Source organism: Peromyscus leucopus, chromosome 13, assembly GCF_004664715.2.
Source record: "Peromyscus leucopus breed LL Stock chromosome 13, UCI_PerLeu_2.1, whole genome shotgun sequence".
NCBI lineage: Eukaryota > Metazoa > Chordata > Mammalia > Rodentia > Cricetidae > Peromyscus > Peromyscus leucopus.
In genome coordinates, this window is record NC_051074.1 from 30,272,049 (window position 1) to 30,848,764 (window position 576,716).

At 42.3% G+C, this 576,716-nt stretch overlaps 6 protein-coding genes and 1 non-coding gene across 27 annotated transcripts; 3 read left to right on the forward strand and 4 right to left on the reverse strand.

Moving 5' to 3' along the window:
- Positions 1–6,669: 6,669 nt before the first annotated feature.
- Positions 6,670–19,126, forward strand: Tm4sf20 (transmembrane 4 L six family member 20). The gene is made up of 4 exons (XM_028874120.2): positions 6,670–6,877; positions 12,441–12,506; positions 15,302–15,453; positions 18,812–19,126. The coding sequence occupies exons 1-4, from the start codon at positions 6,695–6,697 to the stop codon at positions 19,089–19,091; spliced, it is 681 nt and encodes a 226-aa protein (XP_028729953.1). The 5' UTR covers positions 6,670–6,694; the 3' UTR covers positions 19,092–19,126.
- Positions 19,127–23,443: 4,317 nt separating this feature from the next.
- Positions 23,444–52,721, reverse strand: Mff (mitochondrial fission factor). 19 transcript variants are annotated; one of them, XM_028874128.2, is made up of 13 exons: positions 52,534–52,711; positions 49,138–49,246; positions 48,347–48,520; positions 48,171–48,243; positions 47,141–47,361; positions 45,411–45,580; positions 41,507–41,595; positions 39,703–39,777; positions 34,635–34,793; positions 31,117–31,149; positions 29,487–29,546; positions 25,207–25,291; positions 23,444–24,243 (listed from the first exon to the last, which is right to left on the reverse strand). In XM_028874128.2, exons 5-13 carry the CDS (start codon positions 47,319–47,321, stop codon positions 24,112–24,114), a joined length of 984 nt encoding a protein of 327 aa, XP_028729961.1. In that variant the 5' UTR covers positions 47,322–47,361; positions 48,171–48,243; positions 48,347–48,520; positions 49,138–49,246; positions 52,534–52,711; the 3' UTR covers positions 23,444–24,111. The 19 variants fall into 19 exon arrangements, with proteins under 19 accessions (XP_028729961.1, XP_028729956.1, XP_037066104.1 ...); XM_028874123.2 differs by lacking the exon at positions 48,171–48,243 and having other exon boundaries at positions 52,534–52,712; XM_037210209.1 differs by lacking the exon at positions 48,347–48,520.
- A 3,377-nt stretch (positions 52,722–56,098) lies between these two features.
- Positions 56,099–188,137, reverse strand: Col4a3 (collagen type IV alpha 3 chain). The gene is made up of 52 exons (XM_028874137.2): positions 187,662–188,137; positions 134,247–134,303; positions 132,464–132,553; positions 128,894–128,938; positions 127,414–127,458; positions 126,202–126,264; positions 125,517–125,570; positions 124,636–124,662; positions 123,639–123,716; positions 122,140–122,202; positions 121,982–122,017; positions 118,618–118,659; positions 118,322–118,402; positions 113,512–113,574; positions 112,611–112,670; positions 111,338–111,382; positions 110,609–110,662; positions 108,482–108,523; positions 106,532–106,616; positions 106,193–106,228; positions 104,468–104,632; positions 103,748–103,840; positions 103,220–103,315; positions 101,918–101,988; positions 100,493–100,675; positions 99,198–99,366; positions 97,329–97,421; positions 96,597–96,698; positions 94,418–94,515; positions 93,270–93,420; positions 92,678–92,791; positions 91,459–91,626; positions 89,326–89,415; positions 88,846–88,980; positions 83,337–83,435; positions 82,412–82,501; positions 81,941–82,080; positions 79,769–79,895; positions 77,930–78,010; positions 77,487–77,585; positions 77,047–77,094; positions 74,024–74,209; positions 73,410–73,540; positions 69,213–69,285; positions 67,318–67,389; positions 67,104–67,229; positions 66,192–66,290; positions 62,688–62,900; positions 61,908–62,085; positions 61,686–61,800; positions 60,018–60,190; positions 56,099–59,011 (listed from the first exon to the last, which is right to left on the reverse strand). The coding sequence occupies exons 1-52, from the start codon at positions 187,746–187,748 to the stop codon at positions 58,927–58,929; spliced, it is 5,016 nt and encodes a 1,671-aa protein (XP_028729970.1). The 5' UTR covers positions 187,749–188,137; the 3' UTR covers positions 56,099–58,926.
- Positions 188,138–188,231: 94 nt separating this feature from the next.
- Col4a4 (collagen type IV alpha 4 chain) lies at positions 188,232–308,806 on the forward strand. The gene is made up of 49 exons (XM_028874138.2): positions 188,232–188,473; positions 200,613–200,680; positions 202,792–202,959; positions 204,902–204,944; positions 210,781–210,858; positions 227,654–227,788; positions 229,136–229,180; positions 229,995–230,111; positions 233,000–233,068; positions 234,702–234,737; positions 236,424–236,486; positions 238,022–238,057; positions 238,262–238,303; positions 240,123–240,203; positions 240,922–240,975; positions 241,237–241,296; positions 242,080–242,124; positions 243,282–243,335; positions 244,153–244,222; positions 245,125–245,229; positions 249,042–249,206; positions 252,689–252,778; positions 254,854–255,017; positions 257,473–257,545; positions 258,474–258,580; positions 259,115–259,298; positions 260,638–260,706; positions 262,788–262,895; positions 264,805–265,023; positions 265,776–265,937; positions 267,376–267,546; positions 268,156–268,299; positions 270,151–270,258; positions 271,101–271,282; positions 272,127–272,190; positions 273,308–273,382; positions 277,153–277,260; positions 277,854–277,961; positions 284,871–284,942; positions 286,254–286,382; positions 286,475–286,588; positions 287,929–288,084; positions 290,286–290,393; positions 291,423–291,431; positions 294,726–294,851; positions 300,784–300,900; positions 301,302–301,490; positions 302,847–303,133; positions 303,519–308,806. The coding sequence occupies exons 3-49, from the start codon at positions 202,913–202,915 to the stop codon at positions 303,780–303,782; spliced, it is 5,052 nt and encodes a 1,683-aa protein (XP_028729971.1). The 5' UTR covers positions 188,232–188,473; positions 200,613–200,680; positions 202,792–202,912; the 3' UTR covers positions 303,783–308,806.
- Positions 308,807–312,758: 3,952 nt separating this feature from the next.
- Positions 312,759–439,692, reverse strand: Rhbdd1 (rhomboid domain containing 1). 3 transcript variants are annotated; one of them, XM_037210221.1, is made up of 8 exons: positions 439,054–439,130; positions 429,453–429,648; positions 417,564–418,073; positions 416,189–416,321; positions 380,528–380,616; positions 378,721–378,777; positions 367,730–367,873; positions 312,759–314,116 (listed from the first exon to the last, which is right to left on the reverse strand). In XM_037210221.1, the coding sequence occupies exons 3-8, from the start codon at positions 417,994–417,996 to the stop codon at positions 314,022–314,024; spliced, it is 951 nt and encodes a 316-aa protein (XP_037066116.1). In that variant the 5' UTR covers positions 417,997–418,073; positions 429,453–429,648; positions 439,054–439,130; the 3' UTR covers positions 312,759–314,021. The 3 variants fall into 3 exon arrangements, with proteins under 3 accessions (XP_037066116.1, XP_037066117.1, XP_028729973.1); XM_037210222.1 differs by lacking the exons at positions 429,453–429,648; positions 439,054–439,130 and adding an exon at positions 439,344–439,692; XM_028874140.2 differs by lacking the exon at positions 429,453–429,648 and having other exon boundaries at positions 439,054–439,133.
- A 29,718-nt stretch (positions 439,693–469,410) lies between these two features.
- Irs1 (insulin receptor substrate 1) lies at positions 469,411–527,089 on the forward strand. Its single transcript, XM_028874142.2, has 2 exons — positions 469,411–473,641; positions 525,786–527,089. The coding sequence occupies exon 1, from the start codon at positions 469,907–469,909 to the stop codon at positions 473,618–473,620; it is 3,714 nt and encodes a 1,237-aa protein (XP_028729975.1). The 5' UTR covers positions 469,411–469,906; the 3' UTR covers positions 473,621–473,641; positions 525,786–527,089.
- LOC114696440 lies at positions 481,147–481,253 on the reverse strand. The gene has a single exon (XR_003735022.1). It is a non-coding gene; the product is annotated as a U6 spliceosomal RNA (small nuclear RNA).
- Positions 527,090–576,716: the final 49,627 nt, after the last annotated feature.

Genomic DNA, 576,716 nt, shown 5'->3' on the forward strand with positions numbered 1-576,716 from the left:
CCTCAACTGTGTTAGCAAAGTACAGCCAAAGTACAAGCTGAGCCTTGATCCTTAGAGGCAGAGAGGCCTTTGTGTTCTTAGTGTGTGTGTGTGTGTGTGTGTGTGTGTGTGTGTGTGTGTGTGTGTGTGTTTGTGTGTGTGTGTGTGTGTGTGAATGTGTGTGTGTGTGTCTTTGAGTGTGTATGTGTGGTATTTGTACATATACATGAGGAAGTTTATGTACCTGTCAGGATACAGAGGCCAGAGGAGGACATCGAGTGTACTACTACTGTTCCATCATTGTCCACTTTATTTCTCTGAGGCAGGGTCTCTCAACGGAACCTGGAGCTTGAGGTGGCAGCTAGTAAGACTCAGTTAGCCTCTTGTCTCTGGCCCCCACATATGCACACTCTCAGCCATACCTGGCTTTGTGTGTGTGTGTGTGTGTGTGTGTGTGTGTGTGTGTGTATGTGTGTGTGAGTGTTGGGATCCAGACTCAGGTTCTTCTGTTTGTACAGCAAGTGTTCTCGTTCACTGAACATCTCTCCATCCTTGCCTTCACAGCTTCGTTTTGTTTTTATTAGGTCTACTGTTTGCTGGACTGTGATATGTGAGATTCTGAAGTGGCCAGGGCACCTCTTATCTAGATTTGAGGGTGGTCCTGGATGCATGAAGAATCTTTTCACTTACTGAAGAGCCATAGCATGCGGATGCCTCTGCCATTGCCCCTGGGACAAATGTCTCTAGGATAGGGCTTAGCACTGGGCATTGACATCACTGTTTCCACAGATGCTGTGACTTCAGTGCAGGTTCCTGCAGGGGTGCATTTCAAATGTCCTAAAATACTGTTTTGTTTTCTTACTATCCCCACTGTTCCATTTATGGTTCCATAGAAAGGCATTATACCACAGGGGAAAACTGTGGGTCATTCAGACAGGAGACACAGGACCAAGGACTAGTTATGTGTCTCATTTGTGCAGGTAGATGTCACGTGGCTGATAGTACAACAGCAGCTCCAGGTGTCATGGTGAAATTCTGGAAGAGTCCCCTTTGCGCTAACTTTTGAGGTGACTTTCATTATCTCTCTCTCTCTTTTTTGTTGATTTTTTTGTTTTGTTTTGTTTTTTGAGACAGGGTTTCTCTGTGTAGCTTTGTGTCTTTCCTGGAACTCACTCTGTAGCCCAGGCTGGCCTCGAACTCACAGTTATCCACCTGCCTCTGCCTCCCGAGTGTTGGGGTTAAAGGCATGTGCCACCACTGCAAAAAACAAACAAACAAACAAAAAACCCAACAAACAAACAAATACCTTTGCCCATTTATTCTTTGAGGTGCTGAAATCAAACCCAACTACTGAACATGTAAACCAAGGGCATGCAGATTCCGGAAATGCTTTGAAACCTCTGGTCGGCTGGTCCTCTCGAAGTACTTATTTGTGTCATCTCTGCAGAGGTCAGTGATGAGAAGTAAGAACATGGGGAAGGGTTGGTCTCCCGATTATAGTCACATTAGGTTCAAATAAAACATCAGAGCGAGACTCTCATTGGTTGCACAGACAATAGTATGTAAGCAAACTATTCTAGAGCCCAACCGTAAATATGTTTTCAAAACAAATACAATCATAGCTAAAAATAAACTGTTTGTTTGTGAGGTTAAAAGTCCCTAAGAAGGAAGTAAACCTTTGGTGCTGAAGAATTCTCTCCAGGAAGCTGAGATAAACAATAGAAATCATGTGCTTGGGTGATGCTTGCCCAGAGATGGTATATAAGCCCTGCTCCCAGCAGAAGAAGACATCAGACCATCCTCTCTTCTCCCAAGTCACTTTTCTGCTCATTTGACCTGAGTCTTCTCTTCTGAAACCATGGGTTGCGGTGGCTGTGGTGGCTGTGGAGGCTGTGGCAGCTGTGGAGGCTGTGGTAGCTGTGGCTGTGGCGGTTGTGGCGGCTGTGGTGGCTGCAACAGCTGCACCACCTGCAGGTGCTACCGGGTTGGTTGCTGTGGTGGCTGCTGTGGTGGCTGCTGTGGCTGTGGTCGCTGCTGTGGTTGCTGTGGCTGCTGCACCCCTGTGGTCTGCTGCTGCCGCCGCACCTGCTGCCGCTCCTGTGGCTGTGGCTCCTGTGGCTGTGGCTGTGGCTGTGGGAAGGGCTGTTGTTGCCAGCAGAAGGGCTGCTGCCAGCAGAAGTGTGGCTGCAAGAAGCAGTGCTGCTGCTAAGATGACTGCTGGCCCCCGGGGCAGGTGCTGGTAGGATCCAGGCTGGTATACTTATATATTACATAGATACATACATTCATACATACATACACTAGGCAGTACTTACTGTAATCCCTCCCACTTCACCTACATATCAAGCTGTGGGGTTTCATAGAAAGAGACCTGATTAGAAAGAAGACTAAAATAAGTCTGTGCTCTGCTGGAGACACCTAACCATAGATAAAGAAGTCAGCCTCTCTGAATTGTGTTCATTTATCTGTGAAATAATTAGTTGAACTCAGAATCTCTAAAGACCTTTTCAACTTTAATAGCAGATACATCTATTGAGCTCTTAAAACTGAACTCATGGTCCTTCTACCTTTACACTTTGAAGATTTATTTTGTCTTTAGCTGATACTCACATCACATATATAACTTGAATACTGGGAGCATTATAATGTGTTCCTATTTTAAAAACCCACCACCAACTATAATCTGCATTGTAATGAAAACAGGACAAAGTTCATGAAGGTCCAGAAAATTCACATTAATGATCTCAGCTGAATGAAAGGATGTATTCTAAGCTGGTCATGGTGGAACATGCCTTTAATCCCAGCACTCAGGAGGCAGAGGCAGGTGGATTTCTATGTTTGAGGCCAGCTTGGTCTACAAAGCAAGTTCCAGGACAGCCAGAACTGTTGCACTAAGAAACCCTTTCTCAAGAATCCAAAATAATAATAATAACAATGATAATAGGAAAAAAGAAAGAACATATTCTATTATTTTGAAATGTTTACCTTTGATGGAACATCTGTATTTGTTCATCTGCTTACATTGGTTGTATACTGTATGTGTCTTGACTTTAAAGTGTTTCCATCTTTCCCCAATAAAATTTATCCATAAAACAATAGAAAAATATTGTGTTTCACTGTCTTTGATTTGATTTTCTTGGTGACTATGTTGGCAACACAGATTTTGAACTCCAGGAAGGTTATAAGATAAACAAAGTTTAGCCAGGTGGTGGTGATGCACACCTTTAATCCCAGGAATTTGGGAGTCAGAGGCAGGCAGATCTCTGTGAGTTCAAGGTCAGCCTACTATAAAGAACAAAATCCAGGACAGCCACGGCTACACACAGAGAAACCTTGTCTCAAAAATAACAACAACAAAAGATAGACAAGTTTTGACACTGAATATAATAGGGAAATGCAAGCTACTGAAACAAATAGACACAAAAACATACAGTGAGTCAATAGAATAGAAGTCTTTCTGGTTGATGTCCATGATTCTGGTTAGCTTTAAGTGGGCAGAAAGGAATATGGGCCAAGGGACCTGCTCTCCACTTAGTTATTCAAGATTTAGGTTTGAAGAAGGTGCTGATCTGGTCAATGTATGACCTCTGAGATAGCTTAATTGTTCCCAGTCTATGGTGGAGAGCAAGGTAGGTAAAGCCTAGTGCTTGCAAAACAATTTGGCTTGAAAGTGACATGGCTTTCTTTCCTTCTCTTCCTATTGGTTTGAAGTAGCCACATGGTCTTGCTTAGCTGTAAGTGGGCAGAGCTGGGAAACACATAGTGTGGAGCTGTATAATAATATGAGAGGACAATTCATATATATATTCATAAAATTCATAAAAATCAATGGCTATTTATGTGTGTCATATGTAGTTCAAACTCTATCAAGACTATTTCAGGAGACATGCTAAGGCAACTTTGGTGAATGTTTACTACTTTTTCCTATCCTTTGAATTCTTGTTGGTTCAACAGGTCAGGAAGCAGACTGCACATTTAAGACCTGGCTTGACATCATGCAAACCCTTACATGGGGATGGAACTCCCCAGAGATAGGCTAAAAAAGATAGTAGGAGCTAGAGAGTCCTGACTTGTTTTAAAAATATTAAGCGTGGTTCAGATTGTTTTCAAGGGATCTGATGTTATAACCTAGATGAGATCGCTATGGTGATTGTGGTGAACAGTCTTGTTTCTTATCCTTTTCAGTGTCTTCCTAGTTGTCTTTCCTGTACCACAAAGGCGACACTTGCCCCAGGGTTTTCTGCATCTGGAATCTAGATACGCAATGACTAGAAGGACCTCTGAGAGATACAGAAAGCAATACAAGCTCAACTTGCTACTTTCTCTTGCTGTGGAAAAGGACCATGGCAGACACTGAGTCTTCTGTGTTTTGTGGATCCAATGACAGTTTCACAGACCTCAAGATGCAGTTGAAGTGACAATCGCTAGGTCAGTGTTCCAGGGTTCAGTCACCAGCCTGGAGAGTGTGGTAGGGTGCTGATGAAAGCAGTGGTCTCCTAACCCGCATCTAAATCGGAGTGTTTGAACTTGACTGTTCCAGGAGCAGTGGCTTGATTCCTCTGCCTTTCTGCAGGCAGCAGAGGCAGCAGCTCCCTTCCAATAGTCCAGTTGTTATAGCCTGGGAAGGCTTCCTGCAGATGAGCAAAGCCCCCAGAACTTTTCCTCTGGCCTTTTAGCAATTTTGCAGACAGAATTTCTCAATGGCATCTCTTCTCCCTTGAGACAGCCAGAATTTTGATTTTTTTTTTTTGGGGGGGGGTGGCTGACATGGTTACAAGAATGCTTTTCTCACCACTCTCCAGTCAAATTTTAGCTCCTTTTACAGCTCATTTGAATAAACTTCTTTCTTCTGAACATCTGGACTCCTGCTGATTTTGTCGTGCCATGTGCTTTTCAATAATTGGCTTTAGTAGCTTTTGGTTTTAGCTCTCTTGGTTGCAGAAAAATAGAAACTAACTAAAAAGAGGAGGAAAGGGTAATTTATTTATGGGACTGTAGGACAGGTCTGTAGTCATTCTTTGTAAATGATAAGTTTTAGGCCTCCTGAAGGCCTCTCTGTCGACGCAGCAAACGGAATCAGACAGAATTGGAAAGCCCAGATTTAATGAGTAAAGTGCTCCCAGGCGATTCCCGGCCTGCAGAGAGGAGACAGGGATGTGAGACCGGAAGAACCACGTGTCTGATTTCGGGGATGCGGCTTATATACTCTGTGGGAGTGGTCTTGAGCATCTTTGGTGGGCTTTGAAGGGGCGGGTTTAGGGAAAGAGAGGGGAGGGGATTTGGGGTGGATCTTCCACCAGACTCCTTCCAAACATTCCAGACTCTTTGGGTAAAGGGATGCCAGGGTGCCAGGTGTTGAGGTGGAGCTCCCACCCAAACAGTAAGTAGAAAACAAGACGCAGAAAGCCACTGAAAGGTCACTTAAACCACCTCCTCTCTGAGCACACAATACGTGCCCCCTCCCCCAAATCGAGTGGACTCCACCACTATAGTCCATCATCATCTCCAATAGTAGCTGTGAAATCTGGGACGAGAAGGAGGAAGGTATTACAGATAAAGCGGGCTGACGTTTCTCCTGGATGTACTCATTAGAATTTTACTGCCCACTCACACTCGGGTGTTGCCTAAATGACTCACCTTCCAGCCAGGGAACAGAAATGGAGCAGGCCAGCTTAGGCAACCATGAGAGCAGAAGCCATTGCTGCATTTTAAAACGTGGCCTCAGGACATGTGGGAGCCTGGATCCAGATGTTGCTGCTGCTCCGGTGGGCCCCTTGTGGACCCGCCATCGTCAGCGCAGCCTCCTGTGGGCTATGGTGGCCACTCCAAAAGCATCTGAAGCTTCTCCCAATTGACTGAGTCTTTCCATGAGGGACTCAGAAGCGAGTAGGAGAGAGCATGGAGGCACAGTCTAGAAAGAGGAACCGCGGTATGTGGTTCAAGATTTGAATAAAGCCAGACACTATCATCGCGGCTCCATTCCCTCGCCCACTGCTTCTGCCATGGTTTCCATATTTGATCACTTTCCTTCTAATGACATTAGCCAAACTTTCCTGAGGTCATAGGTGGGCTGTGTACCTACTATCTACTTTATAAGACTGGAATAATTCAGCATCCAAGATGCTGTATGTGGGCAAACAGCCTGGAATGGAGTGCTAATGATTAGAATAATCAGAGATATTTGTAGAGGAGAAATATTTTCCTAATCTTATACATGTTCATATTCTTACTGAATAACTCCAAAAATAAGAATACTTCACATATAACAATAATATTGAGTTATGAAAAGTAGTTTATTCTAATTGAATATACTTGTAGTTTATCTAAAGTAGTTTATTATAATTGGATATACTTGGATATACTACATCTTATAAGGCTACATCTTATAAGGCATTTCAGTAAAGACATATTTTAGAGGAGTTATGCCACACAAGTCCATTTTTGTCAGTTTTACTCACCTATATTCATGTGTAAATTCACCACACAGCAACCATGGATTTTTTTCTGTGTGTTTTCCTTCATCCTATCATAATATAAAATGATTATTGGTTCCCGTCATAATCCTCATAACGTCCTAGCCTACTGGACTCTGAACTGCTTTCCGAAACTAATTTTTCATAAGTGCTAAACTTTAACCAGAACACTGGGATAAAAGGCCAGCCAGCTCCACAAGCCCAAACACTTGGAGGACGTTTCTAACTGAACCAGGACAACCATGACGTGCTGTGAGGGGTGGACGTCCTGCAATGGCTTCAGCCTGCTGATTCTGATTATTCTGGGAGTAGTTATCAATTGTATACCTCTGGGTATCAGCCTAGTGGAGGGAGATTCAGCTTCTCAAAACCCCATCTCTTGCTATGAGTGGTGGTTACCAGGAATTATAGGAGCCGGTGCGCTGGTGAGTAATACCTATTTGGCTTGGCTTGACTTGGAGACGGGTGTACTGGTTTTTACCCGTGTCTTTAAGTGTGACTTTCAACCTTGCAGCTAACTATGTCTTCATAGGATATGGGTAGGAATGTAGGGTTACCGTTGATTTATGCTGTTATATTGTGAAGAATGATAATTTACATAAAGAAAACTGTGGTCCATCCTAGAGACCTTAAGGCAAAATCAAAAAGAAGTTGATGGGAGGTGGTTAGGTCATTACCTACCACATTTCTTCACAGGTAGGATGACATTTATGAATTTTCTTTCATATTAAGGATTTCTTTTCTTTTCTTTTCTTTTTTTATGTGGTACTAGGGATGGAACTCAGGGCCCTACACATTCTAAGCCACTAAGCTACACCCCCAGCTCTGGGGGGCAGTTTAAAATCCATGGCCTCATCTTTTCCTTTGTACCATTCTGATTTCTAGGCGTTTCTAGGGAATGCCACAGTAGTGGGAAGTTGCTCAATGGGAATGAGAAACGCTTCTGCACGTGGGAAATCTTGAGACGGCACAGTGAGGCTTAGCCTGCTTCTCAGGGGAGCTGGCCTAAGGCATACACATCCAAATCCTGGGCCTCTTTTATAAGCTGCTTGGCCACAGTCATGGTGTTTTATCACAGCAATAGAAAGGCAACTGAGACACTCTCTGATCTCACAGACTTTTTGCTTTGGCTATTACACAGATCCCAGAGTGCCTTAGGGTTTTATAGTTTGATGATGGTGAATGGACCTTCTCTGTTGGGATCTGATGCAGAGTGGTACAACACCGAATCCGTGAGTGTTCTTCACAATGAGCCAGCAGAGCAGTGAGGAGTCAGGTTTCCATTTTCCCCTCAGAATTCTGATGCAGCCATTCTGGGTAGAACCCACTGGTAGAGTCCAATTTTCAGATCTGGAAGGATATGAGAGGCGACGGGCCTGTCTCTGGTATATTACCACAACCAAGTCACTTGTCCCAGGACTCTGTTTTGGTGTCTGTATAATGGGATTAGGGATGCTGAAACTGACAGTTCAGCACCTAGGAGCTTGTTCGTTTGTCCTGTCACTTGTACAGGTGCATCAGTGATCTAGTTAGTGCCAGAGAAATGAGCAAGAGCGAGAGAGAGGGGGAGAGAGAGAGAGAGAGAGAGAGAGAGAGAGAGAGAGAGAGAGAGAGAGCGCAAGAGAGAGGGGGAGGGAGAGGGAGAGAGAGAGAGTGAGAGAGCAAGAGAGAGAGAGAGAGAGAGAGCACTGTAAATGTTGACATTACTAGGATTTTGCAGATAATGAAACATAAAAGTAACTTTTAAAGAAACTCAGAACGTAAAAGAGGAGTTCTCCATTTGGATCACTAGTTATTGGAGGAAGTCTTACCCCTTCCTCATTTCACTCTTTTTCTCTCTCCTTCTCTACCCACTCCCAGGATCTTGTTGTGCTTACAGGAGTGCACAGACATGCCCAGCTTTGAATCAATATATTTATATATGTGTTTTGCAGGCAGTTGTGAGCCTCCTGATGTGGGTGCTGGGAACCAAGCTTGGGCCCTTGGTAAGAGCAGCAAGTGCTCTTAATCCCTGAGCCGTCTCTCCCACCTATGGGTCACTAATTCCTAGTGAGGATCAGTTTACTGCCACTAGGTTTCTCCTTAAGCTTACATAAAAACATTCTTTTTTAAAAAAGATTATTTATTTATTCATTTATTATGCATACAGTGCTCTGCCTCTATGTATGCCTACATGCCAGAAGAGGGCACCATATCTCATTTCAGATGGTTGTCAACTACCATGTGGTTGGTGGGAATTGAACTCGGGACCTCTGGAAGAGCAGTCAGTGCTCTTAACCTATGAGGCATCTCTCCAGCCCCACCTAAAAACATTCTTAGAGCTGGGACTGAGGTCAGAGGATTGCAAGTTTCAAGTCACCTGGTCTATATGACACTGGGTCTCAAAAAACCCAACCAACCAATCCACCAAACAAACAAACTCCCAAGCAGCCAACCAACCAAAACAAAACAAAATCCCTAAGCAACAAAACCTCTTAGGCCACAGTATATTAAACTTTACATATAAAACTGTGCCCTTTGAACCTATCTGGCATGGCAAAGCCATTCAAAAAGCCTTCTCCACAGGCTGATGACTTTTTTTCCTTTGCCAACAGGAGTAATCCAGCCATCTGTTTCAGGTAGACACAGCCACAGGAAAAGCTTTTTGTAAAATCTGGGCTTCCTCTTCAAACTGCCGTGCCAGCTTCCAGGCTGAGCAGTGTGAAGCAACAGCCAAGCATCAGGCCCTCATCCAGTCTTCTAGAAGGTTCCCTCAGCAGGGCCGGCCTTCTCTGTACCTGGTGTAAGCAGAGTCAGAAGCTGGCCAAGAGCATCTGAGCCCTGGCTGCAAAGCTCCCAGAGTGTCCCAGATGGCGTTTAGAGAAACTTAGCTATCTCTAGATATGAATTGGCATTGCTCAAAACACAGGAGAGAATATTTTAAAGATGTGCTACAAGTATTAAAGAGCCCTGGTATCTTTAATATGCTCTCATTTTAGAGAAAGCAAGAAGCCAGGGGGGAAACTAGACAGACCAAGAAGGACAGGGAGACAGAAAGCTTTCATTTGTTGACATCCTGCTGGGTGTCAACTCTTGGGCCCAATACCATGCTGTCTAGTTTCAGCTCAACAATCATCTGGGCTGCAATTGCCACTTGTACTTTACAGGCCAGAAAACAGAAGGCTGAGAATGTTAGCAAGGTCACACAATGGGTGTGAAGCCCAATTCTAGATTTATCTAACACCAACGCTAATCGAATACCAGAGTCCTTAACCCCTGTCTCCAGCCCACAGAGGTCAAAGATAAAGAACCATAAAGTAAAAAGAGCAGGAAGCTGAATCATAGAAAGGTCTACACACTTGTGAAACACTTCAGTGAATCTGGACTCCTTGTCCAGACCACAGCTAAGTCTACCTTGCTTCCCCCAATAAATATTAACCAGAGATCACTAAAGCATCAAACGCATGGAAAAGTCTGACGCTCTTCATAGGGAGACCCTCAGACTGGAGGTTAGCCCACAAGCAAACAGGTAGATGATGGCAGTGCTCTGAAGGCAAGCATATTTTCATGATCCTTGGCTGTGCAAAAAAAGGACGAAGCATCTCTTTTTTAGGGGGAATTAGTCCTTCATGACATCGGTGAAAATTCTAACTTCTGCAGGACAGTTTGTAAAGAAGGAGTCATTAAGGGTGCTGAGCATATGGTCAGAGTCCTTAACTCCTTTGGATGTTGCTACATTTCAAATTGAGATCACTTCAGAAATGGGGGGTTTTACAGGAAACTGCATATAATATAAACCCTTGGGCTCATTACTGATTACTTTATGAGATCATTTATGGTTTTAGGACCAACCCAAATCAGAGGTGAACCTTTTTATCTTTTGAAACTGTAGCCAAGTAAAACATCACGTAATTATCTTGAACATTATCTACTAAGGGAGGGGACGTCAATATAAATGTTACTTGGTCAAGCATCAAAAAACATTTTTAAATGTTCCTTGAAAAACATGAACAGAAAAGCTCTTTTACTTTATATAAAGTTAACTATAAGCCGAGTCTCAATCATTCTTCTTATTGATTTTACTCATTACATAGGGGTAATCTGTCAAAGGGAATTATTCAGAATCTTAGTGGGAAGCAAATGGCGGCAAATCAAACAGATTAGATTGCACGCAAAAGCTTTACAAAACAGGGCTTCTGGGTTCACGCTGAGCTATGGCTTTGCATGTTGCTCTCATGTTCAGGGGTCTAGAGGGTCCCCAAAACTTGACTTCTATCACAACTTTTATGATAGTTACTTTTATGATAGTACTTCCTTTATGAAACTGTACACTTTCTAAAACTGATGGAAAGCATGGGTTCCTGCCAAGAAAATGAATATTAATTATTTATAAAAACAAGAAGAAGCAAGACTGAATTTCATAAAACCTCATGCATTCAAATATGCTTAGGAATTACCAACTTTGCAACCCTACCATTTTTTTTTTTACGAAACTCCATAGATAATATGCAAATAAGTAGGGTTCCAATAAAACTTTATTTATAAAATGAAGTGACAGGGGCAAGAAGTGCAAATTCACCAGTTCCTGTTCTACGTGATGTGTTATGCAAGATCAGAAGCAGTGTCTTCTGAAACAACTGAGAAAAGCTTAGTGTATAAATGCTGACCAAGATTTCTTTTCCCTTTTCCTCTGGGCTTTCAGCGATGTACAGGGCGGCTGGGCAGCCACACGTATGTGCGGCTTCTGAATTGGGAAGGCATCCGTATTCAACGGATAAGCAAAGCTTGGCAGCAACACACAGTGACATGGAGTCGGCATGTGATAGGATGGGGTGACACGGATTGGGAAAGCTGCCTTGTGAGAGGCATAAATCTGTTCTAGAAAACACAAAGGTAGATGTGGCTTTGGAAAAAAAAAACAGGGGAAGGAACCATTAGAGGGAGCATGCCGTGAGCAAGGGTGCAGAGTTCAGGGCGGGGGAGGGGGATGGAGGGGGGAAGCATGTGTGGTTAAAACCCATCACAGCTAAAAATTCACAAGGGAAAGGAAGCAACTGACATCTGCCCTCTGGCGGTACAAAACTCCTAGTTAAGAGTTTCTAGTCATAGCTGACATCTAATTCTTTTTAAAAATAGAAAAGCAACTCTTAAGAATATAATACCATTTATAGCTCTCCTCAGCAATACAGAATGCAATATATACCAGGCTTCTGCCTGTCTTTATTCCTAGCACTTGGGAGGGAGTTTGAAGACAGCCTGGTCTACACAGCAAGTTCCAGGCCAGCCAAGGCTACACAGCAAGCTTTTGTCTCAAACAAAGAAAAAACCCAAAGACTTCTAAATACCAGTGTAAAGTAAAATCAATACATATTAGGGATACAGGAGCAGGGGGGAGCATGTGGGACCAACAGTCATTCTTACATATAGGCTGGGGGAGACTGGCAAGATGCTGGTGGCCAGGGGTGTAGAAGGCAAGGCACGTGGGAGTGATGGTGAATTAGCCCCTGCCAAATGCCAGGCAAACAAAGATGTCAATTTTCTTCTTCCCAGATTGACTTGCTTAACTTACGGGAAATTCGATGTGGCTGCAGGTTATAGTAATTTGAGAAGGAAGAGGGAGGGGAGAAAAAAGAGGGGAGAGGAAGAAAGGTGGAATGGGAAAGAGAGGATACAAAGTTAAATTTTGGGTGATAGACCCAATTCTTTAAGATTCCTTCTGAAACTCATGCCTTCATAAGCTATCCTCTTCTGCTTAAAATCCAGGCGGCTGACTATAGCTGACTCCGAGAAAACAGGCGACAGGAAGCTTCCTAACTGCTATCTCAATTCTCACCCTTTCAATCCTTACGGTTGAAACTGATGCTAAGGTTCACAACACATGGACACTGCCCGATTCCCTCTCCTGAACCCCGAGTTTCCCCAAGGGGTAGTAAATGGAAGGTGGTGATGACTGGGTTTGCATCTGGTGAAAAGAAAGAGTACTCATCATTCCTGTGACGTTCTTTCCAGGCCATCCCAGCAACAACGATGTCCTTGGCATCACGAAAAAGAGCGTGCTGCAATAACAGGACAGGGGTGAGTAAGGAGCAGGGGGCTTGGGAGCAGAAGCACATGAACAGCCAAGGGCATCTGGGCCATCAGCACCTGCTGGGCCTCAGGCTTGGACAAATGCTGTCGGGGTTTGTTAAACAGTCAGGTAAAGAGTGAGAAGACAGTTTTTCTTTTCTCCTAGAAATTTAGCTCTGAGCCAGGCAGTGGTGGCGCATGCTTTTAATCCCAGCACTCAGGAGGCAGAGGCAGGCAGATCTCTGTGAGTTCAAGGCCAGCTGGGTCTACAGAGCTAGTTCCAGGACAGCCAGAGCTGTTACATGGAGAACCCCCCAAAAACAAACAAACAAACAAACAAACAAACAACAAACATCTAGCTTTGGAACCAGCCTCTGGCCCTTTCCTCAAACTTCAGTTCACCTAAAGAATCAGAAGCTTTTCAAATGAGGACTTATGTCACACCCAGAACTGTAATCAGCTTCATAATACTAAAATACGTGTTTTGAGTAGTATATAAAATGCTTAGAGCAAATGTGCCCTCAGTTTTTTAGTACCTATGGAAAGATTAGTTTGCTAGGTTAATTGCACTTAGTTCCAACTTTAATTCTTAAAGTTCTTAAAGGAGACATCAATTATTTTTCAAACATTTAATACCTACCATACTTAATTCCTCAAAACTCTAATGTGGGCAACGGTCACATCATAGTTTATTTTAATTAATAATTAATTAATTTGATGGGGAGTTGTTTGTTTTGTTAAGACGGGCTCTCTCTCTATAGCCCTGGCTGTCCTGGAACTCACTATGTAGACTGGGCTGGCTTTGAACTTGCAGAAATCCACCTGCCTGTCTCCTGAGTGATGGAATTAAAGACCATGATGTCTGGTAGATCTTGTTGTTGATCAAAACACTAGTAGTCAGAAACAAAACAAAACAAAACAAAACAAAAGAAACGGAAATAATTCACCAGGGTAGCACAATAAGTATTTTCTAATCAAGCCCACTGGGCTCCCAATTTCAGTTCTTACACTATTTACACCATGAATGCAGGCAGGGGGAGGGGGAATATGGGGGGGGTGAGGTCTAATTCTCTAAGGCAGGGGTAGACCAATGAGAAGCACCACAATCAATACATGGGGCTGAGCTCAGCATAAAGGTTTTAAATCAATGGTTCCCATTCAGATGAGAACACACATAGATCTAGGGAGGTTTCAACATACCTGCCTATTCATCAAGGGTCTGAAGGACACAATACACAATGTTCAGGAGCTCATAGTTTTCCATAAGGGAAGGAAAGTGTTCTCTTGCTTCACTTTTGACTTTGAAATAATCATAATCACTAACAACTTTGTGAAACACAAAAATTAATTTTTGGAAAGAAACACATTCAACATTGACTTTCTTCTTTTTTTTTTTTTTTTAAATGCCAAATTCCACATTTTATCTGTTTGTGTGACTCAGATTCATGAAAGGCACAAACTTTCCCTCCATGGTATTTTCGACTGTGGGTAGATTTAGACCCTCCACCCCTACCCCGAAGGGGCATGTGGCATTGTTGAGATGGCTTTTAGTTGTCATACTGGTGGGAGAATGGAGTGATACTAGCAGATGATGGCTGGTGACCAGCGATGCTGACTCATCTCATCCTGCTTTGGAAGGGCCCCAATAGCAAAATGCCCACTTCAGTGCGCAGAGCTGAGCAGTCGTGCTCCCCACCCTGCTGACTGATTACTTCAGGATGCTGGCCACTGGCCACTTAGACCATCGGCCAAATATGGATGGAAGAACTGGGAGCCAAGAGCCCAGACACCAAGCTTTAGGTGGTTAAGGTCTAGTGGAGGTTCAATGTAGTTAGAAGAATTATATACAACAGGAAGAAAGAACCAGGTTTCAGTGGCCAGAAGAAAAACAAAAGCCCAGGAATATGAAAGTTGAGATTATTTTGGAGACATTGACAAGTGTGATAGTCTTTTGGCAACTGTAATTCAACAGCAGACTTTGGTCTCTGCACCTTTCATAAACCCACATATAATCAAACTGCAGCCTGGAGACTCAGGACCATATGGGGCTAGGGAGATGGCTAAGTCAGTAAAATGTCTTACATATAAGCATGAGGGTTGGAGTTTGGATCCCTAGGATTCCCATAAAGGTTAGGTACAGTGCAATCTGCCTATAACCCCAGTGTTAGAGGGGCAGAAAGTAGGTACAGTGCAATCTGCCTCTAACCCCAGTGTTAGAGGGGCAGAAAGGCAGGTGCCAGAACTCACTGGCTGGCCCACCTAGCCAAATGGTTGAGCTCCAGGTTCAGTGAGAGATGCTGTGTCAAAAATAAGGTGGGGAATGAACTGGTGAGGGAAGGCACCCGACATCAACCTCTGGTTTACTGCCCCCTCCCGCCCCTACGCACACGTGTGAACACACACGCATGGCAGAACAAGCACACACAAACATGTACAAATACCATACACTTATATATATCTACAAATAAGGGGGGTGGAAATCTAGGAGCACAGACTGAGTGGAGAACAGTAATCAGGAACTAAGTAATAAGACTGGCCGGGCGGTGGTGGCGCACGCCTTTAATCCCAGCACTCGGGAGGCAGAGCCAGGTGGATCTCTGTGAGTTCGAGGCCAGCCTGGGCTACCAAGTGAGCTCCAGGAAAGGCGCAAAGCTACACAGAGAAACCCTGTCTCGAAAAACCAAAAAAAAAAAAAAAAAAAAAAAAAAAAAAGACTGTAAGTGCTACACGATACTGCTGTATAACTTGAAACAGATGCAAGACATACAAATGACCTGTGCACATGTCCCTGCTTTGTTTTCCAGATGTTTCTTTCATCGCTCTTAAGTGTAATCACAATCATTGGTGCGGTGTATTGCATGCTGGTATCACTCCAGGCTCTCTCACAAGGCCCTCTCATTTGTAGCTCTCAAGCCAACAGCACCGTCTCTTGTGAATTTTCATTAAAAAACTTGAGGTGAGTAGCATTTTGTCCCGTGGTCTCACATAGCTGCAGCTTGTTATGATGCACAGCGCTGGGCTTTTCTCTGTTCTGACTTCTGGGACAAACATTCTTAGGGACTTGGTAAATGAATACAAATAGGTAACGTCTCACAAAGAAGCGGAGGGGCTACCACAACCCAAATGCACTAGGTATGGTCCAGTTGATCTCAGGCGGCTTATACTGTCTTGTAAAAATTCATGGTTACATGTGGATGTCTCTTAAAAGTTCTGGGAATATATACTTAATTTAAATCCTTGGGAATAGTAATGGGTGAGTGAGGGGAACATTTACTTTCTACATGTCTGCACTAATTTTTTTTAAAGTTAAATTTTATGCGTAGGAGTGTTTTGTCTACATTCAAATGTCTCACATTTGTACAGTACCCACAGAGGCCAAAAGAGGACACTGTACCTAGAAGTGGAGTTACGAATTGTTTCTTTTTTTTTTTGAGCCACTATGTGGATGCTGAGATCTAAACCCAGGTCCACTGCAAGAGCAACAAGAGCTCTTAATTGTTGAACCATCTCTCCAGGCCCTATTATTATTATTATTATTATTATTATTATTATTATTATTATTATGTTTTGTACTGTGGATATAGTATCTACAGCAGCCACAGGTGATAGATTCCTGTAGAATCAGAGTCATGGGCAGTTGGCAATTGCAAGCTGCCCCTAGTGGGTGTTGATAACTAAACTTGGATCCTCTGGAAGGACAGTATGTGCTCTAAACAGCTGAGCCATCCCACCAGTCACTAATTAACCACTAAATTTGTAAATCACGGATGGTTTCATTTTGTGTATGGTGTTCATGCATTTGCAATGTTTGTTGGTATGTGTGTGGACAGATGTGCCAGTGCATAAGGAGGCCAGAGCTTGATGATAGGTGTCCTTAATTTTCCTCCACTTTATTTACCAAGGCAAGGGCTCTCACTCAACCTGGAGCCTGATGACTCAGACAGCCAGCTTGCTTCAGGGACTCCCTTGTTAGCCCTCCCTAGTGCTGGGATTACAGGTGGCCACCCTATCTTCTTGTTTCTTATACGGGTGCTGGAAATTCAAACTGTGGCCCTCAGGCTTTCCCAGCGAGTGCTTTTTTATTCATGGAGGCACCACCCTAGCCCCTTACTTTTGAAACTTAAAAAAAAATAAAACACAAGAAACAGCAGCTAGGAGGTACTTGTGCTCATGCTATGTACTTATAGACAGAAATAAAAATATTTAAGTCAGGTAGCAATATATTACATTGGAAGTTATGTATACATGTGTAGCTAGAGTTTTCCTGCCTTGCCCACAGTCAGGACAAATCTTTGTTACCCGCCAGTCCCACAGCCACTCAGACTCAACCAAGTAAACACAGAGACTTATACTGCTTACAAACTGTATGGCCATGGCAGGCTTCTTGCTAACTGTTCTTATAGCTTAAATTAATCCATTTCCATAAATCTATACCTTGCCATGTGGCTCGTGGCTTACCGGCATCTTCACATGCTGCTTGTCATGGCGGCAGCTGGCAGTGTCTCCTTCTGCCTTCCTGTTCTTTTTTTTCTCCTCTCTGTTAGTCCCGCCTATACTTCCTGCCTAGCCACTGGCCAGTCAGTGTTTTATTTATTGACCAATCAGAGCAATTTGACATACAGACCATCCCACAGCACAGCCAAGTGCAGACCATCTCAGACACCTGCACTCAGGCCTGTGGTCCTAATCATCCTCTATGTGGACCTGCTGGGTAAAGCCACGAGGAACCCGAGAACGGGCTCCCACAGGACATACAGAACATCCCACAGCATACATGGTCCATTGAGACAATTCTATGGCTGAATTTAGGCATAATTTGCAGAAATAGAAGACCAATCTAATTCATTAGCTACCTTTAATTAGCCATTTAGTTTGGGAAATCCACCAGATGTAACTTTTATACTTTTATCAAACAACTGTTTTTACCCATTACCTACTTTTTAAAAAGTCAAAATTTTTATAGAAGTTATTGTGAATTCCCAAAGGAATTTCTTTACTAGTAGGGACAATTTGAACTCCCAACCACAGCTACTGTACACATTTAACCCTCAAGGGATGACAACAGTCTACCAATATAGGGGGTCGAAGTCCAAGCTTTGAGGACAGCAGCACTCAGATAGCCCCTCTCAGTCTAGCTGAGGAGGCCAATACAATAGGGGAATCCTGCAGTCTCAGGCAAATCCGTAGTCTCACAGGCTATGTGTTGAAATACTGTTATTTTCTCAGGTCCAAAGTCGGTTGTTGGGAATCTAGAAATGTGCACCCCCTAAGAGTACTCCATTTTATTCTGATAAACAAAAAAAATAAAAGAAAGCCAACAAACAAAAATCATCTTAAGACAGATGTGTTAGGACTAAAAGCTGCTTGCTTTATGTTAGAAGAGGCATATATCATTTTAATCAGAAGTATTTGAAATGCTGTGACTAAAAACCATTCACCGGGCTGGAGAGATGGCTCAGCGGTTAAGAGCACTCACTGGCTGTTCTTCCAGAGGTCCTGAGTTCAATTCCCAGCAACCATATGGTGGCTCACAACCATCGGTAATGAGAGCCGGTGCCCTCTTCTGGCCTGCAGGGATACATGCAGACAGAACACTGTATACATAATAAATAAGTATTTTTTTTTTTTTTTTTGGTTTTTCGAGACAGGGTTTCTCTGCGTAGCTTTGCGCCTTTCCTGGAGCTCACTTGGTAGCCCAGGCTGGCCTCAAACTCACAGAGATCTGCTCTTAAAAAAAAAAAAAAGCCGGGCGGTGGTGGCGCACGCCTTTAATCCCAGCACTTGGGAGGCAGAGCCAGGCGGATCTCTGTGAGTTCGAGGCCAGCCTGGGCTACCAAGTGAGTCCCAGGAAAGGCGCAAAGCTACACAGAGAAACCCTGTCTCGAAAAATCAAAAAAAAAAAAAAAAAAAAAAAAAAAAAAAAAAAAAAAAAAAAAAAAAAAAAAATCACCTGGCCTCAGAACAGATCTAGGTGAAACTCAGTTGTGCACATATGTTTGTTTGCTTTCCACCTTTGGAAAGTAGAACGGCTGCACGGGACAGGTTCAAACACCCATAGTTGATATTTATCTTCATCCCGACACAGGAGAGCATGCATCTTATGTCGTTCACCTTAAGATCAGGTTTTCTATGGAGAATGATACAATGTGTGATGAGTAAGGGTTTTAAGATTAGGGCTATGCTTATGTGCTCAGAAAACCAGATCTTAGCTCTGGTTTTTGTATACAATCTTTAAAACTGTACACTGGGTCTTACTATACTGGGGCTTTTATTTTGTTAACAGGCACATTTAGCCCTTCTCTTTTTCCCCCTAGTGACTTCCATCCTGAATCCTTCAGTCTCCAGTGGTTCTTCCAAGACTCTTGTGTTTCTCCTACTGATTTAAAGAACTCCAGCATCAGTGACATCATCAATAACTGGAGCGTACCCAACTCTAACTCTGAAGAAGACAGACACAGGATTTTCCACTTCTCAGTATTTCTCAGTCTCCTGCTTGTTGGAATCCTTGAGCTCCTGTTTGGGCTCAGTCAGATACTCATTGGTTTCCTTGGCTGTCTGTGTGGTGTCTCTAGAAGAAGGAGTCAAATTGTATAGCTTAAAGGGTAATAAACTAGAATATCAGTACTTCGCATAATTTGAATTTAAAAAATATATGCTTTTATAAGTTCAATGATGAAGCATCATCTGGAACACTGTGTCATTTTAGTGCAAAAGTTGTTTTTGAAATCGTCTCTGAAGTAACTTTACAAAACAACCAACCTATCAAGCTGGACCAGTGTGGCACACGCCTTTAATCACAGCACTCAGAGGCAGAGGCAGGCAAATCTCTGAGTTCGAGGTCAGCCTGGTCTATAGAGCAAGTTCCAGGACAGTTAGAACTACATAGAGAAACTCTGTGTCAAAAAACAAAATCAAAATCGTTTAAAAAACAAATCAACCTTTCATATATAAAGCATATTGTACATACATGCTTTATGGAAAAAAGTCATCAGTGGTTGGTACTGGGGAGAAGTCAGCCAAGCTTTTTTGCTTTTTCCCTGTGTGTTGAAAAAACTTCTTAGACCTGCTAATACTTTGATGGTAATAGAAGTAGGTATCTTAGTCTTAAGAAATACATATTTATATGTTTAGGGAGGAAGATCGTGTTTTTAAAATACTTTACCCCCAAACCTGAAGTTGACAGAAAAAATGCTATATTTAGCTGAGAGGTACATGGCAGTTCATTCTACTCTGCTTTCTTATGTTTGTATCTTTTCATGATTTATAATACCTTGAAAAAAAAAATCAGTCTTTTAAAAGCTGGTTTCTATTTATGCTGATCTTTAAAAGGTAACAAAATATATTTATTGTATCAATATGTTATGGAACAGAGAAAACTAAAAACCTACAATTTTCTGAATGTTATCACTCCTGCAATTGATTTCCATTTTTATCTCAATCTTACTGGGCTTCTGATTTTGAAAGTGGGCTGGGGAGACGGCTCCTTGGGCAAGCACTTGCTCCTCGTGCAGAGAACTGAAGTCTGCTTCCCAGCAGCCACACTGGCATCTCACAACAGCCTGAAACGCCAGCTCCAGGGATCCAGGACCCCCTTCTAGACTCCAGGGCAACTGTGCACACACACACACAAATAAATAACTCAATCTTAGAAAGTGATTTTTGAAGAGAAGTGAACAGATGGTTCAGCATTTAAGAATACTTGCTACTCTTGGGGAGGACTTGGGTTCAAGTCCCAGTATGTACATGGTGGCTTACAACTGTCTCTAATCCAAATTCCAGGGGATCCAGTGCCCTATTCTGGCCTCTGTGGACACTAGGCTCACATGCATTTATTTAAATAGCAGGCAAAATACTCATAAAGTAAAAAATAAATAAATCTTAAAGAAAACAAAACCAAAAAGACCTTGACGGTAACTGAAATACCAATTATAACAGTCCAAATAAATGAGTACATCCAGAACTTGGAAGGCTTTTGATAGCGCAAACTGCATGAAGAAGACCTTTTCCCTAAACCACCCCTCCCCCACATACCTAGTAATACTTAAGGCTTAGCTTCAGGATATTCTTTAGTCTCCTGTGTACATGATCACAACTCACCAAGTCAACACTCACCCGAGCCAGGAAGTTCTCCTGAAACACGAAGGTCTTTCTGTCTACCACAGAATTAAAAAGATCAGGAAGCACTCCTTCCCATCCATTCATTCATCAGCCTTTGTCCACTTTTGCTCTTCAGTAAGACCTCTCCTCCTGATGCTTCTCTCTACACCCCCCCCCCGCCTGCCCCCCCCCCAAGTGTCTTATCTTTGGCTGAGTCCTCTTCATCCTCCGGCACATCATGGCTATTAAGAGTTTGACATTTACTTTGTCAAACCATCTAATGACACCTGGGTTCTTTTTGCCTTCTTATCTTGGTTTCTTTTCCCGTCGCTGTGATGAAAATATCCCGACAAAAGCAACACCAGGAGAAAGGGTTTATTTGGCACAAAGTTCAAGGTCATCCACTATGGGAGAGGTCAAGGCAGCAGGAGCTTGGGAGGCGGCTGGTCACATTGCATCCACAGTCAAGGAGCAGGCAGATGAACGCCAGCTGGTGCTCAGCTCTTTCTCCCACTTTATATAACCCAGGAGACCATGTTGGGGAGGGGGGGAAGAGGTCCCAGCCAACAATTAACAAAACAAAAGCCTTCCCGCATTAACACAATTAAGATAATCCCCCACAAGCATGCCTACAGGCCCATCTCCCAAGTGGTTCTAGCTTCATCAAACTGAGGCCACTAACTATGACAACTCCTCTATGGCGTCAGTATTTTCTTCTTTTTGAGTATGGGTATTTGCCCGGGTGTATGTCTGTTGTGCATTATGTGTGCGCACATGACTGAGGCAGTCAGGTCCTCAGACTGGGATTACTGATGGTTGTGAGCTGGGAATTAAACCTGGGTCCTCAGGCAGAGCAGCCAGTGCTCTTAATCACCGAGCCATCTCTTCAGCCCTGCTGTGATTCTGACACTGCTACACTGCACTGTCCCACACCGGATCATAAGCTCCATGGGTTCCAGACCATGTATTTTACTTACTTCCGGTGTAACCAGTGCATAGCACAGAGTACCTGCTACAAGGTAGTACACCAAGTTTTCTGCTGAATGAATGCTAGCTAGCTTCAGCACACAGACATCAGTGAAGACAATGCTTACTAATTAATACCAAACTGCTAATAGACATGAAATAAAAAAGAGAAAATGAATGCCAGCTCACTGTACTTGGGTAAACAAATTAGGATCTGAGATGGGTCTTGGACTTTTCTCATCACCTTGGAAAGGAGTGATAAGAGTCCCTGCTCAGTCAGAAAAAGAGACTTAAGACTCAAAAAACAAAACAAACAAACAAACCCCCCAAAAGACCTCTGGTGGTCACGTCATCAGTGTGGAAACAGCTAACAGGTTATTTCTTTGCTCTTTAGTCTTATGTAACTGATGTTACAAATTGAATACCTAACGCCCACAGACCACCTGAAGTTAGCATCTTTTGAGGGCATTTGATCTTTGATCTGGTACCAAAATAGCAAATGCTTGTCTGTATACATATGAACAGGCACCCTTTCCCACCCAACACTAAAAACAATCATTTGCAAAATCCAATGTTTCTTATCTCCAAGTTCAACCTCATTTTGGAACATATTTGTACAGTTTCTGAATCTAAAACTCATTTTTTAGCACATATCTCAAGTTCCTCTTCCTCAGTATAACTTTTTATAATACTCATTCTTTAAACATCTTTTCTACATTTACACACTTATTTGTGTGCTTATGATGTGTGTGGATGTGCATGTACCAGCACAGTGCTTGTGGAAGTCAGAAGACAACTTCCAGGGTCAGTTCTCCACTTTATACTCAAGGTCCAGGGTCTGACAACAGTACCTTTACCCAGAGTTCTCATTATTTACTATACTTTCTTCTCTTCCGTACCACTGACCCCAATCTGTCAATTCCTCAAGAACAGAAAATGCTTCTGCAGTATTTCCAAAGGCAGAAAGACAAGTGTTGGAATTCTGAAGGTGGTGTGATCATTTCTGCTCCTTGTAGTTCTTCAATGCTCATTAGCCCCAACTGTATCCTTCTGTCCCTCCAATCCCTGGAATCTCTGTTCTCTGCTTATGGAAATGTCCATCTGTCTCTGCTCCAGTATCTGCAAATATTTCCTGACTATCCTGACTAGGATTCAATTTGTTCCTCTTAATACCCCTTCCCATGCCCCTTATCCCCAGGGAATAAAAAACCTTTTCCTAACCACTGTAGAACATTCTATCTAAGAATGTTCCAGGTCTTTGTTAACAGTCATCAGGGAAAACAGCTTTTGTACTAATCTCCCAAGAGTTCCTTTTGTTTCTAGCCTTATTGTGAAATCTTTTTCATGACTGTTCAGCAAAAGAAGTTATACAATTAACTTACCAAAGTCACACGAATCTAAGCACAGGAAGGAACTCTCTTCCTGGACTAATGGAGAAGCAAGAACATAAATGTGAAACCTACCTATCTTAGGACTTCCCTTCAACCTCTTTGTGCAAAGATAATTGATGATGTGTAAAGAATATTGCACCTAGCTGAATTCTACCTGCTCTTGAAATGTGCTTTTGAATATAAAAGGCTCCTAAACCTTGGCTTTACTCATGTTTAATTTTTATGAGATTAGTGTATTAGCAAGTAAATATTACAATGAGAAAAATGATAGTTTTATAAAGGTTTTTGGTTTTGTTATGAATCACTTTGATAGATTCAATAAATTAGCAAACCATTTACAGTGCCTACAAGCCCAGCTCCAGGGTGGAGATCTGAGAAATCCAGGAGGCTCTTATGACCTGCAGGTCACTAATGCACTGGGACAGGAAGACTCGGATAAGATATTTAGCCCATAGCACCATTTGATGAAATAAATCTTTCCATAGACATTGCTTTGGTTGACAGTTTATTAAGTACACTACATTTATACCTCATTTTTAGTTTTTTAAATCATTCACACATGGACTTGGTAAAAACATATTTTATAGAAAACTAAGATGAAAATCAGAATAACATATTGCACACAGATAAACTGCTGAATCGTTAGGAGTTTTTTACACTCCCGCTGTACAGGTGATCAAGAAGAGTTAGGTGGTTTGACTTTTCTTAAGTGCTGCACCAGACTATGACTTCAAAAGCATTTATGTTGTGATGCAGATACAAAAAGCATCTATCAAAGAAATTGGTTAATCATCTGAGAAACACTGTTTTCTTTTACAGATAGTTTTCTAAACTCACTCTTTATGACTGTCATTTCTTTTTAGAGAATTAGCTGCACAGACTGATGAGGCCCCCCCAAAAAAGTGATTTTCTTTAAGAACAAACAAACAAACCTAAGCCTATTTACAAAACATGCAAAAACAGAGTGTGTAGGAGCCACTTCGGAACTGGCTGAATGCAGATCAGTAACAGAACAGTCCCCTGCTTTCTGGAAGAAATACATTTCCAGGGCTGGGATTATAAAACGGCATACAATGCAAAGACAGAAACAACGAAGTTTGCAAATCCTTTATATTTCCAGATGTTGAGACAATCAATATATGTGAATGCTGAGGTTACCTCTAGCGTCGAAACCAGAGCCAGCTATTAAGCAGCCAGAATGCTACAGTAATTGAATACATGACCATTTCTCTTTTAGCACGTTCTTTATTCTCCTCTTCTAGAAGTTGCAGACGTCTATTTAATTTGATTATCTAAGTGAAAGACAAATACAAAACAGTACTAATGCATACAGCAATCAGATTTTTAAAAAATAGTACATTAACCTGTCAAAGAAATTATTACACAGAAAATTCCATTTGGATCAAAATAAATATAATTGTAAATAGAAAAGAAAATACTGCCCACAATAGTTTAAATTTCCATTCTGTGAATCTGAGTTAGGGAAAGAAAGTGTGTAAGGACACTGTTGCACTATGTTCTTCTGGTGGGAAACATGAAGTGTGTCAGGAGGGTCTATCATAGAAGGAGCAGAGAATGTCTGCTCTTCTCCGTGCCTCCCCCATGAGCTCAGTTGTGTCGTCTGGGACTTGGAGAACTGTGTTCTCAGTCCACTCCATACCCAGACAGCCCCAAATCACCTATGATAGTGGACCGTCTGATATGCCACTCAGAGCTTCATTATATATTTGGCATACATAATGAGAACACCAAATATACCTTCTCTGCTTGGGACTGCCTCTGTGTAGAGGCAGCAGGAATGCACATCAAAAATAAGCACATGAGAACCAGTTATAAGACAGGGATTATGGGTAGGCTCGTGAAATATGTATGTAGAGGCAATGGGAAAACTCAAAGCAGTGGTTTCTAAAGTGAAGAAATTATACATACTAACAAAGATCCCCAAAGTGACTGTCCACATATCAAAAGCAAAACACATAACTGAGGACTAGATTGGTTTATTAGTATATCAAGATTCTTTGATACTGGCCAGATTATATCAATCATTTTGGTATCAATGTTTTATGTTGGTCAAAAACATTTGAATGATGGTTTAACAAATCTGTAATAAATCTGAGAAAATCAATTATGGCTTACTAGATAACCTGAACTCATGGGATCCATAGGAGAGAAAATAATAAAATTATGCAAACTATTACTCTGAAATATTTCACAGAGATAGCTTTAGGTTTTATTTTATTTGGGGCAGTAATTACCTGACGTCTTAATGAAGCTGCATCTACCACAGTCATGTCATCTGATGCTCCTTCAATGGCTGCATCTATGTTTGAAATGCCATACCTAGCAGATAAGATATGGAAAGACAAGTTAAAAACTAAGAGTAATTGTCAAGTCATGTGTCATGTCATACACTACTGAAGGAAGTATTCAAAAGACTCATGCTTAACAATATAAATAAGCATTTCCCATTTTTTTTCTTTTTTGGTTTTTTGATACAGGGTTTCTCTGTGTAGCTTTGCACCTTTCCCGGATCTCGCTCTGTAGGCCAGGCTGGCCTCGAACTCACAGAGATCCTCCTGCCTCTGCCTCCCAAGTGCTGGGATTAAAGGCGTGCGCCACCACCACCCAGCTGCATTTCCCATTTGAATTGACACAAATAAGGAAAAGTAGCTTAAGTCAACTACCTATGATGCTGCGAAAGATGAGGAAAAAAAATCTTATTAGATACTTTTTTCAAGGCAGAAAATGCAGCAACGTTAAAGGAAAGGTCTCTGTCTAAAAGGGCCTGAGATCTGCCACTGTAGGATACACTGACACCCAAGAGTTATACATGAGCCATGTCCACATGTCATTCTGTAGACAGAGACTCAATGGCAGGGAATGCAAAGTTAACTATGGACAGGAGACCGACCATTTATTACTCTTCCACTTCTGCCTGCCTTTCTTTAGCTTTTTTTTTTTAACTTTACTTCTGATTTCCAGTTACTCTTTATTGTATTCTCCTACAAAAATGAGTATACAATCTTCTAAATCTCTTGTAACTATACTTCACTTAGCTACAAAACGGGCTCAGTAATAAGCCAACAAGAGGCTGCATATAAAATAATAATGCTGGAAAACCACCAAGACAATGCAAAGAAAGAACCTTAAATAGTACTTTTTGTTAAAATGCATTCACTTCTAAAAGGGCACTAACGTGGGGATACAGTGGCATTTTAGAAATGGAGTCTCACATGACTAATCTCAAACTTGCTATGTGGCAGTGGATGGCCATCTACTCCTGATCCTCCTGCCTCATCCTCCCAAGTGTTGGGGTTACAATCATGGACTACCATGCCTGGCTACAGGTATAAAACTTCAAAATAAAAATTTAAAACATAAATATGCAGAAATACTATTTCTTCCATTTGTCTAGGTTTCTATATTTTAAAGAAAAGAATGTGAAGTGTGTGTGTGTGTCTGTGTGTGTGTGTGTGTGTGTGTCTGTGTGTCTGAGTGTATTCCACATGGGTATATGAGGAGACCTGGATCCCCTGGAGCTGGAGTTAGTGATGGTGGTTATGAGCTGCCCACGAGTACTGGGAACTGAACTCGAGAACTCTAGAAGAACAGCAAGCACTCTTAACTTGCCAAGCTATCACTCTACCACCAGGTTTCCACATTTTAAAATTCATTTTAACAAACACTTTTACTGAGATATATTTTATACAAATACAATTTATTTACATGTGTATCTAATTTATATTCTATATGGTTATTTTAGTGAAGTGATATGGAACAGAATATAAGTAAAATTAAAAGTTACTCTTACACAAGCTACACAGAATTGGCACATGGATCATATACTCTAATCTTCCCAGAAATTCCCCATTACAAAAACTATATAACCTTACATAAAGGGATATAAAGCAGATTATATATTTCATACAGGCATGCTAATATGTCTATGCACAAAGTTCTACTGTTTCAAATGTTAAAACCACCCCAAAAATACCTTAATAAAGCATGCAAAGTAGATTTAAATAATCGATGGCATGTACCCATTTCAGATAATCTACAACTATCTCTGACTTGCATTTTCTCTTATGGCTAGGTCAGATGATTTGCATTAGCCATGCCTTCCCTCTTAGAAACAATGTGTCTTGAAATACTCAAACTAAGCAGAAATGGAACTGTGAGTTTAATAAACTGAGCATAATACTCATAAATACTAAAATGGAACTAGAGGATTAGGGGGTGTAGCTCAGTGGCAGAACACTTGCTTACCTGTGCAAGTCTCTGAGTTTGTCCTCAGAACCACAATAATACAACCTGCCCCCATAAATTATTAAATCATTAGTGGGGAAAAATATGGGTCAAAGATTTTTTATTTCTATATTTTATGCTCAAAATAATAAAACTTTTCTATTTCCCCAAGGTCACACATGAGATGAATAACTGGATGATGAATAATAATCAAAGAACAGCAGCACCCATATCAAAGGTGAATGCAAGGCTGGGTGACACTCAGCCAGTAATGCTTACTGTCCAAAGGTGAGAACCTAAGTTTGATCCCCAGAACCCATGTTAAAAATAAGAAAGCTGGGCATAGGGAAACATCCCTGTAATCCAGGAGGCAGAGACAGGAGGATTCCTGTGGCTTGGTGGCCAGCCAACTTGGCCCAATTAGCAAGTTCCAAGCAAAGTGGGAGACCCTGTCTCAAAAACCAAGGTGGACAACACCTGAGGAATGACACAGACACCCAAGGGTGACCTTTTGCTCCACATGCTTATGCACTGCACCCATACAGGCCCTCCCACCCCGTCACCCACACAGGCCAAGAAACAGACATGCTCACCCACATCAACGCACGCTCACAGAGAGAACTACTTTATTTAACAAAGAAATAAAGTAAAATAAAATACATGAAAAAATTACCAACATTTTAGAAATCTAAAGACAATTTTCATTTGTAAAAAAAGTTAAGTATGGGGCTGGAGAGATGATTCAGGAGTTAAGAGCACTGGTTGCTCTTCCAGAGGTCCTCAGTTCAATTCCCAGCACCCACATGGCAGCCGGTGCCCTCTTCTAGTGTACAGGCATACATGGAAAAATAGCACTACTATACATTAAATACATAAATGAAATTTTAAAAAAGTTAAGTATATAACCAGATTGCACCTTCAATTTAAAACAAAAAAGTATGAATTTATTTTAAACTAAAACTGTATTTTCAGAACTGAAAACTCTAACAAATGCTGTCATACCTACCACTCATTGAAAACACCTTCTCAGAAAGTTAAAGGACTAAAAACTAACAAGAACTATCAGGAGAGACCACTGTGGCCTAAATTATGATGCAGAAGAAATGAGGAAGCACAGCGGTCAGGGACCACCAAGGCAACATGGATGAGATTAACAAGAAATGGATGGTTCTCTTTTCTCCTGCTTAGGAACACGCCAGCCTCTTCGGAGAAGATAAACAATGCTGCCAGATTTAAACCCACTGCTACAGCACAGCTCTACTTAAACTGGCTTGGAAATTGATGAGTGACAGCATTTTCTGTGTCCTTGCAGAAGATGGGAAATACTTGAAGGTTTTGCCCCGAGAGCACACTTGTACTGTCAAGCACATCTGATAGTATGAAAAGGGTAAATACTATAGACAAAGGCTCAAATCAACAGGTGATAAAAGGTTATGTACAAAAAACAAGATTTAAGATTATATCTTTTATCACTTATAAAGCTACTAAAATACTGCTATAAATGTAATCAGATATTCCTTTTTTTTTTTTTTTTTTGTTTTTTCAAGACGGGGTTTCTCTGTGTAGCTTTGCGCCTTTCCTGGAACTCACTTGGTAGTCCAGGCTGGCCTCGAACTCACAGAGATCCACCTGGCTCTGCCTCCCGAGTGCTGGGATTAAAGGTGTGTGCCACCACCGCCCGGCATAATCAGATATTCTAATCACACAATGCCATAATTTTTTGGGCAGGGAATGTTGAGACAGGGTCTCACTATATAGCTCTGGCTCATCTGGAACTCACTATATAGATCAGGATGGCCTCAAAATCATAAGAGATCTGCCTGCTTCTGCCTCTTGCGTGCTGGATTAAAGGCATGTGCCACCATACCCAACCATAATCTTTTTTTTTTTTTTTTTTTTTTAATGTGTACAATGTTCTGCCTGCATGTATGCCTGCAGGCCAGAAGAGGGCACTAGATCTCATTACAGGTGGTTGTGAGCCACCATGTGGTTGCTGGGAATTGAACTTAGGACCTTTGGAAGAGCAGACAGTGCTCTTAACCTCTGAGCCATCTCTCCAGCCCCATAATCTTTATTATTATACAATGTTCTCATATTCTGGTGGACAAATGTCAGGACTAATTATCATCTCTGTTCTTAGCAAAACACAGTATTTCTCTTGAGAGAAATCTGCAGAGGCCTAAGCTGTACATGTATACAATCATAGCTATGGCATGCATTCTGATGTCCTGCACAATACAAGCTCCATCACATCCGTGTGTCCTTTGGTAATCACAAAGTCTCAAGTTACCTGACGTTGTCATGATGAGGATTAGAAGTGGCGGCAGCTGACCCACCACGCAACACAGGTCTAGGGCAGGGTTTGCAGAAGACACAAGACAGTCAGGAAACAGAGAAGTACAAAAATAAAGCAAAAACAAGACAAAGAAATGTCAGATAGGATTATATTGTATGCTTCAGCACAATATAATAGCCCTCAAATGCTTTGAAAATCCTTGTTTCATGTGTCCTCCCCATTTTAATGATTTTCATAATTTAACACTTCATAATAAAAAAAAGAAATATGACAAAATAGCACCAACATATAATTCTCTACGGTGCTGTTTAAAAAGTGTAATTCCTCTTTTTCAATTGGAAAAAGAAAGCCACTAGCCACTTTAAAAGCATGTCAAGAATTTCTGTTAGTAGCACCTGCATGACCATGGTTGCTCAAATATAAACTAGAAATTTAAACAAATATCCACTGCCCACAAGTCCTTCCCTCTTGCTTCATTCTGATTAGTCAAATAAGCCTTATGTCTTAATGCAGCTGTGTCCCATTCAAACACAGGTAAGCAGGGTAAAGACAGGGCCGACAAAGGCTAGGGAGACTACCGGAAGTACAATCAGTATGTGAGTGCAACTGAACTTGAGACAACCATGAATGACATACAGGGCTGCTGCATGAGGACCAAGGTGCACTGGAAAACTTTGTGGGGCTTTTCCTTTAGTCTTAGTACATGCTTTAGTGTGACAGGACAATTAGTCTTCTACCTGCTTAAGTTGGAACCTTTTCAATTAAATTTGCTAAAATCAAGAAACATACTCTAAGCCCCTACCAGTGAACTGTCTAAAATAATAATCAAGAGATGAGAAGAGGGTCCATGTAGGGACATTTTTCGAAGTAACTAATCAGGTTTGCTTCACTGTACGTATAATGGCAATCACCATAGAGTTTAGAAACGCTTGTTCTATCCTTTTCTGACACTAACAGTTGTGAAATATAAACCACTATTTTCTTTTCTGCTTTTAATTTTTTCTTTCTTTTTGACACAAGGTCTCATACAGCACAGTTTGGCCCCAAGTTATGTGTAGCTGAGGATGACCTTTATCTTCTGATCCTTCTGCCTCCACACCCTACTTCATGTGGAGCTGGGGATCAAAGCTGGGGCCTTTTCAATGCTAATTGAGCACTTCAACGGATCTACAATCCTAGCCCCATAAGTGACTATTTTTTTTTTTTAAAACAACTTAGTATATAAATGAAAAATTTAACGTTGACTTTCTGTGTGCCCTAAAGTGATTACTAGGGCCTAAAATATCCTTATTTTTGGAGCCCAGAATAAAAGGGATTAAGAGACCTGAGGGAGAGACAGGTTTGGCTCATTCTGTTTGCTATAGAGGTCTGCTGAATCACACATTCTTCAGATAGGTTTTTAAGTCTTACTAACTTCTAGTTCATGAACTAAGGAAAAGTATGTACTGTAGTCACTTAAATTATAAAATAGGAGAATGGGTAACAAAATGAAGGCACTCTTGTGTGCTTCCTAAAGGTTTTTTAAAGAGTGTGTTAATATGGCCAAAATAATCTGCCATATTCAACATTTTCCACCACAGAGATTTCCCTTTTACAAATGCAGAGCGAGAAACAATACAGTTACCTTTCACAACGTATCTCATTTTGTCTTCTCACACTGGCAATTGATACATATAATATAAAAGTAAATTAGACAGGTATTTGGCAAAATTAGAAACTTCATTCAAGCACCAGTTTCTACCATAAGAATGCTCTAATGTCAAAAGAAACAGTTCAATAGTGTATTTTGTAATTAGAGTGGCAAAGGGAAGGAAACCTAAGGCTATCAAATTTGAGTATTAGTTTGTATACTGACATTTTTGAGTTAAAAACAGTCTTAATTAAGAGAATACATTTCTTCTCTATAAAAATTTCAACTATTATAGTAATTAAACAAGTTGAGTGGAGAACCAAGAATTAAACATTTTTAAAAACAAAAGTTGTAACAGATATTCTATGAGCTGTAGTCTTGTATGTTACATATTTTATGGATACTTGCCAAAAATAGAAACCATTCATACATGGGTTTCTTATGCCAGTCATTCAAAAAAAAAAGTATAACCTGCTAAAGGAAAACTAAAAATAATCAAGCCACTCCAACAAAAGCTTATGCACAACTCATATATCAATGATTAACTAATGTTTTACACATAACAGACTGTTTTCTCTAGAAGATGGTAGTATTTTACACTGAGAATTAGATGTGCAGCTCTAGCAAATACAGGAGAGCCCTGCAAAAGACAAATCTTAACAGTGCTTTCCTGCTGCCAACTGGGCAGAGAACACCTGGTGACTTCTCCTGAGGTTTTGGTCAGTTTTCCCAATGTACAGAGCTAACTTGTGTGTATGAATTTTTGTAATAGCACCTAGGTATTCATTTGGTTTTTGTGCTTAACTGTTTAGATAACCTAAACCAAGTTCACCAGAGAAAGAAAACTCAGTATAGTTATAATGCCACTTAATGTCCAAACTAAAAATAGCTGAGAAACTAGGAATCTGCATCATTTTACAATAAAAAACAAACAGGAAGCTCTTGCTTTTTCTGACAAATAGTTCTACTTCACATTCACTGTATTTAATGTGCACTCCCAGGTACAAAGATACTGCATTAACACGATAGCCAAGAGCAATAACACAGAAAAGAAAAAATGATGAACAGCAAGGAACATAAAAGCGCTGAAAACTGTATAAGCAGTATTATTTTATATTCATGCAAGTAGAACATTATCCAAATTTCACATTCCCATTTCTTTGAAAAATCTGGCCAACCTCTTCCACAGCAGAAGCAAAAACTGATTTGGCATTTAAAATTCTGATTGAACTTTGTATAATTAAAATAAAACCAAAAAACCGAACCTTTCAGTAATGAAAGCACTGGTGAGGCTGAAGAGAACCCACTCTGGGATTGAAGGTACCAAGTGATGAGTATATCTAGAAACTATGTAGCCCTGGCTAGCCTGGAACTCACAGACATCTGTCTTCTGAGTGCTGCTGGGATTAAAGGCATATGCCATCATGCCCAGCTCTTTTTTGATTTTTGATTCAAAATTCTACTCTATACCCTAGGTTGGCCTTGAGCTCAAGGCAATCCTCCTGCCTCAGATTCCCAAGTGTCAGGATTAAGCTGTGAGCTACCACATCCAGCTCTTTCTTTTAGAAAGTTTAATTGGGTTAATAAGATTATTTAAGTCACTAAGTTATATTCTAAATAGTTTTTCATACTTTACTTTTAAGCATACAAACTTTACACTGGTAAGATTTCAGATTTTGTATGCTTGAATTTTAGGCAATATTTTTTCTCACCATAGAGGGAAAAAAATCCACACTTCTCCAAGTGCCACATCACTGCATCTGAGCTATGGATATGCTGGCAGGAGGTGGGACAGTAACAATGGACTGTAACTCTGTCATCTAGTGATGAATTCACCTACCTATGATCTAGATACCGCTTTTTCATCTGGATGTCTTCACTACAATAGCATCAAACATGATAAATTCTAACCCATGAATGCCATTTCTCCTAAGGGGCTACTATAACAAGAAAGTTAAAGAAGACATCTGGTGGAGTGAAAGAAGAAGGTAGAAACAGCTTTTACCGATTTGAGCTTCTAATGTCAGTGCTTTCTGGTCATGACCTCCAAGAATCTCCTACTATACCAAGAAAGCAATTTGAAGCCATCAGCCCCACATTTTAAATAATGGTGAAGGGCAGAAGACTTGTCTCAAGAATCTAGTCGGCCAAGTATAATCCCTCTTCACCTACTCAACAGATGAGGAAAAGGAGGCCCAGAGAAGAGACACAAGTTATATGCTTAAGGCCAGCATGCAGCTAGCTGTTGAGTGGAGGAATCCAGAATGAATCTGAGAGATTTCCACTATCTGAACCCTGTTCCTTCTGAACCCTGCTGCTGACTATCACTTCCAAATAGAGTTCATGAAGCTTCAGAGAGCTGAAAGGGACTCTAAACCCTTGGAGGAAAAGAAACAACCCAATAACTAAAAAGTCTATCTCTATATACATACATACATATACATATACGATATTGATAATTTGTCTTTGATGCTGTAGGCCTCAAAGCTTTCTTCACTACAGTGTGTGAAGTCCTATGGCCCAAACATGTCCCATTACATTAACCTGGGGAGACAGAGAAGGCCCTGGATCAACAGCATGAACAGTCCAGACACTCCTGGCGCAGGTGAAGAGCTGGTTCTGCGAGGACTAAAGGCGCAGCAAGAACAAGCTTGTTCTGAGCAAGCCAGAGACACACCAGGTTAAGAAATTAAGGCTACATTTATTGGGATTCATTCAAAAGTACAAACACTAATCATCTAATAAAATGAAAACAAAAATGCAAACAGTGACTTTCAAAGCCATGAGACCAATGTTCAGAGCTGGAGTGAAGCTCATCTGACTTTCCCAGATGACGTCAACAAAGCTCTGGGACTCCATCTTTTTAAAATACTGTAAGTTAATGAAGAAAAGAACAAAGGTAAAAAAAAAAAATTACTTGTTTAAACAAGCTGAAGTAGGATTCTAATGATACTACTTGGAGATATTCAAAATGAGGTATTAGACTATGAATATATTGAAAAATACCAGCATTATCCAAAAATGGCAATAGCACATAGAATTTCTAGTCTGGGCCTAGAATCCATAGCTAATAGGAAGAAAGTGTGTTGGGAGCTACAGCAACATCTCCTACCTTCTTTATTACTTCACTAGTACAGGTAATTAAATCAAAAAACTGAAGACAAGTAGTATGCTCAAGTCCCAGATGTCACACTCAGTCCAACAGTCCCTCTGCCATATTTCCAAGTGGAATCAAGCACTTAGAATAGGCCAGCAAAGCCACTGAAAAAAGTTGTTACACTTCCTATGTGCAGAACTAAATGCCTTCCATAACTCAGGCAAAGCTAATGTAATCTTGTGAAATGTGAATTTTGGACAATAATTTCAAATGAAAAGAAAGCAAGCAAGCCATTTCAAACCATAGCATCTTAGAAAAAGACCGAAAGGAGCAAACAAAAAGACAACACCACAGTCCACTAAATAAGGAGCCAAAACATATGCAACAAAGCGGCAAAGCCGCTGCGACCAATCACCTGCGATTTTCATCCAGCACATCCAAGATCTGCTGGTAAGCCCTACGAGTAGAAGACTGGATAAGCGACAAAATGCCACGGGCAGAGGAAAGATTAGCTCCATCTTCAGGTAGCATATGGGGAGGACAGACCCGAGCCTGTGGTGGCGATGGTGTCACACTGTTCACATAAGCACAGCAAATGAAGAGAAAAACACTCAAGTCAGATTTTCAAAAACTTCAGCAGAGCAGTTTTTAATCTGTTTTCTTGACCACACTTCCCACCCTCAATATACCCCAAGAGAACAAATAGAAGAAGTTAAAAAACATTGAATTGTTCTTAAAAAACAGCCATGATGTAACACCAGTCGGTCTGTAATTCTAAGTATCAAACTGAGCAGAAGAAACAACTGGAGGGAAAGAATCCAGCAGTGAGTGTGCTCAAGGCTTGGTAGAGAGAAAGGAGGCATTGTTTAGTCAGTGTCATTCACATACAGCCATCCAGTAAAGCCAACACCTACAAATCAACACAGCACATGGCTTATGAATGATAAAGAGTAGGACACAGCATCCTGGTATGTAAATATCAACATTTAAACACATGGATCCAGCACGAGTCCATAGACATCATTTCAAATACTTCACAATGACAATGAAGCAAACTGAGTTTACAAGGAAATGAATGAAATGATGAGCTAAAACCTCAGAAAACTGTAGTTGCATTTTGACTGTTTAATTTAATTAGCTAGATGACTAAAATATGACACGTCCCAGGTCTGGGAATACAATGAAAGAAGACAAGGGCATTTAAGTTACCATGATGGCAGATGAATGATATTTCTTGGCTTCTCAGTGACAATAATCTGATTACTCCTTCATTAAGAACTGAGAGTCACAATTTCTTTTGGTGCACTGACCACATTTAAACAAAACTGTTTGCATAGTTCAGGCCTACATTCTTAATAGTTGTGTTGGTATCTTCAGAGAACTATTTAGTATTGGAGCATGATATATTTAACTGATGCATGGACTTGAGACTTTTCTTTTTACAAAAAGAGGGCCAAGACTCTAAGCTGAGGGTTCAATAGTTTCAAAGAGCAAAGCACATTAGGGTAATCTTGTTTTTAATTTTTTTTTTTTTTTTTTTTTTTGAGACAGGGTCTCATTATGTAGCCCTGGCTGGCCTGAAACTATGTAGTCCCGGCTGGCCTCAAACTCAAAGATCTGCCTGCTTCTGTCTCAATAGGAATTAAAGGCACGAACCACCAAAACTAGGCTAATTTTGATTTTTGTAAATGACATTCAAAAGGAAAAAGCAGAACCATGATGAAGAAAAATCTGTGTAATCTTTTCCCCTTAATATATACTAGACTGGAAACTAAAATTTAAAAAAAGTTAGGACAATTTGGAAAGGATAGTTACTGTTACCTAATATCTTCAGTTTCAAAATTTAAACATAATCTCTCTGTTTATGAATAACTTTCAATATCTTCATGATCTAAAAGAGAATGGTGCAATAAATATAAAAACTGCACTTTCCAAAGACTATTTAGAAGAGAAAAATCTAAGCCAAATCTTGGCATATATAGAAATTCTAGAATTTGGCCTAATGATGCCAAGACAAACTGAAGCTTTTAGATGTCAGAGACTGGCAATCCTCTGGGGGGTGGGGGGGAGAGTCAATGTAATCTTATATATACCTGTATATATACATACATATATACAAATATCAATGTATAATCTTATATACCTATATAAATATATATACAAATATCAATGTAGAATCTTATATATACCTATACACATACATACATATATAAAAATGTCAATGTAAAATCTGATCCACAGGACTTGGCAAATTCTGTAATAAACACCCTAGAATAGCTGGGGGAAAATCAACAACAACAACAACAGGAAGGAAGGAAGGAAGGAAGGAAGGAAGGAAGGAAGGAAGGAAGGAAGGAAGGAAGGAAGAAAGAGTGAGAAGCAAACAAACAAAACTCCTAGAGTGGCTGGAGTGCAGCCTATGTGTGGCTTGCAAATAAGCATCCTTTAGACAGAGCAAGGAAGACCTGAAGAGCCTGTGTGCTGAGCTCAAGTTTACAGTTGTCACCAGGGACGGAACTGGAAACTTAAATTCTGTATCACTATTCACTGCATCATGGAGATATTCGAGAGTGGGGTGAGGGCATGGGGTTGATGCTCACAGAGGTGAAACTCCTACCCGAGTCACCCTTCCCCCTGGAGGCTGAAACACACTGACAGGTAAGCTACCGAGATGGAAAGACAGACAGATATTACAATAGAGGAAGAAGGAAATCCCAATGTGCACCACCTCCACTGAGTTACAGGTTTGCAAAAAGTACACTGTTTGATAAAGCCGGCAGCAAAACTGGCTAAATGTCATCAGGCAAGTTTTAAATTAGCAGTTTCTTTGATTTTAGGGTTCACAATGAGTTTTTCTGTATACTCTATTAACAAGTAACTCGCTGTAGAATGAGCGTCATTTTTAGTATTTTGAATTATAATCTTAAAGCAAATATGTCAATGGAGGGTTTCCAAATTCATAATAAATATTAATGGATTTTCTCCATTAAAATGTAAAAAAATAAAGTTATTTACTACTTAAATTCGAAAAGCAGGCTGAGAACATAATTCACCGATGGAGTACTTACTTAGCATGCCTGAGGTGAGCAGGTGGGAAGAAGGGAAGGAGGGAAATGAAAGAAGGAGAAAAAGAAATCTCAAAGTACATACACAGAAAATGAGGTGGTCATCTTATAAAGCAGTCAAGCATAAACTAACTTCAGATTAGTGGCAAAAAATTCTCAAGATAGAATGAATAGAAGGTTAGAGTCTAAATAATCTACAGGTCCTCACTTTATTCCTAATGATTAATTATAATGCATATCAGAAAATCAATAAATAAAAATAAATTTAAAATAAAAAAATCTACATATCTCTTCTAATTCTAAGATTCTAAGATCATATGAAATGTGATATGGTCATAAACAAGAGAAAACTTTTCTGATATTTAACTAATTTAATAGAAATACTTATGTAGAACAATAAAGAATGAAATTACGTCCTGCAAAACAAAACAGGATTTAAAAAAGAAATATTTCCCCCAGTGCCTGGAATAAAACCCAGGGACCTACACATGCCAAGCAAGTCCGTCCTCTACTGAGCTACATTCCCCAGGTCACAACATGAAGATGATACAAAACCATTAAAGATATTTGACTAACAACAACAAAAAAGCATTTTTTCCCCTGGCTGTTCCTCAAAGAAGAATTAAAGTTTACAAAATTGGTAAGAAATATAACTTTTCATTCATTTACAAAGCGGTCCACTAGACACAGCAAAAACAGAACAGGAAGGGTTACTTTTAAACTGATTATTTATATTGTAAGGTGAGAAAATTATCTTAACTAGGAACAAGAATTTAGCAATTTTATTAGGAATTAGGAAAATAATTTAGTGGCTTTAGGTACTCTTGTATGCATTCTAACCAATAAATTTCACTGAAAACAACAATAACAACAACAAAGAAAAATAATTTTACCACTCTAACACAAGTTATAACATCCTCTAGTGGAATCAACTGTGGAGGGATAGAGTGATTTTTGGAGTTCGGTTTTCACCTCTGTCCACTCACTACTTAACCAAGGTTTAGTTACTTTTTTGTTTTTTATTGTTTAATTTTGACGAGTAAGCTATTATTAAAAAATCCAAACATAATGCAAGGCACTGAGATCAGGTATTTAAACAAATACTGCCTTATACATAATTTTAAAAAATGCACTTTGATAATAAACTGCTACTACATTATAAAACAGCAAAATCTCAGGTTTAGTATTTTAAATAAGTTTTAAACTTCTGAAGAAGTACTCATGCTTACCCTGTTATTTCATTAGTAACAACTCTACCTCATGCTCACAGACTCTTACACATAAGGGTTAAGTAAACAATGGCTAGTCAATATCAGAACTAAATGAAAATCAGTGACTTGGCACAACTCATTAAGAGGAAAGTTCAAAGTAGAAGAGCTCTCTCCACAGGTTTTCATAAGAATGTTTCTCAAACTGTGAGGTTAATGTTGAAGAATTAGCCTCTTTGAAAAAGTAGAAAGAAAAATGTCTTCATTGAAACACAAACTCTGTTAATTTCTCTGGGACATTTATTTTTATTTTTTATTTTTCTGAGACAATGTCTCAGCATACATACTAGCTTATGTTTATCAGGCTGGCCTTGAATTCAGAGCTCCACCTTTCTCTGCTGGGATTAAATGTGTGTGGCACTATACCTGGCTTCTCTGGGACCCTCAATAGAACTGTAATTTGCTGCTACTATGACTAAGGCAATTTAGTAACTTTCAGAAGCACAGCAAGGAACCATAGTCGTTGGCTATCAGTGTGGTTTCCTCTGCTATTTGGGAGCACCACTGACTATTTATTTGCACATGCAGGTGTATGTGCAGGCCTTGCACATGCTGCTTGAATTTTTACATTTCATATCAAAATGTCCCACCGTCAGGAGCAGGCAGTCATTCTTATACACTGTCATAGTTAGAGAAAACAAGGACTTAGATCTCAAAAGATTGCTCCAAACATAATTTTCTATAGGGAAACGAAATAAAAATAAAACAAACAAACAAACAAAAACAATTTTTTTTGACAAACCACATGTAAGACTTCATTTTCCTCTGGACTAAAATAAAGCAAGGAAAGATGCTGAAGTGTAAAAACATGACTGGGATTGCTGAACCTTGCTAAGTGTAATCTGCAGAGAACTCACAGGCCAACCAAAGCAAAATCCAGAAAACAAAAAAGGATTTTCTCTTTATGTACAGAAATTATTTCATTTTCCTTTCATCTATATACCAAACCATATAAAACTTCCTTAGATTTGCCCCTCAGCCCCACTTAATAAAATATATAGTGACAGTTTGAGAAATCCTGAAGGAGAAGGACTAGAACAGAGTTAGGGTATTATATGTCAGTTACATGGTAAAACAGATTAGTAATAACATAAGCCTGTAAAATTAAAGCAACCCCTACTTGGGAAAAATAGAGCAGATAAAATCTTACGTGTACTCCGGTGCAGAAATCGATGCCTGGAACCTTGAAATTTTATTTCTTGGGGCAGAATCTGATCTGTGCCACCTTAAATAATAATTATGCTTCTTTTACATATTCAGTTTTTATAACAAAGAAAATGATTCTACTACGATTCTATTGTCACAATTCATTTTTGTGACAACAATCAACGTCACTGCATCTTAAAAGGTATTGAGGAAACAAAGTCCCTGCTCATCTGCACTTCTCTTCATGAGCTACAGAATAAACGAGAGCGGAGGCAGACAAACATTCATGAATAATGGTTCATAATTAATGTAAAAAAAACAGTCTAAAGGAGGGGGAGTTCAACAATTACTGGAGCGGATGTAAACTATGAATGGATAGATAGTTTCTTGTTTACCAAATGAACAATGCCCATTTTATGCACATTTTACAAATCCCTAAGTTTAACCAGACATAGGAGAGCTTTAAATAGGAATTCAGCTGTAAATTGTAAAATTAACAATGGACAAACTTTTATTAATATCAAGATCTTTGTTTTTACTAGATATATAGGAAATGCCATGAAGGCAATTTAAAGAAAATCAAGAATCTGTTAGCTCTTAACCTTTGTGCTACAAGGAACTTACAGGGAGAGCTTTTTCCTTTATCTTCATCTAAACTTAGCCATCAATACTATACTTTGTGAAATGGTGATACAATACTGAAGTAATCATGTTTTAATTTTAAGATTAAAAAAAGTCAATTAAGGGCTTAAACAGCAAGTCACAACTTAAATAGTGGGAAAGCCTATTAGAAAATTCTACTGCCTTTCAAACTACACATTACAAGTAGGAAATAATTAGTGCTTTTTTTTTTTTTTTTTTACCCACATTAGCCATAAGAATACATGTGGAGTCTTTTTATTATGTGTATATTTGGAAACAATTTTAGAAAAATGGGTTTCATGGGTATGTTGACATCTGCCAACCAGACACCTCAGGAAAACAGTCACTGACTCATTTTTTAAAATCTTGTTAATAATGTGGAGTCTTTCAGACAGTCTTTCATAAAGGAGACATATATTCATTTGAACCCAACTTCTTCCTATGTGATCCTTCAGGATAGCTGCAACTGCTGTGAGAGACTCTCCAGCAATTGAAGAACTCAGTTTTCCCTTGCACCCAACATAGAGAACAGAATTTCAACAAAGCAAATAAAAACTTACATTTGAGATACAACTTCACTGACTGGTTAGAGATGCCAGTGAATTTGTTCAAAAGACTTCTTTCAAAGCAAAGACAAAAATAGTCTTCTTTCAACTCTGAATACTAAGCCCCTGCCCTGCAAAGAGCCCATTCTGCACCACTGTACTCTGCAGCCAGGTCTAAACTACAACTCAGTACGGTGCACTGTAAGAGCGGTAATGGGACTGTGCTCTGGCTCGTTTGTAAGCTCTTAAAGGACATGTGTCATCGCCTGATGCTGGCTAAGTTTCCAGAGAAGCTAACATGATGCTTGACATCACAAAGGGTTCCTGATGAGTTCATGAAAACTGACCAAAAGGTGAAGGAGAAAGAATATTCACTTTCCATAAAAGTGACAGACACACAGAAGAGAAAACCAGGGCTGAAAATTTGTCACAACAGACAAAATTGTCAGATTGTCAGACTACAAAAAGTACAAGTACAAAGTGATAACCATTGATGTAAAACAGATTTTAAAAACTATGAGAATTATTTAGAAAAAGGTATGCACACACAAAATACAGAAGAAAATCTACAATGATTTTTTTCCTACCAAAAAAAAGATACAATGCTGTGATTCTACTCACATGGAATCGTTTCTGACCAACTGTCCATTCTGGCGAACTGCATTTTCACTCATAGAACGCTCTCTTTTTAGCCTGCCAACTGCTCGGATCTGTTAAGGCACACAAAAAGGGAAGGAACAGAATATTCTTGGTAGCTTAGAAGCTATTTAGCATTAAAAAACATAGAAAACTTTGTCCAAGGGTACTCACAAAACTACAAGGAGCTGAGAAAAGCAAACCAAGAAGCAAAACCTGTGCATTACAGACAGGTAAGACTTGGTCTTAAATCTTCTTTTTTCCCCCTCTCCCTCTGTTGTGTGTGCGCATGTGTGCATGTGTGCACATGTGTATGGAGGCCAGAGGTTGATGTCAGGTATCTTCCTCAACCACTTTCCACCTTATTTTTTCAGACAGGGTCTCTCAATGAACCTAGCACTTAGTGATTCAGCCAGTCTAGCCAGCTAGCAAGCCTCCAGGATCCTTCTGTCTTCAGCTTCTCAGGACCAGGACTACTCAGATACGTACTAGTGTACCCAGCTTTCCATGTGGCTCCTTTTGGCTCCAGCCCAGCTTCTCACGCATACACAGCAAGCACTTCTCTGAGAAGGACATGCTGCCTGGTTTGATGCCAACCTGACACATGTTAGAGCTATTTTGGAAGAGGGAACCTTAACTGACAAAACCCCCTGCCACTGGCCTGGGGGCAAGCTGTTGTTTCATTTTCTTGACCGATGGTCACTGTGGGTGGTACCAACCCTGGGCTGATGGTCCTGGGTGTTACAAGAAAATAGTCCAAATGAACTTTGGAGAGCAAGCCTGTAATCAGCACTCCTCCATGTCCTTTATATTAGTTCCTATCAAGTCCTGACTTGATTTCTTCATCAGTGGACTATTACATGAAATTGTGAATGAAACAAACCCTTTACTCCCCAAGTTGTTTTTTTTTTTTTTTTTTAAGATTTATTTTTTTATTATGTATACTGTGTTCTATCTGCATGTATGCCTGCAGGCCAGAAGAGAGCAACAGAACTCATTATGGATGGTTGTAAGCCACCATGTGGTTGCCGGGAATTGAACTCAGGACCTCTGGAAGAGCAAGCAGTGCTCTTAACCACTGAGCTATCTCTCCAGTGCCAAGTTATTTTTGGTCATGGCGGTTTATCACAGCAAGAGAAACTCTAAGACAAGGGTGCAATATGGTAACTAACTAAACAAAGAAAATGAACACACATTAATGAATCATGCATGGGTGTATGTGCACAATATAAAACCACAAAACTGTTCTCATTTTAAAATGTTGCTTTTTCTGCTCCTATACTCTCAGCTTCTCTTTCCATGGATAAGGGGGAAGAAAAGAGAGTAAACAAATTGCCACTGGATTGTGATGAGACTCATATGCATGAGTTTTCTGATTTTTTTTTTTTTTATTTTTATTTTTTAGCTATTGTAGGACATACTGGAGTATTCACTGAGTACCTGGGAGTCTTCATCATCAATGAGTTCAGGGCATACTAGAGTGGCTTGTTATACTTTAGGTCGCCTATGGTCTTCTGCTTTTCATTCTCACAGTGGTTTTATCAATTACATTGGGTCACCAACACACTGCACCTAGGGTACTGATAACCACCTGTTGCCTTGAATGACTGCTTGCTAGGTTAACTTTCTGACAGATATCCATGGCTTTCTGTGTAATCTTCAGCCTCCAGGACCACTAATGTGACCTATGATAAGGCTGGTTTAGCTGGACATACTTTCTTTTAGTCCCTGAGCTCTGGCTGTACATCTGTACAAGACTGATGTAGGATTTGGCACCTGTAGATGCCACCTGACAGCTTCGGCTTAAGCCTGTTGGTTTGAACAAAAGTTCCCTTTCTGAAAACATTTTTTTCTTGTCTTCCAAAACTGAGTCCTAGTTTACACAGGCCTACTGACTTTTCTTCTTCCAAATCACCTGACACTTCGTACTGGAGTGAACTTTTCAAAGAGCCTTTGGAAGTTATTGCTAACCTTTCCATACTACTGCTTCACAGACAGGACATGATGGTGGGTTCCAATCTCTAGCTTAAACACACTCTTTGAGGTACAAATTGCACAGGCATAATTTCTAACTCTTCTTCACAGACCTCTTTCCATGTTCTCTGAAAGATCTTACACCAGCCCTAGCTGCCTAGGGAAGTTCCTTTTTGAGAGGTAGTGTTGTTGTGAAAGCCTCTGCCTCCCTCATCACACAGCCAGATCGACTCTAAGAACATTGAGAATGGCCATGATTTAAGCACTCAAGTTTCAGGCCCTGTTCACATGGCTTATTGCATAGCTCTTTACTAATTCCAGCTGGCAGGATTACCAAGAAATATTTTGTCTAGAGGAGCCTCCCAAACATGGGCAAATATTAGACAGACATATTGTCTGAGGGTTACTATTGCTATGATGAAATACTATGACCAAAAGCAAGTTGGGGAGGAAAGGGATTATTCAGCTTATGCTTCCACATCACAGTTTATCATTAAAGGAAGTCAGGACAGGAACTCAAGCAGGGCAGGAACCTGGAGGCGGGAGCTGATGCAGAGGTCATGAAGGGGTGCTGTTTACTAGCTTGCTCCTCATGGCTTGCTCAGCCTAGTTTCTTATTGAACTCAGGACCACCAGCCCACAGTGGTACCACCCACAATGGGCTGCCCCTCCCCCCCATCAATAACTAATTAAGAAAATGTCCTATGGATTTGCCTACAGCCCAATCTTATACAGGTTAAGAAGGCGTTTTTTTCTCAGTTGGGGTTCCCTGCTATCAGATGAGTCTAGCCTGTGTCCAGTTGATATAAAATTAGCCAGCACGCATATCAAGAGTCCATTGATTTCCTCCTGATATTGAAGAGCTTTACAAGCTCTGTGTATACTCATGTCATCTCCTTACCTCATCCTACTGTCCTGCTGAGAGTATGCAGATGGAAAACTTACAGAGGGCAGTGTTTCATACATAAAATCTCAAAAAATGGTTGCCGAAATAAATAAAATTTAAAAGTAACTTGACAATTTTTGGCCATAATTAACAAATTGTAGTGCTTTTCACTAAGTAAACATGCAAGATGTTCATACTGGCGCCTATGAACATATGACCTAAATTACCTAAGTAGAAACTAAACCTAAAGAAACAGCAAGACTAGTACTAGGAATTACACCAATCTGGTTTACATGAATACATAACCCTCTTTGGGAAGGACTACATGGAAAAATCAAAGTTGACAGAGGAGTACCAGTTTTAATAAAAATGTATGTCTGTATATTGTCTTTAAGAACAAAACCTTCAATATTGGTCTTAAGTCAATAGCCCTGGCAAGACTTTAATTCTACTGTTAACACCTTTAAGTCTATTTTTCCACCAACTTTATGTCAATAGGGATATCAATGCCACTAACTCGGTGGGAACCTCTCATCAAGCTGCAGGAATGAGTAGTGTCAGGAGAAAGGCTTTCTTAGTTTGTTTGCCAGATGATTCTATAACAAAACGGCACAGTCATTATTTCCTAGTGCAAAGCTTCCTTTCCTAGGAACAGAGTGATGAAGCATTTGCCTAGCACTTCCAAATGCTGGTTCAATCTCTAGCACTGCGTAGAACAAAAACAAACTTGGAAACTGTCTGCATCATTGTAGGTATTAACAGTTACAGCTATTCTTCTTTTAAGTCTACATAAATGGTAGCCATACTTGCTCTCTAAGATTTTTACTTCCCTACCACATAACTGTTAAGTTAGAAAACAAAAACAAACTTGTAATACCTTACTTAGAGAATTGTAAAATCAACTGATCCCAATATTGCCATATGAAAGAAAGCTTCCATCATATAAGGCTAACACATGCTTCATGGCTTAACTCTTCTTTAACTTTATCCTATATTCTTTCAAATATAAAGGGTGGTAACTCTACTTACTTCTTCATTTTGAGGAGTTGGAGGTGGTCTTTCTAAATCCAGAAAATCTAGTGGTCTCTCACTTAGTGTGAGCACACGTGGTGGTGTTTTCAGTGCCAGAGGTTTAAAGGGAGTGGACTGGATAAGGTCAAGATCTGCTGGTCTTGAAAAGGAAATGTCTTCATTATTTCCTAGGGGAAGAAAAAGGGGGTGAGGAAATTTCACAGTGGTGTTTGTTAAATGTTTTTACCCTCTGTCAGATTTGTATTACAAAACATTTGAATACATGCTTCAAAATGTTGGTCTGAATGACAAATGTCCCTATAATCTTGGTCATATCTGAGTGCTTGTTCACCAGTTGATGGCACTATTTGGGGAGGTTTAGGAGGCAGGGCCTTGGTGATGGAAGTATGGCATGGGAGCTCTGAGATAAAAAGCCTTACTCCATTCCCATTTCTCTCTCTGCTTTGGGCTCGCAGTTCAAGATGTAAGCACTCAGCCTGCTGTTCCAGCCACCACACCTGTCCACTACCATGCCTCCCCCAATGACAGTGATGGACTTTTATCCCTCTGGAACCATAAACTTAAATAAACCCTTCCTTCTATAAATTGCCTTGGTCATGGTGTTTATCACAGCAATAGAAAAGTAACTAATATAAGAAGTAAATAAGTCAAAAACACACGCATACACGTCCAAATTATCAATCACTAGGGAAATGGATATAAAGCAACTAAAATTCACTAACATCATTGATTGAAAAGAAACACGGTATACCATTTGGAAAATAATTTGTCAACATTTGAAAAAGTTAAATATAACTTATAGTCATTTCACTTCTAGAGATATGAAAGTACTTGTACTCCTAAAAGTTTGTACATGAATATTCTTATGTATTTCATCCTATAAATCTCAAAAAGAAAACAACAGAAATGTCCATTTAATGTCAATGGATAAACCAATGATAATGTACCCACACAGGATATTACTTATCAATTAAGTGGAATAAACACATAATACTTGAAACAATATGGAAGAATCTCAAAAAAGCATTACACTAGCCATGTACGCAAGCACAAGTCTGCAATTCCAGCACGCAGGAGTTAAAGCAGGAAGATCCTGAGTGTCTCAGGGGTGCACTCATCTCTGTCCCCAAATAAAAACAGAGTAAAAAGTAAGCTGGGTTACAGGCAGGCCTGTAACCTGAGCAGTTCAGAAGGCTGAAGCAGAAGGATGACAGGTATAAGGACTGTGGGCTCTGCAGGGCAAATTCTTGGGCAGCGTGGAACACTTAAACCCTGCCTCATGGATGAGAAACAGTAAGAGGGCAGCACACAGAGCTCAGAGGGACAGCACTGGCCCAGAGTGCATCAGGTCCTAGCTTCAAAGCCCTGAGGTGAAGGAAAAAAGGAGGGAAAATTACTCTTAGTAAAAGGAGCCAGGCAAAGCAGACTATTTGTAGAGCTCTATTTACAGGAGATTCTAAGAAAGACAACTCCACTGACCAGGGACAGAAAGGAGATCACAGCTGCTGAGAGCTGAAGGGTTGGGAATGATGGAGAATGGGAACAGGAAGCCTCTTGAGGTGACAAAAATGTTCTGTATCAGGACTGTGGTGTGTGTGTGTGGAGGGGGTTACATACATTTGTAAAATGTGTGAAAATATTTTTTCTCAATAATATTTTGAAAAAACTAAAATGTTCATAAAAATAAAGAACAAATACTGGGACACTTTCAATCAAGTATGAGATACCTGTAACAACGATCCTCTCTGGGACTTGCATTATCACACTGGCATTTGGAATTCCTTCTTGGAACCCTTGTTCCAGGTCAGCATTTGGAGGCGCTACTTTTAATTTTTCCGGGACCCTCATTCGCTGACTAATACCTTCGGTGTATTCCATTTCATACTGAATTCGACTAATTTCTGCCATCTCAGCAGCAGTGGGAGAAGGAAATGCTGCCCCACTCACCCTACAGAGAGAAAAGGTTAAGATCGGGATGACTGAGATAGTCAATCTCCTCTACGCAGCGATGTCAGAAGACAATACTGTATAGTAGAAAGGGCAAAGGAAACAACTTCCCACTCGTGAGCAGGAAAATAATCAAAGAGAACATTCTTCAACATAAAGCTCTGACTTAGCATCTGACAATGAACTGGAGAGGGCACTGATTAGGTGCAAGTTTCTAAAGTATTATATAACCACAATACAAATGCACAGACATAAGCATTCTGTGTGTAAGCAAATATACATGTAAGCAAATATGCAACTCAAAAATGCCTGAAATAAAAATCCCCAACCAGAAGGCCTTTAAGAACATAGCTCAGAGGTAGAGTGCTTGTCTAGCATGCATGAAGCCCTGGTTCAATCTTTAAAACTGCAAAGAAAAAAAAAATAATCCTAATTATGTGGAATAATGTTGCCTGGACTTTATAGCAATGAAATCAGAAACTGGCATCGTGCATGAAATAAATCCCTTCAACAATGAAAATCAGAATCCAAAGGCAAATAAGGGTAATGCTCAATTTACCAAGAAGAGTATAGCTCCCTCAAAAATCACTCAGTGCAAATAAAAACTTCTTATTGCAAACTAATCTGATGACTGAAATGCAATGACTGCCAAATACATGATTCATATCAATACGCCCTTAATGTATGCATTCATTTTAAGGGCTTAAATGTTCACATTATTAACCTATATTTAATATCATATTTATACATGTAGTTTTGGGAAGCATCAAATATCTTTGAGGGGAAAATAGTACAAATGCATTGAGTAACCTTCTAAATTGGAGAGGGATCCATGATTCCAGGGAGATGTAGTCGAAAGAATGTTGCCCCCAAATAAAAAATGCTAAGAAAAGCATAAAAGAGCATGGTTAGCTTATGGCAAGCAGCTTTTAAGCTACTGTCTGTCAACCTATAATACCAGCTCAACTGAAAAAAATTTCACTGACCTTCCTAGTGATGTGTCACTGCCCGATTTCTTACTCATTTTAATAGAGCAAACACACGTCTACAATAGCTATTAATACTGCTACCCTGTAGTTGTTTACTTTACACAACAACTCCCCTACAGATCTGAACTGTTTTTGGAGGTGTACATAACAACACGGACACTGCTTTTCCAGCTGTAAAAAAGAAAGAATAAAAATCAGTATTTCAACAATTCATTTTATAAGAACTATGAATAAAAGTAGTTATTTTCTTAAAATGACTTGATTTGAGAAAGCAAATTTCATGATTTTGCAACTAGGGTAATTGAAAGTTCTATCATGACATAAAGAAATGTGAAGTCAGATTGGGGGAAGCATGGCTACCAGAAAACTCCCCTAATCACATTCCAATAGGATATAAAAAGATCATGAAGAAAACACACGGGTAAAAGTAAATGTATTTGAGGTTGCCTAAAACTTTGTTGCATAAGTAGTTTCCTGAAAAGGAGGCCAAATTACACTAAGTTCCCAGCAGAGTATATTATAAGTCAAGAGCAATAAAACATTAAAGACAATATACGTGTCTTAATTACAGGGGTTATTCTGTAAACTAGGTTAAGACTTTAAACCAGAAACGTACTCCAGGCCTTAAAGCATACTCCTTGAAGGTTGCTTAGTGTGGTAAACCTAGTTGCATTATAATTGCCAACTAGCTTCTTTTTTTTCCCCCCTAAATGTCTGCTTTTTAAGGAACTGACATGCAGAGGCCTTAAAGACTGAGAAAACGGAGCCCAAGAAAAAAGTTTACTCACAAATGTCAAACAACGGGCTTGCTATGTGGCACTATCAGCTTCTGTGCTTCATATTAAATCCTTAAATTGCTCCAATGCGCAAGTGCTAGAGTGAGAGCCACTTTTGTGCCTGAGGGAGAAAAACAGTGACTGAGAAGCTAGATGATGCCATTATTAGAGACTCACCTGCAAATTCTTCAAATAAAAGCCACAAAGATTTACAACTTTACACTAAGAAGCAAAAGAAAAAACAGAGAAAGAACTTCAAGCTTCCCACAAATTTTAGTGTTGCAGACAGAACCCTGTGACTAGTCACCATGTAAGGCAGTGGTTCTCAACCTGTGGGTTGTAACCCCTTGGCGGGCGGGGGTGGGGGGGTTGCATCTCAGATATCAGGTATTTACATTATGATTCACAGCAGTAGCAAAATTACAGTTATGAAGTAGTAACAAAATAATTTTCTTTTCTTTTGGTTTTTCGAGACAGGGTTTCTCTGTGTAGCTTTGTGCCTTTCCTGGATCTTGCTCTGTAGTCCAGGCTAGTCTCGAACTCACAGAGATCTGCCTGCCTCCTGAGTGCTGAGATTATGGTTGGGGGTCACAACATGAGAAACTACATTAAAGGGTCACAGCATTAGGAAGGTTGCGAACCACTGTAAAGTAAGACTTTTATCTAGAAAGCTGGAAGGTCAAAGATATGTTTAAGTTAAACTAATGTGTAGATACATATCTTTTATATAGTAAGGAAATTCAGTTAAATTTTCATTTTAAAACACAGAACCGGGCTGGAGAGATGGCTCAGAGGTTAAGAACACTGGCTGCTCTTCCAGAGTTCCTGAGTTCAATTCCTAGTACCCACATGGTGGCTAACAACCATCTTTAATGAGATCTGGCACCCTCCTCTGTGTACATAATAAATAAATAAAATATTTAAAAAAAACCCACAGAACCAAAAATAAACACTGTATAAAATATATAAGAACATATAGAGGGGGCTGAGCTCTCTCTCTCTTCTATGTATATGCCTGGTGAATACCTATAATCCCAACACTCAGGAGGCTGAAGCAGAAAGACAGAGGTCAAGGCCAGTTTGTGCCACATAGTGAGACTTATCTAAGAAAGCACAACAAAAAGGCAAAGCATATAAAGAAAATGAAATGTCCCACCTAATCTTATCTTCCACCATCTAGGTTCCCTTAGGCAACTTCTATTAATATCTGTGCATCGTTATAAATGAAGAGCTTTTCAAGCATTTATAGATCTAAAGCATAGGAAAAGCTTAGAAAGACGTGTTAAGATGCTAAACCACATTATCTCACAAAATGTACCAACATCCACCTAACCTTTGCTGGATTCCAATTCATTATTTATTTATTTTCAGACTGGGTCTTACTATGGAGCCCAGACTGGCCTTGGATCCCTGACTCTCCTGCCTCAGACTCCAGTGTTCTCCTAGCTCATTTCACTCTTGTTTCCAGTAGCATATGTCAAAGTTCCCAACATTTCATCCTATGACAGTAACTTAGGAATCTTTGAAAAGACTCATGGACCAAGGACATAAAGGTGGTCACCAAAAGGAGAACGTCTCCTGTAGTTAAACTACTTAAATTTCAAAAGTAAATAAAACTTCTCTGTAACGACTTAATACTACTGCCTCAGTGTTTAGTTTTTATGTTTCAATAGAGCAGACTACTGCCTCAGTGTTTAGTTTTTATGTTTCAATAGAGCAGAGGAGGACCTAATTATTTTTCTTCCTCATGAAACTTGGTACTTTGGGTAATATCCTTTGGTAACAAACACACTTCATTTGGGGCTAAGGCTTTAATTCCACAGCCTTTGTCATTTAGAATCTGCTTGGTAATCACTACATGCTTGATGTATAATTTGATTAAAAAAATCTCCCTTAGACTTCTAATTGATGCCACAGATCCATTTTCTAGGCAATATCCAAACATCAGCAATATTTTCCAAATTCACTGGGGTCCCACACATTACTCTTAATTTCTTCTTTAACTTAAACACAAATCTATTTTTAAAGGAAATATTTAATCAATAGCTTAGAACCATAAACTTGCTGTATGCATATAAGTACAAAACAATTAAAAAATTAAGTCAAAGTGGATCACAGGCATTAATGTAAGAAGTAATGAAACTCCGAATCCTTCTAGAGAAAAACAGGCAAAACCTTGAAGCTACATTGGCATAGCGAAGGACTTCAAGGAGCCCAGGGCATAATAGCAAGAACTGGCAATTGGCATTGCAGAAAATACAAGTTTCTGAACAAATTAGAGTGGAGATTCTACAGAATCTTTGTTGGCTGTATAGCTGATAGGGGAATCAGATCTAGAATTTATAAAGAACTCAAAAAAGTAATAAAAAAAGAACCCCAATCCTGTATCTATTAACAACAAAAAATTCACAAGAGTAAAGAGAGAGTGACAGAAAAATCTTGTGAACCTAAAATGAGGTAGCCCTATCGGACAGGAAGGGAGACAACACACAGTTCCTTCCAGAACGGCACTTCAGTTAAAAAGTATCCTCGGGAACACCACAGACAACCCCACTGAAAAGCTATCTCAAGTCACAAGTCCTTGAAACTAAAGAGAGAGAGACAGAGAGACAGACAGACACACAGACCCCTTCCCCCACCCCCCTCAAACAATCTAACTGCGAGCTCAGAATACTAACTAGGACTAAATCGTCCTACTTTCCCTGAAGGTTTTTCTTTGGGGAATCTCATTAGTAGCCCATGGGACTGAGGGAGAGAGTGTTTCTCTCCGGGGCGGAGGGGGTGCTCATTCACTGTCTCCCGGAGGAGGCCTGCATAGCACCACAGGGCTCAAGCTTTACTCCTCTGCTATTAGAAGGTGCCACCAATTCAGGGAGCGCGCTGCTCTTCCCAGAGAACGCGCCCTGCTCCCAAGCCAAGCCTCTGGTCCATGGTTGTGTTTTGCATTTATAACAAGGGCTTGTTTTTGCAAACGGAGGTCGGGAGCTGTAAGGGCCCTGGAGCCCAGCTCTGGGAGGGCACCCCAAAGAGCGAGCCGGCAGAGCCACCAGCGAGTAAGGATGTTTTGGTCAGCTCCGGGCCTCCCACAAACACGACAGGCTCAAGGTCATACTGTGAGGTAGATGGGTCCGAGGAAGAGATGCCCGAAAAAAGCCCAGGTCCAAGCTTACAGGCTTCCTCCCGCTACCTAACCTCTAACTAACAGCCCCCCCCCCCAGTAAAATCCGACTTTTGTTCTACAGAACAAGATGCTGAAGTAGAGAGGGTGAAGAAGCTGGACCCTGATCATCGCAGGGAAGGACCCTGACCACAGACCAAGGCCGGGGCCGCTCCGCTCGGCCCGGGAGGCGGGTGTCACGGCCGCCGCGCTAGGCCCGGAGCCCCGCTTGGGGACACTACAACACTCACCCTGGGCCCGCTGGAGGGTCCCTGGCGAGGGCCGCCGCCCGCCGGCTCCGGGGCGCTCGGGCGAGCGCTCGCAGAGGCCGTTGGCCGAGCGCACCGAGGCGCCCGGGCAAAGCAGCGGCGGAGCGGCCGCGGCGGGCCGGGACAGACGCGAGAACGGCCAGGACTGGCCCCTTCCTGGATCCGTAGCGGAAGTAGGTTCCGGGTCATGTGACAAGGGAAGGGCGGATGTTACGCCCAGGCTCGTGAGGCGTCGATAAGGAACCATTTTTGTTATGGGCACAGCGCTCCCTCCACCTCCCACCCGCCCCCACCCCCCACCCCAGGTTAAACATTTTAAGTTCTTAGATTGGATTCCTGTTAGGGGATTTGTAGACATCGCGATCTTTAAGAACCTCGCGTTTGCAAGGTAAACTAGTAGCCTGTTTTAAAGAGCCGTCTGAATAAAAATTCATATGGTGCGAGGCCCGAGAGTATGCATATATATCTAATATTGGGAGTAATTCTTCAGCACTCTAAGTTTGATTTTTCCTAAAACCTACAAATTTAAGAATCCGAGAAAAAGGGGAAGAAATTGGGTTTGAAGATAACAGCTGTCAGAAATCTGTTTCAAGTCTAATCGCCCAATTTCTGGCTCCCGACTCTGGAAGAACAAGGCTGGAAAGTAAGAACCGGGCTCGCTCACAGACGAATAAACTGGAAGCCAGATCAGGAAATACGACGTGTGCCTCGATTTTCATAAACAACCTAGCTACCTTATCCATTGTTTCTCATCCTTGGAGTCAACCAACCAAGGTTGAAAATTTTTTTCTCTTTCAATCCGTTCATAACATAGTTGAGCCGGGTGAAGCAGTCTAGAAATCCCTGTACTGGGGACTTGGGAGGCAGAAGATCAGGAGTTCGGGGCCAGCCTCGGCTATGTAGTGGGTAGGAGACCTGTGACATCATCTATTTCAAACACCTATGACATCATCTTTATCAAACATACACACTTTTTTCCTTGTGGTTATTCCCTACTAATAGAGTATAACATATTCATATTGTTTTAAATATATGTAATCTAGAGACAATTTCAAGTCTTTGTGGGGGTGTGTGTAAGTTACCTGCAAGCACTAAGCCATTTCTGTATAACATAGATTTGGATATGAGCTATGGTTCTGGAATAAATCTCTCAATCGCTTGTGCAAGGGAAGAGTATTTGCTCAAGTGATGTAGTCTTGAATCTAAAGATATTCCAAAGCCAATCTTTGGCTAATTTCTATAAGCACAACACTTAGGAACCAGAGTTAAGAGGATGGGGGAAAGTTTTAGGTTTGCCAGTGCTACAAAATGTACCCTGTTCTCAAAATAACAATAACAACAAAAAAAAAAAAAAAAAAAAAAAAAAAAAAAAAAAAAAACACCAAACAAGCAAAACCTCAGATGATACCCCAGAAATGCTATCATCCTTCAAAATAGTTTGGCAAGCTTTCTGAATTGCATTCTTGCATCCTTCCTAATATTGGTGCAGGAGAAGTAAAATTTCCCTTTACTCTCTTAAAGTCTCAGTGGGGCACCAGTTAAGTGATGTAAAACAGTAGGTGAATAGGAGAGAAGCATACAACTTTTATTTAGTAATTTTTGCTTGTATGTTGGAGGATAGAAAAATGAAGACCCAAAGAAACACTTGGGATCCAAAATTTATTTATTTATTATTTATTTATGTTATTGCTATTATTATTATTTGTTTGTTTGTTTTTGGAGACAGGGTTTCTCTGTGTAGCTTTGTGCCTGTCTTGGAATTCACTCTGTAGCCCAGGCTGGCCTCAAACTCACAGAGATCTGCCTGCCTCTGCCTCTCCAGTGCTGGGATTAAAGGTGTGCGCCACTACCGCCCAGCTGGGATCAAAATTTATATCAGAAGCTGGCCGTTGTAGCAATTTGTAAAAATGTGAGATGACAGAGGGATTTGGGCCAGGGATTTGGATAAGGGATTAGGAAGATGAGAGTTGGTCTAACTAGGATGTTTTTGGTTTGTGTGTTTTCCTCGCCCTGTCTTCATGACTGTGGCTAAAAGAACAACATCCTCCTGGTACAAGTAAGTTACCTTTTATATGCAAGTTTTATTTTACAATTTTTAAGTGCCTTTCTCTCAAAATAATCTTTATTCCAAAGTGGCCTATTGTGGGTTCTGTGTCCTACTTTACAGTGACAAATCACTCTTTTTTGTGTATAGATTAAGTATTATTCTGTCATTCCAAGGCAGTGCCTTTAGGGAAAGTAGGGATTAAGCTGGGTAGATCATATGCAATTAAGACCTTTTAAAGTGAGGGCCCTGGGCCGGGCGGTGGTGGCGCACGCCTTTAATCCCAGCACTCGGGAGGCAGAGCCAGGCGGATCTCTGTGAGTTCGAGGCTAGCCTGGGCTACCAAGTGAGCTCCAGGAAAGGCGCAAAGCTACGCAGAGAAACCCTGTCTCGAAAAACCAAAAAAAAAAAAAAAAAGTGAGGGCCCTACTGTTTCCATTAGGCCTTACGCTTCTCAAATGTTGCCGATTGATTTTTTTTTTTTTGTCCCTAGATCTTTCTTTTCAAAGAAAAAAAAGTCTTTTGAAATAACTTTATTTAAAAATAAATAAATAAAGATCCACTGGGCAGCAGTGGCATATGCCTTTAATCCCAGCACTCGGGAGGCACAGCCAGGCAGATTTCTGTGAGTTCAAGGCCAGCCTGTTTTACAGAGTGAGATCCAGGACAGGCACCAAAACTGCACAGAGAAACCCTGTCTCGAGAAACATAAATAAATAAATAAATAAATAAATAAATAAATAAATAAATAAATATCCACAATCTACTTATCAAACCCAAGTCTTCTCCTGTAACCTTGATTTATCACTTACCTTCTAGCATCATCTGAGTCAATTAAAACAAGACAGTGTTTCACAGACTGTCAGAGTACCTAACAGTGTAGTACAGTCTTCAAAAAACTGTAGGGTTGGGTGTGGGGTGGGGGGCATGGAAGGCATTTTCTCCTATTCCCGTGGAAAGATTCTTTACTGTTATAGATTCTTGCTGGGTCTTCCTTGTCTTCTCTCATTGTTGTGGGCCTTTCTGTTTATGACTTAATCTGCCATTGGCTTTATCTAGAGCCTCATAGTATAGACGTCCAAATAATCTCATCCATTTAGTTTCATCCTGATGGATAACTTCTAGCCATGAAAGTAGTCATAAGTAGATGTTTCCGGTTAGTACTCAAATCTTAATAGGGTTTCATATCCACAAATATTTCCTTTTGTCAATTCAGACAGACTTTCTTCAGTTACTGTTTTTCAGTTATGGCAAGATTATTTTTTTAGGCATCGAGATTCAAAATACCATGGTTATCATTTACTGTCTTAATTTGATGGTTATTTTGAGTGAGAATGAATATTAAACAGTAGAAGCTTTGATATTCTTCTTAACTTCAAAGTTGCCTATTGTTTTTTACAGTGACTATTATTTTTATAAACCCAAATAAACTTATTTCCATAAAAAACCCAAAGATCTGATACAGTTGTTCTTTCAATTTTATTTTGACAAAACAATAGAACTTTAGTTATAGCCACAGAAATATTAGTACATTGTAATATATCATAATTTTGTCAAGATATAACAACATAAAATATTCAGTATATTTTAAATAAATTTAACTTGGTTATAGAGAAAATATTAAATTAAGTGTAGTGGTAGTAAGTTACATTTGAAATATAGAAAACTTTGTAAAATTAGCAATAAAACTCAAATTTAAACATTTTTAATACTTTTATAAATAAATTAATAATGTTTAGCTTGCAAAAACAAGCAGTTGACAAGTTGGTTGTTGTTTTAGCACACTGAAATTCTGAAGTTGAAGCACCAATTTTAAAACAAACGTTTTGTGAATCAAGTTAAAAAATGCTTATTTATTTTTGTTTATGTGGCTGTGGCTGTTCGAGTGAATGCCACCTATGTGTGGGTGTCCCTGTAGGCCAGCTGGATCTCTGAGCTGGAGTTACAGTTACAACGTAAGCTACCTGACCTGGGTGTTGGGAAGTGTACTCTGGTCCTCAGCAGAGCAGCCAGCATCCTTAATCATGGAGCCATTTCTCCAGCCACATATGAAGTTCATTATAACTTTATAATGTACTTATAAACATCTGGGAAGTAATATGCATGGGCTGTATTTTAATGCTCACCCTTGGAAGTGTGACTGAGTAACTGTTGATAATGGATTCATTGGGATTTAAGCATTCAGTATCACCTGTCTTTCCCCAGAAGTTAAATACTGGTAAGAGTACAAGAGGGAAAAAAAGAGGCCTAGGGGGCAAATGAAGGGCAGCCGTTGGCCATCAGCACCAGTCTGGTGGTAAAATAGATTACCCTGAAAGTCACCTGTGGATTTTTAAAAGAGGCAAGGGTGAAAGGACTGTGGCCAGTTTCTTGGGTGTTTGCCTGGAGAGTAGCGTGCACCAGAGTCAGGGGGAAAACTTCTATAACAAAATGCAGACAGAAAAATTGTGATGATTTGGGGGGGCCAGCTTGGGCTCTCATCAAAACGAAACACAGATTTCTGGTTTCCGACTACAGTTTCTAATTTTGCAGGTTTAGAATATTATGGAATTGGCATATTATGGCATTTATAACAAGCACCTGGCTGCTGCTGCTGCTGCTACTACTCAGAGACCCCACTGGTCAAGATTAGTTCCTTCTTTTTACTTCAAGAATGTAGCTAGGGCAGCAGGATGGTTTTTGAGTAGGAAAACTAGGTGAAATACATAATGGAAATGAGATGTTGCACGTCTTGGTTCAGGTATAAAAATGTCTTGGCAGCAGTCACGGGAGTGGGGAAGGATGTCAACCCTTGTCTGTGTTCTTGGGTCACATTTTCCAATACAAAGTAGTTGAGATACAGCACCAGCCTGAACGGAAATATCAGCACCATCAATTCCACCTCAGTGGATCAAGAAATGTAAGCGTTGCCTCATAATGCCTGGCCTCTAAGAGTCATCAAGTAGTGTCACAACTATTGGATTTGTAAAAACGTTGCTGTTTTCTTAATATTTTTCAAATATTGTGTGTGTGTGTGTGTGTGTAGGGGAGGTCTTGCATGTATGAGAGTCTTTACACAAGGAATATGTTGCCTTCTCTGAGATTAGATCAGAAGCAAGGCTCTCTCACTACCTCCCACCCTCGCCCCCAGCACAGTATATGGGACATAGCTTGGTACTGAAGAAAATACTTGTTAGCCTGAATTAGGTAAACTTGGGAATGTATCAATATACTTAAAAACAAGTTTTAAGACATATAGCAGCTGTGTACAGTAAGGTTTTCACCCAGTGGTCTCTCTCCACATGGTTGGTGAGAATATATAACATAAAAACATGTGTGTGTGTGTGTGTGTGTGTGTGTGTGATGTTTTCCAAAGGAAAAGTTTGAAAAGTAACAAAGGTAAAAAATCTGTAAAACCATGTTATAAACTATTTAGATCAAAGAAAAATGTTTGGAGTCTGATAAACCAGCGAGTGCCTCTCATTCTTTCCTGGGTTATTGAACTACTGGTGAAATTCTTTAAGGTTGGTATTTGTAGGAATGGGGATAAAGTGCACACCTAGTAAGTAGTGTCCTTGTTACTTGTGAGTACATTGAAAACAGTGAAGAGAAATGTTTCCATGTATGTGTATAACATCCTAGTAAAAATTAATCCCCTAAGAGTAAACATTTTACCCCCTTTCAATCTATTGACATAGTAAAATCAGCTCAGTGAACAAGCACATAGACATCATCAACAAAACAGAAAATAAAACAATACTTTATATCCAAGCCTGTTAGGATTCCCTTGAGGAGGTTTCCTTTGGTCCTAGGTTTGGGCATATTTAAATGAGTCCTGGATCATCTTGAGCCTCATTCATCCTGTGTTCTTGGGCCCTGTACCACTCAACAGGCCTGACTATCCAGGTCTTGTCATGGTGTGCCCCCATCTCCTTCTCTAGCTCTAGGGCTCAGGAAGGAGGTGGAAAGAAACCAAACACCTTAGATCAAGAGTGGGAGACAAGGAACACATTGTACATCACTGGACCAAATCTCTCTTAGCTTGTAGTTCAAGTTCCACACAGGCATCATTTAGTCAGCGCTTTGGGTACAAGTGGAATGTGATTTCAGTGATGTTTTGTGGAAAGCTGTTGCCTTCCCACAGGGAACTTTGAAACCACACATATTTAGAGACCCACAGCACAGATTAACTTGAGTGAAATGCTTTCTGCTGTGGTGAAACTTGGCACTACCAAATCTTCATCGAACAACACTGTAAGGTTAGAGAAAAAAGACCTAAAGAAATGCTTGTACTGAGTCAAGACTTGGTTATTTAAGAGGGAAACAAAGTGGTTCTATTTTCTTTGATTTCTTCAGTGTCTTTTCTTCATGCACACCTGACAGCGGCTTATGATTTTTTCTAAATCTCCAGCTTTCACAGTAGATGGAATAGGTTTTCTGAAATAAACACAAATGAAAGAACTCACTGATTTGTGGATAAAAGGAAATGCCTAATTTGCTTTGAATTTTGTTATTTATTTTATTTTATTATTTGTTTTTTTTTTTTTTTTTTTTTTTTTTTTTTTTTTTTTTTTTTGGTTTTTCGAGACAGGGTTTCTCTGTGTAGCTTTGTGCCTTTCCTGGAGCTCACTTGGTAGCCCAGGCTGGCCTCGAACTCACAGAGATCCGCCTGGCTCTGCCTCCCGAGTGCTGGGATTAAAGGCGTGCGCCACCACCGCCCGGCTTATTTTATTATTTGTTATTATGTTATTTTTTCTTAGTTTTTTTATTCCTTCCCTTTTAAATACTCATGAGCTGTTTAATACATTACTTTAAGATCAGCTAGTGTTTTTGCTGTGAAATAATCCTTTCCTACATTATGAATATGTATTGCAGGAAGTTAGGCAGGAAAGCCAAACTGAGAATGATGGGAAGGAGGGCAGAGTCACGACAGCCACCAGCCAGCCAGCCACCTAACAAGCTGTATGTGTAAAAAGTGAGGTAACAAGCCATGAGCCATGTGGCAAAGCATAAATAGAAATATGGGTTAATTTAAGTGTAAGAGCTAGCTAGTAACAAGCCTGAGCTACCAGATAAACATTTATAAGTAATATTAAGCCTCTGAGTGATTATTTGGGACTAGGTGGTAGAGACAGAAAATGTCTGTTTATAGTTTTTATTAAGTAATTTACTATAAATTCATATATGTGTTGAATATATTTAGTGATGACAAAATCATGTATATATTTGTTCTTTACTGACACAGTGAGAAATAGAGCCCATTTGTTGAGTTCAAAATACCTCTAACTTGCAAGTATTAAGATAGACAGAATTTTATTAGCTGGGATGAGAGAGTTAATGCAAGTACATCCATATGCAGGTAAAAATAAAAAAGCAGATATAGGCAGCCTTTGAACAGTTCTACAGTCGAGTCATCAGATTAAGGCTGGCATTGCATAGTTACCTGAACATTCTTTCTGGGTTTAATGAAGCCAGCCAGAAACTATAGGAGTTTGAGTAGTAGTTACAGGTTCCCCGTCCATGGCATTCTATAAACGGACTGGCTCGGAATTCCTCCAGGCAGGAGCCAGGTGATGCCAGTGCTTGCCCAGCACCCTCAGAGCCTGCACTTGTGAACTATCACAACACAAAGATCTCAATGTAAAACATTATCCACTGGAGTTCAAATGCAAGTTTTCCACATTTTTCAGGTGGGTAGGGAGCAGTAATATAAAACATCAGGAATAGAAAACCAAACCAAACCAAACTACTAAAAAGAAATTTCTTCTGTTTTGTCCAGATTTGCTAACACTCTGGGCATCTTAGGAAGAGATACAATCATCCAAAGACAAGTGAGAGCTGTGAGCTCTCTTACCTTATCTCTCAATACATGTGTCAGCACTTAGGTCCATGGCTACTATTGTTTTCTTATTTTACCTATTGTCCATCTTTACCACTGGGATAGACGCTCCATGAGAAGAGCATGATCCCTGCTATCCTTACTGCCCAGACCAGTTGGGGCTCATTATGGGCGTTCAATATAGTTTTTTAATTAATGACTGATTGAGTGGACAGCTGTGAGTGAAGAAGGGGGAATGATATGTAATAACAAGGCTATGCAGAATGTGAATAGTGACAATACACAGCCCTGTACTAGCACTGTTGGTAGTCGATCCATATCCTGAGTTTAGCACTAATGTCAGGGCTTTTCTTAAGAGGCTCCTCCCCATTCTCAGCTTCTTAGGAGCATCAGAGGGGCATGGTACAAGGCAGATTTTGTCACCTCATAATCATGATACCTTAAGAAAATAGCTCCATTTTTATTTATGAATCCACAAATGCTAAAAAAGTATTCCTCTGGTTATTATAAGCATTACAGACAATGTAGGTAAGGAAACCATCACAAAAAAAAAAAAAAAAAGAAAAAATAGGCATTCCACTTCCATTAAAGAGTAGCTACTTCTCATTTGAATGCTACAGTTAGGGGTTTGTGGAAAATCTCCTGAGATGTCTATTTAAGAATTGTAAATTACATTTGTTTATTTTGGTGTGTGTGTGTGTGTGTGTGTGTGTGTGTGTGTGTGTGTGTGTATACACATGCCACTGCAAATGTATAGAGGTCAGAGGACAGCTTGGCGAAGCTGATTCTCTTTCCACCTTAGGGATTGAACTCAGGTCACCAGCCTTGGTGGCAGTGCCTTTACCCCCGAGGCATCTTGCTGTCCCTTATTTTTCAGTGTTCCACTACTTATCAACAGTACCAAAGTTGTCACTCTTCTGTTGTTAATGTTTTTATTTATTGAGACTGGGTTTTTTTTATTTGGTAACCCAAGCTGGCCTCAAACTTGATGTGTAGCCAAGGATGACCTTGAACTTTCAATCCCCCTGCCCCTACCTCAGTTCTATGTACTGCTGAGGAATGGAACCTAGGACTTTGTGCATGCAAGGTAAACACGAGCATCTGAGTTGGTCCCCAGGCCCAAAGTTGCTCTCTAAAAGTATTTTCAGATTGTCAAGCATCAATGACGTATTACACACATTAGCAGATAGGAGCCCACATTTTCTCAGCACAGTACAAGATTCTATAGGGAATAATTATTACTTCAAATGTGATATGTCTTTTTTCCCTTACCATAACGAAGGAAAAACCTTTCCAGAGAGAAACCCAGCCATGGGGACATGGAGGGATAGCAGTGGTTTGGCTGTGAAGAGCTATGGCCATCGCAGGACCTTCACAGACGGTACATCTGTAGAATGAAACCGATAGTATGACAGCCACTTTCTACCCTTACATGCTTAACAAGTGAAGTGATCCACTTGGTCCTTTTACAAAATGAAGGGATTGAGTTTTTACCTGCTAATATAAGGTTCGAGAGCTCTGCCAGTAATTGGAGCCATGTTCATTGGCATCAGAGCTGGTGTTGACAGCCAGTATGAATAATCATTCCGTGATGCAAAATTACATACATTATTGATGTTACAGAATAAGAATGGCATTGTGGTGAATCGCTGCAGGCAGCTGCCCAGAGTGCCTAATAAAACATGAAGCTGAGTGTCACTTCCAGTAAATTAAAGTTATTTTGAGTATCATTATTTAGACACAGGTTAATTATCACATAGCCAGTGACAGAACTGGACAAAAAAAAAAAAGACAAAGAAAAACAATAGAAAAGAATTATTTGCAAAATGTGGTATTGTAAAGCTTTAGGAATGATGAAAGTCAGAGCCCCACATGGGTAAACAGATTCCCCCCTATCAAGAATGTTTCCTGTAGCTTTTTCTAACCGGCTTGGATAGAACTTAGGGCCTGATGTTCAGTTGGGACAATGTCTCTGCATCAAGTATTTCCAGGTATTCACGATAGCTAACACCCAGAGGAAGTTTTCGAAAAGATTAATTTGAGGATTAACAAAAGACAGATGGTTGAGGCGAAAAGTGTTGGCATTGGCCAACCTAGCTGGGCTCTTTCTAGCAGTTTATACATCAGGATGAAAATTAAACCATGGGCCACAATTGTTTTCTCTCAAACGCACCAGAAGAAGCTTACATTGTTTACAGTGACCTTCAGAGGAAGCTCCTGTCCATAAATATTTTACAATCTGCATCATAAAGTGACTGGGAACTAGAACCTTACCAAGGTCTTGTCCATGCGCACGTTCGTTGCCTTGTACAAAAAGAAGAGAAAACCCGCTATAGAGTGCCTGTGTTCCTTCGGGACAGGAAGGAGCAGCTGTGGTTTGACTGTGTCGGGTGAAGACAAACCCTTGCATTCTTGTCCCAGAGGCAGCTGTTCCCCTGTCTCCAGGTTTTCCCTTTAAGCCTGGTAATCCGTTCAGTCCAGGTGGTCCTTTGAAAAACAAATTATACATGTCACATCATGACCAGACTCTCAAACTTGTTTCCCAAAGTACTACTTTACATGAGTCTATGTGGCTGGTAAGCCTCAAATATGAAAAGGAATCTTAGGGAAGGATGGGCTATAACATGGCTAGGGTGGTTTAATTATCAAGAGAGGGTAAGAACCACTGAGGAGATTAGTAAGACATACCTGGGTGTGTCTGTGGAGGAGTTTTTAGAGATGATTTATATCATGAGGGTTCTGGCCTAATGAATGGATTGATTCCTTGATGGGTTCACAGATGATGGCTTTATTGGGAGTTGGGGAGAGGTAGGAAGTAGGGGTTTGTTCTTGGATACTGTATCTTGCCCTGGCCCCTTCCATCCAGCTTTCCCTGCTCTCTGTCTTCCATGCAATGCACAACGCTCTTCCACCACACGGCATCCAAGCATAGAGCCAAACAACCATGGACTGACCCCTCTGAATCCAAGTGCCAAAATAAATCTTTCCTCCTCTACATTCCTTATATCCTTATAACTGATACAATGGAAAAATAATATTAAATATTAGCCAGTCTATCACAGGATGCATCTTTTCACAGATACTTGCAGGCATCTTGAGGTTTTTGAGATCAGGTCTTTTTTGATCTTTGAATTCCCTTGGGATGTCTGGCATAGTGTCCTGCATTTGGTTTGGTAATCCTCACCGACATTTTGTACAAATGAGTGAATGGCTTGGCTTACAATGTGTGTGAATGGGGAGCATAGAATCAAATAAAATACCCACAACTTGTAAAGCTATTCAAGTAGATAATAAACATTAAGCTTTTGGCAAATCCAGAAAACAATTATGTAAAACTTTGATTCGCCTCTGTCACTCTCTATATGAGACCGGGTGAGTATTCCATTCTCCCCCTTCTTCCTGTCCCTCCCTCCCTTCCTTGGAGTCTTCACAAGTCCACCATGACCTTGGCTTTACTGCACAGGAAGCAGACTCATTCTTTATGTTCCCCGTCCTCTGCTCTTATTCACAGGGGGCTATAATTGGCCCTGTTAGGGTTTGAATCTGAAGTGATGCTGAGAGGCTTCTGGTTTGAACGCCCAGCCCTTCCTTGGCTTGCCGCACTGTTTTAAAGGCTGTGGATCCTTAGGAGGCGGGGTCTGACTGGTAGAAGTAGTCACTCGTGGTTGGTCTCTCCAGATTTTACCTGCTAGTAATTCCTGTTTTCTCTGCTTGCTGACCCAGCCAGAGGTGAGAACTGCTTCTGTTGTCACAGGGTGTTCTCACCCCTGTGCCTGTCCTACTGGTGACAAGTCTTTCCTCCCTTAAGTTGCCTCTTTTGAGGATGTTTATCACAGCGATACAAAAGTAACTAATATGGACCTTAAGCAGAAGATACATTCTAGTGTCTCCATGGTAACTGTAAAATGATTAGCTGAGCAGGACAGAAACTGGAGGTAAGATTTCATGCTCATGCCATCTTTAATCCCAGCACTCACGAGGCGCATCTCTTCAAGTTTGAGGCCAGCCTGGTTTACAAAGTGAGTTCCAGGACAGCCAGAACTACACACAGAGAAACTCTGTCTCATCCCCAACAAAAGATTCATGCTCATGTGCACTATACAAGACTATTCTGCATCTCTACAGATCTAAACTTGAATCTTTGTATCATTCCAATGAGGCCTCTATAGCATTTAACTACTCGTTAATCAATTCCCAGCACATTTTGATTTGTAGTATCCTATGTGTCTATTGCATTTAACTACTCACTAATCAGTTTCTAACAAATTTGATTTGTAGTATTCAATGCTTGCTCTCACCTCATTATAAAATCCAGCTTTGGTAATTAAGGTGTATAAATTAATAGAACCATTTACAAAAACACAGTATGAATGGAATCAAATGAGTGGATGTCCTCTAATGTAGATTCCCAGCAACACTAGATCAAATAACCCTGTTCTGCCATCTGATTTGTTCTCTCTGTTCAGCTACATCACTTCCTCTTCCTACATAGCTCCATCACTTACTATCTGTCTATACAGACCTACAGACCTCCATGGTTAACTAGTTTTGGCTCTGTTTCCAGTGTGGTCTTGAACACACAGAGATCCTGCCTGCTAAGTGATAGGATTAAAGGCATGTGGTAACATTGCATGACTTCTTTGTTTACTTATAATGCCTGGTCCCATTCCTCTGATCTCCAGGCAAGCTTTATTTATTAAATCACAAATAGAATATCACCACATTTCTTCCTTTTTTGGTCTGATAAAAAATAAAAAAGTTATAACTAATATAAGAAAAACTGTGTACAATAAGTACAATAACTATATACAATATATGCAACAATACATCAACAATGTCTAGTCCATTTGCATTGATGGGTGATGTCATTTTGTATGCATGAATATGTGTTGCTCTGACTGATAAATAAAGCTGTTTGGACAATGGTGAGGCAGAATGAAGCTAGGTGGGACATTCTAACTAGAGAGAGAAGAAGGAGAAAGACAGAGAACAGAGGAGACACTATTAGCTGCTGCCAGGAGAAGCAAGATGTAAAGATACCAGTAAGCCATGAGCTACATGGCAAAGTATAGATTTATAGAAATGGGTTAATTTAAGATATAAGAGCTAGCTAGAAAGAAGCTTGAGTCATAGGCCATTCAGTTCATAATTGATGTAAGCCTCTGTGTATTTATTGGGGTCTGAGCAGCTGCAGACGTGGCGGGACACAGGAAAACTTCTGGCTACAGTTCCCTTTCTTCCCTGCAAATAGCACATCAAATGGTGTACTTCTTAACCAGCTTGCCTGGCATAAGACGTAGCTTGTGCAAGACTTCCCAATCCCAAACTTTCCTATCTTCTTATCTTCTGATCTCCTGGCCCTCCCACTTAGGACCCTGTCACTGAAGAGCCACCATGCTGATCCAGGTTGTAATACTCCTATAAGAAATTATTAGTCAATATAACACCTGTAGGTAATTAAAGAACAATTCGCCTTTCTGAGAATAGGATACTAACTAGTGCCTCACCAGCTCTATTTGTCCTTAGCCAAAGATTTACAGCTTGGCTAAAAATGAAAAGAACATCTGCCCAGGGCAAAATGGACAGTGTATTTCAGTCATTAATGACTCTTTCTTCTTCCAAATGAACAGATGGCATCCTGCCTTTTTTCTGATCTGAACAATAGTACTAATCGAAAGACCCAGAATAATCACTTTCTTGCACTCACACGTATAAATGAGTCTTCTCTAAACAGTGAGACAATACTGCTTTAGCAAGGTAGGCAAGCTGGGCTTTTACCTTGTTGGCCTTTAGAGCCTTGGTTGCCCTTTTCACCAGCTGGCCCTGGAGATCCTGGTTTTCCATCCTTGCCTGGTTTACCTTTTGGTCCACAGGGCCCTAGGCAAAAAGAGAGTTGTATTACATGTCATCATATTAGAATAAAAGGTCAGGCTGTCACCCACCCGAGGACTTGTGCAGTATTGCCAGCCAAGTTTGACATCCCAGGAAGGCCTTTAGTCCTGAGCAAATGGGCATGTTTGTTCACTAACGTCCCCAGAAGGCCTTAAGAAACCATGAATATATGAAAGTGTATGCTGTTTTGTTTTATTTTATTCCAGAATTCACAATGCCCATGAAGTGATCAAACCATTAAGTAATACCTTTCTTATCTCTCATGTGATTCAGACAAACTTAAGAGAACAAGAGCCCTATTTAGAACTATTCCAATATGCTAAGACGATGTGAGAGGTTAGGTTCAATTTCCAAACATCAGTATTCTGGAAAGACTTGGAAGTCATTTTTTCTTTAACACTTGGCTGTACAAATTGTTAGACGAGTCCACATGTGCAGAACTTGGGTGTAGTTAGGCATTCATTTAAGAATTAAACCCAGAAGCTGGTATTTGCCAGAGGAGCTAGGTATAATACCTTTCTCCTAATAAAAACAAAACACAGCATTTTAAGGTCTATTTTCTTTCCTACTTGGTACTATGTCCAGATGTTACAAGAGTCTTACAGGGTTTACAAGGGTCTAAACTCTTTTTTTTCCTGTTGGTCAAGGGTAAATGAGCCCAGTCCTAAACTGACTGTACAAAATGTTGCAGCGTTTAGTGTTTTCTGTGGAGTTCTCTCATCTGCTTCCAAAATGCTTTCCAGATTTTCTTTGTTCAGCCTTTGCTAAGGATCCAGGTCAATGGTGCTAGTCTCACACCTGGGTTTCCAGGTGGTCCCAGTGGCCCAGGATCTCCTTTCATTCCTGGCTGTCCAGGTGGACCAGGCGGCCCTGGGCTTCCTGGAAGGGAGATGATCTTAAGTGTGCCAGGTTTTCCACGTCCACCTATGGACATAAACACAATGAGAAGATGATTTCATGAAACAACCCTTTCTTTATAGAGAAGAATAATAGAGAAATAGATTATATTTACCAGGCGGTCCTTTTGGCCCAACTGGTCCTGGATGTCCAATTGATCCAGGAAATCCTTGATTACCTTTTTCTCCTAAGGAAGAGGAAGAGGAAGAAAGAAACAGAGAGAAAAAAAAAAACCTTACATTTTAATATTCACAGGGAAGTGTTCCTGAGTTCACTTTTTGAGTTTGGGAACCAATGAACTATTTGGGGTAAGTTACAAGGTTCTGTTGAACCCCTACTAATACCTCTTGATGAGCTCTTACATTTAGTTTTCTTCCCTAGCTGTATAGATAAGAGTTCATTATGTCAGGAATTCTCCTATAAATTTATTTATGTAGCAAAGTGGTTAACATTTCACTTCTATTCATAATCTTTGGTACAGATGATAAAAGGTTACCAAGAAACAGCCATTGACTTGGAGAAATACTCCTTCAAAGAGTATTAAAAGTGCACAGACATGACTGGGCACATTGCCTTTAATCCCAGCACTCAGAAGGCTGGGGCAGGTGGATCTCTGAGTTTGAGGCTAGCCTGGTCAACATAGCAAGTTCCAGGACAGCCAGTACTACACAGAGAGATGCTGTCTCAAAACAACAACAACAAATTACATAGACATTACATCTAATTACTTAAGATACTTTAATGTTAAATACGATATCAGTAGGTGAAATATAGTAAGGTTGGGTTTAGTGGTGCCGGTCTTTAATCCCAGCACTTGGGAGACAGAAGCAGGAGGATTGCAAGTTCAAGGCTGTCTCAAAAAAAAAAAAAAAAAAAGCAAAACAGAGAAAAAAAATAGAACAAAATAATTACTGCTCCAAAAGTTAACTGATGACTCCTTTAGAAATTACCCACCTTTCTGTGCTTTTCCACACTGCCACTGTTTTGTTCTGAGACTTGGGAAGAAGGTGCCATTAACTTTGCCCAGGAAGGCCTGCCTGCATTCACCCAACCCACATCCAGAGAGAGGCCTCACAATCACTCATAAAGATTGATCCTCAGCTAACTGCTCCCTAAAAGTCTGGAGTCTGAAGAAACTGTAAGAAGATTTTTTTTTAAAGTCCACTGGGTCCTCCTTTAAACCGAGAAACAGCTTTCCTTCATGGAAACTTGGCCTTGTTCATGTTGGACACAATTGTTATTTAGTATCTCTTCAGACTGTGATAAGAGATCCCTGCTCTTATGAAACTCATACCAGGGAACTGAACAGTTATACAATGAAGCTAATAAAAAAAACACAACAACATTGCTGCCACCCCCATCTCCAGACAGAATCTCACTGCATAGCTCTGGAAGGCCTGGAATTCACAAAGCAGAGCAGGCTAGCCTTGAACTTCTAGGGATCCTGTTGCCACTGCCTTCCCAGTGCTAAAATTACAAGCATGCTCTAATACACCTGGCACATCACAGTACATTTAATATTAAGTCTCTATAACTGCACATAAATAAATCCCATAAAACACAAATGCATAAATCTGAGCATAAAAATCCACTTTGCCCACACGAACGGTCTGGTGGCTGTTGTTTTAGATGTTTTCAGCTTTCCAAATTATGAAATTAAATGCAGATAGCCAAAACTTAAAAATAATACTGTGAGTATTGATGTAGTATGCCAGTCCTCATCCCATACATTTTAAAACTCCCAAAGGTAGCATTTCAATTGTCTCTAGTTTTCCTATAGTTTGCATTGTTATGTCGTAGCTTTTATCTCAATCCCCTGGGTTCAGATGCTAGTGGAGGGCTCACATTGAAATCCTGTTTGTAGGTCCTCACCCGAGGTCCCGTTTATACTGCTCCTCACTGTCTCTGGTGGCCACAGGAATTCATCAAACATGATGTGCAGTTTTACAAATGTGATCTGACCAGCAGTTACTGTATTTGTACGGAAGAGCAATGGTGTCAAAATAGTACCTTTTATGCCCGGAAATCCAGGGAATCCCGGATCACCTCTGAGACCTGGAAGACCTGGGGTACCTGGTGGTCCCTGTATTTTGAGTATAGGGGAAGAGCAGAACCACAAAGTTTTAAAAACACAGTACTCATGACAGATTATTTTTTTAAGCAAAAGATAGAACTTCATATTGCATAAGAATAACGTGAAATTACCTGTCAGTTTAGTATTCTGCCTACCCATAGCTCTTATACTTGCTAGAGTTCTTTAAAACAACAACAACAACAACAACAACAACAACACACACACACACACATACATGCACACACACACACACACACACACACACGCACACATGCACGCACTCACGTACACACACATGCACATAGAGCAAACCTGCCATCTAATATTAGTGCATACTGTTATAGCTTTGAAGGCATTGAAATGGGGCAGTCCTGTGTTTCAGGAAGAATGAACCTGTAATTTTATCAAAGACCAGTAGAGCCATTGTGGTACCCAAGCGTCATTCTGCTAAGCTGGCAGAGTTCTAAACGACTCCTAATGAGGGTGATGAGAGGACTACACTGTCCAGAGATGGGACTGGAAGGGGGATGCTATTGAAAACAATGAACCAAAAATCATGAAAAAGGTGCTGAGAATAACAAAGGTTTTCTTAGCGTGAGCTGCCTCCAGAGGAAAAAGGCAGTCGTCCAATTGCTGGCACAGGGTGGTATGAGGTTAAAAGAAGAGAGAGAGGAAAGGGAGCCATCTGATCAGGGACTTTGGCTTCTGGCAACCCCCTGTTCTCTTTAGTGAAAGGCAGCTAAGGGGAGTCAGATACCAGGTTCAGCCCTCAGGTGGAAAGGGAGATATTTTGTGGAGAGAGTTGTTAAGAGGGCCAGTCAGGACATCCCTCAAACAGAATCATCTTTCCACTGGAAATGACCATAAGAGCATGGAAAGAATTGAGACAAGTCCTGTCCACAGACTGCATTTTCTGTCTGTCAGTGTCCCTGGAAGAACTTTAGATGTGATCATCAGCTTAATAATGAGAACTTTCAAAGCATCAGAGAGTACATGAGTAACATCTAGAGATTGGATGGAGGAGGACAATACCTCAAAAGGTAGATTCTAGAAACCAAATAGCAAAAGAGGTTAAAAGAGTTTAACATGACTCCTAATAATAGTTCACGCCACTGAACCCACACAGTCACCCCTAATGAGGGTATTAGAGGTGGGATGGTGGGTTGGGTCATAGAGATTCTGTATTTTCATGTGTTCTCTCCACCATGTCTTTGATCACAGTGGTTGGGTGATCAAGATAGGTTTTAAGCTTAGTGAATGACCAAAACAATAGGCAAGTTATTTAAAGGATTAATTCCAACTAGTACAGGCACTTGACATACACTCTTGAATGAAGAAGTGATGTACTGATTCTTTAATTTTAAAGTGTGTGTGTGTGTGTGTGTGTGTGTGAGAGAGAGAGAGAGAGGGGGGGGGGCAGGTGTTGTCAGAAACCAGAAGTTTTGGATAACTTGCAGCTGGAGTTATAGGTGTGTAGTGGTTTGAATAGGAATGGCCAGCATAAGACTCATGTGTTTGAATGCTTGGCCCATAGGGAGTGGCACTATCAGGAGGTGTGGCCTTTTTGGAGTATGTGTGGCCTTGGTGGAGGAAGTGTGGAGGTGGGCTTTGAGGTCTCATATGTGCTCAAGCTAGGCTTAGTGGGGCAGTCTCCTACTGCCTTTGGGTCAAGATGTAGACCTCTCAGCTCCTTCTCCAGCACCCTGTCTACCCACATGCCACCATGCTTCTAACCATGATGATAATGATCTAAACCTCTGAAACTGTAAGCCAGCCCCAATTATATATTTTCCTTTATAAGAGTTGCCATGGTCATGATCTCTCTTCACAGCAACAAAACACTAAGACAAAGTGGTTATGAGCTGTCTGATGTGGGTACTGGGAACTGAACCCAGGTCCCCTGGAAGAACAGCAGGTGCTCTTAACCACTGAGCCATCTCTCCAGCTGTAATGTATTGCTTCTTAGTCTAGTAAATGAGAGCTTCATGACCTGACCTCTTTCAAATCCTCTGGTCTCATCTGGATGGGTTCTCATTCAACCTCAGCCTCAAGTTGGACCCCTCACACACACAGTGTCTTTAGGCATTTCGGCCTTCATCCTTGCTTTTCTTGTTCTCCTGGATAAATGGTCTGTATCTTTTCAGACCCAGGCCCTGAGTACATTCCACAGAAGAAATTAGGTGTTCGTCCTCTATTTCTTCAGCCCTCCACCTGTCCTCATAGCACATAGTGTGAAAACGCCACGTCTCAGTACCTTAGACCACAGTGACTGGTTACACTCCATAATGAGTATTGAATCACACTCATCTATTCAATGCCTCTTTCCAAGAGACCGAGGGAAACAGAGGTGGGTGTACTGAATGAGCCACTAAGAGAATTCAGGAGAGGTGGTAGAGGTTGAGGGAGAGACTCAGAAACAGGAGATCTTGGGCTGGGAGCCCGGGAGTCTGCCTACAAGAACAGGATGGCATCCTTTGAGGTAAATGTCAAAGTTCTGCACTTACATCTCAAACACCAACAAGCACAAAGCTAGACAGGGAAAATATGGAAGAAACACTAAGATAGGAGAAACTCGAAGTAATAGAATCAGTGTTATAAAGGATTTACTAATAAATTTGCGTAGGAGACATTAATCACATAAAGTAGAATCTAGCTGAGGGAGTGCTACCTCCAAACTACCCCAAAGATAAGTAGCTAATGAGGTCTGCTAGAGATAAGCAAGATGTATGGTGCTTAGGATGTAAATGTTCACCAGGACTGAGCAGCCTTTAGGCTTATCACCAAAGAACATGCCTCCAACAGGATGCTCAAGGAGGTAGCATGGGGTGGCAAGCAGTGTTAAGTCCTGGCCTGTCATAAAGTCCCTGGTTCTCTTCTTGAGAAAAGCATAATTCTGCCAGTTGGCCAAGATGAACCTGGGTTGGAAACTGTTTGGAAGAAAGTACAACACTGGTGTGTTTAAAATAATTCTAGCAATAGCTTTGTTGTGGACATCTCCCATTTGCCTAAATGTCCAGATTTATAGTCTCTGGTCTCTGTTTAAATTGTTCAAAGTGTAACCTGGAGCCGTGACCTAAGAGTTGGGTTTTTTTTTTTTCAGGGGTGGGGGTGGGGAGCTAGATGATAACTTATGTGAAATTTATAAGCCTAAGGTGTATGTAAATTAATAAAACTTTCTATTGGAGGCAAACTTCTCATGGGCATTAGCGAGAGCTAAACATGTGCTAAGAAAAAGCCTTTCCTTTATTAATTTCTAAGTGTGTGGAGTGATTTCTCACTGGGAAGGCAGATTATTTCTATAACAACATTGTAGAATTTTATGAAGAAAAGTCTTGTGAGGCCAGCTGATTCTAAGCTCAGTGTGTCATTATCAATGTGGCCATGAGTCAGCTGAGTGGCCCACAGGGATCTTAGGTTGAAGTCCTAAAATGGTAATGTTCAGGCCAGTGAGATACTTTCCCCTTCCTAAGCCACTCACTGGGGGACTTAGCTCTTATTTCTGCAAATTTTTCTACTTCTGGCTTCATTTTAAAGAAACATACTGTCGAATTGGGGTATATTCAGGGGAGAGGTAAGGCCGATGAACAATGAAACTGAATCTTCTAGAACCAGGTAGAAAATAATAGGAAGAAATCGAAATTACATTCAAACATTGGTGATATGTGATGGGGAGAAAATGGACATATTTACAGGATAGCAAAGGTCATTTAGAAAGCATATTAATAGAGGACAAGAATGACTATCATTTGGGGACAATTGTCAACTACTGGGTGTTTAGTTTTTTTTCCCCACTGGAATAGCTCGGAGTTTCCATAAGCAAGTGTCAGAGGTTTATGCCTTATAGATACATTGGTTAAAGCCTTGTAGAGATGAAACCTTTGCAGCCCTTAAGATTCTTTGATTTCCTGGGCTCTGTGGGACCTTGGATGCATCACATCATTGCACAGATGTGTCATCAATAGTTACTACATGCTGCATTCAGGTGCGGCCAATCATGCACACCAGTTGGTTCACCAGAGTTCATTGGACAGTTCATGAATAGTGAGCAGCTGTGACCAGTATTTGATATATACACTATGACTGCAGTATAGCAACAGTAAGTCAGAAGTGTATTAATAACATTACACACTCACCGGGTGACCTGGTGGGCCCATGTCGCCTACAGTTCCAGGTAGACCTTTGGGGCCAGGTAGGCCCATAAATCCTTTGTCACCTTTTATGCCTTTTACGATAAGTCCTGGAGGTCCAGGGGGCCCTGGCTTCCCTAGATTCACAAAGAGTACATCAGAGTTGCCAGTAAGAGGTCCTGGAGAGCTCTGTCATGGATTCTTTCAAACGAGATACAAGCCCCACACCTTGTTATTGCCTCAAACACCCTTCCCTTCGCTGCTGTGAGGTGGGACTGTGGTGGAGATGGAGTAAGAGCATGCTAGGGAAGCATGGGGGGAAGCAGGAAGGAACCACATCTCCCCAAGGACAGTCTGTGGGGAAGCATCCAGCCTGATGCATACATAGTACATGCTCAACAACAGAGGAGACTTTAGGAGACTTAACTAAATCTACTAATCTTTTGCCCAGGCCTCTGTCCCTCAACACCACCACCAACTCACTGCACATGAGAGTCAGGGATATGCAAAGGATGAAGAAAACAGAGAGCAAAAAGAGAACCTATGAGGTTAATGTGAGGACGAACACCTCTGTGGTCAAATGTGACTTTCATTCCAATGTGTGACAGGAAACTCTCTACCTGGACTTCCTCTTGGGCCAGGAAGACCTCTGTTTCCTTTTGGGCCAGGGACAATTGCCCCAGGTAGACCTGGTGGTCCTGGGAGCCCACTGATGCCGGGGGGTCCTCGAGGTCCAGCATCTCCCATGGACCCCTTCCTGCCAGGGAGGCCAGGCAAGCCGGAAGCTCCTTTGTCTCCTTTGATACCTGCAAAGAAGAAAGCTCGTTTGGGGTACAGTTTGTGGTTAGCTTCAGTAACGTAGGCACTTCCTTTAAAGATGGTAAAATTCATAATTTATTTTCTTTTTTTAAAAAAGAGGTAGAAAGGCCGGGCGGTCATGGCGCATGCCTTTAATCCCAGCACTGGGGAGGCAGAGGCAGGTGGATCTCTGTGAGTTCGAGGCCAGCCTGGGCTACCAAGTGAGTCCCAGGAAAGGCGCAAAGCTACACAGAGAAACCCTGTCTCGAAAAACCAAAAAAAAAAAAAAAAAAAAAAAAAAAAAAAAAAAAAAAGAGGAAGAACAAAAACAGATCTTCCTCAGACTAGGTCTGGATCTAGGCAAAAATCACTACACTATTACAAAACTCTGTTGTAGTGTATGTGTGTGTGTGTGTGTGTGTGTGTGTGTGTGTGTGTGTGTGTGTGCGCGTGCGTGTGTGCTCTCTCAGTGAACTTAGAGATCATTGATTTGGCTGGAGTAGCTGACTGTCAAATTCCAGGGATCTGCATGTCTCATCCTTCCTAAGTGCTGATATTACAGATACTGCATACTTCATACTGACTGAGCTATCTCCCAGTTCTTTCTTTGTTTTATTTTAAAAGTAAAAATATATCTTCCATAGCTCAGTTCTTAAAAAAAACCCTAAAAAACAAAAAAACATGTAACATATAGACAAAAGGCATGATATAAGATCTAAAGTATCAGGCAGATGTGAGCCACAGGTATTATTTGGCGACCTTTATAGTGACATTATTTATTTACAGATAATCAAATAGAGCAGAGGAAAGCTAAACTTCAGGATAGTGATGTGTGCTTTGAATTGTTGCCCTTGTAGACACAGAGGAAGGTACAATCCTGCTCAGTCTCCTGGCTAAATCTTCCCCATGGCTGTGACACTGTCTAGGAGGGATAAACATGACAAGAGGTATGAAAGAAGACCCCAGAAAGGTCACAGCTTTAGTACCATGTATTATTTGTTATCTCAGAAAACCTTCAAGAAATTGTGCTTTGACATTCCTGGATAAAAGATGTAGTATGATTAAAAACAATCTTCCTCCTCCTTCCTATCTGTTTTTTTAATTAAAAATGGCTTATGTATTTTATATCTTAAGTGTATGAGTGCTTTGTCTATATGTATGTATGTGCTCCCTGTATGCACCTGGTGCCCAGAGGGGCCAGAAGAGGGCATCCGATCTCCTGGGACAGGAGTTACATGTGGTTGTGAGCAGTTATGTGCATGCTGGGAACTGAACCCACGTCCTCTGCAAGAGCAGCAAGTGCTTTTTAACCTCTGAGCCATCTCTCCAGCCCACCTCGGGGCTATTCCTGAGAGTAAATGGCATGAATGTAGAAGTGAGAGTGAGGCTGGAGACTGGAGAAAAGTTGTGGGTGGGACACTGTTGGATAGGAAAGACCTGGGGTGATAAAGAGAATCAAACTGATGAAGGTGTGGTCCTTTCTGTATTCACGTCCTTTAATCTGTAGTGCCTGTAATCTGTGCTGTTAAAGACAGGGATGAGAAGGCATGTTTCTGGCTCGGTAGCATTGTCTCTGTTCAGCAATGACCTCACATACTTACGTTGTGGGTTTTACATTACAGTTTTGTTAAAATTATTCCTCGTGGCCTAATATGAGTTCTCTTAAGGATGTGAGAGAATAAACTAATTGAACCAATCCACATATTCCAAGTTTCAAAGGACTCTTCATGTTTTGTTATCCCAGAAGTGTTGAGGTGAGCGATCACTTACATGACGGTACTGTTGGTTATTTTTAAAGCTTTTGTTAGTTTGTCTAAGGTGTGATTTTTTTTTTTGAAATTTTATTTGCAGTCGAATGCAAAGCAATGCAAACACAGCCTTTCCTTCCAGTAAGTTTTGAGCTGAGCCTGACAATATGAACAGGAACTTTTCTTTTGCCTACATTTCTACTGCCAGACATTGAGAGGAGGGAAAGGCTCCCTGTTCATCAGGGTTGGAAGGCTCTGCTGGGAGGTGTGAGCTCTGAGATTGACCAAAAGGACAATCAAGTCACTGAGAAACAAGGCGGAGACAGCAACTCCTGTCTGCCTTACACTCCAACTCCAGGCCATCAACCTATCTTCTGCAGGTTCTCATAGCAACAACTGTTATGAATAAAGTGGGATTGCCACCTTGAAATACTCCTATACATAGGACACGAGGCTAAGAAAGAACATTAAAAAGCACAAACACCCAGCTGTCTGTCTTGGCTTCTTTCTCTACAAAATGGGAAAGAGTTCAAAGAGTCTGTTTATCCTACGACACTAGCTTGAGAGAGGCACGCCTGTGGTCTGTCAAAAAAAAAAAAAATGCCTAGACCTTGAGAAGTCGTTAAACATGTCATGTCTCAGATGTTGAGGGAGGTACAGGGTAGCCCTTGACAAACAATAACATGAATCCCAAGCTCAGTGCAGGGGCGGGGAGTCCAAGTGAGAAAGGGCAGCATCACCACTGTATCTCAACAGGGAAGGATGCTCACAGGCAAGTCAACCCCACCTGCATGCTTTTAGGAGTCGAGTCATCAAAATAACCAACTAACAACAGCAGCAAAACAAAGACATGCAGATTCTTTTTACTCTTTAAAAACTTTCACAGAAGGAAATCCCCAAAGCCAGGTCACAGATTTGGATTCATTCCTTTGTTGTGATGAAAAATAGTATGACTATTAAGATCATTAATATTTAGTACCCCCAGTGGGTGATCGTCTTTCACTTGCCAAGTTACATTGTTTGATAAGTCAAAACTAGAGAACTAGATTCTCATCTAGGAAATGCAGATTTTTTAAGGTCAGGGAAGAACTGCCTACCTGGAACACCAGGGCTTCCTTTTGGGCCTGGATGGGCCCCCAGTAAGCCTGTAAGAGGTAATTTTGATATATTAATGTTCAATTAATCTCAGTACATCTTATATATGAAGGAAGTACAATTGGTACATGCTGAGACTGTTAGAGACCATCGGTTCTATCAGTGAAGAATTATTAGAGCCACATGGAATTAAAATGCTATTAATAAACCAGTGGATCAAATATTAGAAGCAAGCAACAGTGAGGTAGTTCTCTGGGTAAGGGCTCATGCCTCTCAGACTAATGACCTGAACTCAATCTCCCAGGACCCATGTAGGGTAAGGGGAGAATGAACTCCTTCGGTTCATCTTCTTGACTTCCACACAACAGTCATGGTATGAATGAACCCATACACATACAAATAAGCACATAAAATATATTTTTTTAAAAAGAGGAAGCAGTACCTGTTTCTCCCTTTTCTCCAGGAGGACCAGGAATTCCGTCATGTCCTTGGTTACCTCTCATACCCATTGATCCAGGAAGTCCTGGAAGTCCTGGAGGGCCTGAAACAAACAGAAACCCAAACCACACCATTCAAAGACAGGGTCTCTTTTTTTCTATGGCCCACTGTGAATACTGGGGAGATACATTGAAAGTGCTGAAAGGTACTGCATTTTCAGGACTGTGGTTATGCAGAACTACATAAAGTTTTTAAAAAATGCCTGGATTAATACTTTCCTGAGATGACAACATGGTATTTTATACTGGTAGATACTTCAGTTAGATAGGTAGTATCATCAAGCCCACTATTCTACATCCTATGGGAAGAGTGAGCATAGAGAGTCTAAGCTCGAGAAGGAAGTATGTTTTCTTCAGGGCAAGGGCAGAATAAGTGTTAAAATGAAACCTGGAGGGCCAGTGCTTCCTGGAGGGCCTGGGAAGCCTTTCATTCCTTTAAGACCCAAATCACCATCAGGACCCGGCTTCCCTAAAGATCCAGAGAGAAGGGAGAGAAAAGGAACACCAAGACATAAGTGGCGGTTACATTAGCGACTGAAACATCCAGCTCCTCCCATCAGCCATGCTCGGCTGCCCTTGAAATTCCTGACAGGCCACCTCAGAGGTTGGTCTCAAAAGACTTTTCTCCCAGAAATCACACAGGTGTGACTCCCTTCATACGTTGGGGTCCCAGCGCCCAGCACCTCAGAATGCCACTGCACTTAGCAACGTGGCTGTTAAAATGGGACTGGCCAGGTGGCTCAGTGGGTAAAGGTGCTTGTAGCCAAGCCAGACAACCTGATTGGATCCTGACCCTGAGTGCCCAATATCCGACTTACTGCTAAGAGCAGGAGCTAACTGCAAATTTGTTGGACCCCCCCCCCCCTCAGAGTTTGAAAACTTCGGTTAAATGCTATCTGTAGGTAGGTAGGTCTTCAGCTGTACCCAAATAGTTCAGCAAGTTTTTTTGTTTTTCAGATTAATTAAATAAATTTTTTCTTCCCACCTTTCCCTTCTCCTCCCAGGGCTGGGAATTGAACCTAAAACCTTACATACATGAGGAAAACACTGCACTATTGAGCTTCCTCTGCAGCTGAGCAATTGTTTTTAATAAAACAAAACAAAAACTTGTTATACGATAACCTGGATGTCAATGTCTAGACCAGAAATATGCCAGGGAAAAAAAAAAGATTTAAAATGGAACTACAGGTGAAATTATGTTTCTCCCAAATTTATACATTGAGGTCCCCAGTGCCTCAGAATGCCATTGTGTTTGGCAAAGTGGTGGCGCACACCTTTAATCCCAGCACTCGGGAGGCAGAGCCAGGCGGATCTCTGTGAGTTCAAGGCCAGCCTGAGCTACCAAGTGAGTTCCAGGAAAGGCGCAAAGCTACACAGAGAAACCCTGTCTCGAAAAACCAAAAAAAAAAAAAAAAAAATTGGGGCTGACAAGATAACTAAATGGGTAGTGATGCTTGCTGCCAAGTCTGACAGCCTGAGTTCGATCCCCAGGACCCACACAATGGAAGGAGTGAGTGTACTGATTCCCATAAGTTCTTCTTGCCAGTTGTCCTCAGACCACCACATGCATCCTACAGCATACAAATACCACACTCACTCAGAATGAATAAATAAATAAATAAATACATAAATAAATAAATAAAGTGATTTCTAAAAAGTTAATCAAAACTGAGGATTCTTGTCCAACACTAGGGGCATCTTTGTAAGAGATGAGGATGAAAACTCAAGGGGAGGCAGGAAGAGACGGCTCTAGCCAAGCCCCGAGGCCTCTTGAGAATCAGCCTTAGCAGCACTTTGGTCTCGGAGTCCTGGCTTTCAGACCATGAGAAAACAGGCTTCTGCGAAGTCACCCAGCCTATGCATGCATCACAAGCCCGGCTAGCTATCTCATTCTAACCTAAGACTGTGCAGGGACAATGCCATTGCATGCTCATTGGCTGAATTGGTTGAGGCAGAACTTCAGAGGTGTTGATGACAAGGGCAGGTGTTGAGATACTGGTCTCGTAAACAGTAAAATGAGGCCGCTTCTGATTAATTCGCTTTTTTTTTTTTTTTTTTTTTTTTTTTTTTTTAGTGCCGTAGAGTTAGACGTTCAAAGTCGAATCAAAACAGTTGTGGCATGTACACCCAAAATTGTAGCTTTCCGTTTACAAAGATGGTTCTAAAAGGTAAAGGCCATCCCACACCCACTGCTTACACCTTTCCGAACTGTAAAGCCGGTGCTCACCTGGGTGGCCAGGACTCCCAGGACTCCCAGGGGCTCCGTCAGGTCCGGCAGGCCCCGGTTGTCCAGGTGGCCCAGGCGGGCCTCTTTCTCCTTTCGTTCCTTTGACGCCCGGCGGTCCTGGTTCGCCCTTAAATTCAGTCAAACACCTTTAAAGTTCTCATATAAGCAGGGGATGTGGTTAGGTGGGGGTAAAAACCTGTTATTCATTTACCAGTCCCTGCTGAGTATCTGCCACAGGCCCGTGCCCTGAAATGTATGGGGGATAGGTTAGCTGCAGCTTTTGTGAGGGCCCAACGCAAAATGGAAATGTAGCTCTCTCTTTTTAAAGACAACTGGAAAGGTTTCAGGAGAACGGTGGTAGAACCTTTAACCAAGATGGGGACTTGGACCGCACTGGGTCTATGTGATGACAGACTGCATACCCATATATGATGCCCACAACTCCCTGCCTTCGTGGACTTCAGAGACCAGCTGGGAGACAGATATTAAAAAAGTCACACAACTAGAAATGGACAAAAATCATGGTGATTGACAGGGAGCAAGAAGTAGGCTACACAGAGAGGTGTCCTGCAGATACAATGTTTAAAGATATTTGTATGCCAATCACATGTTTAAAAACATCCTTTCACTGACTTAACATTCATCATCACACCTGTATCTCAGACCAATGACCATTCAAAATTTCCCTCACGGCTGATTGGAATGTATTATCTTCTTACCATGACTCCCTAACCTGATAAAATCCAGTCGGTGGCCAAACTGAGAGCTCTGAGATTCTGTGTGGTTATTACCTCCAAAAACCCGAATCTAGACAGAGCTGATAGTGAGCTGAGCAAGAATCCAATCAAATAGGATTGCTCTTTGAGGAAATACCCCGGTGGAAGGCGTCTCCTTGGTTTTTTGAAAACCAGTCAAAATGAGGGGGAAATTGTGCTTCAGATACTGAAAGCATGTTTTCTTAAGTCTTGGCAGGTTCTAAATATTTTCCTTCTCGTTTTGACAATGGCTACTGCAGATGATAGATGATGGAAATGATACTAGCGGTGGTTCCTTGTAGCCGTCTCGAGACAGGTTCTCATGTAACTGAGACCGGCCTCCAACTTGTGTAGTCAGTGGTGACTTCACTACTGCTCATCCTGTCTCCATCTCCCAGGTGCGGGGATCATGGGTATGAGAGAAAGTGCTAGACTGCTAGCTCAAAAGACACGACTTCTGAGGCACCACCTTTATGCTCTGGATCCTTAAACCCTTGAGCAGCGGATGAAAAACATCTGCTCCCTTTACAAGAACATGCACCTGAGGATTTTACATCCAATGTAGCAGATTAGTGGGTCCCTTGGGATGCGGCAGATTTCTCCAGGGAAGGCCACGGAATCCCCTATTTTAAAGTCCTGCCTCCTGGAATGTCTGTTAACAACTCTGTACAGTGCAGCTCTGACGCTTAGTGTTAAGTGAAGAAAGAAAGGTTGGATGGAAATAAACCGGAAAGAGCAACCAAGCCACCCTCAAACATCTGGTTGCTGCCACACATGTAGTGACTTAATAGCCAACCTCAGTCTGGTGGAACACAAGCTCTGAGAAAGACCACCAAAGCAAGGCAAAAGCATTGTGTGTAGCGAAGTGAAAACATTTAAAAAATCTTCTAACACAAAAAATACACATGGGCATCATAGCATCTTCTTTTCTTCTTGAAGCTGTAAAGTTATTTTATCCTATACCTTTTATTATATCTTAAGAAGACAAAGAATTTTGCACATAGAATGCAAAAGTTCTGCATGAAAAACAGCAAGAACAAAAATTTTATATGAGATAAAAACCACGGTTTGGGTCCGTAGGAAAGAAAGAAACCCTGCCCTGTCAGTGTGTGTGTGTGTGTGTGTGTGTGTGTGTGTGTGTGTGTGTGTGTGTGTGTGTGTGCGCGCGCGCGCGCACGCATCACCACTACCCCCTGCTGGGAGCACACTTAAACTGCAGGGGCAGAGAATTTTTCCAAGTTGACAGCATGAGGCGGCCTCAGTTGCAAAATAGGCACATGTTAAAAAAAAAAATCACAGCTGTTCAAATGTATAGGAATCTCTTATTTTTCTGGCTACATTGAATCTGGTCTTTGTTGATACTTTAAAGTCACATTTTGATATCGACAAAATGTAACTATTTCAGTGGTTTGTGTACCTTTGGTCCTGGTGGTCCTGGCCTTGCACCTTCTGAATGACCTTGCTCCCCTTTATCTCCTTGGGGACCATGAATCCCCGGAAGGCCTGGTCTTCCAGGTAGACCCGGAAGTCCCAAAGTTCCTTTTTTCCCTTTAGGGCCTGAAATGAGAACAGATATCGGGTAAGACGAGTGAAGGAAGGATCTCGAAGTATTGCTTGTATCCTTAGCATCTTGAAGGGTGCTCACATGAATCAATTCTCCAAGAAGATGGCTGCTCACAATATTGAACTATATAATGTATGATTGTTATACAACATATGTAGCTTGATACCACTCATATTCTAGTGCAAACAGAACCTTTGTCTAAAAGCAACGCTTAGAGACATAACATTTCTATTCAACAAACAAAACAATCCCGAAACACAGAAAATCTACAGTTCTGACTTGCCGTGAGCTCAATGGCTTATAATAGCAGGATCATAGCATTACCTGGCACACCCATGTTCCCCATGCTTCCTGGCATGCCGACTGGTCCTGGTCCTCCAGGATTCCCACTGCTTCCCATATCTCCTCTAGGGCCTTGGGAATAAATAAAGTCATATGACCCAGTTCCTGGGGCATATATGCTCAACACATATCTTCTGCTTGCATGAGTAGGTAAGTACAGAACTTTCTATTAAACGAAAAACCCAAACAATCCAAGACACAGAGAATTCTACAGTTCTGACTTCCGAGCTGGAGGGTTTGTTGTAACAGGATGATAGCATTAGCTGGCACAACCACGTTTCCATGAGTAAGTAAGTACAGAACTCCCAGGCCAGCTGGCTAAGGGTTAACTCTCCTTTCGCCTTCAGCTAGGGCTCACCCTAGGCCTGGGGACTTAGAATGTGGAAATCTGGGTAAAGTGAGAGTCCTACTATTAGGCCTGCTCAAAGTCATCTTAGGACCAATGTCACAGAAAATGGTGGCTCCCCTGACCAACTGCACAGCAGACCATCTCTGATAGCATACTGAAGGTTAATTGCTATCTAAGTCATTTTGCTGTTAGGGTTGCTGGGGATAGGAGACTACTTTTTAATAGCTTAAAATTACTTTGCAAACTCCATAACTTGTTTATAAAAGGAAGACAAAAGCAAAAACAACTGGAGCATTAATTTTTATATCTGATACATTAAAGATAAAGTATAAATGAGTATAAAAGAGTATAAAATGGAACCAAGTGTAGGGTATATTTTAGTCGATAGATGCCAGCTACTGAACATCTTCACTTTGGTTTAATTTAGAATAACTTTCTCCTGAAACACTTTCAGGGCAGAGTTTTATGTTTAACTTAGTAAGTCTAGAAATACATTGCATTATATTTAGGACTAGGAAAGCTTAGAGCATGATGTTTCTATTGAAGAGTCAGCCATACCTGGAGTGCCTGGTAGCCCAGGCAGTCCTGCGAGGCCTTTCTGACCTGGTAACCCTGGAATGCCTCTGTTTCCTTTTTCACCAGGATTTCCTACAAATCCTAAAGTGAAAGACCAGATTTTTAAAGACATGCATCAGTTGTAAAGTGTATGTCTAAAATTCATGAGGCCCTGGGTTCCACCCGGCACCGAAACAAGTTGGAATCTCATTGTACTCATTCACATCCTGGTCTAAGTTGATAGGCTATTGCCAAAATACAACATCACACATTTATCAAGAGCCTGTGGAGATGTGGGCTTCTATCTTTTTTTTCTTTATTATTTAGAGGAATTAAATAAACTAAGATGTAGAAAGCATTGGTGTAGTGTCTGGCTTGAATCAGTTCTCAACCAATAACGGCAACTGTCACCATGAGATGCATTCAAGTGACATTTAAAAGGTTGGAGTGTATAGTTCAGTGGTAGGTCCCTTCCTTAGCATGTTTGAGGTACTGGTTCAATCCCCAATACTACAAACAACCATAAGAATTTTAAGATTTAGTAACTTAGAACTTCTGCATTTTTTTATAGCGAAGCAGTACACTACACAATTCTTATATAAGCAATGCTACGCTCAACCCATTTGCTAAGATTTATTAGGCATTGGGTGGGTCAAAGACCCTGTTTTGACTCATACTGTCATTCAGCAGTAACACTGGGACTTGAACGTAGTTTTTCATGGCTAGGAAGATCACTAACATTCCAGGACACCCCTCCATTCCTAAAACTTGACTTTGATCAATTTATTCTCCTGCTTATTTATATTCACTGATACTCTCTTATTAGCAGTCAATTACAAACTTCCTTAACTGCGGTGGAACATTCTATAGTCTATCCTTGGCTCGGCTCTGGGCCTTTTCCTGTTTATACACTTATGTTTATATACGAATTAAGTAAGTGTCTAGTTAACTGACAGGTCTGGTGCTGTTTTCTGGGAATAAAAATAAGTCATGTTCTTCTTCCCAAGTTTTCAGCGCTTAATTGAGGAGACAGACAAGCAACAAATAAGCGCCACCCAGCCAGAGAAGTTCTGTGACACAGCTGAGCACAAGAAGCGACACAAGTGAGAATTTCTGGAAGAGAGACTATTTTGTAGCTCAGCCTTGAAGACATGCAGCATATTGGATGAAGAAAGCGTGGAATGAGACAGGATTTCCAGGCTAGACAATAGCCTAGGCAAAAAAAAAAAAAAAAAAAAAAGATGATAAAAGCATGTCTGCACTTTTTCATTTATCACCCTCTAAAAATGTATATTGTTCAATGTATGCATTTGCTCTAGCCTACAGGCCATGTATAGCTTGATTGTATTCATTCATCCATCTATGTACTTGTTTTCAATTTTATTCATTATCATTGTGTGTCTCTGTGTGTGTGCACGGGTGTTTATGATGGATCTCTGTGGGTGTGATTGTGTTATTGCCTGTGTCGGGAGGTCAGAGGAATTTTTTTTTCTGGAGTTGGGCCTTTGTGTGAGTTCTGGAGATTGAACTGAGGTCTTCAGGTTTACATGGCAAGTTCTTTTACCCATATGTCACCTCGCAGGCCCTGGCTTGATTTTATATGGCTGGAGAACAAAGGACGGTTTGTATAACTGTAACAGTGTAACAATGTAAATTGTTAAAGGGTTATAAAAACAAACCAAGCCAAAGAAAAGTATACAATAGAGACCTCATATGGCCCACAAAACCTAACATGTACTACTTGGATGGAAACATTGTTTAGGTTTCATTAATGTTTCCTCCCCCTGCCAAACTGTTAGTTTCATTGTGACAGGGAAGCTATACCTATGTATTCAGAACATAATAAAATGCCTAACACAGAGACATTAAAAAGGAACACATACATGGTATGTGACTGGAGACAAGACTTTGTATACAGTATAAGGAGACTGACTTGTTTCTAACACTCATTTCATAATTTCACATATGAATACGATGTATTTAGATATTTTCCATCCTTTCTCCCTCACTTCAACTCCTCCTGGATACACCGCTCCCTCCATATCCCTCTCTCAACTTGCTCTTCTTTTTCCTCCCCCCTCTTCTTCCTCCTTTTAAAATAATCCCTTGGGTCCAATTAGTGCTGCCCATATGTGTATGGGTATGTGGTTCCATTCCCTGGACCATGGGCAAGCTATCATGGGCCACACCATTGAAAAAAACAAAACAAAACAAACCCAACTGGCTCTCTGTCTTGGTATTGTCAATTTGATACAACCTAGAGTCACCTGGGAAGGGGGAACCTCAACTGAAGAATTGCCTTGATCAGGTTGGTCTGTGGCCACGTCTGTCAGAGACTGTGGTTGAGGTGGGAAGGCCCAGACTAAGAGGGCAACATCATCCTTGGACATGCCGGCCTGGGTTATATAGGGAAAATAACTGAGCAAGCCAGAGAGGCGCCAGTAACCATCATTCCTCCATGGTCTCTGCTTCAGTTTCTTCTTGAGTTCCTGCCCTGACTTCCCTTAGTGTTGGATTATGACCTGTAAGCAAAACAAGCCCTTTCCTCCCCAAGTTGCCTTTGGTCAGAGCAAACTAGAACACTCTTCCTCCTCCAGTGACCATCAACTGCCAGGAGGTCTTCTGCTGGGAGCGGGAGCCTCAGAAAGCCTTGGAGCCAATGGTGACTTGCTCGTCTGAGTCCCACTTACAAAGCCTTATTCATGGAGGCTCCTCTGACTATTGCGTTTGCTGAGTTTTCTGCTTTTCTTATCTCTCCAGTATTTGAGGTCCAGAGAGCCGAGAGCACATCACAAAAAGGACAGCTGTGACCATTGGAACCAGTTGCTTCTTCTCACAGTGACACTGGGTAAGCACACTGGGTAAGGGATTGGACTTCTCAAGTCCTATGTGTGAAATGAGATTAGCAATGACCACCTGATTTCTCAATGACATGAGATCTTTCTCCACCAGACCCACCTCCTTGACTTATCATGAGACTGAGTAGATATTTGTCAATTATATAGTAGTACCTACACATGATGATACATAAGCCTTAGTTAAATGTATAATATTTCTCCTTTATGCTTTACATTGTTCATATTCTTTTTGTATATGTATCTATTTAGACTCAAAGTAATGGCAGCCACTACTGATTTGTACCCTCCATGTTACTTCCACATTTGGAGTGAATGTCTCTGTGTTTGAAATCCACATTTTAAAAAAAGAGGTGTGTCCTGGCACCCCAGCACTCAAGAGATTTAAGTCAGGAGAATCTTGAGACCAACCTGGCAACGTAATAAATTCAAGGCCACTATGGACTATATAATGAGGTCCTGTCTCAAAAACATACTTTAAAAAAATGGATCATGCCAATATTAGAGAGGCTTAGATAATATGTTCCCGTTTGCAGTTCTTGAATCTGTGATCCTCAGCTATGTGCCGAAAATGCTGTGACAACATACACCTTCACCACGTTGCTTACGCAAATGATAACTGCCACCTCCTAGCTTTCTTTTATCAAAAATAAGTGCATCTTATAAATTAATCTTTCCCAAAGATCACTCATTTTCTCTGTTGGCCAGTTGCTTGGATTTGGTCTTTTTTCAGAGTTTGTCATATGTTAATTCCACAAAGCTCTTTGGCATGCCTGAAGAGATCAGTCTTTCTAGCCTGGGCTATGCAGAATTTGTGTTTTGAGACAGGGTCTCACCTAAGCAGCCTTGGCTGACCTGGAACTTGATGTGTAGACCAGGTTGACCTTGAACTCCCAGGTGGAGCAGGCTATATCTCTTGAGTATTTGGATTAAAGGCATGCACTACCACAAAAATTCTGGCTCCATGCAGAATTTTCAAAGCAGATATTCTTTCAGCTTATAAATATTTATGTGCCAAGCATACCGATATTATTGGTGACCATCCGATTTTTCAAAGCACATCAAACTTTTCTCCACTATAATGTGGTTCTACAAGCCATGGCACATTTTTTTTTTTAAAAATGTTTTCTCTTCTGTGAGAATTTAGCTGCAAAGGAAATGTTTTACCCAGAAATTCTGTTTGTCTACAGTTGCTTGAGATGCAATCTGATCAAGAAGACTATATCTGAGCCTGCTTATGATTTGGCTTGATACTGGTTATATAATTGTATGACAAAAACTAGCTGCAAAGCCAGATAACTTGAAATAATTTGAATGGATTTGGATTTGACTTTTAGCCCAACAGCCACACCTAAAAAGTAACCATATGCTAAAAGACTAAAGTTCAAGATAACATATTTTTTTCTTACTGTTATTTTCTGAGGATTTTTGAAGATGAGAAGATGTTTTTCGATGCATTCAGAAAAATCTATCCTGATAGTTAACAAAATAAAGTAGAGTTTGGAGCAGAGGTTTCCATTTCCACCAGAAACACTGTTCTGTTGCTGTTTTTTAAATTTTTTGTTTTCGTTTATTTTTTGAGAGAAGATCTGACTCTGTAGCCCAGGTTACCTTCAACCTCACAATCCTCCTGCCTCAGCCTCCTGAGTGAGTGCTGGGATTACAAATTTATGCCACTAAATCTGGCCATGTGGCTGGCTCAGAGAATTTTTTGAAAGAAAATAATATTAATTATTTATGTTATTATAGTGCTTTACATAAGGCCATTTTCATGCAGGAATATAAGTTACTTTGAGCAGATTCCCCTGCAGGCCCCGCCACACCCTCCTTTTTTAACCCTCTCCTCTCATTAATCTTCTTTGTTTCCTTGGACAGTTTGCATATACGTTCCCTTTCATATGCACTATGTGAAAATGTTTATAAGTTTAAAGTCTAGGATCCACGCATGAGAGAATACATATGGTATTTGTCTGAGACTGAATTAACTAACTTAATGTAGTTATCATGGGTCACATCCGTTTTCCTGTGAATGTCCTAACCTTGTTCTTCCTCTTTCTTCTGAAAATAATTGCACTGTGTGCACACATCACTGCGTCCATCCCTCTGTTGATGGACCCCTAGGTTGGCTCTATAACTTTGGTATCATGAATAGTGATGCACTGAACATTGCTGGGTAGATGTCAGAGAGACAGATGCCATATTTTCTTTTCTTTTCTTTCTTTCTTTCTTTTTTTTTTTTTTTTTGGTTTTTCGAGACAGGGTTTCTCTGTGTAGCTTTGCGCCTTTCCTGGAACTCGCTTTGGAGACCAGGCTGGCCTCGAACTCACAGAGATCCGCCTGCCTCTGCCTCTCGAGTGCTGGGATTAAAGGCGTGCGCCACCACCGCCCGGTCTTCCATATTTTCATATACATCTCAAAAAACTGGGCTTTGTGGCTTATGATTAAAGAAATCAGCTAGTGTCTATTTAAATACAGCAGGCTGTATAGTAATAAAAATGAATGCGTCCAGTGAGTAACATAGTATTGTTCATGCTTGGCTTCCAAATGGCTGTGTGACTGGACAGGTGAATCAGCACAGTCCTCATTTGTCAACTAAGGTTGACAGATAGTTTCTTAGTCCAAGAATCAGCCAACTCCAAACTCAAACATTTCTTTACCTTTGAGCCCAGCTTCTCCTTTGTCCCCTTTTAAGTATGGAAGTTGGGAAGGCCCAGGAATCCCCTTCTCTCCTCGTTCACCTTTGGCTCCTGGGCGTCCTCTTTCGCCTTTTATTCCTGGGATTCCAAGGCTACCTGACAGACAGGAGTAACGACATCAGGTCTTCAACTCATGACTAGCTCATCAGAAACCACAGTTTAGCAGAGTGCATAATAAAACAGAACAAAAGTGTGAACAATGCTGAGAGCTTGATAGTGTTTCCGAACACACAGCCACTCAGCAGTGATGGTGTAAGCTTGAAGGGTGAAAATGAGACCCATTCAAATGGGAGGAGGGAATACAAAACACAGGAAAAAAAAATCAAATATGCTCTTCACTCACAGCTAGTTTTTCTTAAATAACAAATGTCATTTATTTTGTGACTAAGTAAGTGAACACTATCCATACCTCATGCCACTGAGAAAGACACCATCACTCACCTCTCTGCCCCTGTGAACCTGGTTTCCCAGGAGGCCCTGGAGGGCCAGTGGTTCCAGGATAGCCCATCATCCCAAGCTCTCCTTTCTCGCCTGTGGGGACAGATGAACACAAAGCACTCCATGATGTATAGAATATGAAAAGCAAAATATTCTAGAAAATAAAATAATGTATACAGAGAAATTGGGAGTGAATGGTGTTTGTGAGTTGGAAAATAACAAACTTGGTGTAAGAGATGGGTCAATGTCTTTTAAAATTCCACTGGCCTGTGTTTCATTGCAGCCAATCACACCACGGTTGACAACAGATGCCCTGAACTTCTGGTGCATTGGCCATCTTACCTCCTTCCCAGTACAATTTTCATTTGACTCTTTCACAGTACGTAATCAACTTAGGGTTTTCTTCATTTTTTTTTTTTTAAAAAGGAGTATTCTAAGCGATAAGGTTTTATTCTGACATTTTCATTTATGTATGTCATACTTTGTTCTTATTCCTCCCAAAGTTGGTTTTTAAGTGTGGTTTTTAAGGCTCGCTCCTATTATGGGAGATGTGAATCTAGTACCAAGAACAGAGCTGGCTCCTAAAAGCCAGCTCATGCACCAGGGTTGGATCCTGATCTTACTGCCAGGGGGCCCCTTAAGCAGATCAAGCTACACAACTGTCTGTCTCCCTTATGCAGAGGGCCAAGTCCCGTCCCATGGAGGCTCCACAGCTGTTGGTCTAAATTTCATGAGTTCCTGTTGGTCTAAATTTCATGAGTTCCCACTAGTTTGGTTTGGTTGTCTCTGTAGGTTTCCCCATCACAATCTTGATGCCCTTGCTCATAGACTCCCTCTTCTCTCTCTTCCACTAGACTGCTGGAGCTCGGTCTGGCCTTACCTTCTTGTAGGAGGGGATGGGGGGTGGATTGGGAGGGGGAGGCTGGAGGGGCAGGAGCAGGGAAGAGGAAGATCTTTGATTGGTATGTAAAATGAATAAAAAATGTCTTAATAAAAAAGATTAAAATATATTTTTTTTAAAAAAGAATAGAGCTGGCACATACGAGAAGCCCAGTATTAGGAACCAAAGTATAATGTGTCTGTTAAGCCATTATCCTGGTCTCCTCCCTGGAAGGGAGACCAGTGGAGTCCTTATGTCCTGAGAAAACAATGTTCTTTACAAATGAAGGAATGATAAAACAACCACAAATCACAAAGAATTAGGAGATATAATATTATGGACAATTCTGTGACCATACTGTAGATGACTTAGATACAATGGGCAAATTTCTAGAGCAACATAGAACCAAAGTGGACTCACAAATTAATAGAAAATCAACTAGAACTGTTTCTTTTCTTTCTTTTCTTTTTTTTTTTTTTGAGACAGGGTTTCTCTGTGTAGCTTTGCACCTTTCCTGGGACTCACTTGGTAGCCCAGGCTGGCCTCCAACTCACAGAGATCCGCCTGGCTCTGCCTCCCGAGTGCTGGGATTAAAGGTGTGTGCCACCACCGCCCGGCCAACTAGAACTGTTTCTAACCATTATAAATTTACATCGAACTGATAATTATGTGTATGGGTGTCTGAAGAGGCTAGAAGAGGATGCAGATTCCCTGGAGCTGGAGTCACAGGTGGTCATGAGCCACCTGTTGTGGATCACTTGGGCAAATATCAAGTGGTCTTAACTGCTGAGCCATCTCTCCAGACCCCGAACTGATAATATAAAGACTTTCCCCAAAAAAGAGTCCAGACCCAGATGACTTCACCAATAAACTCTATCAAGTGGTCAAGGAGTAGTAATTCTTTATAATTCCTTCAAGGAAATACTACAGGAAAACTCATTTCCAGCCTGTTCTCTACAGGGCCAGTATTGACTGAAACAGGATTGAGCCATCACAAGAAAATTGGCCAGTGTTTCTTGTAAATATAAATGCAAAAACCTCAACAAAATACTAGCTGGTATCTTACAATATGCAAAATTACTCCAAAATAGACATATCCTGGGTAATTATAAAATATAATGGTTTTATTCTCCTGCTCTCCTGCCCCTTCATCCTTCCCTCTTAAAATAATTAAGGAGAAAAAGCATACAGTATGCAGAGTGACCTGAGGGGGAAAACATGGAAGAAGACTTAGAAGACAATGGCACAAAGGATACCTGGCTGCCCTGGGAATCCTGGAGTTCCTGGATATCCTTTTTGGCCCGGTGGTCCCATCTCACCTGGATGACCTGGCATTCCTGGTGGCCCAGGTTCTCCAGGGACTCCTGATCTGTCCAAGCCTGGGATGCCAGGGTCTCCCTTTGGCCCTGCATCACCTCTTCTACCTACAGATGAATAGATGAAAAGATGGATGAGTTACCTCCAGATGAATAGATAGATGAACGAGTGACTTAACAAATGCCTACCCTACCACCTCCAAAAGTGTTTTGGTGTTGATTGTTTAGCTACGTGAGGTTGGGTAAACAGCACACTTATCTGTGTGTTTGTTTATTGTCTCCCCCTAAAATTTCCCAGCTCCCCATTGCTCTAGCAGTATCCATTTCAGGGCTCACTCAGTGATGAAGGGAGAGCACTTATGTCGATTTCTGAATGCTGCAGGTGCATTCTGGGACTGTGCTTCATGCCGTTTCCCAGTCTTTCACCTTAGACCTACATAGCAGCTCCCAAGAAGAGAACTCCCATATGCTTCTGCAAACAGTACTGTCGCTGTAATGATTAAGGTGTTGGCCAAGAATTTATCTGTGACAGATAAGCAGAATGCTAGTCTACAGACATTAATGGAGTTCTAGGGAACTTTCCCTAGGAGCCATCACCAGATCTGGTTGAAAGGGTCCAAGTAGGTAGAGTGTATTTCACAACACCTACATTGGTCATGCAATCTTACTCACTTGGATTTATTTTCATAAATCTTGGTTTCATGTTGCTTATGAAATAATCAACTACATGATTTAGTTTACAACTAAGCAGGCAGCTTTGTGTACATTTGCTTTATTTTAATCATTGTAAAGTTACTATTTCCTTATAGAAGTTTTAAAAGTAAAATATTGATTGAAAGTTTATGTATATGAATATTTAGTGATGACTCATCTATTTGCCAATCTATCTTTATCATCTAATCTGTTGATAGAGTTCATATTTCCTTACATAAGAGGGACAAATCAACTCACTATTAAGTTTGAGTCTCTTAGTATAACCAGTACACACTGCTATTTGGAATATCCATAAAAGCCAGGCTTATAGTTCCAAAAGAACATGTTTTGTTGAACAGCAGTCAAGACTTGTTGCTGGACAGTTTCCACATTAAGCAGCAAATGACAGAGCCAGAGGCCACATCATCTGTCTACCTAGTTCCTGAATGGGAGGCCTTCCTCTTACCTGGTTGCCCTTTCAATCCATTTAAGCCCGGAAGTCCTTGGGCACCCCTGGGTCCCTGGGTACACCTCCCTGGGAGCCCTTTTGCTCCAGGTGGTCCAGGCTGCCCTGGGTCTCCTGCAATAGAGAGTCCAAGAGTTTGTTCAGGTGCTGAAGCCCAAGGTTCCAGTGTTGCTGTCCCCACATCATTCTGTAATGTCACCCTTCTCAAACCAGACCTATATTTAATACTGTCAACATGCTTGTATAGAGGACATTCACGAAAAAAGGAAGAGGTAAGGAGGGGAGGAACAAAGAACAGTCACATTGAATGGAAAAAGAACTAGGCCTTCGGTTTTTCGAGATAGGGTTTCTCTGTGTAGCTTTGCACCTTTCCTGGGACTCACTTGGTAGTCCAGGCTGGCCTCGAACTCACAGAGATCCGCCTGGCTCTGCCTCCCGAGTGCTGGGATTAAAGGCGTGTGCCACCACTACCCGGCTGAACTAGGCCTTTTTTAAAACTGATTTATTCCCTGAGATGGAAATGCTTGGAGCCCCTTGGAACACCTGCAGTGGAGGTCACTGAGGAGAAAGGAAGTCACACTTGGCATTGTACCTGGAGGCCCATCAAGACCATCTTTTCCTGGAGTTCCAGGGAGGCCTGGAAATCCGGGGAGTCCAATTTCTCCATTTTCCCCGGGATCGCCTCTTTCTCCTGGAAAGCCAGGTTTTCCTGGTTCTCCGGGTGTGCCTACTCCTGGTTCTCCCTGTAGCAGAGACATTAGGTTAGTGCCCCCAATGGAGGGCTTCTCAGTTCTACTTGCTAGGGATGCTCCGAACTAGTTTGCATAGACACTACAGTGCTGTGGATATCGCTCTGTATAAATAAACACTGATTGGCCAGTAGCCAGACAGCAAGTGTAGGTGGGACTAACAGAGAGGAGAATTGAGGGAACAGGAAGGCAGAGGGGGAGACTGCTGGAGCTGCCACCAGGACAAGGAAGATGTAAGGCACCAATAAGCCACGAGCCATGTGGCAAAGTGTAGATTAATAGAAATGGGCTAAATATAAGAGTAAGAGCTAGACAATGATAGGCCTGAGCTAATGGCCAAGCAGTTTAAATAATGTGAGCATCTGTGTGTTTATTTATTTTTTATTTTTTTATTTTTGAGACAGGGTTTCTCTGTGTAGCTTTGCGCCTTTCCTGGAACTCGCTTTGTAGACCAGGCTGGCCTCCAACTCACAGAGATCCGCCTGGCTCTGCCTCCCGAGTGCTGGGATTAAAGGCGTGCACCACCACCACCACCACCACCACCACCACCACCACCACCACCACCACCACCGCCCGGCCCCTCTGTGTGTTTATTTTGTAAGTGGGCTCTGGGACTGGCGGGACTTGTCGGGAGCTGATGAGAAATTCTCCACCTACACTACAGTTCAACAAATATTTCCCTTTCAACTTTAGACAATGACCTTCCACAAAAATCCTGCTTCAGAATATGCAGGACACATTTCATTGAAGAGAGTGTAAGTGTCCCTATGTACTCTGAATGTTTATGAAGTCATTAATAAAGGAATAGAAATGCAAGTTTCCACTGGAACTTAAACATTAATATCTACAATTATTCTGAAAAATCCGTATCGTTATCTATAAATATACTGACAATTCCTAAGTCCCAAGTGTCTTGTCTGATAAGGGCACAGCAACTGCTGATTGTAATTGCCCCTCCCTGAACTCAGTATGTGTTTTAGTCATAGCAGACCTTGGCTCCTGGTTGTCCTGGCTCTCCAGGATGGCCTGGCTTTCCCCTTTCCCCAGGACGACCAGGTGATCCTTTTGTTCCTGGGAAACCTTGATCTCCTATAGAAAACACAAAACAAAAGCAATAATCATTAGAGACTAGTCTCATAGAAAGTTTATGAGCAATATTTCCTTCATCAAATACATTTATGAGGCATCCAGGTAGAGAGATGTTTGTATGAAAGCTTGGATGATAATAAAACAACTGATAAATTAGCAATTCAGAAGCAAAAACAAACAAAAGACTGAGTTCCAAGTCAAATTGCATTGGCTCTGAAAATTGTTGCAATAAAAAAAAAAAGACTTAAACCTCAACTTATCAAAATGCAGAGTAATGAGGCCTAGGCCCAATGGATCCATCTACAATACAACTGCCTGTCCTCCGGCTCTTAGGCTAGTTCTGCTTCCCGTAACTTGCTGTGTTTGTCCAGAGAGTGAATCCAGAGTTGCTAAATTAGCATGAAAGTTATTAATACAGAGTCCAGGAAGGACTAGGCAAAATGTGGGCCAGACTCCATTACTTTATGAAGGAAAAAATCCATGAAATTAGAGTCAAACCTGCTTTTGGGATTGTAATTTCATTTACTAAATATTCCCTTACTTGGGTAGAACTGGTGTACAGTAATCAACAATGTTCTCTGTGTAACAGTTCTGGCTGTCCTGGAACTCACTTTGTAGACCAGGATGACCTCAAACTCACTGAGATCCGCCTGCCTCTGCCTCCCAAGTGCTGGGATTAAAGGCGTGCGCCACCAAAACGATTGTATTTTAACAAACAATTTAGGCAATTGTGAAACCAACATGACAGTATTGCAAAGACTACAGTTCTAAGTAATAGTCCAGAGCCTGAGTTTGTTTTATACAGATCCTGGCCAGGATTTTGTTTGATGTGCTTATCTGAGAAGCCACTCAAGTTATTATTCATTAATATCTGGAGTTTTCAGAGTGTTTCTGTTTTGATGAAAACAGCATCTTTCTTTTTTCTCGTTAAAAAGATTTATCATCTTAAGAGTATGTATATGTATGTGGGCATGTGAATGTGAGAGCCAATGCACACAGAGACCGGAGGCACCAGGTTCCCCCTGGAGCTAGAGTTAAAAGCAGGTGTGAGATGCCTGACACAGGTTCTGGGTATCAAACCCCAGTCCTCTGTAAGAGCAATATATGTTCTTACCTGCTCAGCCATCTTTCCAGCCCCCAGCATATTTTCCTAAAGCAAAATAACTACTCTAATTATTTTCATACCCACAGGGAAACCTAGAGGTTTTTGTTTTGTTTGATGCTATGGAACGAATCTAGAGCCTCATCCATGCTAAACACAGACTTTACTGCTGTACTATAGCCCCAGCCCAATTTGTGATTTAATAGTTAATTTCTTACTTTTTTTTTTTTGTTTTTTGTTTTTTTTTTTTTTTTTGTTTTTCGAGACTGGGTTTCTCTGTGTAGCTTTGAGCCTTTCCCAGAACTCACTTTGTAGCCCAGGCTGGCCTCAAACTCACAGAGATCAGCCTGCCTCTGCCTCCTGAGTGCTGGGATTAAAGGTGTGTGCCATCATCTTCATCATCACCACCACCACCACCACCACAACCACCACCTGGCTAATTTCTTACTTAAAAATGTGTGAAGTCAAGAAATATATAAATCTAAGAAGTGTGGAACTAAATAAAAAATTCTTATGGCCAGAAACAATTGCTATTACCATTTTAGTGAGTTACCTTCCAAGGTTTTTTGTTTGTGTGCTTTTTTTAAAAGTATGATTGGTGGGCCTGTGCGATGGCTCAGCATATAAAGTTTCCTGCTGCCGATCCTGACGACCTTAGTTCGATCCCCCGGACCCGCATGGTAGAAAGAGAGAATGGAGTCTGGGAATTGTCCCCTAACTTCCACATGTACTCCCTATCCCTATGGCGTATAAAATAAATAAGTCAAAATGTAAAAAGAAAAAGTATGATTGAGATGGTATTGTATGAATCAATGTGAATTCTGCCTTTTCACCCAATATTGTCCTAAGACTTCTGAAGAGTCTTGGAAAGCATTATTTTTGGCAGCACATCATAGGTATTTCCTATTTTATTCACTACCCATGGCTATAGCTTCAAAATATCCACATTGAACCTTCTATTTTACAGTTTTTAATTTACCCTTAGGTCCTGGAGGCCCAGGAAATCCAATTCCTGGGATTCCTGGTTCACCATCAGGTCCGGGAAGACCAGGATCACATTTTCCCACAGGTCCAGGCAAACCTTAAAAAAACACGTACATGCACAATCAGTGACTTTTCTCCATTTGTTTTCCAAAAGAAATATCTGTTCTTTGCGTCCTCCCAGCACTTCCTGGAAATTGTGAAATCATTTTTAACATAACCTCAGCCTTTCTCCCTAGTCTTATCCAGTGGGCTATAGGTCAGGAGCTGCTAGAATTTTAAAAATACAACTTCATTCTTTAAGAAGTTCCTAAATATCTTGAACTGTACGTTTTCCTCTGAAGAACAAAATTGAATTTCAAATCACGTTAGTAGAGAAAAACAAGTTTCAAATGAAGGTGCTTTGGGAAACACCTTGATCCATAGGGGAGAAGTTGCTTGCTCTCCCACCAGAAGCCATGGGGACCATTCTGCTCTATAACCCCTGGAAGCCACTGTATCAGTTCCCTTTTGGAACTGTGACGCCAGGAGAACCAGGGGAGCAAGTGGGTAACCTCAAAGGACAGGCGAAAGCCCCCTGCCAGCTTGCTTTTCAGAATGGTTCCCGCTGGTACTCTCTTTCAGACCCGATGAATTAATTTTTTCCCCTTACAATGGGAGTAGTATTTTCTCAGGAAAATGAGAGTACCATCTGAAGTCGTGGACTATATTTGGCAGGAGGAGCACTCACCAGGCAGACCTCGGCGGCCAGCCTGACCAGGAGGCCCTGGAGGTCCTGGGGGACCTGGAACTGGTGTTGACATACCAGGTTCTCCTTTAGGACCTTTGGGGGAAAAAACACAATTATAATATTGGGTTGTGTGTTAAAGTATGTTTTTACAACAGTGGGAAATATGAGGAGGGGATTATAAACACCTCCCAAGGAAAAAAATCAAACCAATCCCTGTTTTTATGGGTTTCAAAAGTAGCTTAGTGGTAACCAGTCTGTAGAAACATTACTAATTGATCTGTAAATATTTATAGACATCGGTCTAACACTTGCTTTAATTGACAACCCCACAGGCTTGTTCCAGAAGTAAATACTGTGAATGAGATTGGAGAACAGTGATGGGGTACCAGCTTATTGGACAGTTGGTATTCATGGGAAGCTAGTGTGGTATATTGACCAAAACAGCAAATGTGAATGGGCATGCTCGGCTCGGGTTTGAAGCTTGGCACTGCTGTTTGCGAGCTCCGTGAGCTTGGACACATTTCTTAACCTCTTTGAGAAGTTCCTTATTTGTCACTGTGGAAATAATGATGACCTGGCAGATAAAGGTTCAAGGCAGTGTTCTGAGCATAGTGGCCAGTGTTAAACCATGTTGGTGATTAGTCTTCTCACAGCCGTATATTAATAAAAAAATATAATTCCAGTACACAACGGGAAATTTTGACAATGTACTTTATGATAATGAGTCCCTTCATTTAGATTCATATTTAGAAAGAAGAGAAGAGGGTTGGATGAAGGATTAAACAGGAGTCAATAAACTACATAAAGGTCCAGACAGTAAATAATTTGTGTTTTGTAGTTCTGATTTGTTACAACCACATTAATTCTGTCCTTGTGCAGCAGCCATAGAGAACACAGAAGTGTGGTTAAATTCCAATAACCTCATGTATGGACACTGTGATTTGGAATTTATAAATTTTTATGTGTAACAGAATGTTGTTAGAATTTTCTTCAGTTGTTAAAAAAAATGTAGGAATCATTCTTAACTTTTGGACCACATAAAATCCACCGATGGGCTAGGTTTGGACTTCCATACAGTGTGCTAAGTCCCTGGATTAGAACAGCAGCCTCCAAAGTAAAATAAATACATAAATAAATAAATATAATAAAGTAAGCTTTATGTACATGTGGATGAAAGTATGTATTCATTTGATGACATAAACGAACACTCTGGAGTGGTACCCAAATCTTGCTATAGAGAATATGCTATGATGATCTGGACAGCATGGGTTTCCTAACAATCTCTGTTTAAAGTGACAGTAAATGACGCTAAATGACCACACAGGCATTACTTGTTGAGAGCACTCCACTATAAGAACCTGTTTGTCCTGGACAGAGAATTACTTTCAGTACCTGTAGGTCCCCCAAATCATATGGGCTTTAAAATTATTATCAATGATTTTTCATGTATCTTAGCTATTTTGAAGTTTTGTTTGTAACTTGGAGTCACAGGTCCAAGACTTCTTCAGATCAATTAATTCATTTTATTTTAATTTAATTTAGTTGGTTTTTTTTTTGTTTGATTTTTGCTTTTTTGCCTCTCCTGAGTATCTTGTAATGAGTTCTACTTAACCCTTGGAATGCATTCATTCTGTGTATTGATATCAGTCATAGATACTGATGATTACAGAAGTTTCAGTTGAGCTGCCTGTGACAGGGAAATTGGATTTTCTCTGTCATGTCTTTACTTGTCCTTTCCCAGTCACTGAAGAGACATATTTGGCAGGAACAAATTTACATGTATATTCATTAGTTCTGAAGGAGCTTTGTGGACTGTGGGAACCATCCCCCACTTCACAGAAAAGCAAGACTGGAAAAAAACTAACCAACCGGCTTCTCCAGGTGGTCCCGGGGCTCCAGGAGCTCCTTGCGTTCCCTTTGGACCTGTTTCTCCTTGAGGTCCATAGCCCGGTGGTCCAGCTGGTCCTGCAGGTCCTGGGGGCCCCGGGGGTCCAGGAGCCCCTGGAGGTCCCTGGTCTCCTTTCCTTCCACTCAGGGCCTGTGACAACAGGAATGTGTTTGGTGGTGACTCAGTTCAGTATCTCCTTACCGCAGATCAGTATTAGCCCAAATAGGGGGACAAGCAAGACTGTCCTGGAATCCCTGGTCCTGTAGATGCGCCACAAAAAACTGCCTACCATATACATTTGAGGCAGTCAGATTCACCTTGCTAAGTAATCTGTAAATGAGTGATGTGTGTGTGTGTGTGTGTGTGTGTGTGTGTGTGTGTGTGTGTAGTAAATCTTTAAACTTGCTTACCAAGTTTCGTCAAACTGTCCCACATGAGATCATTTTTATTAGATAAATCTGATTAACCCTTTGGAAAAGTGGAAAAGCTGGCATTTTGTAGATTAATTTGGGCAAACTTCTCACAGGTACATCGAGGGACTCTATGACATTTTCAGTTGAATGTGTGAGAAATTCTATCCAATGAAGAGAATAACATTTGCATGAACTGAAGTGTTTTAAACATTTTAGCTCTTCTTTTGACGAACAGATCTTTAAATATTTTATCTTTTATGCATTTAGAATAAGAATAACCCCAGAAATGCGCACTAAAAATTTCCCTTGCTAGTAATTTTCTCTTTTTTCCTTTTTCCCTTTCTCCTTTTCATCCCTGCCCTTCTTATTTTTCTGAGACTGGATCTCACATAGCTCATGTTGCCCTAGAACTTCCTATGTAGCTAAGAATGACCTTGAACTTCTGCTATGATTTCCTCCCTGCTTGGATTACAGCCATGTGCAATCATGCCCCATTTATTCCCTGTTGAAGATCAAATCCAGAGCTTCCTCTATGCTAGGAAGGGCTCTGCCAACTGAGCCATATCTTATTCCCATTTTTGGTGCTTTTCTACAGGTGAATTTGATCCACATAATGAGATATAGGGTGTGAACCAGAGTCATTACAGGTGTAAAGTTTCAATTGGGCTAAGCCTTTGAAAGGAGCTTATTTATTTGGTCAAAATGCCATATATTTGCTTGGGTTACTACTGCTATCTTGAAGATGCCTTGTTCTGTGGCTAGAGTGAAGAACTCAGTATTTTTGGTGACCACGTTATCTCCTAATTTCTGAGCATTTTACTACAGAGTGGGAAAAGTATTAAAAAAAATTCCCAGATACGAACCGGTTCCCCCCTAGGTCCTGGAGATCCTTTTGCTCCTGGACTTCCGGGAGTTCCATCGAAGCCCTTTCTCCCTGGCTGACCTCTGCGCCCAGGATCGCCTGGGTCACCCACTTGCCCCCAGGGTAGAGGTGTTTCCCCTTTGCTTCCTTTCAGTCCTGGATGCCCTTGGTCACCTGGGAATCCCTATGGCGACACAAAAGTGAGTCAACTTTCTGTTTTGGTAACACTGTCCTTGGTCAGTCTTAAACACATTATCAATAAGAACTTTTTAATTTTCATAAACATGGATTTCCTCCTAAAATACACTTAATATTTGTATGTTGACAGACAAAAGTAGTTGTATGTTTATATAAAACACCTCATATGCACACACTACTAAATACATATCTCATTGATTAGTTATTGCAACACAAAGACCCATGACACCACTCTCTGAAGAGTAGACAGCCCAGTGCCCCTATCACAGAATGCCCATGTGCCCTCCCTAGTCTCTGAGTCTGTCTTGGGCTCTAGTGGTAAATACTAGAACATGGATATCTTTTAGCATACATTACTTTTGGGGGGGGGTGTGGGGGGGGAGGCTGCTTTTCAAGACAGTCTCAAACTGTGGACCAGGCTGACATTGAAGTTACAGTAATCCTGTCTCAGTATCCAGTGTTAGGATTACAGGTATAAGCCACCAAGCTTAACTGTTAACATGATTTTTTTTTGGTCTCACAAATACAATGTCAAACATTTTATTTATTTTGTTTTGCTTTTGAACTTCCCAAACTGAAAAAGAAGTCACCTAGACAGTAGAAGTCAATGTGATACAAACAATAATTACTTCATTGATGTAGCTGTAGAAATTCTACATGCCATATCCTCATCATCATCATAATTCAGACTATGTTTGAATGCTGATACAGTCTGACATGCATCGCTTAGTTGTCAAATATAGCTTTCTGATTCATTATAATAATGAATAGGATTAGTAACAGGATTATATATAACATAGTATAATGACAGATGATCAGTTTTAACAACTATATTGAGGTATAAACTACATACCATAAAATTGATCATATATGTATAAATATATAATTATGTACCAGTAAAATTCAATGATATTAACCATAATAAGCATTAAAACATCTTCATTGCTCCCCTAGTTACCCTCAACCCATTTAGTGTCAAAATCTGTTTCTGCACTCAGCCCCAGGCAATGATCTCCCTTCTATCTCTGCTGCCACTAAAAATGACATATGGATAAATAAATGTACTAAATTGCTTATTTTCTCAACAAGTACCTGCGAAGCACCTTTGGTTTTCTGAGTTAAAGACCTAACACTGCCCTGGACTGCTGACCCATGTGCGATGCAGCCATACTTCCAGAGGGCTCAGCTTTCCAAGCTGACGCTCAAGTTTATAACCATGAAATCTTACTGGAAATCCTGGGAGACCTGTGCTTCCAGGGGACCCCGGGTTTCCTTTCATACCAGGTGCACCTCGTTCTCCTGCAAAGCAATTTATTACGATCTGTTGAACAGAGCAGTGCAGTGTATGGAGAAAACACATTTCCTTGTGAGGACAGAAAGAGAATTTCCATCCTACAATATCCAGGCAGTCACAAGTTGTCAACCGGGAGACACTTAGATCCCAGCTTCCTAGCCCTCTCAACCTTGCAACTTTATTTTTCTTATAATAAAAATAATATATGTGCTCATTGAAAGAAAACTATATAGGAGAAAATGAGAACTGTAAATCTACCATCAGAAAGTCAATGTTGGCTCAATTTTAGTACATATTATAAAATTTTACATTCATAAATTCATTAGACTCATGTATATACCACTTTAGAATCATACAACATACATATCAATACATGTAGATGTATAGATTCACCTGAAAACTATTTTGACTATTATCTGACCAGGCTATCAATTTTTTTTTTAATTTTTTTTTTTAGTTAACTGCTGCTTTTAGTTATAGAAGTTACATTTTCGACTTTTAGCTACTGTCATCGATGATAAAGGAGTATCCTCAGATATTCAGCTCTCCAAACGTGTGATTCTTTTGTCTGTCCAGAGACAGAAAGCTAACATAGCTGATGATGTTTTTCCCCTTCACAAACTGATTTAGCAATTTTTTGAATTAGCAATGGACCTAATATAAAATAAAACAACTTGAGATTTTAAATAAACATCTTTCTTATGAAAAAGAACTTAAAATGCTGGAGTGTGATAGAGGGAAGCCAGATGACTGATAGACTTCTAAAATGTACCCTTCAGGCTTCCTTTAAATCTTTCTTACCGCTGTGGCCCCCAGAGCTGTGAGCCCGGCTGCTAGTTTTTTGTTTTTTTTGTTTTTGTTTTTTTTATTGCACTCACATCCTTACAAGAAAAATAAATACTGCATATGTCCTCAACTCTCTCAAAACTGGGACTGAAAAGGGCTGTGTGTTTGGCAAAGTAGTTCCCTTGCTTTATCTGTGGGTTCCCTGCAGGACTCTTTTTTACAGTTCCCAGGTGAGGGGAGTCTTCACTAGAATTCAGCTACCCAAATGGAACTGGGAAAAAAATAATACCAGGCTTATGACATTTTGGCTGCCTTCATGGTAACATAGTGTCTTCAGAACTCTCTAAATTCATTAGGACATCCAGGCAACCCAATACCCTTCCTAATGCCCCAGCCTGTTTACTTTTCTGTCTTTACAAAGCTACACATTTTCATGCAAATTGTCCATACCTGGGATTCCTTTGACACCATCTAATCCTGGCAATCCAGGGGGACCAGGGGGCCCTGGGATGCAAGGGCACTGCGTGCACGGGAGGCCTGGTTCTCCTGCGAGGGGACAGTGGACAGCTGTCACTGTCACACAGAGCGCTCAGAAAGGACAGGTAGTCCCCACCCACCAGCATTTATTTGAACATTTTTTTCTAATGTTGTGAAACTAACCACTGTATTCATTTACATTTACACGCACACTCTCTTGTGAGCTATGACTTTTTGAGAGAGGAGAGTCAAGAATCTACACACAGCCTCTACTGTTTCAGTTTCTCCCTGTGCACGTAGGATAGACTCTCACTTTAGGCTCAGCATGCTAAATGAATTACCGACTTACAGATAAGTGAATACTTCTAGGTAATTTGTTTGGAAAAGAAGTCATTCTCTGACTATTTGAAATCACTGCCGCTTAGAGAGGGAAAAAAGAAAACCAGGGAAGCGGAGGTGGAGGGGACTTTTTATATAGAATAACGCTGGGTTCGAACAAACCTTTGGGCCCATCAATTCCTGGGTCTCCTGGAGGTCCTATATTGCCTGGCACTCCGTGGTCACCAGGTGGACCTGGGTGAAAAACAACGTCACCTAGGAAAAGACACCATCAGAGATCAGTTTTTTTTTCCCCCGGTGTGTGTGTGTGTGTGTGTGTGTGTGTGTGTGTCTGAGTATATCAGTGATTAGAATGCAATCTAACAGGCAAGAGATGCATGAGGCCCTGGGTTCAACTATCAACATTGACACAACACAAAAGAACAACAACAACACTACCATCAAACACATACACACACACACACATATCTTTTTGTGTTTTCAAATTTTCATATTTTACACAAAAATTATGTTAGTGGTATGCCTTAAAAGTTGAGTGGCTACTACAGTGATGTCATCATAGAAGATTTAAATAATGGACAGGAAGCACCCAAAACTTTTCCCGAAAAGCAAAACTTAAATACACATATAATTTTACATGCATTTCCTTCATCCTTCTGGTGGAAGCCGAATCTTTAGAAGTTTATCTACAGCTGAGAAGAGGCATGCTGACCAGCCCTTATAAAGATGCATTGTTTGATTTATACTTTCTAGGACCATACACTGGCACATGTGACTGTGTCTGAGTTTAGATGGGTTTGATGTGGTGGTTCTTAGGAAGTTCTGTGGCACCTATCTGCCATAGGGTAATGAACTCCTAAATATTCCATTTTACATCTTTACCTGGACGTCCGGGAGGTCCTGGTGGGCCTGGTGGACCTGGGAAACCAGGGCAGCCCAGGGGTCCAGGAGGGCCCATAGTGTCTTTTCCAGGGGGTCCTCTTTCCCCTTTCCTTCCTTTCTGGCCTGGCCATCCAGGGGGTCCTCTGAGGCCAGGCCTTGACATTCCTTGGAAGAAAGAGCCATTTGTAATGTTTTATTTTTCTTCTGACTACTATGATTATTTTTCAGTTGAAAACAGAAAAATACAGTCTTATTTACAAGCATTGTACAGTTGACAAAGCATGCAAAATAAAAAGTGAATATCCTTCCTTCCTTGGTGGCCTTGTTAGATGATGTCATATTAAGACAATGTGCAAAACAGCCCATTCCCACAAGAAGACTCATCTGATTTATTACAAGTAGCCGAAACAGAGTCTGGAATGTGCTGTAGACATGTATGAGGACTTGTGAGGAATTCTTGCATATGTGTTATTTTATAGATTTTTTTTTTTAAATTAGAGACTAGAGGATGCTTAATTTTGGCACTCCCAAGTGAGAACGAACAAGTTGTAATTAAAATGTATTTCCACCATAAAAAGGTGGGGAAGGCAGGTATGTCTATGTAGAGGATGCTAGGCTAGATGGTATAGACCCAACTCTAGTCTATGTTGTGAAGAGGGGCCATCTTGAACTTCTTGCCTCATAAACAATTGAACTATTTAGAGGAGTGATACCACCACCAACAAGCTAAGAAACCAGCTGGGGTTTTAATTGAGCCTAAAACAAAAATCCTTCTGATTGTTATCTGCTTCAGAATCTTGTAATTTTCTGTTCACTGTCTTCTTAAAGGAGACAGTGCTTTCCTTAGGGTCTTGGGGTGGAGAAGGAAGTCTTCTTAAATCCTTATTTAGGTGCTGCTCATTCTAGCTTCAGGAGATACCCACTGCTAACATGTATACATAAGTGTATATACATGTGTGTATGAAGCAGGTTTATACAGGCACACACCTTATTGGTCAATTTCTGTATCTGTTAAATTTGCCTCTTTTAAAAAAAACATGGTACAGTCACCACTGATAGGATCCTGTGAACCCATCTCTAATGCTATTCTTTATCTCCTGGAGGGTAAACATTCAAATGACTCAGAGATGAAAATGTAAAGCTTTACAGAAAAAGTGCCAGACATGGTGGCGCATACTTTAATCCCAGCACTCAAGGAGGCAGAGGCAGGTGGATCTCTGAGTTCCAGGCCAATCTGGTCTACAGAGAGAGTTCCAGGACAGTCAGGGCTATACAGGGAAACTGTCTTGAAAACAAAAACAAAAACAAACAAACAAACAACAACAACAAAACAAAACAAAACAACTTTACAGAAAAAGTTTAATTATAATGTAGGCATCCCTGTAGGCCTTGTATTATTGAACAAAAATGATTATTTTCAACAAACCCACTTGCTGTGACATCGGTGTTTTCTGTCTTTGTGCTACCACTGAGGATCAGGGTTCCTGCTCATACCCCAAAGTTATATGCTTATACTTAAAATTGAGAATGACTTCATCAGTTTGTTTCAACGCCTGAAACATTTCCAACATTGCCCACAAAGATAACTGTTAAGGAGCTAGAAACACATTTAAATCAATACATGGAAATTTGTCTTTTATTAATAATATGAACTTACAAAAACAGTGGCTTTTTTTCCCTTTTTAATACCTTTTTTTATGTGTACTCAAAGAAACACAAACATACCAGGACTTCCAGGAACTCCAGGGGGACCACTAGGACCTGGGAATACATACATCAATTAAAATTGTTTGTCAAGTTTTGGGTGCTTCCTGTCCATTCTTTAAATCTTCTATGATGACATCGCTGTAGTAGCCATTCAACTTTTAAGGCATACCACTAACATAATTTCCGTGTAAAATATGAAAATTTGAAAACACAAAAAGACATATCCACTGATGTCAAGTAGGAATTCCCCTTCCCCCCTCACCTGGAAACTATCATAGTTCTATAAATAAATACAGCTCATCACTTTGAAAGGAAGACACAATGATGGTAAAGGCTTGGGAAGAAGTACATCCTCACCCTGTGGACCACGAGCACCTTTGGGCCCAGGTGGGCCTGGCATTCCTCTGTCTCCCTTTTCCAGGTATGCATCATAATATTCTGTCTTAAAGGGGAAGGCAAAGAATAAATAAGTAAGAAATAGTTACTGGAGGATTGCTCACCAACCCCATTACTTCAGTCTCTTCATTCTGGCCTAAAAAAAAATGATTTCCTTGTTTTCCTGAGTTCAGAGGATTTTATATTAGCAAAAATATAGTGGCCATGCCCATACAGTGTATGAATGTAAAGACAAAAATAACCTTTCTGTTATCATCAGTTATATCCTAGGCTTTCAACTAGAACTACATTTAATTTAATTACATTTTTTAAGTTATTTTTTTTTTTCTGTGATGGTAATCAAACTCAGGGTCTTGTGCATGTAAGCACTGGGCCTTAGCCCTAGAAATACATTTTATGACGCGATTCAACTAAGAAATTGATTTATTTGTTGACTTAAAAAATAAAGTAACAAGAACGTTTATTTGAGCTTCATATATTAAATCACAAAAGTTACCAGTAACAATGACATAATAGAGATCATCATAGGTTCCACAGTTATGTGTATTTGTCTGCTGGGTATTGGACTCTGCTACAGTTTATAATTTCACAGAGTAAAGTAGCCCATCACATTTTCCTGCAATTCCATAAAAGCTTTTTTTTTTGGCGGGGGTGGGGGGTGGGTGGGGGTGGGGGTGGGGGTGACTTGTATCTGAAAGATACAGATTTTGGGGACCTGCCTTCATTCAGTGAGTTAAGTTATGTAGCTTGGGGGTCTGAGAACTGCATTTTAAAAAAATGACTTTTTTTTTTTATTTACATGAGGGTTTGCCTGCATGTATATATGTATACCACTCATGTGTTCAGCACTCAGAGACCAGAAGAGGGCATTGGATCCCCTGGAACTGGAGTGATAGATGGTTATGAACCATCATGTTTGTGCTGGGAGCCAAGCCTAGGTCCTTTGCAAAGACAAGTTAACTGATTTTTTTAAACTGCCAACACATCTCTTCAGCATCTCACTTATTACTTGTGTGTGTGTGTGTGTGTGTGTGTGTGTGTGTGTGTGTGTGTGTGTAGGGGGGGTTGGGGATTGTGCATGTAGGTGCAGATTCCCAAAGTGGCTAGAGGCTCAGATCCCCTGAAGTTGGGATCACAGGTAATTATGTGCTGCCCAGTGTGGGTGTTAGGAACCAAACTCAGGTCCCCTGAAAGAGCAATAGGTACTTTTAATCTCTCTCCAGCCTGAGAATTATAGTTTTAACCAAGATGCATCTCATGACCCTTTGCCATCCTGGATCATTTTTACAACCTGTAAAGTCAGACACAGAAACCCCGCTCAGCACATTGGCCAGGAGACTGACTGCTTTGGAAGAACGCGTAGACGTGAAAGCCAGTGGTTCCCTCTCATTCTCCTCATGAGCCCCGCCGTGTCATCAAACTCATGTCTGTGCTAGGCAGAGTGATGCTCCCAGGGCAGTGGAGCTTCAGTTGTAGGGACTGGTTCTTGCTGACCTGCCTTAAACCCGTGGCTGAGCCTTAGCTGCCTGCTGTTGAAAGTGGGCCATGCAAAAAGAAGGACCGGGCTCTCTTGTCCCCAGGTCCCCTAGCTGTCTTCAGTAGCAGCCTTCTTCATACACTTTGAGAATGCAGGATCACCTTGAACAAATTGTGATGAGGCCAAGTTGGGTTTTTTTTTTTTTTCCTGTTCAGAGTCCAAGATGGACTTCATTAGTACATTCTAGGGACCAAACATAACCAAATCTATATATTTACCCATTGGCAAATGGGTAAATAATGACAACACCTGGTTTTTGCCTGGGCTTGATAAAAATGTCAATGCTCTCATACTCATCATAACAGTTAATGAAAAATGCTGGTTCAAAAGTTGCTTAGTGCTTGAAAGACATTGTTATCTCTAGTTACACTTACTGGACCAGGAAATCCTGGAGGGCCAAAGTCTCCTTTCCATCCCTGCATAGAAAGACAGTTACAGGTGAATGAATATGCAAGCACAAAGTAGCCTAGTTTAAAAAAAACCCGCAAGGTTCGACAACAAGTTAATAGTATGGTCGTGTCGTTGAGGTCTAATGTACAAGCCAGATTACAGGGGCATTGCCTTTAAGTCATCTTCCTGGCCAGCCCTTGTCTAGGTGGAGTTTGTCTCCAAGGCTGGGAAGATGGGAATGTAAGCCTGTCTGTCCTCCGCCTTCCCTCTACGCCCCCTTTACCATGGGGTCATAAGCCTTGCATGTCCATATTCTCACACAGACTGTAGTTGTAGGACAGTCAGGCCAGGGTTGCAGTTAATGCCCAAAGTACCCAACCTTCTTTGTTTGAAGAGGGGCAATCCAAAATTCTGCCAGGACTGATTATTAAAAGGCACATTTGAATCTGGACGTATATCTTTGCATATGTGAATTATCTGTGAGCATCGGCAGCGTATCAGAGGCAGGTGGTGTGGAATACATTACACAGTTAGCTGATTGTGACCTTTCAGGGACACATGACCCAGGCTGAGGTTCCAGGGTCCAGACTAGACGACCTCAATGACCAGATGGATTCCTGCTATTGTGGGCCTTTTCTGATCTCCTCCTCCTAAGGAGCTGATACTTCACTAGAGAGTACTGAGCCAGCTAGCCTCAACATCAACCACACAGAACAGTGTTTTAGTTCTTCCTTGAGGACCTTCTCGAAATGTTCATCTGTCCTTTCATCTTAGCAAATATGCTTAACAGCTAAGATTTTTTTCTGGCTCCTATTATTATTTTACTCTCCAGCATTCAAAGAAATGTGATAAAAAAAAAAGACTACAAATGTCTTTCATTTCTTTTCAAACCACTATCAATTATCAACAGAATAAGTTTGTGTTGTTCCACAGGGGAAATCCCCTGTTGGACACAAGAGTGAACCATCTTGCTTTACGAAAGCACAGACATCACTATGGTAACCAGCACTGTAGAGAGAGATGCAGAGGGAATGGCCCAAGAGGAGGAGTCTTTTTCCATAGGTCTGACAGACTGTCTGGTCAGCATCCATAGCCCTTACTTCACATGCTTATCAATTCATCATTGAAGACTGAGAACATGCCACTTGATGATCCTCTTAGATTCCTGACCAAAGGTCAGGTCACAGCTTTTGATCACAATACTTTGTTAACAGAAACATAATTGAAAAAAGAAGAAGAAAAAGCAATATGGGCTGGCAAGATGGCTCAGTGGGTAAAGGTGCCTGCCACCAAGCCTGACGATCCAAGTTTGATTCCCCAAACCCACACAGTAGAAGAGAGAAGCAACTCCCAACAAGTTGTCCTCTGACCTCCACAAGTGGGCTCTGATTCGTGTGTCCTCTCCCAATAAATAAATAAATTGAAATGAAAAGGAGTAGAACAACATCAACAAAACCTAACGGAAATTGAAATTTAGAAAGACAGACTGGAAGGGATCTGTGAACCACAACGTGTGAGATCTTGGATTACATTCAAGGGAAAAGTAAGCATTGTCGAAAGGTGGTGGGGAAGGGGAGAGGGCCCGCAAAAGTCTGCTATGAGAGAGGTGTTCCACAAAAGACAACCTTCTCATCTGTGAAATGGGACTCACACCCATTTCCCAGGAATGACTTTGGGATCAAGTAGGAATATCTCAGGAGCATTTGACCGGGCACATGAAATGGTCAGTGATACTGACAGCTTTTTTTTTTTTTTTTTTTAAATATGTGGAGCCCTTGAAAGACAGACTCAAAAAGTTCTCTTCAATTCAACATCGGCTAACTTTTTTTTTTTTTTTTTTTCGAGACAGGGTTTCTCTGTGTAGCTTTGCGTCTTTCCTGGGACTCACTTGGTAGTCCAGGCTGGCCTCGAACTCACAGAGATCCGCCTGGCTCTGCCTCCCCAGTGCTGGGATTAAAGGCGTGCGCCACCACCGCCCGGCTTTTTTTTTTTTTTTTTTTTTTTTTTTTTGAAGCTAACGTATTTTTATAAAGCATGTGATTGCAATTCCTTGTTCCTGGGGAGGTAGGCAATGCCCAACCAGTTGGAAAAGGCTGAAGAGGGGCTGTTACCTTAATGCCAGCTTCACCCATTAGCCCAGGAAGGCCCCTGTTGCCCTTGGCTCCCTGTAGAAAAGATCAAAGGGCAGGAGATCAGAAGACATGAGGCAATTGCATCTGTATGAAGCTTGTGCAGTCTGAACTTATTCAATTTTTAAATATTCCAAATTTATTTTCAAAATCAATATGTAAGAGTTGTAGAAACATTTGGTTTACAATGTGATATTTCAAGATCACATTGGTTGTGGTCTATATAGGCACGTTGTGTCTACTAGATTGTGTACTTTGTGTGTTCATCAGGTCAGGGAACTAGCATATCTACTCTCTCATTTGTCTATCATTTTATTGGTGTTAAAAAATCCTCTAAACTGTTTTCAAGTAGACAACACATCATTGTTGATTATGGTTATCTTACTGTGGACTGTGCCTGAGAATAAATGTAACTCCTGTACCCACTGACTAACCACTTCCTCTCCCTCCGACTCACCACCTTCCCAGCCTCCAATAACTACTCGGCTACTCTGAGAGATCAGCTGCTGTGGACACCATGTCTGAGAAGGTCACACAGTACTGGTCTTGCTGTGTCTGGCATAGCGTTAAGTGTGTTTAGTTGACCTTTCCACAGTGGGTCTATAGGACCACGCATAGTCTGCAAAAGCTGAAATTACCTGATGACTCTCAAATTAATGTTCATCTATGGCTATCACTGCTACTTCCATGAGATCAACAGGCAAGTTTTACCTGAGTGCCAGGAAAGCCAGGAGCACCATCTTTTCCAGGTTTTCCCTAAAAAACAAACAAACAAACAAACAAAAAACAAAACCCACTTAAGTCTTAGTAAAGTTAAACTGGTTGACTTTAGTAAACAGAAAACATCCATGGTACAATCTCCTTTAGACAGCAGGTAAGAAAGCCCCAGGGAGGTTCCTCACTGATTTTATAAGGTAAGACTCCTAATCTTACAAGTAATGGGCATCTCTTACCAGGGCAGGTGGAAAGGAAGCCAGGTAGGATCAGTGATTTTAGAGTCAAAAGGAGGGAGAGAAGGAGATAGCTAAGTTTTGAGTGGAGTTCTTTTCTCATCCTGATATTAGAAGGAGATTCAGGGAAGCACCAGAGAGGTGCATGAGGAATTTAGAAAGAAGGCTGTGTTTACTTATTGATTTGAGATGCAAATTCTTAAATTCTAGATAAATATTTAAATAGTGTGGTGTCTGAGCAGATATGGCTTTAAGATGAAATGTTATGGTATGGATCCTTTCTGATAGTATTAAAAATCAGGCAAGCTGGAATCATTTTTCCTTGAACATCCCCACTCTACTTTCTTCTCAACCCATGCTTTTTAGGGGTTTTATATGCTGCATCTATCTGTTTAAATCTTCCAAAATGGAGCTGAGTGGGGAAGTGGGCCTCAACTGCTTCAGTATTCCCAGCGTCCCACTTCCAGACACACTATACCCTACTTTTCTTTGGAAGCTGTCTGTCTCTACTCTGGCTGGTTCGGATGTGTTCTCATCCACAGGAGCCCACTGACTAGCCAATCAGACACCTTTCCCTGTGGCTGCAGCCATTGTTGCAGTGTGAGACACATGAGCAAGCTAGGCCAATCCAATTCAATCTCTGGAGTTTTCTATAGAGGTGTGTGTGTGTGTGTGTGTGTGTGTGTGTGTGTGTGTGTGTGTGTTTAAGTATTTGTAGTTTCTTCTCAGATATCATTAGCCTGAAGTTATCTGGGGCTGTACCTTCTTCCTTTCCCCTTTCACAGAAGATCTTTTTTTTTTTTGGACAGAATAGGCCTGGTACCCAGAGAAGAGCCCCAGCTTTCAGGTTCAGTGTCCAGGGCTTGTTTTAGTCTTGAACTTTTCAGATATTTGGAAAAAAATCCCATCTACCAAAACTTAAAAACATTAAACAAACAAACACTATTGCTAACTGGAGCATCTCATTCTGTAACCCAAAGAGTCCCACGTCCTGCCTTCCCTGGGCTGTACATGGCGCTGAATTGCCTCCTTACCCTTGGACCAGGCTCTCCAGGCACACCCTTTTCTGATCCGTAGGAGTCTCCAGGTGGCCCCTGTGTGATTAGAGTTATGAAATGCTTTAGAAATGGACTTTCTAATTTTGTACTTTCATTGATTAAAAAAATAATCTGTTCCTTCTATTGGCCATATTTAAAATGAAATAATCTAAAAGAGAAATCTTATTACAAGAAGTAGTTTTATCTTAAAAATTGTGGTAGGAATGCTGAAGTGTAGCTGTTCACAGTGCATGGCTTCTGGCAGGGGTGGGGTGGGGAAGGACTCAGTTTCCTTTAAGGGGCTGGCCACTGGGACTTTGACCACGCTCCAGTGAGTCTATGGGTAACACAAATTGGACTTGGTATTTTTTATTCTTCTTCTTTTGTTTTTTGGGGAGGTCATAAGGGTCAGGGGTGGACCTGGGAGGACAGGGAAGTGAACGTGATTGGGGTGCATTATGTGAAATTTCCAAATAATCAATAAAAATGTAATGTTGAAAAAGAATTAGTTTTAAATAGATACTCAAAAGCAGGTGCCATAGGCAAGTTCGACATAAAATAGTGCAGAGATTTCACCTAGAAAAGGAAGGCCTCAAGACAATTCTAGAATATTCCTGGGCCCTGTGTTTTAGTTAGTATCAATATTTAAAGGTTGAACATTCATCAAAAAAAGGATAACGATTGCATTCAGTGGGTTACTGATAAATAATAAGCCACGAAGATGGTAGGGTGTATGTTCAAAGGAGTAGCAGGAGCTGGAGAGGGGGGTCGTAAGTGGATATAATCAAGAGACATTGTATACCTGTATAAAATTGTCGAAGAATAAAAATAATCTCAACAATACGTACTAAGGTTCTGTTTTATGTGTCATAGGAAGAAAATGACTTAAATGACCTACCGGAGGTCCAGGACGTCCAGGTTCACCCATCTCTCCCTTGTCTCCTTTCTCCCCCTCGAAATCCTGTCGTAAGTACAGTTCAAGGTCATTATCCCAAACCAACCAAATGAGATTCGACGAGCTGAATTTGGAAACTCCCTCTGTCCAGTGAAACTAGGTGTGAAAACCAAGACTGGGCCGCATGCATGACAGCAGCACACTGGCTCTTCCTGTGTCTCATCTTTCACATTGTACACAGGAGCTTACATTAACACTATTGCAACCTTTAAGAGGAAAAGTATCCTTTGTGCATCCCCCAGGAGAAATATTCTTTGTCAGCTACTATTACATCTGCCAGCCAAGAAAGGTGTAAGATCCGAGTTCTTCTAAAACTCGGTTTCGAATCATCCACTAAGGTAAATGAAAATATAAAACACAGGAAAACCAAACATCACATGGTATTTGGTAGAGCTCAGACTTCTAGATTCCTTTAAGGTCAGAATATAGTTATGACTATTGATGGTTTTCAAAACATTCTGTCACCTTTGGAGTAGATCTACTATGTCCTTAATTACAATGTGCTTTTGTGCTTGGTAGTTAGATGAGGAGAGCTCTTGGCCTTGGAGCTAATCCCTGGTACCAGCATCCCAAGGATCAGGTAAGTATTATCTCAGCATGTTGGTAACCCTTAAACAACAGTACTGGTCTGGCCATGAACCTTAAATCCACCTGTCTATATAATGAAGAAGATCAAGAATAGCAAAATAATCTCCTTGAGAGTCTGTTTCCTGCCCTTCAAGCACAGGTGTTGCTGATTCCATGGTGCCATTGGTGTAGGAGATAATGTTAAGAGAACTTTATTGAGGGTTCGAAGCACCCCAAGAGGCAGCTTCTCAACCTAGCTATGTATCTTTGGGAAGGTTGAAGAAATTTGATCCTTTGGAGAAGAAACTGTTGTGAGAGTTGGAAACTCTGCATCTGTGTATATTTTTTAGCAATAAAATATGGGCTGAAAATGTAAAAAAAAAAAAAAAAAAAGTAGCCTTTAGATCAAATTACATTATATTATTTAACTACCAAACCAGCTTTCTTTCTTTCTTTCTTTTTTTTTTTTTTTTTTTTTTTTTTTTTTTTTTTTTTTTTGGTTTTTCGAGACAGGGTTTCTCTGTGTAGCTTTGCACCTTTCCTGGAACTCACTTGGTAGCCCAGGCTGACCTCGAACTCACAGAGATCCGCCTGCCTCTGCTTCCCAAGTGCTGGGATTACAGGCGTGCGCCACCACTGCCCGGCCCAAACCAGCTTTCAATAAGTACATTCATTCCTAAAAAATTACTCTTATTGGAACAATATTTTTCTCCCCCGCAACATATTTTTAATAATTATTTTGGAATTTCGTACAATGCACTCCACCACACTCCCTTCCCATTCCTCCTGGGTCGGCCTTCCCACCCTTACACCCTACCTCCACCATTCTCCCTCCAAAATCACCAAGTCCAAATTGCATTGCTCATATACTCATAGGAACATGGTCAAATTCCTGGTGGCCAGCCCCTTGAAGAAAACTGAGTCCTTCCCCACCCCACTGCCAGAAGCCATCACTCATGAAGAGCCACACTTCAGCATTTTTATCACAGTTTTGAAGGACTCTCTTCAATAGTTTCCTGTCTGGACTGTTTCTTTTTTTGGGTGGGGGTGGAGGTTGTTACGGGGGGACCTTCAATGTCTCTCATTCTCAGTTATGAGTCTGCAGTCATCGATACCACTGCAAAAGAAGCTTCCTTGAACACAGCAGCAGCCTGTGACAGCATGGATCATGGACTTCCACATGGTTTCCGGTGGCAGCTCAGGTCATAGACACCCACCTTGGTCCCTGGTGTCAGCACATATCACAGATATCATCATGGCCTCTGGCAGCACAGCATGGATCATGGACAGCAGCACTGCCTCTGGCTCCAGCTTTGATCACAGATATTGAAGGCAGCATGGACCATGGAGACTTAATCCAGAAAATGAACCATTCTTGAACTCAGATATCTTGCTGTTCAGAGTCACTGCAGTTGGGCAGTGTGTGTGTGTGTGTGTGTGTGTGTGTGTGTGTGTGTGTGTGTGTGTGTGTGTGTTGGTCAGGTCAGCCACCACAGTCCGTGTTGGCGGCTAAGGGCCATGCAGATCCGAGTGGCTTGCACTGTTACCTGGTGCCATGTTGACATGCAGGTCAGAGCTGCAGTGGAGGACCATGCCTGGGTTCATGAATCTAGGATCAGTGTTGATGTCTGAGGTTCCTGTTACCATTGAAGGCCACATGGATGCCTGAGATCTGTGGCCAAATTAGTGTCCCAGGTCCATGCTATGGCTGGGGCCGTGCCGATCTGAGTGGCCTGCAGTGCCACCTGGGGCCATGGACATCCAAACCCCATTGCTGCCGAGGACAATGTCTGGGTCTGTGTTGCCACCAAAGGTTACATGGAAGCCATGTGGCCTTGTTGGTATCCGGGAGGTGTGCTGCCACCAGAGCCATCCTTATCTGAGTGGCTTGTGCTTCTACCTGGAACCAGGACGTCTTCCGGGTACAAGCTGCTGATGAGGGCCATGTCTGGGTCTGTGGTTCTGATGCAGCTGGGGTCTGTGTTGATGTCCGTGGCTCGTGTTGCCTCATAGGGCCATGGGAACCATGTGTGATGGAATCAGAGGTACATACTGAGCTGCCTCTGCCCTTTGCTGGCCCTGCCCATTGCGGGATGCTGGACGCTGCAGCAAGTGAGTTGCTTTCCCTTCTCCCCAGAGATGGGCCCACCCTCACCACAGGTTCTGGAGAGCTGACCCTGATGGCATGGGCATAGGGGAGCTGGCTCTGCCCATTGTCTGAGCAGGGTGGCCCCTGAAGCCTGGACTGACCAGCTCAACCAACACCCAGGGCCACAGCCAGGCCTTGGTTGGCCTGCTCTAACATCTACCTGATCTAGGACCTGCTAGAGCTTGTGAAGGACCCTGTAGAACCATAACCACAGGATCATCCCGAGAGGAATGATGGATAGATCCAAGGCAGCAGACGACAGCCTACCATCCCAGGATGCCTGTCTACCTCAGGAGCCCCCTTCCGTACACCCCCAAGAGTCAACTGACACCCACCAAGTCAGCTAGAAACAGTTTTTCTGGGAGAAACGGTGCCCCTATTCCTGCTCACCTGCTTTTTTATAATAAGCAAAAAATCTGGAATGTTAGGATTCTGCCACTCTTCCAGCTGCATGGCCGCACATGCACAGTACAGTAGCTAAGCAAGGGGTCTTACTTCTTATGTCATCCATGTGCACAGTGTGGTCATGCAATCTGCACATGCATGGTGTACCTCTGTCAGCCCACATGCACATGTACAGGGAAATCCTTAAAAGCTGGACACAGACTCCTCCCTCTTCCTCTGCTCTTTCTTCCCTCCCACTCTTTCTCTCCTGCACGAGTCTCTGCCCCGGGCCTGGCCACGCTCTCTTCTGTCCATCCCACTTCCTCCTAACAAAGCTCTGATACTGGGTTTTGTCATGCTTCTGACCTTTCTTCCCACGCATTTAAAACCAACACTCAGAGTGGCCTTGGGATATCCCAGAGGAGTTCCAGTGAGGATCCAGTGATGATGGTGGACCAGGAACCAGAGGCCTTGAGCCAGACCAGTGACTCATTGCAATGAACATTTTCAAGTAAAGCCGATTGGACAAAAGGGTTGCGACACACCACAGTTCCCAATGCCACCAGGATGAATGAAGAAGTGCTGGAGAGGTGTGAAAGATGGAGGAGCAAAGAGAGTTGGGTTTTTTTTTTTTGTTGTTGTTGTTTTGTATTGTTTTTTCCCTTTGTGTTTGTTTGTTTGCTTTTTTTTTTTTAATTTTTGTTTTCTGGGCCACTCTAAGGAGGAGGACAGGATATGGAAGGACTGAGAGGTTAGAGGAATTGGGGTGCATGATGTGAAATTCTCAAAGATTCAATAAATAAATTATTTTAAAAAAACTGAAAAAAAAGGTTGGCAGTGATTATGGTTGCCCAACTCAGTGAGCATTGAAGCCACTGAGTTGAATATAAATGAGTGAATATTATGGCCTGTATGTTACACTACAAAAATTATTAGGGATTTGTTATAATTAAAACCCATGATTTTTACTTTTAGAAAGCCTATTTTATATTTAAATCATGTGTCAACTAAACTATTATTGGAAGCAATTAAATGTAATTTTCCACGAGCTTAGTTTCTTGGTTAATCTAATATCATCTGAGTTCTTTATTTACCCTCCCAGTCTTTCCAAGGCCAGGCTAGTGGCTGGATCGGCACATGGTATTGTGGATACATTTCCTAAGCATTTAGTTCAGCTGCGAATCCCGGTCCTCTTAGTCATCCCACTAGAAGAACATCAAACCATCAGCGTCGAAATGGCGTGGAGCAGTAGTGTTCTTGGAGAAGACTGAGTGTGTCCTTGGGGTTACAATGGCCATGCAAAGGGTCCCGTTAGATTGTAGTATGCCTCTACCCTGTCCATAGGTCATTGCCATCCTGTTGTATCAAAGCCACACATACTGTGTTAGGCACAGTGAGAGGGAACAGGGAAGAAGGGTGAACAGAATCAGGCTGTTGGCTTGGAGTCACATGTCTCTATTTCCCCATTTAATATTTTTTATCCTTCACCATGAAAGATATAGGGAGAAATTAAGCCTAGATGTCCAGGCTGGCCAGGAGTGGGAAACTGGGATGAGCAAGGCTCATGGTGGAGCTTCTAAAAGAGATGAGGGATCATCAAGATGTCTTTGCAGAAACAGAGGCACAGCCATAGTCACAAAGCTGCAGCCTTACCGATTTGTTGTACGGGGGTCGGATGAGTGTAACAATCACTGTTCCTTGCAGCCCAGGAGGTCCTGTTAATCCTTTCACACCCTAAAGACAAGTACAGCAGAGGGTGAGAACCACCCAGCATCATCAACACAACAGTTTTACTCTCTCACAGGTCTGTTTTCTATCCTGCTCCATCCACAACGAACGAGCAAATGGAAGCACTCATCTCAGCATGGCTCACAAATGAACCAGAGGCAAATGCACTGGGGAGCGTACATCTTCGGACCCAATGACACATACTGCGGCACGTCATTTACCCTTTCGCCTTTTTCTCCTATCGCGTTATCGCCCATATGACCCTGTAAGAAAGCATGAAATGCCACTGTTAGGTCTCAGGAAGTCCATCTGTCTAGAAATGAGTTTCAGGCTGGATCATAGAAGGATTTCAGGAAGTTAGATAAAAGCCAGCATTCCTCAGGAACCTGTGACATGTCCCCCAAAGGAATTCTTTCTCTTGCATCTGCAGAAAGGAACACATGGCTCCATGGACATGCACCCGTGGTTACGCATCAGAGCCCTTGCCCCAGGCTCCTCCGTCTCTACTCACAAGTACTTGCTAGACACTTCGAAGGTCCTTCTCATCTCCCCAGGCCTCCCTCCTTCCAGACACCTGTTTGTTCTCTCTATAAGGACAAAGTGTCCCCCCACCCCTCCCACACACACCCCCAGCAATCTTTTGCCATCTTACTCTCCACTATTCTCTCTCACCCTCTCCCCTTCCCTGATTCTATGGTCATGTCCAGTCTTCTGTCTTTTTTCTCTGCTCTGGACTATTTCAGGTGCCTCTGGCTATTTTGTTTCTCTCTTATTCAGAATAAAAGCCTTCACCCTAATAATGGAGCAGTCTTGTTGGCAGGTTCTTTACAGCACCCCCTCGTATACAGCCATTATGTTTAAGAAACTTGTTAAGATTTCTGTCTTTGTAAGTGAAGACTTACATATTCATCTTAGTTTTGAAATAATAAAGTGTATTACTATTTTTGTAGAAGAACAGCAATATATTTCTTTTAAAGGTGGAGGTTTGGGGGCCCAGGAAGCTGGAAACTCACTGAATATGGTACAAGTGTTAGGGGTGGGGAACGGAAGACGGCACAGTGGGAATTTTTCTGGCCAAGCCACTGTCTGGTTTTGATCCCATTGGCTGGCTACTTCCTGGTGAGCCCTTAACTTCCTGGCTACCTGACTTCCTACCCTGGCTGCTTCTCTTGCTGATGGCCTACTTTAGTCATACTAAAAATAAGAGGGATGAGTCACTGAACTTCAGGGTTCTGAAATTCAAGTCAGAGACGCCAGGAGTGGAAAGCAAGCCACGCCATGCCTTTAGTAATTTAGTGACTCGAGACCACTGGAGGTGAATAGCTTCCATTCATCAACAACGGCTGTTTCTGTTGCACTACTGACCCATCAGAGCTAGTAAGGAAATGGAAAGTATTAGGAAGTAAGGCTGGGAGGACTGTTAAAAAGGAGCTGGTTATTTCACTCATGGACTAAGGGAGGAGTGAGTTGTGTGAGCGTTGTCTCCTCGTACGGTATCTATACGTTCTCTGCACTCTGTAGGGAATCTTTTACACCGTCTATCAAAATGGCTCAGTGGACAAAGGCACCCGACAGTCTGGGTTCAGTTCCTCACACCTACATAGCGGAAGGACAGAACTGACTCCTCTAAGCTATCCTCTGTCCTTCATACATGTGCCTTGCCATGCATACTCTACAGGTGAAGAAATAAATGTAAAAGTAAAATGAAAAGGAACGGAAAATCCCTGCCACTCCTTGACATCAGACTCCTCGGCGTCTATCTCTGTAAGGAATACATTTCTACCTAGTTTGTAGAAATTCGTCAAAACAATTGAAAACAGACTATAGCAATGGCTAGCCCATCATTTGAAGCAGTATCTTTTATAAAAATCTCCCCAGGCCAGTTGATTTTTGTTTTAATGGTTTTCATAGTAAAGATTATATGGAACAATCTCATAAATGTGGTCCAATGTCTTAATCTTACCAATTAATTTTCTTAAGAAACATGGAGAAAACCTTACAAAATGTTCATAATATATATAAAAAAAAATCAGGATTTTTTTTCATGTTGCAGCTTTTTCTAAGAAAATAGCCTAAGGTTGCCATGTAGAAGTGCACATGTAGTAGCAACATACATAAAATAACAATCTTATGGGGACATTTCTTAGATTAGAACATGCCATTTCTGCTTTGAAGCATCTCCCATCAACAGTCTAGTCTGAGTAACAGTGGATCTTCTCTTAGGAGATACCTTTTTTTTTTTTTTTTTTTTTAACCATTATTTATCTGGCATTTTGTTTCTTTTTTTTTTTTTTTTTTTGGCTTTTCGAGACAGGGTTTCTCTGTGTAGCTTTGCGCCTTTCCTGGGACTCACTTGGTAGCCCAGGCTGGCCTCGAACTCACAGAGATCTGCCTGCCTCTGCCTCCCGAGTGCTGGGATTAAAGGCGTGCGCCACCACCTCCCGGCTTGGCATTTTGTTTCTATAAAAAGTTTCTGCTGAAGGGTGGCTTTTCAAGTTTAAGTTAGCATACAAAGTAACACTAGCTTGTGGCATTTGCATACATCTTTAATTTGGGTTGGCTCTGCCCCTCCACCCCACCCACGCTCCTCTTCCCGGGTGTCGCTTCGTGTTTGTGGCTGTTCGGTGTGGTGGTTAGTCTTGGTTGTCAACTCGATGGGATTTGGGATCACCATGGTGGTGACCCTTGGGCATGTCTCTGAGAGGTTTTCTGGATGAGGTTGATTGGGGTTGGAAGACCCAGCCTGAGTGTGGATGGCACCATGCTGTGCCCCAGACTGAAGAGAAAGAGGAAGGCCCGAGCAATGCTATTCATTGCCCTCTCCTTCTGACTATGGATGCCGCTTGACCAGCTCCATGCTCCTGCTGCCACGACCTCCTACTTGGTGGACTGCCCCCCCAAACTTGGAGCCCAAACAAGCCTTTCCTTCCTCAAATTGCTTTAGTCTGGTACTTGGTCACAACAATGAGCAAAACAACCCTCACATTCTTTGTCCCGTTAGTGTAAGAAGCGGCAGGGGAATCAAGAGATTTCAAGACTCAGCTGCCATTCATGGAACCTGAACCTATGAGAGACAGAGGAAGAGGGAAGAAGGGGAGCGGGGAGGAGGGACGGGGAGAGGGACAGAGAGACTGCTTGTGTGTATCTGTCAACAAAGCAATAAATGTGAGGGCACACTGGGGAGTGTCCTGTACATCAGGATTCAACATTTTTAAATTTTAATTATATAATTTTTTATTCATTCAACATTTTTATCCTTAAACTACAACTTGATTTTTTTATTAGAAACATCTAAGACCACACAAGGTCACCCCTTCATTTAGCCACATAAGGTCGAATGGATTTTGCACAGCAGCCCCACTACAAGAACTGATGAGCTAAAGCAGGGTTCCTGGCAATAGACGCCTATCCATTAGAAAGCTTTGCTTTTTCCTAGTGTTGTGTGTCAGGGATCCAGTTACTGCTGGCCCTGTCCCCTTTCCTGCTGAGACTCCTGTGATCCCTGGGAGGTACCCACAGTGGTCTTCTAGGCTTTTGGACTGGCTAGGGTGCTCTGACTGCTACAACTTAGGAACGTAGACTTACTTTTGGTCCTCTGGGTCCCACAGCGCCTGGAAAACCCTAGAAAAGTCATAAGTAAATGTTACAGCAGGAATCACATCCAGCCAGAGAATGCTGTAAAACATTTTGCCATCACCTGTGTATACACTGAGAGTGCATAGCACCAGGGACTCCATACTCACAAAAACTCCCGGAGGACCCGGTGGACCAGCAGGCCCTGGAAAACCTGGGGGGCCTGGAAAACCCTTGAAGTTAAGAGAAGAGTGAATTTAATGTACTTGTCAAATACCACCAAAGCCCATTAGTTAGACATAGTGATGGTTTAATGAAATCAGAAGAACATATTACCTCCCCTCTAAGTGACTGCAACCCACTATAGTAAGCTCCAAACTCGTTGCTGTAGGCAACAGATACCTGGGACATCCTGATGCTACTGCACACAGGAGCATGACCAGCAACACTTGTTGATTTTGGGGGCAGTTTTCAGTTTTTTCCCCTCTCTTTCTCTTCCTCTCTTTCTCCTTTCCTGTCTTTCCTGCCCTCCCTCCCTGTATTTAGACAGTGTTTCTCCTCCTCCTTTAGGGCTGACCCCACCCACAGCTCTCCTGCCTAATTTTCTTTATACCTATATGACTCACCTCTTCCTTATCTCTCGATGCAGCTGGCCTTCTCAGAAGGCTGGCCTCCCTGCTGGATTAGAACCTCGGATCCAGCCACTGGAGCTCTGGGCTCCCTCTCTGTCTGTCCAAAGCTGGAGCCCTTCTTCCCTATTGATATTTCCTCTCCCCGCTCTCAGCATTATTTTCCACATTAGCATTCATTACTGTGTAACACATGGTACAGTTACTGACTGATATTTTTTTCTGTCTACTCATTAGAATGTAGACTCCTTGAGGACAAGTGTTTTAGAACTGGTTTCTAGCTCATCTGGGCCCTAGAGCCTAGAAATAATCCTGCCATGTAACTGGTATCTAAGAACTGCACTGACAGGAGACATCCATGTTCCTGGTCTCTACTCTCCTTTCTGCGCGATTGGTTTCTATGCAAAGGATCAAGAGCCATCCTTTCCCATGCCTTTCTCGGAAGCCCATCACTGCTTCTAGACACATTCCTGTGGCTCTTCGACTCCTAGCCCAATTTCACAGCTTAGGTCTGTTGGCCTGGCTTACCATATGAGGACACTCACAGCCTCAACTTCTGAATCCCAAAGCATACACAAGCCTCAAATAGTTGTGTCTCATTGGATCTATTATGGAACACCTCCAGGCTAGCTACAGACGAACTAGTGAAACAAACTATTTAAGGTTCAAGGGGAGAGAGCCACGCTTCAATAAAACTCTTAAAGATGCTGTGTAAATACTGGAACCAGGATGTTCTTTAAGGCTCCAGTTTTAAGTGGTGGTCAATGCATGGTGTAAACCCATCCTTGATTGTAGCCAATAGAGAGAAACTTAAGAAGGGTGACAGGAACTTAAGAGGAGATTAAAAGATGCCCACATTTGCATATCAGCATGTTGCTTCTGCTAATGGGGTCCATGTTAGAACCATACGTGAGGTGGACATTATAGACAGGGAAAGACAGGAGAAAGAGAGAGCTGGGAGGAAGGAGGGAGGGAGATACAGAATATGAATATGATATGAATATGAATATGAATGAGAATTCCTTCAGGAAGTGTTGTACCTGGAAGCCTGGCGGCCCAGGTGGCCCAGGGTCACCTTTTCCATTGAATTCTCTGTCTTCTCCTTGAGCAGGCTCACCCTTGAAAACAGAGACTACCATCAACCCCTGTCAACTTTATATTTTCAAGCCCCCTCCCCTCTTAAGTGCTCACTGAAGGTCGTACCTCCTCAACGATGAGTGTGTGGGAGGATATATACACAGAGAAGTGTTTTAAAGTTTTGCAGTTATTCCATTTTGAAGGACTCAAAGAACTGCTTAATATTTTTTGTTAGCCTATATGTGTTACGATGAGTTTCATTGGGACATTTATGTACTTGTATATATAATGAATTTTGATCATATTCACCCCTCACTAATCCCATTCCTTTTACACTCCTGCTGATTATAGTCCTCCCATACTCTCATGTCCCCCCCCCAACATTTTTGTGTATGTGTGGGTGAGCCATAAGTTTAATTAAGGTTTCTTATAGGACCATGGCTGAGGGGCTATTTAAAGGCACATGGATAGCTCACCAGTGGCTACACCACAGAGGAAAATCTCTCTCTTTCCCCAGCAACCATTAGCTGCCTACAGAGTCTCAGGTGGGGGTGTGGCTTCACAAGCCCCTCCTCCTACTTTTATACTATTTTAAAAGAACTGCCAACGTACTGTGAGGAAAAAGAATAATAAATCATTTCCCAATAATACTCAAATTGGGAGTAATTCCTAACCTAGAATGTGGACTCTCAAACATGAGGTCAGTTTCCTTCCTCTAGATCCTCCTTCCTTAAAGGATGATAATAACCATTCCAAAGACCTGTCTATGGCAAGAGCCAGAGGAATTTACTAATAGGAGACAGTGCCATGTTTTAATTTCTATGGTGTCTGAATTATTAATACCAAGACCTGGTTTATGAGGTCAGTTTGTAGTAGTTTAGATTTCATTAATTAATTGAAGTCCTTTTCATACATATGGTTAGAGATCTTCAGTAAAATAGTACTTGACAGATGACTTACCTTTTGTCCTTTCAAACCAGGAGGACCCTGGGGAAGAAGCAACGCATTAACCACCAGAGGCCAAACAAGTCTGTACACTTGACCTTGTCTCCACTCCCTTGTTTTGCCTGCTGGCCCCACAATATTCTTGCTACTGGCTTTCAACATGCTCACATCTCCACATTTCAACAGCTCAACAGTTTCTTCTTCGTCTCCTGCCTCCCTCCAATCCAGACAAGTGTCTCTTCCATCTTGCCTGCAAATTTATATCCTGTTCTTTTCCCACCTACTCCCTAGTTCCATATATGCCCCCAGCTCCTTCCTGCCATGGAAACACTGCTTTCCAAGGTCAGCAGTGATTCCAAGTCATTGACTAAGACCACGACATCAGTCCTTGTATTTCTAGACTTTTTGGTGGCACCAGGCTGCCCCATCCTTCACTGAAATACATCTTCCCTGGGGCTTCCATTCTGTGCTCTTCCTGGTTTTCTCTCCACTATTGCAGCCTTTTCTTCTTTTCCTGCTCATTCCCCTTGACTTAGAAGTTACGTGCTGGAGTAAAGTCTGACCTCCATATCGCTGCTCTCTTTGCTCTCTCTGAATTGCTAGAAGCTTGACTCACATCCTCTCCTCCAGTCAGTCAGCTTATTATATATCTTTATGTAGATGCATCAAAAGTAAAACAAAGCCTTAATGTCTAAACTTGATCTCATAACCCACCCTTCCTTCTCCCTCCCTTCCTTCCTTCCTCCCTCCCTCCCTCCCTCCCCCCCCTCTCTCCAATGTCTGATAATAACTCAGCCTTCCCAATATCATGAGAGGTTTGTGTGCATGGCCCGTGGAATAGACTGCTTTCATCCAACATTTATGTCCATGATGTGGAGTTAGGGATGCAAACTTACTGGGAGCCCTGAATAGCCTGGTGTCCCCGGAATGCCTGGGAATCCTTGTTCACCCTAGAAGACATGGAAAGTTTGTCACAATTCTTAGTTGTGCTAGAACAGCCCATGAGGATAGCTATCCCCTGGTCACCCCTCCAACCCAGCCATGGCAAATCTAGGCAAACCAATTCAAATTCCTGATGGCTACAGCTCAGAAGGCTGAGGGCCAGAAACCCATTATCTTAGTTGACAATAAGATCAGGGTCTACTGCTTCTCAAATTGTTCATAAATGGCAGCCTAATTGTGCCAAGAACTTTTTAATTGCTGCTTCTTGGAACTTTAGTAATTAGTTTGCTCGTGGCCACCCTACGAGGGGAGGGGAGGACTCAGGACACAAAGGAGGCAAGTGGTCCCAGCAAAGCTCAGGCTTTCCTTTCCAGACACTTTGTACTCAAAGCTTTAGTCTCTGATTGATATCTACAACCCCTGACGTGAGTAAGTCATTGAGTGTCTGTGGGAACCCATGGGAAAACTCCCTTGAAACCATACATAAGGAAAAATGCAGCAGTTCCTACTTGAAATCATGTTGTTGGGTCTGATGAAAAGAATGCTTCCCCGAAAGTCCATTCCCATCTCACTACAGCTTCTTCTTGACTTCCTCGCTCAGCAATGCTCTCATTAATTATCTGTGCAGGCGGGACGTACCTTAGAACCATTGCATCCTGGTAAACCAGCCAGCCCATGAGGTCCAGGGTGGCCTGGGATGCCCTAGAAAGAGAGCAAGATTCACTGACAAAGACAGAGGCAGCTCCACAAGGCTCAGGACCCTGCAAAAAAGTCAGGACTCAAGGGAAATGACAGATGATTTGAAATGGCTATTAGCTAGAAATGGTTGCTTAAATGTTTATGCAGCAAACTTAAATTGTAGTTTTTTTTTAAAATTTCATTTAAATATCATGGCAAACAAAACATGCTAATTAAGATAAAGACTGTTGGATGAGCTGTGGCTATTTTAGATAAAAATCTAGAAAACAGAAGATGGGGTCACATGACATGCTGTTCTAAGTGAGAGAGAAAGGGAGGGAAGAGGCAAGGAACCAACACAGAAGAGAATGAGGTCACTGTTCTCTGCTACAAACAGGGTCGTCCTGTTTTGTTCTATGGCCTCCACTCAGTTGTGCACGTGTGTCACACAGATCCACACTCTGCCATGCTCAATCCTAGGGTGTATTTTCTTCTTGTAAAGAGTGTGTCAGACATGTTTCCTTGTGTGACTATTTTGACATTTTCATTAAGATGAGCATGTGAGCAGGAGCACACACACACACACACATATACAAATGTATTCATACATGCACACATACACACATACATATATACACATACACAGAGACACATAAAAATATACATACATACACACATTACACATACATATACAAATGTACACACATACATGTACATATATACATACACACATATGTACACATATACATACACACATATACAAATGTACACACATACATGTACATATACACACATACACACATATACAAATGTACACATACATGCACACATACATACATATATATACATACATACACAGAGACACATAAAAATATATATACATACATACACACATTACACATACATATGCAAATGTACACACATACATGTACATATATACATACACACATATGTACACATATACATACACACATATACAAATGTACACACATACATGTACATATACACACACACATATACAAATGTACACATCCATGCACACATCCATACATATATATACATACATACACAGAGATACATAAAAATATACAAACATAAATACACATATTACACACATACACATATACAAATGTACACACACACACACACACACACATGCTTGGCATTACTTACTGGAAGTCCAGGAGGACCTGAAAATCCTGGTAATCCAGTTATCCCCTAAACATAAGTAAAAGAGGAGGGGGTAGAGGGAAAAACAGTTAAAAATGTTCATCCTATAAACATAAAATTATTTGCCAATTCAATGACCATTTTTTTTTGTAGCTATGTATTGAATATATCGAAAAGTGATTAGAAAAAACAAACAAAAAGGCTTGACAGACCTTTGTCCATCTGGCCTTTACTCAGCCTTTAGATTTCTGTTTTGTTTGGTGAGGGTCAGTCAAGCTGTGTGTGTATCCTAGACTGGTCTCAAACGTACCATCTACATATCCCAGGCTGCTTTGAGTTCATGACTTTCTGCCCCTGCCTCCCACCTACAGACCTGGTGTGTGTGTGTGTGTGTGTGTGTGTGTGTGTGTGTGTGTGTGTGTGTGTCTGTCTGTCTGTCTGTCAGTGTGCCTGTGTGCCTGTGTGTAGTCCTATGACACATGTGCACAGCATACTTGTGGCGGTCAGAGGACGACTTTTCGTAAGTTTTTTTCTGTTTCTTCACCTTATTGAGGCTGGGTCTCTCGGTATTTCTGCCATGCTGCACATTCCAGGGTAGCCAGCCGACTCTCCCATAGCCGCCTTCTGTTTGGATGTGAGTGCTGGGATTGTGCACTACTGAATCTGGCTTTTTTTTTTTTTTTTTTTTTTTTTTTTTTAAATAAAGTAGGTTCCCAGTATTGAACTCAGGCTTGTGTCACAGGCACTTTCCCCTGTGGAAAGTTTTACCTTATAAAACTCTTAAGAGGGAGTTGTCATGGTTGCTTGGGCTGTGGGGGGATTCTTTTTTGTTTGTTCTTGGAGACAAGGGCTCACTCTATAGGCTAGCCTGGGAATATTACTAGGCAGTCCAACCTTGAACTTACAGCAATCCTCCTGCCTCAGCCTCCTGAGTGCTTGAGGTTGTAGATGTGAGTCACCACACCTGGCTGAAATTCATGTTTAAGGTGTATTTTATGTATAGTAAAATGTTTATGTGAAAAGCATGGGGATATATATATATATATTTATCCTCCCTCCCTCCCTCCCTCCCTCTGTCCCTCCCTTCCTCCCTGCGTCCCTCCCTTCCTCTCCTTGAGTCTTGCTATGTAGCTCACACTATCTCTAACTCCCAATCTTTGCACCCGAGTGGTGGGATGCTAGGCATGCATGGCCAGGACTGCCGTTCCCAGGGCCACTTCAGCATCACTCCTCCCTCACCCAGGAGCAACATCTCCATCTCTCTAGGAAGTTTCTCTCGGGCCCTTTCCCCATCACTGCACATCTGTCCCTAAGGTGGGGACTCTTATTTTGGTCTCAGCCAGTGGATTCGTTTTCCTGTTCTCCAACTCCATCGGTGGAGCCAAACACGATGTCCTTCCTCCTCTCTGACAGGTGACTAGCTGTTGCCGTTAGAAGAAGAGTGTTCAACCAACAATCAGAACGGATGGGCGGGACTACTAACCCTGATGCCTTTGGGGCCAGTGAGTCCCGGAAGTCCGAGAGAGCCCTAGATCCAAATGGAAAGAGGAGAAGTCAGTAGAGCAAAAAAAAAAAAAAAAAAAAAGATTTGGTGGATTGACACCTACGCATCCAAGGCCCTAGGTTTGTCTCCACAGTGAGCAGTTTTGCTCTTGTGATTATTACATTGATTATTATATCTATTAGTATATTGATCCCTTGCTGCTTCCAACCAAGCAGCAATCAGAATAGACAAACAAAACTGCATTTCAACCCTTGCTACTCAAAAGTAGGACCAGGCACCAATGCCCAGTGACTTGGCCTCACCCTGGGAGCTTGCGTAAGTACAAACAGCCCCGCCCCTTTTCCTCCTCCCAGGCATATTGATTGAGAATCCCCATTTCAACAGGGTTCCGTTGGACTTCTCCTGTACTGACTGGAAAGCGCTGTGAGCCTGCAAAAGACCTGGCAGCTGCTGAGATCTGATAAGGAAGGACACCATGGTTCCAACAGCAAAGGCGATCAGCAGCAGCCGGCAAGTCTGTGCGGGAGAAACACTTCCTAACGAAATGTGCCTGCCAGGTAGGAGTAGATAAATAACAGTGAGGACTCCCTGCACCACAGACGATGTTGCTCCCGGCGCATAATGAATCTCTGTTTGAGGCCCCCTTTCATAGTGAATAGCCTTAAATGGAGAATATTTTAACAAAGCCATTTGCTGTGAGAGCAGCATCATCAAAAAGCTGGTTCCATCATTCCGGAGCACTTCAGGTTTTTTCTCTTTTTTTGAGAAAGGGATGTTACATAGTCTTCTGAGGCTGAACCGTCAAGGCCAAAGTTAGCCGTTCCCTTCTGAGGTGGAATTCCTGAGTGCAAGGCCATGTTCAAGGCTGTATCTCCTGCCACCCCCCCCCCCCCCCGTGGGAGCTGTTTTGTGTTATGCAGAGGGCAGAAAAGAAGACAGATTTGCAGGTTTTACTTTCCTGTAGTAAATCTTCTTGTGCAGAAAATAACTCTGAGGAAGGAAGCTTTGGCAAGATTTTATTGTTCTCTGGTTGTTTGCCTTCGGTCAAGTTCTCCTTCGAGGCTGTATGGTCCTATAAGCTATGTTTGAAAATAAGATCTCATGACATGACGGGCATTTTCTGGGTTAGTTTAATGGAATATTTGCACATCGTGCAATCCACAGGAAGCACCATGGTGCTAACAACTCTAATTGCCAATGGTATTCGTAAAGGGGTGCTGAAGGCAAGTGAGCAGAGTGGGGTATAGAGAATGAACGAGGAAAGGAGTTCTTGGCTAGTCTGCCTGCAGACTTCACATATCAAAAATCCTTTTACCAGTGAAGCGAAGGGAAATGCAAGTCCAAGCCCTGAAAGGAGTTAATGTTTTAAAAGTAGGTGTGGGTGTGGGGGTGTGCGCACATACATATGTGTGTGGAAGCCAGATTTGGCATTTGGTGTCTTCCTCTGCCGTCCTCCATCTTATGCTTTCAACCAGAGTCTCTCACTGAACAGAGAGTCTGTCGGTTCAGTTAGGCTGGCCGGCCAGTGAGCTCGGTGAATGCTCTGTCTTAGTCCCTCCGCTCCCAGCCCTGGGGTTACAGATGCCCATTGCTATGTCTGGCTTTTCCGTGGATGCTGGGGATCTGGACTCAGGTCCTCATGCTTGTAAGCCAGCATGTTCTACCATCCAAGCCATTTCCCCATCCTAGCTAATTCAAGGTTAGCACCAGAAGAAGAAATGGAGAAAGAGAACATTGACCTGGACGAGATAGACAGGAATGGTAGAATTCCTGGGTCCTGGGCATCAGGCTTGGTTTTGTAAACTGTAAGTATGGCTTTGGTTGCTTAGGTGTAGTAAACAGATACTTGTCTCTGCTTTTAGTGTTTGGCCTATAACTCCCATGATCCTTCATTTTTCCTTAGAGATGGGGTGCATGGATTGTCTCTAGTTACTTAATATTTGACTCCTCATACAGAGTTCCCAAAGCCCTCAGAATTCCTGACACATCTTTTGATGAGCAGATTTTTGGGGGGCTCCTGGCTGGGGGGCTGGTCACCAGATAGGCCAAACCCTGATTAGAAGCTTGGAGAGTCTGGCTATACGGCCCCATTGTCTAGGGAGCAGGGGAGTGGTGTCTGGGTGAGGAGTGGATCCTGTTTCCTAGAGGAAGAGTCTGAAAGAATCCCCCAGCCTGAAGTAATTACAGAGCTCTGGACAGGTAGGCGACACACTTCACTTCCAGGGGATGAAAGTGCCTACTCTGGGACCTTCAGTGAACCTTGTGTTCTTACCTGTCTGTTTGTTTACATGCATCCTTTATAACAAAGTGATAAACAAAAAGGATTCCTTGAGTTCTGTGTATGCATCACAGGGTCAATGTGAGAAATAAATGAAATGCAGGAAGGAATAATCGGGCCAGTGCTTGGCATGGAGTAAATACATCATTTAAGTGTTCTAGGTATTATTATAATAAATATGTCAATACAGTATGGAATTTTGAAAGGCTCCACAAAGATCAATTACAATAATCTTTTATTGATTACTAGTTCACAGATTGCTGGAGGCCTGTAGTCAGGGGAGTTTGTATGCCTGACAGCTCCAGATAATGTCTAGATAATGTCCCCAGTAGGAAGGTATGGCCAGCAGACCTAGTGGTTCACAGTTACTTAGTAAATCCTCCTGGGTATTTATTGAAACAAGGCCCTTTGTGTCTCACAGTCTTTAGGATAAAGATGCGTGACAAGTGTGAAGGGTAGCAGGCTCTGTTACAGACCTTGGAAGCCTGATGCTCAACAGACTCCCCTCCCCAAAGGAAGAGGTGGATGGGGAGAAAGGAAGAGAATGAGGGATAGGGGACTTCCAAAACCAAAGGCAGACAGATGTCTCTAGATCCTACTCAATTTGAATCAAAGCGGAGGTTCATGTCAAGTAGAGACACAAAAACACCCTTGCAGTGGCCATTTGGAGGTTGCTGGGGAGGTTTGCAGAAATGTTTTCAGGGGAGGAAGCCGAAGACAAAGTGTCACTGGTAAGGGGAGAAGAGCAGGTGATCGACAGGTACCACATTAACTATTTCTTCAAGAACCTGACCTACAGAAAAGACAAGGAGAGGATGCCAATCCCTCGATTAGGGTACCTAAAGAATCCAGATGAAGTTATATGCCAGTATAAAAAAATATTAGCATTCTTCAGCACTAAAAGAGAAGGGCCAGCATCAAAAGCATAGTTCAAAGGTCCTTATAAAGGACATGCTCCTGGACTAAGGTCACAATGGGAATCCCAGTGGTCAGGGCACAGGTGTAGGGACAAATCTTCAGTGAAGGAGGAAAAGACTCATCCTCCCATGTAAGACAAGCTTGACCAGATTCATGGGTAGGAACCACATGGGGTTTGGATGGGTAGGAATGCAGTTCTGGAAGCTCAGCTAAGACAGGAAAGGAAGAATCGGTTTTTCACCCACCAGGTGACTAAGATGGGGAATTGTCTTCAGGGCCTCAGTGGCCTATGTGGTGGGCATGAAGATGGGTTAGGTGGGCAGAGGGTTCACCAAGCTCACGGGGTGACATACCTTAGGTCCCTGTGGTCCAGGCAAGCCTTCAGGACCTGGAAATCCTTTCTGGCCAGGAAAACCAGGGGGCCCAGGATAGCCTTTCTCCCCCTGTTAAAACCAAAATGACACAAGAAACAAGGGGCAATTAGCCAGCAAAACATTCTGCCTCACCACAACCTTCTCTTTGTGACATTCGTCCCTTGGATCAGGGAGTCAATAGTTAGCACCCAGCTCCTAGGAAAGCCACCATCTAGTAACACATGCCCACAGACTTCAGAGTGATGCTCATGTCCTTGTAGATACTAACTTTTCCCAGATAGTAAGTCTACTACTCGGGATAGAGGTTAGAGGGAAAGGGACCGAAAGACAGTACGGTTAGAAAATTAAGGTTAGTGGAGCGTGTTTATTAAGGGGTGGAGACGGTGAGGATGAGGTGGAAGGCCATGGTTTTGAGGTCTTGGTAATGATGGAATGAAGATAGAATACCATGGAGGTACCCACTTGAGAGATGGTTTTGTTGCACAGGGATGAGTACCCCAGTCAGCTGTTTCCATAGGAACTGCAGGAGAGGTGTCAAGGGCAGCAGACTGCAAAGTGTGAGCCAAATGATCTGGTAGGTGGAATTAGGTGGTGCTGTGGGTAAATACCCGGTAAAAGTGAGTAAAATAGAGTTTGGCCAACAAAAGCCTTCCCATGAGTGTGAATACTGAGGAATAGTCTTTAGCAGTCAAGGCCACTAGTTAAGTTGGCCAGTTTTGTTACAGTTGGCAAATGCGATAAATAAGTAAATAAAGCCACAGAAAAGATCAAAAGTTTGCTACTTTACGCTTATATATAGGCAAGCACACCCAATAAACCAGAGAAAGAAGTGGATTTGCTAGACCCTTCTCACAGCTCAGTTACTTTCACACGTTTTCGGACTGTATCTTGCATACAACTGCGACTCAATGGATGCCTGAATGCAAGTTCAAGAACAAAGGGAGTGCATTCCAGAGCAAATGTGAACAGGCTACATTCATAGCTTCCTGGGGAAGGGGGAGGCTAGTACAAGTGAATTATAGACATAATATCTATAAATAAAGCAATTATTATAATTAGCATATAGTTATATATAAACTGTCTTATCAAATGAACTATAATGTGCTTTCTTTGGAATGTTTTTTTAATAGTTACCCTTCGATATTGTTGAACAATTAATGAATGTCTCCGAGGAAGGATTTTGTAAACAAACAAAAGCACTTTAGCTCTGCCCCTGTCTTAATTGTCATAAATTGCGAGTTAATGGAGCGAGCTGATGAGATTTCACAGCATTCTTTTTACTTTGAATTCTGCAATGGAGCTTTGATTTTTTTTTTCCCCCTTGACTGGCGTGCTGCTGCTGGAAGTTGCCACCAGGGGGCGGTCTTGTTCCAGTGCTGCAGCACCGCATCTGTGGGTTTCAATGTTTATATTGAAGCGAGAGAATCAAGTTGCTCTAATTTCTTCTCTCATGTTTAGCAACATCATAAATATAGTGTATGCTAGGGAGGCTTCTTAAAATGTTATTTTTCTGCCAACTTGCTACTTATTCAGCCGAGAGAGTTACAGTGTAACTGCCAGTATTTACACAAGGGAGTCGGAGTAGCCCAAGCTTCCTAGAAGGCTTTCAACATTGTGTAAGGTTAATGGTTATATACAATTACTTTAAACGTGGATTTAGGGGACTCAATAACGTAGTGATGATTTCCGCTACAGAAGGGCAAAGCGTGACCGACTCAAGGCATCTGCAGTGTGAAGAGGCAGCGGGAAGTTCTGTTCTTACCTTTTCCCCTTTGGTCCCCATGCAGAAGCACTGGCCCTTGCCTTTGCAGACGCAGCCCTGGAAAGAGCAAGAGAGGACAATCTATTTTATGTTCTTTGAACCTTGGACACTTAAACTCATGATGCACGTGACACTGGCAATTCATTAATAAAAATATGAGGGAGCCCACAGAGGTTTCCTAGTGAGACCTGAGCTTGCTTTACCAGGAGGACTGCATAAGAGGATGATTGGACCATGGCTCTGGGTACCAGGTGTTTGGAAGAGTCTGCACTTGGCTGTATCTAGAAAAGGGAGGTCTTTTGCCTCGCCCTGTGGCATTGTTATAAAAAGCCCTTTCGAATAATGTTCTGGGCTGTTGAGTATTGACCCAGGTCCTGCCGAAGTTATCCTGTGTTACTGTCTTTCTTCTTCCCAACTAGGTCTCTCTTTCTACCTATAAGAATGTCGATGTCCACCGTGTGTCTTGAGAACATTCATTCACTATGTTGAGATCAGAATGCTCTTCCTTAGGTCAAGAATGGAAGATACGGCACTGAGCTAGGGAAATTCTATCCTATCTAGTCACGTTGATAAATCTACAAATTCAGCCCTTAGAAATTATGTACAAATCAACTCTAAAAAATAATACTCACCTACAGGAAAAACAAGGAGGAAAATAGTTAAAGTGGTAGATTTGGTATGTACTTTGACATAAATGATATGTTCTATGGTCATATATGAATCTTTCCCTATTTGTTTCCTTTAGTTAATACTAACCGAAAATTAGTTTGCTTCTATAGAAAAATGGTTGATAATTGATAAGACCAATTGGTAATTGATGATCTAACAAGTCTGGGAGGCTGGTAGGTAAATTGCAAAGAAAACAGGGAATTCTATTTGTGTAACTGAAAAGAAAAAGAGTCTCAAAACATAATTAACTGAATGTATTTCCTGGGGTGATGATAGGAGGCTTTTCTACCATTCACGGAGGCAAGTGGGTGATGATTTTCACTCTTCCCACCCTCACCCCATTCATAAACATTGTGATTTTTATGAATGGGAAGTAGCTGAGGCTTTGATAGTCTCCCTGAGTTTTGGTTATTTGATATTCTCAGAAGACCAGATCTTTGCTGTTTTCCTCAAAGGTGTCTTAATTATCTCAACCTTGTCTTTCTAGATTTTTAACTGTCTGCATCATGTCAGTCATGTGTTTAATGGCACTCTTTTAGCAATTAGTTCTCTGAACATCCATGTCGTCTCATCTCTGCCCCGTGACTAATTGAATCAGAAACTTTGGGGCCAGCTCCCAGGAATCTGTTTCATGAAGGCCTCTTGTTGGTAGCGATTCCTTTCTCACAGTTGAGAACCCCATTTCTGAGTGAACTTGACATAAGTATCCATGTAGTTCCCTAGCCACTGTTCTCAAGTACAGTATGCAAAGAGTTCCCTAGCCACTGTCCTTAATAGATAGCAAGAAGCTCTGCCTCTCGCAAGCCACAGACACTTAGACCCTGAGCATCTGGTCCAGGGAAGGAAGGGTATATTGAACACCTTCTAATCTACAGAATATTAAATGGGTTCACAGGGCAGGCTTAATTCAATTTTGTTCTGTTTACTTTGGTCTGTCTGTCTGTCTACCCATTTCTCTGTCTCTGTCTCTCTGTCTCTGTCTGTCTGTTTCTCTGTTTCTCTGTCTCTCTGTCTCTGTCTCTCTCTGTCTCTCTGTCTCTCTCTCTCTGTCTCTCTCTCTCTCTGTCTCTCTCTCTCTCTCTCATCATCATCTATTTTGAGTAACAGTTGTGTTCAGCCTCTACTCTCTTGCAGCTTGAGTGAGCACATCCTTGCTGATCTCCTTTAGGCTAGGCCACATCTCCTCTCCTACCCATCCCTGTGGAACTTTGTAGTTACATGTTTAATGTACATTCGCCCCGATGGCTGCATGTCCCAAAGAGAAGGAACTGCCCATGTTGTTCATGTTAATATCCTATTTGTGCTGTATCTCCTGAACAAATGCTGTGCTGATGGGATGGAAGTTTATGGTTCACCCTGAACTTGGAATTTTAAAGCACAGGCGTGTGGTTTGCCCAGTTGGGAGACCTGCTCCCACATTTTACCCCAGGTCACTCTTGAGGAGTGAAGGATAAGAGATTTAGATAGAAGGATAGAGGAGAGAGAAACAGATAGAAACACAGGACAGCCTCGGGAGGGCCTGGATCCTTATCCACCAGCCCCTTCTGTCTCTTCTTAAGGGCCTTTTCTAGGAATGCCAAGGGGTGGAGCAAAAGACCTCGCCCCAGCACAGCCAAGTGCAGACCCTTCCAATCGCCAGGTGACCATGCACATGGTCAAGCAATCCTCTAATGCAGCACTGCTGGGTAAAGCAAGCTCAGCTCTCCCTAGAAACTTCTGTGGCCTCCACCCAGGAGTCAGATGGCTATTGTGGGGGTAACTGTGATTGGGGAGACAAAAAGGTGGAGCCAGAGCCTTTGGCTATTTTAACATGTTAAAACCAACACAAACTCAATTATTTGTTCGTTTCTTGGACTGAAAACATTTTGGAAAAACATTAAGCCCTCCTGAGAATTGAAAAGCAGTACAATAAAGTTATATAATGTCTCATTTAAGCTCAGCAGCTGTTGGAATAATCCCTCACTCTATTTCCCTGTCTCTGTTCTTCTTTCCCTCTTCCTTTCTTTACTTCTATGTGCGCACACACACATATACACACACAGACACACACAAACACATGCATACACACAGGCACATGAACACACACACAGACACACATACATACACAGACACATGAGTACACACACATACACACACACACACACACACACACACACACCTAATAACTCAAAAGTAGATTGCATGCAGGCTGACATGTCACCTCCAAACGAGCATATGTTTTTATCTGATTGCAGCATTAAAATTAAGAAACCCAAATGGATGTCATTTTAGCTTTCTTGTTTATTAGAGGGTCATAGTTTTGTTTAACGTCCTTAATGATGGTAGAAAATTAAAAGCTATTTAATGTCTAGCAAATGTTTGATTTTATAGTAGAAATTTCATCACTTAAAAAGCATTTCTATGTATTTGTGTGTATGTATATGTAGGCTGCATGGGTGTGGGTATCTTCAGAGGCCAGAAAAGTACATATCGTTCCCAAAAGTTGGAGTTACAGGTGGTTCTGAGAGTTGAACTTGGGTTCCCTTGGAGAACAGCAAGTGCTCTGAACTACTGAACCATCTCTCCAGACCCAAGATTTAATCTCAATCGATGCGTTTTTCTCTAACTTTTAAAAAGCCGTTTCAGGCACATCTTTTAGAAAGCAACCTTCAACAACAAAAATTGTTATATAAATAATATTAATGATAATTATTATTGTTTTGTTTCAGTGTTATGGATGGCACTAGATTCTTGAGTATTCTAGATGATGTTCCTACCCCTGAGCCACTCACTCCTCTGGCCCTTCAATTTTATTTTTATTAAATATTTCAATCCTGTTTTCATAAAAGTACATTTGTACCCACTCCTTTAATCAAGTTTTTCCTCCACATTTAATTAACTTACTCCATTATAATCCTAAGTGGTACAGGCAGAAATTAGTGTAGAAATAACGAACTCTTGGCAATCCTAAAACCTACAGATGGGCATGCACGATGCTAGGGGGCAAGCCCGGCTGCCAGTTGACCTGCTGCCTAGAAGAAGGCACACAGAGTCTGATCTTTCTGGGTGCCAACTCAATGGACAGGCATTTCGAGGGGTCCCACTGCATGCACCCTCTCTTCACACACCTGCCCCATTCTTGTACGCTGGCGTCTGTGTAGTCGATGTGACTCCTCAGCTAGGCCCACAGGTTTCCCTTTCTGCCTGGGTTAGCAGAACTATTCCAGAACCAGTCAGACAGTCAGGGTGCGGCCTGCCGGTATGTCTGAACAGTCCTGCCTGCTGGCTGAGACTTCAGGATCCATTCCGTGACAAGTTGCCTACAAGGAGGTCCTCCACCTGACCGGATGAACTCAGCATTACTGTGGGGGTAGCTAGGTCTCTGGCAGCCGTTCAGAGGCCTGTGTGATGGTGTAGAGCCTGGCATGGGACCTCACGAAATAAGGCCCCTCCGGGATGATCTTGTATGCAAGACGTAAATTCTTTTCATTTTGGCCTTTCCCCTTAAACACAATCTAAGCTTTTGCAAATACTTTTCAATCAGTCAGTCATTAGATTACTCGACTCAATGATGCTGAGGCTGTGGTTAAACCTTTTGCATTCATTTTGATGGACCCTTTTCTGAAACATCACAACCATTTTAACGGATGCAACCCATTAATTACTATTCAGAAATCAACTCCCTTAAAAAGCGGCATGGCCAGCAGCTATCATTAAGCCAACTCCACTGATGACTATTTCTCATGCAACATTTTTATGATTGTTCCTTTTTCAGTCACAAAGTACTTCTTAGTGTCCTCATGCCGAAACTCAAGAAAGTAAAGAGCAGGAAGTTCTTAATAATACTGACTTTCCTCTCCCTTGGGGTCAGAAAGCTGCCCAAGGTTATGAGACTTCAGCACATTTGAATATTAAATAATTCGCCTAGGGGGAATCATTCTTTTAATGAGTGCATTCATTTTTTTTTTATGACCTCAGAATGCAAGATAAACATCCACTGTAGAGAATCTAAAAGATTTGGAACTTTGGTGACCACATGCCCGGTACATATGGCTTACTGTATATCCTGTGGGTCATCTGTGCAGGTTCTGACTAGAGTTTGGGGTCAATTGCTGGAGCCTTCTTGGTTGTCTCACTCATAGAGGAAGGCATTAAGATCTGTCTTGTGGCATGCAGCAGTTGATGAAAGAAGAGGCCGCAAATTAGTAAGAGAGCAAGGAAAGGCGTACGGGAGGGCTTGGAGGGAGGACAGTAAAAGGGGGGATGACACCATTATGTTATAATCGCAAAAAAGAAAAGAAAAAAGATTTGTCTTCTGGTGGTTTGCAGAGGATCAGGGATCCGTCAAAGGTGGCTTGCAGATGGCTATGCACTCGGGAAGAACTCAGGCATTGGGGACTTCCCCTCTCTGTTCAGTACAAGACTGTTTGCCAAAGGACAGCCATGTGACTGTCTGGTCTTATCTCCAGTCAGTGTAAACTAGCTATGTTCCCCCAAGACATTTCCTCCTGAGTTTATCCAGCGCCAGAGAACTGGCCTGGACTTCCAGAATAAGAATGAGACTGAAAATGCTTCGTTAATTCCACAACTGAATTACAGTGTCTGTTACCAGTATCTTTAGAGGGCACCAAGTATGTTAGTTGACTAGTTGAATGTTATTTGTACATGGGCACAGACACTATAGCACTTTACTTATTTAATAACACGCTCATTAGAAATATCAGTGGTATATTGGATGCCCATAATGATAGGTGCCAAGTTGCACAGATGCTATACAAGTGGCAATTACTTCTCAGCTGCTGCCCAGGCAGCCTGGTCAGTCTTTGTCTCAATCCCACAGCATTCAAGCATCACCTATACATCATTAAACTTAGAAAAGCATTTGATGCTGCAGAGATGATTCAGTGGTTTCTAACTGCATGCTGCTCTTCCAGAGGACTTGAATTTGGTTCCCGGCATCCATGCTGGGTGGCTCACAACCACTTGTAACTCTAGTTCCAGGAGATCCAACACCCTCTTCTGGTCTCTGCAGGCACCCATACACGTGGTATTCACCCACACAATCACACACATAAAAGAAAAAAATAGTAAATTAACAAGAGATCTAATGAGGCACGTACATTCCTACTGTTTATTGAGAGGTCCAAGAAATGTATATATACTTTCTTTTTTAAATTTTCCATTAATAGAAAATGATTTTCAGGTTCTCCTCCTCTCTGAACACAGCACATCCATTTCTGCTGGTTCATGATATGGAGGTAGACTGCTGTCCCCTCTGTCTCTCTCCATATCCAGCTACCCAGGGTCAGTGGGAAGGGAAGTTGGCATCTTCGGAGCTGGTTCACACTCTACTGCGCAGGGCTGTTGGTTTTGCATTAAAATGATTGACCCTGCCAGTCTCTGTGCCCAGCCAGTGGCCCGAGGCAATGGTTTTTGAATCTGAAAAGAAAAGCTGACCATGTTCGAGCCAAGCGGTGCCAGACAGGCCCCACCAGCTGTTCCCTGCAGAGCGGCCTCCACCCAGTGATGGAGAGCCTTGGCAGCTTGCCCTCCAGCCAAGGAGGACCTGGAGAGTGGCTGCCTGCCCCACCCACAGCCATCTCCACTGAAGCCTGCCACCCTTCGCATCTTTCAGCTCCTGCCTAGGGAGATAAAGTACTGCTAGTCTAGACAACGAACCCAGGCACCCGCTTTGGAGTTTCTGAGTGACAGCAAGCATGCAGATGAGTGACTGTGACAAAGAAGGTGGCCCTCTGAGTTCTCCAGTGTTTGGAGATAAACACCTGGGGTAACACCATGTTTCATTGTTTCATTCTTCCAGCCTTGTGTGCCGCAAGGGAGTAAGGTGTGTGTCTGTTCCTGTCAACTCCAGCTTCTCTTTCCCCCAAAACACTTCAAAAATTTTAAGTTTTGAAAATTTCTAATTAGCATACATTTGACGGTGGAGTTTTCAAACAGGAGTTGTTTTTGTTGACTCGGTGTCCCTTCTTCCTGTCATCTGTCACCTCCCTCCCCTAGTGCTCTTAGACCGACTCCCACCATCGCCTCCTTCCAGCCTTCACGTCTCGTGTCCTGTCGGTCTCTCTGTTTCATTAACCTCTCTTATTCTTTTCTCCTGAGCTCCTTTCTAGTTCTGTAGTCTATAGCTACACTCACCCCACTCAAGTGCGTACTTATGAACATTATAAGCTCGGGTCTGTGTATGAGAGAAAACATTAGATTTTTTTTTTTCTTTCTGAGCTTGTTACTTTGGTTAATGTAATGCTTTCTAGATCCATCTATTTTCCTGCAATTTTCACGATTTCAGTTTTCCTCGTGTGTGTGTGTGTGTGTGTGTGTGTGTGTGTGTGTGTGTGTAATTCCTTTGTGGATAAGCACCATGTTTTCAACATCCACCCATTTTTTCCATTTCCTTGGTATTGCAAAAAGTGCAGCGGCAGATGTGGGTCTGCAAGTACGCATGTGGTAGGACATGGGGCCTTTGGGATATACCCTGGGTCTGATGGCAGTTCTAGTTTTAATTTTGAGAAAAAAATTTTTTTTAAATTTTATTTATTTTATTTTACAATACCATTCAGTTCTACATATCAGCCACCGGTTCCCCTATTCTTCCCCCTCCCACACCCTCCCCTTATTCCCAGCCCACCCTCCATTCCCACCTCCTCCAGGACAAGTCCTCCCCCGAGGACTGCGATCAACCTGGTAGACTCAGTCCAGGCAGGTCCAGTCCCTTCCTCCCAGACTGAGCCAAGTGTCCCTGCATAAGCTCCAGGTTTCAAACAGCCAACTCATGCAATGAGCACAGGACTTGGTCCCACTGCCTAGTTGCCTCCCAAACTGATCAAGCCAATTAACTGTCACACCTATTTAGAGGGCCTGATCCAGCTGGGGGCCCCTCAGCCTTTGGTTCATAGTTCATGTGTTTCCATTCATTTGGCTATTTTTTTTCAATAATTGAGTAAAACTGAAATTTATTTTAAGCCACAGTCGTCCTAGGGAGAGAAAATTTTCTACTGATTCCCATAATGGCTGAACTAGCTTAGATTCTTCCTAGCAGTGAGTAGAGGGTCCTCTTCCCCCACATCTGCACTAGCAGTTGTCACTGGATGTCTTGATCTTAGCTATTCTTAATGGAGTGTGTAGAGTCTATATTATGAAGAGTCCATATGTTGTTCCTTCCTCGTTTTCCCGGGCTTAGAGAAAGACCCACAGACTCACACAGGTTAGGCTGGGAAGCACTCAATGGACCATAGCTGCCTCTTCTCAATTCCCTAACTCGTTTTGTGAAACATTGTTGGCTTTGTCATCTATTTTTCTAGAATTTTCTCTTAAGAGGTGAAAGCAAGCTAATTTTACAATGGACCAATGGGTCCATTAAAAAAACAAAAACAAAAACAAAAACCTGCCATGTTACTGAGAGTGTTTTTAGGAACCAATAACTCTTAACACAAAAACTTCCCCCAAATAGAAGAAAAATTAAAAAAAAAAAAATCAATAATCTTAGCAAAAAAAAAACTTCACCAAACAGTAGAAAATCCAAACTCCATGCTGGGAAGTGGGTGCCTGGGGATTCTGGTTCCTTGGGTCTTTCAGAAAACACTTCAATACTGTTTAATCTTTTTTTCCCTAAGACAAGGTTTCTCTAGATCTGGCTGTCTTGGAATCCACTCTGTAGCCCAAGATGGCCTCAAACTCACAGAGATCTGTCCATGTCTGTCTCCCAACTGCCAGGATTAAAGGTGGGCACCTCCTCCCAAAGCTATTTAATCTTTTAAAGTATGTGGGTTTGTTTGTTTGTTTGTTTTGAGACAGGGTTTCTCTGCGTAGTTTTGGTGCCTGTCCTGGATCTCGCTCTGTAGACTAGGCTGGCCTCGAACTCACAGAGATCTGCCTGGCTCTGCCTCCCGAGTGCTGGGGATTAAAGGCGTGTGTCCCGTGTCGTCCCGTGTCACCCCCCCCCCCCCCCCCCCCCCCCCCCCCCCCCCCCCCCCCCCCCCCCCCCGGCAAAGTGTGTTTCTTTGCACTGGTCAGTTGCTGGGGGAAACAGCAGCATTCTGCGTGTTGACCTGAGGATCCTGAGATGCTTTGGGTACTGTAGGTGTGTCCAGCCCACCATCTGAAAGCTGCATGTGACTCAGTACAAAATCATAAATGCACGTAATATAAGACTGTTTTTTTTGCAGCTTTGTGTGCTAACTTGGTTGTGCAATTCTCCATTGTGAATTTTATAGATAAAAACACAACATCAAAAGGTTGGTCACGACGTCAGTCAGTCTTACTCAGTGGTTGACCCTGTGTGCAGTAATGCTAACTGGCCAGGTAAGATGAGCCCACGGGGTACCACAGAAGAATGTCTGGTATGGGGGTACCCAACTGCTTTCTGGTTGGATTTTATGCCCAGTCCGGATGAAAGAATTCATGTCTGAAACTGTAAACCTAGCCCAAAGCCTGTGACTGGGGTGGTAGCAGGTCCTGGTAGGGCAACTACTACTATTGTTTTGATAAATGAATTACCTTATGAACAGCCACTTTTATGTCTATAGAATGCTTTTGCCGTCAGCTTTGGTCAGAGTGATCAGTCATGACTGCAGAGGTTTATAATTAGTCAAATACGAAGAATATGTAACTGTTCAATGTCCCACCATAAATAGGGCATCTATATCACTCCCTCCAAGGCTCAAGGAACATTATGGAGAAAGGGACAGAAGGAATGGAATAGTCACATGAAGTAGGGTGGGGAGCAGTGTGGAATGCTGACTTCTGGGCATGCCATGGCTCTTTCATTCTTGAACCCTCAGAAGCTATGATTTACCTGTACAAGACCTACAGAGGGGGCTGTCAGCAGCCTGTCAAGGACGGGAGGGAGGCTCATCGGTTCTCACCTCCTCTGAGGGTTTATACACAGGTAAGTGTTGATGGAGAGAGAGAAGGAGGGAGAGAGGGAGTGGGAACTGAGGGAGGGAGTGAGGGAGAGGGAGGAGAGAGAGAGAGAGAGAGAGAGAGAGAGAGAGAGAGAGAGAGAGAGAGAGAGAGAGAGAGAAATAGCTGCTGTGGAGTTGAGTTGAAGTTGGTTCCTCTCTGGAGAGGAATTCAGGAAGGGGCAGCCAGGAGAAGGAGCAGGCTTTTCTTCTCAGCCTTTCATGTTACGAGTATTATGTTTTTACTCTGTGCATGTTTTATTTTGCTAACAATAATGATAAAAGTAGAAAGTCCATCTAGGACAGTTGTTTTGAAAATCAAAATTAACATCCCAAAGAAAGTCCAGGACAACAAAAAGTTCATCTCGAATACAGAAAATGCCTTTTACTTTACATTCAAAGGCCTGCAATTTATTGTTTTCTCAAACTAATAAACATGCTAAGTTCATCTTAGATGGTATTTTTCTTCATTTGGAAAACTACTAACTTAGCTTTGATTTCCTTACAGGAAAAACATAGAGTCAGAGTAAACAGAGGAAAGTTTTAAACACAAAATGATTAAGGCATTTGATGAAGAAACCTTAAAGCTGGAAAATTTCCACAGGCACACCAAAGTCAAGGGGTCCCTAAGCTACTGCTGGTAGGAGCCTGTGGCTTTGATTTATAGGAAACTGAGATTGTCTCAGATTCTCCCATCTCATTTTCATTCCAGGACTGGTCCAGATGTCTTTGGGTTCTAGATCCTTTTATTTATCCTTGGCAAATGAGTACAGTTCAGTTTGGGGAGATTTTGGAGAGCCATGCTACACGTTGACTTTTCTGCCCACAGGTTGGCCTGTGTGGAGAGCCAGGGTGCATGCATCCTTTTGTGGCTGAACTGGGCTCCACCAAAGTTGCTCACTACTCTGGCAAACATCTTGTCCCCCACAGGGGATAGCTGATGCTACCTAAATAAGAAGTGGTGTGGAGCTGGGCATAAGGAATCGTTTCCTTTTCATAAAGGAAAAGAAAACCTTGAATTAGGTTTTTAAAAAATTGTATTTGTATGCATGTATGTGCAGTGTGTGTGTGTGTGTGTGTGTGTGTGTACCATTTCAATGTCCTTAAAATAAAATTTTGTGTATCCCAGGCTGGCCTCAAACTTGTCTGCCATCTGATCTACCTCCCAAGGGCTGGGGTTGCACGTGTGTACCAACCACACTCACTTTATTCGATGCTGGGGGTGGACCCCAGGACTTCACGCATGTTAGGTAAGCTAGATCCTCGTCCCCTGAACTTTGCCATTTATGGTATGTGATATAAACTTGTTGGAGATGATTTGTTCTAAGTAACATGCTGGCATGGCAGCATTGGTTCACACCAAACTGTGACTCAGAAAATTCTCTCCTTCATGGTATTTTAACCTCTGTCTCATTACACTAAAGCTATCTGGAGCCATGGTAACCTTATTCTTCCAGGAATCAATCCATGACAAGCAGGTTGAGAGTTGGAGTCCACCCTTGAATAAGTACTAAGGAGATTCATCTCCAAGGGTTCCCCAGACCGCACTTTGACAAAATCAAAATACATATCAAGTATTAAAAATGATTTCATCTTCATTTCAAAAATCATTACTGTTAACTCCCGTGGTATTGATGAAATAATAAAATCATGTATTTAGTTTGAAAAATACAGACTAGTTGGGGTTAGTGAGCAAATCCAAATGAACTCCCCAAATTAGATTATGCCACTTACTCAATGAAATATATTTGCTTATCATGAATGGCCATCAGTGCCAAGTCTACACTCATAAACTCAGGGTATTCTTTTGTGTTCTGGTGGCCACATTCCCCTCAGCTTGAGGCCCTGGTCCCCAGGAAGTGTTGTGTGCTATTCCCACCCACAAATGCTGCCTGCCCGTTCACATTCCTGTGCTTTTCCACATGGTGCTCTGGCTGCAATGACCACTTCCCACTGTCTAGTCCTTTTCTTGGCTAAGTTTGCACATTTGGGAGCTGTTCAAAGGTTACCTCTTTCTTCTCTAAGTCCTCAAAGCAGTTACCAGCCCCCTCATCTGGGTGGTGCATAACTGTTCTGAGAATGATCATCTATTCACTGTAGTTATTTGTTTGCATGACTTCAGCACCACTGGGTCCAGCTTCTCAAAGAAACTCACATCTTGTTCTTCTGTGTGTTCTGATCAGTTTCACAGCACCAGGAAAAGATGGGGCTGTTCTCTCAGGAGGAAACCATCATCCTTTTAGCTCCCACAACTTCATGATCCTGAGTAAATCCTGAAAGGAAAACCCTAGGGCATAGCATGGATGTCAGGGGTGGGTGTTACCTTTTGAACTGGTCAAGAAATGTGTACTGTGCCCTATGTACACGTGGACAGGAATTGTGGAAAATGCACGTGGTCTCAAAGAGAGAAGCTGGGCAGTAAGACTTGCAGGATGGCACATGCTCTGAACCTAAGGAACAGGTTGGCAGGGGAACCTCTCTGTGCTTGAGGGTACTTTCGGGGAGGAGGGTTACCCTGAATGAAATCATCTTCTGGGATCAATGACATGATGATCCATGTTCTCACTCTCAAAACACCCCCCCCACACACTTTTTCCTACAGCCTAACTTCACATTTATCAACAAATCAAAAAATGATGTCATCCACTCATTCATTCTAAATTTACTGAATGCCTACTATGTGGTAGGAAATATTTTAAATATGGGCACATTGCAATTTACTCTAGCAGGAAGAAGGATAGGGAAAACGATAGACAAATAAAGATGTACGGTGTTACATCCATCATAATCAATGAGAAAAAATGGAAGCAGGAAAGAAGGAATGAAATGTGAGGACACACTAGCAAAGACTCCATAAGGTGGCCAGGGACTTAAGATTCCATAAGGTGGCCAGGGACTTTTGGAGTAGAGAGCTGAAGGACTAAAGGGAGGCAGCCTCATTTGGCTGCACAGGAATTGTGGAATTTAAGCAAGTTTATTTTGCCAGAGGAGCATCGCAAGAGAACGGAGAGAGCATATTAATGAATACACTGATGCCTCTCTGAGTGTGGAATAAAATTAACAAGGGAGAAGAAGACAGGGACACCAGAAACGCAGGGACAAGGTCAAAGGGTTTACATGGAGGGATGGCAGGATTGTCCCCTCAAAGGGACAGCGATGGGAACAGGAGTGGGTGCTCAGAGAGAACTATTGGGATTGGTAATGCCAGGGTTAGAGTGGCACCATGCCAGGGAATGGGGACCGAGGTGCATAGATGGCCAGCTTAGTGGCGTTGCTGATCCCTTTGTGCTGGGGAGGGTTAATCATTCAAAAAGCACCCAATGAAGAATCCTGGAGTGACATCACCCACAACTCCTGTCTGGACACAGAGCCTGTCTCCTCCAAATACCTGGCAACTGTTCTGAGAACTTGAAATTGAGGTCATTATTTATTATGATTGACAGGACGTTAGTGCCAATGTTTTAAACTAATCTTCTTATGCATGGAAAGTGATCAAGATAATGTCACCAAGACCCCACACGGGTCACATCTGTGATATAAAACTGCCCGATTCTAGGCAGGTGAACCAAGAGATACTCTACCCCACTCTGATCCACTAATGAAAGTATAGGCATGGAAAATGAGATGTTGGCAAATTTTGATCTCCTGCAAAAGCCCTGAAAGTCCCAGGGAGAAGCTACTAACACAATACCAGCCTAGATAAATATAGAAATTATGAGGGAAACACTTGGCCTTTACCAGCAGAAACGCTACCATGAAGGCACAGCTGCAGATCGACGAAGTTCTGGAACTAGTTACTGACTATGAGAAACATAGATTGTCACAGGGGGCTAACTAACTGCGTAAGGTTAAATGCATGAGGCTGTACATTATTCAGCTACGCAAAGCATCTAACCATTATGAAAGCAGTTGAAGATGAAACTCGAAACTGAGATGACTTGGAAAATGACAGTTTGGAATAGAATAGAGAGGAGCGATTAAATGGGATGGGATCTTCGTGACAGCAGCTGCATGGGGTGCCACACAGAGCAGATGCCACTGGGAGCTACGGTTCCATAACAACAACACTTGGGTGTTTTTAGACATTTTGATGATCGACTGACTTTTTTGCTGCTCATCTGATGACTGATACGAAGTCAGTAAAACCTTGGGAGCAGCAGAAGAAGTCAAGGAAAAAGAATGAGCAGCGTCCTTAGGATTGGCAGCAGTCAAAAGAAAACCAGCAGCAGGTGCAGGGCATTATCAATAGCAAGGCATGAGAGAAAAGCCATGTCAGAGCCAGAAGGCAGTCAGTAGGGCAGGCAGATAGAAATCAAACGGTAGGTCAGAGGACACAGAATTTGGAAGATAAGACATGCTACATTATGGTGTCTCATTAGAATATGTAAGGAAAGGGAAATAAGGTGTGTGTGTGTGTGTGTGTGTGTGTGTGTGTGTGTGTGTGCATGTGTGCATGCACCAGTGTGGCTATGCATGCAAGTGTGTACATGTGTGCGTGGAAGCCAGCAGTGACATTGAATGTCTTTCTCTATTGACCACCCCTTTGGTTTTGGGGACAAAATTTCTCATGGAACCAGGAGCTCACCGACTTGGCAGGACTAGCTGGCCAGTGAGGCCCAGGGATCTTTCTGCGCCTCCCAGCGCTGGCATCACAGGAGTGTTCTGCCACGCCCAGCTTTTTACATGGACTCTGGCAACTGAACTCAGGTCCCCAGGTTCACGCAGCAATCACTTTACAGACCCAGCCTCGGGAAAGGGCATTTTTAAAAAGTCAATTTTGAGTTTTAAAATAAAACACAAAAGTAGGCAGAAACAAACAAGCAAACAAAACATATAATATAGAAGTCAAAGCAGTTGAACTGCCTGTCCCTGGACTTTTCCACACGCAGCATGGGATATCTCTGGGAGGGAGCTCTCTGGAATGACTGTCTTTTCACATTTTCCATGTATTTGCTTTGTTTTTCTTGATATTAAAAATATTTCTGTTGTTGTTGCTAAAATAGAGTTTGACTGTTCAAGCTGGCTCGGAAGGTTAGACATTGGGACAGCTTGCTTCACTGTTGGTTTTGGAAGACACACTACAGGAAGAACAACAGAGGCACATGAAATAATTTCCTTAGCGCAGAGATGCCGTTGGTGTCGTATTTGAAGAAAAAAAATGCCACTTTTTCACCTGACATCTTTCCACATGTGCAGTTGCACTTAGGAAACCTTTGGAGTGGGTTAGCTAGTGACTAGGGCCGATTCTAAACATCCTAGTTGTTCCTGGAAGCTGGTCTGTAAGATGGTCCGACTGTCCTCACTCTGGCCTTCAGCAGCCAGGGCTGCTACATGTCTCAGCACTGGGGACTGCACTGACATGCAGTCCTGGAATGTCCAAATGGTCTTGGCCCGGGAGGTGGAATGCATATTTTAACGGGTGAATGTGACTCTCACAATGGCACCGAGAGTTTCTCTGACCTCGAGCACGCACTGTTTCCTTTGCAGACGCCTCTGTATGATGGCGTAGGCAAAACCCATAATGGTAGGCTTAATTTTTAAGGCCTCTATATTTCATCTCTGAAGAAATGATCGAGTTTCATCACAGGTTAGGCACTCTCTGGGAATAGAGTTTGCTGACTTTCATAACAGACTTTAGTGTACTTTCTTGAATTGTTTTAATTGCTTTGAGGCTCAATTACTCGATTACCACTAAGTGTCTTACATTGTATGAGGAAGGACATAGCATAATGATGGAGTCATAGGAAATTGATAAGTCCGTAGACATATAAGATAAAATGCACATGTTAGGGTTAACTTCTCATTTTGCTCTCCCGTCTTCAGCCACCCAAACAAAAACCATTCAATACAAGTGTCAGACATTCAAGCATGAGCCAGGCTGAGAATGTTCTCAGGGACACTTTTCATTCTTGTGGGACTGGTAAAGACTGCCTTTGGTAGCTCTCAGGGAAATGTGTGATAAGAGGAGTGTTCTTAGGCCAGACACCCAGGCCCCAGAAGCCCAGGAGTTTTTTAAGAAGCCTCTTCAGAATATAGGACACAAAATCAATGAGAAGGAGGCTGACATATCTAGCTGACCATTTTTCAAAGGGCTGGGAAGTGAATCTCAAGTTCTAGGCTCACAAGTCTCTGAAATGCTGTTCCCTTTCCAATGCCAGTGTCTGTACATCATAACAAGCTGGTATTTGAAGAATGCAGGCCCAGCTGGAAACCCAGAGATTGCACTGGGACTGTGAAGTGGGTTTGTGGGTTGTGACTTACAGATTTTATATATATATATATGTATATATATATATGTATATATATATATATATATATGTATGTATGTATGTATGTATATATATGCCAGAGAAATGGATCAGAGGGAAAAGACATTTGCCACCAAGCCTGATGACCTGGCTTCAATTCCCACGACCCACTTGGTAGAAGGAGAAAACCTACTCCTGCTAGTTGAATTTGGACCTCCTCATGCTTGCTATGGCATGTGTGTATTCACACACACACACACAAATGTAATAATTTTTTTAAAACATGACTTTAGCCATCTTGTTAGTGATTTGTGTTTAGAACAGGAAGTAGGAAAGACAAGATGCTGAAGTCATGCAAACACAACATACTTCAAAATGTCTGAGTCAAACAACATAAACCAGAAAAGATAATGGTGACAACACCCACGTTGAAGAGAACCTCTTTCCTAGAACACTGGAATTTTAATGGGATGTCTGATACTCTTGCAGCCACACTTGACTTGGATTTTCAGAAGCGCCAAGAGCTACAGCTGAGGTTTTCAGTCTTCAAGTGCAAGAAAAGAATGGAGCATAGTCATAACCCTGTCATCCCAAGGTGCCTGTGTCAGGGGCTCCACACAGATGTGCTACTTTACTACATTATTGAGGATGTTCATTCCTAGTTTGGGATTTGGTGCCAAGGTGCCTGTGAGATGACAGCCTTCTCGTACGGAATCTGAAATTTGTCAGACTCGCTTTTCTTAAGCCATCTTGAGAGCGGAGCTGTTTACAGCAGTGATTCTCAACCTCTCTAATGCTTCGATCCTTTAATATAGTTCCTCATATTGTGGTGACCCCCCCAACCATAAAAATATTTCATTGCTACTTCATAACTGTAATTTTGCTACTGTTATGAATCGTGTTTTCTAATGGTCTTAGGCAACCCCTATGGAAGGATCATTTAACCCCCAAAGGGGTCATGACCTACATGTTGAGAACAGCTGGCCTACAGCATAGTTCATTTCTTTATAGAAACAGGTTTTTCCCCGATTGCTCCTAATTCACAATCAGAACCAGTGATTACAGTGGGACTCTCCATGTATTTTCCTCTGTCTTTTACCATCAAAATTGCAGAAACAAGAATGTACATCTCCCACACATGGGTTTGCTAGCTGCCACCTGCTGGGGACATTTGCCCTAACTGTCTGGTTTTACATGCCCCCTGAGATGACAGTGATGCACATCTTTAAATTATGATATGTCAATCAAAATTGAAAAATAAACAAAGCCTGTTGTTAACCTCCCTAGAAGTAGAGCTACAGAAAGAATTGACTCAGTGACTCAGCCTACGAGGGCCAAGATAGGCACTATTCAGTTTTCCAGACAAAGTTTCCTACCCCATGACACAGAATAGGAAAAGTCAGGACTGGGTTGAGAGCAAAGAGACCTGAGTCATTTTTCACAGTGCATGACACTAAGCTAGTTTGTGCCCGGGCCGTGACCCCTTTGCTTTGATTTGAACATGTTTTTAGCCTACATTTTATTTCAGCTCTTTAAACCTTTCAGCCCTATGAAACCTGTCACTGTACCCCAAGAACAAAGCTGTGACACTGGCTTGCAGCAGAGGAGGAGATCAGTGAGAGTCAGGATGAAGAGTAGTAATTATTAAGTAGTTCTTAAATGTCAAACCAAAAATTTTGTCCAAAATGGATCTGTCCGTGAATGGTCAAGGCCACTCTGACTGAGGCAAGAGCTGTGTCTCAGGCAACTCAAGTATGAGTATCTCTTTAAACATGTTTATCTTCTTCATTCAGACCACACGGCAGGGGGATTGCCTTAATTACTGTTCTACTATTGTGAAGAGACATCATGGTTAAGGGAACTTATGAAAGGAAGTTGGGGACTTGCTTACAGTTTCAGAGGGTTAGTCCATCGTCATTATGGTGGGAATATGGCAGCGGGCAGGCACAGTATTGGAGAAGTAGCTGAGAGCTATTTGTATACATCCTGACACACAGGCAGTAGGCAAAGAGAGACACTGGGCCTGGTGTGGGCTTTTGAAACCTCAAAGCCCACCCCCAGTGACACACCTCTTCCAATATCTAATCCTTCCTAAACAGTTCCAATAACTTCTGACCAAACATTCAAATATATGAGCCTGTCAGGGCCATTCTCATTCAAACCACCACAGTGACCTTAACTTTGAAGCGTCTCAAGTTCTTTCTTTAAATCACACCCCTAATCTAATTAAAGGAGACCAATGTGTTTAACCCAAATTCAGGAATGAAATCCACACACAACACTTTGGTGAAAATTCCAAGTGAGCTCCAGACTGGCAAATACTGAGTTTGGCAGACCAAAGGTTGAGGAACATGAGGAGAGACTGCAACTTTCCCGTGCTTCAGGTAAGACTTTAATCTATTTCCTAACAAAGATGGGTGTACAAATCCCTCTATCCTATATCAAATTCCCACATCTAGAATACTTCCTAGAGAAACTCTGGCACTTGTATGCAAGGGTGAGCATACACATGTGTTTCACAGCAGCATTGTTAATAACAGTAAAAATTGAAAAACTCTACCTTCAGTGGTATGTAGCTGGAGTTTTTTCTCTGGGTCCTGCCAAGCCCCGGCAGTCTGACAGCCCACTTATAAAATAAACACACAGATGCTTATAATATTTACAAACTGTATGGCCATGGCAGGCTTCTTGTTAACTGTTTTTATATCTTAAATTAACCCATTTTTATTAATCAATAAAGCTGCCATGTGGTTCATGGCTTACAGGTACCTTACATCTCGCTTGTCATGGCGGTGGCTGGCAGCGTTTCTCTGACTCAGCCTTCCACTTCCCAAAATTCTCTTCTCGGCTTGTCCTGCCTATACTTTTTGCCTTGCTACTGGCCAATCAGCATTTTATTTATACAAAGTGATGCACTGATTGACCAGTAGCCAGGCAGGAAGTATAGGCGGGACTAACAAAGAGGAGAAAGGAAAAGGAGAGGAAGGCAGAGAGGGGAGACACCAGCTGCCATCCAGGGAACATCATGTAGAGGCAACAGGTAAAGCCACGAAACACATGGTGACATATAGATTAACAAAAATGGGCTTAGTATAAGAGTAAGAGCTAGACAATGGTAGGCCTGAGCTAATGGTCGAGCTGTTTAAATAACATAGAAGTCGGTGTGTTTATTTTATAAGTGGGCTCCAGGACTGGCGGGGTTTGGCAGGAGCTGGAGAGAAAGTCTCCAGCTACAGTGGTGGAATAGAGAAATTGGTTTTATTGCATTCATCAGATGAATGGAATATTATACAATCATGAAGATGAGTAGATAACTGCTCTACCTGAATAATGAAAACACATGGATTGCAAAAAGTGAGTTACTGTAAATGCAAACAGTATAATTCTGTTGATGTAAAATTTGAAAACAGGCCACAGTAATATATATTAGTGCATAATGCACACATCCATATATCCATATAAATAAAAATTGAATATTTTAATATATGCTTATTTAGGAAATAAATGGACTTTAACTATAAAGAGAATAAGATATTAATTAGCATAGAGTTTCTAATTGCTTCTGGGGGTGGGGAGTCTATGGGAAGGAAAGACAATTTGATAGTGCACACTGGAGTTTTAAGTACACTAGTAGGATCTGTGCTTTGCACTCTTGTGTGTTCGGTATGTGCTACATACGCTGCATGCTCTGCTCTGGGACAGCATTGTATGCTTGTGGCAGAGGCCTACGGTAGTGATTTGGAGACACCTCATTTCTGCAACAATAGTGAGTATCAGCTTCAGTTTGGTTCAGCCATGTTCTAGGTTCATACAGTATACTTAGAATTATTACCAAGGATGTGGAGTATTAGAGTAACCCATTAGATCCTTACAATGCCTTTTCTTTTAAAGACATGGTTTAATAGAGTCCAGGCTGGCCTTGAACTCACTACTTTGCCAAGCATGATCTTGAATTTCTGATCCTCCTGTCTCCACCTCCTCAGAGCAGGGATTACAAGTATGGGCTACCATGCCTGGTTTATGCAGTGTTGAGGATTGAACCCATGGCTTTGTACATGCTAGGCGACTCTACCAACTGAGCCACATCAACAACCACTTTTTGATTAAAGAGCAGGATTATTCCAAGTTAGTAGACAAAAAAAGATGTCCCTCGTCCCCAAATTGATATTCTAGTAGCTCATCCAGCTCCTTTCTGTTAGTCACATGAGGATTTCTTGGCACATATCCAAGTAAATAGACCATGAGAAGAACCCACATAAGGCTGCATAATTTAAAGCCCCAAGTCAGAAGAACTGGAGTTACCAGATTACATTACCCTAGCTGCACAGATAAGAATGACAGCATTCAAACAGTGGTCCTGTTGGGATGCAGGAGGACAAAGGCTGGTGTTGATAGGGATGGGGCTTCATGCATCGGATCAGGTTGGCTGGAGACAGGGGTGGGGTGGGGAGAGGGAAGTAGTAGATGATGGGTTTAAAAATCAGACAAATGTTGTCTGAATCACACTGTTCCAACGTAGCTGAGCACAGCCTAGACCATGCACCACAGACTAAATCCCCCAGGGTTATCCCAGGACAACCTCCCAAAGACCCCACTGTTTATGACATTTCACGTTATGCTCCAAGCATATGATTATGGATGGCATAACTGCTCTTTCTCAGGTCATGTGTTGTGTTGAGATGACTGGCTTAGGTAATACATTAGTTCGCAAAGCTTGCTTTTAATGCTGTGCTCCCTTGGAAATTCCTCAGTGCATGTTTTCTTCTCCTTTTATTATTCTTGTTTTAGAGAAAGTTTTTTGTGTGTGTGTGTGTGTGAAATTTTTGATACATGCACAGAGATTCTTCTGCTTCCAGCTTGACCCCTGTGTCTTTCTTTGCATCAGAAATTTACATATGTGTGTGTATGATTTTTGTATGAGTTTATGGATGCCATGTGCATGCAGGATCCTGCGGGGGCTGGAGGAGCACAGCAGATCCCCTGGAGTTACAGGGAGTTGTCAGCCCCCTGATGTGGGTGCTGGAACCAAAGCCAAGTACTCTGAAGAGCAGTAAGCACTCTTCCCTGTGGAGCGACCACACCAGCCTCAGCTTTGTCTTTAACTTTGTCCCCCACTCCTCTTTCCAGAATTCCCTGTTTGTCTCATTCTCTGTACACAGTGTGGAGGGTGTTGAGTATATCAGAGCAAAGAGAGGAAATATAGAGGAGCAAGAAGTGAAGAGAGAGGAACATTTGAAGATATACTAGCTTGTACAATCCCGTGTATGTTTTTATACTTAGCCAGGCCTGGTAGAGCAGGCATGCAATTGTCATGAGTTTCAAGTGTTGTGGGAGAAATATATACTATTATCATTGATAAATTTGTCCATGCACTTGTACACGTGCATGTCAGGTCAGAGGAGGGTGTCAGACATCTATCATCCCCCACCTTAGTGGTTTGTGTCAGGTTCTCTTACTGAGCTGGATCCAGGCTGGCTGGAATCTGCCCATTTCTGTCCCCAGTGCTGGGATCACAGACACTTGTAGCTATGCTCAGCGTGCTGGGTAGTTTTCTGTCAGTTTGCCACAAGCTAAAGTCATCTGAAAGGAAGGAGCCTCAGTTGAGAAAATGCTTCCATAACATCGGGCTGCACATAAGCCTGTAGGGCATTTTCTTAATTAGTGACTGATGGGGGAGGACCCAGCCAGTTGTGGGTGGTGCCATCCCTGGGGTGGTGGTCCTGGGTTCAATAAGAAAGCAGGCTGCCCAGGCCATGATGAACAAGCCAGTAAGCAGTGCTCTTCCATGTCCTCTGCATCAGCTTGTGCCTCCAGGTCCCTGCCCTGCCTGAGTTCCTGTCCTGACTTCTTTAGTGATGAACTGTGATGTGGAAGTATAAGTCAAGTAAACCATTTTCTCCCCAAGTTGCTTTTGTCTTGGCATTTCATCCCAGCAACAGTACCTCTGTCTTAGACTCTCAGCTTTGATGAATATTGGATACAACTTATTTGCTGCTAGTTTCCTTAAAATTTTAACCAATAACACTTTTAACCTTAAAAATGTTGTCAAGAAGATTGTAGAGCTGTTTGGGGTTATTTACACCCATAGAAATAATTTCCAGTACAAGACATCAATTCTTAGCTCTGTGGGACAATTAAAAATATTGAGTGCCCCAGGGCATTGAAAGCAATTCATCTTCTATCATTCTTTATTTTGCAAACACTGGAGACACTTTTCTCATGGCCTCATGTGTGCCAGGCAAGTGTCCTACCCACAAAGTACATCAGGTCTTCCTCTTCCTCCTGCTCCTCCTCCTCCTTGCCTTTTATTTTACTGCATTTTCACATGTGTTTCTAATTACAACATTTTTACTTGAGATTTTCACACACATGTGTGGTAAAATATGATTATATCCAACCACCGTTTCTTCTCCTCAGCCACCCAACCATACTCCCCTCAACACATTTTCCTCCAATCTTCTTGTATTTTTTTAATAGGCCTCTAAATCCAATTAGTGCTTACCATATGTACAGGGGAGTAAGGTTATCCACTGGACCAAGTGAAACCTAACAATGGCCACACCCAAGAAGAAGAACGATTCTTCCTCTCCCAGTTCTCTTCTTCCTCCACTTCCTCCTCCTTCTTTTTAAAAACCGAAGTCTTTCTTATAAAGGAAAAACAGAATGTTTGGTTGGGTTTGTAGAGATTGCCAGTTTGGGATAATAGACCTTTGCTGTTGATCTTCATTGTATTATTTAGGGAAGCAGGGTCTTGCTATCTAGCCTGCTAGCACTGGCTGTGATCCCCATGGCTCAGCTTCCTGAGTGTCTGGCTTAGAGGCGTGTGTCACTGTGTCTAATTTGTTTTTTTAAATTAAGTTTTTAATTGACAAATTACGTATGTGTATTATGCACAGCATGATGTGTAGGAATACATATACATGGTGGAATGGCTTCATATGACCTCATATTTTGGTAATATTTTTCTAAAACATATAGGCAAAATTCTCAAAACTATAAATACAGACTAGGGATATAGTTCAATTGGTAAAGTATCTGCCAAGCTTGCACGAAGCCCTGGGTTTGATGCCCAGCACTATATAAGCCAGCCATGGTGGCACACAGCTGTAATCCTAACACTGGAAGGTAGAAACAAGGTTATTCTTGTTTTCACCATGAGTTTAAGGCCAGCCTGGGCTATGCTAGACCCTGTCACAAAACAAAACAAAACAAAACAAAACAAAAACAAACTGAAAGTAAGCAAGATGTCAGTCATCCGTATTTCTAGATAGCATGTGGAAGTATTACAAACCTTCCGTAAAGTAACCAGGTTTGCATTTCTACTTGAAGACATTCTGTTCCTCATCTGGAATATAACTGGATGCTTCCATTATTTTCATTTACACATCTTAAAAAATGGATCGAAGGCCGGGCAGTGGTGGCACACGCCTTTAATCCCAGCACTCGGGAGGCAGAGCCAGGCGGATCTCTGTGAATTCCAGGCCAAACTGGGCTACAGAATGAGTTCCAGGAAAGGTGCAAAGCTACACAGAGAAACCCTGTCTTAGAAAACAAACAAACAAACAAACAAAAAAAAAGTGGATCAAAAGGACAAGTGAACCCTGTGTTCTGTCACTGGTATCACACTGAGTTCCTGTCTGGGTATATTTCCTTGCACAGACTCAGCCACTGGCCGGGGAGAAATGATGAAAACCTGCCTGATGTGCACGCACGTGCGCAGGCACAGATGACCTCACAGGTTGCTGCTCTGAGGAGCCCACAACCTATTGTGGGAACAGTTAGGTCTTCTTGGTTTGATAGGAAGCTCTGCCTGAACAGCTTTAGTGAGCTGGCTGAGGCCCATCTAGAGACAGGATTTGAAAACTCCTTGGCCACTTTATCCCAAATGCAGCTGAGCAGTTGCTGGGCTTAAGGATTAAGCTAAGCAAGTGGCCTTTTCAAAGAAGATGCCAACAAAGAATTCTCTTGGCTTGTCTCTAGCCGCTTGGAGAATTTTAGCTTTTGAGCTGCCAGTTTTGTGGGTCTGCGGACACCTGACCCTCGACCACACCAGGACTATGTGACACTCGAGGGAATTCCTCCAGGGTGGGAGTAAGGAGAAAAAAGAAGAGGCAATGGTAAAGGTGTAAGATGGGAAAGAGGGAAGAGTAAAAGCATGAGAGAGCAATGGATGTAGCACCGGGTGAGAGCTGATCAACGTGCTGAGCACTGCCATGCAGGTGTTCTAGTCTCATCCCCATGGCTAATGATGAAGCACCCAACTAAGCAGCCAGGGAAGGAGAGGGTTTATTTATAAGGCCTACAGTCCCAGGTTACCACCTATCATGTCAAGAAGTCAAGGCATTTTCCTTGTGTTGCCTAGGATGGCCCCAATTTCCCAGACTCAAGTGATTGTCCTGACTCAACATCTGGTGCTTTGGGACCTATAGCCACACCTGGCCCAGGTCTATTTGGACAGAATGATGGACAATGAATATGTATGAAGTCCTGATACTGGTGCAGTTGCTAGGGACCCAGAGTGAACATTAGGTAAAGTTCCGTGCTTAGAAGTTTTGTATTGTAGAGGGATGTGCTTGACCTGTGTCTAATAATTATGGATTGTTATTACTAAAAATGAAGTAAGGGATAAAAATTGACTTTGCTCCTGCAGGAAGAAATGAAAAGGAGAGAGAGAGAGAGAGAGAGAGAGAGAGAGAGAGAGAGAGAGAGAGGGAGGGAGGGAGGGAGGGAGGGAGGGAGGGAGAGAGAGAGAGAGAGAGAGAGAGAGAGAGAGAGAGAGAGAGAGAGAGAGAGGAGGGAGAGAGACCAGAAACCACAGCATACAACAAATTTGGGTGCTGAAGACAGACAGCCATAGTTATAGAAGAAGGTGGGCTCCAGTATGCACAAAGGTGTGTCTGTGATGACATTTGATGGGAAGGACAAGGAAGCAGGAAAACTAAGGACGTGGAAACACCCACAAAGAAGTTATGGATGAGTCCTCATGACACAGTTCTCTGAACACAGGTGATGCAGACCAGCCAGATCATGTGATGCTGTGGTGTCCCCCTGCATTGTAAACAGCAAGTTCCAATGAGCTCCATTTCTTTCCCTCTATCACACCAAAGATTCAGGAAAGGAATTTTGCACCTGGAGTTTCATGCTGCTGACCAACCTTGAAAGCAGACTGCTAAGTGGGACTTTGTGCCTTGGCAAGTGTTTAAGCCCTTTACCAACATTCAGGTTAATGGTTAAGAGTTGGCATTTAGAGTCCACGATAGTTTCCATTCAGTACTTTAGTTAATAATACATCTTTTCATGGTGTCTGAAGGATATGTCAAAAAAAGTCATGGAAAACTAAGCCAATGCATTTAAGAAGTATTTTGTACAGCATGAATCCAACAGACAAGAGTCACTAGCACACACAATTGGAGCTGTCTTTGGTTGCATTCAGAAGCCTTCCTACTTTACAGTTGTGAAAGGGGCAGGTAGTTTCTGGTTGGTGTCTGTAGTAGCATCAGGTATTTCTCAGGTTTCAGAATAAACTATTTGTCTCTCCAAACACACGACCTCACACCTTGGGTTTTCACAGTCTACTGAAATCAAGGTCAGCTGGAAGAATACACACACCTTTCATTCTTTTCATACTTGCAGGCTTTAGCTACAACCTCTGACTGACAGCCAACAAATCATCGTGAGTGTGTGACCTAACAAATTTTCCTTTTCAGCCCCAAACATGTTGCCTTTTGGCTTTTGCCTTTTGATCCTACGTAACTAGGTCAAGTCCTGTTAAGCTACTGTAAAATTTTGCCAACAGAGGAATTTTTTGTTGTTGCTTCTCACTGGAAAAGTTCCATGCCCTAAAATGGTTCATGAACTTGTAAGTAAGCATTTTTTTTCCTCGTAGAAAATAGTCTTTGTTCTTTACATGGAAACTAAATAAATGTTGCTCAGCTCTAACTTTTTTGATTCCTCTGGGGGCTGATTGTTCCTAAAAAGATTTACAGAAGCAACATTGTAATCCCATTAAAACAGACGTTTGAAAAAGATCCCCAAGGTATTTCATTATTTTTACAATAAAATTAAATATGAGAAGTGTAACTTCTGTAATAAGCTTAACTAAATTTAACAATACTTTCAAATGTTTGGATATTTTCACTGTAACATTTTAGGAAAACAAAAAGCAAGACAAAAAACACAAGCTAAGAGAGGTGAGGAGATTGACATGTGTAAAAGACAATAAAGCCACGAGCTTTATTGTGAGTTAGGGGCAGACAGAGACACATTACAGGTGCCACTTGAGAGAACCCAGAGGTCCTGCTTTTGGAGTTTATTCCTAAGCTTCTAGAACTTACAGTAGAGAACTAATACTTTTCTCCCTGCTCTGCTACCAGGGAATCAACTATGAATAGCTTTGTGAATCTGAGCGGTTTTGTGAGTCTCAGTTCCAGCACATTCTAGAAGCTTCCAACAGCACTTTTCTTGTTTCCTGTAAATGGGGGTGGGGCACTATCAGATACACTCTTTAAGCACCTGCTTCGGGTCGCAGTGTGTGCACTGTGGAAAATCCCTTTGTGTGTTAATGGAGCCAATGATGTAGAAGAGAATGGGGGATGAGAACAGTCAGGGGCCGACAGTCTGCAGAATTGACATTGTTCGGGATAGTTGAGAAGGGAGAGATAGGTTCCAGGGCTGAGGGCATCCGAAAGGGATTTTGAGTACAACAGGGTTGAAGAATGTTCTAATGGAAAGTAACCGTAGATTGCAGATGAAGCCTCTGTGTGCAAGTGTGTATACAGACATACAGCTTCATTTCTCTCTTTCTCTACAGTCCACATCCAGATCCTGGGAAGTTAGCTGTGTGTAACTGTAGAGATGCTTTTTAGTTCTCGCTTCGATTTCTGTGCTCCTAGATTTTATGAAGAGGTGAAACCACACACATATGCCTAAGTACCTTCAAGGCTTCAGATAAACATAAAACATAAACCAACATATAGTATAGAAACCATGCCACTCAGTCCTTTGTTGAAACTTCCCGTCCTCTTAGTAAGCACTGAAAGCATGACATGTTCTTTGGATAATTTTCTGACATCTTCATTTACTTAGGAGTTACCTAGAGCAGGGCTGAGGATGCAGCTCAGTTGGTAGAGTGTTTGCTTAGGGTATGCAAAGCCCTGAGCTTGATCAGTGCTATCTCAACTGGAGATGGTGACATACTCCTGTTATCCCAGCATTTTTTTTTTAAGAAGGCAGAGACAGGAGGATCCAAAGTTCAAGATCAACTCTGGCTACATAGTGATTTGAGGCCACCCTGGGCCACACGAACCATCTGAACAAAACAAAACAACAAACCTCCTCAAACCTAAAAGTCAAACAAAAAGAATTACCCAGGGGGCTTGCTGAAAGCAGTGGCCATCTACACTTCCCCTCCCCACAACCTGTCCTCGTTTTGATTCAGGAAAGTTGAGCCAGAGCCAGGGATGTGAATGTTTAGTCTGAGTTCCTCTTAGGAATCTGAATATTTGAGTTCCCTCAGGTGGTTCCTGTGGGTCACAGGTGACGGTTCAAGAATACCACAGCAAGGAATTAAAGCCGGACTCAGTCCTTGTCAAGCTGAGGACTTGCAGAGACTTTCAGGGCAATTTCAAGTCAATCTCTTTGGAATGCTTCAGCTTAGAAATAAACCCTGGATCTGTGTGAGCCAGTCACAGGCCCTCAGAGCCAAAATGAACAGCAGGCCATGGATTACCTTGGTTGTATTTGAATTTCTAAAATATTTCTTTTTTTCTAGAATGACGGCTTGCCAGAGGCAAGACATACCAGGTGGTATCTATGGTAGAAACAATACAATCTCAAGTAAGTAAGTAAGTAAGTAAGTAAGTAAGTAAGTGTGTGTGTGTGTGTGTGTGTGTGTGTGTGTACATGCACATTCTTACATGTGTGTGAACTGTCAGGGAATCTGGTACAGGCTTTGTTGTAACTGCTAACACCAGTCTTCACTTGGCTGGTTGGCACATCTCTGTGCCCGACCTAAGTTGCATCATTTATTACTTACTTTTCTCTTTTAGGTCCTCTGTGGAAAGCGAAAGCAACCAGTATCCTCCACTGGACAATAACCAAACAAGTAGAGAAAAGTATTTAACACCACAATGTTACAACAACCCATCAGGTTTGTCCTGGGTGCTTCAAGCATTGCAAACGCTTTTTCCAGTCTCCTGTGTACATGCATATACTTTTAAAGGAAGGGCCTTGTTCAAGATCAGGTCCCTGCTTCAGGCTAGCCTGTAGTAATGTCAGAATGATGGGGAGAGATAGGGTATGTCTTAGGCCCCCTGCTCAGATTCCAGTAACTTGGCACAGCCATCTCCTTTTGCTTCTAGAAAATACTCTTCTCTTTCTAGCCAGGGGACCTACGTAAGATGCTGAACTGTTGACTTCCTGTTGCTATCTACGCTGGCACTCCCTTGCCTTCCAAGTGATTTTAAGTTGAAGAGAAAAGACAGAAAGGCTTTTCTCAGGAGAGGAAAATCTCACCTTCCTTATAGGCTCTTCTGTCCCAGTTTGTCAGACTTGCCTGATTGTAACAATTTACCTCTAGTTTGAAACTTTTCTATCTGCCCCTCTGATGGGGGATTTTCTGAGGTCAAGGAAGTTCTCTCTTATTCATTTTACTCTCTATCATATGGTCAAGCCTTTCTGTTAGATGTGTATATGATGAATATACAGTTTGTATTTCAAATACAGCCTGTCTATGTTTCCTAGGTCCCTCTGTCCTCAGCCCCTGAGTTCTAGGACCACAAACATGTTTCATTCATTGCTTCTAACTTCATTTATTTAAAAAAACGGAATCTGTGAAAGAGGAAGTTTTTGGACATGATTGTCTTAAAAACCAGATGTATCTCACATACTCTGTTGGAAGTGATAGCACAATACTTTTTTTTTTCAGTAATGTGTTGGCCTTTGCTTTATCAGAAGACATTCGAGGTTAAGGCCCTCATTCGAATCAGACCTGGGTGGCCATTCACAAATCTGAGTTCATTAAACCCTGATGCAGGAAATGGGTGTCTGGCTCCAGTGGTGCAAGTGTATGTAATAATGAAGATAGCTGTCCTGTGATCGCTTACAGCAGATGACCCACATAGATAGCTGAGCACTGAACACACTCTGTTCTGACCACAAGCGAAATGCAGCATCCCCAGGGCCACAAGCTCACACACAGGTCCACACCGATGCCCACGAAGAGCCACCATGGCCATTTCCAAGAGAACTGGCGTTTTAACTGTTCTTCATCCCTGCAGGAAGGTGACTCTCAACTGCCTGTAGGGAACCCAGGAAAGACTGCACGTTTCAGGGATCACCCTCAAAGTTCTAGAACCAGATTGCTAGACTAACCCCCCCCCCCCAGTTTCACACTAACCAAACCTGAGATTCACCTGTGCTTCACATCACCTTCTCTGCTGCTTATTAGTGTCATAAGCCAATCATGGTCACCTATCCAGTGAGAGTATTGAGGGCATTCTAATTAATACCCATGGAATGCTTACCACCATCCCTGGGGCTCAGTATATCTTAACCACTGCAATTATATTCTTAAGTTTCAATTTTATTTTTTCCATTTATATTTCATGTTTTTCCTGAAGCACTTGAGTGGAGAAAGGTTTGTTTGGGTTCACAGTTTGAGGGTACAGCCCACCAAGGTTGAGAAGGCATGGTGGCAGGGATGGCTAGAACCATGGCAGCGGCTAGTCACATTGCATCCGTAATCAGGAAGCAGAATGGGAGGAATACTGGAACTCAGATTGCATTCTCCATTTGCTCCTTTTAGTCACCCTGGGACCCAAGCCATGAGATGCTGCTGCTGACATTCAGGGTAGGTCTTTTCTCCTCAGGTAAGCCTTCCTGGAAGTGGGGTCATAATTATACCCGAAGGTGTGTCTACTGGGTGATCTAAATTCTGCAAGCTGACAATGAAGATTAGCCTTCACGCAGTGTGTGTGTGTGTGTGTGTGTGTGTGTGTGTGTGTGTTAAGAAACTGCTAGAAGTCTTCCTAAATGCTTTCTGGTAATGTGAAGCATAAAGTTGTATTTTTTTTCACCTTAAACATACCTATTTTTATAAATACAAGTGTTAGAACAACTTTGTGCTACTAAAATGGTACTTCTGGGTGTGGTATTTATTCTTTGAATTATTCTGAGGTTTTGATTATATTATTTCATTCTATTAATATTTAACCCAGAATTTTTCCATGCATGAAGTTGAGTTACAAGGATATTCCTGCAATATCTTCCTTGGTTTCAGAATTAGTTTTTGATGCTTTGTAAAAGCAGAAACTAAAAATTTGGATCTTTTTTTATTTCCCATATACATGAACCATTTAATACCAGAAAACTTAACTGTCTCTGAAAACGATGGGAAAAGTCCATTGTGATAACTTTGAGACAGGAGTTTCCCTGAGGAGTATTTAGTAGTGGCTTCTTTTGTTTCTTCCTGGCTTTTTCAGATTTTTTTTTCTCTAAAATTTTGCCTTCTATTTTATTCTATCTAGAAAAAAAAAACCATTGTAGTTCTTTCATGTTTTTAAACTCATTGTCATGGAGTATGTAGATGGCTTCTGTTAACACCCGTGTGTCACTGTGTCTATATTCTTTTCTAGTATATTCTCATTTAGTATATGAGTGATTTTCTTTGACTAGGAGAGCTAACGTTCTTCCATTTTCAAATATTTTCCAAGCACTGATCACCGTATCTGTGAATATACAGTTTCGCTATTTTCCTTTGCATTGAGTCTCTATGTTTTTAACCCCTCCTCTGTGTTTAATTTTTTTGATTTGAAAAGGTATTCTGAGTTGACTGTTCACAGTAGCTATCTTCTTGATTTTATTAAGAACCTTTGCCTTTGCCTCCACCTGCAAGGTCTTACTGCACATCCCAGGCTGGCCTCATATTTATGATAATCCTCCTGTCCACTGAGTGCTAGGTTTGCAGGTGTGAGTCACCACCCACAGCCTTGGCATGTATTTCTTTGTGTGTTTGTTTCTTGGGTTGGTTTTTCCAGACAGGGCTCCTCTGTGTAGCCCTGGCTATCCTGGAACTCATTCTGTAGACCAGGCTGGCCTCTGAGTGCTGGGGTTAAAGGCATGTGCCACACTGCCCGTCACGTATTTCTTAAAGGGATGCTAGCAATACATGTGCCACACTGCCCGTCACGTATTTCTTAAAGGGATGCTAGCAATACATGTGCCACACTGCCTGTCACGTATTTCTTAAAGGGATGCTAGCAATACAACACCTATGTATTTCCATAGACTACACATTGCTTGTTTGTGCTACTTCTGTGTACTGGGAATTGAACCCAGAGCCTCATGGATGATAGGCAAGTGCTCTCCCACCGTCATACATCCCCCACTCACAGAAAAGTTAAACTCAGCTTATACAGTCTTATTCCCATTTTCTCATTATCTATATTTATTTAAATATCTTGACATTTTGATTTTGAGTGTCTCCTTAGATTGAGAATTATTTAGGAGACATATTTAAATACGTCGGTAGTCCTTTTCTCGTTTCTTTCTGACGTCACTGCACTCTAAATAGGCTTCTTTCTTTATTTCTATAAATGAACTTAATTTTCGGAATCCCTTCCTCTTCTTGTGATGCTTCTGATGGGTCTTTAGAAGGGCATTAGAGAACATGTGTGTCTGTATGTGAGAGACACATACAGCCATATACAGTCAGCCATGTGAGAGGATGCTTTATTAGCAAGCTCTTGCAAGCCAGAGCAACTTTAAGCTCATGCCTCAGTTTTTCATATGTCAGTGGTGTGATAAGCACAGAAATTACCATTTCAGTGTTAGGATGTTTAGAGAGGTTTCATGGATCAATTTACATTGACTGAATCTAAAACAAAGTATCTGGATACGTATTTTATATCATTTTGTTCTGTTCTCTGCCCTAAAAATAAATTAGCAGATGTGTTCCAGAGCTTTTGTGCTTTGGAAGGACATTTTTAATATTTTATTATTGGTGTTCTGGAAATTAATCATGGCAAGGAAATTATTTTTAGCCTGTGTAATGACCCGACTAGGAAAGCCATTTCCGCTGAAAGTAACCCGAGACTGTTCCAGTAGTTGTAAGCACAGTTGACGTCCACTAGAATTGTGTTGGAATTTCTTGAAGTTGAAGACAGTAACCATAACATTCTAACTCTGTCTATCTCCAAAATGGGTCATCTGGCAGACCTTGGAATCTGATCAACCTGATTGGCTGAGTACCCCTCTGTGGCAGCCACTCAGCATGACCTCTGCACCCATGTTACATGGCTCCAAAAATGCATCTCGTGTGGAACCTTCCCACAATCTTCAATGGCTCATACAGCATGGACAGCTTTGCAAAATACTTCTTGTCCATTCTCCCCCTAATTCTTCTCCTCCTCTTTTTTGCATAAAGTCTGAATTTATAAAATGGGTCATTTGTACATAGTATGTCCCACTTTTGAGTTCTTTAACACAAAAGTGTTATTTCTGTGGTCCTGGACAGAAACGTAATATAGATGAAGCAGAGCATTGTATGTAAATGTGATCACAGAACTGTTTACAGGATGAAGAAAAGATAGAGCTGTGCTTGGTAGTTTGCTGCTGCAGTCCCAGCACCAGGAAACCGAATCAGGAAGACTGAGAGTTTAAAGACAGCCTGGTCTACAGAATGAGACCTGTGTCAAAAGAACATAAAATTAAGTGCTCTATATATCTACAAAATACCTAGTATAGAAATGGCCAAGGACCAGAGAGACAGTTCAGTGGGTAAAGGCACTTGTCACCAACCCTGAGCTTGATTCCTAAGACCCACATGGTAGAAGGAGAGAATCAGATATGTCAAATTGTCCTTTGGCTTTCACATGCATGCCATATTATGTGCCTCTCTTCCCCATAAATAAAACAAATGTAAAAAAACTTAAAAAGAAATGGTAAAGGAAGATTGAATATCTAAATATTCAAAAGCACAAACTGATAGTTTGAATATTGAAAATTGTTTATAAGATCATATGAATATTATTTTTGTTGTCTAGTTTTGTAAGAAAATAGAATTATACTTGCAATGCATTTATAACTACATTCTAAAAAGACCATTTACATAGTAAAAGTACTAGGAGAAAATCCTGGAAACATCAATGATATCTATTGCCTTTATATAGTGAAACTATAATTTCTATTTTTTAACAACCTTTGCTCATTTTCTTTAATAAGCACATACTATTTTTAATCAGATATCACCGGTATACTCTGTACTAAGTAAATATGTCAACAAGATGTTCCACTCTTAATGAATATGTAAAATCCAGCAGCTCCTTATCTGTTGTATAATTTTATCTTTTAGTCTAAAATAATATACATACTTCCAAATAACACATAAATTTAAAAAGGATACAATAGGAAAAGAAGAAGACAATTATGCCCATGCCATAAAGGGGCAAGATCCAGGAGAGAGACTTGGCATCCTTCCATATTCAGCAGGGGGATTCAGAGAGTGGCAGGGCCAGTAGTCGGAGTGGGGAGCAGAATTACGCTCTCCACAACACCTCTATCTCTTGAGGGAGATAAATGTAACTTATATCAATATATCAAGAATTTATGACAAGAAAAAGGCTCAGTATGTGCGAGTATGAGGACTGGAGTTTGGATCTCCAGTACCCGTATCAGAGCCAGGCGGGCATGACATCTCCACCACGTCCACATACCTGTAATCCCATCACTCAAAAGCTGAGACCAGAAATCCCTGGGACAAACTGGCTAGTTAGACTAGCCCCGTTGGCAAGTTCTGGCTTCAATTATAAGACCTTGCCTTAATATAAAAGGTAGAGAGCAACTGATGTGTACATCTGATGTCAGTTTCTGGCCTTCACATGTGCATACACATGCGTGTATACTTGCACACACATGCACCTACACACATGTGCACATGTGTACACACACACACACACACACACACACACACACACACACACACACACACACACACACACACACACGACTCTATCTCAGTATTTCCTGGCTGGCTGAGTATTTCGCACAGCTTATTTACCAATGGTGATTCTAGATAAGACACAAGAAGCAAAATGAGAGTTTCCTTGGCTCTTCTCCCTGGGTGAGAGTCTCTCCTCCCTTGGCTCTTCTCAAGTGTATTTTGATGAGCTCTGATCTGTCCCTTGCTCCTTCACGGGCACCCTCTACCGCCACCTTCCCACCCACTGAAACATCTATTGATTTGGCTTTAATTTTTACTCCACTGCATGTTCTGAAAGGACATGCCCTTTTCCTCACCCTCATGTCTCCAGCTGTAACCCAACATTTGGCAGACAGTACCCATTTTGTGAATATTCGCTGAATAATTTAATTAAATTCAATATACAGTACCACATATGTAGTAATAGAAAGGCATATTCAACACGTGCAAATGTGTGTCTACTTTAGAAAGTCATTTCCTGGGATGGCAGTTCACGGCAAAACAGTTTTACTTTTAAATAAGTTAAAAAATATTTCATTCAAAGTTTGGCCTCATGAATCACAGACACAGTGCCAGTTTTCTAAGCAAACTGTTTTAACTCTGCTACATGAGCTGGAGTGGGGGGAGAAACACTTTAAAAATAGCTGACCGGATATCCCTCTGGGTGGCTTGGGTTATGTAAAAGCTTTCTGCGTTAAGCTAATGCCTCACATGGATTGCTGAGCTCTGACTGGGCTACTCGAGGTCTCTTTTCAGTGTCAAATTCCATGTGTAAATGAGAACAGACTTAAAAAAAAATTCCAAGAAAATGATAAGATTTTGAAATAGACATCATTTTTGAATTCTATAGCTGAGGAGGGAGTTTTGGCAGTTTTAGGCCATCATCAGTTAAGCCTATTGCTTTGGGCATGTGAGGAGACAGCAGCACATTGTGGCATGAGCGGATGGCTGAAGAAGTTACTCATCTCATGGAAGTCAATAATCAAATGAGACGTGGGAAGCAGCTGGAGCCCCAATTGTCATCTGAATACTACATGCGCCATGGCATAAAAGTACGCGTGGGGATTTAGAGAGAATTTTTTCAAACGTGTGTCTAGTAGGTGGTGTTCCACACCCCCTCCGAGTTCTTAAATCACTCTGTTTAGCTTGTCCTGTCCTGGCTTCATGTGTATGAACTTTTAAGCATATTCGGATTATGCCGTTGTGTTTTATTAACTTGATATGTTACTATTTTACATTTTAAGTTATTTGGAGAAGTTAAATGAATACAAAATACAGTAGCTCAGAAAAAAATACTGCCTAGGTCTTTCTTCATAGGAAAAGTAAGGATCATAGCTTCTGAGGCAAGTGCTGAGACAAGCAGGCATACATGGTATCCTGGTGAGTTTTCTAGGTCAAGTGACCATTCCAAATGGCATCTCTGGCACTGTGCTGAACACTTCATCATTGCAGCAATGGGATGGGATGGTATTATCATTTACAAACACGGGAAACAAAGCTCAACAACTTGGCCAAGACCCTACAGCTAGCTCTCCGTGGAGTGGGTTGTGATGAACTTTCTAAGTATCTCATCCAAACAGGGTAAGAGGTCTGTAAAAAAAATGTTTTGCATGAGGTAAAAAGTTCACTTATTAAAAATGATAAAATAACGGATTTAGAATTCAGAGGAAAAACAGCCGAGCAAGCCTTGGAGGTGTGGTTTGCACTCCTGCTGCGGTGGACACTGTCCTGGATGGCTTACCACTGTGATAACACACTCCGATCAAAATCAAATTATAGGAGGGAAGGATTTGCTTGGATTATACTTGCAGGTCAATGTTGATCACTGAAGGAATCAGGGGGAAACCAGAACTTGAAGCAGGGATCACGGAGGGGATGCAACACTCTGGCTTACTCTCTGGATTTGCCCTTTAGCTTGCGTTCAGCTAGTTTTCTTATATAGCAAAGGATGGCATGCCTAGGTATGGCGCTGCCCACAGTGAACTGGGCCTTTCTGCATCAAATCCCCACACACATGGCTATAAGACAACCTGATCTAGGCAATTCCCCAATGGGGTCTTTCCTCTCAGATGACTCTAAACTATGTTAAGTTGACAATCAAAGCTAACTAGGACAGATGCCATCATATTCCATTTGCTCACCCACTGAAGAGCTATTTCCATTTTAGTAAGAAAGCCCACCACCCTCATATTAAATAAAGAGGAAGATTAGTGGCTGAGAAAACCTATAATGAAAACAGATCCCACTCTATGTAGACCAGCTCAGTGATTTATCCAATAGAAGGGGCATGGCAGGTTCACAGGTGAGAGCAGGTGAGAACTTGAAGCATCGCTGTGACTCTCTGAAGGTGAACGCTGTTAAACAGATTCCCAGGTAAATCATTTACAGTGTACCAGCTGGTGCATGCCAGGGCAATTGGAATTTGCCTTCTGCTTTTATATCAGAAGGTGGAAAATATATGTACATGTCAGCTTGTCTGAGTCCTTCCTTGGGTGGCATGAGTGATACCTCAAGAAGGGTCTGACTGAGACATTGTTTCAGTGGGGACAAGTTGTGATTTTCCCCATTTTCCTCTGTCATAGAGCCTTGGGTCTTCAGGTGATTTCTCTTTCTACTCTGTTGATTTTCCCCATTCTTGCTTCTGCGATTATACAGCAGCCGTTACATAACCACGTCTGAGATTAAAACGTTCTCGAACTATCAAGTCACCGCCCAGTAAAGGAGTCAGGTTTGTCTTAGCACATGCACATGACTTACACCAGAACATCAGTAAAGAAACCTAGAGTAAAATTAGCAGATTTCAGCTTCAATGTCCTGCTGGAAATCATAAAGCTAGGTAAGGGAAACACACCGTGATAAGAGGGATGCTGTAGGAAAAGAGAAAATGGCTTGTTGAAACACTGGAAATTTTCTTCTAGTAGCTGGAAGAATCTAGAACCAACACCATCATCCTGCAGTGATGGTGGGTGAAGAGTTTGAGCCTAATTCATTCCAGTTCACAGCTGCCATGAGCTGGGGAGGGGCACTTGAAGTGGTGGGCTGATAGAGGTGGCCTTTGGCTTTTCTCACTGTCCAATACTTGGCTGACTCATAATAAAGTACATAGTGAATAGATTCCATGTTTATCTGTGACCATTAGATTTGGGCTTCATCATGAGGCTATGTTCTCAGAAAATATTAGCACCATTCAAGATATTTCTTTGGCTTATTTTGGGTCAGAACTGAGATAATAAAAAAAAAGATGGACATACCATTCCAGAAGTAATACTGGACAAAATGGCTATTGGGGGGATTCTTCTACTCAACATGTCATCACTACACTTATTTGGGGGATTTTTTTTAAAGTTTCAATTGTCAGTTTCCAGCCAATCACACTTTTTATTAAATAAGAAAAGAATATTAAATATGTATATATGTAATATTAATTATTTTAGTTACAAGATATGTGTTTCAGTAATTCCATTTTATTTTTGTTTATCACTATTAAAGCTTTATTATTTTACAAATACAACTTGTGGTGCAAAAAGTTTTATGCTAGTTACACTTGATGGTTTCATTATATGAATCCATGACAAAAATCAGACACAAAGCAAGAAAAGTTATCATAGGTATCACTATTAGTATGAGAAAATCTGATTAAGTTGTGGTATATAAACATTATAGAAAGTGATGCATTTCTTTCTAAGGGATATTTAATGTTGAGAGAAATGCTCACAATACAGTGTAACATGAAAAAGTTAAGACTTGGGGCTTGATATATCTCAGTGGCACAGCACTTGCTAACATCTAGGACATCTTGATTCTTTTCCCATCACTACACAAAGGAAAAAAAATCAGGATATAAAATGCCGTATTCCATGTGATCTAATTTGTAAATGTGTGTGGGGTGTATGATGTGTGTGTGTGTGCGTGATGTGTGTGGGTATGTGGAGTGTGTGTGTGTGTGTGTGTGTGTGTGTGTGTGTGAGACAGCTGTGTGGCTGTATGATGAGTGTGTGATGTACATAGTAGCTATGTGAGTGTGTAATATATGTGACAGTGTATAATATGTGTGGGTGGGGTGTGTGCACGCCACTGTGAAGGTATAAGGCCAGAGGAAGGTGCTGGGTGTTCTGCTTTATCACTTATTCCCTTGGAACAGGATTTCTCACTGAACCCGGAGCTCACTGATTTCCAGTTAGTCTGGCTGGCCAGTATGTCCTAGCAATCTTCCATTCTCTATTGCTCGCCCCATCTCCAGCCCAAGTGCTGAGATTACAGCTATGTGTGGCCATGCTCACCTTCTGCTAGTTGTTTGTTTAATGAGTGCTACAGATTTGCATTCAGGTTCTTAAGCTTGCATAGCTAGTGCTCTTACTCACTGAACCATCTCCCAGGTCTCAAAGTTATTAGTATTAACTGTTTGTTAGTCAGGAGCAGCGCTATCATTAACAAGTATGTTGGGTGAAGTATTTGGTAAAAACCCATAAAAGCAATGACATCACTGGCGGAGTTTTAGGGACCTTGTTTGCATGGGATGGCATAAGGTCAACAAACTGCTCACTTTTAATAGGGACAGCACTCAGGGAGGGTGTTGTTTCTGCTGATGTTTTAGAATGAAGTTATTAGAAAATGCCAACAGTAAAGAATGCACTGGATAATATTTTTGAAAGTAAGAAACTCCTTAGTACATTCCAGGAAGTCCTAGTCACAAGACAACAGGGGCATTGCTGGAGCTTGAAAAGCACATCCAGACAGCTGCTCTGGTGACAGGTTGAAGCTTTCTTGTCGTGGCGATACCCGGCATCTGTGGAATGCTTGACTGGGCACAGAGTGCGCTTAACTGCAGTGTTTCTGTAGATAAGGGGGGCAAATTTTTGATCTGCCTCATTTTACGACTGAGGAAATGGAGAGCCTTGGAATTTGAAAGACTTGCCCAAAGCCATCTGAACAGTGCCCCTCTCCTGGTACTTCATGAAGGACTCTTCCTGTGTTGTATGACATGGTGCCTCAGCAAACCCTGCTTGCAGGACTGCTCCTGTAGGCCTGGGGGTGCAGCACATGCAGGTCACATGCTCTCTCTGTGTTCTGCCTCAAAAAGGCTCAAGTCGGTCACCGTGAATGGAAAATGACCTGTGAGCTCTGCCCCAGGCACATGCGGTATTCAAGAAATCCACCTGCTGGTCTCCACCAACTACTGAAGAACACCTTCCCCGGGACACATGGGCAGGCTTTCAGTGAGTGGGAACCCCCATGAGATCTTTCTTTCATGAGATTTCAGATACTACATGGTCATAGTATTAAAGAAAGTTTGGAAGGGACTGTGGAATCTGTGTTTTTTTGGGGATGGGGGAGCGATAAAGAGGATCCAGCCCACGTGTATCTAAACTACCAACTTGGGGGTGGAGGTGCAAGAACTGCTAAGAAATGCTGCTTACTGCTTTCCAAACTTATGGCTAGCCCTTACGAACTTTACTTTGAAGATAGACTATGGTTTTTAGGTCAGTGAAATCTTCCCTCTTTTGGCTCCTGCACTAAACACGCTGCTTGCTGCCCTTCTGCCCAGTTCTATGTTTACCCATCCTGATTCTTCTTTCTAATCTCCACCTGAGTTTTCCTTTTCCATATTTGCCCTCTCAAGGAATGCATCATTTGTTTTCTGGGTGCTTATCCAGGCCTGTCTCTTAGGCACATACTCCAGGAGGATGTGGGGGGAGTGTGGCATGGAACATTTAAAAAGTCTCTTTGTTCACAGCATGCGCCTACCACACAGTAAAGAGATGAGGAAGTATTTGAATTGTTGAATTAATAAATGGCTTGTTCAACATTTCGTCTGACCAACATGATTTTCTTCGAATACAAAAGGATTTGAGGAACTAGTCATTCTTTATTGATACTTTGGTTCTAGTGTTGAATTCAGCATTGGTCCAGTTCCACTGGAGTTCACTGGAGGCCAGAAATACCCACTGTGAATCTAAGAGTTGGAATCACCAAGACAGATATGATACCTGTCTTTAAGGAGTTGAATGGGACAGTGGTGAGGAAATAGGCTAAACCATTTCTACACGGCAGGGAGAAACAATATTTCAGCAGATTAATGGAATTGATTGATGATTTTCCTTAAAAGGAGGTAATGGTGTCAGGAATCATTTATTTTGATATCCAAAGCATTTTAAAATTCAACTTTATCTGAAATATCACAGTTATTTAAGCACTAAACATGGCAGTATCTGATGTTCCTTTTCAGGTATCTGGAAAGACTTCTTGGATATCTCCATTACACACTCGCTTCCTCTGTTAACTGACCATGCTCTTGGATCAGACTTGAACTATGAACCAGAAACGATACTGCTTTGCTATCTGGCTCTCAGAAATGCATGCTATGGAGTTGGACATTTGACAAGAAAGTATCTACATTATTAAAGGATCATTATCACTAAAAGATGACTTTGGTAAAAGTTTATCTTCAATTCTGTTTTAGCATTACCTGCTCCCTCCCCCTCACCCAGCTCTCTCTCTCTCTCTCTCTCTCTCTCTCTCTCTCTCTCTCTCTCTCTCTCTCTCTCTCTCTGTGTGTGTGTGTGTGTGTGTGTGTGTGTGTATGTAATGCATGTGTGTATGTATGCATGTGCATATGTGCATGCATGTGGAGGCCAGAGGTAAACTCTGTATGTGGCTCCACCAGTGTCATTTACCTTGATTTGTTCTCTAGGGTCTTTCTATTGACCTGCAGCTTGCCCATTAGGCTAGGGTAGCTGGCCCATGAGTCACAAGAGTCTGCCTGTCTCTCTCTGCTTTCCAAGCTCTAGGATTTTACATGCATGAACCCACACCTTGCTTTATTAAGTGGTTTGTAGGGCTGGAGCTTGGGTCCCTGAGCTTGCATAGTGAGTAGTTCACAGATTGAGCTATTTCTTTAGCCTTTATTTCTAAATAATTAGAAATATACAGTATGTCCAGTAGGATAGCTTCCTTCAGTAATAGATGGCATCAGCCCACAATGAAGTCTTCTGTAGAAATTTGAAAATTGTATTCATAATAATCAACAACACAAAAAACACACCAGTCTATTGTTGGATGAAGAAATTAGGCAAAGAAAAGATAAGAAGAGACCAACATATTAGCCATGTCATCTTTAGAAAATGTGATCACAGACTATTTTTGCCTTCACTTTTAAACACGTCCAGCTTATTTTGAAGTCCAGCATTCAAACTCTTCAGCTTTCTCAACATTATTCATAAACAAACAGCATAAAATTATCCCCTGGTCAAACAAAGAAAATAAACATCTTGCCTTATTACTTTGACTCCTCATGCAAACTTTGTCATTTGATCCAAAGGGAGAAGATGACAGACCTTTCAGTTTCCTAGTTAATGAACCTTTTCCCTGGGAAGTTCACATAACAACAAAAATATCATGATGGGAAAGAATTTCAGTGACCTGACTGTTTTGTCTATATTACGACAAATCTCCCGAGTGTTTCTAAACACCCTTGAGCTCATTTTTAAACAGTGGAATAGCTTGTCTGAGCGTCCAATTTGGAGAGACCTTCTCATCAAGAAATCTTAAAGATTTAATCTTAAGGATTAAAAATGGAAAGTTTTTGACTTACTTTCTGTCCTAGTTAGGGTTGCTTTTGCTATGATGAAACATCATGACCAAAGCAAATTGGAGAGGACAGGGTTTAGTTGGCCTACACTTGACCCATCATAGTCCATTACTGAAGGAAGTCAGGACAGGAACTCAATCATGGCAGGCACCTGGAGGCAGGAGATAATGCAGAGGCCATGGAGGGGCACTGCTTACTGACTGGCCCCTCATGGCTTGCTCAAACTACTTTCTTATAGAACCCAGGACCACTAACCCAGGGTGGCCACACCCACAATGAACTGGGCCCTCCCCCATCAATCATAAATTAGGAAAATGTTCTACAGACTTGTCTACAGCCAAATCATATGGAGGCATTTTCTTTTTGCACTCTCCTCTCTGGTGGCTCTAACTTGTATCAAGTTGATGAAACTAGCCAGCACACTCCCCAACCTCCTGCCAGATGATGAAGCATTTCTATGGCTACAACTGTTTCTTTGTTTGTTCTGGTGCTGGTATTATGTCAAGGACTTTAAGCATAGTAGGTAAGAGCTCTAACATTGAACTACATCCTCAGTCTTATATTTTAAACAGCTCTGAAGATTATATATTTTAAAACCACTGTCATATTGCAATGATTAAAAAACTGAAAAAATAAAATAATCTTTAACCACATATGTATGCAAATATGTATGTATACAATATACATACAATACCTATTATGGCATATGGGAATACACTTTATTTGTGTTTTATGTGTGTGTTTTGCCTATGTATATATCTGTGCACCGTATGTGTGCCTAGTGTCTGCAGAAACCAGAAGAGGGAATCAGATCCCTTAGAAATGGAGTTACAGATGGTTGTGAGCCATCATGTGGGTGCTGGAAATCAAACCCGGGTCTTCTGGTCTTCCAGAAGTGTTCTTAACTGCTGGGCCATCTCTCTGGGCCCAGTGGAAATACTCTTCTTAACTCTCCTTAGTCTGATAGTATATGTACAGAGCCGAGCCTTTGAACTTCTTTCTCTTCATGTAATGATTATCAAGTTAGCTTCAGGGGAATATAGTAGCATGGCTAGACTGAGCAATAACCATGCTGATCTAGTGGAATTCTCCATCCTTCCTGTGCTTCTAAATACCGTTTACTCCCCCTAACCTCTGTAGTGGGGTTTTATACTCTCCGACTTGGTGCCATGATCAGCAAACTCAGATCCTTCCCAATGAGGCTGAGGAGAGATAGTGAGTGATACGTGAACTGGACAAAAAAAAAAAAAAAAAAAAAAAAAAAAAAAAAGACATCTTAATCTGCCACTGTACATGTGGCTAACTCCTAAGCTACCCTGTGGGTCTCAGGTAGTGAAATAGCTGTCGTGTGAGCCGCAGAAATGCTCTGCGTTGTCTGTATTTTTGAAAAGTCAATTTGTTTAGTGTAAATACTAATGTTATCCATAATCAGCCATGCACAACCCTGTGCAAACCTGACCAAGTAAGGATTTGAATATTATTGGTCACCCAGAACTCATGGGAGAATTTAATCCCCAGTCTTACATTAATGGCAGAAACTAGATTTATCATTCTGACAACTATTTTTTAAAGAAAAGAGTCACACTGTTCTTGCCATGGGTATAACCTGTAGACTGCCCCTCCCCCTCTTCACTGGAAAACATACACAGAAGTCATTCCTCAGGACAGTGGCTACACGTAGAAATGTATCCCACTAGCTAATATGTTCTAAAAATGCAAAACCACTCCCAGTGTTTGAAGACATGGTATGCAGAATACCGTATAATATCTCATCAATCTTTTTATAGTAACTATATATTTAGATAATAGGATGGATACATTGAGGCATATGTTAAAGTAAACTTACAAGTCACCTTGGATATTTAAGTAAAACTTAGAAAATGTAACATGGTTTATGTGGCTCATAGGTAATGGCTCACATCATATTCCTATTGTATGGCAGACGCAGATGTTTATATATCTGCAGTTCTGAACCTGAGTGAAGTGGAAACTTCCTGAGCTAATGTAGCCTAGTTCAGTCTTGGCCAGAACAAACACCCGAAGCCAGAAGCCTTAATTAGCAGATGCAAAGGGGGGACTCTGGGAAAAAGGAAAGACTGACAGAGATGCTTTGAGAAGACAACAACCATTGATTACATCTCCTGGGATAAATTCAGAACTCAGAGTAAAGCCTGTCTTAACAGATCAATACGTACTTCACCACAGGAAAGTCGGGCCTCTGTCCGATGCTTTATGCTAAGGTCAATAAACTGTTTTCTGTCACACTGAGACTTTTGCAGTAAATAGTCCTAATTCCTACTGATGAGTAACACTGAGATTTTTTTTTATATATATAGAAGCTGTGTTAAATCTAAAGTTATACACTATGATTACCACAGAAGGTTCAACATCTTCAAAACTTCATTGATAGTTTTTATCTATGTCAAGTTTTTGGTCAAAGGCCAGGAACACACTCTATTCATAAGAAACCTTCAGTCAAGGTACAAGATATCATGGGCAGTCTTTTTATTCCCACTCCCAAATATGTGTGTTAGAGCCATGACCTTTAATGTGGTAGTGTTTGAAGACTAGGCATTTGAAGGAAATTAAGTTCAGATGAGGTCATGAGGGCAAAGTCCTTGTGACGGGAGTAAAACCCTGGTAGGAAGACAACAGACAGCTAGCTACCTTACTCTCTCTACACATTGGCACAGGAAGTTGGCTCTGTGAGCCAAGAGTGGAACTTTTACCATCACTCAGTCATTTGGGACTCAGTCCAGATCTGGGACTTAGGATCTCTGAGAACTATGAGAAATAAGTATCTATTTAAATCTATGGTATTTTGTCAAAGTAGCTCGTGGTGACTAAGATATACACAGACAGATGAATTCTACAAAACATGAAAACACTACACACACCACTTTTTCCTTCAGCACGCACCTTTCTCATTTAAGACCTCCCATCCTCTATAGGTTTTGGCGGATGACAGCATGGATCTAGTAGGTGAGCTCTGTGTATGCCCAGGGAGGGACCTTACACACTGAACATGGCATCGGGAGTTCACCTGCATTCATCTCAAAGTCTCCCCACAGCCTTCAGGCTGCTGAGGTTTTTAGAGATGAAGGCCCTCTAAGTGCTTAAGTAGAAGGTCAGGGTCCCTCTGATGGGGCAGTCAGGAAGATGGCTGCTCTGTTAAAGTGATATCATCCTGGTTTCCTTTTCCCCTTTTAAACTGAAAGAAGAGTTGAGGTAACTGAGCTATGGTGGAGCTATGTTATGATTAGCAGTTTAGGCGGAAGCCAGATATAAACCTTGGAGAACAAAAATACTCCACACACTGTGTTTTCACTGGGCTTTGGGAGTCTTTTACTCCATGATGGATGGCTGCTCATTGGCTGAATGCCACAGCACAAGTATGGTCAGCTCTAAAGGGATGCAGGAATGCAGGGCGTTTTCCAACTAGACAGCATTGCAGTTGGAATTGTACACTGATGAAAGCTTCTGGGTCCTTAATCAGCTGCAATATTTCACAAAACTAATCTTACAGTTAGCACCAGGAAGTTCATATTGTATACTGGTAAATACCAGTCAAAACTTCAGGGGAAGCATGAAGATAAATCTCACTCAGTTCTCTACTTTTCCTAGGATCATACTCCAAAACATCCAAGGGCTTGTCCTCAGAAAAGTCCTCAAGAAGAAAGATGCTTGGCCCTGGAGGAGAGAGTGGGTGGCTGTGCTGGGCTGATCTTGACCTCTGCCTCACCAAACAGAAACCTAATATATTTGGGAAAAGCAGCAGGAGGATTTGGAGGGAGGTGAACCTGGGAACATGAAAAGAAACTTGTTTGTTACCCTCTTAGTTTATTTGGACTGATTTAATAAGATGCCTTGGTCTGGGAAATTTGTAAACAATAGAAATTTATTATCCACAGTTTAGAGACCAAGAAGTTCAACATGAAGATGGTAATGGATTCAGGGTTCAGGGATACCTTGCTTGCTCCTTTGAAGAAGGCACCTCCATACTGTCTTTATACAGTGTAAGGCAGGCATGCCTCCTCTGGTCTCTTTTTTTAAAGGGCACTAATCATATTCATGAGATTCTTCCCTCATATGTAAATCTCCTCTCAAAAGCCCCATTTTCTAATACCATGACCCTGGCAGTAGGTTTCAGCATATGGCTTTGAGGGAGACTCAAATTTTTGACTCTGGAGAGACATTTGGGTGGGACAGGCTGAGAGATGAAAGAGGAGACTCTTCCCCTATATCTCTCCCCTTACACTGTCTCCTTATCAACAAATAGAAACTGCAGGACCATGAAATATAGAATAAGAACCAGAAGGAAGGACAGTATAGAGTAGATATCTGTGAAATGCTTAAGATACAGCAAAAGGAGCTGTGGGAAAGAAAGATAAAAAAGAATAGAAAACACAAAGAGCCTAGAGACTCAAATAGTCATTTGAAAGTAAGCTATGATGAATATCAATGATTACAATTAACATATGGGAAAATGACTCCAAACATGCCAATGAAAGTGTGAATATTAAATCATCCAGGCTTCATAGAGTCTTCAGGTTCAAACCTGCTACCTCCATTTTAAGATGAGTAGCTAAGACAAAAACTAAAGCCAGTAATTAATAGACCTGGGTTGTAATGGGTATCACATGATTTGAGTTCATGCTTATTACTGAGAAATTGCAGTTGAGGAAAATCATCTGAAAGTTACAAACAGCTGAAAAGATAATTGAAGAACTCAAGGGTCAACATGAGGAAGTTTCAGAGTTCAGTGTGGAGGGAAAAGGAGATTAAAAGAGAAGAAATGGCTTGGCCTGGGTCTCTCTAGAAGCAGCATGTGAGACGGCATATGTGGAAATGATAATGGGTCTCACTGGACTATACAGAGGGTCTGTGTGAGGCTCTGTGGGTAGCAGGGAACTTATTCTGGGACTCTCATTTCCCGCTGGAGAAAGATTTGCTCTGTAGGCATGGGTGCCATAAACTTGGAGGTGCAAGGGGGAAACACTGGGGCAAAGTCAAGGGGAGCCATCAGGACACATCTGGGGAATGCTGAAAGTGACTGGACATTGAGAAGTTCAAGACCAAGATACAGGACTCAGGGAGGCCAAGAATCAAATGGTCTGCATAGAAGTTGGGGCTCAGTGAGAAAGGCGCTTGCCACCACTGATGCCCTCATTGACGAATCAAATGCGATCTCCGGGTCCCACATGCTAAAGGGCAGAAGTGGCTCCTGCCGTTTGTCCTCTGACTTCCACAGGGATGCTGTGGCTTGTGTGCTTCCACACACACATAAAAATAAACAAATGAGTGTGATAATTTTTAAAAAAAACTAAGAGAACTAGGAGGAAACATAACAAGGACCAGCAAATGTCTAATGAGAACACTGAATTCAGAGAAAAACGAGGAGGGGATATAGGAAAGAACAGTGATCTGAGAATGGTGATGTACACTTGTGGACACTCCAGAAGCTGGGATAGCAGAGTGACAGACCAGCCTGGGCTACATAGTGAGAACCTGTTTCTATATAACAATTTAATGGCACGATCAGAAACTTGGACTCACAAAAATTTTTAAAAATAAATCTATAACTGGTACCACAGTTTACCAAAATTATAACCAGGAAAAACTTAATATATTTGAGAATTAAGACATATCATTTCAATACTCCACCCAAGAAAGCTGCCACAATAAATATTTTAAAGGCTTTGAAATTAATGATACTAAAACACTATTAATTAATTTTTGTAATGCAATAGGGCAGAAAATGTTTGCATTAATGCATTTGTACTTTTCAAATTGCTTGCTCAATATCAAAATACCAAATTCAGTTAAATTTTATTATATCTTTAATAGTCAGATTATTAAAAAGTTTAAAATATATTGTGTATAGTAGCACCAGGAACATAAAATACTTAAATATTAAAGAAACAAAAAACCTCAAAAAATACTGCAGAAACTCAAAGATGTATATGGAAACATTTCTTGTAATGGCCTCTAATTAGAAGCCCCTTACCGGTAGAGACACCATTTTTATTTGTACACCAGAACATTATGCAGTGATGAAAATGAAACTCCATCACTATCCACCAAGAGATCAGTCTCAATGAAAATTCAGAATGAAATGAGAGAAGCCCAAAGAAGTATGTATCTTGTTCTTAAGATATATACACAATCAGTAGTAACATTAATATGGATTCGTTTAACAAAGCAGAAACTGTAAGATACACGAGGGAAGGAAACTCTTTAATCTAACAGACTGTCTTAAAACTACACAGCATATATTGCATTAATGAAATGTTAGAAGAATTCCCTTTAATCCAGTAATGAGAACTAAAGTTCTAATTATAATCAGCACAGTGTTAAAAGAATAAAGAAGAGCTGAGAAGACAGTGCAGTCAGTGGAGGGCAGGAGGCTGGGAATATGATCCCCATAAAAGTCAGGCATATGCCAATGCAATCCCAACACTGAGGAAGCCAAAACAGGATCATCCCTGGGACTTGCTAGCCATCCAGTTAGGCTGGTTGGTGAATTTCAAGGTCAGTGAGAGAGGCTATCTCAAAAATAAGGTGGAGAGAGATTGGGGAAGATACCCACTGTTGACCTGTGGTCTCCATATGTATGTGCAGGAATCCCTTCTACGAGAGAGAGAGAGAGAGAGAGAGAGAGAGAGAGAGAGAGAGAGAGAGAGAGAGAGAGAGAGAGAGAGAGAGGAGGCAAAAATATATAAAGATTAGAAAGAAATAAAGTCATTTTTTACTGATAATATGTCTAGTTACACGTGAAATCTCAATGCATAAATAATTAGAAATAATAAGAAAATTCAAGTAGTTTGCTAGACCCACCACATTGAAGTTTCAAAATCGGCAGCATTTGTATGAGATAGACACATGTTTATGCAGCAGCATAACCTAGATATGATATGCGATGCATATCAGCATCCAACAGGGATTTTTGATAGAACTTTGATAAGTGGATGCCAGACCTTAGCCAGAGGGGCATAGAAGAAAGGCAGTGGCAATTTTAAAGAAAATAATAGCAGCAGGCATGACTGCTTTGTCCGCGACTCCCTCTAGAAGATGCAGTTTGAAAACAAAGAAAGTGGCCGAAATCAGTGTGTTATTGCCATAGAGAATAAAACAAAACAAAACAACACAAAGGATCAGTGGAATAGAACAGAGAGCTTGCATACTTTACATGTTTACAGATGTAACTGCAAAGCAGAGCAAGAATGCTCTGTTGAAAGAATATGGGATAATTTGTCATCTATATGGGTGAAAAGGAATCCATATACTATAAGTTGAAGACAGTTCCAGGACAAAGAATTTTAACCATAAGACTTTTTTTTTTTTTCAAAAAAAAAAAAAAATCTGGAGGAATACAGAGTGATGGCTTCATAACCCCAAGAAAGGATTTCTTTGACAAGGTGCAGAAGACAAAATGCTAAAGTAACACGGGTAAATTTGAAGTTATGTTAGATGAAGTGTTGTACATTAAGGTACCAATAACTAAATTAAAAGGTAAGCCAAAGATTAGGAGCACCTTCTTGCAACACATTTAAATAGCACAAGTTTTGTTATCCCAATCCACACATCACTTCAGTCAGCAGAAGAAAGGCAGTTTGTGATAGATGCACGAGCGAAAAGTGGTCCCCGTGATTCACAGTGAGGGAGGTATAAGGGGGTGGACAAGTATGAAAGCTTACTAGTTAAAACAAGGTCTCACTTCACACTTGTAACATCCAAGCGCATCCACTTTTGCCACTGATGAAGGGAAAAGGTAAACGTGATGCAACTTCACTGAAGATTTATGCAACAACACTGAGTTTTCTATGAGCACCCAGGAACGCTGGTTCTAGTTGTCACAATGTTGCTTATAGACAGGCATGCACTGCAACTTTGCAAAATGAAAGTGGGAAGACAGGCTTACATTTGAGGAGGGGCTGAAAAAAAAATACCCTGCTTTATATTACAGGATGCTATAAAACAGGTATTTCTACAAAAAAAAAGTCACCCATGTATGTCAATGTGGATAAAATCCAATGACATAATAGTCAATGCTTAACAAACACGTGTGTAATCTGAAACTCTTATATTTGAAAAACTGCAAACAATAATATTTATTCTTAAAGAGAACACACACACACACACACACACACACACACACACACACACACACATCATTCACTTATGTGGAGCATAAACACAAACTCCTTCATAAGAATGACATTCACAGACCTCCTGGGCTGGAAGAGAGTCAAGAATTTAAGTATAATGACATTTTGTATTTTTCCCCCAACACAGGGAATCTGAGAGACAACAAACCCAGTTTTATTTAATATTTGCTTAGTCTCAGGGAGAGATAAATTTGTGCTATTACATTACTTCTTGTTTGTTTGAAGTGCTAACTAGTCCAACTGAAGTTTTTGACTTTGAACATGAATTCAGATGAGAAAACGTCTTCATGTGCTGTGTGCATCTTGCAGTTCTCCCTGGGACTTAAGACAATGCTAATTTAGCTGATGACTTTCACCTTATCCTGGGAGCAGAGACGGGCATGCATTCCTCACCTATTGCCTGAGGTAATAGCAGAGGGCCTGCTAGTTCAAAATGGGTGAACTGGGCAGAAGACAGCTAGATGTAACCCTGAAGGTCCAGGATCGGTTAGGTGGCCCCTGGCTTCTCTGCCAAGCAGCAAAGACCTTCTCCCTGGGTGCTCGGGACAAACTGTGTGGGCAGGCAGTTTCACCTTGGCTAAGCCGGCCATGCAGGGTCAGCACTGCTGCTGGCTTCCTGTTTGGGGAAATGCTAAAGTACAACTGGAAACATTCAGCTAACATAACACAGAGATTATACACATGCCGACCCAAAGGCTGGATGTAGCTCTCATTTATATATTGTCTGACTCACTGTGATTTTGTTTGCTTGTTTTTCCTGCTTGTTATTCTGCTTTGAGTAAAACTGAACGCAGTTGCTTGCTAATATTAATATGAGACATTTATGATTAAAAATTAGATTCCTAGCTTCTCTCCTAGGAAGATGGTGTCACATTGGGCCTGAATTCTAGACTGTCAACAGCCAGATGAGCCTAAAGATTATCCCCTCCCCCACTGCCTCACTCATCATCTACTGGGCACTGGAGGGATGTTAACTCTCGCACATCACAGATGAAAAGATTGAGATTCAGAGTAGACACCTGCCCTGCTCAGGGTCACAGTTAGTTTGTGGGTTCAGCCATGTTGGCACATGTCACCCAGGTACCACCTAACTTGAGATATCAATATGAGGGCCCATTTTGTAAACTTAGGGGCACCTCTTCTGTCTCCTTCAGCAGGTGCAATGCAAACAATAACTCTGAATGCTTTTAACAAAGACTCGCTTCAAGCTTCAATAAAGACACAACAGATGGATTCACTGTGGTAGTCATTAGCTTAAATTGTAGTGTTTTGATCTCCCCAAACCCAAAACAGAAATAATTTTACTTGTAAAATAATATTATAACATAAGTGCACATGGTATATAATTGGAGAATCTGTGGTCACAGGATACCACATTTTAAAAATAAGATTTATTCATTTTATTTTACATGTATTTTCTCTGCATGTATATATGTGGCCGTGTGTGTGTGTGTGTGTGTGTGTGTGTGTGTGTGTGTGTGTGTGCTTGCTATCCATGGAGGCCAGAAGAGGGCATTGGATTCCATGGGACTTGAGTTATAGTTGGTTGTAAAACACCAAGTGGGTATGGAACCCAGGTCCTGTGCAAGAAGAACAAATGCTCTTAACCATGGAGCCATTGCTCCTGTCCCAGGGCACCACTTTTCAAGGGTGATTCTTCCAAGAGTCCCATGCCCCTTTACACTATCATTGCTTTTCTTCTGGGTCCAGAAAGATTATTATTATTACTGTTCTGGAGTGTTCCCAGGACTTTGTATAACATGTACTTCCTTTAGGCTATCTCAACTTACTGGTTTCTGCTAACGCTGTGGGATAGTCTGCACCAGTTTGCACTAGTTGCAGCCATCCTGCCCAGCAGCATTTAGCCACCTAGGTTAGGCAGTCTTAGTTTACTATTTATTAATTAATTAAGTTGTTTATTTATTATTTATTGGGTGGGAGGAGAGGACACAACTTTCAGGTGCTGGTTCTCTTATTCTATTTGGGAATTGAATTCCTGTTGTCAGTTTTTATACACTGCATCATCTCACTAACCTTGAAAAATGTGGTATTGTTAGAACCACTTTACAAAAGTTATAAAAGTTTTTTAGAACTCAAGCTGCAAATACACTAAGTCACCTACATGTGAATGAATGGTGGGTGACCAGGTCAATTAACTTTAGCACATTGTTAAAAACTATGCAACAAAAGATGAAAAGATAAAAAGATAGTGGTCTTAACCACAGGTGCAGACAGATCTATAGGCTGCAAAAGGACAGATTTAGCCTGTAAAAAAAAAAAAAAACAAAACAAAAAAAAACACCACAACTATGTATTGCTGTGGGTCTGTAGCTGTGTATATAAGCACACAAATATTGGAAAGAAACACCACAATAATGGCGAGTCTGGGTATTTGTTGGAAAACAGAAATCTAGAAGGATGAGGTCCAGAGGAGGGTTAGCTTAGCCATGATGCCTGTAATGTAATGTACTTAAAATGTAAGTGGGATGGGAACAACTGGAGTGTATGCAACCATAGACCCTTAACATGTTCTCAGGTAGCACATAAGTAGCTCTGTGACCATTATCTCCAATCATACATAGTCTCAGTCATGTAAGACTAACACCTGCTCATCATTGGAAACAAAGCTTACTGTACCCAAATTGACTTTTAAATATAAAAATGACACTAAGCATCTGAAAAATTAAATTTCCGTTTCACAAATCAAAATCAAGCCAAAACAATTCTCATAGTTTTGAGGAGATTTCATCTTTAGCAGTAAAGATCTTGTCATACAGGCCCTTCACTTGTTCAGTTAGTGCTATCCCAAGGTATTTTATGTTATTTGTGGCTATTATAAAGGGTGATGTTTCTCTGATTTCTTTCTCAGCCCTTTTATCATTTGTGTATAGGAGGGCTACTGATTGTTTTTGAGTTAATTTTGTATCCTGCCACATTACTGAAGGAATTTATTAGCTGTAGGAGTTCCCTGGTAGAGTTTTTGGGGACACTTATGTACACTATCATATTGTCTGCCAATAGTGAATGTTTGACTTCTTCCTTTCTAATTTCTATCCTTTGATCTCCTTTGGATTATGGAGTAGATATTCAAATGAGTGTGAACGAGGTCACCCAAATTCCAAATAGAAATCAAATCAATGTGGCATTGCTTAATTCTTCCTAATGTATGAATTACATTAGTTTTGATTTTTTTTCCAGTGATGCCTTTTGTGTCCAGAGAGTGTGCCAAAGGAACACAGAGCCCCAGAGAAGTCAGAGTCAAGGTGAGATCTGGTTTAGGAAGGAACAGAGAGGGCTGAGACTCCCAGGAGGTTTCTCCTCCCAGGCTTGGGAACTTCTAGCCAACCAAGACACCTGTTCCTTCACCAGTGTGACATCACACACTATCCATTATCACCTATCTGTCTATCCACCCATCATCTATTATCTAACTCTTCTGCTTGTCCACCCATCAATCATTGATTTACCTATCATCTCTGCTCTTCTATTTATCATCTTCTGCTGATCTTATCTTATATAATTTATACTTAGTATCTATCCGTTAACCTTAGATCCATCCCTATCATACATCTATCTATGACTATTTATTGGTATCCATTTACTAATCTCTGCAAGCTGTTCTCCTCCATCTGGGACTCCTGGGATCCGGGACAGCTGCCTGGCCCCTCACTTCTACCAGCATTATACATTCCACCTGTTCCCCGGGGCTGCCGCTCTTTCCGTGTGTGCTGCTGGACTCAGGAGGAACCCGCTGCTGAGCAACCCTCCAGTTAGTGACCCGACAGAGCCCTAGTGGGTGGGACTGGCTTGTCCCTCCCTGGGATAGGGACAAGCAAAAGTGGGGTCCCATAGCCCTTCAGGCACTCACCTTGCTAACCACAGGTGGTGTGGCCAGGAGCAGTAGCAGGATAGGCAGCAGGAGCGCCTGCAACCTTGGAGCAGTCTCTGCGTGCATGATGGGCGTTGGTCCTGAGTCCTAGTGTGTCCAGGGATCCACCGGACCCACGGGCTTTCAGGCCTCCGTGTCCCCTGAGGGACACAGATTGGGGAGGCCCTGCCGTGAAGCTCGCCTTGCTTGCTGGCCCACTGGGGCGAGTTTTGTAGGGCTCGACCCACCGCGGTCTGTTTGTCCTCACCCAAGCTTTTGATTGTGACTCTAAGGGAGGGAAGAAGTGGCCGAGGTCCCGCCCTCGTCCCCCCTCCCAGCTCGCCAGGCACTGTCCCTTCAACCGGGCATCGTGCCCAGGAAGTGAGAAAGGGTTGGGCGCCCACAGAGCAGGCAGGTGGGCGCCGATCCAGAGTCAGGGTGAAAGAGGTGATGTCCCTAAGATCCTGGGACTCTGGTGCCTAGCGGGTGCGGGTCAGCGTGGGGAATTTAGGGGTGTGCTGTAGGGAGGTGGCTGCACAGGGTGGAGGGAGTGGCCAGCAGCCCTGCCCAGATTAAGCTGCAGGCGCGCGGGAGTCTGTGACTCTGGAGGCCAGGTTTGCTGGCAGCTCCCGCGGCTGGGCTGCACATCTGCTGTCGGCCTGCAACTCTCAGCGAGTGCACAGACTTGACGCTGAACAGGCAGTGAAGAGGAACAACGGTCACGGGTGAATTCCCTCCAGCCACACCTGCGAGGCGCGTGTCAAGTCTCCCTGCTAGCCTGCAGTTCCTTCTCTACCGGGTTGTTCGCCCAGGTAAGCCACCCACAGGCAGGCACTGCCCCAGCACCGGGGCACCTGCCTGGGACCAGTAGCACTGTGGCATCTAAGGGGTGGTGGCTGGGGAAGTTGTGGCCTTGGGGTCAGCAGAGGAGAGCTTGCCTGGCTCCCAGGCTTCTCTGCCAGGGCTTGAACCGGGCGCTGTGTGTTTTGATTAATTTGGAGGCTCGAGTTACTGTCCTGGCAGTCCTGGCATTCCAAAATGCCAAGAGCAAGAGGCAGCTGAGGGGAAAGAGAAAGCGCATCCTATTCTGAGTTGAACTGCCTTTCAGGCTAAACCTTATCTGCGGAAACGAGGCAGAAAATGAGAGCCAGCTCTGGTCCAGGGTGTCCCCGCCTGGGAGGGCTCCGATGCAAATGCCACCTCAGGCTAGGTAGGACGGGCACCCTGTTGGAGCAGGGCTCCGATGCTTTCTCATGCCGGAGACTACACTGAATGGAGTGAATCATGTAAACTGCATGGGCTACAGTAAAATCAGACGTTTTATTTGGATACAGTCGTCACAGTGCTAAAGGAGAGTTGTACCAACAGACAGGTAGTATTCATATTGGATTAGGTATTGGTAGCTCTGTAGCACTCCCATTAAACAACCTTAACATTATCACAGTGGTAACTGAGAACAGGGTCTTGTGATAACCATCTAAATGTCGGGAGCCTATCTGTGAGTGCACACTCGGCTGCCGGCACGTCGGTGGCCTGTTCGCTGGCGCTCATCACTGAAGGAAAAGACCCAGCTTCCATGAAGGACCAGTGGCCATTTGAATGCCACCATTTTCTTACCCAAGTTCACTGGCCACCTGAATTCCATTTCCCCTCCCCCTCAAATTGTAAATTGAAAGGGGGGAATCTTCCATGATGGACAACCATGGCTGCATATTAGAATCTCCCGAGGAACACCTGAAAGTCCCAATACCTAGTGAATTCCAAATCAATTCGATCAGACTCTCTACAGGACAAACTTATTGGTGCATGGCAGAGCCTCTTGCAAACATGCTTTGTAGTCACTATTAATTAATTAATTAATTAATTAATTAATTTATTTATTCTTCTCTCTTGGACATTACATCCCGATCACAGTCATTTTGGCTAACTGTGCGGAATTAGGATCTTTTCAGTAGAATAATAAGGCATACATTAAAGTCTTTATTAAGACTTGGGGACATTGTGGAGTTTGTGCCCAGATCATAAATGTAATTGGCCTCATAGTGGCTTTAGGAAAGTTCTTGAGGGAACTTCTGCTGTCTTTGTGAGGAGGATGGCAGGGACTCTGCTGATGCAATGACAGTGCCCAGGAGTCCTGAGAGGCATATGATTATCTTTTATAAGTTGATATTGCTTCCTGAAAACAAATCAAAATCTCAGTCCTGATATCAAATGCAGGATTATTTGAAGTATTACAGGATGTTTGAATTTTAAATGGCTTTTTCTGAGACCCTGTAGTTTTTTTATCTCCTTTCTCTCTGTGTGGGATGTACTTGTGTATGCACACTCTCATGTGAGTGAGCAAGAGCCACAGAATGTGTGTGAGGACAACCTCGAGTGTGGGTTTTCACCTTCTCCCTTGCTTGGGACAGGGCCTCTAATTCTTGCGGCCTGTGTGCTTCCAGGGTTACTTCCGCTATATCTCCCGTGTCTCACTTCAGAAGTGCTAGGATTACAGATATACACACCTGACTCCTCATGCACCCTGGGGATCCAAACTCAGGCCTTTACATTTCCACAGCAGGTGCTTTACTCACTGAACCCAGATCCCTGGAGTTTTGATGGAAGAACAAACAGAGCTGTATCAGCATTGGAGGGTAAAACAGTCACCTGGATGATATTTCTGATGCAGCAGCAGAAAGGAATGGGACATGATACAGGAAGGAGGAGGCAGACGCTCATGAGCCTGGCATCTGGTCTACCCCCTGGATTCTGAGTCCTTTTGTTCTTACTAGTGTGGATTAACTTCTCCAGGGTGAACTCTTACCCTCTCTAACATTGGATTAACCATGGTGCCAGTCTCGGGGAGTTGTAGGAATCTGATAATCCATCAGAAGTCTCTTGTATAAGATATTCACGTAACCCACCATGTTACATTCTCACTGGAGTTGCATAAAGGAATGCAGATGGGCACGAGAAATGGTGGCATGATGCAGCGATGCTCTTCTGAGTTCAATACGAATGAACAAGACTCAACTGAAGCCCCGTATTGACTCCAGGTCAGTGCACTTTCAAGACACCTCGAACCCTGCCTTGGCCTTCGCAAGACTAGCAGCTTTGGCACAGCCAGGAGCTGTTAGAAACTGAAATCTCAGCAGCTACCCAGACTCAGCCAATGAGAACGTAGTTGTCCAAGATCCAAGATCTCTAGCTGATTCACTTGCAAGTGAAACAGGGAGAAGTGGCTTGTTTGAAAGCCAGGTTGAAGCACACATTCCTCACCTCTCCACTACACACTCTCTCTTCTACGTTGTTGCCTATGCTCACCTATGGTGTAATTAACCAGAACTCATCCAGAGCTCATGCATTAAAAAAAATTAAAATCAAGAGAGCTAGTGTTTCATAGTTTACTTCTTAAATGTAAAAAGCCAAAGGAAAGAAAATGGTTCTTTTTGTATACTTTTTAAAAAAATACTTGTTGCTAGGTAGAGATTTTGAATACAACTGTCAATGCCTTTGACAAGTTTTATAAAATTATTTAATCTGCCTTTATCAAGGCTTCTCTGTTTTATTTAAAAAAAATTTTTTTTGAGACAAGGTCTCTCTGTGTAGCCTTGGCTGTCCTGGAACTCACTCTGTGGACCAGGCTAGCCTTGAACTCTGCCTGCCTCTGCTTCCTGAGTGTTGGGATTATTATCTGCCTGGCTTTATTTTTAAATTTTTTTTTTAAAGATTTATCTGTTTGAGTATTTTGCCTGTGAGTGTGTGTGTGTGTGTGTGTGTGTGTGTGTGTGTGTGCCCATGCGTGCGCGCGTGCGCGCATGTCTCTGTATTCTGAGGCCAGAAGAAGATGTCAGGTGTCCTGCTTCCTCATGTTCAACCTTGCTCCCCCAAGACAGGGTCTCTCACTGAACCTGGAGCCAGGCTGGAAGCCAGCAAGGCCCAGCACTACTCATGTGCTTGGCGACTGTGGAGGCCAGAAGAGGGTGCTAGATCCCTTGCATCTGGTGTTACAGGCAGCTATAAGATGTCATGTGGGTGCTGGAAGCCAAAGCCCAGTCCTCTTACAAGAGCAGTCAGTGTTTTTAACTCCTGAGACATCTCTCCAGCCCCATTTCTCTGGTGTTCTCCCTCCCTCCTTTTCTCCCTCCCTCCCTCCTTTTCTCCCTACCTCCCTCCTGCTCTTGTCCCTCTCTTCTTTTCCTTTTTCTTCCTTCCTTCCCCCTCCCTTCTATTCTTTCTCTTTCTTGCTTTGACATTCTTGCCTGTGACTCAAGCTGGCTTTTAAACTCATTATCCTACTGCCCATGACTCCCTAGTGCTGGGCTTACAGATGCTTGTCACTTGGGGATGAGTCTGTCCCTGTCCCTGTGGTGTGTGTGTGTGTGTGTGTGTGTGTGTATGTGTGTGTGTGTGTGTATTGTATGCACACAGATATGTGCAGGTACACATGTTTGTATTCTGAGGCCAAAGGAAGATGTCAGAAGTCTTGCTCTATCATGTTCAGCCTTATTCCCTTGAGACAGGGTCTCCCACTGAACCGGGAGCTAGGTTGGAGGCCCGCAAGCCCTAGCAATTCTGTTTCTGATCTCAACAGTAATAAGGCTGCAGGTGTATACGCCCAACCTGGCTTTTACTTGGGCATTAGGGATTTGAACTCAGGTTCTCATTCTTGTGAGCAAGTTTTTTTTTTTTTAACTTATTAAACAATATCTCTTGCCCTGGTTTTAAAATACATGTGTCTGCTTCACCAGTTTTTAGTGTAAGGCCCATTAAGGAGGAGGCCTTTTGGGGGTTCTGTCCTCTCCCCTTTGTGAATAGATGATTAAATGTGAATAGCTTTTCAAGCTCACGTAACATTCACCCTCAGGTCTACTTCTTCCAAAGTCCATAAGTTTCTCTGGCCTCTGCTGCACATATAAGCACATGAGTCTGCTTTCAATGAGATACATAGAATTAGGTTGTTCCTGGCTCCTTCTTTAATTTCTCCAACACCCCTCTTGGTCATTTCTTTTTTCTGAGAACTTTCTCTTATCATCTGTTAGACCCTCGGGCGGTTTTAGAACCCCAGAGTCACAGCCAGCTTGGACCAGTTCTTGCCCCTGCCTTCTCTGCTGCTGTTTTAAGGTCACAGTTTCTGCCCTGGTACCCACTTCTATTGTCCAGAGACTAAGGCTGCCTTCCGGCTGCTTTCTTCTCTTGTAAGTTCTTTGAAATCCACCTTTGATGCTATTATCAGGGTTGCCATTTAAAACTGCACACGGGGCCAGGAGATGGCTCAGCTGCTTAAAACACTTGCCATGTAAACATGAGGATTGGGGTTAGGGTCCCTGGAACCCACACAAAAGCCAGTGAATGTAGCAGTCCACCTGTACTCCCAGCACGTGGGGAGTGGAGATACAGAATCCCTGGCTAGCCGGCTAGCTACAACTTCACGAAAATGGTGAGCTCTGGTTCAGCAAGAGATCCTGCTCCCATAAATAGGGTAGAGACCCAATATCAACCTTGGGCCTGCAAATGCTCCTCCACACACACATGCATATACATGCATACACATGCACACTGACACATGTACCCCATGCATGTAAAATGATTATAAAATAGAATAGCCACAGAATGGACAAACAGTAATGTATAGTTACTTAAGTAAATCAGTTATTTTTTTCTCCATCCTGTGTAGCATGAGTTAGTGTAAACAAGAGCCAGGTAGATACTTGAGTTAATAATCATAGATATTTATGTATCATATAAAATATATGCTGATGAGACCAGAAACAAATACTTCATCAGTGTCAACCAAACTGATAGAAAGTTACCTCATATTTTAATGATTTATTTTACTTAATAATTTTAATATAATTAAACAAATAATTTTTCATTCTTGTTATGTATATAAATTAAATTTAATATTTTGCTCTTATATTGTTTATTTTTATTGTAACTATGTACTATAGACTTCTTCCTAGCTTTATTTTCTGAGTTATTTTCTAAGTCCTTTATTTCCAAAGTTCATAATAGAAGAGCAAGCTTACTTTAATTATAATTACAGAATTCTATTCTAATGATATTTTCAGCTGCTAGTTATCTTGGATATATATATATATATATATATATATATATATATATATATATATATATGACCTTGTGCTTATATAGATCATACCCTGACTCTGCTCAGTGATGATCATTGTGTGTGGTCTATACTGAACATGTTGCTAAGATGTACAGTAAACTTTGGGAAGTCCATGACTCTGAATTCCAGGGTTTTATTTTTTATTTTTATTTGTTTACATTTATTTGTTGGGGACAGACTGTGCCAAAGTACCTGTGTGGAGGTCAGAGAACAAGTAGCCAAGGGTTCTCTTTTTCCACCATGTGGGTTCCAGAGATTAAGCTCAGGTCATCAGGCTTAGTGGCAAAGCTCATTTACCTAGTAAGATGTCGCCATCCCTGAAACCCAGGTTTGAGTTCTCCCCTTGACTCTCTTGTTATATTCCTGAGTGGCAGAGTCATTCAGTGTGGAGTGTTGTTCCAGGCCTTGTCCTTAGGGAAGAGGCATGGTATGGAGATTTCAGGCCCCTGGGATCAACTCCTACAGGAAGCCAGGATGACTTAGAGGCTGAGCAGAAGACAGGGTGTAGCCATGGGGAAAGGACATGATGGAGTTCTTAGGAAAGAAAAGACTCTTCCCCAAGAAAAAGCTTTCCTATTGTCTCACGGATGTCATTGTACCCCAGTACCCCATCTCAGCATTTCTGCCTACCCTTAGAGTGCCTTTGGACACTTTTTATTAAATCTTTCTTTTTGTTTAAACTCTTAAACATTGCCCTCCTCTCTGCCCTGTTTAAAGAGTACCCCTTTGACCTCTAAAACATTCAGATTTCTAGACTTGAATTCCAAATGCAAAGACCTCTACAGGAGAACTCTGACTTTCTGAGAACCACCGGGAACAGACTGTCTTTGTGGCACTACGCCACTCCATTTATAATTGGTTTTCTGTGTTCCAGAACTCTTTCTTTCCAGAGACCAACTTCCCGAAACTCACTCACAAATTTTTATCAAAGGTATGAAGTCTTCAAAAAGGCCATGGCCTCAAACTTACTGTATATTCAGCGTCTGTCATCCTGAGAATTACTATTTATTATACTTGGAAGGATGAGAGTCATGTGGTAGAGAAACGGAAGAGTGAAGAAGGAAAGGTGGACAGGGAAGAAGAAAGAGGAAGAGGAGGGGGAGAAAGTAACAGGAGAAGATGGGGTAGGGAGGAGAGGTCCCCTGCCTCTTACCAAGTCTTTTCTTTGTATTTTCAGGGTGAGTTTGAGTAACCTCCATAATCCTACCTAGAACTGCCGTACACTTCCTTCTTCCACACTGACTGAAGTCACCCTTCTGCATAATAGCCATTCTTGATGTTTGAAAGGATTTTTAAGCTCTACCCACAGCACAAGCCCGTAGACCTAACTCTGAAGGAGGCAGAGACAGGAGCATCACATGATCTTAGGAGTTTGAGATCAGCCCTGGGCATCATAGCAATATCTCTCATCTCAAAGCAACTAACTAACTAACTAACTAACTAACTAACTAACTAACTAACTAACAATATCTCATCCCATCTCATCTCTAACTAACTAGCTAGCTACCCTCGTCCCCACCTAAAAGCTACTGTAACCCTTCCCTTTTAAATCTAATAATCTCTTATTCTGGGCTAGCCTCACTTTCTATATCTATAACCTCCAACATGTTGTGAAGGTTTTTTTTTCCCTCATTTTTATTACTAATTAGGAAGAAAAGAAGGGAGTAAGAGAGGAAAGGAGGAAGGGAGGTGGGGGGACTGTTATTGAGCCAGGCACTGCCCAGGGCACTGATTCAGACTCATTTTGGCCTCTCAGGTATTAATTTTCTGTACTGAGAAATCTTGAGCTCAGAGGAATTATGGACTTGCATGGGACTACACTCACTGAACATATGTTTTAATTACTTAATGACTTGACTGTGTGATAATAATGAATATCTGAACCCAACCTTCCTAACTCTCATCCCCTAACTATTTGGATGCAAGGTCAACATGCAGAGAAGTAGACTCTCTGTACATAGGAACCACAGAGGCTTCCTACTTGGGAAGTCAACTTTCCACCGCTCTTGGGGATGACCTTGCCCAAGGAATCAGCTGATGTTATTGCCAGAAACTCATTCCAAAGGCAGATCTCAAAAGTCTGAAAGGTCCAGAGAGCTGAGATAAGTGTTCTTCCATGGCCAGGGAGAAAACTAATAGATGCAGGGAAAGCTGGAGTTTAGAATTTTCAGCAACACATTTGAGAGCATCATGAGCTAAGGATGACACTCTGAGGTGGAAAGTAAGGGGCCAGTCTGATTTTGAAAATTAGCTGTACATTTTTATAATATGTACCAACCATGTTGTTCCTAGATGTGGCATTATTATGGTTACTGTCACATTTTCTGTTGGTATTGGGAGGAGACCTCGAAAAAGAAGAGATAATAGAAGCCCACATTGCCAGAATAGTGGGTGAGCAGAGACAGGGTGCACTTGACTCTGGCTTAACAACCCTAATTCCCGTGTCATTTAAGGACTGCAGCATTCATACACTGCAACCACATCTACAGGGTAGGAGAGGTGGGGTGGGCTGGCTCTCGGCCAGGGGCATTCTGTTCCAGCTGGAATTTAGAGTAGTTCTCAGGAATCTACTTGAGGGGTTGTCAAGTTCTTCCCTTTCAGAGAACACGAAGCTGCAGCCACATTCCGAGGGTCTTCGGACCACACAGACTCATGACCCACATGAAAAATCTTGTGTGGAATGAGGTCAAATGTTTTTGCTAAAGAACTCAAATAAACCATGTTGTGGGTTTTTTTTTTTCCTTTTGAGGGGGCGTGTTTTGGAGTAGAATCAGCTTAAATAAATGAAATCAGTGGTACCGGATGGTGCTTGTTATGTTAAGTAAAATAAACCAGACAGGGAGACTCATGCCAAGCTCTATCTCATTCATATATGGGACCTGAAAACAGTGGGTTTCATTGGAGTTGAGGGCAGAAGGTGGGGAGCTGGGAAATTTGAGAGAGAGAGAGAATGGGAAGGGAAGAGACTGGTCAGCAGGTGGTGGGTCCTATTCGAGAGGAGTAAGAAGTTCTGGGTGACAGTCTAATAACCATACCTGTATATGTAGAGACACCCCAACAATATATTTTGTACATCTTTAACATAAAGAAATGATAAATGAGAAAACCTTTGAGGAGATAAGAGTTTTCCTTGGTTTAACATTACATGATGCACATGTGTGCTAACACATGGTTCTTCATTAACACATACTACTTCCATGTTTTCAAATGTATTAGTGGAAATAAATTCTAATTTTGAAAAAGCATTACATTACATTACATTTATTTATTTATTTATTTATTTATTTATTATGTGCTTATTTATTTATGTGCTTATTTATTTATGTGCTTATTTATTTATTTATTTATTTATTTATTTATTTATTTATTATGTGTGTATGTGTGTGTGTATGTAGGGGATCTATTTGTATGCCTGTGGAGATTAGGAGACAGTTTGGAGGAGTCAGTTCTCTGACCACATTGGTTCTCACATTAAACTCAAGCCATTAGGCTTGGCAACAGATTCTATTATCCACTGGACCATATCGCCAATCCTAAATTAAAAAAAAAAAAATGAAAGTAGGAACAAGTAATTAGCCTGTATATTGGGAAATGGTTAACTCTAGCTGTCTATCTATCTATTATCTATCTATCTATCTATCTATCTATCTATCTATCTATCTATCATTTATCTACCTACTTACCTATAATCTATTTATCTACCTACCTATGCATTATCTATTTATCTATTGTCTACTTATTATCTATCATTTATTTACCTCCTATCTATAGTCTATTTAATCTACCTATGTATGTATGTATGTATGTATGTATCTATCTATCTATCTATCTATCTACCTATTTTGATACAGGGTTTCCTGTACCACAGGCTGGCTTTGAAATCACCATGTAATCAGAATGGACCTTGCTCTTTTGGTTCTCCTGTTTCCATGTCCCATGTTCTGGGATTCTGGGAATGCACTACCACATCCTATTTATGCAGTGCTGGGGTTTGAACTCAGAGCTTCATGCATGTTGGGCAAACACTCTGCCAACTGAACTACGTTCCCAGCCCTGATCAGCTTAACACTTAACTGAGAAGGTGTAGGCCATTAAAAGAAGTTCTCCAGAGGACTGGGGTAAATAAGGCTTCCCCTACACATAACTGAAAGTGGTTTCCTAATGTCTGAAAGCCTTTCCTAAATTGTTGGGCGGTGGTGGTGGTGGTGGAGGCGGCGGCGGCGGCGGCGGCGGCGGCGGCGGCGGCGCACGCCTTTAATCCCAGCACTTGGGAGGCAGAGCCAGGTGGATCTCTGTGAGTTTGAGGCCAGCCTGGTCTACAAAGCGAGTTCCAGGACAGGTGCAAAACTATACAGAGAAACCCTGTCTCAAAAAAACCAATAAATAAATAAATAAATAAATAAATAAATAAATAAATAAATAAAATAATTTATGTGTATGAGTGTTTTGCCTGAACGTATGTCTGTTCACCACTTACATGCAGTGCCTACAGAGGCCTAAAGGGGACATCATATCTCCAGGAACTAGAGTTATAGCTGGTTGTATGTCACTGTGTGGTTCTGAGAGTCCTCTGGAAGAGCAGCCAGTGTTCTTAACCACAGAGCCACCTCTTCAGCAACGCTCCACCCCCTTCTTTTAAATAAAAGCTCAAGCGTTGAAAATTCTAGTTTGGAAAAACAAAAATACACAAAATAGTTGTTCACACAATCAGAATGGTTTAATCACCAGAAAGAACTTTCTGAATGTTGTATCTGGTGGAAAGTACATATACTCATTGAATAAGTGAGAAATTATTTCACAGAATGAACAAGGCCAGGACATGTGACTAGACTTAGAAAAGACATAAACTTCTATATTCTTTTTGTGAGTAGAAAAGTCCAAGCCTTAGCCCCTTGTTCATCTGGTTCCCAACGTTGGCTACTTGCCCACATTGATGAGAGCACAGCAGGGTATGTTCCAACCCAAGATCTTGTTGCAGAGAAAACAAATTTCCCATGGTGCAATTCGGGGAAATCTGGAAGATCTTGGATCTTGTTCCCAAGACTGGAGCATTTGGAAAACATTGAGCAGAGACTCATAAAGCATCCCAGGGGAACCGGAGACTAAGGGTTTCTGTTTAAAAACAAATGGAGTTAATAATCACAAGGAGTTAGAGGAAGATAACACGGTGGCATTGGTTGGCCACGCATGCTAGAAAGGACTTCTGTTTGTATTCTGGTGGGAAAAGCCTGGAGATCTAACAGGGGTCTGCAGTGAGCAGATGCTTGGCAAAGGACTCAAGTGCTGATATGTAGTCTCTCTCGTGGAGGGCAAACGAGCTTCCTGTGAGAGGGTAACAGCCTTAGAACCTTCAGGATGGAGACAGCCTTCCATCCACCTTGTCTGCACAGGCCCCTTCCCTTGGACACAGGAAACCTACAATAAAACTCCAGGAAGGGGTGGGGCAGCTCCTGTCCTCTCAGCAGGTCGTTGACTCTTGTTGCATTTTCCTCTCTGACAACAGCTTTTCATGACTACTTAGCATAGTTAGGTTCCTCTGAATTCAAGCTCACTCTTCACCTGGACTGTGCCCTGGGCCATCTCTTGATGCATCTTTCTCCCTCCACGTCTTTTTTTCTCAGTGTGCGTATTTCTGCTCTCCCACAGAGTCTCTCTTTCTACTAGTCCCTAGCCAAGAGTCCGAGTTCTCTGTCACAGAGGCATGTTTTGAGTTGGATTGCCTTGAGTCCTGGGTTTATTGTGATCCTTCCTGTAGGGCTGAGGAGGAGGAATCAGAAAACAGAAAACATGGCTGTGCCCTCATGTGGCTGGGCTGAAGTTGGGACTCCGATGCCACTATGGAGAACGTGCCTTTTGTCACTAACAGTCAACAGTAGCAAGGCAGTTCCATTAAAAGACACATAACTTCTGCAGAAACTCACTGTGTAGAAGATCATCTAATGTTGTTTGCATATACCCTAGTGTCATAGCATTTCAGGCTGCTTGAGTTATGGTCTTTGTAGCAGCGATAAACTCAGAAACATAGTGTCTCACTTGTTTCATATAATGTCAGCCATTAATGTAGGATGCTCAGTTAGAGAGCAGCTGTTGTGAGAGATAGGGTAATTTTTTTGGACGCTGGACCAAAGCAAACCCTTCAATGTTCTTACTACTGGCTACCGCAAAAGAGAAAGTCCTCATAGATTGCATATAACACATGTTATATGTACTATATAATATATCATTGCCACGAAGACAGAACATCTTCGTGTGGCTGGTCTGTGGGCTGCACAGGTGCACATATAAGTGTGCACCCATCCACCATCTGCTCCCGGTAGAAAGACCGTTTCTTCCCTTTGGCAGCTCACTGAGAACGGGTCTTCACACGGAAGCACACGTATCCCAGGGAAGCAAAAACTGCTTCAGACTTAATATAACCCATTTTGTAGAGACTAAAAAGAATCCATGTCCAGATTCTCAGCTGTGGTTCATGTTCTTCTATGAAGTTCTTCTGTCTTTGATCAAGATTCTCACCTCTCTTTTCACAATTTTCCTTCTTATACTTTTCAAGAGAAGAGCCTACTCTCTGGGCTAGTTAGTTTTAACCTTCTACTTGACACAACCTAAAAATCACCCAATATGAGGAAGGGATTCATTTGAGGAATGGTTTAGATCAGGTTGGCCTGTACACATGTCTGTGGGGGATTACCTTGATGGTTAATTGATGTAGGGGGACCCAGCCCACTGGAGGCTGCACCATTCCCTAGGTGGGGAATCTTTAATTGTATAAGACAGGAAGAAGCTTATTGAGAGCAGTCAGGAAGCATGAGTCCATTCATTCTCTTTGCTCTTGACTGCAGATGTGGTGTGACCGGTTGTTGTCCTGCCTCTGTGACTTCTTTGTGGTGATGAGCCATAACCTGGAATTGTAAGTGTAATAAACCCTTCTCCCTTACGGTTGTTTTGTCAAGGTATTTTATCACAACAACAGAAATGAAAGTGGGTACTCCCATCCCTCAGCCATCCCAGACGTCCCTAGGGCTCACAGGCCAGCCAATCAAATCTGCTTGGGGAACTCCAGGCTAACGCTAGACTCTTTCTCAAGGAACAAGGTCAACAGCACCTGAGGAACCACACCTGAGAGTTTGACCTATGGCTTTCACACACACACACACACACACACACACACACACACACACACATGTGCAGCTGCACACACAAACAGTAGAGTATATATGGGATGGATGCTATGTACATACAATTTCATAATAAAAACTGAGCATTATAAATTTCTATTAAAGAATATATGTGCAACATTTTTACCCATTGGTGGTGAAAATCAACTGTGGTGGTGTTATAATGTACTTACTGGATATTTTCAAAATGATGCTGGAACAGATTTATTTTGATTTCTCCAGAAATCATCCATCCAAGTGTATTGAGAAACTCCAGATGTTAGGAAAGTAGTCAAGCATCCTTCTTCTGAATTTTAATGGTGTTCCTCTGTAAAAACTTCTTTATAGCATGCCTAGCTGATTGTGGAGATTAACTGCACCAATTATTCTTTTGACTGTGTCCCTGAAAGCCAGAAGAGGGTATCAGATCCTATTACAGACAGTTGTGAGCCACCATGTGGTTGCTGGGAATTGAACTCAGAACCTCTGGAAGAGCAGTTAATGCTCTTAACCAGTGAGCCATCTCTCCAGCTCCTGTATCAATTATTATTATTATTATTATTTTTTTGATTTTTTGAGACAGGGTTTCTCTGTGTAGCTTTGCGCCTTTCCTGGAACTCGCTTTGGAGACCAGGCTGGCCTCGAACTCACAGAGATCCGCCTGCCTCTGCCTCCCGAGTGCTGGGATTAAAGGCGTGCGCCACCACTGCCCGGCAACTTTTAATTAAAATAAAAATATCCTCGACTTTCCATAGTTTTGGACAATTTTACATTTGTTTACAATACTGAATATAATTAAAGTGATTCAAAGAAATTTACATTTTCTTTCCAAAACGATTTTAACTCTTCTAAAGTGTATAACTGAGTAGTCCCAGATATGGTCATGAGGCATACCATGGCCACTCTCTAATTCCAGAACATCGTAACCCTGTACTCCCCAATTTTCCATTTGTACCTACCCCAACACTTGCTGATTTATTTTCTGTCTCTGTGGATTTGCCCACCATCTGTGCTTCTGACACTCACAATGATTTCAAGGTTTATCCATGTAGTAGCACATATCCATGTATAATTCCTTATTATGGCTAAATATTATTCCATTGCATGGTATAATATTTTATTTTTCCATTAAATCAATTAATGTATTTTTTCCAGTTTTGGTTATTACGAATATTCATGTACAAGTATACTGTGAAAATTTGCTTTTAGTTCTCACAAATCTTTTTCATTTTTCAAAAACATATTTATTACATATAGAGAATTTGAGAAAATTTCAATTGCTATTTTATTTATTTTTATCTGTTAAAGTTAGTTTACAAGGGGCTAAAGAGATCACTTGGTGGTTAAGAGCACTAGCTACTCTTTCAGAAGAACTGAGTTCAATTCCCAGAACCCACATGGTGGTGGATAACTGTTTGTAACTCCAGCTCCAGGGGTTCTGATGCCCTCTTCTGGCCTATTTGGACACTGCATGCACGTGGTGCATAGACATATGCAGACAAAACACCCATACACATAAAACAAAAAGAAAAGAAAACCCCTTTTTAAAGATAGCTTACAAAATCACAGGTTTCTTTATGGTATTTTCATGCATTCCTCATCCTCACCCCTCACCCCAACCTGTGCTTCCTTCCTATGTCACTGCTCTTCCCGACCCTACCCTCTTTCCCCTAATTTTACTTTAATTTTAATTTCTAAGAATGTTTATTCAGTATGACAAGCACTAAGAAAAGACAGTTATGTCAACAGTCATTGGGGTTGTTCAGAAAATGTTTCCATCACTGACAGAATAATGGAAGCCATTATTCTTAATTTTGTTGCATACCATTGTTATAAGAGTTATGTTTGTATGTCATACATGCAGGTTCTAACACAGGACATCGACTCCCAACTGTCTACAAGAGTCTTCTGGAAGAAAGGAGAAGACTGGAGGAGTATTTTGGGTGCAGAGGTCATCAGTGAGGATATCTGTGCTCAAGGTCTTCATGAAGTTCTCTTTCAGATGGACCAGGTCCTCAGTCACAGGCCCCTGGTGTGTGCATATCTTTATGGAATAAGTTCTGCTGTCATTTAGAATCCATCCTGACTTTTAAATACCAATGTCTTTCCCAAATTTACCCACATCATGACTGAATGCAAAGCCGTACTATACAATTAAAAGCTCTCAGTTCCTGCTATCTTATTTACTAGATTTGAATAGCAAAAGCATTAAATGTCCAGAACTTCACCATTCCTGTAACTAGTGGAGTGAGCTCAAAGCACTTTCCTGAATGCAATGTGCAGGTTAATGACCTCAAAGATGTCTACATCCTAATTTTTGTTAATATGTTATTTATACAAGAAGGGGAATTTATGGTTGCAAATGGAATTCAGGTAATCTTGAGATTGGAGAGGGGATCTTGGACTATCTGGGTAGATCCAGTGTCATCACAGGATTATTAGATGTGAGAGGAGGAGGGAGACCAGCATCAGTGAATAAGACTACAGAAGCAGAGGCCAGAAAGCTCTAATTTTGGAGATGGAAGGTGGAAGTTTCTGTCCCTCTAGCAACTCCCAAATACCCGGCAGCTACTTCCTAAATCACCACACAGAGGCTTATATTAATTATAAGTGCTCAGTCGGTAGTTCAGGCTTATTACTAAAGAGCTCTTAAACTTAAATTAACTCATAATTCTTATCTTTGTTTAGCCACACGGCTTGGTACCCTTTCTCAGTACGGCATTCTCATCTTGCTTCCTCTGTGTCTGGCTGGTGACTCTTCTGACTCTGCCCTTCTCCTTCCCATCATCCTCAGTTTGGCTTTCCTGCCTAACTTCCTGCCCCGCTACCAGCCTGACAGCTTTTTATTAACCAATGAGAGTAATACATGGTCATAGCATAGAAAAGGATTGTTCCACAGCAGACTATGAACCAAAGATCATGGACACTTCTAGAACCTGAAAAAAGGCAAGAACCAGACTCTCTGTGTTCAGGAACACAGGCCCCCAAGTACCTTGATTTCAATCACGAGACCCTCTAGCTTCTGGTCTCTTAATCAAGGTCACTCCCAGACACAATGCTTTGTCATTGTCTATAATATTTGTTACTCCAAGAGAAAAGACTAGAGTGTGGAGAAAGAAGGTTCACTTAGCACATGATTCCAAAGGGGGAAAGGCTACATAGAACCAAGTCCAAGGCATGGCTTCAGTTCCTCTACCACTGAGGGTAGAGGTGGGGATAGGGTTTTATATATATAGTATGGCTAGGAGGACCAACTCACCACAGATGCTCAAGAATCAAATGAGATAATGTGCGATGAAGGCCTTTGACAGAGAGATGGATGTCCCAGCAAATGTTTGCTTGGCTTTTCTTGATCACATCCTTCCTCTTATTAAAATTTGTTCATAGTAGCAGCAAAGCACTAGGTAGATTTTGGCTGTGGACCACCTCACTCTTCCCTAATAATTCCCTAATAATTATTCCCACTCACCCCAAGCTATTCTTCTCCTCTAGGCAGCTTTCCATCTGCCGCTCCTCCTTGCATGGGTTCCATTAAATGACAACTCAGATACACTGGTCTCAGGTGTGTTCCCAATCACAGCTGCCTCTCTCTCTCTTTCCTCTAGCTTTCATGGAGAGTCATCTCAACTCCCTTCACTCATCTGTTCATTCAGGCCTCAATCTTGCCTTGGGTGCCCCTATGGACTCCAGCATCATGGCCTTCAATACAACCATACCAAAGGCCTTCAATGTATCTTCTCTGACTGATAAAATGAAGAGAGGCAATGATGCCAGCCCGAGAGATGACAATATTGACTGTGTCAGATGGTAGCAGTTAGAAGTTAGAACCAACCTTCGGGAGAGTAATCACATTGATTATGTGGGATGGTAGCAGTTAGAAGTGAGAGCCAGCCTTCTGGAGTTGGTATTGTTACTCTGTTTAGCTTGTTTCTCATTAAAGCAAACACTTAGTCTATATTTTTCCTTTTTCATAGGTCACTAATATTTATTCTCTTTACCATACGATATGAATATGGGGTAAGTATATTAATTCATTCTGTACATGGAAAATTTACTCTGTTGAATGTGTGATTCATTGCATGCATGTATGATTTATATGTTTTTAAAACATATTTAAACTAGTTACTCTCTGGAGCCCAGCCTTCATATCTGTGAAGTGGACACTGAGATAAGACACAGCCTGGGAATACTTTGATATTTTTCCAATCAAAGCTGCTTATAGGACTGCCTGGGTGTTGGAGAGGTCTTTATCTTATAACAACCACAGCCCTTCCTTAAATTCTTTTTATTTGGAACAGAAAAGAAGTAGCTGAGCCATTTCGAGATTAAACTAAGAAATGTAAGATTCAGTCTGGATGCTTTTTAGGTGCAGGGAAAGCTCAGCCTGTAACCAGCCCTTTTTCTTCTGCTCCCTTGGGGAAGAATCTAAATTGTGAACCCAATTTCACAGGTTTCAGGGATATGCTGTTAAGGGCTGCCTGCCATTCAGGGCTGAAGACCACTGGAGTGACTGAGATCTACCTGACTCAAGTCCCTTGATTACCAGAGACTTTTGCAAAGTAACTGCAATAAAAAAAATTATCTCTACTCCTCTTTTACTATCGGGTCAAGGAACAAGAAGCCCTTGATTCTTGGTTCTCCCTAGTTACTTAGTCTTTAACCCAGCTAAGACTCAGTCCTCCTCTCGTGTTAGGCAGAGAGAGTGAGACTTGTCCAGCTTAGTTCCTGTGCATTTCAGAATGCCTCCTTGTGTTGCTCAGTTAGGAGCATTTTTTCTAGTTAATCTTACCTGATTTTCCCAAGCTTATTTTTATATTGTATGCATTTATTTTTCTATTACAAAAGTCCGCAGCATCCTAAAATTCACTCCCCTTGATCCTTATATCTATGAGAGTGAATGTGATTCCTTAACCAAATAGTTCAGTCCTGGACACTCCCATCAGGTTGTGGTGCAGAGATATTTTAGCATGTAGGGAGTAGCAATATGGTAGCTGGGATTTAAGGGGAAGGTGTGGGTTGACAAAGTACCTGTGGCAAACAGTTTGCATTATCTACCAACATTTTAAATGAACATTCCTTTGGTGCAAGAATGCATTTTTTAATTTGTCACATAGTTTTATTCTGGCACGTGGGAAGATGCATGCCCAAGAGCACTCACTGCAGGGTGGTGGTCAGCAGCTAAAGACGGGTATCACCTAAGTATTCATCAGTAGGGAGTAGATATACAAGTTCTGGTGCTATATGAGCTGAATAGCTGCCAGGGGCGTGTCAGCATGAATGTGAAAATGGTGATGATGTGAAAACGGCCAGGTACTAGTCAGCGTGTCACTTGAGTATCAATAAAACAACCCAAATTGCCAGCAGTGTGGATGCGTGTGCTTGAGTATGCTTATTAATACCTAGATACCAATGTAAAGAGATGGATCCTCAGAGGGCAGGGGACTTGAGGCCAGGACATAGACAGAAAATGTCCTCTGATAGGCTACGCTTTCATAGAGCTTGATGTTTTGGTTTTGAATCTCTATCATTTTCTTATAAAAAAAGAAAATGGGTACCAATCTGAGACAGAGTTAGGGTTTTTAGGAGGTGATGCTGTACTTCCTTTAACCTTGTATGCAATAAGCATGTGTTTTATGACATCTGAGGTAAAGAAGGGGGGCTCCTCCTGTTTGTTTCCTTGGAGAAAAATAAGGTGGCTTGAATGTAGTTGTGTTTCTAGTGAGAGTGTGAGTGTAGGTGTGTTTCCAGTGAGTGTAGGTGTGTTCCCTGTGAGTGTGTGAGTGTAGGTGTGTTCCCTGTGAGTGTGTGAGTGTAGGTGTGTTCCCAGTGAGTGTGTGAGCATTGGTGTGTTCCCAGTGAGTGTGTGAGTGTAGGTGTGTTCCCAGTGAGTGTGTGAGCATTGGTATATTCCCAGTGAGGGTGTGAGTGTAGGTGTATTTCCACTGAGGGTGTGAGTGTAGGTGTATTTCCAGTGACTGTGTGAGCATTGGTGTGTTCCCAGTGAGTGTGTGAATGTAGGTGTGTTCCCAGTGAGTGTGTGAGTATGGGTATTGTCTTAGTTAGGGTTTCTATTGCTGTGACAAAACACCATGACCAAAAAGCAAGTTGGGGAGGAAAGGGTTCATTAGGCCTACACTTCAGCATTGCTGTTCATCACTGCAGGAAGTCAGGACAGGAACTCAAATAGGGTAGGCAGGAGCTGATGCAGAGGCCATGGACATAATCTGCTTACTGACTTCCTTTCCATGAATTGCTCAACCCACCTTCTCAGAAGAACCCAAGACACCAGCCTAGGGATGGCACCACCCACCATGGGCTAGGCCCATACCCATTGATCACTAAATGAGAAAATACCTTACAGCTGGATTTCATCCAGGCATTCCATCAACTGAGATTCTTTCCTCTGATGACTCTAGCTTGTGTCAAGTTGACACACAAAACCAGCCAGTACAGGTATATTCCTAGCCATTGTGGTTCAAGCTATGAATGTTTAATTGTCTGTGGTATTGTCCTTGTCTTTTTCAAAGGCTTTGAATGACCTCTCTCTCTCTTTCTCTCTCTCTCTCTCTGTACAAGTTAGCACGCATGTGTTTGCTGAGTATGGAGGCCAGAAGACACTCAGATGCTATTCTTTAGGTATCACCTACCTCTATTTCTTTTTGTTTGTTTTGGAGACAGGGTCTCTCATTGCTCTAGAACTTGCCAAGTAGTTTAAGATGGCTGTTTAAGGAGCCCTAGGGATCTGCTAGTCTCTGCCTCATCAATGCTGGGATCACAAGCCCCCACAATCACATGTGGCTTTGTCACTTGGGGTCTGAGTGTCACACTCGGCATCTCCTCATCCACTACAACACCTTTGTAAAGTTCAGACTCTTCCTTTACAATTTCCCACCCCCATTTCACATGTCAATGGGTGTTTCTTTCTTAGAATCTGCTAATCTATTTTAAAATGACTCCTAAAATGTAACCCTACCTCACATATCTCAGTGATGCTTGGCAGAAGAAGCAAATATCAAATAAACATCCTGACTTTGTTATCAAGGCATCTAATCTACTGACTCCATTTTGCCATCATTGTTTTGGTATTTCACTGAACGCAGTAATGAATCCTGACCTTAAATGAATCCGAGGACTCAGACGAGCTACTGTGCTTGCATGCTCTCCCAGCCAAGCCTGGGTATTTCATTCCTAACCTCTTAGAATTTTGAACTCATGCATTCACAGATAACAATGCTAATTAAAACTCAAGAGTCATATACTCCTGAAATTCCAGACTCATTTCCCCTCAGCACTGGGATCACAAGCATTCACCGCTGTGCCCAACCTTGTACATGAGTGATGGAAACCTGAACCCAAGTCCTCATGCCCACATGGCAGGCACTTCACAGATTGGCTCTAACCCTTAAACTCTCAGATTCTTCAATGCATTCAATGACCCATAAGACCTTTGTTTATAAAGATGTCTTTTTTGTTTAATGCTTAAAAATATTTTCTCTTTGATTCTGTCTGGAAATGTTCCTTTCTGTCTTAGATTTAGGGTTTCTATTGCTGTGAAGAGACACCACCATGCCCACAGCAACTCTTATAGAGGAAGACATGTAACTGGAGCTGGCTTACAGGTTCAGAGATTTAGTCCATTACATAGAGGCAGACATTATGCTAGAGAGTAGCTGAGAATTCTGTATCTGGTTCAGCAGACAGTAGGAAAAGAGAGACACTGGGCCTGTCTTGAGCATTTGAAACCTCAAAGCCCATCCTCAGTGGCACACTTCCTCCAACAAGACCACATCTGCTCCAACAAGGCTGCATGTCCTAATCCTTTCAAATAATGCCACTCCCTGTGAGCCTATGGGGGCTATTTTTATTCAAACCACCACACTGCCCCTTAAAGGAAGTTTAGATTGAGTGATTAAAAAACAAAACAAAACAAACCTTCCGAGTAGACCCTTAGTCTTTTATCACCCACATGTATGGACTTATACATGTATTTGTGTAATATGTATATTGCCATGCATGTATTGTACCTATTTACTGGTCTTCCACTGGGACTGTAACTATTGGCTTAGTGGCTTTCTTCTTTCTTTCTTTCTTTCTTTCTTTCTTTCTTTCTTTCTTTCTTTCTTTCTTTCTTTCTTTCTTTCTTCCTTCCTTCCTTCCTTCCTTCCTTTTTCTTCTTTCCTTCCTTCCTTTTTTCTTCTTTCCTTCCTTCCTTTCTTTTTCTCTCTTTTTTTTGTGTATGACAGTGTGTCATGTAATCTAGGCTGGCCTGGAACTGCCCTGATCCTCTTGCCTCTACCTCCTGAACGCTGTAGTTATAGGTTCGCTGTTCCCTATTTCTTTCATTCTATATTAGTGTATGTTCATTGCCTTAAGCTTAAAAAAATCAATTATACAAAAAAGCAAGGTTGGCAAAGACAAAGCTTATCTCTGCTGCTTTCTTGATAATCCTGTTTCTGCCACTAGGAATCTAACATTTGCCACCTGAGCCACAGCTTAGGGGTGAAGCAGGTGCTTGAAGCTGGCTGTTTTGGTTTTTTTTTTTTTTTTTTTTTTTTTTTTTGGTTATTGTTGTTTGTAGAGAATGTACACATGGAAATAGTAATTCTTGGAGTACATTTAGTACTGAAGTGGCTAATGGCTCTGGGTATAGATACAGTGGATATGCAATGGATGACAAGGTACTGTGTCTCCCAAAGGGCAGGGACATTCCTGTGTGAACTTGTGTGTGTGTGTGTTTGTGTGTGTGTGTGTGTGTGTGTGTGTTGACTTTCTAGAGAGTTAAAGAAAAGTCTGCTGCTGGTGTGGTGGTGCACGCCTTTGATCCCAGCACTTGGGAGGAAGAGGCAGGTGGATCTCTGTGAGTTCAAGGCCAGCCTGATCTACAAAGGGAGTTCCAGGACAGCCAGAGATACTCAGAGAAATCCTGTCTCAAAAAAAAAACAACCAAAAAAAGAAAAAACAACCAAAAAAAAAACCCACAAGAAAAAAAGGAAAGAAAGGAAGAAAGAAAGAAAGAAAGAGAGGAGGAAGGAGGAGGAGGAGGGAGGAGGAGGGAGGGAGGGAGGAGGGAGGGAGGGAGGGAGGGAGGAGAAGGAAGGAAGGAAGGAAGGAAGGAAGGAAGGAAGGAAGGAAGGAAGGAAAGTCTGTTAAAGCAGGAAAAGGCCCAAATGACTCAGGTTCAGAAGCTTGGGATTGAGGGACACCTTAGAGGAACCACCATGGAGAACTGGGAAATTGCAGGAAGGAAAATTTAATCCAAACTGCACGAGTTATCTAGAGAATTGTCCCAGGAAGGATTTGTGTGGTGAGGATCATGTACTTGCTGATCGGGGAGACACAGGGGGCTGTGGGGAGAAAGTCGAGCTTATCATTGATACTAGACTCCTCTGTCTGTGCAGAGCTTGCCTGACTGCACATTTACACCCCTAGACTCTTCACAATTGGGCACTGAAGTCTTCAGAGGAGAGAAAGCCTCTCTATGATTCTGGCTCTGGCAGCTTCTGAATAAGGTTCCCTTTTCTCTGGTGTCTTCAGGGTTGGAGAGCCTGACCGATGTAACAGTTCCCCCCAAGTGCTCCTCCTTTTTATGTGTCAGTATGACTCACTGCAGCCAGGTGTGATGGTGCACTTGGGAAACTGAGGCAGAAGGATCAAAAGTTTGAGTGCAGCCTAGCCTGACTTACATAGCAGTAACCTGTCTCAGAATAGATACATTAATATTTGCTTTCCCTGGATCTAAAGGTAAAAAGCGTTTAGTGGGGTCTACACATGGTGTGCTGGTTCTATTGTATACTCTATGAACTAAGCCGAGCCCCGAGAACTGATATACTGAACAAGTGGCTTCACTTTCCAGAGTGGCAAGAAATACGGCGGCCCTTGTGGAGGAAGAAACTGCTCTGTCTGCCAGTGTTTTCCTGAGAAGGGATCGCGGGTGAGTGATGCAAATGTCAACATTGACAACCGTGCCTGGATTTCACATCATTCTGAGTATTTACATAGCCTCCGACCCTTAGCATGTGTTATTAGCCAGAGGTGCGTACCTTTCACAGTGAGTGTTCTTCACGTTCTTAGAAAGGGTTACAATTGATGTAGACTATGTGTGAAGCTACACAGTCTGAGCAGTGCAGCTCACCCTGTGTTTTGCACAACACTAGGGGTGTGAATCATCCTACAAAGAAAGGCCTGAAGTGTCTGTTACTCTGGGTCACCCCCTCCAAGGTTTATTGCATATCAGTGGTTTTTTTTTTTTTTTTGGTTTTTTTCGAGACAGGGTTTCTTTGTGTAGCTTTGCGCCTTTCCTGGAACTCACTTGGTAGACCAGGCTGGCCTCAAACTCACAGAGATCCGCCTGCCTCTGCCTCCCGAGTGCTGGGATTAAAGGCGTGCGCCACCACCGCCCGGCGCATATCAGTGTTTTAAAGGCTCTGAGAAATGTGTGTGGGGAAAAAAAAAACAGTTTAACTTGGTTTAAAATCATCTTTCCAGACATTTGACCACAATACACTTTCATGCATAGCACCCTATTGAAACTTGATATTCAAGCCAAGGCAATAGCTATACATTGCATGCTGCATACTTGCCAGTGACTTTTCTATGTGCTCAAAATGCCTTTCTTAGCTCACTGTCTCCTCACCTTACATGCACCAATTGTGCTGTGCAGAAAGAAGACTGAGCCACAGGCCAGTTTTGAGCTCAAAGCCACCCAGAATAGTTCTGCTGGCAACTGGACTCCTATCTATTTTGTAAAGCGTTTCAGGCCATCTTGGCTACTGCCTTTCACATCTCAGGAACCCACAAACATTTCCCTGTGCACTGACAGCTGCAGTTGGCAACTGTTAGTTCATGCCGAGGTTCAGATGAAGCAACCATTTGCTTCAAAACCCTCTCATCATTTTTTTGTAGACGGAAATACCACTCTTTACACTTGAAACACATATAGTTGTATGTCACTTAAGAATGAAAAAAATATAAAAATAACCCCCTTAAGAAGGGCTAAGGTTGACTGTCTTTCTTAAGCTCTGGATACCTTTGAGGTCAATTCAATGATTTGAATGTAGTAGTCTTCGTGTATTCAGGCTACTAAAACAAATATAGTACACCAGTATACCTTATAGTACGCCTTAATCAACTTAAATATGTTTCTCACAGTTCTGGAGGCTGAGAAGACAAGATCAAAGTGTCTACTAGTGAGAGCCATTTCTCAGCTTGAGGATGGTGTCCTTGTAGGGTGGAGAAAGAGAGAGAGGGTGGGGTAGCCCTTTAGGGTCCTCTCAGAAGGGCTTGATAGTGATGATCAAGTCACCTCTCAGACACCCATCTCCTATTCTCGATACTTTGGAGCTTGGGATTTCAACATGTGAATAGGGTGCATAAACATTCAATCCAAATGACGTATATATTGATCACACAGTGATAGACATGACACTGAGAGCATGCTTGGGGACCATTTTGTTTTATCCACCTTTCTAGGGGCACTTGGCAGTTGAGACATGTTTTAGTCATCACAGCTGGGTGGAGGGAGCTTCTGGTGTCTAAAGGCAGAGGCCAACAGTATGGCTCAGCTTCTTGTAGTGCAGGGTACATTCTACACCAGAGATTGGTCCTCAACACCAGCAGTGCACACGTAGAGAAGTCCTGCTCTCACAGCTCATTGGGAATGGGTGTGATTATTTTTGTTTCCATCTGACAGTGTAAGGAGCCCAAACCAGAGCCAGCAACCACATCCAGGTGCCTAGCCTCACCTCCAGCACTTGCTCCACAAGCATGGAAAGGTTATTACACTTAGGTTCCAACACCTGGGTCTACTGTCACGTTGTGAGCTCACAGGGTTACTTCCTGAGATCAAGCCCTTTACATCTGTTGCCTGGATTCTGTCTCCATTGCTTGAGCTTCTCCATGATCACAAGCCAATGAGTGTGTACAGAGTGTGCTTTTCAGTCCCCGTGGCTGTCTGTGGATTGCCAGGGTTCTGGGGGCTGAGCCGCTCTCTGCAATGTGTGTGTCCCTGGTAGTGGGTGGCCGAGGGGACTGTTTGTGCAGCCCCAAGAACCTCTGCCTTTCCTGATGGCTGGAATCTCCCTGTGAGGGCTGCAGGCATGGGTGGCATTTTCCAGCAGAGAATGTGGGATGAAGACTAAACTTCTGTGGGAGGGGACGGAGATGTAGGCACTCAGTTCTTAGCATCCAGCCAGGCTCTAGAGTTACAGTGGCAGCTCCAGGTGGACTGATAAATAATAATAATAAGTTGTCACCAAATTCCAGGGGCTGGAGGTGTCTTGCTGAGGCTCCACACCCCACTTAGGGAAAAGCTTGTATCATCAAGAAGGAAATTGTTCCTCTCCAGTGGGCTCATTGGGTGGCTTGTTCAAACCCCACAGCAGAACTGTTTGGTCTGAAGTAATTCTTTTTTTTTTATTGTTTTATTCTTTTATGTTTATTTCTTGATAATACATGTATGTACATGTATGTAATAAATTCTGGTCATTTTAATCATCATCCTCTGCCATCACCGCACCCACCCTCACATTCTCTCTCTCTCTCTCTCTCTCTCTCTCTCTCTCTCTCTCTCTCTCTCTCTCTGTCTCAAATGAGTGATTCATTGAATTTAACTAGGGTTGCTTGTTCAAGCATGGGTGGAAGGCTGTTTACTGGGGAATGTCACCATATCTGTGGATACAGCAGTGAAGAAAATAGCACCTCCCCAGAACCATCAATTGCCATGAGTTCCTTACAGAGGAGTATTGACATGACGAGCCCTTCCCTATCCATATTCAACAACTTTTTTTGTTTGTTTGTTTCAAGGCAGGGTTTCACTGTGTAGCCGGGCTGTTCTGAAACTCACTCTGTTGACCAGGCTGGCCTCAAACTCACAGAGATCCACCTGCCTCTGCCTCTCGAGTGGTGGGATTAAAGGTGTGTAACAACACCACCCAGCCTTGATCAACAACTTGTACCAGGCACTTCCAGTTTTCATTTCATAACTGTGACTTCTGGAGGTGCATTATCCACTCATGCAGGGTGCTGAAGCAATTCTTGACAAGCAAAGCTGGGTTCTTGATAAAAAGCGGTGGTTAACTCTTTATCTGAGTCTGGAGCTACAGTGAGCTACAGGGAGGTAAACCAGGAACAGACACATACAGTGGTCCAGAGACCATGGCCCAGCCTCCTCTCTCAATCAGTTTGAGTATGGCTGTGCCTGAACCTCCCTCGTTAGAGCCTAAGCATGTACTTGTGATGGGTCATGAAAACAGCCTCTTGACTCAGCGCACACCTTAGAGGGACAAGTTGTTGCTCTTTGGTTCCCCCTTTGGAGTAAGTGTATATTCCATTACACTGCTTTGATCATAATACAATAGCCGGCACATAGTAGGACGAATCAATCAATAGATTAAAACCCAGACTCCAACATAGAGAGAATTCAGGAGCCTGTGCTGTGGCGATGACAGCACACTGTGGGTCCATAAGGAAACCTGCTGTTATCAAGTTAATGGTGACTCTCTCCTCTGCACCTAGACTTCTTATCTCACATTGGCACTGCTTTGCAATGAGTAAATGTTCATAGTTCAAATCCCTGTGCACTTCAGGTGTGAACAGAGGTAAGTATCTTCATAGCAAGCCAACTCTGACCACTGGGGCACTAGAACTCCTCCAGGCATGTGGTGTTGGGGTGGGGGCAAGAGATGGGGGTACACCCTCCTGAGGTCTGGCTTGCAGGTTCAAGCTCAGCCTAGGAGAAAAAGGTTTGTCTAGAAGGTTAAACTCATCCCTTGGGATGGTGGTATCCCCTGGTTCTGAGATGTAAGGCATGGCTGGATAGTTTCTGAGTTGCTCCCATGCACGATCTATGATTCTTACACATTTCCTCTCTAAACTTTCTGTTAATCTCTGTAAGGAAGCAGATGAGATAGAATTGGACAGAATTTTAACCTAGTCTTTGTTGGTCTCCAGGGAAGCAGTTCATGTAGTTAGCGGTTGTCTGTTGGTAAGGACAATGAAATCATGTCCTTATGAACCAGGATGGGACCTTTTATGAGTTCTGGGTTAGTGACTGGAATGGTAATAGTAATAGTTTATCTTTTGGTAACTTATTTAAAAAAAATAGGTGAGTGTGTTTTATCATCTGAGGGAGTGACGGAACCATGAAATCAACAAAACTTTGTGATGTTGTGGTTTTCGGTACAAGGGGCAAATGGCTTTAAACTCATATTGTAGTCAAGTTTTCAGTTAGAAACCCTGGTCAAATATTAGTGAGTCCCTCTTCCCTTTGGGATTGTCAGTCACTGAATATGCTCAGTATAGCATATCCCTGCACCATCACTCACACATCCCTTATATTTTTATCAGCCTTCATCCTGTGACTAAAAAGGAGAATCTACTTGGGGGGGTTCAATTATTGTTAGTATGTTTCGTGTCCTTAAAACTTATTTGCACACGCAGTTCTAACGCTCACACTCTTTACCACTCACATGGCTGCATTCAGGACACAGCCTGACAAATGGTTCCGAGCAGTAATTTTATGTCTCCAGATTCCCAGTAGTTGATAATGTTCTGTGTTCACAGAAACACCACCCAGTGACAACTGGAGATGGCTGCAGCTAGTCTGTCACCCACTGGCATTGGTGCTGGTTCCTTGCTACACCACATCCCATTCCTCCAAGGACTCACTGTCTCACTTGGTCACCACCAGAAAAATCTTGTGATCAGTGACATACACGATGTGCATGCCTTTAGGGGACAGCAGGTAACCTGAGGTCAGAAGGCTGGGACCATTCTCACTGATAAACATGAGGTGCTGGGCCATGCCTTTGTCCTGCAAAGGCATAAAACTCCAGAATTTTTCTAAAACCTTGTGTCCGGCTATAACATGTGTTTCCCGGTGGATTCCAGCTACCAGGCTCCATGTCACAACGTTAGCTTAGCTTGCTCAAGTGTTTATGTCAGAAATGGTAGCATGCTTTTTGAACACCAGAACACTTGCAGAAGCCGAAGGGATATATTTCCAGGTTTGAATTTGCTGGGTCCAGGGGTTCAGTATTTCTGAGAAGGGCTTTGCTGGCCTACGGTTAGCAGAGGGAGCAACCTACAGTGTTGACGAAACAGTAGTTGGCGTCTATCTGAAGAATCGCTGGAGGTCACTAACATCAATTTCGATATGCTGACATCTCCTTGACAATTAGTATAAGGAAAAAGAATATTTACTCCCTTGCTATACAATGAGCCACTCATTTCCCATCATGCCAAGTGTGCATGCAGGTCTAACATCACAGGACTTCTTCCAGGACTAAGTCGTATGGTTTGATGGTGGGTTTCGGTGCATCTACTTACACCAACCATCTCTTTTAATGCAGTGATTTCGAGTGGGCTTCAGATCTCTCTATGTGGAGTTCACCTTCTTATTTGTTCACTTTGTTGTGTTGCCTTGACTGCAATCAATAGTAATACTTTCCCATTTGTTCAACAAATAACCATCAAATCCTTGCCAGGCAAAGGGCCAAGACTGAGAAGAAAGTCCCTGTGGCTGGGATGTCTCACAGCCCCTCTTCTCCTTAGATAAATGAGACTCACCTGCCAGTCACTATTTCTGATTCCCTGGTCAGTGCCAGGCACTTTCTGGGTACTTGAAGGTGCCTCATGGAAAAGAAGAGACAAGAGAGGCACTTGCTTCTCCCTAGGTGTGTAAGTTGGTTTCCCGAGCTAGCTTTGCATGGGAGCATGTGGGCATTGGGCACAGAATGCTGGATTTGCCCTTTAGACTAGATCTCCTGGAGTTGGAGGGCAGCCAGCCCCAGCGTAGAGGAAGAGTCACATTGGCACATGCTTGATGGCTTGCTGCAACAGAAGTGTATTCTTCACTTGAGACCAGATGTTCAAAAGCAAATGGTTGGTACTGCCAGGCTCCAGCTGGAGAATCTGCTCCACCCTCCATGGTTCCCATTGCCCCGGCTTCCACCTCTGCCTCCCTTTACATTGTTTTATTCTCTGTGGTCTGTGTCGAATCTCACCCACACCCTTCTTATAAGGAGACATGTGAGGGCATTTAGAGCTCCCCTTGGGCAACATACGATGACTGAACCTAGGATAAGACCCTCACCACATCACATCTCTTGTCATCTTTTAAGTGTAATGGGGATGGGGCGGTGGATACAATGGGATGGGGCGTATCTGGGGCAGATAAGGTGTTATTGGGAAAGGAGAAAAAGTCACAGGAGCGGAGTGCACAGAACCCCACCTGATGTCCCAGGTCTCCAGAGAACATAGATGATGCCAGGCTGTCCCCAACATACTAATACTACAAAACGGGAGACCCACTCACCATGGACTGGTCCAAATGCCTAAGCTTTCTCCTCTAGTTCTCTGTGGTCTTTTAACTGCACCTGTATACTGCCTTCTGAGAGCATAGCTAGAGTCCCTAGTGCGCCCCAAGGCAGACTGATCAATGTACCCCAAGTTCATTGTGAACAGGTGAGGTAACCTGAAGGTACAGGAGCATTCTCTGCTACTGCACTCCAGGCTCCTTGGATGGCTCACCACCTTTTCATTCTTCAGTTTTGAAACACTTCCTGATGTCCAGACTCCTCCCTCCCCCAATAATATGGGAGGACTCTAGAGGCACTGTGTGCCCAGAGGACTCAGGTTTCACTGGCTGGCAGTTTGAGGGTGTTTGTGATATTGTAGTGACACCTAATGGCATGCTCTCTGAATTGCACTTTTGCATTAAAAGGAAGAGAGACATTAAAGGGAATGTAAATAATAAATGATAATAATAAGTAGAGCAGCAATGGGAGAGGCATGTTAGACATAATGTTTATTTGTAAATTTTAGTTATAGAAGTATTCATTAAGCATGAGTATACATTTAAAATTTGTAATGTGTGAAGCAGTGGCCAAGATTCCCTGATGAGAACAGATCTGTGGTCCCAAATTCAATCTAAAGGACATCGTCTTAAACAAATATTAAGTAATACTCACAAAATATTAATAAATTATAGGTGGTGAGTCTGGGCATTATTTTCAGGTTTACATGATGGTTTGAGGAAAGTTAGGCTGGCGTGGTTTGGGATGGAAAGGGAGCAGATACCTTGAGATCAAAGGCCTGGGTTCAAATATCTACTTCCCCAGGTCCTGGCTGGCTGTGTGGCCTCAAGCAAATTGATTCATCTCTCAAAGCCCTCCTTGGAGAATGAGGAAGTATACAAGGACGGCTTTCTGCTTTCTGTGGCTGTAGAGAGCTCGTGAGAATAAAACAGACACCATACTGAGCTTAGTGCAGATGAAGAGCCCGGAGTATGGTAGGATGGTAACTAATGTCACTGTCATCAATGTATTTTTGTTGAGAGGAAGGCAGGGTTTGAGTGACAGAGAAGAAAGGCTCTTGTCATCTCTGGAAAACAAGTGTGAATGAAGCATGAGTACTTGGGTCACGGGGACTGGGTAGGCTTGGGTGGTGGGGGGTACATTGTGCCATTAGGGGTAAGGCAGTGGCCCAAAGAAAGGACAGACTGAAGGGAGCTAACAGCTGTGTGGGGGAGAAAACCTGGATCAAAGGAGTGAGGGAGACTGACTCTTGGATAACCTGCGCTACAGAGGATGTGACCATGACCTGGGGCTTTGCAGTGGGATGAAGATCAACCGGACATATGGCGGACACTGAGTTCAAAGGGAGACATGATAGATGTGGTCATGGGCGGGAGAGACAGTGAGTCCAAATGGACTGTGTGTGCTCTGGTCTTCCTCCTCTGTCCAGCTGAGCCAGGAGCCAGCGAGCTGATGGCCCATATGATAACCTGTGTCAGCTTGGCCCTGGAGTAGAGGGAAAGAGGTGAGCTGGTCGTTTCACAGGGTGCACCCAAGTTGCTCAGGGGTCAAACTGATTGTCACTCGATTCTGCTTCCAGTGACCTCACTGTCTCAGTAAAAGTCATAAAGCACAGAGGCAAATTCTGTACACAAAGTAGGAATCATGTAAACAGTGGTGAGAACCACTGTTCTTACATCTGAAAGCCAGTTGCTGGATTTCACGTGGAACCTGTTTTCTTAAGTCATAGATGGTGGGTGGGGGCTAGGGATTAGGATCAGGTATGATTTTTTTTAATTATAAAAAGTTCTTGTGGTGACTGATTCTCTAGATACAAAAATAACTCTCATGAACTCATTTTTCTCTATTCACTCTGTAATTAATTCTATGATAGCCTTAGAGATAAGCAAGCTTAAGTATTTACTTATAAGGAGGTTTTTTTTTTTTCTGACCCCATTTTTATATGAACTGATTCGATGAAAATAGAAATTCTTTCTGGTTTAGTGTAGATAAATTATTTATTCTAATAGAATGAACTGTCAGACCACTATTTCAAAGACTAACGTTTGGGGAATTTTTTTTGAGCAGCTTTTAGACAGATTTAGTACAGGCACCCAAAGTTTAATGTGTTTCTTTTAAAATTTTATCATATAACAAAATAACTAATAATATTAAAAAGCACTAAAATGAAGCCATAAAGTTCATAGTCTTCAAAGGGAGACATTCCAAGTTTTATGTGAGTTTTCCACTTACAAAGTTGCTGGCTAGGGAGGTTGAAATCAAGGCGTAATGACATCTGTGCCACATTTTGTTAAGACTCCAGCAGGCCTGCAAGTCGGCTCACTGCTCAGCAGATGGCATGGAGCTCTGAACAGTCCTGTGGAAGGACCTCAGCATTTTACACAGGTCCTGCAAGCCAGTGTTCCCGCGACCATGCTTTGGGGCTTGAAGGAAGCATTTGTACTGTCTCTCTTTGAGGTGGGGCAGGGCTCACCTTATTTTGTGAAAGATTAATTGTTCTCTTCCGCAGTTATAGTTTGAGTGTGTTTTGTCTCCTCCAAACAGGGGCTCAATCCCCAAAGTCACGCATTAGGGGTATTAAGTGTTATCAAGAAATGTTCGATTACCGTAATGCTTAGAGGTGAGGCCTCTGAGAAGTGAACAGATTAGAGTATTAGAGTGGAGTCCTCATGATTGAATCAGGTGACTTTATAAGGATAGGGGAGAAACCACATCCCATCCCCACACCAGTACACACACTCTTTCCCCAACACTATGTGGTATAGCTTCCTGGGCTGTGGCCAGAGCCTGTATCATGTCTTTTATACCTCACATATACTTCCAGAACAATGAGTCCAAATACATTTCTTTTCTGTCATTGATTGATTGATTGATTGATTGATTAATACTGGGGATTGGACCTAGGTCTTCATGTATGCTAGGTGTATTCTCTACCATTGAGCTATGATATCAGCCCAGCTCTTTTCTTCGTAATCAGTCAGTCTGCCTCTGGGTTCTTTCATTATAGTAATGAAGGTTGACCAATGCATCTTTCTCACCAGCATGGCCTTGGGCACACCTATGTTCTGTCTTCCAGGAGCTTATGATTCAGTAAGGGTAGGGTTAGGGGGAGGTCACAGGTAAAAAGAGGATCGTGCAAATAGGTGAGAAGTGTTCTTTTGGCCTCAAGGAGAGGGGCATCTTTTTCTCAAGGGCAAGGTTAGGAAGACAAGGTGAAGGGATCTTTCCATGGGAACTTAGACTGTCAACCCAGGGCAGGAACGGAGGGCCCTTGTGAGTCAGGAAGCATATGCAAAGCTTTGAACCACAAGAGCTTCCCAGAAATGGCCAGAAGTTGGTGTGAATGTCAAGGGCAGGAGTTGGGGAGGGGACCCTGGAGGAAGGTTTGGTTTCTTTCAGGAATACAAACAGATGTTTTCTTCTCTACTGTGTGTTTTAAAAGTATTTTTATTTTACTTTATTTAAAAGTATTTTTATTTTATCTTTTTCTAATCAGGACCCGTTTCCACAGCACACTAAATGGAATTCTATCAGTCTCAGCACTGTGTTAAATATTTCCATTCCTTTTTTCTCTGCAAAGTTCCATTAGTTTCCTGGATTCAGGATTGCATGTCTGAAATGAAATGCATTAAAGAGATTTATGGCCAGTTAATTGGCTGTCTCCTTCTTAGTTTCCCTTTTATATTTGAGAGTTCATCTGGCTGTGTCTCTAAACAACACATTCTTGTAAAGTACTGTATTCACGGAAGATCATTTGGGGAGTTGACATACAAATGACTTGCATGATGGAAAGATCATTCCAAACTTAATAAAATATGGCTTCCGTATTTAATAAACAAGGGAACTTTTAAACGTATGTTAACTAATCTCATTTAAAAGGTTAATATTAGACACAAGATTAATCAACATAGGGTAAGGAAATCATCTGGGGTCGTCATTACTCCTTTGAGGTTGTGGTCTAAAACGCACATGCTATCCATTCCAGACTGATCTACTTTGCCCATGTTGTCAAGGTCTCAGAGCTCTGCTTCATTGTTGCTTGCTACTTGGTAACAATGTATCAGAATTCTTAAAATGTCCAGTCTTTTGGAATTCTCCATGAGCCATTGTGTTGAGGCTGGGCACGCATGAAGAAAAAGGGACATACATATAAAATATAACTTTGATTTGCACAGTCTGGGTAGGTAGTAAAGGTTGGAACTGATGCCTGTGGATCGGTGACTTGATGGGACACCAAAATGGCAATTTATCTTTATTACAAGGGTCCCCAGTTGCTGACTATGAGATGCACAAGGAGGAGAACGTGAATTGTCCAGGCTTGTGTCTCCCCTCCCCCCCACCACTATTGCCCACCTTCCACTCCAGAAGCCTTCATTTGTAAAAATACAGTCAGCAAAAGGCCCTGGCCTGGTTCTTGAGGGTTGGAGCATCTGATGGACTGTGCTGTGGCTTCTCTTTGTCGTCTATACATTTGTCATAATGGGACATAATAGCAGTGGTTAACATTCATCATGACAGGTACTCTCTAAAACAACTTTATGGGTTTTATTCTTTTTTTTTTTTATGGCCCTAAGCTACTGTCAGATAAAGATGCTGAGCAGGAGAGAGATTCAAGATGTAGTCCAGAAATGCCACAATGAAGCCCATTATTATGTATAATTAATATATGCTAATGATATCTTTTTAGAAGAAAACATGTACTCAAGGACACACAGCTGAGAAGCATGGTCTTGAGCTTTGAGCACAGGGACTGAACCTTGAGCCTGGGTCCTCAATCACTGTCTTTCCTGCCCTGTGTCCTCTGCATCCAAGACACCTCTTCATGGCTCTCTCTAATGGCTGCTTGCAAATGCTGTCAATTCAGCACATTGTCACCTTCTCCTCTGACCCTTACTGCAGACTCACATTTGCTCAGGGGAGTTTAGCTGCCCACATCTGCATCTCTCTGTCAACACCCCAGCCTCAGGGAGGACTGTCCTGGCTCTCTCAGCACCAGGCAGGGTGACTGAGACCTGCCCTCCTGTCTGGGGCTCCTCTCGCTGTCACGGAGATGACTGACATTCGGTTTCCTTTCTTTTTGGGCTGCGTTCTTGCCTGTATCACTCCGCTCTTTTATCCCTGCCACCATCCCGGCCGCTTGTCTTTCATGTTCTCATGGTACTCAGTAACTCTGGTGGGTGAGACGCTGTGGGCATTTCATCGTGAGAAGTCACACAATGGGTTCACCCTGTCTCAGGCCAGTGGGTTTCCACATGACTGTTTTTCCTGCTATGGCAAATGATATTGTGGTGAATCACCTTGCATTACTGCGGATGGCTCCTTCACTAGGACCCAGTTTAAGCCTCTTCATCATCTCCTCTGCAAGGCTGGGATTGGCTGCAGCACCACCATCTAAGCAGGATCCAAGTGTGGTAATGATTGGGTCTCAGTTGTTACTTATTCCCACTGGGGTGCTCTCCCGAGTAGAAGTTGCTCATGGTAAGGTATTCTGGCATTCATGCTTATGTGCTGGTCTGTTGGGAAAGCCTGTCTATTGCCTTGGTTTTAGAGGAATATCTGGCTATCAGAACTCTTCCAATTATTGGCACACAGTACTTCCTTCATGTGTCACACAAGAGTAGGTACTCAAAAAAAAAATGGGGCTGACACTTCAATTTGAGGTATCTCCAAGTTTTATACAGATAGCACTTGGCAAGAAATATTTTTTCCAAGGACCCTGTAAATCTCAGAGACCATTTGTTCTAAATCCTGCATTTGTTCTAAAAAATCTAAGAGATCTGATCTGAGAAGGTAGCTCTTGAAATTCATCAAACATTCTGTCTAAAAAGCAAAGTGTATTCGTTCATCAAATGCAGTTGCTGGGCAGTGACAAGGCTCAGTGCTAAGTCATTTACCATCAAGCCTGACAACCTGAGTTCTATCCCAGGGACCCACATAGTAGAATGGGAGAACTGACTCCAACCTCTACACACATTCCTGTGGCATATGTGTGTGTACATGCATGCACAACACAAGCATACACACACACACACACACACACACACACACACTGCAATAAAACAATTTAAAAATGCTCATTTTTTAAAATTTATTTTATTTTATTTTACAATACCATTCAGTTCTACATATCAGCCACGGGTTCTCCTATTCTCCCCCCTCCCACCCCCTCCCCTTACCTCTAGCCCACCCCTCATTCCCACCTCCTCCAGGGCAAATCCTCCCTTGAGGACTGCGATCAACCTGGTAGACTCAGTCCAGGCAGGTCCAGTCCCTTCCTCCCAGACTGAGCCAAGTGTCCCTGCATAAGCTCCAGGTTTCAAACAGCCAACTCATGCAATGAGCACAGGACTTGGTCCCACTGCCTAGTTGCCTCCCAAACTGATCAAGCCAATCAACTGTCTCACCTATTCAGAGGGCCTGATCCAGCTGGGGGCCCCTCAGCCTTTGGTTCATAGTTCATGTGTTTCCATTCATTTGGCTATTTTTTTCAATAATTGAGTAAAACCAAAATTTATTATAAGCCACAGTCGTCCTAGGGACCTCAGTGCTATATATATAGCCTCCATGGTTCTATGGGTTGTGGTCTGATTGTTCTTTATTTTATATCTAGAATCCACCTATGAGTGAGTACATACCATGACTGTCTTTCTGGGTTTGGGTTACCTCACTCAGGATGATTTTTTCTAGTTCTAGTTCCATCCATTTGCCTGCAAATTTCATGCTTTCATTGTTTTTCTCTGCTGAGTAGTACTCCATTGTGTATATGTACCACATTTTTTTCATCCATTCTTCTGTTGATGGGCATCTAGGTTGTTTCCAGGTTCTGGCTCTTACAAATAGTGCTGCTATGAACATAGCTGAGCATGTATCTTTATGGTATGAATCAGCATTCCTTGGGTATATGCCCAAGAGTGGAATGGCTGGGTCTTGCTTGAGGTAGTTCGATTCCTAATTTTCTGAGAAACTGCCATACTGATTTCCACAGTGGTTGTACAAGTTTGCATTCCCACCAACAGTGGAGGAGTGTTCCCTTTGCTCCACATCCTCTCCAACATTGACTGTCATTGGTGTTTTTGATCTTAGCCATTCTGACAGGTGTAAGGTGGTATCTCAGAGTCGTTTTGATTTGCATTTCTCTGATGATTAAGGATGTCGAGAATTTCTTTAAATGTCTTTCAGCCATTTGTGATTCTTGTTTTGTAAATTTTCTGTTTAGCTCTTTAGCCCATTTTTTAATTGGACTGTTCAGTATTTTGATGTCTAGTTTCTTGAGTTCTTTATATACTGTGGAGATCAATCCTCTGTCAGATGTGGGGTTGGTGAAGATCTTTTCCCATTCTGTTGGCTCTCTTTTTGTCTTATTGACTGTGTCTTTTGCCCTGCAAAAGCTTCTCAATTTTGAGAGGTCCCATTTATTAATTGTTGTGCTCAGGGTCTGTGCTGTCGGTGTTTTATTTAGGAAATGGCCTCTGGTACCAATGCGTTCAAGAGTGCTTTTTACTTTCTTTTCTATTAAGTTTAGTGTAACTGGATTTATGTTCAGGTCTTTGATCCACTTGGACTTGAGTTTTGTGCATGGTGACAGATATGGATCTATTTGTAATCTTTTACATATTGACATCCAGTTATGCCAGCACCATTTGTTGAAGATACTTTCTTTTTTCCATTGTATAGTTTTGGCTCCTTTGTCAAAAACCAGGTGTTCATATGTGCATGGATTAGTGTCAGGGTCTTCAATTCAATTCCATTGGTCCGTATGTTGGGTTTTATACCAGTACCAAGCTGTTTTTATTACTATAGCTCTATAGTAGAGTTTGAGGTCAGGGATGGTGATGCCTCCAAAGGTTGCTTTATCGTATAGGATTCTTTTAGCTATCCTGGGTCTTTTGTTTTTCCATATGAAGTTGAGTATTTTTCTTTCCAAGACTGTGAAGAATTGTGTTGGGATTTTGATGGGGATTGCATTGAATCTGTAGATTGCTTATGGTAAGATTGCCATTTTTACTATGTTAATCCTACCTATCCATGAGCATGGGAGATCCTTCCATTTTCTGATATCTTCTTCAATTTCTTTCTTTAGAGATTTAAAGTTCTTATCAAAAAGGTCCTTCACTTGTTTAGTTAGTGTTATCCCAAGGTATTTTATATTATTTGTGGCTATTGTAAAGGGTGATGTTTCTCTGACTTGTTTCTCAGCCCTTTTATCATTTGAAAAATGCTCATTTTTAAAAGATATGGTTATGTGTTGTTGCGGGCAAGAGGTTATAAGCAATCTTTTTCTTAAAGGATTTTAGAAAATTTGAAGAGTCACAAAACCTCACAGCTCAACGCCGAATGAGTTTGAGGGGTGTTTTCAAACTCTGACGAGATCTAACACGTGCTAAGACATGGCGGGACATGGTGGAAAAACAAGCTGAGCACCTCTGCCACCACAGTGTGTGGCAGACACCCACGCATCGGTGACAGCCTTATTACTCAGCTCTCCGTCTGCTGTCACAATTGTAGCTCAAGACAGCAAAGCAAGTTATCAAATGTAACAACTGAGTCAAATACACTTTCTACCCACATCCAGTTCTAGACATGGACAGAATGTTGAAACTGTCATTTGGACAAGCTGATGCTGTATTTCTGAGTCCATTCAAATAGCCTCCTTGTTGTCATAGGTTAATTATTGTACAAAGAAATGAGCAAACCTGAATCTTTCTACAATCAAAATTAAGTTGTTTTTTTTTTTTTTTAATAAAAAAAAGATTTTGCTAAGCAGTGGTGGCACACGCCTTTAATCCCAGCACTCGGGAGGCAGAGCCAGGCGGATCTCTGTGAGTTCGAGGCCAGCCTGGTCTACAGAGTGAGATCCAACACAGGCACCAAAACTACACAGAGAAACCCTGTCTTGAAAAAAAAAAGATTTCATTTATTTATTATGTATATAGTGTTTTGCCTGCATGTATGTTTGCACACCAGAAGAGGACACCAGATCCCATTACAGATGGTTGTGAGCCACCATGTGGTTGCTGGGAATTGAACTCAGGACCTCTGGAAGAGCAGCCAGTACTCTTAACCACTGAGCCATCTCTCCAGCCCTCCAAAATTATATTTTGATAGATTTTTTTTTCCAAGTTCAAAATCACCAACTTTACAGGGGCATAGGTGGAAGGCAGTGGAAGTGGATGGGTGACCAGGCTGGGATGGCCAAACCTGTGGTCAGAAGGGGTGCAGAGACAGACAGAATTAACCCACAAAAACAAATAAAAATAAAATCCCTGTCCTCATAATTCCTCATGAAATATTCATTTAGATGTATTTCTTTGTGTGTCTGTATGTGTGTGCATGTGAGTGCAAATGACTGTAAAGGTCAGAGAGGGGACTGAATCCCCTGGAGCTGAAGTTACAGGCAGTTGTGAGCCACCTGACTTGCAGGGAGCTGGATTGCATGGATGTAATGCAACATAGAAAGCCTTCATCCAAACTGTGGCTGAGAAATGAGCTAAAAGCAGCTACAGGACAGAAAAATCATTATCCCTTTGATGTGTATAAATGACCAGGTGCTCTCTCCCTCACTCACTGCTGGGTTCCTCATATGATAGCAGTAAGAGTTTGGTATTTCTAGTTCTGTGATTCGAGACATCCCAAGACCTACAAATGGCAGTGGCAAAACAATAACAGAGCTTTAATCCACTTGTATCTGCAAACACACACACACACACACACACACACACACACACACACACACACACACACACCTGCACGCACTCACGCACGCACGCACGCACACGCACACACACATGTCCCCCTCTATGTATACACACACATATGCCAGCACATATGCATACACATACATTCACACAGGTATATATGCACATAATAATGCAAATTTATCACAGAGCTTAAAAATCAGCTTGAAAAGGCAATGTCATAGCTTCTACTTGTATTAGCTAGTCATTTGTGTTTCTATTAGAATTTGCTCAAATCTAGTGTTCAGATTTTCTATACTCACTGTTAGGATTCTGCCGCCACTCCAGCTGCATGATCACGCATGCGCAGTTCGGGAACTAAGCAAGGGGTCTTGCATCTTACGTTATCAGTGCTTGCGGCCTGGCCACGCAGTCTGCACATGCATGGCATAGCTCTGTAAGCCCACCTGTGCCTTAAAAAGCTGGACACAGACTCCTCCTCTTCTTCTCTCTCTGTGCATGCTTCTTCCCCAGGCCTGGTTCTTTTATTGTGTCGTGCCCCCCCCCGCCCCCCCCCCCGCGCCCCCGCTTCTTCCTAATAAAGCTCTGATATTGGGTTTTGCCATGCCTCATGACCTTTCTGCACAGTAACCAGCACCACTTATCATTTTTAACACTCACGAGGAAGTGCCTACATGAGCAAACACTATGGCTTCTTTTGCTCTCCTTTCTATTTCAGGGTCAACCAGGACCACTGGGGCCACAGGGACCAATAGGGCCCTTGGGACCCCCAGGACCCATTGGGATTCCAGGAGAGAAGGGTCTGAGAGGTGACAGTGGCCTGCCTGGAGCAGCAGGAGAGAAAGGAGACAAGGTGAGTCAGTGAACATCTCAGCAGTCTCCAGTGCTCAGGGTCTGTGTATTCATTTGTTTGTTTGTTTTTTTTTTTTTTTTTTTTTTTTTTTTTTTTGGTTTTTCGAGACAAGGTTTCTCTGTGTAGCTTTGCGCCTTTCCTGGGACTCACTTGGTAGCCCAGGCTGGCCTCGAACTCACAGAGATCCGCCTGCCTCTGCCTCCCGAGTGCTGGGATTAAAGGCGTGCGCCACCACCGCCCAGCTTTCATTTGTTTGTTTTAAAGTCTGAGGACAATCTTATTAGTATTTCAAAGAAAACTCCCCTGGATAGGCAAGCTGTAAATCTCAGCAGCTGCCTGGAGGAGGAGAGTAGAGGGAGGGAAGGGAAAAAAACCCATGGTGTCGAGGCTGGCATGGAGGTAAGACACATGACAGACGAACAGCCAAATGATAGGGAGGAGAACTTCAGAAAAAGAGTAAGGAAGCCTACAACATTGGGGAAGCCTAAAGTGTTGGGGAAGACGTGCTTAGAGAAGAGAAATCCAGAAAGCTGACTTCACACTCTTCTGAATAATTTAAGGCAGTGGGCAGCTTTGTGAAGCTTCCTGTATTAGCCCGGTAAGCCGCTGCACCGTGGGTAGGGATTCTGGGAAGCAAAAGTAGATTATCTCATTAAAGGACAAACTGGCCCACCCACCTCTCTATAATACTTAGGCTCATGAAAACTGTATAACGGCACCCGGTCAAAAACTAAGACATAGGGCTCTTTTCTCAGCCCCTCTCCCAAGGGGCAAGCCCTTCTAGAACATTTCTCCAATCTGAAAATGCACACACACCGAGGACTGACTTTGTTCCTTCACTTCCCAAACTACCCAAACCAAGTATTACGTGTACCAAGCTGAACTTTTCATTTCTCAGACAACAATATGTCTTCGAGATCATCCTGTGTTAATTTCTTAACCTACATTTATTTCTTGAAAAATACCATGGAATATGCTATCCTGTGTGTGAAACCACAGAAGAAATTCTTTTTCGGTATAGCGCCAGGGCGGGGATGTAAGCCCATCAATTGCTGTTGTTCACATTAAGAATCTGTTGTCCTGGGAAGGCTTCTGAGGGCTGGAGTTTGACAGACTGCTGAATATTTAGTTTGGGTTGGTTCTGCCGAGTCGTCTTCCCAGCAACACACGGTGTGAAATGACGCTTCTTAAATGTGGAGGTCTAGACCAATGAGTATAAAACCGAGTGACAATGACTGCTAAGGGTTTCTGATTTGGGATTACCAACTGTTCATAGTTTCCAACGAATATACTTGCCAACCTAATAATCTAGTCATTTTTATGTCTTTGTTTTATATTTTGAAATAGGGTCCAACTGGTGTCCCTGGATTTCCAGGTTTGGATGGCATACCTGTAAGTGTCCCCACATTTTTCCCCATTGTTTTACGGAAGGGGGAAATAGTCATTAGAAGCTTTAAAGTGAAGCAGAGTGTGATGGTACACATGTGCCATCTGAGTGTCTTGGGAGGCTGAGGCAGGAGGATTAAGAGTTTGAGGCCCTCCTGGTTTACATAATGAGAACCTATCTTGGAGAAAAGAAAGAAAGAGAGAGAGGGAGAGAGAGGAGAGAGAGAGAGAGAGAGAGAGAGAGAGAGAGAGAGAGAGAGAGAGAATATCCTCATAAACAAAGTCCTTGAAAAAAACATATGTTCAAAAGAGAACATTTGGTTAGTTTTTTTAAAGACTGCCTACTCTTCAATCTTGTGCAATAAATCCTCAAACTAAAACATTTTACACAAAGAACAAAGCCTTCAAAGATATTAAAGTAAAAAATCCAAAATAGATGCTAGACACCATGCCATGCTCAGTGCTCTGGACTGAAATGTGTGCCCATAACCGAAGCCTCCTTTTCTGGCGGGTCCCAGCTTTGCGAGTGGCATTGAGCATCACACAGTACAGGAGCCCAGTGGAAGAAGAAAGTGGGGCTTGGGGGACTCCACAATGCAGTGGAGTCTCCTCCAAAGCTGGAGAATAACTCAAGCTAAATTGACTTACCCTAGACATAGTACATTTTAAAACTGCAATTTTACTAGGTAGCACTTTTAGGAAGCCTCACAAAGTGAAACAAGTAAGCCGTTAAGTTCTGCAATTTGGGGTCCATGTTGCCCAGCCTTTGTGCTGGGGTTTTCTTGCAGAAAGATTTTGCTCACAGTTTTGTCCTCCACAGGGTCATCCGGGGCCTCCCGGACCCAGAGGCAAACCTGGTGTGGATGGCTTCAGCGGCTCAAGAGGTGATCCAGGGCTTCCAGGAGAACGAGGAGCTCCTGGCCCAAGAGGCCCCCCTGTAAGACACCGTCAGCACGGCCTAGAGTGATCCTAAGTGAAAAGACTATTGCGGGAATCTGTTTGGTGTACTAGGGAAGAGTCAACGTGGCTTTGCCTGTAGCATGGTGAACCAAACTGGGTGGTTGAGGAGGGGGATGGCAAGGTGGGCAGAACCAGAATATGGAGGGGCTTCATAGGCTGCAGAAGTAAACTAGATTTTCTTTCCCATGCCACGAGAAGACGTGGAGTGGCTTTAAGAAAGGTTGTGCTCTAACTGGTTTCATGAAGGTATTTCTAGCTCCTGCACAAAGGCTGGATAGTTTAAAAAGGAGTGGGAGCAGTTTACCAAAACTTGCATTCCCTCCCTTCAGGGTGAATTTGTATTTAAATATAGCTTCAGCAAGGGTCAGTCATTTATTCTCACCACCCACCGCCTCACCTCTTTCACGTAAGTGAAAATCAGACATAATCTGGCCTGGGAGAAAATGCCTTATACGAAATTCTCAAAGAACTAATAACAATTGAGAAAAAAAATTTAATAAGTAAATAAATGCTTTCCCTTAAGAAAAAGTTAACTTTTTATGTATGGCTGCCTTTCAGCCTTTTCCCTTTGCTATTTAAATAGCTCTTCTCAAATCCCCCAAAAGGTTTCTTATTGGCACTACCAGAACCGTCCATTTTGCCTTCATTCATCATCCCTGGGCTCCAGACTGAAGAAGTACTGGTCTGAGCACAGAACTCAGAAGGAAGTCTAGGCTGGCACCTTTCTTGATATCACACAAAACTCATCTTGGGTGTTAAGGTTCTCAGTAAAGCACTCTGCACTAGTCTCAGCCATTTGCTGGTCCAGTACTGTGAGATGAATGCACACGTGTGTCCCAAGCTCTTCCAGCTGGACCAGACATCATTCTACTGAGTCAGGCATTTCAGAGAGCAGGGACTCTCAGTGGCTGCTTTACTGTGGCAAGCAGTAATGACCACAGTGTTGCAATGTCACAATAGTCCCTTTGTTAAGCAGCGTTCTTCCATTCTCTCCTTTGGTTCTTCTGACCACCCTGCCTGTAAAGTGAAACTGTCCGTGAATTATAAAGCTAATCAAAGCAGCCTCAGGCACTGGTGGGAAAAGTTACTATTGTCTTGTGATCTTTTTTTTTTTTTTTTTTTTTTTTTTTTTTTGTTTTGTTTTTTTGTTTTTTTGTTTTTTTGTTTTTTCGAGACAGGGTTTCTCTGTGTAGCTTTGCGCCTTTCCTGGAACTCACTTGGTAGCCCAGGCTGGCCTCGAACTCACAAAGATCCGCCTGCCTCTGCCTCCCGAGTGCTGGGATTAAAGGCGTGCGCCACCACCGCCCAGCGTCTTGTGATCTTTTAAAGGTTTTGTTAAACCATTAAAAATTCTCTTGCCATCACTTATAAATACACGAAGAAATGAAAAAATAGTACTAATATTTATGTAGAAACAAAGCTATGCATCTCCAACCATCTTGTCTCCTAGGCCCAGTGGGGGAGTTAGTTACCTAGAAGTTCAGCAGGTCTGAGGAGCTGAACTGTTTGCCAAATGGTCTGGGAATATTTGGGCATGCAAGAATTTCATAGCAGAAGACAGCTGAAATATTAAAAGCTGGATAACACCAAATATTCATAATAAATGGCTTGCCTATTGACAGACCCTTAGCCAGTCAAAGCATAGCTTTAATACACAGCTGAATTTCTATAAGATATTCTTGTAGCCTGCAAGAACTTACCAGAAAGCCATTGGGGGTCTCCCACTGGAAACAAAGTCAGCTGCTCTTACAAGTGAGATCAACTTGGAAAGTTATACTCCTTTAGAGAGCTTGATAATATGAAGAAGGCAGAAATTCTGCATGACAATCAAATTAATGCATATAAGATATTAACTGGGATATTAAGTTGTTATATAGAAAAATTAGAGTGGAATTCATTGAGCTATTTCATTTACTATTTAAAAAATGCTCTAAACAGTTGGACATAGTGGCACAGGCCTTTAACCACAGCACTTGGGAGGTTAACGCAGTCAGATCTCTATGTTTCTGATAAGCTATAGTCACATCATGACACCTTGCCTCAAAAACCAGGCAATCAGCCAACCAACCAACCAACTAACCAACCAGCCGCCAGCCAGCCAGTCAGCCAGCCAGTCAGCCAGCCAGTCAGCCAATCAGCCAACCAGCCAACCAGCCAACCAGCCAGTCAGCCAATCAGCCAGCCAGCCAGTCAGCCTGTCAGCCAGCTAGTCAGCCAGTCAGCCAGCCAGCCAGTGAGCCAGCCAGTCAGCCAATCAGCTAATCAACCAACCAGCCAGCCAGCCAGCCAGTGAGCCAGTCAGCCAATCAGCCAGCCAATCAACCAGCCAGCCAGCCAATCAGCCAGTTAGCCAATCAACCAACCAACCAACCAGCCAACCAACCAACCAACCAACCAACCAACCAAACAAACAAACAAAACTCTCTAAATAAGCTAGCAGCTTCACAAAATGGAAGATGCTGTTAGTTTTGCAAGCCAGTCTTACAAAGACTGTTTTGAATATAAGCTCTGTTTTGAATACAAATACTAAAATGAGTCAAATAAATGTCCTTAAAAATTATTTTGGGGGTATAAATTAAATTGCAAAATTATTTATTTTTAAGACCATTTCATTGCATTATGTTATGAGAAAAATGCAGTCTTTCTGCCTCAGAATGAGTAACTAGCTATCTATTAGTGGGGTCTTTCTAACTGAGGGCCTGAGAGACTTGTATGCAAACCTTAGAACAGTAAAATCGGGGAGATGTAAATCCACCCCAGGGAGATGGCTACAGTGCTTTTTTAATTGGTGACTAGTATTTCATATAGAAAAGAAAATATTGGAATGGGAATCCACTTTTTCCTAAGTGACTCTTTGCCTTCCAGGGTCACCCTGGGGAAAATGGAGAAAAAGGAAGGTCGGTGTTCATTTCAGGGGGCATTAAAGGTATTCAGGTGAGTGTTACAGCCATCGTGGGTTTATCAAAACCATGTTCCCAATAGGAAATGCATGGACAGGGATTCATTACAAAATATTATTGAATGTACTGATGTACAGAACAAGATGGCCCAGTTCCTCTCATATGAAGGTGCTGACCTTAGTCTCCATGGCTGTAGATTTCCTGGCTGCCTACACCTTCAGAATTAGAAGGACATCTTCATTTCAGGGTTCCTTGGACTAATTACTATTGTTATTTGGGCCAGGTAGTCATTTTTTGAGGACTTACCTGAGAATCGCAGGGCACTGAGAACCTTGAGGTGGCCTTAGTTGAACAATAATGTGAAACTAACCCCACAGAAATAACTGTAGCTAAACGTGTGTAAAATCTGAAATTGTACTTTAAGTATAACTTGAGTTTAGAAAGGCCCTGGGTCCTAGGAGCATGCACGCGCACACTCTGATCATCACACAAAGCAATCAAATCTCAGCACAAAGTTCAGTGTTAGATCTGGATGCTGCAGAGTGTTAGAGACTCTCCCCTGGATCCTTTCCGGACACTCTAGAGCTGTGGTTCTCAGCCACCCTAAGGCTGTGACCCTTTAATACAGTTCCTCATGTTGTAGTGACCCCCCCAACCATAAAATTATTTTTATTGCTACTTCATAACTGCATGTTTTGCTACTGTTATGAACAGTAATGTAGATATCTGATATGTGACCCCAGAGGGGTCGTGACCCAGAGATTGAGAACTGCTGTTCTAGAGCGAGGCCTGTACAGCCACTAGACCAGAGATTGTGAGGAAACAGGACTTTTAGATCAAGACGATAGCGTGAGATGAGCAGAAGGACAACCGACATCTTCCTTCTATGTTATCTTCACCGTAAGCATTGCAGCTAAAATGGAAAGGTATCCTGGCCGTCAGGAGCCAAGGGATAGCACAAAGTTGATGTAATCGTAGCAGCTTGCAGCTCTGCTCCAGGGAAAGTTTCTTCAATGTAACAACTCTGCTCCAGCAGGGCTGCATTTCCCTATCCAGCAGGGGAGGGCTTTTTTAGGGAAAATGTTACAATTCGGCTCAGCTCTAGCTCCTGTGAAAATTGTTACAGCTGAGCTCCGCTCCCCAGAAAGGGTCACACTACACAACAAACCTCACTCAAGAGATTTATTGGGAAGGGAAAAAAATCCAGGAGGGTGGCTGCCTCTATGGTGAGAAGCAGCAGCAAACTGAACAGGGTACAGAGCTTATATGGGGTTTCTTGCCGGGTGGGGTGGGGTGGGCAGAGCTTTCCATGGTGTTTTGGGATTGGTGGGGTTTTGTAGCCTGATACAGGGGTAAGCTCAGAGATTGGTGGGATTTCACGCTCAGGGATCTCAGGACGTCAGGATCAGGGAGTTTTTCCTTGGCCCTTTTCATCCTACACTGACTCTACCAACCTTGTTTTGATCTCCAGGAGGTAGAAGGAGAAATTAATGAAGGAAATCCCCTCTATGGAGCCTTTCTGTGGTTGTTTTCTCAATACTGACAAAGTATATACGCAGCCTACCTGAGCTAGTGCAGCTCATTCTTGTTACACTTTTCTTTCTGAGTCATTTGTGTCCTAGAAAACTGTCTTCCTCTTGTAAAACAGTGTAATGATGTCATTGCAGGGAGACCGCGGGGAACCAGGACTGCCCGGCTTACCAGTAAGTCTCCCGAGAAGACCATGGGCATCTCTCTTCTCTTCAAACAGCTCTTTAGATTTTAAGTCCCACAGGACCAGCCACAAAATGTGTGGGACCCACCTAGTATAGAATAAAAATGTGATCCTTTTTCAAAATTAAGACTTTCATAGTACTGGCAGGGGGTGTTAAGTCCATGTATGATGCCCCAGTTTACCCACCAGGAAGCAGTTGCTGAACCTCAGAAAGCTGCCTCATACCCCCTACCCACATTGTCTGGTCATGATCATTTAGCACTATCAGGCATTTACTGACCTCTAGGAAATTAACTTTTAGAAACATAGATATATGTGTAGCCTCCTACATTAGTATAGCAAATGTAGCAAATGGAATTTGTTCCACTTCTGTAACGTTTTTGCCTGCTAAATTAATAACTGTTTCTTGCTATTTTGTCCCACTTTTATCTCCTTGTGGTCTGTGATTCAATGATCATATGAGCCTTTCCAGTTTATCAATGTTTACAAGATTGATACTGAAAGCAGTTTTACCTCCCAGTGATTAACCTGCAATTCTGCTTTGCGGCTTCTAGCTATCCACAGAATTGTGTTCCCAGGCCAGTTCCCTAACTGTGCAGAAGCTCGATTCCATGTAGCAAATGAGATCCTGTTGATGTCACTGTTAAGATAAATGCCGGTTCATCTTCCTAAAGAGAGCAGATCTTCACACTCATAAGTCATTTGATGTGAACTGTAGAGCAGGGGGCTGCTCTCTCTAGCCTTCTGGGCTGCTCAGCCATCCCTGCCAGCTGCCAGTGTATAAGCTTTGATGTTGGCAACCTATAGGAGACAGAAAAATTGCTTATGTCTGAACTATCTTGATCCTGAGCTGGGGACAGTGTTTCTATTCACTTTAGTCTTCTAGGCCACATTTCAAGAGTATTTTTAAAAAGTACAAATGCATCAATATTTAAATACGAGATGGGATAGATGGCTCAGTGGTTAAGAGCACTGGCTGCTCTCATAGAGGACCTGGTCTTGGTTCCCAGCACCCACATGGAGACTCACAACTGTCTGTAACTCTAGGTCTAGGGCAGTGATTCTCAACCTGTGAGTCTCAACCCCTTTGGAGGTAGCATATCAGATATCCTGATTCACCACAGTAGAAAAATTAGAGTTATGAGGTAGCAATGAAAATTATTTTATGATTGGTGGTCACTACACCATATGTAACAGTATTAGAAAGAGTTACAGCACTAGGAAGGTTGAGAGCCACTGCTCTAGGAGATTCCCTCTTCTGGCCTCTGCAGGCATGTGATACATAGGCGAATAATCATAGGCATGAGAACTAAAAGCTTTTAAATATGAATGTTACCCAAGACGAATACGAAGAGACATCTTGATGTGTATAAAGTTGTATTGAAATTAGGAAGAGCTAACAAAGTTCTTTTGTTTCTGACTTTTATCATTACAAGATTTGTTGGTTAGATGTTGGTTGTTCTCTTGACCTGAAGGGAACCCTGCTGTAGAGTGTGTTACCCTTACTGGAATGCTGTTCCCATCTCTGTTGAAGATGCTCTCACTGAGCATATGTGGTGGTGGGGGGTACTGACTGCTGTGCAGGTTTATATCTTTTGGGGCTTACATGCTATCCTTTCTGTGAGAGATAATTGTGGTTTTCACAGTAAACATGCGGATCTCTCTCTCTCTCTAGGGATCTAGGGGTGCACAAGGATCAACAGGGCCCATGGGGTATGCTGGTGCACCAGGACCAGCAGTAAGTATAGCTCTGCCGATGCTGTCCCCCTGTAGACAACAGTGCAGCAGTGAGAACAAAGCTGTATTCTTGAGTCAGGCTGAGGAACCATCCTCATTGGCAGGAACCCATCTTGATGCACAGGTCCCCCATCAGAAGCCACTCTCTACACAGACAAAGAGCCCACCCGTGTTTAAAAGTCCACTGTTCTCTCTCTCTCTCTCTCTCTCTCTCTCTCTCTCTCTCTCTCTCTCTCTCTCTCTCTCTCTCCTTCTTCTTCTCCTTCTCCTTCTCCTTCTCCTTCTCCTTCTCCTTCTCCTTCTCCTTCTCCTTCTCCTTCTCCTTCTCCTTCTCCTTCTCCTTCTCCTTCTCCTTCTCCTTCTCCTTCTTCTTCTTCTTCTTCTTCTTCTTCTTCTTCTTCTTCTTCTTCTTCTTCTTTTCTTCCCCTTCCCCTTCCCCTTCCCCTTCCCCTTCTTCTTCTTCTTCTTCTTCTTCTTCTTCTTCTTCTTCTTCTTCTTCTTCTTCTTCTTCTTCTTCTTCTTCTTCTTCTTCTTCTTCTTCTTTTTCAAACACAGGGTTATCTTGGCTATCCTGGAACTCACTTTGTAGACCAGTCTTGCCTAAAACTCAGAGATCTGCCTGCCTCTGCTTCCAGAGTGCTGGATTAAAGGCATGCACCATCACACCAGGATTGTCATTTTCATTTTAAAATGACATGTAGTTGTGCACATAAGGCTAGAGAGAGAGTTTTCCACATGAGCCAGGACTCGAGTTCTACCCCAGAACTCACATAAGGAGTCAAGCATGCTTCTTGACTTTTGACATAAAGTTGGCACATGCTTCTAATCCCAGTGCTGGGACTTAGGTGGAAATTTAGAAGGATATAGGTGGAACTCGGGGAATTCCCTGACTAGCTGACCCAGCCTAATTAGTGAACCTCAGATTTCAGTGGGAGATCCTGTCTCTAAAAATAAGAAATGACATCTGAGATGGATCCTGGTCTCCACATGCACTACATACACATGCACCAACATACACATGAGCACATACATACTTGTACATTCATATGCAACTGTATTCATGAGGTACAACATGATATTTGGATACATGCATTTAATGTGCAGTGATCAAATCAGGATAGTTAGCACATCCATTATCTGTAGCATCCATCATTTCTTTGTATTGGAAGTATTTAAAATCTTCGGTAGCCATTTTTGTAATGTGTGATAAATTATTGTTGACCTGTCACCTCAGTGTGCTGCGGACCACTAGAACTCAATCCTTTCAACTAACTGTATCTTCATTCTCATTAGCTGGCTGTTCTTTCACCTCCTTCTTCCCATCCAGCCTTCCCAGACTCTAGGAACCACTGTTTTTCTCCTTACTTATATGAGATCAAATTTCTACCATCAAATTTCTATCATCCTCATAAGGATGAGAGCAATAGCATGAACAATTTTAAAATCAAAAGTGTTTCCTAATTGAAACTTGGGGTGACCAAGGAAGACATTCTGATGCCTATGACTGATTATAGGGTTTTTTTTCTGTTGATTTAGGGACCTATAGGTCATCCTGGGAGCCCTGGGTTGAAGGTAAGTGCTGAATAAAACACATCATCAGAGCCTGCCCTCGGCGAGATAACTGGCCATTGACATTCGTCTCAGTCACCTCTTTCCTTTCATCAGACTTCCCATTTAAGTAAACCTTAATGAGATACACAGCTAGAAGTCTTAATCACTTTTAATTGCCATTTTAAAACAAAAAAAGCAATTAGATCTATTTTCTTTTCCTTTCAGGGGAATCCTGCTGTGGGAATAAAAGGACAAAGGGGAGAGCCGGTAAGGATTCCTTGTGCAGGAGAGCGAACTAAGATGTGTGCTTTCTCTAGTAACAGAGGCTGTTGTGACCATTTGTGTTCATTGTGACGTCACTGTCCAACTTTACAGCTCATAACTTCTCTTTGCTAACTTAGTTTATCCTTAGCTGTAAAATGACAGTTCTGAGAAAACGTAAATTCTGGGGTTAGGAAGTAGGTTCATGGGTAGGGTGCTCGAAGAAAGTCATGTGTGGTGGTGGCTTCTCTGGACTTAACCTGAATTTCCAACAGGGGTAGGTTTCTCTTTCACCACACAGGAGAGATAGTTCTTGAGTATCATCTCCATGACAGGGTAGGGTTAACCTAGCAACACCAATCTGTCCCTGCTGACATGGAGTTCCAGAGTAGTTAAATTACAGTATGGTTGGTTAACATATGAAGACTTCACGATGAAGGAAATGGCCATGATATATTATTGAACATGAGGCCAGGTCACAGAACTGGAAACTCAAGTTTGTAAAAGTAAGAACAAAGGACACTACTCTCAGACATAGTGAAGCATGCCTGCAATCCCAGCCCTTGAGAGGGTGAAACCTTGTCACACACACACACACACACACACACACACACACACACACACACACACACACGCACGCCTCTCTGGGAAAAGATGGTTAAGGTGGTACACACCTGTAATCTCAGCATTGTGGAGGCGGATATAGAAGGCATAGGAGTTCAGGACCTTGTTTTGGCTGCATAACAAGTTTGAGGCCAGTTGGGCTACATGAGAGATTATCGAAAAATAAAAATGAAAACAATAATAAAAATGAAAACACCACCCTCCTTGTTGCTTACTAAGTATTGCTGGGTCATTGTGGATCTTTTGGAATCTTTATTCTTCAGGTTTTTCTTTATACGTTTGACTATGATAGCTATATGATACTTTTCATAATATAAAAAAAAAAAAAAATAGTAGCATGGCCCAGCTTTGAAGATGCACTGTATAGGTCTTGTTTTTTGTTTGTTTGTTTGTTTTTGGTTGTGTATAGGTCTTTTGGTGGTCTGTATAGGTTGCATTTGGACCACAAGGATAAGAGTGGTCATCATTATCAGCACATATTGCTTACTCTCTGCTGTTCGTGCATTTGTTCAGTTTTTACATATTTACAAAATGTATGTAGCAGTCAATACATCAACACAGTTAGCTAACAGGATATAAGGAAAAAATAATCTTACAGTAGCCCTAACTTCTGAACTCTTCGGTACCTCCCTCATCTGCACAGAGACTGGATCCTTATTTACCCTATTTTCAGTGAACTTGAGATGATATCCTTCATGAAGAAATACCACCCATGAGAAACATAGACACACTCTGAAGTGCATGCTAGCCTCAAATTTGTGATTCTTCTGTCTTAGTCTCTTATCTGATGAGATTAAAGATACATAACATTTAGCTTGATTATAGCTGTAAGGCTGAATTTAACAAGACACTGTTCACATGTATATGAACAGACATGTATGTGTATATATCTGCACACATTGTGTGCACGCCATACATAAACACTACAAAGCTCTACATCAAACATCTTCACTTGATTGTCTCTAGATAGTAATATTATAGATCATCTCTATTTTTATTTTTAAAATTTGTTTTAAGCCATATTTTCGTAAGAAACGATAAATAAAATTTTGTATCACACAATACATTTTCCATGATTTTATTTTAAATCTAGGACTCACAGGATTGGAAACATTATATTATTCCTGAGTGATAGTTTTCTTTGCTTTAAAACATAAGTTAAAATGAAATTCCTATTTTTTTTTTTTTTATGTTTTTAAAGGGTGAAGTTGGCCGGCATGGTCCTCCTGGGCCCACCCTGTTTATACAACCACCTGATTTGAGTCTCTATAAAGGAGAAAAGGTAAGTCCCACGTACCCCCTAGGTTACCTCATGAAGCATGCATGGGAAACCTTTCGGGCACAGGTACAGGGCTGGGCTACTGTGCACTATCACATGAATCTCAAAGCTGCCTTAATTAGCTGGTGCCCTTGCTAGTCCATTATACAGGGTTGAGCGCTGCGGCTCAGAGCCTTACAGTGTTCTCGGGACCACTCAGCTGCTGAGCGGCAGACTGGGCGTGGGCTGAGCTCAGTCCTGGAGAATGCAGGACCTCAGAGTGCAAAGAACATGGGGAGTCCAGTTGTCCTTTCAAGGTCAGAGATGGGCTTTGGTTTTGATAGCTGAAAAGCTAACAAATGCGTAGAGCTGAGTACATGACGGACTTTGGGAAGACAGTAATTCATCTGACCAACACAAGTATTCCCAATGCCAGATGCATAGTCTGTAGTTGTTTTTAAGTTATGCCCAAATTTCTCCTACCTTACCAAATCAAGCCAGTACTCTCAATAGCTATATTCCCAATGGTGCACCTGCAGTCTGGGTCCAGAGCTCCCCTCCATGCCCCCTATGCTTCTCATATTCATCCAGATAATACCAGGAATATAAATGTACTTAGGTCTTAGTTGTTAATTTGATTTCTTTCTTTAATGAGAAACAGGTTGTTGAAAGAAATGATTTATGAAGTATATGGAATTCAACGAATACTATGTAATCATATTATATCAATCACACTTTTTAGGGTATAAAAGGAATTCCTGGAATGATTGGACCTCCAGGACCTCCAGGACGCAAGGTAATTTAAATTCCTTTCATTTACTTATGTGAGACAATATTTTCATCTAATTTTTCATGTGACTTTCTCATTATTTTAACTGCCGGCACTTACTACTGGAAATTCTCATTATTTTACTATAATTTTATAAACCTCCATTGTAAAGATGTTCTCTCTTTAAGCTGTTGTCAGTGTTTTGGGTTTTGTTTCTCATTGTGTTGCTGCTTTCCAAATTAAGCAAGCGCCATTGGTTTTAACCTTCTAATTTGTCATCTTTTAAAGGGAGAGCCTGGTATCGGGACAAAAGGAGAGAAAGGTATTCCCGGGTTTCCAGGACCTCGGGTAAGGATCATTAGTCCTAAGCCTCAGTGAGTTTGGAAGCATGAGACTTACACTCATGAATGAGACTATGCCTATATTCCCGTGAGCTAAAACGTAGAAACAATCCCCCACACAGCATGAGCAGGGGTGTTCCTATCCATTTATATCATTTTGATACAGTAGGCATGCACAAGACTGGAAAGCTGGGGGTAGGGGGAGACAGGATGTGGCTGCTTCTGTTGGCTTGGTGTCAGGGTGATAGGTACCTGTGCTGGCTAGTTTAAATGCATTTCATAAATTAAGGTGTCTATGGAAGGGTGCCCCGAAAGAAAGCACTCTCTCAGCTCACATGTGTCAGTAACAGTGCGTCCCATAAAATCACCATGGAGGCCAATTTCTGGTAGGCTTAGATTACTGTAGTTTTGGTATTGAATGATCCATTATTGACTTTTGTGTCATTTTTATTGCTGAAGTCGCACAGAGTAACTATTCATTTCCATGCAAATGAATGTGCTGCAGATTATTATGCTAAATAATTTAAATTGGAGCAGTAGAAACAGCGAAAGCACACATACTCTTAATTAAACACGGGCAGTGATGTGAATTTTCTGAATAAGACTAAATAAGGATCAAGGAGAATGCCAAATGGCATAAGTACATAGAATCCATTTTATGTTTATTTCACTTTATCCTGCTGCATATCAATGCATATCAAAACTACATGCCAATACGACAAGGTTAACAAAGGTAAAAGCGTCGTGCCTTATGTTTGAATTCTGCTTGTTGATTTTCTTTAATTATTAGGGTGAGCCTGGTTCCCATGGATCTCCAGGTTTTCCAGGATTCAAGGCAAGTGTACATCCCAGCAGAGGTGAAGAATTACGTTTAAGTTGTACTGTTGTGTGTGAATGCTACAGGAATTGGATTTCTTTTAGGTCTTAAATTTATTTTACATTTATTTATTGTATGTGTGTGTGTGTGTGTGCGCATGTGCACATGTATGACTGTATGCATTCATGGAGCTCAGAGGATAATTTGAGGAAGTCTGTTCTCTTTTCCCACTATATGGGTTCTGGAGATTGAACCTCAGGTGTTGTGGAAAGAAGCTTAGTTCACTGAGTCATTTCACCCCCAACCAAATATTTTGTTTTTTTTTTTTTAAAGATTTATTTTATTTTAGTTATATATTTAAATAATGTATGTTTATATTTTATAGACTATATTGTGTTTTACATTGTATTTATATAATTTATCTAAATGTGTATTTATATAATTTTAAATTGTATCATATATCTAAACATGTATTTATATTATTTTTAAAGTATACATAGTTATGTGTACACGTGAGTGCAGGTACCTCCAGGGTCCAAAGGACATCAGCAGTTGTGAGCCACCCAACATGAGAGCTAGGAAGTCACCTCCTGCCCTCTCCACACCACCGCACCATCTTCAATCCCCTTTTTTGGGTTTTCTGAGACAGGGTTTCACGTAGTCCAGGCTAGCCTTGAACTCACTGCCTAGCGATGTAATCGAGGCTAGTCTTGAACCCCTAATCCACTTATTGAATTGCCTTTACATCTTAAGTGATAGATTACAAGTGTGTGCTACACCTGCCTCAGATACCTGCATTTTATAGATTACACAGTGGTTCTCAACCTGTGGGTTGCAACCTCTTCAGCAAACTTCTATCTCCAAAAGTATTTATATTACTACTCATAGCATTAGCAAAATTATCATTATGAAGTAGCAATGAAAATAATTTTATGGTTAGGATCACCACAACACGAGGAACTGTACTAAAGGGTTGCAGCATTAGGAAGGTTGAGAACCACTGAATTACATTGTGTTGTTGATTTTAAAAACTGAGTCACAAAATTGATGCAATCCGAGAGTGGTTAAGACTGCCCAGAGTCTCTATGAGGATGCACTGTTCACATTGTGTGGGAGTGAGGTGACGTCAGCCCGACACAATCAGCTGTTTGAAGTATGTCTGTGGTTGTTTGTAGGGGGAACAAGGAGCAGCTGGAGATCCTGGGATGTTCGGATTTCTTGGTCCAAAGGTAAAAATGTGAGCCCCTGTCAGAGAAAATTTTACATCATTCTGTTATCAACCTAAGTTTTTTAGAACATTTTGAATAATCAAACAATGTAACTTTTGAAAGAGAGGAATGTAATTCTGTAAATACTATTTTAATGCAGGCTGTGTGCTATGTGTAAGTAGTATATTTTTGTACCATTATCCTACTAATTAGTACATGAGGCACAGTTATGCTTATATTTGAGAAGCCATTCTTTCAAAAGTGAATAAAATGAGAGTTTGAAAACGCTCACAACACCATATGCAGAGAGACTATCTGCTTTTGTAGCACTACAGTGCTTTTTCCCTTTGTTTCAAACTTCTTTTGTGACAACATCCAGTGCTTGTTCAGGGCAAGCCCAGCCCCTCTCAGGGGACACGATTAAGGGAGAGACAATATTTTGCTGCTGTCACGAAATGCAAATTCAGGTCTTGCTAGGTGACTAAACTGTTTATACTAGAATGCCTCATTAGATGCTAACGTTCAAACTCTGCCTAAGCAACTTAGTGACTTACGTGATGTTTAATTTATGGGCACACAGTGGTAATTTTGCTGCGGTTCATGTTTTGTTTTGTTTTCTTTTCTTTTGTTATAGCTTTGTCCATTCATTGTTTTCTCCTGAGGGTAGGTGAGAGGCCAGATGCCTGTTAGTTCCTCTGGGACTCTTTGACTGACTCACTTCTCTAGCCAGCCAGTTGTCTTTCCTTCTCTGATGAATGTGCCTGAGGCTCTCTAACCTATGCTCAATGCTAGGAAGCATGGTTATTTCCAAGAAAAGTAAAGGAATGAATAATTTCAGGGGGATCCTGGAGATCGCGGATACCCAGGACCACCAGGCGTCTTGCTAACTCCCTCTCCTCCACTCAAAGGTTTGTGTTCAATTTAATTCTTCCATAATTTATACAGAAATGGACTAGGTGGGCCAAGACACAACAGTGGGTTCTAGTATTCCTGTAGCTTGCACACCAGCAAGGATTAAATCATGACTATTAATATTTAGCTACTTTTCTCATTGCTATGACAAAACACCCCAGAGCAATGTTAGAGAGAAGGGGTTTATTTGGGGAGATGGTTTCCCTATCCTAGGGAAGGTGTGGTCCATAACTCTGTGGCGGAACAGATTTGGGCAGAGGTTTGCACGGGACAGCCATACTGGGGAGCAAGCAGACTAACTGGAATCAGGCACAGGCTGTGGACAACTGCAAATTCCATCCCCATTGTTCTCCTTCCACCCTCCTAGTCTCATCCCTTCAAGACTACACACAACCTCCAACACCAGTGGCACCAACTGGAGTGTTCAAACTCATGAGGGACATTTCAGCTTCAAGCTGCAACAGTTACTGTGACGATGTGGTGTTCAATGTGCAGGGAAAACTTTGCAACCTAGTTCATGTCCCTTTGGCATAAGACATCAAGTCTTATTTCAGAGTGTAAATGTGTAGTGGTTTTATTATTATCATTATTTAAACGTTCAGAAAATAGTTGTTGTTTTTAACTGTTGAAAAAAATGTGTGAGGTCATTTGACTAACATCTACCAAGATGCCAGTGAAAGGAGAAGCCTAAATCAATGTCAGAGAACTCTGCTTGAGTCTTATGTGTCTGCAGGGAAGAGACAAAGAAGACCCAGCTTGATATATCCCATTTAAAATCTGTCAAGAAACTGCAAAAATGTCTCACCAGTGCTTTATGTTTACCAAGCCTCCCCAGACTCCTGAGCTTCAAGATGTGTGTGGACATTTGTCTTATTAGACCTGTTGTTGCCTTTGGCAGGTCCTCCAGGGGACCCAGGCCCCCCTGGCCGCTATGGAGAAATTGGAGACGTTGGGCTACCAGGTCCTCCCGGGCCCCCAGGCAGACCAGGGGAAACTTGTCCAGGTATTCATCTACCATATGTTACAGTGGATTTCCTACATCATACCCAGTCCAGCTGTAATCCTGAATTCTGGCTGATGCAGAGGTTGCCTTAAGAGTGTTTGTGAAAGACAGCTGCCTGTGTGCACTCCAGGCCCACAATGCTAAGTGCTGTGTTATAGCAATGGCCCTGGATTTCTAATGTCCTCAAATTCAAGCCAATCGAGGGAAGTGCTATAGATTCCTTTTTACTTTATGCACATACTATATGTATAATTTATATAATGTTATTATATCATAGATATTATATACATACCATAAATACATTTTCTCAGCAAACCAGAACTGTCAGAGGCAAGTATTTGTGTGACAAGACTTCCATCAGATTTCCACCTGCAGAGAGGATTTGAAACTTCTTCTGGAGCTAAAATATTTACTTAGTTGTAATACCATTCTAGTAGATTCTCCCAGCTGACATATACTCATAAAACTCCATCCATCTACATGGGTCCCAATATTCTATGTGAGATGTACAAATAAACATAATGATTTTTTTTAAAAAAACTTTTACTTAAAGTGAAAGGCTCTTCCTCCCCTGCCCCCCCCCCAAAAAAAAGAGAGTCAAGGAAATCATAGGCCACATGACATTTGACAGAAGTCTAGGGAAGTGTCTTGCTGCCAATGGGACCAAGGGCCGCTCTGGGAGCTGTGCTGCTCAATATCCCAGTAAGATCGGGAATAGGAGTTTGAAGCCTATTTGTAGTCTGTGAACCCAGGAGAACAGATGAAACTTGGCAGGAGAAAAATCTTGAGTAACTATTTTGCCCAGCCTGTGTCCCTTGTATTGACTGAAGGAGTTTAAGGAGTTTGGTGAGCTACTCAACCACTAACTACCAAGTTCTGTTCACTTCTCCCCAAATCTAGCTTCTTCCTCTTTTAGGATCTGACAACAGCGATGTCAAAAAGCTTTGTCTGGTGTAGTCAGTCTCTGGAGGCTGCAGCATGGGTTTAATTGACCCAGGATTCTATATATATGACAGAAAGAATACTCTCTTGGTTCAACTCCAGTCTTAGTTTTCTCCTTTGGGGCTTGTTTATAATAAAATCATCCCTCCAGTGGGTTGAAATAAAAACCCAGTGGGAGCAACATATTCAAATATACAGGAAGGTTCTAGATTCCTTTTAAAGATAATTAATCCTGTGTTGGGAAGATGACTCAGTCAGTAATTGCTTCCCACACAAGCATGAACCTGAGTTCAATCCCCCCCAGAACCATCCAGGGGTGGAGGTGCACTCTTGGAATCCCAGGACTAGTGAGGCAGAGGCAAGCTGATTCCTGGGGTTCACTGGCCAAACAGCCTAGCCAAATTGATGAGTTCCAGGTCAGTGAGGAACACTATCTCATAAAAGAAGATGGATAGCATCTGATTAATGGCCCCTGAGGCTAAGCTCTGGCCTACACACACACACACACACACACACACACACACACACACACACACACACACACGTATATGCCAGCCCTAACATGCACACACAGAGAGACATATACACACAAATCAAATTAACCCATTGGCTTTTGAATCTGAATATGGCCCACAGTAAGTCATACAATTTATTTTGCATCATCTTTATATCATACTACACAAATGTATGCACATATCCACACTAATTAAAATTCAGACTACACAGGATCATTTTTGGTACATGATATCCCTATTTTCTACTCTACTCTTTTACATTGAAAAAAAAAATAACCAAGTTCATGCTAGCCACACTCAACTTCATTCTGTGTGATATTGTTGCATGGCCAGGCTGAGATGCGTCATACATTCTAGCCCACTGATTCTGTTGAAGAGGATTGGGTATTGTTCCTGGCACTGCACAAGGCAACAGGTAGTATCTAGACTATCCAGTGACTGTGGAGAATCCTAGCAGGTCTTAGGAGGGGTGGGAAGATAGGCAGCATCCGAATCACAGGGGCATTTGCATTCACTGTCAGTACACGAGTGTGTATAACACTCTGAGTTTTATTTCACAGTTACCTACTGCATCGAGCATAGGATAAATGGGTTTCAGAGTCAGACGCTTAACATTGGATCAAGCCTTGCCACATAGTATAGTGGAAGACTATATAAATTACACATACCATGCCACGTAGTATAGTGGAAGAACTGAACTATATACTACAACATCCCAATTGCCACTCTTTACAAATTGTGTCATCCTGGATATTTACTAAGCCTCTCTGTACCTCAGTTTCCCCATCTATCAGATAGAGTCTTGCTAGGATTAGAAGATGTAGAATGTGAGCAGGCCTTAGGATCCAACCTGGTGAAGAGTGCAGAATCAATGTGTGAGCTGTTATTCCTACTACTGGTGCTGTCTGTGCCTGCTCTGACCTGGATATACACAATGAAGTGATCCCTGCAATCCAGCAGATGAACACATTAGTCACATACACAGTCATTATTTGTGCATGTGTGCCCAGAACAAATGTTAAAGATCTCTCCTACGTAGATAATTAGGAGAGCACATATTTTATTCACTGTATGTGCTAATAGGTTTGCTTGGATTAATTTAATGAGTTAATAGGTGGAAAGATTGAAGAATACAATACTTTCAAGTAAGTTAAGTATGCCTGTGCCAGTAAACCTAAAGAATGGGGAAAAGTAAGAAACATGATCCCCCAGACGTGTGTGTGTGTCTCCTCCTTTCAAAGGCAATGATGCATTTTGGTGTATGGGATAGTTAAGTTTTAAAAGAATTTTATCTATTTATTTTTATGGGAATGCGTGTGTATGCGTGATCACATGGCATGATGTGCTGATGCTCTTGGTGTCCAGAAGAGGATGTTGGATCCCCTGGATCTGGAGTTAGAGGTGTTTGTGAGCCACCTAATGTGAGTTCTGGGAACTGAACTGTGGTCTTCCAGAAAAGCAGCAAGTGCTCATAACCACAGAGCCACCTGTCCCGTCTCAAGTCTGATGATTTTAATTTTTTTTTTTTACTGCATCCTGCTCTCCTTTTTTTTTTTTTTTTTAACACGGTTTGTTCCAATTACTGTGGTGTGGCTCTTGCTTTCTATCTCGCAATCAGCCTTGTGAAAAAAGCAGGGGTTTTGTTCTTTTTTTTTTTAATGTAGTGATACACTCTTTCTGTGTAGTGCAGGCTAGTCTCAATCTTGTGATCCTTCTGTGTTCATTTCCCAAGCACTGGGTGGCACGTGTGCATCAATCTCTCTCTATACACACACACACACACACACACACACACACACACACACACACACACACACACACCAAGCTTTTTTAACTTCCCATTGACCTAAATTTGTGTTCATGTGAAGTATACAATTCGATGTTCTGCACACATCAAGGCATCACCACTGTCCAGTGGATTAGCACACTGGCCATGCCTGCATCGCCATCATTGGTTTGTGTGCCTTAATGTGTATGGAAGGAGGGCTTTATTTAACATCTCTCCTCTTAGCAGCTTCAAGCGTACAATGTGTCTTGTTAACTGACCTCTGCATGCTGCACATTGGATCTCCAGAATTTATTGAGCTCACCTGAAACTTTGTCTCCTTGATCAATTCCTCCATATTCCCACTTTCTTCTTCCACAACAATAGACACTCTTCTTTTCCTTCTATGAGTTTGAGTATTAGAGCCCACATGTGAGGTCACAGGATGTTTCTCTTTCTGTGTTTGGCTTATTTCACTAGGCATGATGTCCAGCCCCAGCCATTTTCCTTTAAATGCACCAATTTGTGATTTCTACAGAAGCATTGCTCTTGAGAATATGTATAATTTCCACCCTTAATATTTCTTGCAGGCATGATGGGACCTCCTGGACCACCAGGGATTCCTGGTCCTCCAGGATTTCCAGGGGAACCTGGTATTCCTAGAAGATTCGACTGTGCCCCAGGAAAACCAGGGAAGCCAGGACCACCTGGCCTGCCTGGAGCACCAGGACCAGAGGGCCCCCCTGGATCAGATGGTAAAATATTCCTCATTTATCTTTATTAGCTCATATGCTGAAATTCATATTTATAGGTTCACTCAGAAAGTTCAGTTTTCTAAATCCTTAAAAACTTATATAATGTTTTCTAAGTCAAGTTGGTAATATTAAAAATTGTTTATAAATATGGAAAAACGACATTGAGCTATCAATTAAAATATGTGCAATTTATTAATTGTGAGTTTAAGTATGGATGATAGAATTTCATAAATTGATAGATTTTTTTTGTTTTGTAAATGTAGTTTTTATTTTGGATGGACTGATATATGAGCTTGGGTTAAAAGTTGAACTGTTCTACAGAGCCCGCTATGCAGAAAAGAAATGCCAGGCCTGTCTTTTTCTGTTCCTCCCTCCTCAAAGACAACTATTTCCACACATGTAGCTGGATCTTCTGGTATTTGTTTCTATATTGTCATCCAGCACACTTGTCTTTCTACTGCTGAAGTTTTCACTTCGTTCATTGGCTTTTGACTCTTATAAAATTTTGCCACCATCCATCACCACACCCCATTCTACGCATACACACCTTCCCTTGCCACTGCCTACTGGGAGTGATATGGTCATAATTGGGGTTATAGAAATACTCAGTGTTTCCATGGAATAGTTTCTAAGTGCTGTACACCCATTCGGCCTATAATGCCTATAATGATACATTTATCATTTTTTTTTTCACAGAATCAGTTGGCAAATTATCTTTCATATGTGTGTCTGTGTTTGATGGGCTTTCAATTTAGTTATTTGAAATTAACCTCAAACCTCATTGAGTTTTGTATCTGTCATTATGACATTGTTCACTCATTTAATAGTCTTACAGTATTACTTTCCAAATGTTTCCTACAGCTTTTTGACTTTTTCAAATTAGTAAGGCTACACTTTTGATTTATTGTTGAGATACTTGGAGATTTTTCTTTCACAGCTTTTTTTTTTGGTTTTTCGAGACAGCGTTTCTCTGTGTAGCTTTGCGCCTTTCCTGGATCTCGCTCTGTAGACCAGGTTGGCCTCGAACTCACAGAGATCCACCTGTCTCTGCCTCCCAAGTGCTGGGATTAAAGGTGGTTGCCACCACTGCCCGGCCCTCTTTCGCAGCTTTTTAAAAATTATTTTTACAGCATCCAATGCCATTTAAACACATTATTGTAGACATAATGGTAAGAAAAATGTACAGTTTTGTACATTTGTGACTGATCTCCTTGGCGTCCCTTCCCCTTCCTCCTTCCCTGCTCAGCCCTTCCTCCTGCAGTGGACCCTCTGCTTCCGTTTCCACATCTCATATGCTCCATTGCCCTCCCCATGCCTTCCCTTAAAAACTCTTCCCCCCTCTCATAAACCCCTTTCTAGTTTCTTGGCTCCTCTTATCACTTGCTTTCACTTAAATGTATGTATTTAACCTTCGGAAGATAGGATCCACATGTGTCTTTCTGAGTCTGGGGTACCTCAGTATTATATTTTCTAGTTCTATCCATATAACTGCCAATTTAATAATGTCATTGTTCTTAAATATAGAATAATATTCCATTGTAATATAAACATGCTTGTGATCCATTTATGTGCTGATAGATGACTAGGCTGATTCGATTTTGTTGCAACTGTGAAAAGAGCAATGATAAATGTGAATGACCATTCACTGTTATTCTCTCTGCATCTCTCTGGCTCTTTCCTTTTCACTAGTTAGATTTCTTTCTATTGTTTACTCCCACAGTAGACTTCCAGAGAAAGGTTTGAGATAAGAGAGTAAAGCTGAGGACCACACTTATCTGAAAATACCTTTGCTCTACTGGGTTGTCTGATGGGTAGTTTAGTTGAGTATAAAATCTTTCTTGTCAGGATTTCATTTTCCACCCTCTAGTGAGACCACTGAAAACTTCTATATTGCTTTACTGTTTGGTCATATGTTGGAAATCTATGTCCATTTTGGAAGCTTTCTTGAAATTTTCTTCAACTCCATCTTCCAGCTCTTATTGAGTTTATAGATTTTTTTGCCGTTGTAATTACTGTGTGTGTTTATATTTCTGAGAGTTTAGTTGATGCTATTGTTCTATTTCAGTGTTTCCTTTTGCAGCAGGCTGTTCATTTATCCAGTGTAAAATAGTGCCCCTCTCTACTCTTTTTCTATTTTTATTATTAAGAAATTTTCTATTCATTTTACATACCAACTACAGATCCCCCTCTCCTCCCTTCTCCTGCCCTCCAGCCTTCTCCCCCAACGCACCCCCCATTCCCACCTCCTCCAAGGCAAGGTCTCCCATGGGAGTCAGCAGAGCCTGATACATTCAGTTGAGGCAGGTCCAAGCCCTTCCTCCCTGCACCAAGGCTGCACAAGTTGTCCCACCATAGGTACTGGGCTCCAAAAGAGCCAACATGTGAACCAATAGAATCGAATCGAAGACCCTGACATTAATCTGCACACTTATGAACACCTGATTTTTGACAAAGAAGCCAAAACTGTACAATGGAAAAAAAGAAAGCATCTTCAACAAATGGTGCTGGCATAACTGGCTGTCAACATGTAGAAGATTGCAAATAGAGCCGTATCTATCACCATGCCCAAAACTCAAGTCCAAGTGGATCAAAGACCTCAACATAAATCCAGTTACACTGCACTTGATAGAAGAGAAAGTAGGAAGTGGTCTCTACTCTTCTAATTATGTCAGTTTTTTGAAATGTTTTTCTTGAAACTTTGTTTCCTCCATATTTTTGTAGGGCTGTTTATTTTCCACAGTTTTTTTGAGAGGGGTCTTCCCATCTAAATATTTTATTGCCAAGTCATTATTTTGAGCCTCCCTGTCATTCTACTCCGTAAACTCCAGGGGAGATTCTGGTGTGAAATCTGCATTTTAATTTTTTCGTGTCTTGTTTCCCTTGTCATTTTCCATTGATGCTCAGATCTCAGCATCTTTCAGGTCTGCTGGATTTTTTTTATTACCTTCTTGTCTTTTTTATCCTATTGGAAATGTAGAGTGTATCATTTGCAGTGTATCATTTATCTGTCAGCTTTAACCAGACGTGCCAAAGTTTTTGCTTTTGCTAACCATGCTTTGTGTTTTCTTCAGTATCTGGTAACTGGCAAATGAAGGGTAAAAACATTGTCATATTCTGGCTCTAGCTTTTGTTGTTCATGATTTATTTTGCTTTGGTATTTGTGGTTGTCATCTGTTATCTTATTCTGTAGCTCACTAACCTAGGGTTGCCATTAAGGATGTCTTTGCCAATGATTATGGTAGAAGAAACGTGTTATGAAAATTGCATGGTCTATATATGTAGAGAGAAAGAGAGAGAAGGAGAGGGAGAGAGGAAGAGAAGGAGACGGGAAATGATAAAATAAAACATGATTTTTTTTTTATTGTTGTCTCTGTTGGGCAGAGACAACAGAGGGAAGAGACTGAGTGCATGCACTGGTGCCCTCTAGCGAACTTTAACTAAAGTCATGTGATTCTGTCTGCCAACCCCTTGCCTCCAAACAGTTATATATTGTAGCCCTGGGTGCCCTGGACCAATGGGAGAAAAGGGAAAGATGGGTCCACCAGGAAGAAGAGGAGCCAAAGGAGAAAAAGGCAAGTATGTACCTAAGGCAGAATTTATACATGACAATCACTTGTGGAGGACCAGGGCGAGGGTGTCTATGAGAAAGACAACCTGGCATGTCATTGAGGTTTGTTAAATCACCTCTGTTATACCCCATGAGGACTGCATGTCTCTGTGTGTTCTAGTGTGACTAACTCACCACAACTCCAGTTCCTCTGTCAGACAAGAGCTTCTTACACTTTGTCACTCATGACCTGTTTTCACCTGAGAATTTTTGTGTAGCTTCAGGTGTATGGGTATAAAAATAGGTGTACAAATCAAACCTTTATCGATAATAAATAATTGAGAAATTTGTTTTACAATAATTCTTTAACACACATAAGTACTATTATTAAATATGCAAGCAAGTTTGCATACTCATGAGATAAAGATGTTTATTTGATGTAAAGAATTAAATCTTGGCTGAATGTTTAATGAGGCAGGATGTAGACCATCCTCAATGCTCTTGAGAGCAAGCTGATATTTTGATTTATAATCAATGCTGAGAGCATTGCTTTGCATAAATACAAAGCCTCAAATGACTGAAGTACATACAGGTTCATTTTAGGAAATCCCGTCCTAATTCCAAGCCCAAATTTATTAACAACTATTTTTTTAAAATCCAGGTCAGCAACTCTAAAGCAATGTTTAAAATTAAACATTTTAATGTAATCCAATCCAAAGACAGATCAATTTAATGTTTAGATGCTGAGGGATGATGACAGGGACGATATTGAAAGGATTTCTCCACAACTAAAACCATTGTGTTTGTATAAGAGGAGGAAGCTTTGTGTGTACACTAACAGCACCATAGAGCAGAGTGGGATCTGAGATGAGGGATTTCGGGCAGTGTGCATTGGTGCTGCATCATGGCATGCACAGTGCAACGTGTACATGTTGTGTGTTCAGAAAAAAAATGCTGCAGTGGAGTTGTGGGATGCAGCCTGGGTGAGCGCCAGCAGAAACACGCTTTCCTCTGTATGCATTCATTCTGAATTGGTTTTGGTCACTGCCTTTCACTGTTACCAGTGTTTTGTGACCTCCCTCTGGTAGTTATACAGCCTCACATAGGGTTGACGCCCGCCCACAGACTAAAGAGCAGGCCTTTAGAGTATAAAGGCCACACATTCTTGCCTTCAGGGGCAACTTTGCTCACAAGGTCCTCTTGTGCGGATTAGGAATTATTTGTCTTTTAATGTAGTTTCTGTCTGTGGACCTCATGCTTTCTGGGCTCACTAAAGCCCATGGCTGTGTCCTCCCCCCACCTCCACCCCCCACCCCACTTGAGCTTCAACACCTGAGCCAGACAGTGTGAGAATATAAACACAAACCAATTTGACTTTCCCAAACTTTATTTTTCATACCGAAAGTCCTGATCATTAGGGAATGTTTTGTAGTGAATTAGCAATTGTAATGTGCCACCCAATCAATAATCCCTTCATGCATTGTATTTCCTTGATTATTCAGGGTCATGCCATAATTAATTTATCTATATATTTAGTGTGATTTATTTATTTTTGTTTCCTCAGTAACAGATTTTTTTTTTTTTTAAAAAAGGACTTTCAATTACTCACCAGAATTTTAGGTTAGGTGTGGGTGAGTTTAAGGCACAAAATGTGATTCCATTTTTTTTTTAAAAAAAAAAAAAATTGTGTGCCCATTCCACATAGATCATGCAACAGATGCATCCACCCCAGGCCCAATGCTTCACTTCAGTCCTCATGGAACGTGTTCTCACCCCACATAGACTGTGCCATCTACCCCTCCACCATGCTGCATGCTTCACTCCAGCCCCAGTCATATTGTATTATCCCATAGACCCCATCCCACTGCATGCTGCCCTCCAGTCTCTTACCACATGGTCTCGTTCCACATAGACCATGCCACAGACCCCTCCCTGCCACATGCTGCACGCCAGTCACATGTCACGTGGTCTCAGTTTCCTGTGACTAGAATGATGCACTGCAGAACCTCTCATTTTCAGTCACACTGTGCTTTGTCGTTAAAAGCTTACTAGGGATCTTGTCGGGAGCCATGTCAAAGCTGTCTTTCTACCTCTGCCTAGGAAATGAGGGACTCTGTAGCTGTCCACCTGGTCCCATGGGACCCGCTGGCCCTCCAGGACTTCCTGGAAGACAAGGAAGTAAAGGAGACTTAGGGCTTCCTGGCTGGCACGGAGAAAAGGGTGATCCAGGCCAGCCTGGTGCTGAAGGACCTCCAGGGCCACCAGTAAGTAACTCCTACTGATCGTAATCTCTTCAGTTAAACAAGACAGGTAGAGAAAGAATTTATTGTGTCCTTTCTAATGTAATGTGTGATATACAGTTTATGTTTTGAATCTAAACATCATAATGGCTAAACACTTTCTTGTATCCATTCATCTATCATTCATTCATTTAACTAATTACTATTTGTTAAATGTCTACTACATCCCAGGCATGATTCTAATTTTCTAGGGATCCAATAGGGACCGGAATATTATGTGCACTTCTGGAGCTTTGGAGATGACCCAGACTTCATAGTAAACACATTAGTAAATATACAGTATTGTTATATGAGGACAGAAGGCCATGGTCATTTAATGTGGCTTGAGTAGACAAAGTAAGCAAGCAGCAGCATAGGAGGTCCTTGGTTTTATCCCCAGCGCACATGTACACACACACACACACACACACACACACACACACACACACACACACACGACTAGCTGTTAGGAGAGTCTGCAGAACTTGGGGCTTTGCAGGTCGGTCAGGCTTGAACCTTTGTCCTGAAGGACATGGAACAGCTTGGGGAATCTGGGGAATCGTAAGAAGAGAAAGGCAATACTCTATTATTCATTTTAGATGGATCATCAGTTGCTCTGTGGAGAAGAGACCACAGGTAAGGGAGGGTGCGTGGAGATGAAGTGGAAGGTGGCTGAATAACTGGGGGGGGGGGGAGAGAAAGAGCAGGAGATTGAAGGGGTGGTGCTGGGTGGTAAGAGGAAGTGCAGACTCCATCATCTGTCAGCCTCTAGTTGTAATTTGACAGGCGAGTCCAAGGACTGGCTGCTAGGTCAGATACACAGTACAGGGAAAAGGCAAGTACAGGAGGAGCTGTGGCCTTCGGCCTGAGCCCCTGGAGGAAGGCAGTTGCATTGGACTAGGATGAAGGTGCCGGAAACTGGGCATTGGTGGGAAATGACACAGAACTGTTGGAGACATTTTAGGTTTGGGTGATAATTAGACAAATTAAAGTGCCAAGTGTCTGTGTGGGGTGATGGTCAACACAAGTCCTCAGAGGAGAGGTCTGGAAAGTAGCTTTATTGGAGTCTATGTGATGTTCAGTGCCAAAGATAACTGTGGATGGCTGTGGAGAAGCCACACAGACAGAATCATACACAGGACAGAAACATCAGAGTCACTCTGGTCCAAGGGTCCTCAAACTGAATGAATGAAGGATGTCTTAGCTGCCAGGTGAACTAGTAAACTACAGTAAAAGATCCCTGAGAAACAACTCAACATTGATCTGTCTGTCACAGTATGGTGCTCACTTGCTAAAGCACAGCCTTCTACCTGTCTGATCCCTGCAAATAAAATCACTGCTCACAGGAATCGTCCCCTGGAGGCTCTAGAGACAGCCCATTGTTCCTCTATGCTGGGGAGACCTGCAACTCAATTCTGAAGTCCCCAAGTTATGCTCCATTTCTCCTAGAAGAATCTAGCGGAAGTAAAATTCTGCTCTGAAATGAAAGTGGTGATTCAGACCACCAGCCTTCCCCTTCCCACATGTGCACGGCACACCTGCAAAGCTGCCTCAGCAGGAACCTAGACCCTTAGTGCATGGATAGTGAACAACATGCTGAAATGATTTCGTGGTTTGCATATTATAGCCCACTTTGTAACAATCAATATTTTATCATGGTCAGGTCTTTTTGTTTGTTTTGTATGTTGCCACTTAATCTTTTAGTGACTCTAAGATACTATTGTGGTTTTGTGTTGAGTTGTTTCTTAGGGCTGACTCTTTTACATTGTGGACTACTAATTTGTGCAGGGTTATTATGGGTAAGGTATTAATTCAGTTGTTCTAGGACCCATTGGGCTGACTGTATTTCTGATGTATTCTTTCTATATCACATTTATCACACTGTGCTTAGAGCTGGGGACCGGGGGGAGGGGGAGAAGAATCTTATTTCCCTTTCTCTTTCTTACCAACTTCCATGCATTGTTTTCCCCAGCTTTTAAAAAAGATTTATGTTTTAAAATTTTGTGTATATTTGTGACTACCTGCATGTATGTACGTGTGTCACATACATGCCTGGTGCATGTGGAGGCCAGAAGAGAAAGTCTTCCCCCTGGAACTGTAGTTAGAGGATTTTAAGAGCCACCATGTGGGTGCTGCTATCCAAACATGTCCTCTGTAAGAGCAGCAAGTGCTCTTGAGCACCGAGCCATCTCTCCAGCCCTCACTCCATGATATCTTAATTGTAGTGAACTGCTAAGATAGAAGAGGCATTGGCAATTTCCTGCTGGCTAAGATACAAACTTTACATAGATTTTAGAACCACTCTGAAAGGCAAGAGAGGGCCAAAACAAAGATTTCCAAGGCAGGATCTTTAAACAAGAGATTTAGAGGAGAGGAGAAGGTGAAGGACTTCCCTACCAGAATTAATCTAATGCACTTCTCTCATTTTTTTTTCACCAAGGGAAAACCTGGTGCCTTGGGGCCTCCTGGCCACAAAGGGGCAAAGGGTGACATGGTCACATCAAGAGTGAAAGGTGAGTGTGACTGATCACTTAGCCCTTTGACACTTTATGAATGATCTATGGGCATCCACTTGCATTGATTTCCCCTGTGACTACAGATCAATTGATAATTTAGGACTGTTGAGATTGCCTTATGGGTATTTCCTGCCCTTCACAGACTGGTGTGACTAGTGGGTACTGAATCTCCTGCCTCTTTTTTGTAAATGTTCCTTCAGTGACATATTTGAATCTTCATTGTGGTGAACTTGAGTCTGGAGCAAAAACTCTTTTGGCCTACCTCTTGCTTGCTCACTGCATTGTAGCATCCTCTGTTAGTCAGCGGCATTTAGAAGACACATGCTTATTTTGAAGTAATTTGGAGAAAGTATATAATTCATTAGACAAAACATGAAAAATCTAGGTGTAGGGTTCCCATTGGAACAAACAGATCTATGGCCCTGCACGGCATCATGAAGCTCTCTCAGTATCCTTCATCTCTCATTGGTCTATGTCCATTTACTCCCACAAGCCTGTCTTTCTCTGGGCTACATGCCCCAGGAATACCATGCATGAAGCAGCTCTAAGTCCTTGAAATCAAAGATGCTCTGTCTGCTGTATGCAGAGGAATAACTTCAGAAAGGACTGTGTAGTTAAAACCAGGGATAGAATGTTACATGCACTGTCACTGGATAAGGAAGTTCCCATGACATCTCTCCATAGATCACCTCTTTGATAAAATACAAAAAGGATAATTTCCCCAATAAAGAGAGTTAGTAGGTTTTGTAACTGCCATTCTTCCCTTTGTTTTGGGTTTGGGTGATTTTGGACAACCGAGTCACTCAGAAAATTTGATCAACCCTCACAGAGTGAAACATCATCATATTTAGTCTGAGGTTTTTTTTCTCTTCTATTTAACTCCCCATGTGTGAGATCTTACAGGTCTTTTGCCTCCTTTTCCTAGGGCAAAAGGGAGAAAGAGGACATGATGGGCCACCAGGATTTCCAGGACCACGTGGACAAGATGGTCAGGATGGACGTGCTGGAGAAAGAGGGGATCCCGGCCCCCCAGTATGTACACTTACGCTATAGAATTTCATTTTCTGATATGTTCATATAAGCAAGGCAGGAAACTATAGATCAGATTTACATGCACTAGGAATAAAGATTTGCTGTGTTTTTACCCAAAGACATGGAGGGTGCTGGAGCCCAACTGGGTACCTTCTCATAGGGTGTAAGAAGTTAATTTCATACAAAAAAAAACTTCACTTGAGTTTTTCATTTGTGTGTAGACCTACCACTTCACTTGCTTATGTTATATATGCTGTTAGTGATTCTGCATACAAGTTTTTATTCTGTATCTAAGGTATAATACAATTCACTTCCTGTATTGGAGGCATAGCATATGCATCCATATCATATGTAGGTATGTGAATATGCAAAATATCTATATATAAAATATTAGAAGAATCTAAATTAATTCTTTTAAGTCACACTTGCTTCAGAGCTACTGTCTTTTGAAATCTGGACTTTTAAACATGCAGTCTGCTTTGAGTTCATGAGCTTTGAAAGATCAATAATAGGTGTGTGACCTAACATTCCCAGGGCGGCCATCAGGATGCAACCCCGGGTGAGAGAGGGCCTCCCGGACTGCCTGGTCCTCCAGGGAATGCAGGACCTGTGGGTCCTCCAGGCCTGGGATTTCCAGGCCCACCAGGAGAGAGAGGCCGACCAGGAGAGCCGGGGCGTCCAGGCATGAGGGGCTTTGATGGCATGAAGGGGCAGAGAGGTAATTTTGAATATTTGTATGATAGAGTATTAATTGAAATCGTGAAAATGAAAGGGAATTTCTGCTGGGTGAAGTTATCACCTCTCTGACAGGCTGGCTAAGTGGATTCCATCCAGGTGCTGTAGAAATCTTGCAGGTTGTATGGCAACTAAAAACATAACATCACCAATATTTAGAGCGAGTCTCCCAAATGCTACTCTTTACTGCTTTGTCTGTCACATCTAAACTGCTTTTGATTAATTTTCCCCATCAATGCATAAAGTCCAAATGTATTTAAATCACTCATATGTGTTCAAAGCATAACTTTTTAGAATCTTTTGAGATGATGTGATGTATTTGAATAAAAGACATACTAGTGTTTCATTTAAAAAATTATTGTCCATGAAAACACACTTGTAAGCATTTTAGGGAGAGGAAAAATGGTGACATTTTAAGCATGTTTGACAGCTATATGAATTTCAAAAAATTACTTTCAGGGTTATGGCTGACAGAAAGAGGTTTATTTAAGATTTTTTTTCTTTTGTAACTTGCATTACACCTTGGGCTATAGTATTAGTTTTGAAGTTCGGGGATAATATACTGTTTTTGGCTCTTGTTTTGACAACACATAAAGGAACTACCTTTGTATTTGATAAGAAGCAAGTTTATGGTATGAGACTCAGAAAAATGTAATATAATTTTACTTTATGTCTTACATTTTAGCTTGAAAGCATATGAAGTAATAAACCATGAAGTATTGTTACAAAAGTGAAACTTTTGGATTTAGTGGGACATGAGGACTCAGAGGCACAAGCTTTGAGTTACTTTGCCAATTATACTGGGGATGACAGTACCTTCATCACCAAGTCACTGGAAAAATGAGAGACAGTTTATCTTAAGAACCTGCTCCATAGAGATCTCAAAAGTGGTGGCTGTCATTCATATCCAGCACAACCTCTTCATTCATGTAGTTCCCTGGTGTCCAAACCAAGAGCAAAGTCAGCTGAACTCAGTGCTCAGTCCCATGGCTTCTTCATGACCTATCAACATTTTCTATCCGTTCCCCTAGAATCTGTGCACCTATAAACTATCATTGATATCAATAATTTACACGTTCCCAGGTTATTAGAACCGATATGTCTTAGACACAATGCTTTTCTCATAGTGCTTATAACTACTCTAACAGCTGAGATTGGGGCTGAAGGGCAGATCTGGAAAACGGTCCAATGATGCCTGGACATGTCTCTCCCTCTGCACGCTAGTGCACTATAGGGAAAAATGTCTTGAATGAGTTGTCACAGAGACTCACAGTACATTTGGTGCTCAGTTATCTAAATGTCACTCTTCTTTTTCTCTCCAGGTGACACCATTTCTTGTAATGTAACCTACCCAGGGAATCCAGGCCCTCCAGGTTTTGATGGACCTCCAGGTATCACCAGCACAAAGTTCTTGTCCTACACACTTTCCAGAGTAAAAGATCCAAAAAGATAGATAAGTTCACAGCCAACTCTCTCAGCCAGGGTACTTCTGAAATTAGTGTAAGGTCTCGAGGGAAAGGAGACTGGGAAAAACATTATGGTCATTAGCTCCTGGGCCTCACCCCTCTAGTTTGTACGCCTTCCATGGCCTTTTACAGACTCTGTGCAACAAAATTTACCTTGGCTTGATCACCTGTCACTTAACACTCTGCCCTTGAGAATTTTAAAGCTATATCCTTTATCTCTTCCTGTGTCCCAAGAGTGGGAAATGTTACCTGCCTGTAGACTATGCATTCCAAGAGGGACAAGTTATCACTAGACAGAGCCTGAAAATGCTCCTGCCTCAACATCCCTTGAACACATGTCCATGCATCTATTTTGAGTCAATCCCTTGTGTTTAGCTGAATCAGACCACAAACCCATATTCATGTTTTTAAAGTTTATTTAAATTAACTCTTTGAGTACCAGCATTGCTAGTTAACATGTCTTTTCTTGTCCTATACAAGAATAGAAAAGAGCTGGGCTAACTGCTCAGTCATTAAAAATATTTTTTTAAAAAAATTTTATAGCCGGGCGGTGGTGGCGCACGCCTTTAATCCCAGCACTCGGGAGGCAGAGGCAGGTGGATCTCTGTGAGTTCGAGGCCAGCCTGGGCTACCAAGTGAGTTCCAGGAAAGGCACAAAGCTACACAAGAGAAACCCTGTCTCGAAAAATCAAAAAAAAAAAAAAAAAAAAAAAAAAAATTTTATAATTTGATTTAATTTTACATATCAGCCACGAATTCCCCTGTCCTCCCTCCTCCCGACACGCCTCCTCCCAGCCCACCACGCATTCCTATCAGTAAAAATCTTGCTGTTGCAAGAATCAGGAGAACCTGAGTTCAGATCTTCAACACCCATGCAGTGAGCTGCAAACACACATACCTGTTCCGTCTCTTGTGTATCTGAAGAAAAATGGGACACAGATGATCTAGGATGGTGTGTGTTGATGTGACCCTGACCCCTGGTCCTAGTGACCCTGGCCCCTGGTCCTAGGTTAAGTTCAGATCAGTAACACCTGTTCTATTGTAAAAGGCCAGTGTGTGCTCTTTTCATGGGATTGCAGGAAGGTAAGAGGGTAGGTCAAGTCTCCCAGAATCACCTCACACCTCAGATAGCCTCATGCAATTCAGACCTCATTGGCCCAAGTAGTTTCAAATCTCTTATATAACTTTGTTCATATATACATATGTATATGTATAGTGTGTATATATATATGTATATACATATATATCCATATATGTATGTGTGTGTGTATATATGGCTAAAGCCAGTCATGTGGTCAAGCAGCTCAAAAGACAGGGTAGTACATTCTGCTCATCACAATGCAGCTGTGAGAGTGTGGAGACATAACTGCATCTGTAGAGTGATGAACTGCTGGTTGGTTCATTGAATATTCATTTCCTCCTTACTATTACCTTCCTGGGGATGAATGAAAAACTTTGATTGCTTGCCAGCAGTGTGAGCACACAGGAAATAAGTTCCCATGCTCTATACCCATGCAGTTCACAATTCACAATTTCCTCCATGTTAGCTGAGCTCACTTAGGAGGAAATCAGAGAGTTAAGGGAAAATCTTGATGATGACCTTAGCTTCTGCTCTATATAACTTAGGGCTCCTTTTGTGCTTTCTCAGCAGGGTGGGCTCTGGTCACCACCTTGTCCTCCTAAAGAACAGGCTAGGCCTGTGGGTCTGTGTTTCAGACCAGGCACTAAAATGTATGTGAATGGCTGTCTATGTGTGAAAAGCTCCCAGGAGGAAATCCTCCTAGTACAGATTCTGAGGAAAGTTACTCTGAAACACTTACCTGGACCAATGGCTACAGAATGCTTCTGCTTCTGTAAACCATGATGGAAAGCATTTTTATTTCCATAAAATTGACATACTCCAAAAGACAACTAACACAAACATTTCAGAATCTTTTTTTTTTTTTCTGTTCCTATTTGGCTCATTTCTGTGCAATTGAATCTTTGTTTTATTTGCTCTTGTTTAGGTCCGAAGGGGTTTCCAGGTCCCCCAGGTGCTCCTGGTATGAGATGTCCAGATGGGCAGAAAGGTCAGCAGGGCAAACCAGGAATGCCTGGAATTCCAGGTCCACCAGGTAAGTGAAGGCTTTCTCTGCTTTGGGAGCACTTGCGTCAAGAACTTTTACATATTCCTAAAGATGGGAACCCTTAAGGAGATGGCAGGGGATCTGGAGACAATGGAGGAATCATTCTCTGGGGGCTCTCAGAACTCAGCTGTGTTGTGACAACTTGTAGATGCAGTTGAGATGCCTTCCAGGGGGGTACCCTTAGCTGTCGGCAGTCACAAGTTCATTGTGTGGTTGGAACCACAGTCTAAAGCAGTGTTTGCCAGAGGAAGAAAGTGGTCAGGAGCCTGGGCATAGTGGGACTCACCTATAACCCCAGAACTTCAGATGTGGAAGGAGGAGAATCTCCTTGAGTTTCAGGCTATCCTGGTGTGGTGATACTTTATTTGTGCTGAAATGTGGTGATATTTTATTTGTGCTTTGATAAATAAAGTTTGCCTGGAGATCAAGGGGAAAAGGCCAGCCATTTTAAGTAAACAAAGTAAGGCAGTACATGCCCTTAATCCAACAGCTTAGCAGGAAAAGTCTCTGTGTGTTCAAGGCCATACTAGGGAACAGAACCAAGCATGGTGACATACACCTTTAATCCCCATACCAATCATAGCGACCTGGAGGTCTATACAGACAGGAAGTAACAAGGAAGTGAGGTAGCTGGGCTAAAGAGCCAATGAGAGGGCAGAAAAGCAAGGCATATAAAGGCATGGGTAGACAAAAAGGAACTTGCATTTGGAAGCTGCAGAGTTGGTGAGGTAAGGTTGGCTGGTGGCTTTCCTTATTTCCTTGATCTCTAAGGCTTTCACCCCTTTATTTGGCTGCATGTTTTTTTATTTAATAAAACCATTTAAAAATCTGTCTACATGCCAGCCTGCCGTCCAGGGAGCAGCATGTAATGGCACACAGGTAAAGCCATGGAACACGTGGTAACATATAGATTAACAGAAATGGGCTGAGTTTAAGTGCAAGAGCTAGTCAGTAGTAAGCCTGAGCTAATGGCCGAGCCATTATAAATAATATTAAGCCTCTGTGTGATTATTTTATTAAAGGCTGTGGAACTGTGGATGAGAGATTTGTCCTGACCCTGGGCTAGGCCAGACACAGAAAAACTTCCAGCTACAATCCTGGGATATGTACAATGGTCCAGGGCAGCTTAGGCTACAGAGTGAGACCCTGTCTCAAAAATTCAAACAAATAAGTATAAAAAAATATTTGTTTACAGGGTATGGCAGGATGGCCCAGTGAGTAAAATTTGCTTGCTACCAAGCCCAATGACTTGGGTTCTATCCCTGGAACTTTCACAAGTTGTCCTCTGACCTCCATGTGTGTGCCTGCCTGCCTGCCTTCACAAATAAATAAATTTAAAAAGATAAAACAGCAATAAAGCCGGGCAGTGGTGGTACACGCCTTTAATCCCAGCACTTGGGAGGCAGAGCCAGGCGGATCTCTGAGTTTGAGGCCAGCCTGGTCTACAAAGTGAGTTCCAGGAAAGGCGCAAAGCTACACACAGAAACCCTGTCTCGAAAAAACCAAAAATTAAAAATAAAAAATGAAAAAGGGCTGGAAAGATGACTCAGAGGTTAAGAGCACTGACTGCTCTTCCAGAGGTTCCAAGTTCAATTCCCAGCAACCACATGGTGGCTCACAACCATCTGTAATGAGATCTGGTGCCCTCTTCTGGTGTGCAGACATACATACAAACAGAACACTATATACATAATAAATAAATAAATAAGAAGCAATAAAAATAGCAATTGGTATCACTTATAGAGTGGCAAAAGAATATTACCTCTCGAGTTTCAAAAGTCATAGAAATGTTACCTGTTAGGTACCTCTTAATTGTGCCTATGGTTTTCAAAGTATTGTCCTTATATTGTTGGATCTACATTTGTACATATAGCAGTCTGTTATTGTTGTTAAATAGGTTTTCGTGGTGACATGGGAGATCCAGGAATTGGAGGTGAAAAGGGGACCTCCCCTATTGGGCCCCCAGGTCCACCTGGGTCTCCTGGAATAGATGGCCAGAAAGGATTCCCAGGAGACCCTGCATTTGGTGACCCAGGACCCCCTGGAGATAGGGGTCTTCCAGGAGTGCCAGGCATGAAAGGGCACAAAGGTTACCCAGGATGCCCTGGGGCTGAAGGTATGAGGTCTTTGCTCTCTCTTTGTTATAGGATGTCTGTTCAGCTTTGGCCAGATCCCAAAAGAATGTTTACATTGTCATACATTATGCAGCGAGTGCATGTACATTTCATGATTACAAATAGGCACCGATCACATCAAATGAACCTGAAACCCCTGGGTTGCCTGTGTACTTTATGGCTTGTTTGTACAGTGGCTTAGTCCACTCAGCTCTATCCAGGCAATGTATTTGCTCCAAAAGCCACCAATCACAAGGGCTGGGTAACCTGTCACTGCTAGTGCCAGACTGAGGCAGTTTAGTACAGACTATGTGAGGTCAAGTCACTCAGGGGCTTAGCAGGGAGGCTTGGGCTTAGCAGGCTCCATGGAAGTCCAATAGAAATTTGAAAGAGTAACTGATAAGACCTCTCACCAAATTTGCATTCATGCAGCACATACTGGGTGCATCTTATGTATCTGGGTGTAAATCTGCTGCAGAGGAGGAGGATGGTAGAAGGAGGGAAGCCTATGGTCTCTTGTTCGCCTAGATCACCTCTTTGTCATCCATACACTTATCAAGCGGCTCACTTAGCAAGGCATGATTTACACACACTTGTAGCTGTATCCATAATATGAAAATCCATTCCAAATGTTAGCTCAGGGAGCCCAGAGTCAGAATCAAATTGTTGATTTCTAGAATTGATATGCATGAGTGAAGTTATAGACCACCTATACAGTGTTAACTCATAATGTCCCAATGCATCATCATTTCAGGGCCACCTGGCATCCCTGGATCTCCAGGTCTCAAAGGTCCCAAAGGCAGAAAAGGAAGTCCTGGGTTTCCAGGGATCCCAGGACCCCCTGGCCATTCCTGTGAAAGAGGTGCTCCAGGGATCCCAGGCCAACCAGGACTTCCTGGAGCTCCCGGCAGTCCAGGTAAGTGTCAGTAGGTGTCAAAAGGTGAAGTGTCTGGACATGGCTTACTTACAGTCAGGAAGCTTGCCTCTTGTTTATGTATGGATGTCTGCAGAAACAAGTGTATGAAGTCAGAGACAAAGAACCTTTTATTCATGAGTTTCAGATTGGTCTGTGTCACTTCCCCAAATTCTAGTCAAGTAACATGTGCAGAACTGGCTAGAGGCTGCATGCATTATATGCAAGTTTAGGAACCACCACTTCTTAGAAGTCTTCAAGCAGGCCTGCTTCCCATCCTGAGGAAAGTGGAGCATCATCTGTCAAAGTCATTCCTGCAAATGTGGTTTTGGGAGATGTCCCAGGTGAAGGTCAGGACCTTGCATTCTTGGAACAAGAGTGAGTGTGTATCTTCTCACAAAAGTGCTCAGGGGCTTCTCTAGTCCCCTGGGCCAACTATAACAAAATGCCTTTAAATGAATAATTTATAAGCAACAGAAATTGATTAGTAGGAGGCTAGAAAGTCCAAAATCAAGACACCAGGAGTTTTGATATCTGGGGAGGACCTTTTACACATTGATGACACCTTCTAATGTCCTCACACAAATACCACAGACCTCTCTTATGTTCACATTTAATCATTTTCAAAACTCCCTGCTTCTTAATCCTCCCACATTGGTGGTTAAGATTCAGCATAACAACTCTGGGGAGACACATTCAGCCCATAGTAGGAGCTTTCTCTGGTAGGCTCCTCATTTTATTGCTGGGGTCCTTCACTCTGTAACATATTTGCTGCTGCTTTTATCCCAATGCAAGATGCCCACTTGAAAAGCCAGCGGGACAGAATTTACTACTACAGCTTCATCTCAAGCACCACTGGCTGTTCTGATTTGTACAAATCTTTCATCATAGTTAACAGTCTCACTGAAGTTCACTGGGGCAAAGGTTCAGAAAGTACCCAGAATCAACAACTTCAACTTTCTCCTCTTCTTCCTCCTCCTTCTTCCTCCTCCTTCTCTTCTTTCTTCTTCTTCTTCTCCTTCTCCTCCTTCTTCATCTCCTTCTTCTTCTCCCCGTCCTCCTCCTTCTCCTCTTCCTCCTCCCCCTCTCCATCTTCTTTCTCTTCCTCCTCCTCCTCTTCTTCTCTTTCTAGATCACATATAAGAAGAGTTTTTGGTTTTCATATCTGTGTCTTCATATTTTCAAAAAGAGAAAACAGTAAATCTTCATTCATTCTTAAAGTATGATCAGATGATCTCTGCCCCCCTTTTTATAATATCCAGAAAAATATATTCTTAGGCAGATACAAAGTTGCCTGTCACTTTAGCTGATAAATATTATTTTGTTCTTGTTTAATGTGCCATGGGTACATCACTTAAGCTCTGTAGAGTGTGTTTTTTTTGTGAATGTTTGAAGAAAGTTTTACGTTTTCCAGCTTCATGGTTGTTGTGCTTTGTTTCAGGGGCCCCAGGTTGGAAAGGCCAGCCAGGAGACATGGGGCCTTCTGGACCAGCTGGAATGAAGGGCCTCCCTGGCCTCCCAGGCCTCCCAGGAGCAGATGGTCTCCGAGGGCCTCCTGGGATCCCAGGCCCCACTGGGGAAAGTGGCCTTCCTGGCCTTCCAGGTCCAAAGGGTGAGTAGTGCTCTCCCAATAATTCTCCCAGTTTTATAAACTCAAAATCAACTGTCAAACCAAACTGGTTAGGCAAGACTTACACTAATAGAATGCATTAACTAGCTTAGCTTTGCCCTCCTCTTTCAGATGTAGCCTTTCTTCTCTGTGTTATCTTTTTTAGTGACAGATGTTCTGATGTAAGAAAATTGGCAATAGGCCTGCAGGGCGGGGGGTGGGGGGGAGGCAGGGAGGGATATTGGGTTGGGTTCACAGGATGAGGATATCTAAGCTCACTAGACCAGGCAGCACCAGTGATATTGTTAGGGCAGGGCTAACACATTTCACTTTGGATGGGCCCTCTGTCCTCATCCTTTCTCTTGGTGCTCTTAAAACATGATGGACTCAGGACCCCAAAACAATAGCATTTTCAGGTTGCATCTTTAGGATAAGGAAATAGGAGTGGGTAGGAGAACACAGATGTTTCAGACCATAGTCAGGTTCAAATTAATGATTTCCTTTCAGCATCAAGTGTTGGGCAGGAACTTGTATCACTGAGTGACCAGGGACATTAAAGAACCATGCTAGCCTTAAAGTGTTTCCCTAAACTTCATGTTCTCATTTTATTAGGACACCCAGGGCTGCCTGGCTACCCTGGTTTTCCAGGAGAAAGAGGAAGGTCAGGCCCTGATGGACAACCTGGAAGAAAGGGAGAAATCGGAGAGAAGGGCTGGCCTGGCTTGCAGGGAGACCTGGGAGAGAGAGGTGCCAAAGGCAAGTGGGTTTAACAACTGGGGGGCGGCGGGGGGGGGGGCGGCTGCGTGACTTCATTCCCAGTGTTGAATCAAATGCGATTACTTTGTCTCAGGATTTCTTTGGTTCTGTGTATGTAGCTAGAGTTTTCCTGCCTTGCCCACAGTCAGGACAAATCTTTGTCACCTGCCAGTCCCACAGCCGCTCAGACCCAACCAAGTAAACACAGAGACTTATATTGCTTACAAACTGTATGGCCGTGGCAGGCTTCTTGCTAACTGTTCTTATAGCTTAAATTAATCCATTTCTATAAATCTATACCTTGCCAGATGGCTCGTGGCTTACCGGCATCTTCACATGCTGCTTGTCCTGGCAGCGGCTGGCAGTGTCTTTCTGCCTTCCTGTTCTTTCTTTTCTCCTCTCTGTTAGTCCTGCCTATACTTCCTGCCTAGCCACGGGCCAATCAGTGTTTTATTTATTGACCAATCAGAGCAACACATTTGCCATACAGAACATTCCCACAGCATGTGATATCATAGGAATTCATTTTCCTTGCCTTTCAATCTTAGTACATGTAAGGAAGATAAATAAACCACTCTAATGTTGGAGATGCTAGCAAGAGGTTCTGAATGCATTGATTTATAGACATAGGGCTTCAGAGGCCTTGCTGTCCTGGTGGTCATCATCTGTAAACAATGTTTCAGGCATTGGAGGCCAAATGGCCTCTGTGACAATAATACACCTTGGCCTTGGCACCTGAAAACCACCAGATGTGACAACACACAGACAAGATAAAATTAAAAGTTGGAACAGAATTTTAGTTGTGGACAATGAAATTTGATTTGCATGTAATTTTCACAAGTACTTAATTTTCATAAAATATTGTTTGGGGTTTTATGTTTTGAACCCTGCCCCTCCTAACCATTTACAGCATAGATGTTTCCTGTGGCCTCTCAGCTGTTGCTACAGGAGAGAATATAGCATTTCTAGCAATAAAATCAATGCTCAACAGCCTTTACAAGAAAAATTTTCAACTCTTAAAGCTCTTGGGGAAAATAGTCTCCAGTTTTATTCAAATGACCCTTTCTTCTCAGTTTTTTGATCCTCTAGTTTTTTGTTTGTTTGTTTGATTGCTTGTTCTATTAGCTTATAAACTATTTACATGAATTAAGGAATTTAAAATGGTAAAGATCAAAAATCTCTTTGCCACATAAAAACTGATACTTGCAGAGAAGTCATGTTATTCTAGTAAAGGCACTCCACGGAGAATTAAAAATTGCATCAGTGCTACCACTGCAGTTTTTAAACTCCCCCAAGATGCTCCCTGAGGAGAATCCCAGCACTAACAGCGTCTGCCGACCACAGTTGTGTAAATGTGCCCCCCAGCACTATGAGCACTCTCACTATTGCTGACGTCACACTACCAATGCTACAGCCATTGGTCCACAGAACTCCCTTTTAACAAGCAACTCTCATTACGTTGGTCTACTAAGCCCATCTCAGCACAGTGCTGGGCTGGGACAGTGTTCCCAAATATGCTGAGATATGTGGTACAGACCCGACTTCTTGGCAGTCCATATATAGAGAACCAGGTTGGAATATGTTTGTTCTTTTCATGTAAAGAGCAGAAAAACAAAAGGGTGGTGAGGGAGAAAGGTATGGACCACTGGACGTGGGCTATGGATGATTCAGATGCCACAGGATAAGTGAACAGCCTTGTGGATTATAACATTCCAAATGTCTTAACTCCCAGAGGATCCTGAGATGTCTGGGTTGAATATAGCAAGCTTACTGAGTAAACCAACCGCATCCCTGTCCCAGGGGTGGAGCATGGGTGTGTTTGTGTTTCTCTCATATAAGTCACATTTACAGGATCCAGAGGACCTCCCGGTGATGCAGGAGAAGCAGCCATCATTTCCCCAAAGGGGGATCCCGGGGACACTGGCCCTCCAGGAGATGATGGGTTCCCAGGACAGAGAGGTAAATGCTTGAGGTTTTTCAACCTTATCAAATAGGTTGGCATTTTATAGATCGATCATTCAGGCAAGCCAGCCTATGAGGCAACTTTCCCTCCAACAAGGAATTAGGAAAGGTCATTTCTTAAATGTAATTGTGCCCTGTTAAATTTTCCAGTAATATTTTGGCTTTTCCGTGCTAAAAGTAGTTGGAGTTCATATGTATTTATAGGTTTGGATATTCCACACTAGGACTAACATAAGCTATACATAAATTACTGGCTCCAGGCTTACAGCCCCTCTGTTTGGGGGAGCTGCTATGAATATCTGGGTCTGCCTATGTCATTTTGACCAGTCTCTAACAAGAGAGTATATAAACACAGATCCTGAATCTACAGATCTGGGGTTACCAGGGACCATATTTTTCTAAAAAGCATCCCCATGACATACTGCTAGTCCTCTGAAACATGACGGGGCAAGGATTTTTGACAACTTAATTTGTATTCTTTCTCAAGTTCAAGGTTAATCTGCTTGGGTTATATCCTGGATTTCTCTTTAGCCATTAGGAGAAAATGTTTCAACTTCTCTGGGCTGAGTTCTTCTTCATTTGTAAGGTGTGCATGCTAGAGCAAATGACTTTGCCTGCCCCCTCCTCCCACCCATGGCCTCTCATGTCTATTCTTGGCAGCTTCTTTCGCAGTGAGGTTGCCAAAGACAGAAACCACAGAGATGTGGCTTCGAACAGAAGCCAACATCCCCAATTTCCCTGGCTTCGTCTTTTGCAAGTAGAACTGAGCCACTTAGTACTATCTGCACTTAGTCTAAGACTTCAGCCAATGGGGTTTGTAACACTTCTGACCTCAACAGGTGATAAAGGAAGCCCAGGGACACAAGGGGGAAGAGGAGATCCCGGAAGAGATGGACCACCTGGGCTGCACAGGGGACCGCCTGGGACAAATGGGTTCCCTGGGCCTCCAGGTCCCCCTGGCCCTCCAGGCCCACCTGGACTAAAAGGAGTCATTGGTTTTCCAGGATTTCCAGGTGACCAGGTGAGAGGCTGCTCCTAGAAGAGGGAAGAAATAAACTCTTCCTGCTCTCAGGAGCCCACAAAACTTCAGAATTTGCTGGTCTGTGCCCCTGCCATATCCTGGTTATTTGAGAGCAAGAGGTAGCATGGAGAAAGAAAGGAGCCTTCCAGAAGGTTATGGCACGACTGAAATTTCCAACTAGTGCTCAGAACTGGCTGTCCTGCTGTAGATGAGCAAGTCATGTGATTCACACATTCCAGCCCAGGGTTAAATAACACAGAGAGACTTACCTTTTGGTATTGCATTGTTTAAAAAAAAAAAAAAAATCCTGAATGCTACCCAAATTTTGTTGGCTAAGCCTTTCCATCTGTTTGAAGATTTCATATATTTTACTTAAAATGTACTTGGCCTTCATAATCATGAGTAACATTCCCCTTGAGAAATCAGAAAATAATGATGTAGTAACTTGTACCATACTTCTGGAAAATGTATAAAGTAGTTGGCTTTCCATCTTTTGGAATAAAATGGATTTTTAAAATTTATGCTACAGCACAACTTTCAATATTTTATTTTATGTCAACTGGTTTGATCAAACTGTAAATTCAAATGCATGACATGGTTACTCTCTGGTAATCATATATAGAGAATTCTATGATTCTTGCTGAGATGGATAGCTCTAATTCTGTAGGGGTTTTACCAGCTTGTGAAATATAGACACACTTAGTAGTATGCTTAAAGGGCATTAACAATTTCCTTTACCATTATCAATTACAAACACCAAATTGGTGGCAGAAAGCGATAGCATCTTTATGCCATTGCATGGAAAACCCAACTAGGGTCTTACTTTTGTTCTGTTAATTGCCAGGGTGATCCAGGTCCTCCAGGCCCCCCTGGACTCCCAGGAGATGACGGAGCAAGAGGACCTAAAGGTATGGTTTGGAAAATGTTCACTGCCGTCAAGTCAAATTCAGAGTTCTGAGGATTATAACCCTGCAAGTGAGCATCTTTGTCACAACAAAATACATCACACAAGGTAGAACTCAGCAACAACTCAGCAGTGGAACACTGAAGCTACAAAGGGTTCTCATTTTCCAGCCAGGGCCAAAGGTACCTACAAAGGGATACAGCATGACTGTGGGCTCATCACGACTTCCTCTCCATGAAAGTCTCAGAAGCCATCCATGTAGTGACCACAGCTTCCCAAATTACAGCTGGTCCAACCGGCCAGATCCACATCTCTAGAAAGTGTCCACTTTGACTCTGAAACCCCATGTTCCATAGGAACCAGTCACTCATTTAAGGATTTCCTCTGTTCAGCTATTGGGATTCTACTTATAAGAATCACAGAATGTAAGTCCCCACCGGATGTTAATTGTTCACCAGAATTCTTAAGCCAGATGTAACTTATAATTGGATTATTTTTATCCTTAATTAAAGACAAGAAGTGTCTTTTTTTTCCCCTAAAGGGCCATATTATAAGTTTTTTTTTTAATTTGTTGGGCATATAGTCTCAGCCACAACTACTCAGACACATCCCAATAAAACTTTATTTGAAAAATAGCTGCAGGCTGGCCCAAAATGTCTAAGCCTATCTTGTGCTTATGGCCATATTGTCTTGTAAACACAACTGAAATTGTACTCCTAACAAATCAAGATCCTTAAAAAAAGGAGAAGTTTTATTTACCCCTTGGAGAGACAAACAAGCAAATAAACTGAAATCATAGTATCTTAAATGTTTGCATACAACATTCAAAAGTTTGACTGTCTTGGTAACCTCTACAGGTACCAGGCATTCACAAGGCATGTACACACACTTGCAGGCCAAACACTCATACACATGGAATAAATAAATTTATCATTTTAAAAATAATAAATCACATCTTCCATCTATACTTCTATTGTTCTTCTTTAGGAACAAAAATAGTTTTTAAAAAGCCCCCTGGAAAACCGGAAACCAGATTATGAAGACAAATACCATGGAAGTTACTTCTCTGAGACCAAACAATGTTTTCCTAACTAATGCTTTTGGTATTGTGTCACTCACAGGAAACAAAGGTGACCCTGCCAGTCAGTGTGGTCCATCTGGTCCGAAGGGTGAGCCAGGTAGCCCTGGATACCAAGGTATAGATCCACATTTTTCCTATTATAAGAAAGAAGATTTACTTTGAAACACAATGTAATTACTTTTCCAGTTATCACTGGGAATGATCCTATCAATATTTTCTTTACCATTTGTCCATTAATATATGTATAAAAAATAATTCTGTGTGGCAGTGTTGTATCAGCCTTCACCCAGAAGTATACCAGGACTAGGCACTAGGGATTCTCAATCTATTCTCACAATGGCCCCTGTGACCAATGTCATTGGCAAAGCAATACACTCCCTTCTGCATATTCATATTGAATACTCAAATATTCAAAGTGAATATTCAAAATAAATATTCAAGCAATTAAAAGTCAGGTTATCTTGCCATCTCTGTCATTTAAGATGGCCAAAGTTATATTGGAAGCCTCTTTTCTCCCACTGATAGCAAGGGGCATACAAGTAAATGGGATGAGTTCGAATTTGCATTGGTTTGGACCCTGTAGAAAGATGCACCAATGTTTAAAATATGCTCACTCCTTAACAGAGGAATTCTGCTAGGAGCATATCTGAAGTTAATAATCAGGAAAATGCAAAAAGATACACACACAGAGGTGTACACTGCATGGACAGAGCGAATGTCTACTTACAGATGGCTGGTGAAGTCACTTATGCCCAAGTGCAATCAGTTAGTAATGGTTAGACTTAAATCTAGGCTTGGATTGATATAGTTTCCTTGTAAATTAAGACTTTGTATTTAGAATGCCATCGTCACATTTTGCTTTCTACTGCTGTGTGACAAACACTGTAACCAAAAGTAACTTGAGGAGGAAAGGGTTTATTTCATCTTATGACTCGTAGTTATTCATGGAAATAAGTCAGGGCAGGAACCTGGAGGCAGGAACTGAAGCACAGGCCATGGAGAAATGCTGCTTACTGGCTTAGTCTGCTTTCTTATACAATTCAGGGCCACCTGCCCAGGGGTAGCACCACCCACAGTGGTCTGGGTTCTCCCACATCAATCATCAATCAAGAAAATGCCCCTACAGACCAATCCGATGAAGACTCGTTCTCAATTGAAATTTCCTCATCCTAGAGGACAAAAAAAAAAAAAAAAAAAAAAAAAAAAAAAAAAAAAAAAAAAAAACCTAACCAGGACATCCAGGCATCACCTTGAAGTTCCATTTGGCAAGAGCTGCCATGTTTTGTTTTCCAAAATAGAATGTCTGATCAGAACATCAAACAAAAGTCACTTGTACACTGAAAACTCCACACACAGCATCAGCATGGCTGACTTCTGAGGTCAGCCAAACAGTAAGACATGTTCTTGTGCTTATGGGTGTTTTTTTTTCTTTTCTCATAAACCCTGATGATATAAAAACTTCCAGGCTCAAAGTAGCACAAACTGGGGGCATTTTATGTAACCTAGTATCTTAAGTTGAAAACCGTAAGTCTGAGGTTAATTTATACCGAGAATCTGCCTTGCCCTGCATGATGTGGTGTCCTGTGATCATCAGTGTTTAAATTGCTCTGGTTTTTTATTTGTCATGGATTCAGCTTAAAGTTTTATTTTTTTTCTGTTATTCATCAACCCAGAGTTTAGATACTCTATTTTCCTTGGCTAGGAGTCCCTGCACTGCACTAGAGTGAACTCGGTGAGGATGTATAGAGCATAGCTTGATCCATGATTATGTAAGATTATACTGGGTCAACCCTAATCCCATCCATCCACTTCAACTCCAAGGGAAATACAGTGCAAATTGCTCCTGAAATTCTGCTCTCAACACGACCATAACTCTGGGATGCAGTTGTGAATACCTGCTTCGACAACTGGAGCTGACATTGATGATGCCATGTGTCCCTTGCAGGAAGGTGTTTGGGATCAGTTAGGTAACAGAGCAGGGTTAGAAGACAGTAAATTTAATCAGTTAACAGGAACAAGCTTCGGTTAGTGTAATGTTCTAATGAATACTATCCCTCTATGGATTTGGAAATACAAAGAAGTGTATTTTATTTGAAGATTCAGCCATTGAGGTTTCAGCATAGATTATTGGTTTACTATAAATTTGAATTAAAGTCACACATATAAATAAGCATATGGGAAAATAGCCATCTTTCTAGTAATAAAATAAATATAATTTAAAGTATAATCAGGGTTCTCTAGGGGAATAGAATCAATGGATTATATATTACATATATTATAATATAATACATATGTATTATATACATAATATAACAATATATTACAAAAAGGATTTATTTTATTGATTTACACAGGAGAGGGTAGGTCATCTAACAATTACTGTCTGGGAGTCTGAGAATTCAGTAGCTGCTCAGTCCATGAAGATAGATAGATTTCTCAGTAACCCCAATATGATGCTTGGAGAACCCCTGTGCCTCCATATTACACATTTAATTGAAGCAGAAGACCCTTTCTGATAGAGGGCTACTAGAACCTCCAGAATAATTGCAAATTACCAAAACCAAGGCTACAAACCCAGTCTTCAGTGACAACATGGCTCATTCTCCGGGTGTTGTTTGTAGAGCTGTGGGGAGGTGACCCATGGGGTAGGGGGTGTAAGTACAGTACTTCCTCCCAAACACAGGCAACCTGTGTCAAGAACCGAATGCAGAATGGCCTATTTCAGAAGGCCTAGAGAGCAGCCTAGAAAAGTCACAGTCATAAGAAAGGGACTGTTAAGAGACTTTACATTTTTTTTAATTTTTTATTATTGTAATGAATGAGGCATGCATACTAAGCACAATATGCAGCTCTGGTGCGGAATTTAGTAAGAGTTGCTGTAAGGGCAACAGGGTGGGAGTAGACTTGAGTCCACAGTGAGCATTTGATGATCTTTGGGACTGTTATTAATTTTCTTGGATGCCGTAATATTATTTCAGCAACATAGGAAGATTTATTTTTCCGGCTTGCCTCCCGAAGCATTTGGGGATGGGATTCCAAATGGTTATGTTTTACTTTAAAATACTTTAGCATTTAAAAATGTATTTCAGGAAAAGTCCAAATATCACACTATTTACTAAGAAATTTTGTTCCTGGGACATTTTTCCTACGGAAATAGTTCAAAAAGAGAGAGCACGGTTAAAGATCTATAAAAGAGAGTGGGATGGTGAGTGGGTGAATATGATCACTGCATACATTGTCAAAGAATAAATAAAAGATTATATCTGTATGTACAGATCATTATGCAGAAAAGCAAAAAGAATTAGAAGTACTTGATTGGCCAGCAGCAGGAAAAAATTAGATTAGTTTAAATAAGATTGATTTTTGTTTTGTTTTGTTTTTTCAAGACAGGGTTTCTCTGTATAGCTTTGTACCTTTCCTGGAACTCACTGTGTAGCCCAGGCTGGACTCAAACTCATAGAGATCCGCCTGGCTCTGCCTCCGGAGTGCTGGGATTAAAGGCATGTGCCACCACTGCCTGGCAATTTAAATAAGATTGAATCAAGAAGTTATCATTTGAAAATGATAAACTATGACAAACTTGGAAAACTGCTTGTGATACAATACTAGTTTTAAAAACAGAAAATAAAATTGTAGGTGTTATTTGTATGTGTGTGTACAGATGGAAATCTGTGGTAAGATATGAGGAGGATTATGGGAATTTTGTCACCAAATTTTCCTCAGTCATGTCTTCTTTATCAATAGAAAAGAGTTTAAATACAACAACAACAACAACAACAACAAAAACAAACCCACAACAGCGTGAGGCTTGAAGTTGACTGTTAGAGAACTACCGTTTCAAAGAGCAATCTACAACTAATGGGATTTTGATCCTTCTTTCCTTAGGACATCCAGGAGCCCCTGGAGACCAAGGCTTTCCTGGAGCTGAAGGACATAGAGGACCACCAGGCAGACCTGGACAGCCAGGCTCTTCTGGACCACCAGGGTGTCCAGGTACCTTGCAAGAAAAACCTCAAAAATTCCTGAGCATTCATGTGACTTGGGATACCAGAAAGAGCTGTTCTTCACGGAGGGCCCTTCTGCCTCCTGAAGCATGCCTCGGGACAGGGCATGCACACTTACCTCTTCATCACCCAAACCCAGCCCAGCTTCACAGGGTTTCACTAATTACTTCAAGCAGCGTTGGCAAAGTGCCATCTCTGCACCAGATGCAGAAGGTGGCTGACACAGCACAGGCCGTTTCTTCTCATCCCTCTGTCATTTTTGAGGCCGCCTCCCTTCCCTAAAGCAATATCACATATATAGCTCAGGTTTTTAGTCATCCTTTTCCTTTCAAGTCGGGGGTGGGAGGTGGGTGGGGGGTGGGAGGTGGGGGGTGGGGGAAACAGTTAAAATCGTGACTGGCAACTTCAGCTGTTTGAAAGTGCATCTCTCTGAAATTAAGTATTTGTCTCCTTAGAGCTAAAAATATCTAGAAAGAAAAAAATAATAAAACTGTGTCCTTGTTAATATTAAAAACATAGACAACCTTACCAGGTAATGCTATTTAGATGTCACTGTATGAAAAACTTCTCTCCTGTCCCTAGGTGACCCAGGGATGCCTGGGCAGAAGGGCCATCCAGGAGAAATGGGAGACCCTGGGCCAAGAGGTTTCCCAGGAGATTTAGGGAGGCCAGGTCCTCCTGGAGTAATAGGTAAGTAGGAAGCATGCCCAGCTCTCCAGAGAGCCCCAACCCACTGAGGGCAAAGTCACAGCTCTTTCCTGGGCACACGGCTCTGCTTGATCAGGAATCTCTCAAGGATTCCGCCAGTAGCTCCCTTTCCCCACCTCCACTCCCACCCCCACACCGAAGCACTTGAGGCCACACCCATGTTTGCTTGCCTTCCTTTGAGGGATACCCAGGATCTTGGTGTTTCTATCTTACTGCTTCTGAGGGCATGTTGCTTGTGTCTGTGATGATACCCACACCTGCCCATTTGCCTCCACAGATAATCAAGCTCCTTTTGTGCCCTAGATTCTGTGTTAGGTGTTGGGTGTCATTTTAAAAAATATATACATGATTCCATCCTTCGTGGAGCTAGTTCATAAAAGAGACAGATATGGCCTCTAACACTCTAGCAGTTGGATTAAGCTCCTACTCTCTTAATGCCTTACATGTGAACTGTATTTTCACGAATGAGCCCTTGGGAGACACAATCCATGTCCAAACCATAGCATCAGAGCTGGCAAGCACTTGAACCCTGCGAATTGGTAAGGGAGGCATCAGGTAGTGATCTCCTGTACCCCCCAAAATAAAATTTCAGATGTTTATAATAACTGAATACAGACAAACATGCTTTTAATTCTGAAATTGTGTGTGTGTGTGTGTGTGTGTGTGTGTGTGTGTGTGTGTGTGTAAACAAAACATCTTTAAAATTAGCCTTGAACTCTGTGGTAAATCACTTGCTGGACAGAGCAGAGCCATTGGGTGATGGAGAGATAGAAGGAGAATTCTCAGAGGTCCTGGAGTCACTCCTCTAAACCCCATATGGACATGGCAACCACACAGGGAAGGCGTCTAGCACTCAGATTGCCAGGTATACTTTAACTAGCAGAAACAGCTTAGTAGCCTAACAAGTCAGCTTGTTAGGCACTCGTTACAGTTAAAAACTTAGAACTGCAGAAATGCCCATTTCTTGAGTTCCAGGATACCATAAGCACTCTCTGCCCATCATGTTTACGGAGTGTATAGAGCATGCTCTCTTTTTGTAGATAAAATTGGAAGCATGGTTTTTAGCCTTGTTAGTCCATTACATGAAATAAAAGCACATTGGGGAAGTGGTGGGGGAGAAGAGAAGGCTTTCCAGAGGATGAATGCCCATTCAAGTATATTTGCTTCCTTTGTTAGCTACAGAAACACTTGTCCTGGCTGTAGTTTTTGTCTTTTAAAGGTAACAGTAGTCTGATTATTTGTCTAGATATAATATAACAAGGTACAGTACAGATTGCTTGTTACTAGCAAATATTCATGTGTAGGTGGGGTTTTTCTCTAGGATGTGATCAACTCTGTTCCCAAATAACCGACCCGGAGACTTAATATAAATTATAACTGCTCAGCTGATAGATCAGGCGTGTTACTAACTAGCTTTTACAACCTAAATTAACCCATTTCTATTAATCCATGTGTTGCCACGTGGCTCGTGGCTTTACCTGTCCTCCAGCATGTCTTGCTCCCTCTTTGTCTCCTGCTGACCTCCTCTGACTCTGCCCTTCTTCTTCCCCGCATTCTCTCTACTCCTAAAATCCTGCCTAGCTATTGACCAATCAGCTTTTTATTAACAGTCAGAGCAGCACATTTTCACAGATACAGAAGGATTATTCCAGAGCATTCAGGTCCTTGCATTCACCTGCGCCCCCCCTCCATTGGTCCATTTCACCTATTCTAGATAAATACTTTTTCTGTGTGCTCTGTGCATACCTCTAGCACACCTGCAGAGGACTTTCGTACCAACAGAATATGTTTTTGTTTCTTTTAAACCAAGACCTTTTAAAAAGTGTCCTTGGTACCAGCTGATACACAACAAGTATGTTTGGTTGGTGAATTAATAGTTATGAAGTTGGGGGTCTATAGTTCTAACAACAGGCGAGGGGCCAAGCTTTCTTTGGCATACCCTGGCAAGTCAGCTCCCCCTGTCTCCTCTTTTCTTCCTTTAGTCCCAGCTCTCTTCAGGTCCGTGGCTTATACACATGAATTAAATGCTAGTCAAAAATGAAAGGATTTCTGGGAAGAGTTAGAAACCACTTTTGGGATGCAACGCCTTACTGTTTTGAAAATCCAAATTCTGCTTTTCCTCATACCTTCTGCTCTTCATGCCTCAGCTTTCCAAGATACCCATCGTTTCAGCAATCAGTGGCATAGTGTGTGTTTCTTGGTGCTGTGCTGCAGGCAGGGGAAGTCCTCCTCTGGAAGTTTCCAGCACACGCAAGCATTTGCTGCAGCCACAGAACGTGGTGGGAGAAGGCCCTGTGAGAACCTATAATCTCTTGATACCATCTCCATCTTTGCTGACATTTGTAGTAATGTGGAAACCAGACTGGTGACACGTTTAAAGTTTCACACAAAATGCTGCTGCTGTTGTTCTGAGCTTTTCCTCTGGTGGTTATGGACATTTCCTGCCTCTGGCAACCCTTGCAGACCTCCTGGGCTCCTCTTTGACTTCGACATTCTTCCAGTCTGGAAGGATTTGGTAGGGATCCAAAAGAAAACATTTAACATTGTTAAGGACTCTCTCTCCATAGCCTTTCCAATTCCACACAACAGGGAGCATTTCTGAGTGCCTGCAGGTGGTTGTAATACATTCTTCCTTCCTTTTTGAACATTTATCAAATACCTTCAGTATGACATTGCTTTAAAAAAAAAAAAACCTAACAGGCATAAACTTGGTCCACAATGAAATTACTTTAAGAGTAATTGCTAATTGCCTCCCAATGTTGTGCATTGAAAGGCATCGAAAGTAAACAGATCAAAGGGCCTTTCGCTCCCTGTGCAGATCTCTGCTGTAGTACTCCTTTGCTACCACTAGGGGACGCTGTTTCACTGCACATGCCACAGCAAATAATCCAGCCAAACAACAAAAACAAAACCGTGGGATACATTGTTAAAACTCCAAACATCCCAGGATAAATCCATTGTTGCATTTTTTTTTATACCGCTGTAAAAATGAAGCAAGATCCAGCAGAAACACTTTGAACTGAGAAACTAAATATTTGAAGTATGTTCTGAGGAAGGTCAGGGCACTAACTCTCTCATTTGGACAAGCCAGCTGCTGAACTCTGATTTGTTTGCTCTGCTCACACAGACCATATGGATTTTTCGAGTCCTGCTTGAGTTCAGTCCGAATTAAACTTTAACTTAGACACATGATACAAGTGGCTTGATTGCTTGCTTTCCGGCTTCTAAGTACATGCACTCTCTGACAGGATAACGCCCCATTTCTCGTTGTACATCCATACAAGATGAGAATGATGGAAACCTGCTGGGAATTACCTGTTGTGTGCGAATACTATGTGGGGGTTGGGTATCTGGGCTAGTGGCAAGTAGAACAGTTCACTTTTGTGTTTGTAGCGGAGTGTGTGCAAACATGTCCATGTGCACTTTGTGCCTGGGAAGGATGTATGGAGGTCAGAGGTCGGTGCTGAGTGTCTTCCTCAATTGTTTTCTACTTTTTTTTTTTTTTAATTTTCCTTTATTTTTTGAGACAGCGTCTTTCCCTCTCAATTGAAGTTCTTCCCAAGCGATTCCAACTTGTGTCAGGTGGACAGAACTACCTGGGACACTCACTGAACCTGGAGCTCAGTGAGTATTAGGTTGGGCTAGAGTAACTGACCAACCATCTATAGGGATCCGCCTGTCTCAGCTCCCTCAGTGCTGGGGTTACAGATATGCACCCAGATTTTCTAAAAAAAATATGCGTGCTGGGGGATGAAATGCAGGCCTTCATACTCGGATGGCAAGCCCTTCGTCGGCTGAACCCTCTTCCTAGCCCGAAGGAGCTCACTGTTGGAAGGTGCTTTCAAATGTCTGTTATGAGGGGAAGAAAACACCTTCCATCAGAGAGCTATGACAATCAGAGCAACATTCTCCCCAGTTTCTGTAACTAAATTATTCTCCTGTCTCCCTCCCCAGCACTTAGCAAACTGGATGCCATTGCTTCTTTGAAGTCCTGTCAGGTCAGGATTATGTCTTTCTTGCGACTGACTCATTGTCTCTTCAGTACCTGTCATGAGATAAGCTCTTGGGGGATGGAGTTCTGTGCATTAGGAAGCCATATTTATCCTTTCAGTAGGCACTCATGTATTGGCTAGAAAAAAAAATTTTTTTAATTTAAATCTTATTTTGGAATCTGTTTTTGACAAGGGTTCTCAAGGATTTCCAACCTTTGCCTATCGTTGTGAAACTTTCTCTTTCCCATCAACTTGGAAGGTCGCGTGGCAGCGGCCTCATTTTTCCTGGGACTGTCTTAGGATATGGAATTCCAATGCTAAAGGTCCCAGTCAAACAGGGGCAAACTAGTCACCCCATTAAAATGTAAACCCTGCCAGTGTCCTGGGAGTGCAGAGTAGCATTTTTCTGACTTTAAAACACAAATAGAACCTAGGAGTGGAGATTCTGTCCCCAAGAGTGGCCTGTCTAACACAGAGGGGAGGCACAGTGTGCTGGGGTGGGGGTTATCTTCACTGACTAGAGGAAGAGCATACCGGCCCCCAAGTGCAGCCGGGTGCAGCCTTAAATGGTGGTTGTTAAACAGAAGGACTATCAGAGAGGTGAATAAAAATTCCTCATTACCCAGGAATGTGCTTTGTTAGCCTAATTGCCCTTCATCTGCACTGTATATATTTTATGCATGAACAACTTTCTGATTTAGAGATGGGATTGATAAAAAGCTTTCAGTAAAAGGGGAAAATTATGCTTAAAACCCTGCCCAGATGTAGCTGCATTCAATTTAGAAAGATAACATTGGGTCACATAAGGGTCGGCCAGTTCAACAATGGCAAGGGGCCGGGCTGTGACAGCCCAGGATCTGGATGTGTTGATGTGACAATGGAGAGCTGGCAGAGGCCAGGACAGCCCTCCTTTAGCCAAGTCCCCAAGCCATCAATCTTGGTGGCTAACACCGGAGATCAAAACACATAGAAATAGCAAAGTGGTCTCGAAAATTTATTATCATTTTAGATAGATTGCAATAAATATCCAGATTTGGCAGACGAAGAAGGTCGGTGTGTTCTTTTGGTGCACACTTGAAATACTGGCTCATAAAATAGGAAAGAGGATTGGAAAATAAACTAAGCCAGGACTGTGAAAAGCGGTTAGAAAATAAGAGATTTAGGGAAAATAAGGACACATTCCTCCACCTTTATTTTTTTCAGTACAAGAAAATATGGCTCATTTGAATCGATCTAAATTTGAGATCTTAAAAGGAGAATACCGGTTGTCTATTTCAAGGACTGATGATAAATAGAATGGAGCCAATAACTATACCATCCTCCACTCAGGATTCTCCACGAGAACCAACTTTACCGAAGAACATGTGACTAGCACTGGAATTATTCACCCATAGATATCTCTAACTTCTTGGAATCATAGTTGTTCCACAAATGTATTAGGAAAAAAATGTGGCATGCAAGCAGAAACTGTAGTCAATATAGCTTAAATATAGCTCTCTCTCTCTCTCTCTCTCTCTCTCTCTCTCTCTCTCTCTCTCTCTCTCCATGTCTTCAAGCCTCATACTTTTTTCTTCACTTTTTATAATTCACTCATTAAGTTAGCAAGCATTTGTTTAATACTTGTGAGGTGTAGAAGCTATGTTCAGTATGGGGATACAAAGACTAGTAGGACCTGGTTGTGGGTTCTGATTTACCCTTGAGCCAGGGAGTCAGCTGATCAAAGGCATGATTGTTGTACAGCTTTGTAGAGACAATCCATCCAAGGGAGCCCTATGGAGGTACTGTAGGCACTGGAGGGGCCTTTTCCTGTGTATTTGGTCATGTGAAATGAGTGTATTGTCACAAGCCAATAGAATGCTAATCTGAGCGAATGGATGTGTGGAGGAGGGCTTACTTCTAGGTGGGGAAGGACAGCTAGTGGATGGAAAGTTCAATAATGGACTAGGAAGGTCACTGGGTTTGGCCAAAGGCTGAGAAAAGCTTCCTTCCTAGAATCACACAGTGGGACAAGACACGTGGGGCTGCATGTGGCTGGGCTCTGCACCCAGTAGGGACTGTGCGATATTTGTTACCTGTCTGTTTCCTTTCTCTCTGTTCCCTCACTTCTGCTCTCCTCAACTTTGTGCTGTCCTGTTAGAAAACTCTCATTTGAAAACATGAAACACAACCCAGCATCTACTGAATGTGTTTGATGTCAACTTAGTAAAGCCAGGCTGGTAGCTGGTTGTCTGTTTAGACAGCTCCAGGATGCCTTTGGAATTCAGAGCCCACCACAGAGTTCATTTGCTGTAAGAAGGTATCAGGACTATTCTGAAAGCAGTAGCTGCAGAGAAATAGCTACAATGAGCTTGACACACAGGTCTGTTTGCCAGTATAGTACAGTGCCTATCAAAAAAACAAGGAGAACAGATAAGTCCCCCATATACCACAGCAGGAATCATCCTGTTGTTTTGCTTCGTTACCATGACGACGACAACTGGAAGGAATTAGAATGGCCCACCATGGTGGAAAGGGAAGACTCAAACTGGGAAGCAGTAAACTTGGATTTAATCTCATCCAAACTCTACCTTGCCTAAAGAGATTTTATCATCATTAAATCAAAGGTCATTTCCTGCACCCAAATGTGGCACTTCTAGACTATCTCCCATCATGAATTAGTTACAAAACAAGCCAAAGAAATATACTCGCTAAGTCTTCTTGTCAGAAAATCTTCACCAAATGAATGTGCTGGATAACTCTCAGGCTAGATTCTGGCCCCTATGATGACTTCCAGACAGTGAGATCTGTCACCTTCCTCCTTTCGACTCATTCTCCCCTGGTGTAGGCATCAAATTGTAGCGAGACTAGGAATCAATAGCTGGGCTAACCTTTGGGACACAGAACTTGTGTTGTGTTTCAGGGCCCCCCGGGTCTCCTGGTCTGAATGGCTTACACGGTCTCAAGGGTGAGAAAGGAGCCAAAGGTACCTCAGGTAAGCCAGATCCATTGCTGATCAAACTTTGATCCATCGACCTAGGGATGAAGTAGAGAATCTTTCCCTGGTATTTCCTCAAGTTGTTAGACCTGGAGGTGAATCTAAAGGAATGGCATAGGGTAGAGACAGTGTTGGAACTATTTCTAGATCTGTGGATGGTTTATATATAAAAAAAAAAGACATTTAAGAAAACTTGATGCAAAAGAGTGGCAGTTAATAGTACTTTTCTTATCACTTAGGTCTGTCTACTGAATACTCTGAATTCTTGCTAAATTCTTGACCATATTTCAAGTTATTATGAAAAATAAATAGTTGGTTTTTTTAAATGTATATTGCTTTTTTTAAAAAAAAAGTATAGCAATGACTGGTACAATCACATTAATCTAATTAGTAGTGCTAACATCCCTTTACTGTGGCTATTGTGGAAAATTACTTGAATAAATTCCCATTAGTTTTTTAAAACTCTATTTTTATAATTTTCAATTATGTGCATCTATGTGGGGGTGATATGCATGTGATCACAGGTGCCAGAAAAGCTGGAGGTGTTGGTTCTCCTTGGAGCTGGAGTTACAGGCAATTATTTGTGAGTGGTACAACATGGGCACTTCAAATCAAATTTGGGTCCTTTGGAAAAGCACCAGGTGCTCTTAATTGCAGAGCCATCCTCCAGCTCCCAACCTGCCGTTATTTTTGATATCACAGACAGGTTAATCTTCAACCACTATGATTCAGCTTATTCCATTAAAAGTGTCTATTGTATTATTTTCCCATTGAAATAGCCTACATCAGACATAGTAGCTGAATCCAACTTGTAAATCTGAATACTTGTTAGAAAAAGGATTTTATAGCTAGGCTTGACTCTGCTGTTGGAGAGAGACAGAATCTTTATGGATTTTGGATACTTGAAAAGTAACTTAGGTCACCTAAGATTTGCTTGGTGGCTCTTCCAATTTGTCTGATTAGATATATAACCCTTCCAAGAAACCAAAGATATTGTCTCCCCTTTCACTGAGAAACTCCAAATTATGGCAGACTACTGTCTCTTGTGTTTTTTGCTGTGTGAAACTAATATTTCTTAAAATTTGGGACATAACCACAAAAGAAAACAAATTTGTGGTTGGTCAGTATGGTGGGTCATAAACAAGAAATGGAGATTCAAGGAACTGAGCACCATGGCAACCAGGTTTGTTCTCTCTGCAGAACCAGCCACTTCCTCTGCCATACTCCTGCTGCGGGGTGGGTCCTTTTCAGGTTCTGTGACAAGGGTAAATACAAAGATGCAATACTGGTGCTGTTTTTCTCATTCAGGTTTGCATGAAATGGGTCCACCTGGGCCAATGGGAATGCCTGGGTTAAAGGGAGAGAGAGGAGACCCTGGGAGTCCAGGAATTTCTCCTCCAGGCCTTTCTGGAGAAAAAGGGCTCCCAGGACCCCCAGGTAAGGAGCAGCATGTTTTGATCTTTCCTCAAGAACTAGTTCAAAACATTTCAGATGCGATGGGGCTAACATATGAACATGTGCTTCCACAGGGAGACCAGGACCACCTGGTCCCACTGGTGCCCCAGGAAGAGCTGCTAAAGGTGACATCCCTGATCCAGGTCCTCCTGGAGACTGGGGACCTCCCGGCCCTGATGGCCCAAGAGGTATAACGGCATTGCGACAGATGATGGCAGTGGTTCCTTCCTTAGAAACTGCCAGCTAGATATGGCTGTAGTATCACCCAGAGAAGTGCCAAAGCAGCTCCACCAACTTAGCGGATGGATTAAGTGAGATGTACCTGGTAGCAGTATCTCCCAGGACCAGGACCGGAACATAACCCCCCCTTCTATGTCAACTGCAATAGACTTCTGCTGTGTAGGTACACACAGAGGTGAAACAAACATTTTCCGTCACTAGATTGATTGACACTACCTGTCGGAAGTGCCCACTAGGAAAGAGCCATGCTCTCCTTGTTCTCTAGCACCTGCCCACTGGTCTAGAGGGCATGCCATGTACACAGAAAGTCTCCACATGGGCTGCCAGCAGTGCATGTGGCCTTTCTCACTGCTGCACAGAAATGGACTCTGACAGGGCAAGTTCTGGAAATTGTTAACAGCTTTTTTTTTTTTTTTTTTTTTTTTTTTAAAGTGATAGACTAGGTAGGTGTCTAGGTGGCAGGTGAAGAGCATAGGTGAGTCACATTCACACTGGCTCATAGATCTCTTATATGGAGACACATACCTTAGTAAGGGTGGGGTTGTGTAGAGAAAATAAAAGCAGTAAAAACTGTGGTAGGAGGTACAGAAGCTCAGTAAGAATAAAGTTGGGGTCAGCTCACTCCTATGTATAGATATTTGTTTTAAAATAAGATTATAATTTAGGGGGCACATTCATTTCTCATTAGCTATATTTTAGTACAATTTCATCCACCCATCTATCCATCTATCCACCCATTTATCCATCCAACCTTTAACCCATATACCCATCCATTCAATCAACCATACATTTATCCACCCACCCATTCATCTATCCAGTCAGCCATCCACTCACTCACCCACCCAAGGGACATACACTCATCCATCCACACACCTATCCATCTATCCATCCATTTAACCACCCACTAACCTACCCCATCCATGTATCCATCCATGCATCCATTCATCCATGCATCCATGCATCCATGCATCCTTCCATCCATTCATGCAACCTGTTAGAACAATGAGATGGTTGAAGATACGAACCATTAGCTGATTCTTCCAAAGAGTTCAGAAGGGAAAGAGGTCTATTTAGTTCAACAGTTACTAACCTAACTTTTCTCAGCTTAGACCCTGTAACACACATTTTTGCATTTCACTTCTGATACCGTTGGTTTTCTTGTGCTTCTGGTCCTCTGCATCCCTTGTTTGCAGATCACTGTATTTCATTCCCTAAGAAGTTCTCCAAGCACCAATAGTCACCTTTGTCTTTGACTGAAAGAATGTTTTTTGCCTCCTCCCTGTGTCAGGAGCACCTGGGCCTCCGGGCTCCCCTGGGAATGTCGACCTTCTGAAAGGGGATCCAGGGGACTCTGGTTTGCCTGGACCACCGGGCTCCCGAGGCCCACCAGGCCCTCCAGGGTGTCAGGGTGCCCCAGGATGTGATGGCAAAGATGGCCAGAAAGGTATGAATGTTGGCTGTTCTTTCCGTGGTGTGTGAAGACCTTCCTTGCCTTGCTCTAGGATCTGGGGTGTTGTTTTCCCGCCTATGATGATGACATTCCTGTTTCTTCTGGAAACAATGATGTAATTTCTAAAATGTCCTGATTCCTCTAAAAAGTCCTCAAGATGGAATAAAAATTGAAAGAAAGATACACAGGGGCTGGAATTGGTAGAACGCCCTGAGTTTGATGCCCAGCATGTCCCTGACTGGGTAGTGGTGTTGTAATCTCAGCACTTTGGGCGCTAGAAGCAGGAGGATCTGGAGTTCAAGATAATTCTTGGCTGTATAGCAAGTTTGAGGCTAGCCTAGGGTACATAAGACCTGTCTTAAATAAATAGCTAAGTTAGAGAAGAAAGAGAATGAATCTCCTGAACCAGAACTGAGCAATAGAAATACAACGTGTGATTTTAAAATGTAGAAGCCACATCTGAAGGGTGAAACTAGCCAGGTGTGGTGGCTCATGTATGCAATCCCAACATATGGGAGGCTGACACATGAGAATTGCCATAAGGCTAAGGCCAGCTTGAGCTGCATATTGCCTCCCAGGGCAGCCTGGGCGATAGAGTAGGACCATGTCTCAAAAATGCCCACTCACCATAGCCCTTGTACTTTATTCAATAAAATGTGCCCAACTATTATTGTTTTTAACGTCTAACCAGCATAAAATTACCAAGGAGACCCTGCCGTTTGTTGTTCCTTTCCCCAGTGTGCCACACCCCCTGCCTGCCACCGAAACTCAGTGTGTGTTTCAGACTTATTCTATCCCAGCCCAGTGTGGACTGACCACATTTCATGTGCTCACTAGACATATGTAGCTAGGAAAGAATAGGTGTTTTCTGGAACATTTTTGTTGAAAAGAGGCTAGTGAGCATTTTTCAATTTCCATAAGAGGGCTGTATATATATATATATATATATACATATATATATACATATATATATGTATATATATATATATATATATATATAAACTATCTTTGAAAATTCCAAAAAGGGCTCAGAAATTATCACCTTGCCCTACTTCTGAACCTAGTATGAGATACAGCAAAAGATTAAGGCAGAGGGGAGACCAAAATTATCCTGAGGCTGCAATAGCCCCAGTGCTGAGGCTGTCTGTGGGATTATGTACATAGATGCACATCTATGCAGCAGTGTATAGCTGCCTCTTTATCTCTATTACATAAAATCAGCTGTGACGCTGCAGCTTACATCCTCAAACCTGCGGGCTTCTGCTCCTTGACTATGAACATCAGACAAATGTGCCAAGGCTCCGGCGGTCAGGAGAAGAAAGGAAGCTATTAGGTCCAGAGTGTGCATCTTCACCTGGACATAAGCTTTAGAGCTGGGGAAATAGCAGACCAAGCTAATCGAAGGACCTAGCCAAGGGCAGAGAGGACGTTCGAAATAGTGGTAGATGAGGCTGGTGAGATGGTTCAGTGACTGCAAAAGCACTTGCTGTGATGATGAGCTCATTTTAATCCCTGGTAGTAGAGAACTGACTTCACGAAAGTGTCCTCCGACCTCCACACATGCACTGTAGCATGCACCTGTCCCCCCCCATCATGCACACACACACACACACACACACACACACACACACACACACACACAATTTTTAAAAATTAAGTATCAGTGGAACCACTATCCATGCTTCCTGTTCCACTCCCATTCTACATCTGCTAGTCCATGCTTTCCTATAGCAAGGGCAGAGAGTTCTATGATCTACCAATATGTACTGGGTATCTACCAGAGGATAGAGGGAGCACAAACTTAAATAGCACCTATGTGGACCAACACTGAGAGGTTGCTTTGGGCGGGCCTGATTATAACATGGTGAAGAAGACAGGGCTGAGACCTTCAGCCATGCAGACACCTTAGCCCCAGGTACTGCTCCTTCCTTCCTTCCCACTTAGTTCTGATCCTTTGCTGTCCCCAGAGAGAGTTGAGAATAGGGGGCTATGTTTTTTCATGTTGTCTCAGCTTGCTAGCCCTCCTCATTAACCACTGAGATTCTTTCACGGAGATACTGCTTTCTAGCCTTCCAGAAGGAGGCAAAGCATCTCCCTCACACCAGCTCTTTCTTGGAGTAGAACTTTACAGATGCTAAAACAGTTCTAGTCACTGTAATATCCGTTCTGTGTCCTCATCCTTATCTTTTCTTTAGGACCCATGGGATTCCCAGGGCCTCCAGGGCCACCTGGTCTTCCTGGAGCACCTGGAGAGAAGGGATTACCTGGTCCTCCAGGCAGAAAAGGGCCCGTAGGCCCTCCAGGTAAGCTTCTGGTGGCCATCATCTCCTAAGGCATGCCCATACAGCCTCCCATTTAAGTAAAGTCTTATGCGGGCCAGCCTTCAGAAACCATTGTGAGTTAAGCTCTTCTGATATAAAGAGTGTATTTGTTTTCAATTGCCCCATCAAATCTCACATCTGATAAACTGTCAGAACAAATATGCTTAAGAATTAAGAGCTGGCATCACATATATTATTTATAAAGGAATAAATATTTGTGTGTTTTCCACCCATGAAACAGAGGAGGATTTGACTGCTCTTAAGACTGTATGTTTACTTCTTGCCCCCGAATTTCAATAGATGTCTATTTTCTGAAAAGTACAGTAGTTCCTATGGGATGGGAGGCTATTTAACTTAATTATTATGTAGCCAGTATTTCTTTAATCATAAGGAGGAACTGGGAAGAGAAAGTTCACACAGACATATACATGTAAGGTTAGTGGAAGTAATGTCTTTAAACATCCCCAAAACAGTATCATAGATATGCTGTGATAATTTGGAATGTTTTGCAATGTTTGTGGCACTTTAATCCCAGGAACAAACATAGCACACCACTTCATCGGGGTCACAGTACAGCGAGACCGAGGGCTGGTACTTGGATTCTTCTTGCTTCCTTTCTGTGCATATAATCTATAAAATGTGACAAATTAATACAGAATTTCCAGAAGGCTTTAAGTGCCATAATTCCTATACTCACTGATTCAGGACACATTCACCATAGAAAATCAGCTAGAATTGTCGGTTTCTCCAGAGAGTTTCATTTCAAGTCCTTGTAAAGATGAAAACTCCATTAGTACCAAATCATAGCGGCTTCTGTCAATCACAATGATGCAAATGCTTTATGTAAATACAACGCTGTCACTCTTGCTTGTCACCAACGCTCCCTCAAATTATTATTTATGTTCTCAGACATCGGTTTCACTTTTGTCCTCACTCACAAATTTAAATTTTCTTTCCACCATGTGAAAACCGTTACCTCCGTTTTGCATTTTCGGCTTTGGATCTCTTCAGGCTGCAGAGGTAAGAGTTACTGTGAAATGCATAATTTCCCCTGACTCTATTCCCTTGTCTTTTTTTTGCGTTGACCCTTTCCATGGTGTTTGTGAGTTAAGCTGCTGCACTTTTTGGTGTAGATGGGGTTTCTGGAGTCATAGGTTTTAATGTCTCGGCTTCTTCATTGCAGTCACCTCATATTAGTGTCCTGGTGGTGGCCCTCATTACAAGTCGTCAGGGTGAAATAGGCACTCAGCTCACAAAATTTCAGTTCAGTATGGGTGCTCTCATTGTTGAATGCCACAACCCATGATAGTGCAGCTCCTTTGATGATTCCTACAATGTAAACATATACAACGTCTCCAAGATGAGCAGCATCAACATTACTAAAAGACAGGCCCTTATACCCAATAAGAGGCAAGTCTATTTTTAAGGAAACATTTGTTTGTGTGTTAAAAATAAAATGTTCACACAATAGTCTGTTGCGTAAAATAATGTGTGATTTCTGTATCTGGCATTTTTAAAGAGAATAAAAAATACTCTCAAGGGGTGAAAAGCAGACATGTGTGGTGGGAAGCTGAGGCAAAAGTATTTTTCATGTCTTCCAGGCTAGCCTGAGCTATAGACTAAGACATTTTCTCAAAAGTCTACCAAAAGGGGGCTGCAGAGAGACCTTAGTAGCTAAGAGCACTGGCTGCTCTTTCAGAGAACCAGGGTCTGATTCCCAGCATCCACATGGCAACTTACAATTGTTTAGAACTTGAATTCCAGAGGCTAGGATGCTCCAACTGGCAACCACAGACACTAGGCATGTATGTGACACACAGACATACATGCAATCAGACGCCACATACATACAATTAAAAGAAAATTGTAAACCCACCCCACCTCCAAAAAAAAAAAAAAAAAAAAGAGAAAAAAGAAATAAATTGTGAAGATGTGTATTTATTCTTTCCAGGTGTTTGTTATTACCCTGAAGAAAATCACCCTGAAAACAGACCCATAAATTACTTTTAGAGATTTTAGAAGAGACACTTTATCTATTTTTTTTCGGCTCCTATATTATGAAAAGATAAAGAAAAACAGGATGAATATTCATAATTTAAAATTAAAACAACTGTTGAATGGATTTTTATTTCTGCCCTCTCAGTGTGATAAGTTGAAATTCATTCGAAGATAATATCGTACCCCTTATCCAAAGCCCAGCTAAAATGGGAGAGGTGTCACACCTCTGTAATACTAACACTTGTCGGAATGAGGCAGGAAGATTGTTTGATCCAAATTGCCGTGTGCTATATCGTGAGACGCTACCTCAAAAAGCCAAAACAATAACTAAAACAGACAGCCTCTTCTTGGAAAGGTCCAGTTTATCCCAGGAAAACAAGAGACATTCCTGTTCATCTCTCTCAGTAGCCTTGCAGCAAAGTCCAATTTTACATTTACAAAGTCCAGTTTTTAAGCTGGACATATTGTGAAAAGTTCTCTGGGTTCATTTGCTTGTAGTTTCATGCCATGTTTATGAAAGGTTAAATCCCAAGAAGCTTGCAGACTTCAGGTCCATTCTGAAAAAGCACAGGAAGTATTGTGTGGGTCGATACTCTGTGGTCATGCACAGAGCTTCCCAGGTCACCTTATTCCTTCACTGCTGCTATTTAAAACCATTATGCACATTTGCATGAACTTTGAGAAAACTGTAACCCACAAAATGGTGTGTTTTTAAACATTAATTTTCTTATAATTTATCACACATATACTAAGAGTTTTTTGGCTGTGGATGTAGCTCAATGGTAGAGCATGAGTATCTATCCATGGGTCCCATCCACAACACACACACACACACACACACACACACACACACACACACACACACACACACACACAGAGAGAGAGAGAGAGAGAGAGAGAGAGACAGAGAGAGAGACAGAGAGAGAGACAGAGAGACAGAGAGAGACAGAGAAACAGAGACAGAGGTGAAAGAGACACAGACACAGAGAAATAGAGAGAGAACAAGCTTGAGGCAGTGCGATTACGCTGGTGAGGAAGGTACATTTGGAACCAGAGCCTTCTGGATTGTAATCTGGACTCTACAGTGTTTGGGCTGTATAAATATAAAATGTAACCCTGAAGCCTCAGATCCCCGGGGCTTTCTTACCTGTGACAGTCTGAAAGCACAGCACGTGGCATGGTTGTCTGGGGAGTCTGGGGAGTGGAGTGATGAAGGGCTTCGCATAGACCCTGATACACGCAAGGCCTTCAGTATCTCTTTGCTGTTCTTGGTACTGCTCAGTGGTATTTTTGGCTCCTGTGGGATGTTTCTGAGTACTTACTGAAGCCTTGGGAAGCAGCCTGTCCTGATGTGAATACTAGCAATATGTTAAGAGTGTCAGCCCCCTCAGTACGATGGTCCTCAAGGTCAGAACGCCTGGTCTGTGCTCTTCACCTTGCTTGGGAACATGCTAGAAACGCACACATCAGATCCTGCTTCAGACCTCCTGATTCAGAAATTGCTTTCTGATTAACTGGCTGATGATTCTAATGTGCCGGTCTGAACTAAGCTCTGCATTGGTGCTTCTTAGCCCTGGCTGATACTGGAACCACCTGAAGGATTAAAATCATACCAAGCCTTGGAGTTCACCTCAGAAATTCCCAGGTGTTCCATCGGCAAAATACTTGAAAATCTCTTGTAGCTGAATTTATTAAGCCCATAGTTGAGGGTACAGCCGAGACTACCAAGTACCACAGTATTCCAGGATGTGGGGGGTGTGAGGGGAGGAGACATGTAACGGTTTAGCTTTGTGGCCACTGTAGACCATTCCAACATCCATTCAAGACTGAAAAACCATGGCACAAGCGCCTCTGGCCATCTTGAATTACATAGGGGAAACTGATACTAGGCAAATCCACCTGGTTCCAGTATAATGAATTAGAAACACACTAAGCTGAGCTTTGGGGACACCTAGTTCCTCTTACAGTGACATTTGTGGTTAGCTCACTGATGAAAAATGGCACAAAGGTTGTAAATCCCTTGAACAACAACATCAAAGTATTGTTATCTCAGCCAAGAGTGAGTAATCTCTATCTCTGCTTTTACTGGCTGTCCATCTCTCATTCCAGCAGTCAGTCACTTAATCCACAAAGGCTTTCTAGAAGATTTGTGTGTGTCTCTGCAGGGAGCAAGGCAAGTTCCCACCACTGTGGAGCTTACACTGGACAGTTGAAGATTCTTGTTCAGATTTTAGGACGGTGGCAGGAATCCATCCTTTCCCAGAGCTGGTTCATAAGCACGTGAACCCATTTATACAACAGTGCTTCCAATTGCAGGTGAACCCGGGCCTCCTGTCGATGTGGACTCCTGTCCTCGAATCCCAGGACTTCCTGGAGTGCCAGGTCCCAGAGGACCAGAAGGAGCTGTGGGGCACCCTGGACAGAGAGGACCCCCTGGACCAGGTATGGGCTTCTCCGAGTTAACTGTTGTAATAAAAATCTATGTGTTTTGTGATATTGTTTTTCAAGAGGACTCTAAATGACCCAGGGCAGCAAATCTGTGAAAACTTCCTTCTTCTTTTGCATTTTTGTGTGTCAGCATAAAGGGAATTGGATTCTAGATCCACACATCCTTTCTATTCTTGTGTTGAACTCCTATTTAAATCTTTTAGATCTGCCCAGCTCTTGGAGGGTGTGTTTGGAAACCCCATAGCACATCAGAGTAAATGGCTTGGTTTTGAACAGTAACAACAATAAAAATTAAAATTAAAAAAAAAAAAAAAGAAACAACCAAAAACAATTGAATGGGGAACCAGTAGAGCAGGAACAGCTTGTGAGAAGAGAGAAGGAAAGGAGCCACTTAGAAGATGGAGGTGAAGAGGGAATGTGGTTCTAGATTTTGTTGATGGCTACATTCCTGGAACTGACCTGATGAGCCCTGGTCAGTTGCTCTCAGGGTGGGAGGACCCTTATTAGCACACACACCAAACTGATGGCAAAAAAGTATTCTCCACGTGGTTTATTTTCTTCTTGCACATTCTGCCCACCTTGGGCAAGTTTTGCTGAGCTAAGGAGTGCTGGGCGTTGGGAAAGCACAGACCAGTTAGTTGTAGCATCTTTGAGTTCAGCGTCTGTGCGCAGAGGATCAAGAGAGACTGTGACCCGCCCCTCTCTTACTTCCTCCACCTCCTGACTGCAAGGAGGTGGTTCTTTTCAGTGTGGTGCTAAAGGATGTGGAAGGAGAACGAAATTTTGTATCACTTGTTTTCCTCCCACCCTGGAGACCACAGCAGCCTGGGAGGAGGATTCTCATTGCTTACTGATGGATCTCCACAAGGATCTGGGTGTGGTGATATTGTGTTCCCCAAAACATTGTGCACTCTAATAAACTTATCTGGGGTCAGAGAACAGAACAGCCACTAGATACAGAGGTCAGAAAATGGTGGCACACACGCCTTTAATCCTAGCATTCCAAAGGCAGAGATCCATCTGGATCTCTGTGAGTTCAAAGCCACACTGGAAACAGCCAGGCATGGTGACTCACACCTGTAATCCCAGGACATGATGGTAGAAAGCAGAAAGGTATATAAGGTATGAGGACAAGAAACTAGAAGCTTTTGGCCTGTTAAGCTTTTAGGCTTTTGAGCAGCACAGTTCAGCTGAAATTCATGCTGGATGAGGACTCAGAGGCTTCCAGTCTGAGGAAACAGGATCAGCTGAGGAATTGTTGAGGTGAGGTTGGCTGTAGCTTGTTCTGCTTCTCTGATCTTTCAGCGTTCACCCCAATACCTTGCTTCAGGTTTGATTTTATTAATAAAACCTTCTAGCAATTCATGCTATATCTGGGTCACAGAAGGTGTGTGCTAACTACTTGAAGGAAGCCACGATGCCCTGAGTACAGCTGTAGCACAGGGCAGCCCATCTCAACCTAGCGCTGGTGACTTTGGGGCCAGGTGATCTGTTCTGCAAAGGGCCACTCACTGTGGGGTGTTGAGTAGTGTTCTGGGCCTCTTCCCACTAGACATGAATATTGGACCCCTACCTTGTGACAGCCAGAAATGCTTCCAGATGTTAACAATGGTCTCTGGTGGACAGAAACACCTAACACTGAGACCTGTTTGTGAGGGAGAGGTATGGGAGGTTATCAGAAGTGGCAAAAGCGTCAATCTAAAGAGAAGTTAAAAAATCAAACAAACAAAAAACCCAAAACTTTGTTGTAGGGCTGGGGAGATGACTTGGTTGTTTTTTTCCCTCCCTCCCTCCCTCCCTCCCTCCCTCCCTCCCTCCCTCCCTCCCTCCCTCCCTCCTTCTCTTCTTCTTTCTTCTTCTTTCTTCTTCTTCTTCTTCTTCTTCTTCTTCTTCTTCTTCTTCTTCTTCTTCTTCTTCTTCTTCTTCTTCTTCTTCTTCTTCATTTTGTTGTTTTTTGAAACTTCTCTGTGTAGTTCCAGCTGTCCTGAAAATTGCTTTGTAGAGCAGGGTGGCCTTGAACTCAGGGATCCACTTGTCTCTGCCTCCAGAGTGCTGTGATGAAAAGTGTAAGCCGCAACCACATTGGCTTGGTAAGGTTCTTCCTGCATAAGCACCAGGAGCTGAATCCTATCCCCCAAAACCCTCGTAGAAAGAGTTCGGTTCAGCCAGTGTGCCTATAATCCCAGGGCTGGGAAGGTAGACACAGTAGGAACTCTGAGGCTTACTATACAGACAGGCTAGAAAGTCAGTAAATGTCAGGTTCCATGAGAGACTCTGTCTAAAAACAAAAGGGAGGGTGATTGAGAAAGACACTTGACTCTGACCTCTGGTTTCTACATCAATGTGCAAACACACACACACACACCTACACACAAATGTAAATAAACACACACACAAGTGTATGTGAACACACACACACCTACACACAAGTGTATGCGAACACATATACCTACACACACACACACACACACACACACACACACACACACACACACACCACTTTATAGGGACTTAAGCAAAAAGAAAAACAAAGAAAGTAAACACAGTTCTTCAAAGGCACAGCTGGCTGTATATCTGTCCACTCTATTTCTGCACATGTTTTTAAAGCGTCTGTCCTACCACAGTGTTTTGCAAACTGCTGTTCTTAACATGCCATTAGTTCTGTGTCATTACATATTTTCCAACAATATTGTCTGTGGCGGCTGCAGAATATTGCATTATTTGATTGTGCCATAATTCATTTAACCACCACTTTCATGAATTATTTATCGATTGTTTTGGTGCCAGTACTCTGCAAGAAATAAATGAATCCAAGTAGGCCCTGCCCTTGGAGCTGCAGAAAGGGGAAAGGGGAGCCGCTGGCAATAGGTTCCAATGTCTTGAAGGTTAGCAGGGGTAACTGAACTTACCTGGAGATGGAGAGAGGGATGAGGGACATCTAACCTCTGGGATGTCAAGCCTGGTGGAACTTCCGAATCCCTTCCTTCACCCCTCCTCCCTGGAGAGCCTTTTAAAACACATATTGCTGGCCCCAGCCTAGACTTCCTGTCTTGTCAAGTGTGGAGAAGGCTTCAAGATTCATTTTTCTAAGAGTTCTGAGTGCTGCTGCTGTTCTGGGCCACCTTAAATGCTTTTAAGGTGGTCTCACCTCTTCACTCTGATAAGCAACTCCTAAAGCATGTCTGTCTGGGTAATTAATATTTCATGCTTAAGCATCTCTGATTATACCAGAGAGGAAGTGTGACACTCTGAAACTTGACTACAGGTACTCTGCACTAGCATTCGGCTTCCTCACATCAAAGAGGGTGAATATAAAACGTATGAGCTGTCACTGATGGTCTGACATCACCAAATGACAGAATAAGCAGTAAATCTGTTTGCTGTCATTACTGTAGGTATTGTTTCCTTAACATAAGCTCCTTGAGAACCATGTCTGGTGTTAAGAGTTGACAGAAGGAGGCTGGAGAGATGATTCAATGGTTAAGACTACTTGCTGCTCAGTTATGAGGATCAGAGTTCAGATCCCAGCATCCACCATTGGGGAGCTCACATAGACCTGTAACTCCAGCTCTGAGGGATCAATACACTCTTCTGTCTTCTGTGGAAACTTGAATACACATGTACACATTCACACACACACACACACACACACACACACACACACACACACACAGGGTGGGTGTGTGGGTGTATAACTTTCAATAAAATTAATTTCTAGAAAAGAAGAATAGGCAGAAATAAGAAGAAAAATTACAAAAAGGAGAGGGAGAAATGCAAACCAGGCAGAAAAAGAGGGTTTGCAAAATATACCACCAAGTTCATTGACAGAATGAGTTGTAAACTTCAAAGTCTAGAGCAATAGTTACCAAAATGTGGTCCCCAATACCAGCAGCATCAGTACCATGTGGGAACTTGCCAGAAATGTGGATTCTTTGGACCTGGGCCAACCCATAGTGGCAGATGCTGATTCATAGCCATTTTGAAGGCTGCCATTCTGGACTCCTTTGGGTTTCTGTCCTGAAAAGCAACAGGGCCTGTGTGGCTGTGAATTGCTCAGGCATGGTTGACGAGGAAGACTGGGGTCCAGAGGGTTCCAAGCTCGTCAGTTACTGGAACAAAAGTAAAAACCCAGCCAGTGACTAAACTGCAGAGGTACAGAGAGGGGTCTTAGAGCAGGGCAGGGCAGGAAATGATACCTGTCATCCCTGATATTGCTAGCTTGTCAATCCCAGACCCTGCAGCTTTCTTCAGGGCCGGGGAATGGTTGACAGCACAGTTGGACAGTGTCTTCAGTCGAGCCCTCTATTTTCTAGGTTCACCCCTCTCATCAGCAAAGCCCGTCTCTTCTGTAGGGCTGGGGAGAACATCTCAGTAGACCTGAGGAGTTGACTGACACCCTTGGCTTTGTCATTGGGGTGCTAAGGAAGCAGGAGGCAAGAAGAAAGACCAGTAAAGTGGCCCCACCCTCCTAAGGAGACAGGAGTAGCAGGCATTTGTGAGCCACCCAACAGGGGTGCTGGAATCTTAACTCTGGTTGGTCCTCCTTTGGCTGAATGGCCAGTCTTAAGCTATATTTCAGTTTGCTCTGGCAGCCGTATGCTTGCACAGAGCTACACAAACACCCCATCCCTAGGTTCTGGTGGGCAAGTCTGAGATCAAGGTGGCCATGGGTTTAGTTCCTTTCCTGGTGGCTGCTTCTCCTTCTTCCTGCAAAGATCCCAGCCAGATTTGGTTTACCCACCCTAAGGGCCTTGTTATTGCTTTGATCATATCTTTAGAGATATTTTTGCCAAATATAGACATTCTAAGCCACTGGTAGTTAGGAACTCACTATGAATTTGGAAGAAAGGTGGCACACACCAGCCCATAATAAACTAATTCAAGAAGGTGGATAACAAGTAGAGTCTAGAAACATGGAGAGAGAGGGTTAGTAATTCAGTCAGATAGTTCTAATGGCATAAATGCCCGCAAACATGATGGGCTGCTACTATGACCCCATAGAACTGCAGTTAAGGAATTGCAAAGAAGAAAATGGAAGCCAATCACTTAAAACACCCTGCAAGACAAGTGCAGTTGCACCAAGATCCACAAGGATGCATCTGCAGCTTGTCAAGGAGGGGGTAGGGTGGCTGATGGACACCACCTCTGCCTTTGCTCCCTGGTTACTCCAGATGTGCTCTTCTCCATGCCTGCTTAAGTTTCTCTCTCCCTCTGGAGGAAGTGCAGACTGGGTTGTATATGTATACTGCTCTGAAGACTCCGTTGATAATTCACATGAAGGGTTTCACTTGAAACTAGCACATCCCAAACCCTTGATAAAAAGCCATTCCTAAGGACTGAATCCTAAGATGCATGTGGTGGCACATGCCTTAAATCAAGCACTTGGAAGGCAGAGGCAGGCAGATCTTTGAGTTCGAGGCCAGCCTGGTCTACAGAGCAAGTTCCAGGACAGCCAGGGCTACACAGAGAAACCCTGTCTCAAAAACCAACCAAACAAACAAACACAACCAACAAAAATGAATCCTGTTAAATTTTATTCACTCCTCCATCCAGATTTTAAAAACATCATGAAATAATATTAGATTATAAAGGAATTTCATGTTCAACATCTTCTAAAAGCAAAATAAGTAATAATAACAACAACAACAATACAATAATGAAGAAAATGGGATAACCTCCCTTTCAACACCTCCCTGGTCTGGGGCTACAGCTACGATCTAACCCTTTATCATATCATGGTGGAACTAAGGTCAATTTGCCACACCTTTCAGAACCTCAGTTTCCCTGGTCGCTTGGTGGAGGTCATAAGCTGATGTCATCCACTTGGGATGATTCCATGTCATCAAAGCGGAGAGGAAGCCCAGAGTCAGTTCATGGGGTATACAGGCTCCAGTTTTCACCACCATCATCATGAATTTTCCCACAGGGTGCAAAGGAGAGGCTGGGCTGGACGGCAGGAGGGGCCAGGATGGCATCCCTGGACCTCCTGGGCCTCCGGGACGCAAAGGTGACACTGGAGAGGCTGGCTGCCCTGGAGCACCAGGTAGAGTTCCCCTTTCTTCCCTTGTCTCTGACATTGCAGTCTCCACTCTCAGCCAGTTTTAAAGTGGATGTACGAATAGATTCGCCTTGGATACCAGCTCTGCAAATATTGGAAGGGATTTTCATGTTTTCTATTTTATACTAATACATCCCAATCACCTGGGAGGTGTTTCTATCCTTAGTAACCATTGGGGAGAGGTTTGTAAGACACCCCTCCTCCACACAGAGGAGCTGTGTTCTTGTGTAAATACAGACAGACTAGGGGTGCAGTTTCAAGTGGCAGATGGGTCCTGCTCCCCTCTGTTTCCTGATGCTGAGCATGATGCTGAAACACAGATATTAGAAAATGCTTATTAAATAGAATGCCCTAAATTGTGGGCTTTGTTTTCTTTCTTTCTGCAGGCCCTCCTGGTCCACCTGGTGATCCTGGGCCCAAGGGTTTTGGCCCTGGATACCTCAGTGGCTTCCTCCTTGTTCTCCACAGTCAGACAGATCAAGAACCTATCTGCCCTGTGGGTATGCCCCAGCTTTGGACTGGGTACAGTCTGTTGTACATGGAAGGACAAGAGAAGGCACACAATCAAGATCTTGGTATGGATACATCAGGATAGATGCTGTCATGTGATATGTAGGTCCATCCACATGATGCCCCTGACAGTAAAGTACTGGAGTTAACCTTATAGATTCATCAGCTTCTTAACCACTAATCTTCCATGGCATGACTACTTACAAACAAAACAAGTCTCTCATGCAAATTCCCATGATCTTGTTAGATCCCCCAGAGCCTCATTCTGGTGACTGGATTATGTGCTTATTACTCTTTTTTTTTTTTTTTTTTTTGACACATGGTTTCACTACATAGAGCTGGTTGACCTGGAACTGTGTAGACCAGGCTAGTCTCAAAGTCACAGAAACTTACCTGCCTCTGCTTCCTAAGTGCTGAAATTAAAGGCATGGGCCATCACAGGCGTGGGGCACCATAGGCATGAATGAGCCTTGATTTTTCTTTTTTCAGTATTCTTCTGCAATAGGATAAATGTAACCTTGTTATAGAATGCAACCTTTTGCTACTACATGTAAATGATTTAATTGGGCATGCTGAGTGCCTGTATGTATGGATGGATTGGTTGAAAGCAGAACTTGCTGGGTGCTTGCCATAGCATTGGCCAGTGCCAGCTCTCAGCCCTGTTCTGTTTGGTTTGGGAAATCATGGGACTTTAAACATTAGGGCTCTATGTTCTTTCCCATCTTTCAACAGCAGGTTTACAGGCAGCCATTCTTTAGGGACAAGGGAAAGGAGAATGAATGTTTATCTTGAACCTGCTTTCTCTAATATCGGGTTCTCCTCTTGCCCTGGTTGAACTGAAGCACCCGTCTTAACGCTCTGTAGAATCCCTGGGCAAAATCCAAACCCCTTAACAAGACTGCCAAAGCCCCACATCCTATACTACGGATACCCGGAGATGAAGTCACACAAATATTCTCCCTGGCTCCCACAAGCCTCCACTGAGCTCTGAGCCCAACGCTCTGTGCCTCTGGATCTCTCCATCTCAGCATCTTCTCATTTGAACGGTCACCACTATCTCCAAACCTAAAATTTTCACATTGGGTATCCCAGCATAGAATAAAGTTCCAGTCATCCTTCTGGGAATTCTGGGCAGCCCACACCTCTCATCTACAGGGCTTCTCCATTACCATCTGTTTGCTCTTTGGATTGGGAAGATATATGTGCTCAGCTCTACCCCTCAGTGGATTGTTGGACTCCAAAGAGAGGGATGAGTGGATGGAGGCTGGTCAACAAATCGGGGAGGTAGTCAAAGTGGTAATGGGCTCTAGCATGGCTTTCCATAGGTCATAGCAGGTGTCTATAAATGCCACATGTGGAAGTCACTGACTGGTTGCTTGCACACAACAGGCGGCTCATATACTGTGTCTTTTCTTTCCGAGGTTTGGCAGGGTCTTGTCTCCCTGTGTTTAGCACACTGCCCTTTGCCTACTGTAACATCCACCAAGTGTGCCACTATGCCCAGAGAAATGACAGGTCCTACTGGCTGTCCAGTGCTGCTCCTCTTCCTATGATGCCGCTCTCAGAGGAAGAGATCCGCCCTTACATCAGCCGTTGCGCTGTGTGTGAGGCCCCAGCACAGGCAGTGGCTGTCCATAGTCAGGACCAATCCATCCCACCGTGTCCACGGGCGTGGAGGAGCCTCTGGATCGGGTACTCGTTTCTGATGGTGAGTCTTCTCTACCCTTGAATCTTATTCCTGTCTAGATGGTAGTTCTGTGTACTGTGTAGATACCAGAGGATACAAAGTCAGCCGGGCCAGGGCAGACTATAGCCTGCTGAGATATAGGGCCATCATTATTGTTTTTAATTTTTTTTCTCATCAATTATTCTTTGGTAAGTTTTATAGAAGATAGATTTATTTCAGCCATCAGTGAAATTGGCCCCATTTGGCATAGACACCCCAAAACGCCCTTACTGCACCTCAGCAGATTTAAGTTGTTCTCTGTGGAGTGACTTACGTAAGAATTTTTAAATTTAAATGAGTATGTCGCTGATTCAGTCTGGGTGGTCTGGAGTAGCTGAGCCTTACTTCTTCACTTTTGTCTGGCTAGCACACCGGAGCTGGGGACCAAGGAGGAGGACAGGCACTCATGTCACCCGGCAGCTGCCTGGAGGACTTCAGAGCTGCACCGTTCCTTGAATGCCAGGGCCGACAGGGAACCTGCCACTTCTTTGCAAATGAATACAGCTTCTGGCTGACCACTGTCAGCCCAGACCTGCAGTTTTCCAGTGGCCCGTCACCGGACACCTTGAAAGATGTGCGGGCCCAGCGCCAGAAAACCAGCAGGTGCCAGGTCTGCATGAAGTACAGCTAGAGGATTCTAAACATGCCAACGGGCATCAACAGAGACATCCCAGGGAGGGAGAAAGATTCCCCCCAACGATTCTGGCAAATCCCGTGGTGCTCTCTCCTGTTTCCTTCAGCCATGCCTTGTCTCAGCATGGTTACTCCCGGAAAAGGTCCTCCTTTTCCTCGCTACAGGTCAAGCAGACACACGCTGCACACACACATTTGTTTGGCGCCCATCGATCTAGATGAAACCCACACATTCTCCTCTTATTGAGATGATGGAAGAACAGGCTTTATTTGAACATGTGTTAATTCCCAGAAAAGCGAGTGAATGACAACGACCAGATTAGAAATGACCGAAAACTTCATTCATTGGTTGGTAGAGTCTCAAACAACTGAAGTCAATTATTCTGCAATCCATTGGACTCCTGGCTAGATTTTACAGGAACAATATAAATAGGCCAACAAATGAAGCTACGAAGTAGAGATTTGCAGTGTTTCAAAATGATTTCCTCTATAATCTATTTTTTTTCTTAACCATGCACTTTAAATAATTGTGGGACCATGGCCCAAAGAGGTTTTTAAAAAGAGGAAGAAAAGAAAAACAGCCTCTCTCCACTGCCAGTATTAGCGGTTCATTTCAAAGCAGAGTGAGTCATTTTGCCAGGAAGGCCTGCAGTCCTGTATTCCAGGGCCTCGACATTAGCATAAACACTTCGCAGATGAATATAAAACATTATGTTCTCTTCTGCATTTTACAGAGAATAGAAATGCCTACTTTGGCAACCCTTTTGAAAAGTAGCAATTATTGAAAAAATATATTCAATAAGGGATTAGGGGCCTAAAAGCTATTAATGAATATTAAGGTAGTGATTCACAAAAATTGACTCCCGGTCCCAGGGAACCTGCAAACAGACCACTTTTCCCCAGTCGGGGGCCAGCGTGTCCTCCTGCTAATGGGACTGAAGCCACATGGGGCTTACTCAGGCAATCCAGAGGCTGATACAAAGCCTCTTGCTCTCCTCCCCAGGAGAACCTGCGAGGCTCCTCCTCCCCATGCATAATGGCTACCGACTCCTGAAGTGACAGGACTATCATTATGCACTTGGGAGAAAATTAAGGGCTGGCTTAATTAAACTTAGGTAAGAAGATCCATTTATGTCAGGGTCACCCCACCAGGAAGGCATGGGGTTCTCTGGAACAGAAACAAAGACAATATCCAATCTGAATTTTGTGTTTCTGATTCTTTTTTTTTAATGGGAGCATCCTTCTCGCCAATTTTCAAACATTCTTTATATTAAATTAGCATCATGGCAAGACGGCTGCTTGACACTGGGCCTTAGCAGCTCCTGCATGCTGTTAGCTAGGATCCATGTCAATTTGCAGTGATTTTTCTGCATACCAAAAGGTCTGTGGGCTACTAAGCCAGGGATCCCTACAAATCACAATTTAAAAGCTTGGCTAGAAAAGATTTTTTTTTTTTTTTTTTTGGAACTCACTTTCCTCAGCTAAAGTAAAATTGTCATTTTAATAGAGAGAAAGGATTTTCCCCTGAGAGTGACACTCATGTCAGAGCTCACTTTCCAGTGCACTTAAGAATAATTGAAAGAAAAACTCAATTAAAATTGTGTTTCTGGGGCTGGAGAGATGACTCAGTAGTTAAGAGCACTTACTGTTCTTGTAGAGGGTCTGAACTCAGTTCCTAGCGCCCAGGTCAGGTGGCTCATAGTCACCATTAACTCTAGTTCCTCTTCTGGCCTCCATGGGCACTCGTACACATGCAAATACTCACCCACAGACACATAGTTATACACATAATTAAAAACAAAGTAAATAAAAAAAAATTCTAAGACATGTTTTCTTTGCTATCCTTTGGTCAATGATGATCTCCTTAATGCAGAATACATTTAGTGTTTTGCTGTAGGCTTCCTGTGGGGTGGCAGTTTGAAGAGAACTTTCTGGTAAATACCATCTATTTTATTTTATTATTTTTTAAGCTAGCACCTCAGTCTGAAGTCCAACTTGGCCCAGAACTCACTACATAACCTCATGCTGGCTTCAAAATCTTGGCTATTGTCTGGAGCCTCCAAAGTGCTAGGAGTTCAGCTTTTTTTTTTTTTTTTTTTTTTTTTAAGAAACACGGTTTTTGTTTTGTTTTCAAGACACTGAATTGTCCTAGTCTGGAACTAACTACGTAACCAGGGCTGAATGTCTCTATTTTTAACATGAAATATTATCTTAATGTAGCAGAATATTTCCTATTGACCCATTTGAGTTTTGAGTTCATGCTATGCATGTTCAATATTTTGAGCATCTGTAATCGAAGCCTATTTCTTCTTTATGTGCATTACTCTTATGTTTCCAGAATCTTTATCACCCCAAACCAGGCCTCCTGAAAGTTCATCATGAACTTGGTCTGAGAACATGTCCGAGGAAGAGGTGAGGGGAACAGGTGAACCACTATAGTGCACACGGCTTGCTACACAACTACGTCAAATCCTTCAACTTTGCGCTTAGGATAGTGACAGGCTTCACAAATACGTTAGGACTGGCTGAATAAGGAGGGCAGCTTAGCCGCCTGAGATAGCAAGCATGAAGCAGTTCAAAGTATTGATCCCACGGCCCCCCTCTGAATACGGCATGGATCAGAAATATATTTTGAAAGGGTCCAGAAGGGCAAAATAATAGGAAGAACATTCTTGGGACAGAGGAGCATGTTATTTTTAAAGTTATTATCTCTCTTTCCATCTGGCTATATATCAATGTTTTTGGAACAGCCTTGCTCAGTGGGGACCATGAACAAAGCTTTGTAGTTATCCTAACCTATTACTGTGATGGTCTTATCTAAACCTCGTTTTCAAGACCTCCACCCTTGACTGGCTGGAATGTGCCTAGGTCCCAAATGAGAATTACTTTGAGGCCCCATCCTAGAGCACCGACTAGATGCTTCCTTCTGGGTCTTCATTCTTGGTAAGGGGAACCCATCAGTCCTGCAGGTTGTCCATGCTGCATGTGGTCTGTTCCTCAAGCTGAAACTTACATCCCTGCTTGGGTGGGCTGCTCCTCCCTCTCCATGCTTCTTGCATCTCGTACACAGCTTTCCACCTAGTCTCTCACAGGAGATATCTCCAGTGTGGAATCCCAGCCATACTCTAAGTTCCACCCAAATTAGATTGTGTTATCTTTTGGCTTCAGATACACAATGACCGCACTGCTTGTGCAGTTCAAATGACTTCACATGGGGTGAAAGGTCCCTGGTGGACTGTGAGGCTTATGCCTGTGAGTGTCTCTTGTCAGCATGAGCTGGACACAGCTCTGTGACCGATCACATACCTTTGTGTCTTTGGCTCCTCTTTCTACCATCAATGTCCTCCCTTGGGTCCATTGGTTCAGTAGACACGTTTATCCTAGCACAATAGATTAGTGTGGATATATGAACTTCCCAAAGAGACTTGGGTGGGGGGAGGAGGGCTGTGTGCTCTCCATCACTTCTCTAAAGCGTCTCAGCGCACTTCTTTCATTCCCTGGTTAAAAACCGAAGCCCTTGTGGGGCAGGGACCATGCTTTGCTAGTCTTTGGATGTCCAGGGTTAGCATAGGAATGTGCCTATTACTGACTCAATTCTGTCATTCAGTGACAATTTCCTATGCCTTATTAAGCCTTTGGTGTTCCTCTCTGCATATAAGATCTCATTGGTCAAAGGGTGCCCAGCACAATAAGCCTTTCTTACTTCAGGATATCAGAAGGTTAAACATACCCACATATTCCACAAGCTCCTAATACAATTATCACTGTAGTGCCAATCAACAAGCACTGACCCCTCTTCACTCCATCATTAATTACTTCCTGATGAACTGAAATTTCAGAGATGAGATCTGCTCTGAGAGTTGGCAGAAAGAAGATCCTCCGCTGAAGTGACATGACTCATGCTACAAATCTGTATTCCCTAATGATTTAAGGGCTTCTTGGCACCAGGTTTGCCTCTGTGTATGTTTTTGTGTGTTTTGAGTGCTTAGAAAAAGTCAGCAGAATGGCCCCTGAGACTTGAACTTCCATCAGAGAGTTTCTTTGGTACTTCCTGCAGGTTGCCACCGAACAGACCACTCTCCTTTGTGGTCAGGGCTTCTACCAGCCCACTGGAATAATTTCACAGTCGTCTATTTTACTTGGTATGGTTATAAGAATAGTGGGAAAAGGAGGACTCCAAACGGGTTGGACCCAGATTTCAATCCATGTGTCCCTTCCCAGTTGTGTTGCCGTGGGTGAGTTCTGCTGAATTTCCCTCGTTTATAAGGTAGGACATTACATTCCTGTTGAAAATTAAGGTTGGATTATTGCCTAGCTAGTGCATAGCAGTCACCATGCACCAATTATGGTCACATCTTCTATTTAAAATAAGGTATTTAATATGGAAACTATTTCTTGCCTTCTCCCCCCCCACAACAAAAATTACATGTTGATTCTCACAGGGGATATAAATTACTGATTAGAATAATTCATACCTAGCCAGTTCTTAACATCTTTGGGAATGCTCCTTTATTTCAATTCTCGAAGTTATTGTACCACAAAAAGTTATCACAATTTCCTGCAGGGACATTATGAGTAAGGTCTGCAGGGAACAAACAATTGACATTAAAAAAATCAGCATTCTATAATTGTCACTGTTATCTGCAAGAAATTCTGCATAATGCATTTTAAACCAGGCGTCTAGCTGCCACATCCATGTGAAATGCTTGAATTTTTATGGTGCTTAAATATTTAATGATTCATTGGGAAAACGTGAAACATGTCTGGGAAACTGCATCCCTTTCTCTAGCCTGTGGTTTAAGAGTAAAAAATTTTGATCACGCAACTTTTGCAAGATACTTGATCTACTACTGACACATAAATATTTGCTGTATTGTCACTTATGTTATAGTTCATTATATATAAAATCGTGTGACAGCTTCCAAAACCACTGTTTTCGATGAATGTATTTTCTTTTAAGCCCAAGTGGGTTTCCTTTTATATGTATATGTGTTCTTGTATACAGATACATGTATGCATGAAGTTGTGCTTATGTGCATGTGCTGTGTGTATGTAGGGTAGAGGTCCTAAATTGTTATTCCCTGGGTGCTCCATCCACCTTGTTTTTTGGGATAGCATCTTCATTGACCTGAAATTCACCAAGTAGGCTAGCTGGCTGGCCAGGGAGCCCCCAGGTACCCACCTGTTTCTTTGTCCTCAACACTGGGATCACAAGCATGCACCACCATGTCTGAAAGGAAATAAAACCAGGCCTCAGGCAAGAGGGTCAAATCAATCATAGGTGATGGGCAGTATGGGTTTCAGCCCTTTCCAGGCCTTAGCAGTCATGTTAAGCAAGATGAGACTGCCTACTTCCAGGATTATTTGAAGGGCTGAAGGCATGAAGGCCAACTGTAGAGATACACATTGTAAGATACTGTGACTTGTAGCCTCCCTGTGCTAGTGAGCTTTTCATTGCTCATATCAGATGTCAGAGAGAAACAATTTAGACCTTTTTTGGACTCAGTTTCAGCTCAAGCTTTGCTGGATTAACTGAGGTGTGTAGAGGAGTCTCTTGTTGTGGGAGCATGGAGCAGAGGCTGCTCACCTCACAGTGGCCAGGAAACAGACTGAGAGAGACCAAGAGTGGCCCAGATCAGCATACAGCTCCCAAGCACAGGCCTGCACTGGCTGACTCACAACTAGGTTCCACCTCTGAAAATTTCCATCACTTCTCAGCAGCATCGTGAGACTTGAACATGTCAGTCTGAAGGGGGACAGCGTCAGCACAAGGGATACTTCCTATTCAAACCACAACAGCATGCACGGTTGGACATGGGTATTCTTGGCGTACCAGGGAGCGTTTAAAATGGGTGACAGAATGTTATGCTGGTCCCAGAAAGAACGTACGAGACTGGAGATGACTCAGATGGTAAAGTACCTGCAGCATAAAATGAAGGTCTGAGTCCGGATTCCCAACACCCATGGTCAAGCTGGGAGTGATCCTTTTCATCTAGACCTAGTACAGAGCAGTGTGCAGAGGGGGATCCCTGAGCCCTCCGGCTAGACAGTCTAGCCCATCCGTGCCTGCTTCAGCGAGAACTTGTGTCAAAAAATAATGTGATGGTACTGGGGCCTGGAAAGATGGCCCAGTGGTTCAGAATAGTGGCTGCTCATTTAGAGAACTGAAATTTGGTTCACAGCACTCCTGTTTGGCGGCTTACGGTCTCAGGGGACCCAATGCCCTCTTCTGGCTTCTCTGGGCACCTGCACATACACGCACAGATGCACGCACACATACACAACACAGACACAGACACAAACACACAGGAATTTGTGAAGCACTTTGTCATAATATGAATGAGCCCACTTCAATCCTCAAGCATTTCCTGATCCTGACATTTCAAAATAATGCTGAAGGCACAGTGAGGAGAGATGAGAGGAATGTGAATATATTCTCCCAGTTCCTGCTCTGGGAAGGAAGATGCTCTAACGGCACAGTCAGCATTGGCAAGTGACACGGAGATACTAAGAGATGTAGACCAAACAAAAACAGCAGGTCTGTGATGCTGGCTGTGGTCTCTAGGAAAGGCCTCAGCTAGGGGACAGGATGAGGAGGACATAAAGGGCTGAGGGAGAGGTGATGCCATTCCTTACACAACACTGAAAAGATCCCAGTATCAGAAGCATCCATAGCTCAGATGGGAAGACCAGCGAGCGGGCTGTTAAGAACAAACAGGCTGAGGTCCAAAGCTGCTGGGAGGCCAGTTATTGAGGTTAATGGCTCTGACCTTTCCCATTTGTCAACAGACAAACAATAAAAGATATTTGAGATGCTGAGCGGTATTGCTAAAACGGGCTTTGGAAGCCCAACTGGCAACAGTATGTAGAGTTGAGTGAAGAGGTATTTTAAGTATTGAGACTTCAAGGACCTTCAAAGCTGAGCGCTTATGATTCTAGAATACTAGAGTAAAAAAAAAAAATAAGAAAGTAGGGGGAGTGGGAATTAGGTGAGAAAATTGCTGCAGTGATCCAAGGGAACGGATAGATGAAATGATACACTTATAAGTAATGGAATACATTTCTTTCCTGGACACAGACTCCCAAGAGAGGTCCAATCTCTGTGGCAGCATCACCTCTGGTCATTCCTGTATCCAACTCCCCTGGCCAATGCCACTAAGTCTAGTTATTTTACTGTTTAGCTCCAGCCCAGCAGGCATTCCTATGGGCAACTTTGAAAATCACAGGAAACACACCTAAAGTCATCAAGAGGAAGCCATTTTAACTAGTCCTCCCTCTTGAGAACCAGGAAAATATTCTGAATGAAGAGGTCTGTTAAGCTGACTGACCCCACCACTTGGGTAGACTGGGTACATAAAAGACAACTGGAAGATTATTAATAAAGGAGCCACATTTAAAAATCGGCTTTCGGTGCTGATTACCTCCCTGTTAGAGGTAATCAGCTTCTGCTAACCTTTCTTAGTCCACTTCCAGTTTCCTGTCATAACTTTCAGCATTCCTTATTGTGGATGGGGCAAAAACAAGAAAAAAATTCCAGACACAGAAAACAATAAGTACTGGCTGAAGGCAAGCCCATTATTCGAATAACATAATTAATTATCATAATTTCCAGAACATCTTTATTCTGAAATATTCTTGGTTTTCACTTGTAACTAAAATGACCTTTCCCACATCTATAATAAACATTTGGTGACATTCTGCTTCATAAAGAAAAAATGCGTATTATAACTATAGCATCCAAAATTGGGATTCCACTGTCTTTGTGTCCAAAGGCACAAAGACAGAGCAAGCAGGTACTATTATGGGATTCAAGCTACATAAAAAATAATAATAAACCATTGCCATGTACAAGCTAGTGGAGTTCTAATACAATTGAAAATGAACTTTGGTGGGGAACTAACACTTAGTTAGCCTCTGAGTGTGGAAGGAGACAGGGAAGGGATGGGAAGGTAAATAGTAGGGCTGTTCTAGGGTCATTCAGAACCACACCACACATAGAGATGACTAAGGAGGGTGAGATAAGAGTATTAGGGAAGAATCTCCAGGTTCTCTCAAAAGATGGCACATAGGGAGGAGGTTATTTCTTATTGTGGTTATGAAAGGTTTGAAAGACAAGAATAATCAAGCTTGACCATTTATTTATTTACTTCTTAAATACTTTATTTAAATATATTTTATGTGCATTGTTGTGAAAGTGTCAGATCCCCTGGAACTGGAGTTACAGACAGTTGTGAGCTGCCATGTGGGTGCTGGGAATTGGACCCGGGTCCTCTGGAAGAGCAGTCAGTGCTCTTAACTGCTGAACCATCTCTCCAGTCCCGACCATTCTAATTTAAGTGTGTGTAAAGGTGCCAGGCTCATGGGCATAATTCATAACAACAACTAGCTATGGCTTTACACCAATTACAAAGTAAACCAAGGTGCTCAGGCATCACTGTCTGGAGAGCTTGTCCCAATGCTCTCAGACTTCACGGATTTGCTTAGCCCATTTATATGCAAGTGTCAAAGACATTCCAGGTAGATTCATATTAGCAACTAGACACGGAGCTGCACAGTTGGCATACTCCAGATGTGTCAAATGCACACAATGGAAAGCAGAGATGTTAATAGCCTCAAAATGTCAACCCTGGGCACCGGCTCCTTAGTGCTGAGTAGTTGTTTGTCGTTTTATTTATATACTGTGAATTTCTTTCCTTCCTTCCTTCATCGTCTCCTCTCCCCTTCCCTCCCCCCTCCATTCTTCCTTCTTTCTTCAAGACAGGGCCTCTGTGTGTGTGTGTGTGTGTGTGTGTGTGTGTGTGTGTGTGTGTGTGTGTGTATTCTGGCTGGCTTAGAACTTGATATGTAGACCATCCTGACTTTGAACTCAGAGATCCTCCTGCTCCTGGCTCCTGAGTGCTGAGATTGAAGATGTGTGTCACTATGCCTGGCCTATGAATTTTCTTAAAGGACATATAATACTTAGCTTAGAGTCTGTTTTACTGGTTACAAGTTTCTTGATTTATTATATAATTAGTCTTCTGAAAGCACACACACACACATTTAAAAATAGAATATAAAACTGTAAACAAAGAAAGTCAGGTCCCACACACTCCCCCTCCAAAGCCAATCTGTATTAACAGTCTGCATTGTGCATTAAGAAAGCCTGTCTACAATTTTTATAATAGAAAACTCTACATGAATGGTGGGTTAAAATGGGAGCATCATTTGCTGCTCCTGACTCCCTCCTAACTAAACGCTCCACGACAGTGAGGCAGTAGCGATCGACATTCTGGCTTTGTCCTTTTATTCTCAGAACACAAGCAACAGAAATCCCTTAAGTGACTTGGACAATCTGTGTATTAAACACTGCAGTTCTCTGGGGGCATTTTTTGGACACTTGTTTATAACAGACAGCAGCCACAGTGGCCAATGAAAAGGCACTTTACGAAGAAAAAAAAATACTTCCTGCAAATGGGATTCCAAGTGAGAAATCCACTGGATATCTCCACTTTGCTCTGTGATGTGGCACGTGCTTCTTGCTGCTCTGCAAAGGAGTTAACAAGTCTCCTGCTCCTGGAGGGGTGGCTGTGAACCCAAACTGCTGGTGCCACGGGATATCTGATGAGTTAGGAGGTGTCTTTCCTGTTCCCCTCCTGTCAGATATTCTACACACAGACAAAGCACCCCGCGGGGCCTGCGTGAAAGAGGATGGAATATCCTGGGAAGGCAGCCACATCGTCTTCCCATGTCACCATGGAAACATGCCAGGAGGACCAAGAGTGGCAGTGCACCTCCTGCCAAGCCGAGCACCCAGTGTACCAGGCAGAGTGAGAGCTGATCCTCTCACCTGGTGAAAACTGATCCTCTCACCTGGTGAAAACGTATTTCCTAAGAAGGTCACCGTCTTCAACCCCAATGTAGATGTGCCACTGAGTCAGGTAGAAAAGAAGGGAGTGTGAAAACTGGTCCCAGCTGAAGAGGTGACCTTTGGTTTAGGAGAGAGCATAGGACCAGACGGGCCACTCAGGGAAAGCCGTGCACTTCCTGGGACAAGCCTGGTTTCCAGATGTGTCAGCTGAGCTTGGGAATCTGGACATAGAGGGGCCATGGAGTGGCAGTTCATGGCAGACATGAGTGATCTGCAACAATAATGGTAAGCTCTGCCTTTGTTTAAAGCCAATTAGGGGCTTGGGGAGCAAGCTGAATGGGCTACAGTCCCACAGCTGGGCCATGTCTTCCCAGGCGTGGTGCCACGTCACTGGCCGTCAAATCTGTGCAGGCGCTGTCTCCTCATCTCTTCTTCTGGCGTGAGTCGGAACCCATAGGGTGTGGGGCCGTTTCTGGTATTTCCTGCAGGGAGAAAGCGAAGAGGGAAATCACACACCCGGCCTATCCATCGTTCTGATGTTTACAAGGCACCACGTACCCTAGAATTCCAAGAGGAGAAAACCAGCTGTTCTGGTGTCGTCTTTATTTCAACATTTAAAAAGACACATAAACATATTTCAACTGTAGCTGTCAATACTAATTTCAACAGAGTAAATATTTCTTAGTGTGGTTCAGTCTATGAGCTTAATTGGATTCATTCTCAGCTTCTTGATACTCAGTCCACTTTGACTGTTTTCTCCTACCGTGTTCCACAGTTTCCATCAGTTAACCTCCCATGTATCTCAAGGGTTGCTTTTACCTTTTATGCCCAGCTCAACTAACTCCTCCCTAGCCTACTGCTGACTACACTGGCTGGCTTCTCCTGCCGAGCCCTGGGGTCTCCCCTTTCCTCCTTCTAACCTGCCTGTCTTAGCAGCCTGGGTATCAGAAGCACACCTGACTGAGACACATGAGTCCCATCTTCCTAGAGAAGGGCAGCACACGCACAATGGAGAGCAGGAGCAGAGTTAACTGACCCAGCGGCAGTGACATAATGTCTCAAGGGATTCATGTTCTGCCTTTTTTTTAATGCCCTTCTTAATCAACTCACCTCTCTCTCTCTCTCTCTCTCTCTCTCTCTCTCTCTCTCTCTCTCTCTCTCTCTCTCTCTCTCTCTCTCACACACACACACACACACACACACACACACACTGTGCTAGCTGGCAGACAAAAACACAAAGGCAGTATTTAAAGGTCACATGACTGAGAGGAAGGTTCTTCAGTCTGTAGACATACTCCAAATGTAGGCTGTGAGAGTTTAAGTACTTCAGTCAGTACATGGAGGCATTCTTTGAAGGAGAGATCTATAGTCTTTGACCTTAAACCCCAGGAAGGAATTTTCATACCCTCTGTTGGATGCAGGTAAGTAGCTGACACCAAAACGCCATACCTTTTCACTCCTGGATCTTCAAACCCACTGATGGGCTATGAATCTTCTTCTCATCACCTATATCAACCCGAAGTCTCACTCTCTATTTCAACACCTGGCTGGCCCTGGAATCTTCCCCCATACAAACTCCTTAGCCTTCAGACTTTCTGTTAGGTGTCCTCATTCGGCAGCTGCCACATTCTGCCAGACAGTGTTGCCATCTGTGTGCACCTCTGCTCCCTCCTCCCAGGGACAGAAGCTAAGGTGGTAGGGGACATCAATGACACTTCTCACCCCTCACTACCTGGATCAGTCCCAAATACATAGCTGTTGTCAAAATAATATGGTGATAACAGCACTTGCTTATGACTTCCAGAGGGATAGGTTATGACATCACCCATCACGGCTCACTCAGGACTGATCCAGGGAGCAAAGGCTTTGAACTCCCTGGCCACATGAGAGGATGAGGATACTTGTTTTCTCTGAAGGAAAGCAAGTGGGCATGTGCTCTTTCTTGTTCATTCTCTACGCATGGCTCTCTTCCAAAGACATTTCATTGTGTTCATATTGACAAGGCAGATCACTGTCACAACTATAGCGAGGTGTCAGAGAAATCGGGGGTGGGGTGGGGTGGGGTGGGGGGGTGGGCAGGGCTGATTTCTGAAATCAAGGGTTGAATAATCAATACAATCCATGACTGGGATTTTAGTTGTCAAAGAAAAGCTCACAAAAAGTAGGCAAGAAACTTTTGTGTGATCTTGTTTCTGTATTGTTACAGGAACCCTGATGCTTACTTCTAACCAGTCCTTTCTTGTTGAGCTCCTAGGACGATGACTTCTTATGCCCGTGTATCCCTTCTTGACTGGAACAATTGAAGGGAATAGGGAAGGTCTTCTCCCCATGTTCAACCCTAATGATGAACCTTTTCTTTATGGCCTTTTAGTAGACAGCAAAACGTATGTCACTGTCTTAACCTTGATTAAAGATGACAGTGAATAAATACACTAAAAAACTTACACCATGACCATTTTATGAATCTTCAAGATTCAAAGTCTTACAGGATATATAGTTCTTGCTGTTTTTAATGAAGGAATTTGTCTTTGTTCAAAATGGTGAATTTTTGAAATGGCAAATACATGAATCAAATCAACACAAGTTTATTGCTTAACATTGTTTCATGTTAACTGGATCCAAATCCTACTTTGCTGTTTATGACTGCTTTTAACAAGAGAATTCTTAATTGTACTTATGAACCCAGGCCAGTATTTGACAGCTCACTGAAGATGGGCAAGGACTGTATTAGAATGAGCTGTGGTTAGAATCAGGAGCAGGCTCAACGTGGCAATGTTACCACAGGACATGAACCAATGGAAGTGGAGAGTGTCCTCAGACTCTCAAAGGAAACCAGTGTCCTCTCTTGTGTTTCTGTGACAGATGATCCACGATTGCCTTTGGGAGGACCAACTGTCTCATGATGGAAAGGAGCAAGGGTCAGGGGGCAGACAGTGAGGGTTCCTCAGGTCCAGGGCTCAGCATAAGTAGGCAGTATGCTCGTTCTCTCTCTCTCTCTCTCTCTCTCTCTCTCTCTCTCTCTCTCTCTCTCTCTCTCTCTCTCTCTCTCCTTCCCTCCCACCCTCCTTTCCTCCCTCCCTCCCTCCCTCCCACCCTCCTTTCCTCCCTCTCTGGGTAGGGTACCACAAGTCCTATGTTCAGCACAAGTAGGCAGTTCTCTCTCTCTTTCTCTCTCTAGCTAGGGTTCCACAGGTCCAGTGCTCAACATAAGTAGGCAGTGTATACATGCTCGCTCTCTCTCTGGACCCATTTGCAGGGCATTCAAGGAGAACCCAGGCTTAGCCAACGGAAGAAATGCCACATGCTGAGTCGAGGACTCACATCCCTATCCACTCAGAGGTATGAAAGTCACTCCATTTATAGAGCCCTCTCAAGGGCTCCTATTTCACTTAGCTTTTGTTCCCAACCTAGTCATCTCAGTTCCACAGACGGGCCAAGTAAAGGACAGTGGGTATTAGTAAGACATCTCAGGTCACTTGGCCAGTGCAGAAAGGAACAATACTTGAGCCAAGGTTTTCTGGCCTCTTATAACCTACCCAACTGCCATCACTTCTTAGCCATGGAACAAGTTAGACACCATACCTCCTTGCCACATCTGACCTTTCCACCCACACTCAGTGATTCTCTTCATGGATATGTGGGGCTCACTTGAACACAGAAACCCAGGCAAGTGCAGTGCAAGATAGCAACTCTTATGAGCCTCAGCTAATATCAAAGATCTAGGTCAGGTCTAAAATCCCACCTCCTGTTTCCTCAAATCCCAAAGCAAAGCCGAGCGGTCCAGTTCGGCCAGAGTGCCACAACACCATGGTCTCCATTAGCACTATAGCATTAACTAGGCATCACCTTCTGTGTATTGTGAAAAATCCTTCAAATTCACTTTCTGGTAATAGCAAAGCTACCCTACTATCTGAACTGCTTATTCCAGGATTCAAACACTATGTCACTCTGAGTCCTACTTAGTTTTTAAGTGTACACAAATCTCTGATATTCTGAGAGGAATTTTAAGTCGGCTGTCAGTCAGTCAGTCACTCACCTACTGCTTGCTATGTGTACACTGTGGGTCAACACGATGCCAGGAACAAAGTTCTCATCCACTGCCATCAATTTCCTTCCTTTGCACTGACTTTTAGACACATTTCTGGGATTTCTGTCCACCCGCATCATCTATTACTCCTCTGTCTTCTAGAACCTCAAAGGGACCAGGGTCCTGCACGCATGTCTCAAAGAGCCTTATTCTCATGTTTCTGACATAATCTCAAGTTGGTTCAAGGCCAGCCTGGTCTACAGAGCTAGTCCAGGACAGACTCCAAAGCTACAGGGAAACCCCGTCTCAAAAAACCAAAACCAAAACCAAAACCAAACAAACAAAACAAAAACAAACAAATTAAAAAAAAAACAAAAAAAGAAAAGAAAAGAAAAAAAGAAATGAATAGCAAAATATAATTAACAAACTTTACTGAGCAGCACATTTTTGTGACACGGAGGAGCCTTTGGGCTGTTGGGAAAGCCCAAGTGTCCAGCATGGACCTTTCTTCCATTTAGTTAAATAATCACATATTGAACATTTCCAGGCGGCCTGGGTGAAATGGCCCTACTCTGAAGAGCCTGGTAAAGAATATTGGTATTTATGAGACTCACCCCCACCGCCATGTCCCTGTAAATGGAGGTCAGACCCCAATCTTACTCAAAGAAACAGTGAGCATGCTTCAAGGGGCCCTGGGAACACTTCCTATTTAAGATGACTTAGCTCGATTACAGCTTCAGTACTGAGATCATACAATTTATTGATTTGTGGTTCTTGATGGAAAAATTCCAGTTTTCTACCCTTATGTATAATACAGTAATCTCTACATTTTATGGCTAAAAGAAGGGAAGTAATTTTCTCTAGGTAAGAATTGCTGGAGAGTGCTGAGAGATCATGGCCATTTTCCCTACTGTTCACCACTGGTGTAAATAGGAATGTTTAATTTGCTGGCATTCACAGATCTGCACATGAGCCAATAAGCACTCATGCCATTCACATTATACTACGGAGAAGTCACAAGATGGGATCATATCCTTCCCTTAAAGTAGAGGGCTGAAGAAGGGCAAAGAAAGTACAAACTCTAAACAAACTACTAGCATTCTGTGGTATATCTGCCGAGGAAAAGGGGCAGCAGCATGGGTCCCCTATGCTCTTTCAAGAACGTTACTTTATTAGAATTGCAAAGGCTCCTGAAAAGACAGTTGCTAAATGATTTACTTAAAAAGACCAGAAAGGTCTGGAAGAAACCCCAGGTCTAAGAGCTTGAAAGATGACCTTTGAATGAGGGTAGGCACTTAGGTACAATGTTATTACCTAATTCAGAGTCATTAATTATAATATGATCTCTCTCTTTCAAAATAGTTGGGTCTTCACCCAAAAGCACATGACTTTCATACCATGGAAGTTTCATGATGGCTTGAAAGAAGGGTAACAGATAGTCATGACTTGAAAGAAAAACACTGATATTCTCATTCTGCCAATCAATCAAGCCAGGCAACCCCAAATCTCAACTGGCATCTGGGATCTCAGCCTGAAAGGCTTTGAGATGGCCCTGCTTTTACACGGTTCTCTTGCCTCCAGTTGGTTGGTGTTGATGCCATTTAATGGACACGAGTGACTTGGGACCAACAGGCTAGGTAGGAAGCTACTGAGTAAATGAACCTGTCAGGTGCATGGTGTCAGGCATACTGTTTCTCAGAAAGAGTCAGCATGTGGTCTAACTCTGCTACATGCCCACCTAGGTATTATCAGCCTTCTCTTGGGAGTATATTATGTGATCAACTTTTATGAATAGAACACGTGGAACCAAACACATAGGTAGAAATACAGAAGCTCTCCAGAACTCAGAATACCCCACTGCTTCCTTCCAGAACGAAATGTGCCTTTCTTGCATGTTTTACCAACTTTCTAATATTCTAATTTCTTCATCCTTGGGTCCTTACAGCCATGTTCTTTTCTTTTCATTTTTTTTTTTACTAAGAAATTGTTTATTCATTTTATATCCCAATCACAGATCTCCCTCTCATCCCTCATCCTGCACCCGCTGCACTGCCTTCACCCCAACCCATCCCCCATCCCCTCTTCCAAAAAGGTAAGGTCTCCCATGGGGAGTCAGCAAAGCCTGTTACATTCAGTTGAGGCAGGTCCAAACCCCTCCACCCTGCATCAAGGCTGAGCAAGGTGTCCCACCATAGTTAATAGGCTCCAAAAAGCCAGTTCATGCACCAGGGATAGATCCTGATCCCACTGCCAGGAGCCCCTAAAACATGTTCTTCTCTTTAAAGCCTCTGGGTTGCCTAGAGTCTTAGCCTCCTTCCCTCCCCTTCTTCCAGATTACTCTGCCTCCTTCTCCCCCACCTCTTATTTCTGTGCTGATTTCTAATACACAGGTCCATTTTCACCCACACCATCCATAAGAGAATTCATAAAAGTCAATCTGAATGGCGTTATCCTTACTTACTTTCTGTAAGATACTTTTTTCTACTCTGTGAATATATGTTGTTCTCACTGGTTAATAAATAGGCTGCTTTGGCCTAGGGCAAGGCAGCTTAGAGGTGGGTGGGAAATCAAAGGAGAGAAACAGGAAAGAGAAAGGCGGAGTCTAGGGAGATGCCAGCACCGGCAGGAGAAGCAAGATGTGAAAGTACGGGTAGGCCACAGCCACGTGGCAACTTATCGATAAACAGAAACGGGTTAAGTTATAAGAGCTAGCTAGCAAGAAGCTTGCCATAGGCCATACAGTTTGTAAATAATATGAGCCTCTGTGTGTTTACTTGGGTCCGAGCAGCTGCAGGACCTAGGGTGAGAGAGATCTGTCTGGACCACGCAGGGCTGGTGGGACCAGAGAAAAACATTACATTTGTGAAAGTCTTCCATGTTGCTCTGTGTGGTCTTGGTCCTACTTACCTTTCCCGGTAGAATTTTCTTCTCTGATTTACAGGGAAAGAACTGAGGTGGGAGGGTTTGAAGTAACTTACCCAAAGCACACAGCTCAAGCCCTCTTCTCTCTCCATGGTGTCCCAGACATGGATGTGCCAGTGCCTCATTGAACCTCAGAATCTCAATCTGAGGATGTCACTGTCTTACTGGAGACTCAGACACTGGATTTGCTTGAAAACACTGGAAACCATCCACCTTCTGCCCTCGCTATGACTCCCCACCAGTGCCAGTTTTACTTAGGACTCCTAAGTGTGCCTCTTGAAGTTAATATCCCCTTTGAGAAACATTAGGGGGCAGCAGAACCCAGCAATGGTAGCTTGCTGTGGATTCTGAAAGGAGGGAATACTTGATAACTTCTTCCAGAAACATGGAGGAGTAAGAAGGCAGCAGCTAACTGACGGTTGAACAACAGGGTCCCACTCTCATGAGGACTCGCCACAACGGGAGAGATTTATTTTAAATGATTAATGATTTTAATGCAAAATGTGCAACATACAAATTTTTAGAAACTTGGCTTGTCTTAAATCCCTTCAAATTTTTATCCCCTTAACGCTTTATTGTGAGGCATTCCAGTGAGTCTATACATGGCTTTTTCAAAGGCTTCTACAGACAATTAATAGGCTTTAGCAGCTCTAAAATTTCCTCAGTCTGTAGCAGAATGCTCTTGGTCAGTCATATGGAGGTGCCTCGGTTTGTCCAATCATATAAGCTGACTCTGGAGGTTCGAAGAGACTGCTCATCTCCAGGAAGCCCTACCCTTCTCCTGTTCTTTTGGATTTTTTTGTTTTTATTACTGGAAATCATCTAGAAATATTCATTGGGCAAATACATACAATCTCTTAGAAAAACAGACACAAGCTCCCTAAGGAAAGAAGCTATATTGTGTCCTTCACTCTGTGTCCTACTTGTGGAGACAGAGCGTTGGACACATATCTTCAGACACAGGTGTGAGGCCATGATTGACAGTGGAAAAATCGAAACCTGAAGGTAAAATACAGAAGTCAACTCTGTGCTATGGGTCTCTGGGGAGTGAGTAAAACATAAGAAACATACCTAGAAAATGCTAGAAGGATGAAAACCCATTAGCATATTAAATCCCAGTCCTCTCAGAGGCTGTGGGGTTGGGGTGGCTACAGTCCTGGCCTCTCCCGATGTTCCAGAAAAGTCCACAGCAGACAAGACAAACACAGGGATATGGATGTTCTCCACTACTAGCCAGGGTGCTTTTGCTCAAGTTCTATAGGCCTTCAAGAGTTCCCTGATGCCTGACCTGCACTTCTCGGGCAAACGAGACCTCCATTTATGCTGACATTTGCCTGGAAGGGATGGAGACTTGTGCTTAGAGCTGGTTCATGTGCCCATGACTGGTTCCCATGGAGTCTTCAGGGATGGCAGCACCCCCTCCCTGAGAGCACAGATTTGCCCTGACTATAGCCTGCAGCCGGGCGGGGTACCCTCTCTGGATGAGGGTGCTTGGTTCTGCCCTGTGGTAGCTGGACAGGGAAGCGCTGCCCTGTGCTCCTTTGGCAGTGTCCCCCAACTCATTTGGTCTCATTCAGTGCCCTGCTGCCACACTCCCCAAACAAAAAAGTTACTCTTAAGTTTTTCTTTTTAATTGGAATATTTGTATATTTACAAAAAAAAAATGGCAAAGATAACAGAACGTTCCATTCTGGTGACATTAACGCCTTAACGTTATTTGTCAATACTAAGAAACGACCATCAGTATATTACCACGAACTCAATTCCAGACTTCATTTGGACTTTGACAGTTTTCCTAAGTTTTTGTTTCACAGTCCAATCCAAGAAATTACAGTTCACTTAGACTCTTGGTTTGTGGGTATTTCTCAGTCATTCCTTGTTTCCTATGACCTTGACTGCCTGGCTAGACACCAGACAACAGAAATTCTTCAGTTAGGTTTGCCTGATGGGTTGGCCTCTTGATTAGACTGAAGTTCCAACTTTTGACAAAGAAGATAAAAGCCACAGAAATAAAGTGGACTCTTTGTCGTGTCCCCCACCCCCCACCCTGGCACGAACAGAATGAACTGCTGATGCAGCTAACCCTAAGCAACTGACTAAAGACTGTTTTGCCAAGTTTCTTTACTGTAGACTTTTGTTAAGATTGTATTTTTATCTATTTTTTTTAATGTGTATGTATATGTGTCTGTCTGTCTGTGAGCATGTGCAGATACCAGTAGAGGCCAGAAGAGGGCATTGGATATGCTGGAGCTGGGGTTTCACAGGGTTTTGAGGTGCCCAACATGGCTTCTGGGAATTGAATTTTGGTGCTATACAAGAGCAGCAAACACCCATAACAGCCAAGCTATGTCTCCAGACCCAGTCTAAAACCTTCTTTTGTGTTCCAAGAGGATAAAGCTTTGATCTTTGCTTTTATGAGTCCCCAGGATAAACTGGAAGTGGGTATTCCAAGTGAGACTTGTCACCTGGTTACTCATGCTTGGGACGCTCAAGAAGAGGTGGAGTCACTGATAGCCTTCAGTCAGCTCGGATGTCCCACGGCAGTGGTCCTGACTGTCTCTGCATTGTGACTTACTAGGTAATTTGGTTAAGAAATGGATTTGGGGTTGGTGGGGTTGCCAGTGAGCCCAGACACTCAGGTTTTACGGAAGTCCCGCATGACTGTGAAAATGATGTACACTGACCATTGTTACCAAGCAACTTGCAACTGAAAATATCCAGTAGTACTTGCATTGGCCAGCAGGTGGAACCAGAGGCCCACAACATGGGGTCTGCAGCCTAGAAAACTAGGACACATTCCAGTCAGCAAAGCATTCTGCATTGTAAGCAGAATAAGGGTCATTTTGAAACAGATGGGCTCTACAGAGGATGCTGCACCGGGTAGTGGGGAGCTGTTTACTATCTAGATTGTCTGCAGGTTATTTGCCAGCATCTAGCAGCTTCCACGTCACATCACAGTTCTTCCCGAGGAAAGGCTAACAGGGCACGGAGAGAGAGAACACGAATATAGGGATTTCTCATCGGTTACAAAGTCAGAATTAATTGTTGCTCTTGTGCATACGCCTTGTGTTTCTCACTGCCCCAGTCTGTAGCTCCCTTACAACCCAAAGTCCGAATCAGAAGGATGAACCCATACAATTGTGGTGATTTGATCAGACCAGATGCAGTAACAGTAGCAACAACACGTGATTTAAGCCTAACTGGTTCACATGTCCGCTCTAACCTGTGTCAGTTCCTGTTCTCACTGCTGCAACAACATTCCCAGCAGAAACGATGTAAGGGAGGGAGAATTCATTTGACTCGTGGCTTTGGAGTTCAGTGCAGGGCAGCTTGGTACCACATGCTCGGACAGAACCTGGTAGTAATGAGACTATGAGGCAGAGGACCTTTACCCCCTGGTGGACAGGAAGCAGGGCAGAGAAGAGCAGGAAGGGGCCAGGTCAAAAACACACCCCAGTCAACTACTTCTTTCAACCAAGCTGTGCCTCATACCTTTTGGTAGCTCCTCAGACTGCAAGCATACTGTAAATTCTGCAGTCATATTACAAATCCGTCAAGATGTTAAACGTCTCGTTTAGGAAGCACACACAGAGGTGTGTTTTGCTAATCTGGGCATTTATTTTGTTAAAATTAATTAATTTTTACTTATGTGCATGTGTGTGAGGCTTTGTGAGTATATGGGTACCACCTGCATGCAGGAGCAGTCTCCAGAAACAGGCATTAGATTGCCTGGAACTGGGGTTACATGTGGTTGTGAGTCACCACGTGAGTGCTGGGAACTGAACCTGGGTCCTCGGCAGAAGCAGTAAACCTTCCTAATGGCCGAGCCATCTCTCCAGGCCCAGATCTAGACATTTCTTAATTCAAACACGTTTACAATCAAGATTGACCCTGACACACCTCCATTTACCCTTTGCCCAGCCCTCCTACCTGTTCAGGCCACACTGCTTGTGCTAATCCAGAGGAATGGCAGATTGGAGGAAAGGAGAAAGAGAGAAAAGGAGGAGGGACAGAGGGAAAGACGGGTCCCTCAGCTCTCACAGTGATAACGCCTGATAATTTAGAGCATTGATAGTTAAGGAAGGAGAGACAAAGTGCGGTTTGACTTGGGGCTTTTCCTTGCGTAGCACTGGGCTAACGTGGACTTAAGGACAGGGTATTCCAAGAGATTCAGAGATCTGCAAAGCCCCTCCCACCCCCAACACACACAATGGGTTTTGCCAGGAGTACTCATTGACCTACCCTGTGATCTCAGGTAGCTGTTGCTCTCCTGCCTGTTGGTGCGAGTTCATAAAGGCACCTGCTAGGGACTGGATGTCTACCCCTTCGTCCCCTCAGTCCTAACCTTCACTGTGGTTGTGTCTGCAGGTGAAGCCTTTGGCAGGTTGTTAAATGGGGCCTCTACAGTGGAGCTGGTGCCCTTGGAAGGGGATGAAGACACCAGAGCTTGCTGTCTGCCACAGACACAATGGGGAGGCTATCACCCCAGGCAAGGGACCACACCAGAGCCCAATCATGCTAGCTCTTGGAACTCAAACAGCAGAAGCTAGGAAGCTTTGGAAATACTGCCCAGTCTGTTATGAAGCTCATTAATTAGCCTGGGCTCTACAGTTCTTGACACATTAGCAAACATCTGGGAGCAAGAAACAGACTAAGAGGTGAGATGTATTACATATATTTGATTGCACTGAGTGCTGTCTTAAAGGCCTTAAATATTCACACTATCCATTTTTTCAAATACCACAAGCCTGGCCAGTGCATAACTACATGTCCAGATGTACTGACATCAATGCATAATTACGGAAATGACCCCTGACCTGGGAAATTGTCCCTGACAGTCTTACTGGACCAGGGAAGCATGGCGATGGTTCAAAGCCATCATTAAAGAGAAAAGCCCCCTTGGGCATCCATTTCTTTTGCAGGTGGAAGCCTGGTGATGACAGTGAGTCAATCACAGGGCCACCGGCCAAGGGCACTATGAAAGGACAGCCCAGGGCAGATCCACCACAAGATAGAAAGCAGCTTCCATCCTACGGCCACATCCTCTGCCAGGCCAAAGCAACCAAGAAAGAAAAGCAAAGAAGACAGGAGGATGGGGCTGGGGGTGGGGCTGACAACCAGCCAAAGGAGGCACTCTGTAGAAAGTAGGATGTTCATGCCTTCAGAGTGGAAGATCTGGTGGGTAACTAGGAAGGTGAGGACGACTCGACCCCATTTCCTTCCCAAGTGGATAAGCTGTGAGATAAGCAGCCTGAGAGGCCTTCTGGAGAAATACACAAACAAGCAGGAGCCTTGGTCCTTAGTTTGTGGTCCTCAGAGCTCTGTCATTCTTATGTGGGTCAGAATCAGTGCGGAACTGTGATGGCTAAAGCCAATTTTATGATGTGGTAAAGTATCCTAGGAGAAGAATGTGTTTCGGAGTGTGATGGCATTGAACCTAACTCTGTATCTACACCCCACTCTCTGTGTGGTCTTCTAGGTCTGATAAACTCACTTCCATCCAGAACCCTGACTCTGTGGACCATTAGACCTTGTGCATCTGTGCACATCTCTATGCATGCATGAGCATACATATGCATGCTCTTGCAGGTACTTGTGTCTGCATGCATGCATTCCATATGTATATCTTCATTATACTCAGAAAGAGGTTTCCCTGAGACTAAAGCATAGCACTTTCAACAAACAAATCCTCCCAGGGGTTTCTCAGGCTCTTGAACTAGCCTGCCTCTATTTGCCTCAAGCTGGCTAGAATTAATCCCAAAAATGATTTTGAGGCATGACATTCTATATTATTGAGGTTTGACAACAATGAAAGTGAGTTACTCCCGAACACCTGTCCACCATCGTCAGAAAAGCAAAGCTTACTTTATGAACAGAAAGTGAAAAACTAGAACCAAACTTAGTAAACTTAAGCTAGAACCTGACTCATCCCGGACAGCTGAAGGTGTAGATGAGGGGAGGGAAAACTGCTCCTGAGCATTTTTGGAAACATCTAAATATGTGGTTTGGGCCTAGTCCTGGAAGGCCTCTCCCCAGTCTCAAAAGGAAACTAAACAGATTTGATAAAGTTTGTGAGGTAAGATGGTGTATGCTGAACCCCAGCACCTGGGAAACAGAGGTAAGAAGTGAAGCTCAATCTTGGCTAAATAAAAAGCCTGAGGCCAGCCTGTTCTACATAAGATCCCATCTAAAAACAAAACTAAAACATTGGGTCGAGTATGGAAAGGAGAGTCTGTGAGTGGTATCCTGGTGATCATCAAGATTACAGAATTTCAGAGCAGGGAAGCTGAATTCCAGAAAGGAGACACATTTTTTCCCCTAAAAGCTGAGAGATGTAACAGTGCCCCAACCTCCTCAGCCGTCTGGTCAGGTTGCATGGCAGGCCTGCTTTGCTCTGCAAGTCATTTCATCCAGCAGAACTGGAACGTCACCTACCACACCTGGAGTAAGCACCGGAAGTTGCTCTGTCGCTTCTCAGCTGTGGTGGGGAGCCACACATCGAGTGTGGGGCTGCAGACGACTTTGAATATGAGCTTTCCCTTTATTTGAGAGAAGTTCCTGTGCTGATCCTCAACTTCCTTATTTGTACAGTGCAGAAATCTAGAGAATACACAGCTGGGTTCTGAAGACCAAACGAATTAAAGGTGTCTCTCACCCAACCTGAAGGAAATCCGTGAGGGTGAGACTATCTGCCAGTAACGCCTTTCTCAAGCTGCTCTCTCAACAACACTTCCACCACAAGCCAAGGTCTTTCATACCCCTGATGTAGCCTCTACCTCAGCACCACCAAAGCCTGTGATTCCAACATGTGGTCTCACAGCCCCAATGGGGAGTCAGGTTTCAGCCCAGTGTTCTTATCCCACCATGTTGCTTTCAAAACCATGAATACAAGGCTCCCTTCTCCTTCATTTCCCTCACTCTGACCCGTGGCTCAGCAAAATGTTATTAATATTAAGTGAAAAGCTAGGAGGGTGCACAGAGAAGAGAAGGTAAATTGATACCGAGAATATGTGAGTTAAAAAAAAAGAGAACAGAGTCGGACATGGTGGTGTGTGCCTTTAAACGCAGTACTTGGGAACCAGGCGGAGCTCTGTGAGATCCAGATCAGCCTGGCCTATGTACTGAGTTTTACTCCAGCCAGGGCGACATAGTGAGACCTTTTCCCAAGAAAGAAAACAAAACAAGGACAAAACCGATGGTTTAGAAGAAGCCCAGGGTTTGTTGCTGCAAGTGAGACATTTTCCAAGATCTCCTTTGGATCTGACGACGGCGGGCCAAGGGACTCTGACCTGGCTAAACGCCCACACCTGCTTTCAAGATTCAGGGTCCAAACATTAAGGGCAGCAAAGCCCCAGTGAGGCGCTCTGCCAACATGACTGATCTAAGTGGAATGCGATTCTGTGAGTCATTTGTAGCTTTAAATACTATAGAGAAAAGAATTTGTACAACAGGCCTAAACCGCCTGCCTTTGATGTGGTGAACTCTTTTAAAAACACATTGTTCAAATTTATGCTAAGATGCAAAGCCTTCGTGTTTACAATGGTGTTATTGGAGGAACACAGCAAAAGAGCACGACTGTTAACTTTAAAGGCAAGATGTAAAACTTCAGAGCAATAGGGCGATTCCCAGTGAGAATTACAAGCTGTTAAACCTCAAAAGGCTTCATCAGTAAGCAGTGAATGCTCTTGATGCATCTTGGCCTGAGAGGGGGATGCTCTTTATATAATTTTGGGTGCACTGCTTTTATCAGAGCTTTTGCTTTTACCTCAGATGACAACCATTGTGTCCACAGCCCCCCTCCCCCCCTAACCGGTGTTGTGTTGGATCCCGTTAATTATGCTGTAGGGCTGGGGCAGTGTCTCAAGGGTCACCATTGCTCCTGGGGCAGGCTACAAATTACACATAATGTGCTGCTGCACTGTAAGAGACACTCGGTGAGCCAGGCTAGCCTTTCCAAAACAAAACACCAACATCCGAGTCATTTTATTATAAAAACCAGAAGGGAATTCTTCAGGATTATAAACATCTGAAGACAACTTTCTCATGAATTCCAGTCAGCTATTTTGGATACATAGGGGGCGGGTAAAGCCGAAGAACAATGCAAACACATTTTACATTCTTGTTTACAGAGGAGGAGGTGGGGGCAATCATGAAGGCAAGATCACATTGAGTATGAAACAAAATGAATACAGAGTAAGCTATAGGCAGAGTCCAGACACCAGACACACAAGTCCCAGTGACAGTTCTTGACCCTGTAGGCTCATTCTGAACACAAAGGTACAGAAGTACATAACTACAAAAAGCCAGGAGCCAGATTTACCACAGCCTCATAGTATTCCAGGTACTAAGCATCAGGTCTCCCACCATGACCTTGTTTGAGGTGTCTTAGAAAGAAGAGGGTGAATCTTCTAGAGGACAGGTGAGGTACCCTAAAATGAAGCCTCCGGTTTCATTCACAAAGGACTATCAAGGTGGGATAGGATCATGGGAGCAAAATGGTGGCTGAGGATTAGCACAGTCTTCATGCCTCAGAGCCCAGGTGTCTGCATGCCAGGGGTCTGCAATGGCCTGACTTTGTCCTTTTGCCTGTAGTGCTGACAGACACACTTCGGACCCCTCTCCTCCCTTCCAGAGGAGACAATAACCCAATGTGTGAATCCAGCTGGTTGCTTGCCTTCCTCTTAGACAAATGGATATTCTAGAAGAGCTTAAGCAGGGAGCAGTACTGAACTCTGGAAACCACATCAGTGTCCAACACAGCACAGATGGACAGAGAGGGAAAGGCAGAGGGGAGTATGAGGTGGTTAAGGATCATAAATCTTGATCATGTGTCACAAACTGTCACAGTACTGGACACTGCTCCCTCAATGTAGCTGCATGTCAAAGCAACGGAAGCCAGACTCATGTTGAATTGACAAAGTCACTGAGTAGACATCCTCCATTTTTCCCTGACTCAGTACCACTAGGGTGGGCATGGGCACCTGTAAGTTTAAGTATGACCAGGGGATATCAATGAGGTAATGGACAGGGGATCTCTAGCCACACTCCAGGATGAGAACACCATTTAGAGCTCTGTGACCCATGCAGTAGGACCAGGATTGAGATGCAGGGACAATTTTTGGAGCTTGCTGAACCACACAGGCCACTAGGCAAACCTTTGTCTTACAGATGATAAAATGGAGTCAGTGTTAAGAATTAATACAGGTGGCTCTGACGGTGTTTGAAGTGGAACCAGCTCCCTTGGCCCCCTGGTCTACAGTGATGTATCTCCAATCACCATCTTTAACAGCATGTGCTCAACAAGGATTCAAGAGAAGGGGGTCACTAAGATGCAGTTTTGCTCATGTGGCCCATAGCCTGACAGAACAGTGGCTTCCCTTTGAGGTCAGATCACAAATACTCAAAAGTGCAGCTGGCAGGCAGTTAACCTTCTACCAAACAAGCCCTTAACTGATTTTTATCTTTTCCTCTGATTCACATGAGCAAAAGGCTTAGGTAATCCCAAACCAAATTCCAGCCTTCCATTTGACAGTAAAGTATGCTTACAGCTGCCGTGAAAAACAAGGTTTGAGAGGCTCAGGATCCTAATGACCTAAACCCATACACTCAGCGCTGTGGGAAAGGGAGCCATGGATGAGGAAAACATTGGCCATGCCTCAAGGTTGTGAAGCTGGACAAGGAAGTGGGTTTGAGAAAATTCCATGAGGCCAGTCAGGGCTCTAAGTCCTTCTGTCGCCTCAAACAGACAGACCCCTCTGCTAAAGGTAGGCCAGACCGCCGAATGAAAACTCCTAGGAGTGGACAGCTGGTTGGATAAACAGGTAAAGCCACAGGCTCAAGATAGACGATGCTAACTTATTGGTCAACAGCTGTCCACTCCACCTCAGAGAAATACTGCAAGAAAGCACGGTCAACCAATTCTGCCAGTGACAGAGGCAGGTCAGAGGTCTTCCCGTAGTGTCGTTACTCATTTACATGGTAACAATGAATGATCATCAAGGTCTGGCCCTTGGAAGAATGGAAATCTCTGCAAGAAAACAAGTCAGACATCAAAGTCCCTGCTGACGGAGTTGGGCAGGGAGAGAGTAAATGTGAGAGGCTATGTTCTAGAACCCTTTGATGAAACAGTCCTGTAGGGGTAGAGCTTCAATAAATAAGCACTAATCTTCAGAGTGGGGACGTTTCGAGTTAAAGTCGAAGCAAAGGAGAAGGCAGAATACAGAGTAAACTTGAAAAACTGTCGCATTCCCAACATCCTCTGTTAGTGGAGCCAGGCATCCCCCCTGCCGCTCGCCCACAATGGCCACCAGCATCTCTAGCACAAGAAAACACGTCAGTGATTCTCTGGAGTAATTGCTGCCTCCAACTGATTCTAGGAAAATCTCCTGCTCTCCCAGGGTGAAGATATACATTGGGATTCCTGTCACTAATTAAGTGGTCTAGATACATTTATAAAAAGATCATCTGAGGACCGTTTTAGGAACACACACATTGAGGTGCCACGTACCGTGTCAGTCAGTGATGGAATGTTCACATGTGGTCGCACCTGACAGCACTCCCGTAAGATTACATTATCCAGCGATAGGAGCTCCACCCGGTAAGAGCAGACAGACCAGGAGCTGCCAGGAACCAGTCAAGTCTGCCCTACATGTGCGGTGTCACCCCTGCCAGTCTTCAATAAAGATATGTGGGATGGCTGAATCCCAAGGAATTTTCATGACGGGAGGGAAAGTCCCCTCATTTCCAACTCCTGCCTTGACCAAACACGTGGGACTCTGAAGCGGCCCCGCAGGCTTTGAGTTTAGTTTGAGTTTAGTCATCCACAGAGGCTCGGCATAGCCACCAGTGACCTTTTCACACGCGGACCTGCTTCTAGCGGGGAAATGATGCTGAGGACGGAGAGGATGGCTCTTCCACTTACAGCATCCATGCTTCTTTTCCTTCCTCACGTTTAGTCTCCTTGTCTCCTTCTTTCCTAAGCAATGGACTCTTCCTCTGGCTTTCTCCATCATGTTCACATCCTATAGCTCTGAAGGAAGGCCATAGAGATTCTCCTTTGGATTTTCATAGATACGTCACACTCCATGACAAATCTAGAATTATACATCAAACAGGCAAAAAGTGCCTCTTTGATTCTGCCAAGGAACTTATTTGAATATTCAACTACCACTAAGAGTCACATTTATTCCATGAATGTAAGGCAAGTCAGAGTAAACTATAGCAACAAAGGACAGAAAAAGGGTTGATTATGACTTGAAAGTAGCTCTTGCATCATAACAACAAGAGCTCCCCAAATTCTGTAGTCTCCGTCTCTGTGTCGTTGCTGTCATAGAAGAGAAATGGTTTGAGAGAGCACAACAAGAAACAGAGAACTACAGCAGCTGTTCCGACAGGGCCTCTGTGTACAACAGACCAGTCCGAAACTCGTGACCCTCCTGCCTCAGGCTCCCGAGTGCTGGGATTGCAGGCGTGTACCAGGGCATTCCCCACTACATTCTGAAATGATAGTTTGTGGAATGTCCTTTTAGCTTCCCCACGACTGTAAAATGAAAGGGGAACTAGATGTTCAGGAGACGATGCATGCATCAGTGCGAGACTTCATGCTCCAGCTGGTCCCTCGCTTGTCAATTCTTGTATTCTTATCTCGAGCGCGTGGTCATCAAACAGTGGTGACTAAGCACTTGCCTAGGCTCTGTCATAGGATGAGGGAAACTGGAATGGAAGGGCAAGAGCTGGCTTTAGCCACTGCAGGGACAGTGTTGGGGGGCTATGGGTGTTTGAAAAGCATATGAAAATGCTCAAGGCCTATAATAATTAGTTGACTCCAAAATAAAGAAACAATGAAAAAAAAAGTAAAAGGCATTTAATTAAATACCTATGAAAAACACCATTTCAGCAATTTATAACTCAATTTCACATATGGTTATGCATGTTTGTGTTCTATATATATTTATACTTTAAATTTGTATTTAAAGACTAAGGATGGGCCGAGCAGTGGTGGCATATGCCTTTAATACCAGCACTCGGGAGGCAGAGGCATGTGAGTTCGAGGTCAGCCTGGACTACAGAGGGAGTTCCAGGAAAGGTGCAAAGCTACACAGAGAAACCTTGTCTTGAAAAACAAAAGGAAAAAAAAAATAAGACTAAGGATGGGATTGCATAGGTTTTAATATACTAGAAATGACATGGAGTGGGCTTCTCAAATTCCACAAAGACCCTCAAAGGTTCCACGTGTTGGGCAGGACATCTATAGCTCTACTGGAGGCAGGTGCCTGTCAACAGCCATAACTGCCTTATGAAATATCCAGGAAAATATATCTCAACTTCCTTGTAGAAACAACCCTAAAACAAAAACCACAACTATATAGTACTCAGGAAAGGTTTAAGGACAAACACTTATAAAGTAGATGGGAAAAATACTCCAGAGCCCAAGCGAAAAGTGTCAACTGGTTAACACTGTCCCTGCAGGTGGCAGGTTCCTCTGACAGAGGCACCTGCCTGCCCACACAGGCAGTCAGTGTTGGTCCAGAGCTCAGTCATACCCCAAACATGGCTGCTCTACTGCCCTGTGCAGTCAATAGTGTTCTTGATATACAAGCCCTCACTTGGATGCACAGGCACAGGCAATGCCTGGCCCATATCATGGGAATCCAAAGACTTTCTTTTTAAAGCTTCTTTAAGTTTAAAAAAAAAAAAAAGGAAGGAGAAGAAACCACTTTTCAATTAGCTTTGTCCAATGGACTGCACTTTCTATTTGCTCTGAAAGTAAGAAGCTGGAGATTGCACCTAGTTCAATTCTATTTCTCTCTTTTGTAGACATTTTTATCAAACTCCTTAATCCCCCTGGCTGGCAATGGCACTAGGTAAAAGAGGAGAATGAACTCAATTTTGAAAAGAAAGAATCACATGACAAAGCATAGAAACAGGCCTTAGGAGGCAATTTGATTTCATTCTTCTTCCTTTTCTCACTTTCCCAGAGGCCTCTGCACGGTGCCCATGTGGGGAGCAGGGTGGGGGAGGGCTGGGAAGGTGATGTGACTGGGTTAAAAGTAGCCCAGGATATGGCGTCCAAAGTTGAAGAGGGTTAACAGCCCCACAAACAGACCCCGACTGCTCCAAAGTACCGTGCCAGTACACCAGACCTACGGGGCCCGAGCTCCCTTGTGCCTTCATCATGAGATGTGTTGAGATGATGTACAGTGTGTCAAACAAGAAAACAAACCAAGAAAAACATTAGCTCTGCAAAGGATGCAAATCTACTAAAAATACATTTTAGGAGACTTCAAACGTGAAGTCACATTTACAAAATAACTGCTTAATGACTTAGCCAAAAATGATTCAGGAACACATGGATTAAATTCCCTTCAAAATACGCATGGCTTTGCAAACTTGGGGAGAGACTTGCTTGGAGGAGTCAGCTCGGCTGGTAGGGCACAGCGCTGGCAGAAAGAAGTCTCTGCCATGCCTTTGCTGGTACTTTCTCTGGTGACTGTCAATTGGCCACAGCAGTCATTGCCTAAACTTGGAGCAGGCTCCTTGTAAACGTTGAACTCTTTTCCTAGTTTTAGGCAAAAGGGCGGTGGTGGTGGTGCACGCCTTTAATCCCAACACTCAGGAGGCAGACTCAGGTGGATCTCTGTGAGTTCGAGGCCAGCCTGGGCTACAGAGTGAGTTCTAGGAAAGGTGCAAAGCTACACAGAGAAACCCTGTCTTGAAAAACAAAAACAAAAACAACAACAACAAAAAAGGGGGGTGTCAATACTTAGTAATAAGCAAGTCTTCCCTCAAAGGGAAATTTGCCTTGTCTTGGGCCCAAAGCTAATGGCTTTGCAATAACTGGATATAGACTGATACATAGGTTTCTCACTCAGTTTTAGTCATTAGGACCTACTGACAATCAAGAGAATGCTAGTTCATGTTTTCTCCCTTGACTGAGGATGGATATTTCACACAAAACTTTTAACACAAGTCTGTTTTCCCATCAGCCTTTTCTCCAGCATACCAACTTCCAGTTTACATCAATATAACATACCACCATCATTGCCATAAAACATCATCTTATTGTTTCTTAGTGAAAAGTCCTGACAACGACTGAACCTGTTTCTTTAGATGAGAAAATGGAGAACTGGAGGTCAGAGAAAGGCTATCTAGCAAAACCAGCCGGTCCCGACCCCTGCTGTCCTTTCCTGCCTGGGCATTTTTTTCATTGTTTGCTTTGGTTAGTTTTTAGGCATCAAGCTGTCTAGAATATCTCCTCTCAACTGATGACTCTGCCAGTCTTCAAGGACCAGAACAAACCCAAATCAGGATGTGGCTGTGCAGGTATCTGATGGAATGTTTAAAGTCCACAACTGGTGATCTCAAAGAGGTTACCGTAGGCCATCTGGAGGGGCCTGAGTGAATCAGCTGAAAGGTCCAAGATAGCAGCAGACGGCATTGTATCACATACTCAATCTTTAGCCACACCTGACAACTCTGGCCTGCCGGAGTGGTCCACCCTCTGGAATTTGGACTTGCCAGCTCAGCACCCACAACTGCGTAAGTCAGTTCCTTGCAGTAAGTAACTCCTGATACCATCTCCCCCTGGCTGTTTCCTGGTTGAACTTTGACTGACACACTAGATACTAGTCCCTCTGTGTTCCTCTTTTTTATTTCATTCTTATACCACCCCTAACTTACTGCTGGCACTGTAACTTTTTTTGTAGGCAGGCTTACACCTCAGATGCTCTTGTAAACACACAGTACTGAGTCTTACATATGAATAAGCTAGAAGAATGAAATCACATTATGTATGAGCAAGACAAGATGGTGTGGAACGCTCCCCAAGGACCAGTAAACCTCACAAAATGCTCACAGGAAATAAGCTCGGTCAACGTGAGTCACAGGCCCAGAGGTCATGTCACCAAAAAGCTATTAATGTCAGCTACGGATAGGCGACTGTTTCTCTCTGTGGCGAAGGGCAGTCCTCTAAATGGAGAACATTGAATAGTTCTAGGCCCCAGGTCCTGACCAATGACCATATCTCTCTTTACCTTTGCTTCCTGTGATTGTGACTACCCTAAACCCCCTATAGACACATTGCCAAGTACCGCATCGGCAAAAACTGCACCCATATCTAACTTTAAAAAAAAAAAAAATCACCCTTTTACCATTATAACACATTTATCAAGCTACAGAATAATGACTTCTAATGACGTCTCAAACAAGTTGCCAGGTTATGGATCAGAGAAGTGGAAACAGAATATAATAAATTTTAAGGGATGCTGAAGCCAAGACAGGTAGAAAGTTTTAGGTGGGGTAAGAACTTTCAACTTCAGACATTCAATCTAGGCTGATTTATACAAGGCTTTTTACTAACTCAACAGGTATTTAAGAACCCCTTTGTTACTAGATCATGAGATAACACTGAAAAAGTTTCATAGAAAGTACACTTGGGACACGCTGACTCATACATTTATTATGTGGCATTTATGGCATATATTCTTGGGGCTCTGGGGCCCCCTCAGAGGGACTGGGTCCACCTCCTAGATCTGGTTCCCAGAGCAACTCCCAGATGAGTGGATAAGCATATTATGATACTCCAGCCAGACCCACCACATCAGGAGCTCAGGGTGGGGCCTAGCAACGGTTCCTAAACTATGGTGTGGATTCCAGACTAGCCCGCAGAGCTTTTGGCTAAGCAGGTCTGAGCCAGGATTTACATAGCCAGCAAATCCCTGGGTCACCCTTTGAGAGCCAGTACTCTAGATCTACATTCTACAGTGGAAACTGGGTGCCAGGGCTTTGTAAATGTAAGTGATCTTTTTTTTTTTTTTTTTTTTTTTTTGATTTTTCGAGACAGGGTTTCTCTGTGTAGCTTTGCGCCTTTCCTGGGACTCACTTGGTAGCCCAGGCTGGCCTCGAACTCACAGAGATCCGCCTGCCTCTGCCTCCCAGTGCTGGGATTAAAGGCGTGTGCCACCACCGCCCGGCAAATTTAAGTGATCTTTAATTGTGTTTATATATATATATCAATCTCACTTGTCCTGTTGTACTAAATACATTCTCAGGGCTCAGCACTTTTGGCCGCCATATTGGATAGCAGAGACACAAATGTCCCTCACTACAGAAAGCCATTGTGGGGGGGGAGGAGTGCCACCCTAGAGCTACTGGGGATCCCAACCCTGACCCCCGAGGGAATTCCTTCCATAGGGAGTCAGGCACTGCAAACAGAGAAGGCTGCATGCTGAAGAGCCCCAGGAAAGGTAGCCTAAAGAACATGCCACCATGCTGTGCTCCCCAGCTCCTCACCCACATGAGCAGCAACAGGGATCAAAGCAGGAAAAGCTAGAAGCAGAAGCCTTGTGTTTTCTTTTTATTCTTTAACCAGGCTTCAGAATAGGATCGAGGAACTCAGAGCCTCTGAGAAACGGATCAAGAGACAAACAGAAATCCCATCACAAACCAGTACTGATCTGTCTTTTGAAATGGCTCATCAAGGTTATTCCTTTCTTCCACAATGAAAAAGCTACCCATTGGGTCATCAGTTCTCTTCTTACCAGAACTGTCAGGGGGATTTGCAACTCCGGACTTAGTCTTCTAGGATCCCACTCTTTCTTCTCAGTTTTTCTTACCCTTTTTCAGTACCCCCTTCCCCGCTTAAAACCTGTTTTTCTTTCTAACCGGTCAGCAGCTGCCCCAGTACTCAGTCCATGAGCCTCCTCTGTACTCCCTTGGTGATTTAAAACATACCCACGAGCTTAAATTATTTACACCATGTTGGTGTGGTTAAAAAACACATCTCTAGATCACTACTCTTTCCCAGCATCACACCCAACCACCCATTCACCATCCCCATGTGGAGCTCAGATAGGTCTCTCAGGATATATAAATCGAAGATCACCTCCTCCCACAGACCTGTGCTTGGTCCATGTGCATGTTAATGATGACAACTCCAGTCCATCAGTGGCTTTGGCCCATAACCTTAGGCACTCTATAGGTTACTTTCAGTCACAGGCACTATCTAAAAGCCTCTAGGCTCTGCTCCCCAGTCCATCCAGAAGTAGAGCCCTTGGCACCTCCTCCTCTGTTGCCAGGTGGGGATCACCCCCTCTTATTGCCTGATTCCTGCTGTGGACTCTGAAGTGGCCTTTCCGCGTCTGTCCTTGATGGCTGTACCCATCAAGGGTCGTACTTCCTACAACTGCCCCAGCAAATTATGACCAACGCAGAATCTGAAAACAATAGAAACTTATTTCCATTCACATTTGGAAGCCACAAGTCCAAACTTAGGGGGTCAGTTGGGTTGGACCCCTCCCTCAGGAGGTACAGAGAGGATCCATCACATGTTGCTGGGGCACCGGGAGTCCTTGGGATTCCTGGCCTCCTGCCCACCCCCTTGCTTTACCTCTCTCTTCATGTGCCCATGCCTCCACGGGTGTCTCTACCTTTTCTCTCTTTTATCAGGCCACCTGTTATGGCACTTAGGGTCCACACTAACCCCAGATGATATCACTTTGAGAACTTTGACTATTTCAAAGACACTTGTTGCACATAAATGCACACTCAGAACTTCTGGGTGGAGTAGCTTCTGAAGCGACCATTCAGCCCACTGTGCCACTGTATGGATCATTTCAACCCAGCAGCCCCCTGCAATCCTTTTGAAAGGTGGGTGCTCTAAGGGTGCCCGTCTCTAGGGACCAAACTACAAGACCTGTGTGACTGGGCTTCCTATGGCTCCATTTGTAACTCTGAGCATCCAGACAGAGTAATGATGCCTCTACTGGAGATGACAAGAAGTGGAAGTACCAGGACCTTTGGGGACCAACCAGGAGCGCTCGTCTACCGCCTACAGCCAGGAGGTGACATCAGGTGGGCAAGCTGGAGAGGTGGGGAAGAATTACAAATCCAGTGTTGTACATCAGCCTCTGAGATGGCCTTAGGTAGGTTTATATGTAATTTCAGAAGCTCCTAAAGAGAGCTGCAACTGAGGAGATAAATGTGAAAGTTACCGGCCTATAAATAGTAACTAAAGCCTTGGGAGAGGAAAGGAGACCCTTGACTCCAGCCATCGGGAGAGCAGACATTGAGAGGTGGACGAGGCAGAGAGCAGGCAGGACAAAACAGGCAGAGAGGCCAGAGAACAGCAAGGAAGAGGAAGGCAGGAGCACCTGGCTTTAGGAGGGCAGGGAGGGGCAGAAAGGATTGGGAAGGGGGCAGGTGAGCCCCGTAAGGTTAAGTCCGGGAAAGAAGGAGGCTCTAGGCCTCAGCTACACTGAGGTGGCAGGAACTTAGCCAGATGTGAGGCATCTGGCAGCCGCTTCCTAGTGGCATGGAGGATTCAGAGTTGGTGGTGGCGGCCAGGCAGTTCTCAGAAATGTGAACAGAGAAGGATGGGAGCTGGAAAGCAGGAGTGGGTTCCCCCCCCCACCCCCACCCCCCGTGGGTCTGCTCCTCCCCCATACTCCAGGAGGAGATCTCTCTTGAGATGGAGGCACCAAGGAAGAAACAACAATAAAAGAATTTGCTGAGCAGATGGGACAAGTGAGAGGAATGGGTTCTCCCAGCCCTTAGTCCTCCGGAGGGAGGTGAAGGCACTCCCTACAGGGTTCCATGTTCTCAGGGATGCTCAGAACGGGCTCAGGGCCTTTAGTGTATCATCAGCACATACTGCATGGCTTCCTCTTCCTTCCTTTCCTTTCCCTCCCTCCCTCCTTCCCTCCCTCCCTCCCTTCCTCTGTCTTCTTGCTCATTTCTCTCTAGAAATGTTAGCATTTCTGATCTTTTTTTACCAGTCCCTGCACAGAGGAAGATTAAATTCCAACCATTCATTAGTTTTGATAAAATTCTCTTCCTACAAGTAAAGGTGGAAGGATTTAGTAAGATGGCCCTTTGTCCATATATAGAAATGATTAAAGACTAGACGGCCATTGGATTTGGAGTGGAGTTACAGAAGAACAAATTTATGAATGGGTCTTCTTTCCGCAGTCCTACTGTCAGGGCTAATTACGTGTATTAATTAGAACTGTCAACACATGAATATGCTTGTTGAAGCCATTTTCTATGGTAAAATATGAGACTTGTAAATATGAAGACACTTGGAAAACGCAGACGCTCACTTATTAGCAGCGCTAAGTGATGTAGAAGTACGGACTGCACAGTGTGCCTTGGGAACTGACTGCAGATAGGGTCCTAGTTAACGAAGCTGTTGTTGGTGCTCCCCTGCTTAGGTGATAGGTTGGTTCAGCTCTGGGATGGAGTGGTCGGTGTGGTCACCTGAGAAGGACTTCCTTATGTTACTGGAAAACTGGAAGGCGCCTAGGCTGACCTGGGAGTGCCTCTCTCTTATTAGCTTGAACTTGACTGGCAAGCAAAAGGCAACAACCACCGCTGAAGAGATGGATGAGACTGTCCAATTACGCGCTGTGTGACCTTGGCTAAGTGGAAGGCCACCCTGCTTCTCCGCAACATGGTTCCTTCTGAGAACAGGGCAAACCGCAAGAACTTGAAAAGGGTGTGGTGAGCCTCACGTGTGTTCACTGTGTGAGATCAAGGAAGGGGAGACAGGAAAACAAGAGTGTGTGTGGGAGGGGATGTTCTGTGTGCCCTGGACCTCCCACTTCAGGTATGCATCTCAGATGCACCAGGGGGACAAAAGTCCCTGTCCATAAGCCCCCATCAATCCTGCAGTATCTGTCCCCCAGGGAAGGAGAGACTGCTAGGATTCCAGGCTCGGTTGATTGCAAAGCCAGACTGCAAAAGGATTCACCACAGGCTTCAGTGACACGGCTGCTGGCCCCTTGTCGGTTCCTTTTTCCATCTTACATACATTTGAAAGCATGGCAGTCAAACTCTTAATAACTCTTGATAACTATTAGAAAACACCTAACATTAAAACCCACTTTAAATTAAGGTCAGCTCATCAAGATACTTCAGTTCAATCCTTCGTAACAACTTGGCAATGATCTATGAAAGACAGACTTATTCCTGTTCTATAGTCTGCTTGGCAAGATTTTGGAGATTCATGCTTCTGTCTGTAGGAAGAGCTGGAGGGAGCATACACTGATTGCCCACAGCCAGTACTGCTGAGGTCCCTCCCGACATAGAGCCCGTATATTCCAGAAAATAACAAGATGTCAGTATTGGAGCCATAGATTAAAAAATCCACTTTTGTAAACTTGGCTTACAGAATTGGTCAACTAATAACATGTTGATCATTCTTGATTCTTGATAAAAAGAAAATACCCAAACCGTACTGTAAGAATTCTTCTGGTCAAAATTTTAGAGCATTAAAATAATTTAACACAACCTGGCATGGTGGCACACTCCTGGTTTCCTAGCACCTCGGTGGTAAAGGTGAGAAGATAGAAGGTTCAAGACTAGCCTGCACTACATAGTGAGATCTTTCATTAAAACAACTAACAAGGGCTAGGGTGCATCTCATTGTCTAGCATGCACAGGGCCCCATGTGTAATCCCTAGCACTAGAAAAAAAATCATAACACATACAAAGAAAATGTAAATGAACTACTTGATCCTTTCCCATGAATGAGCATCCAGGACAAGGTAACAGAATCCACTGGCATCTCTAGTGACATGCAGGCCTTCCAACCACAGTGGGTAGTAACTCAGAGACTCCTTTACCTGTAGAGTGTGCTGGAACTGAACTACCACCAAAATGACAGACTTGACAAACTTATAAACACAAGGAAATATGTGCAACCCCTTTATTTAGTATAGTTGCATGGAAATTGTGGTAAGATGTTGCTGCAGACCGGCTGACTGGCTGAGATGTCAATAACAAAACAGACAAACAAACAAAAAACCCAAACAAATTATAAGAGGAACAGTTGGCCCACTGACATGGAAGACGCTGGGTCACCACCCTTCAAGAACCTGCAGATCAAAGCCACAGGGTCACACCACTTCACAACCACTAGGATGGTTACGATAATCTAAAAATGTGGAGAAATAATCACAAGAATAGAACAATGTGGGGAATCTAGTGCCCTTATATGATGAGGGCTTCTTTCACTTAGCATGCTTTCAGGTTCATCTGTTTTACAATATTTATTAGTGTCTCACTCTCTTCATGGCCAAGTGCTATTTATTCCACAGAACAGATGAAATACACACCCTATGATCATACCTGATTCAAGTTATTTCTACTCAATTATTATAAAGTATTTCCACATACACATTTTTGTATAAGCTACATTTTTCTTTCTTTTGGAAAATGCTATTTGGTATGTTAAAGTTAAAGGAGTTTTGTTTTTTTTGCTTGAGTACCCGCCAGGCTGTTGTCAAAGATCACTCTATCATCTTACAATCCCAACACCACAGCATGAGGGTGATGCTTTCTCTATACTATTGCTAAGATTTGAGGTTTTTTTTCAGTTACCATACTCATCCTAGTGGTTGTATGGTGTGTGCACTTGAAATTTGAAGCATGGCGGCACAGTACCATCCTTGTTGTGTGTCTTTGGGGAAGTGCCTGTTCAGATCATCTGTCCATCTTTAATCATGCTCCCAGTCATTGTTGAGTCTGCAGAGCTCTTTACATAATGCATGCAAGTTTCCTTATCAGACGCAGTTTACACAATCATTTTTTTTTTTTCACTTTTTGATGGTGTCCATTATGTCACCAAGCTTTTTAATTCGGATGAAGTCCGACTCATCTACTTGTGCTTTGTTGCTATATTTTGGTTCCACTTGCAGGCACACATAGGGATTTACAAGTGCACTGGGCATACGGTTATCTCTTCCACTTCAGTTACTGGGATGCTTCTACATCTGACCCTAGGTTACTCACCGCCAACAGAATGACCACACTCAGATCTTGTCCTGCCTACAGACTGCCTCTTTGGGTTTGTGCTCATGACCAACAGGAGTCTGTGTGCAACTCGTTCTTTTTTTTTTTCCCAACAGCATCAGAAAGAAAGTGCAAGAAGACTGATTACCAAGACCTCCTTAGAGGTGGGGAACTTCATAGCCTTCTAAGATGCCTTATGGAGGCCATCATGGTGATGTCTGTATCATTTCGATGGAAGCAGAAGAAAACAGGCACAGAAGCAGATGTGAAGAATATGCAAACACCAGCAGGAGAAAAGGTTAAAGCATGCACTGAGTTAGCTACAGGGTGACACACAAAGAGAGGCTCTAATGCCAGAAACCAAGAGGGAAGCTAAGTCCGCGATCTCTGAGAACTACCCTGCACGTTGCTGTCTTGCCCAGTTTCCCCTTCCTGTGGCATCTTCTGCCATTTGTCCTTATAAAATTTCTGAGTCAGATTTTCCTGCCAGCTGTCTTAGGTCAAAATAAGTAATTTTGATGGTTATAATTAGATGATTCTCAGCCCCAAATAATCCTTGTACTCTGATTCTTAACAGAAACGCAAGGCTATGGAAAATGTAGTTGAAAGAAACGAATACTGAAACTAAAAGAAAAACAAAAGCTGGTTCATTTCCCAGTAGAATTTGGTGGCCTACCCCGATTCCTGAAGTAGAGCCCTTCAGGACTGACAGATGACTCTCCCAAAGCCCAGACCTGTGTCTCCTTCAGAGCAAAGGAAAAACACAGCTTCTGTTACAGATATGACTAAAGGGCTCCAGAGACTGGGTATCTGGAAGTCCAAGAATGCCGACTGGCTACAGGAAGGGACCACGCTGATGCCAGGAGTGACTCCTAGACAGAGTTGAGGGGTTCTGAGGTCTTTGGGATGGAGGCTCCGCATATGGAAGGCACTGGGCACAGGTTAGTGCTGAGTACTGACTCAGAGTGGGACTCCTGGGGAAGAATGCATGAGTATGGTGGACTGAAATGGAATTTGAATTCTGCTTGCTAACTACATGCCCATGCAAGCCATTTCCTTTCTCTGTGTCCCAGATCTTTGAAATGGGACTTCATGGGGTTATTACTGCATTCTCCTTTATTACAATGAAGAGATCTAGGGGAAACACCAATGCTAGTGTCTGTAGGTGGTGAACACTTTGTAGATGGTAGCTATTTGAGAGGAACTGAGCTGTATTCTCCCTACATTCATCTGTGGAAGCCCTACACACCTGTGTGCTTTCACTTGGTGAGAAGGCTCTTAAAATGGTAATTAAGGTTAAGTGAGATAATATGAGTTCAGCCCTAACCTACTGTGAATGGTGTCCTCACAAAAAAAAGAAGGGACATGTAGAGGGTGTGTGAGACCAAGTGTGAGGTGGATACCTCACAGGACATAGAGAAGCCAGGTGTACCAACACTTTGATCTTGGCCTTCCAGCCTCCAGAACAGTGAGAAGTCAATTTCTGCTGGCTAAGCTGCTCTAGCATATGAATGTGCTGCTGCAGACATACCAACATGGCAGGACACAGCTGGGAAGACATGACATGGTTGCTCCACTTCCAAAGGCCAGTGATCCCAGGCCCTAAAAGACTTGCCATGCCATTGAACAGAGAAGAGTATCAGGATGATACGGAGTTGCTAGAATGCCCCAGGGATAACGTGCTGGTATCTGGTCTCTTCTAAAGTTTACCAACTTTTAATGCAAAGCATCACAAACTGAACTGTGCCTTTCTGATGACCGACACACTGCCTTACCTGATTCTAGATGGAGCAAACCGGCACACAGGTCTTCATGACTGTGGCTGGGAAGCACACGCAACTGGGATTCTGTCTTCCACCTCCCAGCACCACCGGCCACAACTAATTGATGCCATTCTCAGGTCTAAGGCAGAACCAGAGCAGGGCATCAGACCCTCCAGAGATGCCAAGGGCCTGTGGTCCTAGGCCCTGTACTACCCACTCTACTGACCACTTGGAAACATCTTCCTGTTCTCCATCGAGTCAGACACACACACCTGTCCCTTCCTCACCTTGAAACTATGGGACACCAATCCCCCAGGGATAAACACGACCATGGTGGTGTCAGCTCTACCATGTCACCTTCCGACAGGATGTGTAAACGTCATGGGTACTTCTTTCCAAGCTGCCTCCCCTCCTCATGTTTTAGGTCTCAACATCAATTGCTAAATACCAACTCCGCAGAAAGGCCTTTAGCGATCCTTTACTACAGCTTCACTTCCTTCCCTTGACTCCATCATTTCTCTCACCATACCCGATTTGCATCTTTTCTACAGCAATGGCCCCAGTGGTGATAACTTCTATCTGTTTGTGTATCTGTCCACCTATCCATTTGTCTCTGTCCCATTTATCTTCTTATTGACTGCTTTCTCTACTGTACGCCTTGCATTCCCTTGGGACATGGATGGCATATATTTCATTTACCATCAGTGTGTTCTCAGCACCACATTTTGCACACACCAGGCGTTTCAGCAGTCACTGGTGTATGAACACAAACTGCAAGCACCCAGGAAAAGGAAGTCTACCTTTGCTTAATCTTCTAGAGCAGTGGTTCTCAACCTTCCTAATGCCACGACCCTTTAATACAGTCCCTCATGCTATGGTGACCCTCAACCATAAATTATTTTCATTACTACTTCATAACTGTAATTTTGTTACTGTTATTAATCATAATGTAAATATCTGTGTTTTCTGATGGTCTCAGGTGACCCCTCTGAAAAGGCCATTTGACTCCCAAAGGGGTCACAACTCACAGGTTGAGAACTGCTGTTCTAGATGTTGTAGCTGGAAGGAGATGGTACAATGCCACCTACCCTACTCCTATTATACAAAGGCAACTGAAATTACAAGAGTAGCCTTATCATTAAACATAAGATAGCAGGCATGGCCTTTCTCAATGTTGTTCCACACCTTGTAGGTTACTGGCTGTCATAGTTTTGGTTTGGGGTCTATCATTATCTAGTGCCTACTAGAACCCATTAAAAGTTATTTAAGAGACAGCCCTTGACCTCTTAGCTGTGGTTCCTCCATAGAACTTCTCGAGGCACATGAAGATCCCAAGGTACAATCCTCTAAGGTAGCTGACAAATACTTAGTGGGCAGACCATACGTAGCTTTTCCTTTGAAGAACTCAGCTTATATTTGGATTGTATATCACACTGAATCTGGGTGATGGTACAGTTTAGAATGCTGTGTGTGTTCCCAGAACTCTCTGTATTGACATGCGCTCCCCAGTGTGTGGTATTAAGAAGGTAGAAACCTAAGCTGACTGGTATTTGGAGATGGGATCCTTCAGAGAATGGTAAGAATGAGAGCAGTGGTTCTCAACCTTCCTAACACTTGAAAGGGTTGTTCGACCCCCAAGAGGTCGTGACCCACAGGTTGGGAACCACCTAACTATAGGGTCGCTCAGCATGCTAGAATCCCGATGACTTCACCAAGGAGAGACAGGACACACTGTACCAGTGTATGCCCAATGCCCTGCACACCTGGAGGCCATCAGCAGGAGGCCATCACTACATGCAGGCCTTAATCTTATGCCTCTATAAGTACAGCCCAAATTGACCTTTCCTCTTTATAAATTACCCAGTCTCTAGTACTGGATTATTGGCAACAAAAACTAGGGCAGCACAGGTGATCTGGTAGAAACAATTCTGTGTGGAGGGCAGAACAATACAGATTCCAGGATAAGCTTGGGGACTGACAGGCTGTTTGGCTCTCGGCCAACGACAACCTCTCTTTCTAGGGTGCCGTGTGCCAGTGTCGTCTGGACCAGCCATCTCCAAGGCTTTCACAGAGCGATAGTCCAATAATAGCTGTGTTAATGAGGACTTTTTAATTTTACAGGCCAAACTGCTGCCAACCGGCTCGCAGACTAGGCCTTTCTCTGAGCCCGAGTGTCAGCTGAGCCCTTCTTAAATGGCACAGCCTTACCATCACATTATAGCCAGCTCTAATTAGGAATGAAAAAAGTTCATTCCTCTCTAATAAGAAACATGTTAAAAGGCAAACATTTTTTAAAAAGGCACTATAAGCAATAATCATTAAAATTCATTGCATTATGTTAACATTCTTCAAAAGTCTTAAGCCTTTACAGCACAGCATACGTAAAATTCATGCTATTTTGTATTTTCTTAATTGCATAAATTTCCATAAGAGCTGGAATGTGATGCAAGTGAGTCTTAATGGCTTCTTTTACGCTTACGGAGATATATAAGAAAACTATCTTTATGTACGGAAGGGGGATAGAGAAACCCACTTTACTCATATCCTTGTACAATATGGGTTCCCCACATACTATTAAATGTAGACATACAAACTTCAGGACAGCTGGGGGATGGTTAAAGCAGGTGGTGCTATGTATATCTTCAACTTTAAAAAAACAAAACAATAAAGTGCACACTGGTGTTGAGGTGCATAGATGGATGGGATGGTGCACACCGTCAATCCCAGCATTCTGGAGGCAGAGGCAGGCAGACAGTTTGATACTAGCCTAGTCTACAGAACAGTCAGGGCTGCACAGTGAGACCCTGACTCAAACAAATAAGCAAACAAACAAACAAACAGAAAAGCCAAGGCTCCGACTGTTCTTACAGGGGCAAAGGGAGTGGAGAACACCCCAAGCTGATCCTCGGAGCTCTGTTCTCACCAGCCAAGCTTTTGCTCAGCTCCTCTGGGAAGCGTGGGACGAAGCCTGGTCCCTCTACCACACATTGCCTGTGCACACTCACTCGCCCCACCCCACCTGCCATGGATTCCAACTTAGGGGCCAGAGCATTTTCAGAAGATGCACCACTGACTTTTTTTTTCCCCTTAAGATTTATTTTATTTATCACGTACACAGTGTTCTGCCTGCATGTATGTCTGCAGGCCAGAAGAAGGCACCAGATCTCATTACACATGGTTGTGAGCCACCATGCGGTGGCTGGGAACTGAACTCGGGACCTCTGCAAGAACAGCCAGTGTTCCTAACCTCTGAGCCATCTCTCCAGCCCCCGCAACTGACTCTTAGAGGCAAGCAGCATTGAGGAACAGTGCACTTCACTAACTTGGTTAGCAAACTCCATCCTTGTGTCACAGCGCTTGGACGTACCCACAGTCACCACTCACATAACCTAAACTTACCAGAAAAGATGATCTCTGTTGATGGGAAATCAGATGAGGCCACTGCATTTATAAACACACCCTTCTTCTTGATGTAAACTATATTGTTAGTAAAGTCGTCCCCGACACTCTTAATATTGCCTTTAAACTCTACCTTTTCATTAAACTGGAAGGCTACATATATAGCTGGATGAATGATACCTGTGGGTTGGAATTTCACATTCCCTGGCATTTCCCAGCTATCCACTAAAAAGACTGAAAAATAGGGCTGGACGGTGGTGGCGCACGCCTTTAATCCCGGCACTTGGGAGACAGAGGTAAGTGGATCTCTGGGAATTCAAGGCCAGCCTGGTCTACAGAGTGAGTTCCAGGACAGCTAGGACTGCTACACAAAGAAACCCTGTCTCAAAAAAAAAAAAAAAAAAAAAAAGACAAAATAACCATAAAACCTGCAGTGGAAATTTCTATAGAAAGTTTAACATTAACTAAGGAGATATTAATAACCAGTGCTTTATAAAGATCAACTTAAATTTTTTGTGAATGTTTTACAAAAAAACCCTAACACTAAAAATTTTCTAATTTCAATCAAATTGGAATGAACAGAATACAAACACATAAACTAGTATTTATACACATTTATATATAGCACTTAGCAGAATATGAAAACTATTGCTAGTGCTGTTATCACCAGGGGCTGAACTACATCCCCACACATATGTACCTTAAAGCCCTAAAATCTGGAATCATTCAGGTGTGATGAGCTTTCAGAATACTCACACATAGGAGATTTTATGGTTTTACACCCATATTTCACCCCATATATACACAAAGCAACTCAAAACAGGTGGGGGAAAACATAAGACCTGAAAAGATAAAGAGTACTAACATCCAGAGGAAAGAAAAGACAGCAACAACAGAAACAGTAGAAAAGCTTCAAAATACTAGTCTGAGGAAGATCATATGACACATGAATACATGCACATATACATATATATACATATACATATATATATATCATATCTATATGTTGGGATATGACTCTCCCCTCAAAGCACAGGCTTTAACAGCAGTGAAAACAAGTAGAATTTCAAACTAAAAAAATCTTGCACAGCAAAGGAAACAATCAATGAAATGAAAAGACAACATATAAAATGAGGAAGATGTCCATAAACTATGGATATAAGGGATTAATGTCTAGAATATATATTAATATCTAGTACTTGAACTCAACAGCAAGAAAAAAATGACTCAGCCACAAACCACACACTTAATCTTTATGTTGCTTTGCTCTCACACTGTCTTAAGAGGTAATAATTGTGGTATTTTCATCAGTGATAATTTAATAATTATTAGTGTTCTGGGGCTGCCATAACAAAATACCAGAGACTGAGTAGATTAAACAACAGAAATTCATTTTCTCCTGTCTCCCTGCAGATGCTGGTAAATAAACGCTCTTTGCTCCTGCATACTATTTGAGTCTGGGGTCTTCTTCAGCGTTTTCTTGGGCCATTACATCATCTATCTATCTGTCTGTCTGTCTGTCTATCTCTCTCCCTCTCTCTTTCTACCCCCACCACCTCTATCTACCTACCTACCTACCTATCCATCCATCTACCCACCTATCTATCTACTCTATAAGTTCTGTGTTTTTAGAAAAACCTAATATATACCCCAAACTTTAACTTTATGAATTCACTGAGAAAAGGCTGTTCAGCACCTAAGTAATTTGTCTGACAACATTTCAGATAAATAAGGTGACAGATGTTATTATATCACTTTGGCCACTAAGGGGAGGGGGGAATCTGCATTCTGAGCTTAGAGTAAATGAGATTGAGTTTGCACACTTCTCTCTTCCGTCTCTATTTTACTTTTTCAAAGTTAAGTGCTTGCCTGTCTTATAGCTACGGAGAGCAGAGACTGCATGGATTTTAGAAAATACAAGTCCTGACATTATTAAGGACAGCGCTTATTTAGTCTCATTAGTAGGCTAGTTAACTGACAGGCAAGTACGTCTTAATTGCTCATTAACTCTGATGATGTTCCTTTGTCTGGTGTCAAGGTCTGGGAGAGAGCACAGGGCATTTACAGAAATGCTGATTCTTGGGGGACAGCTGAGACACATTTTGACTCTGGCTTTAAAATTCCTTGCTAGGGTAGTTATTTTTTTCCCCTCTGGCTAATAAGATGAGCCATGCTGTTGATTAAATATTATGTTCTGGCATCACAAGGTCTTTCTCTGTCATTGATTATGGAAACCATCCTTGGTTAGATTGTAATCTGCAAAAACTGATGGCTGATGAAAAGGCACTGGGAGAACAGCTATGGCTGGGGCTCTGTTGCCTCTGCCTACTCAGGCTGACTTCACGCAGGACTGAGCAGTGAATGTAGATATTGTTACACGGCCTCCTGAGTCTCTTCCTCAAAGCACACAAAGAAACCCAGGAACTCCCTTAAGTGTGTGTCTGTACCCAACAAGAAGCACTGTCCAACATGTTTGTCTATGTGCTACATCACAGTGCAATGTTTATATCAAACATTAAAATAACAATTAGCAAATAATTCAGGCTATGAAGGAGTAGGGAACGTCATTATCTTTGAAATGTCACATTCTCAGGGGGAAGGTTCAAAATGGGCTTTGCTGGACCCACATTATGTAAGCCAGGGGCTTATGTCCTTCCTTACCTCAAAGCATCCTTTACACAACAATAAATGACCAGAGGTCTAAGATTTATCTTTGTCACAGCACCGTGTGGCAAAGCCAGTACCTGCCTGCCCCCAGAGGCATAGTTTGTTTAAAGGTATAATGAAGATGGCAGATGTTCTATACAGATGCCTCTCCTTCTAGAAGATACTTACTAAACACTTTATTTTCCCTTACTGCCCACCAGCTAGTTATGGTTTATTTCAGCATCACTAGGTAAAAGCAAACAGTTTTCTTTCAGAGTCAACTGGAAACAAACAAACTATAGCAACAAAACTATTGATTGGTCTTTTTGATGTTTTGACTTTGTAAATAACCCCAAACAAAGCAATGTTAGCAGTCAACCCTTACTGTTTTCTAATAACACAAAAATCACCATTTGCAGTGCAAAAATGTTCTTCCACAGAAAGTGTGTCAGACTCATCTTCCCTCAGCAACCTAACCTTCTAGGTACCACAGGACCTTTCATTGAGATGAATCAGAACAGACAGGAAAAGGACACATTCAGGTAGACTTCTGAAGCTTTACATTTTTGTATGCTGTGAGGTAGACAGAAATGCCCGGTGCTGAGCTAAAACCACCTAAAAGTAAGTCTAGTGTGTTCTGGAACCCTCAGTAGAAATTACTGTGATTCACCCAGTTTGGTGTTATTATGAAAAAGCCACAAGGTCATTCTTGGTACAGACTTACAAATCTCTTAGGTATACCTAGGCATAAGAATGCTGGGCTATGAGATACTCATAATTTACATTAGAAGGGGCCAGGCTTCAGGCGTACTACTTTATATACCCTCTAGTGATGTGTTCCCTGGCATCTTCAACAGCATCTGGCATTTCTTTTAGCCACTCATGTGCAGCCATGCAGCACTGCCTCATTCAAGATTTAGGCTTTACATTTCTATGATGAACAGTGATGAGGAGCACTTTGAACAAGTAAGGCTGATGGACAGTGGCCGAAGTCAGAAAAATGCTTACTCTTATGGTTATATGGCTACGCACACATGTGAAAAAAAAAATCACCGAGCTGCATACCTACAATTTAGGTATTTTGCTAAAAAAATAAATGTTTTTGTAGGGCAAAGGAAAGAAGGAAATCAGCGTGGTAACCAAGAACGGTAAGACCAACCTCAGTTACACAACTTGGGTAAGAGTGTGAAACCCTGGCTCCAAAGAAAACAAACAAAAAGGAACAAGGAACCATTACCCCCACCCAAAAGTAATGACAATAGGGTGGAGAGATCTGGCTAGGATGCTCTGGGCTCTGCTTGGTCTCCTTCATCATGCTACCCAGACAAACACCTTGCAGAAGCTACAGATAAATGGATATGGTACAGTTTCCTCCTCACACTTAGGAGACTGTGGAGAGAGGCAAAAATAATAGTTTTGTAATACATGGCTTTATCTTAACATTTTTCTTTATAAATGTTTTATATTATTAGCAGAAGTTTTAGAACTGGGATAAACCAAACAAGAAAGCATAAGTCACTCTATCTTGTTTCTGAAGAGTAAAGGTGACTGATGCTTTGTTAAATGTGATATTTATGGAGCAGTGAAATTTTATTAAGAACACCATAGGCACCTTGCTTCTCACCAGGTACACTGTGAATTTGCTTCTTTGTCCTTTTAATGGCTCAGTATTAGTTTATAAGATGATTTATTTAACCTATTTCCTATTGCTGCACCATTACGCCATTTGAGATTTTCCAAAGCAAATGATTACAATGTAATTTAAAGTAGCTTAATATTTATATTAATATCAGTAACCTTTTGAATGTTGGGTCTTATATGACCACATGCTCTAACTGAAGTTGGTGAAGATACATAAATTTTTGCACATAGTAGGGCCCTCACACCTGGCTCTCTGGAGTGAAGGGCAGTGGAAATAAGACTGGCATGAGATGAAACTAGACCTCTCCGAAAGTGAATTCTGTGATTCTATGATACACAGAAACCAATAATACAACTCTTGTTTTTTCTCATCAATAGCACAGCACAATCAAATCTCACATAACAGGTGGGAAAACACACCCATGTAGGACTGAGGATGCAGGATAGGCTGGAGCAGATGGATGAAATGTTCTCCTGTTGACACTTGGTATTCCGCAATTATCAAGTGTGGATTCTGTAAGGCAGCTCCACACAACACTATCTGAAGGCACACTAGCAAGGTTCTTATGAGAATGTAGACTCCTTTGCATTACGCATCACTTCCAAGAGGGAAACTAATGAAGGCAAGTACTATATACATAGAATATATAATATATAAATTATAACACACACACACACACACACACACACACACACACACACACACGCACGCACGCACGCACGCACACAATTTCCCTAAAAGCAGGCATGGTGGAATATAGTCTCAGTGCTTGGTAGGACCACTTGAGGTCAGGCCTGACCTAAAAAAAAAAAAAAAAGGAGGAGAAGAAGAAAGAAACAGTATTTCCAAATGCTCATTCCAATTTTTTTTTTTTTTTTTTTTTTTTTGGTTTGTTTTTTGGAGACAGGGTTTCCAGGGTTTCTCTGTGTAGCTTTGGAGCCTATCCTGGAACTCACTCTGTAGACCAGGCTGGCCTCTGCCTGGCTCTGCCTCCTGAGTGCTAAAATTAAAGGTTTGCGCCACCACTGCCCGGCTCCCAATAGTTTTTAATAAAGATAAATAAGTAACGCCCTAGCATCTTGCTTCTGACTTGACAGAGTGTCCTGAGTAGTACTTAAGATGCAGTATTCCCATGTAAGGAAGGAAATCCTTTCCAACACAAATAATTTATTTCATAGCTTAAAAAAAAATCTTATCAGGAATTTTTGCTTAAACATAAAACACGACTTTCAAACTGTCAGAACAATAGAATTGATCCAGACATGTAGGGGCAGGTGTCTCAGTGTGCTTTCCATTGCTGTAACAGAGCATCTGAGACTGGGTAATTTACAAAGGAAAGGTAGATTTTGACACATAGTTCGGCAGCCTGGAATGTTTGAGAGAATGGCATCAGCACAAGTCCTGAAATGTCATCTCATGGCAGGCAGGAGGAAGGGTAGGCAGGCACTTGAGGAAGGGAACAGACAGGACGGGCATCCTGAACAGCTGCCCGCCTTCTAGGGCACTAACTCAGCCACACAGGATCACGAATTCACTCCCACTCGGGAGGCCTTGACAACGGTTCTTTGACAATCAATCATCTCCTATAGGCCATGTTGGGAATCAAACATCAACATGACCGGCATGGATGTTACACCCCAGTACTGGCACTTAGTTACATCTAACCCACACACAGCAAGAATGAAGGATGGGAGCCAAAGACATGAGACCATTCTCTCTGTGTAACATATTCGTTTTAATTTAGCCAAGAGTTGTCCGTAGAGGTGACACACAGTCTTTGGCTTTCTCAATCCAAGATGGTGACAATAGACAACGTGACTAAAGACAGGGAATGAATGCCCTCTGGTTCAGCTTTGCAGACTGACTGTGCTTCAAGTCACAGCTCTGCAGCAGTGTCCTACATGGTTTCTCTTTTCTGGACTTCTTGCGGGGCCGCAAGAATATATTATAGAGATGCAGCTGTGTATTAAAGTTATACTTTGACCAGCCAAGGGTCTGTCAAAAGGCAAGCCACTTATTATGAATATTTGGTGCTATCCAGCCTTTAATATTTCAGCTGTCTTCTGCTATGAAATTCTTGCGTGCCAAAATATTTCCAGACCATTTGGCTAACAGTTCCATTCCCCAGATCTGCTGAACTTCCCTGCTGGAGCCAGTACTTGGATAAGGTCAGTAGGCAGAGACAAACTGGTGGGAGACATAGCTTTGTTTCTTGTGCAAATGAAGCTCAGACCATCTCCCCACCTTGAGGTCTAGTGGCTCTCCAGAGCAACTGACTGAGAACAAAAGAGGTTTTCACACATCAAGGTGGAAGGTAGGGTGGAGGAACATTCCTGAGGAGGCAGAGAACTGCGCATCCAGAGAGAGAAGACAGGCATTTTTTTCTGTAGAGCAGACAGAATGGCATGGCGAGAGAAAAGAGAGGAAGACAGAGGTTCCTTAGAGGGTAAGCAGATCTCAGGTAGAGTTTTCTGAGTGCCAGGAGTAGACAGTAGTGGAAATGGAGGAGGACGACGAAGATGAGGCTAGAAGCACTGGAGTTTAGTCATTAGCAGGACTATGAGCTAGGGAACTGGATGGAACTGAAGCTATGTAGACAGGATTTCATCCCAGAGAAATAAAGCAGACAGATAAAGAGCTTGGTATGTCTAGAGTTATTCCTGCCTTGAATGCCTGACGGAGCTATAGCTCTATTGATAGAATTTTGTTTTAGAGGAATAAAGTTAACAGACATAAGAACATAGTGTATGTAGATTTTTTTCCCTCAGATATCCCATGCTGGACACAGCGAAATCTCCCGAACCCTGGGTATTTCATACGGACTAGCTGTGCTGAGTGCCATGTAGGAATGGAGACATCTGCCATCTAGTCTGGTATTTCCCACTTAGAATGTGACCCTTCTGGCAAATCACTACATATTTTTTGTGCCTCTGTTTAATATCTAGAATAATGAAGATAATTGAAAATGCATTACTTCACAGGGCATTCAGGTATGGGAACCTTCCTAACATAGCATTCATTATCTATACTCAGCGACCTGAAGGAGCTTCACCAAAATGTTTACACATAGCTGCAAAGACATACCCCAAATGTGAAGTAGTTTTTCTTTAGGCAGTAGGGTTATAGATTACTTTGTGTGTGTGTGTGCACGCACACACACACACATTTTACCAACTGAGACATCTTCCCAGTCCCAGATTACTCTTTAAACATCTTTTTGCTTATTTTTTATTTCTCCACAGTGAATATGTATTACTTTATAACCATAACTATAATACTATCCCAAACTGAAAAGGCCATAACCGATATGCTTAGGTGTCCATCATCTCTTTTATGTGTTTAGCATCACCCACTCTGAGGCTACTTGGAAGTTAGGTGGGACTGCTTCCAGGACAGAGTGGAGTGTTGCTGACTTATATGGTGAGTCAAAGGCTGACGTTCACAAAACTCACAGCATGTGTGTAAGTGTGCTGGTGAACTTGTACCAGAATAGTCTTTCTGCAGGCTTGGAAAGGCTGAATAGCCACAAAGTATGGGTCTGATCTAGCACCTTCCAGAAGGCCACCTTACATAGTCCAAGGGAGCCCGGCCTTCTCCACACCTGCTCCCTGAGGCAGAAACTGTCAGCAGGATGCATGCCATCATTATCAGACAAACAGACCATGAGGACATTGAACCAACATGTTAGCTCTGGTAGCATCTGAGGCCAGTTTCTATTCTAGAACATTCCAGTTCTGTTTGAAATCATACTGCCTGTTTTTGTTCTCTATCATTTTGTTTAGAAATAAGGTAAATATTTTACTTTTTTAATTAAAAAAAAAAGTCAACAGATCCCAGCCTTAATTAGTTTTGGGGTTCAATGACATTATGATATATGTACAGCAATAACTTAAGCAATGGATCATAGTAATACTATATTTGCACCCCCCAGACTTGAGTGGCATTTACATGCTTAATATAATCAACAGCATGGCTCTTCATTAATGCTCAAAGAAACTGCAACTCAATTCGAGACTAAAATATTAAGATACACCCTTGGGACACACTATATATCATTTTGAAGTATGCTTACAATGCTTAGAAAGAAATCAGAAAACATCTATTAAAATACAATTTTATTAGCTGCAAGTATCAACCATGGAGTATACATACTGAAATCTAGGACCTTTAGTTAAAAAAATACAAGAAAAAAGGGGGGGGGGCTTACTACTTGATCTGTGTCATTGTTAGCCCCAGTACAAAGCTCTGAAAACTTCTTCACATCTCTTGATCAATGAGAATACAAGATGCAGGCAATTTTCACATACTACCTGAGAGTTCTTGTTCGAAATTAATACATTTTTTAGAGAAATGGCAAGACTCTGCAGCCATCCAGCAATAATGGTCTTCGCAAATTACCTTAGGAAACAATAAATACACATACCAGTAACTTCTGAGATTAAAAACTTGCAGAAATAACTGGAAAATCCAAACGACTACACTAGTACACCCCTCGCTGAACTCCCTGTTCTATGGGTTCTCATGGGTGCTGTGGCAGAAAACATCACAGCTTGGCACGTAAGGCCATCACTTCACGTAAGTCAAGGGCTACTTACTTGCCTCTCTTCCCCACATCCAGTACATTGCCTTAGCTGAATACAGTCCATCAATTAACTCTCCTGTTGCCCATCAAGGTGCAGAGTATTCTTACCTCACAGTAAAGGCCAAGACTTGTTCGCGATTTCAGCGCACAGTACTTTACACTTGGCCCTGCTAGTGTGAGGGCTTGGGCGAGGATCTGCTGAGACGCAGAATGAGAAACACGGCACCTCTCTCTCTCTCTCTCTGACCCCACCCACAGCAACAGTGATTGTGAAAACCGACCGGGCAGCACAATGAGCCGTCTCTGTGTGGAAGGAGAAGGGAGATGGGGGAACTAATTCATTATTGTCCCAGCTATATTTTTATTGGCAACTGTGCTCATTAGCACATGAATGCTGCCTTTCCATACATGGGTGAATGCAGGCTCAGAAAAAATTATAAATTAATTCACATATCACTTATCACAAACATGTTCAAATTGTTTATACTTTACTTCTCATAGCTACTCTAATCCTCTTAAGTGGTGGCCCTTCTACTTTCCAGAAGAGACCCACACAGAATTCTGATTCCTCTATTACTCCTCTTCCACGCTCACAGATTAGCAGTTATGTGCAATACTTCTATTTCTTTACATGCACAATTTCACACCTAAACATGGCCTCAAAGAGAAAACTTCCTTCACTGAAATGAATACCCCTGACATGCAGAGTAGGGAGAAAGAGCCAACAATTTAAGGCAACCGTTGCTCTGCACTGCAATTGCTTTGAAACAATCTGGCAGATGGTACCTTTTTTTTTTATTATGTAGAAGTTTTCCTGGGGGAAAACACATCAAATTACTAAAAGAAAGAAAGAAAGGCTAAGTGGTCACACAGAATTAGCATCAGCTATACATCTCTGTCCTGGCTGCATCGCTCCTTAGCCAAGCAAGGCAGCAGCTGGAATTTGCATATGTTATCAACCACCAACTGCCAATGACCGCATTAAGCCAAGGGAGGCTCACAAAATCATACAGCTAAGACACAATCATCTCATGTGTGTATTTATCAAACTATATCTTTCTTATAGAGTTATGTGGGTTCATCTTCTAGAAGGTTTTCATCGGTACAGCAGGAGACCTAACTTTCAGACACCACTGCTTCAGGTACCTACCTATTCCACAACACTTCCTAGCGACACCTTCCTCGGTTCTACTGCTACAAAATAACAAACCTAGACTTAGCAAGGGGACAATTTACACAAAGTACTTATGTACATACGTGAGTATGTCACGATGAAACCTATTTTGTACAATAAATGTAACTAAAAAAAAAAAACACTGAATGCGATTGGGTCCACTTTTCTTACAATTTCCCATACAATAAAATAATCAAGACAAACACTACCTTTATAGTCTTTGATGTTGCTGCAGAGAAAGGAAAAAATGTACAATTTAATTACAACAAATCCCCCTGTCATTTAAGCCACACCTCAGCTGATCTTTTTGAATATATGATTTTTATAAACAGGATTCAAGGGTATCAACAGCAAAGGTGCTAGATATTAATTGGGAGACCATTTCTTTTCCATTATGGCAACCAGTTTCGTCTCAAGCCAAGACTTCCATAGTGCATCCTGTCCTGATTTTGAATGTGGCTAAGGAGCAACCCAGTTGCACAGTGGTGTGTGTGTGTGTGTGTGTGTGTGTGTACTCTGCCTGATCATCACAGGACAGCAGTGTGGATGTGGGAATGTGCTTTTCAGAAATCTAACAGAAGATCCATATGTTATCCCACCATCAGCAAGGAGGCCCAGATTTAAACAGGACACAGGCCCTAGGCTGGCAAACGAAAGTGGTGAAGGACAGAACTCTGTGCCCGGTGCCAGCTGAACCTGGTGGCAGGTTGTTAAGAAGAGCAAGGGGGAGAGGAACAGAAACTACACCAGGAGTGGGGAGGGGAGCGAACCAACCCACAGCAAGCTCAGGCTCCTAGCTAGCATCTGCCTTTTGACATGGATAAAGAGATGGCTCTTTTCCAAGTTTTCCCTACTATTACGGTATCAGCTGCCTCTTGGACTCATTTATAAGTGCTGACTGCCAACAGAACAAGACAAGATTTCTGTTAATAGTGAATGTGCGAGTACTTGAAATAATAGAGATCTCTTTATTTCTCCTACAAAGGCTACTTGGGTGTTATTATTATTCCCGGCATGCATTTTAGGACTTGTAATTATGGCCAGGTACTATTTGGAAATATTAGAAAATTCTGAGGTTGAAAACTTGCTACCCTGATTCCTTAACTTACCTTTACAATATATTTAAGCGAGGAAGAGCCTCAAACTAATTGGTGCGGGCTTGGTATTCTCTCTCCTAATGAATTTCTCTTGGCTGGCTCTTTTTAAAACAAAACATAGCTGTTAAACTAACATTCCTTACTGTAAAATCCCATGAACCAAAGAGAAATAAATATGCACACAGCCTTAAGAACTACTGTTTCTAAAGTATCTTCTGTCAAAAGTAAAAATAAATACGACGAATAATAAGAAGCGTCTAAAGTAAATCCCTCAGGAATGATTGGCTCAAACCCCAGAGAAGGAAACCCTCCATGGAATGCTGAGAAGTGCAGAGAACAGCGCTCCTGCCTCTACAATAAACACAAAGGCTGGACAATCTAAACAGTAACTTTCCTTGACTACATTCAAGAGCCGTGGAGGTAGAGAAACCACAAACCCTAATCTTAAAGTGGTACGTGGAACTTGCTTACCTCCTCAAATCCTGCTGCCAGTAAGAACTCAGAGAAAACCATGAGACCAGGGGGTAAAGGCTGAAGAGTGGGCTAGCAAGAGATCCTAGAACCACTGGTGCTGAGACAGGGGAACCACACACTGACCCGGAAGAGAAACAGGAGGAAGTGTCCACCGCCTTAGTGACAAATGAAGAGACGGTCCGATAGTGTGTATCTAACTCCTTATGACTGCTGTGAAGGACACAACAGTATCTATGTCATCTCTGTGCTAAAACTGGCTAACTGGAATTGAATGAAGTCCTGATACAAGTGATAACATGAAGGAGACAGAACAGAGAGACAACTCAAACGCATCAGGAAGAAACAACCAGATAAAATGTAGATTTCTTACAGTTTAGTGGCATTAGTGTCTGTGCTGGTGAGTTTTATGCCAGCTTGATACAAGCTATACTCATTTGGGAAAAGAGAACCTCAAGTGAGAATATACCCAGACCTGGGCAACCCTGTCGGGTATTTCTTGATTGATTATTGATGTAGGTGGGTCCAGCTCATTGTGGGTGTTTTCTTACCAGCTACCCCTGGCCTGCTGGTAAGAAAGCAGGGTGGGCAAGCCATGAGAAGCAAGCCAGGAAGCAGCATGCTTCTATGGCCTCTGCTTAAGTTCCTGTCTCCAGGTTCCTGCCTTGAGTTTTTGCCCTGACTTTCTTTGACAACAGACTATATGATATGGAATTGTAAGTTGAAATAAACCCTTTTCTTCCCAAGTTGTTTTTGTTCATGGTGTTTTTATCACAGCCACAGAAACCCTAGCTAAGACAGAATTTGGTACTAGGTTTATGGGATATTGCTGTGATTGACCTGATCATGTTTTGGGGAGGACTGTATTATGACTTCGGAACTTTGGCTTGGAAAAGCTATTGAATTCTGTCTCAGAGCTTAATGGGCTGGTCTGTGGGAGCCTAGAAGGTAAGAATGCTGAAAGCATTGCAGACAATGGAGGTCTCACTTGTGAGGTTCCAGAGGGAGGGTTGAGAGTCCTTTAGAGACTCTATTGGGATCATTCAATATTTTGAATTAAGAATCTGTGGTTCTGGTCAGCTGGGGCTAAAGAATCAACTGTGATTAATAAGAGACCAAAACCCACTAACGTGGAACCTCTGCTTTGCTGGAACAATCTGGTTGTCAGCTGTGGCTAGGCAATCAGCTGGGATGAAGAAGAGACTGGCATCACTGGAACAAAATCTTCTGCAAAGTGTTTCTCAGAACTGGCACACAGAAGCTGTGGTCCAGAGAAGCCCAAGATTGCATGTCAAGCTAACAGCCAAATTTGTTCTTGTATAAGAGTCACCCACATGTAGCTGATTTTGGTAGCATGAAGCTGCAGGACTGAAGGAGTTATGGAGAACAACTGAGACTTGGCACTTCGAGAGGCCATGAGAGGCCATTGGTGAAGGTGCAGCCTCAGTTGTAGGAGAAACCCCAGGATTGAACAGGCCGTGAACAGTAGTTGAGGCATGGCACCATGCCACAGGGACAGAGTTCTTGAAAAGAATGCAGGAGACACAATAGGCGAAGGCACAGCCCAGCTGCAGTGGAGAGCCAACATTTTGGAGATGCCGGTACCATGGGATGACCCCCAAGGACAGCAGCATCTGCCACGCGAAGCCAGCCCGACTCCGTGAGACAAGCCGTTGTGTGCTACCAAAGGCCGAGCTGGGGGAAGTGGAGCCCTTTGGAGACCAGAGGATTATGGGTGTGTCCCAGACTGTGCCCTGGTTCTTCCCTTGGAGGGAGAAATTATGTAACCCACTTCTGATTTCACAGGAGCCTACAGTTAACAGAATCTGTTATTTTATAGAGATGTTGGATATTTTAGAGAAACTGTGAAAGACACCTTGGATATTTTTTTTTTAATTTTTTTTTTTGGATATTTATTTTAAAGAGGCTGAACTTTTAAATTGTTTGATTTTTTTTTTTAAAGACCATGGGACTTTGATTTAAAAGTTACGGTTTTTTAGATTGTGATATTAATATTAACATGCCCAGTCTTGAGGACAAGTGTGTTTGTGCATCAACAAAAGGCCAATTGTGCTGGCTGGTTTTATGTCAACTTGATGTAAGTTAGAGTTATTTAGGAGGAGGGAACCTCAATTAAGAAAATACCCCCACCCAACTGGCCTATGGGAAAGTTGGTGGGGCATTTTCTAGATCCATGTGGGAGGGCCCAGCCTACTGTGGGTGGTGCCTTTCTGGGCTGCTACCTCCTGGGCTGTATAGGAAAGCAGGCCAAGCAAGCCACGTGAAGCAAGCCGGTAAGCAGCACGCCTCCATGACCTCTGCATCAGATCCCACCTCCAGGTTCCTGTCCTGACCTCCTCTAATGAAGGAGTATGATTGTAAACCGAAAGAAACCTGTTTCTCCCCAAGTTGCTTCTGTTTACGGTCTTTTATCACAGTAATAGAAATCCTAACACAGTCTCTCAGAAAAAAAAAATAGGAAAACTAGGGTGCAGTTTTTATACAACATTGGAAACTTCAAAAATTGGCTACATGGCTGGTAAAATGGCCATTTGGTGTATAAAGCGCCTATAACTCAAACCAGAAACCTGCTTTCCATCACTGAACCCATGGTGGGAGGACAGAGCCCACTCCCACAAGCTGCCTTTTGACTGCACGCACACACGCACGCACAAATAAAAAAAATTAGCTGTAAAAAGCTTTTTTTTTAAAAAAAAAAAAAAAAAAGAAAACTGGTGAGTTTTGAGTTGGATTACATGTTTGATGTTGGGGAATTGCTGATTTTCTTGGATGTGATAACGGTGCTGTGTGTAAGTAGCAGGATGTCCTCTGTCCTTGGAGACACTCACCACAACACGGGGAAGTAAAGTAACATGATGTGTGCAAACTGCTTTTACAGGCCTCAGCCAAGACAACACTCCCACCTGCCTTCTCTCTGGCCCAAATACACTCACCCACAAAGTCTACACTCACACAAGGCTGGGCAAACTGTAGGCTCCATTCTGATAGGAAGCTACCACGGCAATGGTGTACCTGCTTGACCACAGAATTTTACTCTCAGTGAATGTTCTAAACAGCATATGGAACTAATTTCAAGAAAACTGACCCAAGAAAGCTTCCTGAAGTAGTAACAGATAACAGCAAAAATTCTGCCCTTATAGACGGCTTACATTAATTCCAATTTTGTTTCCTTAAAATACTTTATTGCTGTTTTATTAAGATACAAAGGAGATATTTTAAAAGGTTTTTTTTAATTAAATTTTCTTTTCCTACGGGAAAATTCTTGATTTTTTTTTAATTGGTATAAAATGTTGATTATATGGTACACGGGGTTTTGTACCCTACTTTCCTCATTTAATACTATCATAATCAAACTTTTTTGTCACTACATTTTTCAATAATGTTGCTTTTAACATGTACATGTTCCCATGGTCCAATGAAACTATAAATAATTTAGTCTTCATTCAGATTATTGTACAAATTTCAACTTTATGATATAAATTATGAAACAAAGTAGATATACAAATTTTGGACTATTATCTCTTTAGGAAGGCAGACTCCTCTTTAGGAAATAACTGAGCACAAGACTTGCTTGACCCTTTCTCACATGCCTTCAAGAAGTCAGACAACTGACACCCTCATCAGCAGTACGTGGAAACTGTTACAACCACCATTAAATGTGGGTGAGATTTAGAAGCATAACGCTGTTAACACACACCACATTGGTATCTGATACACAATGGTTATTTTTTTTAAATTATATATTCAAGTTGTTTTCTTCTTTATTGATATGGGTTGGTGTCAATTACTGTGTTACATGAGTTCTTTACATGTTAATGACAGTCTCTGTCAAAGGTTTTATATGAATATCTCTTGTTCTTCTCTTACTTTTCATTGCTTTTCTCTTTAGAAAAGATGATACCTAAAAATAACAATCGTTCACCTATCTTACTGTTTATATTTTCTTTCTTGAATACATTGTTTTTGCATTTCATTCAATTAGTTTGGAATTGAGTATATTATGTGTTCAGGCTCAAACCTGATTCTTCCTCCTAAGCAACTTAATTTTCAGAGAGCATTCCTCTAACAATGTATTTCACTGGTGTCCTGGTACTGGAATGTGCTCACTGTTACAGAGTATCACACAAAGTCACAGGGGTCTCAGATCCAGATTTGGACCCTTTGAAGGACCAATGTCAAATACCAGGTGCTATTGTGATTTTTCTGAGAATGGAAAGAAGAAAAACCTTTAAATTCAGAAAATACACTTGTGAGTGAATGGGGAAAGGAGGGGAACCTTCTGGCTTTGTGGAGAAACAGGGGTAAGCTGAAGAGAACAACTGGGCAGGGAGTGTGCCTGCGTCAGTCTCTCACACTGGGAGGCAAACCACAAAGGTGCTTGGACTCAAAGCGGAGGTCCTATCTACCTACACCAAGTGACTGGATTATGCAGATGCAGAAACCAAACCCTTGGCCTCAAAACAATCTCAGGCTCTTCTCATCAGCCCAATCTTAACAGTGTCTGGCAGGAAGAGCAACAACAAACTTTGAAAAATAAAACTACTTTCCCTGAAAAGTTTTACAAATGAGATAATAAAACATTTTAAAAAACATTTCATAGAAGAAAATTTGAAGTGATTTCTCTTGCTGCCCAGCATATTGCTCCTTTCCGAGTTGTCTTCACAACTGTGTTTCAGACAACTGGATGAAGCCTGGTCAGGTATGGAGGTGTGTGCCTTTGACGGAGAAGGATGAGGAGCTCAAGGCCAGCCTGGGCTACATGAGATCCTGTCGCAAAAGAGGGACATGGCTCAGTGGTGAAGAGCACTGGCTACTCTTGCAGAGGACCCTAGTTTGATTCCAGCACCCACATGGTGGCTCACAATCATCTACTATAATGCCAGCTTCAGGGTACCTGACACCTTCTTCTGGCCTCAGTGGGCACGGCATACATGTGGTATACAGACATACATGCAGGCAAAACACCCATACAGATAAAATAAACAAAATCTAATACAGGATTAAATATATGAAACCTCTGAAGGTAGCATGTATCTGATTTTTCTGACCATTACTAAATACTTAGATATTTTTGTTTATTTTCTGTTACGTATTAGTTATGTTTATATTAGCTTAGTTACTACTAAAGATTTACAAATGAAACATTCTCTAAGGCTGACTCTAACTTCCTTTTCTGAGACACAAAATGCAGAACCTTTTCTCTGTAGTTATATTCAAGTCTCTCAAACCACTCCAAAACAGCCAGGACCACCAGAGGATGCTCCCAGCCATACATCCCCTGCATACTTGTCTCTGAGAGACACAGAAGGCAATTACTGGAGAAAGCCACTCTCTCTTTCTGAGAAACACCTGCTATAGTTTGGATCTGATGTCAGTTATCCTCTCCAAAGGCTCAGGTGTTGAAGGCGCTGTCGCCAACGGGGTGAATAACTCATAACTGAATGAGCTCCTGGGAGGTGGAGTCTTGCTAGGTGAGACAGGTCACTGGCAGTATGTTTCTGAAGGACCTGTCTTGTTCTGGGCCTCTTCTTATCTATTGACCGCTGGTTCTCAGCACCCAAGGAATGAGCAGCCTGAAACAAGCTCCCACCATGATGGTCTGCATCATCTCGGGCTCGAAACAATGGATTCAGCCAACCTGGACTGAAGTGTCCGAAACCACATTTAAGACATTCCTCTCTTAGGCACTGTGCCAGTGGTGAAAAACTAAAACAGCAACTTTGCTGCCGACACCTTTACAACTGGGGGGAAGGCAGCGGTGGGGGGATGGGGGGGTGGTACGACAACATAAAACCAAGAAATGAAACTTCACAAGAGGGTGCCTGTCCACTTGTGAGTGATCCTTTCTCTTACCCCATTTGACCTGGGAACTTTCTAGACCCAATGATCATACTCAGACCTGGCGTGTTTGAGTTTTCCTCTAACCTTTTATCATTTTTTGAAGGCTCACTAATTGGTAGACATTTTATAAAAAAACAGATGCTAATAACCCAGTGTTGCCCCCTCGGAAACGTAACTCTTGACCTAGTCTACCATCCAGTCGTTGTGTGGCTCCTGGGATTTATCTGGTCAGTGTGGAAGGGGGTGAGGATTAGCAATTCACTCTATGCACATGAGCCCTGCCCTGCCTTGCTTGTCCACACATAACTACATCATAACTAGCCATATACACAGGAGTATCCCTGAGGATTCATTTCCACACTGGTTCTGGGGCTCTTTTCCAGGTTTCAGGATTGTGCCACCAAATCATGCTTCTAGAGTTTGTCACTCTAGATCAGTGATTTCTTTTTCTTTCTTTTTTGTTTTTTTTGAGGCAGGGTTTCTCCATGTAGTTTTGGTCCCTGTCCTGGATCTTGCTCTGTAGACCAGGCTGGCCTTGAACTCATAAAGATCCGCCTGGCCCTGCTTCCCGAGTGCTGGGACTAAAGGCGTGTGCCACTGCCGCCCGGCTTAGGTCAGTGATTTCTAAAAATGGCTGGGTTCTCCTTTGCACTTTTGACAGACAGTCCATTTCCCCTCTCTGTTGAGTTGACTTGCCCTTGTAACATGCTTTGGTAACATAAGACCATGGCCTGTCAGCCACCTTGCTTGTTTGTACACTCTGTCTTTGGAAGCCTTGTAACGAGCCTGGGCATACCTGCTGAATGAATGGGAACTAATAGATGGGTTCATGAGGCTATTGTGGGATGCTCCAAACTGATCCCTGCAGCTTGCCAGCCAAAAGCAAGGCATTCTGGCCCTGCTGACCCATGCACTCTTAAAGCAAGAAATGTCTACCGTTGTCAGCCACCAACTTCAGAGTGACTTGTTACACAATGATAGAGTACCAATATATCATAGCTCTGATACCGTGCACCCCAGAAATACCAATTTCTCCCTTTTCTCTAGCCTCCTGTTGCTCTACAATGAGGGATCTTATTTCTTCAATTTATTACAGCACACTATCTCTATGCACACTGCCACTGCCAACATTGCCCTCCTTAAATTCAAGGGCAATACTATCACACTTCGTGTGTTCCCATCATTGAGCAGCATCTGGCCTTTGCCCAGCTCTTGTCTGCAGAAGGCTACTGCCAGATTCCCAAAACACAGTTCACATCGCACCCGCACACGCAATCCTACCCGAACTGGTGTCGGTTATAGTTAGTACTGTGACCCAACACCTGACAACCTGAGGGAGGAGGTGCTTATTCCAACTTATAGTTGAGGTGATACAGCCCCAGGCGAGGAAAGCCTAGCACGATGGGGAGGTGGCTGGTCACACTGTGTCCAAGGTCAGGAAACAGAAATACATGAATTCTAGTGTCCAACCTGCTTTCTCCATTTATTCAGCCCTGAAACCCAGTCCGTGGGAGGTTTAAACTTTCCTGGGAACACCTTCATAGACAAAGAGAGGTACCATGAAAATGTCAAGTCTACTCTTTGACGACTGAGATTAGCCACCGCAGCACCGTTCCACCGATGCTGTTTAACCACAGGACTCCGGCCCCAGCCCGGCTTCTTGGTGCTCAGTTCAAAAGTGAGGGCTGGCATGAACATACTCTTTAGTTCTCTGTTTGCAACAACACTCAGAGCATCTGTCAAGAATGCCTTTGACATCTCTGCAAATTTCACAAATTCCTGACACGCCACCATCTTTGCCTCTGTGAAGATCTAAGGACACTCCCCCATCCTCTCACCCCTAGCACCCATTTAGTACCCCTCCTGGGTACTTGAAATTACGGTGACTTGTACAGCACAGTATGCAGCATAAATACACTTCATAAGATATTGTGAAGCTTTTCAGGGCAGATCCTTGATGTTATCATTACTCATGCAGGAAGTGGTATCAATGAGGTCCACACACAACCAGAGACAGTCAAGTTTTCCAGAACGGGTCCCACCTTCTACCTCTGTGTTCACTCTGTACCTACACGGTACCCTCTGAGAAGTACAAGTAGTATAAACTCTACTGAGTCAATGGCTGCTTTTTAGGAACTTATGCTAGGGCAATAATGAGGATATCTACACCCAACTTCAGAAGCCAAACCCAGAGCAAGATAGCAAAATAGATAGAGTGATGCTTAGATAGCAATCTGTAAAGAATCTTTTGAAAAATGTTTTCAAACTACAAAATCACAGGCTCTGCCCCTGGCGAGATCGATTCAGTAGGATTCAAACCTGAGTCCATTTGATTCCAAACACAATCTGTGGGGAAGTTCGTGGCCAAGACTGGTATATGGTAATAAGTGCCTACTTTACAGCCATGAATACCAAAGAAAATACCTTTCTCGTGTACTTAATTTATTTTTTTAAGTTTCTTGACTTCAATATTAAGGCACAAAGCACAGCGAGCCTATAAAAAGAACACTTAACAATGCATCCAGTCTGGCACCTTGGGAGTTTAGGCTGTGGGACAACGGCATCACATCCCATTCTTTGAGATCACAATCTGCACAGGTTTTTCACCTATATACCCTTTTTATAAACTCTTCGAGGCTTAATTTGCTACAAATAGTCCTTTTTCAGACCACCTTGCCACGAGGCTGGTTTTAAAATAACTGAAGGGTTCAAGGCTCTTACCTCGGTCCCAGAGGCTGGCTCTTAATGCTCTTTCCAGCTGCTCTTCCTCGCTCAGTCCTGCTGTATAGACATCATAGTTCCTATGAGTTTCTTCATAGGCCCTCGGTCTGCCATCTGGGTAGTGATTCTGATATCCAGAGGGGCCTGTGGGCACAATCAGAACGTTACAGACCCCAGTAATGGCTTTTGCTTCAGAATTCTAGCTTTATATATGCAAAGACAAGCAAATAATTCATGTCACTATTTTGAGTATAATAATAATCTTGTACTTAAAAAAAGATGACATATAGAGAAAAGTTCCACAAGGGTGGGCAATGATGATCCTGTCACTGCTGCAGCCACAGTACAGAACACAGACCTGGACATGAATGAGATGTTACATGCTAAAGAGAAAAAGGAACAATAACTTAGAAGGCAGCTGGAGGTGCAGAGAAGAGACTGGAATGGGCTTTATGGAGTCTATTTGTCAGCTTAGAGCTGTTCACCATCCCCGTCTCCGAGTGTTTCCTGTGAAGTTTTGACTTGAGTGGGTAGAATGGTGGGGCATAGCCGAGAAAGTTTTACCTTCTTGTGGCTCCACCCAATCAGAGACAACCAATGTTTCATACCTATACCACAGAGCACCCATGCTGAGTATTCTATTTCAAAAACTAGTAAGATTGAGACAGATAAGCCACTTTCTCTGATTGTAACTGTACTTCCAACTAACAGCACTTTCAAAAAATCAGTATTCAATAGAAACAAGAGATGACATGCCCATTAAATAATAATTTCCATACTAAACAGACACCAATTAATAAAAGACGGCAGTGAAACAAAGTTTGCTTTTGCAAAAATAATTCTACCAAACTTTTGTCAGTTTGAACCTTGCTCGTCCTTGTTTTCTTTAACTGTCAATGGTTATAGAATTAGTTTGAAGGGGCTTTTCTCTTTAGATAACAGTCTGGCTTAATGGGAGAAGTTATCTTGTGCTCCATGCTCCCCTCTACCCTGTTGTTACCATATTCTTTGAAGGGGATGTTTCTAGTCTTAATTAATGCACTTGGTTGTTAATGAAACTCTGCAAGCTACAGTATCATGTTTCTCTATGTCATCCTACACAGTGCATGAATGGGTACTAACTTTACTGCAGAAAAACACAGAACTCGGTTGAATTTCACATTCAGGAATTTGATCGCTGGAACTCAATCTACTTTGAAATTTATTTTTGAATGTCTTATTAAAATACTTCATTATGAATGATTTTTTTTAGAAAAAAAAATTGAATTCAGCTTTTGATTACCACACATAGGCTTCCTTATAGCATTTTCATATGCGCTTAGTTTCAGCTGGCCCGTCCCTCTTTACCTCTCATCTTGTCCTCTATATGCAAGACTGAAAGGGGAATTTTCATGCCTAGCAAAAACATTCAGCAATTTAGAATCCCTATTTCCATTAAATAATAAAAATACAATAAAAGATGCCAGCTTCAATTGATAACTCAGTAACTGCACATCGATATCTGTGTCGTCTGTCACTCATCTGTGGAGGTGGGACCTCTGCAGAGTAATGCAGATTAGACAGGGTGACTAGGACACAGCTTCCAGGATGCTGTCAGTGGCTATCTGAGAGGAAGAAGTGAGTCCTGAACTCGCTTGTTCTGTCTCCATGTGATGTCCTCTCCCATCCATGCTGTAGCAAGCAGTCCGCACCAGACCCTCGCACATGCTCGATATCCCAAACTCCAGAAACATGGGCTAAATAAACTCTATTCTTTATGGATTACCCACTTCGTTTGGTTATACAAACAGAAAAAAAAATATTGACAAACTATTAGTGTTTAAAATTTACCAATTCAGTTTTTCAGTGCATGCATGTAGTTGTACCATCATCACCACAAATAACTGCAGATACTTTTATAATTCCCTCAAAGAAATGTATCCCCTTTAGCTAACACCCCCTCAGCTTCACATCCCTCCCGGCTCTAAGTAATCACTAATCTACTTTCAATCTCTATAGAAATGTCTCTTCTGCATAAAGTGTATACATAGAGGCACGTAGTGCATGCTGTTTTGTGTCTGGTACACTTTACCCAGCATGTTCTCAAGATTCCTGACTATTGTGACATGTGCCCGTATTTCATTTCTTCGTATGGTCAAATAGTATCTCTGTAGATAGCTGAGCTACAGTTGATCTACACAACAGCTGATAGGCATTGACTTCTGCCTTTGTGTGTATGTATGCACACGCATTGTGGGCACATGTGTAGGTCAGAGGTTGGCTTTGGCTGTCTTCCTCAATCACTCTCCATCTTCATTTTTTTGTTGTTTTATTTTTATTATTATTGTTTTGAGATGGGTCTCTCGTTGAATGGTCTCTCACTGAACCATCATGAGATGGTCTCTCACTGAATGTCAGTTTGACTAGGCTGGCCAAAGCATAATCCCTTAGGATCCACCTGTTTCTATCCCCAAGCATCAAGGTCACAGGCGGATGTCATTACATCTGGCTTTCATGTGAATGCTGAGGATCCAAACTCAGGTTCCTAGGCTTGTGTAGCAAGCAGTTTACTCATATAGCTGCGCACCCCCCTCCCCCAGCCCTATATCCACCTTTCAAATATTTTGAATAATGTTGCTATAAACAATTGCGGCAAATGCGTATGTGAACTCACATCTGTGTTTCTGTTGAGTGTGTATCTAAGAGCGTGAGTGCTGGTCTGACTATAGTTTTGTTTAAATCTTTTACGAACCACCAGGACGTTTTCCAAAGTGGATGCACCACTTTACAGTCCTACATGCACTGCATGACGGCTCTGGCTCCAGTACACCTGCGCCAACCCTTGCTATTATGTATCTTTTTAAATTTAGCTATAGCTGTTGTAGTGGTGTGATAGCCATTCTTGGTTGTCAACTTGAGTACAACTGTAATTAACTAAGACCCAAATGACTGGGCACACCTGTGAGGGACTTTTTTTCTTAATTAAAATTTATCATCTGAAGTGAAAAAGCCTACTTCTAATGTGGATTTTTGAGGTGTGAAGACAAACCTTTCATCTGGACCACACCTTCTGCTGGCAGCCTTACAAGGGTGTGGAGGAAGGGGGCTCTCCTTTTGCTTGCTTGTTTTGCTCTGGATAACAATCCCATTCTTTCACTGTCATTAGGGCCAACTTCTTCGGGAACTTCTGGCATCTACTGAAGACCAGCTGAGACATCCAGCCTCGTGGACTGATTGACTACTGGATTCTTGGGCTTCCATTCATAGGCAGCCATTGTTGGACTAGTCTGTAAGCCATAGCCTGTAACTCATTCTAAGAAATTCCACATACATATATGTGGAGAGGGAGAGAGGGAGGGAGAGGGAAGAAGGGAGGGAGGGAGAGAGAGAGAGAGAACGAGAGAGAGAGAGAGAGAGAGAGAGAGAGAGAGAGAGAGAGAGAGAGATTGAGATTCATTCTACAGGTTCTGTTCTTCTACAGAACCCTGACTAATATAAGCGAGTGCATGGTGTTATCCCATTATCTTGTTTTTCTGACTGGGTCTCACCAGTTACTCAGGCTGGCCCTGAAGTCATTACGTAGCCCAGGCTGGCCTTGAACTTTTGAGACTCATGCTTCTATCTCCTAAGTGCAAGAATGTACCACTGTTCCCATCCCTTTTACTGCACAGATTCAATGATCAATGGTGTTGAGCATTCTTTTATGGACTGATTGGCCATTTGCATGTCTTCTTTGGAGAAATGTCTATGTAGATACTTCACTCTTTTAACTGACTGTTGTAATATTCTCCTGGCTTGGTTCTATTTTGTTGAATTTCCTTAACACAATAAACAAAAATGAACATGGAAGAAACTTTAAGTGAAACTTCCTAGAACTTGGTGGGCAATTATGAAGGCTTTGCTAACAATGAAGTAAACACCACTGAATATTTATTGAGTACTGCCAATAGGTCCATTTCTATATTCTCTCTTTTGTGTCCAGGTCAGAACAGTATCATTAATGATTTTCAAAACAGGAGAAGAAAAGCAAAAATTTCTAAATCCTCACAGTGGTTTATGACCAGCTTGGGAACTGAACACAATTTTAAAGATGGACGCTCTCTTCAATCTGTTCTTTACTCAATGGAACCATCAGAAAATCTCAGGGCCCCTGATGTGTTCGGGACACTCTTAGCATGCTTCCTATATGAAGAGTAAGGGAGAAGGAGCTAGAATTACGGATCTTGCTTTTTATTTATTTATTTAATTTTTTAAATGCTCTTTACCAAATACCAAGCACTGTAGAGGACAGCAGTGGTCAAGCCAAACCCGCCAACTCACTTCACAGAGCCTAAGTGAAAGGTGCAGCCACTTCACAACACTAATGGAGTATTTGTGGGTATTCAGTCACCGAATATATATTTCAACAGTCCCTAAGTGGTGGAACTGCCCAATTCTCTGAGCACGCTAATTATTTTATTGCAAGGCAAAAACCATATTGGGTTATTTTCCCAAATGGCTCATTATCACCTTTAAAGCCCCGTGAAATGTCTGTGTAATAGAAGGGCTAAGCAGCAATCCTACCCACCCCACCTCACAGCACTCAGCTAATTCGGACGTACGGATACTAAATACAGGTCTTCAGGGTCTTACTGGCATGGATGTTAATTGCAATGATCTTCGGTAACATTTTCTTGATACAGGAAAATATTTTTCTACGTGTTATTTCTTTGTTAAAAACAGCCCAGCAATGTTTTGATGAAATAAAGCCAACAGCTCTGATCATATGGACATGACAAAATCTTAACTTGACACTAGTCAGACAAAGAATGAGGAAATCTTCGGTGCTGGTGCCTTAGGTCAGAAGGATTGGTGTAGTTTAAAGATTCTGTATCACCAATCACAAATCACCAGCAAGACCAAAAATGCCATCAATATCTATTATGATAATGGGTCCTTGAGAAACAAAACTTTTCAACAGCTGTTCTTCTAATGGCCCAATCAGATGTTTTAAAGTCTTCATAATGAACAAGGGCAGAGGAATCTAACAACCAATACTTAGAATAAATAAGTCTGAATTATGTCTTGTGATAAATACTTTTTAAGTTATATACTTTGGCTTTGTAGTTTAAAAAAAAAAAAACCCTCTGGCTATCATTACTCTGCTAACTGCTCCGCCTGGTCCTTATACACATTCCAGGATTTCACAGCAAAGAGATGAAGAAAAACGACACAGATTAGAAAAATTGGTAACAGCTTTTACACCATCCGTTAGTTTCTTTGACCTCTAAGGAGTTTCCCAGCTGAAGGTGGCCATGTTAAGAATAAATCACTACTTGCAAGAGATACACATGCTCGCATCAAAGTTGCTTAGATGACCATTAGCCTGGCCACCTGGGCCCGTGGTAGTGCTGTCTTTGAAGAAATCCGATCACTCCAGATGAAGGAATATAAATATGTTAATCTTACAGGACATCAAAAAGGAAGGTTAAAAAGTTTGGATTTCCGCCTTGCATTCTCCAGTCTCTGTGTCTGCTGTGCCAATGCCTCTCACCGATGAAGGGAGAAAGGAACAAAGGAGAGGGTATGCTTCTCTGTCCTCAAAGAAGGTAAGGAAATGGGGCAAGGGGAGGGGTGAGGGGCTGGGGGAAGGAGAGGGGGAGGAGAGAGGGAGGGAGGGAGCGAGGGAGAGAGACAGAGACAGAGGGAGGGAGAGAGAGAGGGAGGGAGAGAGAGGGAGGGAGAGACAGAGACAGAGAGAGAGAGACAGAGAGAGAGAGAGAGAGAGAGAGAGAGACAGACAGAGAGAGAGAGACAGAGAGAGAGAGACAGAGACAGAGAGTTATTATGTTTCCCAAAGTTCACTTGTCAGAGTGTGTACGAATCTCACATGCCCACCCAACCAGAAAGCAGGGGCAATGAATCACTGACTTGCATCCTGGTTCCAGACCTGCCCTTAGCTACCTGTCAATGTGACCAAATTACCCAGCCTTCCTAAGCTCAATTTCCCAGCTGTCAGGCAAAATGTTAGGACCAGGAAGTCCATGACAAGCCACGTCTGTGCACAAGTGTGGTAGTGCTAGTTCTTTTACCCAGAAGGCTCCTGGTGTGTGGTGTGTGTGTGTGTGTGTGTAGGCCTGGTGTGTGTGTATAGGCCTGGTGTGTGTGTGTGTGTGTGTGTGTGTGTGTGGTGTGTGTGTATGTGGTGTGTGTGTGTGTGTGTGTGTGTGTGGTGTGTGTATGTGGTGTGTGTGTGTGTGTATGTGGTGTGTGTGTGTGTTGGTGTGTGTGTATGTGGTGTGTGTGTGTGGTGTGTGTATGTGGTGGGTGTGTGTGTGTGTGTGTGTGTGTGTGTGTGTGTGTGTGTGTAGGTCAGAGAACAACGTCAGGTGTCATTCCTTCTCAAAGTGCTGTGTTTTGGACACAGAGTCCCAGTGGTTTGGGGCTTGCTAACCAGGCTAGGCTGGCTGGTCAGAGAGCCCCCAGGATCCACCGGTTTGTGCCTCTTTGGTGCTGGGGTTACAGGTATATGCCACTGGGCCTGTTATTTATTTATTTATTTTTTAAACCTGAGTTCCGGGGATCAAACCCAGGTCCTTACACTTGTGCAGCAAGAACTTCTCTTGACAGAATTCTCTCCCCAGACTCCCCTGTTATTTCCTGTGGAGATTTACAGAAGTAAACCATCAGAGAAGCCTCTTTCCCTCTAACAACTTCTAACTGCGAGCTGCCTTGTCCTCTGCCTCCTGGAGGGTATGAGTCAACAAGGCACCACAATGGGAGGCAGAATTATGATGGTTTTCCTGAGCAGCTTGGCTCCTCCCAGTCACATTGGTCAGGATGACTTCTCTTCTACTTTACTCACTGTGAACTGGTTCCTACAAAGGACAACCAAAGTGCTCTTCAAGGGACTATAGTTATCAGCTCTGTCCATAAAGGCTGATCAATCACACCATCTCAGTTCAGCTGTTAATTGTTGTAGAGCATTAATTTAAGATGGGCTACATTTGTTTATGCTGTGGAACAAAGATGTGCTGCATTCTTTTATGTTGCATTTGTTTAACTCTGTGTTACTGTGCCTGTCTAAAACACCTGCTTGGTTTAATAAAGAGGCAAACAGCCATTAATGAGGCAGGAGAAAGGATAGGTGGGGATGACAGGCAGAGAGGATAAATAGAAGGAGAAATATGGGAAGAAGAGATCAAGGAACTAGAGGAGGAGTGAGAAAAGAAGGGGCCAGCCACCCAGCCAGCTACAAAATAAGAAAAGAAAATATATACAGAAATAAAGAAAGGTAAAAGCCCAGGGGCAAAAGGTAGACGGGATAATTTAAGTTAAGGAAAGCTGGCTAGAAACAAGCCAAGCTAAGACCAGGCATTTATAAGTAATAATAAGCCTTTGTGTATGTGATTTATTTGGGAGCTGGGTGGAAGGCTCTCAAAGGGCAAAGAGCCAAAAAGGTAAAGTGTAAAAAAAGAAAAAAAAATAGATAATCATCACCTTGTCCAGATCACGCAGAGGTGAAAGCCTCACACACACAGCACCTTCTAAAGGCAGAGACAGAAGAACTCTTATCTATGGTCCCCAAGCCCAAGGTCCCAGTCATATAAGGCCATAGCTTTTACTCTTGGTCCCATCACCTGAGAAACTGTGTGTGTAGTGGGGAAGGGGGAAGTTTCCCAGTCCTCCCCTTCTGACCCATTATCTGGGTAAATTTTAGGCTGTTCAGGTGACTCATACATGATGTAATCCAGGATTAATGGCAGCCATGACCCGCGGCTTAAGAACTATGGAGAACATGGAGCCTGGCTAGTTCTAAGACTGTTGTACTATGGATTTAATCATCAGGACCTTCCTAGCACATTCTGGACAATCTCCAACAGGCCACTTCTGATTCTGCTTCCTCTCCCTGGGAAGTTCTCTCCGTAATCCCTTTCCTTAACATCTAGTCACCTGTCATGTCCTACAACTCCACCTCCTCTGGACAGCCTCATGTACAGCCACTCTGTTCCTCCTTCCCCAGGGCACTGATCCCCACCTCCACATCAAGACTCCTGTCTGGACTTCTGCTTAGAAGGAAGAGAAAGGGATGGGTGAGCCCCTCTGTGGAAATCTAGTAGCAGAGTGGAGAAAACCATCCTCAGATATTGTGTAATAGGTAATACAGGATAATAAAGGCACTGTCCAGGCTGGAGTGCTGTGAAGAGAGAAGAGCAGGGCAGAGCATGTTCCCTGAGTGTAGGAGTCTTCCAGGAGAGAGCTACAGGAGGAGCAGGTAAAAATTCAACAAATGCTATCCATCTATACCACATCATGGCTTAGCTTTTATCATCACATAATTAGTGTGATGGGCTCTTTTGTTTAATCTTCTCAAATATACCCACTCCTATATCCCCACCCCTAAACACCCATGCCTATATACCCATTCCTACATAAGCAGCCCTCCACTATAAACTCTAAGAGAGAGACTGCTATTTTTTTTTTCTCTTACAGTGTCCATAACAACACTCTGCAATGTGATCTTTGCAGAGTACTGCTGGATAAAAGTCTGTGAGTTAATAAAGTTGTATGGAGTTCAAGCGGTGGTGGTGCATGCCTTTAATCCCAGCACCCAGGAGGCAGAGGCAGGTGGATCTATGAGTTTGAGGCCAGTCTCATGTACACACAGAGTTCCAGAACAGGCTCTGAAGCTACATAGAGAAACCCTGTCTTGAAAAACAAAACAAACTAACAAAGAAACAAAACAACAACAACAAAAAAAATGAAACCTAAAAAAACAAAAAAAATGATATATGGGAAAATAAACCCAAAGCAATATATTACACACACACATGCATGTGCATATGTGTACATATATATATACACTACATGCACATAGTGTTAGTTTTTTCATCTCTCTGGCAAATACCTGAGAGAGCACCTTCACAGGATGAAGGAGTCATTTTGACCCATGGTTTCAGTCCATGTCTGCTTTTTCATGGAGGCCTGGATGCAGGGAGGGAGGGAGGGAGGGGGAGAGAGAGAGAGAGAGAGAGAGAGAGAGAGGAGAGAGAGAGAGAGAGAGAGAGAGAGAGAGAGAGAGAGAGAGAGAGAGAGAATGCCTGTCATCATCATCGTGGGTGGGTTTCATTCTTCTTCCTTTTATTTCAGGGGGTCTTTAGCCTACTGGATGTCATCACCCTTATCAAAAAAAGGTTGTGTCCCTTCAGTTAACTGACTATAAAAATTACCTCACAGATGTGCCCAGATGTGCCCTTTATTGACCTTTTAGGCAGCTCTCAATTTAGTCAGACTGACAATCAAGATCAACCATCAGATATGTATTAAGAACAATTCTTTGTACCTATTAAAGGCCTAAGTAAGCCAGGATTCAAAACAAAACAAAACCAACAAAACTATAACCTATGGTCTGAAACCGACACATGGTTTATTTTCCTAAGATTTTTGGGTGCATAGTCATTGTCCAATTGTTTATGAACTGTCAATGCCTGTTCTTATGATATAAGAAAGGGCCGGCTAGTTAGAACAGAGCCAAATGGGCAATAAAGGCTTCAGTGTCTAAAACCTTAGCTATTTGGCACTTCATACAAAAGGCTGCCAGCCTCAAATCTAATCTCTGGCCATTGCCAACTGCTATGACTATAAAGTATATGCTGTGGATACATGTTGTAGCAGTCCAAGTTAGGATGTCAGCTTCAGTTCTGGTGAGTATTCTGTTGTATGATATTTTGTGTCCTGATAAATAAAGCTTGCCTGGAGATCAGAGGGCAGAGCTAGCCACTAGTTAACTGTAGAGGCCAGGCAGTGGTGGCTTACACCTTTAATCCCAGCACTTGGGAGGAGGAAGCAGGAAGGTTAGGAGTTCAAGGCTACCCTGGACTACACAAGATTGAACCAGTCTAAAAGAGAAACAGAACCAGGCAGCGGTTGTTCCCAGCACATGGGAGGCTCAAGCCTTTGATCCCAGCACATGGGAAACTCATACCTTTAATCCCATCACTAGGGAGGTGGAGAAAGGATGTTCAGCCCCCATTCGGTCTGAGGATTTCTAGAGGTAAGAAGTCTCTGGTGGCTGGCTACTCTGCTTTTCTGATCTTTCAGCTTTTGCTGATATCTGACTCCAGGTTTCTGTTAAGACTAATTAGGACTATGTATTCTCTTTTGGTTGCTGACTGCCACCAACTATATTCTCAAATAGAAGGAGACCAGGGAGTTCTTAGAGTCCTTCTCATGTGAGTGCTAACAAGGACATTACCTTATGGTGATTTGATTTCATACCAAAGGCCCCACTTCTAAATACTGTCATGAGAGGGGCTAGGATTTCAACATATGCATCTAAAGGGAGATATGTATAGTCTATTGCACTAAGACACCCAGCTCCTATTACTGCACAGTCCCCGCAAAAGTCCTAAATATTATTGTGTATGCATCCATGTTCTCCTCTCATGCAGGAGTTGAATCTTCGACTGTATCAGTTAACGGTATTAAGAGCCTAGAAGTTTAATCTGTGTTGGAGATAGGACCTGTGCAAGTCAACCACCTTAGTTATCAGGGTAGATCATCATCCAATCCTATGGCTTTACAAGACACACACACAAAATCACACACCTGTCTCTGGCAAATGTGATGTTATGTGCTGCCGCAGGACTCTTTGTATATCAGGGCAAGGTAGAGCCTCGAAGAATATGTAGATGGGATAGACAGTGTGGAACTGTATCCCTGTGACCAAGCCAAACACTCTGTCAGTGTGATTCTTGGCTATCTTGAGGGTAACATGCACCTTATTGTACATGCGAAGCCTTACACCAATAAGACAACTGTTTCACACCTGAGTTAGCATCTTTCCTAATATCCCACCTGATGCACCCTGCTTTACCCAGACCCATTCAGTGTCCAGGAAGAGCCAAGGTACAACTGTTTGCCATGTGAGCTATTCCATATCCAAATCCAATGCTATCTTAAAGCATCTCCATGCTACTAAATTCTGCAGTTTTTCAAAACAAGCTAAGCTGTATTAAATGACATGAACTTACCTGCACTATTAAAGTAGTACTGCTGTCCTGGATACCCAACATTGGAGGAAAAAAGGCCTAAATACAAAGGAAACAACATTTTAATAGCAGTCATAAGGTTTTAAGAGCTAATCCTCCAACAATTACACAGTTTGCAGTTCTTCCTGAGGAAGCCCAGGGTCACTTTAAATGACTACTAAACAATTGTTAAAAACAAACTTCATTTGTTTGGAGCCAACCTTTTAGGGAATAGCTTCTCTCTCTCTTCTCTTCTCTCTCTCTCTCTCTCACTTTCTGTGTGTGTGTGTGTGTATAGGTGGGTGTCAGCGAAACCCTAATTTACATGCACTGTGGTTCCTTAAAGTTCTAGGTGACTTCAGCTGATGTTTGCTTTTCAGGGTACCAGGCTTGGGCTCTGAAGCCGGTATAAAAAGACAGACATGCTGCGGTGGGAAAAAGCCTTCTCCCAACAGGGTCTTAGGAGAGCCATGGTCCCTACCCTTCCTAAGGGACTTTCTCTGGCACAGGTGAAGCAGACAGAAAGAGGTCCGGGCACACTCCCAGAATGACCCACTTCATGACTCCCAGAATGTAAAAATGTCTGCCCAGAAAACAGATACGGTCTTAAGGAAGGTTAAAAAAAAAAAAAGTTTAAATGTTATAATGGTCGGGAAAATCCTTTTTAAAAATTAAACCAATCATATGTCTCAATTTTTTAGTTTGTCTGCAGAGAGCCTTAAGAACCACTAAATCTTAAGACCCAGAAAAGTGGATCAAGAAAATGCACTCTCCCCCTTTATCAGTATTCATGACCAGAGAGGCACTGTCCTACTGAGCTGGGAATGTGATAGAGCCGGGCACTGTTAGCAGAGGTGGCTCCTATTGCCTCCTCCAGGCACATACAAGCGACAGTAACAGGCAAATGTGCAGAAATGGGGATCTGTATAGATACAGCACAGCCTGTAAAACTCACCCCGAAGTGAACACAACCTGCCAGTAAGCAGGGCTCAGAAAGCTTTCAAACGCCATGAATATTATATGGTTCCCAAGAACAACAGTCATCGGTGCAAACTGTGAAAACAAATTATTTATGGTTCAAGAAAAGGTAAAATAGTCTCAGAAGAGTTCCCATGAATAAAAGATGAAATATTAGAATGCACATGGTCTATAAAACAAGTGTTTGCAAAATAGTTGCCTTACAAGTCAAAATCAGTACAGTATTTTATATTAAAGGGTCTAAATGCATTCACTACTAAATAAAACATTTTCATTGAACATCAATTTAGAGGAGGGGAAAAGCAAAGAAAAAACAGCAAAGAAAATAAAAAGCAGGAACCAAACCTCAAGAGATAAATTACATGGCTTGGCTTCCCATGAATGTATTGTTTTGCCCATCAAGGACCTGGTGGTCATTCTGAACTCTTCAAATTACTAGCCCTGTCCTCCAGTCTAGCCTTGGTCTCCTTCTGTAACCTTGCCAGGCATGTCTATTAATTCAAGGAATGTTACAGAAAAATACATTATTGTAACCTCACGTTTGGAGGAAAATTGCAGTTTTCTGTGAACGCATTAGGGGTGAGGGCAAAAGTCTACAGCAGCATTTGTTCCTTAAGAACAGCCCAGAATTGAAATTTGGGTTGGTATTCTCCTTTGAGGAGCAGTGTGAGGCCCTGTGATGGCTGTCTTGTTAGCTCTCGGTTTAAAGAGAAATCTGAGTACAGCAGGACATTTCCAAAGTGACCCACAAGGAATCTTGGGGCTGCTTCTGTGCATACAAAAATGAAGGTGAGCTTCTAACTGCTGCCAGGCCAGGCGCCTTGTTCTGTACCTGCACATGTCTCCATGACTTTCTTCAGAGGCCCCTGAGTGTACATCAGTCCAACAAGGATGCCGGCCAGATGCCCAGCGAAGGAAGTCCTAGGAGAGAAGGAGAGCCTTAGTGAGGGTTTGTTCCGTTGCTGATTAGAGACATTCTGTCTTCTCAATAGCCCAGGCAGTGCCAATTAGTCACAGTCTGCAAGCTTTGTTCCACGCCGAGCCTTTTATGCTGAGCAGCATTTAACTCTGTCCAAAGAACAACATTTCCTACCTTCAAAACAAAACAAAAACAACAATGAAGAACAGGACAATGAATAATAATGTCCACATATTTAAAATGCATCGCCCTTCCTTAACTGAACCAAATCTGTTTGTTTCTCCACAATGGACGTCTTCTGTCAAGACAAGCCACTAAATTACTTCCAGTTCTTCCCTGAACCTCTCTCTTATCATCACAAGATATCAGTGAAATCAGTTTTCTCTGCTCAGAATTAAGTCTGGACTGCCCAGCCATTGTGAGGGACAGCGTCTATCCATGTTCCCAGCACAGCAGACAGCTGTGTGTTTATGCACGGCTGACTAGTAGAGCAATCAGCCACCGAAACTCAGGACAGGTGCCCCATACACTGCTTCCTCCCTTTGTTTTCATAAAGATCTTTTTGCCACTCAGCAAAAACAACAGTTCAGAGACTTCAAGCTTGGAAGACAGGTTGGGCATTGAATGGCTGTACTCTCATGGAGTTACCATGAAAGTATGGCAATCACTTATAAAATAGATTTTTCAGATGCACACATCTATCAAGACAGTATTTCTAGTAGTATTTCTAGAGGCCTATGGTACTTCCCGGTTGGTTGCGGGCTGGGGACTATGTCTGTGGAGTTCACTCAATCTAAGTTCAAGGATTACTCGGGATTTATTGAGCTGCCCATTTTACCACCGAGAAGGCTGAGTTTCTCCGGTCAGGTACCTGATGGATTGTCAGCTGACCGGCACCATCTGAACACAGGAGTGTGCACATACCCCTTCACACTAAACTGGTGTTTTCTCAGGTCTCACTTCCACGCAGTTGGTGAGCTCCAGCTTGTGAGGTTTGTCACACCCAGCACAGCTTCTGTACCCCTTCCCACTGTAGCTATGGGTGTCCTTATGGGTTCTCAACTAGACTATTTGGAAAAGTCCAGCACTGGGTACAAGGTGAGCACCAGATGCATACATGTTGAATAAGCAAAAGAAAATCAGCTAATGTGCTGCCTGGAATTGTCTCTCCAATGACTCCCAAAGCAGTATTCAGCCAGAGTGCAAACCATTTTACTGCCTTCCTATGACATCCACTAGCTTACTTACAGAACTCCAAGCATGGGCTTGCCTCCAGTTCCTTCCTCCAGTTCATCTCTTCCCTTTAGCCCCAAGACCCACCACACTCATCTCCACACATCCAAACACTCTCTGTGACCTGCAGTCCAAGCTTGACTGCACCTCTGTCGGAAGCCATGGAGTCCCTCCTCCACTGCCTGCTCTCAGACTGTTCCTTCTCCCTCACTGTAGCAAATACCCAGCGACACGTACTGGATAGGAGGACTATCGTTTTCATCAATAATCTGCCTCATGGGATTTATAACCTGACAATAAAAATACGGGATTGAAGTTGGCAGTGGTGGCGCACGCCTTTAATCCCAGCACTCGGGAGGCAGAGGAGGGCGGATCTCTGTGAGTTGGAGGCCAGCCTGGGCTACCAAGTGAGTTCTAGGACAAGCTCCAAAAATTCACAGAGAAGACTTGTCTCGAAAAAGAAAAATAAAAATAAAATATTGTTTCAGTGTTTTCCATGTTGTGGGAAGGGCAGTAGGAACTGGGCTTTTTGTTAGGGTCCCCCCCACCCTCGTTCATGTTACTCTCCATTTAACCATCATCAACAACAACACACATATAACTCCACCTAGTTAGAAGTGAGCAAACAGTAGTTTGAGGGAACAAAACGCTTTGATTTAAAAAGAAATTGACTTCAATTTAACTAAAAAGAACTTTATTTTTAAAGAATCGGTAATTTTGAAACCTTTTAAACCAAGCTTCATGGTGAATCAGATAGATGTAAAACGGAAGGAAGTTTCAATTTAAAATCCAACTAATAGACAATTAATCTTAAATCTCATTTACAGTTTGGAGCATAATACAGTCAAATGAATTCCTTATCTTTATAATGGGTTTTCAGAAGCTTGAGTTCTAAGCTAATTGCTCTGATATAATTAAAATAGTGAAGTGGACAGACCACATCCTCCACCGACCCTGAGGAGTGGCACAAAGCTCTGGCCACAAGGAAATCAGCTATTGTTATTACTTCATTTATGCGTGAAGGAAGTGTTCATTTTTAAAATAAAAAAGAAAAGATATGATCTTAATCAGAAGTGGTATCTCATACCACACACGAAGGGGGAGTTCCCCACAGAAAAAGGAATATAGCTTGTCTTAAAGAGTGCTGTGACTCTTCCTGGGAGTTGGTAACCATTCCCTAGAACGCCTCTCTTTAAGATTCATGTGTCCTGAGTACGAGGCTGAGCTGGGAGGTTACCTTTCAGAACAGAAGGAAGCCTTGGACTGGAGACAGGACAACTTTCTAATGGACCTCTTTGAAAACACGAAGTGTACGACTGTCTTAGTAATTGTCCTCAATGCTGAGACAAAACACCTGACCAAAGCAACTTAAGGAAGACTTTATTTCTGCCCACACCTTGAGGAAACAGCCAGTCATGACAGCAGGACCTTGAGGTGACTGGTCACACTGTATCCACAGTCAGGAGTAGGTTGGTTAAGGTGAGTCTTCCTACCTCAGTTAACCTAATCGAGATAATCCTTCACAAGTAGGCTTGTCTCCTGGTTGAGTCTAGACCCTGTGAAGCTGATCATCAATATTAACCCATCACCATTCTGCCTCTTGTCAACTTGACACTCAAACGCGTTACTTTTAAATCATAACTGCCTCCTTTTGTCCCCTTAGATCATGGCCGTTTAATACTACGGGATAGTCTTTTTGATTCCAACACTGAAACTGGAGAGATTCCAGGCAATCTCTCGTCTAGGAGCCTCCATAAAGTAAAAGCAAGTGTCACACTTCCAATATACAGCGGCATAGGGCACACATCCCCATTACTGCTGTGTTCTCAGAACACGGGAAGAACACTACCAGAATGTCACACAAATGGCCTCAAGCCAGTGCCAAATAGCATCCTTGTTCCACTCTGAAATCTCCTGGGCTGGGTCTCCACTACACACATTTCTCTTCAACAATCTTGTATTTCAAGTACCCACCAAAATGGTCCATTTCAAGCTCTGTTTTAAGCCCAAATCCCAAATCTTCCACAGTCCTTCAAACAAGTTCCAAAGTCCTGAGCTTATTCACAGCAAGGGATCTACTTATCCACATGAGTTTCCATATTAGTTACTTTTCCTACCACTGTGGTAAAATACCAGACAAAAATCTCTTAAAATGGAAGGACTTACTTTGCCTTAGTTTTGAGGATACAGTCCATCATGGCTCCAGAAATCACAGTGACAGCCTGAAACAGTTAGTTTCAATGTATCCACAGACAGCTCCCTTCTGTTTTATTAACTCAAGACCCAAGCGCAGTTAACGAGGGTCTTCCTACCTAAACCAACCTAATCTAGACAATCCCTCACAAGTATTCCCAAAGGCTGACTGAATCTAAACAGTCCCTCACAGGCATGTCCAGAGCTTATCTTCTAGATGAGCTGAGATTATGTCAGTATGCCAGCCAGTACAAACTATCACAATGACTATAATTGTAAACGCAACAGAAATTGATCTCAAGGTTAGCTATTTGTTTTCAGCTATACATGGAAATTGATATCAATGACCTGGAGTGGAAGCAATTAATTACAAGTGGAGGCATCTCAGAGACTAGCCTCGTGCCCAGATGGTTGTATAATACACTGAGAAAACACTGTCTCATATCTATAATCTCAAAATTTGGGAGCCAGGCACAGGAGGATGGCCATGAGTTCCAGGCCAGCCTGGGCTATACATAGTGAGTCTCACAACATCCTAGGTTACAAAGTGAGACCTTGTCTCAAAAATAAACATAAAACCAGAGTGACTATATATTTGATAATCAAATTATTGCAAAAAGCAGCCATTTATGCAAAGGACTTGAGTTTATTAATTATCCAAATTCTTTGTCTTGTTGTTTCTGCAATGGTATCATTCATTTCCATGTTCTTTCCTTCTTGCTAAAATGTAACTTTTAGCAATTCTTTCAGCTATTGTTTGAAACCAAAAACGAATCCTCTCAGTGTCTGGGTGTCCTAAAAGGTTCAGCTATTGTTTGAAAATGAAAATGAGTCTTCTTGAAGTGTCTGGGTGTCCTAAAAGGTGTTATTCTACTGCTGCTGATACTAAATGGAGGCAGCCACCTTCTCCGTGTATGATCTGTCTTTTCTCCCAGCTTTTAAGGTCTTCTCTTTACCCTGGACATGTGGTCACAACACCACCACCATTCCAGTTTCACATCTGGTTTATAATTGGCTATACTTTTTGATAGATGACCTTCTCATGTGTGTCTATAATTAAAAAAAAATTCCCAGCCATGATCATTTTTTAAGATATGGAGCTGCTGTTTACTTGTTGACACGTATTTACATGGGTATGTGAGGGGGAAAAAAATAAAGACAAAAAGTTACAATCAATGGCACCACACAGGACTCACTAGAATAATGATGGTAGAAAGGCAACTTCTGAGCAAAATTAAGATTGAGATACTACAGATTTCAGTTATGTAAATGATATGCAGATATCATTAAGACCAACATGTTCTTCCCCATCATGAACTGACTGTCACCTTTTAAGAGGACATTTGTAAGGGAGAGCTACATTGTTATGTAAAAGCACTCCTATTCTCATGTGCCACTGTTAAAGTGTCAAAAGCTGGAGCTGTAATTGAAAGCTGTCAAGCTCTAAAGGTCCTCCTCTGCTCCACGGCAAATGCTCCCCACAGTTGATGAGTATCCTCTCCAGCACGGCTCAGAAAGCAGACACTGTATTACTACAGACAGCATCTCACAGTGTGAGCAGAGCCGATGACCTCATTAAGGACAGGGGCTGCTAGACACACAGCGCTGAACAAGATAAGAGAAGATGTAAGGGAAGGGGCCTAAGCACTTGCCATAATTTCCTCCTGTGAAAGCTATTAACACCAGTTGGGAATGAGCCGATCAGAAGCTCTGGGGGTTGGGGAACTGGGGTCTGGAGTTAGCAGTGCAGGTACGAGACAGAGTGAGCATTTCTGACAGTTCTGAATATTAATGCCACGGGAGAATATTTTACTCTTTCTTCCCCAGATGAACTGTCCCTAAATGGCCTGTCTTCTGTTCTTGATGTGCTGTTCCCTGACTACTTAACCAGCATGCAATTTTGGCCATGGAATATGGGAAAGACTTCGTCTGCAAATAGCTTTACCATGCCTCCCCACCCCCTTTGGCATCACAGGTACAGTAGATCCTTTTTGATACTCTCCAAAGGCAGGAGCTATAGACCTGGGCTAATTTTTGTTTTTAACACGATGCCAACTGCAGACATGGGACTGGCAACAGACTACTACTAAGGACTTCTGCTTGAGGGCACATCAAATGATATCTGCACAGAAATTAGGGAAAGCAGAGGGGAGACTACTTGGGCGGTAGAGCATGGAGGGGATGAAAGGAAAAATGGGGTTAAAATGAGTAAAGTCTGTTAACATATTGTAGTTTGTATAGGAATGGCCCCTAGAGACTCATATATTTGAATGCCTGTTCACTAGGAAGTGGCACTATTGGGAGGCGTGGCCTTGTTGGAGGAAGTGCATCGCTGGGGGTGGGCTTTGAGGTGTTAGAAGCTTAAGCCAGGCCCAGTGTCTGTCTCTTTCTGCTGCCTGCAGATTCAGATACAGAGAGCGCTCACTCAGTTCCTTCTCCAGGACCATGTCTGCCTGAGTGTCATGCTCCCTGCCATGATGATAATGGACTAAACCTCTGAATCTGCAAGCCAGCCCCAGTTAAATGTTTTCTTTTAAAGACTTGTGGTCAAGTTGTCTCTTCACAGCAACAGATACCCTAACACAATATATGTGTACAAAACCGTCATAATAAACCTTTAGTATATTGACTAAATAATAGTAATAATAAAATAATAATAATAATAATAATAATAATAATAAATGGGGGTCCTGCAAAGGTAGAGAAACCTTTCCAAGAGGGTAGATGACACTTGGCAACTTCCTGGCTGTCAATTCCACCTGCCTATACCAGGAACAGAATTTCTTAACCTGGGTCAATAAGAAATGATTCATTTCCTCAAATATTTATTGACTGATTACCATATAAAGAAGATAACAGTCCCTGTTTCCTGAAGCTTATAATCTACTGAGGCAGATAGGAAGACAAATGGAAAGGCAGGAAGACACAGAGACACAGAAACCGTAAGTTGTAAGTGTAAGAAAGCAGTTTACATTCCATGGAGTGGTGTGGGCTGATTCCTCAAGTGTCATTTAAAGTGACAGTAGGATTTGGAGCTGGCACCCTCAGAGGTAGTATACTGGACAGTTTTTAAACAAATGCTTCCCTAAGAATGGGCTACAGGGAAGCCTGCAGAGCATTTTCTTAATTAGTGGTTGATGTGGTACCACCCACAACGGGCTGGTGGTCCTGGGTTCTAGAAGAAAGCAGACTGAGCAAGGCACAAGGAGCAAGATAGTAAGCATCACTCCTCTATGGCTGCTACATTAGCTCCTGCCTATAGGTTCTGGCCCAGTTTGAGTTCCTGCCTTGGCTTCCCTCAGTGGACTGTGACTCAGAATATGTAGGTCAGATAAATCCTTTTCTCCTCAAGTTGCTTTTGGTCCTGTGTGGTGACATATTGTGTACCCCAATAAAACTTATCTGGGGATCAGAAGACAGAGCCAGCCATCAGATTAGACATAGGGGCCAAGCAGTGGTGGCACACACCCTTAATTCTATCACTTGGGAGGCAGAGATCCTTCTGGATCTCTTGAGTTCAAGGCCACACTGGAAACAGAACCAGGCAGTGGTGGTATACTCCTTTAATCCTAGTACTGGGAAGCACACATGCCTTTAAGCCCAGAAAGTGATGTCCGGGCAGAGAAAGGTATATCAGAAACTCACACTCTTGAGGGTTAGGATTTCGTAGAGGTAACAATGTGGCTGACTTGCTCTGCCTCTCTATCGTTCAGCTTTCACCTCAATATCTGGCTCCAGGTTTTCTATTAATAAGACTGTTTAGCATTCGTGTTACAGTCCTGCTTTGGAGGTAGAATGAAAGCACTTGCTAATGAATTCACTATAGAAAGTGAGGAAAAGGAGATAGCTAGGCTTCTGAGTTGTGTGATAATTGAGTGATGGACCCACTAACAGAGATGGGGGAGTCTAGAAAAAGCAAATGGAAGGATGCGGGACCACTGAAGAGCTCTGCTTTAAAATGTTCATTGTGATGCGTGGGAGACAACTAAACACAGATGTCCAATATAGTGTGGAAGGCCAACTCCCACCTTTTCAAGGGTTCCCATGAGGAGGAGAGAAGGCTAAGAAAATATTAGATAGAAAGATAGTGAAAAGGAGAAAGAAACACAGGATAGCTGTGGGAAGACCTGGGTCAATACCCAATGGCCTTTTCTGTTTATTCAAAGAGGCTTTTTATAACAATGTCAAAGGGCAGGACAAAAGACTCCCCTCCTTGCTAGATCAAAGCACATCGCACAGTCAAGTGTAGACCCGTGGTCAAATCATCCCCTTATATAACCCTGCTGGAAAAGCAAGCTCAGATTCTTGGACCCCAAGTAAGTTCTCACTAGGAAACCTCTGTGGGTCTCCATAATATAGCAGGATGCTGGTTGGTGAATTGGAAATTAATGATTCAAAATATTGCTCCCAGTTCCATTTTATTCCACCCTGAGAATATCTGTGAACCATTGTATTTTAAGTGCACCATGTAACATGATAAAACATATCATATATATATATATATATATGTATATATATACATATATATACATATATACATGAATAAAAATAAGACTTTAAGGAAATACATAAAAACAGTAATACAATGGGGGCTGGTAACTTTGCCGTTTTTCAGATGTTTTAAATAGTATTTTGGTAGCTGTGTTATTTCAAGAGATGAAAAGGCAGGAGAAGCTGAGCAAGGCTCTCTGTTTAAGAAGTGATTCTCATTAATGTGGTAGATAAATCTTTCAGATACTTTTGTTGTCAGGGTAGGTTCTAAGCACACCTTCCTCCATTTCTAAACAATGTTCTAAATCAAAACCATAATGTCTCGATTTGTACTCTTACTGAGTATCTTTACAATCTGTGTTGTTTCCCAATCTCCTTCAAAGCAAAATGAAAAGTTGTGGCAAACAAGTGAAACTATGTGCAAAATAAAGCCAATCTCTAACAGGAGTTAAATATCAGTGAATTCTGCAAACTAGCCTTCAGTTCTATCCTATCCAGACACTTCCCCCGGCCAGACACATCCTTGAGTTCTCTCCCCCATCTTCATATCTGATTCTGAGAAGACCCCGCTTGTTAATAAACTTGCCATCTGCTGGGGACAGGCAGGCAGGCAGGCAGACAGACAGACAGACAGACACACATACACAACACACACACACACACACACACCCTGCTTCTGGGACAAAGCAGTAAACTGAGAGTGAGCTCAGGACCTGTAGCAGGCAGCTTATATGGCCTCCTCTGACATTTCCAGAGTCCATACAACCTTGCCTTTCTCTCTCATTGGACTGATTCAAGCTGCCCTCGGCTGGGGATGCAGAAACTACAGCGTGACAAACATGGCTGCCTATGATGCAAACCAATACTCATCTCCCAAGCCTGTGGTAGCTCCTTGGCATAGCTAGAGTAGAATGCATCAAGGTCTGGAGACTCTTGTTGTGTGTTTATCCTCTCCAGCCTTCTCTGGCCAGTCCCCAGCCCTTCACTGGCCCACACTCAAGCCTACACCCTCATACCTCAGGACTTGGCAGGCTCCCTTCCCTTTTCCTCTCATCCTGCCCAGCTAACCTCTGCAAAGTCCTGGGCCTGCAGTATCCTCCGTGTTCTTGAAAGACTCTGGGGTTTCCTGTGCTGTCAACCTGTCTGTCGTCACCATGCAAACACTGTACAACGCGGCTACAGTCAATGCTCCCTATAACCCAAATATCTAGAAATGGTCCTTTATTTTCTTAAGATGAAATTTATAAATAACATTCCACATGCACATACTTTTTCAAGTTCAATTATACACTCACAATCACAACTCAACGTAACACCCTCCCTGTAAAAATAAGAAAAACTAAAACGTAACATGATAATCGATATGAATTATAAACGTTCCAGAAAAGGACTACCAGGAGACACATAGGACAAGCCTTCTCTTTCACCTATTTTTGGAACCTAAATGAAAGTGGGAATAACAAACACAGGTTGTTTTCCAGCAGGGTTTTCTGCGACTCTAACATCACATGTTAGTTTCAATGGTGAAATGACTTCATATGAGAGTAAATAACTCGAAAAACCAAAGAGAGCAAAGTATCATTTTCATCCAATTTATATTTAAAATTCAGTTTACAATTTTCATGGAAAAGTCATTATATATCTAATCTATGCCCAAAATGTTCTCCGTATTTACATTAAAAGCACAATGAAGGTTTTGACTCAAGTAATCATAAATCGGTTTTTCACCTGCACAAGTCCCTCAACAGAACATATGTGTGGGGGTATGAGTGTGCACATGCATGCATACACGGGACCATTCTTGTAGGGGGCTATCCTACAAGCTGTAAGACGGGTAGTACCTTTGGCCCTACCACAACAAATGTCAATAGCTCCCCTACTAATTATTATGACAACTAAAAACAACCCTATACATTTTCAAAACCTCCTATCCCAATGGAAAACATGGGCTGACCACCTGGAATATGCTTATTAAATGTTTATTTCACTGATGACCTTTGATCATGAGACCTCACAAAATTTTCTTTTCAAAGCATTTCTCATGTGAATTTACTGTGCACAAATTCCTAGGATTCCAAGTAAAGCAACAACATATTGAACTGATAGACAGGAAACTTCCCCCTACAACTGAAATGCACATGGGGAATGGGAATGTTTGAAAGAGGCTATGATCACTTCCATACCGTACTCTGGTAGAGTAAACTCGACTTGGCACATGAAAATGTTCTGCCATCTGCTATCACTACAGACAGAAATGCTTCTGGAGCCCACGTGCCTGAATATTTTCCCATCACCTCCAGAAAGTAAATAAAAAAATGAAAGAGGAGTAAGACTGTTTATAGCCTGATCTTTGGATTTGCTACTGTGATGAAGTAAACATAATGTTCTCATGAGCTCAGCCCTTTGAAGGTATTTTCAGAACTAGCAATGACTGGCCCTTTGGTACCTGTGTTTGCTACAGCTGCAGGAAGAGGCTGACATCTATTAATGGGAGTTCAAGACAAAGGTGCAACACAGGCAGAATCAAGTGAGGCTGTGACAATGACGTCTGCTGTACACGTGGCAACATGTGGAGTGGGCTCCTTTTCCCAGGTCTACATGCTGATCTGTTGATTCTTAGCCCTGGCTGCATATATGAATCTCATGAAGAGGTTTCCAAATTTACTGGGACCTTGATATTGTTTTTTTTTTGTTTGTTTGTTTTTTGTTTTGTTTTGTTTTTTTTAATTTTTGGTGTTGTTTTTACTCTCCTGGGTGATTCTATTGTATTAAAGATTGCTACCTTAACCCCCAATTCTAAATGCTATGGCTAGGTATCAACTGATTTATTAGACCAGTAAAGAAAATATTTTAAGGGTGGGCAAGACTCTGCAGTTCATAAATTACCATACAGAAATGCCTCTAAGTTGGTCTTACTGAATGTATTGTGTTGTTACATGAGAGTGGGCACAACTTGGCAAATGCAAGTAAGGAAACGTGAACTGACTTCAAAAGATTTACAAGTTCTTTGGGCTTATAAAAACTCAGTAAGAGGCTAGACAGATGGTTCTGGGGTTAAGAGAATTTTTGCTTTTGCAGAGACTCAGGTTCAATTTCTAGCACTTATACAGTGGCTCACAACCAGCTATGAATCCAGTCCCAGGACCTCCAATGTCCTCTTCTGATCTCCATGGGCACTACATACATGTGGTACAAACATGTAAACGTACAGGCTAACACTCATCCACATATAACAAATAAATTTCAACGAAAATGTAAGTCAGTTCACTCATCTATGCATAAGTCACATGGGACAAGACAATGACAGTGGGTAGTTTGGGAAACCCCTGGATACACATATTCAACAAAAGGCTGAGAAGCAAACTGGCTAGCCTGAAAGTTCAGCAATAAACAAACTCAGCTTATAGTTATATCTAGAATGAATAAAACTTTTGATAATAAAAACTGAAGTGTCCTACCTACTACATGACTCAGAGACCTAGGCATACCATCAATATCACACTGAAAGCTTTATTGATCCATCTATAAACCAGTCACGGTAAACAAGACTGTAGGACAATCAGCTACGAGGTTCTGAAAACTGTCCATTAGAGCAGAATCTGCTTCTGCAATGCAGCCTGCCACACTGGACATCTACCAAAGGTGGGGAAGCATAACCCCCTGTATGGGCTCAAATCAGAGTGGTGTCAATCAAAGAAGCAACCCCACCCACTGAGGGTCACGATGAATACAGAGTCTCTTGCCTCTCTTCTTGGTGGCTAGAGCACAGGCATATGACCTACATCTGGCCCCTCGGATGGCTATGCTTTACACACAATGCTAAGAATCTAGGGATGAGATCAGTCTAATGGACCAGTGATCAACAGTCACAAGTGTCAGTTCTATAGGTTTCTCCACCCTGGTTTTTCAGTTTCTCCGTATTTTTAACAGTAGTAGAAACAACCTAGTACTCTTCTCGTCAGTCCTTCTGTGGTTAAGAGTGCCAGAGTGGACGCCAGCGCTCTATTTTCTGGAGCTGACGGTCTTGGGAAGATGCAGGACGAGAGTTGATGGTCTCCTCTGTCACTTCAGAGAGAGCTCTTCTGAGAGTGAAGGTGAGGAAGGCTGACTCTAAGATGTCCCTTATTCCTGGCCCTCATTCCTTCACTCTGTGCATGAGGGCTCCTGGTCCTCAGCCCTCAATAAACCCTTCGCTCTGCCCATGAATGGGACCCATGACTTGGTAAACCAATAAAAGAAAGCTTGTCACTTTCATAATTATGTTCGCTAAGACTACAGTGTCCACCCACTAGCAGATTCCTTTTTGAAGGGAGTTGATATACTAGGACCCATTCTAGAGAGAGAAAACTAGAAGTTGCTTCCTATTGACAGCGAGGTTTAATCCAATGACCCACGAAGGGGCAAATTCTTCTAACAGCCATAAGGACCGGAAGCCAATCCATCCTGAATCAAGCCTCCAGATAAACCAGGACTGACTGACACCTTTGTTACAGTGCTGTGGAACAACCTAAGCAGACACCCCGATGAGCCATGACTAGACTCCTGAGCCACAGAAATGGATGTGACAAGTGTATGTTTAAGTCAGGAGTCTGAGAATACTTGTGACTTAACAGCAGATGACTAATACAAAAGAGCCAAGAGGTGGACACTGGAGTGGAAGTCCAGAGTTGACCCTCGGAACCACATCATATTGGAGGTACCTGGAACCCTCGTAGGCACCACTGGCAATTTTATATTATAAAGAACCAACAGTTGTCCTCTGGTTTAATCAAGTTCATGGGATTTTCTGAAGGTTTGGCAAAAGAATCCTGGCCAAGATGAGAAGGGTGACATAAGCAACAAAGAATCAGCAAAGAGTCTCACCAAAGATTCTTCTGCACACTGCTTCAGTTCCTACCGGGGCTAAGAATACAGGGAGACAAGATGTCACTATGCCAAGGGAACAACAACCAAGACATTAATCCCACAGTGCACATGCTCATGGGTAGGCGATAGTAAGAGTCCCGCTGCATGAATGGGTGAAAATGCACGTGAAGGGATCCTCTACAACCATGGGCTCCCTAGAGGGCAGGTCAGAGCTCCTCACTTCAGAACTCCACTTCTCAGTAGGGTCTCTTTCCAAGAGCTCGTTAAAATCCATGCATATTCTCCTCTGAAAGTTGTCAGCAAGTGATTGCCAAAGGAGTCCACAATTGATATGCTACCCGAAGACCTGACAGCCTGGGAGGGGGGGGCTTCCTTCATCCGCCATTTCACCAGCACCCACAGACCCACAGATGACAACACACAGACACTAACATGGCAGCAGCGTTTTCTGTGTTAGCTCTCAACAGGCCATGGCTTGAATACAATTACTAGATAAGGAACTAAAATTAGAAAGCTGCTGAGGATCCAGGGCTTTGAAAGCCACAATATAGGTGTGACACTAAGCACCGGGACACTGCAAGAAGAGGTAAATCCATGCCTGGAGGCTGAGGGAACACCCTCTGCAGCCTTGGCTGCGTGGCAGGTCCCTGGAAAAGTATAATTTGGATTTACAGTCTGCACAGAGGAACAAGAAAACAACCACAATTATGATGACCAGCCGAGAAACTGTTCATGTAGCTCAAGTCTAACACTATCATGCTCATGTTTTGAACCACAAACACTTCCAAAGCACAATCTACACTGCTGATTGGTGTTCTTCAACAAAATGTACAAAACACACATCTTCTTCAACTCTTCTTTGATAGGGTGGATTTAATCACTGTCACTATTTCCTGAAAACATTGTCTTTTCCACACCGAGTTCTGGCTTTTCACTGTGGGGTCTTGGCTGAACCTCATTAATCAGTTACATGCAAAAATCTAAGAAATCCAGATCAAAAGGGGGCTGGGGCCAGTCATTAAAACTGTGAGCTCTGAGGAGGCCCTTAACTACCTGCAGCACATAAGAACACCTGCCATTCCCACCCCACCCCTCCCCCAGCCTTGCACCTCCCACGGGGTGACCATAGCTTGGGGTCCACATGAGCCAGTGCTGCAGTGGGCAGAGTGCCAAGGCACACACTGTGTGCTACACATTTTATGATCAGCGTGCTCCAGACACCTGATGGCAGTCACTCCAGTGTACTCTGAGAGACCCTGCTGTGCCATTTCTTAGGGCAAACCTTTAAAGTTACCCCAGCAATACCCCAAGTTCTCAACGTAGTGTTTGGAGATGAGTGGTTCCCACTTAACTCTAACTCCAGCTCTCTCTGTGGCTTTCAGTCCCTTCCCGAACCCTACAAACACACAAGAAATATACTGTCAGGAAAGCCACTTAACTCCTCGGGGGATATACGGATCAGAAAGGTCCAGTCACTCCGGAGTGTGACCACTCCCATCTTTATCCACAGAAAACACCCACAACAGTCATGAAGCAGGGCAATGAGTGAAAAAGGATTTGGTCTTCAGAAAAACCAGAGTTCTTTGCTACTCTTCAGCCAGAGGGAGGAATGTACAGCATTACACTTTCCACTTAGGAGTTTTCATGGGCAGGGGGTGTTTTCCTTGTCACACCTTAAAAAAGAAATGGGACAGGAAGAGCAAGAGAAGGCTGAGGAATGAGCCAATGCTCAATGTGGCTGAGGGTCGCCCTGGTCTGTCACTGCGGCTTGCCCACTGCTGTTCAGCTCTTGAATACAGGAGTGATTTTTGACGAACTCTTCTTCCAGTAGCACTAAGGGCAAGCACTGAGCAATTGGTCGCTCACTCAAAGGCACCTGTCTCCCTGGCTGTTCTGTGCACTCAGGGACAGAGGTCCTGTAGCACTCAGAAGGAAGCAGAGGAGAGGCATGTCACACAAACCAGACAAGACCTGCTCTCAGGAACCTGGCTCTCCATTTTCAAAATGCACCCTCCATTAGAATGATCGTACCGAAATTCTTTCATGGGAAAATGCATCCAGCAACAACAAATGTCCACCAACTCCATACCAGTTATTGGTACAGGATGGATGGCAGAGCGTTCGTTTTTAATTCATGGTACCTTTTTATATATGTAATACAAAAGAGGCCTGCAAGTTTATAAAGTCATTTTAGGCTGCCAGCATAGTGCTGAGATATTTAAAACTCATTTTAAATACACACACACACACACACACACACACACACACACACACACACTTCTGACAGTTTTTAAAATACTGTTTGACAACTGCATTTTCAGCAACTGTAAAAGTGTGTGCTGGAAGAGCAGATTATGTGCACACCGTCTTTCATTAACAAGTCCTGGGTATTTTTACCCACGGTGCATCACACCTCACTCTGTTTTAAAGAAATGGGCAAAAGGAAGCCTCTGTCCAGAGTGCAAATTACTCAGTATCTATTCATACCTCCTTGTAAGTAAGTGTAACTGGTTCATCAAAGTCCAAAAGTTAATTATCCTGGGCAACCCTCCCTGGAAAGGTACAGAACCATGAACTCCCAACCGACACTGCGACTGAGAGTTCTCTGGGTAAGAACTCATTGAATGAAACCCCAGGTGTAACTCTGGAGAAGACTGAGGATATGGTTGGAAACAGCAATTATAACACAGCAAACACACAGTCCTGAAAAACTATATTCTTCTCTTTGAATCAAGAAAACTCAGTGAAATTTTCTCTTTACAAAAAGTCAGGTTTGAATACTATATACCTAAGCATTTTAAAACAAGGTAAGATGTCTTAAAGCAGCAAACTCTGTTCTCCCACAAAATATAGCCCTTTCTAAGATGACCCTGGCTCCTCCCTGTCCAGGGTGACATCTTGGTTTTCAAAACTATTAACTGAAGTTTTCTTTCTACTTTCCTCTGTGCCATTTGTTGCTGGAGGGCTTCTCTCCAGGTTCCACCAAGCCCCGCAGTCCCACAATCCACGTATAAAATAATCACTCAGACGCTTATATCACTTATAAACTGTATGGCCGTGGCAGGCTTCTTGCTAACTGTTCTTATATCTTAAATTAACCCATTTCTATAAATCTATACCTTGCCACGTGGCTGGTGGCTTACCAACGTCTTTACATGTTGCTTATCCTGGCGGTGGCTGCAGTGTCTCTCCCTCCTTCTTCCTGTTTCCCCAATTCTCCTCTCTCCTTGTCCCACCTGTACTTCTTGTCTAGTCACTGGCCATCAGTGTCTTATTTATATAGAGCGATATCCACAGCACTTTCCCTTTTCTTCTTTTTTTTAAAAAGGAAGGTTTTAACTTTAACATGGTAAAATTACATACAACAAAACAATTATCGAGCAAGAATTACAGTTAGAATATTAAAGATGTCCTATCGATCTTATATTTGTGAGTTTAAGGTTTTATATCTAACGTATCTTTTATCATAACTGAGAAAATTACAACTATCTAGTCTTTAACCACATCAAAGACCTCAGAAGGATATAATATTACCTGAGAAATAGGAGAAGGATGTAAGCAACTTTTGGGAGTCTTACAGGGTAGACAGAGACAGCTGACAGTCTGGACAGTTATCTAATGTTCCTTTGTAAAGTTGGGGCCTCTGTCGTTAGTTCACAGGCCTAGAGTCTCTCTGTCTTTTTTTTTTTTTTTTTTTTTTTTTTTTTTTTTTTTTTTTAGTGTCGTGTAGAATGTCTGGCAGTTTTCTCTGCCAAGCGGGAACCTGAAGGACCATCTGGTCAAGCAAAGTTTAGTGGTCATCCTTTCATGGGTCTTGCATGTCCAGTCAATCAAGCAGTCCAGGCAAAAACAGTTTTTTGCCCAAATGGCTATCTTTGCCAAGGTGAAGATAAACTCCATATGGAGTGTCTTCGATGCCCATCCTCCTCTCCAAAGTAAATCCAGTGCTACCAGGAGCAGACATGTCTCACTGTCCAGAACGTCTAAATTTTTAAAACATTTTAAATGCCATATTCTGTAGGTCTTTGAAGTGTTTGAAGACTGCCTATCTATCTGAAATATATCTATATATACCTAGAAGACTTATCTAACATGGCTATGAATATGATTATCATAGATGACTAATTATTAATCTATTTCTTAATTATCCATTACAATTTTAAATGAGTTACATAAACATAATACCTCAAACAAGAATAGAAATATATATATACAGGATAACAGAATTAACTTTAAGTTTGTATCAATAAACTAAAATTTATACCAATGTAAAACATTTTAAACAAGTTGTTATTCTTTAAAAGTAGGTTCATTAATCTACCCTTTTTCTTATCATCTCTATATCCTATATATCTATATCATATCCCCTTTTCTTTTTCAGAAAGAGATCGCATTTATAATCAACCTGTTTTAAATAAAAATATTGGTTTTTCTCTGTCCCACACCAGAGGGCTCTTCTGATTTGGGACACAAGAATCTCTTAACCATTTTTTTTTTAAGCAATATGTCTGGGTTTAGAAGGGGAGTGAGCCAATTCCACCTCTAAAGCCAGCTTGGTATATTTGGGAATTTGGGTGTAGCTTCTCTTACTACTTCCTGCTGGAAGGGGGTGCTGTATCTTATGGGGACACAAAGAAAATTTTAGGATTATGGAGTAGTTCATGATGGTGTACCATCTGAGCCAGTTGCCTGAAACCGTTCCGGATATTGGATCATCTGGGCCATGGTGTCATTGGAGACCTTTCAGGGGGTCTTGGCTGGTCAAACCTGATGTATCTTAATCTGGAACAAATCAATAGCCTCTGGCTTTCTGTGGAAACAAAAGCAGAACCTCTTTTCCAAAGTAACATATCCTTAAATCCAAATTTTGAAGTCAAGGTACCTTTAAAATATACATATTGGTTTAATTCAACATCTTTTTCGATCGAATATTTTTTTGCAGTTAAAAATCCCAAAGACAACACAATCCAGATTCTCTGTGTAATAATCTTTACGTGGCTTTTTTATGTTAATTTATCTTTTTTTGTCTCTTTCAAGCCTACGCATATTTTACACACATTGTAAACGATTTTATCTGAATCAGTCTTATTGTGAATCTATTGCTTTAAACTGTAGCATTCTAAGACTGAAACGGAGCTGTGGCTGCTGGCTCTGCCCATTTCAGCTTCCCAACATGGCGTTTCCACCTGTTCTGTGAGTCATCAAGTCTCAGAAATAGTGGGTCTAAGCTTTTATCAAAGCAGCGTGTAGCCCAGAAACCTTTTTTTTTTTTTTTTAAATACTAGTAAAGACTAAATCTACCACACAGCGTAATGTGCCACTGGCAGACACCTCATTACCGCCATACTGCCAGTCAAACGCAAATGCCAGGAACCCGCCAGTAGTTCAAACCCGGGTTTTGTGGTGTCTAGCTGCCCGTATGAGACATGAAGCAGGAACCTGGTTTTGGCTCTGTTTAGAATTGGTTATTAAATATTCTCAGGTTTAAAGTGGAAACTCGAGCTGTTGGGCACCATTTCTTGCATCTATTAGTATGTAACATATGTGTGCCTGATGCCTGCAAGGTCAAAAGAGTGTGTTGGATCTCCTGTAACTGGTGACAGATGGTTGTGAGCTGTCATTGGGTACTGGGAACTGAACTTGGGTCCTCTGTAAGAGCAAGAAGTGTTCTTAACTGCTGAGCCATCTCTGCAGTCTGCAGGTTCCCTCCTACCATTCTTATTTCCTTGATGAAAATCTGCCACAGGCCTGTCCACTTGATTAATCTTTTCTTTTTTGTTTGGTTTTCTGAGATAAAGTTTCCTCTCTATAGCCCTGGTTGTCCTGTAGACCAGGCTGGACTTGAACGTTGAGATCTACCTGCCTCTGCCTCCTGAGTGTTGGGTTTAAAGGTATGTGCCACCAGCGTCACCAGTGCCTGACGATTAGTCTTCTCAAAGGTGTTACTCTTCATTTATCAATTCTGTCTTACTTGGCTTTTATTTTATTAAATTTTGCCTTTCCCTGAATTTTGACCCATTGTAGCTTTCTATAATGGTCTCTGTCTGCTACAAAGAGAAGCTCCTGCAATAAGTGATAAGAGCTACACTTATCTGTAGGCATAACTTCAGAATGCAGTTAGTGTATGACGTTGGTCTAGTAAAGTGGCAGTAGTGGGTTCTCTTCTAAGATCCATGGCCTCACTAGCCCCTGGGAGATGGCTAGGTTTCAAATACCAGGCATGATTTCCCTCCTGTGGAGCAATTAAGTCTAATTATACAGTTGTTAGGTATTGCCAAGATGTGTCACTAATGCACTTTTATGTTGTCACTGTTTGTGGCTCACAGGTGGTCATGTTGTGGCTGACAGGTGTCATAGCTGGGTAGGACTACTGGATGCTTTCCTCCCTTGGTAGCTTGCATAGCACTTTCTGGTACCATGAAACCTAGAGTTCAGGAAGGAGGTGTTTAGGTCAGATCTAGCTCAAAATCTTCCAATTCCTGTGTCTAAAAGTGTGTGGTGTCTTTAGCAATGCGGACTACCCTTCAACCAAGGGCAACAGTCACAGCCTATATTGTCTTGAGCCTATAGAGTCTCTTGGACTCCCCTGACCAAAACTTGAAAGGTGGTTTCCCCCTCACTGTTTACCAGTACCAAGTGGTCAATCTTGAAATCATATATATATACCAGCAACACTAAGTGGACTCAGAAGGCTGTATTCATTTAACACATGCATATGTACATGCAACAATAACAAAGAAAACGCGGCCACAGTTTTTAGAGGGAGTGAGGGGGCAGATCTGGGAGGAATTGGAGGGAAGAGATATTGAGAAAGGTTAGAGGGAGGATAGGCAAGGGGGAAATTCATGTAATATTTTAACTAAAATGGTGAAAAAATTTTTTAAAAAATATCTTTCATAATCAATCCCATCTCCCTCTTATCTCATTATATATATATATATATATATATATATATATATATATATTCCATTTGAGCTTCTTAAAGGTTTAGTTAGTTACTTTTAAACTTTCTTGCTATAGAATAAAATGTGCTTATGTACTGTCAAGGCCACAGGTTTAAATACAGTTCTCACCAGACATTTGTAACGTCTTTTACTTTCTTTTTACACAGAGAATCTAAATTCCCAAGTGATGTGGTGTTCATATTAGTCTGTGTGTTTATATCAAGCATGACCAAGTCACTGTGGTCACCCTCTGAGCAGAGGGCATGACCTACAACACTCAGCATTTCATATATGACTGAGGCTGCCTCTGAAGCTTCACCGTATGGTGTCTCAGCCAAGGGGGAAGGGAGGCAGCAGTTTCCTGGCCCAGGCAAGCATCCTTCCCTGCTCACCTGTTGAGACATTAACTCCACTAGCTGCTCACCCTGTCATTCCTCAGCTGAATTCCAGAAAGTGCCTTAGCTTTTCACTGAGTTTTGGGTCTTGGGTGTCTTCCTTTAGCCTACTCACGATTTCTAGTCCCGGGTTGCAAATCTGGTTATTTGCACTTTGTTTTGAATTTCATCCTGTCAGTGGCTGGCCCACCTCAACTCTGATTTTATTCAACTAAGATTTATTGTGAATCTATAATGTACCAACCAATGTTTGAGAAGTAGAGGGCAAGACATGATAATGGACTGAACCTCTGAATTGTAAGCCACCCAATTAAATGCTTTCCTTTATAAGAGTTGCTGTGGTCATGGTTTCTCTTCACAGCAATAGATACCCTAAGACACCATGAAAGAGAATTTAGGAGGAAAAAAACCAAAATGTTAAAAAGAAGGTAAAATATACTAATACTTCATCTAAGTTAGCCACTATTAATATTTTGATATGTTTCTTTTTAGCCTTTTGTGCATGGCTAGATTTTTACCTTGAAGGAAAAAAAAATGAAGGTGGTACCTTAGCAATAGAGCACTTAGTTAGCATGTGTGTGGTCCAGGGTTTCATCCCAGGATGAAAAATATATAAAAATAAGGTCGAAGCCATGCTATACACAATGCCCAGTCTTCTACTTCCCACCCTTATTTTGCCATGAGTATTTTCCAAATCCACTAAACTAATCTCTAATAACCTCATTTTAATGGCTCTGTAATATTCCATTGTGTAACAATTATTGATTTATCTGCAACTGGACATGTATGTGGTTCCCCACAGTCCATGTCAATGCACAGAATTATTTCACTCTTTGCTTGTTTATTGTGCTTAAGGTTATTTGTAGTTTGTACTGATTCTTAGAAATCAAGGGACATAAACCTTTTTCCTACTCTGGACACTTGCCATGTATGCTCTCTGCAGAATGTCCACCCCAGCATGCAATCTACCAATTCATATCAATGCCCGGGTCACGAGGCCCTCAATAATACTGATGTCTTTTTTAAACAGCTTATTAACTTACAGAGGAAGCAGGCTTGCTGTAACTTCCCGTTACTTAACAAATCAATCTTTATGCCATGCATTTAGTATGCACTGACTTACCTCTGTAAACATCAGCCTTTGCCAATCTGTCTGTTGGGATTTCCCTTGAAGCTCACATGTTGCTCATTATAAAGGAGTCATTTCCTCTCATTTATTTCTAGTGTTTTATTCTTTTAATTTTGGTTTATAATGAATTTGGATCTGAAAAAAAAAATCTGTTCCTTTTGTCTACATCTAAAACTATGTTCATCACTTGTAAGCTTAGAAATGTAAATCCCAGACTGGCACCAGGAGACACTGGAGACATAAGCAGGAGGATGCTGAGTTTGAGGCTGACATCAAGACAAGACCTCCATCTCAGAACTGAAAAGGATGATTTCCTTCACATATTCTTAGGCATTTTTCAAATTGTTCTTACCAGATTATCTAAATATTAAAAGTCCATCAGATCAAGCTCTGGCTTTGTACAAAGAGCAAAACAACAACAACAACAAAAATCCAAACAAAACCACCCAGTCCCTAATTAAGCAGTATTCTTTCATCTGATAATACCTAATGTTACTCTCATTGTGTTCGTGGTCAGTTACGTACTAAAAGGATGTGTGTCTTAGAATCAAGGAATTGCTATAATATAAATTATAGCAGTGACATACACTGTTAGAAATACAATTTGTTATTTATTTGACCTGTGTACTATAAATGACTACAATATTAAAACACTCTCCTTCTGAATTCAGAAGGGAACAATGTCCATTTAAAAAGAGATAAATTAGAATCAAATTATTTTCTCTCATATAAGCTAATGAGAATCCAACTTTAAAGAGAAGGAACGTTTATGTGGTCTGCAGCCTGTTCTCAGCTGTTATCACAGAATAATTGATGTACTAATGATTTCAATTCATAGCACCCACTGTCTTCATTTTGCATAATTCAAACCAAATCTGAATATAAATGACAAACAGTCCTCTTGCTTGTTTAGTACCCATGACCTTTATCTAAAAAAATCACTTAATACTGCAGGAAGGAAATTTAGCAGATAAAAGAAACACTATTTTGAAACATTCCTCCTCTTGCAGAAATGGAAGGAATTAGGTAAAAGTACCAGCAATACCTGGGCTATGATTTATCATCTTATTATTTGAGAATGAATATTATAAAACACTTATCACCAATAGTGTCTGGTGAAGGAAATTCCAAAAAGACCGAAGCTTAATATGTCTCATTATTTTTTCAATGAAGAAAATATTACTATGGAAAATTCAAGTCACTGTAATAATGTAGTTAAATTTCCTGTTTAAAAATCACCCTGTTTTATATGGCTGATGGTGGGTTGACCACACTCCAGTGGATGGCCACCCATGGATAAATAAGCAGCATCAATTGGACTCAGTGGGTTATTTCAAATAAGGACACACAGTTGGGAGGAGGTGGATCTATGGAGTAAGGAGGAGGAGTGCGAAGCGAATACGATCAAAATACACTGTATACATGTGTAAGATTCTCAGCGAATTAATAAGATGTTAAATAAATTACCTATCGCATGTAGAAACGTATTTCACAGGGCTGATCCGTTGTATCAGGTGCAGGTATTGCCTACTGAACCAGGAAACATGACCTTTTTTTTTTCAGTTTTCAAAAAACACGATCTTTTATAAACAATCTGCAACCATCACTACCTATGGCATCTAACACAGAACACTGAAGCCTCACAACTGTCACCAGGTCACCGGAATGGCTCGTTAACAAGCCTGTTTAGTTAGGTATAGACTGTGTAGGTGTTACCGTCCATACTGCAACAACTGTATCACAGCATGATGGCCAATTAGTTTCCAGCTCCATAGTGATTGTTATTTCAGACAACCCAGTGTTCAACTAGAGAAACAGCTGCTTCCTGATTCTACCCACTGCTTACTGTTATTCTGGGCTGGCTGATGGAGGGAAAGCAGCCCCTGAACAGAACCTGATTCATTTACAGATAGAAGGAGTCTTCCAAAGCGCACATGCTCAGGATAGCATGGAAATTTTTCATAGGTGTATTTCCACCTCTGTTTGTAATAGATTTTTAAATCATAGCGGGCTTGTCCATTTACATAGGACAATATGGATTCCTGTTACTAAATTAAAACTTGCTTAGAAGTCATGCGATGTGGCTCACGGAACAGGGCTTCTCAGTCAGTCACACAGAGACAGATGAGAACAAATGCTCACACAGAGATGCTCAGAAATGGTACTTCCCAAGCCTTCACTACAAAATAAGGAAAACCACCATCCCGAGCAACAGGAGCCACTGTGGACCAGCTGTGTCTCTGCAAAAGTGATATAAATGAAGCCCATTGGCGAGTGCCTAGAAACAAGACCCTTGAGAGATAATTAGTTTTGGATGGGGTCGGGGAGGGTGGGGCCTTGAGCATGGGATGAGTGCTCTTGGAAGTGATACTAGAGAGTTTGCAGATGTCTTTACCTCTGCGTCTGTCCTCTCTCCTCACTCCTTCTCTCCCTTTCTCACCCACATGCCCTCCACACCCTCTCTCCATCTTTATTCCCCTCCTTTGTGCTCACTGCTTTCCTCACTTGTCACAGGAGAACTAAGGACACATCAGGAAGGCAGCCAGCGAGACGTACCTAACAGGAACTGTTTTCTGGCACCTTCATCTCAGGTCTCTCAACTACGAAGAACAGACTTCTACTGGGCAAGTCAGACAATCCGTGATGCATTATGGCAACCAGAGCTGACTGGGCTACAGTAACGACTTTAGTTAACAATGAAGTGCCAACACCAGCTCACCACTTCCAGCTAAGGTGCCTCTTAAGAGCTTATCTATGAAGTGTCACTCCAAAAGACTCACCAGTGAAGGTCTTGGTCCCCAGAGGGTGGTACCATCTGAGGAGGTTTTGGAAACTTTAGAAAGTGGGGACCACCTGGAGGAAGTGAGTATCCAGGGGCATGTCCTTAAGACTATGTCTTGTCTTGCCCCAACCCCCTACTTCCTGTTACCATGAAGTGAGAAGTACCACAGGTGCCATAAGCACCTGCTGCCATGACATTCAGCTTCCTGTGGGCCAAGAATCAACTGAAGCAAGTATCACAGACTGCACCCATGAGCCAGAACGAGTGTGTCTTCAAGCTGGTTGCCAAGTATCTTGTCACAGCAATAATAAGGCCAACACAATGACACAGTTCTAATAAAATGTTAATTATAGGCAGAACTGGGCGTGTGGAATATAGGAGCTTTTTTGTACATTTTCTGCAAATTTTCTATTAGTTTAAAACCACCTTAAAACAGAATAGATTTAAAATACTTAATGAGGCCTATGCCTTTAATGTCTACCTCAAACCAGGTTATATCTTTATTTTCAGTATAAAAGATTTCCTGGAGCAGAGGGGAGATGGCTCAGGTGTTAAGAGCACTGGCTGCTCTTCCAGAGGACCTCAGTTCAGCTTCTAGCACCCACAAGGTGGCTCACAACTGTCTATGACTAGTTCTAAAGGCTCCAACTCCCTTTCTGGCCTTCATAGGCTCTGCATCCATGGTACATTTAAACACATACAGGCAAAACACCCATAACATAAAATAAAGAATAAACGACAAAAACTCCATGTTTTCTGTTCAGTCAATCAGTGAAGGTTGCTGCTGCCAAGTATGACCATGTGAGTTTGATTCCTGGGACTCACACAGTGGAGGGAGAGAACTGGTTTTTTAAGAGATGTCCTCTGACCCACATCCACACAAACAAATAAATAAACAACCACACAAACAAGATGTGAAACAGAAAGAAGAATGTCTTGGGTTTTCTCACCACCTACTACTAACATGAACAATCACAACCTCTTGAGATCACTGAAGGGGACGTGAACAAGAGCAATCACAGACAAGGAGATACATCCAGGGAAACTACTCAAGTATTCAGGCTTGAGAGCCAAGACTTGTAAAGGAGACCGACAAACACTGTCACTTGCAGTCTGCATCAGATAGTAATACCAGTCGGTAAAACTAGTAAATGGGAAAACAATGTGAAAAACCACAGTGGGAAGCATTTACTAGCCATTAAATCGGAGGCTTCTGGGATTTGGTGATTACATTAAATGCAGAAAACATAACTATGCACCAGGGTCAGGGGTATGCTACAGCTGTAGGATAGGGTTTATTTCTGGATGGACAATGATGGGTGACTGTCTCAATTATCAGACATGTTATGTTTAACTTTTCAGCAGTGAATATGTTAATCTTTCCATTAGAATGTGGAAAAAGGGGCACCTTCTCATTTTATTATTCATTCATTTTCAGCTTGTTTATAACAAACAATGAGTGTGTGGGGGTATGAAAAAGAGGGGAGAGAGAGAGAGAGAGAGAGAGAGAGAGAGAGAGAGAGAGAGAGCAGCCACTGCCATAAGCTCCTACTGCCACCATGTTCAGTTTCAAATGTGTGTGCATGTGTGGTATATGCATGTGCTCATGTGGGTGTGTGTAAGTTCATGTAGAGGCCAGAGTAAATATCAGGTGACCTCCTCGGTCACGCTCCATCTTATGTTTTGAGACAGGGTACCTCGTGGATCCTAGAGCTCCTAGAGCTTGACAATTCAGCTAAAAGAGCTGTCAAGCAGGTTCCAGGGACCCGCCTATCTCTGCCTCCCCAGAGCTGGAGTTACAGACAGGCACCAATGAACACAACATTTTCTTTTCAATTATTATCATGATATATGTATGCATGAAATGTGTGCACACATGCCGTGGTACACAAATGGAAGCCAGAGGACAACTTTCCAGAGTTGTTTCTTTCTGCCTTTTTTTCTTTTTCTTTCTTTTTTTTTTTTTTTTTTTTTTTTTTTTTGGTTTTTCGAGACAGGGTTTCTCTGTGTAGCTTTGCGCCTTTTCCTGGAACTCACTTGGTAGTCCAGGTTGGCCTCAAACTCACAGAGATCCACCTGGCTCTGCCTCCCAAGTGCTGGGATTAAAGGCGTGCGCCACCACCGCCCGGCCCTGCCTTGTTTTTGAGGCAAGTTTTCTCTTATTTCTGACACAGTAGGTATGGCAGGCTGGCTGGCTGCTGAGTTTCTGGTGGATTCTCCTGTGCCCACCTCCCACCTTCCTGTAGGACTGCAGGATTAGAGATGGGCACCACCATATCTGACTTTTTATGTGGGCTCTAGGGACTGAACTCTGGTCATTAGGCTTGAGAAGCAGGTGCCTTTGCCCAAAGCTTTTTACTTGGGTGTCAGGGATCCAAACCCGCGTCCCCATGCTTGTAGGACAAGCACCTTACAGACTTAGCCATCTCTGCAGAAACAAGTGATTTTAAGAGGAAAGGTTACACTGAATTTCAGCAAACAGTAACTAAGGACAGCTCAGCAGTCAGGTTCAACTGTCTTCTCTGCATGGAACATGCCGAACTTCTACCAGAGCTGCAGGAATAGGTAGATTAGAGTCCAGCTGTTCTGGCCTGGGCTGGACTGTCTCTCTTTTCACAGGCTTGGGTTTCCACAGTGAGGGAGATCATTTAAATACTACCTTTCTCTCAGTGAGTTCCAACTGTAGTGGGAGGGAAAGTATCATGCTTCAACATTTGTCTCACTAGATAAAATCCATCTCAAGGGAGTCTTGGTTGGGGGTGAAATAATGTTCCCACATTAAGTTCTGTCCAACTGGAAGCCCTCCTAGAAGGCAGGATGAATTAGCCAGCTCCTTTATGGGAGCATACAAGACAAAATGAGAGAAATACATAAACAGACATCCAAGGAATACAGAAGAAAAAAAAATCTCACCTACTCCACAAATCTGCTCAGAACAGTTCTGGAACGCTGATTTGAACTAAACTCCAAGAGGCTGGTAAAACCATTTCCATGAAATGAAAGAGGCTGGCCATCCTTCTACATGTATTTGCTGTCTAAACTCATTAGAACAACGCATCAGCAGGGCTGGGAGATGACTCAGCAGTCAAAAGGCTTGCCATGCAAGCATGAGAATCTGAGTTTAGATCGCCGAGATCCATGCAAAATGCCAGGTGGGCGGCACACGTCTTTAATTCTGGTGGTGGGGAGTTACATCGGGAGGATCCAGCCGAGCCTCGCTAATCAGTGGCTACAGACATAGTAAGAGAGGTCTAAAAACAAAGAGAGAGAGAGAAAGAAAGGAGAAGACACCTGATATAAACCTCTGGCCTCCACATACACACAGAAAGGAAAAGGGGAAAAGAAAAACACAATAGCCTCAGTCAATAAAAGATAAATATAAGATCCCATATTATAGCAGAAAATGATACTTATTACAGAAACATGCTTATCCTGGATGACAAATGAATGCACGCCCACATACACAGGCCACTCTGCGCTAAACCTAACATAAAGGATGGTACAAATTGAGTGACTTCTTGAAAAGACAGTGTAAGCCATCCTTGAAAATCCCCACTCCTTGGTCCTCTTAGGGAGCTACAGGAGCGTTGACCAAAACCTGAGAGAACAAGGTGCATTCTGGAGCTTTCAACCGGCAGGCTGTTCTTGTTTAAAAGCTGTCTCTGCAAAGCTTGATTGGTTCAAATATGGCTGGATTGGCATGTTTACCACATGCTTGTTTGCTTATACAAACCCCTCAGGTATATCTCAACTCAGTGTCCAGTGGTTTTTGTTCATTTTTCACTCTTATTGGGAATATTTTTCAAGAAGTTTACAAGGAAAGGTGACACTAGCATCTAGGGACTGTGTGCACCTTTACATCTCTTTTTCTTCTCTGCGTTCTATAGCCCTGAGTATTTTTTCCAAAAGAGGTATATTAACGACTTTGCTTACAGCTGAACAACTGCTATTAGTATTTCTGCTTTAGGTGAGGTATGAATCACACATTTTACACACAGACACATCTTGAGAGTTGGTGGTCATCAGGAAACTCTGTGGACAAACAGTCCTTGTCTTAATAAAACACAATAGTCTAGAAATCTGTAATCACAGCCTGTTCTACTCATGGCCACCAATGTACTGGCAATCGAATGTGCTCTTCCATTATAGGTACAGACAGGCTCTGACACTACTCCTCTATTTTCAGCTCTAGTTGAAGAAATTAGTGGTGGATATAAAACAGAACTCAAAATCTTTACAGCCGATCACATTATTATTATAGACTCAACTGAGTACCCATACATAAAACTGAAACCAAAGTCCTTCGAAATAGTGTTTAGCCAGACTACCTACATTCATCACTGACTCCAACTCCTTTTCTCCTTCCTCTCTGAGACCTCTCCCTCTCTTCCTCTGTCCTTCTTTCCCTACCCACACAGTCTTATTATGAAACCCAGGCTGGCCTAGAAGGCAACTCAACATCTTTTGTATCTTCTGCCTCCATTGTGCTGGGAACAGGGCATGAACAGCCATATCCAGCCACAACTCTTCAAGGGTTCAAATCACAGTGGAAACTGTTGCTCTGAAGCCTTGCTGTGTGACTCACAGTTCCACACAAGCTCAATATGGATTGGTTCTCCTTTATTTTCACTCTGATTTTTTTTCTCAGTCAACTTCTCAAGGCACACCCTCCACACTCTCTCTTCTTCCATTTTCCTCTTGGCATCTGACTCACTGCTGATATCACACCTGCAGAAAAACTCTCCCCAACATAGCATGGCACAGAACAACTGTCTTCTTCGACTCAGATCCTGTGGGTCGGGTATCCAGAAAGAATACCAAGGGGTAGGCAGCCTCTGCTCCACACTCTCTATAGCCACAGCATGAAAACCTGAGGCCGCATCTAAAGTTAAGGGCTCACAAACCTGGAATTGACACCGTTGGTTACATTTACATTGGTTAACAATGAAGTTACATTTCTTATATGGAATCCAGGGGAAAATATTTTCACTCATAAGGTTAAAAAAAAAGAAAGCCGTGACCTCAGCATTATACTTAAGCTGTATTCTATTGAACAATGTGTCAAAACTCTACCAGTTCAAAGTTAAGGGAATTCACCTTCACCTCTTGGAGACAGATGGGACAGGAGACACTAAATATAGCCGCTTTCTAAATTGTCACCCAACCTCATTCTTCATCCTAGAGTCAAAGATCTAACAATCCACTATGTAGCTAGGTCCCTGTGTGTCAACTGGCACTTCAGATCTGTCCAAACTCAACTCACCTTCCTCTCCTGGTCCCTCCTCCTTTCCCTAATATGCAAATGCAATTGGCAATTGGGTGAGAAACTTGGAGGAGCTGTGGTCTGTCTGTGCAATGGGACACAGGTATATTATACAGTCCGTGGTAGTAATTAGAGGGACAAGAAACTGCTGCTTGGACAAGGACCTGTTAGTCGTTTAGGGTGACAGTTCTTCATTTTACATTCCATGCCTCTGTTGCCTCCTACTTCAAGTTCCCTCAGAAAGATTCTCCTGCCCGGGTTCCGCATCCCTGGATTTCATTCCACACAAGCTAGGGAAACTTACAGAGGAACTAGTGTTTGAAAGAACATACTTTGGAGAACAATGCCTGCTTTATCTCCAAGAATGTGCCAGAGTCTTCCACGTTTTTTAATTTAAGTATTACCATTTCCTTTGGGAAAGAAAGCATGCCTCATCCTGCCTTATTTCCTAATACTGAATACATACGTCTTCCCCTTCATATACCTACATGCCCCCTCTGTCTTAGTTAGGGTTTCTTTTGCTGCAATTAAACCCCATGACCAAAAAGGAAGTGGATGAGAAAAGCATTTATCAGGCTTACATTTCCACATCATAGGAAAGGAAGTCAGGACAGGAACTCAAACAGGGCTGGAACCTGGAGGCAGGAGCTGATGCAGAGACCTTGGAGGGGTGTTGCTTACTGGGTTGCTCCTCATGGCTTTGTTCAGCTTGCTTCCTTATAGAAAGCGGGACCATCAGCTCAGGGACAGCACCATCCATAGTGGGCTGCCCTCATTGCCCTCCTCCAGCAAATCAATCACTAAGTAAGAAAATGTCTCACAGCTGGATCTTCTGGAGCATCTCCTCAATTGAGTTTCCCTCCTTCCTCAAGAAACTCTAGTTTGTATCAAGGTGCCATAAGACTAGCCAGCACACCTTTCATATACATATACCTTCCTTCCATATGAAGCTTCTCATTCATCGAATCACAGCTAAATTCTACTTCCACCAGACTAAAATGCCTGTCTTCTCTTTCATTTGAGTTAGCAGCTTTTACCAATCAGGAAGACCCTATGGGGAAGGGAACAGTGTTTTGGTTTAAGTCAACACTGGAAATGTACCCAAAAGCATACACACAAGATGTGTTGGGGGGAGCAGTCCTCCAATCCTCCTTTCCTCGGGATTTAATTCATAACACTGCTAGGGGTTACAGCCTTTTACAACTGAGACATTGAAGTATCAGGCCATGCAGCACCTGCCAGAGCTAGGGGAGGGGTCCTGACCACGTGCTCACACAGTCACACAGTTTGGTTAAAATTTGTTAATATGAGATACCTTAACCACAATCAGTTAACACTGCCTTCTCTTTCCATTTCAATCTCCCCTCTGCCACACTTCCTTCCACACCAGATGGGGACAGAGCAGTCACAGTTTGGGGACTTAAGTGAAGTGGAGCTGAGTTTAGAATACACTTCGTTTGGGTTCAGTAAAGTGTATGTATGTGGACTATTGTCATTTCTGTATAGAGCTGAGTCATTCATTACAGTGCAAACATGGCTTCCAAAAAACAGTCCTACTACCCACTGTGTATGCTCACTATGGACTGCAGGTAAGAGGCATCGCAGTGTGGCCGTCACCCGGCACTGTTACATAACCCAGCTTAGCAAGGACTGGCAGTAGGGTGATCGTCTCGGAGTTAGAACGCAGCGCCTGCAAAACTCGTCCACTTGCCAAGCATGTAAAGTCACAAGCGGACGACTCAACACAGACCGCTGGGCTGTCAGCTCTACACTAACTAGAGTCACCTGGGAAGAGGGAACCTCAACGGAGGAACTGCCTCCACCAGACTGGCCTTTGGGTATGTCTATGGGGCATTTTTTTTAAATTGATGATTGATGTAGGAGGGCTCAGCTCACTGTAGATGGTGCCATCCCTGGGCAAGTGGGTCCTTGGTGTATAAAACAGCAGACTAAGTCACTGGGAATGAGCCGGTGCACAGTGCTCCCTCATAGCCTCTACATCGGTCCTGTCTTGGTGTTGCTGCCTTGAGCTGGCTTCCATCACTGACAGACTGTAAACTGTAACCAAAACAAACCTTTTCCTCCTTTGAGTTGCTTTTGGTCATGGTCCTTTTCATACCAGCAGAAACCAAACCAGAAGCACTGTCTCGACAGAAATTAAATAGAGGTTCCCCTATGTCAAAACATACTTGACGATGCGGCACGAACCGTTATAAATGTACCAGTTGGGGGTCTCAATTTTGGGAATCATACAAATACACTAGGGACTAGGCAGTTGTCACGCCCAGGCAAAACCAGCTTCAAGGCAGATCACAAGCTACAAACGGGAATAAGCGGCAGCATCATGGACTCCCCGGTAACAGAATTCGCAAGGAAAACTGTACACTGAAAGCATTGTTTAAGCGTTTTCAGTGACTTGACAATCGGCACCAAGTATTGGGATCAGTGAAGAGACCAAATGTCACATTACACCACCAGCGGTACGTGACGGCATTCAAGTTAGTAAACCAACATCTGACAGCGGTCAGTGTACACACACACACACACACACACACACACACACACACACACACACACACACAACTCCGACAGCACAGGATTTGATGGTTTGTACATGCAAACAGACCGATAGAGGCTTTCCCAGACCGGACAATAACCCAGTGTTACATGATGGGTTATGAAAGACTGTTCTCTGAACTAGTTAATAAAGACCTAAGTTTGAACCACCCTGACGTCCTCACTGCAGAAAATGCAAGCCCCAGATTATTTTCCCAGGAAGAGAGTCACAAATTCTGCAGCACAAACCTGTGTGGGAAATGCTGCACGTGGGCCTGGGAATTACCTTCTGCTACTTCTGTGGATTTCGACTGGCTTTTCAATATAAATTAATTCCTAAATTGTGACTTCTTTCCTCATTTAGGTTTTGTTTTCTTTTGTATCTGATCCCTCCCTCTCTCCCATCCTTCAAGGAGGATTAACAGAATTGAATAAACTTGATGCTCACAAAATTAAATCTGCTCTTGATGAAACATTCACCTTCCTCTAGCCACAGATGGAGAAAATGAGGCCCAGGGAGGTTGTCGGATTTGCCTGAGGGCACACAGCTAGTGCTGGTCCTGTCACACTTGGCCTTGCCACTCAGTGTGGCCACTCTGTGGCTGTCTCACTCTGGGTGCTGTTTATTCCTCATAACTTCAGTTTTGTGCCTAGGTTTCTGCAGAGATCCATAATCTATGCTGGAAGACAAGCCTTGCCATCAGATGCCCCTTACTTACATCAATAAGATGCTGGTGGGGGGCCGAGGTGGGAAAGAGCAAGAACCTCCTCCGGGGGACCTACCCTTCCCACCCATGCTGACCTGCCTTGGGAGGAGCGCTCTTCAAACAAACCTAGGCACCTACAAGGGTGCCAGGAAGAGAAAGGAAATGACGTGTGACAAGTGTGAAGCTGAGCAGTCAGGAGCAGTGACTGTGTAAATGAGTGTGAGTACTTCCCTCTTGGGGTCAAGTTCACCCCCTGCACAAGGCCTATTGATCGCCTTTTCTGGACACTTTCCTTCGTATCACTGAGAGTATGTGGGGGCCATTACCCTCCTTTATGGCTTTACGAAACCCAGAGACGGACCAAATGTCTGCTGTGACAGACTGTTTTCTCCCTCCCATACCCAGGGCAGCCCACATAGATCTAACCAGAAAAGCAGGCTTTGTTCTAAAGCCTCACGGTGTTTCCTCAATGAGAATTCTATCTGACAACCACCAGAAGGTTCACAATGGAGGGCACCGAGAGCCTTGGCTTTACTTTTTCCCCTCCCATTTGTGCGCCCCCACCTCAGGCTTTTTTTTTTTTTTAAGCTATTTCTTTTATTCAAGAAGCACTTGCTTTTCAGTTCCCTAGACCAGTGGTCAGCTTAATCTGTATCTGGACACATGCCTAAGTAGATGCTTTGATATTATAAGGTTACCATTGGAGGCAGTCAAATCTTGAAAAATCAAAAGATTTACGCTTTCAATCATTAGTGACGGGAAATTTCACTTAATTCCTGGGCTCAGGCTATCATGTTCCCCTACACACAGAATAAAGGTATTATGCAACCATTCCCTTTCCATGTAAAGTGGAGACCCTAAAAAAAAAAAAAAAAAAAAAAAAAAAAAAAAAAGCAAGCATGATGAGTGATTCAGAAATCGCTGCATGAGAATATTAAAAAGTACTATTTTCAGTGGACTCACTAGAGGATAGAAGTTTAAGCAGGGGAGGGGGTGATTTTCATATGAATGTGGAGTGCTGCGAAGCACAGACAAGAGCCTACTGGGTACACAGAAAACCAAGTCTTCTCAAAGGAGTGGAGGAACTATGAGTGACAGGTAGAGAGGGGGCTGTTCAGATAAGAGACGGACATTACTAGACCCTTTTCAAAGACAACTTGGAAGATTTTTGTTGGGCTGTCCTCCTTGAACTGTCACAAACAGCAACAACACAACTGTAAGTGGGTGGTGTTCAATACCACATCTGTGCCATTTATACACCAGCTGCCAATGGCTGCCATGATGGAGAATTAGCATTAAAGAAGGATCCAAGTTACTAGGTCACCATACAACATAGCAACATAGGGAGCATGTTCTGAAACGAGACATAGCACCCAACAAGTCATACAAACCAAAACCAAAATAAAAGCTCCTAGCTGAACACAAATAAATAAATAAATAAATAAATAAATAAATAAATAAATAAATAAATAAATGGATGAATAAAGCCTCCTTTCTTTCTTTCTTCCTTTCTTTCTTTCTTTCTTTTTCTTTCTCTCTTTCTCTCTCTCTCTCTCTCTCTCTCTCTCTCTCTCTCTCTCTCTCTCTCTCTTTCTTTCTTTCTTAATTTAGAAATCTCTTTCTGTGTAAACAGAGCCCAGGTCCCTACAGGAAAAATAAGCAAGCCACATTTCCAGTTGTCTAATACAGACTGTATGAACTGAAGCTGGTGGAAGAGATGGGACATAAAACACAATTCATCCTCCTTTGTCCAAACAGCAGAGAAGGAACCAAAGTTGGAAAGTTCAGAGTGAAGAGGTAGGAGTCGGGAGGTGAAATCAGAATGAGTTTAGTATCTATTGGGAGCTCCTTATCAACCCCTACATCTCTATGTCTTCATTGGTCCAGGAAAACTTACCTGGATTAGAGGTCAAATGGTAGTTCTTGGAGCCTGGAGGTTCTGCAGAGGGGCCTCTGAGGAAGTCAGGTTAACAAAGGAGTAAAGACAAAGTAAACAGAGTGGGGCTTCCTGTTGGGGGATATTTTGATCACCCTCCGACACTCTCGAGACTGAAAATAAAGTTTACTTTGGCTCAGAGGGCGGAGCTAGCTACTAGCTCATTAAAATTAGCCATAGAGGTTTTGGAGGACTGAGGAGTTATAGAGACACACAGGAAGCAGTAGGGTGGGGCTTGGAAAGATTCTCCGCTTTGGGAATTGAGGAAGGAGAGAGAGAGGAGGTCACTGGTTGCTTTTCCACCACTTCTCTGATCATTCAGGTTCTTACTCCAATATGACTCCCGAGTTTTTATTGATAAAGAATAATTAGATAAATGCTTCAGCCTACAGTTGCCTCTCTACTCCAAATGGATCAGAGTTTGATCATTTTGTTGTTGTCTTGTTTTTGAAACATGTAGCTGAGGTTGGCTTCTAACTTGCAGTCCTCCTGCCTCAATCTCCTAAATGCTGAGATTATAGCCTGCACCAGCAGATTTCATCCGTTTACTGTGTAAAAATTTTCTATTTAAAAAGTTCTTCCAAGACAATTTCCAGCTTAACATGGCCCCAAAGCATTAGACCAGAGCACATGGTATTTTTTTTAATCTTTCTGCAGTATCTATATGGTTCTCTAGAATATTGTTATAACAATTCACTACTGACTGGTTAATATTGATCCTTAAGTCAATGATCTCTTATTCCTATGTACAAGGGGAAGAAACTGAAACTCCTAAATTACACAGTACAGTAGCTGACAGGATTCAAGCCTGGAAATGTCTAATATCAAAACTGTGGAACTCAAATCTGTTTTCACTGTTAAAAAATAAACCTCATTGTCAAAAAGTAACTTGTTTTGTTTTTGTCTTAGTGTTTGAGACAGAGAGTTTCTCTATAACCCAAGTTGACCTCAGATTCCTAAATGCTGGGGTTACAGGCCAACACCACATAAACAATAACTTGTTCCCTCTATTTTTTGGACTCCTTCTCCACAAGGATCATCAAGCTCCTCGTGTTTATTCTCTGATGGTAAAGACTTACCCTGGGGAGCAGAAGTGAATGGCCAGCAGCTCTGCCCAACAAGCGAATCTGTTGGGGACAGGAAAGCCCAAAATGTTGACAAAGCCGCCAGGGCAGTAATGGTTGCTAAGAACTTTCAAGGCAAACAGAACTCCTAGAAGAGAACAGAGAACACACCACTATCAACAATTCAAACACGGAGAGAATCATTGAGCACAAAGAAAATCAAATATGAAAACCATTACTTATGATTACATTCAACTTGCTACTCTGAAACAGTCAGTGAGCATGGCAGTCAGATGCTTCAATGGATCCTGACAGGAAAGTTCAAACCGCTCCCAAGTATAGGACACAGAAGGTGAGAATGGGCCACCAGCAATGGTATCAAATGCCAGGGAACTGTCGCTTTACAGCAGCTCATTTTGTGCTATATGGGTATGAACATGAACAAATACCAGTAACATGCATTCCTGTAGCCTCTATGGAAAAACACTGAAAGCCGAGTATATGTCTTCTAGTGGAGCTGGAGTTATAGATGACTGTGAACGGCTTAACAAGGGTACTGGAAATCAAACTTGGGTCCTCTGGAAGAGCAGGATATGTTCTTAACTGCTGAACCATCTCTCCATCACGATATTTATTTTAATGGCTTCTTGGGAGACACAAGCAACATCATTCCCTCAGTAACCTTGGACGAATTTAGTTCTTCCCCTTCTATGCTTATGAGTCTTATGAAAAACCGTGGGAGATAACAAGTACAACCTGCTAAAATAAAGGTGGCACAGGCTGTCTTCTAGGCTTGTCCTTCAAGAATTCCTCCGAAGGAAGGCTGACATTCAGAGGTTTCATCTGCAAGTAGGATATCTACAGTCGAGACCTCATCTGCCCTGGGAAGCCTTCTGAGCCTTGAGGACCAGCTCGCAGTGAACCCCAGGCTTCTGTAGCTCCTTGACTGCCTATATGTAAGAATTCCACTTGCTTAGTGCTACCGGTTGCATACAAGTGTATTATGCCTCATTGGACTCAAGACAAGTTGGTAACCAGTGTACCCTGAGCCTGCTTCACGGGCATACTCAGTTTTCGAGAACACTCTGTTGTAAAGACACCCATGAGTCCCTCCAAGGCATTACCACGAGGGAGCCGGGTGCACACTCCCAGTACTAGAAAACTATCTTCTAGCAGGCCCTCATTCTAAGTGCCTGAGAATGCAGATGCAGCATAACATGCGACAGCCCACATGATGCCTTCTTCTACCCCAGTGAGTTTGCTCTTCAAGATGCGGGCCCCGGCAGCTGTTAACAACTCAGGACCCCGTCCCCTTATCAACTAGGAAAGGAAACGGGCAACCTCCCTTCGTGGCCCTCACAAGTATTTCCCGAGAAAGCGCCCACCTTACCTGAGAAGCCGACAGCACAGCTCTTTCTGAAGTCGGGCTGATTCATGAATTCAGCAAGAGCAAACTGCAGGAGCAAATACACCACCCCGGTGAGGAGGGAGAAGGTGGTGATGACGTAGGCGAACCACCTGCTCCCCAGTCTTCGCTCCAGCTTTATCCCTTTCCAGAGCATGGACGCCATGTTGAAATACAAGTGCCAGTCATCGACGTGGTGCAAGGGGGAAAGCAGCAGACGCTGCCAGTCTTTTTGCTGGTAACACTTTTCCACGCTGAGGCAGGAATGGTACAGGGGCTTCAGAGGATTCAGGAAGAGCCAGACATTGAGAGCCAACGTTGCCAGGGTAACAGGTGGGATATTGTTGATCCCAACATGGAACACTTGGGAAAGGAGCATAAGGAGCCCGACGTTGATCCCTCTTGATCTCCGCTGCATGACTGGGTATCAGGAGCACAGGTGGAGAACTGTGAGTAGAGGATTAGGAACCCAGGAAGGGACACAGGGAACAGCACCTGAAACACACATGCACATGAAGCCCATCAGCGGAGAACCCTGTGTTGCTAGGACACTCGCTGGAAGAGGAGTACACACTGGCACATCCTGCTACTAATCCCAACAGAGATATTTACTTTTACTAACTTCTTTAACGTTCTAAAACAGAAATTTTATCCCAGGTGCCAGTGGACTTAAGGACAGGCATGCTGTCCCTGACCAATATGATCATGAACGTGTAATGTATCTTCCTTATTAAAGTAATTAGTTAATTAAATTAAAAGGTAAGCCTAGCAACCTATGTTTGATCCTTGGGCCCACAAAAGGGTGGAAAAAGAAAAGCACCTCCACGAAGCTGTCATCTGACCTACACAGATGTACTCTGGTATGCACACCCACAATACACACATTATAGACACACACAATAATAGTAACAGTAATAATAATAGAAAAGACAAGGGCTGGGGAGAAGGCTCAGTGTACAAAGCGTGCTGTGTAAACATGAAAACCTGAATCCACTTATCCAGAGTGAGGACCAACATCTGAGGTTGCCACCTGATCTCCACATGCATGCCATGGCACATGTGTGCCAGCACTCACCCATGTTAAGTCAAACACACACATCATATACATGCACACATACACATCATATACACATAAGCACACATCATATACACATAAGAAAGATTTAAAAAACGACCATTTGGACGATGTCAATCAACCTACAAAGATAGTATGCAAACATTAAGTACTTTTAATCAAATCCTTGCCAAGTCTCTTTATCTCTTCTATTATTTTTAGCAGAAACACTCAAAATGCCAAAAAAGTAGGTTTGTGAGCATATTATGGTCTAACCGAATTTTCATATTACCAGGTGTCAACTCCCTAAATCTTCCATTGGCCATAAGCTTTTAAATACTTACCTATGTGCCAAATTCTACACTGAAAAATACAGTCCTTGTTTATAAGCTCACTTGTCACCAAGAAGTAAACCAACCACTGCCACGGGATGTTGTAAGCACAGAGAGGGAGCCCAGGGACACAGGCACACAATTCCGCCGGAGGTAGCGACAGACTGTCTGTTCATGTGAGTTCATTTAAGTTAGTGACAAGGAAGAGTTCTGTGAGTCAGAGGCCCTCCACTTCACCCTCCAGACTGAAGCTGGCATTGTGACATGCTTGGGGTGACAGAAAGCAGAGGGGCAGATACTACAAGAAGCCCAAACCTGGCCCCAAGTGTAGATGTAACCAACCGTCTTATTAAATAAGAAACACAGAACCAATGTAAAAGAGAAAGCCAAGAGGTCAGAGCTCAGAGCTAAAATCTCACCCTTCCTCCTGTGGTGGTCCTAGCTCTCCGAAAAAAGAGCTACTTCCTGTGTGTCTGTCTTTTCATAGTCTTTTTGTCCTGCCTTCTCATTGGTTGCAAACCCAAATAAGTGACTGCCTCGTCACTGTCTGTATGTACAGCCCCCCAGGTCTTAAAGGCGTATGTCTCCAATGCTGACTGTATCCCTGAACGCACAGAGATCTACCTAGCTCTTCTACCAAGTGCTGGGATTAAAGGCGTGCGCTGCCGCTGCTGCTGCTGCTGCCACCGCCGCCGCCGCTGCCTCCGCCGCAACCTTGCTCTTGCTATAGCTCTAATAGCTCTGACCCCCGGGCAACTTTATTAACATACAATCAAAATCACATTTCAGTACAATTAGAATACCACCACACCCAAGGTATGCTGCAGGTATCTGTTCCTGTGTGGGCTTGTGTGGCCAGTCACAGGCTCCTGTTCTCTGATGGTCCCGGCCACAGGCCAGCTAACCATGAGACAGGAAGCTGCCTGGCTGACACAGACGTAAAGCAGAGGCCAATGAGCCCATCCTAATTTGAACCATGGAGAGGTAAGTGAGTCCTCCAGTGGTTTGAGAAGCACAGTTATTAATACAGAAGGTATTGACGCTGGAGAGGGACTGGTGGTTCTTGTTCATGAGAGGACGGGGTGGGGGTGGGTAGAGATGAACTAAAAACACGTCCATAAAAAGGATCAAGGGTTTAAAAAGGAGAACAGAAAGTGGGGGGTGGGGAGTCAGGTAGAGATACAGGAAAAACATGCAGAGATGGTGACAGATGTTCAGAAAAATGTTCATTTACTGATGTGTGTTTTCGTATGGAGATTTCTCAGCTACTGACTCCAGGTAGCAATAACTGAGCACACTAGACAATGCATGGGCTTTATAGAAATGATGCAATTATATTTTAATTTAAAAATATTAAAATATTTAAAGAAAAAACATTTTTTAAAAAAGCTTCTACATAGGAGCACCTTAAGTGAGCCCATAGCTCTAAAATAGAATAACTAGCAATACTAGAACATTCTAGGAGCAAAGGAGGTGCTGGGAAAGTGCTAGTATTTTCACTTCTATAGGGTCCTATCACTTATGTTGAAATCAGTTCAGCAAAATCAGTTTCTTATTCTTCTATATAGCATATAATGAATTTTAGTCATCTTCACATCATCCCCCCAACTCTCCCACTAGCACCCTTCTAGACAAGTCTCCCCACCCCCATGTACTTTCATGTTTTCTTCTGGTGAATTTAGAGTTACTTAGTGTGTCATAGTGGGCTGGCTTTAAGGTTTCAAAAGAAGCATGCCACTTTCAGTATGTTCTCAGCCTCCTGCTTTTGAGATTTGAGAGGTGAGCTCTCATCGATTCCCGCCACCATGCCTTCACTCCGCTCTCATGGACTCTAATCCACTGGAACCATAAGCACAACTAAACGATTTCTTGTATAGGTTGCCTTGGTCATGGTGTTTTTATCACAGCAGCAGAAAAGTTACTAATACAGGTATTAAAGCTGTCCAAGTTGGGGCAGAACACTCCACCATCACGTATTCTCAGCCTTTTGGACAGCTACGGATTTCTGCATTAACCAATGCCTGCTGCAGTAAGAAGTTTATCTGAGGAAGGTGTGCTAGATAGTCTTATGCCAACTTGATACAAGGTATAGAGAGGAGAGAAGCTCAATTAAGAAAATGCCTCCACAAGATCAAGCTGTTGGCAAGCCAGTAGGGTATTTTCCTAATTAGTGATTGATGGGGGAGGGCCCAGCTCACTGTGGTTGTTATCACCTCTGGGCTGGTGATCCTAGGCTCTTTAACAAAGCAAGCTGAGCAAGCCAAGAGAAGCAAGCCACTAGGCAGCACCCTTCCATGGCCTCTGCATCAGCTCCTGCCTCCAGGTTCCTGCTCTGTTTGAGTTCTTGTCCTAGCTTCCTTTGGTGACGGACAATGATGTGGAACTGTAAGCCAAAGAAATCCTTTCCTCCCCAACTTGCTTTTGGTCATGGTGTTTCACCACAGCAACAGGAACCCCAACTAAGACAGCAGGCTAAGAACAGCACTTTTGGGGTATGAACATGAGTACTTGGAAAGCGGTAGACAACATGATTGTTCAGCAGAACAATAGTGGGAGATTCCCCTACTAGAGCCTAGGACCTCCGCAGTCAAGGTTTATCGAACCAGCATATAAAACCAGAAGACCAGGACACCTTCACGATCTTTATTTGCCCCACAGCTGTATCAATCTTCCCACCATATGATGTGCATTACTCTACCTTTCAGAACACTCTATCAATTTCATAGAAAGGAACCTGTGAGTCACTTGAAATGCACTGACAGATTGCTTTGCCAGAACTATCTGGCAAACAAAACGCCATTTTAATTTTGTGGTAATATACACCAGACAGCACTATATCAAGTCTGTGGCAGAGACATGGAAGATTTCTTGAATACTGATGGGGAAATTAGCCATATTTACTTTTAATGAGAAATTAAAAATTAAACAGGTATGTAATAAGAAAAACTACGCGGCTAGAATAAACAAAGAAACTGAATTCATAACTTGGGAAACCAGTGCGTCTCCAGGGGAGTAGAAAGGGAAAAGAAACTAATTACAGGGAATTTTCAATTCTACTTGCAAAGCAGAAAATATTTCCCCATTATCATTTACCAAGGCAGTATATATCTCAATTTTCAGATTTAAATGTTCAATAAGAACTGAAACCATTAAATTGCAAGAATATATACAAGCTATAAATTCTATTCCCAATTTGGTATGTGATACTAACCAAATTAATTCCACAAGAGAAACAGACATGATAGAGTCTTAATGGGAGTAATTAAACGCCGCGCTGAAGACTGGGGTCTCTGTATTATTGTAAGGGCAACAAATTCACTGAAATCATCTTACATTGTGTGGCTCCCTCTCCAAGAAACTGTTTATTGTTACAGAGCTGAGAAAGATCAATGGTGTGCCATTACTGCTCCGAGACCTTTGGCAAATTTCATTTAACAATTTTACATAAATATTCTTTTAAAAAAATCATAGGGGAAATGTGATTAACAAGTGTTTATCAAAGGCCTGCTATTGCCCAGGCTGAGAGCGTTCTAAATATCCGACTTTCTAAACACCTAAGTTTAGAATTCTTTAAATGGAGACATAATTCACATACCATAATAATAACACTCTTGATGCGCACAACTAAGTGGATTTTAGTATACTCATAGGTTGTGTAACCATAAACAGTATTCCAGAACTTTCTTGGTGCCAAAAGGAAACCCCATGCCTTTTAGCAGTCTCAATGCCTCTCTTCCCCTAGATCTTACTAATTATCTGCCTAATTCCTGTCCATTGTCTCTTCTGGACTTCTCATGTGAGATTACTCAATACAGAGCATCTGACTTCTTTTTCTTATTCCAAAGATCATTCATATTACACCAATACTTGTTATATTCAAGTAATATTTCTTTGTGGAGATGCACCATATCTTCTTTCTCTACTCATCAGATGGGATTGTCCACTGTTTGCAGCCTGGCCCTATGATGCATAATGCTCCCATGATCCTAGTGTGCTATTCTCTGTATGAACACGCACTCCTAGGAGTAGAGTTACTGGGAAAAACAGCAACTGTCTTAACTTTTTGAGTAATTGTTTTTTAAACTCATGCACCATTGTGTGCTCACTCTCGTAGGGGGTAAAGCCTCCGACTTCATTATATTAAAAACCTTTGCTTTTTATCCGTGTTTCTTATTCTAGCCTTCTTACTGAGTATGAAGTGGTATGCATGTACATCTCCACAATGTAAGGCTAATGATATGATAAAATGCTGAGAACACAATATGCATTCAGACGTGTTCACCGCACACAAGTGCGCTCAATTCACCCCTTATCCTCGAGAAATCACAGAACAAGCTTGGATCGAGAGAAAGCACCACGAAGAAAGGTGAAATCACAAAGAAAGTACCTGGCTGAACTGCAAAAAGTGGCACCACAATTCCTCTGGGCTATGAGATGCTGAGAGGAAAATTGGATGCCCTTCAACAGCATGGCACAACTAAGATGAACACATCAGCCTGTAAATAGTGCAAAATCCTTTCAAATGTACACAGAGGGTGGGTGTTTCTAATTACATGCAAAATGCTATGGAAAGAGAAAATGTTCACACTGAACGTAAAAATAATCTCTGCTTTCTTAATTGCAAGAGCTAGATAACAAAGTGATGCCTAACAAACAGCACATTAACATATTCAAAGGACCATGAGAATAGCCAGAAAACACCAGTGCATCTTGCCCTTGCTTGGCTCTATGTGCTTGCTTTCTGTAAGACAGGATAAGCTGACCTGGAACATTCTTAGAAAGCTTACCATTCATGACTCTTCAAGCACAAACTTAAGAGACTACTTTCTCTACTTGTCACTGAAGAGTCAATGGAGGAGACTGTTTTCACCCAGCACCATAACACAATTATTTTATTCCTCTAATAAAACTTATTGGCACACTTTCATTTTTGAAAAGGTAGTAGTTTCCTTAGCTCCTAGGAGATCTGAATTACAATGCAGATATATTCAAGATATATTCCTGAAAATTAAAAAAAGTGTAAGATGCATTAACATTCAGTGAAAGACAAGATTTTTTTCATTTTTTTACTATTAAGAGATTTTTCTATTCATTTTACATACCAACCACAGATTCCTCTCTCCTCCCTCCTCCCACCTCCAGCCTTCCCCCCCAACCCCAACCCCCATTCCCACCTCCTCCAAGGCAAAAGAGTCAGCCTGGTACATTCAGTTAAAACAGGTCCAGGCCCCTCCTCCCTGTACCAAGGCTGTGCAAAGCGACCCACCATAAAGAGCCAGCTCATGCACCAGGGATGGGTCCCAATCCCACTGCCGGGGCGGGGGGGGGGTTGGGGGGAGGCTAAACAGTTCAAGCTAAACAACTAGAAAGAAGAATTTTTTAAACTGACTACTTACCAACAAAATCAGGTCTATTTTCATATAAATCAATGCATTTCAAAAAGGTCTGCTCCAAGTTTTATAAAATGGCATATAAATTATGCTTTCCAAACTTAACATTTAAATACTAAATATAATAGCAGATGGTATGGCTTCACATCATTACACCATGTTCAATTTACCAGAAAGTATCATCTACCTAAGTTGACTAGTAAATAGGGAGTCCTGGGGGAGACAGTGTGGAATCTTCATCAGACGCCATAATCAGCTGATGACAAGTTGCACACAAACAACAATTCTTTCTAGCCTTCTAAAATCTGTTAAGTGGCTTCGTGAACTGTACTAATGGCAAAAATCAAAGGGAATTGGAATCCGGCTCTGTTTTCTTACTTCCCATTTAACGGAGAAATATAAAGAGATGGAGACAATAAAATGAATAAAAACGTACTTCATGAATAAAACATGAATACTGGAATCAAATTTTATTAAGAAAATAATGGGAGTCTAGTCTTCATGAATACCATGACACTCTCAATAATTGCATTCCAGCATCTATTCGTGGAAATGCCCACAACCTGGATTCTGCTCCAGAGAAAGTACTGTCTTCTTTTAAGGTCTGCAGAGACCATTAGTACGATGGTTCTCCAAATTCAGAGCCTTTGTTATTACAGCCACCCAGCCTGGAATGCCAGTTTGGAGACCACCTGATTATCACTGCCTGTGTCTTCTGGTTTTCAGTGAGAAGACCTGGCTTTTAAGACACGTGGCTCCTCCTTTCTTTTTCCTCATTCACAATCTTCACAAATTCAAAAACTTCTTCACCCCTAATGGGACAAAGTCCAACTGTCTTTTATAATAACAGCTTGCCTTTTTTATTTACAGCAGGATTTTTGTTTTACAATAAATTTTCAAAAAACTAAGAAAAAATAGCTTGCCTTAGTTAGCACCAATCACATGGAAGGCTGACATAGCTAAAACATGATAATGTGGAGGAGTGAGGATTTACTATCCCAGACAAGTAAGCAGCCGTTAATAACCACATATTGATATGATAACATGACCCACAAATGCCGGGTTTTCAACACATTATACTTCCGCTAATCTACTTAAAAAATCTGATCCAATTTGCTTAAAATTCAATTTCATCACACCACCTCCCGCTGTGAGCCGTCAAATACCTTTCTGACCTTGCAAAAAACGAAGCATGTCATGGTTAACAGGATGGACTTTGGGGCTAAAAGGCCCTGGTTTAAATCCTGGCTTAAATGATCTTGAGTAAATCCTTTGTTGTTGTTGTTGTTGTTTGTTTGTTTGTTTGTGGGTTTTTTTTGTTTTTGTTTTTGTTTTTTGTTTGGTTTTTCAAGACATGGTTTCTCTATGTAACAGGTCTGGCTGTGCTGGAACCCAATTTGTAGACCAGGCTGGCCTCAAACATCAGAGATCCACCTGCCTCTGCTTCAAAAGTACAAGAATTAAAGGTGTGCACCACCACACCCAGATCTTGAGTAAATTATTAATCTATGCCTGAACCCCTTACCTTTGATGCTGGCACTAAATAACAAGAACTCCCTTCTAGAACCAATGACTAACAACAATTCCTGAAACTAAGAACTCTAGGTATCTGCTGATCACACATCTTTATCATCATCATTGACCCACTTAGGCTCAGCCTATGATAATCTCTACACTTTTCAATAATGGCTGATAGGTACACATTTAATTTAAAAGTGGACATGTGTAACTTGTTTCATTTCACTTAGCTCTTATAATATTATGAAAGCATGTTCTGTTTTATATACTAGCTGGTCTGCTCAGCACTCAACAAGAAAATTGCCTGTGTTGGTGCCCACCCTGAAGCTCTTATCCACAGAAATAGCTCAGTGGTGCTTCTCTGCCCTTGACACTTAAAGATGCTGAAATGCCTGGCCTCCACTTCCTCTGTCCAAGGTGCTTCATACACAAAGCCCTCTCTGCAGATGGACATCACATAGGCTCACTCATCTCCATGAATAGTCAGGTGGGCTCTCTTCCCACCAGAGGGCACGGAAGCAAAGCATAGACACCATCCACTTACAGTGCATGTTCCCAATTCCAAACCCAGTGAATACACCTCCAATAATCCTGGTGTGAAACTGTAACAAATCCTATTTTCCTTATACAGATAAGAAAGACCAAGGGGACAATACCCATACACTGGACTATTAGGACTCACACCCAGCTCTTAGGCAGACTTTGCTGTGTAGGAGCCAAGCCCCTGGATGCTTGTGACTCACAAGAGTAATAATGACTGGCCCTGTTGATGCCTTTGAAAGGCCCCAGCTGCTCACCATCACTCATGAAAGCCAAGTTCCCTGATCTGCACTCGTACAGCAGGTAACAAGAACCTCAGATGCCTATTTAGTATGTAAACGAAAATCTGTTGAAGCTGTGATGGTGGAGCAGACCAGGAAATAGTTCAACGTCCTGCTACCTAGCCAGGGTCTTCTGACATAAGTCACAAGATGAGAAACTCTTATTAAAAAGTATGACACCCACCAGGCAGCATGGGCGCTCACCTTTAATCCTAGCACTCTGGAGGCAGAGGCAGGTGGATCTCTGTGAGTCTGAGGCCAGCCCGGTCTACTGAGTGAGTTCTAGGACAGCCAGGGCTACAAAAACAAAACAATCAACGAAGTCTGACACCTATTCTCTTCCATATGAATGCTTCTTGGAGGAAAAAAACAAAGCCTGAAGCAACACCTTAACAGTACTGAAAGGAATCAATTTTGTTTCATTTTAGATCAACATCTATTTATAACATGTACCATGAAGTGTAATTAGAACTTAATGAGATCTGTCATTAAAAGTGTGATAATGTCAATGATTTAAAAGCACAAAGAAAATCTTATGTTAGATGCTTTTGGCATCCCTTAATTCAACTCACTATAAGCAGGTACTATTTACTAGGTGAAGGAAAATTCACTCCTCAAAGTTTTGTAAGCCAGAAAGCAGAGATTGGAGCAGCAGAGTGACGTCACTGTGATGGGAGCCTTAGAGGTGGTAGGGAATAGACCACAGGGATGTCTTAGGCTTTTTATTAGACTTTTTATAAGGCGTGTATCTCATTCATGCCTTGTACCCATTATAAAGCGTGGCTCCCATACACGCCTCATACTTGTCTGGCCCGATCATTTTCCACATGATCCACCTCCAAATACTACACATGGGGTTTTCTGGAGTCAGGAGGATTTTGGAGCCCACCGACATGCAAGCAGCCTAATCTGTGTAAACAAAGCATTTGCTGAAGCAAAGGGGAGTTGGTCGCTATGAAAAGAGTTTAAATTAAATATGGAACAACTGTTTCAAATTAGGTGGTCCTCCATTCTGAACCTTAAAATGCATACCCGAGACAATAAACGCCATCGGGGTAGAGACTTGAAGATGAGGTGGTTCTGCTCTTCGGACTTCACAAAACCCAAGAAGCAGTGTTAACACTAAGTCGGAGTGTTGGTAAAAGGTGAGGTCAGCTGCACCTAATCACGAAGATGGCAGAGCAGGGAGGTTAGACTCTAGCCTCTGCCCTGACCTCATCACTAAAGAGGGAGACATATGGCTTGAATAAATAAAAAATAAAGCAGGAAAACAAACTATCCCCACTCCCACATCAAAAACTTTTGTTGGATTTTCTTTTACTCTTTTGGGGAGCCGGCCACCCCGCTCTCAAGTAAATCACACATGGAGAATTATTCTTAGTTATAAATGCCTGGCCTTAGCTTGACTTGTTTCTTGCCAGCTTTCCTTAGCTTAAATTATCCTGTCTAACTTTTGCCTTTGGGCTTTTCCCGTTCTCTTACTTCTGTAAATCTTACTCTTACTCCGGGGCTTGCTGTGTAGCTGGGTGACTGACCCCTGGAGTCCTCTTCCTCTGGCTCTTCTTTTCCCCCCAGATTTCTCCTTCTATATATTCTTTCTGCCTACCCTTTCTCCTGCCTTGCCATTGGCCATTCTGTTCTTTATTAGACCATCAGGTGTTTTAGACAGGCAAAGTAACACAGCTTCACAGAGTTAAACAAATGCAACATAAACAAAAGTAACACACTTTAAAATAATATTCCCCAACAAAAACCAACTCTTCTACTCTGCTGAGGACTGGAAGTTGAGAGTAAAAGAACCATGTGAGATACGTTGGCATCAGTGAGGGCAGAACAATCCAGAAAGGAACTAGAGATTCAGGAAATGCTCTGAACTTATCAATAGCAGTAGCAACCAAACAGCATATGTACCAGTTCATTTATATTACACAGCCCAGAGTTTTGAAAATCTGAGTCTAGCATCTATTGTTTTAAATGACTGTAAAAAAAAAAAAAAAAACCCACACATTTCTACTCTGCTATCGATTCTAAAGATACACATCAAAAATAAGTGAGACCACTGCCCAACTTTATACACATACACAGCACTCGTTAATCCTCAGTTATGCGTTCACTTCAAGAGTAAGACTATCCTGGCCAACCCTCTGACCATGATGAAGCACAGCCTATCAGTACTCATCGTGTGGACAAGCCGGGATTTGGCTAAAATAACGTGGCTCAGGTGTCGCTGCTTTAAATTATGACCACGGTCCAGTTTGCAGAAAAGCTTGACGCTGTAACTCTCCAGGGTCCCTGGCTTCGGTCCTGCCCAAGGAACCATCTTTGTATTGGTACACAGTACCACTCAGCCTCTGTGTTCCTTGTGCAAAATCTCAGCAGAGCCAGGGGAGGCTTACATTCACCTGAGAAGTGCTGAGGGCCTCAGCCATCCGAGTTTAATGCTGTCCTTTGCCACAAAATACACATGCTTTTGAGCAATGTGCCAGTAATATGCAAACCTACTTACTTACTGTAGAATATGGTTAAGTCACAATTCAATTCAGAGAACTTAGGGCTGTTTCCTTGCTTGAGCCAAGCTTTGAGGAGGGGGGGGGGAAAGCAGGTAAATGGAGAAAAGGGGTTTTAAAGGAGGAGCTAGTGAGCTTGTACTCTCAACCCTGAGAACATGGGTGTCCAGGGAAGAGTGCAGAAATAGCAAATAGTCTGGCGGGTTCTGCTAAAACAAATCTTTCGAAATAAGCAAATGTGTTCAAACTCACCTGATACTTAGAGAACCACTTGAATATAAATCCATATATGATGCATGCAGACAATCGCACCCAGCTCAGGCAAATAGTACAGAGTGGACACAATCAACACCCACTGCTCCCTCATTCCTTTTTAGATCCCATCTTCTTCACACCACTGGGCAGTAAGTTGCAGCCTGCAGTCCTGACAAGCAAGGTCCAAGGCTTTCTGAATAGAGAGCAAAGAACTTTCAGAAGCAAGGCTTCTGAATAGAGAGCACCACATTTTCTGCCATACTCACATATACTTCCATTTAGTACACGTAAACCATGCTACCATTAAATATGGTTGACATCTTGTTCTCTTGACATTATCTGTCTCCAAGCTCTCTAGTTCTTGGAGTGGTTTTGCATAGCATCATGATTTTTAGCAATGGCTATGTCCTACTTCAGCAGGACTGATTGTACAGTTAGCATTGAGGGGAGTGAGGTGGCTAACCCTGGGAACAGCTGTTAGTTGGCCATGTCTAGTTGATGATTCTTACATTCCCATCTTCAGCAGAACTCATCAAAGGTTGAGGTTCCCATTATCCAATTATTCTTAAGTACTCTTAACTTACTTGGCCAAATTACAATATGAAATAAACTCTGCACCTTGCCAGTGTGCCCCTATGTCCCTCCATCAAAACTTGTCTTACGTTCCTTCACACAGACTTTAAAAACCAGATTCCTTCCATTTTTGTATTTGTTTCCTGGAGCATATATCCTAAACATGCCAAGGTTTCATGTCTTGATTACAGCTCTTCAAGGACACAAACATTTGTGTTTGGTCAGATGCTTTTAGTGAGAGACGTAAGTAAAATGTCCAGTTTGGAACTATACGCTAGGCTAGCAATTTCAACAAAGAAGTAATGAAAGAATGGAAACAAGACCCCAAGATCAGATGCTCTGACAACACACACAGCCCAATGAACTAACTGCATTTACATTCATTGTGCATGTTTCCCTTCCAGACAGCACACAAGGTCAAACTGCTAACCGTCAGTTACAATAAGCTTCTCAACTCCTGGTCAATTACCTGCTTAATAACAAAAGACAGGGCTATGACATCATTACAGTTATAATTAATTTACACAGATCAGCTTCCTGTTAATCAAATACATCTTTAAAAGCATTTAATTATTTTTTTTTTCACCTAGAAAGCAACAGTCAGCTTTGTTTGATGAAAAGCAATCTTGCTGAATTCCACATGAAAGGCTGTCAGGCTGCTGCTGTGAGACATGAAGGACAAAAGGCTTCACAGGGCACACTGCTATACTATGGGGCGGCTGGCACAGGCACAGCAAACAGAAGCTTGATGATGGATAACGCAGTCTAACAGTTTCATAACATAAAAGTTGTCAGGGAATGGGGGTGTCAACAGAGGGGCTTGGGGAAAAGGAACATACTGATTCTTTTTGACAAAATTAAACCCAAGGTCAGAAATATTAATGCACACAGTATAGGGCAGTGTAGTTAAGGGTATTAGGAGGAGATGAACAACACACAGACCAATAGACCTCAAGAAAATTGTCAGTTTTTCCCAGGATAACACAGGCTTATTCGGTTTAGTAAGGACCAACAGAGACTTCAAACACCCACACCATACAACCATAAATTGAGAAGTGATAGTGGTTTATGCACATAAATAAATTAAAATAGATCTTAAGAAAAAAAGGTTGGAAATACTTCTGATTTGATAAGATGGTGATTAACATTTTCTAAGAATTCTATCCCACACGTTTAAGATGTATCATGTGACTCAATTATATACATACCTTTTAAACAGTATAGTATGTGAAAGAATTGTGAAAGCGGGATTATCATCATTTTCTATTACTGTGCATGTGCATGAAGGTGTTGGGACGGGCGAGCATGTTCGACAGCGTTCACGTGGACATTAGAAGACAACTTCCTGGAGTTGGTTTTTACTCCTTCTACCTGTACATGGGCTCCTAGGATTGAACTCAGGCCATCAGGCTTTCAAGGCGAAGACCTTTATCCACTGGGCCATCTCACCGGCCCTATAAATTAATTTTAATTTTATTATAAACTATATAATAAAATCTCAAGCCCCTTTTTGTCAAAATTATCTGATACTGTGAGAATTTAATGACCCTTCATTTATGGAGATTAAAAATTAAAAAAAAAAATCTCAAGATGTCAACTGACAAGATTTTTCTTTTCCCCTTCCTTTTAAAAGTGCTATTGGCTCAACAATGGTGATCAAACTAAATTTACACATAAAAAGTGACTGGAAAACGGAAGCTACTAGTTTTGCATATAATCCTCAATCTTGCTCCACATCTCTAGGTTGCGCCAACTCCACTTCCGCCCAATCAACACTTATGATTTTCAGTATCAATCATGAGCCAGTTCCTCCTCGCTCAGACCAGAAGTTTTAGTGTAATGAGAGCTCATTAAAGTTTCCCAACTGACAGCCCTGCAGCTGTAGGTTTTAAACCGGGGTGCACTCGGGGACCACAATGCAAGCATCCCATGATCACGCCCTTCAAGAGGATTTAAGGACTTCCGATCTCATCTTTGCTCTACATCAGATTTCTTTGTCTATCCCGAGTCTGTGAGGAAAAACTGCCTGCCACTGCCACCCCTCATTTCATCTGTGCGTGAACTGTTTCTGAATTATTTATGGGACTGGATGCACTCTGCTCAAAAACTAGTCAAGTGGAGAAAGCAGCCATACTTCAAAGACCGGGTGCATTCCCACCAAGTACACAGGACATCGGCAATTACTTGATGATCTTGATGATCAGGACAGGTTGAGGATTTCTGCCTCGTTAGCATAAATACCTCATTCCTCCTCTAACAAGAGTCTGTGGCCTACCCCTATGCAGTGTGATAATGGGAAAAAAGACGGACTTTTGATCAAGGGTGAGGGTAAGCTAACTTGGAGTAATAGCTTTGCCCTGGAACTGAAATTCTGAATAGAGAAACTAGTACTGATGGCATTGGGACTAATACAGCAGTCACTTGAAGGACGTGGCCAAGACTATACAAATCTCACTGACCTTGACTGAGACATGGCCGTTTGGATTTTCCATTCAATCTAGGCTCATCCACATAGCTTCCAGTACATTTCTTGTCTTTAACAAAGTTATTTGAATCACATCAATTAGATAGGTTTGCTTCTTCAGTTTGCAATCAAAGATATCTACCCACAAAACCACACATTTACAAAAGTGCTCACAAGTAGGTGTGAGTTTATTTCAAGCATTGCCATCTCATTGAGACTAACAAAGGCTCTAGCCCATAAGAGAACCAGAACATGGAGGTCACATGGGCTGTACTTCAACAGTCTACTGCAGACATGCTGTTCCTAAAGACGAAGGAGTAGAGGTCTAAGGACATGAACAAGTGCAACTTCTTCAGGAAGTCCTTATCAATGTTTATGCTCAGTTGAGCACTAGATGAGGAACAGTCTCAAAAGGAAAAGCAGAGGGTCTTAGCTGTGTCTTCTATTTATACCAAACTGTCATTTTTAAAGAATGTGTAGCTCGAATGTTAAAAGGTCTTATTAATAAAAAAACAAAAAACCCATAGCCAGATATGGAGGTAATTGCTGAAAGATAAGAGAGACAAAGGAAGAAGCCACATTTTACCTCTAGACTCCTCAGCCTGAAAAAGCCTCTCGTTCCTGTTTCCTCAGGCCTTATACACCTTCCTCCACCCAGCCATCACTTCCTGGGATTAAAGGTGTGTGTGCTTCCCAAGCAAAAGCATGAGATCTCAAGTGCTGGGATTAAAGGTGTATGCCACCACTCTATGGCTCTGTTTCTCTCCTAGAGTGAATCAATCTCATGTAGTACAGGGTGGCTTTGAACTCACAGAGATCCAGACAGATCTCTGCCTCATGAGTACTGGATCCAGACAGATCTCTGCCTCATGAGTGCTGGATTAAAGGTGTGTGCCAGCACTGTCTGGCCTTTATGTTTAATCTAGTGGCTTGTTCTGTCCTCTGTTCTTCAGGCACATTTTTATTGGGGTACACAATATGTCACCACAGAATGAATTAGAAGAAATTACAGAAGTGGTCTTCTACCTCATCTCTGTTTCACTGTTCTTCATGGAAAGTAAGTCTAGAGTACAGACATAAATGAAGTGCCACTGGATAAAAAGGTCTGCCTAGATCTTCAGGTAAACACCTGCACTCATCCACTGCGGAAAAAAAAAGAAACAACATTGAACAAGGGTTCAGTCTCTTCAGTCTCGTGGTCTTCGGGAAGGGTTCTGGGCGCTTTCCAAATTCACCCATTCAATTCTCACTTCACTCAATGCATGAACAGACACATTTCTCTAATCACAAGCCTGGAACAGGCAGGGTATGTTGTCTGAAACCACACGAAGAACATGATTGTATCAGTCTAGACTCCTCTGTTTAACGAGCTAGACCCTGGAGGAAGCCACGGCCTAAAAAGGGAAAGCATCAACAGCGGTATTAGCACATGATGAACTACTTCAAAACTGCACTTAAGTGTGCTGCACACAGGGGTAAGAGCGAGCCAAGCTTTAAGATTTTCTATGGCAGTGAGAAGTCCTCAGGGGAGGCTTTGCCCTGGAGGAAGTGGGAATGGAGGGTGTGCTGGGGGGAAGGGGAGGGGGCAGGAGGGGGAGAACAAGGAAATTCGTGGCTGATATGTGGAACTGAATGGTATTGTAAAATAAAATAAGGGGGAAAAAAGATTTTCTATGGCAGTGAGAGAATAACAAAACATCAGGATAAACACTGTCCTCAAGCAATGAGCAAGAAGATGAAATGACTCCCAAACTCAATGAAACAGTAAAACCATCTCACAAAAATTAAAGGACTTCTCAGGATGGAAATTTAGAAGACCAACAGGGCCCTTATTAATACAAAATTAGCATGCCATGACAGGAAGAAAAGAATATTGGTTAAGTGAGAAGAAACTTCGTGCCAGCATGTCATCTTTCTATAATGGCTCAAATTTTGAACCACAATTCATTACAACACACAAAATTATAAAGTTGCAGAAAGAGAGGTGTCAAAATTTCAGTGTTGGCCAAAATACCTTGTCTAAGGGGGGAAAAAATCCAGAGTTACGCATAGCTGCAGCACACATTACATGTTACTTATCAATCTGAAGTCACTGTAATACATATATAAATTTCATTCATTGCTATCCTGTGACTCTGGATTAAAAATACGTGTCATTTAGTACCCTGGGGAAACAGCTGATGGTGTAACATCCCTGAAGTTAAAGTGAGAGATCAAATATGGTTGTATAACCTTGGACACACCATGTCCTCAGTCTTGCTGAACTTCCTGGTTCTTTATCCACTGGATAAAGAAAATCCCGCTTGCTTCCTAAAGCCATGGTGAAGACAGATGAAATAGCAGACCACATAAAAGCATGTAGTATACCACTCCAGTTCGGTTTTCATTTTCCCTTCCTGTCCATAAAGTAATGAGACTTTCTCCCCATGGAACTGGACTTTATTGCTTTGTAATTATGATGTGCATGTAACAATGTCCAAGAAACTAGATGGTAAATAACACCGACATGCAAGCCTGAATGCACACGCTGTCAGTTGGCTATCATCTAGATCCCAAAGGGCTCTTGCACACTATCTATTGCATCCCAGAAATATGACACATTTTCTTTTCCGAATACAGCCAGAATTATCCACCAGCTTTGAAATATCACCACCATGATGCTGCAAGGAGCAGCTGGTTGATTGAGAGTGACTCCCCCTCCCCCACTCTCCAGCTGTCACCAGGAAACCCCTCTCAATGTGTGAAAATGACAGTATTAGTACTACCACTACCAATAACAAGCTAACAAATGGTTAGATCTGAAATCATTTTTATGAGGAGCCATTATTAAGTAAAAATTCAGTAAAACAAAAACTTTACCATATGAATGAACATCAGACACTGGCATACAACAAAAACATTGTAGCTTGTATACACAAGTAACACTGTATACCTCTTTTGACTGGTTGTTTCCCATCCCCTGTCACTTATGATACAAAACAACAGTTAAAATACTAAGTAGCTTTGGATACTGATACAGCTGTCACAGTGTCAGAGGGATTTTTAAAAAACTGTGGGGTTTGTTGTTATTCGTTTTTCTGCACAGAATCCTATGTCTGTAAAATATGAGTCAGACTGAAGACTGTACTTGTTTGGGGTTGGTTTGTTGTTGGTTTTTTTTTTTTTTTAAATGATCACCCATGCCTCCGTATGAGAACCCAGACATACACGGAGACAAACCTAGCAATTCTGCAGGACACGTCTAAGGATTCCAAGCACTTGGGGTTCTTAGCATCATCATGGTTTCAGGTACAACTCCCCCTTGGAGCTATGCTGCTGACAGGGATCCATGCACAGTTCCCCAGAAACCCAGTTCTCTAGACACATTCTGGATCAGGAGCCTGCCTCCTCCAACCTCCCAGATCTTACAGCCTTTCCACTCTTGAACTTTCTGTGTGAATTTCTCCTGAAGAGGCTCAAATTTAAACAAACAGAGAATCACGGCTTAGATGGAATAATGTCTCCATTAAAGGACATCTTTTAAAGAACAGCTTCAACGTTTTAATGGCTTTTTACAATAATTTTAATATATGTATACATATAAGTGTACAGATTATTTACTTTTATATTTAGTCCTTACCCTCATATAATACACTACAACATTAACAAAAGTATGGCCTACTATGAATGCCTCTAAGTATATTCCATGTTCATACATTCATAGCTATGTAAAAACATGAAGAAAATACAAGGACTTCGTACTTTAAAAAAAAAAGAACACACCAGTGTTCTAGGTAAAGCACATATATTGAAAAAAATGTCAATTACTTCAGGGCTAATAACATTTTTATGCATTTATTTGCAGAGATATCATCTTCTATAACATAAATAGCATTATATGACTCAAATGATGGAGCTATTTGTACCCAAAAAAGTCAGTGATAGGATAATCAAAGATATTTTGATGTTAATTATCTTTAATCTTCTGGAAATTATGAAAACAATGTCTAGACATCACTGATTATGAAATAACTAATGCTTTTCTACCAAGCTGAGCTGTAACTTTCTCCAAGTGTTTGCTTTCTCTCACAATATTATGAAATCTTGACTCTCACTTCAGCATCGTTATCACTTAAAAAGAGCAGTGACCAGGTGATAAAATGACCTCATGTATAAAAGATGATTAGGAAATAAACCGGGCAGCCAGAATTAAACTGATAATCATTTCTTTCCCTCTCAACAAGAGACACTGCCTAACATATATGTCGTAACAGATAATAGTCAACACACTATCTCCTTTAACTTAGTAGTATCAGATGCTGCTATGACTTCCACTTTACAGGGTGAAAAATTAAAATGGGAAAAGATGCTACTTTGTCTATAGGGCATAATCAATGTACAAAGGGAGGCAGAATTCAAGCAGGTTGGTCTGACCCAGAACCATAGCTACCCATCTTTCTCATACAGAATAAGAAAATATGTTGGAGCCTTTGAAAAACAATTGTTTCATGATGGGACATTATCACTTTGTTGGTAAGGTTAACTATTACTGATAGAAATTGATATCATAAGGGGCATATTTACATGAAAATTCACTCCCCGTGGTAACCCAGAGTCTCAGCATGGCCATAGTACCAGTGTTCTCCAGTCAAAGTCATGTGTTATATAGGCCACAGTTAGTCACTGACCCTTTTTAATAATGTAACAAGCCTAGGCTCTAGGACAGCAGCTTCAAATCCTGAATGATTCTTTGTTCCCCTAGGTGGGTCCTTGGAGAAAGGAAGAGTTCTTAGAAAATGCTACACGTATGAAGAAAATCAGCAGGTTGGGACCATGTCTAACTTAACTGTGAGTCTTCAAATAAATGGATGTGAGGCCTGCTTTACTATGATGGAGCTGTATGACATCTGAGGACAAAAGATAAGGATAGAAACATCATCAGCTTTGGCTTTGTGGTGCTACCTCTATGCTTCTGTTCAACTCTGTTCTGGCCTTTACCAAATCCTGGGCCAACCTTTCGTATCACTAAGCTGAAGAAACAAGAAGGCCAAAGAACTTTTAACTACCTTATCACAATTACTATCATCCCATTTTCTAAAATGCTACAGTGTATATGAGTATCAGTACCTACTGCTGTAAACTTTCTGGGTTTGTCTTGCCTTATTGCATAGGGTCTCATTATGTATCCCAGGCTCACCTCCAACTTGTGATCTCTCCTGGCCTCAGCCTCCAGAGCACTGAAATTACAGGTGTGAGCCACCACATCCAGCTAAAAAGTTGTCCTGTGTCTACATTTTCACTATTCAGAATGTGACTGGGATAAAAGAAGTCTCCTCTAGGCAGCAGTCACAATATCCATGCACTCAAACTCCTATCTAACCCAACAATTTGTCCCTCCTCCACAATCTGCTTTCTGCAGGCAGGTCTAGTAAATAAGTAATGCCTGACTTTTGAGTAACATAACATTGACGCATTAGTGCTACCTCCTTGCTTTCACATGGAATGCTTAGCACTATGGAGTCACAGTAAAGTGATTTGCTCAAGGTTCCATACCCAGGAAATACCTCACCCTATTCAAACATCATCTGTGACTCCACAATGAGTACTTTTTATGGCTAAGTTATTCATGAAATTCAGCACCCAGAAGCACAGAAATGGACCGGAAGGATTGCTCGAAGAGTTATGACACCAAAATCTGTATTGCCAACTATTTCCCAGAAGATGCTAATAATCGGACAACTCTGGGACCAAAGCTTGACTATTCTGAGGACCACCTGCTCTCCTGAAATGAGTCAGAACACTAGAAGAGTGGAAGCAGAATCAGCAACAGAAGCAGGAAGAAGGTAAAGGAGGCTAGAACGTTGGAGTAAAAAGTAGAGGGATGATAACTAGACACCCCACACACATCAAAAGAAAACAAAACAAAAATCTGGGTGCCTCGAACCCACTGAAAGGGACTTTAAAATAGCCTGACAACTGAATCTTAACAGCAATAATTCTACATTAACAGTTTAAACAAAATAATTAATGACTAACTTGGAACAACAGAAAAGCATACGATACGAGCTTTTTGTGTAAGCAGAAAAGAGATGAGTCCCTCGGACAGATGTATTTCTGTCCCCTACAACATGGAACAGCCTTTCTTGGGTTAGCACGGGCCTGCGTACTGACATGGACCGGCGGTCTCCCCAAAACACCTGCACTGCAAGCTCTGTGGCTGATGCAATTTCGCCTCAACCTTCCAGACAGCAGAGGAATCTATCAAAAGCCCATCAGGGAAGCCCGGACCTCCATGCACCCGGGCAAGCGATCCCGGTGAAATTGGTCCGTGCCGCCTCCCCCGGGCCCCCAAGCCTGAGGGGCAAAGAAGACCCAGAGCAGCCCTCGCCGGCTCCGACCTCCCACCGGGTCTCACAGCAGCGCTTCCGCCCGGCGGACCCTAGCCTCAAAGCAGAGCTTCCGCCCGGCCCGCGCCAGCCCGGATCTCAGCCCCGGCCCCTCCATCTGCGGTCCCGGAAAGCGGCGACATACGCCGCACAAAAGCGACGCCACACACTTAGCCAAAGAGACGCGGAAACTCACTCTCTCTAAGACCCGCCTGCGTCCTCACGTATTCCCGCGTTCGCGCGTCACCACGCCCGGACTCCGAATCCCGAGACTCCACTTCCCGCACGGACGCCAATTCCGGAAGCTCCATTTCCGGCGGCCTGGGGGGGGGGGGGGAAGACGAGCGGCCGGCTGCGCATGCTCAGTGCCGCTTACGGCCTTGCTCGCCTTCCCCTAGCTTTTCACGTAGGGCTCATGGCGCTCAAACCTCAGAAACGACGATCTCAGTGTCCTTTCACCGCCATAAATAACTAGTGACCACTTACCACGCGCAGAGCGCATTAGCCCCGCCTGTGGCCAGCTCCCTCAAGGTGGAGCCTGCGAAGTGGACGGGGGAGACAGACACTGCCTGCTCCACATGGGCCTCGAGAGAGCTGCTTAGATCGGAAAGTAGGCCAGCGAAACAAGGCCACGGTGCACATTTTCAGTCCCCAAGCGCAGATCCGAGGCTGCACAGCTTTGCCTGTTTACTGCTGTAAGGGCTTGAGGTAGAAGGTGTTTGCGTCTTAGGTCATGTGATGCAATTTTCCTTTCTGCTGCTAGTGCAGAACCAGTTTCAGCTAAAGGCATTGGCTGCATTAATTTCATACGAGTAAATGGTCTTTGGCATAAATTTTTCTACTAATTGGAGGAAAGTTCCAACACTTTCTCAGGGCATGAATCCGGTGCAGGTAGCCCTTTGTTGATTTACCAAAAGTGTTAGCAGCCGTGTTTAGTTAGTGTATTAGAACTTCCTGTGTTACAAAAGCTTGTCTTCTATTATTGTGTAATAGAAGAACTCTTCCTGGAAATGTTTATCTCAGAGTTGGAATTTAAGTGAAAATCTGGCTCATTTATAGGAGATATATTTGAGACTTTCAAATGACAACATTATTAGCAAATTCGGGGATGAATTCTTGAATCTTATAATTTAACCCTTTTAAGGTAAAAGAGTGTGTTGGTCCAATACTGACAATGAGAAACTGCATCCCTGGAAACGGAAGCCCAAGTGAATTGGGGAAGTAGAAAAATAAGCTCTATTTCTCAAATGGAGGGGACTCCCTATTTTTCCTTCTGATCAATCATAATGCATCCATTCTATTACTATAGTCCTATCTTCTATCTTCTGCCACCCTCTACACCTTTCCATACTTTCATTGTTTTTGTCATTATCATACAGAGGTGACTTTAAAATAGTTGCAAATCAAGTTTCAAGTCAGTAATCTCAAAAATATAATACAATCATAGATAGAGCTTAGGAGTGTACTGACGGAGCAGCGTATGATGGTACACACCAATAACCCCAACAGTTTGAAGGTAGAGACAGGAATATTGAGAGGTTGAGGCCACCCTTAGCTACTTAACTTCAAGACCAGCTTAGCTTATATGAGTCCCTGTCTCCAAACAAAAAAGTAAGTAAAAACATTTCTATCCAATTTTGAATATAAGTAAAATGTTTCATTGGCATTTAAGAGAACAGAGAAATTTATTTGTTTGTTTTTTTATTTCTTGAAAAATGACTTTGCCAGGGCTGGTGGCAAGCACACGTAATCTCAGCACTTGGAAAGTGGAGGCAAGGGTATCAGGAGTTCAGGACACCCCCATTGCATTGCAAGTTTGAGTCTACCCTGAGCCACATGAGACCCTGTCTCAAAACAAAGCTCTTTCACCCTGTGAGAAATGATTTTGTTGAGCAGTCTAGACTTTAGATGTTACAGGTAAGATGAGCCTATTATATCATACCAGAGTCCCTTCTAACTTGACAGTAATCATTTCCTGGATAATAATTTCCTAGCCTAAACTTTAATAGAGGGACAGTCAGTAGAATTCTTACATGTAAACAAACTTAAAAATAGTAAAAGATCAATGCCAGAATAAGTCCTCTAACATTAAAAAAAAGCACACAATTGTTACATTACCTTGTAAAACAATGATTTTAAGAGCTCAAATGTATTTTAATTGTCAGACAAGATAACAATATGCACATTCCATTTAATATATGACATATATTTACAGTCTAAGATGTAGTTTGAATTGTATCTAAGCCTCAATGGACAAGCAACAATTCTTAGGATTAGCCATTTGCCTCAAACCAGTGTTCCTAAACTGTGGTGCTTACATTGAAATGGGAGCTTGGTTTACCTCCTGTGTCAGTCACTTCACAGTCCGATGGGAACTAGCCGGAGGGCAGATAGACATCTCCCACCTGTCAGAATCCAGCCTGAAGGGAAAAAGACGCCAGGCAACAGTACCATACACCAAAAGCTGGATAATCTTGTAAAGGAGGAGTTTGTTTTTATTTCTTACTGCTTCTAATGAATCAAATATATTGCACCCAAAAATGTTTCAAAAGATGAGTAAAGGTGATTAAGGAGTGTATATCATCCTTTTTATGGAACAGCTTGCAAGTGACATGATTCAACTATGAATTATGACAGGGCAAACTTGGATCATGTGTTACGATAAGACTGTCAATACTTAACAGCAGACTACACACACACACACACACACACAGGGTAACCCTAAGCAACTTATAATGGCCATAGAAAATAAACTTTAGGAAAAGTAAAGCTTTGTAGTGTCAAAAAGATTTCACTGTGATAAGAGCCAACACATTAAGAAGATCCAAGAACTGTAATCGCCCATGTACCCAACAATATAATTGGTAGAACTGTGAATTTAGGGTGTAGCCCAATGTTAGAGTGCCTGGTCAGCACTGTCAAAAGGGGGTGGGGAAGAGTAGAATTAAGAGGCAGACAGCAAAAGTCTGATATTTCAATACTCTCACTGATGGGCAGGAAACTAGACCAAAAATCATTAAGGATATAGCGGCTGTAAAAAACACTCAACATAAATGGTAAGTGCAGACCACTCTACTTAATAACAGCAGAATTTATACTCATTTTCAAGAGTCTGTTCTCGATAGCTCCATATGGTGGGTCATAAAACAGGTGTGAATAAATTTAAAATGAATGGGATCATACAAGGTATCTGCTCTGGTAACAGTGAAATTAAATTAGGAATCGACAATAGAAATATATTGGGGAATTAACTTACTCAATGGCTAAAATGGTACAGAAAATTAGAAAGTAGTTTTAACTGGACAAAAAGAAAACATCGAAATTTCCCAATTCCAACTAAGACAATGATCTGAAAGGCACTTACTGCCTTGAAGCACTGCCTTGGAAAAGAGTCTGAACAGTTTGGCTTTAAGACAAAAAAAAAAAGCATTTTACACACACACACACACACACACACACACACACACACACACACACAAGCTAAATAAGTAATGAATGCACAAAAAATGGAGAAGAATCAATAAAAATTAAAAGTCTTTTTTAAAGACTATTTGATTTACAAAAAGGAAAAAGAAACAAATGCCCCAAATTAGGCGTGAAAATGGGTATATCACATGACCTATTCTACAGAAATTTAGATTACAAGAAACTATGTATAAATTTATGTTAATAAGGTAGGTGTTGCAAAGACACTAGACAAGGTCTTAGATACAAACTGACAAAACGTGTTCAAGAACTAAACATCTAAAAAGACTTCATTGTCTAGGATTGGTATTTAAAAGAAAGAAAGGAAGGAAGGAGAGAGGGAGGGAGGAGAGAAAGAAAGAACAATCCAGAAACTGGGTGACTTAAAACATCAGCTACTTATTTTTTCACAGTTCTAGAGGCTGCAAGTTCAGTATTAAAGTATTGTCTGGACCATGCTCTCTCTGAAACTAGGAGGGAAAATCCTTTCCTTTTTCTAGCTTCTGGTATTTGCAGCAAACTTTAGTCTTCCTTGGTTTTCACAGCAACCCTTGTGTGTCTACCTGTGTTAAGACATGATGCTCCCTCAACTGCTCGTGTGTGTGTGTGTGTGTGTGTGTGTGTGTGTGTGTGTGTGTGTGTGTGACTATGCCAGTCACAAGGTTGAAAAAGCCAATTTATTTCAATGTGACCTCATCTAAACATTGTACTTGCCATGATCCTGATTTCAAATAAAACATCCTGAGTATAAGGTCTCAGGTGTGTGGTTCAAGAGGAACATTAAGGCAAACTGTTCTTTTGGGTAAGAAATGTATTATAATTATAGATGCCATGGGGAGACAACATGGTGGAGGATCTGGTTCAGGCCCATGAGGGAGAGTGGGGGTCCCTTACAGGTTTCAGAAGAATGAGGGAGTTCCATGTCATGTGGTTGATGAGTGATTCATAGTATGTGTTTGTAGTCAGGCTCTCCCTGGTTCCCACCTGGCAGAGGAAGGCAAGAGGGTCTTGTATTTTGAGGAAGGGATATATGACCTTGATGCTGAGGAAGGAAGACCCATTGAGTTAAACATGAATCCATCCTATGGAGTAGCCACTGATAGCTTGGAGTCTGATAGCCTGGGGACTATACCCCAGGTAGGAGGGTGGAAAGAGACAGGGGTGCAGATGGGCTGAAAAGTGTCTGGTCTGTATTCTAACATCAAAGTAGGAACAGTAGGACCTCATCCTGTCTTTATAGACTTGTAACGAGTAATAATTTGTATTATTTTAAAATCTACTCACAAAGAAAAGCCCACACTCAGATGGAGTAATGAATGAATCTGATCAAACGTTTAAGGAAAAAAATGATAAAAATCACTATGTAAATGTCCCGAAGACAGAAGATCAGTTATCATTCTGTGAGGCAATTACCCTGATACCAGGGTAATGAATTTATATAAAAAGGAGCTACAGGTAATACCTTCATATACATATAAGAGCTCAAAGTAACATATTAACAAAACAAATCCAGCAATATATATGTGAAGATCAATATAGATACAAGTTTGATTTTACTTTTAAAAAAATCAATATGAAATACTATTAATAGACTAACAAGTTAAAAAAAAAGCTGAGAAAATGCAGACAATGGAAGCTAGGGCTTGTGAATTTTAGAGGAAAGTTCGAGAATATCCCCCAAAGACTTTATTAGAGCTGTGTGTGTGTGTGTGTGTGTGTGTGTGTGTGTGTGTGTGTGCGCGCGCGCGCGCGAGGATTAAAAATCTATGGAAGTAAAACCTTTATTTTACTGGGATAATGGATGTTCGTTTAGCTGGGGCTGAAAAATCAGCTGTGATTAATAAAAGCCTAGCATTATTGAGGTGAAATCTTGAGTTCCAGTCAGAACATGGCTGGCCCCACCCCAGGGGCACATCATAGGTAGGCATGGCAGTTACCCCAAAATACCTCCTTTTAAACTACATGGAGTTGCCTTGATAAATCCCCACATTACTGGCCCAGGAGCGCCAAGGCTGTATCTCAGGCTAGCAGTTGAACTCAGTAATGCAGAAGAGTCTCCCGCATACTGGTTTTGTAAGCAAAGGAGGTCACTGAGTTTGTCTGAGGCCTGACACCATATGGCAGGGTCAAGTTCCTGAAGAAAATATAGGAGAGGCCATTGGTGAAGATGCAGTTTCAGTTGCCATGGAGATTCCAGAATACTGTAAATCCTAGGCCCATCAAGGACACTCCACAGTGAAGTGGAGCCAGCTTGAGTCTACTGGACAAACTGTGCATGCTGAGGATGGCAGACAGAGATTCAGAACTGCCCAAGCTTTTTCTGAGTCCCGAGATTCAGACACTGAGCTTCAAGATTTGGAGCTACACGGCTATACTTCAGTTTTGCTTACATGTGACTGGTTTTATGCCTTGGTTCTTCCCTTTTGGAGTAAGAATTATGTAACTTAATTTTTATTTTACAAGGTCCCACAATTAATAGATTTTGATTTTTAAAGACATTGAACTTTTAAAGCAATAACATTTTGTAAAGACTGATTTTTTTAAAAATCGAATTGTGTTTTATATTGTGATATCAACCTAAGATCTTGGGAGCAAAAAAGGAAAGGTTATGCGTGGTGATATATTGTGTACCCCAATATATTGTGTACCCTAATAAACTTATCTGGTGATCAGAGGAAAGAGCCAGCCACTAGATTAGACGTAGAGGCCAGACAGTGGTGGCATACACCCTTAATCCTATCACTTGGGAGGCAGAGATCCATCTGGATCTCTGTGAGTTCAAGGCCACACTGGGAACAGAGCCAGGCATGCGGTGGCACATACCTTTAATCCCAGCACTTGAGATCTCATGCCTTTGCTTGGAAAGCACACATGCCTTTAATCCCAGGAAGTAACATGGCTGGGTGGAGAACGGTATATAAGGCCTGAAGAGACAGGAACTAAGCTGTTCAACTGAGATCCTCAGGGGTGAGGACTCAGATGCTTTCAGTCTGAGGATTCATGGAAACAGGATCGGCTGAGGAAGTTGACTGTGGCTTGTTCTGTTCTTGTTCTCTGATCTTTTAGCTTTCACTCCAATATTTGGCTCTGGGTTTATTTTTATTACTAAGACCATTTAGAAATTCGTGTTAAGGTTACCATTTAACAATGGTGTGTTTGATGACCCTACCCACTGGGTGGTGCCATCCCTGGACAGGTCAGCCTGGCTTGTATAACTAAGGTAGCTGAGTATAACTCGGGTGTGAGCCAGTAAGCCATGTCCTTTCATTGTTTCTGCTTCAGTTCTTGCCTCCCAGATCCTGCCTTGGCCTCCCTCAATGATGGACCATAACCTGTAAGGCAAATCAAACCTTTCTTCTCTTCAAGTTGCTTTTGGTCAGTGTTTTATCACAGCAACAGAGAAGCAAACTAGAACAGGGCACTATAACAACACCATAAATGGATTAAATGGCTCATTAAAAAAAAAGAATTTATGTGTCAGGCATGGTGGTGCACACTTTTAATCCCACCACTCAAGACGTAGATGCAGGTGGATCTCTGTGAGTTTGGGGCCAGCCTGGTATACATAGCAAGTTCCAGAACAGCCAGTGTTACATAGAAAAACCCTGTTTCAAAATAATAATAATAATAATAATAATAATAATAATAATAGGAGTCTGAGAAGTTCACAGTCAAACACCAGCAGAACGAATGTGTAGTGGGAACCTACTTTTTCATACATTTCTTACTGTGTTATCATGTGACTGTGAGTGGCATTAGTTCTCAGGAGTCTTTTTTATGAGTGTAACAGCTTCATTTATGAGAGGGTCCACCCTCTAAGAACATTATCGTAGGGGATTGGTAGACAACACAAAATTGCACTGAGTCCAACTTCAGAAGTCCCCATAGTCTTCTTCTCAACACTGTTCAAAAGTCCAAATTTCCTTCTGAGACTAGAGACGATGTCTGAACTGTAGGTCTCTGTAAAGTCACCAAGTAACGTCCATGCTTCCAATAGACACAGAGTAAATATTTATATTCCAAAGGAGAGGAATAGACATAACAAGATTAGACTACAGCAAGACTGAAGTCCAATGAGGGAGACACTCATTCCTGAAGCTTCATGTCACATATTGGAGCATGTGGTAAAATGACCTGACACCAAGTGGCCTTGACTAGCCCCCACCCCATGACCCTGCTGCCTGCAATGCATTTTTTCTAGAGTTGTCTTCACTCTGTGCCTATAGCTCTCCTTGGCAGATAGTCTGTATTCCTAGCATCTCCAACATCCCAAACTAAATGGAATAGAAAATTGACATGTCAGGATGGGAAATCCATAGACTGTATGTTTAAAATGAAGACTATTAAATCCTACTTGGAAAAATGCCATATAATAATGGGATCCAACCCATTAGCATGTTTTAGAAATTGTTATAATGGTCTTTTCTTTGAATCTCTACATGAAAATGTGTGCTTTAGTACTCAAATGGCTTTCCATTGTCTTAAAAGATTATAAGAGAATTAAGAATCCATCATGATTGAGTTATATTACAGCCAATAAGAAAGATCCTATCAGCAATAGAGTATAGCCCAAAATACAAGTAGAAGATTGCATTTACAAGAAGACCTACGCTAGTTAATTATTCCAATGTGATTATGGACATTATTGTAATTGCATATCAATTTTACTAATCAACTCACGATTAATCTAATGGGGCTGAGGAGAGTGTGGTAACAGTAAAATAATTTGTGCTACTCCCCAAGTACTTTAAGATACTTAACAATTTAATGCTTAAACTCCTGCTCACATATCAAGCATTTTCATATTTCCAATCATACCATAAACAGATTATTTCCTTTATTGGGGCACTAAACAAAGACTATTATTCTCTCATCATGAATTACATTTTTCCTCTAGGGAGCCATCTCCTCCCACAATGAAAGATAAATAAGCCTCATTTTTGTCTGTTCTGGTCCCTCCAGGGACTAGTGGGATAGCATAGAATCTATCTCTGGGGAGTTTGGGCGCTCTCTGGAAGTGATTGATGATCAGTGTCATATCAACACCATTAGGTGGCAGAGCTTATCAGCACCATTAGGTGGCAGAGCTTCAGTGGAGAGCTAGAGATTCTGTGCCCTCCTCAAAGGCCTGGAAGGAATGGCGCTAGTAGAAGAGTCAGGACTCTCTACGTTTTAACACAAACCTTGAACCTCTTTACTTGCTAAGACCTCTGCATTCAGACTGTTACCTTACAGCTCAGTGTTATTTTAGCAGGGTTGAAATTCCTTGTCTTACTCATTGGTCACCCTGCATGATCTCCAAGGATCAACAGTATGACCTCTACTATCCAATTAAGATCATGGATTTAGAGCTTTTATCACAGTGGTGGAAACACAATAAACAATGGAAGTTAATTATTTTTAATTATTATTTAATTATTATTAGCTCTCATTTGTAAGCCTGCTATATGCCAAACACCAAATGTAATCGATATTTTACAAACAAGGAGACAGATAATTAGATTCTGTAGCTAGTGAATATGGGATGGCTAGCTCATACGTATTTCTCTTTCTGAATAGTAAATGTCTAGTCCTGGGTGGCATTGGATTGGATCATTCCAAAACATAAGAGTTAATTTGTTTTCACTTGGGTGCCTGTTTCCATAATTTTAATTGTTTCATTGTCTAAGCTGCAAATACCAAAAGTAATAGTTACTTATAATTTGCTTCTGAATTATTTTCAATGATTTTTTTATTTTTCTACATTTTTCCATTTTAGGACTTTTTTCTCTAACCAGTGTGCTGTGCAACCTTCAATTGTACTTTAACTCATGATCATTATTTCCAACTCCAGTTTAGAGATATCCCACTGATCTTCAGTTTATAGGGTAATAAGACACAGTTTCAGAGTTCCTATTTTGTTGAAATAATAAATCTTGTGCACTTTATTTTAATAAATTGATTTAATGTTTTAAATTTACCTACCACCTATTTTTATATCAGCTGAAATGCCTAGGCTTCCATCCCCACAATGAGAAATTTGACTTCAACACCCAGGTTGCTTTTCCGTGCTCTATTTGCAAGCTCAAAGGAAGTGTTGCCTAAACCCAGGCAAAATGCTTCATGAACACTAAATGCTGTATGAAAAACAAGTTCAGGTGATGAGTTCTTGGGAGAGGAAAGGATATGCGTGGTCTTACTAGGAAAATTGTGCAAATGGAATTTGTATCAAAATCTAGGGAATCAGGCAATGATCATAGTGATTAATGATATAGGCTTTTAGCTTATCTTTCCTGCTAGCTTGTGGTCTGAAAGTGATTTTAAGGCCTTTTCTGGGCAATTGTGAACATACCCCAAACACAAGTGTGTTTCTGCCATTCCTTGTTAATAGATAAAAATCCCTTCAAAGGGGCCTTTCCTTCACAATTTGACCTAATGTGTTTGAAATAATTAAATTGGGCCAGTAAGATGACTGCATCTAAGCCTGACCACCTGAGTTCAAGCCCCAGGACCCATGTGGTAGAAGGAGAGGACCAACTCTTGAAAGTTATTCATTGATCCCCACACACACACACACCATGGCATACGTGCAAATACACATATATCCATGGCACAGAAACACTAAACAAAAATGTAAAATGTGAGACTATTGAGAGATGATAATTTTGAATGATTTTTAGTTCAAAGTTCCAATTCAGCTCAATGATTCTGTCTATCCACCAGCAAATGGCAGTCCTGTGTAGAGACCAGAAGGAAGCCAGGATAGAGAGAGAATACTGTGGGGGGTCGAGGACAATAGTCTTGGTTCAAAGTGTTGCAAAATTGATGTTAAAGTTCTAACAGGACTAGAAGAATAGAAACCTTGGGGTGGCGCACACAGTCAAGATAGCTTCACTTTCCATAAATTTGACTTCTCCTTTTCTCTTTTAGTTTAGCACACCTAACTACAAGAAGCCTTTTAATCCCTCACAGAATTTGTTATTTGAGAATTAACTTCATAAGCCAAAGGCTGTCAATTATTTAAGATGCTCAATATATCAGAGAACACAACGCTTAATGGTTTTGTTTACTAAGTGACATGAATGCCAGTTTTAAGTGTGATTATACAGCTCGTATTGGTGCCAATCACCTTTAAAAACTATTTAGAAATAAAGGAACACTGTCAGAAAGAGCAGAGAATTCATGTATAATATTTACAAGATGTCCAAAATGATAATAATAGTTCTATTTTATTCATGCTGTTTTATCACATTAATGTATATTATATAGTTACATGTTATATGATGGATATTATATATTATATAATATATACACATATGATATATAATATTCATACAAAATGGCTTTATGTGTACACATTATATATTTGAATATATATACACGTGCAGAAAAATGTCTATGCTAGTATCTGTGTGTGCATGTAGTGTGTTATATATTAATGAAATCCTGGAATGGATTGCTTTGATTTGAATGTTTCCCCAAAGTTTATGTGTTGAACTTAATTCCTAGTGACAGTGTTTATAGGCAGGGCTTACTGGGAGGACCTTAGAACCTGCTGGCTTCTCTGTCACGAATAAATTAATGTCACTATCTGAGAAGTAGTTTTGTCACTGGAAAGGTGAGTTGGTTTTGTTGCAAGTTTAAATCCTCCTGTCCTCCTTAACTCACTCTTAGCCATGTGATATATTCTCCTATGCTATGGTGCAGAAAAGTGGCCCACACCAGTTACATCCTCTCAGTCTTGGACTTCAGATACTTCAGAACCATGGACCACATCTAATTTCCAGTCTGTGGAATTCTGTTGTAGCAGCACAGAACAGTCTAAGACAGACTATTGATACTGAGAAGTGAGGCTATTGTATTGTTCTAACATATACTTGAATGTGTAGAAAAGGATTTGGAACTAATAATGACTTTAGAAGGGCCAGCTGGAAAAATTAAAGACCTAGATTGCTGTGAGTGGAGCTGTAATGACAATACCTGTGGGACTCAGGAGACATGAACCACAAAACGCATTGACAGTCTTCCAGGGATTCCTTACATAATTTTGATCACAGTGTTGGTACAATGTAGAAACTAAATGAATTCTGTTGGGGCCTCAGAGAGAATGGGGAGCAAGGCACTGGAACTCAGAGTAAAGACTACTCCATTTATAAGGCTGCAAAGAACCCAGATAAAAACAGTGTCCACATCCCAGGACTTTGTGAGCAGGAGAATTTCACAGGAGGAATTCAGGTTCCAGGAAGAAAGAAATGGAGATGACAGGGAAACGCCAGGGGCCGAACAGACAGACATGGAGGAAGCAAGAAAGTAGACATACAAATAAAAGGAAGGTAAAAAGTCACTAGGCAAACTGTAGATTATTAGAAACAGGTTAAATTAAGTTAAAAGAACTAGTGGGACATTCATAATTAATAATAAGTCTCCATTTGGGAACTGGTTGGTGACCCAAAGAAAATGCCAATTACATCATTATTATGACCCAGTCTAGTCACTTAATGACAATACATTTTGTATTGGCTTTCCGTATATCAGTTTGGAAGCACTCACACATTCAGCCTATAAGAGGCCCTTTGATTTAAGCTGCTGACATGACTCTTAAACATTTTTTATATGCACAAAAGTGCAAGGCTCCTAACAAAATTAAATATTACTAAGAAACATCCAAGAGCCTTAAATTTAATTAATTGAGTGGGTACAATATAAACCAAAGAAATGAACAACAAAAACAAATTATCAGAGAATTGAGTAGACGGAGCTCAGAAAGAGCTGTGGCTGGTCTGTCTGTAACAGGCTGTAGTAGAAATTACTGTCATACAAAGCTAGAAAGCTATTTGTGGGTCTAATAGAAGGTTTTGTTTCTAATGCTTTTGTCATACGTTGAGCAAGAAAGAACAGAAAATTGGAAAGCGAAAAAATGATTTTCATCTGTACCATGAGCTATATACCCTGATGTAAGCTCTGAAACATAATATTCTCCACCAAAAGGTGATGGAATAGCATTACATTATTTCTAAAGCTCCTTTTACATTTTGGGCTCCTAACGTCCAGAAGAAAAAGTAAATAGCATTCTAGAAGAAAAAAGATAATATATTAAAATATGACTGGAAGTAAGAGTTACTGAGCCAAAGGAAACATAAAAATTTGAGATGCAGAAAAGAATTTTCTTATTTATTTATGTATTTATTATTTATTTGTCTGTTTGTTTATTTATTTGTTTATTTATTTTTCCACTCCTGCCTTGGTTACTTTTTCTATTGCTGTGACAATACACAAGGGCCAAGGCAACTTATGAAAGAAAACATGTATTAGGGCTCACATAGTTCCAGAGGGCTAGAGACCATGAGCATTGTGTCACAGAGCATGGTAGCAGGCAGGCAGGTGTAGTGCTGTGGGGAGAACTTATATCTGATCCACAAACACAGGCCAGAGAGAGGTATTTTGAAACCTCAAAGCCCACCCCCAGTGACACTCCTCCTTCAACAAGACCGTGCTTCCTAACCTTTTCCCAAATAATTCTACCAACTGGGGACCAAGCATTCAAATATATGAGCCTTTGAGGACCAGTCTCATTCTAAATCAACACAACATGCTAACCCAAGTACCCTGTCCTGTGCTGCACCCACAGTCATGGAATCACCATAATTTTTAACATTTAAATGATCATATACATCATCTTAAAATTTTGTAGTATAGAAAAGTGGAAAGAATGAAATATACAGCTTTGATTTATTGAAGAAGAGAACAAAGTCAGTGAGATAAAGATAATGGTGGTTCATAGATGCTCAATAAATACTGCCTGCATTAAGATGTCTGTAAAACATAGCTCTAAACAAAGAAAATCCCTACAATATATGAACATGCACAACTATAAAAAAATGAAAAAAGTTACAGCAAAAGTTGAAAGCATGTCAATTTTTTGATACCAGTAAGTTGTTTGGGAAGGGAAAACAAAACAGTGAAGTCAACAACAGTGACTCTTGTATAATATTAGAGGGTCCAGCCTTAATATTATACATCCCGGGGGCTCAGGGGAGAGAACTACTAATGGTGAGCACTATTTTCAGGAAATAGAATCTCAGCACACCGAGCTCTTTAGTCCACTTGCTTTAATTCCTCTGGCATAACATCCTATATACACAGCTTCAGTTCTGTTCTCGGGCCTAGCTCCTTTCTTGCCTAATTTCTCTCTGTATTTATCTATTGCTCCCTCTAAGTTCTATCTTAATTCTCTCGTCTTGATTCTGCTTCATCTAGGTCCTTTTCATATAGTTCTTACCCAGCTAGTACTTCCCCATCTGACTCTTCCTCATCTTCCATCTTGTCCACATGTACTTTCTGGTCAAACTCCTTCTTATTCCTCCCCATTCTCCATCTCTCTGTTCTTCACATGCTCTGAGAGTCCTGGTATATATACACTTACAAGTAGTAATCCCTTGGCAGTGCAAAGCCAGGCTTCCAGGGTCAAACAGAGGGGTGATAAGAATCACATAGAGGAGCAATAACCATTAATTATCATTTGCAACCCCAAAGGGAAGTGACCAATGGGGAAATGAATTAACTAAAGGCTAAATTTGGGTAATATCTAAGAAGAGGGATCTTATGTGCTCAACTATAACCTTAAATGTGATCGATAGAAAATGTTAAGAATCTATAAGTTGCTAGATCAATGGGAGAAAATAAAACTGTCTTCTTTTTTCCTGTGGCTCCTGTCTGTGCAAGCTATCTGCTGTTTATCTGCAGGGTGGGAGAAAGTGTGCTCGGTCGCTAGGCAACCTGTGTACAGCTAGATGCCTCTGGTGATTGGTAAAGGGAGATCTGGAACTAGAGGTAAGGTTTGGAAAAGGAGGAAGTAAATCTTAATTGGCACATCCGCCAGGCCTTCTCAAACAGGTATCCTGGATGCCTAAGTCTCTTCTTAGAGAGTACAGAGGTATCTCTGATAAGGTACTTTCCTCCATCTGGGGATAGACCTGGCTGGATGCTGCCAATGATGATAATTACAGGGAGGCTTGAACTGCAGTTCTGGCTGAGCATAGATGTCAGCACAGAAAGTTATCTAAATATTCCTAGAAGTGGTTAGGTAAGAAGTTAAAAGTCTATAAAGTTAGTAAGGCTGTAAGAAAGGAGGGTCTGAGCTAAATTGTGTAAAGCTTTTATTTAATGTCCACCTGACCTGGGTAGTATCTCCTTGTAGAATTTACCTTAAATCAGGAGACTTTCATGTGGACTGTTATCACTGCTAGTCCTTGAAAATGGCTAAGGAAGATATCTGATTCCAAAGAAAGCCTTTCCTGAGGCTGTTCTCTAAATACCTGGATTGTGTTTGTCCAGAGAGTGATCAGTCCACACTGTTAGCCCTTCTTAGGGAAAAATCAATTTGGAAAACTATGAAGGCACACATGATTTTCATAACAGAAGACAGCTGATATATAACAAGCCAAGTAACACCAAAAGCTACTTGGAATTAGGCTTCCTCTAGAGGAATTTCTTGATCCCTCCAGGTAGTGACTTTGCTATAACCTGCTGGGTTCTTATGATATATTCCTGTGGCCCACAGCAAGTGACAATAACTTAAGCAAAAACAGTTTTTATTTGTTTGTTTGTTTGCTTTGTCTTTTGCAATCTATCTATCTATCTATCTATCTATCTATCTATCTATCTATCTACCTATCTATCTATTTTGGTTTTTCGATACAAGGTTTCCCTGTGTAGCCCTGGCTGTCTTGGAACTTGCTCTGTAAACCATACAGGCTTCAAACAGCTATTTTTAATTTGGTAGGAAAAGATAGAAAAGGTTAATTTGTTGACTTTAAAGAATGTGAAGAACGCTATAGTCCCTACCACCTTAGTAAGTGGCTTGAAGTCGGAAAATCTGCTGGCCTGTCAGTCGTAGCTTTGGAGCTCTGTGAGGTGACCAGCCTCTGATGTTGGGCAGCTATTTCTTTCTCTGTGGGTTTTTTGTCAGGATCAGTTGAGGGAAAGTATATGAACACCTGTTAGTATAGCACCACGATGGATACATCCCGAAGGCCCAACACATGTAAACTGCAAGAGCAACCTTCTCACCACTCACATTCAATTTCCTGTCTTAAGGAGAAAAAACAAAAACAAACAAACAAAATCTAAGAGGCTGGGTGACAGTAGCAGACAGGATAACAATGCTGTCTGCTCAGCTTCCTGGACCAGCTACAGTCCACGTTTGTTCAACACTATTCTTTCACACAGTAGCTGACTTCAGACGGCACCTCCCACTCTTTCTTCATGGTAGTAACTTTTCCAATATTGCTTTCAAAAGGAAAAGTTAAAAAAAACAAATGGTTCCTTTTCTGTTACGTTCTTGAGCACATAAATCTGAGAAATACAGCCAGATATCCTGGGCAAGAGTCATTGTTAGCTTAAACATGCTCTATCATGGAAAAACAAAATCCATTTTCTTTGTCTTTTGTTGGGTGAATAAAATTGCATAAAGAAAGAATGAAAACAGGAGTTTGTCACTTCCATTCTTAAAGAACCTTTTCTTAGGGTCCTTTGGACTCAACACAGGAAGAATAGTGCCTTCATCAATTAAAAAAAAAAAAAGGCTGTCCCTTACCATGTACTCTATCACCACACTATATGTATCCTCTTACTGCAGATATGATGTGGAATAATTATTAAATTTTTATACTAAAGGAGGCCAGAAACAGACTACTTCAAGTTCATATAGCCAAAAATGGAGAAACTTGAAAATAAAACTTTTTTTTTGTGTGTGTGTGTATGGTATAAGGTGTATATATGTGATGTAAATGTGTATGTATGGGGTACATGCACCCATGCAAACACAGAGGCCAGATGAGGATGCTGGGTGTTCTATTCTGTCACTCTCCACCATATTCCCTTGAGACACAGTATCTCATTAAACCTGAAGCTAGTCCAGCGACCAGAAAGCCCCAATAATATCCATGTCTGTCCTTCCTCCAGCACTAGGTTACAGTCATGCAAGCAGCCATGGGCGCTGGGGATTTGAACTCAGGCCCTAGTGCTTGCACACGAAGCACTCTTATCTATTGAGACATCTCTCTAGCCTCAAAACCCAATGAGTCATCCTGAATCATGCACAGATCTTCAGCTTACACTAGCCAATAGGTAGATGTGAATTACAGGAGAAAAATAACACCAGAACATGTAATTTCAAACATAAACCTCAACTTGATATTATATTTATAGCTTTTTACCACAAATTGTCTTGAGGTTTATTTTCAATACATATAGTCAAAGAAGTAGAAAGAATAAGAGAAAAGTCTGATTTCTCAGGGTCAGGTTTCATTTCATTTTGGGAGAAAGGCAGTATGTTGGGTTTTTAAGGCCCTACTGAGAAATAATACGAAATATTAGCTATTTATATTTTTATGGAGTGGGAGAAACATAGGATCCATTGGATATTCTTGGGCTATTAGGTGCATGAGACTGATTTAAAGCAAAATTTCCAGTTTGTTTTTTAGAACAATTTCAGCAGGTATGAAGACATCACATGGGCCCCATCCTTTTATACACAGCCTCTGTCGTTATTAATCCTACCACACTGACTACAGATGATGAGCCTACGCTGGCACATGATTATCCAAGTATGAATTTTTCAGAGTGATTTTTAAGTATTTCATTTTGATAAAAGTGTTTGTAAACAACCATCTCTTATGACATCAGTCTCTGTAAGCAGTGTTCTTTTTTGCCGTGGAAATGCAAAGTAAAGCACGAACATCAATTAGACGAGGCAAATTGCGCAGCCCGTTAGAGAGGCTTGAGTTAAATTGGACCTTCTTGTGATGAATGGGCATTCTTTAAATGAATTAGTCCAGAGTCTGCCCAGGAGCATAGAAAGGGGTATCCCAGGGGGATGCAGCAGGACAAGTCTGAGTGTGGAATATCTGTCTTCATCACCAAATACTGCTCAAATGCAATCGGCTTTGAAGTACTTTTAAGACAGGGGTCATAAACTCAAGCGCCTAGAGGATCTGGGCAGGTGATATAAATGAGTCAAGTAGGCCAGCTGCAAGAATGCATCGTGGTGACAAATGGTACCTGACACTTGACCATGGTGTCAGGAAGACAGCGGCGGCAAACTGACCATTAGAAGGGGCAGCTGTTTTTCTATTTTAGCTGACCTGACGCCAGGCAGACACCTGGGGCCAATGCTTATCATATTATTGTTATTATCTCATGTTAATTGCATATGTTAATGGTGCTTAGTGTGCTACTTGCATATATACTTACAATATGTATTTTTCATATTCTACCATCTTTCTTCCACCCCTAGGGTCCATAACACAGACTCCCAATCTCTGGTGACCACTATTCTATTTCTGTCTGAACAATTTTGTGGTTTCTAGATATGAGAGAGAACGGGTGATATTTGCCTTTCTGTGTCTGGCTTATTTCACTTAACATATTATCCCTAAATTGTGATTTTTTTTTAAAGAGGGGAAGAATACTATCATATTTTGATGTATCATCATCTGTTTAATGTTAACATCTAGTTAAAAATACTATCTAGTACAATTAAGAAGATCACCAATTGATCAAGCACATGCCATCAGCAGGCCACCAGTTTGCAATTTCTGATTCCACGAAAGAAGACGACAATAGTGGAAATGATACCTGAAAGAACCTCATCATCCTCAATTCTTACACTTCTGAACTAACCTTTAGATGCCATAACAGTTGCACTTGCCACATCAAACAAGAAAGGTTTAGGGATCTGTGCAAAACCACACAGTATTTCCCACCTGCTATAGAAGAATCTGCTCACAAAGCACATGCTGCATTTGTGTGTATTTGGTCTCATTTGAGTCCTAGCAAGCTGTCGTTGTGCATGCTATCAGTGGAGAATTTCTCCACTGAGAACACACTAACTCTATGGTAATTTCACTGCCACCTTTACCTCTTGTCCCTTTCCAAGTCTTCCAGGCAGAAATGGCCTCAATTTTAAAAGGAGTAAAATTTGGATCTTCCCAGATCTGTGTTTGACTGGGTGATCCCCAGCATAATTGCATTTGGGTCACCCAATTACACAGGTACAGGTTGACACTTTAAAAAGACAAATGTCTACCTCATTAGCTTTTAGTTTATGGTTTCAGTTTATGTCTTCATTTAGTTAATCCTTTCCAGGATTGTTTCCCCTGGCTCCCTACTGAGTATCAGTGTAATGTACCTGATCGGTGCCCAGTAAGTAATTTTCAATTGACTATTATAACGCATTAATTAGAACACCATCAACGAGGCCTACCAGATCAACTGTCTGTGAACAAACTGAACAGTCATTTATTTTAACCTACTAGACATTTTAGTTAAGCCAATAACTAGGCAAATTTTTAGCTTTTGGAAATTTGTTGTAGGACATTGATGAAATGAACCCATCTACAAGTAACATAACCATCCACCTCTGCCTATTCTTAACCTCAGTGAATAAATATGCTACTAAGAGTATATAGTTCCTGACACACTCTTACACAAAGGAGCACTATGAAGGTGGGAGCAATAATGACCGACATGTTCACAAAGAACAATGTGTTTTAGTATCAGGGAGAAACCACAATTGAAATGTAAATTGTTATTTTTGCTCCTGAAAAAAAAAAGTCAAAATGCAAACCATCATTTAAAAACAGTGAGGTCAGGAAAAGCATTAGACCTTTTTTTTTAAAAAAATTTTGTCTTCGTACCTTGTAAACAACAAAGTCTTGGATATGTGGAGCATAGTTATCTTAGAGTATTTATCCCTTAGCCTAGATTATAAGTAGGCTATTTCTTAAACCATTCCAAGCATCTTCAGGCAACAGCAATTTATGACCTCTGCAGTAACTCTCTCTAGAAGATGAACTGTTAATTTCTTGAACATCTTGTCTTTTTTCCCTCCTATCATTTCCATACAATTCTAGCGAATGCGACCTAACTTGCAGTTCAGAATACTCAAATAGCCTGTAGGTTTTGGGCCACAGGCATGGGTCTTGGGTTTTTCTTAGCAGAGGTGAAGTAACGTCAATTTTGTCCCCACCTCATCTAAGTCAGCAAGACAGTGTTGCATAATATCTTTAGAAATACTAAGTTAAGAAGTTCATGGGGAAGAAGGTGAGAAGAAGGTCCGCTGGGGACATCAAGTGCCAGATGTGATGACCGTCATTTAGTCAGAGGCATTGGAGCCTGCAAGTCAGCAGAATGTTACTGAATAGAGCTTCAAGCAGAAGCCAGATGGTAGACAAAGGCAGCCCACCTGTGAAGTCCACATTGTGTTATGTATGTGGAGACTGAGCAGGGGAACAACTAATTAAGAACAAACACTTCAGTCTATGACCAGCTTCTTCTCTAGTCCACTCCCTCACCCCAAATTGTAGACCTTTATGTTAATGTCTAAAAGAGCCATGCACATATTATAAAGAGAAATAAATGAAAACAGAATTTTGATAAGCAGAGTCCTAAAAATTAGAATAAATCTTCCTTGGTTCCTGCTGTACTTCCAAGTTTGTATGCTTGTTCCCTGGCTAGAGGTACTAATCCAAGAAATAGCAAGAAGCCTGCCTTGAAGATCCTGCCTAAGTTCTAGCCCTGGGCTTCCTCATTAGTAGACTGTGATCTGGAAGTATAAGCCAAATAACCTCCTTTGTAGTGCTTTGAAAGAAAATGGCCCCCAAAGGGAGGTTATTAGGAGGTGTGACTTTGTTGGAGTAGGTATGGCCTTTTTGGAGGAAGTGTGTCACTATGGAGGCGGGCTTTGACATCTCCTATATGCTCAAGCCGTGCCCAGTGTTGCCTGTGGGATCAAGACGTATCTCCTCCACTCTCAGTTCCTTCTCCAGCAACATGTGTGCCTGCATGCTGCCATTTCCCAGCAGGATGATAATGGACTGAACGTCTGCACTGTAACCCATCCCAATGAAATACTTTCCTTGGTAAGAGTTGCCATGGTCATGATGTCTCTTCATAGCAATAGAAACCATAACTAAGACACCCTTCCTCCCTTAAACTGTGTTTGGTTTCAGTGTTTGGTCACAGCAGCACCGTGAAACGACCCACAGCATGGAATGCCTAGTTTTTTTTGTTGACTTTCCTACCAGTATTTACACAAAGCCTATTCCCAGAACATTCTTCAGCCCTCTTTTAAGACACTTATTACTCATCTAGAAAAGGAGGGGAGACTGGTCAAGCTCTACACTTTGAGAACAAATGAACATAAAAGTAATATTTCAGAAAATAGATCAGGAAAAGAGAAAAGTCAAATTGTTGAACATTTGCCTCTCCTTTAAAGGTTGACATTTTGAGGTGGCCATGATGGAACAAACTTGTATTCTGAGCACTCCAGAAGTAGAAATATAGGAGCACTGGAGTTTAAGGTCAACCTTGCCCTGTCCACATATTGAGTCTGACAATAGCCTTGACTATAAGAGCACTTGCTGCCCTTTTAGAGGTCCTGGGTTCAATTTCCAGTACCCACAACTGTAACTCCAGTTTCAGGAGATGCAATGCCCTCTTCTGGCATTGCATGCACATGATGCATGTACAAAGCAAGCACATCCACACATATAAAAATAAATAAATAAAAACTTATAGTACTTCAACAAGATACTATTACCTCCATGTTATTGATACTTAAGACACAAAAGAGGCTAAGTAAATTGTGTATTTATAGGGATGGTAAAAGGCAGAACCAATTGAGTTCAGGCTGCCAGATCTAAAGCCTGAACCAATAGCTATTCTATGAATCAACTCATCACAAAAGAGAAGTCTACGTGAGTTAAATCACTCAAAATTCCATGTCAAGAGTCACTCTTTCTCTAATCTCCTTTCCTCTAAACCATCTTCAGATGGCACAAGAGCTATTCATCTAATGGGAACAATTGAATGTGTACTTGTCCTGATTCAATGGCCCTCACTACCTGGAAGGAAAACCACTGTTACATTGCCCACAGATGGTGCTTCTGAGGTGCCGTTTAACTTTTTAACTGTTTAAGCAATGCAACATACCAAATCTTGGTACCAGGTACAGAAGGGAATGTTTATTTTATGATTTGCTTTACTGGGGTATTAAGACAACTCTTAAAAATTACATATATTTATTTGGGCAGGGGGATACACATACACCACAGTGAGCATGAAGAACTATAAGAACAACTTACATCTTTTTCCATCCTCCATCATGCAGGGCTGGGACTTAAACTCAGCTTATCAGTCTTGGCAACAAGTGCCTGTACTTGCTGAACCATCTTGCTGGCCCAAGATAATCCTTTCTTGGATGTTACCAATGACTTGCCAGGAAATTTGGTTTTCTATCCATCGAAACTCTTTCTTAGGCATATTCCAGCAAAACCAGTCCATCTGAGGAGTGAAAGAGAAAAATGATTAAAGTGAAGGTCTTTGGAGACAGAGTTTGGAACCACAGTATCCTTCCTTTTCAATGATCCTTTTTACAGTTTGAAGATGCTTCTCTCCTGCGTCTGCTATGAAAATTGAATTAGATAATATGTATATAGGACTGAAAACTGGCTCACACAGAAATTCTCCAGGAAATGATAACTAGGCATACATCTTTAAAGTTTTCATTGTTCTGTACTTTAATTGGACTGGTTTAAGAACATTGCTTTGTTTGTTTTAATTTTTAATTTGAACATTTTATGTGTATAGTTGTTTTGCCTGCATGTATGTCTGTGCACTATGTGCATGCCTGGTGTTTGTAGAGACCAGAGAGGTATCAGATCTCTTGCAACTGGAGTTTCAGAGGTTGTTATGTGAGTTGCAACATGGGCATTGGGAATCAAGTTCATGTCCTCTAGAAGAGCATCCTGTGACCCATCTCCACCATCTCTTAACCACTGACCCATCTCTCCAACCCCATCTTGCTTTGTATTTTGATTACATGTAGCTGGAGTTTACCTGTATCCTGCCCAGTCTACAGCCACTCATTCCCAAGTAAACATACAGAGGCTTATATTAATTAAAACTGCTCAACCATTAGCTCAGGCCTACCACTGTCTAGCTCTTACACTTAAATTCAGCCCATTTCTGTTCATCTATATGTTGCCACCTGTTCCGTGACTTTACCTGTGTGCTATTACATGCTTCTCCCTGGATGGCGGGCTGGCATCTCCTCTGCCTCTGCCTTTCTTCTTTCTGTCTCCCTCCTGGATTTCCCACCTAGCTAGAACCTGACTTGCCATAGGCCAAATGGCTTTATTTATCAACCAATCAGAACAACACATATTCACAGCATACAACAATACCAAAGCAGCAACTAAATATTAAGGGAAATTTAAATGTATGAAGAATGGGGAAGATAATTATTAAAGTGATGCTGGACAGTTCTGGATACTTGGGACCAGAGCCTATATGCATGCCTTATAGTCATCCAGTCTCAAGGCTGCTATCTCAGTATGACTTAAATCTCTTTCTTAGTGGGCTGGTGTATTCCATGATTCTCAAAAATGTGGAACTTTGCATAAATTGTACCGAATTATAAATGGCCAACTCCAAAAATTGGACATTTTTCAGCTGTCAACTTATGCCTATTCACTTTCAGTGTCCTCTCATCTGTCATTAGATGTTATTTGGTGGAGAGGTTATGTTTTATTTGGAGACAAGATCTTGCTATGTAGCCCCAGTTGTCCTGGAGCTCACTTCGTAGCCTTAAACCCCTGTGTCATCTCTTGCCATAGTCTCCTGAGTGCTGAGATTACAGGTGCCGGCTGCCACCTCTGGCTTTAAATGGAGAAGGCAGAAAGCACTGGCCACATGTCTAGAGCAAGTCATTCCCTCCAAATTTCAGGAAGTCTGGAATCCATCATTTCTCACTCTAACACTTCACATTAAGCGGCACTTGTAGAATCATCTGGTCTTCCACCCACGGATCTAAGGTCTTTGCCAGTGCCCTCTTCTTGATTCTGTCCACGGTCCTGAACGACACTTTGGGGTTCCTTTCAGAGTAATGTTTTTAGCAATTTTTAAATACCCTCACACTAATAATAATAAAAAAGCCACAGTTGACCTTGGAAAAATGAAAAGAGTTAATGATCTTCGAGCCCAGATTAATCTTTTCAATGTCAGTCTTATGTGTGTAAATGTACATTCATCACCTCAGCTGGGAGGTTCTCATAGTTCCTGCATCTCCTCCTTGTCTATTCCTCCATGTTTTCCAATCTGTAGTAATTTTAAAAGGTGGCTGCAAATTGTTTGACACTCCTTTCATCAAAACTGTGATCTAGGCTCTGTTCCCTTCACTCTGCCTGGGCTTGATTCCTTTGTCTAATAGGGTACATGTGTGCAGTGACTATGAAGCCCTGTGACCTTTGAGTGGGCTTATAAAAATGACACAACTTCTGGAGCAAGTTTTGATTTTAGTAACTTCCTAGGTGGTTCTGATGTCAGGGACTCTGCCCATTGTCATGGTGGGCATTTCCTCCTCATACGGCAATCTAATTATATTTTCTGGAGTCCACATGAGCTCTTTTCTTTCTAGACCAAAGAAGCTAATGTTTATAAACTTTCAGTATGGTGGTGTTTTATTTGTACTGAAATGTGATTTTCATTGTATGTTAATAAATAAAGTTGCCCCGGGGGTCAGAGCTATTAGAGCCATAGCAAAAGCGTGGCAGCGGTGCACGCCTTTAATCCCAGCACTTGGTAGAAGAGCTAGGTAGATCTCTGTGTGTTCAGGGATACAGCCAGCATTGGAGACATATGCCTTTAAGACCTAGAGGGCTGTACATACAGGCAGTGACGAGGCAGTCATGTGTTTGGGTTTACAACCAATGAGAAGGCAGAACAGAAAGACTATTTAAAGACAGACACACAGGAAGTAGCTCTCTTTCGGGGAAGCTAGGACCACTGCAGGAGGTAAGATTTTAGCTCTGAGCTCTGACCTCTCGGCTTTCTCTTTTACATTGGTTCTGTGTTTCTTATTTTAATAAGACGGTTGGTTACATCTACATTTCAGTCAGTGATGAGCCCCAATTTGAGAAATTTTGATGATTCCCAATTTTGATTTTTTTTAAAAATCAAAAAAGAGAGATGACATAATTGCTAGCTTTAGAGTTAAGGCAAGAGCGTGAAGAGAAAAAAAGGTGTGGAGTTGAGTTTAAGCTACTGTACAAGGTAACTGTATGTATAGACCCTGGCCACACAGTAGAGGGCACAGGGCATTCACTATTGATAAAATTCATATGTAGAAAAAATGAACTATTTGAAGGACAGTTTAGGGTATCAAATTTTAGACTGAGCACACTATAGCAGAATGAAAAATTTAAGATCCCGATTGGAGCTGGCCTCCTGCTCATGCTGGTAATTCCAGCTACTTGGGAGGTTGAGGCAGAGAGATTGTAGACTAGAAGTCTATCTGGACTACAACAATGTGTTCAAGGCCAGCAGGGAACCTGACTGAGACTGTTTCAAAATACAGAGTTGCAAGAGGACTGAGATACAGTTCAGAGATAGGATATTAGCTTAGCAGACAGGAGACTCTGGGTTCAATTCCCAGTCCGGAGTCCCTGTGCCCTCACCCCATAGCCAGAAGAGTGACCTTATCTGAGCTATACAATTGAATGGCAAACTCCCAGTCTGTATTAAAGACAACTAAAAAGGAAATTAAAATAAAGATGCACAGAAGGGTTGGAGAGATGACTCTGTGGTTAAGAGCATTTGCTGCTCTTACAAAGGACCTGGGTTTGGTACCCACCACCCATGTGGTGGCTCACAACTATCTGTAACTTCAGCTCCTGGTGTCTGATACCCTCTTCTGATCTCTATGGGTATCTGCATGCACTCAGGCACATGTACATACACATACAATCAAGTACAGTTTTAGAAAAGATGCAAAGAAAATTAAAATGAAAAAGGAAATAAAAGTTATTTAGACAAATGTCACGTATGGACTTACCTCTGGGGGGGCGGTGGGGGGGGAAGTGTCAATCAGTACAGTTCCCGAAATGGAAGAAATAAATTGCAGCATTGAGTTTTCACTTTACTTCCCTTTCCTCCAATTTCATCCACATGCTTATTTCATGCTTTTATATACCCCAAACTGATAGAAGTTTTGACATTGTTGAGAGGATTAGTATATTTCTGAAATCCTGGGTTAGCACTCAATGCATTTACTCTCCCTGAATTCCCCAGGACACAGTGTGAAATCCAGACTGAGAGCAGAGATGGATTCTCAGCAGCTGATTGCCAGTAATTGATTTTTCTCAAAGCTGCTATGAGATGCACCCAAGCGTGGGTCATTGCCTGCTCCATCCAACTGTAGTGAACAGCCCACAGATAGAGACCTTTAGTAGGTAAGCTGTGTATGTTCATTTAATTCCGTAGCACCTAATTAAAAATTTCCCCTTTGTGCATAAGCCAACATTGCTTAAAGTTTTGTGTAAGTAGGGGTCTCTTGCAACATTGCTTTAGATGGGGATATTTTTACTACAACATGTTGGTTTGGGGCTTGGATGAGGCCAGAAATCTGCAGTATTTTAATTATACCTTGGAAAGAATAACTCTCCATGCTTGATAGCTGTGATTGAATAGAGAATTCCCCAAACAGTGAGCGCTCAGTTAAGTATGATGTTTATTGCTGTTGTTCTCTTTGAACATGCATAACGCTGTGAAATAAGTACCCTGCTTGTATTTCATAGCACCTTACTATGGGGCCTTTCAATTCATCATCAGTAATAGAACTCCATGGAATCAGCCGCGCTGGGAACATGTTAAAAACACAGGCCCTCTGCCTCCCTTCCTAGGACCTTCATTTTAAGAAGATCCTGGGGGTCAGAGAAGCCCCAACTTAGTAGATTTTTGAGGCTGAATGTGATTTTACAGCTTTTTAAAAATTATCTTTTCTAATCCAAACAGATGGAAGATTTTCATGATAAGAGGGAAAGTTATGAAGGGTAGAGGCATCCATGATTGTAAAACATATTGTCTACAAATGATGCCTTATAAGTCAGAAGGCAATTGCTTGCTATGTGATCTTAGGCACCCGTCGCTGCTTTTCTACAGACAGGTCATTATGTCCAAAGAACTCAATACCTGGCCTAATGCTGGGAACACAAGAAGATGCTCCAAGCATTGGAATGAGGGGAAAAATCCGCTAATCACTTTATGAGTTACAGCCACCCTTGGAGTTCAAGCGTGTGGCTCTTCTCCTTCATGGAGATTTTTTCTTCCGTTTTTTATATACTCGGGTTCTGTTGCCTGAGTCAATGTCAGGTACTTGATATTTAGCATGAATGTGCACACACACCTTTTATATGCCAGTTATTTTGTATCTCTGATACTAAAGCTACAAGAACCTGCCTCCTATGTTTTGGATCACTTTTGCAGAGGAGGCTTTCAGACATTTGTAACTCAGCATGTATATTAAAATAATAATAGTCCTGCAGTGAAAAAAAATGCACAAGTTTTCATTTTCCTTTCAGCATTGCTTCAAATTGCCAAAATTAATCCTGAGATCCCAATGGTTTCTCTATTGCTGATCCATTTGTATTAAGGAACCTGTCTGCCAATAATATAAAGTGATTCTATAATTTTCAAATTAATAGTTATATCTTCACTGTTCTTTTGTTTCTATGCAATAATTTGGACAATTTTGTGATGTTCTTGGTAACATCATGTGCAGGCTATTTTCCCACTTTAATGGTTATTGTAGATATATTAATCAAATATGCACCAAAGACATGTAAAAATTTAATTCCCACAACCATGACTGTATTCAAGACATCAATATGCCAGTTTAGTTCTGGCAATATTTCTAGTCAATGTTGTAAAAAGCAGTTTTTCTGTATTGTTTTCACAAGTGGTCTCTAACTGTCCTAGAGATGGCAGCATTGAGCAACTTATTTTGGTAATCAGTTGCTTGACGGGTCTGAATTTTCTGTTAGGTGTAAATTTTTCTTAGAGAGTATTTCATTACAATACACAAGACTAATTTAGGATAAGGTGACAAGATAATACATGTATCTGCTCAACATGACTTCACTTAGATTCCACAAAAGCCTACGTTCCTACTCTGTATATTCACATAAATCAAATGTGAATTTGCATTTCCAGAGTTATCTCAACCTGTGAATTAAAAAATGTAGAAAACTGAACATATTGTAGTATAATTTAAATATTAACTACCTCTAAGATTGGCAGAAATATTTGTGTGTGTGTGTGTGTGTGTGTGTGTGTGTGTGTGTGTGTGTGTGTGTGTTACTGGGGATCCAACCCAGGTCCTTGGACACTTCAAGGTGTCTGTTCTGCTATAATAACAATTATTTTCATATCATCAAAGCCCTAAACTTTTGTGAAGACGACTTGTAAAAATTTTCCAAATTAAATTGTTCTTTCGGTTGTCCCCTCCTTCGAGCAAACAGTATATTTTCCCCATAGAGGTACACCCCCCTCCCCCAGCTTTTATTTGTTCTTGGTTGGGGATAGAGGGCAGGAAGGAAGTAATTAAAAAAAAAAAAAAAAAAAAAAAAAACGAAGTCTATGGATTTGAAGTGCTTCCCTACAAAATGGGAACTACAGGCCCCCTCCTGTAAAAAGTCCTTTTGGCCTAATCTAAACCTTGCTGTTGCTATCCAGCAGCTGTTTATTACCTTTTTGTTTGTTTGTTTGTTTGGGGAGGGGTCTTGGGCACAAGCTCCCACTGTCACTCTTCCACACTAACTTCAGTCATCTCTACGTCGCATTCTCCCCTCCCCCTATAGCACATCAAACCTTCAGAACCCGAGTCCAGCTATTGCTGCCTCCGAACCACTTCCAAATTACTTGCTATTTATAGCCCTGCTGTAGTGGGCACGTGCACCCGCATCACCAAGCTGTGAGAGGGAAAAAGGGAGGGCTTTCAGTTCAACATGTGTACCCAGATAATACATTAACCAGGTTTAAAAGAGCCCGTGTGATGAAGGAGAAGGTGAAAAGAGACACCGGAGGCTCCCAGGCTTTCGTGTGGGGGGGGGTGGCATCTGCAGATGCGGGATACCCCAATTCAATTACAGCAAGCCTCTGAATGGCGCCCGCACCTACGTCTGTACCCTCACCCTCTCTCCCCTCTACCGCATCTGTGCGAGACGGGAAAGACAGGCAACTCCACCAATCAGCAGGCTGCCCCAGGAAACTCACCCCGCCTTTCTCCCCGCGTTAGACCGAGGCACGTTCCCCCCCGCCCCTGACTACCCCACTCCGGTCCCGGCGGTCTAGTGGATTGAGCATGCCCAGCACCTTCAGTGCTGCGTCTCCCTGCGAACATCCTGCAGTGCTAGAGAGCTGGAGGCTGAGGGGGTTCCTGGCGTAGAAAAGGACGCGGAAACCCAGAACCACCCAGGGCTAAGGAGGGATGGCTTTAAGCATAGGGACCAACGTCACCTTTGTAGGTCTTTAATGCCAGTTGGGCAAGACAGGGACATCTTGCTTGATTTATAGGTCGTCTTAATAAAAATTAAAAAAAAAAAAAAGAAAAACTTTGGGGAGCGTCTGCTTGTGGTGAGACCAAGTCACAGGCTTTGCAACTGGCTGCCGACCCGTTTTCATCAAAAAGTACCCTTTTTCTTGTACAGCCTAACCGCTTATCCTTGTGGTCAAGGTTAAAAATTTATAGGGTCGTCCAGTGCGCGTGGAAACTATGAAACAAACATTTGCTAATATGTACACAGTAGGGATTTGGACTTAGGAACTCTCTGAACGTCCTTAACACCTTTTTTTTTTTTTTTTTAAATTACAAATAGACTTGAGAATGTGGTAAGGGGCGCCTTTTTTTCTTCCGCCCCCATGCTTTGCCCAAATCCATAAGTATGAATCCCTGTTCACCTGCACGAAGGGAGGGAAACTGTGACATTTACATTTTATTTCTTCCTTAAATGATATGCCGCTAATCTCAATACTGCTAGGCGTGAGATCCCCCGTTTTGAGTCTGAGAGACCCTAACCCAGCAACAGTCATTGCCCTTGGGCATCCCTCTGTGTTCGCTCCAGGTGCTTCACCGCAGTACACCAGGAGACTCCAGGTGGAAGGCTGGCCCACAAGTCCTTCAGAAAACCTTACAAAAAAAAAATGTAGGTCTCCCCACCAGGGACTCTCACCTAGAAACCAAGATCCAGCTGGCTCCCGGGGATCGCCCTTACCTGTTGGGTGAGAGGCTGCGGGTCACCCGCGTCCCCTCCTCCCCAGCCCTCCCACTCGGGGTTCTGCAGCGGCTGCACACTCCCCCCCCCGCACCCCGCCCGCCAACTGCCCCCACCCTCACTCCTGCGTCTTCCCCAGATCGCCCCCTCCCGTTTTCCCAGACTCCCCTCCTGCTTTCCGGTAGCCACCCAAACACGCCCGCCCTCCCGCCGCGGGGATTCCTGCGGGCCGGGGGCGCCATGGGTGGCGCGGGCATGGGAGGCGCAGTGCCCGGGGCTCTGCCGGCCACGCAGGGGCGCTGCCTGAGCGCTGCAGCAAAGGCCCAGCGCCGGCGCCTCTGCGGCACGGCCGGGGGGTGGAGAGGGGCGGGCGCGGGGCGGGCTCGGCCCGGAATGTAGAGCGAGAAGGGAGAGAGAGAGAGAGAGACCCTGGCTGGAGCCTCCCGGCCGCGGCCCGACTGCAGAGAGCCGAGGCTCCGTCACGTGTTTTGCTCCTCCGGAGTGAGACGGCGGCGCGGTCTGGGGGCCGGCGCGCGGTGCCAGACGCCGCCGCCGCTTGTTTTGGTTGGGGCTCTCGGCAACTCTCCGAGGAGGAGAAGGAGGAGGAGGGAGGAGAGAAGTAACTGCGGCGGCTGCGCCTCCGGAGGACCGGGCGTCTTCCCCCGATCTCTTCCCAAACCACCCCCCCCTCGCCTCCCTCCCTCATCCCCTCCCCTCCTCCTTTGCGGACTGGAGCTTGGGGCAGGGATGAGTCTGTCCCTCTGGACCGTCCCCTGCTCCCCTGGCTGCCCAGTAGCGTTGCGCGTGGAAAAGCCACTTTCCCCGCCCGCCGAGATGGGCTCGAGTGCGGGCTGCAGAGGACGCGTCCTCGGGCGGCGGCAGCAGCAGCAACAGCCGCAGCGCCGCGGTCTCTGCGATTGAGCTGGTATTTCGGCGGCTGGTGGCGGCGGGGACGGTTGGAGGGTGGGAGGAGGCGGAGGAGGAGGAGAAGGAGGAGGAGGGAGAACCCCGTGCAACGTTGGGACTTGGCAGCCCGCCTCCCCCTGCCCAAGGATATTTAATTTGCCTCGGGAATCGCTACTTCAGAGGGGAACTCGGGAGGGAAGGCGCGCGCGCCTGAAGGGCCAAGCTGGGACTCCTCGGTCGCCGCTGCGTCCCTGCACCGCACTTGACCAGGGGCGGCGAGGGATGCATCTAAGCTTCTTCTCGGCTGCAGAGACTCGGGGGAGACTTGGTCCTCTGAAGATCGTGCCTGGACTCACCCTAGACACACTGCCTTCCCCTCTGGGCATGAAACGCCCTTAAACTCGGGTCGGGCAGTCTTCCTTGGCGCAGCTACCTCGTCCTTCGGCTGCCCCTCCCCAGCGCCGGGAACAGCAAGGATTTCGGAATCAGGGTTTCTGCCTTCCTCCAGCCCGGAGTGCATGTGCGGGGCCGCATCGAGAAGCCTCCCCTCACCCAGTTTTTCGGCACCTCCCTCTGCTCCGCAGCAGCATGGCGAGCCCTCCGGATACCGATGGCTTCTCCGACGTGCGCAAGGTGGGCTACCTGCGCAAGCCCAAGAGTATGCACAAGCGCTTTTTCGTGCTGCGGGCAGCCAGCGAGGCCGGGGGCCCGGCGCGCCTGGAGTACTATGAGAACGAGAAGAAGTGGCGGCACAAGTCGAGCGCCCCCAAACGCTCGATCCCCCTCGAGAGCTGTTTCAACATCAACAAGCGGGCTGACTCCAAGAACAAGCACCTGGTGGCTCTCTACACCCGAGACGAACACTTTGCCATTGCAGCAGATAGCGAGGCTGAGCAAGACAGCTGGTACCAGGCTCTTCTGCAGCTGCATAATCGAGCAAAGGCCCATCATGACGGGGCTGGAGGCTGCGGTGGTAGTTGCAGCGGCAGCTCCGGCGTCGGAGAGGCAGGGGAGGACTTGAGCTATGACACGGGCCCAGGACCTGCGTTCAAGGAGGTCTGGCAGGTTATCCTGAAACCCAAAGGCCTGGGTCAGACAAAGAACCTGATTGGCATCTACCGCCTCTGCCTGACCAGCAAGACCATCAGCTTCGTGAAGCTGAACTCCGAGGCAGCGGCTGTGGTGCTGCAGCTGATGAACATCAGACGCTGTGGACACTCAGAGAACTTCTTCTTCATCGAGGTGGGGCGTTCCGCCGTAACAGGGCCCGGCGAGTTCTGGATGCAAGTAGATGACTCCGTGGTAGCCCAGAACATGCATGAGACCATTCTAGAGGCCATGCGGGCCATGAGCGATGAGTTTCGCCCGCGCAGCAAAAGCCAGTCTTCATCCGGTTGCTCCAACCCCATCAGTGTCCCCCTTCGCAGGCACCATCTCAACAATCCTCCACCCAGCCAGGTGGGGTTGACTCGCCGATCTCGCACCGAGAGCATCACTGCCACCTCCCCGGCCAGCATGGTAGGTGGAAAACCAGGTTCCTTCCGGGTGCGTGCCTCCAGTGATGGCGAGGGCACCATGTCCCGTCCTGCATCAGTGGATGGCAGTCCGGTGAGCCCCAGCACCAACAGGACCCACGCCCATCGGCATAGAGGCAGCTCCAGGCTGCACCCCCCACTCAACCACAGCCGCTCCATCCCTATGCCTTCTTCCCGCTGCTCGCCTTCAGCCACCAGCCCAGTAAGTCTGTCATCTAGTAGCACTAGTGGCCATGGCTCCACCTCAGACTGTCTCTTCCCGAGGCGCTCTAGTGCTTCTGTGTCCGGTTCTCCTAGTGATGGCGGTTTCATCTCTTCTGATGAGTATGGTTCTAGTCCCTGCGACTTCCGAAGTTCCTTCCGCAGTGTCACCCCAGATTCCTTGGGCCACACCCCACCAGCCAGGGGTGAGGAAGAGCTGAGCAACTATATCTGCATGGGTGGCAAGGGAGCCTCCACCTTGGCTGCTCCCAATGGTCACTACGTTTTGTCTAGGGGTGGCAATGGCCATCGCTACATCCCAGGTGCTAGCTTGGGGACAAGCCCAGCGCTGACCGGGGATGAAGCCGCCAGCGCAGCGGATCTGGATAACAGGTTTCGGAAGAGAACTCACTCTGCGGGCACGTCCCCTACCATTTCTCACCAGAAGACCCCCTCGCAGTCTTCAGTGGCTTCTATTGAGGAATATACGGAGATGATGCCCGCTGCCTACCAACCAGGAGGTGGCAGTGGAGGCCGACTGCCCAGCTACCGGCATTCCGCCTTCGTGCCCACCCACTCCTATCCCGAAGAGAGTCTAGAGATGCACCCCTTGGAGCGTCGTGGGGGCCACCACCGTCCAGACACTGATGATGGCTACATGCCCATGTCTCCAGGGGTGGCTCCAGTGCCCAGCAACCGTAAAGGAAATGGGGACTATATGCCCATGAGCCCCAAAAGTGTGTCTGCCCCACAGCAGATCATTAACCCCATCAGACGCCACCCTCAGAGAGTGGACCCCAATGGCTACATGATGATGTCTCCCAGTGGCAGTTGCTCCCCTGACATTGGCGGTGGGTCCAGCAGCAGCAGCAGCAGCGCAGCCCCTTCTGGGAGCAGCTATGGGAAGCCGTGGGCAAATGGAGTAGGGGGGCACCATCCTCATGCCCTGCCTCATTCCAAACCTCCTGCTGAGAGCGGTGGTGGCAAGCTCTTGCCTTGCACAAGCGACTACATGAACATGTCACCAGTGGGAGACTCCAACACCAGCAGCCCCTCAGAATGCTACTACGGTCCAGAAGATCCCCAGCACAAGCCAGTCCTTTCCTACTACTCATTGCCAAGGTCTTTTAAGCACACCCAGCGCCCCGGGGAGCCGGAGGAGGGTGCCAGGCACCACCAGCATCTTCGTCTCTCTTCCAGCTCTGGACGCCTTCTCTACACTACAACTGCGGAAGATTCTTCCTCTTCGACCAGCAGTGACAGCCTGGGTGGGGGTTACTGTGGGGCTAGGCCAGAGTCTGGCCTCCCTCATCCCCACCACCATGTCTTGCAGCCCCATCTGCCTCGAAAGGTAGACACGGCTGCGCAGACCAACAGCCGCCTGGCCCGGCCCACAAGGCTGTCCTTGGGGGATCCCAAGGCAAGCACCTTACCGAGGGTAAGGGAGCAGCAGCAGCAGCAGCAGCAGCAACAGCAGCAACCTTCTCTGCACCCTCCGGAGCCCAAGAGCCCAGGGGAATATGTGAATATTGAATTCGGGAGTGGCCAGCCTGGCTATTTAGCTGGCCCCGCGACTTCCCATAGCTCCCCTTCAGTCCGATGTCCACCCCAGCTCCACCCAGCTCCCAGAGAAGAGACTGGCTCGGAAGAGTACATGAACATGGACTTGGGGCCAGGCCGGAGGGCAACCTGGCAGGAGAGTGGTGGGGTTGAGTTGGGCAGAGTAGGCCCTGCACCTCCAGGGGCTGCTACCATTTGCAGGCCAACCCGGTCGGTGCCAAGTAGCCGCAGTGACTACATGACCATGCAGATAGGTTGTCCTCGTCAAAGCTATGTGGATACCTCCTCAGTGGCCCCAGTCAACTATGCTGACATGCGGACAGGCATTGCTGCAGAGAAGGTGAGCCTGCCCAGAACCGCAGGGGCCGCTCCCTCTTCATCCTCCACAGCCTCTGCTTCTCCTGCTGCACCTCAAGGAGCAGCAGCTGAGCAGGCTGCTCCTTCTTCCCTGCTGGGAGGCCCTCAGGGACCTGGGGGCATGAGTGCATTCACCAGAGTGAACCTCAGCCCCAACCATAACCAGAGTGCCAAAGTGATTCGTGCAGACACTCAAGGGTGCCGGAGGAGACATAGCTCTGAGACCTTCTCAGCACCTACTCATGCTGGCAACACGGTGTCCTCGGGAGCAGGGGCTGCAGTAGGGGGCAGTGGTGGCGGCGGCGGCGGCAGCAGCAGCAGTGAGGATGTAAAGCGCCACAGCTCGGCATCATTTGAGAACGTGTGGCTGAGACCTGGGGATCTAGCGGGAGCCTCCAAGGAGACGGCTCCAGTGTCCGGGGCTGCTGGGGGTTTGGAGAAAAGTCTTAACTACATAGACCTGGATTTGGCCAAGGACGTTAGACAGCGCCCTCCCCGGGAGTGCCCTTCTCAACAGCAGCCCCTACCGCCCCCTCCCCCTCACCAGCCCTCAGGCAGCACGGAGGGCAGCTCCCCCAGACGATCCAGTGAGGATTTAAGTACTTATGCCAGCATCAGCTTCCAGAAACCGCCAGAGGACCGTCAATAGCTCAACTGGACATCACAGCAGGTGCGTTTTATGGTGGCAGAGTCAGAAGATTAAAAAGTACATGTACCTGGGTGCTTGAATTCTGGTCTTTAACTCTGTCCCTTTTCACTCCTTCCCATGGTGTCCTTGGGGAGGATACACTTTCGGGAGGTGGGGGTATGTGGGTCAGGGTTACACAGATGCTCACTCACCCCACAGTGACACCTGGCAGAAAATGTGTTGGAGCAGCCACAGAAGGGCTTCTGTATTTGAGAATTCCCAACTGAAGTACCTACCTGTCACAGCATCTTAAAACTTAACATTCTCTAAAACCTGTCCTGAGGTTTGTCAAGAATCATTTTCTTCATATCAAAGTTTTATTTTGAGTAAATATTAAGGCCAGACCTTAGCAGGGACAATTCTACAAAAATACTTGCTAATACAAAACCTAAAAAGCCCTCATTTAAGATCCTGTCTCAGAGTTCTGAAGGGCAAGCTCACTGAGTGGCTGTGTGCACTTTTGTTCTGTGATTTCACAATACCAAAGCAGTGTAAACAGCAGCGACTTTTATTCAGGCTGTCTTAAAAAGATCCATGAGTAAGAGCTTTTTCGGCACAAGTATTTAGAAAGAAATTCTTACCTATCTCAGGTCTCCAAAGAAAGTAATTGTGGGGGACATTTTCTTTTTGTTCTTGTACTAGAATTCATGAAATGTTTTTCACACATGGACCTACCATCTTGCAGGCATGGCTGCTTTTGTAGAGAATATGCAATAAATACCATGTGCCTGAGACGCATTATGAGTTAAGAGTTATGGAAGTTCACCTCAGACTTTCTACCTTGTAATTTTTTTTCTTGTACTAAGGCATCACACATACCATTTGGGGGCTATTGTACATTTTTCCTATAAGATTACTTAACATTTTTTAGTGAAATGGACAGGCATCAAGTCAGGGTAAAAAGGCCGTTTGTTTTGGTGTGTGTTGAATGGGGCAGGGGACTGTGTGGTCTTCATTTGTAAGGTGCTTGCTTTCCTTTTAGTTCATGAGTAGATGCCTCAGACATGTTGAAAGTTGGCTTTAGGTCATCTGTGGCTGAGGCTGTATTGAAAATGAGAAACATTTGTATAGGAAGTTAGCCTGTCCTTCGTTCTGTGAGCCTGTTTTCTGGTGGTCATTGTGGGGAGAGGACTGTCATTCCCAGATAATGTGATGAGTTGGCAAATCAGAACTTTCCAGAATTGGAAGCAGTTTATTCTGACAAACTGATTACCTTGTGAATTTTATATATGCCTCACAGAAAGAGCATTTGGAAAGTATTTGTTTTTCTTAATAAGTTTCTGTTCATAAGAAATTAATTTGTGCCTTGGGCTTTTATCAATAGGAAATAATAATAACAGGGTGATTATGTGGTCAAAATGGTCCTGATTCTGCCTCCAACAACTATCATTCTTTGTTTTGTTGGATCAAATAGAGGCACATGAACATTAAAACTAAGATTTTACGTGATGTTAAGAAAGCATCTATTTATTCAATATGTGCTTTTATCACCGGGGCAGAGAGATTTTTAGTGTATTGTTGTCAATATAAAATTCTTGGTTATTTTTACCGTGGTTTTTGAGGGTTGGGACTCATATAATACTTGCATTGTAAACTGCTTACTTCATAAGGTAAGAAGAGCCTGAAGCAAACAGATCCAGCAAAACTCAAATTTGGGCTTTACAGGAGGTAAAAGAAGAAAAGAAGACCCCCCCCCCCATTTGCTTTCTTACTTTGTATAGCTTTTGTTTTACGAAGTAGAATAAACAGTGTTTGGTCTTTTGAAGGAAAAAATGAAATGACCAAACAATCTCCATTGTTTAAAAAGGAATTTAAAAGAAAATCCTGCTTATGTGGAACACACACCCACACACCCCCACTCACCCCCACCCATACACACACCCCCCACACACAAATCTCTCCCTTCCTTCCCAAGAGTTTAATGCTCAACTTTCCGTTCTTAACTTTCTTAGGGAAAATACGATAATCCAGAAAAATCAGTCCTGTCTGTTACATTGCTGGAATAGCAATAGATATGCTTTTCCAAAGGTCAGAAGCAGTCTTCTACGATGTGTATCTAAGTTTTAAGTGTGTGTGTGTTCTTTAAGCAGAGCACCTAGTGCTACCTGGTGCTTGTGCACCCTCAATTGTGCTTGCTTTTGCTGAGTTTAAAGGTTTTATTTGCTAGTCAGTTATCATCAGAAGCTGAGCGCAATCAGATCTGCCAGTGGCAAACAGCTTCTGCTCACAGTGAGTTATCAGTTAGCTATTGTAACCTCCCCTGCCTTTGCTGTCTCTGCTGCTACTTCCCGTCTTAGAAAAAAACCCTGAAACATGGTTAAAGGAATACGGCTTCCACGAGGGATGTGTGTGCGTTCTGGGAGCCCCTCTTAGACATCTCAGCTTGTTTACTTTGTTTCAATGTCAGTTCAAGGAGAGCCATTAGGAGAGAGGAAGAGAAGCATTTAGCTCCTGTGCTCAGGACTTGACTGATTCAACAACCATCTTTTCTGTGTCTCCTCCCTATGTTCTCTGGTGCATGTCAGGGTCACCTCCAACTTAAGTTCTGAACTGCTAGATTGTGCTGTGGAAAGATCACCCCTCCCCCCCCCGTTCCTTTGTCCCCACCTCCTAGTGCATGGTCATGGCAGTAGTACAGTCATTGTGGCCTACTGTATATACCCAGAGCCTAAAGAGGCGGGCTAAAAGAACCCTCTGGGCCTCAACACGACCGTCCAAATACCTTTAACCAGCATTTGCCTAAGATTTGACTTTACTGTTGAAACTGCAGCCTGGCAGCCAGAGCACACTTTTGCTGACACAGACTGGAGTCATACCTCCCGGGGTCTTTTTTTTTTTTTCCCCCATCCTTTTGTTAAGGTACCCTTAAAAAGAGAATTTTACCATCATTTCCGACCCTGTTTTTCCTCTAGGACTTCATGCCTCTCTTTACCCCCTCCCTCGATGCTCTCCACCCCATGGCCTTTGGAGCTGGCGCAGACCCGCGGGCCCTGGCACTTTCCCTTTTCCCGGGTCACCTCCGCTTCCTGCCTGCGCCTCCCCTTTGCTTGGCTCTTGGCCCCCCTCTTCCAAGCCTCCTTCCGCCCAGGAGTCGGCCGCGAGGAGGTCGTCCAGGCTCCCGCCCCCGCCTGGCTCGGTCCTCCCGGGACACGGGGGCCCCCTTCCCAGGCCTCGAGGTTGGCGGTAGCAGCCGAGCCCCCGCCCCTCTGGCCGGCGGGCCGGACGCCTGACGCCGATTGGCCCTTGTAAGAGCCAATCAGCATGAGTGATGGCAGGGGCGGGGGCAGGCTGGGGCCTCGCTGGGGAAGCTCTCACCCCTCTGGGTGCTGCAGAGCTGATCCAGGTTCTCCCGCCCCCAAGCCTAGGATACGGATGCGCTTCGTCTCTAATGCATCTCTGCCAGGATCCTAAAAATGAAAAAAGCCCAGCAGCGGGCTGACAGAGGCCGGAAACACCTCACTTCCTCTTCTTTTTAATTGAGAAAAATTCAGGCCGCGACCATGTGACATGCCCCATTTTGTTTCCCTCCTGTCTTTACTATGGTTTACTACGACGCCTTTCCTTTATCTTCCCACTCTGGTGTGCAAACAGGAGCGAGCGGCAGACGGCACGTGGTGTGGGATTGACTGGGTTGGCTCACGCGTCTCACATTTATGTCTCTTGCTAAAGGGGAGAAGGGAGAGACACAGCCTTGCTTTGGGGTCATAGAAAAATTCCTTTGCCTTGAAAGAGCCCGAGGCTCTTTCCAGTAACTAACAATATACACTTTATTGAGCACCTGCCGCTTCAAACACACCTGAGCTGGATAAGATCAAGGAAAATTGATCTCCCTACTTCTCTTGTGAGGGAACCCAGAGAGTAAGGAAACCTTAGGCTACAGTTTGCACGTTGTAAGTGTCTGCAGATCATTAGAAACACTTGAAGAGTATATAGTGTGTTCCTTTACCAAGATTTTGAGCACGAGTGGGTGTGTTTTTCAGATGTTTGGTATTTGACCAGTGACATCCCACCAAGGTAGTCTGGGTTGATTGTTAAGGTTTGCTCTAGTTGTATTGCGACCTCATAACGAAATTTCATGAGATGTATTGTTATAGGGATGAAAAAGGAAAGAAAGAAAACTATGGAAGTATTTTCTACTTCCCTTAACTCCCCAAAGGGTTTCTCAGCAGCCAGCAGCTCTCTCCATCACTGACTCATAAGTCACAGGGGTAATGTTTTTCTGAGGTGCCCACGGAAAAAGCACAGGTGGAAATCAATGTGCTGACAGCTCCGGTATGAAAGAACTCAAATTTCTTGAGATCAGCAGAAAAGAGATACTGCAGCATCTAACTTTTTGTTGTCTGCCATTGTTTAGGTTGTCTATATTTTAAAAAATATATCCCTGTATAATAACCATTTATTTGAACAACCCTAATATTGCCTAACAGGAAAGAACTTGAGCTCCAAACCAGCATGCTACTTCTTAAACTTTTTTTTTCCAGTTTATCAGAATTCCTGGAAAATCAGTTTGTGCTATCTCGAATGATGCAATGGAAAAAAACTGTTCCCAGGAGTAAGATCTTGAGTTCTAGCCTCGTGACCTTGATCAAGTCATTTAATTTCCCTTGGTCTATTTCCTCATCAGTAACTGGAGAAGTTTGTTCCACATTGTTCTAATCTTTGCAGCTCTAAACATAGGGATGTTTTGGAGCAAATGACTGATACTCTTTAATGAGTCATATGTACTGAGCATTATTTCTCCAGAAGCCGTAGTTGGGGGTCATAGTAAAGTGCACTGGGATGCTCTAAGCTGTGCTGTTCTTACGCATGTGTCAGATCCTCTGTTTTTGTTTTTTGTGAGACAAGGTTTCTCTGTGTAGTTTTGATGCCTGTCCTGGATCTCGCTCTGCAGACCAGGCTGGCTTCAAATTCACAGAGTTCCTCCTGGCTCTGCCTCCTGAGTGCTGGGATTAAAGGCGTGTGCCACTGCCGCCGGGCTGTGTCAGATCCTCTGTCTCGGCAGATGGAGGCTTGGAAGGAAGGCTCTTTGATTTAGGACTGGCTTTTGACCTTTCTTGTTTGGAGAGGGCATTTTCACATTTGTTTTTCTCCAAGACAGGATTTCTCTGTGTAGCCCTCAAACTCAGAGATCTGTCTGCCTCTGCCTCCTGAGTGCTGGGATCAAAGGGATGCACCACCACTGCCCATTTTCATATTTTAACAGACTTTGAGGCAAACCCTCCTGATAGTATTTATCTAAGTTTTGGAGCCATCTTCAGACTAGATAAATCTCCTCTTACCTCATTTAAAAAGAACACATCCTATGTGAATGTAAGTCACCTGCAACTTTTCTGCTGTCTAAAGTCACCCACCAGGAGAATCATACTTGACAGTGTAGATCAGGCTGTAACCAATATAGGTCTATGACATTGCTCAACATAACTTCTGTTGGGAATCTCCCCCTTCTTATAGGTAGTTAGTTTACAGATAGTGTTTCTCATTTGTAGCCTCAGAATTCTCCAGTGAGATACCTACATAAGTTAGTGAACAGGAAATCTGAAAAAACCCCCTGGGGACTATGGGATGTCTTGCAGGCAGAGTGTGCTGCCCCAGGACTCATCTGTGCTGTAGAATTTTGGAGTACTTAGCTGAGCTATTAGCATATGTATTCTGTTGACCGACCCGATGTCATCTTGGCTGTGGAGTTGTTAATATATTCATAGGCTTTCAGGGTATTCACATCTCTACATAGGCTTCATATATATCATGAGAATAATAGTATGTAGACTTTTCATTTAAAACTATTCACTTCATCTTTTCCCACCTTCCTACTACATATCTCTTAGCTGAACTGGAGATAAATGTTTCCTTTTATTGTGGTTAAGTTGGTAATTCGGTATAATCAGACTTCATGGTGTTGTTTTAAAGAAAGTCTTTTCCTAGATTATTTCCTCATGCTAGAGAGTTCCTGGAAATAACATTCAAGGAAAATGACTTATGAGTTTGGTTTGAAGTCAATTTCTCATTAAAGACTTTGTGACTTTTTTCATAGTAGTACTTTTGGGGGAGTTTAAAAATGATAGGTATCCTCACATTTATAATTATATATTTGATTTAATATTTATTTCATTACCTTGTGGATTCATAATATAGGGCCAACTTTAAAAACTCCTAAAATGTTATGTTTGAAATATGTTTGAAAAGCATAATTACAAATTTTTAATGGAATCATATCTTAATACTGCATAGTTTAATTCTCGTGTACTTTGGTCTAATATGAAATAATTTAAGAAGTGAATAGAAGGCTATTTGAAATGATAGGCTCATAAGCATTATCAGATGGCACCTACTTTTGTCTTACAGAAATGGTAGTATCTTTATCAATCTTAATTCACAGAGAAAGGGAAATAATGGAGTAGGCAAAACTAAGTTACTGGTCATCCACAGTGAATAAAATATTTTTTCATTTTGATAAGATTCTTGCTACAGATTCTGCTATAATCTATTTATTAAAATAAATTTGGTTGGATGAATGTCATTTATGCCTTTTCCATGAGTCACTGATCTTTGAACAATAGGGATTTTAAAATAGTATGTTTATTTGGAGAAGGTTGTGCCTGTCTGAAAAGTCCTGGTGGCAGGTGAATGGAATCCTTGGGTCAGACATTAATGTAGTTGTGTCAGTCTTCAGTAGAGAAGAGGTCTAGTGATTTTACTAAGTTGAGTTGCCTCTGTTGTTCCTTTACCATTTCATGTTTCAATTTTGTTTCTTGCAGTTACATGTTGCATGCATATTCTTCTGTTCCATTAGTCGTCTTGTTTGTTTGACCAGATACTCTCTGATGCAAGTTCTCCGATCTGCCCTGACATATTCAGGTCATGTTGCTATCAGTATTGTTTGGTCTTTAGAATACAATAGTTGTGTTTACTGAAGTAATCAAAGAACTATGAGTTCATTTCAAATGTATGTTGTATTGCAAGCAAATTATGTCTTGTGTAGGAAGTTCTAATTCTTGCTTTCAGGGAAGATATAGACCATGTTAAGTTGTTTTTAAATTCAACATTAAAAAAAAAATAGCTGTTGGGTCAACAAGATGGCTCAGTGAGCAAAAAAGTGCTTGTTGTCCAAGTCTGATAGATGCTTTGAGTTTGATCTCTGGAACCCACAGTGTAGGAGAGAATTGATTCCCAAATCTCAAAAGTTATCTTCTACACACACACACACACACACACACACACACACACACACACACTATACACTTTTAGAAAATAATAAAATATAGCTGATATATACAGGCCAGTAGAAGATTTGATAATTACTGTATAAACCAACTATCTTTCATCTGATCTCCAAAGATCACTTCTCTATTCATTCTCAAATTATTTGGAGGACTCAATATAGAATACATTTATCTTTGTGTGTGTGTGTGTGTGTGTGTGTGTGTGTGTGTGTGTGTGTGTGTATGTGAATAGAAAAGTCTGATGTTGGGCATCTTTTTTTTTTTTTTAAAAATATGGAACGCTTCACGAATTTGCGTGTCATCCTTGCGCAGGGGCCATGCTAATCTTCTCTGTACCGTTCCAATTTTAGTATATGTGCTGCCGAAGCGAGCACGATGTTGGGCATCTTTAAGGGCTCTCCATCTTCTTGAGACAGGATGCAGCTCACTGAGTTAGCTAGACTAGCTGCCTAGCAAGCTCCAGGGATCCTCCCGCCTCTCGCTCATACATACTGGGGCTCAAACTCAGGTCTTCACTCTTGCACAGCAAGTTACTTTGTCGAATGAACTATCTCCCAGCCCCAAATCACCAGAAGAACTGTAGCAACTCCAGTGTAGTCTTGGAAACTATCCATTTGCCAATTTCAACATGAAATATTTGCTGTTGGCCAAACTGGTCCCGGGCCACATTTGTTCTTCCTTCCTTCTTTCTCTTTTCTCAGCCAGCATCACTGAACACTGATGCTTCAGAATGTTCACCTTATATTCAGAGAGATTGACACTAGATGCATGTCAGTAGAGTAGAAACTGGGAAGGAGAAGTCCCCAAGGTCGTTTCCAAATTTCTCATGACATACTTCATCTGGGACAAAGAAAGATTAAAATTCAGAAAGTGTAATCCATGTAGGTAGCAATTTTTGTAACTCCTAGGACAAAAGTATGAAGCTACCTTACAGTGGAAGGCCTTTTAAAAAAAAATCAAAATAATCATGACTTCCTCCCTGACAGTAAAACCAGATACACAATTAGTTGGTGAGGTTGTTGAACTTTCTCATTTGGAAGAATGGCCCATCTTCGGACATCTGGGAGGAAAGCAAGAGGTGTGTATCTTTGGTTTGGACCATTAGTCCGAAGGAAGCAGGAGGGAGAGGGGCCAAGCCTGAGATGAATAGAGCTTGAATGTATGATTCCTCATTGGTTGGCTGGCATTAGGAAGCATGAGGACTACAAAAGCAACTGATAATCTTTCTTTGCATCTTAGCTTTGCTATTAAGGGACTCCTCTCCTTCAGGTGGGATTATTATATTGTTTGTTTGTTTTGTTCTGTTTTTAGTTCTGAAAGACTGTAATCCTTGGAACTATCTCTCCTTCTGGTTGGGAATGCAATGTCCTTTGAGATTTTTTTTCATCGCTCTATTATTTTTAAATATGTGATAGTTTCCTTAAGGAACTAAAAGGAAACATGTTTCTTTTGGGCTACCAAGTTTTATGAAACATCTCTGAATCTACTCATATGATGTTTTACTTTTATCTCTAAAATTTTTATGCTACCATAAAAAGTACTATTTCATTGTGGCATTTGCATACGTATATATGATTATACTTTGTTCTTTTATTTTTTTTTTAAGATTTATTTATTTATTATGTATACAGCATGTATGACTGCAGGCCAGAAGAGGGCACCAGATCTCATTACAGATGGCTGTGAGCCACCATGTGGTTGCTGGGAATTGACCTCAGGACCTCTGGAAGAGCAGCCAGTGCTCTTAACCTCTGAGTCATTTCTCCAGCCCTATACTTTGTTCTTATACATCTTCTCCTGCTTCCCTTCTCCCTCCTCCCTGGCCTTTCTCAAATAGTTCCCCTTCTGTTTACGTGTCACATGTTTTCCATTATGTCCTTCTTTCTCCTCTCACCTCTTTTAAGGTCTGTTTCTCCACCCTCCTTTCTCTACTTTTTTGACTTAACACACACACACACACACACACACACACACACATCAAGAAGTTGGGGCGGGGAGGGAAGGAGGTCTGGGGAGGCACTTGAATTTGTCTTTCTGAGTCTGGCTTGTTTCACTTAGCGTTATGATCTGCAGTCCCATCGTCCATTGGTTTGGTGATAGACATCTATGGTGGTTCTCATCTTTCGCTGTGGTAAATAGTGCAGCAGTCAACATGAATGTGCATGTATCTTTGTGGTATATTGACTTCAGTCCTTTGGGTTTATGCCCAGGAGTGGGTATGGCTAGGTCATATAGTAGTCTTATTTTTAGTTTTTTGAGGAACCTCCAAACTGACTTCCATAGTGACTGTATTGTTTTACATTCTCATGAGTAATATATAACTTTCCTCTTTCTCCACGTCCTCATCAGTGTTTGAGTCATTTGTTTTCTTGGTGGTAGCTGTTTGGACTGGCAGAGATGGATGTCAATGAAGTTCTGATTTGCATTTCTCTGATGGACAAGGGTGTTGAACACTGTTTCAAATATTTATTGTCCAGTTATATTTCTTTTAAGAACTGTCTGTTCAGTTCCTTGACCCATTTATTGACTTAATCCTTTTTTTGCTGTTTAAATTTTGCAATTCTTTATATAGTCTAAATTAATTCCCCGTCCGATTACAGTTGATAAACTCCTCTATCCCTCATTTTGTAAACTTTCTTTTCACTCTGATGATTGTTCCCCTTGCTGTGAGTCACTGTTTTTAAAATTGAGACCTGCTGTAGCAATGCCTCCTCTCCTGGAGGAGCTGGGTTCGATTCCCAGCCCCCACATGGTGGCTCACAACCATCTGTAACTCCAGTTTTAAGAGATCTGATGCCTTCCTCTGGCCCCCAAGAGCACTGCATGCATATGGTGCATGGGCATACATCTGACAAATGCCTGTATACATTAAACTACTTTTTTTTGAAAATTAAGATATGCCACACATTTCTATACTTTAATTTTTAAGGTTTTTTTCTTTTGTTTTGAAGGTGGAGAGTGGGAAACGAGTCTTCTTTCCAACTGCTTCATCCATGGTCTCTTCTCACAGGCCACCAGTACCATGGCCTTTTGTTTATTTTCTAGAACTGAACTATCTGTATATTCTGAAGCTTAATAATAGAAAGCTGATTAAATTCTCAAGTCTTCTGTGGAAGAATATACTCTGCTTCCAAGTTTAGGTGCTAAAAAAGCATAACAGATTAATAGACACGGTGTAGCAGGCTCCCTGTTTTTTGTTTTGTTTTTCCCATAAAGGGAAAAAGAAAAATAGACTCCTGTGAGTTTTTAGGTACAAACAGTTGCTAGTGATTGTGTATATAGTCCAATAAAGATGAAAAGACATTAGTGAAGAAGTGATTAACAGCCAGGAATGGTGGCACACGCCTCTAATCCCAGCCCTCGGGAGGCAGAGGCAGGCGGATCTCTGAGTTTGAGGCCAACCTGGTCTACAGAGAGAGTTCCAAGTTTCCAAACACCAAAATTGCAAATGTTTTCACTTTTCTGTCTCTCTTTACTGGGATGGTAGTACTCATGAGTCCCTGCTGCTCTTTAGATGGAATGGATTATAATTCTTCATGTAATATAGCAGGACCAAGTAAAAAGGTTTAGGATTCTCGTAGAGTGGAGGCTTTCTGGGCGCCAAGGGATCCTGTTTCTGGGAGACAGAAAGACTTGGTACTTTTTACTAGAATTGGTTTTTCTGGGAGCAGTGTGTTTTCTGTATGCACATAAATTCCTTTACCTTAGTGATCCTGTCTCACTTAGGATCTCCACAGGACAGGGGTGGAATGTAGAGTGTCTCTCCCGTCCCCAGTGGTAAATTGCTCAAACAACTTCTAATTTGAACTAAAGTGAGACCTTCTCTAGTGCTCAACACATGAATGACTGATGTCCTCCCCCCCCCCAGTGTGGTTCAGGATAATTATTGCGGAAATGAGATGGCTCCTGATACAAATAGAAACTTTCAAGAATATGAAAATGTATAATATTTTTTCAATAATTATCAATATTTGCTCACTTCTGATGATTTGCCCACAAAAATATACTCGTAGTAATAGTGTCCATTTTCTTCTAGTTATCTGTAGTAATAAGGAGTCTTACATGGGAGATTATGAATTTTCTGAGATATGATATATGTATTGTTTAGCCTTTGAAGTAAAACAGACCACTCTAAAACCAGATTTGTTAAAATGCCAACTATTCGTTAAGTCTCAGTTCTGTGGGCTGGTGTTTTGAGTAGGCCTCTACTGGGCAGTTTTTTTTGTGTATCTGCCTGGATTGATCTGGATCTGAGGTGAGGTGGAAGTTGTCCTTCTTCATATGACGGTCCAGATAGCGCTTGCTTCTGATATGTTCCCAGGAAAGGAACCTGAACTTCATATGGTAGTAGGTGGATTTTACTGACAAGGGAAGAAATACTTGGGTGTAAATACTTTCTAGCCTCTGTGTCCATCACATTTGCTACTGCTGTATTTACTAAAAGCTTACGTCACACAGCTGTGCCCAATTTTTAAATCATTTTTTGGGTCTGTATAATATGTATGTATGTATGTATATGTATGATGTGTGCATGTTTCTGTGTGCAGTAGTGAGTGTGCAGAAGTCAGAGGGTAGCCTCAAGTGTTAGTCCTTACCTTTCTTGTTTGAGACGGGGTCTCTTTGTTCTTTGCAGTGTATACCAGGCTAGCTGGCCTATGAGCTTCCTGACTCAGCCTCCCATCTTGCTTTAGGAGAACAGGGTAGCTCTGAGTGCAGCTATCCAGTACAAAATTATATAATTATTTAAAACTTAGGAGATTTTTCCCCCCTTTGGTAACTTGATTGTACAGTTATAGAACATGAACTTTGTAGATGACAACTTGTATGTCACCATGTCAAAAGGTTGAGGTTAGTTGTGCCTGGTAGAGAGGATCATATTTGCTGACAGCACTCAGGTGGCTGGCATAGGACCCAAGAGCCAAGGTATCAGTGGAAGGGAACCTAAAGCCAAAAAACATCTTCCCACCATCCCTTTTCCAGTGGCTAACCTGCAGACTCAGCAAGCTGGGCCCGGTTATAACTGGCTGGGTGAAGGACTAGACTGTGGGGGGAGAGGTGGGAGGCAAGGGATGGGAGTGTGGGGCTTTTAAGTGGGTTGGGAGACTGTCCCCACCTGAGTACCAGTGAAGGTACTGGCAGCCCAGAGGTTTTGTTAAGTCTCACCCGGGGCGAGTACTTTCCTGAAACGCTGCCCAGCCCTCCCCATGGCCACTATGCATGCTTTTCTCTTACCAGAATCACAGATGCCTTAAATGTTCCTGAGCTCAGAGAACAAAACAAAGCAGGGCACTGTATAAAATACAGAGGTGGGAGTGCAGGGTGGCCCCTAAAGTTTTATGCACAGCTAGTGAACTGGTGCTATTTATGTTGTGATTTTGGTGGCTCCTATCCACTCACCCCTCCCATGTGCCCCCTACTTGCCCACCTGCCCCCCATTCCCACTTTAAACACACTCTTTGAACTGCAGCTAAACAATAACTTCCTTTCAAAGTGGATCCTATTCCTTCTGCTTAGGTTAAGGATTATAAATAAATAGCTTATTTTTTTAAAAGAATGAATAATGAAATAATTTCTGCAAGTGTTAGTTGAATACCCTGGAAATCACTGATAATGTAATTAAAACATTTTCTTTTGCCTAAACTTCCCCACCCATTTGTGTGTGTGTGTGTGTGAGAGAGAGGGGGGGGCGCGGAGGGGAGGGAGAGGGAGAGAGAGAGAGAGAGGGGAAGGGAGAGAGGAGTAGTTTGAGGGTTGGGAGGAAAGTTAAGTTAGGAGGTGGGAACTGGAGTGTAATGAAAAGGTAGCATTCCTAAAACTAGGTCTTTAAAACTATTTTGTAGCTTAAGCCTTTGGTCCCTCACAAGTCCCTACAAGGGATGACCTTCAGAAAGAGCGTGTGGGCTTGTTGTCTCTCTGCCTTTGAACTGGGTGAAGAATGTGTCTGGAGATGGAAAAATGAATGGCTGGTGCTTTTAGCCTGCAGCGTGAAACTCACTGGAGGAATGTCTGTGTCTTCAAAGCCCGCTTCCTACTGCACTGTGTTAGATGAGCACTTGAAAAGTGTTCTTCCATTGTCAAGAGTCACACACACACACACACACACACACACACACACACACACACACCCCAAATCCAAACCAAACCAAACCAAACCAAAAAAAAAAGACATGCCACCCAATTCACTGGATCCTTTAGGTAGAATTTTTTAATGAATGTGCCTCCTTTGTAAGAATAGAGCTTCATTTGGCTCCCTCTCTACCCCACTGATAGGATTAATTGTTATTCATAGATCAGGTACTTTCAGGCTCCCTTCCCCACAACAAGTGGAATTTTTTTTTTTTTAATATAGTGACAGAGGTATTTGGAAAACATCATAGATCTAAAGAGTTCTGAATGAATTTCCAGTATAAGTAAATTGTGTTTATAAAATGTAAGTTTATATATATATATATATATATATATATATATATATATATATATATATATATATATATATTTAGCCCCAGACTCTCTTTCAGAAGGATCACCTTTCCTGAGGGGCAGTAACAACACTTATTCTTATGTGCCTTCAGGCTTCCTGGCATTCTTTTCTTACTACAAGTTGTGAGCTGTGTATGAGTGGGCTCCATTGTCCAAGTTGGTACTCATAAAACCCCGGTTAAATTGAAAACTTGTCATCAACAGTTCACAGAAGAGCCTTTGATCACAGAAGGAGAAGGGTTTAGGAAAATCCTCAGCAAAAATCAATAACATGAATATGTCTTAGGGAACCTAAATCATTTCATTTGTAAAACATTTAAAAAAACTAAAATTAGATTTAGTAATATCATATGTACTAAATATAGGCAAAATTATGATAGTCTTTATGATATGTTATAGATATGAATGTGTGGGTAAAACCCATTACAAATGTCTCATTCTGAAGTTACGATGTTTCTTGGGTGTGTTGAGGGTATGTGTGTGCAAGTCCTTGAGTGTGTGTGCCAGTGAGTATGTGTGTTCATATGTGTGTGTGGAGACTAGTGGTTGAGAGTGAGTGTCTTAGTTGTCACACATCTTATTTTTTGAGATAGGGTTTCTCCCTGAGCCTGGAGCTTGCCTATTTGGGTAGACTATCTGGCCAGTAAGCTCCAGGAACCCTTCCATTTCTGCCTTCTCAATACTGGGATTCCAGACATATCCTACCTACCATACCTGACTTTTTATGGATGCTGAGGATCCAAACACTGGTCCTCATGCTTGTGTGGCAAACATTTTACATACTGAGGCATCTCCTTAGCCCCTGCAGTGTGGCTTAAACTCTTGGGTACTTCTTCTGTTTCCCAAACCACTCATTTGAAGATTGACAGAAATTCCACTGTGTTGTGACAAGGTTTATTTCTCAGCCCCAACAGCGGCTCATCAACGTGTATTCTATTAATATAGTTCTTCTGATGTTAATTGTAGCTCACCGATCTAGGTCACAGCATAGTATTTTCACAGAGGTTTAAGATATCAAAAGCCCTGGGTGTGGTGGCACATGCCTTTAATCCCACCAGACTGGAGACAGAGGAAGCTGGATCTCTGGGTTGGATGCCACTTTGATCTAAATAGTGAGTTCTAGGACAACCAGGGCTACACAGTGAGACCCTGTCTCAGAACACAAACAAATAAAAAGATATCAAAAGCAAATTTACTTAAAAAGTAAGAAAAGAAAATTACTTACAAAGTAACTATGTATCTATCAGTTATATCTATTTTTAGAAAAGGCCGATTATTCAGTTTGTGATTCATAAGCCCCCTTCTAATGCGTCATTTCACTCCATTCCTCTTGGGTATATTATTGCCAATTAGACCCTCAGTTAAAATATGTGGGGAGGGCTGGGCAAAGCCATTAAATTTAAATGAATCCATTTGGCAGTATGGCCATTTTTAGCAGCTCTGTTAAGTGTCTCCTAGGTTCAGGAAACTGATCCCAATTGCTAAGATGTGAGGCTTTCCCCTTTGGTTCCCTAGAGTTCATTTAGTATTTGCTTTTGAAGTCAGTTAGTATCACGTCCAAAGTAATGCAATGTGTAGTCTAGGCTTAATTACAGCAATTCTTTTCTGAAATATTATTTGAGGGCTAAGTTTGGTGGTATGTGCCCAAATTCCAGCATCAGGGAGGCAGAGGCAGGTGGATCTTTATGAGTCCCACACCAGCAAGGGCTATCTAGTGAGACCCTACCTCAAAAATGGGAAATAAATAGCATTATTTGACATTTCAAATATAAAACCCGAAGGTGAGATCCAAATAAACGTATATGTAACAGCAAAAATGTTTACTCTTTACATAAAAGTCTCCAATGCCTCAAGTTCTGTCACATAAATCTAGTGTTTTATTTTAGAGATTCAGTTCTATTGGCCCTCTGCAGGCCCTTTGACATTGACACTAATTCCTAAAGCTTGGAAATGCTTTCCAACAGGTATGTATCGATTGTTAAGGGAGGTGGCTTCTCTCTGTGGCCACATTGTTGGTGGTTTCAAATACTTGGTGGAATGAGCTTGGCATTTGGTAGATCCTGTTTGTGGTATCTAGGTATGAAATGAATGGATGTTGCACCATGTTTCACTATGGGAAATATCTAGGCACGTTATCATCTATAAACTAGATCCTACCTGTTGAACATAGACATTTGCTTAAGGACATTTTTTTCCTGACACCATATGTGCCTGAACATTGTCTTAAATATCTCCACTTGTTGCACATTAAGCTTTTGTATTTTCTGTATGCAAACGTTAGATGATGAAATCAGCTTTCAGAAGATTGTATAGTGTGTGGTGGGGAATTTCTAAAGACTCAAATATTTGCAGACCAGATAGGAAGGAATACCCTGGTTAATGACTATAATGAGGCGTTAGTGAACTATTGCATTCTAAAAGTGGTTCTCTGGAGTGCACACTTCAAGCCCTGTTAAACAGGTCCTGAGAACAGGTCAAATGAGAGAGCTATAAAGGGTCAGTTTCCCAGGGGCACAAATAAGATGCACTGAGAGAAGGCACAAGGACTTCTGACCCCTTCCATGGACTGGAAGGCTTGACCATAGACACTAGTTCCCAGTTTCCTTATAAAACTCATGACCCTGTATACTGCATGTATATAAGTATTTCATCACCCTTGTGTGCTTGTGGCTTTAGCAACCATGATTAAGGCTGTCTCCCCATGAAACAAAGTCAGGGTGTTCTGATGTCATAGAGATATAGAATAAAGATATAGAAGAATATAGAACAAAAGGAAGGATATAGAAAGATAAGGATACAGAATAAAAGTAAGTAATATTTGAAATCTGTGTTTCTGCTTGAGAGAAATTGTCCAAGGTGAATGATCTGGAACAGGTGGCAGCTGGGAACACCAGTGCATATTAAATCACATGTTCATGGAGGTCATGAACCCTAGCCTGTGTTCCAGGGTTGGATGTTAGGAATTTTCAGGGATATTAAGTTTTCTTTTAAAGATTATATTCAAAACTGATCATCTATATATTAATCCTTTTCCAAAATTTTGTTTAAAAAGTAATGTGAGAAAATTATTTAACACATTTGCTTTCCTCTGGTATATTTTGTACACAAATTGGAAGGAAAGATTAATGTCTTGAAGTCGGTCTTATACAAGAAACTTTTATTTTGATATCACTATGTATTTTACAAGTAAAGATCTTCAGGAATATTTCTGTAAATCTGTACCTGGCTGGAGGAGATATTGCAGCTTTTGAGATTATTTTCTATAGGTGTCACAGCTTCTATGCTAGGACATTCCTTCTGACATGACTCATTCTGATTTTGTTAGTGTTAATGCATGATATGCCTGGCATTTAAATTTTTTGAATTGAGGCCTTTAAATCAAGAAGTTCAGACTATGTTGTATGACAAAAATTTCCCTGGAGAGATGCAACGCGCGCGCGCGCGCGCGCACACACACACACACACACACACACACACACACACACACACACACACACATCTGCTCACCCCATATGGAAACCTATGACCATCCAAAGAAAGTACAGATATCACCAAAGTCCAACTTGTTGAAACAATGAATTTTATTGGGATTACTTACAGGAGCAGAAATTACTGAAAGACAGCTATATCACCAAGGCCCACTGCTGGAGACTATTATTTTAAGACGTGTTACATTTGTTTATGCTGTGGAACATTTGTTTTAATGATGCAAAGATGTGTTGCATTCTTTTATGTTGCATTTGTTTAACACTGTGAAGCTGTGTTACTTTGCCTGTCTAAAACACCTGATGGTCTAATAAAGAACTGAACAGCCAATAGCAAGGCAGGAGAAAGGATAGGCAGGGCTGGCAGGCAGAAAGAATAAATAGGAGAAATCTGGGGAAAATGATTGGGAAAGAAGAAAGCAAGAGAACAAGGAAATGGAGGATTCTCGGGGTCACACAGCCACACAGTCACACAGTCTACCACAAAGTAAGAGTGAAAGTACGATATACAGAAGTAAGAAAAGGAAAAAAGCTCAGAGGCAATAGGTAGATGGGATAATTTAAGTTAAGAAAAGCTGGCTAGAAATAAGCCAATCTAAGGCTGGACATTTATAATTAAGAATAAGCCTCCGTGTGTGATTTATTTGGGAGCTGGGTGGTGGGCCGCCCAAAAGAACAAAAGAGCAAAAACAACCAACTACGTTTTGGTGCCCAACGTCGGGCTAGGGTAAAAGAAAAACCAACAACAGACCACATGGCCATGGGAGACAGCTCACAAAAGTTGGGAACTCTGGAGCACACTGCAGAGCCTGAAGGGAGCATAGAAGTCTAAAGGGTGTCCTTTCCAAGTGACACTGTTCTAAACCTTTCCCAGGCAACTCAGCTGCCTTCTGCTTCTTCCCGGCTGCTGTCTGGTCTCGGAGGCTTTTAAGATTTGCTCTTCTGAGAATCTTCTTTGCGGCTCTACTTTCTTCTCTCTGAGGGAGAACTATCTTCCTCAGAGTTTAAGCTTTTATTGCTTAATCTGTCAGGGAGGGGCTTAAAGAATCTGGTCAGTTTCAGGGACTTCCTGAAGCTATTTTGAGTTGTTTGCCTTCCTGTTTAAAGGGCTTCCCTGTGGGATGGAATTTTCAATCTTGGATGAAATGATTACATTAGACCTTATGATTGTTGTTAACCCATATTCCTGAGAAGCAAGTTTAATCACTAGAAGTCTGTGCAGTGTATGTTATCGTTTGCTTCTATTCTCATGAACTCCCTTTTCTCCTTAATTCCAAGTTACTCAGGTCAGCTCTCACCCTACTTGTCTCCTTTAGTGAGGTCACTTCATGCATCTGCAATACATTTTGAGTCCTTTGTCACATTCTGAATTCCATCCTACGGTCATTGAATTTGCAAATGATTTATTTAAATCTGCATTCACTTGAGATTCTCTATGCTATGGGTTTTGCAAAGTGCTTAATGTCTTGTGTTCAGTAGTAGACTGCCACACAGGGTAATTTAGTCTTAAGATTTCCCCTGATCAATATTTAATTCTCCCCAATCTTACAGCGGTCACCGGTCTCTGTATTACTTCTATGTTATGGTAATTGTTATAGTATATTAGTTACTTTACCAGACTGACTCCTTTTACTTAGCAATATGCATCAAAGATTCATCTGTATCTTTCCATGGCTTGGAATGTACCCTTTGTTTTATTGCTGATTAATAACCCATTATGGCTATACCACAGTTTGCTTGGCCAGTCCATTGGCCTTTTATGACATGTTTCTTTTTACATGTGTTTGAAGACCCTTGTGATGCCAGCCATCGGTTTTTCCCTCATTTTAATCATTTTTAGTTTTCAGTCATGGCTCTTCTCAAACCTTCGATTAACCCTGTGGTTGTTTCTGAAAACTATAGTGCATAGTTTTCACGTCCTGCATTGTTGTACACTGTTCCCATTGTACACTGCTTCTGATCATCCTACGCTCCCATTGGAGATTGCTTCCCATTTCCTGTGTCTCCTGACTTTAATATTTTCTATGTCAATGTTATTTGTTCACTGACAGCAGAACTCTGTGGATTTATGGGTCATCTTATGGCAACTGTGATTCTCAGGGATCCAGGGTAAAATTCTACACCTTTTGGGTAAGATGGGGTCAGAGGAGACAGAGGAGGGAGTCACCGGGGTGCACAGAAAAAAGTACTACAAACCCCAAGCCATCCATTTGTGCTCGCTAGTGCAATTCCACATACTCCCCCGTTTCCCTTTTAAAACACAGAATTTCTCTCCACCCCCTCTGAAATGGTTTCAGATTGTTCTGCAATTCTAGCAATAAAATTTCTGACATAGTAGATCATAAAGATTATAGCTGGCATCTCTTACAACTGTGTATGCGAGAGAGGAAGAGGGAATCTCATATATTTTAACCTTGGGTTACACATATAATTCTTTGGACACATTCCCTTATGATCACTTTTGTGCTATGTACTAGTTGACTGGAAAATTTGTTTTCAATAGCAAACCCAGAATTTTGTTTTGTTTTCTCTTCCCTCCCTCCCTCCCTCCTCCCTCCCTCCCTCCCTCCCTCCCTCCCTCTTTCTTTCTTTCTTTCCTTCTTTCTTTCTTTTTTTTACAAAGCCCTTTCACTAAAATGAATCACTTGGCCAAAGTTGTTTTTCTTTAACTAAACATCTTATGGTCTCTTGTCAGCTGTGTGCTGAAAATAGGAATGTATATCTCCTAATGGCTTGTATTTCAAAGTTTCCTGAAATAGTCTACATGGAGCCCCATAGGTCATTAGCTCACAGGCATTTGTGGTATCCTCTATAGCATTTCCATCACTGCTTGGTTGTGCACATTCCATATTGTCACCAGAATCTACGGGGATCTGTGTGACTGGGTTATGTTTGTGTGCAGAGTGTACCCGATGCTCAGGACTACATATGCTGGGCTATTTATGAAACAATTTCAGCTGACAGCTGAAGATCAGAAGATTCTATTTGGGGGAGTGTCCTAACTGTGAGTTTCTGCAGTGAAAAAAAAAAAAAAAAAAGAAACTCAGATAACACATGAAATGGGCTGCAGCGGTAACTTATTGCTTCCTGTTTTGTTGATAAGGATACTTAGAGCAGCTTAAGTCTTGAGTTCTGCTTTCCTGATCCAAGAGTTCTTGTAATCATCTTCTGTAAGAGGATTAGCAATTTCAAAAAAGTGCCTGTGGAGGGAAACAAGAGTTTACCTTCGTTTTTTTTTTCTTCCGTCTTGATAAGATCCCTCCATTTCCTACCACTCATTGTCCTTGTTAAGTGAAAAACTGATTGCTGACGTCCACTTATTCCCTATGTATTGTGACTGCAGAGTACTGACCGACCAATTCCATATATATATATATATCTAATGCAATACCAGGGTGATTGCTATAGGTTAGCAGTGACAGAATTGAACCAGCGTGGTCAGAAAAAGAAGACGTGTGGATTTTCTCCCTGCTCCTGTCTGCTTGGGGAAACCTGTCATTCTTTGACCTAATTTTCTGGTTCATAAAACTGGAGGAAGCAATATTTCCTCAATCCATCTTCCAGTGTTGTCTTGAGGGTCAAATGAAAGAATTAATGAAAGCATGTTTGAAGCTGCAAATTGCCTGTGGAGGTTGAGGTTCATAGTGGTCTGCATACATCCCACCAACTCCTTTTCACCTTCAGATCACAAGGAGACTCTGGGTGTGTTCTTTCCTTATTAGAAATATTTTTCAAATTCAGCTTGCTTGCCTGATTTCTTGGCTGCAGGAGTGTATCATGATCGAGTGTGTGAAGAGATGCATCACTGTTGATTCTGCAGCTCAGATCTTTATTTCATGGAATGAGCACGTTGTGCTGGTACATTCTAGGAAATTGGGTTGCATTCATTAGCATGGCATAGTAAAAAAATAAATGTGCTCCATGTGAGTTAAATTATTTTATAAGCTATAACTATGTTAGGATTAGAGATTGAAACATGTTTATTAAACTTAAAAAGATGTGTGCGTGTGTGTGTGTGTGTGTGTGTGTGTGTGTGTGTGTGTGTGTGTGTACAGTCTATAGTTCCTGTGGATTTAATTACATATTAACTATGGAAGATAAAAATAGTACTGAGTGCTCTTCCTTTTACAAAATACTTGGTGAAAAATATCTGTGCTCCTGACTCTCAGTTTTCCTCAGTGGGGAGATCCCCGGTTACAGTCTTGGCTGGGCAGAAAGGAGGACCATCTTGAAGAGATGGATAAAATAAATACCATAGTTCACCTACTTACTAAGCAAGCTAGATCAGCTCTTCCCTGTCGGCCATAGAATCTAAAGTATACATGTCCCAACAAGAAGGATCTGTGGGGAGCAAGAACTAGCCAAACAACCCTCTGCAATTCTATGCTCGTTGTTAGAAAATAACAGATAGTGTTGGCCATGTTGGTTGTGACTTTCAGATGTGCCCTGTTTTTATCAGAAGGGTTTACATTATGTACAGCTGCATGCTGGTCAACATCAGAGATTTCCGAAAGGATAATGACAGCATGCAGCATGGGTGTTGAGGGTGTCAAAGCGGAGCCCCCTTTTCTGTGCTTGGGTGCTTGGTATTAGGCAGTTGTCCACTAGCTCCCTCTGCTTATTTTTGTTTCAGAGTTATTTCTGGTAACTGCACTAGACCGGGAAAGGAAAAAAGAAAACAGAATGAGTATGAAGGGAGGAACACTGGTAGATGTGTGGGGGTTCATAGCACCAGGTTTACAGGTGAAGCATGGTTGGTTAATGATGTATAATCTCCTAAGGGTCAGGATTTAGAATTCGTTTTTTTCTGTCCTTTCAGAGTGGGTTATAAAAATTGTTGACCATGTCTCTTAAATTTATTTTGGAAAATGTTAGAGCTAAAAGTGTCCTTAGAGGTAGTAAAAATGTTTCTATTCCTAAATAGACTCAGGGTCAGGGATGTTAAGAAACTTGCTCAAGATGGTACAGTCATCTCATGGTAGAATTAGAGAACCCCCAAAATTCTGTTGCTGGCTTCATATTCCCTCCCATGCTTGGACTTCTAAAGGGATGCTTGTTTCTTTGATAACTCTGCACTCATGTGCTGTATAATCACATGTATGTGTCCAATAAGAATGTGTTACAGGCTTGCTTGTTTCTTCATTTATTCCTCAAGTGGTTATAATGGCAGACACCATTTTGGATGCTGGACACATTGCTGGAAGAAAGAGTGTGGTTATTTATGCCTATAATGCCAGCACTCTGCAGGAAGGACAATGATGAGTTCAAGGCCAGCGTGGGTTAGACTGTAAGACCTTGTTTAGAAAAAAAAAAAGAACTTGTTTCTTGCCCTCTTACGAGTTTATGTTCTAATTGGAGATGCATGTAATAAACTGAGGACATTCTTTCAGGTAGTGGGGGCTATTCCACCAAACGCAAAGGTAGACTAGTTTATGGTCAAAATGCACAATCTTACAAACTTCTCAGAGAAGCTAAGAGGACCATATTCAAATGTTATTATTATTTATATTTACTTGTTTGTGTGTGCATATGTGTATGTGTGCTTGTGTACATGCACTCATGTGCACCCTGACACAGGTGTGGATGCTAGAGGGCAACGTGTGGGAGTCAATTCTTTGCTTCTACTGTATGGTTTCTGGGGATTGAACGCAGGTCATCAGGATTAGTAGCAAATGTTTTTATCTGCTAGGCCATCTTGCCAGGCCTTTTAATTATTATTATTATTATCATTTTAAATTTAGGTTTAAATTGATGTTTTTTAAGTTTCTTTTGAAAACTTTTATCAAGTAAGAAGCCATTCAGGTTTTCAAATATATGGTTGGAAAAAATAGTTTATAAGAATAATTAAACGAATTAAAAGGTAGCTTGTTAAATGATGTTTCTCTTTTATATGTAGAGTTCTTGATTATTAGTTTTACCTAACAGTAATTTGTGAGCACTGGCAATTATCTGTCTATGACTTAGTCAGCCTTAACCATGAAGTTTTAAAACTGCATTCATGGTTCGTAGGACTTCATTAGTGTCCTTTTTTAAACCTTCTGTTTCCCTTCTGGGAGATGAATGGACTTCTTGGCTGCTTATCAGATGGTGAGTGTTGATACTGTGATGTTATATTCTATAAGATTGGAAATGCCAGACCTTCTACAATAGTTAGGCAATCCATGGTTGGAGTTTATGCTCAGTGAAGAATCTAGATTCATTTAGAAATTTTTGAAGCTCCTATTCTATTTGATTATGATTGACTGTGCATATACATGTTTCCTGGAGTCTTGATACAACATTTTCTGGCAGAGAAGTCCATTATCTTAACTGTTCCCACTGACAGGATAGTTTTGCTAATCTACTCTGATACCATAATGACAGGTCATGGTAGGTCCATAAACTACTGGTTGTCAAATGGAAGTTGTTTCTAAGACTCCCTTGAATGTCCTAGGAAGGCAAAAATAACATCACTAACATGTCTAGGTTCTTCCATACATGTGCTGATTGGCTGCAAGGACAGATCCAAGTATGGCTCTGTGCTTCCATAGAGTTCTGGAGGCTTAGTTACTTTTGCCTAACCTTCCTTAGAGCTCGTGGCTTCTGAAGACAATCCAGTTGTTTTTCGTTCAGCCTTACCTTCCCCTTTGGTCCCTGAATTATTGAATCTGGATTGCCCTGAGTTCGGGGTCCACATACTGCATTGTTAGTGACTGTCCTTGGCAAGGCAAGGGGAGTGGCCTGATTTGTCTTCATTTTTTTGATGTCAGTCACAACTCTTTTCCAATTGTGTGCAGGGGACTGTCATCATCCCCGTGCCTTTAGTGCATTTAGTGGGAACTCACCCTCAGAGTGATTCAGTGCTAGCTGTCCTGTTGAAGTTGTTAAGGTTCTATTACCAGTTTTGGTTCTCATTGTCTCCTCAGTTGCATGACACAATGCTGAAGTACACTGAGCATCATTACATGAACCATAGTGACCGTGAGCCGTCCCACGATAGAAGTGCTCCCTCGTTGTTGTTGGAGAATGGGTCACGTGCTAGGAAGAATCGAAAGTTTAGTAAATCTTCAAGGCCATTCAAATTGGTTTTATAACAGTAAAACCAATGGATTCAAATGGATTTTAAAGTCAACAAATACAGGGGCATGCTCATTGCAGTCTTGGTAGCTGCTGTTGCATACAGAGAATTAAGTTTTTGAGTAGCTCCCTGGGTTTATTTCTTTTCTTTCATATATATATATTGGAGGGATATATGGAGGTATGTGGTGTATAGAAGCCAGAGGTTGATCTTCTGTTGTTCTTCTCCTCGTTTGTTCATTTGTTTTGTTTTGTTTCATTTTTTTGAGATGGTGTCTCTCATTGGCCTGGATCTCATAGTTGGCCAGTGAGCTCATGGTGTCTTCCTGTTTCTGCCTCCTAGCACTGGGAGTACAGGCCCAGACCACCATGCCTCACTCATTGCAGAAGTGCTGGGGAGTCAAACGCAAGGGCTTCTGTTTATGTAGCAGGCAGGCACATTACTAACTGAACCATGTTCCCAGCCCCAGGTTTGGTTTGTTTCGATCTTTCCGATTTTTACTACCTTATTAATATTTCATCATTTAATCTATCTGTTTCAGTGTAGTCAGCATATACCAATACATACTTGTTCAAATTTACTATAAACCCAGCAAATCCTTGTATCTGGTGAACTGGGAAGAATAATAAATAGGTTTGTGTCTTCATGGATTGTGTACTCTTGTAATGAAAGAGACAAACGACAGCCAGAAGTAACCGTTTTGGGAAGACCCACAAAAGAAATGGTATGCTCTAAAGGGAGAAAGAAGAAAGGATAGGGTAGGCTATTTTTGAGCGAGAAGGCAGATTTAAGCAAAAAATATGTGTGTAGTTGAGGCAAGGAGGTAGAGCTGTCACTGTATGCCAGTGAGATGGCTCCGGGGAGGCTCCGTAGCTGCAGTAAGTTGCAATGAGAACAATTCTGGCATTTTCCAGCACATCTGGAGGAACAGGAGTACAAGGAAAGGAGTAATAGACTTGGACCAGACCTTGGAGAGACTGTGAGACCAGAGTAAGTTAGGTTTTGTTCAAAGTATGATGGAGAAGGTTGGCAAATGTGCCAGGACCACCCACCGTGCCACCAGGTGCTCTGGTGAAGAGAAGCGTGGTTCTACATGATCTGTTATTCCCCGTGTCTTCATGTTGGCACAGCCCATGAGCGGGGATCTCTTCAATGTAAGCTAAACCTACGTCTGACCTAGACTGCCATCAATTCGTTCCTAGTACTAGCCAGGCACATGCTAGGTGTAGCTTCAGCAATATACTGCTCTAGCCTCTGGACTGCCCATTGGCCAACCCAGGCCTGCTAAGAATTGCCGGTAGAGCTTGCTCTTAGATCTAATCCTACTTGGACACTGGGCCATTCTGGAGTGACTCTTGACACATACCTTGCCAGACATACCTGTTCTAGTTTCTTCAGGGTTGGATCGATGATAAAGAATAGCCAGGTCTTTACTTCCGAGGTCAGATCATTGTTTTAATCCTCCAAAAGACATATACTAGCTATAAATAATTTGACCCAGTTTTTAATATGTCTTGAATTGGTCCTTTTTATTCTGGAGTCCTTATCACCTGATGTGACCTGCTCACTTCCTGGCCTGTTTTACCCCATGCCCGTATTTCAGCACTCTTTTTATTGGAAGTAGTTTTTAGGTTACCGGATCTAAACTTAGCCTTGCTGATAACACTTGGCTACCAGTTGACTGGCACTGTGTGGAAGTCTCATTATGTTTTAGGAAGTACAGTGTAAGTTCATTTTAATCCTCTAATCATCCTGTGTGCTAGATAATAGTCGGCTTCAGCTTCTACACCTACATTTCAAACCAATTTTTCCCCTTAATATTTAAAGCCCACAGTAGAAACATGTAGCACCAATTAGGTATGGTGGGTTTACTTTGGTTTTTATTGCTCTCTATCCCTCTCTCATTCTCAAATCCCGATATTTCCTACTTCCTAGAAAATTATGTTGGTTGAATTAACTTTCAGTGGCTTTTTTTGAGTGCACCATTTGTCTTTAGGCACTAATTCCGTGGCTATTTCTGTTTTGAGCGGCTGTAGACAGCTGTTACTCGGAGTTTCAGGGAGGCAGGCTAGAGGGTGATGATACCCAATCCTACCATATGGTGGTGGGGGAGGGAGAGAGTGATCTTCATTACTTGAGTTCCTGCGATTGTAAGGCTCTAGCAGGGACGCAGATATAAAAACATTCAGTAATGAACTAACCATTCTTGTCTTCTTAGCTCACTCTGTTTAATAAATGGTGTCGATTCCTCCAGCCGTTCGATTCCGTGGGAAAAGAGGACATTTTGAAAACCTGCCAGACTTAATTAAAGTTAGTGAGAGTGACACTGGTGAACCATGAGTTTCACAAAGCGGGTGTGTGTGTGTGTGTGTGTGTGTGTGTGTGTGTGTGTGTGTGTAAATATTGGAACTAGCATAGTCAGGTGAAGCACTCAGGGAGACAGGGAGGCACAGAGATGCCCACTCCAGTGCTTCCGATACCTGAGGGCGAGGGCGGGACACTGTGAAATTAACAGAGGACTCAGAATACTGATAAAAAATCTCTGAGAGGTTTGATGGCAATGCCCTTCTTTTTGATTGTCCTGTAAAAACCTGACAAGAAATCAAAGATGCAACATGGATGGGAAAATAATCCAAGAAGTGAATGTTTATCATTTGCTGATACTTCATTCACCCTGGGACTGCTGTTAGCTGCACGTAGCCAGTAAAGTTTATATCATGTTAAACATACGATCAAATAGCTTTTTCCCATGTGTTTCATCCTTATTTTTCAATGTAAACTTTCAGTTGGGTCCATTTTAGCGTAAATACTGGGCTCACATTTCTAACGGGTTTACTTTTTAGCACAGCTCCTCCCTGGGCCCAGCTTTTTCACTTGTGGAACATCTATCCCTCCAGTTTCTCTGGTGAGGTGGCTGAGGAGGCTCTTGCCCTTTCTCTCTCCACCTTCTACAGAGCACAACTAGAGGACCTTAATTGCTCTAAAACCCCAAGGCCAGTTGTTGGGAGGCAGATGACAAAGCCCCACAGAGTCTTCACTTTTAGGAGCTCACAGAGGGGTGTTCATGCTCACAAGGCTGTTTTGGAAAACTCCCATAGATACAGGGGGATGGTAAGCAACTTTGTTGAATACCTAGCTAAGTTGCTGCTTACCCACAGGGTCTTCATAAAAATTCTCCAAGGCCCTGATGGCTGTATATATATGGTTCCGGCCCAGAGAAGGTAGAACAGAGAACGCTTCCTGACAAAGTTTCTCTGACAACAAAAGCCATTCATTCTGAGTTTGTTATTGGCTAGTCAGTGGAAATCGCAAGGTATGATATCATGTCTAGTTCCCATTTCAACTCAGCTGTAGGTCCAGAGGGAGGTGACTTTGAGAAAGATCTTTTCCTAAGAAAGAAATAGGAATTGATGAAGCTGTACTGTGAGTTGGGAGAGTAAGGGATGTAGTTCAAGAAGAGGGAAATGGAGTTGGAAGCAGACTCTTTTGGCTTAGGGGGGAATTGATAAGAAATAAAGTTTGCATGGTAGAGTTCTACATACAGAATTGATGACATTCCTGGAGCTGAATGTGCCTGTGTTCTGTTATGAGCACCCTACACACAGTGTTCAGACCTTCTTGACACTACAGCCCAACAGGCAAATGGTCTTTGAATTCACCTACAGGAGTTGATGCTACAGAGACCTATCATTTTGATCTGTTTGACTTCATTTTCTTGGGTTTGTACCTCCATCCTCATTTACTCTCTCCTTTCTTTCTGGTGTTTATTGAGACTGGAGACATGTTCCAGGTTTTTAGAACCTTTTCACAATAATATAAAACCCATATTTCCAAATAACTTTTATTTATTTGACAAGTTTATTTTATGACTTTACTATTTTTTTTTTTTTTTTTTTTTTTGGTTTTTCGAGACAGGGTTTCTCTGTGTAGTTTTGCGCCTTTCCTGGAATTCACTTGGTAGCCCAGGCTGGCCTCGAACTCACAGAGATCCGCCTGGCTCTGCCTCCCGAGTGCTGGGATTAAAGGCGTGCGCCACCACCGCCCGGCTAGACTTTACTATATTTTTATCATAGACACCCCATCCTCATTCTCCTCTTATTTCTCTGAACCCTTCTTATCAGCATGTCTTCCTCCTGCTTTCATGTTTTGTGTGTGTGTGTGTTTTAAATAATCCCGAGTTTAGTCGTGACTATTTTCATTAGCATGGGTGTTGGGATTATTTGCTGGATCATCATAGATGACTTCCAGGGATTGCACCCCTGAAGAAAAATATATCCCCACCCCTCTCCCAATAGGCATTAACTGCCAATGGTGCCTCAGCTAGGGGTGGGACCTCATGTACCCATCTTCTGTTCATGCTGGAATCATGTTTTTCTACCTAACTTATTGTATTCAGTTAGTGATTCATTTGGTTCTTCTGGGAACATAACAACTTTGCAGGGAGGGTGGCCAAGGCAAAAGCAGTGCAAGGAGAAAAAAAAAATCCTAAGACCAATATTTGGGTTGAGTGGAACCATTCCTGGGTTGTGGCTATTAAGGTGAGCAGGTTTAAAGCTCTCTCTGACGATGTAGCAATTGGCCCAAGGTTATGTTAAGTAGGATCTATTAGTTTCTTGAGTTACACTGTGGAGATTCACCACGAAGAGGAGACTGGGATTAGGATCTGTCACGACTTCTGGATTACCTTCACAAGATAATTATTTAAGTATCAAGATGGATTATTTGTAGCTTAACTAAGACAACAGATTAGGGGAATTCCAGGCTCATTATCTACAAAACTCTAGTTGTGTTCAGATTTCGTACCCAGATCATATACAATTTAGTTTTATCTTGAGGAAGAGGAGTACTCGTTGCAATTTCATGTAGACTTTACTCCGTTAAAGGTTGGATAAGAAGCAAAATTTTCAAGTACAGGTGACTGTGGACTGGAGTGGAGAAGGTGGTAGAGAAGAATTATTAAAGTATCCATCATGCAGTAGGGTTCTGAGGTGCTTTTGGTTTAGAGTGGCTAACTAAAATCTGCAGTCGCATGGTCTGTGCATGGCACAATTTTGTGGTGTAGTTGGTATTGACACAGACAGAGGCATACATAAGCATCCCCCGAAGTTGCGTGGCCAAAACCTTTAGTTACAACAACAGCTAGGTTGCATTCCAAAGCAATTATGTTGTCAAATACCTGGAGGGCTGGATTTTATTAGTCTGTTTTGCTCATTAAAACCAATAGTTAAGAATTGAATTCTCTGAGTCGTCACATTCCTGCCCACAGTGTGTTAGGTGGTAAGGCTGGATATAGAACCCAGTTTAATGTCTTAAGTTTAGCCTGGCATCCTGAGCCAGTAGGGTTGGTTTGCACAGAAGCAGTATGGAGAACCTTAGCAGTTCCTAAATCTTTACTGAATTGCATGTACGGGGGTGCTGCTCTGAGAAGAAATGAAGTGTAGCCTTGGGTTTCACACCGTTACTTTCACAAGTTGGACTTTGCATTATACATATTTGGTTCCAAGGCTTCTAATGGGCTGTGATGAAGATGGCACCTTGAACTTCAGACAGCTTTGATCACTAGTTTTGAAGCTTTGTTCTGCAAAATCTTTCAACAAAGAATAGCATTTGGTATCTGATGATGGTACGGAATTCCATCTTTTAAGAAAGCATATGTCTTCCCTAGCATTATTGGAAAATGAATAGAAGTGTGTGCTAGGGGATTAAAGGTTGGAGCCATGTGCATACATGGATAAAAGTGCTTGCCCTCATACGTGCACAAGTTTTTGCCAGCTGTGTACTTTTGTGGAGGTGGAGGAGCCAGGGTTTCCTCTAACGTGGAAACATTCCAGATGGACAAGAGTGTAAATGCCAGGTTACATTTTTAGGGGCTTACTAATGGAGCCATGAGAGATTAGGAGGTTACAAAAACATGGCTGTGTATATTTGTAGAGAAGTGTGGACTGGATTAGATTTGCTATCTGTGAGATCTAGTTTATTGACATTTTATAATTTAATTGGGTATTTTCAAAGGCTGGCTTTTGAGAATAGTATTTCAGGCAACGTTTTAGTAAAGGCACTTATTGAATCCTAGTTTTTAATCTTGTCATAAAGTGTAAAATAAACCAAACAAAATTAATTGTTCCACATAAATTAAAAGTCTTGTTTGGAGGGTGGGTGAGCATTTTCTCCTCCACTTTCTTCTAGCAGAGTGTTAGGAGGTGAAGTTCCTGGATGTATTTTCTTTATTAACTTCTGTCTATTTGACTTCTATTGTGACTTTTAATACTCGCAAGTTTTCTGTGAAGGAGGCAACAGGTTTTAAATTGTGCCCCCCCAAAAGGTTTTAATTATATTCTCCTCATAAGAAACTTGGAAACAAATTTCTACTTTGTTCTTTATTCATTTAAAAATTACCTTTGAAAGTATGTATCTGCTTTGATCCTGAAGGTTCCTGTTTGATTCATTTGGCTTTTGGGAGGACATGTGTTTCCTCGCATGCCAGCATTTACCATGCTATAGGAAATAGTAGGTTTCGGAATGTGCCTTGATTCAGCAGCTGTTTGGTGGTTGATGGCTCAGGACATTTGCCAGCTGCCATAGTTCTTCCATGGTTTATGGGAACTGAGCCAAAGCCCTTGAAGTTTTAGGTTCCAGAAGCCAGTACGTATGTGTCTTTTTTATCTAACTCAAGTGCTATGTTTAGAAATTTGTTTGCTGAAAAAAAAATCCCTGTAAAAGTTTTTCTCTGAACAAAACATTTCATTTGTAGAAAACACTTTTCCATTGCAAAAACCTAGCAGTTGTTTCTCACAGTTACATACATAAGCCTTTAGAATTGTCTTTCACAAGCACATGGGTACCTAACAAATATTACTTGCTAGTTGTAATATTTATTTGTGCTATGAGCCTATATAATTCCCCTTCCTAACTGCAGTTTTGGACTGTGAATTTTTTTTTTTTTGTCATTGTACTTCATGGGCCTCTTAAGTCACACTCTGGCACAGACTGGAGGGAATGTATAATTGCAAAGCATGCCTTATTCCACAATATCTAGATGAATCGTTTGTAATGTGGAAGCAACATTTTTGCTAGAAGATCTTTTAAAATCTCTTCAAAGATAATATCAGTATTGTTGTCCATCAAGGCTTAAAATCCCCCCCTCCCTTTTTTTGTATATTTTAGTACTCTGTGATTGGACTGTGTCCTACTTAGCTAATTATACTATTTTAACCATTTGTGTCTGATCAGTTCATCTCAGTTCCCCATCACTATGCCCTTTATGGTTCAGTTTTGTCTCTACAGTGGAATATAATTTAGGGATATAAAGGTGTCTTCAAAAATATTGCATATCATCTCAAATAAGGCAAGAAGCGAAAGAGGAAATCAAAACATTAATCTGATTGACTTTAATTATTTCTTGTGATAACCGTTTCCCTGAAGATTTAAGAGAATAAATACCCTTCCCACCATCATATACTTGGAGGAAAACAAAAGTCATATTTAGAATTCTAATTTGTCACTATTCAAGAGATCAGAATGCACTTACTTTCAATTGTCCTATAAATTATCCAAGGAAAATATATGTATGAGTGTGAAAGACGAGTAGCTGTCGGGTATTTTTCTTTATCGTGCTCTGTCTTACCTTTTGAGATAAGGTCTCTCGATGTTTCCTGATTCTGGCAGACTGGCAGGCCAGCAGGCCCGAGGGATCTTCCGCTCTCTGCCTCCCCAGTGCTAGGGTTACAGGTGCACAGTGTTAGAGCTTTTTTACGGGACCTTGGAGCTAGACTTTTGATTGTGTAGCAGGCACTTTCCTGGGTTGAGTCATTTCCCTGGCCCCCAAGGGCAGCTTTTCATTAGATTAGAGTTCTGTTGCTTGAAGGCAAGAATTTTAACAAGAACAACAAAAACAAAAAGAGGTGGTTGGTATGAGGCCACCCAGTTTTCTAAACCTGATCATCTGACTTGAGCTGACCATATTTATGGGTGGTACTAATTGAAAGAATGCATTAAAGGGAAAGGAAAAAGAAAAGCTGAGGGGAAGGGAAGAGAGAAAAAGGAAGTAGGGGACAAGGGACGAAAAGACAGTGCACCAGGTAATGTACAATCCTACCTAGGTTCACCCAGACCAGACCACCCCTATGTAGGCTTTCCAGCCAGGGTGGCCTCAAGCTTATGTTGCTGAGAGTGACCTTGGGTTTCTAATTCTCTTGTCCCTCACCTTAGTGCTAGGATTCCAGGCATGCACTTCCCTGTCCCGTGTATATGGTGCTGGAGAGCAACCTAGGACCTCATGTATGCTCAGCGAGCACTCTGCCAACTGAGGCACATCCCCAGCCCTCATTCAGACCTGAGAGCACAGCACCCAATTTCAACCTGAAAAAGCCTTTTTTTTTTAGTAATTATTATCTAGACGGGTGGCCGGAACTTAGGCTCATGCCAGATATCATTTTAACAGTGTCATAGGTGGTTTTCTTTTATTTTTCTGTAGGAGATGATTAGCACACTTAATTATAGGTCTCCATTTGAGCCATTGAGTTCAGTTGCTGCCAACTAGAATATTCTGCATAAACTTAGCCCTGTTTATATGTAAACTGTGTAGTAGTTTAAAGCTAACGTCACTGTTTCCCTCTTCTCTAAGCACAGCATGTTTTGATCTACACAGGGGATATTTTTAAAAACTGGATGTCTAAGAATGTAAACAATTGGAAGGGAGATGCAGCTGTTTATAGTTTACTTTTTAATCTTATGTTCTTCTGTGGCCTCTGATGGTGAAGGACTTTTATTTACCTATTATAGTGTATGGCTCATGACTATATAAGTATAGTTTCTCTGTTTTTTATTTTAGCTTTCTAAATAAAGGAGAGAAGGACTGAAGGAAAACTACTGGACAAAAATATCCCCATGGCCACTAGGTCTTAACCAGAAGCAGTGGAGGAAGCATAGTTAGGCCCCTTACAGGGAAAAAAGGATTCTCTCTTATAGGGTCCATAACTGACAGGCCTCAATCTTTGCCCTTCCTTGGCTTTCCTTGTGCTTGTTTGTTGGGATCTGTTAATCACACTCAATTCTTGTGTCTGCCACTGTCTAGACTCCCCAGAAATGAGGGCATTGCATTTTCAGTGCCCCTCCCTCGCCTTCCCCCCTCCCCCAGAACACATAAGAAGGGATAAAAGCCTGCTTTGGTGATGGCAATCTCATTTGCAGACGCTTTCCAACAGGGAAGGTATTTCTGATATGCAGGTGCCTCTGGGGCGGACTGTTGTTTTAGTTGCTGTTTATCAGTGTGGCATTTCAGCATGTAATTTCTCATTACCCTCTGTAAACACGAAGAGTACCCTTGGTTTCCTTTTATAAAAATAACTTTGTGTATTGCAGTGGACTCTATTTAGATGAAAGGTTTAACAATGCTTCCACCCATGCTTTTTATAGCATTGTCTATGAGTTTGTGGCTAGAAGCATAGGGTTTCCCTCCCAGTCGCTCTGTATCCTAGCTGTGAGATCTCGTGGAATCTTACTCACCCTTTCTAATCCTTCTTTTGTTTTAAAAACAAGAACATTAGTATAATCTTGGTGTTGTTGTAAGGATTAAATAAAATAATGTACATTAAGACCTTCAATTTGACTTGGCATGTAACCACTATAGCCTGCAATGTTGATGGAGAGTCCAAATTGCTTTATATATGTTTATGGGCAAGGCTGGATTACACTTGACTCCCTTTCCAGAATGGGAGGGAGGAGGATATAAATATAAACTGAAAACAGTTATCCTCAACATTAAGATTACTTTATTTTCTCAATCAGAATTCATGGTTTGTAGCATTAAAAATCAGAGTTTTAAAGAATTTTATTAAATTGAAATGGCACTGGGGGCCACTGCTGAGAATCAAGCACTCTTGTAGGCTAGTCAAATAGTTACCCTTAGCCATACCCCAAACAAATTCCTGTCTTCAGTTACTGCCAGCTGTGGGGGTCTCTTTCCCAAAATTTGAAACCTGTTATTTTTGCCTTAGCTGAAATAACTTAACCAAGCGACATGGCCCTTAGGATAAATGAATGAGTACATAAAGATTTGTCTATATATTCTTGTTTAGGCGGCAAGCACAGTTAGAAGGTTAGATATAAGAAACATAAAAAAACAGACTAACAAGGGTACTCATCAGTTGCAAGCTTATTTCCAGCTTCAGAAAATTATATTTTATGGCATTGTTGGAATATTGTGTGAATCTATAGTGCCTAGACATGATTTTGCCTTCTGCATAAATTAAGTAGAAAAACATTAGTTCTACAAATAAAGGTGCTTTAGAATGTCTCTTAGTTTAAGGGTAGTGCAATCCAAATAATGGTTCATCGATAAACGTGATTGGCTAAAGGCAAGACAGGAAGGACCCTCATACCCAGTGATAAAATGGTAAATTAAAATAAGGTCTGTTATCCTATGATGTGTGTAATTGTTTTGATGCTTTGATTTTTTGGCCACACTTTTATCCCTGTGTTACGAGGATCTTAGAGTTGATTGAGACTAACCAGCTGCCTGAGGTCCACTAACTAGTAAGTGGAGCTGAGGTCTTGCAGTGGATCAGTCAGTGGCTGTGGCTCACACAGAAGGTGTCTTGCAGGTGGCTGACATTCCTGTTGTATCCCACAGTCCTGGATAAAAAGCATTCTCACTCTGCCCCAGCTTGTTAGGAAAAGAATGCATGTGAATTACTCGACATGTCAGTAGCACAGGTAGGCAGTGGTTTGGGAATCAGTATCTCTAGCCACATTGTCATTTTCCCACCATTTCCTAAAGTCTTTCAAAGTGTGTGTTTGCCTTGCCTAGATTTTTCTTCCAGACCGACAAAACTGCACTTCTGATGAAATCACAGACACAAGCCTTGTGGGGGAAATCACCATCAAACCACGAACTCCTGCCCAATGCTGTAAAACCTCCCTGTCTACAAGACAGACTTTATGGCTGACATCAGGATAGAACTGGAGAGCAGGACTTCCTGCTCTCCCGTAGAAACTGGGACCAGTTTGTCACTTTCTGCTCGTCTATATGGTGTTGTTGTGCAGAATAAACCTTGTCTGTTAGCTTTAGTGTTTAATCTTGGGCATCTTTGCATCATCATGGTGTTATTGCTTCCCCCAATTACAAAACAATATATTGCTTCTAGATTTTCTCTACAGTCTGGGTCCTAGGCACCTACACGATGAATTGTCTTTGCCCTTAAGAAAGACGGTGACGGGTGTTCAGGGAAGATGGGATCCTATTTTGACATGCACACCTTTAAAGTTTCAGAATTGAAGACTGTAGATATTTAATTCTTATCTCCTAAGCTGAGGGTAGGTTGAGGTCGAGAGAGCTTATTTAGAATGTGAGGCTTTGGGTTCAATTGCTAGGACCACAAAATCAAACATGACCTGCTAGTCTCCTTGGATTATCAAAGTGTGGTATTGACAGCCAGACTCACATGGTTTATTTGGATATAGATGACCACAGTGCAGACTGTATGTATCTCACTGAGTTATGAGCAATGTCTGCTTAGTTCTGCTTCTTTTACCCAGCAACTCATGCATAAGCCAGTCCTCAACTTCTCTGAGATGAGACCCTCTGATTCTAAAGCAATCTGAGTTCACTTTGTGAAGACCAAAATGTATTGAGTCACTGTCTTAGTTAGGGTTTCTATTTCTTTGGAGAGACACCATGACCAGGGCAACTCTTATCAAGGAAAGCATTTAACTGGGGCTGGCTTACAGTTCAGAGGTTTAGTCCATTGTCATCATGGCGGGAAACATGGTGGCATGCAGGCAGACATGGTGCTGAGAGTCCTACATCTGTATGGTCAGGCAGCAGGAAAAGAGAGTGACACTGGGCTTGGCTTGAGCATCTGAGATCTCAAAGCCCACCTTCAGTGACATACTTCCTCCTTCAAAGCTACATCTGCTCCAACAAGGCCACACCTCCTAATAGTGCCACTCCCTATGGGGGCCATTTTTATTCAAACCACCACAGTTAACCATTTTCACTGATCTCCTCTATTCCAATTTCTTCAACTTTAGGCATTTTTTATTAGTCTGAACCCTGAACAGATTTATTTTATTTTAGTTTTTTTAAAGTCTATATGAAGTCTTTTTATTTATTTAAATGTATTGTCATAAAAGAAAGGAGAGAGTGGGCAGGACTGGCTGATAGAATGCTTATGACATGTATATAAGAAAGAAACTTTTTGGGTTTTATCTGAAGGGTGATTCTATGTATTTAAACAGAAAGTCAGGGTCACAGCCATAGAGAAGACTTAAGATTTGAGGGTTTGATCATTTTTAAACTGTCATGTCTGCCAGTATCCAAGTCAGAAAATCTACTTGAAGGTCCATTATATAATTCTTGATGGAGATAAAAATTAAGAGACTGAAGAGGTAACACCTTAGAAATAGACTTAATCAGTTTGACATGGGAAGAAGGGAAGGGGAGAAAGAGAGAAGGGAGTACATAGGAATGGGAGGAATCAAGCTAGTATGTTCTGGAGAATTCAGACTGTTGTCCCTAGTATAATCTTCAGTAATCTAAGTCTGGGTTGTTCAGGAGTTCCCAGGAACAAAGATTTCCTCATTCTTTTTTAGTCAACACTTCTAGAACCTTCTTGGAGATTTTGTTGTTGTTGTTGTTGCTTATGTCTCAATTGAGCACTCTTTGCCACTGAAGCTCATTTTCCTTTTGGAGGTAGGAAACATGGAGATGGTTTAACCCTCTTATCAGCCCTTCAGCTGTGCCTTCTTATTCTTCCAGACTTTGCAGCGGGGGTTTCTTCCTTCCTTGTAGATCCCTCCCTCCTTTGCCACGGAGTGGTCCTCGGACCAGTATTCCTGGCTCCCACTGGATGCTGGTTAGAGATGATGGAGAGACTTGGGTACTGCTTCAGACCTGCTCAGTAGAATCTCAGTAGAATTAACAAATTCCTGGGGTGGAGGTGCCAGTAGGGGTGTGTTTGGGGTATTCTCATGTCTTTTAAGTACATTAAAGTATGAGAAGCATAGTTCCCTCCATCTTCATGACTTATTTTCCTTGTGGTTTCTCCATTTTGACTTAAAGGTGAAGACCCAAGCTAATTGTGATGTCCTAACAAGAGCTTAGAAAGAACCAAGTACAGTGAACAGATTTTTGACAAAAAGTATTTATGTGTCTTGAAGCTCTGTTCATTTAGTGCCACCAGTATTAAAATGTTGTAAACTGTGCCTGTGAACAGTCTTACAGCATTCTCATCCCCTTTCCTCTGTAAATTTACCTTCATAATAATCCCCATTTTATAATTGGTTCATTTGGCTGCTTGAAATTTACTCTGCCCTTAACTGTGACAATCACACTGCCTTGCTCCCTCTCTTAAGATGGTTTTACTTTTCTATACAGCTGTGCTGGTAAGTTTAGTGTACGGTTAGAAAGTGCATTGCTTTGGGAAGCAACCGGACTCCTAGCCCTCCCCAGGATTAACTGCCAACCAGTGCCATGAACTTGAGCAACTCATTTAATGATTCCAATTCGGCACAATATGACACAATCAAGAGTGTCCCCAACAGGAATGCTTTGGTCGCTCCTGTCATATTAGCCCACGAGCTCTTAATATGGCAGTGTGGTCATTTATAGAAATAAGAGGGAGACATTTAAAATGAAAGTTGGAAGCAGTGTCAGCCACATTCTTTTACACACACACACACACACACACACACACACACACACACACACTTTTTTTTTTTTTTTTACCATTTTTACATCATTTTCAAATGGGAAAAATACAAAGTTGAATTTTATTGAGCTTCCCTTTTGTCTCTTGGTTATCCCCCTGCAGGAAGTTCTAGTAAACCAAAGGCCATGAGGCAGGGTCTCAACTTGTACACTAAAATCACATGGCCCACTGCACTGGAGGCAGGAAATGAGCCACATTGGAGCAATGCCAGTTGCTCTGTTTGGGAGCCTTTGGGAAGGGGATCCTGTATAATGGGAATGTCTGGAGATCCCAGAAGCTCTGCTGAGAGTTCCAGAAGGGCATTGCTTATAGGGGAGGGGAGTGAGGAGTGTTGCGAAGACGATGATCATCTCCAACGAACCAGCTTGTCATGGAGATTGATCAGTCACAACTCTTCCTTCTATCTTTATGGGAGGAGAACACCAAGAGACCACATGACCAGGAAGGTCAGTTCCACTAGTGGCATGGGCTTAGGGCAGAAATCTCAGGTGAATTCCTTTTTTTTTTTTTTTTTTAAAGCAAAATTAGGGAGAGCCTACTTTTGGGTTCTTCATAAATTATTCATTACAATCCATTCATTAGTGCTTGATAATAAGGCAAAATTGTGTGACATTTTGTCAGCATTCTGGGCTACAGTCTGGAAAGAATAGAACCTGTCATTTTCTTGTTATATGCTGGGACCACGGCAGCTCCTGAGGCCGTATTTAAGGAGGATCTATTATTACTGTTATTGCCTTAGGGATCAGCCTGAATAGCTAACTGTTTAATCATCTACAAATCAATTTATTCTTTGTGTTTTGTGTTTGTGTGTTTAGAATGTTCAACCCTTCCTGATCTCATCAGTGACGCTACCTGAACTCCCAGCCGTTTACTCTCTTTTCATATTTTTCTTTAAGAGAAGCTTAAAGAAAACAAACCTGAAAGTGCCTTCCCAGGCAGATTGTAACACAGCAACTGGAATTCGGGTCTCAGTCTCACATCATAATGCTTGTTTGTTTGTTTGCCTTTGTCTTTTGTTTTTAATAGTACATCATCTTTCTAGGTGGATACTTTAAACATCTAGGTCACAGCATTCTGATTTAGATGTAGTCTAAGATTTCAGTTGGAACGGGGATTGGTTCTAAAAAGTCAACTGATTCTGGAACAGTAAAAATCTAATTCGTAACTTTATTTTTACTCCTAGACACTTGAGGACAAAACATAGAACTAATAATCACAAGCGGCTTAAATAAGCCATCTCTTTGTTCCCAGTATCCTTCTCTTGTTATCTCCCTGCATTTGCATCTGATTGTGGGGACAGATATTTTCTCTGTCTTACTGTGGAAGCAAATAGAGGCCCTGTTCAAGACTGGTGAGTCAATGCAGGTTAAGCTGGGTGAAGACCCAGACTTGGGAGGACTAAATGTATCTCCTAGTGAAGTCCCCCTCTTTTTTCTTGGTCAGGACATGTAGTCCAGTACTTCATCTTGCTCCTCTTCTCCAGACTCTGGCCCTCTCCTCTGGAGTTAGTGCTTTGCTATGATACTGCATCTCTAAGTTTCTCTGGAGGAAGAGAAGGGAACCATGGCTTTTGATTGGATTAACTAGCTGTCTTCTAGCAAAAAAAAAAAAAAAAGTTACTGAGGAAACAGGACCTAGCACAAGTTAAGGTGTAAGCAAGCATAATAGTTTTGAATAGGGTCTGGATATAAGGAGGGCCATATCGGGACTCTAAACTAGCATGCCAGTGGTGGGCTCTAAATGTAGGAAGTTCTCAGACTTGGAACTGGCGAGGCAAGCACCTTATGCTCTTTCTGAGGGCTTCTCAAATCCCAGAAGCAGTGCACAAGCCACATTTGGATCATCCTACCCCCACTTTTTCAGCTGGAGGCAGCAGCCCCAGGGCAGGATTTCTCAGGCAGTATTGGCATTTTGAAGACAGCTAATTCTTTGCCGCAACTGACGGTTGTGTCCGTGGTCGGGACATTTAGCAGAAGTTGTGTCCTCTACCCAAGAGAAACTAATAGCCCTCTTCCCACTAGACCCTATTTCAGTTAAGACAACCAGAAGTGTGTGCAGATATTACCAAAGTCCCCCATGATCTAAAAAAAAAAACTTTCCTACCAACTTTGTCTGAGAACATTAGTCTAGAAACTGAGTGAAAGGCTGGGAGATAAGAAGATAGCTACACAGAGATGGTATCAGCCTCAAGTGCATGTTTCAGCTGAAGCACAGAGGCCCCTTGTGCGGATATCGGTGGTCTAGAAGGCGGCCACGCTTCTCTTCCTTGTTACTGTGAGTTCCTCAGAGTTTCTGTCTTAGTTCTCGCTAAGGTACAAAATAGAGTGGGTGGCTGTAGAACAGTTACTCATTTGATCACTACGATAGAACACCTGAAGACATAAGAGAAGAAGAATTGAATCTGGCTATGGCTCCATAGTCAGTCATGGTGAAGCAGGTATGGCGGCAGGCGTTGCTCGCGACTGTGGCGATGGACAGCGATGGTGGCTGATGGCATCGTGTCCGTGGCCAGGGTGTGTCACTAGTCAGGAATCAGAGAGGTTCCTGCAGGAGTGGCGTCAGACTGGCACCCCAAAGGCTCTCCCCCCCCCCATTGACCCACTTCTTCCAGATGTGCCTTACCTCCCAAACTAGTGTCACCGCTTGCAGACCAAGTGTCCAAACCCATGAGCCCACAGCGAACGTTTCCCATTCAAGCCATAAAGGTGGCTAAACAAGACATGCCTGGTTCTCACAGTTCTGAAGCCTGGGGAAGCCGAGATCCAAGATACTGCTGATCTCTTGTCTCGTGAGGCCCTTCTTCCTGGTTTGTTGGTAGCCTTGTGGGCCACAACAGACAGCAAACTCTCGTGTCTTATATAGGCACCATTGTTCCTTCGCCTTCATGATTTAGTGACCATCCTAAGGCTCCGTTTCCTAACACCAGCATGTGGAGAATATAAAGGAAGCCACAACTTGTCTATAACACACCGATGCAGCTCTATCACAATGTCACCGCCTACTTATTAAGAATTGGGCACATTAGTCCTCAGGGATATTTGGCTCAGCCAGACCACCCAGCCAAGTAACTTCCAAGCCAAGGACTTCTCCAACTTAGAAAGAACGGGGGCCTGGGGGAAAAGCCAGGTTAGGAAGGTGCCTTGGAAAGCGTCCGAACCTGTTCAATCCCTCTCAGAGCCAATGTGAAAGTGCTGGCCTTGGATCATACACTTACCATCCCGGTGTTGGGAAGGCAGAGACAGGTAGATCTCTGGGGCTCACTGACCAGCCAGCCAAGCCTGTTGGGCGAATCTCAGGCCATTGGGAGACCCTATCTCAAGAAAACAAGGTTCATGTGGTGTCTGAAGAATGACACAAAGTTGATCTCTGGCCTACATATGTGTGTGCAAGCAAGCAAGCAAGCAAGCACACACACACACACACACACACACACACACACACACACACACACACACACACGGGTACGAGAGGGCCGTTCTCTAGAACCAAGTAGAAGTGAGACTTGGAAGATGAAAGCAAAGGCAGGCACAGGACCTTTGGGGTCAGCAGGTGAAAGGTCACCCACTTTGCCAGCAGAGAGAATTTTGCTTCTTTGTGTGAGACAATAAAGAACTGTTTGCAGTTAGACAGGAATCTACACCAGTGTCTTCTTCCAAGGCCTGGGAGTTGCAGGCAGCCATGTATGCATTATCAACTCTTTCAGATTATCTTTCAAAGCACCCCCCCACCCCCGCCCCGCTCCTCCGGCTGCCAATGGTTAGACTCCACTGCATCTGGCATCGACTTCAGCTTTTCAAGTTGCTCAGGCAGCCCTGACTGGTCAGGGCACTGTCCTGTTCAGTTCCTTCAGATGAGAGATTGAAGGAAGGAATTTAGAAACCCAAGCCACCCTGTTCCTCCCCCACAATGGTAAACATGCTTTAGAAACTAGAAACGGTGCATTAAAAACACCTCCGTGAACACCCCTCTGGGCTTGATCTTGTAGTTTCTTTGTGAAAGGCTTTTTATTGTCAGACTTAGAAAGGGCAAGGGGGCTTCCAGCTTCTAATTTCTTTAAGCAGCAGAAGTGACCTTTTGCAGATGGCATTGAGACCTCAAATGAGTGCGACTGTCCTGCTTCTTTAACTACGCTGTGCCCCGTCCATGTATATAGATCATACCACAGGGCATAGTGTGAGCGTCTCCACTGCCTTCTGCCTTTCTTCTCTGTTCTGTCGTTTCCCATGCTATCTCCCCTTCTTAGTAACTGTATCTCTCTTCTGAAACTGCATCCTGCTTCTGCCTTCAGCTCTAGCCGGTCGCTGGAGTGTGGTCTCTGGACCACATTTGTGCTCGCTAGTTCCATAAGCTAGGCTCAGCTGGTATGTTTTCAGCTATCATGAGGATATCTAGTTCTTAATCAGAGCAGCCACAAAAGAGCCACAGATTAAGGACTTCTGTGCTGTGCATAATAAGAGGATTCCATGTATCCCCTCACTATAGCTCCATGATAACCCTATGCAATCATTATTGTTATTTCATGTTGTAGATGAAAATATTAAATGTCAGGAGAGTAAGTAACTTGCCTAAAATCACAGAGCATAGGACAAGGAGAGAGGTCATACAAGTCATCTTAGTTTCCATTGACATTTTAATTTGTGAATAAGTTTGAAGCTAGACAGAATGGTCAGTTATTAACAGACATCAAAGCTATGCAATAGCTCCGTTTTCATTCGCAAAGTATCCTTTGGCAGGTCGACTTTCCCAAAAATGCATTTTAGAATTCATTTCTATGTAAGTTACTCATTTATCCCTGGAGTAAGTGGCAATCCAGGGTGTTAATGTTAACTGTCAACTTGACAAAACCTAAGGTCACTTGAGTAGGGGGTCTTAATAAGAAATTCTCTAGGTCCAGTTAGCCTGTGGCCAGTATCTCTGGGTATTGACTTGATTGTTAATTGATGTCAGCCCATTGTGGGCAGTACCATTTCCTAGTCAAGGGGTCCTTCTGAACAGTATGAGAGAGGAAAAAGCTAGCTGAGAAGAAGCAAGCAGGTAAGCAAGGACGCATGCCTTTGTTTCTTTCTTGATGGCCGATGTAGTATGACTTGTTTCAAGTGTCTGCCTTCACTTCCCCTCAATGATGGATTGTTGCGTGGAATCGTCACCCAAATAAGGCCCTTTCTCTTCTAAGTTGCTTGTTGTCAGTGTTTTATTGCAGCAGTAGAAATGAAAATAGAACATCGGATGAAGTACCCATCACTGATTTATTGTGAGGAATATCTGTAGCTCATCTTTAACACCACCCATTCCGTACAAATCTTAGATGTGGACTTGTGTTTTCAAACGTGGGTGGCGTGCTTTTCTAACTTCCCTTATTTCGTTTACACTCCATCCTAGCTAAAAGGCCAAGGAGTGATAAGATTCTGTTTAAAATTTAGCCTCATATTCCAAAAGCTTGTTAGATTGTATTTCCTTAAGAATTCTTAAGTTGAGATCAGTGAGAACTGTGGGATTTAATGAATTTGGAAATAATGCCATATTCTTATGTACTTTCAATTAGTTTCAGAAAGAAAGTGTTCTTTTATTAGTTCAATCCCCCCCACCACCACCTCTTTTTTTGGAACTGTTCACTTAATTTCAAACAAAGATCAAATTCACTACAACATGCGCTTCCCCACCCCAGCAGTCTCCTCAAAGTAAGAAGGGAGCCAGGGCCACCCAGAAAAACTTTTTCCTTGCAATTTGACATCAGGGTTTCCTGGAGATGTTAAATAGATAGATGTGTGTAGTGGGGAAAGCAAGTCTTTTTCCTGACATTGAACTCCCAGGAACTGTTGGGAGTGGCGCTGTCCTCTGGTAGACCGGTTTAAACCACCTTCCGTGTGGGAATCAGGCCACACTGCTGAGGTGCTCTGTGGTTCCTTTAAAAGTCTCTTGTTTGGCTCCATAGACTTTTCTTGTATTACCAAAATCTTCCATAAAGTCAACCACAAGCATAATACTGGGGACTCCGACTCACATTTGTGGCAATCAAGAAGTAGATTAAACACAGGTTTTCCTATTTCTCCAGCTGCCAAAAGTGATGTCAGTTGTGGTAACGATTGTTACCTCAGTTCCCTGCAGATCCAGGGCCGTCTGTGTGAATGTATGCTCTGGGCCCTGTTCGCACGTTGTTATGGAAAAACTGACGATGGTTGGGAAACAACTGGGTATCCGGATGCCCACTCACATGCAATCAGGGGTTTGCTTTCTTGGAGCAATCAGACTTGAGGGACAGAGCACACATGAGAAACTTATTTAGTGTTGAGAGCCAAAGAAAGGTTGTGGCCGTAGGTCTGCCTCCTTCCGTTTTGTCCAATTACAGAAACTGTGTTGCAAATCCTCTTTACTCCCTCTGCACCACATTGTAAAGGAAGCCGTGATGTAATTTACATCCACTGGTTTGTATCTAAGCCAGACTTATAAATTCCGTCTCTTGTATTCTGACCATTATAAACAAAATAAAACCCCAAACCCAAAAGTGACGTGATGTTACAATATAAATTTCAGAACTAACTAGACCGTAATTCCAGTAAGAGAGAATATGCTGTCGAAACAACCCCCACGAGTGTGAAAGACTTCCTGCCCCATGGCACTTATGGTCAGCTATGGATTGTAGAAGAATTTTTCTAAGTCTTTCTCCTCTGATTCTGTCATATATGTGGCCGTACATATTACTTATTTCATGGCTCTGACAAAGGCAGCTTGGGGATGGATGGGTTTATGTAAGGTCATGATTCAGGGATACAGTCTATCGTGGTGGGGAAGTTACCACTGGAGCAGGAGGCAGCTGGTCACGTGATGTTCCCAGATAAGGGGCGGAGAGAGATGGATACTGTTGCTTAGCCCACTCTGTCCACTCTATCGTTTTCATTCTCTCCTGGATCCACGTCCACATTTAGGGTGGGTCTTCCTGCCTCAGTTAACATAATCGAGAAACTCTCTCAGCAACGCACACAAAGGATTGTCTCCTGGGTGATCTAGATCTGTCAAGCTGACAAAAATGATTAATCATAGTAACATATGGTCTTGATGGAAACATCGAAGGCATTTTGATTTACCCGTTTCCAGGGACACTGTGGTGCCCTTGATACCATTTCCTTTATTATTGTGCTCCCCCCTAATTAATTAAAGGAATGCAAAATTACTTTGGTTTAAGAGGATTTTTAAAATTAATTTTATTTTATATAAGTGTGAGTGTTTTGCTTGTATGTGTGTATGTGCACTACATGCATTCCTGGTGCCTACGGAGGCCCAAAGAGGGTTCTGGATGCCTTGGAACTAGAGTTACAGATGCTGTGAACTGCCATGTGGATGCTGGGACTCTGGGTCCCTCTGGAAGAGCACGTAGTGTTCTTAACCTCTGAGCCATCTCTCTAGCCTCAGTTTAAAATATTTTTGAATTTTATTTAAATTTATTATTGACAACACACCTTTGCTCATTGAGAACTGAACGTCTTCATTTAAATTTCTGTCCCCCATCCCTAATCATTTTGAGACGTTTCTAGAGCACAGTGGCAGCCAGAGAAAGAGGAACCCACAGTGGGGCAGCATTCACCCCAGTAGGCCACCGAGGAACCAAAAGGCTCCATTGCCTCCTTGGTCGATCTTGATTTCTCCTTTTTAATACAGCTTGCCTTTCTTCGTTGGTGGTCTCCTGAAGTCACCAACCCTGCTAGAAGGTCTTTTGTGGGCACAAAGGAGGAATTGGAGCGAGATGGCCTCTCACATGTTGGCACTTCATCCTGGATTTTCTCCCTGGCAACCCTGTGCTCATGGAGGTCTGGCCAGCAACTTTGTTATTTTCACCAGCTCTCCCCATGTGACTGGCACCAGGCACGAGCACTATTTAAGCAACTCCATTAAAGCATGTGTTTGGTCTGGTTGGTTACCCTTTGCCATTTAAGACCACGAAACCCAGTCTTGCCAACTCAGTCTTGACTAGTTTGAAAAGAAGTTTTCTTTCTTTAGCTTAAATGCCTTTCCATGTTTCAGCATCAGGTAGCAGCTATCTAAGTCCTTACCTCTCACTTTCATTCAGCCTTATTTTGGTGTGATCACTGGAAGGCATTGAAATAGACAGCACTTTCTCACTACCTAGTTTCACTTCCTTCCAAAACTTCAACTTGTCATAATACTTCTTAACTCCTAGAGACCAAATAAATTCTCCTGTACCCCAACCTTTCGAACCTCTCTGGACTTAGCTTTCCTTTTCCTTAAGTGGACAGTTGGTAGGGTTGGCAGAGGTGTCTCTCCATCTGACTCATATGTTAGAGCTCTGTCAGTCACAGGATCCTGTTAGTAATTGTTTCACGGTCTACCAAGTAGATTGGTTCTCCCATTTCTTCATCTCAGATTGTGTGGTAACAAATGTTATAATTAAGGAATATCTGTTTATTGCAGTGTGACAACATTTGCAACTGGCGTATCTGATCTCTGCTTTGCTATTCTTTAATCTTCTAGGTTCATCTACTAGATTGAGGAATGATTTTTAAAGTCTTCTTGGAATATGTTTTTAATAGATCAGCAGTCTAGAAAATATGATATTTAAATTAGTAGTACCAGGAGTTATTGCATTAGCAGCACCAGGGAGAAAGCTGGAGGAATAAATGACATTGGCATGAACTTGGATGTAACTGTGTGGAAATCAGGACACACCCCTTTAATCCCAGCACTCAGGAGGCAGAGGCAGGCGGATCTCTGAGGCCAACCTGGTCTACAGAGTAATTCCCAGGATAGCGAGGGCTACACAGAGAAACCCTGTCTTCAAAAAGCCAAAAACAGACAAACAACGAAGAAAACAGTAGACCTGCAAGCGCAGGGAGATGTCTCCCTGTAGCTTGAGTTTTCCTGCCTTGCCCACAGTCAGGACAAATCTTTGTCACCCACCAGTCCCACAGCTGTTCAGACCCAACCAAGTAAACACAGAGACTTATATTGCTTACAAAATGTATGGCAGTGGCAGGCTTCTAGCTAACTGTTCTTTTAGCTTAAATTAATCCATTTCCATAAATCTATACCTTGCCACGTGGCTCATGGCTTACTGGCATCTTCACATGCTTCTTGTCATGGCGGTGGCTGGCAGTGACTCCTTCCACCTTCCTGTTCTTTCTTTTCTCCTCTCTGTTAGTCCTGTCTATACTTCCTGCCTGGCCACTGGCCAATCAGTGTTTTATTTATTGACCAATCAGAGCAACACATTTGACATACAGACCATCCCACAGCATCTCCCTGATAAAATGCTTGCTCTGCAAGTGTAAGGATCTGAGCTCAATCCCCAGAAACCCTTTTCAAAAGCTGGGTATGGTGGTGTGTGCAAGTAAACCTAGTCCTGGGAGGCATCTGCAAGAGGATCCCTGAGGCTTGCGGGGCAGCCTGTCTGGCTGAATCTGTGAGCTTTAGATTTAGTGAGAGACCCATTTAGAAATATGAAGTGGAGAAGTGATGGAAGATGATACAGGATGCTAGCGCTAGCATCACAGTTGCCATGTTGGACCAGAGACCAGTGCCCGACAGGAATGTTTGAACTCTCAAACTTCTACTTCTTCCCTCTCCATTTCCCAGTTGGGAGAGCAGAGCTTGGAAAGCAGCAGCCTACCCAGCTTCTAATTACAAACAGTGAATTAGGAAGACGAGAAAAAGGATAGGATGCAAGAGGGACTTTTAAAACGGGCCAATAATTTCACATGACTCCCTTCACATGTTTTTAAGACTGAGAAAGTGCGGAAGGATAACTTGAATGTTAGTTTTCTCTTAAAAAAAAACATATTTAAAAATTAATTCAGGGTTGCAAAACCTCAAACCTTTCATGTAAATTGTGAAATTAACACGGATTAACAGTTACCCATGGGTGCCAGGCATTATAAACAATGTTTTTTCCTTCTTTAGATCTCCCTGTATTTTGTAGTGTTCTGTGTTATAACTTTCCTAAAAACACGTATTTATGTTCAATAAAAAAACTAATGTGCTGTTTAGACACTATTTTTGACATTCAGTGGATTGAATCCAGGACCTTGTACATGCCAAAAGAACCAAGTATCTCTTTTCTAAGCAACATTCACAGACCCTGACACATTTAAGTAGAGGGTTTAATTGATAGGAAATCATCTTGCTAAATACACAGTGAGATTTCAAACAGCCATCTCCATGGAAGGAAACTCAGCCCTTACAGACCTTTTAAAAATACCATTAGATGAGGGAGGGTTACTTTGTGGCCAAATATATATATTTTTTAAATTCCTGTTTCCTAAGAATCAAGAATAGTAACTCTGGTCAGACACTTAATACTATTTTGCACTTGACCCTACAGAATGGCAACAAGTTTCAAAACATGCCAGCTCTGATTGAAAGTGGGTTGCTGGAAGAGTACAGACCCTTCCCCTGCTCTTCTGTTTTAGCTGCATGCTGTTTTCAATGTTCACAGTCAAAGCTGATCATCCGACCAAAACAATGTGAAAGGAGGCAAAAGCTGTGTTTGTTTTTCAGCCCGAGTAGGCCTAGTTTAAGTGGGTACAGTTCCGGAAGATGTAAATTCTTTCTGGATGCAATAATGCAATAATCTGTTGGACTCAAGTGGCATTGCTTAAGTGTTGACTTATTTGATAATGCTTTAAAATTACATTTTTCATTTTCTGGCAGCAGGATTAGGTGGGTTTTATCTTACAAAAAGATACACACAGGAGGGCACAGTAGATGCTGATGTGGTGATGAAATTTTGTCAAAGTGTAATTTCCTGCTACTAAATCTCATGACAGGTGCATAACATTTCTGGGTTCAGAAGTTATTCCCCAGAGATGTGACTAGAGAGGATGTATGACAGAACATCACCACTTGATATCTGCACAGTGTCTTCTGTTGAGGAAATGTGTTACATTTGGTTTCCATGTTATGCATAGGACCAGTGAGCTCTTGCATTTGGAAAGTAGGGTGACCACATGGTATGGGTGACTGGTGTCTGCCAGTAGAGGCTGTGCAGATCAAGGACATTGCATGTACATATGGCTGTGTCATCTTTGTTGTTGCTTATCATGGTCTCTGTCATTGCATTTGTGTTTGTCAAAGATATTTATTGAATTGCATGATGGTGAGAATCCAGTGCGGTTATCCTTTTTTTTTTTTTTGAAACATATTCCTAAATTCCAAAGACATACACACCTAGAGCTTAGCCTTTCCTTTCTGGTACTTTGGGTGTTGTAGGTTCAGTCTGTTTAGATTGCAAGAGTGTGGTCATAAGGATGTGGAAAGATGAAAATAAGTCTCATAAAGCCTTGGAGAGGTCTGTCTATGAAGTCTATAGTCTCTCCCTGATGTACAAAAAGAGGGAAAGCCTTTGAACTTCAGTCTTGAAGCTCTCTGGCTTTAGATAACAGGTCATGGGGAACCATCAACCCTGCTTATTCGTCCCCCTTTTATTCACCATATTTGGCTATGAAAGCTTTTTGGCTGTGCCTAAAGATCAAATGTGCTTTCCAAGAGCTAAGACTGGCTGCTATAGAGACCATGGGAAAGACTATGCTGAGGTTGAGAAGGCAGTTGCGGAGAGAAATGGGAACTTGAGAAGGCATCCCATGAACACCGCGGCAAACAATGGCTGCACGATCGGAATAAGTATGCTGCCTCCAAAAAGACCACAGAGAAGGACGGTTTTCACTGGCATCGTCTGTCTCGTGACCTGGTGGCTACTTGCCTTTCGGTGCAGTCACAGGTTCACACCACTGTGCAAAGCCAGGCAGGTGTGCGCTTCAGACTCCCTCTGTTCTGTCCTTCCCACATCAACTCCCGTTTTCACTTTTCCCTGTACTCGTAAGTTGGTGACACCAGCAGGTGATACTTGTAGCTGAAGTGTGTGTTAGTGGGTTTTATATCAAAGACTTTTTTAAAGCAGTGGGCTATGACCTTGGGAGCAAGCTGTTTGATGAAGGTATATGTTCTTCTTTTATTTCCTGCTTTTTGGACATGCTTATGTAAAGTTACAAAAGGGGCGCCTGGTGGTGCAAAGCAGTGCATTTAAGCATACAGCAAGGCCGTCTTTCTGTCTCCCCTCCCAGGGTCCCGTAGTCTCTGCCCTGTACACCCATGATGCAGTTTGGCATGTGTGATGATAAACCTGGGTACAGTTTGTTCCCAACCTAAGCTGTTCGTCAGCCTTCTGGAGGAGAGCCAGATATGAAATGAAAAACATGCTGTATGCCCTTCATTCCCCCACTCCCTCTGCATTGTATAGTTGGCAGTTTCTTTTCATAGGTTGTTTAATAGCGTGTGACCCACCTCATTTTAGGCCCAGAGCTGTGAATCTGTGTCTAGCTGTCTCTTGATAATCTGATAGGAGTTCAGAAGAAATTGAAAAGTAAATGAGAACCCCAAAACTTGGCTCTGAGTATCATAGCCCAGCTGGGGTTGTTGGAAGGATGGCCTGGCCTTTTCTCCCCATGAAGTAAGTTCTATCTCACTGCAGTTAAAGGGAGAAACTCAGGACACTTTTATTTGTTTGTTTTTACTTTGGCATCTCTATGCTGGAGTCTTTATTAGTAAGTAAAAAGTAGCTTGTCTTTTAGAGGCAGAGTTAATATTATAAAATAAATAGAAACCTCCTCATAAAATTAGAGTCTTCATTTGGTAAACTTGGACATATCTGAAATCCAGTATCTAAATAATAAATGTTAATGGATCAGAGTCATAACCAGCCCCTTAAAAAGGAGATAGAGGCTAGGCTTGGGGGTACACACCTATAATCCCAACATTGGAAAGGATGAGACAGGAGAATCATGAGTTCAAGGACATCCTGGGCTATGTGGCAAGACCCAGTCTCAAAAACAAAACTAGGGAGAGCCAAGGGAGAGAGGAAAAACAAGTTGTGTTGGTCAGTATTTATGCGTGTGAGTTTTAGAAAGCACTGTCCTCTCCTTGTGTCTCCTGGACCTCGACCTTATCTGCAAGCTTTGCCTCTGTTATCCCTGTAATTAGATAAAGACCTCCTGGACTGTTCATAGAGGTTTCCACCATGTACCTGCCCCAGATCTGGATATTTACCTCTGCATGTTCTTTACCGTCTTCGGCAGTCCTCTGAAGCTGCGTCCTTCTTATGGCCTACCCATTGCTGGTCTCTTACCACCCTAAGCCTTCTTGTTCTATCATGTCTTCAATGGCAAGTCTGTGGCACGCCTGTCCTTTGTTCAGCTCGCATTCATTAAGCACCTGCTACGTGGCAAGCCTTGTACAAACACTAGGGTGACAATCCCTGTTTCCACATCCCCGGATTATCCCTTTTCTTCCAAAGGCAGCCAAATGTGTCAGTGAGGTACTTAACTAATGTTCTTAGCTACAAGTCCTCTTCCCCTCCTTTGTGCACCTAGAATGTTCCCTGTGTGCACCTGTTGTGAAATTCACCTGTTTGCTTCACATTCTGTCTATTTATAATGAAACTCTCCTGCCTTTCTGAGACTGCTCTAAGGCAAACTTCAGCATGATTTAACTTTGCATACTCCATGGCACTTAATGTAACCATTTTTCTCATTCAACAAGTGTTTATGATAATCCATTCTGTTGCAGACTCTTCTGGGCACTCTATAAATATTGATAAGTATAGATTAAATTCTGAGTGCATGAAAAATAGGTACTGTCTGATGTAAAACTTGAAAGCAAGAGGTGTTTTCAGGGGTTCATAAAGGGTCTCTTCCCTGAAGGGGGAATGACAGATAATGCCCCGCTGTGGTGAGCTTTCTTGAATTGCAGAGAAGAAAGGTAATGCTTTTCCTCAATTAATTTCTATTACACCTAAATGGGAAGTTTGAGTGTAGGCTCTAACTGTTCATTGTGTTTTATAATATTTTTAAATGAGAACTAGAATGTATATGTTTGCTTCAAACATAACCCCAAAGAATTGCTAAAACTCTGAAATGTATGGATCACATTGATTTGTTTGCTGTAGTATTGACTACTTTAGTTTGGGACTGCTGTAAATAAATATTTGCATTTTGAAAGAAAACTTATATACAATGTGTTAGTTTTATGTAGGTGCACACTACTACTTACACCTATAACATCAGTTCATCTCCTAAGTCTTCCTTCTGAAAGGGTTGAGCCTCCCATATTGTGATTGAATACACGTTTTCAGGTGCCTGTGATAACGTATTTTTCCCCCCATTTCCTTTCCAGAATGAAGACCTAAATGACCTCAGAAAATCCTCCTTTAACTCATGGGTACCCAGACTCAAACTATTTCACAATTCACAAGCAGGACCTCACGTCTTCCTCTTCAGTAGATGGTACGATGCATCCATTACAGTTTGTTTACTTTGTACAATCCTCAGGAGTTCATTGACGGAACTGCACGTTCCATATTGTGCCAAGCAACAAGAAAGCACTGTGACACTGGGACGATGAGTCTGCGTAAACTTCGTCTTGAACCTTAAGGACTTAGCTGGCCACAATGAGCTGGTGTGCCCACCATCATGCCGCAAGAGAATGGGTTTATTCTCGTCGCATCTACAATGTACGTTTCATCGACTCTGAAAGCGTGTTCCATGAAGCACCACTGTAAATTATTTCATACGGAACTGTTCACATTGGGTGGAGAGAGATTATTAAATATTTAACATAGGTTTTGATTTATATGTGTAATTTTTTAATGAAAATGTAACTTTCCTTACAGCACATCTTTTTTTGGATGTGGAACTGAGGTATTCAGTGTTCTGTTGTAAAGAGTGGAGCAAATGCTTAAAATGAGGCTAAAAAGAGTAGTCTAGGGTATGATCCTTGTTTTAAAATTCTAATTCAGAAAAATAATATAATAAGAATCATAGTGCCATAGAAGGTTCTGTACTGGATAGTTATACTTGCTGATACTGTCTCTTGTAATATAAACTTGATGTTGAGATGAGTTTCTTTTAAAAATTAATCTTAGGGGTTTTTTTGTTTTGGTTTGGTTTTTGTTTTTTGGGTTTTTTTTTGTGTTTTTTTTGTTTTTTGTTTTCTGTTTTTTTCAAAATGGAAGGAGGATGTATTCTACTGGGGTGTTTTCAATCGTCAGCTTTAGAGTTGGTAATTGAATGGAAGAGAAATTGTAAGAAAAGGAAACCACAGGTTTTCATTGTATATACTGTAGAGAGAAGGAGACATGAGTGATCCCTTCAAGTCAAAAGCTCTCTTAGGAATGAAGAGTGTGGGTGTTTTTAAATTCTGGAAATGTCTTTCTGTTCATAATGAACTAGACACTGTTGATCTCCCTCTCCCCACTCCTATAAGCTTCCCCCCCACCCCCACTATTTTTTCTGTGTATACATCATGTTTCATTTCATACATTGTCTTGAAAAGGCTGTTAGGACAAGTGTGTTCTTGCTAGCTGGAAATTAAAATTCCAGACTCACTCTTCCTTCCTTCCTTCCTTCCTTCCTTCCTTCCTTCCTTCCTTCCTCCCTCCCTCCTCCCTCCCTCCTCCTTCCCCCTTCCTCCCTCTCTCCCTCCCTTCCTCCCTCCCTCCCTTCCTTCCTTCCTTCCTTTCTTCCTTCCTTCCTTTCTTTTTTAAGTCATGACCAGGGCTCTATGTTATGTTCCCTAAGGCACCTATCTTATGTGTTTTAAGAACTTCCAGTGTTACATGTGTGTTTTAAATGAATGCAATTGGCCCATTTGCCCTGGTGTTTGCTGGCCTTTTAGTGGTTATCTAATAAAACGCAATTTACAGAGAGCACATAAAAACATAGTGACCTGCTGTTGAGGCATCTAGCCAGCAGTGAAAATATTAATCCCTTTCCTTGTTTGGAAAGTCTTGGCATTTTTCCCTTATCAAATAGAAATGGCAATGAATATACCTGAAGATGTTTCCTCCAGAATTGTAAGTTATCTTGCCGTGAAGTTTCCTAAAAGGACAGTGAATTCATGCAGTGATCCAGCTCCCTGTGAGTCCCTTATAAACTCAGCCCTGCTGTGGGGGAGGAAAAACTCTACTTCTGGGAAGGGTTGAGCTGCCTGGATGGGGCTTCCAGGAAGGAGCAAGGATTGAAAGGCACTGCAGTGACCATTGCCCTGATCAACTGGTTGGGGACCCTTTGCTCTATTCAAAGAGATAAATAGACACCACCACCCCGACTGCTGAGGCCAGTGTTAGTGCTCAGTCAGCCAGATGGCAAGTACCTCACAGACTGTTGTACAGTGTTCATTGTTGCAGATCTTAATCATTTGCATGCTCATCAGTTTCTAAGGTAAATAGGTCTCTAGTCATAAGAATACACTGTTTTCAAGGAACTTGCTGAATGACATCATTTGCTGTCAGTAGAAAACCCCACTGGCTTTGCAAATCTGATGTGAAAGTTGGTTTTTGTTTTTGTTTTTGTTTTTTTTTAACAAATGTGTAAGAAAAGACTCATTTATTTTTTAAGCATTCTGACTCAAACTTTTGCTAATGTCAGAAGAAAGCAAGCGGCTTGCTCTCTCCATGCAAGGATCTGAGTAACTAAAGAGAGAACAGTAAACAAAGTCAGCCCCAACCATCTGCCTGTAAATCCGGCTATCATTTCTCATGGAGCCTAGGTGGGGTTATTGACGTTTGGAGTGAGAACAGAAAAGAACAGACTGGACAATCGTCTCCTAGTTTCTATATCTCTTGCTTTTTATTGAGTCAATAGTGCAAAGGTAGACATGCTTAGTTCAGCTTCTTCTAGAGTTACCTGAGCTGGGTTTGATGAAATGTAGCTGACTTGGAACTGGAAGTCGCTGGTACCCAGGCTGAACCCTCACGCTCTGCCTCCTTGAAGGGTTTACTTTAAATGCATCAGCTGCTAATTTCTTATGTTCAATTCCTAGTTAAGGGAGTTGGCTTTTCTCTATTTCCGAGTATTTGCAGGCCAACCAAGGGCTTATGTTAATGGGCCTTCTAGTGGCCTCTGGCTAGTGTGGAAGTTAGTGGCTTTTTCTTTATGAGACCAACCTTTCCCAGCGTTCTTTCTTAAAGACATGTTAAGACAGCGTTTTAAAATTCTCCTTTGTGAAAAGAATAAGTATGTTCCCTGGCTATGATGATACCTTTGTTTTGGGCAAAAGCTGAGCTCTAGAACCAGCTGGAAATGAGGGGATTTCATTAATGTTCAACCACCTGGGTCAATAATGACAAATCAGGACTGATGCATGGCTATTTCTTGCTAACTTCCAAAGGTCAGGGCCACCCTTGACTAATCTAGCCAACTACAAAAGTGGATCTGCTCAAGAATCATCTAGCCAGAAGTGGAGAGTTTTAGCCTGTCTTCCCTTGGCTTTCGTCTTCTAGCTGTCCTTTATATGTGAGACAAAGTGTTAAGAAACCATTTTTACTGTACTGTAAGAAACAATATTTTATAGTGCGGAAGCCCTATTGGATTCGATGGTACATCCTGAATGCAATAGACCATGTCGTTGGAAATATCTTTAAAACGGGTGACTTAAAGATAGGGGAAGGCGGCTCACCACGTGATGACAGTGAGAGCCATGAGGGATAGTACAGTTGTGATGTGCTGTGGCTGTGGGTGATGGTGATGCCAGGTTTACCTCAAGATGCCTTGGCTGAGCTCTGAAGGTGAGATGGCCATCCAAAGAGGCCCTCTAACAAGATACCCAGGCATTAACACCAACACTGGGGAGACAGGGCTTCTTTGGAAGATACACGGAGGACACCTGGGGGAAGCGACTAAGAAACAGTTTCTTGGTAGTGACAAGACAGGAGGGGCTAGTGCTGCCAGGACAGGGTTATGTAGCAGGAAGTGATGCTGTGCTCATGTGTACGGGCTGCTGAGAAATGTGTAGTAAGCAGGCTGTTCTTCCAGGGGTACACGCAGGCACAACCTGGTCAGCTTGCAGGAGGACGCCCAGGCTGGGCTGTGGGCTTAACTATGGAGAGCCAAGACAGCCTTCCTTGTAGTTGGTAGAGCCAAGTGTTGAACACCGCGCCTTTGGTGAGTCCCGAGTGAAGGTCCGACTGGAGCTCTGTCCATCGGTCTCCTCCGTGTGCCTGCAGAAAGTGTGGCTCCAGCTGACGGGTCGGGTATCTGTCACTCGCTACTTGTGATGAGCGCATCAAATAGATGCTGGAAGGAGACTTGAGAGGTGCTGGAGGTGTTTGACCCTACTCTTAAGAGCCTATAATTAGCCAATGTGATTTTAAAATGTATGACTTGGGTAAGGCGTTATCTCCCTTCCCTAGCTTATCAATGACTTGGCATTTGTGATGTCTACACCAAGAGATGGTGTGCTGTCCCTTTGCCATTCACCTGCTGTTTAAACCTCTCTTTGTTCATGCTGTCTCTTTCTCCAGTGTTAACCATTATGCCATATCATAGAACAAATTCACTACCCAGGAAAATGTGTCTGTTTGCATATCCATCTGTAGTGCTAGCATTTTTTTTTTTTTAAAGTCCATTTTAGAACTTTGCCACTGGCCTAAGAATATAGTTTCCAGAATAATCTTTCTTGTGTAGTTACTTTCTTTATACCTCTTGGCTACAGGGTGGGCCAAATGAATGCCATCTAGCTTTCCATTTGCTATGTGTGGTTTGGTTTATCATCTGAAGATGGTGGTGCTATTGACGGTGCTACTTCATCTGTGTACAAAAGACCGACGCATGGTCTCTGTTGCTACCAAAACATTTACTGTATATATGTGTATAACGTATTATGTATATACGTAATGGGTACCAGGCCAGGTTTATATTTTTTTTTCTTTAGAAGTGTTTCACTTTTTCAAGCTTTCTTTATAGTGTTATGCTTGTGTTCAATGCTTTTTACCCCCAATTCTGTCTGGTACTTAGAACTGTAGTGTCTTCATCGTTAATTAAAGAAAACTGTCTAAATGAACCCACGGATGTGCGTAGTCGTCATTCTTATTGTCCTTCACTATGAGGCCTGGAATAGACATGGGTCACTGGTTGGGTATGGGCAGTTGACACTGAGACCATGCTTCCGTAAGTGCTCATCGGGACAGGTAGTTTTCGGTTTCTTTCTTGGACTATATTCAGTGGCCGAGTGTATTAAGAAAAGAGCTCTAGAAAGATTTTTAGCTGCTTGATGGCTGGTGGTACCAAAGGGATAAAAAAAAAACGTGGAGAGGAAAATAATGTGTCTTCTCAGTGGAAAGAAGTGTATTTCATTGCTCTTTACTGGGACACCGTTGTCAACCTTGAACCTGCACTCAGATCCCTTTGTTCAAATGGAGGTTATGGTCCCAGGAGCTGAATCGCTTGTCCCAGTAGACAGATGACACTGAGAAGTGAGACAAAGATGCCTCTCAAACCTGGCTCCATATCATCTGGGCAGATTTCAAAAAGTAGCCATGACTAGAACAATTCTAAAAATATGGTCCACTGGCCCTCAGGGGCTGCTTTCCATGATCCCTGGGAGATGCTAGCAAGCGGTCAGAGTGAGAACCTCCAACTGGGACTTGTTGCCCAAACTTGTCTGCTCATTAGAACTGCTTATTAGAAATACCTCCTGGAGTGCCAGACCGCTCCAGGAATGTGTACTCTTTTTTTTCCCCCTTAGCATGTGGCTTTTCTGATGGGCAAGTTTGGAAAATCCTGATTTCTGTACAGATGGAAATTTTGGATTAATTTTGCACTTAACAGCACTGTATTAGTTACTTTTCTGTTGCTGGGATAAAATGACATGACCAAGGCAAGTTAAGAGAAGGAAGAATTTGCTTGTGCTTATAGTTCCAGAGGGATAAAAGTCCATCACCATCATGATGGAGAAAGAAGCATGGCAGCTGGCAGACGTAGAGGATGGAGCAGCAAGGTGAGCGTTCACATGTTAAACTCAAAGTAGGAAACAGAGAGTGCACACTGGGAATGTCCTGAGGCTTTTAAACCTCAGAGCCTACCCCCAGTGACACACTTTCTCCCACAAGACCAAACCTCCTAAACCTCTCCAAATAGTACCGCTCATTCAGGACCAAGCATTCAAAGGTCTGAGCCTATGGGGACATTCTCCTTCAAACCACCACACACACAGATCTAGAACTTTGGGAGACAGTTATCTGGGTTGCCAATGTCAAAGCAGCCAAGTCCTTTTCCCTGCTCCTTTGAGTATTCTTGCTTAAAAACTTGAGAGAGAAGATCACTTTCATAGCTTGTTTGACAGGGCTAACTCAAGCTACTGACTGACATGTTGGAAACAGATCCAAAGTTAAGTTTTTAAATGCATTAATGTTTTTTTTTATGACCATGAGGCTCCAAAGACTGACTTATTTGGTACAAAGGCTAGAGAGAGCTGCCTGACAGGATAATTGATATTTTCATTGTTTAAAAGCAGCACACAAAATTGACTTAATACATGCTTGAAGTTGTAGCTAATGTTTATTTTATATTGCTTTCTTCCATTTATATTAAACAAAAAAAAAAAACAAAACAATTCCCTTGTTGTGGAATTGTAGAATAAATAGCACTTTATCTCCTATTGAAATCACATCTGAACATCACTAATTAGCATTAATTAAAGGAAAGCCTAGTTGGAATACATCAATGGTGTAATTTATAGCAGAATTGTCTTCTTACCTTAACACACATAAAGAGTCAAAGTATAGTGAGTAAACTGTTGCCTACAAAGACCTTTGAGAAGTAATAGCCAAGAGAATTTGTAATGAGCTCACTGATACAAGGTATGTGTCTGGTCACAGGTTCTTGAGAGGTTGAACAGCTTCTCACTGAGCACTGTTTGCTGGCAAGTTTTATGTTCTCACAGGTAGCCTCCTAAACCTCTCATTTGCAGGTGCTTGAAAACTATGTTTCAAATATCGAAAACACTGAAATAGGCTACAGTTCAGTGACAGAATGCTTACCTAGTATGCAAGAGGCCCTGAGTTTGATCCCTAGTAACACACACACACACACACACACACACACACACACACACACACACACCTCAGCGTTATTCCATCTGCCTTGTATTAATGACTTTGCAGAACAAATACCTGATTGCACTTGAGGTTGAAAAAGAGACAAGGTCTTGTTCTTTATGTCTAGTTTAGTCCATTCATGTCTATGGTAGTTTCTTGCTTCTCTTGCTTCTCTTGCCTCTTTTTAGCAACAAAATAGAAACCTCTGGCTTTATTTTAGGAAGACATAACGGCAGTGAGTTAAATGTGAAAGCTGCACGCAGTTTGAGCTGCATTTGAACACATCACCTCCACTCAGCCATTCTAAATGAGAACTTTTAATATTGTCTGATAAGGGAACTGATAAATAGAAAAATAACCAATGCTAACAATGGGAAAAGTGGGGAGGAGGATGCCAGAGTCATCTGGGTTGGAGAATGAGTCCTTATCACTTGAGAATGGACGGTTGATGTTCTTCTCTGATAGGTGACCAGTGCAACTCAAGGCCTGAACTGGGAACAGCCATGATGGGATTCCCAGAATTATTACACAGATTTAATAAGGGCCACAGGAAGCTCTGTTTAATATCGAAGTGGTTTCCTAGCACCCACACATGTAAGGTAACCTGAACCCCAGTTTTCTAGGAATGTGTTACTAGAGTTCATTAGACAATATCCTTTCTGTTCCCTCTGAGTGTAAGCTGCTCTGAATCTCAAAGACCAATGTCTCCCAATTGTAAAGTCAGAGAAGAGATGAAATAGTTGGAGTTCTTCATTGTCCTGATAACAAAGCTGATTTTTAAGATAGAAATTAGCTAAATCCACCTAAATTTATGAAGAAATTGAATGAAAATAAAGGTATCTGGAAAATCTCCATATATATAATTACACAACATTACATCACTTTAAAATACACAGATGCACATACACATGGACATGCATACACACATGCCTACCCCTCATACACAAATGGAAGACTGTGTTCCAAAATACTAAGAATGAATGTGTCCGATAGCATTTTGTATGGTTTTTCTGTAAAGTTTTACAAAGATTAGATCTCACTTTTGTAGTGAGAAAGAAAACAAAATATTTAAAATATAAAGGATGTTGGATGAGAATCTTATTAGTGAATCCCCACAGTCTTAGCACCCCATGGTCTACAAATCAGAGGTTGGCCACCTATGGATGGAAGTTTCAAATCCAGTCTGTTCAATATTTTTATCACTAAAGTTTCATTGGGGTGTAAGTGTGCTAGTCCAATTACAAAATGCCTGTACGATTCAGCAGCACGGTTGAGTGGCTATCACAGCATCTTAACAGCCTATGAAGCACAGTACTGACTACCTGGCGCAATGTTTCTCAAGTGGGAGAACTGGGCTGTGAGGCAGCACCCCTGCCCTGGGCTTCTGAAATTCTCCAGCTCCTGCTATAAACACTGTTAGAGGAGATGCTGAATCTGTTGCCACAGTAACCACAGTTGCTACACTGTTGGATGGAGTTCACAGTCCTTGATGCATCTCCATGCCATTGACTGGCAAAGACCCTTCCAAGCAGCTTTCTGTATAAACTCAAATACTGCTTTATAGTTCGTCAAGTAACTCGGAATGAGGTAGAGCTAAGATGGTGCTTCTGCTTGCTGCCTCAATATTTACAGAACAAAATATTTTAAATGGTAGGAATCAGTTAAAGGCTTTTCTTTTCAAGTAGAGGTTAGATTTCCTTGAAGGCCAGGGTAACTTCAAAGGAGACCATGGCATCCAGAATAGGAAGACCTCAATAAAGATTAGGTATAAGCAACAGTTTGCTAACTTGCCACCAGCTACAGAATGGAGGACAGGTGTACCCATTCTGGTTGGGGAGATATCTGGTTGTCTAGAGGACTAAGATAAAATGTGAGGATTATTAAACAAACAAACAAACCATTGCTCTATTCTGGCATTAGATGAGACAGGGAGGGCAACTCCTCTGTATTTTATCTCTACACTTAGATGCTCAGTATTGTAGAGGAGCTGCTGTAGGTGAGGCAGGCGATTTGTACCACAGAGAATCTGCTCTGTGGCTTTATTTTAAAGTCATGTTGATATCAGCTTAGTTAAAATATATCTTGGCTGGGTGTGGTGGCACACGCCTTTAATCCCAGCGCTCGGGAGGCAGAGGCAGGTGGATCTCTGTGAGTTCGAGTCCAGCCTGGTCTACAGAGTGCGTTCTAGGATAGGCTCCAAAGCTACACAAGAAAAACCCTGTCTCAAAAAACAAAAACCAAAAAAATGTCTTCATGCCCTCCTCTCAGCCAGTTTTGGGGATACCTGCCTGGACCCAGTATAAAGCTAATATACAGATTTAAGAAGTCAACTTCTGGAAAGTTGCTAAAGTCAGTTAGATAACCAGCCAGAAATAGAGAAGACAGATTCTTCACTAAAGGACCCAAAGGCTGAAATGAAGAGAAGTAGAGGAGGCATGACGGGAATGTCCTACAGAGGATGTTTCCAGGGTCCAAATCATTGGAGACTCCCACATGCCTTCTTTTGGATGGACTCTCTCCTATTTATCATCAGGTATAACTTCTTATTCTCCTGTGAAGACAAGAGGCAGAGGTCACCAGTCTTGTTTGTGTGTTCAGTAGTTTTTCTAGATCAGATATTGTAAGCACCCAGGTAGCACCCCCAACTCACCTTTTTTTTTTCTTTTAAATCTTTGTCATGCTACTGTTGCCGGCAATGAAGCAGTTCAAGGGTTTTCCAAATAAGCCTTCAGCTCAAGGTATGGAGAAGCCATGACACCACTTTAGGGATTCATAGTTGTCAAATGGGATTCTAACTCAGATCCATTAGTAATGGAAAGTCATGGGAACTGAAATAGAAAAAGACATATCCTTTGAAATCCTGATGAACATTAATAACATCTGGAACATTCCATGTTTCATACATCAAATCCAGTCTGCTGTATCTTGCCAGTTTCTCACCCTTGAGTCCAGCTTCCTTCTCTAGTCCTTTTGTGGTTAAGTCAGGACGGAAGTGAGTCTTGCTGTCTTGTAAGCTCAATTCTTAGGGGTTTTCCCCATTGAGGTAAATGCAGCTTTCCCTGCCAGACATGCAAATGCACACACACACACACACACACACACACACACACACACACACACACCCCAGCTCTACCCCTGCATTGCATTCATAGCCCTCATCCTAGCCCCTGTTCCTGTCCTACCTTGCCCATAGCCACCCTTCCCACACACATACACAATGCAAGGAGGAAACAATGGTGCATTTAAAATAGCATTAAAAAAAAAACCATCTGTAGCACTCTCTACTCTAAATTTAAATTCTTTACTTAATTTTACATCCTTCTCTTATCCCCATCCAGGGTATCTCTTCCAATCTTCAGGATTCCATGCCCCAGATGCAGGGGAAAAACAAATCTGAGTCTGGTTTACTTCATCTGTTGAAAAACAGAGTTGGTTTGGCCAAGCTAGACAAACTTTCCCAGAGTCTAGCAATCTTCCTAGTTTTATTTGCAGAAATGTCTGACCGCTGGGAGTCTAATTTCTTTTCCTGACCATGTGAATTCTTCTGTTCTCATCTTGGCCTAGTAACAAACTGTGTGACTTTGGGCAAAGTTCTCCCTGGCCCTCTGACTATCGGATGACAGGAGGTGAGGATCGCTAACTCTTTTCAACTCGGGACTCTGAAATTTGTCAACACCTCCCAAATCAAAGGCACTGTGTCTGCATTATGGTGTGTGTTTTCTGTTCCTGAGGAAAGGGTTTATAATTTATTATGGTATCTAATGAAGGTTCTGTGATGACCTTAATAAGAAATGGTCCCTTTAAGTAATCCTTGGAGCCAGAGGATGGCTCTGTGTGGGTAAAGTGCTTCCTGTGCAAAATGAGGGCCTTAGTTGGGATCCCCAGCACCCATTAGATATGGTGGCACTAGCCTGTAATCTCAGGCAGAGGCAGGAGAATCCCAAGGGATCTCTGGCTAGCCAGTCTAACCAACTGTAAGCTTCCAGTTCAATGAGAGACCATGACCCAAAAACTAAAGTGAAGAGAAAGAAAGACATCCAGTGCTGACTCCTGGTCTGCACACACATGAGCACATTCATAAACCATCTAATTGCATGATTTTGTCTCTCCAGCTTGTGTTATAGAATCAGGCACTGGCCTAGGACAGAGAAGGACAGGAACTTGAGCCTACTTCTCCACTTATGGCTAGGAATTGGTCAAGGGTTGACATGCTATCAAATGTTTCCATGAGATTGGATCTTCCTGGAAAGGAGAGAACATGATAATTTTATATTTGGGAAGGTCTATGAAATTAATGTACTAGTTCCTGGGAACATTTGCCTCCACAAAGAAAAGTCTCCCAAAGACTGGAGTGACATTTTGGCATGGGGAACGGATTGTTCTTGGTGGCACTTCAGAGATTGTTGCTTTAGTGACAGAATCTGACCAGATCTAAAACTTTCTAGGAACAGGCTCTGAGAATCACAAAGAGGTCATCCTTTCCCTTGTATGTAACATGCAAAAAACAAACAAACAAACAAACCAAACTTTTCTTTTTAAATGGTATTGAATTTGTATGTTTACTAAGTGAAACACTTTTTTTTCTAGATTTTTTTTTTCTGAATCATTTTAATTTATCTGGATAAACACATCTAAGATTCTTTTTTCCTCAAAATTTGGGACAGAAAATTGTGGAGGTGACTGATAGCCTGGTGATATCACGCACAGCCTGACTCAACCTCCCAACATCATACTCTGTGGATGACTATTTCCCACCAACAATACTGCCTTGGCTCTGACCTACTGAGGTAGCCTTTCATACTTGTGTTGGCTTGAAAAGAACTAAATCAGAAAAGGAATTTACTCTGCCCATAGCAGGCCACATTTGCTGCTACTAACGGGAAGTCTGTCTTTTACTCTTCTCTGTCCTTGGTCAGGAGTCAATTTTTTCAAGTCACAAAGATGAGCTCAGTCAGAAACGTGGAGAAATGTGCAACCCCTCATAGACTATAAATTTAAAATATATTCTCTCAAAAGCTACACGACTGTGTTTCAGGTAGGACCTCGGATCTCTGTATGCTTGTTCTCTGTGTGAACATGTTAGGAGCATGTAAATGCAACCAACCAACAACTGAAGATTTTCTCCAAAGATGACCATGAAATAAAAATCTGCTGCTTAAGCTTTGTGTGTGCACATGTGCACATTTGTGTGTGTGTGTGTGTGTATGTGTGTGTGTGTGTGTGTGCGTGCAAGAACACCTCTATTTCCATATATGACTGGTACTCAGGTGTCATTCCTCAGACACCACCTACCTTTTATTGATTTGTTGTTTGTTTGTTTGAGACAGGGTTTCTGTGTGTAGTTTTGGCGCCTGTCCTGGATCTCACTCTGTAGACCAGGCTGGCCTTGAACTCACAGAGATCCAACTGGCTCTGCCTCCTGAGTGCTGGGATTAAAGGCATGCACTACTGCCGCCCAGCTATTTTTTTTTTAAAGACAAGGTCTTTTACTGGTTTTCAATTTGCCAAGTAGGCTAGGATGGATGAATAATGAACTCCAGTCTCTACCTCCCCTATGGTGAGATCACACAATCTTAGGTCCTCATGTTTGCAAGGCAAACATTTTACCAACTGAGGTGTCTTCCCAAATCCTTCCTAAAGCTTTTTTGGTTGGTCACAAGAAGATGAGTTTTTATTTTAGAAAATGACTTTGGCATTGGAATTAAATAGCCCTGGGCTAACCTAGAGATTGCTAATTCACTGAGAACATGGGAAAACAACTTAAGTTCTAAGAGCCGTAGTTTTCCTGTCTGTATTCAAGGATGCTGTTGCTCACAGTGCCATTTGATGCTTATTGGGAGCAGGCTGTACTTTGTCCCCAGTTTACACACTGTATGTCTAGCCTGGGAGCTCAATTCTAAACATCTTCACAAAGACCAGGCAGAGTCTCTTACCCATGACAAATGGTGAAGTTAAAAAACCTTCCAGGAGGGACAACTCCCCACTGAAGGTCCCCCTCCTCCTTCCCCTCCTGCCTCTGCCTTCTGGTAAAATAAAGTTGTGTGCTGAAGGCAAGTTTAGAACTAAGTCAAAGACGGGATCTTGTCATGGGTGTGTTACTTTTCAGAATGCATTCCTGAGACTTCCCGATCTGCTGTCTCCTCCACCCCACCCCACCCCACCTCACCCCATCCCACCCAACCCCGGTTCAAGGGGAAAGTGAATGTGGGCAATAACAAAGCTGATTCTACCTCTCATTCCAACTACTGCATTTCTTCCATAAGAACAGCTATTAGTAGAAACTCCAACTGAATCCAACTCCTTTACCTTTATGTTGGATATATATGTGGTCCCCCAAGTCTAGCACCTTCACACTTCTGGATCATCCAAATGCTGCTGCTTTGTTCAGAAGTGCAAGCAATTGTTTGAAGATGTTGGTCCAGGAGTGGACATCTTCTAGACCATTTATTTATTTAGGTTATTGTGGCTGGCTAGGTTTGAGTTCTGTGATTTTTTCCAATTAAGATTAAAAGTTTAAAAGAAAAAATATTTAAGGATAGGCTGCTTTATACTTCATTATGGTCTAAGTTCTCTCTTCCTCCTTCTTTCCCTTCCTCCCCCTCCCTTCCTTCCTCCCTCCCCCTTCCCTCCCTCCCTCCCTCCCTCCCTCCCTCCCTTTCTTCCATTTTTAAAGAGCAGAGGGTGTACAGAGAAACCTTGCCAAATCAAACCCAATGCCCTGCCTGGAGAGATGAAATGTTTCCCAGACCACAAAGGAGTTGGAGGTCCTGGAGAAACACTGTGCTGTGCAGTTCTTAGCCTGTCTTGAGTGTTACCTGCTCCTATTGCCTCCCAACCCTCTTTCTCTCCATTTTTTTTTGGCTGAGCCAACCTTGGCAGCAGCATCTTTTAGTTTCCACATGGTAACAGTCACTTTTTTCTTTCCTCGTTCTTGGGTTTTTTTGTTTTGTTTTTTGTTTTTTTCCTTTCCAAAGATGTATGATGACTCTCTTGCTTGTGTGATCAAGGATGCCAGGGACGCTGTGTACTTCACTTTAACCCCTTCCATTTCCCCGAGGTGCTTTGTTCATTCAATTACACATGAACTTTTAATTCTTTCCAGGCCTGGGTGTTTTGTCCAGACTTCAGCCTCTCTGGAGCTTGGCTTGCCTCCTTGTTTAAAGGAAAACTTGCTGCTTCACAGTTAGACCATCTGACAGTTGTTATCTGCGACCTGAGACACCGAGCTGCCAGTGACGAGTGCCAGAGATACTGATGAGCAAGACCTCCTGGTTTCCCAGGCCCCACCACCATCTGGGTCCACCCCAGGAAAGAGATCAGTAATGACAACAAATGTTCACAGGAGTGGGGGAAATCCCCCACCCCCATTGCCAATCTCATTGTGAACTCCAGTCCCTGAAAACCATGAAATCCATCCGTCTGGATGGCTCCTCTGATATTCCCGCTTTCCGTTTCAGCTCTTTTTCCTTCCCTTTTCCCCCTCCTCCTTCCACCTCTGCTTTGCACAGAATCCTGAGTGCCAGCTGCTGGGCAACATCTCTCTGGGAGGCAGACACAATGGCAGACGTAATGCTGAGCACACCCAATGAGCCATGCTTTCCCAGAGATTCCCCCAGGTCTAGTGGGAATAAAACCCCACGCTGCTCATCAGGCCAGCTGGGCCCTGCAGGGGTGGAGCACTTGGGTTTCAGAGCCCCTCACAGGTGTTCCCTTCCTAGCCTGTTCTCAGCTCAAATGCTCCTGCCAGGAGTGGCGTCTCTTCATCCTTGCACCTCCTACAACTCCACTCTACATCTTGTTTTCAGATTCTCTACAGCACTTCAACTACAGTCTTCATCTGCAGTTGTCTGTCTCCATGTATTTGCTTATTCACTTCCCCTCTGTACATCCAAAGCTCCCTGTGCTTGTTTCCATGTGGTCCCTGCTGCCTGGTATATAACTTGCAATCAAGACATATCTGCCAAACAAATGGATAAGTAATTAGAGGATATAAGAAATAATTAGAATAACATCACCAGTAACAATCCAAATAATGATACTCATGGCTTTCTTTCTTTTTACATTCGACCAAGCACTGCTTTGTGTATATTATTGCGAATTCTCAAATCAGTTCTGAGAGAGAGAACAATTTTATGTTTTGCCAAAACAAAAAAGGGAAGCTCCCAGGAGTTGGTGCTTTCCCAAGGCCACCCACCAAGTGAAAGATGGACCTGGGTTCCATCCTCAGATGTGTCTGCCTCTACAGCCAATGGGCTTTCTTTGCTCTTATTCTCCCTGTACAATAACATAAGCAACTGTCATGTGGGGAAGAAAGAGATAAGCTCCTCGAGAGACAGAGATGAAACATCGCGTTAATTCAAAGGAGAAAGAAGTGGGGTGGGACTGGACAGAGAAGTGTCGGTGATGAGATGGCTGTTTTTCTAGGTTTTATTGGAAGGCCACTGGGACAGCTAAAAGGGGGACAAGAAATTCCAGGACACGGGGCTTAGGGAGTTGGCTCAGTGGGTGTGATGCCCCAAATTTGTGTTCCCAGAACCCACAGAAATCCAGATGCTGTGATCCCAAGCTTACCACAGTTAAATGGGAGGCAAAAACAGAAGAATCCTAGGAAATACATGGTGTAGAATACAGTGGTGAATGAGAGAACCTGTCTCCAAGATGGTGGAAGGTTAAAGTCCATACTCAAGGTAGCCTCTGACCTCCACACTCATACTCACAGTGCATGTACATGCATGTGCGCATGCGCGCACACATACACACTCACACACATGCACAGACAGAGAGAGAGGAGACAGAGAGAGAGAGACACAGAGAGAGAGAGAGAGAGACAGAGACAGACAGAGAGAGAGTGTTCCCAAGACACATTGTGGGAAAATGCTAGAACGCTATCATGGTAAGTGAGTGAGTCTGTGTGCACATGTGTATTTGTGTAATGTGTGTACATCATAGAATAGGACAGAAAGACAAAGACTATAAAATGAGGTTCAATTCAATTCAAATGAATTAGTGTTTGGATAAACAGTTTCTTCTTTGTTCAATCCTGACTTCAGTTACCAAAGGCAGATGTGAGCATCTGTATGTACTGTACAAGAGCTCCATATGTCCACAATGACCCCCCAAATTTCTGCTCAAAGAAACCTCACTGTTTATCTATGGAAAATGTGTTTTGCCATCAAGTCACATTTAATTTTAGATGTTGTCTAAATGTTCCAAAACTCATCTAACCTCAGGGTCACCATGACCACATTATTACTGGAACTATTTAGTGATTCAGTCTCCTCACTCAATCAAGGAAGCCCCTGAGAGGCTCTGCCCTGATTCTTTTGCATCTTCAGGGCACGTTGGGTATGTTCGCTGACAAAAGCCTGTCTTGCTCTGCTCTATCATTATCATGCTGCTGGTACCCTCTTTCTGCCTGTGGGCAATGTTATCTCCATAGTTTTCAGGCTTCTGTTTTCAGCCTAGCTCCACCTGGTTGCTCCAAAGTTAAAGTCCTAAGGTTCCAAACTGGCTACATTCCTCTTAGTTCTCACAATCATGGGCTCTAATGGCATTCTCACAGGATGGCAAAGGTGTCTTCGTTTCTAAGCAACACAACCCATGAAGGAAGGCTGGACCCAGATTTAAGGGACAGCTAGAGGATAGACACACAGAATGGAGTCTGTGTAGACCAATAACGGTGTTGCAGAACTGAATGGTACTTCTTTTATCTCTTGGGTAAAGAGGTGAATTGTATCACTTATAGATGATAAATCAATCCATGGAATTGAAAGTGTGTTTAGAGTGTAATTAACAGATTTTATAAACTAAAATTGAATAGCAAGGAAACAATGAATGGGAAGGAAACAATTATAATAGGTCCTGTCAACTGAGCATCTTAACAACTGTATGAATCCTTTGATGTCATGAAGAATATGATTCAGAATGAGGATTTAACAGTTTGGAGCGTACTAATGCCTAAGAACAGAGTGTCTACATGCATGCAGAAAACCATTTAATATAACAAGGCATGGGTGGCATATATTTTAAGAAGAGATTCTTGTGTGTTCTCTGAGTTCACAGTAGACCTAGGTAATAAAAAGTGATGTAAAAAAGTAGAGTGTCTAAAGAACACAAATAACAAGGGAGATCTCATTAGTGTATCTAGTCAGCCCTCTTGTTCCTAAGTTCCACATTCATGCGTTCAGCTACTGGTGGATTGAAAGCCTAAGAAAATGGAGAATTTGAGCTGGTGCTTTCCTACAACCTTTCACCCCCTTTAGTATTCATTATACTGGAAGGTTCTCTGCCTGCTACCAAAGGAGAGAGTTAAACACCAACCCAGCTACAAACCCTTCAGTCTGCAAGAATGACCCGCCTTCAAGACGTGCTGCTGCAATAGTGGCACAAAGCATGTGGGAGTCACCAACCAAGATCTGATTTGAGTTAAGGCCCACTCCATGAGATAGAACCCACACCCAGCACTGTCTGTGTGGCCAAGAGCCTGAGACTAGCTAAGTCAGGGACCTACGGGAAAGCTAAATACCACTGTTCTGCTAAAGGAACATGCCAGTAAAATGACTCCTATTGATATTTTGCTATACTCATAGATCTATCTATTCCTTGCTCAGCCATCATCAGAGAAGAAGCAGATGGGAAGAAATACAGAGAGACCCATAGCCAGAAAATATGCAGAGAATGCAGAAAATATGCATCCATAAAAGAGACGTCTTTGCAGAGAATGAGAGACCTTGGAACACTCATCCATTAAAGAGATGTCTTTATCAAATCCCTCCCCTCACGATTTGGGGAACTCTACAGAAAAGGAGGCAGAAAGAGTATAAGAGCCAGTGGGCATGGAAGACACCACAGAAACAAGACCTTCTAGACACAGTGGGACTGATGCACATATGAACTCACAGAGACAGTGGCAGCACACACAGGGTCAGCACAGGTCTGTGCCAGTTGGGGTCCTAGAGCTGAAAGAAGTGGGCACCCTCACCCCCATCTCTAAGCCAGAAACTATTTACAACAGATAGCCACTGGCAAATGAAAACTTAGTTTTCTCCAAGGGAGTCTCACTGGGGGAAACAAACCATTCTTAAGGGCAGTTCCCATGCCCAGAAATATATATTGTATGAAAAAAAAACTATTTTCAACAAAAGAAAAATGCAAGAAAAAAAGTCTAGAACATTCCAAAAAGAAGACTTTGAATTTGTCAAATGCCAAGAACTATGCTGAAGCCACACGAAGTTCTGTGTGAGAAAACAAAGCTGTAACCTCTGATTGTTCACAATCCCTAATCTCTCTTCAGCACCCCTTTAGGCATTGTTCGGCTCATGTCTTATTCATGTACCATATAGTTAGAGCTAAGAGGGATGCTTCTGCCCCCAAGATGAACAAACAGTTCTTAAAAATACAACGTTTGCCTACCTTTAACATTGCATTAGGTACTGTAAGTAACCTGGTGATGACTTAAATTATGGAGAGGGTGTGAGGAGACTGTGTGCAAATATTATGATGCTCCATAAAATGGACTTGAGCTTTCATGGACCTGTGTCCACGAGGATGCTGAAAATGTTCAGCAGATACTAGAACATGGTGACATTGAAGATAGAATATACATACATTTTCCCCCCTGTGGAACACACACAATATAGCCAAATATTAGGACACAGAGACAAGAGAGTTAATTTCAAACAGAATTTATACTAAAAACGCCCCATAGTGTAGACAATTTTTAAACAGTCTTATTAAATAAGGAACACAGAGCCAAATACAGAGGTAATAGCCAAAGAGATCAGAGAACTAGCAAAGAGCCACAGCTACCTTATCTTACCATCTCACCGCCATCGCTTCCCCAGAGAGAGCTTCTTCCTGTGTAACCTGTGTTTTCATTGCCTTTCTGTTCTGCTTTCTCATTGGTTCTAAACCCAGCCACACGACTTCCTCATTACTGCCTATCTATACAGACCTCCAGGTCTCTATGGTTGGTACTGAGATTAAAGGCACATGTCACCACACTTGGCTTTGCTCTTGACAACTCAGAGACTCTGCCTGCCATGTGATCGGATTAAGGGCGTGTGCTACCACAGCCTGACTCCTGTTTATGGCTCACTAATGACCTCTGATCTCGAGGCAAACTTTATTTATTAACATACAAATAAAATCAAATTTCAGCACAATTAAAATATCACCACACCACAGTCATTTAATTGAGAAGCTTATAAAAAATGAGAGTACCACTCAGTTGGAAAACATTTTATGAGTCTCATGTAAAGGTGGAAAGAAATAAATCAACTGTAAATACTAGAGTGCCCATGCACAAACGTGCGCACACGCACACACACAAAGATCAGAATACTTTACAAGGTTATGTCTTTTTGTTAAGCATCTAAACTTTAAGTAAAAATACTTTCCATGACTGGTACTTTATGTATATTATACCCATAAATAAGACAAATATGCTGTTATGAAGATTTTTTTCTTATAGAAATTAATTATTAAGAATTGGAATATTTCAAATGACTTTAAAAAGAATTAGTGCTTTATTGTTTTCAGGTAAAAATAGTAAGTCAATAATTCATTCCCTAATAAGGACAATGAGGATCTCTTCTAATACCCAAGGATGATTTGTAGTGTATGTGAAAATGGATATTTTAATAGCTATTTTAAAGTGCACACAGCATTTTTCTTTGTTAGTATAGATATTCTCTTACTACAATTTAGTTACAAGAGTATAATTGATCTACTTATGCAACAAAAATGTCAAGCTGGGGGCCTTCTTTTACATTTAAAAATCGATTTTATTAACATAATTAATTATATACAATAATGGGTTTCATCATTTTCATACATGTTATACATGCATATAATATCAGTCATATTCATACACCCCCTACACTTCTTGTCTTCTCTCTCATTAATCCTCTTCTTCCCAACTATACCTAATTATAATTACCTCTTTCTCTCTCCCTCTCCCTCCACCCCCAGCGTGTGTGTGTGTGTGTGTGTGTGTGTGTGTGTGTGTGTGTGTGTGTCCCAATGAGTTTCATTAGGGTTGTTTATGGGACCATAGGTGAGTGTCTGTTTATAGCAGGATGGGCACTCTACCATCGCCTACACACTGAAGAAAATGTCTCTTTCTCCCCATCAACAGTGAACTAGGTCTAAATGCTGAGCTAAACATTTTAATGTGGTATCCAGATATAATAAGTTATCATGCCAATTTAATTTGTTTATATTTTTGAGTGATTTGTCTGCATGTGTGAAGCTCCTCCATCAGAGCCAAGAAGGAAGTTACAAGGTAACCTGTCTGGAGGATGTTGTGGGAAGTTTTACTGGAAATCCTTGTTTCTTTACATTTTGGGGTTGTAGGGGTACTTTCTCCTGTATGCTATGTCTAATATCACTCAGAGGGTTGTGTTCCACCCCAGAAGTTAGCATACTGGCCAAGTGCCATATACAAATCTAAGCAAACCTGGAAGGTCCTTCTAGAGCAGATGCTACTTGGTACAGGAGGCTCCGCTCCTGAAAACTCATCTTCAGGATGTGGAAGCAGTAGGTCTTGAAGATCCGCCCCCTTGGTGAAGTGCCGATGAGGGAAAAAAGAGTTTGGAAACTTCCTTAGCCCCAGAAAGTCCCATCACTCTTCAGCAGCATCAAGTACATGGGTACTTTACATCTGGCTACTTCCTCTTCCTTCTGCTTTGGTTTTGCTGAGGCCAGAAACAGCAATTGGTGAGGCAGGAAGGAAGTAGGTAGAGGCATCTGAGTCCCCATTTCATGAAGTTCCAGCATAGATATAGGGAAATAAGTGGCTTACTTGTGGTCTCCTATTGGATACTGTGGATAGTTTTGGGCAGACCTCTTCTGCAGGCCCTTGAGTCCTGTGACTCCCGGCAGTTTATTTAGAACAGTCAAGAAAGGCAAGACAATGATGCTCTATAGAAACAAAGGCAAGATGTTAAGGAATCAGGAAGGAAACCTTGGACAAACCTATAGACTCACTCACATCTCCAAGCTTCTGGGCCAAAATTCTTTGTACACAGAGGGTTTTTCTAACCCTCCACTCTGGCTTTTAGAAGTCAAACACTTTCCTCCTCAAAGATGAAGGAAGCCCTTGCAGTGCGAATCACACAAAGTCAACAGCCTGATGGGCTGTGAACGCACTTTCTACACAGGTTTAGGATGGTAGGAAATATTCACTGGTAAGTTCTTTCCCACCTGTGGCACCTGTGGACTGAATTTGTTAATTCTGTTCACAGGCAGCAATCAGCACTTTCCACAGAGTGTCTCGGTCTTTAGAGATGTTCCCGGTTTATTCTGGAAGGTGCTTATATACAAGAGTATGTCTCAATATTTTCTGAAAAACTTTATACGGTTCATTAAGGCTCAGTGAAAGAGTCAACAAAGCAAGCACGTATTTCTACTTAGAACTTAATGAGGAGCTTTAAAAGAAGAATGATCCTTGGTTAAACATTTGGTGAAATATCATAAGACATCAACTATTATAAATGTGACAGGTACCATAGCAGCTGGTTGCTTTCTTTAAATACTACCTTTAAAAATAGTGTTTCCAATTTAGAATTTGAACAGCAAACATTCTACACATTTTGCTCACCAAAAAGATTCTTGTCACATATATAGTCTAAAACGGCAGCACAATTTCTAAGCTATACATTATTAAGCAGTAATGTCTAAATATTTTGACAGTGCAGGCAAGGCAATCAGTAAATAGATTTGGCTTGCATATACTAATCTAATCACCAAGAGCAGTGTGAAGTGTCAAAATGGGTTCATCTATCCCTAATACCAACCTATTTTCTACCAATCAAAATTCCGAAAAGAGCCCAAAATGCCTGGGATGTGGCCAAGCACTGTTCATTAAATATCTTGAAAAATTTTCTCAAAGTTCTAACTCAAAGTAAGCTAGACCCCCACAACAGGAATGGGTCCCAGTGGCTGGCTAATCTTGTTCTATATTGGCTTTCCTGCCCTCTTATTGAAAAAATGAATGGACAGAGTTTTACATATTGCTCTTTTTTTTTGTTTTGTTTTGTTTTTCGAGACAGGGTTTCTCTGTGTAGCTTTGCACCTTTCCTGGATCTTGCTCTGTAGACCAGGCTGTCCTCAAACTCACAAAGATCCGCCTGCCTCTGCCTCCCGAGTTCTGCGATTAAAGGCGTGCACCACCACCTCCTGGCTACATATTGCTCTTGATGTGTGGACAGCACTATCATTTTGCCCTCTCCACATTTACCTGAGGTAGCAAGGCAGGCAAGGGGTGGTGTAAGGATGTACAATGATGGTGAATTTGTAGTGTTTCAATTTATTACTGCTTCTGAGGGGAGAGAAGATCTTCTAAGTGTTGAGATTCATGGGTTCTATTGACTTCTGCCTTGTGTTGTGTTGATACCTACTTCCAAGCCAATGCAGTGACAGTAGCATTTGATTGGCCAACTGTGGCCACTCTTTGTTTTAAAAGTACCTTATCAGTTGGAATGAGCTGTTGTTATTCATAAATAGGCATGGAGAGAAATATATCTTGCTTTGCTGTTGTTGCTAAAACAAACTTCATGTCTAAAAGCAATGCACACTTATTATTTAGCAGTTCCGAAGGTCACTGGCCAAAATCAGAGTGTCAAAACAGGCCATGTTCCTTTCAGTTTTCCAGGGAAGAACCTATTTTCTGTGTTTTCTAGCTCTTGAAATATCCTTTGTATTCCTTATTTTGGACACTCCCTCATCTTCAAAACTAGCACATTCTAACTCGCCCTGGTCTTCATGTCATTGTCTCTACAGTCAACACCCGTCTCTTACAAAGATATTTGTGATTGCACTTAGGTCCCCTAGACAATCCAGGACAATCTCCCCATCTCAACATCTTAATTGTATTACACTTACAAAGTCCATGTTGCTGTATAAAGTAACACTCACAGGTTTGAGGGCATGTTAGCCAATCCTCTTTTGCATGGCCAGTTAGATTTTTCCTGAGAGCTTGTCTCAAAAAGTAAGTAAAACAAAACAAATCACATTTAAATTTTTTTTCAAGGTAGGATATCTCTGTGTAGTTTTGGTGCTTATCCTCAAACTCACAGAGATCTGCCTGCCTCTGCCTCCCAAGTGCTGCGATTAAAGGCGTGCGCCACTGCCACCCGGCTTGTTTTAAATTTTTTAATGGCATTGCCAAATGATCACATTATTGCAAATTTAAGAAGCAAGTCCTAAAATAGCCTTCACAGCGATCTCAAAAAAAAAAAAGTTATGTATTGTTAAAAGAGTAACAGCTGGCTGCATAGATACATATCAGAACATTAAAGTTTTGCATATATGAGATTTGAGGCAGCAATCATTTCTAGCTATGGGTCTGTTTCCCACAATAAGTATGTTTTAGTAGGTATTGGGGTTGTGTTAAGAAGCCCAACAAAGCAATTTGTATTGGTCCACAGGAAAAAAAAATGTGTATTTGTCATGACAATGAATAAATACAACTTGCTGGGCAAATAATCCACATGCTGATCCTTTCCCTCTGTCCAGTGCTCCTTGCATGGTGCAGGTCAAAGTACTGAGGGAATGGAACCTGTACTTGTGAGGGAGGGCAGCCTCCTTCCTGCCAGCTGTCTCCTGCGAATCGAGGCCCTTGTGGTACCTGCTCTGTGCACTCTCTGACCCCACGATGCTCCCCCTAAGCCTGGCTTGTTCACGTCTGTAAACTTGTTGGACCTTGAAGCTGAACAAGCTTGGTTTCCCTGGAGCATCCAATTTAGAGCAAACTTGCCACAGTAGTTTGCTAATGCCTTCTTGTTCTTCCAGAATGGCCTCTCTCTGTGAGGCCACTCGTTGAGAGGGCAGCAATAAGTTGTAACTGCGCATTCGGCAATTGTTGGAGCAGTGATCCAGACTGTAGTAAGTAATGACATGCCAGCTTCTCCTTTCCTGTAGGCATAGACTCTGCCCAGAAAGCTAATGCTCCTGTTAGACCAAAATGTTGAACATAGTCTGCTTTGCATATGAGCAAAGCATCTGAGATTTATTTTTCTCTTCAAAGTGTTGACTAATCCATTCTAAACACTTCAGAAAAAAAAGATACACAATTTTCTCTCTACCCTGTATTCTACTTCTCCCAAACCTATTAAAAACGGTGCCATTATGTTTCATCCATACATCATCACTATTGCTCATTTTGAGTGCTATTATTTTAAGTTACATTCCTCCTCTTCATTATTTTTTATATACATATTTAAAATACATACACATATAGGCAAACAACAACAACAACAGTAATTAGATGTGACTATTCATTTGGTAAGCCATTTCAGGTTTCAAAAGTAAGACTCTATATTCAGATTACATCATGAATACTTACTTATACATTATATATTAACATACACACACACACACACACACAGAGCCTTGATTTTCAAACAAAAATCAGGACACATGACATGATATTTTTCTACCTAGAATTTAAGTATGGATTTGGTTAAAAAATAGCAATAGAATATTCAGCTCAAACATTGCCCATATTGACAGTAAAAATGTTGTAGAAAATGTCCAGTATCCAACTCCGTGTGGATATATATATACAATTATCCTGTATGAGTGCATGCACAGACACATATATGTATTGTATTTACAAATGCTCAATCTATTTTGTATACAAGTGACATTATATAAACAATTTCATGGGTATTAAAATATGTACTATCTCAACACACAGTTTACACTTACCATCAGTTCATTAACTTATCATCCCAAACATAGTTGACCATGAGCAGCCACCAGTTATGGCAGGAGTTGTTTGCTGCTCTTGGCTGCTGGATAAAGCAGCGCTGAAAGGGGCTCTGGGGACTGAAAAGCCCAGGCTTTCAAAGGAGCGTAGACTCTGGAGAGAACGTTCAAGTGTTCTTGCAGCTCTAGTGTGGGCATCACTCGCTGTCCTATTTACTCTGCTGGTTGATTTTTCTGAGGATAAAGATTGCTTACTGGGGCCTGTGAGGTGGCTCAGCAGGTGTGTGGGCTTCCCATTGAGCCTGATAACCTGAGTTCATCCCAAGGTGCCACACAGTGAAAAGAGAGAACCCATCCCAATCCTGCAAATTGTCCTCTGGACTCCACATGCGTGCTGTAGCATACACTCATACACAGTTTTTTTTTTCTAAGTTTATTAAACATAATTAAAAAATAAAGTGATATGGAGCCAAAAAATAAGGACTCAGTTTCAACACCCAGATGATTTCTACTAGATTTTTAACTCTTAGTAATTTTTTTCTGTAGTCACATGAAGAAGGTTGTATAATTTTGTCCTTTAGAAAAGTTTTTCCATGCTCTTATTATATAGCTGAAAAAGGTCAAGAGCATAATATTTTGAATTGTATAAACTCTTATAAGGAAGAGACATCTTTTTTTGCTACCTGCTACATAGTTAGCAAAGTGATTGGACAGCGCAGGCAACACATATTCTCGACAATGTAAAAATATGTATTTGTTTTAGAATGTGCTTTAATTGACTTGTTCACTCCTTAGTAATAGGTAACCTTTTAACAAATTTTATTGTTATGAACACATTTATAAATCATTTGCTCTAAATATTGATTTCCTAACAGTATAAGTGTCCAGTCAAATAATGCTAATATTTCTATGGTCTTTGATGGAACTGTTTTTCAGCTGCATAGTCAGCTTCAAGAAGGCTAGGTAGAGATTACAAAAGAAACTCTACATTCGGGTCATTGATAATCAGTTAATAAAACAAGCAAACCATGGCTCTGCTGAAACAACTTAACCAAGATAGCTTAGTAATAAGAGTTTATAGGGAACGGTTAAATCAGTGGCTTTCAGTGTTGACAACCTATAGTCAACACTAAGAGGGTTTATTCATGTAGCTAATAAATACACTCTCTTTTGTTGGGGGGATAAGTGTTGGCATTCTGGCCTGTCCCTTGGGGACCTGCCCTGTGTCCTGACATAATGCCTCCTTTAAGAGGAAAAACCCTCCCCCTCTTTCTTCTTCTTCCCTTCTCCCTTTCTCTTCTCCATGGGCTGCATGCACCTCTGCTTCTCTCTCTCTCTCTCTCTCTCTCTCTCTCTCTCTCTCTCTCTCTCTCTCTCTCTCTCTCTCTCCTCCCTCCCTCTATGCCCTCTCCCCTCTCCCCCAAAATAAACTTTCCACATGGACATGTGTCTGCATGGTGTGAGTGACTTTCCATCACTGCCCACCGCCTCATCTGCATGGCATGTCTCCCTCACCCACTCCGGGGGGCCTTGGACCAATCTGCCAAGGCCTCCCGCGGGCCATATCATAACAATAAATTCTCTGCGCGGGTTGATTTTAAATGTCTACTTGACACAACCTAGAATCATCTGAGAATAGAGCCCCAGTTGGAGGAATTGCCTAGATCAGGTTGGCCTGTCTGTGGGGACTTGTCTTGATTGTTGATGGGTGTAGGTGTAGACTCAACCCATTGTGGGTGGCGCCCACTGCTTATACACACATGTCAGCTGGCATCAGCTGGAAAACAGCATTCTCTATAGTTCTTGACCCGATTCTTTGACTGTGAAGTGAGTTCTTTGCTGGGATGTAAAGCTGTAGGTGGAAAACCAACTAGTTCTGCCTTTAAGTTTCTGCTTCGACTTTCCTCAAAGGACTATGATCTGAAATGGTAAGAAAAGTAATTCTTTTCTCTCTCGAAGTCGATTTTGGTTGGCATGTTTTAGCATAGCAGCAGAAATAAAACTAGAATACGTTGTTCTTCCAACTAGACATAGTGCCCTTTTTAGCTTTTGATCCCCCCTGCCTACATCTCCTAAATGGTAGGATTACAGGCTTGTATCACCATAGTGGACTCAACAAAGGCATGTCCATACTACCGAATGGAACAAGATGTACAGAATGGATTAGCAATGAGAGGGAGAAAGAACAGTGTGGATGGGTATCTCTATAACAACTCTTTATAGGCATCTTATTCCTCTGGGGATTGACAAGGATTACCATTAAGAGCAACAACTGCTAAATGACCATGTACTATTAATAGGAAGCTGGTCTTCCCTTACCGTACAACTTTTGGTTATGGAGCATGTGTAATGGACCCCAAGCCATCCTCTCTCCTCCTAAGCTCTTGGAAAAACTGAAAAGACCACAGTTAGGTTTTGAATGATACCACATGAATGGTCTGGGCATGCTGTACAGAATGTAATTAGAGTAGAGGTTACGGATTAGAAGAAATTTCCTTATGATCTTTTTTTTTTTTTTTTTTTTGGCCAGGAGTCTCAACAACAGGGAAATTGGTGTCCTTTTAGGATCTCCAGTGGTTAGTTGCTTTTTCTCTAGCCATTCTGGATAACAGCTGGCTTCTCTGGCTTGGGACTCTAATAGTCAAAAGGGAGAGAGGATAAGAGAAAAAGAGACTTCTCCACCATGATTGGTGTTGGAAGAAACTGACATTCTCCACATTCCTGCCTATAACTTGACACAAGGAAGAAAGTTTCACCTCTACACCGTAGTTACCCAGGGAGATGGCGGAGTGATCTCACTTGTCTAGGGGCATGTGGGTGACTTGAATACTACCCTTTCTTCATGTTAATAACTCTAGAGCCAAATTAGCACGGTGTGTGCTAGTTGGAAACTCTTATCCAAGACTGTGCCATCTCTCTTAGCACTGGCTGTTCCTCCCTTACGGGAAACGGTTACCCAGTTTCAAATCCATATTTGGTGAGTTCTCCACGACCCAGACAGAAGTGCCAAAAGAGGCAATGGGGGTCTGCTGTTGTAACTTTTAATAAAGTATTTCATTCTTTACTTCAGAGGAAATTTGCCCAGTGTTTATATTTTAAGACTTAAGTATATCTACACACACATCATTTGACTTGAATTAGTATAAGCTATTTTCTGAATTTAGATGGGATAAATTATTTAGCTGAATGAAGATGAATTCAATATTCAGCAAACATTTATTGACTTCTAACTCTCAGCCAGGAATTTTGTTAAATGCTCTGAGGTATATATTGATAAAAGAGGCAAGTCCTGCTTCAGCTAATTCACACTGTCTTGAGGAAGACAGATGAAAAAACCAAGAATGTTACACTGTAATTCATATTTAGTCATACATATGTGCAGGGGGCTTTGGAGCCACCCCAAGGGCTCCAGAAACAGAATCTTAGGCTTAACATTAAAATGCCAAAGACTTTTGTGAGGACTCTTGCAGGTCTTATTCCAGTTGAGCCTTTCAGATTCTCTCTCTTGTTTTTCATGCCTTGATAATCTTTTTTTTTTTTTCCTTAAGTATTTCTTTTGTGCTTGAAATCCTCCCCATTCATCCTGTTTGTAGTTGGACCTTCTGCCCGGGCCCATCCCCCAAGCATTCCCTGCTTTATCATTCACACAAAACTAAGACTGTATCTATGACTTGTGCGTGTTAGCAATTAGGCGGTTTCTAAACAATACAAATTTAATAATCACAGGACCAGAGCTGGAAGTTCAAGATCACAGTGTCAGCATGGCTGAGTCCTGATGAAGGCCCTCTTAGGGGTTGCTCATTTTGGTCTTCTCGTCTCATGCTGTGGAAAGAAAAGTGAAGAGAGTCCTTCCATGTCTCTTTTATGAGGACATTAATCACTTTCATGCAGGTCCTACCTAATACGGTCACATAGTGGGTTAGGGTTTTTAGCATGTTTATGGGGAATACACAAACATTACTCTGTAAGAAGAGACTAATCAACCTTGGCTAGGAATTGAATAAAATTAGGCTGCTTGATCAGTAAGAATTTCTTCCAAAATGTAGAATTTGATCATGGATTCAAGAGAAAAATAAAAAAAGAAAAAAAAATCCCTCTGTGGGGCAGGGGTGATGGTGATGGGAGCTAGACAGAGGGCATATTACTGATGTGTAAAGCTGTGGCACTAGGAGAGACACTGGCTATAGAGTGAAATAGACTTTGGGGATTCACAAGAAAGGTCTCTTGGGAAGCTATGCACCAACTGTACTATCTGCTATCCAGTCATTTTGAGATGGCTATTTTGGAATTATCTTCAGAGGCTGACTCTTTTGTATTTGGCATTTCTTGTCATGGATGTTGCAAAAGTCAATGATAGTTTGAGGCTGAGTCGAGCCAATAAAGATCATGCTAGGCACTGTGTGGGATTCAACTAGAGAATGTTATTTAAATGAATGGACTAGATTTTTCAGTATGTTTCAGGCACTAAGATGAAAGCATCTCCAAATTAGGAGTTTTAAGGGATTTGTAAGCATTTCAATTTGACATTATAGTTTCTTGAAATTTATTTTCATAGTGGACCTTGATTCTTTCTTTCTTTCTTTCTTTCTTTCTTTCTTTCTTTCTTTCTTTCTTTCTTTCTTTCTTTCTTTCTTTCTTCCTTTTCTCTCTTTCTTTTCTTCCTTTTGTGGTTTTTCGAGACAGGGTTTCTCTATATAACAGCTCTGGCTGCCCTGGAACTTGGTTCCAGGCTGGCCTTGAACTCACAGTGATCCACCTGTCTCTGCCTCCCCACGTGCTGAGATTAAAGGTGTGTGTCACCACTGCCCAGCTAGACCTTGGTTTCTCAAGGACAAAATTCCCTGTGTTTTATTTCACTCTCCAACACCTTTATGGAAGTTTGCCTGGGCCTGCTTTGAAAGCTGTTGTTCATTTGGATGGATAAATATTTTAAGAAGCCACTGGTGCTATTTCTTCGTAAGTCCCTCTTAACAAATGTGACTTTTGACTCCTTCCCATTTTTTTTTTTTATCTGAATTCCTCCTCCTATCCCTTCACACATAGAAATGCTTTTGGGGCTTCTGTTGTGTCAGAATTTCCACCTTTGGATTTGGGTGAGCTCTGAACGTGAGAAAAGTTTTCTCTGACTTAAGAGCAACACAGTGCAAGGAGGATAACCACAGATCTTCGACACCAGCATTTGGTGAGCCCCAGCTGGAGTTTTGCTGGACACTAATTATTATATGAGCTTTATTGGTATGGTCAAAGGAGGCATTTAATCTTGACTTTAACCTTAATCAAAGTGAGCAAGGGTGGTAAGTGGCTCTGTCATGAGAACAGGGAATTTGGGGACATGCGGTGGCCACCTCTCCTTTGCCAGTGTGATCTACCACACCCGACCATGCTCAAGTAGACCTTGGCTTGAGTTCTCAATATGCAGGTGATTAGTTATATCCACAGACCTCTAAGCTTTGCCTTGGCTTCATGCTGTTTCTGAGTTCTTTGTCACTTTCATTTTATTTTAATTTTGAATGGGAGGAAGATTCAAATTCCTAAAGGTTTTCTATTTTACAAATGAATGGGAAGAACAACATTAGATTTCACATTTAGAATCCATAAAGTAGGTTTTCATGATAAAAACATGAAGCTCCTAATAGGACAAAATACGAACATACCCATTATTTAAAAAGGCAGGCATCATCACTATGAGATTTGGATGTCATCCACCTCCATGCCTGAAACTCAGTGTGGACTGTGAGAGCTAAGTGATATCAATTGGGATATCATTTCATTAGCTGCTGACAAACATGTCTTAAGTACAAAGGATCACTTGGTAAGAATGGGCTTTGTTAAAAGTGACAAGGTCAAGTTTTAGGAGTGGCAGTTCAGTTGACACCTCAGCACTCACCCACCATCCATCACTCTTACAGTCTGTAAGGCATAATGGAGCCGCCTACTTCGACTGCCTTCAAGTTCACTCCTAAGGCACTAGCGAAGCACTAGAGTAGGATGCATTCATTTCTCCAACTTCACAATTAATCAAAAATTTGTCATTGCTGCTTTACCTGGTATAGGTCTGTCCAGGTTACATTAAATTTAAAAATAAAGTGTTTGTACTTGAGTTAACAAGTATTGAAACAACTGTTAACTACCCACGGAAATGTCTGCTAGATTGCTCTGGGAGCTTGCTCTTTGTAATGGGCTCACATCAGGTTTCACAATGTTGGTGGAAAATGTGTTGAAGGAGGAAATGAAGGAGATAGGAGAGTAAGGTAGACACTGCCACAGGCACAGCGACAAGAGGCAAAGTATTCTACAGTAGACTTTTTGGCCCACTGTAGCTCCCGTAGCACTGCAAGTTGTTTAGGTTGGTGGCTTCAGCTCTTTGTCTGTGACTGCTGTCTGATCTATAATTTTAAAAGCAGTGTACAAACTGGTATTTAAGCAGGAAAATTGAGACTGCGGTATTTGCAAGGAAATGCAGCTGAACAGGAAAACATGAGTAGCTGGTGCTTTGTAGGTCATTATTACCCTTGCTTAATAAAGTAATAGATACTTCAAAAATCGCTTTGAAGTCCTTGCCAGCTTCTTCACAGTACTCTGAAATCCGATCCTCCTGCCTTTTAACACTGTGTGAAAGTGCAAACGGTAATGCTTGTGAATTCATTCATCCGCTTCCAAACTGTAGTGTGGGCAGGGAATGAGAACATGAAGAACGAGAAAGAATGGGCAGTGTGGCCTCCACAACATTCAATGGTGGGACCTCAGATTTGGCTGGTTTTCAGTTAAGCAGACTTGAGCTTCCAGAGATAAACTGGTTTCCCCAAAGGTTATAAAAAGAACTAAAGGAAGACAGTTTGATTTTCTTAACATTAAAAATTTTTTTTTTTTTTTTGACAAGCATAGGGCCAAGTCAGGTGGAAGGCAGTTCAATGTGCGTTGAGTTAAGCACTTGCCAGGATATTAATTTAATAGATGTATTTAAGAAGGTAGAAATTGGCATTCAAACAATGATGAGGGGGCATGGAGAGGTCAGGATTGAGTGTGCTTGGACTGAGGGGCTTAGTGTAGAAGACTGGCCCTGCCATCAAAGGACATAGTTTTGTTATCTGCTTCCTCTTCCTGAGCAGGTGATCCATGGGCTGAAGCTCTTGGAAATGTCAAGAGACATTTTTACAAATGCCATAAGTGCCATACAGGAAGCTAGGGAAGCTTTATCCCCAGCCCTGTGACATGACCTTGGCTATATATACATAATGCCTGCTGCATTTAGGGAGACTGTGATAACTAGATCGTAGGTCTTGCCCAATGTGCCTGCTAATATGTGGGTTAGAACAAAGATTGATTCCCTCCTTGCCTGCTGGATTGTGTAAAAGGGAAGTTTGAATCTGTGCCTTTTCATCTTTCAGAGGCAACAAGGCACCCAATCAGAAGAGCAAGGCTCTGACTTTCCTGAGCTCACACTGGGACACTTAAGATTTGTGTGGTGAAATGAAGATGTCTTAGTTAGCACATTGGCTTCAGTGAACACTGGTCAGTGGGCTTTCAAAGTGTAGGTGGTTCTATTTATTGCTCATGAAGCAGCAATGCCAATTATAAAAACAAGGCTTGTTTTTGAAAAACAAGGTCCTTGTATAAAACAAGACACAAATAGAAGAATGAAAAGGAAAGGAAAGGAAAGAAAAAAATGAAGGCTGCAAGTGTTTCTGGAGAAAGAAGGATGATTATTGTCTACCAAATATTTTTTTTCTGATGAAAAATGATACTGTCTTGACAAGATAACCACTCTAATGTTATAGATCATTTCCGGATGCTGGGTTCTTTTACCATTACCAGTGTTGGAGAGCTGTTTTCTAAGCTATGTCTTGAGGAGGCAGGGAATAGAAAAGAGACCTCAAGGTATCCATCCACTCTCTGAGGGTGAAAATAGAAGCCTGTAGATTCACATAAAACTGTCCACCTTGCAAAGCCCTCATGCGCCTGCACTGTAATACTACCCAGGCTAAGCTGAGAAGCTGATGAGATGGGTGTCGGGACTCTTTGCATCCTTTTGAGAAGGGTGAAAAGAGGTGCTGAATTGGGGTTGGACAGGTTACAAGTACTGCAGGCAGAGAGGTTTGGAAACAAGTTCCAATTGGTGAGGAGTGAGATAGGATTGGTCTCAGGGCAACTAAGGGACTGGCAGCATGTCCTGGGGGTTTCACAGGCCAGGAGTTCCAAGCCCATGGAACACTTCTCTTGGCTCCAGTGTTAGGAAAAGAGGAAGCACTTGAGATAACATGCAAAGGTCAACCAGGCAGCATTGCTGGGAATGTGCTGGGCAGTTTGGGGATTGCATCCCTCACCTTTTCCATATGTTCGCTTCAGTGAATGCTCTCCATGTGTAGTCATTCAGTGTATGGTAACTGCTATCTTTTTGCCATTCCTTCCACTTTCTATGAATATTTAAAGAGCTTCTGATATGTCTTGTGCATTTATTAGTGCTACTAAGTGTGAATATTAGTTCCCCATACTGGGCAGTGTCTTCCAAAGATTGCATTCATGTGACTTCTTATTGTAATGCAAGCCTCCCCCTCCCCTGGCATTTTGCCACAGTTTTGTGTGGTGTTACAACACTATTCAAAATCCTTGTAGTATATTTATAACTTCCTCTAGATGTAGAGCCTCATGATAGTGGAATAGAAAACTAAATATAACCTGTGTTGTTTATGTTTTTCCTCAGAGGCCCTTTGGGCCTTAAAAAGGAGGGAGAAGAATGTGAGCTTTGTGGAAAAGGCTTTAGTGTGAATGAGCAGCTGTATGCACCTCCGAGAGACAGTTTGTTACTAAAAATAGAGGCTGTCTAAGGATAGCAACTCAAAGCATTTAATACGCAGATTCTGCATGGGCAGAAATAAATTCCAGAAGAGTATGCGATTAAGGAATGGGACTGTGGAAATAATCAGAACTGTGGCCTCACAGCTAGGCTTGCATAATCCCACACCAGCTTCAAGCAAAGGCGCTTACTCCCGGCACACCAGCCTTTTCTAGTCTCACTACAAAAATTGGGGCTAGGTGTAACAATGAAGCTAAAAAAGAAAAGGATGCCAACAGTGCACGAAGGGTATTTTTTTTTTTTTAGCACCCTAAACCAAACTGTTATTCAAATAAAGAGAATTGAGATGGGAGAAGAGTCAGAAAGGAAGGAAATGAAATTGCTCAAAAACATCAAGAAGATGTAGACCTTTGGATGTGCGGTGAGAGTTAACTAAGGCAGCAAGGTAGTTCAGAACAACTTTCCCCAGACTTAATTTACACTGGGGCTGGGAAGAGAGCTCAATTGCTGGAGTCCTTGATTCATAGGTACAATGACCTGAGTTCGAGCTTTAGAACTCACATTTAAAAATAAAGCAGGACCTGGAGGCTGAGTTCCCACAATGCCCTTGCTGTGGCAGGCAGATCCCTGAGGCTCACAGACCAGCCAGCCTACCTTACTTTATAGGTTCCAGGCTAATGAGAGACCCGTCTAGAAGAAAGTAAGGTGGACAGCAACTCCAGTGGTACCCGAGGTTTTCCTCTGTCCTGCACACACACACACACACACACACACACACACACACACACACACCCATACACATTCATACATGTACACACAAATTGGTACACATAACAAAGAAAGGAAAATAATATCCATTTACATATTTTTAAGAGAACTTACCTACTTTTGTTTGCTGTATATGAGTGTTTGCCTGCATATGTACACTACTTGTGTTCCTAGTGCCCTTGAGGCCAGGAAGGAGCATAGGAATTCCTGGTAACTGGAGTTACAGATCATTGTGAGCTGCCATATCAGTGCTGAGAACTGAACTCAGTGTCCCTTTCAAGAGCAGCCAGTGCTTTCAACTTGTAAGCCATCTCTCCATCTCCCATTTCTATATTTTGTCATTTGCTAAATTAAGATAGCTGGGATATAATGTCCCGTTGCTCTCATTTATCATCTGTTCAATTAAGATCTCCAGGGCGCTCTAGAACATAGGCCCAGGGACACAACCAATCCCCAGGAACCCCCACTCAGCTCTGCCCCAGTTGCCAGCCAGCAGAGAAAACTCCTGAGGGCAGGATTCCCCACTAAAACCCCCCATTGAACCCTGAAATCTATAAGACCCATGCCCTATCCCAATACCCATCCACCGGTGACCCCAGTGGCTTCCTAAGACATAGAATCTGCCAGGTCTCATTGGACCAAGAGGTGAATGACTCTTCTCCAATCCAGAGTCCTGCCTCTAGGACTTAGGCCATGGGACACAACCAGTCCCTGGGAATTCCTACTCATCTCTAACCCAGTTGCCAGCCAGTAGGGAAGACTCCTGTGGGCAGGCTCTCATACCAAAACCCCCATCAGACCCAGCAATCTACAAGACCCATGCATGCCCTATCCCAATACCCATCCTCCTGCCACACCAGTGCCTTCCTGAGACACAGAATCTTCCAGCTCTGACTGGACCAAGAGCCCTGATAAGACCAAGAGCAGCTCCCTGAGATACAGAATCCGCCAGCTCCAATTAGACCAAGAGCTAAGATTGGACCCAGAGGGGCCCCCTGAGACACAGACACAGCAAGCACAGATTGGACCAATAGCAGCTCACTCAGACACAGGCACCTCTTGCACCTATTGGAAGAAGACATGGGTAGATTCCAGTTCAAAAATATACACAACACCATAAAAAGCAATATGACAGCGCCAGAACCTAGCCCTTCTACAATGGCAAGACCTGAACACCACAGTGTAGAAGAAGCAGAAGAAAGCAACCTTAAAAATAACTTCATGAAGATGCTAGAGTCCTTTAAAGAGGAAATGAAAAATTCCCTTAAAGAAATTGAGGACAAGACAAATAAAAAATTGGAAGAAATCAATAAATCCCTTAAAGGAAGCCAAGAAAACCATGAAAAAGCAATTAAACATGTGAAGAAAACAGTTCAAGACCTGAAAAGTAAAATAGAAACAATGAAGAATGCCAGGCAGTGGTGTTGCATGCCTTTAATCCTAGCACTAGGGAGGCAGAGCCAGGTGGATCTCTGTGAGTTCAAGGCCAGCCTGGTCTACTGAGTGAGATGGGCACCAAAACTACATGGAGAAACCCTGTCTCGAAAAAACAGCAACAAAATAATAAAAAATAAAAATAAATATATTTGTCAGTAAAAGAAAACACCAAAGCCAAAAAAAAAATCATAACACAAAATGTCCAGGAAATCTAGGACACCATAAAAAGATCAAACCTAAGAATAATAGGGATAGAAGGAAAAGAATACCAACTCAAAGGCACAGAAAATATATTCAACAAAATAATGAAAGAAAATGTTTCCAACTTAAAGAAGGAAATACCTATGAAGATACAAGAAGCTTATAGAACACCAAATTGACTACATCCCCCCCCCCCAAAGTCCCCATGCCACATAATAATTATACCACTAAACATACAGAATAAAGAAAGAACACTAAGAGCAGCAAAGGAAAAAGGCCAAGCAACTTATAACGGCATATCTATTAGAATAACACCCGACATCTCACTGGAGACTTTGAAAGCCAGAAGAAGGTGCTGGACATTTCCATTTCTATGAAGAACCTTGACTAACATACCTACCAAAGGAAGGGCTCTGAGTTCTTGTCTATCTCCCTCCCACTCCCCATTCCCCCGTGTGCCACTGGAAAAAAAAATCTGGAACTCTGCTTTCTGTGATGAGTTCTGAGATCCATGACTTTTATTTTATTATTTAGCTGCTGCTTCAGACTGAATTGTGTTCACCCTCCAAAATTGTTTTTAGACCCTAGCTATACTGGTGTGATGTTTGTAGAAGGTTGCCTTGGAAACCAGGAGGTTCCCATGAGGTTGGGAGGTTTAGATTTTCTTGCTGGGATTAATGGTTTTACAAGTAAACAAAAGAGTTACCAGCATGTCTGTTTATTTCTACTTCTCCCTGGTCTCTCTTTCCCCCTTGCCTTTCCTTATTTTTTCTTTCTCTCCCCCTCTCCCCATTCTTCCTCCATGAGCAGGGACAGTGAGAAGGCAGGTAACCCAACACTTGTATATCTTGCTCACAGCCTCCAAAAAACTTTGGGAGAATGAATGTGTGCTGCTTCCACTGCTCACTGCGCTGTATTTTGTTGGGCAGACTCATATAATCTCCATTGCTACAACTGTGTGGAAAATAACCACAGCATAGTGATGACTTAGTAACGAAAGCCCAGCCAAAAGAACTTGTTAATTCCTTTCCATATTTGTTTCCCTCTGTTAAAGAAAAAAAAAAAAGACTTTTTTAAAAATTTTTAATTATATGTACGTGTGGGTGTGTGTGCATGTGAGTATAGTGCCAACCAAGGCTAGAGGCATTAGACCCCTAGAAGTGTGGTTATAGGAGGTTGTGAGGTTCCTGATGTGGGTACTGTAAACTGAACTCAGGTCCTCTATAAGAGCAGCACATATGGGCTCTCAACCAGCTGAGCCATTTTTAAAGCTTCATCCTTTCTCTCTTTTATTAAAGATAACAGTCGTTTGAAGATGTCAACAGGTGATGGCATCACCCTGTCCATTCTCTGATCCTAATTGACCTGATATAATGGTTAAGGCATTTACTCAATGGATACATTTAAAATTTAATCAAAAGGCGAGGTCAGAAGTGCCAAGCATTTTTGCTATATTGCAGTTCAGAAATAAAGAGCGAAAGTTGAGGGCTGCTGATATTTAAAGTACTCATGGTCACACCTTGGTTTTGAAATAGTAAATTGTTCAGATTTGGGTAATGGAGGAGGATCTAGACCCATATGTACAGGCAGATACATGAAGGAAATATGACTTCCCAAATTCAACATACTTATCATGGGAAACTTATCAAGTATTTGATTCATACCCTCCTTGTGATGAAAATAATTGAGATAATGTATAAATTAAAATTATATATACTACCCCCAGTGCTAGGATTTCAGATAGGCCTAGGATCATAGCCAGCTTTTTACATGAGTTCTGGGGATTCAAACTCAGGTCCTTCTGCTTAGGTAACATGCAGTTTTTATCTACTGAGCCGTGTCCTCAGCCCCTAAACCAACCATTCCTAAGCTCTGTCAATCAACCTTTTGGTGGTGATGAAGGACCCAGAGTAGAGGTTAAAATTCACTCTGAGGTGCATGGATAGGCACACAGGTAGAAACAAAGGAACATTTATCACACAGGATGTTGTTGGATTCTTCTTCATTAAAAACAGAATGAAAGAAAATAAAACCATGTCGGCCACCTTCATCCCTTGCCGGCAGACCCAACCAGGAGCTGGATTGATTTTTGTCAGTTGATTTCCCAGGATGTTTTAATGCAAGACATATCATATTATGTTACAGCATATGAAATTGATGCTTTTTGTGGGTCAGAAATGGTCAAATGTTGGCAATTTCTTATGGTCATATTTATAGATCTGAATTGCCTGAGGTGATTGAAAAAAATGATCAATAATGATTCAAGCACTTAAGCTTTCTCCACGTGTACCTCCATCCCTTTTTTATTATTATTATTCATTGATATTCACAATTATGAAAAAGATTTTCTCCCTCACCAAACTCTAACCAGTTGAACTTGCCTCAATGAGGTCTTGACCTTGGCCTATGAAGAATGCGATAAAAGCTAACATAATCTCTACGAGCTCAAGGTCAGATCCCTAGGATGGCTCTAGCCTCCCTGAAAGTACCTGCCTTGAACACTGAAGGCTACCAAAGGAATATGTAATCCACCCCCCAACCAGTGCCTGAAGGTAGACTTCATGCCCCCCCCCCCCCCCCCGCCAGCCTCTATAGAAGGCTGGAACCCTAACTAAAAGGAGCCAGTTAGGAAGTCTAGCTTGGTTGCACACCTGCCTTTCTGCTTTGGGGCAAGTTTTCACTTTCCTGACTTGATGGAACACCACTCAGTCTGATATTAAAATGCTAAGTTACCTCTATACAAATCGAGGTTGAATTCAGTCTATTACTAGTTAAAAAAAAAATCTGTCTGAGGCACAGGAATAGTCTTTATCTTTGTTTTTCTTTGATACCACTCATACTTACTGGTCATTCAAAGCACAGGCAGGTCTCATTGCAATTAATATTAAATATGTGGCCACAGAGAAATAGGCCACTAGTGCAAAGAGGTGCATAACTGAAGCATTCATCCAAATTGTTCTATTATTAATAAAAACTCGAAAGTCAGATATTGGGGTAAAAACCTGATAGATCAAGAAAGCAGAGGATGAAGGACCAGCTGATCCTCTTTCTCCACACTTCCCAGATGGAAGGGACCCTGGAATCTTTCTAAGTCCCTCCCTGCTCTTTCCTGTGCCTCTCTATCAATCATATCATATCCTGTGTCCTCCAAAATCTCTATGGCTAATTCTGGCGAGCTAGTCGTTGACTCTGCCCCCTGCTTCAAGGTAACTCTATTAACAGTCTTGGAGGGTGACAGTGAAATCAAGTCCTGCAACACAGAACTCCAAGATATGGGATTCCATGAAACTCTCAGAAAGGGGCAGAACTAGTGTCTGAGAGCAGGGGTCCACCTGGCTACGAGTTTCCCCCAGATCTTCAGTAAGAACGATCTGTCAGGAAGTAAATACTACATCTTCATTGTATTGTATTTGTGGTTTGTTTGCTGGGTGTGGTAGTGTTACATTTTTTGTGTGTGTGTGCCTGCGCACGCATGTGCACATGACTATATCAGTCAAATTTCTTGTTATCTCACAGTGTAGATTTTGACACTTTTAATGGATTCTTTATAAAGTCTTGGGTTAATCAACCTATTCAGATATATGAATATCTGTAACTGTTTGTATCCACTGGTAAGCTCATGAGAATCTAGTCCTTCAAGGAGGATGAGCAAACTAACAGTTCCCCTCCCTGAGTATGTTCTGGGTAAAGTTACTCCAGTCTGGGTGGATCCATGTGACCCCAACTCAACCCTTTACATTTGCTAGTGGTCATGTGCTCCTCGCTTCTGGTTGGCAAAGAAAGGAGAAAAAACTCATTTACATATACTTTTCTTTTTGTACTCAAATCATATATCCAGGAGGGGAGTAATCCAATTCAGGTTTTAAAAAAAAATAGCTATATAAATAAGCAAAGCAAATAGCATGGCATCATGATTGAAAGGGGATAAAGACTTGAATCTTGGGATCAAATACTTGGGCTTATTCACATGGAAAAAATAAAAGCAAAAAAGCAAGGGATGGTTGGAGACCTCTCTTCCCCCAAGATTCTGGTAGACTAATAACATGTATGCAAATGTTTATCCCTGTGTTAGCATTAAATCAAGTTTTTCTTAATTTTTAAAAAAATCTCATACATGTATGCAGTGTTGCTTGGTTGTATCCCCTCCTCCCCATCCTCCTTCTGATTCCCCCCTCAAGTCATCTCGCTCCCATTTTCATGTCTTCTCTTTATAACCCTGTGAGTTGAGCCAGTGCTGCTCATATGCAGATGGATATGATGTCATCCACCAAGGCATGAACAACCCACCAATGGCCATCTCCCCAAAGAAAAGTGATGCTCTTATTCTCAGCAGCCATCAATTTTCTCCTTTAGATAATGAGAAACTAATCTAACTCAAAAGAACCACAAACTCTGCTCCATCTTTTATACTTGGAGAAAAATAATATTTGAGCCCTATCAAGAGTTCCACAAGGTGGCAGACCAAAAGGTCAGACACAAAATCTGAATCTAGTTGGAGAGAATTTTCTTTGTTTAATCATGTAACTCAAATACGGGAGTGGTATCTAGAGCAAGCATGCGGAGTCTGTTTTTCATCTCAGAGGTGAAGCATCTCCACTGTTGGAAGAGATGGTTTCTTTGCTGTCTCTCTTGGAGAGAACCCTTGCCTTGTGCCTGTTTCTGAACTGAATGTGGAGCTTGAATGAAAAGTTGGGACAAGGACATGGGCAGTTATAAATGGATAAATAGTTAATCACTGAAATTGATACTAGTGTAGTTTGAGGATCCCAAAAGACATCATTTTAATAAGCCCCAAAGTGTTTTTTTTTAGAACAATACAAAGTAAAAATACACAGTATACATTTCACACTTTTTCATAGTTGAAGGATTTTATGATTAAAGGCAGTCATGATAGAAACACACACAGACATGTATGCTCACACATGCACAAACACAAACTTATAGGTCTAACAAAGTATTTCCGTTGAGCAGCCTGTATCATCAAGATACAGGGTCTGGCAGAGAGGTATGCCTACATTACCAGACAAGAGGGAGACACACAACTAAAGAAATGAATAATGTAGTGACATGGAAAAAACTTTTAGGGCAGGACAGTGGGAGCGGGGGATTCCGTTCCTATTGATCCAGTGTGCAAAGGTGCTTATGTTTTTAGAGATTCCTTACAATACTGGAGAAGTTTACAAACTTCTCTGAATTAAGGTTTGACATACTTACAATACATAGGATTGCTGAGAAAATTAATTACAAAGAGAAGCCATGATCAGGACACTTAAAAATCTAAGTTTGCAATGGTGTGTATTATTATTATTGCACTGAATACTAGGATCCATTCGCATTTTTCTCATTTTGAGGTATCAAAGCAAGCTTGTGAGATTCCGGACATTTTCATGGTTCTAAGGAGGCACCACAATTCCTGAAACTTCTGTTGCAAACAGTCATAATCCTGCCTGGCTTATCACCTGCTTTCATAACCGATGTAATCCTCACCTAGAGGTGAGTAGGCCAGAGAGATGTTAGTGGCAATAAAGAATCAATTTTTTCCCTGTCCAGTTTCACAGCCCCTGAGTTCTCCTGAGGGACTTTTTGTCTTACTTTCCTCACTTCTCCCTGAACTCTGACTAGTGGTGTTGAAAAGACACTCAGCTCAGCTTAGCCTCTCTAGGACTCTTCTTTCTGTGAAGCCTGACTATGCAAGGTGCTGCTCCAGTCTACTGTCCATTTTTCAAGAATAGTAGGTGTCCACGGGGGCACCTGCAGTGGTCTGGTGGTGCTGGTGACTAAGTGGAAAATCCATTCCCTCCGGGTATGTTTACAGTCCTTCAGGATGGTACTAAGCCGTGTGTTCCAAGTGGCTGCCATAATGATCTCCAGATACCTTCTGTGGCTTGCTTCCTGCGTTGATCTGCCAGGTACATCCCTAAGAGTTTAAAGCTTCTGCTGGAAAAAAGGCAGTTTATGTGACACCTGAACTGTGGTGAGGGGTGAACTGACAGCTGGCTAAACTACGTTTCTAGGTAAGTCTGTGGGAGTGTCTCAGGAAGAGATCAACCTTTGTGTCTATTGGCTGAGTAAGGATCACCTTCCCTGTGTGGGTGAGTGCCAGCCAATCTTACCGAGTAGACTGAAAAAGTGGACAGAGGGCAAATTTCTGTGTGCTTAGAATTTCCATCTTCTTCTGGCCTTGGACGTTGGCACTACTCTTTGGGGCTGCAGGCTCCTAACAAACTTATATGATCCTACTGCTTCTCACTGGTGTGGGGGACTTCCAGTTTGAACCAGAATGACCCCAGTAGCTTTCCTGGTCTCCAAAGTGTAAAAAACAGACTGTTGGGACTTTTCAGCCTCTGTAATCATCCCAGCCAGTGTTTCATGGTAAATATCCTTTGGTATATCTATATGTATCTTATTGACCCACTGTCTTTGGAGAACCCTGACTTATAGGTGCACAGGCTGTACAGACAGACAGTTTGAGTGGAAAACCAGTGCTGCTCATTACATGCCTGTGGCTTTGGATGAGGATGTTTCTTCACCCCAGGCTTTTTCATTGATAAAATGAGTAGATGCTAGCCCATACCACAGGAAATTATGTGAGACTCTAAGGTCTTCAAAAAATATTGGCAACCTAGAGCATGCTTCACAATTATTACCGGTTTCGAATGAAGTGTGGGGAAAGGTGTACTGTTGATTGAGCACCAATCGTAATAAGTTCTACTTATGATTCTAAATATCTGGTGATCTGCTTGGGCAAGTAAGCCATGTACCTGACAGGTGATACTTATGAATGCAGGATACAAGTAACTAGAGAGCCAAACCATGCCCATTTGTGGAGAGAAACTATATTTGATTTCATATATATATATATATGTATATATACATACACACACACACACACACACACACACTCAGACATACATACATACACACACATGCTGATATGGCCCAGCAGGGTATTGAAGCTATAAGACACCAAGTAATACTGTAGAAAGTGACTTTGGAAAGCCCTAAATGGTTAAATATTAGTGATTTCCTGTAATTTAACCTAATAGTTGTATCATAGCTGTTAAATAGCCTTTGCCTTCTACTTGCCATCCCCCAAGAATCCCTAGACTCTCTGGTCAACAAGACCCTAGGGATCTTGCTGTGGGGCCAGAGCTGTTCAGTTCCTTACTAAGGGGAAGGTTTTTAAAAAGAGCCTATTGATTATTTGTTGACTTGTTTTAATGTTGAGATCAGGCACGGTCCTCCTATGGTTTGGACCCAGTGTTTTTGATCTGTCATTTTTATAAAAGTAGGATTCAAAGCTGCCTTTGAAACATGGAGTCATTTGGGATATTTCTTAAACCTCTATGTTGTGTCCCTAAACTTCCAAGTATCTCTACTTTGAAATGTATGAATTACTGTCTAGTTCTCTTAGGAGGAGCATTGAATGAGGACTGATTCAGCAGAGGCCCTAAGAGGATTATCAGCAGGCACCTGGCTCCAAATACCGACCAGCTGTGGGTAGCCTCTTTGGGCTGTGAAGTCCCAGTGTCCCAGCTAGGGGTGAACAGACTGAACAGGGAATCCTGTCATAGTGTTATTTCCTGGCACGGTGGTAGGTCATCTCATACACACGAATGACCTGACAGCCAAGGTGGGGGAGCAGAACACAAAAGAATAATTATTTTGGTTTTTAAGACTCTCGAGGATTTGGCTCTGTTCCCTGTTCTCTTCTCCAGCAGACCCTCCAGTAGCTTTCCACCTCTTCATTTTTAGTAGAACTCTTACCCACTCCTAAAGTATTTTTTCCTTTCACTGCTCCTTGCTGAGTTTTATAACCCAGCCATAATGCCAGTCCTTTTAAAGTCACATAAGATATAGCCTACAATCTGAGGGTGACTAGACCACCACACAGACTTCTTTCATATGGACGCACAGATCAAAACTTCCTTCTTTGAAAGGTTACAGCTGTAGGAGGAAGAGGCTTGATAAAGATAAACATGAATCAAGGCCCCGCTAAGAAACTCATGCTTCTGGGAAATACTGCCTACCATTCACAAGGCCAACATTTATTTGCCAGGAGTCATCTAGGCAGTAGAGAAATAGTCCCTGAACTCTAAGAGACAGTCCTAAAGCTAGAACTTCCTCTTTATTTATAAAACATGATAAGGTCTCTCTCTGTGTAACTCTGACTGGGTTGAAACATGTTATATAGTCCAAGCTGGTCTTGAACTCAAGAGTCATCATTTGGCACCACAGAAGGCACAACATATAGTTTTATAATTTTTTTTTCTTGAGACAGGGTCTCAGTATATAACCTTGACTAGCCTGGAACTCTCTTTGTAGATCAGGCTGGCCCTGAACTTACAGATCTCCTTCTGCCTCTGCTTTCCAAGTGCTGGGATTAAAGACGTGTGCCACCATAGGCAGCATGAAGCATGACATTTATAGTGATGTTGTTTGCTATTGTGGAGGGATAAGGTCATGCATTAAAAAACAAATACTTAGGAAATGAGAACCAGATATATTTATCTCAATGGAAAATTTCCTCCTCCAGATAAAGAACTGTAACTCTTACTGTTTCTCCTACCAGGTACACACTGGTGTGAAACAGAAGGATCATAAAAACAAAGAATAATACTGGAGCCAAGGGAACATGCCTCTGTTTTTCTCTTATTACTCAGACCCATATCTCCATGGGCACTGAGGAATAACACCCATGATAGCACCAAGCATTTGTCACTGGGCCACAAAGGCGGTGCATGTTCACGGAAGGCCACCTACTTGGAGAAGCCTGCTTAATTTACCAGCCATCATTTGCAGATAGGGAAAAGGGCCAGACTGAATTCAGTAGCAAACTCACTCTCAGAGAAGTTAGGGCAGGTGTCCCTGGGGGCAGAGACAGCTGCACCAGAGGCAGCTAGTTGCAACCTCACAAACAGTGTACAATTTGCTTCTTGCTTTCTTTTGGGCCCGGGGCCAGCATAGTTCAGTGGAATTATAACACTCCTTTGCTGAAGGGAGAAGAAAAGCCCCAGCTTACTTTTCAGAGGCACAATAATTTTATTAATGTAACTGGTTTTGAATTTTATCATCCCCGAAGGCAAATGGGATTCTTCTGGTTTTGCCTAATTTTGTGCCCATTTTCATGAAGTGTATTTTATGAGTAAGCCACTGTCGCATATAAATAAGCAGTTCCTTTCTTAATGAAGGGTGAATAACTGGTGTTTGTTGCTATGTGGATTCCTTACATGTGAAGTATTCTAAAGACTTTGAGTCTAAAGATATTTCAGGTTTGAATTGAAACGCGAGTGCAAAGTTGGCATTTAGGTGAGTAGGATAGTTAAAAAGAATTATGCATATTAATGTAGTAATTCCTAATTAACAAAATGACTTTCAAATAAGCCATTGAGCTGGGTGTCTAAGGAGCAATATCTTTAATTGCCCCAAGATAAACTACAAACAGAACCCACAGCAGAGTAACAGATAGCAATAAAATCTGTCAATAAAACAAGCATTGCTCCACTTCTTCGGCTCTGCTCTCTTGTCGGAGTGCTGCGAGCAGAGTTTTAATGAAGAATTATTTAAAAGACACCGAGGCATGCTGGGACACATTTCTGCTTATGTACGGTGTGGTGGAATACTCTTTTAATCCTTCAAAGCTAATCATAAAGGAATGTAAAATATTTAGGTAAAAGTTGCCTCCTTTGAAGACTTACGTGTCTACAAGAAGCCGGCCAGGATTATCAGCCTTTGGATCAAACATTTCTTGTGCCTGTTTTTCATGCGAACACTGTGTACCAACTAACCGTGATTACCATCTAATTAGGCCAGATATTGCTGGAAGTTAGTAAACACTTTCATCACAGATGTGTTCTTGGTCTCCTCTGTCATGTTTATTCTTAAACAGTTTTTAATAGTAAATTCACTGAACTCTTAAATTATCTACTATGTGATTTTTAAATCTTATTCTGATATGAGTGGATGGGAATGACCATGGCCATATCTTATAGCATGATTAAGGGTGGGACCTCCTAGCCTATTTCAGTTACCTTTCCTGAAGCCACAGAGTAAAGACTAAGACACACAGGATGGGTAGGATGGTGGGTGAGAATTTTGGCCTCCCAGTGTCATATATTTTCCAGAGTCCTTCTGATAGAAGCCCCCTGTTCCCATTTTGGTGTCAACTCTGCACATTTCAGTGGGACTGGAGGTTGTGGTGGGATCCCTGTCATGACCATAGGTCTGTGGTACATGACTCTGAATACCCCCTTTTCATGATGACAAATGGGCACATGGACCAAATTGAGTCTATTACCAAATATCTTAAACTTTTAACCTGTGTTATTTGTTTGTTTGTATATGTATGTTGGAATTGCTACGTTGACAGGTCATTGTTATCTGTCACCAGAGATCATCTTGAAGTGACATAAAAAAATGAACTCTAACTAGGACAAAGTTGAGGAAAGAAAAATCTAAGTTCTGAAGACATGTGTATCCAGATACCTGCTATTCCCAAAGCTAGTGATAATTCAAGACATCTCTGAAATATGAGATTGTCTTTTTCTCAAGGCCTTGTTTGAGTTATTTCAATGGTTTGAAACCCAGAGTCGTGGTGGGTACAAAGAGTTCTGTGCTTCTCTAGGCAGCTCCAAAAGCAGACTTAGCTTGACTAGAAAGCCCAAGGGCAGTCAGTATTTACAGACCCCACCAAAGGACAAGCCCACTCTTCTAAGGTGGGGGATACAGTTTGGAAGCTAGACTCACTAATTCATCAGAAATATTTACCAAAAACTGGACCACAGGATTCTAAAAACAATCTGTGTATGTGCGTGATGCATGCCTGTGCACCTTCATCTGTGGATGAGTGGATGTGTGGGTAGATGCACAGGGGGGTGCACACGCATGTGGAGACCATTGGTTGACCCTGGGTGTCAGATATTGGGGCGAATGTTGAAAGACCAGAGACAAGCCGGTCATTGGTGGTGCACGCCTTTACTCCCAGCACTCAGGAGGCAGAGCCAGGCGGATCTCTGTGAGTTCGAGTCCAGCCTAGGCTACCAAGTGAGCTACCAGTGTCTTGAAAAAAAAAAAGAAAAAAGAAAGACCAGAGACAGAACAAGCCACAGCTAACCTCACCTTGCCAACTCCTCAGCTGATCTTGTTTCCTCAAACTGGAAGCCTCTGTGGCCTCATCCAAATGGATCTCAGCTGAACTGCTGCTAAAAGTCTCAAAGTTTAACAAACTTAGTTCCTGGTCCTCATGCCTCATATACCTTTCTGCTTCCTGCCATCACTTCCTGAGATTAAAGGTGTATGTCACCATGCCTGGCGGTTTCCAGTGTGGCCTTGAACTCACAGAGATCTGGATGGATCTCTGCCTCCCAAGTGATAGGATTAAAGGTATGTGTGTGCCACCATTTTCTGGCCTCTATGTCTGTCTAGTGGTTGTTCTGTTCTCTGACTCCAGATAAGTTTATTAGGGTGCAGAATATATTGGGGGACACCATATCACCACAGTACTCCACTTTGTTTTTAAGCCAAGGCCTCTTCTCACTAAACCTGGAGAGCACCGATTTGTCAAGTCTAGCTGATGAGTGAGCTCCAAGGATTCCTTCTGTTTCTACCTCTCCAGTGCTGAGATACAGGATTGTCAACACACTTGACTTTCTATGTGAGTGTTGGGAATCTGAGCTTAGGTCTGTATGCTTGAACAGCAGGTAATTTACCAACTAAGCCATCTCCCCAGCACCCACCCCCTGAAGAAATTTAAACTCTGCTTACACATGATTTCTCCTCGAATGAGCACTGGATAGTTATACAGAATTCCTTCTGGGCAGAGATAGTTGATTCAGTTTGTGAGTATATATACTCACAAAACAATATAGAGGCAAAACAGAAGACACTCCCCCCCCCTTTCTCACTTGAAAGTCATAAATATATCTCATTTGACCAAGTCATGTCTCAGTATATGTTACAATCTTCAGGCTTTCTTCAGCTCTTGGACTCTCTAGCCTCACTTGATGACCTTCAATCTCTACGCTTGATCAGCATTAACATTGATCTTGTCTTCACTTTGAATCCCCAGCCTTCACTTTCTTCTTCTCAAACCCTAACCCAAGTTCTCATCTCTCCCTCTAGGCTGGGTCTGCTTGATTGACATTCTTATGGTCTAGTCATCCGGTACTGGCCTATACTCCAGGACACAAACTTCTCTTGCAACAACGTTGGAAAAATGTCCTTGACGCCCCAGTCTCACCTCTATTATCTCTAGGATACGACGTTATAGTGTGGTAGAGGCACATTGTGTGTGTGTACATAATTATATTAGTCAGACGTCTGTTATATGCTATGTTATACACATGTATAATGTTTGTCACAAATAGATCTCTGAAACACAAAATTTCAGTGATTCAGTCCTGTCTTATTTCCTCCTTAAAAAAATGCAGACTTTGCAGGGAGATGCAAGGTAAGAATTCTCTCATCAGTAATGCCCACATTTGAGCAGACAAAGGAAAAGAGTATTGCTCTATTTGACTCCACAATAGCTCTTTGAATACACCTCTGTGAGTATAGTACAGGGGACTAGAAGATGAACTCAACCTCAGCAAGGAGGGGATCCTGGTCAGCATCTGCTGATTAAGGTCATTAGCATCCTTACTGAAGATCTCAGAATAGGGGATGTTTATAGTGTGTACATAGGTGTACATAGGTGTACATAGTTTATCATAGGGATGAATGCTGTATGTTGGTCCAAACCACAGAAGGAAGTCCTTGATCCCATGGCTTGCAACAAAGCAATTCCCCAACCCCTCCCTAGGCCTTTTCACCTCATCACATCACTTCTTAGGCATGAACAAGAGATAGAGGGCCTTCACTGATATATACACAACCATCTTATAATCCCACAGGAAAACAGAAGTTGTGTTTGACAGCCGAGAGGTGAATTGAGCCTGAGTGTTTCTTGACATTTTCCAGTTACCATGTCACCCAGCCCTTATCAGGACTCCTAGATAGGCCAGTCACACACATTCTTTGTTGTTTAAAACCCTTGGATCAAGAAACCTAAGTTAACCAAGATGCTGAGCTCATTTCATTTTCCTGCCGAGCTGGGGATCAAACCCAGGGGCTCTGCATGCTAAGCAAACTTTACTCTTTATCTCATGCAATGTGTTTATTAGTATTCTTTTGTGTAATCAGGTTTTGAGTAGAGGAGAATAAAATGGAAATATTTCTCAGATAAAGAACGAAAAGGGTCAGTGTCTGAGACAGGTGCTAAAAACACTAGAAATGTACTTTTCTTATTTCAAAGCACACCTGAGAGTCAATTCTCTGAGTGTAAAGGAGCTAGGATTACTCTGTCCTCTTGATCATGGATAAGAGCCCCTTCTCAGAAAATTTCCTTGAATCCTTTCAACTGGTACTATGGGGATGCAGAGATTCCTGTCTCTAGGTTAAGATCCTAAAGCCAGGAGTGGATAACTGAGAGCTATCATTAACAAAAGAAAGTCACTTTCTGCTTCCTGAGGGCGGCCACTACCTGATTCCACCAGAGCCTTAGAACAATTCCCTGGAGTCACCTATTATCTTCAGATGAGGCACACATGATCCTGGGTGAGGTAATGGTAAGAGCCATGCAGTTTGTAATATCAAATCCAAGGCTAGCTGGGGAGCCCAGACTCTCAGGCTACCCCATCTACCCCTGTGCTGTTCCTCATAGTCTCCACCTTTTTCTGCATAGGGGGTACTTCCTCTAAAGTGACAATCACATTTCCTTATTGGCATCTCTCTGGGAAAGAAGCTTCTGGCCCTTCCTCATTAGTCTGTGGGTTTTAAATTTCTCATATCATGAAAAGGGCTGTATTTCTTGGCCTCTAATTGGCTTCCTGGTCCATTCCCATTTCTTCCTTACTCACTAGGCTTTCTGTTGGTTTTGAGTTATGGACCCCCCATCCTCTACAACTGGAGTTAGTTTCTGCATTTGCTTCAAAGGCAACTTGAGTGAATGAAGTCTTTACAGTGGTGAATTTAATGAATCATTATATCTTGAGTCATTCCCAAGAAACAAGATGACTCTATGGCATACTTAATCCTAAATGACATGAGTTGAGAGTGAATGAGGTCTCTTTTTATGATTTATTCTTTATATGTGGGCTTGCATAGGGATATTTGTGTATGTGCGTGTGTGCATACATTCCTGTGTGCGTGCATGTGTGCCTGTGTGCGTGCATGTGTGTGTGTGTGTGTGTGTGTGTGTGTGTGTGTGTGTGTGTGTGTGTGTGTACAGGGGAGTGTAGCTGGAGTTTTCTCCAGTCCTGCCCAGCCCCCATGGGCCCCAGAACTGCTTATAAAATAATCACTCAGATGCTCATATTAATTAAACTGCCCAGCCATTAGGTCAGGCCTATCACTGTCTAGCTCTTGCACTTAAACTCAGCCCATTTCTGTTCATCTATATGTCACCACGTGTTCCATGGCTTTACCTGCTGCCTTTACATGCTGCTTCCTGGACAGCAGGCTGGTGTCTCCTCATTCAGCCTTCCATTTCCCAGAATTCTCTTCTCTGCTTGTCCCACCTATCGTATACTTTCTGCCTGGCTACTGGCCAATCAGCGTTTGATTTATCGGTCAACCAGAGCAATACATTTACAGCATCCCCAGCAGGGGAGTATGTGCATATGAGTGCAGGTACCCATGGAAGCCAGGAGAGAGCTTTGGATCTCTTGGAGTTGGTGTTACAAGGGTCGAATGCCATCCAAAATTTGGGACCCAAATTCTGATCCTCTGCGAGCACAGCACATGCTCTTGACTCCCGAGCCATCACTCCAGCCACCTGTCTTGTCTTTTGTAACCAGCTGGCAGCCTGTTTGTTTAGAGCATTGATGAATACATAGAACTCCAGGAAAGGAATATGGGACTTACCCTACTTTTGTTTTTTTTTTTAAGGTGAAGATGATACTTAGGATCCAGGAATATGAAAACAAACCAAAAAACCACATAATGGGGGATGTACCTTCATAATTTCACTAACAGAGCAGTGAGAGTTGCTGAGGAAAAAAAACAATAGTTGGATTTGACACAAGCCTAAATTGTTAATATGTAGAAGGCATTAGAAAGAGAAGATTTTAAGTGAGATAACAGAGTGTTGAAGGGGTGCTAAGTGAGGAATGACGTCTGCAAAGTGTTAACAGGTATTCTGTTACCAAGCTGGACATTTGTGTAGTAGAAAACAGTTAAGGGATCAGCCACCTTCATATGCACATTTTAAGTGCTATTTAGCAGTTTCCTTCCAGGGCATGTTGGTTCCTGGAGCAGTGCCACATATTGTGCAATCATTCTG

What these genes read in the sequence shown, in the direction of transcription:
- Col4a4 (XM_028874138.2), top strand. Translation starts at nt 202,913, where the DNA reads ATGAAGTTCTCTTTCAGATGGACCAGGTCCTCAGTCACAGGCCCCTG. An exon ending in CGGAGCAAGAGGACCTAAAG is followed by an intron (nt 272,191 to 273,307) that starts GTATGGTTTGGA and finishes TGTCACTCACAG; the next exon opens with GAAACAAAGGTGACCCTGCC. An exon ending in GGCACACAATCAAGATCTTG is followed by an intron (nt 301,491 to 302,846) that starts GTATGGATACAT and finishes TTTCTTTCCGAG; the next exon opens with GTTTGGCAGGGTCTTGTCTC.
- Mff (XM_028874123.2), bottom strand. Translation starts at nt 48,384, where the DNA reads ATGAGTAAGAAATCGGGCAGTGACACATCACTAGGAAG. An exon ending in AGAGAGGATCGTTGTTACAG is followed by an intron (nt 45,581 to 47,140) that starts GTATCTCATACT and finishes TTCTTCCCCTAG; the next exon opens with GAAATAATGAAGACATTTCC. An exon ending in ATTTCTGCACCGGAGTACAC is followed by an intron (nt 34,794 to 39,702) that starts GTAAGATTTTAT and finishes TTATGTGAACAG; the next exon opens with TGTGACACCATCGCCACCAC.
- Irs1 (XM_028874142.2), top strand. Translation starts at nt 469,907, where the DNA reads ATGGCGAGCCCTCCGGATACCGATGGCTTCTCCGACGTGCGCAAGGTG.
- Col4a3 (XM_028874137.2), bottom strand. Translation starts at nt 187,748, where the DNA reads ATGCACGCAGAGACTGCTCCAAGGTTGCAGGCGCTCCTGCTGCCTATC. An exon ending in TGGGGACCAAAGGGGAAAAG is followed by an intron (nt 132,554 to 134,246) that starts GTAAGAACAGAA and finishes TGGTTTTAACAG; the next exon opens with GGGGAGAAAGGCTATCCTGG. An exon ending in AGGCTCTAAAGGCCAACAAG is followed by an intron (nt 62,901 to 66,191) that starts GTAAAAGCCCAG and finishes TGTTTTTCAAAG; the next exon opens with GACCACCTGGACTGAACGGA.
- Rhbdd1 (XM_037210222.1), bottom strand. Translation starts at nt 417,996, where the DNA reads ATGCAGCGGAGATCAAGAGGGATCAACGTCGGGCTCCTTATGCTCCTT. An exon ending in ATTCACTTCTGCTCCCCAGG is followed by an intron (nt 380,617 to 416,188) that starts GTAAGTCTTTAC and finishes CTTCTCTCCTAG; the next exon opens with GACTTCCTTCGCTGGGCATC. An exon ending in AGCCAGCCTCTGGGACCGAG is followed by an intron (nt 314,117 to 367,729) that starts GTAAGAGCCTTG and finishes TTCTCCCTGCAG; the next exon opens with GAAATACCAGAAACGGCCCC.
- Tm4sf20 (XM_028874120.2), top strand. Translation starts at nt 6,695, where the DNA reads ATGACGTGCTGTGAGGGGTGGACGTCCTGCAATGGCTTCAGCCTGCTG. An exon ending in TTATAGGAGCCGGTGCGCTG is followed by an intron (nt 6,878 to 12,440) that starts GTGAGTAATACC and finishes CGTTCTTTCCAG; the next exon opens with GCCATCCCAGCAACAACGAT. An exon ending in GCTGCAATAACAGGACAGGG is followed by an intron (nt 12,507 to 15,301) that starts GTGAGTAAGGAG and finishes TTTGTTTTCCAG; the next exon opens with ATGTTTCTTTCATCGCTCTT.